At 43.2% G+C, this 497,856-nt stretch overlaps 1 protein-coding gene across 13 annotated transcripts; it reads left to right on the forward strand.

The window, feature by feature from the left end:
* Positions 1 to 180,158: 180,158 nt before the first annotated feature.
* Positions 180,159 to 481,557, forward strand: KIAA1217 (KIAA1217 ortholog). Of its 13 annotated transcripts, none has more exons than XM_042945110.1 (21): positions 180,159 to 180,444; positions 188,558 to 188,841; positions 338,373 to 338,571; positions 382,105 to 382,303; positions 386,407 to 386,500; positions 417,738 to 418,570; positions 433,706 to 433,810; positions 434,327 to 434,376; positions 440,572 to 440,738; positions 453,087 to 453,262; positions 458,665 to 458,795; positions 459,365 to 459,512; positions 461,280 to 461,727; positions 464,576 to 464,759; positions 468,621 to 468,784; positions 469,501 to 469,665; positions 472,873 to 472,992; positions 476,716 to 476,793; positions 476,905 to 478,500; positions 479,020 to 479,142; positions 479,858 to 481,557. In XM_042945110.1, exons 1-21 carry the CDS (start codon positions 180,375 to 180,377, stop codon positions 480,356 to 480,358), a joined length of 5,835 nt encoding a protein of 1,944 aa, XP_042801044.1. In that variant the 5' UTR covers positions 180,159 to 180,374; the 3' UTR covers positions 480,359 to 481,557. The 13 variants fall into 13 exon arrangements, with proteins under 13 accessions (XP_042801044.1, XP_042801045.1, XP_042801046.1 ...); XM_042945111.1 differs by having other exon boundaries at positions 468,624 to 468,784; XM_042945115.1 differs by lacking the exon at positions 180,159 to 180,444 and adding an exon at positions 188,213 to 188,271.
* The last annotated feature ends 16,299 nt before the right edge of the window (positions 481,558 to 497,856 follow it).

Genomic DNA, 497,856 nt, shown 5'->3' on the forward strand with positions numbered 1-497,856 from the left:
GTGCCCAGAGCAGAGCCTGATGCGGGGCTTGAGCTCATAACCGTGAGATCATGACCCAAACCAAAATCAAGAGTCAGACGCCTAACTGACTGAGCCACCTAGGCACCCCAAGATCTTGGATTTTGAAGTCAGACTGACCTGAGTTCACACCCTGGGTCTGTGGTTTGATAAGAATATAATTTTTAATGTAGAGACTCTCATTCCTTGTGAATAATGGGGGATCCATTCTGCCTGTCTCTGAGAGTTGTTATCAGGATTAATAGTGACACTAGTGGGCTTAGTAGGATTCCTTATTAAAGGTAGTTGGTATAGTGATTTTCAGCTCTTGGCATTTCATAATTTTTGTCATCCAGTGGCTAATGGAGCTTAGTGTGGTGAGTCGAGCAAGTATTAAAAGGAAGAACCCAGACTAAGTAAGAATGTTCATAAAGTCTCATGATAAAACAGTAGTAGAACCGTCATGAGAACCTGGAATGTAGATCAGCCAAGTTGGAAGACTATTCTCCATAATAGCATTTATAACTATTTGAACTCAATACAAGAAAGAATCTAAGTAGTGTGAACGTAGCCAGTGTTTTAAAAACTTACTAACATGGCTATTTCAGGGGCACAATTCAAAAATGTTTGTGATATATTTTAATTGTGGCACAGTTCAAATTTTAATAACATGGCTATTTTAGTATCAAGACTCAATGTGTTTGTGATACATTTTAATTGTGTTCAATGACTTTTTCTTAGTTTCATCCATGATTTTTTTTCTTCCATTTAGAAATGTGTTTCTCTGGATTTTAATAAGGGTTGATATAAACAGATTTCCATTTGGGGAAATGTTCTAAAGGGCTGTACTATCCTGTGTGCACTCATTTCACAGATATCAACTAAACTCACCACAGCTTCCGGAAGTGTAGGAATCTGCTGACTGTAGGGGAAGATTACAATGTCAAGTTGAATTTTCTGGGGCTCCTCAGGGATCCTGGGATAGTTCTTCACAGAAGAGGTCTCTCTTGGCCTTGCCCATGATTTCAAAATCTGTATCTAGAGCAGCTCATCTTCTTTAGTGGAGCACACCCCCCACCCCTGTCTTCCCACAGTGCCATGGTTATTTCCCTCTGGGCACAGCAGGGCTAGTGGAACCCAAGCATGTCAACATAGCAGGCTCTTACAAGGATACAGCAATGATGCCTGACCATCACTCCCCAGCAAAGGGAGCAAAGAGGCGAATCAGAGATCGTTCAGCCTTTCATTCAGGCTCTTTACCTCTTAGTTGGCCTCCCCTGATTTCCTTCCACCCTCAACTACACAAACTTGCTCTTATTTTTTTTTTAATGCTTATTTATTTTTGGGAGAGAGTGAGCACAAGCTGGAGAGGCAAAGAGAGAGGGGGATAGAGGCTCTAAAGCAGGCTCTGTGCTGAGAGCAGAGAGCCTGATGCAGGGCTCGAACCCAAGAACCCTGAGATCATGATCTGAACTGAAGTCAAATTCTCAAGACTGAGCCACCCAGGTGCCCCGTAAACTTGCTTTTATTTTCACGGCTAATCTAGCTTCACACGTTTACCTTCCTTTGTAGTGCGCAACTAATGTTTTGTGGAAAACTAGAAGTCGAAACCTCTAATTTGGGGTATCTTATAAAGGCCTTGTACCTTGTGTGTGTGATTACAAGGCATTCCGTGCTACAGGTGTATATGCATTTTATTTTTTGTTCTTCCTTGTTTTTTAATCAGCATGAATTTCTAGTTACTCAGCAGTTACTTGGTGGAAACGGTGACATTATTATTTGTATTTTTCAGGTGGAGAAACCGAGGTCCTAACTTTGTACTGATCGCACTGTGTGTGCTGTGTCTCAGAGACAGTTTGAGCCCCAACCAGAGCCCCTGGGTATTGCCCCCAAAGGACTGCATTACTTATCTGTGGAGGACTTCTCTTCATTTTCTTTTTAGGTAAGGTCTTTCTTTTTATTAAGTCCTAAGATAAACATTCATCATCTTAACAGTGCATGAATTATGAGCTAAAGGTCTATCTGTAAAACTTGGCTTTTTGATTAGTTCCTCCCAGAGCCCAGTGGAACAAAATATCTGAGTTGAACCTTCTGGTCTTCCTCCAATATGTATTTACTCTGATATGCAGCAGTTTTCTTCTTCAAGCTGTCCTTTTTCTGGGCTTGGAGTCAGTGCCATCCATGTATGTAATACTTTTCAGGGCATGTTTTATATTCACATATATACCCGTCTTTGCATTCAGACTCTGGCCTAAAGCCGGCATAACGACTAAAGAATAAGAGAATGTTGAAAGAACGTGAACTTTTGGCAAATGGTATGTGGACCTTTGTAGGTCTCTAATGACTTTGTCTATGGACTGAATAGAATGAATAAAAAATAAGGTCCTTTTAGGCCAACCCAATAATCTGATTTTGTTCAGAGTCAGGCTCCCACAAAAGTAGCAAAGTAAATTTGCCAATTTCATTGAGGTTCTTTTGCTCTGCCCAAAATAGCCTCGTATAGGTAGGTGGACTTGAGGGTTTGGAATGAGTGAATGAGATGACCAAATTGACTCCCAGATTTGGCTATGTTTATTTGGCCCAAATTCATTAGGTCAATATTTGACACTAATAAAAGCAATTTCCATTTTGAGTTTTCTCCCATTACGGGGTTTTCATCCAGCCTTCCCTATTCGGACACCATATTGTGAAATTTTGATATTTGATCAGAGGGAGTTAGGAAAGAGAATACATCTATCCTATCGCAGTACAGTCTTTGTTCAACTTGAGTTTTGCTTTATTGAGCAGTGTGAATCAATACTCAGCCATGTTGCAAAGCACCTAAGAACATCGTGATCTGAGAATCACTGACAAGAAGTCACCGAACTTAGCTTCAGTGACTCTGCAATTGGGAATTCATGGCTCCCATGTTTGTACCAACTCCGCCACAGAAAGTTCGCTCAGTAATGCAAGAGTCAGACTTGCAAAATAGCCTCTGAATTCGAGGAACCAAAGAGAGCATTTCTTTTCTTTCTGTAAAGTGACAGTGTTGGTGGAACACTGTCGGATTAAAGAGGGCATGTGGATGCTGGATTTGGGGCAGCGAGGTCCTGCTTTTTCTCGTCTGGAAACTGAAATGGCCTGAGAAAGGGAATTCAGAAGTCCTCTTAGCTCCTGGTGATTTACTCTGATTTCCCCTTGTAGGCATATGGATTCGATTTTCTACTGTCTCTATAAATACTGTTGTGTCTGTCTCACTGCCAAGCCAGCTACCTTTCTCACCCCAGAGAGAAGCCAGAGATCAGACATTCCTAAACTACAGTCCCATCAGACACCATAAAGGGAGGGAGCAGATCTGGCAGTCAAAATGATGTGTGTACTTGAATCTTGAAAGAGCCAGGCTAAACTTAGAGTCAGTGGGCTCCCATAAATAACCTGTGTTCCTCTCTCTTTGTGTGGTTTGGACTGGAATGCTTTTCTCTTTACAGTTGCACAAGCAGCCAGAGATCAAAGAGTCAACCGTTTATGGAGGCAGAGTTCATTACAAAGTCATTGTGCTCAGCAGGAGGACTCTGGCTAAAGCACTAATAATTTTCTCCCATTACTATTTTGTTGCATGCATTGGGGTTGGAGGACACTAAAAGACCTTGCAAAAACTTTAAACAACGTAAAAAAGAGAGAAGGAGAAATGAAAATTCACTTTCAAAAGAGGGCTAAAACTTAACTGGCATCTTTATAGGGTATGGTATGTGGTAGGAGGAAAGAGGAAGTAAAGAAATTGACCCATTGCCGCATGGAATGTGGTTCAAGAAGAATAATAGAAGGCAGAACATTATCCTGTGTAATTGACTTACCCTTGGGTAAGCATTATGGAGAGCCTTTGATAAGCAGTGCAGAACATGTACATGGATTTTTTTTAAGCCCAAACTAGATAATGTATTTGAAAAACAGGCTTTGAACTAGTTTGCTAGCATGTGAAGAATACATGTGTTTTAAATTATAGCTTTGGTGATGCCAGAAATCCCGGGGTTGCGGATAATCACAATGGTACAGAATAATAACTACTACTTTATTCTGTGTCTACTATGTGCCGCGTGCTGTGCTGCATATGCCGTATCTTTTCATCTTCCCAAGCTCGCACAGGGAGGTGTTGTTAGCTCCACTTATGCACAGGGAAACGGGACTACGCAAAGTTTAAGTGCTTTGCTCAAAGTCATGCAGTCATTAAGGGGTGAATCCAGGATTTGAACTGAACTCTGGAATGAAGCAGAAACGTAGACTAGTTAGCGCATCTGGCTCCGAACGCCTCCCCTGGCCTCTGTTGCAGGAGTTATTGGGAGTTCTGTTTTCCAAGCTTAGGAGTTCTGCTCACGAAAAGCCGCCGTGTCGATCTGTGATGGCAGCTCTTCGGGCCAGGATAGATCACCTCCAAGTCCTGCTTTGCTGTGTGCCTTATTTCCCTTCTCTACACAGCCCTCCTCGGGCTTCTAGAACTGCCACGGACCGTACACGTGCCTCCTGCCGGGAGCATTCCCTAGAATGTGTGATGAAGAAATTGCCTAGAGGAGATATTTGTCAGGTCTGTTGCCTACTTCAAGGGCAATAAAGGACCCTTGTTGGACTTCTTGTTTAACTTGTATACGATGTGAAAAATACTTTCTTTGAAAGAAAACTCAAGGCACTGAATGAGTCTCTCTGTGTTAAGTGCTCTGTCAGAGTGTTGTCCATAGGTCGTCGGGCTTGATCACTGACACCCCGTCCACCATACTGCACCATTTGATCTGGTGTTTTCTGCATGGAAGTTAGGGACTGTATATCTTGTAAAGGGTCTGTCACATGCCTGATCAGTTACAGTGATAACTGAAGACCATTTCCTCAAATGTATTATTTTAACAGGTATCATGTTCTACTTTATGTTAGTTTAATTTTAATCAAAGCTGAACTGTGTGAATCTTGAAAAAAAAAAAAAAGCATGTGATATAGTGCAAAGAACTCTATGCCTAGAGTCAATAAAATTCTAGTGGCTAAAGTCTCAGGAGCTTTGTAATCCCTGGGAGACTTGTTCCTTGTCACTGATAAAAGCTGCATCACAAGGATGCCATAAGACCAAATAAATAAGATGACTGGAAAACTGCAATGCTTTACAAATGTTACCTTTTTTTTCTGTTCTTCTCAGTGATATTACCTTTTGTTCAACCCATCTCTTTATGCTGCTTTAAATACTAGTAGTTTAGGTGGGCCTGGGTGGCTCAGTTAGTTAAGTGTCTGACTTTGGCTCAGGTCATGATCTCATGGTTCATGTGTTTGAGCCCCGCATCGGGCTCTGTGCTGACAGCTCAGAGCCTGGAGCCTACTTCGGGTTCTGTGTCTCCCTCTCTCTCTGCCCCTTCCCTGCTTGTACTCTGTCACTGTCTCTGTCTCTGTCTCTGTCTCTCAAAAATAAACAAAAAAGTTAAAAAAATTTAAATACTAGTAGCTTAAAAAAAGGTCAGAAATAGAAGCAATCAATCAATCAATTCTTTTTTGCTAGTTTAATTGAAAAGCAATTGAGAGTATCATCCAAAATCCTATGGCTCTTCCTCCATCTATATTTTTTTGAAGGATTTCACACGTGCAGTGTAAGAAATTGTGAGTCATCCTTCTCCAACCCTGACTTTAAAAGTTGCAGAAATCAGCTGCCAGGCAGCACATATGTTCTTAGTTCCATGAGAGGAAGAAAACACATTTGATGAAAAGAAATGGAAACCTTAAAACCAGAGGAGTTGTAATAAAGACACTTTGCATTTTGCTAACTTCTTTTCCCCTCTGGTTCCTGGCTGCTTTTCTGGCCCTGGACAACTTCTCTTGCTCCTGAGGCATCCGTCATTCCAAACACTCCTTCCCTGGGATGTGGGCTCCAGCTGGCCATTGTCTATGGGGGAAGGCACAGGAAGTGCAGAATGACCAAAAGATGGGATTATGATGCAGAAATAATATATCAACAGTGAGTACTTCTTGAATGCAAGGCACTCAAAGGCTGTAAATCCATTCTCTTATTAAGATCTAGTAACAATTAAATGTGGTAATCAACTTCAGCAATAAATTCCAGTCTGCAGTTGAGGAGACAACCTTAGAAGGCTAAGTCACTTGGCCAAGGTCACACAGCTAGTAAGCCAGGCAGAGGTGAATCATAAAACCTCTTAGCAGCATTACACATGGGACCTCCAGACATTGGAAAGGCATTTTCTTCTAGGCAGTTGTCTTCATCAAGCATGCCCCTGAGCCACTAAACATCCTGAGGTGGAAGACTGTGACAAGTTGACATGGTAGAAACGAGATTCAAAGTGGTTGTGGACTTCTCTTGAAGCAGAAGATATCAATTACAAGGAAAATGAAACTCTCAACTTAGTGCTCTGACTTAAGACATTTTTAAGCTCATTTCACGATCCTTTGCCCTTCTTCACCTCTCACTGAAGCAGTTTTGTTCTTCACTTGGTATTCCGTTGTTCTCGTGCATTGTTGGTCAGCGTGTTCTTATTCATTAAACTATATAAGCAAAAATTGATGTGATGGGAGAACCATGGCAGCCTTAGCCGCAGAACAAAGACTTTTCTAAACCAGCATTTCTCCCCTAACATCTGGGTAAACATTTCATGTGGGTTTTCTTTCCCCAAGTATCTGACGGCATGATTCTATTTTCATAAAGAATTGATGGTGGCATTTCATTTGACCAAAAAAAGTAAAGAAAACAGAAAACATTTCTACATTGAACAAAACCTAAAGGCAACTTGAAAAACACTTTGAAAATTTATTTTCATTTTGCAATCTAAAGCAGATCTAAGGTGTTTCTGCAGACAGGTAGTGTTGGTGGCAGTTCTTCTGAGTCCTTGTGAAAAAGATCATGTTGACTTTCTGAGAATAATCCAGGATTCGTCATTAAAAGGGACTTTGAAGCATGGTTTTAAACTCCCATTGAAATGGGTCACAATGTAAATCCTAAAGAAAAAACCAATCCAGGTAAACCCAGAATTTTGGCTCTACATCCAACTTCACAATTTGAAACCCCAGCTCACACCTCCAGAAATTCTCCAGCACAAGACTTCTTTCTCCGTGCCCATGCTCACCACAGACACCAATCCCGTGCTTTCCTTGACCCTGCTAAAACTCAGCCAAGAAAAAAGTTCAAAGAATGTCATTTTGCATAAATCTATCAGGATGAAGAGAAATCCACAAGAAAACCGAGTCACAGAAAACCAAGGTGTTGGATGGTAAGATAGTTGTCTCTTCTTTCAGGATTAGTGGGAAAAAGTCTCCCTTGTGCCTCTGAATGAGGGATTTCCCTAAAGACAATAGTGAACTCTATGTTTAGTTGCTAGAACTCTGCAGGCCTGGGATTTAAAGAAAGGTCAGATTTCAGAGGAAGTTGGATGATAATGCCCATTATGACGAACTATAATTTAGAAGCACTCTATAGAGACAAAGAGAATGCAAGGCTTTTAAAATGCAGTTTTAACAAAAATTTAAACTGGTTAGATGAAGCTGTCACTGATTTCCACATGCCTTGGTCAGTAGAATATGCACCTTTTATTATTTATGATTTTGTTTATTTAAAATGTATTTGTTTTGAGAGAGAGATTGCATGCATGTGCGCACACGTAAGCAGGGGAGGGCAGAGAGAGAGAGAGAATCCCAAGCAGCCTCTGCGCTGTCAGTACAGAGCCCGTTGCTGGGCTCGATCACACGAACCGTGAGATCATGACCTGAGCCAAATACAAGAGTCAGACGCTTAATTGACTGAGCCACCCAGGCACCCCGAAAATGTACCTTTTAAAAATGGAGCCTTTTCTGGGGTCACTGATAACATTCTGGCCCCTAACATTTTTATGATTTAAATACAGTGGATCTTCATGGAGTCTGTATTTGCCCATTCTCTAACTCACTAATATTTATTTGTAATCTCAACGTCAATGCTTAAGAGTATTTTTGTGGTCCATTCACAGAAAGCACAGAGTGGCAAAAAATCTGAGTCACCCCAAGTGCGTGTTGCCATCTGAGGTCAAACAAGGCAATACTGTGCCTCCTTGTTTCAGTTCATACAAGTGTCCTTTTCACGGTCTGTTTAGTGCCACATTTTTCTCAATTTTGTGCTATTTGTTGGTGGTTTCACTGTTTAAAATGGCCCGAAGCATAGGGCAGAGTGCTCTGTAATGTTACAAAGCACAAGAACTTTGATGTGATGTGCCTTGTAGAGAAAATATGGGCGTTAGATAACCTTCATTCTGGCATGAGTTATAGCACTGTTGGCCGTGTGTTCCATGTTAATGAATCAACAACATATATAAAAGGAGGTATCCTTAAACAAAGATACATAAAACAAGGTTTTATACTGATCAGTTGATGAAAATGTGACAGGAGGCTCTCATAAACTGTACCTTGTATTTCTCCTAGGAGCAGTGGTTCAGTACGTGCTAATTCAGTGTTCCCATGGATCTTATAGACTGAACCTACTGTAAATAATGAGAATTGGTTGTATTTGGCTGAAAGCTCTATACCACCAGCTCACTTGAGTGGCTCTGTTGTTTGTAGATAGCGTCCACTTCTCATCTCATCTCCACAGTCACCTCAGCAAGGTCCTGTGATGTTCAGGATGAGGTTTCAGATAAGTTCAGGAGTTACATAGACCGGATGAGGATCCGGTGAGTTTTACACATGGGACAAAGACAGGGAAGCTGGTACTGGTGTGTAGGGAGAGGAGGGAAATTTGGTCATAGGTATGGCAAGGGTTACCCTAAGGGGAGGGAAGTAGCAGTTGAGGAAGAGGCTGAAGAAAGAAATCCGAAGCTAGAAAAGAACATGAGTGTGCTCATAGTGAAGTAGAGAGTCAGCCCCAAGATAATGCTGTTAACCCTTGGATGTGTCCCTGTCTGAGAGGATTCAACCCACTTCTCCCACTTAAGTATAAAACAGGCAGGTTAATGTGCCTAAAATGCTATTTGTTGTATATATTTTTTGAGAGGCGGTAGAGGAGATACCACCACATCCTGCGGAGCTTAATGACATCATTTTTATGTAAATAGAGTTTTGTTTATTTGTTTTTCCTTCCTTACATAAGGGTCAGGACTCTTTGATTCTTTGTTTCATGGCCACCCAGAAAAGGCAATTTTGATTTTGGATAAATAGCATCTGTAGAAATGGTTTTTTTTAAGCCAGAGGCACTTGCATGCACGTAAGTAAATGGAATTTAATAACCTATTTAATACACTATGGCAAGAGAGAGATTTTTACTAGCTAACTTAGAGAGACTATGTGTCCTCATATTCATGCAAAAAGAAATTTTTTTTATAGGCAGAACATAGAGTTTACAGTTTGAGATAAACAAGTCATTGCTTTAAACAGCATAGGAGAAAGTACACTACTTCAAAAATAATTGCTTGTTTACATGCATTTGCTGGTTGGAAACAAAAGACCAAAATGAGAACTCCTCTATCATCAGCCTGTTATGTAAAAAAATGAGAAAATATATACAGGGACCCAAAGCAGTAGAGAGAATGTCCCACAATCCCATGTGGGCATGATAAATTGTACTATTTTGCCACTTAATGGTCTATTAGATCAATGCAGCATCTAACTCATGAGCTTCAGCAACAAATCTCAAGTCTGATAGAAAAGTAGTTTTTAGTATTTCAGGCAAGATTCTCAAAACTTTGCAAAAATCAGTGCTGATGAAATATGGCCAAGTTATATCTTCACACATGAAAAATGTACTATGTTTTTTTTTTCCAGAAGTTTGAAAATCATTTTGAGTACTAAGAGTTTTTTTATAGCGGTGTTAAAACCACATTGAACTGCTGCTGAAGAGTAATGGTCATGCCCATCTTATATTTTTTGAAAGTTAAACAATGTAAGGAACAAAAATACACAGAGCAAAAATTAATACAAATTGTTCAATGAGTATTAACGGTTATAATAATGCTTCCGTTATAGTACATATTAACCCTAAAATAGTATATGATTATCAAAGTAGCCTTATACCAAGTTTTTTCTTTTGACTTGCATACAGTCAGCGTCACTCTCGAAAATCCCCAGAACCAACAAAGAAAAAGGAAACAATGAGGCAAAAGGAAATTTTGAGGGCTACAGAGACACTTTCCTGAATCATCCAAGACACTTCCTATAAAGGACTGTGCGATAACTTTGCTGATCAGCATTCATGTGTTTCATTAGTCAGGGTAATTAAAACTAACTGCTGTAATAAGCAACCCCTACATCTAGGCAGCTTAAAACAATCATACGTTTATTTCTCTTGTCGTAGTTACATAACAGTCAGGTGGCTCTTCTGGAGGCTCTCTTTTAAGTAGTTTCTTTCATCTTGTAGTGTCACAATCTTCTTGGAAGGAAAAGAATTTGTATAAGTATTTGGGAGGTTTATGGCCAGGTATAGAAATTAGTAAGTCCCACTCACATCCTTTAGACCAGAATATAGTCCCAAGGTCACGATGTAACTGCAAGGTGTTCTGGGAAGTGTTGTGTTCCTGTTTACGTGGGGAAAAGAAACAGGATATGCTTTCTTGATTCTTCAGAGATAAAAAGGTTTAAACTTTCCAGTATGCTCAGTTTATTTCTTAGCATGCCATTAAAAGGGGTTAATAATTTATTAAAAAAACAAAAAGGCATAATGTGACATCAGAAACTATGTGCCTCCGCACACATGGCTGAGGTCAGTCTTAAGGACAACTTAAGTTCCAAGTCTTTCAGAAGCTTCCCTGACCATCTGACCACACCTTACAGTGATCCTCTTATCCACGCTGTTGTAGTGAGATTTAGCAAATATTTCTTCATAGTCTTTATTCTTTCGTTCTATGTATTGTATCTGTTATCTTCTTATTAGACTCTAAACTTCCTCTCTATGATAGCATAGTATACTATAGCGTAGTGTGACATTACATAGTATCATATCATATGGTATGGGCATGGGCTCTACAGTCAGATCGCAAGGCTTCAAATCTTGCTTTCATTACTTACTAGTCTTTATGTTATCTAATTATTTAACCTTTTTGTACCCCAGTTTTGTCATTTAAAAATAAGCATGATAGCTAAAGTACATGTCTCATATGTTGCTTATGAGGATAAACGTGATAAAATATATAAAGCACTGAGAGTGGTAAGCATTTAAAACACATGTAATGAGTCATGAGGAGATGTTTAATATAATTACTAATATCATCAAGAACTATGACTTTGTTTTCTTGAATTCTCTACTGCCACTAGTATATAGGCTTGACCAACAAATGTTTATTAAAAGAAGTAATGGGTATTTTTTAATTGATGAAATAAAGAGTCTTTTACTACAGTGTAAAAATCTTTCCCAATATATTTCCTCCAATTCCACCCAGGTGGCAACATTAAGATATGATCTCAGTACAAATATAGAAATCGTTTTTAGAAGAAACAATTATTTATGTAAAAAATCCCAAAGAAGCAGCAAAGAATTGTGGGAACTAATAAGTAATTACGGCAAGGTTACAGGATACAAGATTAATATAAAAAAAGTGAGTTGCTTCTTTATATACCAGCAATGATCAATTGGCATTTGTAATTAAGAACACAACACCATTTACATTAGCATCAAAAAATTGGAATACTTAGGTGTAGTCTAACAAAGTTTGTACAGGATCTATATGAGGAACCTCTCCTGAAAGGAATCAAAGATCCAAATAGAGGAAATGAGGTTCCATATTCATGGATATGAAGATTCGATACTGTTAAGATGTCAGTTCTCTTGAACGTGATCTGTAGATTTAGTGTGATCCCAATCAAAATCCCAGTAAGTTGTCTTATCGATATCAACAAACTGATTCTAAAGTTTACACAAAAAGGCAAAAGACCAAGCAGAGTCAATACAATACTGAAGGAGAAGAACACATTGGAAGACTGATACTACCCATCTTTATGACTTACTATAAAACTTCAGTAATCAAGACAATGTGGCATTGGTGAAAGAACAGAAAAATAGACCAGAGGAAGAGAATGAGTAGCCCAGAAATAGAGCCCAATAGTCATCTGATCTTTGAGAAAGGAACAAAGGCAATTCAATGGGCAAAAAATAATCTCTTCAGCATCTGGACATCCATATGCCAAAAAACGAATCTAGACACTAACCTCACACCTTTTACAAATATTAACTCAAAATGGATCAGTATCCTAAATCTAAAACCCAAACTATAAAACTTCTAAAAGATAACATAGGAGAAAATATTTTAATTACTTAAGATTAAATCTTAAAATATTTAAATCACTTAAGATGTAGTACAGGGGCGCCTGGGTGGCTCAGTCAGTTGAGCATCTGACTTTGGCCCAGGTCATGATCTTGTGGTCTGTGAGTTCAAGCCCCACATTGGGCTCTGTGCTGACAGCTCAGAGCCTGAAGCTTGCTTTGGATTCTGTGTCTCCTTCTCTCTCTGCCCCTCCCCTGCTCATGCTCTGTCTGTCTCTCTCTCTGTCAAAAATAAATAAACATTAAAAAAATTTTTTTAAAGATGTAGTACTAAAAACATGGTCCATGAAGAAAAAAATCATAATTCGTACTTCATTAAAATTAAAAACTTCTGCTCAGTGAAAGACAGTCAAGATAATGAGAAGACAAGCCACACACTGGGAGAAAATATTTGCACAACACATATGTGATCAAAGATTTGCATCCAAAATATACAAAGAACACTTGAAACTTAACAGTAAGAAAACAAACAATCCTATTAAAAAGTGAACAAAAGATCTGAACATGCATCTCACCAAAGAAGATACATAGATGGCAAATAAACATATGAAAGGATTTTCAACGTCATTTGAAAATGACGTTAGGGGATTACAGATTGAAACAATAATAAGATACCGGTACACACCTAGTAGAATGGTTAAAACTAAAAATACTGACAATATCAAAGGATGGCAAGGATGTGGAGCAACAGTAACTCTTATCTGTTGCTGGAGGGATCATGAATGGTACACCCACTTTTGGAAGCAGTTTTGTAATTCCTTACAAAGCTACACATAGGCTTATGATGTGATCTAGCAGTCACACTTCTAAGTATTTTCCCAATTTGTAGATTTATGTCCACACAAAAACCTGAAAATGAATTTTTATATCCTTTTCTTCATAATTGTCAAAAATTGGAAGGAACCAAGACGTTCTTCAGTAGGTGAATGGATCAGCAAATTGTGGTATATCTATACAATGGAATATTATTGAGCAATTAAGAAGAAATCAGCTTGAGGGGCGCCTGGGTGGCGCAGTCGGTTAAGCGTCCGACTTCAGCCAGGTCACGATCTCGCGGTCCGTGAGTTCGAGCCCCGCGTCAGGCTCTGGGCTGATGGCTCGGAGCCTGGAGCCTGTTTCCGATTCTGTGTCTCCCTCTCTCTCTGCCCCTCCCCCGTTCATGCTCTGTCTCTCTCTCTGTCCCAAAAATAAATAAAAAAAAAAAAAAATTAAAAAAAAAAAGAAAAAAAAAAAAAAAAGAAGAAATCAGCTTGAAAGCTATGGAGAGACATGGAGGAAACATATTAGATAAGAATGTTTGAGGAAACTGTATGATTCCAATTGTATGACATTTTATAAAAGGCAAAACTATAAAAACATTAAAAAGATCAGTGGTTACCAGGTTCAAGAGGGGAAAGAAGCAGAAACTCTGGATGAATAGGTAGAGCACAGGGGATTTTTAGGGCAGTGAAGTTATTTTGTTTGACGCTAATGGTGGCTACATGATGTTATGCATTTGGCAAAACCCATAGAACTGCACAACATAAGAGTGAATCTTAATGTATGCTGTGGGCTTCAGTTAATAATAATGTATCAATATTGGTTCATCAACTCTAACAAATGTATCACACTAATGCAAGATAATAATACAGAAAATCGTGTGCAAGAGGACAGGGGGTATATGGGGAGTCTCTGTAGTTTCTGTCTAATTTTTCCATAAACTTAAAACTAAAAGTTTTCAAAAAAAATTGTTTAAATAATCAAATGGAAATTCCAGATTTTAAAAAGTAATCAAAATGAAAAAATATTCTGAATGGATCAATAGCAGTTTTGAGGTGGTAGGAAAAAAGAATTTGTGAATTTGAAAATAGATCAGTAGACATAGTCCAATCTAAAGAGCAGATAGAAAAAAAGATTTAAGAAAAACAAAACCCAGTGACCTGTTATACCAACATACATATAGTGCAAAACCTAGGAAGAGACAAGAGAGTGAAACAGAAAATTAAAGGTCAATATTTCCCAACTTTGATGAAAACTACAATGAACCCCAAGTAGATGAGAGAGAGAGAGAGGAATATCAATCCACACCTTGATCTATCATAGTCACCAAAAATGAAAAACTCTAAGATGAAGAGAAAACCTTGAAAACAGCAAGAGAAAAATAACTTACCACATACAGAAGTCTGATGAAGTGATTGACATATGACATTTGATCAGAAGCAATTGAGACCAGAAATTAGTGGAATGACCTTCAAAGTACTGAAAGAAAAAAATATCAACCAAGAATTCTACACCTAGCAAAACTATCCTTCAAAATATTAGTTTAATAAAGACATTCCCAGATGATCAAAGACAAAAAATGCATTGTTCACAGACATGAATTATAAGACATGATAAAAACAATTTTTTTTCATCTCAGAAGAAATGACAGCCAATAGTAATTTAAATTCAAAGGAAAATATGAAGTAATCAAATATTCTTAATATGTATATAAAGACTTAAAATATTTCCTTTTTCTTTTAATTTATGTAAAAATCATAAAATTTTATGAAACAATAATTTAATGCTGTATTATTGGAATTATCACATATATACAGGCAATATATATGACAATAATGGTTCAAAGTTGGCAGGGAAGGTAAAGCTAGATTGAAGCAAAAGTGCTGTATTTTCCTGGAACTTAATCAGTATTAACCTGAAGCAGATTGTGATAAATTAAAATGAATACTGTAATCCATAGAACAGTCCCTAAGAAAATAACTCAAAAGTAAAGTTTAAAAATAATAAAAGAGTTAATAATAGTACACTAACGCTTCTTAAACATTAAAGATAGTAAAGGAGGAAAGTAGGAAGAAAAAATATATGAAACATTTAGAGAACAAATAATGGCAGGCATAATCCTAACCATATTAATAAATACACTAAATATGAGTGGACTAAACACTCTAATCACAGGGTAAAAAAAGTAAGGATCCAACTATATGCTGTACGTAAGAGACTTACTTTAGAATCTAAGACATAAATTGACTGAAAGTAAATGAATGAAGAAAGACAGACCATGCAAATAGTAACCATAAGAGCTCTGAAGTGACTGTAGTCATAAAACACAAAGAAAACTTTAAGACAAAAATGGTACTAGAGAAAAAGATGGTTATTTTATAGTAATAAAAGAGTTGATCAGGAAGATCTAGAAATTACAAATGCATAAGCTTCTAACAACAAAAACCCAAAATACATGAAGCAAAAATTAGCAGATTAAAAGGAAAAAGAGACAAATTCACAATTATATTGGCAAATTTCAAAAAGAAATACAGTGGCATATTTCATGGGAAAAAGACAGATCACCCAAAAAATATTTGACTATGCCTGATATCTCAACAATAGTGGGAGACATAAACAGTATAACAATATCTTTAGAGACTTTAGGAAAAATAAGTGTCATTCTAGAATTTTGTACTCAGCAAATTATCTTTCAAGAAAAAGAATAAAAGCACTAAGTTAAAAAGAGAGAGGGCTCTAATAAATAAAATTAGAAATGAAAGCAGAGACATTACAACCAACACCACAGAAATACCAAGGATCATAAGAGACTACCATGAATACTTATATACCAACAAATTTGGGCAACATAGAAGAAATGAATAAATTTTTAACAACCTTCCAAGACGAATCATGAAGAAATAGAAAATCTGGATGGGCCAATTACTTGTAAGGCAATTGAATCAGTATAAAAACCCTCGTTACAAATAGAAGTCCAGGAACAGATGGCTTCATAGGTGAATTCGACCAAACATTAGAAGAAAAATTAATACCAGTCCTTCTCAAACTCTTCCAAAAAACAGATGAGGAGAGAACATTCCCAAACTCATTTTATGAGGCCAGCATTACCCTGATACCAAAACCAGACAAGGTTACCATAAGAAAAAAAAAAATTATAGAGCAATGTCCCTGATGAACATAGATGCAAAAATCCTCAACACAATATTAGCAAACTAAATTTAACAACATATTAAAAGGCTCATACACTATGATAAAGTGGAATTTATACCAGGGATCCATAAATCAATCAATGTGACATACCACATTAACAAAATGAATGATGATAATAAAGATCATGTGATCATCTCAATAGATGCAGAAAAATCATTTGATCAAATTGAACATCTTTCATGATAAAAAATTCTCAACAAATGGGGTATAGACAGAACATACCTCAACAAAATAAAGACCATATATGACAAAGCATCAGCTACTATCATACTCAGCAGTGAAAGCTGAAAATGTTTTCCTCTAAGATCAGAAATAAAACAGGAATAAACATTCTAGTATTATTCAACATAATACTAGAAGTCCTAGACAGAGCAATTAGAAAAGAAAAAGAAAGAAAAGGCATCCAAATTGGAGAGAAATAAAACTGTCTGTATTTCAGATGATATGATATTTTGTGTCAAAAACCCTGAAGACTCCACCGAAAACCTGTTAGAACTAACTAACAAATTCAGTAAAGTTACAGTATACAAAATCAATTTTAAAAAATCTGTTGCAGGGGCGCCTGGGCCGTTCAGTTGGTTAAACATCCGACTCTTGGTTTCAGCTCAGGTCATGATCTCACAGTTGATGAGTTTGAACCCCACATTGGGCTCTGAGCTGCTGGTGCAAAGCCTGCTTGGGATTCTCTTTCTCTCCCCCTCTCTCTGCCCTTCCCCTACTCTGTCTCTGTCTCTCTCTCTCTCTAAACAAATAAACTTAAAAAAATCTGTTGCATTTTTATACACTAAGAATGAACTATCAGAAAAAGAAGTTAAGTAAATGATCCATTTACAATAGCATCAAAGGTAATATCAGGGCACCTGGGTGGCTCAATTGGGTTAAGTGTCCAACTCTTGATTTCAGCTCAGGTCATGATCTCACACTTCGTAGGATCGAGTCCTGCATCAGTAGCACTCTGTGCTAACAGTATAGAACCTGCTTGGGATTCTCTCTCTTCTCTCTCTGCCCCTCCCCCATGTGTGCTCTCTATCTCTCTCTCCCTGTCTCAAAATAAATAAACACTTAAAAAATTATCAAAAATAACATCAAAAATATTTAATGTTTGTGGATTAGAAGAATTAATATTGTTACAATATCCAAACCACCCAAAGCCATCTACAGATTCAGTGCAATCCCTATCAAAATTACAGTGGTATTTTTCACAGAAATAGAAAAAGCAACCCTGAAGTTTGTATGGAGTCACAAAAGACCCCAGATAGACATAGCAATCTTAAGAAAGAAGAACAAAGCTGGAGGCATCATGCTACCTAATATCAAACTATATTACAAAGCTATAGTAATCAAAACAGTACAATATTGACATAAAACACACACATAGATCAGTGGAACAGAGTAGAAAGCCCAGAAATAAACATACACATATATGGTCAATTAATTTACGACCAAGGAGCCAAGACTATACAATGCAGGAAGGACAGTCTCTTCAGTAAATGATGCTAGGAAAACTGGACAGCCACATGCAAAAGAAAGAAAGTGGACTGCTGTCTAACACAATACACAAAAATCAACTCAAAATGGATTAAATGTGTGAATGTAAGATCTGAAACCATAAACATTCTAGAAGAAAACATGTAAATCCTTGACATTGGTCTTGGTTGTGATTTTTTGGATTTGACACCAAAAGCTAAGACAACAAAAGTATACAAGTGGGATTACAGCAAAAGAAATGTTTTTGCACAGCAGAGGAAACCACCAACAAAAAGAAAAGACAGCCTACTAAATGAGCGAAAATATTTGCAAATGATATATTTGATAAGAGATTAATATCCAAAATGTACCAAGACCTCATGCAACTCAATAACACACAAAACAATCTGATTTAAAAATGGGCAAATGATCTAAATAGAAATTTTTCCAAAGAAGACATACAGATGACTATCAGGTACGAGAAAATATGCTCAACTTCTTTAATCATGCAAATCAAAACCACATGAGGTGTCACTTTACATTTGTTAGAAAGGCTATTATCAAAAGACAAGAAATAACAAGCACAGGAAAAAATGTGGAGAAAAGAAAACCCCTGTATACCATTGGTAGGAATGTAAATTGGTGCTGCCAGGATGGAAAATAATGGAGATTCCTCAGAAAATTAAAGATATAACCACCACATGATCCAGCCATTTTAATCCTGGATATTTATCCAATAAAATGAAAAGACTAACTCAAAAAAAATTCACCCCCTTGTCCAATGCAACATTATTTACAATAGCCAAAATATGGAAACAATTTAACATGTCCATCAGTGGATAAAGGGATAAGGAGGATCTGATATATACATATATATATACACATATATATACATATACATATATAATATATATGTATACATATTATGTATGTATATTATATATGCATATTATATTGCATATTATATATGTATATGTACATACATAATATGTATACATATACATATATACATATATATAATATATATACAATATGTATATATATAATATCCCATTGTATGCATGTATATATATATGTATACATTTATATGCATATACATATATATGTACATACATATACATATATATACATATATACACACACACACACAATGGGATATTATTTGGCCATAAAAAAGAATGAAATCTTGCCACTTGCAACAGTATGGATGACCTTATGCTAAATTAAATAAATCAGACAGGAAAAGACAAATACCATATGATCTTACCTATAACTGAAATTTAAAAAACAAAAAAACAAACACAAACACAAAACAAGTTCTTAGATACAGAGAAAAGATGGATGGGTGCCAGAGGTGGCGGGGGTGGGGATGTGGAGATGGGCAAAATTGGTGAAAGTTGTCAAATGGCACAAACTTCGAATTAAAAAATAAATCATAGGGATGTAATAAACAGTATAATGCCTATAGTTAATACTGTATTGCGCATTTGAAAGTTGCTAAGAGAGTAAATCTTAAAAAGTTCTTATCATAGGGAAAAAATTCCATAGCTATGTATGGCGACAGATATTAACTAGACTTACTGTGGTATTCATTTTATAATATATAAAAATATAGAATTATTATATCATACACCTGAAACTAATATAATGTTATATGCCAATTATGTTTCAATTGTTTAAAATGATTGCGACGGTAAATTTTATGTTATGTATCTTTTACCATAATTAAAAATAAGTAATTTTGGGAGCAGCTGGGTTAAGCATCTGACTCGTGGCTTCAGCTCAGGTCATGATCTTGTAGTTTGTGAGACTGGGCCCCAAGTCAGGCTCTGCACTGACAGCATGGAACCTACTTGGGATTCTCTCTCCCTCCCTCTGCCCCTGTCCCACTACCTGTCTCTCCCTCCCTTTAAAAAAAAATAATAATAAATGAACTTTAAAAATAAGTAATTCTTAAAAAATAGAAACAGAAAGAATAAGAGTAAAAGGAAGACTTTTTTTCAAAATAATAAAAAACTTGAAACATACTCTATCAACAGGACCTCTCAAGGTTTACACTTTGCATATCTCAGAATGATAATTTGTGATAGCAAAGAGATTTGCTTCTTTTATCATGTGTGGTTTACTTCAGGAAGTTTGAAAGTCAATTATATTTCTATATAACAGCGACAAATAATATCAAAACTGGTATCATTCTCTACAGTACGATTAATATAGGCTATCTGTGAATAGAGCGAAGATGCATAATATGAAACATGATTAACAGAATTTAAGTCTTAAATTAACATGGAAATCATCTAAATAAACCAACTGTAAACCGTTAAACTGACAATTACAATGATAATAATTTTAACTTGTAACTTTTGTTTTTTTTTAAGGTCAAGGGATAAATTAAATCTTGGACCTCACTAGCATATTAGTAAGGAAAGGAGGATTGAAATAGTAATGTCTGGGGCTTTGTACTCATTCTAAATAAAGGGAGAGGAAAACATTGGTTATTTTTAGAATTTCTAAAGATAAACATTAATGTCAAATGTATAAACATAAAAAATAGAATGCATGTTCCTAAACTTATAGAAGAAAAAGTTACAAGAAAGGAGGAGAAAAAATGTAGGCAAAGAAAAAGGAAAAAAAAAAAGTCAAGCTAAATAAGGATAAAATATGAAAATAGAAATAAAATATGTCCTTAATCACAATCAGTATAAATAAACTATTAATGTAGTTTATTATATTAACAGCTTAAAGGGTAAATACCATATCCCAAAAGATTTAAAAACGAAAAGAAAAATTTGAAAAAGCACATGATAGGGGAGCCTGGGTGGCTCAGTGGGTTAAGCGTGGGACTCTTGATTTCAGCTCAGGGCATAGTCCCAGGGTTGGGGGATTGAGCCCCATGTCTGGTTCCACACTGGGTGTGGAGACTGCTAAGATTATCTCTTTCTCTCCCTCTCCCCAACTTGTGCCCTCTCTTTCTTAAAAAAAAAAAAAAAGACATGATAAATTTCAGCAATCATTAATGGTCAAAACTTTTAACAAGGATTTAAAGGAGGAAATATATTTAAGCTGAAAAAAGAAATATCTACAAAAAACCTAAACCAAATATTTTAATGGGTGTTGAAATATTAAAAGAATTATCTGGGGCAGCTGAGTGGCTCAGTCAGTTAAGCATCCGACTTTGGCTCAAGTCATGATCTCATGGTTAGTGGGTTCAGGCCCCGTGTCGGGCTCTGTGCTGACAGCTCAGAGCCTGGAGCCTTCTTTAAATTCTGTGTCTCCCTCTCTATCTGTCCCTCCCCCACCCTCTTTCTCTCTCTCCCTCCGTCAAAAATAATAAACATTAAAAAAATTAAAAAAGAATTATCTTTATATTGAAGAACAAGACCAAAACACCATTTCTTCTCAGCATCGCATTACTAGTGAGCTTAGCTATCACAGTAAGACAAGGCATAAGAGTTATAGAGGGAGAAACAAAAACGTCATTATTTGCTGGCTATCTACGTAGAAAATCCAAATGAATCCATATGTTATTAGAGTCAACAGGCAGTTTAGTAAAATTGCTACATGTAAGATCAAGCTACAAAGTTCGCTTCTAACACCAAATATAGTTGAGCAGGTGAGGAAACTGGCATTCTCATACTTTATTGAGTGCATAAAATTTTACAACCATTCAGGCAAACTAACTGTCAGAATCTGTGGAGCTAAATACAATAGTCTTTCAACATGAATGTGTTAGCTGTAATATTTTTTATCAATGTATTGTATCAGATGGAAGCGGTTCCCTTTGGTTCTTAGTTTATTAAGATGTGTTACTATGAAAGAGTGTTGACTTTAGTCAGATGGTTTTCCTGGTTCTATTGAGGTGGGTGATTACATGGTTTGTTTTTGTTTTGTTTTTTTTGTTAGTCTGTTAAAATCGTGAATTACATCAGTTGATTTTCAAATGTTAGAGCAACTTCGCATTTCTCGGATGTATCTTTCATAGCCTTAATGTACTATCATTTTATATATTGCTAGATTTAAGTTGCTAAAATTTTCTTAGAGACTTCTCCGTATATGTTCATGATACATTTTGATGCATAGTTTTCCTTTAATGTCGTCTAGTTTGGGTATCATAGTAATGTGGCTTCATAGAATGAGTTATGAAATATTACCTCTGCTTCCATTTTCTGGAAGACTGTGGGTAGCATTTGTGTTCTATTTTCCTTAAATATTTGGTATAATTCACTGATAAAGCCATCCCAGGCTGGAGTTTTCATCATGGTAAAGTTTCAAATCATCAATTGAGTTTTTGTGTTTTTTTTATATGTATGTGGGAATATTGTGTATCTCCTTGAGTGGGTTCTGGTAGTTTATGTCTTCAGAGCCATTTGTACATTTCATCTAGGTAGTTGAATTTGTTGGTATAAAGTTACTCATCACAGTTCCTTTCTATGGTGATGCCCTCTCATTCCCTGATATTGATAATCTGTGTAATTCTCGTGTTTTGTTGATTCGGCTGGCTAGACTCTTATAAATTTTATTGATCTTTTCATAGAATTAGCTTTTACTTATATTGATTTTTCTCTATTGCTTTTCTCTTACCTATTTCATTGACTTTTGTTCTTTATTGTTTTTCTCCTTGTTCTTATGTTTTCTTTAACTTTTTTGAAGGTGGAGACTCAGATCGTTGTTTGAGACTTTTCTTATTTTCTGGCAAAATACCTGTAATATAAGCCTATCTAAATTCTATAATGCTACAACATTCCCTTTAAACTTGCCTTAGCAGCATCACTCAGATTTTTAGGTCATATTTTCATTTTATCCAGTTCAAATTATTCGTATAATTTTCCTTGTTATTTCTTCTGTAAGTTATTTAGATGTTTATTGTTTAATATTCAAATGTTTGGGGATTTTTCAAATATCTTTCTGCTATTGATTTCTAATTTAATTCTGCTGTGATCAGAGAAAATACTCCATATATTTCCATAACTCTGTGCAGCACCTTCCTGTGATTTTTTTTTTTTTTTTTTTTGCCCTGAAAATTATGCCTTTGCCTCCCTGAACTTTGAACTGTGTTTCTTAAACTCACAGACAGCCAGCCTCTGTGTGAGTGTCCCTTCTTTTCGCTGTGGACCGGAAACTCTCCCAAACAGTAACCTAGGTCATTTGTTGTGCTTATCATATTTGTTTTTATTCTTCTAAAAATCAGTCTTCTGCAGTCTATTGTACAGTGTCTGAAAACCACTGGTTCATATATTTTGTCTATTTTCCTGGGTGTTTGGAAAAGGTAAATCTAATTCCTTTTATTCAGTGATTGCCAAGAAACAAGGCAGTAACTGTTTAAAGTCAATTGTGTTTTTACATAAGGCAACAAAACAAAAAATGTAACTTTAAAATGATATCTTAGTAGCAGAAACAAGATAAGGTACCTAGGAATCCATTTAAGAAAAGCCACGCAATTTGTAGAATATAAAACATGGCAAAAAATATATTCTATAATGCCTAAATAAATGGAGAAAAATAATCATGTTCATGAATATGAAGACTCAAATAGTGTAAATTTATTTGTAGATTTAACACAGTACAAATGAAAAAGAGTTTCCAGCTTTATTGAGATAAATCAAGATATAAAATTGTGTAAGTTTAAGGTATACAATGTGTTCATTTGACAGACTTATGTATTGCAAAAAGTTATCACCATAGTATTTCCTTTGTTGTGCAGAGGCTTTGTAGATGATGCAGACTTGCTTATTTATTTTTGCCTTTGTTGCCTTTGCTTTTGGGATCAAATGCAAGGCCCATGCCAAGGAGCTTACAACCAGTTTTCTTCTAGGAGGTTTATGGTTGCAGGTCTTACATTCAAATCTTTAATCCATTTTGAGGTTTTTTTTGTGTATGTTGTAAGATAAGAGTCCAGTTTCATTCTTTTGCTTTTGGCTGTCTCATTTTCCAAGAACCATTTATTAAAGAGATGGTCCTTTTCCCATTGTGTATTCTTAACTCCTTTTTCATAAGTTAATTGATCATATATATGTCAGTTTATTTCTGTGCTTTCTATTCTATTCCATTGATCCATGTGTCTGTTTTTATGTCAATATCGTATTGTTTTGATTACTACAGCTTTGTAACATAGTTTGAAATCGGGAGCATGATGCCTCCAGCTTTGTTCTTCTTTCTTAAGATTGCTTTGCCTATTTGGCATCTTGTGTGCCTCCATGCAAACTTCAGGATCGTTTTTTTCTATTTCTGTGAAAAATGCCACTGTAATTTTGAGTGGGCATTTTGCACTAAATCTGAGATTGGTTTGGGTGATTTGGATATTTTGACAATATTAATTCTTCTAATCCATGGGCACAAAACATCTTTCTGTTTATTTGTATCTTCCTCTGTTTGTTTCATTAGCGTCTTAATATTTTTCACTGTGTAGGTCTTTCACCTCCTTGGGTAAATTTATTCCTACATATTTTATTCTTTTTGATGCCATGATAAATAGGATTATTTTTTTAATTTCTTTTTCTGGTAGTTTAGTGTTCGTGCATAGAAATCCAAATCCAATAGATTTTTTTTAATTGGTTTTGTATACTGCAACTTTACTGAATTCATTGATTAGTTCTAGCAGGTTTTGGTGCAATGTTTAGAATTCTCCACGTATGTAATATCATGTTGTCTGAAATGGAGACAGTTTTACTTTCTTTCCAACTTGGATGGTTTCATTTCTTTTTCTTTTCTAATTGCTCTAAGACTTCCAGCACCATGTTGAATAAAAATGGAGAGAGTGGACATTCTGTTTTCTTTCTGATCTTATGGGAAAAGTTTTCAGCTTTTCACTGTTGAGCATGATAGTAGCTGAAGCTTTGTCATATATGGGCCTTTATTATGTTGAGGTACATTCTGTCTATATCTAGTTTATTGCAAATTGCTCTCATGAAAGGAAGTTGAATTTTGCCAAGTGCTTTTTCTGCATCCATTGAGATGATCATATGATTTTTACCCTTCGTTTTGTTAATGTGGTGTGTCGCATGGTTGATTTATAAATGCTGAACTATCTTTGTATCATCTGAATAAGTACCACTTGATCCTTTTAATGTATTATTGAATTAGGTTTGTTAATTTTTGTTTCTATGTTTAATGAGGGAATATTTGCCTAAGTTTTCTTTTCTTGTAGTGTCTTTGTCTGGTTTTAGTACAAGGATAATGATGGCCTTGTAAAATAAGACCCTCCCCTTCTTTTTAGAAGAGTGTAAGTTAAATTGGTATTAAGTCTTTTTCAAATGTTTCGTAGAATTTACCTATGAAGTCATCTGGTCCTGAACTTTTTCTTTGTTATGACCCATGAAAAATGTAATGGGGTTTTTGCTTTGTGTGGAACTTAGCATGATGTTTATAAAATTTGCATGTTAGGGCAGAGGTCTAAGAATACCCAAGATGCACCCTAAGAAGACCCATTGACCTAAGTGAAATAAGTCAGATGGAGAAAAACAAATCCCATATGGTTTCACTTATATGTGGAATCTAAAAAGCAAAACAAATGAATAAACCAACAAACAAAAAGCAAAATCAGACCTATAAATAGAGAGAACAAACCAATGGTTGCCAGAGGGGAAGGCAGCGGGGATATGGTCAACATGGGTTAAAGGGAGTGGCACACGCAGGCTTCCATGTATGAAATGAATAAGTCAGGAGAATGAAAGGCCCAGCATAGGGAAAATAGCCAATGGTATTGTAATAGGGTTGCATGGTGACAAATGGTAGCTACCCTTGTGGTGAGCACAGCATAACATATAGAGTTGTTGAATCACTATGTTGTACAGCTGAAACTAATGTAACATTGTGTGTCAACTATCCTCAGATTAAAAAAAGGCTCATTGCTCAGTGAGATATCGTGGTTTATAATGAGTCAGATTTGAACAATCTCTGTGGATAGACTGAGTTTATCAAGGGATCTAGATACCTATGATTTATTTATCTGATCCTCAATTTTCTCATCCGTGTAATGATAGTGCCCACTTTGCAGGGTAATGATGAGGAATAAAATGGTTACCATGTGAAAAGTGCTTAGAACAGTATCTGGCATGTCAGTGTGTATTAGCTATTTTTATTATGATTTAGCTCTGATTAAGACAGCCCAGCACAGAGATAGATAAATAAATTTAAAAAATGTTCCAGAACCCATTAAAGACTCACACAAAAATGGAAACTAATAAATGACAAAGCTGATTCTTCAGATCATGGCAAAAAAGTGGATTGTGGTGTGATGTAATTTACTGATTGATTATCCATATGGACAAAATGAAAACATATCCTTTTCTCACACTGAAGACAAACAAATGTTCAACAACTGCAGAACGTGATATGCGTGTTCATTGCAATATATTCATGTCATGGACCCTTATGCAAAGTGAAAGTGAGTGAATTACAGTATATCAGATACATACATATATAAATTCCAAGAAAAATAATGCTGAACTCGAAAGAAAGTCATGGAAGAGCAAATTCTATTTGAAGTCATTGACATAATATAAAAACAGAACTAAGCAATATATTGTTTAGACATAGGTACACATTTGTAAAACTATGAAGAAAAACAAATGAATCATTGAAACTAAGTCTAAGGAAGCTGTCACATCAAGGTTCAAGGGTCATGTGGCCAATTGGAAGCATGTAGAAGACTTCAGATTTTTCAAAGGTGGTGTTTTGTTTCTAGATCATGGCAATGGGTACATGTGTGTTCTGGTACTATTTTGATTTGTACACTTTAGTATATAGCCTCTTTATGTTTGCCGTACTTAAAATTTATTTTCAATTATCCGAGGAGTACCAAAAAATCTAAACATCACTTTTGGCATTGTCAATAATTTTTTGCTTCCGTCAATAAGTATTACATTTGTTATTTTAAAATTGCCTTAACCTAAAAAAATATTCTAAGTTATAAATTTCCCATGAAGAGCCTTCCTAGAAAGCAAGCTTTCAGTGGGGTAAAATTAGGGGTCTCCTGAGGACATAAAAAGAGATGTCAAGGAAGAAGCAGGAAGTGAAGGGAGCCCAGGGCTATGAAGTGACATTACAATATAATGGAAGATAAACTTGCATTTCTCGGTTTTCTTAACTGCCCATAAGTGGATACACTTTTTTTGTCTATGAATTGTTTTAGGGAGGAAAAGAATTATCTGAATAATCCTTCCTTCAAATGAAGATGGAAGGTATTTCACAAAGAGATCTTTAGAGCCTCATCTGGTTTTGTAAATTAGAAGTGTTAAAAGGGGAAAACACCAAACTTCTCTTTAAGATATATGCTGCTCTGTTGTCTACATAAATATCTATATTGCCTTGTTTGAGAACATGAGTCTGCAGAGATATGAAGGTTATAGACTGTTCTCGCTCAGCATGGAGTAAATTCTTCCTTTCATTCACTCTAAAGAGTATTCAGAGTCTGGTGTGAACTTTTGCTTCATAAAAACAAGTAGAGGATGTGCAATGGGTCTTTAGAAAAAACGGAACACTCTTCAGCAGGAACTTCTATTAAATAATTCACTGCAAATTTTGAAAATAGGGAACAAGGGATATGCTAAGAAGGATTCTGAAGCCGTGGGGGGAAATTTGTTCCCCATTTTGAGGAGAGTTTGCTGTGCCTTTCAAACAAAAAGAGATGCTCTTCAGGGAAAGTGAAAAGTCTATGCCAGAGAACCAAAGAGCCAGGAAACAAGTTCCGGAAAGGTAGCTTCATAGTCTTTTTGAGATGAATCTATCTCTAGCCTTTCTTGCTCATCGCTATTAGAATGATAGCTTGCGTTCATCTTTTAAGACTGTTGGGGAGAGAGAATGTAATTAAATTCCCTTACAAGGGTTTTGTATCATCTGCTTTGCAATGTGGCTGATGTGACAGCACAAGGAGTCATGTCGGGTCTACTAGGCAGCCGTGGTTAGGCCGCAGTGACAAAATCACATCTCTCCTCTAGTAGCAGAAGGACTCTGGACATCTCCTTAAATCTAGCTTGTGGAAAAAAATTTTTTTTTGCATTGCCCAAGCTACAGAATGTTGGAGAGAAGGAGAAGGTAAACCAACATCTAACCCTAGGTTCACAAGGGGAAAATAAAGTATCCACTGTTACCAATATGAATTTGAATTCTTTTTCTTGCAAGAAAATATACATAATATTAAATTTACCATTCTGACCATTTTCAGATGTATAATTCTGTGGCATTAAAATGCATTCACATTCTTGTGGAACTATCACCACCAGCCATCTCCAGAACTTTTTCACTTCCTCTGCTGAAACTCGTCACTCATTAAATTCTCACCTCCATCCCACCCTTCCTCCAGCCCCAGTGCTCTTTCTTTCTCTGTGTATTTGACTACTCTTGGTACCTCGTGTAAGTGGGATCGTGTAATATTTGCCCATTTCTGACTGCTTATTTTACTTAGCAGAATGTCCTCAAGGTTCAGTCATGTTATAGCGTATGTCAGATATTTCCCTCCTTTGTAAAGGCTGAGGAATATTCCATTATTATTATACACATACGCCACATTTTGTTTACCCATTCATCTATCACTGAACACTTGGGTTGCTTCCACCTTTTGGCTACTGTGAATAATAAATTGCTGTGAACCTGTGTGTGCAGGTATCTGCTCAAGTTCCTGCTTTCATTTCTTTTGGGTATATCCTCAGAAATGGAATTGCTGAATCATATGGTAAATCTATGTTTATTTTATTTTTTTTTAATTTTTTTTAACATTTATTTATTTTTGAGACAGAGACAGAGCATGAACGGGGGAGGGTCAGAGAGAGAGGGAGACACAGAATCTGAAACAGGCTCCAGGCTCTGAACTGTCAGCACGGAGCCCGACGCGGGGCTCGAACTCACAGACCGTGAGATCATGACGTGAGCGGAAGTCGGACACTTAACCGACTGAGCCACGCAGGTGCCCCTGGTAAATCTATGTTTAATACTTTGAGGAACCACCAACACCGTATGGCACAGTTGGCTGCACGATTTTATATTCCCACCAAGAGGGCACAAAGATTTCAGTTTCTCTACGTCTTTGCCGATACTTAGTGTTTTCTGATTTTGTTTTGTTTTTGTTTCTGCTTATCATAATTATCCTAATGGGTTGTGAGGTGGTTTCTCACTGTGGTGGTTTTGATTTACATTTTCCTAATGATTAGTGATGTTGCATCTTTTTTATTTGCTTAGAGCCTTTAATTTTTCAAGCTGTGTGATCTCATATTCAAAGAAAATTTTGAATATAATAATAATTTCACTACCTTTTTGTATAAATTTTGTGTAAATTCACTGTGGTTTTAACAAAGAGAAAAAGGAAATGTATTCTTTAAACGCCTTTGAAGCCAACATTTGTGCTGCCTTTGTGGGTGGATCATATGACCTTCACCATGTTGAGTGGACACACTTTCTCTTAACTCATCCTTTATCAAAAGTTAATTGAACAGAACCCTACCATGTTATTTTATCTCTATATTTTGATGAAATATTATTAACAAACTTTTTAAAAAGTTAATTGAACATGTAGAATTTCCCCAGAAGGTTTAGCACACTGTTAGCTTGACCCAATTTGGCTCTTTCACATCATGGTTAGTTTTTACCCCCCCCTCCTGCCACTAACTGAAAGCCTGTGGGAACCAGAAAGGGATCTCAGAAAAGCATCACATGTCTATTGAGCTAAATGTCATGTCATAATTACACAGGTGCCTCAGAGTTCTGAAATAGCCTTTTCTCACTTTTTTTCTATTTTAAAGTTTGGCTTTTATTAACCTTGAAAATTCAATATGGTGGATGGTTTATACGAATTAAGAACCTGAGCAAGATAATTTGAAATTATATAAATGATTATATATCATTTGATATATAAAAAGCTTGATATATAAAAGCTCTGTCACCTTTTTAAGTTACAGCAAGAGAACTCATAAGCTCATCCCCTTGTCGAGTAATCATTGTGATGTTGCTTCCCTCCCAGAAGTCTTCAGTTTTCTCTGTTGTTTTCCTTCACAGAACTATGTAGGTCTAATTAGGATTCTTTTAAAAGGAAGGGGGTGGGGGGAGTCTGCTATCAGCATCACCTCATTTGCAGTTTGGAGTGAGTAAAAGGCACTAATTAGAATCACAGGTATTTAAAACTCTGCAGGTAAATCTGAACACACCATTATTACTAAGTTAGTCAGAAGAATGACTTTTAGATTGTCCAGTGTTTTCGAGTTGTTCTGCTTTTTAAGTTAGACCTTCAATACTATCACTGAAGGCCAGCCTAATAAGAAATGGATTCTCTTTACTTCAGGATTCTACTCTTAAATATGAAATTTTAACTTGCACTTAGAGCTGATATAATTCTTAAAATAGAACATGGAAACCTTCTGTGACTACAAAATTCCAGCCTCCGTCACACAACCTGGCTGTCTCACACATTTTTTGTACAACTTTTTAAAACTGTTTCCAAATCTACTGTTGTTTCAGATAAGTCATTCAGTCTTCTATGTATGGGAGTGTTTTGCAATAAAAACCACAGAAATTCTTCTTGGCATTGACAATCATATAATTTTGAGACTCTTTTACAATCTAGAAGTGCAGATGGGTGACATCATGGTGTAAAAGCAACTTTTATTGGACTCATAAGAAATGCCTTTTAAAGGATTCTTAGAAATTAGAGTTGTTAAACCAAGAAATCTTTGCAGCATTTAACCAGGAAATTGAGGAATCTCAACTTACAAGCCTTTGTCTTGAATCTGCGAAGCATGAAAAATTTTACAAGTAACGTTCAGACCACAGATTTGGTTACCCTTGTGCTCTAACTATGCCTCCCTCCATGTGGCAATCTATATATGTTAATATTGGTACAAAAAATGGCAAAACATGATCTAATCCAGCTAGCCAAAGAGGTGGTTGCTACTCCTATCCTCCTGTATTTTGCAATTAAGTTAGAATCAATATTGGCTGTTCATAAAGTCCATCTGAGACTCTCCTCGAGTCCCAGAATGTGATGTTAGGTTCAAACAGTAGAATGAGGTAATATGAGAAAAGGATCACGTCTATATTTGGAGCCAGAAGGTGAAGTGCACTCATCTAGACATAGAGGAAGGCAAAGAATCCAGACGGTAGGTTTTAGTCAAGGAGACAGGAATTTTAGTCAAGGAGACAGGAATCAGAATGATACTTTCATTCGCAAATGTTTAATTAGTTGCTATAGCGCAGGGATCAACAAGCTATGGTTAGCTTTCTCTGAGCAGCTATTTTTGTAAATAAAGTTTTATTGGAACACAGCCTTGCCCACTCGTTTGTGCTTTGTTTGTGGCTGCTTCCACATTCCGTTTAGCAAAGTTGAAGAGTTGCAACAGGGATCATATGGCCCATAAAGCTGAAAATACTTACTGGCTGGCCCCTTACAGCAGAAGTTTGCTGATCACAGCTGTGGAAGATTTTGCTAGGATACCAAAGCATTATTTAGTCAGGACAAGTAAGAAAACTGGTCACTGACCACCATGCAAATCACTACCTTTAATTCACGTGTCATTTTACAACTGTCCAAGTGCGTTCATATTTATTACCTCACTTGATTGTTACAATAAACAGCAGGTACCACGACACCTTCTTCAACGTGATTTGGCCTTGGGGGGTAAAGTGTCTTCTCTGTGGTTACAGAACAAATTGGGGTATCTATTCCTAGGAGTATGCGCAAGATGAGTTTAGAAGGCAGACGGATGTTACCAACTTCTTTGCTTGAGACCTGGCCAGAAAGCAAGATCAGGAGGCAGGGATGGAAAGGGCCAAGAGGCCTGGGAGACGCTGAGGCTTAGCCACCTGTACTCCTCAGGAGGGTAATGGTACCATTGTCAAGCTCTTTCACTGACATCCACGGCTTGTGGGTTCCATGTGCAAATGCTCGCTCACACCCTCCAGACTGCCAATCTCTCCATCTGCTCCCCAACACGGGATGTTGTGGTTCTAGGTTGGAACTGCTTGATCCCCATGACACTAAACTCAGACACGCCTCCTGTCCCCGGCTCTTGTAGGTGTAGGGTTGCGGTGCAGTGGGGGTCTGGCACATGACATCTGAGAGGCAGAGGCACTTTTCCCAGGTACCTCTGTGACTGAACGATCACTGACTATTCGCACTCAGTGCGTAATGTGGATTTGCAGCCAGACTTTTTGATTTCTGGAGAAGAGAGCAAACCCTGGGGACAGATTAGCTGAGTTCAAATCCCAGCTTCCGTATTAAGTATAAGTGAGATCTTGGGCGAGTTTCTAGGCCAGTGAGTACTTCAGTTTATTCATCTGTAAAATGGGATAATAATAGTACCTGTACCTACTTCTCAGGGTAACTGTGAGGGATAAATGACTTAGCACAGTCTGGGTTTATAATAAATACACAGTAACTGTTAAGCATTGCTATTAACCATCATCACTGTCGCAAGGAGAGCTGGGGCCCTGCAGCAGCCTATAGATTTTTGTCTACGGTGGCACCTTTCTTGTCCTTATTGTACATGTTGCCTTTACATCCTCGGTTGCATGTCAGTTGTCATCTGCGTCTTTTCAGTCACCTAAAGGCTATCCTGCAGGTTGGAAAGCAGATAAAACTTAGGAAAAACCACCACCTAACTGCAGCACCAAGGTGCACTGGGAATGCACCCATCACTCCAGCTTCTGAGACAGAGTGTGGCTGACTGTAGGTCTGTGGAAGGACAGGGTAAAGAAACTCACATTCGTTGAGTGCTATCATGTGCCAGACAAGGTGCGGAGTTGTCACATGTTGATGAGAAAAAACTTGCCCAAGGCTGAGCCCAATTTAGAAGTTCGAAGCAACTTCACGTCCAATTGATTCCAAAATTTTATACTCTTTCCAGAGCATAATTCTGCCTCTGATAAAGTGCTAAGTAGCTGTGCATTTATCAACTATAAATGGGGAATGGCATGGTATTTACACTTGGAGTGGAGTCGGATGATCACATATTCACAGAACCTTTTTATAGTTCAGAGAGAGCTGGTGAGACTCTCCCTAAGGGAACACAGAATAATTGAGGTTGGAAACAGCTTAACCTCAAGTCATAAAAATCACTGACGGGGGAAACTAAGAGGAAACTGGTTACCCTTGGTGGGGAAGGGGTTGTGGGCTCCTGGTACGGGCTATGTGTTCAGTTGGTCGAAGCACTATTTTCAGCCTAAAAAAATATTACCCCTTGAACACACTTTATTTTTATATCACTGTTGGTCTTTTAGAAAGCCTGGTAATAACAAGTATTTATTCGTTGATTAGAATAAAGTCTAAGCTCTTTAAAAAGCAAAATAATTTCTATCTCTTCCCCCGGCGCCCCTCCTCGCCACATACGCGTGCACGCAACTCACACAACATACACACACGTCCAATGTCACAAGGACACACGACACTTCTTATCAATCAGTAAGTACCCCACAGCAGCCCAAACGGGTATGGAAATTCTATTCTTCTGTTTCCTTCTTTTCCACGGCGCTATGCATGTTCTATAAACAGCAGGAGAAGTAATTATGTAGGTGGGCATTCGTTACACGGTCAACTTTTGGAATAGAATATAGGAATGTGCTAAGGCGAGGAAATATTTGCTTGAACTAATGCCTGGAAACCGAATGTGGTATGCACTTCATAGTAATATAAACCGCACATCTGGATCATTTCTGCATACTGTACCTGAGTGGGTGGGGTAATATTTACATTCATTTTCCACTTCTAGGCTGTCCGTCCGGTGTCTCGTCTGTGCATGCCAGGAAGTTCCGTGTGTGTGTGTGTGTGTGTGTGTGTGTGTGTGTGTGTTCTGCATTTCATATTCCAGCATCTGCCGTTCACTCCGAGTTGGAGCATTTACCATCGCAAAACTGTCACCAGGGTCTCTGAAACACACATTTACATTCCACAGGTCTAGTAAATGGGCTGCGTGGCTGCACGATGCCTTTTGTTCAAAAGAAATCCAAGTGGCATCCTGGCACTTTCCATCCAACTGCACTTTAGGCTGTAACTGTGGCAGCTGGAACGTGAAGCTCAGAGGAATAGAATCCGCTGCCCCAGCAGGTAACATTCTGGGGTTGGTTCCTTTTATTGTTGTTTTTGCTGCTGTTTAAAATGTCCAGACCTTCTCGCTTGGCCAGACCTTTCTTTGCCAACGCAGCTTCCAAGCTGCCATCACCTAGAAGGGACAATCTGAACAGCAAACAGAAAAAAATCAGTGTAGGTGAGACGATTTTGAGAGCTGGAAGTGAAGGGAATTTGGTCAAACAGCAGCAGGTGCAAACGGCAGCCGCTCCTGCTCAGTGGAAGGCTTCTCCACACAAAGGTAATGTTTTAAATCGGCTGCTTTTGTCAGCTTGTGCTTAGAAACTTCTTTCTTAATAATACTGCCAGACAACTTAAACGAAGGAGACTTTTAATGGTTTCGAAAACTTGCCCCTTTGTGTGAGTGTGACATTTTCTAAAATCCTCAAGGGTGTTGCTAAAATAATTAGTAATTAGGAAGATGGAGGTAATAGAACTTTCCTTCATTAATTAAGGACGGATAAAAGAAAAACTGAGTGTTTTCACTTCTTTTTGAGGATGACAGACTTTATTCCTGGTTGATTCACAGTTTCTCGTAATCCAGTTATATTCATATGAAGTTTCTTTTTTATTCCTCATATATATGGAAAGAAACGAAAAGAAAGAAGGGACAGGTCCTAAAACCACATCATCACTGGCCAAAGAGTTTTTGCATGCTTAATATTTTGCAGTCTCTTTTAAAAATGAATGTATTTCTGAAATGATAATCTAATGACATGATTCCCTGCCAAGCATGACAAAGATCTCTGCTACCTTTGTCACCTGGAGTAGTTAAGTGAGCAAGGATATCGTTGAGTACGTGACCTGGAATCGAGAAATGTGGTAACCAAATCAAACTATTATTTTAGGGTACATATTCACAGAAAGCATGAAACCACCGCTTAAAATATAATAACAATTTTCTCCATGATACCAAGAACTACGTATTAAGCCACTAAGCAACATTTATAATAGTTATTTTTTTAAATTACATTTTGAGCTATCACAAAGGTAATTTTTGACTCTGTGATTTTAAGGTAAAATAAAAAATGGTTTTAATATTCTCATTCTTATCACTGGAAGTTTTTATTTTGTAGAACAAAGTAAGTTCATACCACATTATAATTTTAATCCTGATCACTCTTCTGTTAAAAACTATTACAAATGAATATCCAGTAATATATTTTTGCACCATGTACTGCTTCAGAGATGCAAATTTCTGTCTGGAAAATTTTAATTTTTTTCCTAACTTGGTTTATTATTACTTTAGCCATGTCTATGAAATGCTTGTACGGTAACTATTTTATTGACCGAAATACTTCATTGAAGACACATATAGTGAACACTGAAGGACTTTGGAAGTATTGATGAAAGTTGCTGAATAGAGTGAATTTTGGCTGCTTAAAGGGAGATTTCTCTTTGATGTTATATATAATATGCGTTAAAGTCTAAAAAAATTTCTTCTAAAAAAGGAATTTTACCCACCTCAACTTGAAAAGTATCCAGACATTTAATGGTTACATATCTGTGTCTAAGTAAGGTATGCCCAGGGAGGGAGTTTTTATACAAACAATCCAAGACTAGATGCTATTCCAAAGATTTTTCAAAATATCTTCTTTTGGTAACCTGTGAGGATATCTTTGAATAAACTTAGTGTATGAAAATAGTTTTTCTTTGATAATCTATTTGTTTTGGGGGTTACTTAAAAGTCACTTGAAAGCAAGGTTGATTATTGAGTTGCAAGGTCAGTATAGATAATGCATCTTTTTGTAAAAAACAAACGAACGAGGAAACAAACAAAACACTGGGAGTAGATTATAAAATAACAAGGTGGTGTTTCCTGTGCATCACTCTGAGAGGATTCAGGCTGTCCCAAAGGAGAGTTCTACCACAAGACTTTTGAAATTGGCAACAGGACTACATCATTTTGAAAGACAACATTCATCAGAATATGTCTTTTATTTCATTAACATTTTAAATATGGTTTTAAGTAGGCTTCATGCCCAGTGTGGAGCCCAGTTCAGGGCTTGAACTCACAACCCTGAGATCAAGACCTGAGCTGAAGTCAAGAGTCAGATGCTTAACTGACTGAGTCATTCAGTCACCCCTTATATATTTATTTTTTACTCAGAATTCTTTTTTTCATAGCCACACATCATATCACATAGTACCAATAGAAACCTTTCATTGTTGGAGAACAGGACTAAGACTCTATAGTATAGCTGTGTATTGTGTTAGGCTTTTACTTAAAGTGGTTGTCATTATGATCAAGAAACCCAAACAACAGTCTCGCCATCTAAGGTTTGTATTGAGTTTGTGTAGGTTCTAGCCCATCACATTAAGATCTCAGTGTTAGTTCTTTAGAATGCTTATTTCCTTGGGTCCACAGGGTTTAATTTAGTCTGTATAGTTTCTCACGTATCTGACTCTCATTCCCTACCCACCCCCTTGTGTAATTTGTTTATTAGAGAAGTATATTCTGGTACATTTCATTTATTTTTTGACGTTTGTCTCTTTAGTTGATTTCCTAAATTAATCAACTGGTGAAGCAGTGACATTCGCTTCACCACTTTTCCATGTTGCCCCCCTCTTAAAACTTATCAACTGTACTTTTGTTTCCATACTAAAAAGGTTAATAGTAGTTATTTTTTTGGTTAACACAGTTCAGTCTTCCATGGTTTATCTACAGGTTAATTCTGTAAGTTGAAAATCAATAAAGACTGTAACTAATGAGACCTCATATTTTTATTGCTAAGCCAAAGAAGTGTGCTATAACCATTTATCTTGTAGTCTGTCCTTCCTCAGTTCTTCAGATTCTCCCAAGGATGGTATAGATATGACCACATTCCCAGAACTCCCTTTTCTTCCTGGTGCTTCTGTCTGTATCCCTCAATCCTTCTGCCCTACTCTTTCCTGACTGATTTGTACAACACTTGGACAGGTCTCTCTTAGATTATTTCTTTTTTTTAATGCTTATTTATTTATTTATTTATTTGAGAGAGAGAGATTGAGAGAGAGAGAGAGCATGAGCAGGGGAGGAGCAGAGGGGGAAGGAGACACAGAATCCAAAGCAGGCTCCGCACCATCAGTGCAGAACCCCATGCAGGGCTTGAACTCATGAACCATGAGATCATGACCTGAGCTGATGTTGGGAGCTTAACCGACCGAGCCACCCAGGTGCCCCTCTCAGATTCCTTCTCCATTTGCCTGAAGCAAATCTTCCTAAGGAAAGCAAGGTTGAAAATAAATTTTCTGAGTTTTTACATGTCCAACAACTATCTGGACTCTCTCTTCACATCTCAGTGATAGTTGGGACACGCATTGATTTTTAGACAGAAAATAATTTCCCATCATAACTTTAAAGGCCTTTCTCCATTACCTTTTGGGATCTAGAAGTGTTAAGGAGAAGTCCCATGTTGTTAACACGTTCACACATTCCTTTGTAGGTGACTTTTTCTCTCGCTCTTGAAGTTTTGTGGATATTCATCTCATCCTTGATGTTCTGAAATTTCACTGATGTATCTTAAAGTGTGAGCCTTTCCCATTTATCTTGACTGAATACTTTGATGGGCTCTTTCAATTTAAAGAATCAATGGGCTTCAGTCTTGTGAATTCTTTTTGTTAATTCTTTGATAATTTCTTCTTCTGTATTCGCTCTGATTTTCTCGCTACAGTGTTCCTCGGAGTTGGCTTTCAAACCTACTACATCAGTTTTCTGATCCTATCTTTTCTTTATTTTTTTAGCCGTCTTTTTATGTTATCTAGATTTTCTTGACCTTGTCTTCCAACTCTTCTGTCTAATTTTGATCATCCACGTATTTTTAATTTCCAAGAAACTTTTCTTACTCTGATTATTTTGAGACCAAAATACATGGTATTATATTCTGTCTATAAGCAATATATCTTTGTGCTTTCTTTGCCTCTAGTTTACAGTACCATATACTCATGTTTAAAGATGCAGCCACATCCCTGTAATATTGGTATGCTTTCCGTTCTGAGCCAATGGTCTAAATTAGACCTTAGAACCAAAGACACTGGTAATCAATAAGCTTTAGGATAGCAGCATTCACATCTAATTCTCACCCATGAAGAACTCTCTTCATGATGACAACCCAACAAATGAAAGGTGAATGTTGCCATTCTGTGTTGATATGTGCCAACAGTTTTATTCAGGATGAGGCTATAAGTCAACAGTTGAGAATGTGGCCTTTCTTGCTGAGTGTTCTGAATTCTTCTGAATTCTGTTTCAGGTATATTTCCTCAAAATCATTTGGTCCTGATTTTATGTATTTATTTATTTTGTATTTATTTATGTGTTATGTATGTATTATTTTAGTTGGCCTCTTAACTGTTGTTCTAAATTTTTAAAAAGCATTTTTTTAGGAAGTGTACATGAACATTGACCACTAGCTTAGTTTGCAAATATAGTTTCCATATATTATATGTTTGTAAGGTGATGATATCTGAGCTCTAACAAGCTCTTCTTATATGCCCAGCACACTTCTGAGCACCTTATGAATGTACTGTCTTGTATAATCCTCACGGCAATCCTATGATGTAATACTCACTATCCCTATTTTACATGAGAAAACTCACACAGGGAGTTTCAGTTATTTTCCCAACATCATGCAGACAGGAAAAGGTGGAACCAGAATTCTAGTTCTGGAAGTTTGGACTCCCGAACCGGCACACTTCACTTGCTACAACACCTTTTTATAAAGAAAAACAATTTGTCTATCCAAAAAGTTAATATAATTAAAACCTTGTGATTGGACAGTCTGGTCCCTATAAAAAAACAAAAAAACAAAACAAAACAAAAAAAAAAAAACAAAAAAAACAACTGGTGATATTCTGTAGTTCAGAGCGTGCTCTTCTGGTTTCAGCCTCTTTATTTGTTGCCCCAGATTTCTGTTTCTTAGACAAAAGAAAAGGGAAGCGAACAGATTTCAGTGAATAAATGTATCACAATACTGTAAATATTTTTGTCATGTTTAGAAATTAAAGGATACGTTGAAAATAGGACCTTGCTGTTCCAATATGTACACTCACTCCTACAGACTTGAGCATGCCTGTGCACGCGCACACACACACACACACACACACACACACACACACAATTCTCTGCATATAATTCGAGAAAGGCTCTTCCATTACACGTGACCTGGTGGTCCACGTACAAGCCTGTAGGCCAAAAATCACTCAAGTCTAATTCTTTTCTAACACAGGCTCCCTCTGTGGCCTTGAGCAAGGCCATTATCCTTCCTGACTGAGTTTCATTAACCATTAAAGAATAATAATACGTGGTTTATGGGGGACGTAGTGGTGAGGATTGATGACTTAATGTCTGTCCAGTGCTTTCAAGAGCACACGTACTGCGTGCACGCTCTGACTTCAGCACAGTGGGGTCTCTATTTATCTTCAGTTGCTGTGGAACGTAAAAACTTACTCTCTCACAATATCACCCATGTACCTAGACCAGGGAAACTCCGCAATAAACCCCTGACTGCATGCTCTGAGCTATTCTCTATGCACAAATGTAGTCTCACATGCACCTGATTGCCATCCCAGGTGTTGATTGAGATTGTGTGTGGATACCTGGAACTCAGTGGTTCCTGTCTATAAGTAGAAAATATTAATAACTGGAGCACAAAAAGTATGTTTTCTCTCTAGGAGGCTCAGATTCTTTCCGGATGCTACTGACGAGCGCAGGGACATTAGGCCCTTGCACAGTGAGGTAGTGAGGTAGTGTGGAAGGTGATTGTGCCTATGGGTAGGCGGTGCCTGTGAGAGGTACACTCACTATACTGCTTTTCCTTGTAACAAACTGATGATACCAGGGAATAGTCAATACCCACTGGTGGGGCCTTCACTTTTGTCTAGTATTTTCCAGAAGCAGCAGTGGGTTTGTACAGATCGTATACATTCCTGTATCTGACTGCCCTTTGTGACCAATCCATTCATTTTTGAGGAGAGCTAAGGTCAAGGGCATAGTATTTCTTCAACATAAAAGTGGTAGATTATGCTTACAGTTATTAAGTTCATAGTTTTGGCTCCGTGTTGACACCAGGTATTCCAGAGTCACGCATACACATCTGTATAGGCCAGTAAGTTTCTCTCCATCTTATTACTAAAAGTCACATGGCTTACCCTGGACATTTGTTTTACAAAGAAAAACAAAACATATTTCTTTATCCATTCATCAGTTGATGGACATTTAGGTTCTTTCCGTAATTTGACTATTGTTGAACTATCAACATTGGGGTACAAGTGCCCCTATGCCTCAGCACTCCTGTATCCCTTAAGAAGATGTGGTTTATATATACAATGGAATACTACTTGTCAATGAGAAAGAATGAAATCTGGCCATTTGTAGCAACGTGGCTGGAACTGGAGAGTATTTTGGTAAGTGAAATAAGTCAGGCAGAGATATGTTTTCACTCATATGTGGATACCATATGTTTCACTCATATGTGGATCCTGAGAAACTTAACAGAAGACCATGGGGGAGGGGAGGGGAAGAAAGTTATAGAGAGGGAAGGAGACAAACCATAAGAGACTCTTAAATACTGAGAACAAACTGAGGGCTGAAGGGGGGTGGGGGAGAGGGGAAAGTGGGTGATGGGCATTGAGGAGGGCACTTGTTGGGATGAGCACTGGGTGTTGTATGGAAACCAATTTGACAGTAAATTATATTAAAAAAACATACTTAATGCTGCTTACCAGTATTTAATGGGACATTTCCTCCAACTACATATGGTCTAAGCTAGGTATGAGTATTGAAAATTAACATTTACTTCTAGAGTTCTCCTTCTTTTCCTTATTAATTTTATGTATATTTGTCTTGTACCTAGTAATAGATGAGAAATAAGAAATATAAGTAACGGGTATTCTCATATTTCTCATATTGCTTACCTGATTCTGTTAAAAATCAATGTGTTGGGGAGCCTGGGTGGCTCAGTCGGTTAAGCTTCTGACTTCAGCTCAGGTCATGATCTCACAGTTTGTGAGTTCAAGCCCTGCATTGGACTCTGTGCTGATAGCTTAGAGCCTGAGCCTGCTTCAGATTCTGTCTCTCTCTCTCTCTCTCTCTCTCTCTCTCTCTCTGTCCCTCCCCTACTCATGCTCTGTCTCTCTTCTTCAAAAATAAATAAATATTAAAAAAAATTTAAAAAAATCAATGTGTTGGAAAAGAAGTATGAAAGCACCTCTTTAAATTAATCTGGGGTTTTCTCTGAACTAATCTCTGTATTTTCAGTTACTTTGACATAGTCCACTTAGCCTGGAGAGGTCAATAACTCACAAATCTGATCAAAAATTAAATGCATGTGCATCAGAAAATCCTGGACCACTAAGGAAAAAGAATTCACAGTCTTAGAATTTTATAGAATAAAAACTTAAAGGCCATCTAATTTATCTCTCTCTTTTGATATATATGGAAAAAGTCTAGTTACTTCTTTTGATCAAGACTAAAGGTATGCAGTTTTGAGCCAATGGCTTCTAACTTGGTGCTTTTTATCCTTTCATATATCTTTTTTTTTTAAACATGTATTCTGGGGCGCCTGGGTGGCTCAGTTGGTTAAGTGTCCGACTCCAGCTCAGGTCATGATTTCACGGCTTGTGAGTTCGAGCCCCGTGTCAGGCTCTATGCTGACAGCTTAGAGCCTGGAGCCTGCTTCATGTTCTATGTCTCCCTCTCTCTCTGCCCCTTCCCCGCTCAGGCTGTCTCTCTCTGTGTCTCAAAAATAAAATAAAACATTAAAAAATTTTTAAAAAATAAAACATGTATTCATTTTTGAGAGACAGTAAGTGGGGGAGGGGCAGAGAGAGAGGAAAACACAGAATCTGAAGCAGGCTCCAGTCTCTGAGCTGTCAGCACAGAACCTGAGGCAGGGCTGGAACTCATGGACCATGAGATCATGACCTGAGCTGAAGTTGGACACAACCGACTGAGCCACCCAGGCGCCCCATTCCTTTCACATATCTTAAGCAGAAAGGCACAAACTGCTAGAACACCTTCAGGTTTCCCTTCAAATGTTCACTTCCTTGACATGGGCTCCTATGACCTCTGATACACAGCACAGCATTCCTTGTATTGTGCTACCTACACTCTTATTGCTCTGTTGTTGCTTGCTGATTCCAAGTTCAAGATGACTGGGCATTGAGTAGTGTGGTCACAAATCACTGGTTGTGCTGGTTCTTTGTCAGATTTTATCTATGTAACTAAATGACAATCAGGGCTCCTTTAATGCTGAAAAGTTGCAAATGTGTCTGGTGTTATGTTTCTAACACAGTGTTGCTTCTGGTTGCTTATCTTAATGGGCCTGATACAGGAATAGATTTCTTAGCTCAGTAAAGTTTTAAAAAATCATGAGATGTTTTTCTGTTTTTCCTTTAACTAGACTGAAAGCTAAAGTAAGACACTTTATTTGTACAAATATTTTTTCTAAAGTTTGTGTTATTCAGTGCCTTCCAAAATTGACATCTTTGTGCCAATGAAAAGTTCCCTCTATAAAGAGCTTAAGAGATTGTATATGATCACAAATGAGGGATTTTGCCAACCTTACGAGAATATTTTACTGTCTGAACTACTTAAACTTTCATTCCCATACTTGGATTTTCACTTTGCTGTGTGGTTGTTTCCAACTTTACGTTTTCAAGTATAATGAGCTTCCTTATCTTCAAAATACCATATTATTGGATTGTTTACAATGATCAGGACCATTTGAAAACTAATCAGAATGAGTATCAGTGAACAAGTATGTGCTTACTTTTTTATTTGGGGATATTATCAACATTCTCCTAAGCAAACAAATCATGTCCATATATCATTACATGCTGTATATGTTCTAAACAATAGTTTCATTGGTCTTGCCCATTTAGGAGCAAACTACCATGAGCCTCTACCTGTCTGGCTGCCTAGAAGGCTACTTACCTCTTTTATAATCACATCATACCAACCTCTTAACTCATGGCCAGATAAGGGCAGGATAAGTGTCTGGGAATTTGAAAATCTAGACAAAAGAAAAACCTTTTTCTTAATGATGCTGTTGTGCCAGGTTAACTATTATGGCTTCTTGAGTTAATGATCTCTAGGGTCTTAAATTAAGTCAAAAACTCTACCTCTGTGGTTTTGTCCGCTTTCTGCAAGGGGAAAAAAATCTCAGATGGGTTCAGATTAATTTTATTTTCCATGTTTCCAACATGTACAATGACATTACCGAAATAAACTAGAGAACACCACAAATAGGTGAAGAATCCTCTCATATACAAGAAACATCAGTCGAATATAATCTGTCAAGGGTACAGATTCTTTTTGTTGTTATGTTTTATAACAATTCATGCTTATAAATACAGTACACAAGCTAGACTTTCAAGGAAATTCAGCTTTAAACAATCATTTATTCAGATTACAGAATGTCATATCTACATCTGACAGCTTATCATATGTATTATGAATATATATATTATACTGGTATTTTGATCATTTATATATTCATTATTTTTAAATTCATAAACTTAAGAAGTTACATTTGAATATAAATTAAACATACATTAGATTGACTTTTTTGAGCCAATATTTTAATACTTGATCCTGGGGATTAGATTGTCTTCCTGAAAATGTAATTGGTACCATGACTATGCTGACCACCCCACCCACCCCCCAAAAACTCATTGACCATCTACTATGTATCTGTCATTGTGCTACATATTAAAAAGTTAAAAAAAAGTTAAGTAAAACATGGTCCTTGTCCTTGAGGAAGATTTTGCATTGGGTGGGATATCCAGATTATCCGGATATCTAAATATAATTTTCCTAATGCTTTATATACAAATTTGTGCATGGAAGAGGCAGAGCAGGGGGCACCTGGGTGGCTCAGTTGGTTAAGCATCCGACTTCGGCTCAGGTCATGATCTCCCGGTTCGTGAGTTTGAGACCCACATAGGACTGTGTGCTGACAGCTCAGAGCCTGGAGCCTATTTCAGATTGTGTGTCTCCCTCTCTCTCTGCTCCTCCATGGTTCTCCCTCTCTCTCTATCAAAAATAAATAAACATTAAAAAAAAATTTTTTTTTTTTGTTTTTTTTTTGTTTTTTTATTTATTTTTTTGGGACAGAGAGAGACAGAGCATGAACGGGGGAGGGGCAGAGAGAGCGGGAGACACAGAATCGGAAACAGGCTCCAGGCTCCGAGCCATCAGCCCAGAGCCTGACGCGGGGCTCGAACTCACGGACCGCGGACCGTGAGATCGTGACCTGGCTGAAGTCGGACGCTTAACCGACTGCGCCACCCAGGCGCCCCAAAAATTTTAAAAGAAGAAAAAGCAGAGCAGGTTATTTTCCCCAAGTAATGAAAGTTTACCAGATTGAGGGGCAGGGGAGGAAACATTCCTTGTTGTGTTTAGGAAATGACAAAGTAGAGCAGATGAAGTAAAAAAAAAAGCTGGTGAAAAAGAGGAAGTGGGGAGAGGTCTATTAGTAATGATTTGAAAAGAGAAAAAGGTTTTCATTTTTTCATTCCTTCAACAAATATTTATTGGGCCCCCACTATGTGTCAGGTGTTGTTCTAGGCTCTGAGCAAGTTGAAGCAAGTACTAGGCTCTAATCAACCATGGTTATGAAGGCTGTGGCTCGATGGGTTTTACCCATTCATGTGGGTTCTAGAACAAAAATTAAACAAGGAAAAGTGATACCAAGTAACGGGCAGCAAGGCAGGAGCAGGTTCTGGGATTTGAGAAAATTGAAAGGCCTGTTTGTGATGGTGCATGTGGTCCAGCTATGAAGAATTCAAGAGACGATGTCAGATAGGAAATTAAAAGTGTGGGTCTGCAGATTAAGTCAAGGCGGAGGCTACCAAGAACAAGTAGGTCACCAGTTATAAATGCTATTTAAAGCCATGGGACTGGACGAAATCACAGGGTATAGAAAAGAGAATTGGCCCATGTCTAAGAAGTCTGGGGCACTGCAACATTCAAGGGTCAAAGTGGGAGCAGAGGGAGGGGCAAAATATTAAGGTACAAATATATCAACTTAGAACTTTCCTTTAGAACTCCAGGCCAGAGTATTCTCAACATTGCCTACCAACAGAAACAAATATATTCATGCCCCTTCTGTAGTTGCAAACAAAATACTCCAAGTATGATTTTTTTTAAAGTTTTATATTTAAAATAATGCAAGTCTGGTAATCTAACCCATAACATACTATCTATTTAATATAACATGGCATTTAACTGAATTATCATCAAAATTAAAATGTTTTCTACCATGTTTAATGGGAGCTTCAGGTATCCACAAAAACCTATCACGTTTCACTGGGGGCAACTCTTCTGACTCCAGTTGAAGAAGAAAGTCTCAGAAATGGGAACTATTTGGAAGCATTCAACATCCTTCTGTTCTTATTTGTAATTTAATATTTGCATCACATAGCTATTTTTTATAGTTTGTTAGTGTTTGTTTGACTATCCTTCATATATCCCTGAGAAGGGAGTTTTCTGGTTTTGATTAAGAACTTCTTTCTCAGGAGGTGAGGACTAATTTGTTACTTCGATTTCTAACACAACATAATGTGAATTTTTTATGATGAAACTTCTATTTACATTCTTAGAGATTCATGAAGAAGCATCTTGAATATTTAAAGATAATACACTAGGAGAACCTCAAATCTATTCTATTTGTGCCCTTTTATTTTTTGTGTGTGCCCTGTTTATTAAAGTTATTTCACAAGGATTTTTAAGTAGCTATAACCAGAAGAATCGTCAACAAATAATAATGGGAAAGTACCTAATAGATATTCAGAGAACACCCTCCCAGGAGACCAAAGCAAAAAAAACACTAGAGTTTTAAAAATTATATCTATCATGGGGCTCCTGGGTGGCTGAGTCGGTTAAGCGTCTGACTTCGGCTCAGGTCATGGTCTCACTGTTTGTAAGTTTGAGCCCCGCGTTGGGCTCTGTGCTGACAGCTCGGAGCTCGGAGCGTGCTTCAGATTCTATGTCTCTCTCTCTCTGCCCTTCCCCCACTCTCAAAAATAAATAAACATTAAAAAAATTAAAAACATATATATCTTTTGATTTGACAGTAAATTAAAGGAATTCCCCTGGGGGGGGGGGGGAGGCAGAAAAAAAAATAAAGCTTCAATGCAAAGGAATAAGTGAAAATTAGAACCATCATTTGGATAGTGGTCTTTGTTAATTCCTTGTGGTCTAGGGAATTTTAATAGATACGTTCAGGGGAAAAGTGACTCCTGATGCCAAGAAGAGTGGCCATCATATGAGAACCGTCTGCAGGCAGCAAAGGTAATATCTTTAGTGAATAACATAAGGAAGAATGCCTGCCCTGTAGAGGGACACCTTAGAGAAAGCTCTAGACTCAACCTCAGCTCTGCGTAGAGAAGAATAAAAGAAAGGAATATCCTGAGCATGTCTAACCTCATGTCTTCACTCACATAGTCTTGGGGCTTAAAGTCATGTTATTGTAGAATGGGGGGAAAACCCAAAAGCCACCTGTCCCCCAAAAAAGCCAAAATAGTACTTAATCATCCTAGATTGTCAGTGTCTCTGGCTGCCTGGTGGCAGAAGATGACAGTCCTCTCAGTAAGAATGTGCTTTATAACCAGGCCTCTGAGAAGTACCACAGATAAAAGTCCAAAACGTGAGCTCACAATAAAAATTCACTATGTTGGGAAACAAGTGCCCATGACAAAGAGCCAGCAAGGGAAAAGAATCACAGAACGAGGTCTACCTAAATTGCCAATATTAGAATTATTAGATTCAGAATAGTAAATAATTTTTTAAAAAAGATGCTAACAGCAGCAGCTTCTAATATTTGAACAATAGATTTTCTAGAGACGGAAACTGTAATAACTAAAGGTACAAACTCAGTGGATGTGTTAAATGGCAATGTAGATACAATGAAGAAAGAACTGGTAAACTTTGGCAAGACAGACTTTTAAATTCCTAATAATACAGCACTGAGAAATAAAGTGATGGAAAACACAAGAGAGGTTAAAAGATATAAACAGGAGAGTGAGAGGATCCAACCTAAGTCTCATTGGATGTCCAGAAGGAAACCATGTGGACACTGGGAGAGACATTATTTGAAAAGATAATGGCTGAGAAGATTCCAGAATTGATAAAAGGACATTAATATCTGAAGTCAGGAAGCCTAGTGATTTCCAAGATTCACTGAAAAAAAAAAATTAAACAAAAACCCCCCACACCTAGACATATAATGATAATAAATAAGTATTCAGTTTTTATGTCTGTATATGTTTTTTTATTTTTATTTGAGAGAGAGAGCAGAGGAAGGGGGAAAGGGAGAGAGAGAGAGAGACAATGAGAGAGAGACAGACAGAGAGGGAGAATCTTAAGCAGGCTCCATGCTTAGCACACAGCTCAACACGGGGCTCAATCCCACGACGCTGGGATCATGACCTGAGCTGAAATCAAGAGTCGGACACTCAACCAACTGAGCCACCCAGGTGCCCCTCAATTTTTATGTCTATATGGTGGGTTATGATCAAACAGCATTTAATAGATTGGTATATAACACTTCATCAATTTTGACTTGAACTCTGTAGACATGTCTATGGATGATACATTAATATGTAAATTAGCTACCAATTCTTGTTATAATTGGGCCAAATACATTTCAGAAGTATGTGTTTTATAGCCACATCTTGCGTCTTTAACCGACCAGAAATACAATAGTTAAAACTCTCAGTGTGAAGTTTAACAGCTATTACCTGTTTTCCCATGACGGGAGAAGGAGTAATATCTGTGCTAAATTGTTCAAGTTTTGCTGAAAATGTTCAACTCACTTCCAGTTGTATCTTATCAGTTTTGAGAAAGGTTGAAGAAAAAGAATAGCTATTCGGAGAATAATATTCAAATGGGCATCAAAAAATAGAATTCTAGGAGATCATTGTTTGATATTTAGAGCATATGCAATAGTCCCTTCCCCTTATCTATGGGGGATATAGTCCAAGACGCCCAGTGGATACTTGAAACGACATATAGTACCAAACCTTGTATATACTATGTTTTTTTCCTATACATATACCTCTATGATAAATTTAATTAATAAATTAGTCACAGTAGGACATTAACAACAATAACCAATAATAAATAGAACAGTTAAAACAAGAGACTGTAATAACAGTTATGCGAATGTGGTCTCTTTTTCAAAATATCTTACTGTATTGTACTCACCCTTGTTCTTTTGATAATGCGAGATGATAAAATGCTTCCGTGATGAGATGAAGTGACATGAATGGTGTGGACTTGGTAATGTAGTGTCAGACTACTACTGACTTTCTGGCAATATGTCAGAAGGAAGATCATCTGCTTCTGGACCGCAGCTGACCATGGATAACTGAAACCACAGAAAGCGAAACCACAAGAAGGGAGAACTACCATATACGTACTACTTACGGGACTCAACAAGTATTCGTGCTGCTTAGTTGACGTGTAGTCTTGCTACTATTTTTAAGGATATCTCTGTAATCATTTCCTAAATAGTCAAGAAAGTAAATACTATATATACTAAAAAAAATCATTGTATATATTAGTATGCCTACTAACTAGTATGTCTGCTAGTATGCCTAGTGAATTCTCCAATTAAGGGGAATATTGTGCCATCGTCAAGGGAATTAGAACTTGACCTAGGTGATAATCCTCAATTACTGGAGATAATAAAAAACTTGTTTCTTTTCTAGGGGTGCCTGGGTGGCTCAGTCAGTCAAGCGTCTGACTTCGGCTCAGGTCATGATCTCATAGTTTGTGAGTTCGAGCCCCGCATTGGGCTCTGTGCTGACAGCTCAGAGCCTGGAGCCTATTGCCGATTCTGTGTCTCCCTCTCTCTCTCTCTGCCCCTCCCTGGCTTGCACTGTCTCTCTCAAAAATAAATAAAACATAAAAAAAAAAAAGCTTCTTTCTTTTCCAGCTATCTATCTAAACAGCTAGAAAATTTAAAAACCATGCAGGTAACTATATAATCCTCTTCTCTATGACTAAGTCAGGTGTGGACAAAAAACGCAAGTTTGTTTGCAAAGGCTTCATTGGGGAAAAAGTAATAGTTTGAGAAGTCCCTCTGCACCCACTGGTTCATTTACACATTTAAAACTTTATCCAGCTACACTGAATACACCTAAGATTGGCTCTTCTGGGGCTAGCTTTCCTCTTCCCACTTACACACAGATATTCTTTGCTCAGTGAGCTCAGACAAGAGGGTTAGTCTTTTAAAATCTGTCTTTAAACCTTAATATGTAATTAAGTAGATACCAAAATCAATGATTTCTGATTTTGAAGCATGTTTTAGGAAGTCTCATTTCTGCTTTCTCGATCTTAGAATGCCAAATGGTGAATGAAAACTCAAGTCCAGCCCGGTGTGGACTTACGTAAGATGAAGAATATATTTACACCGCGCTGAACACTTAACTAAATGCCATCGGTTACCAGATGACAATAAATATGAACTATAACTGCAACAATGACCCTGAAAAGGCACTATCACCCATCATTGTCAGAAAGTAGGAGAGAAATATGGCGGGTTTTAAGGAAGGAATGGGGAGTATGGCACCAAGGGAGAGAAGAGAGGTGGGGAAAATATATTTGGAAAATGACAAAAATCATAGAATATCACTGTTTATTATTTCACCATCTTTTAAGTCAGTATACAGAATCCTTGATTATGCAGTACTTCCTCAACATTTTTTTAATGGATGTTACTGAAAAACAGAAAGGGAAAATGTTTATCATGTCTTAATAATAAAAACCCAGTTCCAGAGGAGAGAAATCTTAGAAAGCACAAATTTAGTGCAGACATTTTAAATGGAAGCTTTATTGGTCAATCAGGAAAGAAGAAATGAATATTGTTCTTTCCTAAATTTATTTTGAAGGTAAACATAAAAATAATCACATGATCAGTTGGGTGCTACTCTTTAGAAGCTTAAACTCAGGTTCTCAATTATGTTCTGCCTTTATAGGATCCATGGAGGGGATGCCTGACAAATGTGGTAAAATAGCTTCAAGGGCCATTTTGTCAATGACAAGGGTCACTATTGAGCGGCCACAGAAGCTCTGAGCCACTTTGCCTCAGAAGCCCAAAGTATGCTGAGAACATGGGTAGCCTGGCAAGACTTGGGGGACTGTTGAGTGGGGAGTGAGTGGCACAATCAAATTTACACTACCGAGGTAATTTTGGAAGCAGTTTGAAGAAATGGAGATAGAGATTGAGAACACAGGCAGAGAGGAAGTGAACCTAAGAAAGAGGGACAGAATCCCGTCAGAAAGAAGTGTTCTTCAAAGGCTCGGCAACCTTAGGCACACAAAATCAAGCACTGCATAGATGTTCAGCAGGGGCCTGAATTAAGGAATGAGATGTAGGGTGTAAAAAGGGAAATCTAAAGAAAGCCTAGTTGATGACTTTGGATGATGGGATGCGGGAGGTGTCTTCCCGGGCCAACCAAGTGAGTGGTGAGCCATCTGTGCAGCCGCCGTGGAACAGGAAGTACCTAGCAGCTGTGGAGGAAGTACTAGAAATAGGGCGTACTGAGCTTGAGGTGTCTGAGAAGCACTCGAGTAGACAGATGTCCAGGAGCCAGGTGAATATACGGAGCTGAAATGCGAGGGAGCTGTCAGCTTATTTGAGCTTCGGATGTGGATAAAATCGCCCTGAAAACATGTCAAAGGCTGGGGACTGGAGGCTGGGGATTTGAGACGGTCTTATTCTAGCTGCCACACTTTGGAAGAGGCAGTGATAAACTGCAGCAACCTTGCGATATGGGAAATGGTTGGGAGGACAGGAGAACGGAGAGGTGGAGGCCACCCCAACGTGAGTGTGTTCCATAAAGGCTTGGGCTCCCCCACTTCCGGAGCAGAGCTGGGGCCAAGCGGGGCAAGTTAGTGGCGGGTGCTTTGAGCTTCATAGGAAGGAGGCCAACTGAGTAACCGACCGCCACAAGCTGACTGCCTGACCAAACAGTGAGCTTCGGGTCCATCCGCCAAATGGGTGGGTTGGGGGGGGGGGGGGAAGCAGAGCTTAGTGGGGGAGGCAGAGCAGTGCTTAGGTGGGAAACGTAATTATTCGGATTTTCCTGCTTCTTTCCACATTCAGGCTCTGGGATAGACAGTGCACTGATAGAACGGAGTGCAGCAAGATTTCAGCGTAACAGAAAATGAGCAGACTGTCCCCAGAAAGGAGGGTTTGAGGTGGTTTTTCAGTTTTCACCTCCATTTCCCCATTCTTCTCTGATGTCTCCCCTCTCTTCAAACGGTTCTCCACAAGAGCCTGTCAGTAACAAACTCCGTTTTTGTCACATAAAAAATGTCAAAGAAACCAAATAAGAAAGAGAAGAGCAAGGAGAGGTGGGTCATACGACATTTCTTTGAGCCCTAAAGTCTTTTTTTTTTTTTTTTTTTCTTGTTCAGATTGTCTGAAATTCCCATTTCGTCTCCTGCACTGCGTATCAGGGCGTGCTCTGCATTTCCACCTCTGCCTGTCCCCCCGGTGGGCCCAGGAAGCGAAAAATATCCTTCCTCTTCTCCTAGCACACACGCATGCGCACGCGCACGTACACACATGCACGCACACAAACGCACACCCAACCCCTTCCTCATGTGCTGAGCACAGCCTGAAATTCCAAAGTAGGCATTTCATTCCCCGAATTAAGCCAGCTCTCCCACTAAGACACACACCGTCTTGGGTGACATATCATTCCAAATTATTACTGGCCTTTTAGGCCTTGTGTGAATGTTACATCTCTTTAAGAGCTGTTTTCTTTGTTCGTTTGTTTACATGGGAGATGATACAAGGACGTTGAAGCCCAAGGAGAGGGGAAGGAGAGGAGCCTGGAGACACAGGACTGGAGCCTCTCTGTCCTTCCTCGCTGGTCTTCCAATGCCACCATTGCATGTCTCCTAGGATTTTTGCCTCTGGCGAGAGGTTATCTTACCAACATTTTTGACAACTTCTTTTGAGTTTATCCTGGCTAATTTCTTCCTCCTCCCCTTACTTGTCACAACTGTGATTCATTTCAGTCAGAGATGTATTATTTATCTTTATTGAATGTAAATCCTCAACCTGGTTATTTTATGTTCATATTAATGTCTCTTTCATGGTTTCCCTCGTGATCTGAAAATTTGGTTCCGTCCCAAATCTTAAGGCGTTTCATCCATTCTCATTACTGTGCTTAGTAACCAACCTTAACTTTAAAAAAGAAAAAAAAAAAAAATCTGAGGGTCATTACTAAAAATGGTTTAGCCTCTAAGAGAAGCCTGAGAATTCTTCTGTCATTCCAGGCACCTGGAGACATTTTCCATGGGCAACCACCTGTGGGAAGCAGGCTCTGGAAGGCAAGACTGGCAGTGAGTGGGACCTACTGGTGTCATCAAGACCTGAGACAGAGATTGGTAGCCAGCTTGTGACATCCTTCAGTCCCTTCAGACTAGCATGGCTGGCCTGTGAGTCATATCAGGCCATATGCTTCTTTTCCTGCTGAGCACATCTGAAGATTGATACTGAGTGATTACGCCATGTTTAATCATGAACACCCAGCATCTAGTACTTGGAGAACTTACTGATATTAAGCAGAGTAGAAACATAGGGACTACTCCATTATGTGGTGTGGCTAACAGTAGATATACAGATCCCTTTACTTTGTGGCCGTAAAGAAATGGCACTTACCCTAGAGATTTGTTGTCTGGGCCTCTTCCCTGTACCCAGCCAGTTCATCCTTGTGTTTCTGGAACTGAAGGCCCAAGAACTTTGGGATGGTGGTAGGTGAATCCTCTCTTTTTCTCTCTTAGGGAACTGTTTCTGCCTGCTGACTCTTCTAAGGATATTTGCTTCCATGGGTACAGAATAGCTCTTTCCATCCCGACAACAATCTCATGTACAACTGAAGTTTAAAAGACTTAAATGCCAGGGGTGCCTGGGTGGCTCAGTCGGTTGGGTGTCTGACTCCGATTCAGGTCATGATCTCATGGCTCGTGAGTTCGAGCCCCATGTTCGGCTCTGTGCTGACAGCCCAGGGCCTGGAACCTGCTTTGGATTCTGTGTCTCCCTCTCTCTCTGCCCCTTCCCTGCTCATGCTTTCATTCTCTCTCTCTCTCTCTCTCTCTCAAAAATAAATAAACATTAAAAAAAAAAAAAAAAGAAAGAAAAGTTAAATGCCTGAACTAGGGGTCTCAAAACTGGAGATTTGTGACCCAAACTCAGGGTCATCTGTCTCCAATACCCATATGTTCCCCTGTCGTGACCAAAAACATAAAATAAAAGCCTGTTCTCTTTACTATGCTAAGAGAATACTAGAAAAAGTAGAGAGATTTGAATTCCTAGGAGTTCAGATGCTAATATACTCTGACCTAACAAGCTAAAACCACTATTTAAAAACTGATAGTAAAAATACTACTTAAAGAAGATTCAGATATAAAGCAGTAGGAAAGTTAAGGAAGGGGGGGATGTATTTAGGGAAAATGTGGCCCAAGGATTTGAATTGGCTTTGGGGTTTGGGGCTTGCCACTGTGACAGAGAAGAAGGCCAGACAGAATGGCACTCTTGGGTCCCTGGGAAGTCCGGGAGTCTGGAGAAGGGCTGAGCAATCAAGTGGGAAGTCTTCTAACCATGAGCTGTAACTTAGACCAACAGCTTTCTAGGATTTCCCCCCAGCAAATCCATTTGCTTTATACTGCATTATTTCTCTCTCAAGGAAGTATTTTCACATCAGACATTCACCAGTGATGCTGATGTGTGAGCAAGTGCTTGGGCCCTAATCTCAGCGTTTCCCTTTATTAGCTGAGTGACAGTTCACCTCTCTGGACCTAACATTTCCCTATAAAAATGCAGGGACACAGCAGCTAATTGGTTTCTAGGTTGCCTTCCTCAGCTTTCTTATTCCATGAGTGGTCAATGCCATGGCATTTTGGGTTCCTCTTGCATTTGGAACACACTGGGGAGTTATGTTAATCCACTTCATCCCTCCATTAATGGACTCATGAAAGGATTTGTCAGGTCAACTATGAAAGATACATGAGTAAAGAAAACAAATACAGAAAGCAGAGAAGAAGAGATACTCTGTGATGTATAACTGTGAGGTTTGGAGTAAAGGCACAGTTTAGAGGCAATGGGAGAGCAGCAGTCACCCTCACTGTAATGGAGGGCCATATGAAGCTATAACAGGGCCAGGAGGCAGCTCTGAGCACCAGAGTTGGGTTTGGGCACGTTCTGTCCACACCATTCAGCTCTGCTGGCACACTGTTTATCAAACATCATTTCCTGTCTGTATGAGCAGGGTAACAATCTCCATTTCCCTTAGAAAATAAATGGAATAATACCATCTACTCCTTCATGGTATTATATCATCCCTAAAAGGAAATAAGATAAGCCCATTTAAATATAAATAAGGTATATGATTATTCCCATTTCTTTGAAATACTGACACGTTTTGTGTAAAGATATATGATCAATGTTATATAAGAAATTACCTATTCCAAGGGCGCCTGGGTAGCTCAGTTGGTTAAGGGTCTGACTCTGAATTTTGTCTTAGGTCATGGTCTCCCGGTTCGTGAGTTCGAGCCCCACATTGGGCTCTGTGCTGGCAATACAGAGCCTGCTTGTGACTCTCTCTCTCTCTCTCTCTGCCCCTCCCCCACTTGTGTGCGCTCTCTCTCTCTTTCAAAATACATAAATAAACTTAAAAAAATAAAAAGAAAGTACCTATTCCATGAAGGACATTTTTCTTGTACCCAGAAAATGGACCATTTGCAAAGAGGAGAGCCACCCTGGCACAGGTCGTAGATAAATAAGGTTTGGGGGGTGGCGCAGCCACTTGCACATCCCTGTCACCCACAAACATGGCCCCTGTAGCAATGTTTGCATCTGCAAAGCCAGGCTGTATGTGGCCCACCTGTAGTGAAACACTCATGTAACAGATACTCCCTTCTGAAAAGTTAGAATCAGATCTGAGAGATGGTAGGAAGTTTCTGTTGGTACTTAAACCAGAACACCCTGGCACATTCCAGTTTGGCCCAGTGCAAGGAGAAGCTGAGAACACAATAAAGAGATGAGCGGGGAGATGAAGTATCGACAGAGACAGATGAAGCCGCTGAGGCCAGACCATCACGTGGCCCTTCTGTGCTTCCTACCTGTGTCTCGAATGCAATACCCTCGCATCCCGTAAGCTCTACTGTTTTGCTTACACAATTGTGAGTAGATATCTGTTACTTAAACCCAAAGGATCCCTAATTAAATATCCTGACTTCCAAGACCTCTTTCCCTTTCTTATTTTTGTTTAAGGCTTCTCGTAGGTGTGTGAGATCTGGTGAAATATCAGTGGAGTGGGAGATGAAAACAGGTTCATTTTACTAGTAATGGCTGCTGGTCGAGCAAGCCCCTTCCAAGTCTGATGATACTATAGGCTGCTTGGTTGTTTGTCTGGTCCCCCTAGGTCAGTGTTTATCCTCGGTTTTCTTTTAGACGTTGGAGGAGGAAGAAGGGACACTCTGTCCTTGGCATGACTAGTATTGCTCGGTGGTACATCTGTTGACCTAAGTCATTAATGGGGCCTTCCAGAAGCAGCCAGTCCTTGCTCAAGCAGTAGGTCAGCCATTCTGATTAGAATCAGCATCAACCACCCATGAAACTAGAAGCGTCCCCTGTGATTTATTGTTACAATAAAGCCTCACTAATTAACTATAATTGGGAGGAAAAGCTTGTCGCAAATTTAAGACTCTGAAAGAAACAACATTTTAATTTCTTCCAACTTTGCACAGTGATTTAAATTAGGTTAAGCAAGTATACTTGACTTAATGTATAAATAAAAATTATTTCTAGATAGCACCTCAACTTAATAGGTGCATTTTTGGTATGTAAATGGTCTTTGGAACAGCTTGTTGTTTTAGGCAGGCGATTTAAGCATTCCACTTATGTTCTTATAGTATTAATAGTTTAGAACGTGCTTTTCAACACTGAAAAATCAATAAGTTAATCTTTTTTAATGTTTATTTTGAGAGAGAGAGGGAGAGCGCACTCATGTGAGAGCAGGAAAGGGGCAGAGAGAGAGGGAGAGAGAGAGAATCCCAAGCAGGCTACAAGCTGTCAGTGCAGAGCCCAACACAGGGCTCGAACTCACAAATCACGAGGTCATAACCTGAGCCGAAATCAAGAGTTGGACGACTGAACCACCCAGGCGCCCCTGATTAAGTTAATCTTAACACTTGTCAAAATTATTTTTAAGCAAGTAGGGTCTGAATGGCGGAGATTATTGTTATCTTTGGATCAATACGACAATGATTGGGGGAACAATGGTATGAGTTAGCGTGTCATGAAAACCTATTTTAAAGCTTCCTACATCTTTCATAGGGATTTACATTGCAGTTGAAAATGAAGTGATTTATTTAAGAGTCCAGTGGAGTGATTGTGCTGTGGATGTGCTAAAAATCATTTCTCCTGCATATTTGATGACGCTGTGATCTTTAGACGACGGTTCCAATTTATAAGGAGATGAAGGTACATGCAAATAAGCCTGTGATGGGGTGTTTGGTGCCCCAAATCATTTCTCCCGATTGTTTATTTGCTGTTTATGAAATCTAAGGAAAATGAACTGGGATACCAAAACTGGTGTGGTGAATAGCGATGTCTTAAATGGCTACACTTAATTTTAAGACTGCAGGAATGTCTCATCAGATCACCTGATGTGAGCTGCTTTGGGCTATCAAGGCACAGAATTTTTGTTTCCGTGGGCGGGGGTGGTGGGGGAGGGGGGGGCTGGAGAAAGCCTGACTCATGCTGGCCATTCATTTTCCAGGGAACCCTCCTCCCACCTGGTTCCTCTCCTTCCTGTTGCACTGGGTGGTTTCAGCTTTCTGCCTTGCTTTTAACCTGAGCCCATAAAAATCACCTACTTCAGTAGAATGGAACATGCCTGAAAACTAAGGCAAGTTTTAGAACCCCTTGGAAACTGGGTACATTCTGGTGTTCCTTCCTGCAGAAGTAGGGGCTGCAGCCTTGCCCCACTGGGCCCAGAAGTACATCTTTGACTCCATGGGGTCAAGTCTGCTGGAGGCATGCCCTTGATAGATCTCCCCAGGCAGTCGAGATGGGACTAAACATGGCATTATCATTGCCACTTAGTAAAGGAGGATGAAAAGAAGGGTTCTGTTGTTGAAGGCCATGGTGTGTGCTTTGTTCCCACTTGTACTTCAGCCTCTGGACAGGAATGACTGATGGGTGTGGGTAACTTCACCCCCGAGGAATTCACTGCACTTACCCAGGGCACCAGCCTTTGTCCCAGTTATTATGGGCTTCAACATTGTTTTTTATTTAAAAAAAAAAAATCTTTATTTATTTTTGAGAGACAGAGTGTGAGCAGGGGAGGAGCAGAGAGAGAGGGAGGCACAGAATCAGAAGCAGGCTCCAGGCTCTGAGCTGTCAGCACAGAGCCTGATGTGGGGCTCAAACTCACAGACCTCGAGATCATGACCTGAGCCGAAGTCGGACGCTCAACCGACTGAGCCACCCAGGCGCCCCAACATTTTTTTAACATTTGTTTATTTTTGAGAGAGCACAAGCCGGGGAGGGGCAGAGAGGGGGGAAGGGGGAAGGAGCCAAAGCAGACTCTGAGCTATCAGCAGAGAGCCCGATGCGAGGCTTGAACGCACGAACCACGAGATCGTGACCTGAGCCTAAGTTGGGCGGTCACCCGACTGAGCCACCTTGGTGTCTTGGGTTTCAACATTTTTAAGTGTGTCATTGGTTTGGCACCTTTGCTTCCTTTCTGCAGTCTTTCATCTTGCATAAAAATAAAGCACGTGTGAGATACCAAAATCAAATTTTCCGAAAGAAAGATAGGAAAGAAGCCGGCGCTGATGACATAAGCACGGCCTCCCTCCCAGTGACTCTGCTGTTGCCTCTGGTGCCACAGCCAGTCTCTGTGCATACATCCAGTGGTGGCCTCCTGACCACAGTGTGCGTGTGGCTTGGAACAGATGGCTGGGGCAGAGTGCTAGGCATCCCTCTGCCTGACTTCTCATCCAGACCCCGCTATTCACTATTTCTATAACCTCAGGAACATTACCGCATCTCTCCAGGCCTTGGCTTTATGAAAAATAAATAAGAGTAAGGGCTCAATAATCGCTAGCTAGCTTCGTGACATTAGGTGTAGGGTTCTGTATGGGCCTCTATGTATCTTGGGACAGAATTAGTCTCCATGTCTTATCTAGCACTTCTTTGCAATAGGGGAATAACGCTTCACATTTTGAAGTACTTGGACCCACATCTGTTGATATTTTTGTCCAATTGAATGTTAATTAAATGATGCTTGCTTAACAGGTGAGGTGATACAGTACATTTACAGCCAAATGTCAATCTAAAATGACTACCGTAAGGGGGCGGCCAGATGGCTTAGTCCCTTAAGTTTCTGACTCTTGATTTCAGCTCAGATCATGATCTCACGGTTGTGGGATCAAGCCCCACGTCGGGCTCTGTGCCGAGCATGGAGTCTGCTTAAGATGTTCTCTCCCTCTCTCTCTGCCCCTCCCCCTCTAGCACTCTCTCTCTCTCTCAAAAATAAATAAATAAGCATTAAAAAATAAAGAGACAAAAGAGACAAAATGACTACAGTAAGAAGTTTCAGCTAGCTAGATATAGGGGAGAGGACGAGGGAGGGGTTTCTGCCTCATGCAGCGGGTGGTCGATGGTACTGTTTGCCAGGCAGGGATCACAGGGGAACGCTCCTCACACCGCTAGATGATCAGTCTCCTTGTTTTATTGTGCTTCGCTTTATTGCACTTTGTTGATTTTGTGTCTTTTTACAAATTAAGGGTTTGTGGCAACCCTGCCTTAAACAAGTCTATTGGCACCATTTTTCCAATAGCATTTGCTCATGTGTCTGTGTCACATTTTGGTAATTCTTGCAAAATTTCAAGCTTTTGCATTATTATTATATTTGTTATGGTAACCTGTGGTAAGTGATCTTCGATGTTATTATTATAATTGTGCTAGGGCACCAAAATGTAATGATTAGGTTAATCAAGGAAGGCAAGTCAAAAGCCGAGATAGGCTGAAACCTAGGTCTCTTGCACAGTAAGCCAAGTTGTGCATGCAGAGGAAACGTTTTTGAAGGAAGTTAAAGGTGCTATTCCAGCCAACACGTGGATGATAAGAAAGCAAAACTGATTTACTGCTGATCTGGAGTAACTCTGAGTGGTCTGGAGAAAAGATCAAACCAGCCGTAGCGTTCCCTTTAGCTGAAGCCTCATACAGAGTCAGGCCCTACCGCTCTTCAAATCTTCAGTTCTGTGGAGGCTGAGAGAGGTGAGGAAGCCGAAGAAGACAAGATGGAAGCTAGCAGAGGTTGGTTCATGAGGTTTAAGGGAAAAAGTCATCTCCATAACATAAAAGTGCAAGGTAAAGCAGCAAGTGCTGATGTAGAAGCTGCAGAAAGTTCTCCAGAAGATCTAGCTAAGATAATTGATGAAGGCAGCTACACTAACAGATTTTCAATGTAGACAAAACAGCCTTATAGTGGGAGAAGATGTCATCTAAGACTTTCATAGCTAGAGAGGAGAAGTCAATGCCTGTCTTTAAAACTTCAAAGGGAAGGCTAACCCTCTTTGTAGTAGCTAATGCAGCTGGTGACTTTAAATTGAAGCTAATGCTTATTTACCATCCTAAAACTCCTAGAGCCCTTAAGATTTATGTTAAATCTATTCTGCTTGTGCTCTATAAAACCACAAAGCCCAAATGACAGCACATCTGTTCACAATGTGGTTTACTAAATATTTTAAGCCCACTTTTGAGACTTACTGCTCAGAAAAAGGATTCTTGCAAAATATTACCACTCATTGACGATGTGCCTTGTCACCCAAGGGCTCTGATGGAGATGTACGTGAGATGAATGGTGGTTTCATGCCTGCTAGCACAACATCCCTTCTGCAGCCCATGGATCAAGGAGTAATTTTGACTTTCAGGTCTTCTTATTTATTATAATAAGATTTATTATAGAAATATCCATTTTTATAGTATTTCTTATAGACATATATTGTGTAAGGCTTTAGTTGCTATAGACAATTCCTCTGATGGATACAGAGAAAGTCAATTGAAAAATTCCCAGAAAGGATTCACCATTCTGGATGTCATTAAGAACATTTGTGATTCAATAGGAAGAGGTTGAAAATATCAACATGAACAAGAGTCTGGAAGAAGTTGATTCCAACCTTCATGGATGACTTTCAGTAATTCAAGACTCGGGTGAAGGAAGTCACTGCAGATGGGGTGGAAATAGCAGAGAACTAGAATTAGAAGTGGAGCCCGAAGATGTGACTGAATTGCTACCACCTCATGATCAAACTTGAACAGATAAGGAGTTGCTTCTTATGAATGAACAAGGAAAGTGGTTTCTTTGAGATGGAATCTACTCCCAGTGAAGATATGTGAAGATTGTTGAAATGACATAATGGAAACAGCATGATTTGAGAGGATTGACTCCAATTTTGAAAGAAGTTCTACCGTGGGTCAAATGCTATCAAACAGCACTGCATGCTACGGAGAAAATGTGTGTGAAAGGAAGAGTCTATTGATGGGGCAAACTTCATCGTCTTATTTTAAGAAATTGCCACAGCCACCCGAGCCTTTAGGGGCCACCACCCTGATCGGTCAGCAGTCATCAACATCAAGGGAAGACTTTCCACCAACAAAAAGAGTATGACTTGTTAAAACCTCAGATGATGGTTAGCATCTTTTAGCAATAAAGTCTTTTTTTGAGTTTATTTATTTATTTTGAGAGAGGCAGAAATAGCATGAGTGGGGGAGGGATAGAGAGAGAGAGGGAGAGAGAGAGAATCCCAAGCAGGCTCCGCACTGTCAGCACAAAGCCCAATGCAGGGCTCGAACTCACAAAATCACAAGATCATGACCTGAGCCGATACCAAGAGTCAGACATTTAACCACCCGAGCTACCCAGGTGCCCCAGCAATAAATTATTTTTAATTAATGCATGTGCATTGTTTTTTTTAGACACGATGCTTTTGCACACTTAATAGACTACAGTATCCTGTAAAACTAACTTTTGTATGCCCTGGAAAACCAAAGAATTCGCTTGACTTGCTTTATTGCTACATTTGCTTTATTGTGGTGGTCCGGAACTGAACCCACAATATCCCCAAGGTATGCTTGTATTTGAGGAGCTGTTGAGTTTCATGTGTCCATGGAACATCTAAAAGAGATGTCTCATTTGAGGCTAGACCTTGGGAGAGAAACCTAAGGGCTAGTAGGTTATAGGTAAGAGTTGCCAAGTCTTTGCACCTGCCAGTCTTCCTGTCTAGAAGACTCTCCAGCTTTGCTCCCTGTCTCCCTAAGATCTTTTTTCAGATGTCACCTTTGCAGGAGGATTCTCCTGGCCCCCAAGTTTAAGTGGCAATTGCCTCCTACCAAAGTACTTCTCATCCACCTTCTGTGTATCACATTTTCCCCATAATACATAGCATTATCTAAACTACCATGTATTTTACTTACCTTTACATATTTATTTCACTTAGGATGTTCTACCTGTTAGCATGTAAGCTCCATCCATGTGGGCTGGGGTTTTTGTCTGTTTTGCTTACTTCTGTATGCCCAGTTGCTATAATGGGGCCTGGTACATAAAAGCACTCAACAAATGGTTGTCAGGTGAGACATTGAGCCCTTATGTATGCCTGACACTCAGTACTTTATTGTTGAAATGACACAAAGGGTTTAGAATATCACATAAACTTAGTTGATAAAGAAGCAGCAGGATTTGAGAGGATTGACTTCAATTATTTTTTAAGTTTATTTCTTTTGAGAGAGACAGAGAGAGAGTGCCAAGCAGGGAGGGGCAAAGGGAGAGGGGGACAGAGGATCTCAATTAATCTCAATTAATCTTTGTATGTTGGATCTCAAGTAAACTAAATTTAGGAGATGCAGCTTTATAGCTGGTACCAAGAGCCAGGAGGATGCATGAGATCTGTAGGGAGAGTGTTTAATGAAAACTAACAGGGGACCTATGACAAAGAAATAAAGCATATCATCCTTTTAGACACGGGCAAATTTGGAAATGGACCCTACATCGAAAAGCAAGAAAAGCCAGTCAGAGCAGGAGGAAAAACGAGTTGCTGTAGAGCAGACAGACCAATAGGGAGGAAATGTCCAAAGTTGTCAGATGCTACAGAGAAGTTGGCTTAAGTAAGAAGCAAAAAGTGATCGAGAGAGATTGTCTGAGTAGTCTTGCCACCCTGTGTGCTGCCCCTGATTCAGATTCACTGCTGGCAAGCCTCTTACCAAAGTGGGTATTGTTATATAATAACTAATTATATCATAATTGCTTTTATTACTGTCTCCTCTGATAAAGCATACTGCAAGGATATAAACGGCAGAGTTTACTTTTAAGCAAAAGGTTGATGATTAATCTACAGTTCAGTGGTTCCCAGACTTTGGAATGTCATGAACTGGTGACATTTGAGGGAGGGGAATGGGCCACTGAAATATTAGGCTGCCTGCCTCACAGTCAGCTGGTCGTCATGTTCAATTCAGATAGGGCAGTCCATCCATGGGAAGTGAATAAATTAAGAATCATTTAGGAGACATGAAGCCCAGACAATAAGATCACTTGTGTTAGTTTGACTTGTAGTCTTCATTGCAAGTCAGAAATCTTTTTGGAAAAGGCATGACTTATGGTCCTTTGCCACCAACGACTTGCCCCATAGTGGACACTCTTACCATTTACCATTACATTTACCATGACTCACATTTCTGAAAGTCTGGATTGAAGCAGAGAAAGCGCTGTTCCCAGTGGTGCCAAGGAGTAGCCTGAGCAGTTTTTAGCACCTTTGACTAGTAATCTCCATCAACCTCCCCACCCCATGCCACAAATAAATATACAGTCATATAATCTCAGTTTTAAACTGTGTTTGTTAGGTCACTGTCAGGCAAATCCCCAACTGCCCTCACTGCCCCCTCCCTTCCCTCCCACCCACGACACACACACCTGGCACTGGGCAGGTGAGAGTCTACGTGATATGGTTGTCTGATGTTGGCTGTTAATAGAGTAAAGCTTTAAAAGGAGGAGATTACTAAAAACAGGATGGCAGTAACTTTAAAAAGGAGCCTCAACAAAGGAGGCTTTTTTCCAGGGCCAAGTCTGCCTTCGGCGATAGAGCAAATTAGGCATTCCTTTTGCTTCTGACAGTATTTCAAAACTGGATAGCCTCCCTCAGTTATGGAGAGTACAGCTACTCATTCATTATCAGATTGACATTAGCCAGAATATTTTAATGTCAACAAAGACACTTGAATGATTGTTAGCCTAATTATTTCTTATATCCCCTTTGGAAGTTCCCGTGTGTACAAGATTTTAAATAAGGAGTATGTCCAGATTGATTCTTTTTTTTTTGTTCTTGTGAGAATCCTGAATTTTATCAAGGGTGCAGTCTAATTGAACTTGGAATAAAGCTTTAGTTTCATATTTTCTGGCTAATGTTCCATAAATGTCATAACTTTGCTGTTTAATGGGGAGTGTGTTTTTATGTAATAGATATGCCAAACATTAATGAAGGGAAGAAGAGAGGGAATGACTGAGAAACGCCATCTCAAGCTCAAAAACATCAAAATTAGCAATAAAAATAGAAGTTTCTTAGCTCCAGGAATGGGAGGGAGATAGTCACAGACATAAGAGAAGACACAGCCTGATCCTTGCTTCCAGTTTGCTAGGAGGGGACTCACAGGGTGACCTTGACCCAGCAGTTCAACTGCCTTGTGCCTGTGTTTCCTCCATGTATTCACGGGGAACTGTAGTGCTCCTTTGCCTAGGTGGCAATGAGGTCTTCAGCGGGCATGGGAGTATCGTAGCAATCCTGCAGTGACATGGCCCTGGGTCCTCCTGTCCCCTAAAGCTTTGGGTACAGACATCTCATTTGGAGATTACTGAGGGGTATTTGTGGTATCCAGACTCAGCAGATCTGTTCATCGTTAAATGAAAAGGCTTAATATCAACTGGGACTTAACGTAGCAGAACCAGCTTGAATTTAGTTGGAAGTATGAATCAGAGAAGATTTTCAAGAAATGTAGTTTCATTTAAAAGATTTATAGTAACTAGGATCAGGTTAAATCTGGGCTTAATAGCAAATCTTTAAGAAGGTACTTAAACAAATCTTTAAGAATGCCCTGTTTTTAATATATTGTCTCCTTATGCTTCTAAAAGGTGTATCTATGGTGAGGATTCTTGGAAAGTACTGTCTTACGTAAATTGAGCATTATTGTACAACTATTATTTATATTCCTCATTGACTTATTAAATATTTGTTTCAATGTTATATTTTACATACTTTCCAAATCATTCTCAAATTCCTTACTAAATGAGTCCAAATAGATGACATTTTATTACTGTTATCTCTTACCCCAGGTTTTCCCTGCTCACACAGTGTTTGGCAAACATCATACATGTTTGAAAGAATGAATTAGCAAATGAATGAATAACCAAAGGCCATAGATTCAATCTTCACACCCTTTAGCTGGCCTCGCTTTATTCCATGTACAGAGACAGAATCTTGAATACTATCTCTTTAATGCTACCTGCAGAGACCGTTTGTACAGCGTAGGCCACTGTCTTCGGCAGTTGAGGCTGCTGTTCAGAATATATACTGAGTGGCTTATAAACAACAGATATCTATTTCTCACAGTTCTGGAGGCTGGAAGTCTGACATTTCTGGTGAGATCCCTCTTCTAGGTTGCAGAGTCCCTCCTTTTCATTATATTTGTCTTACATAGTACAAAGCAGAGAGCTGCCTGGGGTCTTTTTTACAAGGACACTAATCCCATTCATGGGGGCTTCACTCTCATGACTGAGTCACCTCCCAAAAGCCTTACCTCCTCTGCTACCATCACACTGGGGCTTAGGATTTCAACATATGAATTTTGCAGGGACGCAAACATTCAGTTTATAACAGCCATGGAAGAAGGCATATTATGCTCTGTGACAAGGGGCTTATTCCAACATGGCAGAGTCTTCTTGTTCACGGTGACAGACCGTAGCACTCTCTTCACACCTGCACATTTAGGAGTTGGAAGGTGATGTGCTTCCTGGCTGCACAGAAACTAGAAAGAGTCTGTTGTGAGCAGTTTTCTCTCTCTATCAGATCAGAGCTGTGTCTAGCTCCCAGGGCTTCCCACGATGGGATGAAAAGGCAGCGGGGCATCTGCTGGCCTCCCAAGCCAAGTGAATGGATTGTCCATGGGTGACAAGGTGACCCAAGCGTCATTTCCCTGGGCTCACTGGTCCGTTTCCCATTCTACATCTCTCAGCAGCCCTGTAGTTGTGTGGCACAGGACAAAGTCCAAGGATTAGGTAGAGAGTGCTTTTTTCCCTGAAGAAAGGCTTATGGCTTTGGGAAGTCAGGGATCTCAGGCTCAAGGAGTCATTTCCCAGCCCGTGTTCTTGGTGTCTCTGTGTCAGTGCATCTTGACCGCTCTGTCTTTGCCTTGTTCTGTGCCTCCTCCATCAGGGAGATCCTGCTCATTCACTGAGATTCAGTAGACTCAGATGCCTTCTTAAAAAGGTCTTCTCTAAGTTTCTACACAGAGCTAATCTTCCTCTTCTTGTGTTCCCAGTGATACAGATCACTAGTCTCTGCTTTCGGATCTCTCCCAGAGAGCATCTGTGGGGAGGGACGGTAAGGGTTGTCATGGGAGGGACACTTCTAATTCACACTACTCCCAGTGCCCAGCATAGAGCGGCTGCCCTCTAGAAGTCTGTGAGTGATCCAAAATCAGGCAATGACCTTATAATCACAGAGCTACTTCCAAACTCTCTTAGCCCTGTTATAAAGATGCTAAGTATTCTACAAGGAATTTCTCAAAAGTACACGTAAATTTATTTAGAGTATGGCCACCCTGAGATATGTAACACTGTGGCTGAGAAAATAAAAACAATAACCAAAAGCCATTAAAACACTAGTCACCTGTGTAGATTATTTCTGGATTCAGAGCCCAACCGGCCACCTAGAGAATTCTTCCCTGATTGTATTAGACCTATGACTGTCTCCAAACCTTTTTCCAAAAACAAGAAATTCTGTTTCCTGACTTTAAACCCCTCGCTTTTTCAGGTACATTAAGATGAGATTACCATAGCCAGTTCTTTTGTATGGGACTATTCCACAAAACATTTATTGGTTCCTATGAGTTTTTAAGGTGTTAAATCTGATATCCAACAGCTGACTGTGATTATCAGTCTTGGCTCACAAATTGCTCTGCTACATATCAGCATGAGGCTTTCTGGAATCCAAATGATTGGCTGGAGTCATTTCAGATATTCCCAGAAGGTCTGAAAACCTTCATTTCCTCAACAATATGCCCAGCAACTTGCATTGTAGTCATTTAAACTAATACAAGTGCTGTTTTTCTTATTGTGTCATTATTATTACCATGATTTTCTTTTTTTAAATGTTTATTTATTTTTGGTGGGGGGAGGGGCAGAGAGAGGGAGACAGAAGATCAGAAGCCAGCTCTGTGCTAATAGCAGAGAGCCCGATGCGGGTCTCAAACTCACAAACCATGAGATCATGACCTGAGCCCAAGTCAGATGTCTGACCGACTGAGACACCCAGGTGCCCCCCATTTTCTTTTTAAGAGTAGAAGGAATACATCCTGCTTTACTCATGAATGAGTGAGAGGAGAAGGCAGCTGAGCTTCTAATTGTCGGGGTCAATGTCAGGGTGTGTAGCAAGGAAAAGTGTTTATGTTGCCAAGAAGGCTGACTAAGATCCCAGATTGTACAAGGGGAGGGGAATTTTCGTGACTATGCCACCTGTCCCTGAGTCCTGTGCATCCCCAGGTTTTGTGACCTAGAGGCGATTTGGTAAACTGGTGGTTATTTGTGACATGGAGATCAAACTTTGAAAATCGTAAGTGTGTCTTTGTAGAAGATAAGGCCAAAATACCTCAGTGGATAAATGTTAACAATGGGAGCTTGGCTTCTTCTGAGCACCTGCTCCATCACAGGCAATGGTGACGACTGTCTCCCCCACACACTGACTGGCTCCTAAAGAATGGTATGAGCATGGTGTAGTCAAGAGACTGTCTGGTTGGGTCAAGGGTTTGTGCAGGCGGGTAGCTTGTAAGGTCTGAGGTTGTCTTCTACTGTCCCCTATGAGATCATGTTAAGGTCAGGCTAGGGCTTTGAGACGCTCACTGCTTTCCTGCTCTCTCAGTAAAACAGAGGGTCTACTTCCTTGTAATCAAAAACCAGTCCCTCCTACCCTCTCAGAAACCTTACTACCCCTTCCTCCCCCGCACCCTGCTCTTTTCCTTTATCTTCAACCTCTCCCTGTCTGCTTTCTCCTTCCCGCCCTCATTAAACATGTGCCAGCCTTTTTTTATCCTTGCCAAACCCTCCCTCCCTTAACCTGGCGGCCACCTCCAACCGCAGCCCTGTTCACTATCTCCATGTTGGCCAGAATCTTCTAAAGTGCTGCTCTCACGTACTGCATGTGCCACCTCACTTCCCTCTTACTTTGTAACCCTCTCCAATCCTGTTTTGATCTTACCACCTCTCCAAAACTACAAAGTCAACAAGATGTTAATGCTTGTAAAGTAAAACATAGCCTCACTCTACAACCCAGAAATCACACTCCCAAGAGAAATGCAAACTTGGGTTCAGACAAAACCTGTATGCAAATATTTGCGACAGCTCTGTTCATTATCGACAAAGACTGAAAATAACCAACATGTCCTCTGACCTATGAACAGATAAATTGTGGTCTAGCGGCACGATGGCAATGGAAAGGAATGAGCAATTGATTCACGTAGGAATCCATAATAACACGAATGATCCCTAAATATATTTTGCAGGGGTGCAACAAGGCTGCGTGATGTGTGATTCCACGCATGGCATTTTGAAAAAGACAAAACTCTAGGAATGGAGACAGAGCAGTGGTTTCCAGGCATTGGGGAGAAAGGCTGAGCTAAAGGAAATTTGGGGGGTGCGGTGGGGATGGAACTGTCCTGTGTCTTGACCATGGTGGTGAATGCAAGACTTTGTGCATTTGGCAAAACCCAGAGAACTCTAAAGCACAGAGTGTATTTTAATGTATGGATTTTTATGTAGCAACTAGGATGTGGGGGATTCCCCCAAATGGAATACGAACTAGCACGTGGGAAAATAAAATGATGCTCATGACTTCCTTAGCCCCATGGGGACGTAGTTGTCTTTATTTAGCCGTTTAACACTACCATCCTTTGACACACTCTCTTCCCTTAGTTTTCCAGGTACCACCTGCTCCAACTTTCTCCTACTAGACTAGCTTCCCTTTCTCACACTCCCTTGCAAGGTCTTCCTTCTCAACTCCCCCTTCTACCTTGCTGGTTCTCCCTGTCAACCTCATCCACTCCCACAATCACAAGTACCGAATATTCCAATGACTCTCCAATTTGCCTTTCCCCTGGGGACCTCTCTTCTGAGCTCCAGACAGTCATATGCTGCCACTGTGGACTAAACCCAGTAGTACTGTGGACTAAATCCCAGACTCCAGTTAGCATCCAGGCCTTCCCTGCACCCACATCTGCTTCCTCTCCTGGGCCCCCAACTCACTAGAGACCAAGAACTTGGCCATCATCCTTGACTTCCCTCTCTGCCTCCCCTCTCTGTCCCTCACTGCTGCTCGCTACATCTCATTCCCTCTTGAACCCATGTATTTGCTCCTTTTCCACTCACTTCAATGGTGCCACAATGGCCCAAGCCACCACCATCTGTCATCTATACTGTGGCACTTCTATTTAGTCACCAGCAGCATCTTCTTCAGACCTTCTGCACTGTGCAGCTGGGGTAATTTTTTTTTCAATATATGAAGTTTATCGTCAAATTGGTTTCCATACAACACCCAGTGCTCATCCCAAAAGGTGCCCTCCTCAATACCCATCCCCCACCCTCCCCTCCCTCTCACCCCCCATCAACCCTCAGTTTGTTCTCAGTTTTTAAGAGTCTCTTATGCTTTGGCTCTCTTCCACTCTAACCTCTTTTTTTTTTTTCTTCCCCTCCCCCATGGGGTAATTTTTTTTAAACAAAGTGAATTGCATTCCTCTGCTTCAAACCTGCCTGGGGTTTTATAATGCTTTTTTAAATGAAGCTTAAGTTCCTCAACACGTCCCACCAGGTTCTGCCTGGTTTGCACCCCCCCCCCCCCACCTGCCCCACACACACAGTGACCTTCACCCTTTCTTCTCCACTGTGCTTCCCTGCCAACCTTTTTTCTTCCCACAGATACATCAGGCTCTTTCCCACGTCAGGTCCTTTGCATGTGCTGTCCCCTTCACTCACTAATCCATATTCACCCTTCAGGCCTCAGTTTAAATGTCACTTCTGGGGAAACCTCCCATGACCCTAGAGACTAGCTTTGCTTCTCTCATGGCATGTTTTCATAGTTTTTCTTTCTTTTTTTTTTTTTTTTTGGTAAGTTTATTTATTTATTTTGAGGCCTGGGGGGAGGGCAGAGAGGACAAGAGAGAATCCCAAGCAAGTTCTGTGCTATCAGTGCAGAGCCTGACCCGAGGCTCCATCCTATGAACAAAGAGATCATGACCTGAGCCAAAACCAAGAGTCAGACACTTAACCCACTGAACTACCCAGGTGCCCCTGCATTGTTGTTCTTTCTGAGCATTTCTCTTTAGTATCAACAGCCTTCTCTAAAAAGCGAGCAGGAAATGGACCTGGCTAGTTCACTGAAGTCTCCTCAGAGCTAAGGCCAGTATCTGTTGGAAGGAAATAAAAACCAAGGTAATAAGTTTAAATGCACAGCACAATACATTGTAGACAGGTAATGGGGAGCCATGGAAGGCATCAGTGCATACAAAGACAAGGAGAAAAATGTGTTGAATGGTACCAGTTTGGTAGTCGTGTGCAGGGTAGGTTGGGGAAACCTAAACCATGGAGAGTATAATGGAATGGGCCAGGCATGGAATAACAAGGGTCAGGATTAGAATGGTGACAGTAGGAACAGGGAGAGACAAAAAAAATCATAGGATTTGATGACTAATTTGTATTTGGAAGTGAGAAGGGAAAGAGTAGATTCTGAAATTAGGGTCTGGTGATTTGTGAAATAAAAATAAATGAAGAAAAGAGAACTGGGTTTCAGAGGAAGCTAATGATGTCAGGTCAATAAATTGTCATGGGGACGGTGAGGCTTACACAGTAAGAATTCCAAGTGGCCTAACACATAGAAGTCATATTTCAAAGACCGTCTGCATACCTTTTCCAAATCAGGACCATCTGCGAGGAAAGCTGATGTGAAATCATTGTTTATGCAGATAATTTTCTCTGCAGGTCGTCTCCTTTTCTTCAGGGAGATTTGTATGAAGCCAGACCACATTTCACACATGGTCATGGCCACAGCATCATCGGGGAGCTGCCTGGGACTGTAAGCTGCAGATTGTCTTATTCCAAAGGCATCACACCTTTTTTTCTGCTGTGTTCCCTCTAGTTGCCACCCATGTTTGGCACAGGTGACCCGGAAAGAAGGGCAATTAGCCCCAGACAATAATGCAGTGACGGGTGAGTGTGTGGCTTACAGACCTGGTGAACTCTGCTTTGCTGAGCACGGGCAGGGGAGTAGCTATCAATAAGGCCCATGGGATTCTATGGAAACAGAGACGCCAAGAGGGCCCTGGGGGGGCCCCGGGGGGGTGGAGTGCAGGAGAGGTTCTAGAGACAGGTACCGCTCAGGGGCCAAGATCTCACCCAAGTGTGGAGGAGATGGAATTGTTTTTGCCTAACTTAAACTGGGAAGAAAAATAGAGTGGTTTTAGACTTCAAAGCATAGAGGAAAACAATGGCCTGAAATATGGGACCAAGAGGAAGACATTGCTGCTGCTGGCACTCTCGTGGGTGGGCAGCACCGGGATAGCTTTGTCCTTCTCTCCTTGCCTTCCTCATAACAGCAATCAACCTTCCAGGTCTCTGTGCCTTATTTCAGTGGTCTTCAAACCTTTTAGGGTTTTCTCATCACGCCACCAGGACACAGGGGTGTGAGGCTGCTGTTAGTTGTGTTGGTAACAAGCCCTATGCTGTTACTCTACTTGGCCAATAACTTGAGGGCAGCAGGGTGCATATCCATGTCACGGACTAGGAATAAAACTTTCTCTGCAGATGGCAGAGAAACATTAGAACACTACCATGAACATTACCATGTTCGAATGGTAGCTAGACAGAACTCTCTGTAACTCTTAGCACTAATCCAGGGAGGTGGGCATAGTGCACTTATAATATGAACAGAATTCTCTTCCCCCAAATATATGCCATCCTTTGGGCCTGAAAATTATCCAAAAAAAAAAAATACCAACAACAAAATAAACATACCTCGGTGTTGTCAAACTATAATATGTTCCTTCTCTGCTCTGTCTACCGATCTTCAAATTTTACCATAAATAGAATGTATTTTCACTCAGTGTCTTACATAAGGCTAGCACTCAACATATAAAGTGAATGTTGCTCTTAGCAAGCCTGTCATTTAGTTTGTGTCCTGGCCCAGTTTAGAGAGTTGCCTGAAAGGGAAGAAATATCATTAACTCTTCTCTTCTCAAACTGTTTTTTAAATATACTAATTTTTAGGGGCACCTGGCTGGCTCAGTTGGAAGATCATGTGACTCTTGATCTCAGGGTCATGGATTCAAGCCCCACATTGGGTGTAGAGATTACTTAAATAAATAAAAATTTAAAAAATTTATATATATATATATGTGTGTGCATGTGTGTGTGTGTATTAAGATTTATAACAAAGAATATATTTCTAGCAAAGTGAAAATCTGTATTATTTAGATGTCGATTACCCCAGATATTTTGCTGCTCCATTTTCTCCCTTTTAGTGTCAATTTTTGGAAACTGTTTTTCTGACATTTTCCTCATGAAATGGGCCAGGGAAAGCAAATTTCAGCTAGGTAGCCCTGTTATCAGCTGCTGTAAGAAAATGCATGCAAAGGACATGTCTAAAGGAGCTGCGTGAATTTTTAGTATCAGGAACTTCCTGGCCATTTTATTTTTGACATTTTAGCCCTCTAGCAAGGATTCTTTAAGCTTTTATGGTTTTTCTTTGCCTCAAACAAAAACAATGACAAAAAAATCAAATCCACATATTAACTCTTGCCCAAAAGAAATAACACACACAAAAGAGGAATTTGCCCTAACAACTCGCAATAACAGCCAAGGTCAAAATACAGTCACAGCTTGGTGAAAACAGTACCCGTGCATTAATAGCATACTTTGCTGCAGAAACCCAGCTGATGGGATGTCTGAGGAGACAAGGGCTCACAGTGGGCACACAGTCCTGCCACAAGTCCCATGTTTCTTTTCTCTGATGGTGATTAGTGGAGTTTTAAAATATATAAGTTATTCATGAATTTCTTTGATAAGTTTAAATACTATACAAAGCTTTTGTTAAAAAATTTTTTTATTTATAGAGAGAGAGAGGAGGGGAGGGGCAGAAGAGAGAGACAGAGAGACAGAGAGAGAGAGAGACAAGACCAAGTAGTCTCCAGGCTGTCGATGTGGAGCCCAGCATGGGGCTACAACTCACAAACCATGAGATCATAACCTGAGCAGAAACCTAGAGTCGGACGTTTAACCGACTGAACCACCCAGGAGCCCCTGAAATTAGTTGTATTTGGGTCCCGTTTCTGTACATGTTTAGGAAACTGCCCAAGCATCTATTCTCATGGAGATAGGTCAGCACTGAAGGATACTTAAATCCAAGATTCGAATGTGGTTTTTAGAACATTTGCACCTTTCATTTATCCGTGTTTTGCTTACACATTATTGTTGCTATACTTGGGAACTAAGTTAAGGTAAACACTGTAGTCGTCAAGGTATTCTGAAACAATTCAGTGATTCAAGTATACCGATGCAAATATTGGGCTGAGTCATATGAAATTGCCACCAGTAGGCAATTTTGCTTATAAAAATGTCAATTTCATAATGTTTAGTCTAGGGTTTTTCACTTGGAAATTGGTCATGTTGTGTTTTGAATTGTATTTTGTTTTTTATTTTCCTTTTGTACTTTTAAATTTTGTCACAGTAATTTATGTATGTTGGATGTTGGATTCTTTTGTAAAATGCAGTTCATCTAGGGAGTGGGGAAAGAGGTGATAATGAGTATGAGGTTTCTTTTTGAGTGATGAAAATGGTCTGGAATTAGATAGTGGCGATGGTTGCCCATTTTGTGAACATACGAAAACCCACTGAACTGTACCATTGCAGAGGGTCAACATATGGTATATGAGTTGCATCTTCATTTTTAAAAATTATTCCAAGGTGTGCAGATTGAAAGGAAGAAATAAAACTCTTTGTTTGCAGATGACATGATCATCCATGTATAAAATCCAAAAGGACTAATGACAACAACAACAACAGCAACAAAACACAAAGTCCTGGAACTAATAAGCAATTATAGCAAAAATGCAGACTACAAGGTTAATATATAAAAGGCTATGGCTTTTCTATGTACCAGTAACAAACGATTGGAATTCAAAATTTAAAAAATCCCACAATGCCATTTACATTAACACCCTCTAAAATGAAATACTTAAGTATAAACCTAACAAAATGTATACAAGGTCTATATGAGGAAAACCACAAACTCCAATGTAACAAATCAAAAAAAATAAATTGAGAGATATGTCATGTATATGGATAGGGAGATTCAATACCATCAAGATATCAGTTCTTCTCAATTGATCTATAGATTCAATGCAATCCAAATCAAAATCTCACCCGGTTATTTTATGGACATTGATAAACTGAATCCAAGGCTTATATGGAGAGGCGAAAGACCCAGAAGAGCCAATGCAATATGGAAGAAGAACAGAGTTGGAGGACTGACACTACTTGCCTTCATGACTTACTCTAAAGCTACACTAATCAAGACAGTGTGGTATTGGCAAAAGAAAAAACAAATAGGTCACTGGAACAGAATAGAGAACAACTGATCTTTGATGAAAGAGCAAAGACGATACAATGAAGCAAACAGATGGTGTTAGAACAACTGGACATCCGCGTGCAAAAAATAAATCTAGACACAGACCTTACACCCTTTGTAAAAAATTACCTCAAAATGGATCATAGACCTAAATTTAAGCTGAAAAACTGTAAACTTCTTAGAAGGTAACATAGGAGAAAATCCAGATGACCTTGTGTTTGGCAATGATTTTTTTAGCTACAACACCAAAGGCATGATCCATGCAAGAAATAAGTGATGAGTTGGGCTTTATCAAAGCCGGTTTTATCAAAAACTCCAGCTCTCTGTAAGACAGTGGCAAGATAATGAAAAGACAAACCACAGACTAAGAGAAGATATTTGCAAAATACACCTCTAATAAAGAGCTGTTATCCCAAATATACAAAGAACTCTTAAATACAATAACTCTTAAATAAAATAAACAACCAGGATGAAAAATGGGCAAAACAGAGGCACCTGGGTGGCTCAATTGGGTGTCCAACTCTTGGCTTTGGCTCAGGTCATGATCTCATGTTCATGAGTTTGAGCCCCATGTCAGGCTCTGTGCTGACAATGCGCAGCCTGCTTGGGATTCTCTGTCTCTCCCTCCCTCTCTGCCCCTTCCCTTCTCTTTCTTTCTTAAAATTAATAAATAAAAAAATTTTTTAAACGGGCAAAATATCTGAGCAGACACCTCACCAAAGAAGATATACAAATGGTAAATAGGTATATGAAAAGATGCTCAACATCATGTGTCATTAGAGAATTGCAAAATAAAACAATGAGATGCTTATACATCCCTTATTAGAATAACAAAAATCCAAAACACTGACCACATCAGATGTTGGTGAAGGTGGAGAACCACAGGAACTCTCGTTCACTGCTGGTGGGAATGCAAAATGTACAGCCACTTTGGAAGAAAGTTTGGCAATTCCTTACAAAACAAAGTATCTTCTTACCATAAGATCCCACAGCTGTACTGCTCAATGTTTTCTCCAATGACTTAAAAAGTTTTATCCACACAAAAACCAGATGTTTATAACAGCTTGGTTCATAATAACCAAAACTTGGAAGCAACCAAGATGTCCTGTAGTAGGTAAGCAGATAAACAGTGGTATGTCCATACAATGGAATATTATTCAGGACTAAAAAGAAATGCACTGTCAAATGGTGAAAAAAAAAAAAAAACCAACATGGAGGAGTCTTAAATTTTACTAAGCGAAAGAAATCAATATAAAAGGCTACAAAATATATGATGATAATTATATGACATTCTGGAGACAGTAAAAAGCTCAGTGGCTGCCAGGGGCTGGGGAAGGGAGGGATGAATAGACAGAGCATAGAGAGCCATTAGGACATTGACACTGTTCTGTATGACGCTATAGTGGTAGGTATACCACTGTCCAATCATACATCTGTCCAAACCCATAGAATGTACAACACCAAGAGTAAACCCTGATGTAAACTATGGACTTTGAGTGATAATGATGTGTCAGTGTAGGTTCACCAGTTGTAACAAATACCCTACTCTGATGCCAATGTTTTTGGTAGAAGAGGTCATGCATATAGAGGCAGGAGGTATATGGGAACTCTGTACTTTACCTGCTCAATTTTGCTGTGAACCTCACTGCCATAAAAAATAAAGTCTATTAAAATTTTATCTAGCAGCCATTTTGGACCATGAGCCAACTTGGCGGCTGAAAGCCTGTTCTCAGATACCAAATTCTAAAGATACAGGGGGACTGTGTCTCTAATTATATGGCTCTCCCATCCAAGCCCTCAATTGCCTATGAGCTGACATCTTTCGTATGCCATAAAACTTGTGTGCTTATGTTCCAGTTATGGGGGTCAGACAGAAAATGGTAAGCTTGATTTTTTAAATCAGTAAAGTAACATGTTGTTAAAGGTGTGTGTCTCACTTTATTCACTGCAGAATCTTGCCTAGAGTAATCAGAGGGGCTCCCCTAAGACAATTCTTTTTTTTTAATCTTTTTTTTAACACTGATTTATTATTGAGAGACAGAGAGCATGAACATGGGAGGGGCAGAGATAGGGGAGACACAGAATCCAAAGCAGGCTCTAGGCTCTGAGCTATCAGCACAGAGCCTGATGCAGGGCTTGAACTCAGAAACTGTGAGATTATGACTTGAGCCGAAGTCAGAGAGTTAACCAACTAAGCCACCTGGGCACCCCTCCCCTAAGACACATTCTTATCATTTCAAATTTTTGGAGTAGTTTTCTACTTGAAATTTTATGAAGACACCAAGGAAAGTGTTGACAATGACTAACCTCCCACCACCATAGAATGACGGTGACACATATTTTATTGTATAGTTATGTAAACACAAATATATGTGGCCAACTACATCTATAAAGTATAGCATACATCTATGAAGTGTGGGTCGAGGTTGAAATTCTAGGGGCTCATAGAAGCAATAAAAAGATGAGTAGCAAGAGGAAACCTGAGATAAAGTCCCAGAAAAACAGACTGGGGAAATACCAGGAGAGTAGAAAGCATCAAGTCCCAGAGAGCACTAGCAGACAGCCAAAATAGAAAATCTCAGTGTAGACGTCAGATGGACTGGGTTCAGGAGAGGGAAGAGTAGGTAGAGCAGGGGGTTTATGCTCAGAGACATTCATGTACCAAAGATAGCGGCTTTTTAAAGAACCCTTTCTTTAGCTTATCCCAGAGGTGAGGACAGATGCCTTAAGAGCAGTGAGCTGGGCCAGACACAGATAGGCTTCTAGGCTTTCCTCATGCCCAAGAGATCAGTAGGGTCTGTTCTCATGTAGGACTGAGATTCTTCTTATTCCAGACCCACTGAAACTGCAGTTCTGCCTGTCTCCCTCTTAGCAGAGTAGGTCCTCAAGAGGGCTGCATTGCCTCTGTGCAGGAAAGTCTGATTCATTCTTCAGCAAGTCTTTATTGAATGCCTGCTATGATGCAGGTGCTCTTTTAGGATATGATGGTGAATAAACAAATGAGAAGACTAAGCCCCTGCCTTCGTGGGGCTTTCAGCCTGAGATGGAAACCACTGTGGCCATCAAACCATGAGGCACATGTGCAAATGGAAAACCTCCACTGGGCTGGGCACCAGGGAAAGAGAGGCACATGGGTTTTGCAGTGTGGAAGGAAGGCAGAGAAGACCTTCCCAGGAGAGTGGTGCAGAGCTGAGGCCTGAAGGAAGAGTAGGGGTCACTAAGGAATTGGAGACCAGTTCTTGGCACAGGGAACATTGTGATGAGATGGTGCTTTGTGCCACAGTTTTACCAACACCCTCGCCACTCATCAGATGATGGCAGTTTATGTGAAATGCTCTTTGTAACCACTTCCAGGACAGGAGGGTGTCAGAGGCAGTTAGTTACCAATCTATCACTGCATTTTGCCTCCTTGGCAACAGAGCTCTGGTTCTTGGCTGGGCATAATGGCATCTGGAGAAAAGATTCCCTTTTCCAGCCTTCCTCACAATTAGTTATGGCCACGTAACTATCATCTAACCAATAAGATATATGTGGTCTATTGTACAGAGATTCAGGAAAACGTCTTTGAAGGTGGGGGGGGGGGGGCGGCGAGGAGCCAAGAACATCTTCCTCCCTTTCTCCTTCCTCCTGCTTAGTATATAGTTCTAATGGATGGAGCTATAGCAGCCATTTTGGACCATGAGCCAACTTGGCGGCTGAAAGCCTGTTCTCAGATACTAAATTCTGAAGATACAGGGGGACTGTGTCTCCAATTATATGGCTCTCCCATCCAAGCCCTCCGTTGTCTATGAGCTGACATCTTTTGTATGCCATGAAACTTGTGTGTTTATGCTCCAGTTATGGGGGTCAGGAATCTCAGTTACCTTTAGCTTAATGACAAGTGAGGAAATAGGTTGTCATTGAGTATCCCAGCTTGTCTTGCCTTTCTTTTATCATGTATTCTATGCTAGATAAACAACAGAATACATCCCAACCTCTTTTGACTCACTGACATATTTTTCTGCCTTCATGTAGAGAATAGGACCAAACCCTCTTGTAAAATCCCCACTAGCTATCTCATCAGTACTTGAACTTGGAAGTGAATGTCTTGCCACATCAAATCTCCCAGCAATCCTTAATAACATCTCAGAATCCTTTTCCTTTTAAAAGTCCCTTGCACTTGGGGTGCCTGGGTGCCTCAACTGGTTGAGCATCCGACTCTTGATTTCAACTCAGGTCATGATCCCAAGATTGTGGGATTGAGCTCTGCTTGGGACTCCACACTGAGTGTGGAGCTTGCTTAAGATTGTCTCTCTCTCCCTCTGCTCCTCTCCGCCACTTGCCCCCACTCTCTAATAACTAATTAACCAAACAAATAAAGAAAGTCCCTTGCACTCATACAAGGAATGAAGAGTATTGCTTAATGTTTCCAAGGGGAAGAACAGTACTGGCCAGGTGCTGGCTGGGATAGCAATCTATAAGTCCCTTATAGATCATGGAGCTATACAGTAAAAGAGAAAAAATAAATGAAAAATTAATGGTTTGATCACATATTCCACAACATAGTAGGTGGTGGAATGGAGTTGCCCAAGCAAATACAAGTCTGGGGGGGGGGTGAGGGGGGGACGGTGGTATCTAGGAACGGGTTCAGAGTGCCCAGCATACCTCACATGTCAAGGCAGGGAAGAGGGAAGAAGAGAAAGACACTGTAGGTATAAACAACCAGGAAGGTTCTGGAAAGCCTGCAGGTGTCAGATATCACCTCTCATACTAAGGCAAGGTATTTTAATTTATCTACTAGGTGTGAGCAGCTATGTAACCAGAGAATTGTTTTAAAAAAATACTAACTTCATTAAGTCAGGGAATGAAATGCTAGGATTACCTCACAGCCAAAAATATTTAGGTGGCAAAAATGGATAAGGACATCTGACAGTAATGTTACCAACTAGAATCCAATGACTGAAGGGTTCTTAAGAATAAAAAGACATAGTGAATGCTACTGTGGGTCGCATAGTCTTTAAATTATTTAATGTCGCAAGTGGAAAGAAACCTACTCACTCTTTTGTTTATCTTCCCAGTTGCCGTTTTAATTTTTTTCATTGTGATAACTACCTTGTTTTATGTAGGTAGTTGAGTTTAATCTTTTTAGTTGAATTGTGGTCTTTAGAAAAAAAAAAGATACTTAGGGTTGCTGGATATATTACTGAGTGGTATTTACACTGACCTGTGGCTCTATGCCTTCCACTTACCATCACTAATACTCGGGATGAACTGTGCTGGAGAAACCCAGTGGGATGGTGAATAGATAGCCACTGGAGGTGGAGTGGGAAGAAACTAACCAGAATCTGAAATCAACAGAAATCCAGATGGACAGTCAGGGGGAAATGAAGGATGTTGAAAAGGAGAGAAAAAAGCTTAAACGTTGAAGAAAGGATGCTAAGTGGAATAAGTGATCCAGGAATAAGTAGGAAAAGAATCAGTAATAAAGAGAAAAAAAAAATTTTGTCAGGGAACGAGGAGGGGGGAGGGTGTCAGGAAGGGAGGTATGGATATAAAAGCGAAAGGGAGGGGGCGCCACCTGGGTGGCCTAGTCAGTTAAGCGGTGGGTTCTTGATTTCAGCTAAGGTCATGATCTCACAGTTTATGAGTTCAAGCCGGCGTTGGGCTCCACACTGACAGTGCAGAGCCTGCTTGGGATTCTCCCTCTCCCTCTCTCTCTCTCTCTCTCTCAAAATAAATAAATAAGCTTAAAAAAAAAAAAAAAGCTAACGGAAGAACTGTGTAGCTGTCAAAGTGATCCAGGACAGCAACAGAGAGTTCAGTGTGAGAACAATTTGGAATTGGTGATAATTAAAATAAGAATTCCATTTGATTGTTGCTAATTCATTCAGATTCTTTTCACTCAGAATTTTTTACATGCCCATCAAGTGCAGGATGGCTCTGGCCTAACTTAAATGAGAGCTGGACTTTGGGGCCGACTTACTTACTGGAGCTTGTATAAGAGAATTATGGTGCACAATTCGCCTTGTCAGTGTTGGTAAATCAATTGATCTGTGTCTTCATGTGAAGATGGAGTGTTGTATGTTTGTATTAACCGCAGGAAAGTGAACTATCATCCTGGATATTCAGAGCCCTCCTTTACCCATAGAAGAGAACGACTAAGTAGGAGAGCCTGTGATTTTATTCGGTATCCTCAGGAAGCAAAAACAGGAATTAAAAACATGAAGATTTATTATTCCAAAGGAGTTTGTGTTCACTGTTAATGATTGTTATGATTAGACAATAAAAACATACAAAAATAAGGTATTTGGCATCCCATTAAATGGAAAAATGAAAGGAGAAGAAACATGGGTGTAAATTGAGGCATATTTGTGCAAAGGCCCCCACAGTCTTTTTCTGTCTTTCTGTGGCTCTGATTCATCTATAGGCCTGAAAAACAAATCTCAAAATGTTTTTTGTCTTAATTTCTCCACCTAAAGCAAATGGATTCTAAAACTTTGTTGAGAAGTGGTGAGAGAAATAATTTATTAATAAATGTGAATGTGGCCAAATGGCCAAATGGCATAGGTTTTGAGTATCTGTTATATACCAGCAATGGTTCTGCATTGTAAATTTGAATTTTAAATTATATGGAGACAAATACTCAGATTAGAACAGTGCAAGTCTTAGTTTCCTCAAAGTGCATATTAATGATGAGGTAATTTGATAGCTAACCACCAAAATCTGTTTCGCTATTTTTTCAGATCCTACATATTTTCAGTAATTTTTTTTCTTTATGCATTCTCCTTGCTTAAACATTCAGATATTTCTGTAGTTACGAGGACTATTGTATTAATATTTTCAGTGACACATTAATGTGTGCCAAGAATGATTGTGTTATGTGGTTTGTTTATACGAGTAGTTATTTTTGATGTTAGCTATTTGGTGCAAAATACAATTCATACACGTTATGGGAACATAAACTTTATTGCCATCTCATTACCATGCAGAAGACAAATATGAGCAAAAGAATAGCATCCTATATTAATCTTCCCAAGATTGGTTATGGGTAACCCAAGTGATTGTATTATAGTTTAATTAATGGAATAAGAAGGGAATAAATAGCTTCAGTGCAGCCTGATAAATGTAATTCTCTCATGGCAAGATATGTACAGTGAAAAACGATAAAACAGTTCTGATGGAATGGCTTTTTGTCTAGTTCAGTAATGCAATTTTCTTTTCTCTGCCCATAAAAAAAAAAAAGATATCTCCATCCTTAGGCTATATTTTGTAGTGTCATTTTAGGTATTCATTTTTGGGGAGAAATACTTGCTTCTTCAGCTTAAAGGAATTAGATCCCATTGAACTAGAAAAAAAGTATCTAAAATAGCTCAAATTGTTTTTTGATTTGTGAAATGTAAAAAGTTGTCACCGTGCATGAGTGAAGCAACATTAGTTTCAATGACTTTGCCTGACCTTTTTCTCCTCTGCCCGAACACTTGTCCTTTGCTAATGATGATACCATGGAAATTTCCCTAGACAGGACAAAATCGGAGGGGTGCATTCGTAGAGAAAAAAAATTCAGATGACGGGGTTGGTATTTTTGATGATTTAGTTTGGGTAAATGGATATTTCTCCATAACCTTAAGATTTTCTGACAACAAGTGCTTTGGAAGAAAGCAAGACGTCGCTACATATACAGAGGTACCGTGGGTGGTAGGACAAGTCTGAAGGTGAAACAAATTGCAATGTCTTTCACTTTCTTCCACAGCAGCATGGTTTCCTCCAAGTCCTTCTAACCTCACGTGTCTGTAGCTGGTTTGTTCAGTTGGCCAGGACAGGATGTCTGACTTCTATGTGGATCAGTCAGATGGCCTTATTTTATTCCATAGGCTTAAAGGGTGTAGCGGGTTCAACAGTGTTCCCTCCCTCCCCCAACATTCACATCCACCCAGAACTTCAGAATGTGATCCTGTTTGGAAGTAGGGTCTTTGCAGGTGTAATTAAGTGAAAATGAAGTCACAGTGGATGAGTATTGGCCCTGGATCCAGTGACTAGTGTCCTTATAAGAAGAGAATAGGGGTACCTGGGTGGCTCAGTCGGTTAAGCGTCCAACTTTGGCTCAGGTCATGATCTCATGGTTCATGGGCTCAAGCCTCATGTTGGCTGACCGCTCAGAGCCTGGAACCTGCTTTGGATTCTGTGTCTCCCTCTCTTTCTGCTCCTCCCCTGCTCTTTCTCTCTCTCTCTCAAACATAAACATTAAAAAATTTTAAAAAGGGGAGAAAACAGACACACAATGGAGAACACCACCTGAACACTGAGGAGGCAGAGATTGGAGTATGGAATGCTAAGAAAAGCCAAGGTTAGCTGGCAACCAACAGAAGCCAGGAGAGAGGCAGAGAAAAGATTCTCCCTCAGGGCCACCAGAAGAAACCAACCCTGCCACACGTTAATCTGGAACTTCTAGCCTCCAGAACCATGAAATTCCTATTGTTTTAAGCTACTTTGTTTGTGGTAACTTGTCCCAGCAGTCACCAATATGTCTGGACAGACAGCTTGCTCATGTCCCTCCTGTCACATGAGCATCCAAGCGCTAATTAAGAACGTGTCCAGAGCACAGAATCTCCGTATTGCTGCTAAATTCTGCCATCTCAACAGAACAGGAGAAAAGCTCTTTAAGAAGGCAATGTGTTCCTCCACAAGTATCCCTAATTAGGTGTGGTAGTATTGAAGATAAAGGCATGCACTCTATTTTACAGATTATTTGTTGATTGATTGATTGATTGATTTTGAGAGAGAGAGAGAGAGAGAGAGAGAGAGAGAATATGAGTGGGGGAGGAGCAGAGAGAGAGGGAGACACAGAATCGGAAGCAGGCTCCACGCCACAGCATGGAGCCCGATGTGGGGCTCGAACTCACGAACAGTGCAATCATGACTTGAGCCGAAACCAAGAGTCAGACGCTTAACCAACTGAGCCACCCAGGCGCCGCCTGCCCCTCTATTTCAAACAGAAAGGGAATTTGCTTACAACATCACTAAAATCTGGAGGATCAGGATCTGGGCTGGGACTCCTAAAATGGCTTCTGAGCTAACTCTGGTGAGCAGAGCTGTCTTGCAAGTGACTAACCCCCTCACTGTGGTGACGAGGGAGCCACTGTCCCAGATATGGACTCCTGAAGCAACCATGCCACCTGCGGTGACATGCAGGGAACTGGAAGCTGTTGCCACTGCTGGCTCCAGGAGCACAACCCCTAGAAAAGGAGGAGGCCGACCCCAGAACTGTGGGCAGGTCTGGCGGTGTGATTTGTGTGGCCCAGTGCAAAATGAAAACGCAGGCCCCTTGTTCAAAATTACTAAGAGTGACTGTGATAACCGCGCAGTAAGCCTGGTACAGAGCCCTGGTAGGCACGGGGCGCCGTGTGACTGCTCTGGTCACAGCCTGTGCTGCTGGCCCCAGCTGTGGCCTGCAGAGCTGTGCTGCTGGCCTGCTAATCTGCACCTGCAAAAGGGATGCGTCTTGTGCCATCGCTGTTCTTCACTTAACGGGACCAAGTTCAAGTCTTTGAGGGTGTGCGAGACTGGCAGAACCCTAGCTGCAAGGGCAACTGAGAGGTGTCCTTTTCAGCCGCCCAGGCTCTCCTGTGAAGGAAGCACTTCAGAAGGGGCTAGAAAAGATGCCAAGTGAGCCATCTGCTGTATCCGCCCACACGGTCCAGCTGCAGAAGCAAAGGTAACTTTGTAGAGCTCTGTGTTCCCCTGTCACCTTGTGGTTTCCAGACCCACCCTGCTCAGTCTTCGCTTGTAGTCCGCGATACCTGACGTACGGCTGGCGGAGTGACACGCATCTCTTCTCTGTGTGGCGCGTGTGCTTGCGGCTGGGGCTACCGTGGTGACGAAGGAAGATGAGGTCCCAGATCTCTGGAGTTTCCTTCAAGTGGGTGGAAATGAAAAATTAACATGCAAACAACTAAATGATTTCGGATGATCGTTTCGGGGGGGGGGGGGGGGGCGGCAGAGTTTTTATGTTCCAAAACACATCTCAAAACCATTCTCTTCCCTTCAACACTAATGGCACCATTTTATCCCAGCCAACACTTAATCTCTCCACTGATGTCCTCATTTTCACTCTTACCCCCTCCAATCCAGTTTCAACAACAAGGCTAGAGAAATCCTTTTGAAAACATAAGTCAGATCACAGACCTTCCTGGGCTTACATCCTTTCCATGGTTTTGCCTTGCGCTTGGAAAAAATCCAGACCTCCTCATCACTCCTTACAAGGCCACACACCATCTGGTCTCTTCCTGTCTCTGACCCCTCCCCCACTTGCCCACTATTGCCACACCAGTGTCCCTTCTGCTTTTTGAGACATGCCATGTTCCCTCCTACCTCTGTTCTTGAACTCGCAGCTCTCAGAGCTCATTGCACAACTTGCTGCTTCTCCCCCTCCAGCTTTGGCTAATGTGTCAACTTCTCAGAAAGTTCTCTGGCCACCTTACCTGAGACGGAATCCCTGCCCCACCCCACAGTTATTCTGCATCATAGCACTCTGCTTATTGCTGCTAATCGTGATCTGAAAGCATCCTGTTTGTATGTTTCGCGGTTTTCCATTCCTCTCCATGAGGCCAGAGGCCTTGCCTATCTGACTTAGTCCTAAAGCCCAAACTCAGCACAGTGCCTGGCACGTGGGAGCAGCATAAGAAATACTTGTCAATGGGCCGACTTACTGACAAAAAAGAGCTACATTTGCAGGGCCTAGAAAGCCCGGTCACCATTCATCAGTTACAGAGAAGGAATTAAACTTAAAACCTGAGCAGTATTTGGGGACGGCTGTGGAGTTTGGGAAAATTAAAGCAGGGAGTTTAAAGTAACAGGCAGTAATCAAATCATGCAGGTCAGCTATTCTGGAAAAAAAAAAAATGCAGGCTGGCTTTGGGGTGAAAAGGCCAGGCCAAAACCGGCCAGTAGGACAGATGATCTCATACTTGTTTACGGGTTGTTTTGAGGTCATCCCCTTCCTGTTCTCACGGTGCAAGCTCTCCCAGCGAGCTCACTGACTCAGAGAACAGAGACCCTGTCTTTCTCCAGTGGCCCGTGGTGGCCCCCAACAGCACCAGAGTGGCTCCCTGCTTCTTACCTAAGCTCCCTGGAATCGGAAGGTATTAAGCCCTGGGAAAACATGGCTTTCGGGTTTTTCTTTTCAGCTCGCCTTCCACGGGCTTTCTGCACAGGCACTGGCAAGTTGGACGGCCAACTGTCCAGATTCCTTGGGACTGAGAAGGAGGCAGATGAGTCCAAACTGGGACACATTAGTCACCTTCCACCAGGCCACCAGAAAGAAAGGGCCCAACATCCTTCCTTTTTGCTCCAGATCTTAGTTCCAACAGCTTGTTCTAGGCATGTTTCACATGCCATATCCTGACTTGTGACCAATCTTCATTAAGTTTTCCCTCCATTTATGGTGTTTGGTGCTTCTCTGCTTCCCTCTCTCGATGATGTCTGAATTCTGCCTCTGACTATGCCACCCTACCACACCCCAATGTGGCCTGATCCCCCCCACCCCAGACCCCCAAGAAGCTCTCCTGCCGCATCTACTCTGGGAGTGGTGGCAGGACATTTGAGTGATTGGCGTTTCCTTAAATATGATCCCATGATACCTCTGACTACACAACTCAGGAGAAAAAAAAAGCCTGAGGATCCATAGTTAATCTAGTGACCCTCAATTACATAGAAGAGGGGTCTGCAAACTTGTTCTGTAAAGGACAAGATAGTAAATATTTTAGGCTTTATGGGCCATACAGGCTCTGTCATAACTACTCAGCTGGGCCACTAAAACATGAAAGCAGCCACAGACACTGCAAATGGGTGTGCCTGTGTTCCAATAAAACTTTATTTACAAACACTAACGGTGGGCCTTATTTTGGCCCATGGGCCGTAGTTTGGGGACCCTTGATGTGAAATCTCTTTCCAGATGATTTTGGCATTTTTTTCACTAAGCCCACCAAAGCTCGCTTTGTCCCCACCACCCAGATAGGCCAGAGCCCCACATACAACTTATACATCTTTATACCATTTTTACTGCTTTTAATCATTCACGCTGTCACTCAGCTGGGCTTGTGGAAACATTTGCTCCACAAAAGCAATGCTTGCACAAAGGCATTGGCGTGGAAAGAGAGATCATGTGGAGCTTATTTTTAGAGGATGTTCAACACCAGTTTGTAATATAAAAGATGGATATGGAGTTAGAGTGAATTATTAGGAGAATTGAGGTTAACACATGGTTAATGCTTTGAGAATGGGATTGCCAGACGGGTAGGGGAAAAACTCCTCTGATGGGCAGAAGTGTCCTCACTGTTGGTGATGGGGAAGAAAGTAGCTCCAAGTAGAGCTTTTAAAGGTAAGTTCTGGATATTGGCTCTTTTGTTTTTTGTATTTCCAATTAAAAAGCATCAAACCGTGGGGTCAGTGGGCAGGCCTCTGTGATGGTGAGTGGCTTCTGTAGAACGTTGTTTTCACCATCAGTGCAATTTAACATTCCTGAGTCTTCATAATCTATTTTGAAATGTGCCGTCCTTAGGACTGTACTTTCAAATGGGGAAGGAGTAGACGGAGAAAGAAAACACCAGCAACATTTTCAATTAATTTTGGGGTGCATGCTTACAGAGGGCATGTATCCGGAAACTGCCTACCTTAGATAAGAAATCAGGGGGACACGGCGAAGAGACAAGGAAGAAACAAATGGGAAAAGAAGGCCGGATTCCCGTAGAATGTGCTTACCTACATTTATCTGGTCCTGGAGGTAACATGTGACTGAAACACAGGACAAACGGGGGCGGGGGGGGGGCACTGACATACTGTGAACCTGCTTCCTACAAGTCGTCCCTGCTGGTGGTGTTACTGCAGAATACCAGAACTCTCTTCAGAGCAGCGGTGCGCATGTGGGCTCATTGCTGAGCAGATACTGCTGAGTCTAGAAAACGGAGAGCCTTAACAAGTAAATTCCACACCCCCTCGAATTTGTGCCTCGGCGGGGAGTCCTCAGCAGGAAATCCTCCATATGTTTTCCTTTACTACAAGGAACTTCAGAGCCTGAGTTCATTTCTCTTCAAACACGCTCACATTGCTGGAAAACAGCACTGGCTGGCTGATGAGAAATGTCACCAGGAATACAAGGGGACGCATTCAGACAGAGATAGGGGAGCAGTTAAGTTCTGAATTTGACGCTAGTTTTGGAGAGGTTTTAATTTTCCTTTGCTGCTTACATTGTGGACTTTGGGGGGGGGGGTTGTTTTGTTTTTAAGGACAGTCTTTGTGTTTGACTATCTCCTAGTAGAGCTTGAATACTTGGAGAAATAAACCCAAAAGGAAGATTTCTGAAAGATGTGTCCTTTGGAGGAATATGCTCTGAGGACCAAAGGATTATAGCTCAGATCAGTCTTTGCTCGTAAACAAAAAAAGCCAAATTTGAAATTCAGGATGACTTTAAAAATACCACTGAAAGTAAGTATCGTGTCTTTGTTGTTCTCTTCTTCCTTGTTAATCCCCTCCTAAGTTTCTTCTGCATATTGTTATCTTAATGAAGTTATCAGTTGGACTTGAAACTGAAGTAAAATGTTTTGCCAGCTCATAAATAAATTACAAGAGGAGATAGGAAGTGTCCTGCCCTTAACACTGTTTAGCAGGTAGCAGATGATATTTATGGTAATGTTTATGTTTTTATTGCGAGAATCATTTAATTTCATTAATGTTTCAAGTGAATATCTTTTGCTTCATTTCCTCTGGAAACGTAAACTATAGTTTAGACTGGAAAACAAGCACATAAAATTTTCTTCTGAAAAGAGTGTTGTTGCCATAGCAAGCAAATCGCGAATCAACTTTTGCCAACTTCTCTGGAATACTTAGGTAGATTTGCAGATGAACCTGTAAATCTAGAGAGTAAAATTCACTAGAACTGCAACTTCTCGTGAACCCCTTTTGAAAATGTACCATGAAATCATGTAGCAAATATGGAGGAAAGAAAACCTCATGTTCTGGCCAGAGGGCATTGAAACATTAAAACATTTCAGATGCTATTACCCTTCCTTGATTACACTATTAAGTTGAACTATAGTATGTTAGTGAGTATGTTAGTGCCTGCTCGGGAATCTAGAGCCGTCAAGCTGATCTAGCTGGGTGAGGTGAGACAGTGCGCAAGTAATTGGGGAGACGGACTAGAAGTGGCCAAAATGTTCTGTTCCCCTCCAGACTCCTAATTTCCACACACCCCCCCCATTTGTCAGCCCTTCCCTCCTTATGTGGTGCTTGTGAATCGGGGGGTTGCTACTGGAGGGGTCGTGGTACCTTTCCCAGCAATTTTTAGGGGAAGAGCTGGATGCTTCAAAGTGTTATTTGGCTGATATTTGGGGGAAGAATGAACAGAGGAATGTCCTCTGCCTCCTCTGGACCCCCGTTCCCCCCACTAAAGGCATCATCCAGATGAGAGCTGTCTGCAGACCAGGTGATCTGAACTGATGCATTCAAAAGAAAAACAATCTGTGGAAGCCCCTTCCATGAATGGAGAGTTGGATTCTCCCCTCCAACTTCCCCTAGTCTTTAGATAACTGTCTGCCTTGTCCTGTAAGAAACATGAATCCTGTTCATTCTGGCAAACATGTTTCCCAATCACCAAAGCCAAGCGCTCCCAGAAGTGGCCCTGTTAATGTTTAGCCCATCAGTTAAATATCATTATCTGCCAGACCCTCTGTTATTTTCCCTTAGGAGAGTATATGATTTCAGTTCTACAGGTGTCCTTTAAATGCTTCCCTACATGTCGTGTAGTAGCTAGACGTAGACCAAGGGTAAAGTCCTGTTGCGGACCATGGGAATCTGTGTCCCACTTTTGAAAGCATTAGCGGTAATGGTGCAATCTTGGAATGGCCCGAAAGGGAGGGGGTGATCCCAGAACAGTGAAAAATCAAGCCAAATGAGAGTCTGGTCTTTGCCATCCTGGATGTCTGTAGCCTTTAGAGGAATTACTTGCTCTCTGATTTAGTTGCGCAAAAGGATTTGTGCTTCCTTCTATGGGGCACCCTCCTTATGGATTCTGGATACTCGTTAGCTGTGGAATTTTGGGGGCCCAACTCTGGAAAAGAAGAGCCATGAAGAATGTGAGTTTCACTGCTTGTCATTAGTTAAGAAAAATGTTCAGTAGATTTTGCCTTTTTAAAGGGGCCTGTTATCTACCTGGTAAGTGAGAGTGAGCCTCTATGACTTCATTTTCCCCCAGTGGAAATTATATTGCTAAACTTCAGATTCTCAGGTCATCTCTGCAACCTTGGGCAACCCTCCTTTGTAAAGAGAATGGCTGCTTTGAGCAATTCTTTTATAAACCTGTGTCCTGGAAAAATCTGAAGTGTCATAATCCTATGGTGCTAATGGGTGGTGCTGATGATGGCGATGATGATGGTGATGATGATGATGATGATGATAATGACATTTAGCAAGAAATGACTGCCATCTTTCATCTTTTTCCAGGTGTGATACTAAATATTCTATGACACTTTTGACATTAAGCCTCCCTTACTTAACCTGCAATGCAGGTAATATAGGCAGCCTCATTCACTTATTTTAATTGATGAGGAAGAAAAAAGGTCCCCAAATGCTCCCATCAACTGGCATCCTACATTCTTTTTGTTTGCTGTCATGGTTTCTTTCATTCAAGTGCCTAGCGAAGTTGTGGATTATCCAGGCTCCTCTGTATTACTTTACTTTGTGGACAGCATTTCTAGCAGAAAATAGGTAGCCTAGAATGGATAGTAGGCTGGGATGCATTGCAAGGAGAAACTAAGACCTCAGTAGTGAGTTTCTGTACGTGTGCTGGAAATGGATTTCAGTTTTCTCTGCTCTGTGTTAATCTCTACGTGGAGTGTGACTTCACCCCCACGTCATGCTTCTCTGTGCTTCGCTTCTGCAGGTTTATGGAGATAACGAAACCTTGCTGGCTAAATGTAGCCCATGAGTGAGCAAATGTGTTTTAGTTGTTCATGTTGAGCCAGGTTCTCATTGGAAGCAAAAGGAAAATACTTAGAAGACAGAACAGTTGTTCAAGTTACCGGAAGGGAAAGGGCTCAGATTTTTTGCAGTATAAAGCATGTACCTTACGTAAAATTTACGATAACATCTACGGCTGTAACATTTCTATTAACCATGTATAAAATATAAGTTTATTATAAATTCATAAATTTATAATTTATAATAAATTTATAATAAATTATAAATTTATAAATTAACCGTTTATATGACCAGTCGGGAGAAGCTGGTCTGTAGATGCTCGTTGAAGACATGACATATGAAATCATGAGAAAATGAATAAAGAAACAACTCATTCGTAAATTTGTGAGTGGCACGCATTGAGGATTTAAAGATACTTTCTTCTTGTTTTTCTACTATTCCTAATCTGGGTCATGAGAACATTTTAAGCTAATCTTCCCCCCTTATTGCATCTTTGATTCACTGTTGGTTTACTGAATGTCTCTTAGGGTAGCACTTTCTGGAATCGTCAGTCCATGAGTGAATATATACTTTGAAGATGGCGTCCAAAAAAAAAAAAAGAGAGAAAAATTAAAATCAGGTATACTGTCCTCTCACAACTTTAGATTCAGAGAAACTTGAAACTAGAGTAGATACTGGATCATCTTATCCAAGGCTTTTACATTATATATTAGGAAACTGAAACCAGTATGGAGAAATGATTTACACATCACTAATTAGCTGCAGAACGAAGATGAGAATTCTAGCCTCTGGCCTCCAAATCCAGGGACTGCTTTGTTTACTTTTTAGTTCTATGTTTTTAAAATATTTTTTTCAGTGATTAAAAATAATCAAGATATGCACCCCCCCTGATCATACAAGTGCATTGCTCATTTGCCTTTTAAATATTTTATTATAAAATATCTCAAACATGCAAAATTAATGTGTTAGTTATCTGCAAACCCACAACTTTGGTTCAGATAACTTGTAAAGTAAAATGAAACACAATACAAATACAGTTAAAGCACTACTTCCTTTTCTTCTCCCTCCGTCCCACACAAGAAATCATTATCCTAAAATTGTCTGTGCTCCCCATGTATATTTTAGAATTTTTACTGTGTGTATATATGTATGTGTTGGGGAGGGATCCAGACATGAATATATCTATAGGTGTTTGTATCTATTTGTGGTTATACCATTACTTTGGGTTCAAATTTTAAAATATATAAAGCCTTGTCCATAATCTTCCATAACTTTACATTCAACATTGTTTTGGAGTTGTATCCACGTTGATACATAGGTGTCTAGTCCATTTATTATAACTGCAGGATAGTATTACGTTGCATAAGTAATACCACAGGATAGCATTACATTGCATAAATAACCCAAGGTTGGCTGATCCATTTTCCTACTTGGGGATATTTGGGTTGCCCTTGCAATTTTGCTGTTACAACAGTACTGCGGTGATCCTTGGACATACCTTCTTACACTTGTGCTGGAATTTCTCGAAGGGAGTTACCTTCAAAGGGAGCTGAATTGTTGGGTCATAGGGGTGCACATCTGTGCTAGGTATTGCTGAATTACCCTCCAGATGGGACTGATGTGTTCAGCCATCAACCATGCTGAGCAGTAGTTCTAAACTCCAGCTGAGAAAAAATAACTTAGCCTTTTAAAATTACTAATGCCGCAGGGCGCCTGGGTGGCTCAGTTGGTTAAGCATCCGACTTCGGCTCAGGTCATGATCTCACGGTCCGTGGGTTCGAGCCCCGCGTCAGGCTCTGTGCTGACAGCTCAGAGCCTGGAGCCTGCTTCCGATTCTGTGTCTCCGTCTCTCTCTGACCCTCCCCCATTCATGCTCTGTCTCTCTCTGTCTCAAAAATAAATAAAACATTAAAAAAATTAAAAATAAATAAAATTACTAATGCCGCAGTGTCTGGATGGCTCCGTCAGTTGAGCGTGGGACTCTTGATTTTGGCTCAAGTCATGATCTCGCAGTTCATGGGTTGGAGCCCAGTGTAGGGTTCTGTGCTGACGACATGGTCCCTGCTTGGTATTCTCTCTCTCTCCCTTTCTCTCTGCCCCTCCCCTCATTGCGTGTACTCTCTCTCTCTCTCAAAATAAATAAATAAACTTAAAAAAATAAAAATAAAATTACTAATGCCTAAGTCCCACCCCAGACCAATTAAATCAGAAACTCTGGGGATGAAACCCAAGGATGCTATTTGTTTTAAAGCTCCCTGGGTGATTGTAATGTACAACAACAGTAAGGAACCACTGATTTAGCATTTCTGTTTCGCTGCATCTTCCCAATAATTGGCATTGTCAGACATTCTATTTCGCTAATATCTTGGATGTAAGGACTTTCTAATTATGGGTGAAGCTAAGTATACTTGTATAATGTTATTGAGTATTATACCGCCTTCCTTTGAGAGTTGTAATATATTTTACTCACATTTTCTCTTCAGTTGTCTTTTATTGTTGGTTGACTTGCAGACACTATATATATATATATATATATATATGTATATATGTACACACACACACACATACACACACACATAAAGGCACTTTATATGTGTATATTCATATACATACATATATAAATATATGTAGGCACTATGTGTGTGTGTGTGTGTGTGTGTGTGTGTGTGTATTTCTTTTTTCTGGACAATAATTGGGAGAGGGGGTACATGATTTGCAAATATCTACCCCAGGCAATAAGTTACCTTTTCAATTACCTGTAGCATCATTGATCATATAGAAGTTTAAAATTATTAATATGGTTAAATCTGTCAGTATCTTCCTTTATGGTTTGTATGCTGGGAATCTTAAGATATATTTTCCCAAATGACTTAATAAAACTATTTTTCTGTTGTGTCTTCAAAAAGTTTTACAGTAGAGCTTTTTCCCTATGAGATCTTTAAACTACCTAGAATATATATTTCTGTATGGTGTGATGTACTGATCAAATTTTATTTTATTTTACTTTTTGCATGAATAGCAATTGCCCCAGTACAATGAATTAATGAGCCCATCTTTTTGCAATAGCATTTAATGCTATTGAGTCTCCATATGTCTGTTTTCCAATCTATCCTTGCACCAATACTGTAGTTTTAATAGCCTTATAACACATGAACCCTTCTTTACTATTTTTGTTCAAATGTGTCTTGCCTATTCTTATATATTTACTATACCTTATGAATGTAAGAATCTCCATTTCAGAGTCACCTGAAGGACTCAGTCAGCTGAGTGTCCAACTCTGGATTTTGGCTCAGGTCTAGTGTTCATGGATTTGCGCCCCACGTAGGGCTCTGTGCTGGCAGCACAGAATCTGCTTGGGATTCTCTTTTCCTCTCTCTCTCTGCCCCTCCCCTTCTCTCTCTCTCTCAAAATAAATAAATAAACTGAAAAAAAAAAAAAAAGAATCAGGGACCCTGGGTGGCTCAGTTGGTTAAGCTTCCAACTCTTTTTTGTTTGTTTGTTTTATTTATTTTTTTGTTTATTTGTTTTTGAGAGAGACAGACAGAGCGTGAGTGGGGGAGGGGCAGACAGAAAGGAGACACTGAATCCAAAGCAGGCTCCAGGCTCTGAGCTGTCAGCACAGAGCCCAACGCAGGGCTCAAACCCATGAACCGTGAGATCATGACCTGAGCTGATGTCAGGTGCTTAACTGACAGAACCGCCCAGGGACCCACTTCCAACTCTTGATTTCAGTTCAGGTCATCTCAAGGTTCATGAGTTTAAGCCCCGCATTGGGCTCTGTGCTGAAAGTGTGGAGCCTTCTTGAGATTCTGTCTCCTCTCTCTGCCCCTCCCCTGCTTGCTCTCTGTATCTTTCTCAAAATAAATAAAAAAATAAACTTAAAAAAAATAAGAATCACAGAATCACCATTTCAGTTTCCATGAAAATAATGTTGAGATTTTGGTTGTAAATTGCATTGAATTTACAGATTATTTGGGGGATGATTTCTATATGTAAATATTAAGTCTCCCCATTCATGGACATGATCTAGTTCTCCATTTATTTAAAGCTTAACTTTTATGACTTTCAAATGTATTTTATAATTTTCCCTACAAGACCTTTCCACATTTTTGTTTGATTTATTGCTAAGTACCTTATATATATTGTTGAAGTGGTTTGTTTTCATTGTAAATTTTCTGTTCTTAAACAGTCTAGTCATTGGCTGGCAGTTTATAGAAACTTAATAGATTTTTGCTCAACTCTTGTCTCCAATCATCTTGAACTCCTTATTAGTTTTAAGATTGTAGGTAATTTGTATATTCTAAACAAACAATCATCATACATGCAAATAATGACAATTCTGTTCCTATTTTATAATATTTCTACATTTTATTTTAATTTGTTTAACTTTTTTTTTTTATTTTAGAGAGAGAGGATGAGCAGGGGAGGGGCCGAGGGACAGGGGGAGAGAAAATCCCAAGAAGGCTCCACTGTCAGCAAGGAACCTAATATGAGGCTCGATCTTGTGGGGCTTGATCCCATGGGGCTCAGTTCCACGACCCTGAGATCATGACTTGAGCCAAAATCAAGAGTCAGACACCCAACCAACTGAGCCACCCAGCACCCCTATTTTAATTTAACATATATTTAATTTATTTATATTTATGTATTTATTTCTTTCCCTCCTGGCTAGCTATTACAGTTAGCACATTTTGCACAGTGTTAAATAGAAGTATTGACAGCAGGCATCCCATCTTGTTTGCATTTTTTATGAAATGCCCTTGACTTGTCACCATTACATATTATATTTTCTTGAGTTCTCAGTGAATTATATCTTTTATCAGGTTAAGAAAGTTGGTTTCTATTTTTGATTTGCTCATAGGTTTTATCAGGAGAGTGTTTGGAATTGTATTAAATACTTTCTGCATCTATGAGATGTACTCATGGTTTTCTCTTTTAATGTGTTAATTGATGAATTAATAATTTGTCTAAAATTCGGGGCACCTGCGTGGCTCAGTCAGTTAAACATCCAACTTCAGCTCCGGTCATGATCTCACAGTTTGTGAGTTCGAGTCTGGCGTCCAGCTCTGCACGGACAGTGTGGAACCTGCTTGGGATGTTGTCTCTCTCTGCCCTGTCCCGCTTGCACTCTCTTTCTCTTAAAATAAATAAATAAACTTAAAAAAATTTTTTTCTAGAATCAAATCATCTTTCTAATCTGAGATCACCCCTAGTGGGTGACAATTTTTAAAATACTCATTCTAAATTTAGCCTGCATATATTTTACTTAGAATTTTTATATTTGTAAATGAGACTATAATTGTTCGTTTTATATCAAGCTGATCTTACTTCATAAAATGAGTGTTTAAAAAGAGTATCAGTTTATTCTGTTCTATGGAAAAGTGTATATAAGATTAAAACTGCTTTAAAATTGTTTTTAATTTAATGTTTATTTATTTTTGAGAGATACAGAGACAAAGCAGGAGCAGGGAAGGGGCATAGAGAGGGAGACACGATCTGAAGCAGGCTCCAGGCTCTGAGCTGTCAACACAGAGTCTGACTCGGGGCTTGAACTCACAAACCGTGAGAACATGACCTGAGCCAAAGTCGGACACTTAATGGACTGAGCCACCCAGGTGCCCCAAGATTAAAACTACTTTTACTTTGAAAGTTAATACAACTTGTCTGAAAGAATCCTGGGTCTGGTTCTGTGTGTGTGTGTGTGTGTGTGTGTGTGTGTGTGTGTGTATATGAATAGACTTTCACTAGTGATATGGTCTCTGTCATTAATTTGGTCAAGTTGGGCTTTGTCTTCCTTCTTGAGTAATTGTAAATTACATTTATAGTGAATTGACGATTTTGGCTAGATTTTCAAGTGCATTGACATAAAATTGTTCTTGATAATTCTCTGCTAAGAAAATCTCTACTTCTCTCTAGTTGTCTTTTTCTTCATACTAATACAGCCATTTCTCTTTCTTTTTAAATTAGTCTTACAAGAATTTTGTCTATTTTCTAGTTGTTATTTTTTTCAAAGAAACAAGTTTTGGTTTTCTAGGATCTCTCTGTCAGTAATTGGCAAATACCCTTGACAGTCAATTTAGGTGGGTCTATTATTCTAGATTGCCACTTATTTTCTTTCATTCCTTGAAAAATATTCCATTGATTTCTGTTACTTATCTTTGCTTTTGAGAAGTCTACTGTTGTCTAATTGTTATCCCTTGGTAGGTAATTTGTCTTTTCTCACTGGTTGCTTTCACTACAATGTATCTCACTGTGGATTTGTCCTTTACTTATCTGGATTTCTTCTGAACTCATAGGAATCGTATAATCAATTCAGGGACATATTCAGGCATATATCTTTGAATATTGATGCTTCCATAATTCTATTCTTTTTCTGAAATTTATATTAGACATATTGAGTTTGTATTATTTTATGCTGTCTCTTAACTTTATATTTACCCCTTTATCCCACAGTGCTCTGTTCCAAGCTGTTTCCTTAAATCTGTCTTTCAGATCATTGTTTATGTCTTCATCTGTGTCTAAACAGCTCCTTTATCTATGTATGCATTGAGGTTTTCATTCAGTTGCTGTAGTTTTCATTTTTAGATGGTCTATTATTTTAATACTGTATTCTCCTTTTCATACAGCTGATTCCCTTTTGTGTTAGTCATTTAAAACAGTTTAGGAGCATTTGGCTAGCTCAGTCAGTAGAACATGTGATTCTTGATCTCGGGGTTGTGAGTTTGAGCCCCATGTTGGGTGTAGAGATTACTTAAAAATAGAATCTTTTTAAAAAACAGTTTAAAAATCTGTTATTCATTCACTCAAATTTCTTAAGATTCAGAATCTTTTATTTATTGTGTCGGTGATGTAATTCTTCTAATGGATCGTTTCTTCATGCAATTTGTAATTAGGATTATGAGTTCCTCACCAACAGGGAACACTATAAAAATGTGTAACCAGAGTGGATATAGCCAGCCCTTCAGAGACATTTTACATTTGTGTTTGCTTAGTGTCCTACAGTGAGCCCTTAGGCTAATTTCTTGATTCAGGCTTTCCTGGACCATACAAGTAGCCCTGGATATAAATTCTCAGTGGATGCTATCTTTCCCTTCACTTGGTATCTAGTTAGAGACAGACAAGCATCATTATTACTGTGTCCATTTGCTGAGATATTTTCACTTGCCCCTTCTCCTACACAGGAAATTAAACCTAAGCTTCTAGGTTACTGAATCTTGCAAACCCCTTAATGGAAATCAGTGTCTATTTGTGCCCTTACTACATTGCTTTTTAGGTCTCTCTCTCTCTCTCACTGTTGCTCTATTTTTTTTCAGTCTCAGTAATGCATTTGAAAGAATGGTGTCTTTTTATCTGTTATTTCTAAGCATTTGTAGTGGCAAAGTATTCAAGTTTTCTTGAGAAAAGTTTTAGAACAAGAAGTCTTACTCTGGCCTTTTTGACATTAAAAAAAGTCTAAGAAGATAACTTAGCTGGCTTGTTGGTGGAGTACGTATCTCTGGATCTCAGGGTTGTGGGTTCGAGCCCCACGTTGCGTATACAGATTACTTAAAAACTCAGCCACAGCCTGGTGTGTTGAGAGTAACAGGCTGGTGGGGGGGGGGAGGCACCGTATCCCACTTTGAGAAAATGTTCAGGCAGTGTTCTGTAAGGAACAAGTCATGTTTTCTGAAATAGTACAAAGGTCTTTTGCTTTTCCTCTATTGAGACACCGGGAAGTCATATTTTCTAAAAGGTTCGAACGAAAAGCCCAAAGCCCCTTCTAGCTCTAGAATTCTATGATTTTTCTACTACCTTGAGACATTTCTGCAACACATCATATAGACTGCTTGCAGCTTAGCAACCAAATCTTAGGTATGAAAGGTACACAGTCTTCTTAAGATGCTTTCTAGCTCTCCCTACCGCTCATCACTGTACCCGGCAAATCCAGAGATATGAAGCAGATCATATTCAGAATTTTTGTTGTTGTTAATATTTCTTGATCTTATTCGTCCACATGTAATCTTTATGACACGTCAAGGACCACATTACCAAACAGATAAGTAGTTGCTTAAAAAGAATGTTGGTTATTGAATGTTATCTAAACATGGCATATTTTGAAATAAACACAGTTGGAAGTTTTTATTACTTCCACTGAACGTGCTATAATTTGGAGATATTTTGCCCCCAGATTTTCTTTGGAAGCAACAAGTTAGTAATAAAACACAGTTGGAATAAAAACAAAAGCTTCATTTAAAAAATATAGCGAATATTGTTTCAACACTCGATACCCAAAGTTATTTCTGAAACCTCACCGTATTATTTTAGATTAAATATCTAAAACAAATTATTACAAAAATAAATCCATCCCTCTGCTGAATTGTATTCTGTGTTTGAATTGAGATGGAGTCAGTTGTTAGCTGCATGATCAGAGCACAGACGCTGAGTCTTTTTATTTTCTTAATTAAGAATTACCGTTCCAACCCCTTATCACCGGTTTACAATGGCAGTAATCCCTACCAAAACAGTTGTTCTTCTAGATCCCAAGTGGTTTGCCAGAACATTAACCTCGACCTGACCCCCTCATGGTCACAGGAGAGATAAATGAGAGTCAATAATCATTTCTAGAAAACTCCAGAGCGTGGGTTGCCTCCTAGATTATGTAACTTGCCTTTGAAAATAATTAGAATGTGTTTGTCACTGAAAACGACTGGGATCAGCAGGGCTCATGAAAATGTTTCCAGCCTTATCAGTCGGAACGCGAAGGGCTGGCTCCAGAAAGTGCTGACCTCGAAATTTTTGTACTGCTTTTGTTGATCCTGTCTGCTGATGCACATGATCTACTCATGTGTGGCTTGGCCTGCCATAGAGACTTATTCATCCATGATATATGTGGAAGGGGCTTCCGGGCCTCTACATGTGCTGTGGCACATTCCTCCAGGTCTCTAACAAAGCTTTTAATTGGTGACTGTGACTAATGAGCATGAAGTCCCGGGAGAAATGGAGCATAGCCTTCCACCACCCATTAAGATGAGCTCGAGCCCCGAGCTTATCAAGCTTGAACCAGGAGAAGCGAGGGCCAAAGGCTTGAGATAAAACAGCCACCGAGAGTTTCATAAACCGCATTAATAATCCTTGGCCAAATTAAACTGCTCGTTTAGTGTTATTACCCAAGCTCTCATAGCCAAGTCCTTACTGGCCCTGGTCATTAAAAGTGACATACTGCTTTTCGGGAGAGTCCGAATGAACCCTACTTTACCTAAAGTTTCATCTGAGGACCTTTCTCCACGTCCCCCCTCTCTTTGTGCGGGGAAGCAATCTCATTCTTGTTGAGGTCATGTGAGATGAAGTCAGTGCTGGAGGTGGGCCATACTGAGTGAGCCGGCGAGAAATGTACAGAAAAATCCTGATTCAGATGGTTCTGCCTTAGGATTTCTGTGATTTTTTTAAAAATTAATTTAAAATTTCAATTATGTGCCTTGCCTGCAGTATAATCGAGGAATAAGCGGATTAGAGGAGACACAGGACAAAGAACTCAGAGTTGTTACGTATTATTTATTATATTTGGCCGAGAATGTCAAATAAATTAGGGCATTAAAAATCAGTAAGTTGCTGGGATCACGCTCCTTTCCTAAGACGTTAGCATTGACATTTGAAAGGACACTGGAAGTTCTCATTGGTCATTGGTATATTATAGACTTCATACTTCTAAGTGGCATAAGTGACTATGAAGACATATTCAATAAAACTATTTCACAGTCATACAGAACTTAATTCTTAATTTTAAAACTGTTATGTTCTTCCCACTTTAATTGTTGGTTTTTGTTTTAAACAGCCATCTCTCTGCCATATAACTCTACTATTTCTTGTTGTATTTATCTGTCTGTACTCTATCATTGATACACGTCCATCTCATGTATTTTATAACCTTGCTTACCCATTCCTGGAAATTGGCTTGAACTTCCTTCCATCGTGTCCAGGCTGGCCATTCAGGCCTCAGTTTTTCACTGAGCTCTCCTTTCTTTTGCCTTTTGTGGCATTAAGTTGGCTCATTATTGCTCTTAATCAGGTCCAGGTTCATGATCATGGATCTCATGAGTCTCTCTCTGCCCATATACCCTGTATCACATTACCTTTGACCTCCCCCCCCCCCCCCCCCGCCTCCCTCTCTCACAGAAAAATGTTTCTTTTCACATTGCTTCCACCCTCGGTGTATAAGTTGCAACTCAGTCTTTCAATGAAGACTTCCTTGATCCGGGAATCTTTGTTATTTGAAGTGTTACTGGCTTCAAAGACATGATATAACTTGATCAGTTATTTCCTCTATAAAAACATGGGTAATTGGCATGCAGTGGGAGGTCTGTGTTTCATTATTTTGCTGGATACCAAACTATAGGCCATTTTAAGGCGACCACTAGATTTCCTGTCCTGTAGCATCTTGTGTGAACCCGTGAACCCTTAATTTACATAATCAATATCACACCAATTAATGATGGTGGTGGTATCCAACTCCCTATGTAAAATGAACTTCTAGAAAATATGCACCTAGAACATAGAGTTGGAAGAATACCATGGGGTCCTTGCATTATACTTTTGAAAATTAAAAATTACAGATAAGTATCCTAGAAGCACCCAAAACAGATAAATCATCCAGCTGCTTGTAAAAATTAGAACAGTATCTCTTGAAATTACCTTCTTTTTTAAGGTGTATTTATTTATTTTGAGAGAGAGAGAGAGCTTGAGCAGGGAAGGGGCAGAGAGAGAGGGAGAGAGAATCCCAAGCAGGCTCTGCACTGTCAGCACAGCATGCAGTCCAATGCGGGGCTTTCTCACCAACTACAAGATCCTGACCTGAGCCAAAACCAAGAGTCAGACGCTTAACCAACTGAGCCACCCCAGGCGCCCCAAAATTACTTTTTTTATGCGTCTAGTGGCTGGCATATAGTAAGTTCTCAATAAATACTAAATGTACTGTCATTGGACTATGTTTTCAAGACCATATGATTAATCGCCATCATCAACTTTTCCAGCAATTTTTCCACAAAATCTCCTGCTGTTTTAAGGTTACTTGGGTGGTTCAGTCGGTTAAGTGTCCAACTCTTGGTTTTGGCTCAGGTCATGATCTCATGGTTTGTGGGTTCGAGCTCTGCATCAGACTCTGCACTGACGGCGTGGAGATTCTTGGGATTCTCCCTCTCTCCCACTCTCTGCCCCTCCCCTGCTCGCTCACTCTCTCTTTCACTCACAATAAGGAAGTGGACATTAAAAAAAAAGAAAAAGAATCTCAAAGACCATTATGAAATCAATGCAGGACTTGATGGTCCCAAACTTTAACTAAAGTTGAAGTTCTTCAAGACCAATAAAACAGTGACCACAGTTCTTCCTCATAGAAAAATGAGAATACCTATCTTTAGATTACTACATGAATGATTTAGTTAAAACATGAAGAATTATTACAGTTCAGTGTTGTTGAATATTGAAATAGATAATAGTGGGAGCTATGCAGTCAACTTTCTCATGTTTTATTTAAAATAGGACAACATGCTGAGGTCCGAGGTGGATTTGGAGACTGATTTAAGCTCCTTGGACTTAAGATTTTACCGTTATCGGTAATAATTCCCTTGTCCTTTGATTACACGGTGTTTCTTTTGAGTTATTTTTAATTGTAGAACACTGAAGCAAAGATGTTCCAATTCAACCTTGGAGTTTAATACATCATATCTTCTGCCAGAGACATTTTACTGATCCTGTGTTATTTAAAGGCCAAGTGGAACTGTTATGGTGAAAATCTGAAAAGAATGTCAGAACTAACAGTATGGAGATCACATTTTCACAGAAATAATGATTCCAAGTCTTGTAATTTAATTTGCATGGTCGAATGAACTTGTCTTTCTCCTACTCCAAAAATATAGCCTACTGTATCCTGAACCACAGCCCTTCAGAAAAGAGGCCAAGCCCCCAAGTTAAAATTCCATTATAATGCCCACTCCACACCTTCATACACAGTAACAATTTTTTTTAATTAAAAATGAATTCTAAGACTATGAGCCTGTTCTTTCTGAGAAAATCATGGGCGAGGGAAACAAGTACTCTATATCTCTTTCAACTAAAAATAAAACACTTAACCTAAAAAGCAGTGAGACTTATATTTCAGATGGGGGCAGGTGAAGTGTCATGGAAAGGAATAGACTGTATTACCTGCAACCCTGAGAAAATAGACTTTGGGCACTTTCTCAGGGGAGTCGAGAAAATTCTTCCTAGAAGGATTTCCCTGGCTTGATTTTATGAGTATATTATGAGAATCTAGCCCTCTGTGTTAGTGGACGTAGTTCTATTATAAATGACCACATTTTGGTGCCTTATCACTGTATGAGTGTGTGTGTTACTCACAACATAGTCGATGGCGTGAGGGTGAAGATGGCATAAGGGCTCTGCTCTGGCTGATCTGTCAGGAACCCAGGCTACTTAGGATGCGTGGCCTTGCAACTTCTAGGACCCCTACCTTCTCTGCATTCAGTCCACCAAGTGGGGAAAATCTCAGGAGACTTCCCAGGAGGTCTTCAGGAGCCAGATCTGAAAGCCGCGTAGGTCATCCGTGTCTCAGCCCACGGGCCAGCACTCAACCCTAGGACCACCCCCACCCCACGCCCAAATGCAAAGGAGACCGAAAAATGAAACCTAGGTGGCTGCCAAGAGGAGAAAGGATAGGATTTGAGGAACACAGAACAACCTCTGTCACATCTTCAGTAGTTGTGAACTGGGGTTAATTGGCAGAGTATATAAAAATAGCCCCATGGTCAGTCCTGGGTGCTAACAGCTGTAAGAAAATATAAGACAAGCATGCCCATTCCAGAAAGCTGGAGCTTTATGCTGCCTATTAGAGAGAGTGCTCAATTTTAGAAGCTGTGAGGGATATATGATGAATTGGAGAGGGTCTCTGCTCTCAGGCAGTATATAGTCTCCTAAAGGAGTAGGCTATCGGTAGAACTAGCCATGTTTTAGCTTGTATAACAGGACATTAAACCAGAAGTTTCTACTGCCGTTCCTTCTTCTAATAGATAGGAAATTCCAAATTGGGGCAACAGATCAAGGTACAGATTTTCAAAGGATAATCAAGAAAGGGTTCCATCATCTAAACTTTCACAGCTACAAAGAAGATATGAAAGGTCCCTGAAAGTGAAAGTTGAGAGAAAATTCCATGAAGAGGAATTCCATTTTAAAACATTAAATTAAAAAAATTAAAAATCATGCTGTGTTTTCTGCCTACATCCCTAAGGATGAGGGCTGTGGGACTCTGCTACCTCATCTAAACTCTAGTATGACTGACCTAAACAGGATCATTTTGGGAACTTGATACCTATCCCCGGAAGCTAGGCGAGGGGACCCAGTAGACTGATGTCTCCTTGCAGCCTGAGAACCTTGGAAAAGAATATACCATGACTGCCTAGCTATTCTGAGGGCAGGAGCAAAGAAAAGTTGTAGAGTTGGAATCAGCTTGCCTCTCGAGTTTGTTCAACCAAAGGAGGCACTGGGGGCATCTTAGATCATGTCCAATATGGCCACCCAGATGGGTCCTCAGCAGAGAGAAGCCGGAGGTGGACCGCCAGATACCCCGTGGTTGGGAAAGAAGTCACCAGCTGGGCTAGAACTGCTGCTCAAGTCAGCAAGTCAGGAGAAGACCACAGAGTGGAGATCTTCTGAAAAACCCATAAAAGTGGTTTTAGAAAGAGTCAGCTTTAAATATTCACTTTGATTGACGGTAAATTTCATATATTAAAAAAATAAATTAATTAAAAAAAATTTCTTAAAAAATAAAGATTCAATATTCAAAAAAAAATAAAATAAAATAAAAAATAAATATTCACTTTGAATGTTAAATACTTAAATATAAGCTCCCTGGGTTGCTTGGGTGGCTCAGTCGGTTAAGTATCTGACTCTTCATTTCGGCTCAGGTCATGGTCTCATGGTTTGTGAGTTTGAGCCCCGCATAGGGCTCCGAGCTGTCAATACGGAGCCTTCTTGGGATTCTCTCTCTCTCTGCCCCTCCCCTGCTCGCTCGCTCTCTCTCTCTCAAACAGAAAAACAAAAACAAAAAACTTTAAATATAAGCTCCCTTACATTTCTGTGAGTCAGAAAGATATTTCTTGTCCCTCCTGTTCCTTATTTCAACCACGGGGATGGAGGTTGGTCAGAAAGAACAGTAAGTAGGGTGAGTGAAGGAAGATGGGAACGAGAAAGAGAGAAGACACCAAGTATGCTCTTTATGTGGAAGACTCTATGTTGAGGGCAGCATTGGCTTGGGGGTGGGGAAGAAAGTTTAGCTTCAAGTGATGATTCAAATGCTCATGAATATTGGGCCGGTCATTCTCATTTCTGAATTGAGACTGTGTTTTGTAATCTTCAGAGAACATAGAACTTTTTCTTAACTACGAGTGATCAGAAAAGGCATGGTTTTGCCAGAGTTTTCGGAGTTTTCAACAGGGTCAGGGGAAGAGCTAATCCCCTTGCTCAGGCTTAAAGAGACAGTGACAGGCAAAAAAAAGTTCTTTTATGACTACAATTGGCATAGCTGATTTGTTCAATGCGCCATTTATTTTTGAATTCTGGTGGAGTGCCCCAGGAGAAGTACAAATAAAGTGCTCTGGGAGGGCCAGTAAAAAGTGCTGGCTTCTAGCTGGAGCAAAAGTGTGCCTGAACGAGAGGCTGCATGGACACCAAGGCATCAGCACCAGGCCTCAAAGAAAAGGGACTTGAATGTGCAGAAGTTTGGGAAGGGCTAGGGAGGATAGGTGGCTGACGGAGTTTTGTTAAAGGCATTTCTAGCAGAGCAAACAACATAAAAAAGCAAGGTATGTGTCAATGCAGGTTCATCCTTGGTTTAAAAAAAATAGGGGCGCCTGGGTGCCTCAGTCGGTTAAGCATCCGATTTTGGCTCAGGTCATGATCTTGGAGTTTGTGAGTTTGAGCCCCACTTCAGGCTCTGTGCTGACAGTTCAGAGCCTGAAGCCTGCTTCAGATTCTGTGTCTCCTTCTTTCTCTGTTCACGCTCTGTCTGTCATTCTCTCTCTCTCTCTCTCTCTCTCTCTCATAAATAAACATTTAAAAAATAAAAAAAAAAAAAAATAAGGACCAGCCTGTTGAATGACGTTGATAATGGGAGAGGCTATGCATGGTGGAGAAGGCTATGGGAAATCTCTGTACCTCCCTCTTTAGGTACCTCTTTAGGTTTGTTCTAAACCTAGAACTCCTCTTAAAAAAATTGTCTTAAAAAAAAAAAAAGGGCATGGAGACAAAAAAAAGCATAGCAGATGCATATTAAAAAGCAATTAGTTCCATTTGGCTGAAGCCAAGCATGGGGAAATAATGGAAAATAAGGTAGAAAACGTTGGCTTCCAGCTTGAGTGAAAGGCGTAAGGCATGCTTGCAATCTCTGCAGGGAATCTGCAGAAAAGGCAAGGAATTAAGGATGAGGCAGGGGACCAGGGCAAAAGGAAAACCTTGTAGCTACCCTGACCTTCATGCTAGGTAGCCAAATGTCTACCCTACAGTGTCCGGTGAGGTATGGGCATTAATTTTTACCTACATAGACCAGGCTGATAACCAAGGCGGTGCTGATGTAATAAATAGGGTGTGAAAACAAGGGATTATAGGCAGCAGAGATGACAAATTCAGTAAGTTGTACCTGAAGGTAGTCATTTCACTTTGGAGTAAGTTTGGGAATGAAATCTATATAGACAGGAAAAGCTTCTTTTCAGACAGGCAGCTTTTAACACACCAGTTTTGTGACCTCTGACACATAACTTGTCCTCTCTAAGCCTTAGTTTCCTCATCTAAGGAGTAACAATAATATGTAATAATACAACCCACACACAGATTACCCAGCAGGGTACCTGGCGTATTTATAGGGACCAGGAAAAGCCAATTCCTTTCCCTCTCCTTTAAGAGGAGAAGAAAGACAGAGATTCTTGATAAGCAGGTTGCAATTCAGGTTATGGTCCCTGCCTCAGTGACGGAACTAGAGAACAAATCCAGAAACCACAGCAGATGCTCTTTCATGGCCCAAGCTATCAGTGAGAATGAGAGAAGGCTTTGGGTCAGTGGGTCTTTATGTCCCCTCAACACTGAGCTTAGGGCGAGAAATATCCATCCTATGGCAATTCTGAGTCTGTTGGCCTTGGGTGGGATTGGCTCAGGCAATGGGTGGGGCTGAGTTTACAGGTCTAGGAGGTGGTCTGGGAGGCAGTAGTAAAATGGAGAGTGGGGAGATGTGCAAGCCAAGGAATTTGAACAGCATTCTGATGCACTCGCGAGCTTTTAAGGAGGGAAAGGCTAAGAGACGGGAGAGATCTGAGACATTGTGTGACCATGCAGTTGTGGAGATGGCAAGATGAGCAGGTGGGGCAGCCTGAGGAGTGAAAGCAGCATGGTCCATGGCCTGAAGGTAGGAAGATATGGTAAGGATACAGGAGCTCTAGGATACAGGATGCAGGGGCTCTAGACACAACTCTGCTGCTATGCTTTCTGAGCCTTGGTTTCTCCATCCATCAAATGGGCTCAGGGTGATACTTCGCTTACCCATAGGCTGTGATCTGAAATTTTGCTTACCCCAAATTCAGCCAAAACATAAGAGTAAATAAAAAAGGTCATTGAGGGGCACCTGGGTGGCTTAGTCGGTGGAGTGTCTGACTACAGCTCAGGTCATGATCTCATGGTTCAAGAGTTCTAGCCCTGCGCTGGGCTCTCTTCTGTTAGCGTGGAATCTGCTTCAGATCCCGTCCCCACCGCTCTCTCTGCACATCCCCCACTTCTTCTCTCTCTCTCTCTCTCTCTCTCTCTCTCTCTCTCTCTCTCAAAAATAAATATTTTTTTAAAAATGTGGTTGGACAGGAGCACCTGGGTAGCTCAGTCGGTTAAGCATCGGATTCTTGGTTTCAGCTCAGGTCATGATCTCACAGTTGGCATGATTGAGCCCTACACTGGACTCTGTGCTGATAGTGCAGAGCCCTCTTGGGATCCCCGCCCCCCTCTCTGACTCTTTCTCAAAATAAATAAATAAGCTTTTAAAAAAATGGTCCTTGGGGCGCCCGGGTGGCTCAGTCAGTTAAGCATCTGACTCTCAATCTCTGCCCAGGTCATGATCATAGGTTTGTGGGTCCGAACCCTGCATCGGGCTTTGATGCTGACAGTGCAGAGCCTGCTTGGGATTCTCTCTCTCCCTGTCTGTCTCTGCCCCTCCCTCACTCACGCATTCTCTCTCCCTCTCTCAAAAATAAAATAAAATAAAACTTGAAAAGGCATTTTAAAAATTAAAAAATGGTCATTGGGCAATCAATATAAACATTATTACAAGCTTCATACTGAAAACATGAGAGTAATTAGTCCTGTGGAACCTATTCATCAAGGACTATATACTTATGTGGACACAATTTTAAGACATCTGACACTGCAGACACTCTTCCCAGAGAACTCAAGATACGCATGAAAGAGGCATTAAAGTGTGAGATGTTCACAGGATCAAGCAAAGGTGGTGAGTCCATTACAAGGAAGGGGTTTTTTAAAAAAAATAGCAATTATTATTTTTAAAATAGCAATGGGGACCCATTCAGTATAGTGACAAAGAACCTATACATCTCTATATGTTCTTGGGCCTACCTGTATTTGTGCTGCAGTTTCTGGAATCTGCAAACATAATGAGTCATTGATGCTTGCAAAGATAATTCTGAGTCACCAATAAATGGATAAATTATGTCCAGAAGCCTCTATTTATAAAATAAGCAGGGTAGGGGCCTGGAATACATGTTTTAACTTCTATTCAAAATTACAGAATTTTAAAAATTTGGATCTTTCAAGGGGCAAGTCTTCATTATATGAACATTCATTTATCCCATATCTGTCTTTTATAGGTCACGGTATTCGTATACAAACCCCCTGTGACTATAAAATATGCAGACTGCTTAAACAAACAAAAAAAAAAAATAGGAGGGGCGCCTGGGTGGTTCAGTTGGTTAAGCGTACGACTCTTAATTTCCACTCAGGTCATGATCTCGTGGTTGTGAGATTGAACCCCCACTTTGGGCTCTGCACTGGGCATGAAGCGTACTTAAGATTCTCTCCCTCTCCCTCTGCGCCTCCACTGCTCTCCCTCTCTCTCTCTCTCTCTCTCAAAACAAAAACAAAACAAAAAACAAAATAAAATAATTAATTAATTAATTTAAAAAAGGAAACAGACCAGGACATAGTCGAATGAATAGTCACCTTGGAAGGCTGTAAACTTGCATTAATGATTCTGCTATTGCTGAAAATATTTTTGTGATGAGTACCTATTGTCTATATAGCCTTTTTATGAGTTTATAATGATACAAAAGCCACACCCTCCTTCATTTAGAGTCTCAAGTTATTATTTACAAAGAAAACCATTACCACCGATGACAATATATTTTGGGCCTGGTTCTTCTAGAAACATAGGCTGAGTATTTATCTCTATACCATAAGAAGGAGACACTGCCTGGCTCTTGAAATTAGCCCAAAGAGAGGCTGGATTATCCATATTCTTCACTTTTTGATGGCTTACGAAAACATGAGACCTACCTTATGGGTCAAATCGTTGTCACTATTGAAAAGTTTTTTTTAAATGTGCCATCAGCTCTGGTGTTAGAGTCCCAAGTGGAGTACCAACAGTAGCTTGAGTGATGACAGCACCATTAAAAGAAGGTCACTCTTTTGAAGGGGACAGAACTTATTTAATATGTAAATTCTGGCATATTCATTTTTAAAATGCATGGCATGGAATCACGTTTGACAGAGCATTGACATTAATCCCTTCACAAAAGTAAAAATATTGCAGCCATCATCATTGTGTTGGAGGCTAAGTTGGAGCCTGAAGATTGCAGAGATTCAAGTTCACCTTCACTGTTTCAGCAGGATCATAGTTCTCTGTCTGCTCTGGCAGCCAGGTGGGTTGATGAGCTGCTCAGACCCAATGACTATAGATGCCCCGGCTTACAGCAGAGCCACCCTAGACCCTCAGCAAAGCATCCCCCGCCCCCCAGCAGTGTTCAGAGCAGAGAATGATACTTCGCAAGTGGCATTATCTTTTGCTCCCCCTACACCTTTTTAGAAAGGCTAAACATTTGAACAAACCTGTCTTTCTTGAGCTGTCTGGAGCCACGAAGGTGGGCCAAGAGCCAAAACTTTTTACCCAGACTTTGTTTTAAATTCTTATGAACTGAGTTCATCTTCTAAGCATGTAGTTTTAAAACATAGAGTAAAATCATATTATTACATAAAGTGTCATAAGCCATTTATAACTCTACCAGGATGTGCCAAGCCTGAACTTGAAAACAGTAAAGACAGTATGTTGTATTTGGAAGGTTTCAGCGTCAAAAAGATCCTATTCATCATAATAATGATGAAGCATTAAGATTTAATTATCAGTTTATTCCCTTATTAAACTGATGTCATGATATCTTATTGAAAAACATTCCTTTTCTCCTCATGATCTTAAAAAACAAGCATTTAAGTAGACATGTCAGGTCATATTTGGCAGTTCTTTCAAATGCGCAAATGAATTCTGTTGGGATTTTTTCAATGGAAAGGACGTTCGTCCTACTTTAAATAATGTAATTTAAAATATGAAAGTAATATACTTTTAATGTAATCTGGGAGATGCAGAAAAATAAAAGTTAAGAAAAAAAGTCTAATGATAACCATTAAAAATTGGGCTTGATCAAAAATTAAAACTCTCACTCTTCAAAAAGACACTGTTGAGAAAATAAAAAGGCAGACTATGGACTAGAGGAAACTATTTACAAATCACGTAGTTGACAGAAGACTTGTATCCAGAATGATTAAAAAACACTTAACATTCAACAGTTAGAAAGCAAACAATCTAATTAAGAAAACAGGTAAATAACCTGGACACTTCACCGTAAAACACATATGGATGACAAATAAGCATGTGAAAGGTATATGACATCATAAATCACTAAGAAAATGCAAAGTTAACCATAGTGAGATGCCATATGCACCTATTAGAGTGGATAAAATTTAAAAGACCAACAATACCAAGTGCTGGTAAGAATGTAGAGCAAAGGAGACCCACATTTACTGCTGGTAGGACTGCAAACTGGTATAGCCATTCACTCTGGAAAACAGCTTGGCAATTTCTTATGAGCTTAAAAATATACTTACAAGGGTTCCTGGGTGGCTCAGTTGGTTAAGCGTCCGACTTCAGCTCAGGTCATGATCTCACACAGTCCAGGAGTTCGAGCCCCGCGTTGGGGCACAGCTCAGAGCCTGCTTTGGATTCTGTGTCTCCCTCTCTCTCTGCCCCTTCCCTGCTTGCACTCTGTCTCTCTCTCTCTATCTCCCTCTCTCTATCTCAAAAAAAATGTTAAAAAATTTTTTAATAAAATATGTACTTATAATATGACCCGGTAACCCCACTTCTAGGTGTTTACCCTAGAGAAAATGAAAACTTGTGTTCACAGAGAAACTACTGTACAAATATTTATAGAAGCTTTATTCATAATTTCCAAAACCTGGTAACCCAATTGTTCTTCAAAGGGTAAATGGTTAAACAAGCCAGTAAATATAGACAGGGAGATAGTCCTCCATAATAATATGGAATGAAATTTCAAATACATGCCACAACTCGTGGGAATCATAACATAGAAACATAACATTGAAAGAAGCCGGAGGAAAGAGTTCACCTACTATATGATTCCATTTGTATGACATTCTCCAAAAGAGTAGTGACAAAAATATAGTGACAAAAGATTAGTGGTTAGGGATTAGGGGATAGTGTGAGTAAGAACTGGACAGCAAGAGAGAATTTTCATGCCTCACATGGTAGCAATTACATGAAACTAACCATTGTGTTTAAGTTCATAGAACACACACATCCTCACCCAAAAGTCAGTTCTATTGTCTGTTAATTAAAAAATAAAGTAAGTAATGGAGTATGCTTATATACTAGGATGTGTATGAGAAAAACCAATTCCACTATTAAATTATGTCAGCGTAAATAATTTTTAAAGTAGGTCTAGATTTTTAGTTGTCTTCACAGTATAGGTAACAGCATACTTGAGAGCAGTGGCCACGTTTTTGCAGGAAAAAAAAAAAATTGTTCTCCCCCCACGCCAGGCTTTCCAACTTAAACATCTTTATTTGTAGTATTCAGGAGATCATAGAATTGGTCTAGTCATCCATTCTAATCGTTTTCATGTAGTCACTGAAGAGTGCCAGCATGTAAAATTTAGTAACAGAAATAGTTATTTGATTAAGAGATTAAGCTCTTGTTCAAGAGTCTCCTGAGGATTCCTTCAGTCATGGGAATAAAATGATCCAATGTGCAAACAGGTGGAATGCTTACCTCCCCAGATGGTTAGGTGGACGGAGGTCAGGGGACAAGATAGCTCAGGGAGCAGGTGAAAGACAGCCTCTCGGAAACTGGAGGAATGATTTCTGCATCAAAGAACATCCCGTTCAAAGTAGGGGTTTCCACTTTGTTGAGGAATAATCCTACCTGGTTGATGCAGAATTACATAAAAGGGCACATTTTTGGAGATAGAAAAAATGACTTAGTGGATGCAAGTTCTCACATTGAAATGAAATGCTTCTCTGCTCTGGCCGTGGCCTCGAGCCCCCAGGGATTTAGTGGAAAAGCTTATTCCAAATCTCTGCTTGGAGTGCCCAGTGGCTCAGTCAGTTGAGCATGGGGACTCTTGATTTCAGCTCAGGTCATGATCCAGGGGTTGTGGGATTGAGCCTGCTTGGGATTCTCTCTCTCTCTCTCTCTGTCTCTCTGCCCGTCTCCCTGGCTTGAGTTCTCTTTCCTAAAATAAGAGAGAAAGAAAGAAAGAAAGAAAGAAAGAAAGAAAGAAAGAAAGGGAAAGAAAGAAAGAAGAAGGAAGGAAGGAGGAGAGGAGAGGAGAGGAGAGGAGAGAAGAGAGGAGAGGCAAAGCAAAGCTCTTTTAAAAAACAAAACAAAAAAAAAAAAAGTGAATCTCTCCTGAAGTGTGTTCTAGCTAGAGGACTTGGTTTGGAGGAGACATCCGATCTCCTCTGAGCTCTGGCGTGGCCAACTCAGCGCTCACACCTCTGTGATCTGTTTAGTCTCCAGGAACCTTTGTGACTCCATGGCAGCCACTCTGAGAAATTGGCACTGATCGATCTCTTTGAGGGGATGTTAAACCCTTAAGTATGGAATTTTGGCTTCTTTTTAAAACCACACGCATCTCAACGAAAAATAAGCCTTAGGTATATAGTGAACATGAATGGAAATGACTCTTTCCAGAACAAAAGGGTAAAAAAAAAGAAGAAGAAGAAGAAGATAGATTAGTGTTGCTCTTGCTACAACATTTAAATATCTGTTGGTTGGGTAAAGACTTGATTAGCATTGTTCTTACCCTGCAGATGGTATTAGCATTGGAAATTAGCATTGTTCTTAACCCTCAGATGACTGCAGTTGCAGAGGGTCAGATTGTGCCTCCGGAGTATTTCCACTGAATTCAGAGTCCAGTCCCTGGATGGAACAGCTGTGGTCTAACGTTCAGCCATGGTTCTTTAACAAAAACATGTCTGGGGCTCATTGAACTTGTAGTGCCAAAGAGACGTAGATGATAAAAGCAAATTGAATCGGTGTCTACTTTTGATCATTTGGAGGGAGCCAAGATCAACATCCGCGTATAGTACAAGCTTACACATCTGTTATATTTATTTTTTAAATGTTATTTTATTTGACTTATTAAAACTTAGAACCAAGTAACCCATAACAATGATGTTAACATAAATAATGATTAGATTCTTAAGCTATCCTTTGAGAATCTATTTAATCCATAATATAGCTGAACCATAGAAACTTATCACTGCATGCAACCTTATTTTTCTTGGAAAATGAATTCCAGTATAGAAGGCATATGTCTCTCCAGCCAGGCAGCTAGAGAAAGCCCCTTCACGCCCTCACTGGATCACCCAGTGGGCAGACTACACATTTCCTGAAGGTATAAACAACACAGAAACACTAAAATCTTTGCTAGGATCTGAATATTTGTACCCCCGTCCCCAAATTAACATACTGAAATCCCAATCCCCAAGGTGATTGTGTTAGAATGTGGGGCCTTTGAGAGGAAATTAAGTAATGAGGACAGAACCTTATGATTGATTAGTGTCCTTATAAAAGAGACCCTAGAAAGCTAGCTCACCTCTTCCACCATGAGTATTCCAGCAAGAACTCAGCAGTCTGCAGCCCAGAAGAGGGCCCTCACCAGATCAGGTTTGTGCCCTGATCTTGGACTTCCAACTTCTAGAATTGTGAGGAGTAAACATCTGTTGTTTATAAGTCACATAGTCTCTGGTATCTTTATTATAGCAGCCTGAACAGAATAAGACAAACTTATTTTTAAATAGTTTGATAGAAATATTTTATATACATATATACTTAGAATTTATTTTTTATACACTTAATAGATATTATTATTTATTATATATCAAATAAATATAATATATAATATATAATATATAATATATAATATATAATATATAATATATAATATAATATATATAATGGGTAAAATGAGAACTTTGGTGAACTTCCTTAACTAAGTTTAGTATTGCTTTCATATTGAATCATACATAGAGATCAGTAGGGCCTCTGAAGGTCTTGGTCAGGGCCTGCTTCCTCCATCCTGTCATATTTCTGCCTTCGTCAGTTCCCACAATGTTGGCACTTGCAGCGGAATCTGAATCTGGGGGTAGCTTCCTGAGGGGCCTCAGCAGGCATTGAGGACTGTGGCGGAGGTGGGTTTCATGACATGGAGAGGCAGGTTAGGGTAGAGGGTTTCTCTCCAGCTCTTCTGTAACCTGGTACTTGTAGGGATTCCAGTAGCAGGGGAGCCAATGGTTCAGAAATTGGGTCCTGCCTTCCTAAACATCATATATTTCATGTACTCCAGGGGTATCATGGCCACCTCAGAAAGTACGAGTGTATGAAATGTTTTGTTGTTTATGTTTTACATGAATGGAGAAGACTCCATAATGAAAGAGGACAATCTTGTGGGAAGGCCAAATGACAGAGACTGAGATTGGATGCAGGTGATCTTGAAAATGTTTAGGAAATGGAAACCTGATAGAAATCACATGGGTCTGAGGGAGAAGTAATCTTTGTTCAAGATTTTGAGTTTGTGGGGTGCCTGGGTGGCTCAGACATTTAAGTGTCTGACTGGGGCTCAGGTCATGACCTTGCAGTTCAGTGTCTCCCCCTCTCCTTGCCTCTCCCCTGCTCTCTCTCTCTCTCTCAAAAATAAATAAACATAAAAAAAAAGATTTTGAGTTTACAGTAGCAAAATTAAATGAATGAACAAACAAACCAATTTTTAAAATGGGCAAAGAATGTGAACAGGCAAGTCTCCAAAGAAGCCATTCAAGTGGACAACAGGCACATTAAAATGTGTTCAGTATCACTAATCATAAGGGAAATGTAAATCTAAACCAGAATGATATATCACCCTTAGACCTATTGGGATGATCATTATCAAAAAAGAAAAGAAAAGAAAAGAAAAGAAAAGAAAAGAAAAGAAAAGAAAAGAAAAGAAAAGAAAAGAAAAGAAAAGAAAAGAAAAGAAAAATAAAACAAAAAACAAAACAAAAAACAAATACCAAGTGTTGGTGAGGATGTGGAGAAAAGGCAACCATGCTCTTAGTGAGAATGTAAATTGATGCAGCCATTATGGAAAACAGTATGGAGGTTCCTCAAAAAATTAAACTTAGAACTACCATATGATCCAGGAATCCTACTTGTGGGTATTTATCTGAAGAAAATGCAATCAGGGTCTTAAAGAGATATCTGCACTCCCATGTCCATTGCAACATTATCCACAATAGCCAAGATATGGAAACAACCTAAATGCCCATCTACTGATGGAGGGAAAAGGCAAATGTGGTATATCTTTATCTATCTATCTATCTATCTATCTACCTATCTGCCTGTCTATCTATTTTGCTATTTGTGAGAATATGAATGGACCTGAAGCACATTATGTTAAGTGATCTTACTTATGTGTGGAATCGAAAATAGTCAAGCTTATAGAAGCAAAGAGTAATGGTGGTTGCCAGAGGCTGAGGGGAGTAGGAAAAGGAGAGGTGATGGTCAAGAAGCATGTTAGTCAGGATTCTCTAGAGAAACAGAACCAATAGGATATATTTAGATATATACAAGAGGAGGCTTATTAACAGGAATTGGTTCATGTGATCACGGAAGCCAAGAAGTGCCATCATCTGCCATCTGCAAGCTGGAGAACCAGGAAGGCCAGTGGTTTAACCAGCCTGAGTCTGAAGACTTGAGAACCAGCAATGCTGATGTCCAAGAACAGGAGAAGACGCATGTCCCAGATCAAGCAAAGAGAACAAATTTGCCTTCCTTCACCTTTTTGTTCTCTTCCTGCCCTCAACAGGTTGGAGGATACCCACTTGTGTTGGAGAGGACAGTCATTACTCCATCTACCAATTCACATGCTAATCTTTCCAGAAACACCCTCACAGACACACCCAGAAATAATGTTTTAACAGCTTATCTGGGCATCCCTTAGCCTAGTCAAGTTAACCCATAAAATTAACCACCGTAGGATACACAGGTCCAGTTAGGCAAGGTAAATAAGTCTGGAAATCTATAAAGGCATACCTCAGAGATATTGTGGGTTTGGTTCCAGACCACTGTAATAAAGAGCGTATTGAAACAAAGCAAATCAAATGAACATTTTGGTCTCCACTGCATATAGAAGTTATGTTTACTGTGTATTATTGTCTATTAAGCGTGCGATAGCATTATGTCTAAAAAAGGCAATGTACGTACCCTAAATAAAAAATGCTTTATTGCTAAAAAATCCTAATCCTCATCTGAGCTTTCAGTGAGTTGTAATCTCTGATCACAGATCCCTATAACAAATGTAATAATAATGAAAGAGTTTGAAATATTGCAAGAATTCCCAAGATGTGACACAGAAAGACAAAGTGAACCAATGTTGTTGAGAAAAGGCGCCCATAGACTTGCTCTAGGTGACGTTTCAACAAACCTTCAATTTGTAAAAAACAAACAAACAAAAACAAAAACAAAAAAAACCCCACAGTATCTGCGAAGCACAATAAAATGCGTGCAGGTCGAAATTTTGCTAAAAGGGTAAATATTCTGTTAAATATTCTCACTACACACACACAAATAATAATAATTTTAATAAAGGGGGAGGAAACTTTGGTAAATGATGGATACGTTTATGGCTTTGACGGTGATGATGGTTTTATGATGTATACTTACACTCCAATTCATTGATTTTTATATATTAAATATGCACAGCTGTTCACATATAAATAACGCCTCAATAAAATGGGTTATTGGGTTTGAACTGGATATTGACCGGGAGCAAAAGTTTGATCCAAATATTAACAACTAAGAGTTTTGGCTTGGGGAGTGTTCAGAAATCAGCCCGTTGCAGATGACAGGGATTTAGTTGGGGGGGGAAAAAAGTGTGTGTGTGAGAGAGACATAAACACACACAATTTATTGACTGTGGTGAAATTAAAATTTGGTCATAATGAGTATGTTTTCATTTCTCAGGACTGGGATCAGTTTACCTGTCGCAGAGAGGAAATTTTCACTTAGAATCTGGTAGATCTTATGCATGTGCAGTGGTTCTCCTGTGTAGATACTATCAATAGCAATATAATGTAAGCCACATGTGTAAGTTTAAATTTTCTGGTAGCCACATTAAAAGAGTAAAAACAGGGGTGCCTGGGTGGCTCAGTCGGTTAAGCGTCCGACTTCAGCTCAGGTCACGATCTCGCAGTCCCTGAGTTCGAGCCCCGCGTCGGGCTCTAGGCTGATGGCTCAGAGCCTGGAGCTTGCTTCCCATTCTGTGTCTCCCTCTCTCTCTGCCCCTCCCCTGTTCATGCTCTGACTCTCTCTGTCCCAAAAATAAATAAACGTTAAAAAAAAAATTTTTTTTTTAAAAAAAGAGTAAAAACAGACTGGTGAAATTAATTTTAATAATATATTATATTTAACCCAATATATCCAAACTATTAGTTCATCATGCAATCAATCTTAAAAAGTGTTAATGAAAAATGTTATTAAAAATGTTAATGAGCAACGTCTTACTATCTCCAGTCTTTTCAAAATCCAGCACAACTCAATTGAGACATTGAAGTTCCATCAGAAATACTTGATCTGCATTTAGATTTCATAAAATTTGCAATTGAAAACATAGATTCACAGGGGTGCCTGGGTGGCTCAGATGGTTAAGCATCCACCTTAGGCTCGGGTCATCATCTCATGGTTTGGGAGTTTGAGCCCTGCATCGGGCTCTCTGCTGTCAGCACAGAGCCTGCTTCAGATTCTCTGTCCTCCTCTCTCTCTGCCTGTCTCCCACTCGCTCACTCTCTCTCAGAATATAAAATAAACATTAAAAAAGAAGAAGAAAACATAGATTCACAGACTCAAGTTGTTCCAAACAAAGTTCACAGTTTTCCAATAAGAGAATTGAGTAGCTGTTTTCACATAGAAGTTTATAAGTTGATCACACGGACTAGGTGATCTCTTCCTGGTCTCATAGTCTGTGGCTCTATTTTTTGCTCAATTATTACAATTTAACATTCTCTAGCATGGTCTTCGTATGGGTGAGAGGGTGTGAAGCATTGTCACGATTTAGATAGAATGGCTCCCCAGTGTCTAGAAAGACGAGGATAGAAATGAATGGACAGGCAGAAGAGCTGGTGAAGAACAGAGACTTTGCAAAGTGCTAAGGGCTGTCATTAGAAAGAGATGAAGAAGGGGGTGCTTGGGGGACTCAGTCAGTTGAGTGTCCAACACTTTGATTTTGGCTCAGGTCATGATCTCACGGTCATGAGACTGAGCCCCATGTCAGGTTCCACACTGGGCATGAAGCCTGCTTAAGACTCTCTCTCTCTCTCTCTCTCTCTCTCTCTCTCTCTCTCTCTCCCTCTGCCCCTCCCCTGTATGTGTTCTCCCTCTCTCTCTCTCTCTCTCTCTCTCTCTCTCAGAAGGAGATAGAGAGAGAGAGAGAGAGAGAAAGGAAGAAAGGGAAGGAGGAAGGAAAGAATGAAAAAGAAAAGTACTACTGATGGCAAGAGACAGAGTGGGTGTCAACCTTGAACACTGCTGAGAATTTGAAAAGGATAAATCAGTTTGGCCTCCCGTGGTGTCATGTGACCAATAACAATTACTGAGAAACATCAGTTATCCCTCTAGGTTTGGTACAAAAAATGACTGGGAAAAAAATCGGAGTACTATTCTTGATACTAAAAAATGGACATATACACAGGAAGAGAAAAAGAATTTATTACTTATGTCAAAGACCAAAACCACAATAATTCTCCACCAGGGGAAAGATAGGAGTCTATACCATGCTGAAACTGTTTTCCTACACCATTAAAAAGTAAGACAGAGAGGAGAAATAGAAAGGAACTCTTTTTGTAGACTCTTTTAGGGTTGCGCGTTGCAGAGAGAGGTACAGTTTACCTTAGTTGAACAAAGTTTAAAGTTAAATGGAGAAATAAGGAGGGAAGTGTCTCTATAGCTGCCTGAAAAGCCCCTGGAACAGGAAAACCCTGCAGGATGCAGCTGGCGCCTGCAACCCTCCGGACATCCCAGCTGTAGTGACCTGAGTGACCTTGTCATCCCCCTCAGTAGCAGGCATCCGATTCTCCTAAACCTGCGCCCTACCATTTTGGGGGCTACCTTCTGTGTCTGCTTCTTACTTTGCTGCTACAGCTTACTAACTAAGCCTCCCTATGTGTCCCATATTCAGCCTCACTAAGAACCACAGTGTGATCTCAGCCAGTCACCACTGAGATGGTCGGCCGTGTTGACATATCTGGCCTTCTCCTGTGTGGCAGCAAGCCTTTGGATCTGGAACTGATTCCTGCTGCAGACAGCTCTGGCCAGGCCCTCAGGGTCATGTGGTGCAAAGTATCTGACCCATCATAAAGAACTATAGGTTTCATCAGGAGGGAGTTCTGGGCGTGGCACGCATTCAACGGATCATTGACATCTCAGCCGACTTAGGGTCAAGTCTATGACCCAACTCTGTAAGAAGTAATGTTGGCTATCTGCATTACTAGACTAGATGGAAATCTACATACTCTGGATCAAAAAGTAAGAGAACGAAGGAACCAGCAATAAGTAAGATGACAAGAATCAAATTAATCAGAGGTGTTATTAAGTAAAGGATTTTGTTTTTATTCATCCATCCATCCAAATCGTAAAGTATTTCTCAATATTTAATGAGGGACTATCGCTTCAAAGTCTGTGTCTCATTGTATCAATCATCTAGGACACGTTAGTAATTCCGAAGCTTTTATTGATTAATGTTAGGAAAACCGACCAGAAGAACAATAATGTAGCATTTCTTGTAAGTAAAGCAAAAGGCAGTGGGGAATAAAAGGGAAGACATAAAGCAAAGAGTAATGTGGAGCGAGCCCTGCTGAGAGAAAGGATGCACACTTGAAAATGTGTTTGCAAATCTTGCATGTGCCATACCCTCACACTTCCACGGATGGTTGCAAAGATGAGAGGGACAAATGTTCATTTGCGATTGGTGTAAATTCACAAAGAGAAAGCAATGTAACATGTGACTGACCTTTTAAAGTAAGAAATTAAAAAATCCTGGCGAATGGACCAAGCAGCGTGAAGCAGGATGTGTAATCAGTATCTTTACCGAATAGCTAGGAAGGAGATGATGCGTTTTTAAAAGACGCCTTTTATAGATCGCAACTTGAAATGGCAGGATTCAGAACACAATGGCAGACTGAATATCTTCAGCACCATTTCCTACAATCCTGCTATTTTTAGATGTTTTCTGATTATTTCTTCCTCTCGTCCAGGATCTTGCTTTTAGTGTCCTCCAAGCTGCTTGGGGTATCTGCTTTTCTCTTTTTAACCCCACCTCTCCTTCCCCATTCACATTCTTTATAGCTTACATATCCTGCTTCTCTGTGAGGTTTTGAATCCTAGACAAAGGGTAATTTACAGCTGCCAAGTGGTCACCACAGTTTTGTAAATAGGGAACTTATTTGAGTTAATGATTATCATCGTACTTGGGTTTTCACTATAGATCAAAGAACACTTTGGAACACTTTGATTTCGTATGTGATTGAACATTTTAGAGGCTCTGTTTTGATGTTGCACAGGGAGAAGAGCACAAGTCCCCCTACGTGAACTGGCTCATGTTCCATGAGCCTTCCTCTGCAGTTCGCATTCATTTTATCCCTGACCCATCTCCAGCAGTCACGCAAACAGGTCTTAAATTGCTCGAAAATCAGGATAACACATTTTAAACAGTTTGGTCAAGAATAACTTGTTACATTCTTCTTTGTCTGTTTCACCAGGACTTTGAGGCCTTGCTTATAAATGTGTCAAAATGTTGATTATCTGAGATTAGTCAGGTGCTTAAATTATAATTCAGTATTGTACACTCCTATGTACGTGAATCTCCTACAAGACCTATTCTGACAAGTAGTTGTTATAAAAGAATCGTATAAATAGGGCTTCAAGAAAAGCAAAGCCAGAAAGTAAGCATTCACTGAGTGACCAGAATATGAAAAATTTTTTAAACCTTTGCAAGAAATTTGGCATTTACCTAATGAAAGGAGACACATTGCTGCTTGTGAGAGGAATCGACGATTATGTATTGCATTTGTGCTGTCTGGTCAGGAAAGATGGAATGACTGAATCATATAAATGCTCCTCTGCTCAAAGTATTGGGTACGAATATCCTTTGGAGTTTGAAGACCCTTCAGAAGTTGCTCGTTCTCATTTATGGCCTAAGTTTCTAAGCTCTATGAGTTATTTAGAGAAATACTCTCTTTTTAGAATTTGGTATCTCGAAGAAAATCCAAGGCACAGCTACAGTCACTGTCAACCTGATCCGTAGAGGGACTGAGTCCTTAGTTGGACACAATCTGCTCATTACCGAGCATTTATTAACTCCCCGAATGAAGTACAGAACAAGGATGATACAGTGGTCCCAACCTTTGTCTGCTCAACCCTCATAGGAGGAAACAGGTCAGGATGACCCATCTTTCTACCTCCCCAAACCCCCTACCCCATCCCCCAAACATGGTGGGAGAAAGGAGACGCAAAACAAAATGTATACGAGAGAGTTACTTGGAAAATATTGGTACTTCTATAGGATTTGAGGGTTGCCCATCTCTTCGACATCATTATGCTATGGCTTGCAAATTCCTAAGAATCACTTAGTGAGCTTGTTTTAAAAAAAAAAAAAAAATCCCCCCAGAGATTCTGATTCCAGTTCAAAAGCTTTGGTGAGGCCCCAGGACCCGCATTTTTAATTACCCTTTCTCTAAGTCTGGAATGCTCTGAATAACTGCTTCTGCTGGTTGATAAATGTGGAACATCTTGTTCTTTTCTACCAGTGTTTTCCTTGCAGAGATCAGACACACCCTGGTTTCCTTTCGACAGTTTGCAATTTTAATATTTCTATTTTTGTAATTCAGTGAGGGTTGAAGAGATTATTTTTCTAAAACTCTTTAAAGTGATCTATATTGTCAATTCTTAGAAAGCCTCTCTTAACCTTGAAAGTACTACTTTGGGAATTCTTAGAAGGGTCAAGTCAATATATGTGAGTTTTAGAGAGTAGGTTGTCCAACAGATGTCCCGTGTCCAAACAGTGTAAAATACTCATAATGTTAGAAATGCATGTTGAACGAAATCATTTAGTCCTTTGAAAAATGAATTTTCTACCCTGCCTGGATTCACTTTTCAGTGATGTATTTTAGGAGATGTAAAATAAAAGCTATTAAACTTGGTATATATATTATCCAAACACTAGTTTTTTAAAAATATAAAGTTAAAATATCGCTTTAAATATTTTGAACATATAAGTCCAAAAGAGTCAGAAGGATTTTTCTCCAGCTTCCTAAAAATAAACTGCCTTTGACTTAAACCATATATGGAATATTTATCCCTAAAGGAGACTTTTTTCTTTCTTGATTTTAAATTACTAAAACTATTTTGCATTCTTAACTACAGTATTCATTACTACGAATAGATTTTAATTTTTTCTTGTGCATATTTGAACTGCTTTACAGAATACTTATGTAGTATTATGTACAAGGATTGCTACTTCTGATGCTAATCTTCTACATGTAAATATAAAGGCAGAGTTTCCTAAAGCTAAAAACAAAACAAAAACTAATGTTAAACTTAGTATTTTTCCCATTTACTTATGCTTAATTGTACTGGGAAAAGATGTATTCTATCTGTTTTTCTGAATATATGTTTTCCTTTCTATAAAATTTTCATTCTTGACCCTCAGGGCTTAATCTAAGTGTCTTTTCTTAAATTCAGTGTCTTAAAATAGTGTGGATATTGCAATGAGTTTTTATTTTTGTTGACAACAGATAACCTCATTCTGCGGTAAAGTGAGAATCTTCAGGTTTTAGAATTGATCTGTAGAGGGAGTTGGACACAACCTGATCATTACCGGGCATTTATTAATTCCCCGAATGAAACACAGAACAAGGAGGATACAGTGGTCAGGTTTCGTATACACCTTGTTTACTGCCTGGCATTGCGTTTCCCTATGAAATCATAATTAAAGTTTCCTAGATTTGACAGATTCACAGTGTGAATGGTGTGACAGAATTGACAGTTTATAAAAGGGTATCGTATCAACATCTAAATGTTTCTCCTCAAGAACACTATTTTGGGGGAGGGGGTGTCTGGGTGGCTCAGTCGGTTAAGTGTCCGACTCTTGATTTTGGCTCAGGTCATGATCTCAGGGTCCTGGGATCAAGTCCCAAGTGGGGCTTCATGCTGGGCATGGTGTCTGCTTAAGATTCTCTCTCCCTCTCTCTCTGTTCCTCCCCTGCTCACACGCACGCTTTCCCTCTCTCTCAAAAAAAAAAAAAAAAAATACTTGAAAAAAACTCTTTTTTCATGTAAGAAACTAGAGGCAGTTTGTTTATAAACAGATATTGGATTTTCTGTGTGTGAGTTTGAAGTGTCTGGAAGTAAGAAAACAAAATATTAGGAACAGATTTTCTCTTTAAATAGAATTGCAAGATATTCTGTATTTTTCTGAAGCATTCATAAGCATTTTTGAGAAGGCAGTAAGATCTAGTTCACTAGTGTGTCCTTATTTGAGAAGAGAGCCAACAATGAGAATTTATTTAGGAGAATGGTCCAGTCTTGCCCCCAGATCCCCAGGGCCTGCTATGATTCCAGTTTTGCGGGGGAGTGTGGGCCAGCCCAGAGAAGATCTGTGGGGACAGAGGGCTAGTTTAGAAGCAGTCCTGAAGACTCCATGATTTCCGGGTCTGTCTTTCCCTCCCTCCCTTCCTTTACTCTGTGAAGCAGTCTCACGACTGTCCAGATGGAGGTTAGGTATCGGAACTCTCTCACTTGCCAGGAACAGAAATCAGCACAAATTGGCCTGGGGGTAGAGTGTGATAAAGATAACCGATTGGTTTTGCAATACAATCACTAGGGGTATCTCGGCATCAGGCCTGGCTGCGTCCAAGGTAGCTAGCATCAGGAATCTCTTCTCCTGGATCCATCTGTAGGCTCTTCCTGTCATTCCAGTGGCTTCATTCTCAATAACTGAATGACCTGATAGAGCTGATAGTTTTAAAAAAGGCAGAATTGGGGCACCTGGGTGGCTCAGTCGGTTGAGCGTCTGACTTTGGCTTAGGTCATGATCTCACAATTCGTGGGTTTGAGCCCCACATCAGGCTCTCTGCTCTTCTCTCTCTCTCTCTCTCTCTCTCTCTCTCTCTCAAAAATAAACATTTAAAAAAATAATTAAGAGACAGAACTTTTCCCATGAAGTTTTTAATAATTAGAACTGAAGGGTATTATTCCTTCCAGGAGACAGAGGGGCAAGACTGGCCCGGTGGGCAGCTTTGCAAATTCTGGGTTCCTGTGCATACCTGAAATGGCAGCACATGTTACCCAAAATGGCGACGAGCAAGGTGAACTAGAGAGTGAAGCTTGGAAGGCTTGAGAAGCCGAAATCAGACTTCCAGTTCTAGAAGACAAAGACAAAGGGTCAGAAGCCAGGGGCGTTGGAACTGGGTGGGGAGAGATAATAAATTCAGAAGGAGGGAGGCTCATTTGAGGGGGTTGCTGGAGCTGAATATACAGATGCCCCCATTCTTGTGTCTGTTGTTCGTTGACTGGTTGTAGAGGGTGGGGAGAAGAGCTTATTACAGACAGACGTCGCATACTTTACAATTTTGCTGTAGTCCGGGGCTACTCAGACAGAACTTTACGTTTTTATCTCATTGAATAAAAACCTAAGAAGTATCGACTGTTATCATTATCCCCATGTTAAGGATGAGGACACTGAAACCTCTCGGGACTAAGAAAGTTGCCCACAGCCACTGGCCCCACACAGGGCTGGAATCTGGCCAGAGGAGGGAATTTTCTGGAGTTTGGTCACCAAGCACCTCGCACGTGCCAGTCATGCTTTAAGGCTCTGTGATGCACTGTAAGAAGCACTGTAGGAAGTGATGTCATTTGGGTGTGAGTGTTTCATGAGGACTTAAAATCTCTCCTGAGAGAAAGTGTTGTCTTATCTCCGAAAGAGTATGTCTGTCTTCCTCCCTGCTTGAATTCCTCCCTAAATTTTGCTGGTTTTTTTTTTTTTTTAATGTTTATTTATTTTTTTAAGAGGGAGAGAAAGAGCATACGAGGGAGAGGGGCAGAGAGAGGAGACAGAATCCCAAGCGGGCTCCATGCTGCCAGCACAGAGCCCAATGCTGGGCTCGAACTCATGAACTGTGAAATCATGACCTGAGCCAAAATCAAGAATCTGATGCTCAACCAACTGGGCTACCCAGGAGCACCAGTTTTGCTGAGTTTTATAAAACTCATTGACGGCCCCTGGCTAGATGCATTACCAGCTTTGTGTGTTGCTGTACCAGAGAATCACAGCCTTTTAAAGCTATACAGACCCCAGGGAAGACAAGAGATGCTAACCCAGTCTCCTCATTTTATAGGTTAGGGATCTGAGGGCCAGAGCAGAAGGGTGGATTACTCAAGGTCACACAACAAGTTAGTGGCAGTGGTAAAGCGTGAACCTTATCTAATTCCAAATCCCGTGTTCCTTCCATACCACACCCCAACCTTTTAAGTTTCATGTTTAAACATCCAAATAGAATAGCAGTCCCTTGCTGCTAACCAAAGTAGTTACATTTTGTGACCACCAGTCAGACCTAACATCAGAGGTTAGAACAGCTTTCAAACTTGGGGCACCTGGGTGGCTCAGTCAAGTGAGCATCTGACTCTTTTTTTTTTTTTTAACGTTTATTTATTTTTGACAGAGAGAGACAGAGCATGAATGTGGGAGGGGCAGAGAGAGAGGGAGACTCAGAATCTGAAGCAGGCTCCAGGCTCTGAGCTGTCAGCACAGAGCCCGACGCGGGGCTCGAACTCACAAACCGTGAGATTGTGACCTGAGCCAAAGTCGGATGCTCAACCGACTGAGACACCCAGGCACCCTGAGCATCTGACTCTTGATTTTCACTCAGATCATGATCCCAGGATCGTGGGATTGAGCCCCACGTTGGGCTGAGCATGGAGCCTACTTGGGATTCTCCCTCTCTCTCTCTCTCTCTCTGTGCCTTTGCCTCTCACCTGCTCACATGCACTCTCTCTCTCTCTCTCTCAAAAAAAAAAAAAAAAGCTTTCAGACTGCCTTTCCTCTCCTCCTCCCTCCACCTTCATTGTCTCAAGAATGCTTTGGTTCTTGGAATGGACAATAAACTCTCCCTCTTTGGGTCTCTCACTCCCTCAGCGTTTAGTGCATCACGCAATGAATATACGATTTTCTTCTGATGTGGTTTTACGTATTTTAAACTCCGGTTTGACGAGTAGACATTTGCTGTAAGTGCCCAGATTGCAAATGGTAGCGAGGTGCTATAAAAATAAAATGTGATTATTGCAGTAAATACCCACAGATCGAGAGCGGGTGCCGGTTCCGTCTCCATTTCCTTTCCTTCTCATTTACTGGTTAAGTACTTAGCCTTTTAAAAAACCTTTCTGTGCAAATCAGTATGTAAAATATTTGCTGCATGTGTCCAATCTGAAAGTTAACGAATTACAAAAAAAATTCTTACTTTGTGAAATAGCATTTTTAATCCCTTTCTGCATGAAGTGTGCAGCAATAGGCAGTGGCTTTAACTGTGATGACGGTCTTTACAAAGCAGAGATTATGTTACTTCTGTGAAACTTCCAAATCCCCCTCTACATCCAGCAACTCTCCCTTTGGACTAAATAAAGCAGAACCTATTATGCCTGTTTCATCCATTGTCTAACACTTAAATAAACTTTCCTCTCTGGCGCTCTCTATTCTCTTAAAAAAAGGTAAAAGTTCTCTTTGTAAAGAAAGATTGTATTGATTTATTTGAGACACAATGCCAAATCTTTTAGCAAGAAGGGACAACTCTAAGGGTGGAATTTTTTTTTCCCTTCTCATTTGAAACAATCTGTTTCTAGAAAATGTGGAATGTTTGCAGGATTCTTTAATAAGTGTAAGTCTCAGATGTCCGGTGTAGGAAAGGGAAGACGTTCACTCATTTTGGAGTTAAGAATAAACCTAATAAGGGTAGTTTTTTTGGAAAAAAAAAAAAAAAAAGTGACTCACTCCGAATGTGCCTGCTAGATGCAAATGCACTGTGGTCAGGCTGCAGACCCTGTCGTCAAATCATGGCCTGTTAGCCGTGCCACCATGAAGTCTGGCTGTCTGGTTCATTCTGGGGTTGATTGACTACAGCTGGTCTTGGGAGCAAATGTCCCTTCGTATAACATTAAGGATTGCAAATTCCTACACCCTAGGATTCACCACCAGCTGAAACAGCAGCTGGGAAAGGGTTAGTTTATGATTTTGAGGGCAAGAACACAACTTGTGGTTACATCTGTCTGGAATCGTACTCTGTGTTTTCTAGAGACATTAACTCCAAACACTGGAAGCAATAAAAACATATATCGTGGTTACATGGAACCGTGTTTCTTTCAGAAGGAGCTTGGAGATTTATTCATTTTATCTAACTCGTTTTTATTTCACCTTGGTTTTCCGAATGAAGTAATATAAATAAACACAAACATATAATTTATAGAGATGGAGATTCTGAGCCACTAAGGCCTTAAGCAGCTGATTATAGTCAGGACTGGGAATTGAATGAATTCCACTGACCTGTATATTGTTCTTGAACTTCTGTCCTTCTTTTGCTAGGTCACTGACTGTTCTTTGAGTGCATTGTTATCTGGTTACAATAATCGAAGGATCAGGGCTTTGGAACTAGTTGACTGATGTTTCAATCCTGGCCCAGTGATTTCTTGGTTGTGTAAAGGCAGCTCCCCATCAAAGCCTTAGTTTGTATATCATTTGGACAAAGAAAAAGAAAAAAGAATAATCCTTCTCCTCTGGCTTATTGACAGGATTAAATAAGATAATAGAAGAGCACTTAGTGGGGCATGATGTCCCTTATGTGAGGCACCTAGAGTGTTCAAATTCATAGAAGCAGAAAGGAAAGTGGGGAGTACGTGGGTGGCTCAGTCAGTTAAGAGTTGAGTTAATCAACTCTTGATTTCTGCTCAGGTCATGATCTCACAGTGCGTGAGATCAATCCCCACATCAGGCTCTGCATTAAAAGCTCGGAGCCTGCGGGGCGCCTGGGTGGCTCAGTTGGTTAAGCGGCCGACTTCGGCTCAGGTCACGATCTCACAGTCCGTGAGTTCGAGCCCCGCGTCGGGCTCTGTGCTGACAACTCAGAGCCTGGAGCCTGTTTCGGATTCTGTGTCTCCCTCTCTCTCTGCCCCTCCCCTGTTCATGCTCTGTCTCTCTCTGTCTCAAAAATAAATAAATGTTAAAAAAAAAAAAAAAAAAAAAAAGCTCGGAGCCTGGTTGGGATTCTCTCTAAAAATAAATAGGTAAACTTTAAAAAAAGAAAAAGAAGAAAGGAGAATGGTGCTTGCTAGGGCTGATGAGGGAGGGTGGGGAGTTAGTTTAATGGATACAAAGTTCTAGTTCTGCAAGATGAAAAGAGTTCTGGAGACGGATGGTAGTGATGAGTGTGCCACGTGAATGTACTTAATGCCACAGAACTGTACTCTTAAAAATGGTTAAGATGGGGGGCGCCTGGGTGGCTCAGTCGATTGAGCGTCTGACATCGGCTCAGGTCACGATCTCTCGGTCCGTGAGTTGGAGCCCCGCGTCGGGCTCTGTGCTGACAGCTCGGAGCCTGGAGCCTGTTTCGGATTCTGTGTCTCCCTCTCTCTGACCCTCCCCCGTTCATGCTCTGTCTCTCTCTGTCTCAAAAATAAATAAACGTTAAAATTTTTTTTTAAATGGTTAAGATGGGATATTCCACAGTATTGTATTCAACCACAGTAATAACAATAATAAACAGTGCTAGTGCTTTGCAGAAAACTGGTTAACCTGCCACGTTTGCCTTCTTTCCTAGTCTTGCTTATTGCTGTTGGCAAAGGGCTGATAGTCATTGGAGATCTGACCAGGAGTTATCTGGAACTCTCTGAGACAGGTGGTCCTGCAAACTCTAAGTAGTGAAGCTACTTGTCCATTGGTTAGAAGCACAGACTCACACGTCATCAGAGATAACATGAGCTCACAGAACGTCCAAATCCCACACTTTCATGTCATATACAAGGAAACTAAGGTCTGGAAAACTCAAGTGTTTTGCCTGAAATGGCACGTGAATCAGTGGCAGAGATGTAACCAAAACCTAAGATCACGAATTCCTAGTCCAGTTTGTTTCCCAAGAAATCTTGGATCTGCAGGTGTCCCGGGCCACTCTGTGACCTCAAATTGAGCTGTTTTCTATACTCTGATCAGATAATTTCAGAGACTAGAATATAAAACATGCCCTCGACAGGTGGGGTGCCTAGGTGCTCAGTCGGTTAAGCACCCGACTCTTGGTTTCAGCTCAGGTCATGATCTCACAGTTTGTGAGATCGAGCCCTGAATCAGGCTCCATGCTGACAGTGTGGAGCCTGCTTGGGATTCTCTCTTTCTCCCTCTCTCTCTGCCCCTCCCCCGCACCCCCTCTCTCAAAATAAATAAATAAACTTAAGGAAAAAAAAAGTTTCCTCGACAGGCAGTTGTAAATAGCTTGATCAAGGGATAAATGGGCTGTAGTAACTGCATGTATTTAAATTATGCTATTGGAGGACATATGGAATATTTAGCTCTTTATGCAGTCAAACCCATCAGTCGCTTCCTTGGTGATTTGTTCTCCCACTCTGAAGTTCAGAAAGTCTTTCTAAACCAGAAGTTATTAAAGATACATTTCATCATCAAAATATATATACTATTTGATAAACCTCGACATATGTAGAGACTGTGAAACCATCACCACAATCAAGATAATGACATGTCCAGGGTGCCTGGGTGGCTCAGTCGGTTCAGTGACCAATTCTTTTTTTTTCTTTCTAATGTTTATTTATTTATTTCTTTTGAGACAGAGAAAGAGACAGAGCACAAGCAGGAGAGGGGCAGAGAGAGAATCCCAAGCAGACTCCACACTGTCAGCACAGACCTGGATGTGGGGCTTGATCCCACAAACCCATGAGATCATGACCTGAACTGAAATCAAGAGTCAGACGCTTAACTGACTGAGCCATCCAAGTACCCTCAACCAATTCTTTATTTTGGCTTAGGGTCGTGAGATCAAGCCCCTTGTCAGGCTCCATGCTGTGTGAGATTCTCTCTCTCTCTCTCTCTCTCTCTCTCTCTCTCTTTCTCTCTCTCTGTCTCTCTCTCTCTCTCTCTCCCTCTGCCCCTCTCCCCTGCTCTCTCTGTCTCAAAATAATAAAATAAAATAAAAAAGATAATGACATTTCCATCACCCTCAAATGTTTCCTTGTTCCCATTTTTTTGTGTGTGATGACAAATCTTAGGATCTACTCTTGTAACAACTTTTCTATGCACCATACAGCAGAGTTCATCATCATGTTGTTCATTACATCCCCAGTACCTATTTATCTTATCACTGGAAGTTTGTATCATTTGACCATCTTCCTCCAGTTTCCCCTCCCATTCCCTCTGTCTTTGGTAACCTTAGGACCGATCTCTTTTTCTATGAATTTGGTTTTTTGGTCTTAGATTCCACATATAAGTGAGATTATACAGTATTTTTCTTTCTCTGTCTGACTTATTTCACTTAGTAGGATGCCTTCAGGGTCCTTCTATGTTGTCCCAAATGGTAGGATCTCCTCATTTTTTTTATGGCCAAATGCTGAATTATATTGCATTTTGTGTATATCCATCAGTGGACACTGAGGTTGTTTCCATGTCTTGGCTACCGTAAGTAATGCTGCTATGAACATGGAGGTTCAGATATCTCTTTGAGTTAGTGTTTTCATTTCCTTTGGATATATTCCCAGAAGTGGAATTGCTGGGTCATCTGGTCGTTCTATTCTTTTTTTTTTTTTTTTTAACATTTATTTATTATTGAGAGACAGAGCTTGAGCATGGGAGAGGCAGAGAGAAGAGGAGACACAGAATCTGAAGCAGGCTCCAGGCTCTGAGCTGTCAGCACAGAACCCGATGTGGGGCTCGAACTCACAGACCGCGAGATCGTGACCTGGCCGAAGTCGGAAGCTTAACCGACTGAGCCACCCAGGTGCCCCAGGTCATTCTATTCTTAATTTTTTGAAGATCCTACATACTGTTTCCCACAGTGGCCTCACCAATGTATAATCACACCAACCAGTGCACATGGGTTCTCCACCCTCACCAGCATTTGTTCTCTCATCTTTTTGATGATGGTTGTTCTACAGGCATGAGGTGATGTCTCACTGCATTTTAATTTACATTTCCCAAATGACTAGTGATGTTGAGCATCTTTTCATCTGCATGTCAGCCTTTTGTATATCTTCTTTGGAGAAATGTCTATTCAGATCCTTTGCCCATTTTTTTAAAAAGTTTATTTGAGAGAGGGGGGGGAGCACACAAACAGACAAGGGGCAGAGAGAGAGGGGGGCAGAAGATCTGAAGCAGGCTCCATGCTGACAGAAGCAAGCCTGATGCGGGGTTCAAACTCACAACCGTGATACCATGCCCTGAGCTGAAGCTGGACGCTTAACCAATTGAGTCACCCAGGAATCCCACCTTTGCCCTTTTATTAAATTGGGTTATGTGTTTTGCTTGGTTTGTGTTTGTTTTGTTTGGAGTTGAATATGGTTTTTTTTTCATATGTTTTGGATATTAACCCCTTATCAGATATATGGTTTGCAATTTTTTTCCCATTCCATAGGTTTTTTCATTTTGTTGATTTTTTTTTTTTTTTTTTTTTTTTTGCTGTGCAGAAGCTTTTTAGTTTGATGGAACCCTACCTGTTTATTTTTTATTTTGTTTCCCATGCTTTAGTATCATATCCAAAAAAAGCATGACTAAGACCCATGTCAAGGAGCTATATTCTTTGTTTTCTTCTAGGGGTTTTATGGTGTCATGTCTTACATTAAGTCTTTAAGCCATTTTGAGTTGATTTCTGTGAGTAGTATAAAATGTGGGTCCAGTTCCATTGCTTTACATGTGAATATCCAATTATCCCAGCACCATTTATTCACAAAACCAAATTTTCTCCATTGGGTATTCTCGGCTCCCTTGTCAAATGTTAGTTAACCATATATACATAGGTTTATTACTGGGCTCTCACTTCTGTTCCATTGGTCTATGTGTCTGGTTTTATGCCAGTACCATACTGTTTTGACGATTATAGCTGAATAGTATAGCTTGAAATCAGGAAGTGTGATGTGTCCTACTTTGTTCTTCTTTCTCAAGATTGCTTTGGCTATTTGTGGTCTTTGTGGTTCTATATAAATTTTAGGAGTATTTTTCTACTTCTGTAAAAAAAAATGCCATTGGAATCTTGATAGGGATTGCACTGAATCTATAAATGCCTTTTGTTAGTATTGACATTTTAACAATATTAATTCTTCCAATGCATACACACAGGATACCTTTCCATTTATTTGTTTCTTCTTTGATTTCTTTCATCAATGTCTTGTAGTTTTCAGAGTACGGATCTTTCCAACCTTAGTTAAAATTATTCCTAAGTATTTTATTGTTTTTGATGCTGCAGTAATTAGGATCAATTTCTTTATTCTTTTTCAGGAAATTCAGCGTAATATCCTTGTTTCTATATTTAATGTCATTCTCCATCCTCATCACATGACATGCCTCATGTCATGGAATCGTACATATTCCATTTTTGTTCCTTTCTTTTACTCAGTGTAATTATTTTGAGATTCATCTAGGTTGTTGCACTTATCTATACTTCATTCCTTTCTATTTCTGAGTAGTGGTCCATTGTTTGGATATGCCACAATCTGGTTATCCGTTTAGGTGTTGGCATGTATTTGGGTTGTTTCCAGTTTGGGGCTATCACAAATACGGCTGGTATGGTCACTCATGTAAAGTCTTTGTGTGGACATGTGATTTCTGTACTAACCATGTGTGTTCAAGTGCACCTTTTATAGGCAAACTAACCAATACGTAACCCAGACTCCCCAGCTTCCTCTCTTACGGTTCATATATTCCAGACCACTCTCTACCTGCTGTAACCATCCAAGGCTAAGTAATAGACAACTAGGATCTCCCCTACACCCTGGAGCCTACTGAAATCTTCAAACTACCAAATCCTAATCCTGTTTAGCTTGCTTGTTACCCTGACTCACCCAATCCTTCCCACAAAAACCATAGTAAAGGCTCTTGCCCATGATTTCCCCTCACTCTCTCTGCCTCCTGACTGACCCCAGTGCTTCCCCTTGTGGTGCCTCTGAGTGCGTCATGCCTTCTGTTTCTAGGGAACTGTGATAAAACTTCTTCCTTCTTAACAGTCATTTCTGTGTATGCGTATCTGACTGTACCTAACTAAAACAAATCTTAGATACATTTTGAAATACCTTAATTACTCCTGAGTATATCCTGGCTGTGGAATGGCTATATCACATGGTTAGATACGTGTTTAAGTTTTTAAGAAACTACCAAACTGTTGTCCAAAGTGTCTGTGCCATTTTACATTCTCAACAGCAGCATATGAGAGTTCCAGTTGCTCCACTTTCTATCAACACTTGGCATGATCGGTGTTTTTTATTTTAGCCATTTTAAGCACTGTGTATCTCAATGTGATTTTACTGTTCAATGTCAATTATGTTTTTTTGTGTGCTAATTTTCCATCCTTATATCTTCTTTGGAGATCCATCTGTTCAAATCCCTTGCTCACTTTTTTATCGGGTTGTTTTTCTTATTGCTGATTTTTGATAGCTCTTTATATATTCCAGTACATATCCTTTGTCAGATATATGGCTTGCAAAGATTTTCCCTCCAGTCTGTCTGGCTGGTCTCTTGGTTCTCTTAGCAGTATCTTTTGAAGAGCAGGAATTTTTAATTTTGATGAAGTCCATTTTGTCAATTTATTCCTTTACAGATCTTGTTTTTGATGTCAGACTTTGCCTGTCCCACGGTTACAAAGATTTTTCTCTTCATTTTCTTCTAGAAGTTTTATAGTTTCAGGATTCACATTTAAGGCTTTGATATGTATAGTACTACATTCTTTTTATGTAGTTGGCAAAATATCAGATGAAATTTGTTCACTTTTTTGTATATGGATATCCAATTCTTCCTGCACCATTTGTTGAAAAGACTATTCTTTCCTATAGAATTGCTTTCCTACCTTTGTCAAAAATCAGTTGTCCATATATGTGTAGGTCTATTTCTGGATTCTCTATTGCATTCCATTCATCTATTTGGTGATCTTTCTGCTAATTTCATACTGTCTTGCTTACTATAACTTTATAATCAGTCATCAGGTCAGATAGTGTTAGTCCTCCAACTTTTTTTTCTTTTTTCTTTTTTCTAGTTGTTTTGGGCATTTTAGGTCCTCTGCATTCGATATGCATTTTATTAGCACGTTGTCAATTTCTACATAAACAAACACTCTGGGGTATTGATTAGAAAATATCAATTTGTGAAAAACTGACATCTTAATAGTAAATATTCCAACCCATGAAAAAGGTATATACTTTCCATTTATAAAGGTCTTAACTTTTCTAAACAATATTTTATAACTTTCAGTGTTGTATGCTCCGCATATTTTTTGTGAAATTGATCCTTAAGTATTACAATTTTTTGATGCTATATGAATAATAGTCTTTTTTCATTTCAATTTTCAATTGGAAAAAGCCTTGTTACATCAAACTTGAATGCTCTGTTTCCATAGAGAACAGACAAACAATGGTTTCCCTGTTCTATTTTGGCCTCTATCTCTCTCAAGAAGTTCTACAAACGGATTTTCCTCTTGGCCTTTCAAACTAAATGCCAAGAGTCCTATAATGAGACTGAAAATGTAACCATATTGCCCTGAAGGAGCTAACTGTGCTGTCCTCTTTTGCAAAAGCAGCTCAGCAAACTGAGTATATTAGAGACACAAATTTCTTGGGCTTGTAAGGATTCTGTCAAGAATGTGTAATGGGGATGAATTACTCTTGCCATGAGAACTTCAACTTTTGCACTTCCTGACTTCAGTATGGCTAAAATTGAAATACAAAAGTAGTCCCCAAAGTGCTTGAATTTAATAGCATTAATTACCAGGCCCCCACAAATCTATAAATTCTTATTTAAAAATTCAACTATTCTATTTGTAATCCCCAGGCATGCTTAACATTTAGTGCCTTACCTGTAAACTTTTCAAAAGGCAAACAATTTCACCTCTGACATCAAATCCTTACAAGGAGTGAGTGAACAGCCTTGTCTCCCCAAAGAAATAGCTGTCCTCACGAGGTGTCTTGTGATCTAAATCTGGCTTGATCTTATCTCTTCTTCCATAGAACACTTATTCTCTCAACCCTGAGGAAACATGTCTGGTAAGCTACTTCAGCATAAAATATTAAGAATAGAGAACAGGTTAGCACTCCTAAGAGTATTTGCGTTTCAAAAGCCTATAACTCAAATGCAGAGACTTCTAGTGTAATGGCGGATTTCAGGCATTATGGGAGGGAAAGAAATAGGGGGATAATAAAGCCTTCTGACATCCCCTCAGATCTCCTTGTTTGTCATACTTTTTGGTAGTTCTGATCCAACCTTCACCTCTGACTATGTGAAGGTTGGGCTCTAACTCCTGAAAGACATTATTAATGTACACAAGACATTTTTTGTCTTTATATCCCAACTCTGTAACAGTGGATCATGGATTTCTTCTTTTTCTTTTTTTTTATACGTCTCTCACAGCAAAGTTGAGAAGATAAAACATGATATGCAAAGTCACACTAAAGAAAGTTCAAGTCCAGGTTGAGTTGGCATTATTACCATTATCCAACTCCTTCTTTACCATGCCAGCCTCTGAGGCACTGGCAATTTTTAGTGACATTTACTAAGTCTGTTAAAGTCTTGAACGTCCTTCAATTCAGAGTCAATTTAGGGAACCAGGAAAGACACACATAGAGATAAAGGAAACATAGCCCAAGCTCAGCTGTACTCATACATGAGGATGAATGGCAAGAAGGTGATAGGTAAGAAATGATACTAACTAGATAGAATCATCTTAAAGAAGCTTTATAAATCTAGTGAGCTTAAACATAACTCTGAAGAAGAAAAGAGAAATAATCTAACAGAGAAACAAAGGCAGGATGACTCAAGTGCCAAGTGGTAACTTTAAGACTCACACACACAACATAAGTGCACCCCATACCTTAAATTACAAATATTTTAAAGAGTCCACATCCCTGGAACTGGTTAAGAAAATATGAAATTTGAGTTCACTAACATCTTCAAAAATATTTTCTACCAAATCCTATGCAGGGGAAGGGCAGCCTCTGAAAATGTCGAGTTCTCCTAAAGCATGAAAATAGCAAAGATTGTGCGCTTTTAAAGGAAGTCTGCCTAAAGCCATGCTTTGTTTTCACACTTCTCTGTGAGCATCAAACTACCACCGTGTCTTTGTTCTAGGTTTTCCAACAAAAATTTAACACAGGCTAACATCTGCCATGCATTATCCTTGAGGAGGCATTGTTGGCATTTGGCAGGGCCACCCTCCCACCTCTTCATCCCTGTTGACAGAGGCTGAGCTGAGGCATGTCCTTGAGCTGAGCAAGTACCTGTCTCTCCCCTGCATGAGAGGAGGCGAGACGATGGAGTTGTCTCTGAGTAGCACAGCCCATCACATGGTACCAAGGGTGACTTAGAAGAACTAAAGCACCGTGCCTGTATTAGTGATCTATTACTGCACAAAAAAAATCACTCCCCAAAATGTCCGTCTAAATAATAAATAGTTATTATCTTACAGTTTTTCTGTATTAGGAATCTGTTTAGCTGGGTAGTTCAGGCTCAGGGTGTCTTGTGAGGTTGTAGTCAAGCCGTCACCCGAGGCTGGAGTCCCATGAGGCTAGAGGATCTGCTTCTAAGCTTACTCACGGGCTTGTTAGCAAGGCCGTCTTTTTGCTAGCGGTTGGTTGAGTATCTCATTTCCTCACCACAGGCTGTTTGAACATCCTCAGGACATGACAGCAGGTTTCCCCAGAGTAAGTGATCCAAGAGAGAGATACCAAGATGGTGGCCACATTCTGGTATAACCTAATCTTGGAAGTGATATGCCATCACTTCTGTCGCATTCTGTTGGTCTTAGAGACCAACCCTGGTATAAAGTAGGAGGAGACTACTGGAGGTATGAATATCAGGAGGCAGAGATCACTGGGAGCCATCTTGGTGGCTACCAACCACAATACCTCTACTCTGCTGAGAGCACAGCTGGCTCTGGTTTTGGACACAGTATATATCAGGTAACATAGCTTAGAGGTCTTGCAGTGCAGTGACAAGATTAGTAGACTAGGAGTAAAGAGGTTTGGATTCAAGTTCAACTCTACTAATTATGAATGTCATGTGATTTTGGAATGCTTCTTAATCTTTTGGGTATCATCTTTCAATTATGAAATGAGAGGGATGTTATTAATAATCTCAAAGATATCATCCAGTTCTAAAATTCCATGCCACTAAGAAATATTCCATTTGGGGCGTCAATATTATAAAGGCAATTTTGTTTAACAAGATGGGCAATTCCAATGAGCTTTCTCTTATTTCAGAGTAATAAACCAACCAGAGAAACGACCCCCCTGAGGTTTCTTGAACCTTATTTCTTTTCTCTTCATTTTACATACTTTATTCTAGTAAGTAAGCCTCACAACAACATATTTTTAATTATATAAGTCTTCAAGGTGTAACACACATTTTAGTATGCAAGTGAATTCATCCATAAATCCCATTAGGAAGAAATTGGACATGGGAAGCTTTCTAATTCTCGTCTTCCATTACCTGATGGCTGATGTTTCAATGGGTGGCCATTTGACCAGAGCTACCAGAAGTAGCCTTTTGATAAGGATACTCCCTGATTCCTGACCCACATAAATGAATTAAAATGCTCCTTCATATCTCCAATCTCTAAGTCCAGAGAGACAGCTGCAAACAGCCTAGCATACACAGTGCAGACTAGTAGCAGAATGAGCAGTGGAGATCTTTATCTCTGGTACTAGCCTGGAGCAAGCAGAGGGCAGGGAAAAGCATCTTGGGAGGTTTAACTCTTGAGATGAGAATGGAAACACCACTCATTTGCTTATCTTTTAATTCCTCCAACATTCCAAACAGGCTCCCACTTGAAGGCCTTTGCTTTTGCCCTGCCTGGGAATCACTTATCCCAGTTCATTGATCTCCCCTTCTGATAAGCTTTGCTCAGCCATCAAGCTCAAGTGGTGCCCTTCCCCTGCAGTCCTGCTACACTGCAGTCTACTATCTTAGAGCACTTATCACCATCTGAAAGCGCCTTGTTAGCATGCCTGTCTAAGGTGCTCACCTCCAATAGAATGTAGATGGTCTGAGAAAGGTAAGCCTGTCCTGTTTGTGGCTATATCCCCAGTGCCTACAACAGTTCCCGGCGCAGAGTGGAAGCTCAAGAAACATTTGTCAAATGGATGAATGAATTGGTCAGTTTGGAAAAGCTTGTGGTTTGATAGAAGTGGGTTTCAGGAGATGTTTGGATCATGGTATAAAAGAATATCAACTGGGCCTTTTCCCTTTTCCCTTGGATTTGGTAACCAGAGACTGAATCTAAGAACAAAGAGGCTTCAAGTATCCCACACATTGAAGATAGCCCCCAACAACTGGAGGCAGACACCTTCCCCCAAGGCTTTGAGAGGAATATGCCCTGCTACCAGAACCAATAACAGAGCCCCAGAAAGGGATAGAGGTTTCTGGAAATAACTGGCACCACTCCATGAATGTAGTGCTTACTGTGGCAGCAGGTCTCTGTGTGGAATGGTAGGGGTGCTCTCTCCCCTCTTGAAGCCTTAAGGGAATATTGGCTTGATGGGAAACGTACTAGCAAGCGGAGGAGACTGGCACATCTCTTGCTGGCTGGACTTCTTCACAGGTAGCAAGCTTGCAGATTGGTTCCTGTGCCCTGCTGTTTTGGGGAAAGGGAATAGGAAAAAGAAATGGCAAGGCAAAGCAAAGACCTGGTTATGAAGCTGAAGGTAGTTATAATGCATACGATGGCAAGAATGGATGAGATTCTTGCCTGGACCGATGGGGGTGGGGTGGGGATGGTTTGGGGGAGGCGGTACTGACGCCATTTTAAGAGTTCTCCACTGGCACACAAGGCTCCTGAGTTTCTAAGAGAATGCTTGGGTATGGGGTGGAGGGAGAGCGCATCTGATAGTGGGGTCTGTGTTGGAGTGAGAATGTTGACCAGGAGTCTGATGGCGCACCTCCAAGGACTGTGTAGATCCTCCAAAACTAGCCAGAAAATTCAGTCAGGCACCTAAGAACCACATTTGGATCCTGTCACAGAGTAGACGCCAAGAGCTTATTAGAGTTAGTCTAAGGAGCAAAGAAAACCACCAGAGAAGATTCACCTGATACCTCCTCAATGCCCCAAACCTACTGGGGAGACAGATTTTGGGGAGGAGATGCCCAGAGACCCGTGATGTCAAGTTCCAATGGCATATCCCTAAAACCACAGCCCAGCCTGTGCTGGGAAAGGGAAAGGTTGAGATTTAAACTGGATCCAAGGTTCAAGTTTTAAGCCGACCTGGACTTTCATAACTGAAGGTGACCAGAAGTTTACAGGATGTAGCTGAGAGGTCACTGAGGGACAGAAAAATGATATTTGACAGCGTGGTTGAAGGCAGTGCCTGGAAAAAATAAATTAAACTGTTCTGTGCTTTCAACACTGAGTTCAGACTATCCAGTCACCTGGTTACAGGAGGAAAAGGGCAATTCAGTGGACTTATAGTAAACAAGTTTCTCAGGCATTTGCTTTTTCTTTGTGTGAACTGTTGGCAGTTTTTGTCAGAGGGTAAGGTGACAAGACAGTTTATAAAATCCCCAATTCAGGGGTGCCTGGGTGGCTCAGTCAGTTGAGCATCCGGCTTTAGCTCAGGTCATTATCTCACTCTTTGTGAGTTCGAGCCCCGCGTCAGGCTCTGTGCTGACAGCTCAGAGCCTGGAACCTGCTTCAGATTCTGTGTCCCCCTCTCTCTCTGCCCCACCGCTGCTTGTACTCTGTCTCTCTCTGTCTTTCAGAAATGAATAAACATAAAAAAATTTTTTTTACATAAAATCCCCAATTCAAGACTTACCCTGAGTACTACAAACTCAGTAGCTCTTATTCGTCCATGTGCTTTCCCCCTATGACAGGACTCAAAGCTAATTTTCTGAAACTCATTTTCTTACAGCTTCAAAGGCTTTTTTTAGACCTCTGGGCAAATCACGTTTAAAATTTCAAAGATACTTTTTACTAAAATTGAGCAACTGGATGAGAGAAAAACACCACCCTTGTATCCTTCTTACTTGATAAATGAATCACTAGGGAAACCTGTGAAGCAATCCCTGAATGGGTGAACATACCGGAAAGGCAATTTCTGTTGCTGCTGAAGGCTAGTTTGAAGAAAGACCTACAAAGTCCATGTTCAGAAGAGCATGAGTGAGAAGACACGGTTTAGTTATTGGTAGCTGGAGGAGAAATGCTTTTGGAAAGGCATGTCAGTTGATTAACTTATAAGTTAACAATACAGCTTTGAGAGTTACATAATCTATTTTTAAGGAGAAAGTACAAGACCCCTGTCTGGCTCAGCATGAGACAGCATGCGACTCGATCTGGAGGTCATGAGTTCAAGCCCCACATTGGGCATAGAGTTTACTTCAAAAAAAGAGAGAGAAAAATACATTTCTTGAAAGGTAAAATAAAACAAAACAAAACAGAAAACACACTTTTAACATAAAAGAAAAGATAATGAAAAGTAAAGTGGTAAAAAACCCCACCTTGCTTGGAACTCTCTATTCTTTGTTTTATGGTGGCTTGGCTCTTAAGAACTCCTCTCCTCTACCTGATAAAAAAACACACTGGAGGGGTGCCTTGGTGGCTCAGTCAGTTAAACATCTGATTTCGGCTCAAGTCATGATCTCATGGTTCATGAGTTCGAGCCCCACATCAGGCTCTGTGCTGACAGCTCAGAGCCTGAATCCTGCTTTGGATTCTGTGTCTCCCTCTCGATCTCTCGCTCTATGCCCCTCCCCAACTTGTGCTCTGTCTCTCTGTCTCTCTCTCAAAAATAAATAAATAAAACATAAAAAAAAAAAACACTGGATAACAGAATAACATTCACTCAGAGAGATTAGAAAGGGTGTGTGTGTGTGTGTGTGTGTGTGTGTGTGTGTGTGTGTGTGTGTTAGTTTAGATGTTAAAAAAAAAAGGTAAAGCAAACCAATGCCTTGTATTATGTGCCCTGGAAAGAATTTTGTGGAATTCATTTGTAAAGTCATTTGTTGGTTAACATCCCAAGCACAGGGTACCTTTACCTTTCCCACAATCCTATACAGCCTATGCAAACCTAACCTGGGAAGGAACTGCCTCCCGACCCTCTCAGGCGGTCAAAGGCTGGCAGTCTAACAAGGGCTCAGGCCAGGCCAGGCCATCTCGCTTCCAGGGGCCCGAGGCTTTTTCCACCTTTGCCCAACATTGACAACTGTGAAAAACCCACCAGTCTTCTATTATATGATTAAATCCATTAACCAGCCCCTTTCCTCACTGACCCTACTCCCTTCGCTTACAGAAAAACACTATTTTCTAGTCATCATTTAGACCAAGTATAGGAATTAAGCTTCATCTCCTTTCACAATTTCCATCTATTATTAAAGGATGCTAAAGGTGCTGTACTGAGAAGGAGTCTGCACAGGATTCTGGTCAGGACTCAGTGGTAAAGAGGAATATGATGGATCGACAAGGTCCCGGAGCAGAGTGGCAACATGTTGACAAAGCATTTGTCTTTCCCTGGCTAGGCACTATCTCTTCTCTGAAAACCATGACCTTTGTTATAAAGAAGACGTGGCATGTATACAATGGAATATTACTCAGCCATAAAAAAGAATGGCATCTTGCCATTTGCGATAACAGAGTGGAGCTAGAGAGTATCATGTTGAGTGAAATAAGTCAGCTGGAGAAAGACATACACCTTATGATTTCCCTCGCTGTGGCATTTAAGAAACAAAACAAGCCAACCAAGGGTGAAAAAAGTGGAAGTGAGAAAGATAAGCCGAGAAACAGACGCTTAAATGCTTAAATATAGAAAACAAACTTACGGGTACCAGAGGGGAGGTGGGTTGGTGGACAGGTGAAATAAGTGAAGGGAACGAATGAGGACACCCGTCTTGGTGAGCACTGAGTAATGTAGAGAATTGCTGAGTCGCTATATTGCACACCTGAAACTAACACAACACTGTATGTTAACTAGACTGGAATTAAAATTAAAAACTTAAAAAAAATAAACTTTTGTTGGCGGATAGAACATCGGGATCCTAATTCTGGCAGATTCTTCACACTCCGACTGCTTGCTGAATCCTGGGGATTTCTGGGGGTATGGGACACAGAGAACTAAAAATCATAAGATCTGAGTTCTTAATTATAGTAAAAAGAATTATGACCATCAATAATTAACTTTCTTGTAGATGCTAGGTAATATATAGATATAGGTATAGGGTACAGGTATACAATTCCTAATCCTTAAAGCATATTTATAAGGAGGCAATTATTATTTTTTCAGATGAGGAAACAGGCCTGAAGAAAGTATGGAATTTGCCCGAGGACACATGCAAGTAAGCAGATAAGCTGGGCTTCGGTCCCGAGTTTGTCTGCCTAGAGCATGGCCTCATTCCAAAGAAAACTTGTAAGCAGAAGCTGAAATACTGCAGGGCCATTTCCTCTGTGCCATGGAGACCTTTTGCGGAGGGGTGGGGATGTGCAGAATTCTTTCCCTCTGTGGGATCCCTGCGTTTTCTTTTTTAGGAGAAACATGACAGAAGAGCCGATTACTCAAGAATGAGGTTCTTTTCTGTATGATAAAGTGAGGTGAGAAGAAAGAGCAGACTCACCAGTATGTGGGAGCATTTCCTGACGTCCCCCCGGCAGCAGCAGAAGGGCCCGTCCCTGTTTAGTGCCCTCACCAAAGCCAGTCTCGGGCTCTCCCTGGCCACTGCTTGACATGTTAGCCTCAAAGGACACTGCTTCCCAGGGCACCCCACCTCTCGGTTCCTGGGGAAATGGCTTTTAATTTTTTAAGCAAAAGAAAACCCCATGGTAAAGAGGTCATTTTTCATCTGGATCATCAAGCAGCAGTTTTGAAGTTGTGTTTCCATACCCGGGTGTGCTTGCCAAGTGTGTGATCCAGGCACTGGAGGGGCTCATTCAGAGGCACAATTCATGAGATTCCAGCCACCAACAGGGTCTGGTGAACCAGGTAGGAAGGTTGGCTGCCCTGGTAAGCTTAGTTAACTCCAGAAGCTTGAGATATGGCAACATGTCCCCAAATCTTCCACACAGCAAATTTTTGTGTTGTGCCCACTATTATCTTTGCTTTTTTAAAATTTATTATAAATTAAAAATTTATATAATTAATTTATTTAATTTATTATAAATTATAATTTAATTTATTTTTTAAATTTACATCCAAATTAGTCAGCGTATTGTGCAACAGTGATTTCAGGAGTAGATTTTGTAATGCCCCTTACCCATTTAGCCCATCCCTCCTCCTACAACCCCTCCAGCAACCCTCTGTTTGTTCTCCCTATTTAAGAGTCTCTTATGTTTTGTCCCCCTCCTTGTTTTTATATTATTTTTGCTTTCTTTCCCCTATGTTCATCTGTTTTGTCTCTTAAAGTCCTCATATGAGTGAAGCCATATGATATTTGTCTTTCTCTGACTAATTTTGCTTAGCATAATACCTTCCAGTTCCATCCACGTAGTTGCAAATGGCAAGATTTCATTCTTTTTGATTGCTGAGTAATACTCCATTGTATATACATACCAAATCTTCTTTATTCATTCATCCATTGATGGACAGTTGGGCTCTTTCCATCCTTTGGCTATTGTTGATAGTGCTGCTATAAACATGGGGGTGCATGTGTCCCTTCAAAACAGCACATCTGTATCCCTCGGATAAATGCCTAGTAGTGCAATTGCTGGGTCGTAGGGTAGTTCTCTTTTTAACTTTTTGAGGAACCTCCATACTGTTTTCCAGAGTGGCTGCACCAGCTTGCATTGCCACCAACAATGCAAAAGAGAGCCTCTTTCTCCGCATCCTCGCCAACATCTGTTGTTGCCTGACTTGTTACTGTTAGCCATTCTGACAGGTGGTATCTCAGTGTGGTTTTGATTTGTATTTCCCTGATGATGAGTGATGTGGAGCATTTTTTCATGTTGGCCATCTGGATGTCTTCTTTGGAGAAGTGTCTATTCACGTCCTTTGCCCATTTTTTTCACTGGATTATTTGTTTTCTTGGGTGTTGGGTTTGATAAGTTCTTTATAGATTTTGGAAACTAACCCTTTATCTGATATGTCATTTGCAAATATCTTCTCCCGTTCTGTCAGTTGCCTTTTAGTTTTGCTGATTGTTTCCTTCACTGTGCAAAAGCTTTTTATTTTGATGAGATCCCAGTAGTTCATTTTTGCTTTTGTTTCCCTTGCCTCTGGAGGCATGTTGAGTAAGAAGTTGCTGCAGCCAAGATCAAAGAGGTTTTTGCCTGCTTTCTCCTCAAGGATTTTGATGGCTTCCTGTGTTACATTTAGGTCTTTCATCTATGTTGAGTTTATTTTTGTGTGTGGTGTGAGAAAGTGGTCCAGGTTCATTCTTCTGCATGTCGCTGTCCAGTTTTCCCAGCACCACTTGCTGAAGAGACTGTCTTTATTCCATTGGACATTCTTTCCTGCTCTGTCAAAGATTGATTGGCCATACGTTTGTGTGTCCATTTCTGGGTTCTCTATTCTGTTCCATTGATCTGAGGGTCTGTTTTTGTGCCAGTACCATACTGTCTTGATGATTACAGCTTTGTAGTTTTTCTTTTTTAATGTTTATTTATTTTTGAGAGAGCACAAGCAGGGGAAGGGCAGAGAGGGGGACAGAGAGAGGAAACAAAGAGGGCTCTGTGCTGACAGCAGTGAGCCCAATGTGGGGCTCAGACTCATACACCATGAGATCATGACCTAAGCCAAAAGTCTGATGCTTAACCGACTGAGCCACCCAGGTGGCCCAATCTTTATTTGTTTTTAAATTACCAAGGGCATTGCAACTGAGAGCTTTGCAGCAAGGTGGCTCTCATCACAATGGGCATAAAATCTCATAAGACCTTAATGGTTCGACCCATGCCAGCCCTTCTTGACCCTATTCTAATATTCACCCCTTTATTTCCTCTGTTCTAGTCTCTTCTAGAGACTTCTTGGTGCTCTGAATATTTCTCAAACATGGTTTGCTTGAGGATGTTTGCACATGTTCACTGTTCCTTCTGCCTGGAATATTTTTCTCTAGGTAACTTCATGGCTCCCTCTACCACCTCATTTAGGTCCCTAAACGTGAATATTACCTCCTCAAAGACACCTTCCCTAATCACCATCTTTCCACCATTGAAATAACACTGCCATCACTCTCTACCCCTTGTCCTGCTTTGTGTTTTATGTTACTGCATTTACCAGTCTTTGTGTACTGTCGTCTATGCCTCCAGGAGGCTAGCTCCCTGAGGATAAGAGATTTGTTTTGTTCCCTATTATATCCCAATGCCTAGCACCTTTTCAATAAATCCGAAAAATAATGGTAAATAAATAAATGGAACATAGATTTGGAAAAGATGGTGGTAATCAATCAGCAAGTCAGTCAGATTTTACTGAATACTTAACCTGCCCTGGGTTCACTGTGCTAGGGGCATGCACAGCCTTCGGGCATCCCAGGGTGCCAGGACACTTCCAAGGGAAAGGCTGCTTCTTATAGACAGGATAGATTTCTCTTCTAGCTTTGGTTGCCATCTTGCTTTCATGGCAGCCCATTCATGACACTGATGATGCTGAGCAACTTGTGAGAAATCAAGTAACCTACACTCATAATACAGGAAAAATCTAAGCTCACTGCACTACTGTTTTGGAGGATAATTTACTAACAATCAAAAAAAACTTTAAGGGATTTTTTCTTGGAAACAGGCTATATTTAATAGCAATAATTGAATATATTATGACTGTCCATCTCTCTGCTAGCCATGGAAAATGTACAGATTTTGTCCTCATGTAAGGAATATTGGGTCTAATTAATCTACACATATCCGTGCTTTATACAAAAACCCAAATTAAGAATGGCATTTTCTGGGGCACCTGGGTGGCCCAGTTGGTTGAGCCAACTGATGCTGGAGCATCTGCATCATCCATCCAACTGATGGATGAGCATCTGACTTCTGCTTATTTCATGATCTCACGGTTCATGAGTTCAAGCCCCACATCGGGCTCACTACTGTCAGCCCAGAGCCGACTTCAGATTCTCTGTCCCCCTCTCTGCCCCTCCCCCTTCTTGCAGTCTCTCAAAATTAAATAAACATTAAAAAAATAACATTTTCCAATGCTAGTGTGTCTCTATCCCAAATACAGCAGCATTTAGAAGACTTTATTTTGTGTCCGATATTCTGCAGCATTTGCTGTTCACTGCTTGGTGGCAAGTTGAGACTTCAGGACAGGGAAATAGAGTGGCTCCTGAAAGCAGGAGAGGAAGGTGAGAGTCCCGGGGGAACTGGCCTTTGTGTTTGATGAATGAGTCTTTTTCAGGTGTCTCTGTTCTTTGGTTTTTAAAGGAAACAGAGACACTCTCCTATCTGTCCCCACATCCATTGTGTGAAATTTACCTCTTTTGGGGACTCCATTATTTTCCTGGCCGTGAAATGGAGAGTCCATGGGGTTTGCAGGAATGCGCTGCCTGGACGCATTCCCAGGGGAGGCTCTTCTTTGGCGGCCTTCCTCATACAACAGTCTGGGGAGGAACACTTAGTAAGTAAATCCAAGTTCTATGGTAGAGAGAGGACAAAGGCGATGCTGAACGGATATGGTGGTCAAAAGACCCTCACCACTTCTGACATTTTGTTCATATCCCTGCCGCCTCTGCTGTCTGTGTAACAAAAGATCGAAGTTGGCAGCATCCGCTCTTATTCTGAATTGACTGGAGTTGTGCGACTCTCAAAGATGTTCTAAAAACTTAAAGAAAAGTCTGCATGGATTGTAAGTTAGAAAAGTTACAAAGAGTATGGTTTGTAGTTGCGAGATATCCTCCCTGGAACTACCTTATGGGTCAAAAAGCTTCATGTCTCTGGGTGCTCTGGGTATAAAATCCTCTGAAGGGGCTTCCAGACGCACGGGCTTGCTACAGGGTAGTATTCCACCCAATAATGATTCGTGGGAAAGCAGTGTTCCAACGCAGTTTTATAAACACTCTCTTTTCTCTGAAATGCATCAGCAAGGTGGAGCCTTACCAACCCGTGTGGGGTAAGCTAAAAGCTCAGATTGGCAAACTCAATCTGCCAAGAACAAACAAGGCATGAAGCACTTCATTCACTCAGAGACTTCACTTCATTCAATTCGAATTATCCTCAGCTGGATTAGGCACAATCGGAATGTGAAAGTTCAAAGTGACAAGGTTGGTCATGGGCATCATCATCATCATCACCTTCATCATTTTATAGTGAACTTATAACCCCAAAATAGGCACCCCTGACAAGAAAAGTTCTGAGAAACATTTCCACTGAAAAGATCTCATAAATAAGGAGTAGAGCATGACGGGAGATTCACTACTCTAGATATCTATGAAGACCTCATGACGTTTTTAAAATAAGTGAACTTAAAAAAACATCTTTATAAAAAACACTTAAATTGTTTAAAATTAAATATGTTTTCCCTTCAATAATAATGATGGTCCATGCCACAATCCAAATGATAGAAAATAGCTAGGAGTTACTGAAAGTTTCCTGCAATCTAGGAGTTATGAGGGACAGTTTATATAATTGTTTTAATATAATCCTCATGACCTCTCTGAGGTCAGTGCTATTTTTATCCCCCTTTTACCAAAGAGGAAACTGAGGTTTCGAGAGGGCAAATGACTTGACAAAGGTCATCTAGCTGGTATAGGATGGAACCAGAATTTAAACCCACAACTGTGGGCTGCTGTACTAAATGTGCAATTCACACAAGGTGGTACAGGAAAGAATAAATTGGAAATTCTGGATTTCTATTGAGGCAGCAGCCATTTGAATGGGAGCTAAGGGTTTGCTGTGGCTTGGCCTGAAGTAGTGAAAAAGGAGAAAAGCTTGAAAGGAAAAACTATCAAATAATTTGCCATTTCTGGAGGAGCCATTTTCCTACTATCCTTAGAACAAGAAGGTATTTTCTTCATGTCCAGATTCAGAGACAGGATAAATGGTCTGTTCCAGGATTCTGAAAGAAGTCAGCTCAGCCACAGTTTTGAGAGGCTGTCTGCGTAGTTCTTAAAAGCACAAACTCTGGAGTCAAACTCTCTGAGTTCAGGTTCCGGCCCTAATACATACGAGGTGTGTGACCTTGGGGAAGTTAGTTCCTCCACGCCTCTGTTTGCTCATCGGTAGAATAGACAATAATGGCATCTGTTTCACGGAGGTGTCGCAAGTATTAAATGAGTCAACATTTGTCCAGCGGTTAGAACACACTTGGCACATAGTACAGTTGGCCTTTGTACAATGTGGGGATTAGGGGTGCTGACCCCCAGTGCAGTTGAAAATCCATGTATAATTTTGACTCCCCCAAAACTTTACTATATTAGCCTACTGTTGCCTGGAAGTTTTACGAATGATACAAACAACTGATTAATACACATTTGTTATGTTTTATATGTATATGAAATATTTACATAATATATATTATATCCTGTATTCTTACAATAAAGTAAGCTAGATAACAAAATATGTTATTGAGAAAACTACAAGAAAGAGAAAGTACATTTACAGTACTGTACTGTATTTATCCAAAAAAATCCACGTATAAGTGGAGCCATGTGGTTCAATCCATGTTGTTGAAGGGTCAACTGTAAGTACTTTATAAAGTGTTGGCTGTTACCAGTGCCCACATGGGAATAATCCTTGTTTAAGAACTAATAGTTGACCAGAGAGGTCAGTGCTATTCATGCTTCCCTTCCTGTCCACAAGTTCAAACTCAGGCTCTCCATGCATCTTGTTGTAAAGGTGTTTAAGGTCTATTAGTCACTCCTGCTTTCTCCCTTTGACATGATGCTTCAGTCCTGCTCTCACCTTCCTGGCTCACTCTTAAATAAATCATGGGCTTTTACTTTGCTCTGCACTCAAAATAGTAAGTTTCAGTAAAGTTAATTAATAAGGTGATTCACAGAAGCATAATACTCAGAAGTTACCAAGACTACTTAGATACCATAATAGTCACCGAATCTAAGAATTCAACTTGTAAAGCGATCTGGTTCAACCTTCTATCCAGAGAATGGTTCAACCTTATCACATTAAAATATTCTACAGACACTCAAGATAGACATGGATTTTTAAAACTGCATGTTACCTAGATAATTCTAGAATTTAAGAAGCTTGAAGGACTGCATGGTCTGTAAGAAATTTTTAATAAATACCAACTACATTATTAGCATTAGTGTTAGCACCAGTATTAGTAATAGTTTGGGTAACCCAAATCTTCGGCCTTCTAGGTTGTGACTACCAAAAAAGTTCCATTGCCTTTTACATTTCCAAATCACAAAGCCTGAGATTCATCTATTTTCCATGACTTCCCCAATTTCCATGTGCCCCTCAGGATTTCTGATCACCTCATCGGATGGTTCTTGTATCCTTAAGAACACATCCCTCGTGACATCTGTTGCGTTCTACTAGTCGTAGCCACCATGGCCTCAGCTTTGGTAGTCCACCATGGAAATGTCCCATCTCTGGGTCCAGGTGTTCTCTATAAGGTTACTGTCAAGTCCATTGCTACCCTGCCTCTGGACACAAGGCCCAGCAAGTGAAGAACCTCACTGTGAATGGAGACATGCATCTTGGATATTCCATGGAAATGAAAGGGCATTGCAACATGGAGCATGAGTTATTAATATTTTTGCTCAGAGACCACACACCCAGCCATTTCCAGATCTACCCAGCTCCCAGTTTGCTGCCTTGTGACCTGGCCAGCTCACCCTTCACCTCAGGGTGTGCCCCAGGCATCTCCACATCTTAGAATCCACACTGCACCACCAGACCCCAGGGGAGAGGAAGGCATTCCGCCCCCCCCCCCACCCTGTCACCACCTTCATCACATGCCTACACACACATGCACACCTACACACCCAAGACTAGAGCTATACCTCAAAACCTAATTTCCTTTCACAGAGGAGGGTTCTTCCAGGAGATTGAAGAGTGAGAAGCCCATTTCCTTCTTAGGGAAACTGTATCTTTCTAACAAGTGTTCTTCCCTATTGGCCACCAAAGAAACAATTTATGTGAGAACATATTGTTCCAACATAGTACATGGTCACAGCTCTGCTGAGATATTCAAGTTACATGATCAGACGACCGAACATCTCAATGTGATATCTGCATTCAGGCACTAAATACTTTGGTACATTGTTGTCTTTCCCTTGCTTACATTTCATTGATTAAAAAGCCCATTGTCTGCAGAAAGGTTAAATTCAAGTCTCTAAGGAGGGTTAAGGTGCTTATAACTTTAACTGATTAAATTAATTTGATTATTAAAGCTTAGGGTGCAGTCTCGGGGGCTTTAGGAAGAACAATCTGATATGTACCCGCCAACATGCACACGTACACACACAGAATGCGTAAATTAGGGAGAGACTATTGATGACTTGGCATGGTATTCTTTACAAAGGAGTCCCTGTAACTTTTTTTTGCAGGGCAACAGGGTATAGGCTCTTCCAACAGTTTACCTGGGAAGAGATGGTGATTTTGACAAGGTAGGCGCAGTTGGAGAAGGAGTCAGATTTGAGATCTATTTTTAAGGATCTCTGTAAATTGTATTATGTAAACTGGGTATGGAGTGTTAGAGGAAAAAAGCGATTTTGGTGGAATGTTATTCAGCTATAAAAAAAAGAAGGAAATATTGCCGTTGTGACAACATGGATGGACCTTGAGGGCATCATGCTAAGTGAAATCAGTCAGACAGAGAAAGACAAGTACTGTATGATCACTGATATGTGGAATCTAAAGGAGCTGAACTCAGAGACACAGAGTATATTGGTGGCTGCCAGGGGCTGGGAGGATGGCGGAAAGGGGCACACGTTGGTCAAAGAGTACAAACTTCCAGTTATGAGATAAGTGAGTTCTGGGGATCTGGTGTATAGCATAGTGACAATAATTAGCAATACTGTGTTGTATACTTGAAAGTTGTTTGAGAAAAAGCCTTAAATGTTCTCAATACAACAATAGCAAAAATGGTAATTATGTGACGTAATAGATGGGGTAATCATTTCCCAATATATATGCATATCATATCATCACATTGTACACCTTAAACATACACAATGTTGGGGTGCCTGGCTGGCTCAGTTGGCAGACATGTGACCCTTGATTTGGGGGTGTAATTTTGAGTCCGATGTTGAGTGTAGAGATTACTTAAAAATAAAGTTTTGGGGCACCTGGATGGCTCAGTCGGTTCAGCCTCTGACTTCGGCTCAGGTTATGATCTCACAGTTTGTGGGTTCAAGCCCCATGTCAGGCTGTGTGCTGACAGCTCAGAGCCTGGAGCCTGCTTTGGATTCTGTGTCTCCCTCTGTCTCTGTCCCTCCCCAGGTCACTCTCTGTCTGTCTGTCTCTCTCAAAAATAAATAAATATTTAAAAAATTTTTTAATAAAGTCTTTAAAAAATGTACACAATGTTGTATGTCAACTATATCTCAATAAAGCTGGAAAAATATAAAAAAGAAGAAGAAGAAGAAGTGATTTAGGGCCTGAGTAGCCTTGTGAATGGGGGTGTCACAGATCATGATGGGCTCAGGGAAGGAAGACCAGTTTTAGAAGCAGAGTGACTAGAATGGTAAATTATGAATTTTGTTTGGGGCACGTTAAGTTTGAGGAGCCCGTTAAATACCCTGGTAGAAACGTTGAAGTGGCAGATGTGCTAATCTGGGGCTCAAAGGAGAGGTAGCAAAGGGGCCTGAGAAAGGGATCGGCAAGGAGGAGGAGGACCTGGAGAGGGTGGGATCTCAGAATCCAGTGAAGAAACCATTCCAGGAGGAAGAAGGTGATGAAGCATCAAAAATGCTGCCAAAGGCCAAGTAAGACCAGGGCTCAGTTGACTGTTGACTTTGTCAAGGGGAGGTTAGTCACACTGACCTTAAATGAGAAGGTTTTCAGTGTTTGTGTGTGTGTGTGTAGCCGCAGGGGGGGTAGGGGTGAGAAGACGGGGGCCCAAAGGCAAGACTGTAAAGGGACCTATGAGGTCTTCTTAGTGGAGCTTCTTCTGTAGGCTCTGACTATAAATCAGAACTGAGAAATCACGCAGGGTCATCTTTAGACATGTTGGAGAGGAGGTGCTTTCATTGTTATCAAAGCACATGAAATTTATAATGTTTTGAAATGTCAGGAGTGAACATCATTACTGAAATCCTAGAAATGGGAGACTTAGTTGAACAGCAATGAAGATGCTGTTACCCCCATCACTGTTCGCATAAGCATTGAGACAGCAGATGGCAGAGGGGACCTTAAATAGGTAATCTCACACCTGTCCCCGTGCCCTCACCACAGCACCTCCCTCACGTGGTTAGGGCCTGGCCTGCTCACCTTGCACAGGAAGGAGTGGATCTGCCACTCCTCACAGGTACTGGCACAACTTGGTGCCTTGGGGTGGAGGAGGGGACTGGGTTTGTTTGGGGACTGACTGGAAAGCTGAGCCCAGTGATGTGGCACCAGAGAGCAAAAGTGAAGATACGCTGAGGCAGACCACAGAGGGCTGAAGTGTGCGATCAAAAGGAGAGCCAAAAGCCAGAAGAAAAGTGGACTCCAAAAGAAAGGAGAAGGTGAGAAGAGATTCTGGAGATGGGAGGGAGATGGACAAAGATGGGCTTTTACGAGCATCAGGTCCATGTTTGTATGAGCCACCTGGACCCACTTCAAGGAACACAATGAGGACGATGCTCTAGAGTTATAGAACTGGGAGAAAAAGCTCACACATGCCCAAAAGGATCATCTCATAGGATCATCTCCTAGGGCCAGATTTGAGTTGTGTAGATACTGTGTCCCAAAAAGGATATCCCAAAAAGGATACACTGAAGTCCTGGCCCCCATCCACACCTGTGAGTATGACTCTATTTCGAAATGGGGTCTTCGTAGATGTAATTAGGTTAAGATGTGGTTCATACTGGAGTAGAGTGGGCCCAAATCCAATATGACTGGTGTCCTCATAAGAAGAGTAAAATTGGACATAGACACAGAAGGAAGATGGCCATGTGAAGGTAAGGCAGAGATTGGAGTGACGTGCCACAAGCCTGGAGCTACCAGAAGCTGGCAGAGAGGAGGAACGATCCTTCCTTAGAGGCTTTGGAGGGAGCATGGCCCTTCCAACTGCTTGATTTCAGACTTCCAGCCTCCAGAAGTGTGAAGAAATACATTTATCTTGTTTTAAGTTGTTCAGTTTTTCATACTGTGTGACAGAAGAAGCCCTAGGAAACTGATACAGGAACTATAGGCATTTTTGGACATCTCCATGTATCTATATACATGAATCTGTATAAAGAAGATATTCTACCGCCTTTGCAAATGCCTAAGAGGATGATGTTTTAAAAATCTCAAGTCAGGAAAAAAAATGCATAAAATCCAAATCAATGCCAATATTTATTTTTTCCCCCAAGTAATTAAACAAATGTAAGGTGGTGACGGAGGCTAGCTTCACTTGATTTCCAGTGAATAGTGTTGATGAGTCAGGACCATTACATCTCTGAGAAAATGCCCTGTAAAAAGCAAAATCTGAGTGTTGTGTTTACTAAAGTGATACCATATGTTGGTTGATTAACAAGTTGTCAGAATATTAGAAGTTCTTGGCTGATTACAAGAAGGAGCATCTGTTTGCTGAATCTCTTATCTAATGTGTGTACAGATATCGCCAGGTTTGGCACGTTTCCTAAATATCAGATATAAATTCCTGCAGTATTTAGCCTTCGGAGAGTAACACTGACGTACTGCTGGGGTTTAAGAAGTTTATTCTCAGGAAAGCAAATAAAGCGAGGCCAAAGACATGACATATGTACGTAAGAATGTTATGCACCGTTCAGAATCATTTTACCATCGTACCTTGTATCATCTACTATGACTCGTGTTTCCTTGAATGTCACTGGCATAGAAATTTAAGAAAAAAATATTAAATCCACTTTAGAGCTAGTTATTTATTTATTTATTTTAATTGAAATGAAATTTAATGTTTTTTGAGAGAGAGAGAGAGAGAGACAGAGTGTGAGCGGGGGAGGGGCAGAGAGAGGGAGACCCAGACTCCGAAGCAGGCTCCAAGTGGACTTATTTACTGCTTTACCTGTTGATCGACTTTAACGATACACTCTATTTCTAAAGCGGGGTACGGTTTACGGAAGCTTTCACCTTGCAGCCCTACAACCCTGTAAAATGGCCGGAAATTCCATCTCCATTTCACAGGTGAAGAATCCATGGTGGAGCTGAGGTGAATCCATCTGGCACCGGCGAGCTGGAACGGGTACAGGAAGCCAGCTTTTCTCAGTTCCCTTACCGCGCAACCTACCAATGCCATATATGCAGGAGCTGGTTGCAGATGCTCTGACAGGACCTAGTCAGGGTGAAGTTCTGTGGCCTTGTCCTTTGTGTCTTTCTACAACCCCTGTCTCATTCAGTCAGCCATCGTATGCTGGGGTCGTGCCCTTTTGGTTTCGGCAAGCAGGTTCTGTCCGGAAGGAAAAACTTTTCTTCTACCCTTGGAGTGTTTGGGGGCCTAACAAATTGAACCCACAAAAAAACAGACTAAGGGGAGAAAATGAATACAGATTTTATTAGTATTTTACGTGGATGGGGCTTCTCAGAAAAGAAGTAAGACTCAAAAGAAGTGGTTAGACTCAGGGATTTATATACCATGTTAACAAAGGCTTTTCTTTGGGCTTCGATGGACAATAAATCATGGGAAAGTGACTACAAAATATGTGCGGGAAAACCAGTGAAAGATAAGGGTTATTTTAGTAAGATTTGTCTATGCAGACTTATCTCAGTGCCGACTGTGTCTCCAGTGATAAGGGTTGTTCTCCTTTTTCGGGAACAGGAATGGGGGACCCCTTCGCAAAATGGAATTTATGCCCTGTTTTTAAGCAGAAAGGAGGAGGGCAGAGAGTTTGTCCTGTGTCTGCTGCAACTTAATTGCTTTCAGCTCAAAATCATTGTTATGTCAAAATGGAATATTTGGGGGGAGCATATCCTGATCCCTTTCAATCCCTCTCCACTGCTCATCAAAGCCAACATGAAATAAGTAAGGTGGAGAAAAAGGACTCTTCTTATGTTAACTGAGTTCACAGTCAGACTTATATTTCAGTTGTTCCATTTCTTTGGAAATTTCTCAGCATTCATGGTCTTAGAACTAAGTGCCTCTTTGACATAATGTACATACCACCTTCTTCTTTAGCCTTGATTCTTTGTCCTATATTTCTACAACATACATGAAGCCTACATTTTGGAGAAGTCTTGCAGTGCTTCAGAAAAATGGGGCATATTATGAAAACAGAGTATTTTTTTAAGTATCTCAAATTTTAGCCCTGTATTTAAATTGCAAGTCAAGTATTACCTCTGGGAGTTTCTGGCTGTCATTCCTTTGCCCCATGTAGGAGAAGGAAAACAACTTTGTCTTTACCCTCTTCTCTTCAGTGACTGGGGTCTGTGAATTAAACTGGCAAAAGGCAGGTTAACAGGAGAAGAGGTTTATTTCACATGCACATAGGGAACCTCACATGAAAGAATTGGAAAGCCCTCGGGGTGCCTGGCTGACTCAGTTGGTTAAGCTCTGACTCTTGATTTAGGCTCAGATCATGAGTTTGAGCCCCTCGTCGGGTTCTGCACTGTCAGTGTGGAGCCTGCTTGGGATTCTCTCTCTCCCTCTCTCTCTGCCCCTCCCCTGCTCGCATGTGCTCTCTCTCTCTTTCTGTTTATAAATAAACATTAAACAAATTTTAAAAAGGAATGGAAAACCCCTCAAAGTGGGTGGATCTGGAAGCTTATACTAGTTTAACAAAAGGTGGTTAATTGTGGAGAGGTGACAGGACAAAGGAAAAAAAGGCTTGGGCTTCTAGAGTGGTTAATTGTGGAAAGGTAAATAAATATATGAGGGAAACTAATGGAAAATAAGGGTTTAGTAAGGTATGGATTTGGTAAGGTCTGTTATGCAGACTCAAATTGGTGCCTTCTCCAGTGATAAGAGGAGAGAGGGGAGGCAGGACGTCTTTACAAAGAGAAATTTATGCCCTTCTTTTAGACAGAAAAGAAGAGGACAGACAGTTCCCCCTGAATTTGCTGCTTCTCAGTTGTTTTCACTTCAAAATAATCCTTATGCTAATAACATGGCATATTTTAGGATGTCATACCCTGACCCCTTCATTAACTTCAAGGACCTCTCCAGTCAGGTCCTTCCTTATGTTTCTAGTCATATTCCAAGCCATTCAATTTCTAGACCTTCTTTAGAGCAAAGTGCTTCACTCTTCATCTGAACTCATGCTCCTATTGTCTGTCTGTAATACCATTTCTCCCTTCCAAACTTATCCTCAAATTTATTTTCCTATTTTAACATCTCCACAGACCTCCAGCCACTTCAGATGGCTTCTTCCTGTAAGTGCATTGGGCTCTCATTGTCTGAGGAATTAATTTGACAATCTGTCATTTAGTCCTTCAGATGTGCAGTGGTTGTTTGAACAATTTCATAAATCTTCTGTTTTTATTTAACTTCTCACATTTTGTTTGCTTTGCCTGTTTTTTAAAGTTTATTTTGAGAGAGAGAGAGTGTGTGTGTGTACCATGTGGGGGTGGAGGGAGGCAGGGAGAGAGGGAGAGAGAGAGAATCTCAAGCAGCTGTCAGTGCGGAGCCAGAGCTGGGGCTCCAACTCATGACCAGTGCGATCATGACCTGAACCAAAATCAAATTGGACACATAACCAACTGAGCCACCCAGGCACCCCACTGCCTTTGTCTCTTTAACCTCAATTCTGCTTCTCTCCCCTTGTTGTCTGTATCCTTTGGAGTATTGCTTTCCAAAGTGTGACCTAAGGAAAAACTGGACCCAAATCCCCTGGAGTTCTTATTAAAAACGTAGATTCCTGGGACTGATCATGGTTCTGCTAACTTGGCTTCCCAGGATTCTTCTGCATAGTGAAATTCATGAATCATTGATTTAGACAGCACATGTCATTCATTACTGTGTTCATTGAACAATGATTTCAGCACAAATAAGGTGCTAGGTACATGGAATTCAGCATTGATTGAGGCAGACATGGCCTGTTATCTTGGAATTTCTATCCTCCTTCGTGAAGCTGACAATGAACAAAGACTTAAAAGTATGATGTGGGTTACAAAGATGAGACAAAAAGAGATATGCAAATATTTAAGTGGGCTTTGGGGGTGGGGTCCTGATGTGGCAGGGGTAGGTGTCAGGGGACACTCCCCCTGCTGACGTAGTGTTGAGACCTGGGTGAGTAGGACTTGGCTTAGAAGTGCAGGTGGGAGGAAGAACCGTGCACAAAGCTCTGAGGTGGGAAAGAGCATGGTCCCTTCTTTGGAGGGACAGGGAGCAAGGTCTACAGGACTTGAGCCCCCAGGCAGAAGTGAGGGAGGAACACTTAGAGAAGTAAGAAGTGGTCAGATCCTGCAGGGCCTTGTGACCAGGCTGAGGAGTTTAGAACGCATCCTGAGGGCAGCTGGAAGCCATCAAAGGGACGGGGCAAGGTCACTCTTGTCTTTTGGATCATTTCAGCTCTAGATTAGAGCAAGCGTGTGCCTTGGGAGACTACCTGGAAAGCTTTTACAGTTGTCCAGGAGAGAGGGGATGATGGTTTTGTCCAGAGTGCTGGGAGGATGAGTTCAAATGGTACATAGGAGGTCAATTAGGTGGGATTTGGTTGTTAATATTGTGGTGAGGGAAAGGGTGGTGTCCGGGATGTCTTTCATTTTTGTTTTGATAACAGGGGTTGGAGCCATGCAATGCAGAGACACCACCACGTTGTGAGGACAAAATTACAAGTCCACTTTCAGGAGCGGAGATTTTGGAGAACCCATGAAACATTCAGGAGGAAACTGTCAAGTGCTTTTTCATATTTCTCATAGAAAAAGTGGAATTTAAGTGGGCTTTGAAAGAACTGTGGAATTTAGATTAGCACCAATGGGGATCCAGTTAGAAGACCACATATATGCTGATCCATCTTGGCGGGTTTTTCTTCTTCCTGGATATTTGGTGATCAGCTGAGTTCACAGTTCTGTATTTTTAAAATCCATCTTCAAAAGTGACTCTTTCCTACAAGGAGATTATGATGGCTTTGTTTGCTTGTTTGATTTTGTTTTTGTTTTAAGTTTATTTATTTTGAGAGAGAGTGTGTGAGCAAGGGAGGGGCAGAGAGGGAGAGAGCGAATCCTAACCAGGCTTTGTACTGTCAGCATGGAGCCTGATACAGGGCTTGAACTCATGAACCGTGAGATCATGACCTGAACCAAAACTGGAAGTCAGTTGCTTGACCAACTGAGCCACCCAGGCTCCCCTGAACTTGGTTTTGTTTAGGATGTAGGTGGGTAAATAGGGTTCTTTGTGTATGTTTATGTTACTTGGGGAAGGGGAAGCTTAGTGGAGGTGTGCATGTTCTTTATTTTTTTATTTTTAGTTTTTAATGTTTATTTTTGAGAGAGAGAGAGAGACAGTATGAGCAGTGGAGGTACAGAGAGAAAGGGAGACACAGAATGCAAAGCAGGCTCTGGGCTCTGAGCTGTCATCACCAAGCCCAACACGGGGCTCAAACCATGAACCGTGAGATCATGACCTGAGCTGAAATCGGACACTTAGCCGACTGAGCCACCCAGGCGCCCCAGTATGCATGTTCTTTAACATTTATCTGTAAACATGACTTGTGTCATCCAGCTGTGGATGAGCTCAGATATACTTGGAGATACCAGAGAACTCCATGAAGAGGATAAAAACAAACAAGAACTACGTCATGGTGTACGGACCTCTCAGTGATACTGGTGAAATTTCATGCCCAGTGAGAAATTTTAGCAGGAAATTGTTTTCAAGGATGAAACTGTCTTTGCACTCTAGCCACGCAGTGGTTTACATTAGATATGCCCCCTCCAATACAGCCTAATATCCAGGGAAGAGCAGGTCATGGAAAGGCCTGGGTAGAAGGAGACTTCTACCCCTCTTCCTTTGATTTTCCTTCCCTGTTTTCTGTTCATCATCTGCTTCTCATTTTCCTTCACAAAAGAGAATAATGAATAAAGAAGCAATGGGGCTAAATTACTGTGCCCTAAAAATGATCACCCTCGGTCATTGTCCTCTAAGTTTCAAAAATGACTCAAAAAGCTTTGTAACTGAGCCTGAATGATGAATGTAGAAGCATGGGCATTGGATTGGTCCTTATATTTTAGTATAAGAAACCTCTCCACGCACTTCCTGAGCAATGCTCAGCTTGACTCTGCTTGGTTATTCTTAGTGGCAGGGGGCTCCCCCTGTATTTTAAGGAGCAACCAATTGTGTTACTAAATCTAATTAGACAGAATATCTTTCCTAAAATGAACCAAAATAAGCCCACTCACTGACACGTGACACTTGTTCTGCACTTCACAGCAGCATAGAATAAATCTATTCTATATTCTGTGTGACAGCCTTTCAAATGTATCAAGACAACTGCCGTGTCTCCTCAAGCCTTCTCCTCCACAAACTAAATGTCTCCAATTCCCTCGGACGCATTTCTTTTTTTTTTTTTTTTTTTTTTTTTTTTTTTTTTATTTATTTTTGGGACAGAGAGAGACAGAGCATGAACGGGGGAGGGACAGAGAGAGAGGGAGACACAGAATCGGAAACAGGCTCCAGGCTCTGAGCCATCAGCCCAGAGCCTGACGCGGGGCTCGAACTCATGGACCGTGAGATCGTGACCTGGCTGAAGTCGGACGCTTAACCGACTGCGCCACCCAGGCGCCCCTCGGACGCATTTCTTATAGGACACAGTTTCTGCATTCTTCAGCATCTTTCTGAAAACTGGTCTCCTCCGGGCCCTCTCAAAAGGCAGTCACCCCTTTCTGAGTGACGCCCACACTGACCAGAGTCATGTTGGCCGGACAGCTGCCTCTTAGTTGATCTTGTGTTTCTTTCGATGACAAAGACTTCATTTTAAACAGAGGACAATGAGTGGGGACCAAAGGCTGTGTGGGATGCGTGTTGTGTTTAGAGCGCTGAGACATTCTGAGGTTGGTGGAATATTTATGTTTGGTTTATAACAGAGTGGTTTTTCATTCGTGAGGCTCGAATCATGCTGAATCCCAGTGAAATTACTGGGTAATAAATGGGAAGGGCTCTAAATTCCTTCAGAGCAAAATGGGAAGATGTTCCCCCTTTTTCACTTTTCATGTGGCAGTTGTACCTTAATCTGCTTTTAGGAACAGCTGTTGTAACAGATGTTCATTTTAGATGGTATAGTTTTCGTGTGTGTGTGTGTGTGTGTGTGTGTGTGTGTGTGTGTGAGGGTTTTTTTTTTCTGTTAGTATACCTAGCAAAATCCTTTTCATGAAGAAATGTTTATGAAAACCCAGATCTTTTTTCTAGTGCAAATAGGCTATCATCTGTATAGTGCCTTCACACTGTCACCCACACTGCTATGCACCTTCCAAGGGCATGGTCCTCTGCTCCACATTCTGTATGGTTTTGCCTGCAGCTGGCACCCCTTCCTCACCTCGTGAGACTCCCAGTGCAGGCTTATGGCGAACGGGGTGGGGTGGGGGGTCTCTAGTCAACAGAGAGGGTCTAATAGGAACCAGAAAGTTGGCCTCATAAGTAGCAGTATTACACTTAAAACCAGGAGCAGCAGAAGACTGCTACTCCTTGCTAAAGAATGAACTCTTGGGATCACCTTTTACCCAACCATCACTGTTGTAAAAGTCTTTACACTGTTGTAAAACCGCGGGTAACATTCCGGTATTCGAACAGTGTTGATGCTCCAGGAAGATATGCCTCATGTCAAGTCCGCAACATAAGGAATTCTGGCCGAGGCAAGTTACAAGGGCATGCACCAGGTCAGTACCCAGTTCTGCGGTTTGGTTGATACATGCTTAATAAGAATCTCCTCCAAGACATGCTTTTTAGCATTCTCTGGGAAGACCTCTTCCTCTGTTGTAATTATCTGCTATTTTATTATTCTTTATTTTAATAAGTAATCTGCATACGTGATAAAAAAAAAATCAGAATACTAATTCATACTTCTATTACCTGATTTGCCAGCTTCCAGGAATGCCTTCTGACTCCCCATTCTAAGAATTAGGAAAGGGACATAACTATCCTAACTTTTATTCTCTCGTCCCAATACACGTTACCAATATTGTTCTTTGTAAATGGCCATTGTTCATAAAATTTAAGTTCTGAAATTTTAATTTCTACAGTTGTCTTGGTTTTCGTCCTAAATGGATTCTATCCTCAAGGCAGCCCTTTTCCTCCAGCTTTTTGAAATCCTCTCTTGGATGATTGGGGTTTGGTCTTCCGATATTTCTTCAAAAAGGCTCACAGAAATTATTTTCCTGAGTTCTTAAAATTGAAAATCATTTTCCTTGTTACGTGAATGACCATGTGAAGTGTAGAATTCTTCAGTCACACTTGACATCTTGGAAGTTTTTACTGTTCCACACTTACTTGCAGAGTTGACTTTTTCCCTTGTATGATTTGATCTGTATCAGTTTTTGTCTTAGTCTATATTTTGATCTGTAGATTCAAGTCTTTTATTTCAGAACAGCTTCCTGAATTAGCTTTGGATATTATCATATCTTTTCCTCTTACTTGGGCTTCTCCAGAGGTGCCTATTATTTAGAAGTTGGATCTCCTTCATTTTCCTTGGCTATAAGGAATTTTTATTTACTCAATTTCACTATCCCCCCCCCCTGCAATCCCCCCCTCCCCCGGCTAATTTTACTTAGTTTCCTCAACTCTATACTCTCTGACTCTCCTCTTTTCCTCTTCCAACATTGCCTCATGTCTAAGTTCACTTTATTTATGTGACTTTGAACCTTTACTCACAACCAGATCCCCCAGCCCAGTCTGTGTCTTTAGGATGTGTTCATAATTGGTTTCTGAAGACCTGATTAGGGATCCAGTCTTTCACTCCATTTTCCTTAACCTGAGCTTCCTTCCTTGTCACAACATCATGGGTTCATCAAGCTCTTTTCTCTCCTTCTTTCCTCTTTTACATTTGCTCACATAACTTGTGTAGCTGACTGACTGACCATAAACAAGCTCTTCACAGCCTCTACCTTGCCTCCTAGATCATCTGTTTCCTTGCCTTCACTACCGCATTCTGTGCTTTTACACTGTTCCCACCTTATTGTGAAGAAGCCCATTTTCCACAGAGAAAAGAACGAGTAACCTTGGGAAATCAAGGGATTAACCCTGAGGGGGTTGACCTCATGCATGCAATGTCTTTGAGCTCCAGCGTTTTATCTTAAAAAGAAAGCAATATTTTTGTTCAACTCCATGATTTCTGTGTTTCTTTTAAATGTTTGTGGGAAGTGGTCTAAACTATTTGGCTATCGTTACTTGATTCCCCTACCTTACTTCCAATGTTTGAGTAAAACTGAAGCCACAAAGAGATAAACCATAATAACAAAGAGGTTTCAAGTACTTTCTAGCACGCCAGTGGGGATCCTCAGGGGTGTGAGGATCTCAGCCATGGATCAACCCCACTATAAAGGACCCCCCATTTGCATCTTTGACTCTCTGCCCTCTGACACAGTACCAGGTACATATTTGTCTTTCCATAGTTGTTTGTAGAACTGACCAGAACTGAAGTGGGGGAGATTTCTTCTCCACATTCAATAGGCCACTGCCTATTTTAGCTTATCCTCAGTGCCTGCTAGCTGAAATGCAATTGTTCGTTGTACTGAAGGAAAGATCAAGGTGAAGCCTTAAGGAATCAACTGTAATGTGTGTTTATACTGTGATTGCCAAGACTCAGGTCTTGAAATAGGTGTTTCTTGTCATCCCCTCAAGCATCAAGGAGAGCAGACATTTTTCTTGAGCCTCAATGAGGGAGTCCAGTGGACTGTCTGGGAACACAGGCCCTGCACTCAAACTGCCTGATTGCAAACCGTGGTATCACCCTTGATATTTGCGTGCCCATGGGCTTATTCGCTGACCTGTCAATGCTTCATTTTCCTCATCTGTTATATGAGGATAATAAGAATACCTGCCTCATCGGGTTGTTGAGAGGAACCCACGATGCCATGTGTGAACGTGTTCAACATCAATCCTGAGACAAAGTATGCCCTCATTAAATGACAGCTGTTCTTACCACTAAATGGTTGACTGATGAGTCCAAAACATTTTGTCTAAAAATACTTTGAAAATGTGACCCCAAGACGAGGTAGCAGCTCTAGACACTAAGTAACTGCCTTTGTGTAAAACTCCATAATTCCCACAATGAATATAGCAATTAAAAATCTTTTGCCCATTCCCCTTATATACACATACACGTACACTGTCATCCAGAAGTAGTAAAATAGTTAGAGGAGGAAGGTGTTGCCTACAGGTCTTGTGCTATAGTCATTTCTCACCCTTCTCAAGCCTGAACTTTCCCGACAGCTTTGTGTGCCTGGGGTGCTGAAGCACCGACCTCAGAGTAGAACGGTAAGTCGCCTTGGATCCCCCCACCAAGCTTTAGAAGTTAGCTTTTGAGTTTTCTCATATAACAGGATTGCCCTAGTTGACAAACATAAGGAGCCCAGAAGTTTCTCCTACTCACAGATTCCCCCATTCTTCCATATGTCCTGGGAGAGCCCAGTGCTATCTAGGAATTCCAGAATTAGAACAAGCCATTGAGAATGTCATGTTTAAGGGTAGGCAGCCTGCTGACTAGTTATTTTCTTAACATCTTCCCATCCTTTGGCATCTACTCCAGGAAACGCCAGCCAGAACTCTCCAATTAGCTACCATATGGATAGCATCTATAAGAAAACAACGTATAATCTATATCAGTTACGTGCTCTGATGAACACAATTTCATGGCCAGGAAAGGGTAACAAGGATGTAGGTTTGTCACACTGTCCTCTTAAAAAGTTATCAGGCAACCTTACACCAGAGAGTATTTTTTCATAGCACAATTTTACTCTGTTTAATGTGATTTAAAGACCCGCATGTTTGCCGATTGATTTGGTCAAGAGTAAGAAACATTTAGCAGGCAGAATAAGAAAGTTCTCTGTTTGGGAGAAGTATTTATGGTTTTGAAATTCCTGCAGAAGTCCAGATGAGGATCAAAGTCCAAGGCATAAAATAATCATTGTGACCTTACTTTCCAGAAGCATTCCCACAAGGTTAAGTGCTTCACATGTTCTTTGTTCAGGGTCCAGACTTCAAGAGAAGCACATTTGAGACAGATGATGTGGGGCCATGCTGGGGTCCTCCAACCCCGAACTAAAGGTCACACCCAGATAAGGACTAACGAGATCTCTAATGGACTGAAGAAAAGTATAGGGTCTAATGAATTTGTTCTGGGTTTGTGACCAGAAGTGACATTAACAATGGCTGGGGTGATCCTTACAGAAAGAAGCTTGGGGCACTTAGATGGCTCAGTTGATTGAGCGTCAGACTTCGGCTCAGGTCATGATCTCTTAGTTCATGAGTTCAAGCCCCACATCCGGCTCACCGCTGTCAGTGCAGAGCCCGCTTCGGATTCTCTGTCCCCTCTCTCTCTGCCCCTCCCCACTAACATTCTCTCTGTCTCAAAAATAAATCAACATTAAAAAAAGAAGCAGGAAGCTTATAGAAAATGACACCTGGGTGGCCCAGTTGGTTAAGTGTCTGACTTTGGCTCAGGTCACGATCTCAAGGTTTGTGGGTTCGAGCCCGGCATCAGGCTGTGGAGCTGTGGAGCCTGCTTGGGATCCTCTCTCTGCCCTTCCCCTACTTGTGCTCTCTCTCTCTCAAAACAAATAAATAAACTTAAAAAAATAATAAGTAAATTGGCTAAAAATCTCTGGCTTCAAAACTCCTCTGAGGAAACTTTTTGTCCTGAACAAACCTTATAGCTCTGGTTTAATCAGAATCCTGTGACTTCTCTGGAGAGAATATTTGCTGTGAAGCAGTCAGTGTCTGATACAAGACTTTATGCCAGGGTCCAAATGATCCAAATACTGAGTCGTGTGTAGACAGTAGGGTCTTTGCTGCCACATGCTTCTCCCTCCGTCCAGCTGAGTTAGGGTCTTCACGTGGTCTTCTCCACGGCCAGGTCACGATGCTCGTCTTCCCTTAGCTAGAGGGGAGAATGCTTTAAATTGTTGCTATCAACCCTGAGCGAGAATGATAGCTTAAATTGTCTCTCCTCGAGGAAATAAGTGAGTTCTAGATGCACTAATCCAGATAGCTCCATCTGTGTCAACAATGTCAATGAGAAAAAGTGTTCAGTTCTTAACATTTGAGGCATTAGAGCAGATCTCATGTCTCAACAAGGGCATTGGTTTTTGTCTTGGTCTTTTCACCTTCAGCGTTTATTTAAAAGAATACACACACACACACACACACACACACACACACACACTTTGGTTTGTTGATTTAAAGCGAATTTGAAATAACTTGGTGAGAAAAGCCTGAGAGGATTCCACCACAAAAGAAAGCCTAGCAGAGCCAACAGGCTCTACAGCTAGTCAGTGACTTTGAATCCCAGCTTCTCCCTTCCTTAAATGTGTGACCCTTGCCCAGCTAACGAATGTATTATTTTCTCATTTGCAAAATGATGATGATGATAATGATGATGGAACTTTCTTCCCGGAGTTGTAGTGTGAATTACATATGTAAAGAATTTACAACAATGACTAACACATACTAGGGGATAGTTTGTGGTTTTAAGAAGTCCCCGCACATAGTATCACTTTCCCTATCCAAGTTCTGAGCATATGAAGAGATAAATGAAAGAGTAAGAGACTAAAACAGCATTTTGGTTTCTTGATAAAGTAAGTGTTAAACTATAACTTAGAGTCAGGGCAACTGTGGGCTGCACCGCAGAATTAGGCTAACTTTCTCACTCGTTCCAGAAATATGTGGACCACTACCAACATGGGGGCCCAGAGAGAGACAGACAGGCACACAGAGACCGAGAAGGGTGGGGGAGAGGGTTGGACTGTGCCTCTCTTGGAAAGGGTGAGGGGAGGGGCAAGGAGATCTGGGGGAAAGTCCCTCTTCGGCAGGTCAGGGAATGGGAACAAGCACCCCTCTGCCAACATGATCATTTATTGTGCACAGTTATAATTAAACTGTGGACATTTCATGTTTGACCTGCATTGTTATGTAGTTGACCTGGGACACGGGAGACCCCCCAATAAATGTTTCTGAAGGAATGAAGGAAGGAGTGCTATGTCTTTGCTATTTGTTTTTTTTTATTATTAAAAAATCATCTCCAAGAAGACTATAAATAACTTGCCAACCCTTCTGCGAAACTTCCCTGCCAATCCTGGCCTTTATTTTCACTTCGCTCAACTCTCAAACGGGGCATCCACAGAGCTCACTTGGTCCTTAGCACAGGCAACCTGTATTTGTATAGATTTTATATACTAGTTCCTTCTCTCTGCCTATTTATCCCCCCCGGTTCCTCAGCACCCTGCACACTATGGGATTCACGCCCTGTCCTCAGAGTCTGTGACATTTCCCGCTCTGTGCAGAGGGCAGAAGGAGTGGACAGTCTCCTCCATGGTGTAGGTGAAGAAATAGCAAAGCGGGGAGAGCAGATGGGGGGGGGCTGGTTGCAGCGCTAAGAATTGGGGCTTTGCTGGTTATATTGTTTAAAAAATATGTCGCTGTGCTGAGTTTCTGCTGGGAGCCAGTCTGTGTACTAGGCAGAGAAGACACCCAGAGGAGCCACAAACACAATCTAGGTCCTGCCGTCAAGGGGCTGGTCACCCAGAGTTGTGGTTTCCAACCTTGCTTTTGCTGTCATGGATAGGAACCTGTGGGATGAGCCCTCCTCCCAGGTGATCCAAATGTGTCCCCTCCCTTCTGGTCCCTTCTGAACATCACTGATCCCATTCTGCATACACATAGAATGCTGGGCAGGCATGATAAGCACTACCCCACACGGGTAAACGTGGCCCTACCTGAGCAGGGAGGAAGCAGGGGATAACCATTCAAGCCAGACCTTGAGTCAGGAGTATGATACAGGTGGTGATGTGAATACAGGAAGAGCATCCCAAACAGGGGAGATGGCGTGAGGAAAGGCAGAGCTGTGAATGTCACCTAGTGTGTCCAGGAAGAGCAAGCATCCTATGCTCCACGCAGGGAGGGTTACCAGATTTAGCAAATAAAAATAACAGTTTACGTCTCCAATTGGGGCAGACTTATATTTCAGGAGTATTCGTTATTTATCTGACACTCCAATTTAACGGGGCATCCTGTATCCTGCCTGCCACCCGTTCCCGACACATAGGGCCTCTGGGCACACCTCCTGGCTGGTCTGAGGTGCACATCTGGACTGGCAGCTCTAGAGCCATTGCACTGACACCAGCTCAAGGCAGTCCTGCTCCGTCAATCTTGGGAAATTTGCCTGAAGGTTTTGTCTTCATTTTTAAATTACTATTAGAAAAAAAAAAGAAAGAAAAAGAAAAGCATTGCCAAAGGTGGATATCCCAAATCTCTCTGGGGTGAGATTGTACTATGAGTCCTGCTGTATCAAGTACTGGGGACTATTTGTAAAAGGAAATGCTAAGGATGCTACCTAGGAAACATGGAAGTTTCCACCCTGCAGAGCAAAGCTGACGTTCAGAAGCAGGCTTTTGACTCTCTCGCCCTCTAGTGGCCGAATGCCTAAACAGGGATTTGCGTTCCTACTTTAACTCTGTCATCCCTTGGGACTTTGAGTCTCAGTAAGTGAAGTAATTAAGAAAGACCCAAGAAGGTGCAGGCGCAGGTGCAGGTAGATCCTAAATGCAGCCTGAGAGGCACGTGGGTCCAGAAAAGAGATGTAAAATGCTGTGCTGCTCTCCCGCGGCCTCTTGCTTCTTCATGATGCCTGGGGCAGGGCTTCCGTCCGGCCCAGGGGGACTGCTTCTGCCCATGGTTGCCTTTGCTTTCGTTCATTTATCCAACAAATATTCCTGGGGTGTTGACTATGGGCCAGGCACTGTGCTGGGTGCTGGGCATAACACATAAAACCTAATGTATTTAGGGGCGCCTGAGTGGCTCAGTCTGTTAAGCTTGGAACTCTTGATCTCCGATCAGGTCATGATCTCATGGTTTGTGAGTTTGAGCCCTGCATCAAGCTCCATGATGACATCACAGAACCTGTATGGGATTCTCTCTCTCCCTCTCTCTCTGTCCCTCCCCCACTTGCCCTCCCTCTCTCTCTCTCTCTCTCAAAAATAAATAAATAAACTTTAAAAAAACACATTACAACATATTTCATCATGATTTGGAGTTAAACCAAGGACATTGCATTGTTCAAGAAATTGTACCCAAAACAAATTGAATTCATTGCTAGGCACAGGAATTTTAGGATCATAAAAGGGTCTACATGAGTAATGCATTTTTTTCTATGACATCCTGGCTTTGTAACTCATACATATGTTGTGTCTTTGATGAATGGTCATTGGACTTCTTGACAGCTATTTATAATTTCACACATAGTCATCCATCAGATTGCATACGATACAAAACTGATGCCATGTAACGTGCCTAGAGCCATTCCTAACTTTATGAAAAAAGAGGGACTTGGCAAAACAGTGAGTTCTTTCCGTTTTCCTAGAATGGGCAATACTGTTCCCGACATTGAAAGAATATACCGACAGAAACCTACCAGCGCAATGAAGTTGTATTGGAAATAGTCGGGTCTATTTGTGGTAGTGGTGACCAACTCAGTGTAAAACCCTCGGTGGCCTGTTGATGTGTCACCTGTGGCTGTTTAGCCATAAGGGGTCATCTTCCCAACTGTTGCCACCCATGTTCTAACTAATCTGCATGCCATCTGACCTTCTAAGTATTTCGCAAGTCTGCCTAGTCTTTTAGTTCAGATTCTCACATCTTTTTTCCTAAACTATGATAATAGCCACTTGAGTGTAGTCCCCTTTCCTGCTTCTTTCAAATCCATTCTCTAAAACACAAATCTGACCACGTGATTGCTGTTTTCTTTCCCGCGCATGCCTCCACCGTGCTTAGGATACAGTTCGAGCTTTTTGTGCCCTGAGTGTGTGGGCATCATCCTTCCAACACCCCCTCCATCATCCTTCTCAACACTTCCCTGCAAGGGGCTGGCAGGTGCTCTCGATTGGTTTGTGGATCTGTTAAATGACCGTCCAAACACATAAATCTAAATAAATCTCTGTGCTGTCTGTTTTTTCGTTTTCCCCTTCATAAAACCAGAGCCCAGATGAGACCAAATCCCACTCCAAACATGTTATGAATCTGTATTGACTGTGTTTTAAGAGTCCCATTATCAGTGAGTAATATGCTTATCAGATTCCCGAGACTTCTTGCCCGTGCCTTCCCCCATGCCTCAGCTATGTAGCATTCTCTGGCTAATTCTCTTTGGGTGCCCAGTGCTGTGTTCATTGGATTTTGACCTCAACATAGAGTAGAAATACCTTGGTTACAAGGGCTTATTCATTCATTTGTTCATACGTTCATTCATTCATTTGTGCATTCATTCATTGATTCATGAACTGTTACTGATGGGGCGAGAGTGGGGAGCCCCAGTCTTTCTGAGGGAGCAAGATCTTCCCTGGCAGATGCTAAGTTTCTACACCTTTTAACTTTCCCAACCAGTCATGCAAAGTTAATGCCGCTGGCTATGCCTCATCCAGATCTATTCTTGATGTTTCTATTATGTTTAGATTACTGAGGTCACTGTATGTTATTTTCGTTCAGAGCAATGCAGACATTGAATAGAAGTGCCAAAATAAATTCCCTGTGACGTGAAGAGGAAATGTCACTGATGAATATTAAGGGATCTTGCTCACCTGTCCAGCAATGGCACTTTCTACCTATGTCCAACAGCTTTAGTTATATGTCTGGATTCCTTAGAGATCATGCCCCACTTTGGGATAGTAGAGGGTGATTGATCATGTTTTGACCGAGATGTATTCACTTACTACACTTATATGGCACTTACGATGTGCCAGGCACTGTCCTCCTTTAATCCTCCGGGCAACCCTATGGGATAAAATTTTTTTAAAGAGCACATGCATGCATGAGCAAGCAGGGGAGAGGCAGAGAGAGAGGGAGAGAGGGAATCCCAAGCAGGCTCCATCTGTCAGTGCAGAGCCCGATGGGGCTCAGGCTCACGAACCACGAGATCATGACCTGAGCCAAGATCAAGAGTTGGACACTCAACCAACTGAGCTACCCAAGCACACCCAAATAAGTTATTATTCTTATCTCCATTTTACAGGTTAGAAAAACTAAAGCACCTTGCCCGAGGTTGCACAGCAGATGAGTAGTGGAGCAAAGATTCAGGCTTGGACTCCAGAGTATGTGCTCCCTGGACACGGATATTCTTTTGGAGTAAGGTGGCTAAACCACGTTCTTCCCTTGACCTTAAAGCTGTAGCCTTGTCTATGCAGTCAGTATTTGTACAAAAGAAGAACGTCAGAATACGCATAGGTAATCTTCTTCTCCCTTCCATTAGTAACGTTGGGGCGGTGGATGGCAGGACTGCTTGGGGAGGGGGGGGGGCAGCTCCCAGCAGGGGTTCCCCTGCCTTGCTAACGTGAGCCTGGCTTGTCTGGAAGCTGTAGTAGGACTGCAATAGAATGTTATAATTGTGAGGAGTGTCTGAGTTTATCTAGCCTAAAGCCTTCATTTTACAGATGAGAAACCCGAGGGCCTAGAGAGGTTAAATAACCACTCATCCAAGATCGCACAGCTCCAGAGTGAGCGTGGGGTTGCTTCTGCACAAATTGAGAACCTGAGTGAAACAGCACTCTGTTAATTTCTTAGTTTCCTGCCTCTGTTTTGTCATCATCTTTTGATTTTGTGCTCACTGGGCGACATTTGTTGCTGTTTATTTTTTCTTCTTACTGGATAAACATAGATGCTGGCTTGATCATCTATAGGATTTCTGCAGAGTAGTGACTCAGACCTGTGTGTAACGGATAAGCTGTCATTTAGGAGAATATTTACATGGGGGTGGCAGTAAATAGGGCACCTGCTCTAGAGAGCAAATACGAGGAGAAGGCGGGAAGGAGTAATGGAGGGACATTGTCCGTGACACCCAGCAGATACACACTGTGAAATTCGGTACATTTATCACAGCTCCTAGCTAATTGCGCGGCTGCTCACTTCACCCCTCCCCCACCTAACCCCCCCTAACCCCCCCCCACCATTCAGTGCAGCCCTCACTGTGCTAACAGAATCACTCTTCTAAAGTACAGATTTGGTCCATCCCTTCCTTGTCGCCTACCGGATACAATTTAAACTTCTCATTTGAGGGGTTCCTGGATGGCTCAGTCCATTAAGCGTCCGACTTTGGCTCAGGTCATGATCTCACAGTTCGTGAGTTCCAGCCCCACACTGGGCTCTCTGCTGTCACCATGGAGCCCACTTTGGATCTTCTGTCCCCCTCCTTCAGTGCCTACCCTCCCCCCGCCAACTCACGTGTGCGTGTGCTCTCTCTCGCTGTCTCTCTCAAAAATAAGCATTTAAAAATAAAACAAAATAAACTTCTCATTTGAAATGCAAGAGCCCTCAAAATTGGCCCTTACTCATTTGATCGATCTTCTGCCCACCCTGATCCTCATGATTATCATTATTTTTTGATGTCTTTACTTTCTGCCAATATTTGTCACCACCACCCGCTCCCTACAGCCCACACCACACACACCCCACTCACACTGTCTCTCAAGGCATTGGCCATGGCATTTGGGGTTCCTTGGGTTGAAATGTTCTTCCCCCAGGGACCCACCTGGTGAAACTCTATCCCTTCTTTGATACCACATGTTACCTTTTCTCCCAAGCCTTTCCTGCTCTTGACCAGTGTGGCTATTCCTCTATCGATGCTTTTTGTATGTATCTCAACTAGAGCTCTATTCTTTTTTCTTTAAGTGAACATTATCTTCTTAGTCCACATGGTTTCATCATTCCTTCCTTGAGCCCACCAGGCAAAAAAGCACTTACTCAGTATGTCAGTGTGCCCAGCGCTGTGGTAGGGGCTCAAGCTGGTTCCAAAATGTTCCAAAATGGCTAAAGCTGGTCCTCCTCCTTTGCAACCTCACAGTCTCATGAGAGAGGCTCACATTTGAGCAATAAATACGTTGCGGTGGGATAAATCTTCACAAAGCGGTGGCTTGTCTCCTCGATTCCAGCATCCCCAGCATCCCCCAAAGGCAAATTAGTGCTCAATAATTTTTTTCAGGATTTTATTTTTAAGTAATGTCTGCACCCAATGTGGGGCTTGAACTCACAACCGTGAGATCAAGAGTTGCACGCTGCACCAACTGAGCCAGCCAGGCAGCCCTGTGCTCCATACATTTTTGAAAAAACGAAGGGGTGAGTGAATGAGGACATGGATGAATCGGTTACCAACACTAAACCAGTACTCTCCAGACTGCAGTGTCTTATAAAGCAATTTTATGAATTATAAGAACAAAATATTTTACTTTTTAAAAATAGTTACGGGGGTGCCTGGGGGGCTCAGTCGTTGAAGCATCCAGCTTCGGCTCAGGTCATGATCTCATGGTTGGTGAAGTGGAGCCCCACAGTGTGCTCTGTGCTGACAGCCCAGAACCTGCTTTGGATCCTCGGTCCCCCTCTCTCTCTGCCCCTCCCCCATCCTCTCTCTCCCTCTCTTTCAAAAATAAATAAACATTAAAAAAATAGCTCAGTATTTACCATCTGTAGAAAAGTCAGAAAATAGAGCATTGTTTTATCAAAGCCGTACCTTTAACAATATTATCAAGGAGATAAAGCTTCATCTTTTTAAGTGAGTCAATACTAATATAAAGTGTAACAATTTGATGACAGGACACAAATTGCTGGAGTTTGAGAAACACGGACCGGACGAGGTAATTTTCACTATTTCCTTCAATTTCGAAAAACGTAAGGCGCCTGGGTGGCTCATTCGCTTGAGTGTCCTACTCTTGATTTCAGCTCAGGTCATGATCCCCGGGGACCAGGGGGTCATGGGATCGTTTCCCCTGTCGGGCTCCATGCCGAGCATGGAGCCTGCTTGGGATTTTCTTTCTCCATCCCACCCTACCCAACTCACACATGAGCAAACATACTCTCTCTCTGAATCATCAATCAATCAATCAGTTGAATCAATGTTGAAAAAGATGGGGCAAAGAACATTGTGCTTTGAAGATGACCCAAACCATATCTATTTATCTCGGAAATGATTCTGTAACCTCTCCACTTGAGTGTCCTGATTTTCACAGGCTGTGACCTGCTCCGGTGACAAGGCATAGCCCTACCCATAGTTTGGGTTCTTATTTATGTGAGGAAGTAGGAGGGTTAGGAAATGGCTTTCCCGGGCCTTCTGAGCAGCTGGACATGATCCTTTGACATTTAGGAGAAGCAGTAGCTACTCTGGAAACCAACAGAAATCTGTCCTTGTCCCTCTCATTCAGCTGCTCCATTCTTGCCTGCTTCTTTCCTCTGTTGCTGCTACTGCCCTTCTGCTAGAACACTCTCTCTCTCTCTCTCTCCCCCTTCCTACCCGCCCCTCCCCCCCCCACCCCACCCCATCCTTTCCTTTGTAGTCTCTTGGCTGTGCCTGCTGATGTCTGTTTGGGGGGCTCCTCTTTGCTTAGCCATACTGCCGGCACCTGGGTGACCACCTGAACCCAGGTTTCCCAGAACTTTCCTGATTTTAGCATGGAAATTTCTGCATCCCGGGGCGCCTGGTTGTTCAGTCGTTTGAGCCTCAGACTTAGTCTCAGGTCATGATCTCAAGGCTCAAGGCTCATGAGTCGTGAGTCGGGCTCACTGTTGTCAGCGTGGAGCCTGCTTCAGAAACTCTGTCGCCTCCTTCTCTGGGCCCCTCCCCCACTCATTCTCTCTCTCTCTCTCTCTCTCTCTCTCTCTCTCTCTCTCTCAAAAATAAACATTAGAAAAAGGAGAAATGTCTGCATTCTGGGAGCACCCAAAGTCCTGGGCGAACCTGGCTGGTGGGTCATCCTAACTCCTTTTTCTCTGTACCGCATTCAAATTCTGTAGGAAAGAAGAGGGTCGATCTGACTGGGTCTCTGAGCCCCTCTCCAGCCTGGAGCTCCCTGAGTTCTTGACAGGGAGCACCCCCAGCTGGTCCCTACTGACCTGGGGTGGCCCAGAGAAGCTCCCCGGCTGCTTTCCTTAGAAAGGGCTTGCGAGCAGGGCACACTGGGAATATCATCGATTCCTCACTAGTCTACCACATCAGTGCACCAGTTGGCCGTTTATCAGCGTCTTGGGTTCTGACGCACATGGGTTGGGGGGGTGTGCAGAAGGGGGGAGGTGTGCGTGGGATGGGGGGCAGCAGGTAGAAACTACTTATCATTTTGTTCTTTTATGAATTCAATCAGTTCACACGAATTAGACTCCTCATAGAGTGTTGTGGAAAACTTGGTCCAACCTCTAATTAAATATCTTGCCCCACTAAACCTTGCCCAGTTGAGAGACTATAAAATCTGGCAAAGAATGTGTTTCAAAAGCACAACAGTATAATCCGGGAAACAAAACTTTAAGCTGTAGGAGCACATGGGGAGGACCACAGAACTCACCTGGGGGCCGGGGAGAAGGAGAGCCACAGGACAGCTGGTAAACGCCCCAGGTCTTCTTCCCCCTCCCACTTGGCTCTTGAAGTCAGGTCCTTCGTGATTAAAACTGCTTTTTCCATCTGCAACGAACACGCGTTGTACCCTCTCCTTAAATCCTGGGGACTGGGGTGGGGAGAGAAGATCGCTGTAAAAATACTTAAGTTCTGGAGCACATGATTGGCTTTCAAGAACTGACCCCAAAACTTGAGGGTGAGCCGGCCTGATGGAGAAGCTGGAGACGGGCCCACCTTCCGCACACCCCGAGGGAGCACCTGCCCCGTCGGGCGCCCTGAGCCCCCGGAGCGCAGTGTCAGCCTTCCCGGGGGCGAATCAGGAGGGCCGTGCATCTGCACAACCCTGCCGTTCTCTGTTGTCTGTGGCTCTTACTCCCTGAAACTAAGATCTGATGAAAATGCGAAAAAAAAAAAAAACAAAAAAAACACAAAAATCTAAGTGCATTATTGAAAGTCTACGGGAGTGATTATTTGGCTGAGAAGAATATCAGTACATTCAATCCAGTTTCAACGTTTCCCCCGCCTGGTAGGGAAGGTGAGGACCTCTGAGTTCTAGAGGTGGGGATGAGGAGAGCAAAGGCTCAGGAGGAGCAGTAGGAATAATCCCCCTTTGGGACCCTAGGGGAATGTCTCAGACATCTCTCTTGCTGTACCGAGGTCACCCCACCTCTGTGCTGCACCCCGACCCCACCAGCCTACGTGAGCCTACCAGTACCCCAACTCACCTCACAGGCCCTTTCCCCTATCTGACTATGTGCAGGCTCCTCTCCATGATCTCTGATGGCTGGTCCCAGCCTCACGTCCTGGGGGAAGCCATGTCTCACCTGGGATGTTCCTGGCATTACAGAAACAGCACACAGGCAAGCACGTACATTACGGCATACACCGGGCCTCAGTGTCTTGTACAGCAAAGACCCCCAGCTAATATGAGACCTGATTCTGTGATTGAGGGGAGAGGGGTTTTAGAAAGTAGATATACTCTCCCCTGTACCAACTCTGACTTTATTCTCCATTTCTTTTTTTTTTTTAATTAAGTAATTTGTTCTTGAGAGAGAGAGAGCACATGCACGCATGCACACATGTGCCCATTAGTGGGGAAGGTGCACAGAAAGAGAATCCCCAGCAGGCCCCATAGAGCCGGATGCTGGGCTTGAACCCATGAACTGCGGGATCATGACCTGTGCTGAAATCAAGAGAGAGACACATAACCAATGGAGCCACCCAGGCACCCCTGTTCTCCATTTTGATATAGAAAAAGGAATGAGAATAATTGAGGGGTCCCCTAGGGCAGTTGTGAGAAAAGGGGATAAAATATCCTAAGTGTTAAACAAATTCAACAGCGTGATGGTTGACGAGGGGGCCTGACTGGCATTAACTCTCCAGGTCTCATTTTGCTCATCTGCAAAATGGGGGAGGGAATAGAAGCCTACCCTTGATCCCAATTTTCTGGCCCTGTGATTGGTTCCCCATAGTCCTTACTGCCCCAACAACTCACTGAAGCTTTGCAGGGCACGTGGAGAAGGCCAGGAGCAGAAGTAGGCCAGGGAAATGCCTTCCCAATGAAATCTCACCAAATACACTCTGATGAAAGGGTTCATAATAGCACCACTGAGTTAAAGCAAGGAGCAAGCAGGGTGCTTGTATCTGTGGGCGTTCTTACATTTTCATGGGTTCCACCTCTAGGAACTCTATAGAATATGACACAGTTTAGCCCGCTCTGGGATAAAAGGGGGGGGAGCGTACATCAGTTGCATTTTCACTTGAAAGTCGCCACCTGGAAGCCAGACTTGGTCTGCTGTGACCACGTGAAGCAGAGCTGAGCGCTGGTTTCCCCATGATGTGCTGCACACATGGGCCGCCCCAGCGACACTGCTTGGCAGACGTGGTCTTTGCTTTCCAGCGTCTTCCAACTTAAAAGAGATAAAAGAAACCCCGATAAAAATGGACATCAATGGATTCTCTTGAAAAGAAAGCAAATATGCTTAAAGCATTAACACATTGGATCTAAGTGTAGTTCGTATTCATAATTGCATGAAGAATTTTACGGGGTAGGGAGAAAAGTTCCAAGACATCTGTATACAGAGAGACGTGAGCGGTGGGGGAGGCTTTTTGTCAACTCACTTCTCCTTGGCTGGCCAGGTCTCCTTGGAGTAGCTGGGATTTTAAGGACTCAAGTAAGATCAAGAAGATTGGTTACCCTCTGGAGAGAATGCTAGAGATAGAAATGGTTCCATGGTCACATCTGTGAGCTCTTTGCCCTAAACATAGAAAGGGAAATTCTGTTTTGATGGATGAATCATACAGAATACACTATTGTGAGATTTTTGTTCTTCAATGTGAAGTGGTTGGTGGGGCTTGTAAAACAGCTCAGATGACGGTTCACACCTTTAATTAATGCTTAAATTTCTCTGGTGAGGTCGGTGTGGGGAAACTCAAACAGCCTTCTTTGGGCTCTTTTTGCATTTGGAAACCCGAAGAACACATGGGGCATATCTTGGGCTACACAGAGGGGACCATCTGTCCTGGTTTGCCAGGGACAGTCGTGGTTTCCGCGTCTTGTCCTGTTGCAATTATTTATAGTGTCCCCTTTCGCGGCCACAAGTGCTCTGGTTTATATTTAAGTGTAAGGTCACCCTAACCAGCTGACACACTGCTGGCAAGAGTAAGGTGGGAGAGCCCGCATTTCATTCACCAGATCGTCCATTTAAGCAAATGTTCTCCCACTTGTCACAAGTCTTTCATTTCTGAACTCTAGGCTGACACTCAGGGGTGTTCCCTTCAGAAAGGCAATGTGTAACACGTCAAAGGGGGCTCCGGTTGAAACATTTTTGGCTTATTTGTTTTTCACTTTATTTTGTTTAGTTTTCCTTTCAGTGACCAATGCCTTTGACAATTACATTTTATGGCTTCCGCTAGCATTAAGTATTTCTTTTGTGTCCTCGTGTCAAATCATCGTAGGCGATCCTGTGCCGAATAGCATTTTTTTTATCTTTTATTTTGTATTTATTTTTTTATTATGAAATGTATTGTCAAATTGGTTTCCACGTGCCGAATAGCATTTAAACTAAAAAAATAATTTGGGACCTATCAGTGCAATTCCACGAAGGCTGGATTCTAGCAATGATTTCTCTCTTGAAAAACTCACATAAAGGAAGAGTTGACATGCTTTCCACAGCTCTGTAATTAAATAGGCCTGCTAAGCAGTCACACGCAATAGTTTCTGACTGTTGTCACTAATGCCTGACATGGCGGATGTCTGTTTAAGTTGTGTTTTCAAATCCAGTAGTGGCCCAGTTCTGCAACAGGATAGTTCCGCCTGCAAAATCACCATTTGCCCTTTTATCTCATCACTTGTCTTTCCTTTTAAATGACATTTTTTTGTGTGTTAGCTCATTTTGAGCCATGAATTGCCAACATATGGAGCCATTAAGCAAGAAATAGTCTTGCACCTTCCCTGGTTAACAGAAATGGAGTTGAAAATTCAGCCCCCTGGTATCATTATTGTAGCTCTCTATATGAGTGCAGGAAAATCACATTTCAAGTTCTTCCCGCTTCCCTTCTGCCTTTCACAGCACATTTCAAAGTACGGCAGTAGGCAGATTGGTTTGTAATAGCAATTTTTAAACCTAGAAATTAAATTAAACCTAAAAGCACGGCATGTTTCTAGTTCAAATAGGGTTTCTTCCAGAAAGAACATTTCCGCAGCTATAGCAATGACAATAATAGTATTTTTCATGAAGATCTGAGTTACTGAGCTTATGGAGATTGCAGAAAACGGTTAGTATTTTCTAGAGACCCCTCTCAGAGAAGCTGACAATTAGCAAAATAGTCCTAGTAAGCTCTGTGTGCTTTGAAGAGCGTTGTACAGAATAGTTCAGTGCAAAGGCATTAATACAGAGCTTTCTCTGAATTGTTTTCAGTTCTCGTTCTCAAGGAGAAGGAACAAAAGGCCAGTAACTAGTCTGGTGGAAGCTTTCCCCCATAGAATGGTCAGAAAGTCGAACTATTCAAGAGAATGTGATTTACTGTAAATATATGTCTAGATTTCCTGGTCCTTAATGATTCATGTTAATTATCTTCACTCGTAATGCCTTTTCGTTTTGCGCATTGCACAAAGAGTTTTGCTTGGAGGAATATCTACACAGGCCGCAGTCTGCGTTGCCTGTGGGGGAGGGGAGGGTCCCAGCAGCTTGAACACGTGGTGGGCAGAGGGGGTTCCTTGGGCTGCCTGGAAACTAACCAGAGTTTAGAACTGGTGGGAGACCTGCCCTTATTTTGCCCAGTCGGGGATCAACAGGGCCTTGAAGGGCTGCTCTCCCACTTTCCAAACAGCCCCAGGAAAGCAAAACCTGCATGTAAAAATGGATTTTTTTCCCCCACCCCCGCCTGAACTGAGCTAGCCAGAAAGGCTTCCCAGCAGGCATTGGGCTGTTGGTTGTTATGGGCTGCTATGGTAGGTATGCTGTTGTCTCCTTCACCGTGGGGGTCTTGCCACTGTACTGTGACAAGTGACAGGTAGGAGCTGGTAGGAACAGGCTCTTCGGGCACCAAAACAAGTCAGGTGAGAGCCCAGGGACATCCTCTGGTGTGTCCCTCCCCACCACTCCAACCGTCCCTGGCATTGTTAATTTGAAGACAAATTCACAACAACTACCCAAGGATCAGGACAATCTGGACCCGGGGGCCTGAACACAAATCCCTCCTTCCTGAACATTTTGTATCTGAGGAAATAGTAAGGTTAAAACAAGACTCCTCTGGCGTTTACTCATTTGCCCACAGGGAACCAGTACAGAAACCGTGTAAGATTAGTTCCTCCTTAGAGCAAGATTACCAGGTAATTCTGCCACAAAGTCATGGAGACCTTGAGCCCTGTCGACTCAATTGCCTGTATTCATGCTGCCAGGCATGGCTTTAACTTTCTAGAAGATTCCCCACATGTTGGATTTCAAGAAAAATCCTGTTAGGAGTTTCAGGGTCTTTCTTTTCTTCTTCCCTTCCTATGTGAGAGTTTGGCTCAATCTCTGGCATGTCCATTTTCCCTATATCCTTTGTCCCTACGGGCCTTCCGCATCTTTTTTGTCCTAGATGGCCAAAATATGTCTCCCACGCTGCCAAAACACACAGGTGACTTGAGGTCAGAATCTGGAGGATAGGCCAGCCATTGTTCTGCACAAATTCTTGCTCTAAATTAATCTAAGACCTTGCCTGAATGGCCTGTTAAACTGCATGAAGGTATGGTCAGCAAGCTACCCATTGTCCTCTTTTCCCCTCAACTGATGAGGCCACTACAGATTAAAATATCACACTCTTCCTAGTGGTGATTGTCTTACTTTTAGATGGCTGAAATGACAGAGCTAATGTTGCTTAGATTATTTTCCCATCTTTTTTGTGTGTGTGTGGACATTGTGCCTCCTATTTTCACTTTCTGGGAAATTTGCCAATTTTTCAAGGACTGGGTAAAGAACAAAATAAATATTTGTAGATAGCTTAAAAGGAGAATGAGTATGTTGGATGTAACTCTGCCCAACCAAAGAAAAGCAATTTTTTTGCCTTTCAGATATTTTAAAGTAATTAACTTGAGAGATTCGGAAGGTTGACTTTACTAGTTTACTTTTCAAGATTTGTGAGCAAGGGGTGTGTGTGTGTGTGTGTGTGTGTGTGTGTGTGTGTGTTGGGGGAAAGGAGAGGCGTCAAAGCCTAAGCAAATGGGGGTACAAACTCTTTTTAAAGTTCAGTGCAAGTGATTGATACTGACTGTGCGAAAAGTAAACAACTTCTTTGTGTTAATCAGGTTCTAAACAGTTATTGCCAGAAAGTGTTTACTTAACAACATTCAGCATAAAGGCTTGCTTTCTGTCTTTCTTTCTTTTTTATAAAGAGATTTCACTCAAATTTGGGATGTTCTGCAGTTGGCTGTGTATTAATATGTACAGCAGCCTACTTGGGAGGCTCCTTCTGTGTCTGAGATTCAAGAACCCAGGGAACGGAGAACCCAGTTCTCGCCGGCGATCCTATGTGAAATGTTTTCCTTCCCCGGCTGCGGGATCTCGGCAGTTCGCAGCGGTGCAAACCAGGCAGTCCGGGTCCTGGTCGGACAGCCCATCACCTGTTGGGGCCTCCCACGCGCGCCGCGCAGGGCTCGCCCGGGCCAGGGTCGGCGGGCGGCTCCGGGGCACAGGCTCTCCCCCCTCCCCCCTTCCTCCGGGACCAGTCGGGCTGGCGGACTGACGGACGGACGGACGCGGGGCCGCAGGCACGGAGGGACGGGGGCGGCCCGACGCTGGAATGCAGTTTTCTCCGGCGAGAGAGACTTTGCACCGGAGTGGAGAATAGTTTGGGGTGGGGTTTCGCACGGTCCCCTCCCCCCGCCCAGGGCCCCCTTCCAGGCGCTTTCTGGGAGCTTTCAGAACTGCGCTCTGAAGTTTAAAGAGCAGCAAGGAGCTTGTGCCGTAGGCAGGGACAATGGAAGAAAATGAAAGCCAGAAATGTGAGCCGTGCCTTCCTTACTCAGCAGACAGCGGGCAGAAGCAGGGTAAGTAACAGACTCATTCAAAGATGGAGTTACAGTTAAGCGTGTTCCTCGCCGCGGGCTGCTTTTTATAATCCCCAGACGGGGCGCATGGCAAAGAAAACGCGCTTTTCTTGGGGTGGTGCGTTTTCAAAACTGAGTGGAGAGCTGTGATTTCTTGGGTCTGACTTGATCTCTGGCAGGGTTTTCGTCAGCAGCAAAAGAAGTGGCTTGGGGATACCGCGTTTGTGGGACAGTAAGCATTCAGTATGTGTTGTATCTCTAGGCAATGACAAAATATATCGCTAAAAGCAGCTTTTAATACTCACTGCTCCAGCCGTGGGAGAAAGGAGCTGTTTCTGGGAGGCTATCTCTGGGAGGGCAGCATTCCCATTCATTGGTTGGGGGATCCCATGAGGCAAATGCACACTGGATGCAAGTTTTGCGGAATTTTAGAGTTAAATTACAGAGTTTAGGGATGTTTTATTTTACAGATCAGAGCAGTAGGGGAGCACTTGTACCTCTATGTGGATGATGGATGGGACTCTGTGAATCTCTCTATTCAAAAGTTGGGAGTTGTTAGAGAATTTTGGTAAATTTTCTCCAGGCAGTTTTCCTTTAATTGTGTCTGTAATAGACTTGTCTTTTCCGTAGGGAATTTCCAGAAGCTTATGTTGTTCCAAAGAAATTTCACAGCGAGGCTGGGTAGAGAAAGGACTTCTCTGCTTTCCAGTTTCTGACGTCTGTGATGCCAGAGCCTATAGAGCCTATCATATGGTATCATATAGGCAGCGTGTTCATAAACCCGCACAATCCGAAACCATCCCCGCCCACCCTACCCCAGGTTCATCCGGAGGCCAGTTAGGAACTAAAAGAAGCCTTGCGGGTCTACAGTGCTCTGCGTGGGAGTAGGGATTATGCACAGGGGAAAAGGTGTGTGTGCTTTAAAAAGGCGAAAGGGAAGTAACAAATGACTCATCCACATTGAAAATGCAAAACTAAGCTAGGCACAAGCACGGCAATTAAAACACCCCCCCCCCCCACCTTACCCCTGTCCTGTGAAATGCAGGAAACCTGAAGCTTAGAAAACCCTGGAGGATCCCCCAGTCCTACAGTCTTCGTCTAGGTGTCTGTGTTTGTGTTTCTAAAACAGAGCACTCTCCGTGAGGGCGCCTGGTCAGTGGGGTCCAGTGGGAGATAAGGCTGCCATCCCTCCCCTCCCCCCTTATCTGGTAGGGCAGGATCCCACAGCAAGGATTCCATCTGTTGACATAAATGACCCAGAATCTACAGGGGCAATTAGAATGGGACCAATTTAAGAAATAACTTTCAAACAAACACAGCAATTCAAAGATGCTTCAGAGGCTGGGGATAGTCAGGCTGAGGGAAGGTAATCGCTTTATTCATTTACCCATTCATTCAGTGGGAGAAACGGTGAACAAAGTAGATGAAAAATACTTGCCCTCGCTGAACTTCTGTTCTAAGAGCCATGTTTGGAGGGAAGGAGGTGGTAAAGAGAGACAATGAACTGATACATAAAATACATAGCATGTTAGATGCCAGCGTTCCCAGGTTTAGCGAGTAAAAATACCCTGTATTTGAGTTAAATACCCAGTTAAGTTTGAGTTTCAGATGAGCAACAGATAATTATTTTTGTATGAGTATATCCCGTGCACTATTTGGGACATACTTATGCTGAAATTATTCATTATTTACTTGAAATTTCATTTTAGTTGGGCATTTTATATTTTACCTAGTAACTCTATTAAGTAGAAATAAGACTGTAGGCAGGGAAAGGGAACAGGAAGTGCATGGGTTGCGGGTGAAACTGTAGATAGGGTTATCAGGGAGACCCTCGCTGGTGTATATCTGAATAAACATCTGAAAGAGGTGAGGGAGGGAATAGCAGGAACATGTTCAAAGAACGGCAAGGACATGGGAGAAGGCTGGGAGAAAAGAGGGTAAGAGGTAATCCAAGCCAAATCACATAGGGCTGTGAGACTGTGGCAGAGATTTGATTATTTCAAAAGAGCTGGGGAGAGGCTAGCAGGTCTGACTTGTCTTATAATAAGAGAAATATTGGGTGCTATGCAGAGAATAACCCACATGGGGGGTAGGGGAAGGGCAGGGAGGCCATTTTGGAGGCTTCTGCGGTAAACCAGGGACGAGGTTGGACCAGCAGGTGGTAGAACAGGTGATGAGACACTTCCAGATGTATACTGAAAGTTAAGGCAAAAGAATTTGCTGAGGGATTGGATGTGGGATATAAGAGAAAAGGAGAAGTCAGAGATGATTTCAGAAATGTTGGCCTGCCTAGCTGGAGGAATGGAGTTGCCATTTACTCAAAAGGGAAAGCATTTGAGTGGAGTTGAGGAGGAGAGGGTGTGTATAGTTTGGAAGTGGAGGGGAAAATAGGAAGTCCTTTGGATAGGTCAGGATCCAGAGGTTTATATCAGGCATCCAAGCGGAGATGCTGATTGCAGCATGGATATTCTCCACTCGAATTGAGGAGGACGGACGGGGGTCAATGTCAGATCTGCTAGGACTGGGTCTGTGTGCAGGAGGACAGGTCCCCAGTACACCCTGGGACACTTGAGTATCTAGAAGTCAGAGAGATTGGGAGGGGTGGCTGGAGAGATCGTAAGGGCGAGAAGCATTCAGATTGGATGTGTAGGGTCCCGTTGAATTCTGGGTAAAGCGATGCAGCGAAGGAGGATGGCATCAGTTTCAGTTCTTTGGTCAGCACGAGGACCACACAGGGAAGCCAGGCCTCTGTTCACGTCATCCGTAATACACCGTGTCCATTTCTAGCCCGGCATTCTTGGTGGTTGCACCCAATAAGAAAGTGATATTCCAGGGCAGACCAGGTCTTCCTCATCTTTGCATTTCCTGCACTAACAGAACACCGGGCACGTAGAAAACACTCAATAAATATTTCTTGAACCAAAGGCTAATTATTCCACCACCGGGCTTGGCGTTTACCAATCTACTGTAGATAAGGATCCCCTGGGTGATCATGTAACTTATTGTCCGGACTGAGACACTTTGGAGAGTGAAAAGGAACCCTATGAATAATTTTGCTGGGACGGCAGTTGTAACCCACAAGTGTTTTGGCAAATTGGGGCAGATGGTCGCCCCAAGAATGGCTCTAATCAGTGAGGTTTCCGTGGCTGAGTAGGCAGCTTACTAGGAAAACAACAGCGTGAAAGTATATTGCGAGGTGCCCTGTGTGCGCTCCGTAGTTATTGGCTAACCTGTAGTCTAAGACTATCACACTCCCTTTAAAGCCCATGGGCTCCTTGGAGCGATCCTGGGGGAGGTTCCTCGGGCCGCCTCTATCTGCCCACAGTGGCCCTGAAGTGTCTGCTTTCGCTCAGGCCCCTAAGCTCTTGAAACCCCTGGGCAGGTAAAGTGTTATCAGCCCGTCTGCTCGCCTCCGCCAACCCCTGATCCACCAGTGTTTCGAGATAGTATTTGCTCTGCTGGTAATCATTTTTTGCAATATGTAAATGTATCAAACCAACACATTGTACACCTTGAACTTGCAAAAAATGGCCCTGGCCACAGAGCGCAAGCTTGGGGAGTCCCAGGTACTCAAGTCTTTGCACAGAACTCTAAAATTGTCCCATCAGTCTCTGCCCCTGACCTGTTTTATCCTAAAGAGCAGTTATCACTACGTGACATTTATATGACGTATTGTTTGTCTGCTTCCCTCATTATAATGTGGATCCTCTGTAAGGGAAGGGGATTATGTCTCTCTCGATCACAACTTCACTGTATTTCCTAACTCCTTTCAATGTACGGAGTAGGCACTCAATAGATATTTTCGAGAATGAATGAATCATCTAACCAACACCTGAGCCGAGAATGTTTTTCCGGGGAGCAGAAGGGCTGTTCCTACTCTGTCTATCCCAGAAATCTTATTTATCCCGTATTTAATTTTTAAGGGTTTTTAGGTGAATATATATAATGGTCTGATTTCGGCTGTAGTTTCTGTGCCAGTTCGTATATGGTGGTGATCTGTATGATATTAACAAGAGAACTAGGAAGGCAAGAAATCCCGTGGGCCCCCAACAGAATATGGGATGTGTATTAGTCAGATAGGCGAATTGCTGTAACAACCCTGTAATCTCTGTGGTTTAGCACAACCAACGTTAATGTTTTGAACACAGTGGAATGTGGATATTCCCGGCCAGGTGGATCTCCTGAGGGCACACCTTCAGGCCGGCTCTGGGACCTAGGCCCCTTCTGTGTAGCCTGCCGCCATTCGCCAAGGCCTTGACGGCTTCCTCTGGAGCTTTGACTGGCAGCTAGCCCAAGATCAAAGAGAAGGAGCACGGAAGATCATTCAGCAAGGCTGGGGGCCAGGGCTGAAGGTGGCCCACATCACCTCTGGCCACCCACACTGCATTGACTGGAGGAATTAGGACCAGGCCCCAGCTAGATGAAGGCTGGAAAACGCAGCTTTTCTGTGTATGCAGCAGGAGAACGTTATGGTTTGAAGTCACGGACGGACAAAATCCTGTCGCTGCCACAGAAGGCCCGGAGAGGTTGTACAGCCAGAGGAAACAGCAACTCCCCACGGTGTTCCTATGACAAGAGAGGATCCTGGCACCATTGCAAAGCTCCATCTTGGAGATAGCGAACCGGAAGCCACTACAAAGAAGGGAGGGACTCCCTCTCAAAGAGGCTGTGGCCTACCGAATCTGAACTCGGGAATAAAATCTCAGGGAAGTCTTGTCGCTGGCTCGCAGGTGGAAGGCAGGCGTGGAATGTCTGAAGGATGCGAGGTCTCAAATCTCTTGCTGTGAAGTCAGCTGATTTGGCTGAGGCCACCTGAGCTGTGGCCCAGAGGCCAGCCTTCAGCTCCCGTGGGCTCCTGCCCGCAGGATAACCTGCTGCGTCTCAGCAGAGTCTCTCTCTCTCTGGCACTGCCGCCCTCCTCATCCCTGCTTCTGCTCCCGGGAATGCTGGAGGGGCTGTTCTCTGCTCGACGCTCCTGTTCTGCTCTGTGCCCTGCTTGGAGTGGGCTAGGAAGAGCAGTTTCCCGGGGCCGTGCGGAGGCTGGGAGCGGCAGGAAGGGGAAACTGGAAGCCTTGCCTTCACGCTACAGCATCGTTGTTTGTTTGACACGGATTCCCAGAATAGCAAGTGGCTGGACACACCCATACTTCAATGTTAGCACCAGAGTGCATTCCAGACAAGAAATAGAACTGGATTTCTGTGTGGATGGCTTTGTGGATAATGAAGAATGGGTGGGACTCAGATCTCTGACTCCACTGCTGTGGAATTGTGACTACCTGTCCTTTGCCCGGTCGCCTCTTGTTTTGCCCTGCTTAGTTTTTCTCCCCAGCTGAAGGGTCACGGTATCCCCAAATGACTGGAGTGGTAGAGTTGTCAGTTCTCCCTCAGGCCCGGGAATTGAGAGCCCCCAAGAACTGAGCCTCCCTGAGGAAAGGGCTCAGGTGACCGGGACGCGTGTTCAAGTGGCTTTGTGTGGACAGTAGGGTTGGGGTGTTGTTGGTGCCTGTGAGCAGGTGCCTGGTGGTGGGACGGGAGACAGCCCGGGCCGATAGCGGAGTGGGGTGAAGGGCAAGAAGGGGAGCCACGGGAAGGAGTGAGCCCCGCCCTCAACTGGGCGTCCGCCAAAGGACTGTGCCTTTGGCCGTTGGCGCATTTGGGCATCAGTGCTTTTGCTGCCTTCCTCCAGGTCACATTCAACCTTGTTAAACAACTGGAGACATTTTAGAAGAATGCACAAAAAAGAAAAAATGGGAAAGTAACATAAGGCTGACGTGACCTTCCGGTGCAAAGTGTTAGAAAACGGCAGGGGTTGAGGGTCAGCAAGTTGGGGCTTCCCAGAGGTAAATGGTGACAGGAGATTGGCTGCAAAGACCGCCACTCCTCCCCTCCCCCGCTCCTTTCCGAATTTATCTGAAGGAAGAAAGCGGAAAACTGTTCTCAGTCTCCAAGGGGCTACCGTTCTGGCTGTCTTGACCTAGTCTGAGGATCCTTCGATGAGACAAAATAGTTCTTGTGAGTCTGTGTGGCAGAGCAAGGCAGATGGAACTTTCTGCTGCTGTTGGTGGCTGAAGGTGCCTGAACATTTATCCATAGGGGTGTCTGTGTGTTTGCCCATGTGAAGAAGTCCCCTTCCCGGAGATTCAATCCCGCCAATTAATCTAGCTGCCCAGGATCATTTTTTAAAATATGTTAATGATGTCGAAAGTAATCGTTAAGAATACTGTGTAAAAGTCAATAGTGTTATATGAAGTATACAACAAGTTTTTGGCCAATGTAAAACTCATGTGCACACACACGCACTCCGAAAGCTAAAGCGAAACCAGATTGCACACGTATTTACCAACCTGACATATGGCATTTTTTGCAACTCGCTTTATTCAGTGGATCCTGTTACTTCTGTTTTATTAAAGAAGACACCACAAAAAAGGCAGCCGTCATGTGGGTCCATGTAATGAGAAAGGAGCCTAAATAAATGATACAGTTAATCTCTCAATATCTTTTTAATCAACAGTTCAGTCTTCTTCCCCTTCTAAATTTACTGCTGAAACTAATGAAGAGTAGGAGAATTAACTAATTTGGCTATTTTTTCCTCCCTTTCCTCATTGGTGTCTGATGGAGATGCTATAATTAGCAATGTAATGAGAAGTGAAGGGTAAACAAGAAGAATTGTTCCCAGAACACCATTCTCCGGATGGAAAACCAGAATAGGAAAACCAGCCTGAGTTGAAAATGTTCACTATGCCTAACCCAAGGGCGTCAGACCTGGGGTTGTCTACAGAGGCGTTTCTAGACAACGAGGGAAATGCACTGGGGGCATGGCCTTTAGATGAGCTGGTGTGTGTATAAACTGGATGCTCTGGGTATCACTGGTGTGAAGTTTCGTTTGTCTCTCTGAGACTCAAGTCTAGAACTTTCAAATAGTGGATCTTTTTTTCTGCACAGAACTTTTAAAGGTAAATAATTAGCAAATGAGCTTTTACCGGAAACTTCTTTAAAAACTCATTGAGACTGGGTTTTAAAGGATCTAGAGCTAGAAGACGCTGCACATCTAATACTGGTCCAGCCATCCTCATTTAATGAATGAAGATGGTGAGGTTTAGAGATCATATTGTATGGTCTGGGTGTGAGGTTAAAGGCAGGATGCCTGAGAGCCCAGGGTTCACGGATCAGGAGTACCTTATCCTGCCTGCATCTGTGTGGTGTGTAAGTACCGCTCCTGCTGAAGAGAGTCTGAAGTGCTTTTGAATGTTCGTAACTCTCCCTTTCTAGTTTTGTTTTTTAAGAAGTAATTCTCCTTTTTCAGTCAGCTAGAAGATGCAGACCTGACGCCCTACTTGCCAACCATTGAGAATGAGCAGAGATTCCCTATCCACTGTCATCGCCTGCCTCCTTTGCTCCCTTCTAGGTGGACATCAACTTGGCCTGGAAAGGCCGTGTCCGAGACAAGGTCAAGGCCAAGGGTCTAGGTCAAGGCCATCAACATGTACCATATCTCTGTCCTTTTCACTGTGTGTTTTAAAGTCCACTTCAGGCAAAATGTGTCCAAGCCTTTATATTCTCTCCATTCTTACCTAATAGTAATATTGACCTAATAAAATTCTAACGTTTGCTTGGTTTATGCTAATGGAGGGGGGCTGGAGTTTTCAGGGGGCTCATATGTCTGTGATTATAATGCCTATTTCTGGTCTTGGGGATGAAATAAGTGTCTCCGAAACCACCGTCAGATTATGAAACTATAAAAGTCCTGTTACCAGCATGAGGTTGCAATTAAAACAAAAACAATAATCAGAATCACTGGAACTAACTTTTCTATAATTACAGTTGAAGGTAAGGGGTAACCCAGTTGCCTGCAAACTTGTCTGACCAAGTGTTCTCCTTCTGAATAATCTCAGGAAAAGAGTCGGAAACGACCACCTTTCTCTCTACAACTTTTTGCGTTAGTGCAATTTTTCTCATTTCCTTTGTTGATTTGGTTCCCGTCTTGCCTAAAAAACAAATAACCTGCCAGGTTATGGTTACATATTAACAGCAGCCAGAAACCCTCTTAGTGTTCTGTAAATGACATTTCTAGTAAAATCTTTCATTGCAAACTGTATTTTTTTTTGTCTTTCAGAACAAGGAAAAAGCAATCTACAAGTCACGTCATTAGAAGATGCAGAATGTCGCAGAACCAAGGAACGCCTTTCTAATGGGAACAGTCGCGTTTCAGTTTCCAAGTCTTCCCGCAATATCCCAAGGAGACACACTCTAGGTGGACCCCGCAGTTCCAGAGAAATACTGGGAATGCAAACATCTGAGATGGACAGGAAGAGAGAAGCTTTCCTGGAACATCTGAAGCAGAAGTACCCCCATCATGCCACCGCGATCATGGGCCACCAAGAGAGGCTGAGAGACCAGGTACGACCATGTTGCCGTTCGAGATGAGCAGAGCTCGTTCTGCAATGAACGTGAGGGAGAGCAAAGTGGCAGGTCAAAGGGGACAAAACGGATGAGTGGATCGTGCCCACCTTTGGGTTGTTCCAGATCTCTTTGTGGGTTTGCGAGACGGAGGCAGCTTACGGGAAAGGTTTGACCTGAAGCCTCAGTTGTCTTTATCAACGTGTCAGAGAGGGGAGACCCAGAGAGGAGGCAGTCCCCCCCAAATGTGTCCCGATGTTCAACCACAAATACATCTAAACTGCAGGCGGTGAGGGGGTCTTACTTTACTGAGCCAAGCCCAGGATCCATTACTGTGCACCCAGATAGCACTTAAGTGCTTAGCACGGTGAATGAATGAATGAATGAATGAAGACATATATACATACATATGTACGTACATACATACTTACATACATACGTATAGACAGACAGACATAAATACATTTTCAGGGTAAAGGAGAGCACAGAGGGATAGATTGTGGTGAACCCCTTTTCCTTAGCAAGCTGACATTAGGGTTTTGTTTCTATTCTCTGTTTTTTTTTCCTTTTAATCACAGATGTTTACCTTTCGCATTCTTGGCTTTCTGCTGTCATCAGCTACCTGTTTTTTCAGGTTATCTTGACAGCTACACAGACAGCACCCATTTGTGCCTTGGGATGTTGTTGTTTCTTGGCTGTATGCAATGACTTTTTGGCAGGCCACAAAGTTTTGGGGGGGTCCCCCGAAGGCCCCACAGGCATGTGATCAGATTGACCTTTGAGGATGCAGAACAGAGTAAAGGAAGCAGGGCCACTGCGACACACGTGGTCGGGGTAGAGGACAGGCTGTTATTGATTTCCACACTCCAGAGAGAGAGACCCATTTAGCGTGTTAAGTCGGCGGTCCTGCCAGTTAACCGGTTACCAAAGTGATGTCTGACTAACTCAGCTTTCTATCTTCCGTGGAAATGGAAATTGGCATTTGCCTGAACAATTTGAACCTATACTTCATCCTCACTCTCGATTTGTTGGTTTATTTATTTTAAAAAAATCTTTTGGGGCGCCTGGGTGACTCAGTCGGTTAAGCGTCCAACTTCGGCTCAGGTCACGATCTCACTGTCCATGAGTTCGAGCCCCGCATTGGGCTCTGTGCTGACTGCTCAGAGCCTGGAGCCTGCTTCCGATTCTGTGTCTCCCTCTCTCTCTGACCCTCCCCCGTTCATGCTCTGTCTCTCTCTGTCTCAAAAATAAATAAACGTTAAAAAAATTAAAAAAAAATAAAAAATAAAAAATTTTTAATGTTTATTTATTTTTAAGACAGAGACAGAGTGTGAACAGGGGAGGGGCAGAGAGAGAGGGAGACACAGAATCCAAAGCAGGCTCCAGGCTCCAGCCCCAAGGTGTCAGCACAGAGTCCGATGCGGGGCTTGAACCCAAGAACTGCGAGATCATGACCCGAGCTGAAGTTGGAGGCTTAAACGACTGAGCCAGGCGCCCCATCGATTTGTCGGTTTAAATTCAACCCTGGTTTCTCCGAAATCTTTATTAAAGTACCTAAAAATATGAAATGAGTGTATAGGCTATATGTTTGCTTTTTGCTCACATTGCCAAAAGGTGGCAGACCCAGAAGAGGAGAGAAGAAGCAGGAGGCCTGGTTGATGTAGATAAATTCTTTAGTAGTTAAGAACAGGATGACTCCTTTCATTTCAAGCATATATAGAAAGTACCCCCTATTTATTTATTTATTTACTTATTTTAAAATTTGTTTATTTATTTTGATAGAGACAGTGAGTAGGGAAGGGGCAGAGAGAGAGGGAGAGAGAGAATCTCAAGCAGGCTTTGCTCTTGTCAGCACAAATCCTGATGCAGGGTTCCATCCCATGAACCATGGGATCATGACCCGAGCTGAAATCAACAGTTGGATGCTTAACTGACTGAGCCACCCAGGTGCCCCTTTACTTACTTATTTAAAATTTATTTCCTACAGTTTTCTTGAGGTATAACTGACATGTAAAAAATTTCCCTAATTTTTAGTCGATAGTAGGGTCACTCTCCATATATGTAACGTGTCGCATGTTTGTGAGGCACCGTACTTTATCCAAAGTGGTTCAGATCGAGGACACTCAAACTCAGAATAGTTACAGTCACACAATTTGCTAAGGGAAAGTTGGAATTTGAATCTGGTTAAGTCTGAGCTCAGAACCCTTGTTTATTTCACTGTTCTTTAAGTTGATCATTGCCTATGGAGCATGTAGTGTGGTGAGGAAAAAAAATGACAAATTCCTTCTACCTGTCTAGGTTTTTGACTAACTAATAATTAAATTGATATAAGACAGATTAACAGAAGAAAAACAAACAAAAGCTTAATGATGTGTATGCTTCCTGTGTATACATGGGAGAGACCCAGGAACTCTGAGTAACTCCCTAAAATGGCCAAAGCCATCACCTTAAATATCATGTTCAGCTAAAGACAAAAGAAGATGTTAGGAGTAGGGAGTCAATTATGGGAAGTTACCAAGAAAAGCATAATAAACAAGGTCAAGTTGTTATGGCCTAAAATAATTTGGATACTGGTCCTGGCTCAGAGAAAGAGCTATTAACAGAGATTACTTTTTCTCTGGAATACTTATCTGTATGGCAGGGCGAACATCTAATTATGCATCATCTCTCCTTGTCCTGTGAATCACCCTCCTCCCCTTTGAAGCTCTAAGCCCCTATCCCATTCCCTAGGTCAGGATAGCATATAAGCCTCAACTGACCCAACATGTCCTTGAGTCTCATATTCTTATGGGGCTCCCAGACATACATAATTAAATTTGTTTTTCTTTGTTAATCTCTTTTATGTCAATATACCAGTCAAAAAACCTAAAAGGGTAGAGGAAATTTTTTTTTCCTCTCCACCAGTCTGTACATGAAGTGTAAGGGATAGGGTGAGGTTGTGTGTGTGTGTGTGTGTGTGTGTGTGTGTGTGAGAGAGAGAGAGAGAGAGAGAGAGAGAGAGAGACTATGGGACCAGTGGTCACGGTGAAGGAGGTTAGGAAATTGATTATGTGTTGAATGAGGAAGGTGGAATGTATTTTTTTAAGTTAGAAATGTATTCATCTTGCTGAGAAATTAGTATTTCAAAATGGTATATTTTCCATGCTAAAATATTTCAAATGTTATCATTACTGTTATTATTTATCATCTCATAACTATTGCTACTGCTATGATGATAGTAACTGGCTAAAACTCTCACATGGGGAGCCTAAATATAACCTGAAGGGTGCATGGTATCAGATGACAGGGAATAATGACTGTGGCTTAGTGGCCCCAACCTCTGATCTCCTATCCCATGCATGTCTGCCACAGGTGTAGTCTGGCCATGGCTGGTCAGCTGTCCCTTTATTGGGTAACTCAGGATGAATTCTTGTGTATTCCAAGCTGACCATCCAGAGAGGGATAGAGTCTGATGCATGGATCTGTGTATATATTTTTTCATTCCATTGTAGTGTCGCCAATGAACCCTAATCAGAGGTAAGCTCAGGTAATGGTTTAGGAAATTCCTATGGACAGTACTTCATCCTCTGGCTTTTCTATTCTTTTTCACCTGCTGCGTGGTTCCTCTTTCCTGTCTTCTTCTCCACGATGCCCTTTGTTCCTCCCCGACCTTAAAGTGGATTATTCCAGGCTTCCTTTGCAGGAAGATCAGATGACCAGCCATACGGAGGAATTCAAATAAACAAGTCTGACCACTTATCTAATATTGAGCTTCTCAGTACCACGTATCCTTCTGGTGGCTGTTTGCCTGGCTGCCTCCCAGAGAAGCGGCCTTCATGAACAGAGTGACACTGGGGGGAGTTTGAGAGGAAGACGGTAACTGCGGCAGCCAGCATCTTACCTGAAATATCTGGGTACCAAGGGCATGTAGGTTCCAGTTCCTTGGTATTAAACATAAGGAGAATTAGAGCCTACCTTACATTTCAGAATCTGAGTCCAGACGCTGGAAGGCTTATGGTTGAAAACTTCAATTTGGGCCTTTGAAAATAAGTCGGTCAAGAATTTTCTTCAGTCTAAATTATTTGAACAGAGGTCTCCTGATGGGAGAACAGCCATGTTGAGTAGCAACCTCCTTCCTACCTGTCTTCAAAGATAGCAGATGGCCATTAATGCCGCATAGTGTTTATGTAGTAAAGGTTACTTGTGTGGGCCAGTCAGGGGGTGAAGCTACATCACCTGGCAGCTAAGGGTGTGGTTCTGGGACAAGGCAGGGCTGGGTCGGAATCCAGCCTCCTCCATGTGCTAATTGCAGGATTGGAGCTAATGACTTCATCCTTCTCTGTCTCAGTTCCCCCATTTGTCAAAGGACAATAATCTCAGTATCTCAGAGTACTGAAAAACAGCCTCAGAAAGCCGTGGATCTTCCTCCTGTTTCAATGGCAGCTCGTGGCATTACAGTCTTCTGGTCTATGGTATCCAAAAGAAGAGTCTCAGTGGTTCTTATTTTCAGATTAGTATTTAAAGGCAGTTTTCTTTTCTGCCCACGCATATTTGAGTACCCGAAGATTATTTTTTCCATCGTCAGAGCGTAATTTTATTATAATTCCGAAACTTATTTCGATTTTTCCTTCATCAAAAGCTTAAAATTTGGATTTCTTTCACTTATTCATCCCATATGTATTTATTTGGCACCTGCCGTGGTAAAGGTGCTGTGATGAGGCGTGATCCCTGCCATCAAGTCAATAAAAGAAATACGGCTTTCTAGCACAGATACCGATCCTTCATGATCCAGCCCAAATGTCGCTCCTTCTGAGTTGGTCATAACGTCTTGCAGTACCTATATTGTAGTATCTAATCATGCCTTTATTGTACTTCTCTTTGTGTTTCTTTCTCCCACGTAGAATATTTTGGAGGACAAGAACCTTGTCTTAAATACCTTTGTAAAGTCACCATTTAAGGGAGTATGGAACCTAACTTAAGCATGATCGGTTTTTGTTGAATGAATGAATGAGTGTGCAGATTGTTGGTAGCAAACCTCCCTCTGTCAACTCTGCTTCCGCTTTCTACACCTGTGTACGCGGGTATTGTTTGCTACCAATAATTTGTATGATCTGGACGTCACCTTCCACAGGGGAAGCTTTTTGAATGCAAAGCAGGGTTAATAGAGGGGAGGAGACAGTTAATACCTGATCACAACTCGTCTAATCACAGAAAGCCTGTGATTTAAAGGGCTTCGCTATGTGACCCACAGACATTGAATGCCACACACTGAAAAGTGAGTAGGGCGCCTCGGTGGCTTAGTTGGTTAATTGTCCGACTTTAGCTCAGGTCGTGATCTCATGGTTCGTAGGTTCAAGCTCTGCATCTGGCTCTGTGCTGACAGCTTGGAGCCTGGAGCCTGCTTCGGATTCTGTGTCTCCCTCTCTCTCTGCTCCAACCCCTGCTCATGCTAAATAAACATTTAGGGTTTCATCAGCTCATCGCACATCCATACATAGAACTTTATACTTATCTGTACAATGGCATTAATCACATTTAAATGTAATATAAATATATTAACATATATTTACACCTTTATGTAGTGGCATCTTTGACTTTTTTTTATAAACTTAATTATATTATGGCAGAATTTCAATCACACTGGATTATTCCTCATGCAGTAGATCTCAGGGTATCATTGTATACCTTGGGAAATTGATGTCGTCCCTACGTCATGTGTGAAAACTCCAAATTAATCAGATGGTTTATTTTCCTTTTTTTTTTTTTTTTAAGATTTTAAGTAATTCTTTTTTTTTAATTTTTTTATTAATGTTTATTTATTTTTGAGAGAGAGAGTGCGAGTCGGGGAGGGACAGAGAGAGAGGGAGACACCGAATATGAAGCAGGCTACAGGCCCTGAGCTGTCAGCACAGAGCCCGACGGGGGCTCTAACTCACAAACTGAAATCTGAGATAATGAAATCTCGAACTCACGAGCCATGAGATCATGACCCGAGCCGACGTTGGACGCTCAACCAACTGAGCCACCCAGGCACCCCTAAGATTTTAAGTAATTCTACCCCCAACCTGGGGCTTGAACTCACAACCCCGAGATCAAGAATCACATGGTCTATGGACTAAGCCAGTCAGTGCCCCAATCAGATTTTTTTTTCCCTATCACATTTGTTCTTTTCCTATCACGTCTGTTCTAATCCTAATCAATCCATATATGTGAAGTGTTAGAATTTCTCAAATATGCATTTACATTCATGAATATGTGTGTCAGTGAAGCCTGGAAAGTGATCTAATTGGAACTAAAGGCACACTAAGACCATAGACCATCATTAGTGGAAGCCTTGGGCCCTGGTGAAGATGTGGATAAAAGGCTAAAGTTGTAGAGGGGGCAGGTTTTAAATAATTATATATGCTTCGTAAATAAATAAATACACAAATGAAAAGTTTATAAATTAAACTAAAGCAGTAGAACCCAGCTAAGAAATTCTTTAGAGCTACTAATTTATTCTCAACCAAAAAGGAAAATGATGGGAGAACAGCCATGTTTAGTGGCAAGAACCAGGGAGCTGTTCAAAACTAATGACTAAATACGCATTTACAGACCAGTTTCTTGCCTAAACCTTAAGGGAAAAGGAAACAGCATTTTGGCGCTTAAGAAATCTAATACAAGAGGGGCGCCTGAGTGGCTCAGTTGGTTGAGCGTCCCACTTTGGCTCAGGTCATGATCTCATGGCTCGTGAGTTCGAGCCCCGAGTCAGGCTCTGTGCTAACAGCTCAGAGCCTGGAGCCTGGTTTGGATTCTGTGTCTCCCTCTCTCTCTCCCCCTCCCCCACTACTCATGCTCTGTCTCTCTCTCAAAAATAAATAAACATTAAAAAAATAAAATAAAAGAAATCTACTACAAGGTATGTGGAGCAAATACTAACAATAAGCCACAGTGGGATGGGGGAAGAAGGCCCTTACCCAGATGGAGAACATGAGCATGGAGGTTAGTTAAATGTTCAGCATTTTTTTAGCACTGTTTTCTTGACCGCTGTTTATGGTGGTGAAACAGTGGAAAAGACTGCAAGGAGAACATCTTATTGGCCTCAGTTAATATTATGACACTATTGCTCTTTGCCCATATTGGTATATTTCACCGTCTCAACAACCCTGCGTGGTAGGCAATATTATGAACTCTCCTTAACAGAATGGGAAACTGAGGCACAGCTTACTTAGCTCTTGTTCACAGTGACAGGGCAAGTCACCGGTACTGAATCCTGTTATTTGGCTGTGGGGCAGGTCTTGCTTTCTTGCTTCCAGATCACACCATCTCTCTGATGCGCAGCAAAACCAATAGACATTAGTCTAAAATGTCGAGAAAATGGAGAAGGGTTGGACTGGGGGTACCGGTTTGGCCATTGTCGTAAGTATGCAATTTGGTGGTCATCTTACAGTGGCTGAAATGCCCGCCTCCTATTAGATTGGCCTTCAATAATTCTGGAAAGACAAGGAATTTGGCACCAAAGAAGCAGTGACGTAAATAGTGATTTAAGTATCTACGGAACGTAAACGTTGAGATGTTACTATTGCCAGAGCAACACCTCCAAATGGAAGGATCATGGTGTCATGACAAAATTACAAGCTACATTTAGAGAATTTATATTAGCATATATGGGAGCGTTTAATGAAGTGAGATGTAATGAAATGCTGGAGCCTGTGAACAAAGGATATAATTACGATGGAAAGAATCAGTATAAAAAAACTGTCCTCAGAAATTCCAAATCTTGGCTATGTCTAAGAGAAATCAGAATGCAATCAGAAACAATAGTCATCGAAATTTGGGCGTGATGAAAAACAATGGGAAAAAAATAAGCAGAAAGAGCAGTCTACTACGAAACAGATGATGATGTTACTTGAGGGACCAGCTGAAGGAGCTAGCTGGAAATGTTTCCCAGGGGACTGATATTTTGAATTGTGACTTAAAGGAGATGGAAGTGCATTTCTGAAGATTTGGAATATGACAGAGTAGGACATCTGGGGGCAGGGTGAGGGGGCACTCAGCGATCAGAGACTAAATTCAAGGAGTTGCGTTTTCACTTGCAAAATTGATTGGAAGTTGACGTTAATCACAGAGGATACAGGAAAACAGGAAAAGAATCCTAAATGGGGATCATTCGTAACACATGGCTTTTGATCCATGTTTAATTGGGTGCCACCAAACTCTGCATTAGCTTTCGTTTTAATTAGTGGAAGGAAGAGCAAGAGAACAGTGTTATATTAAGAAGAGGTCTGAAAGCAAATCAAAATAAGATTCTACTGGAAAACCTGCTAAGGAGTGTCGGGGAGTAGGTGGGAAGTGAAGGGGAGTCAGAAACCCAAGTGTGGCTATGCGGTGGCAGGAGACGCCTCTGATGTGGTGATCGGCAAAACCTAGAGAAAACTGCCACCAGCTCAGATGGAGATTTGCAGTATTGAGGAATCCAGAAAAGACCAATGTGATTCAGTCCAGCTGATTGATACAGAACTCATATCACAGGCGTTTAGACTGTCCTCTGCTTTCTCGTAGCCGGCTTACGTCTTTGCCTTTATTCATCCTTCCTGCAGGTGTTTTCTTGGATTAATTCAATCAGATGGTTGTTTTTCATCGACCTACACTGTCAGCTCGACATCAGGCAGTATGTGTAGAGTAGCCAGTACCTGCCCTGCCGGGGGCGCGTCTGTTGAGTGATAACTATGGGGTCCGATATAACTGAGTTTTTTATATGCTGGAAGCTCTGAGCTGTGCAGCGTAGGTGAATCATCTGTTTTCCTGAGGCTTTTCTTAACCGCAGAAATGAGACTGACGATACTTTTGTGATGAGGATTACATGAGATGATACATCCTATCAAATAGATCGCAGGTGTTGAGTACCTGTGAAAACCCTTTGCATTCAGGAGAGCATTATCCTGGAGGGGTGAGGGCAGTATGCATTAGGGCAGCATAAAACAGTGTGTGTTCTACATTGCAGCGATCTAGGGACACCTGGGTGGCTCAGTTAGTTGAATGTGTCACTTCGGCTCAGGTCACGATTTCATGGTTTGTGAGTCTGAGCCCCACATCGGCCTCCCTGCTGACAGCGTGGAGCCTGCTTGGGATTCTCTCTCTCTCCCTTTCTCTCTGCCTCTCCCCCACTCATGCTCACTCTCTCTCAAAATAAATAAATAAACTATAAAAAAAATAAAGAATAAATGAAATAAAGAAATTGCAGTGATCTAGATCAGCATTTTGTAAAAACATGCTCTGCTGAATCCTGGATCCCCAGGCTGTTACTAGTTGTTTGGGGAATGGAGAGAAAGTCTCTAATTTGGGGATATTTTTGGTTATCTAGAGTTAAATGAAATTCTACACTGCAGGGTCTGTCCGATCTTTTAATATGCTAAAAGGCATTCTACGTCTCATTTGGATATTTGGGAACACGTGGGTGAAGAATGAAACATAATGTTTCCCAAGCCTGTTTGACCACAGAATTATTGCTTTGGGGACTCTTCTTCTGTGAGACACGCCAGGGAATGGGAGTATGTACTTCAAAAGCTTGCTGGGGTTCAGAGCAGTGGGAGAGCAGAGGGGGAGGATTTCACACAGAGATGGACATTTGAATGGTGTCTCTTGGAATGATAGAGGTCTCCTGGAGACACACTTGTCCTCATTATCTATTTCTTCGATCCCCAGGGCATAGTAGGTATTCAGCAAATATCTGTGGCAAGGAGATTAATGGATTATGATTTGAATGGATAGAATGCAGCCATGAAGGCATTGTGACTGAGGAGGAGGGGGACAGGAAGAGACAATGTTGAGACAAGAATAGAGGTGGCTCCCCTGTGAATCAATGGGTAGGCCAGTCTAAGTGAGGTGATGGTGTCATTCGGCAGAGGGGGAAGACAGGGGAGTCAGGCAGAGGACGGCCAGGTTGTGTTGGACCTTGAAAGTCAGCAGAAAGCTTGGACTGTCAGACACAGGGCAACCTTGTAGTCTTGAGCTCAGAAGTGGAATAGAAGCAAAGTTGAAACGTTATCTGCTCGGTGCTATGTAGGAGGGACCATGAGAACAGCCTGGGTCCTGGCCTGGAAATGGTTGCAGCATCCGGGCCACAGTGATAAGGCTTTGGGCATGGAGCTCAGCCAGCACTGAAGGATGACACGCACATCAGATATTCGAAAGAAAAATGGGAATGACTTGGGGTCTGATTGGAGAAGGATGAAGGGGCGAAGGGCTGTGGCTGGGGTAGTGGGGAAGGCAAATGCGCCCAATGAGCACCCCATGTCCTCACTCAGCTCCTACCTGTGCCCAGACCTTGAGCAAGTCACTAAGCACCCTGTGTCATCTGTCCATAAGCGAGGAACCACTGAAAGACCAGTGGACTGCCAAGGAAGCATGTTAGTCATCGTCACGAGAGGGATGGGTGTTAACTCTTGGGATCAGCTATAGGGATGGGACTTGGAGGAAAAAAAATCTGGTCTGGAGCCCAGTGGGTTTTTCAGCAAAATTGTGTAGTTTTTGGACTTTTGCACCAACCTCCTTTTGCCTTCCTCTCACAGTACCTTTGTTTTATCAGGCCTGCCCTCTCCTCTTCCTGCCCTTCCCCTGATGTGAGATGTTCGAGGGGTGTGCTCCAACCAGTGTGCAAGCGTGGAGGTGACTTGTGAACAGTGGGTAATGCTCAGGGGCCGTCACATGGAGCTTTGAACTGAGCCACAGGTTTTGACAGTGTGGAGATGAGTACAGCTTACTACACTTAGTTGTGTCAAACTTGCCCCAAAGGGATATTTTTGGGCCAGTGGAATGTACAAGGATTTCCTCCATGAGCACTTCCCGAGGTCACAGCCGGAGCAGTCACCGGTTTTACTCAAACAACACGGGGACGCTGATGGGAGAGGAGCAGGTGGATGGGGTGGTATTGTTGTAGCGGTTCTTCAGGAGACATGAATGGGCTGTACGTGCTATCATTACTGCTCACTGATTCCATGTTTTGGGTCCATTGTCCTCCCTTTGTCCCTCCTCGCCTTCTCTCTTTCCTTTTTGTTTTGAAACATTTCAACTCAGCCAGAACATTCTCCTATGCAAATGTGCGCTGGGCATTGAATGTGCGAAGACCAATGCTCTTCCAGGTCCAGGATGTACTTGCCCCGTGTCCATGTTCTTTCTCCAGTTACTCCACACAGCAACTGTTTTACTTCCGGTTGAGTACCATGACCTTGAGTTGCCCCATAAGCTTTGAGAGCAAATGCCATTTTTACACCCTCTCTTGGGTTTACCTGTTATGTGTATGTTTTTAAGTTTATTTATTTATTTTGAGAGTGTGTGTGTGTGTGTGTGTGTGTGCGCGCGCACATGGGAGCACAAGTGGGGAGGAGCAGAAAGAGAGGGAGAGAGAGAATCCCAAGCAGGCTCTGCACACTGTTAGTCCGGAGCCCGATGCCAGGCTTGAACTCATTAGCTGGGAGAACATGACCTGACCCGAAACCAAGAGTCAGATGCTTAACTGACTGAGCCACCCAGACACCTCAGCTTTATTTGTTATATTGATTTCTTTCAAAGACTTAGTTTGCATTTATCTCTTCCAGATTATGATTTGCTGTCTCATCATTTTCAGCTTTTTTTCATAATTACCTGCCTTTTCCTAGTTTTTAAAGTTGTCTTTGTTATCTTCTGTAATTTCTTAAAGTGAGTATCAAGTTTATTTATTTTTAGTATTTCTTGTTAATAATGAAGGCATTTAGGGGCATACATTTCCTGACACCAGGTTGGGCTGTGTCCTGAAGTTTTGTATGAAAATTTCCTGTTTCATTTCCTTAAGGACAGTTGAAAGTTTCAATTTTGATTTGTTCCTTTGATTTAAGGGTTTTCCAAGAGTATTTCATTTCCAAGTAGTTGAGATTACTATTTATTTATAATTTTATTGGATGTGATCAAAGAATGCAGTCTGTAAAATTGCTGCTTTTTAAGACGTTTAAGGATTTGTTTAAAATTTTTTGCATAGTCAAATGCATAATCAGCATTTGTAAGAATTGTGTTATGTATTCTTGAGAAATTGCTTATTTTATGTTTATTATATATACATATACATGTGCACACTTCTATATCAGGTTTGTTGTTTGTTTCATTTATTTTGTCGTGGCCCTTACTTTTTCTAGTGCTGTTCAGTTTCAAACAGTGTATCATGGAGTCTCTCACTACCAACATATTTTTATCCTGTTCTTCTTGCATTCCTAAGAATTTTTGCTTTACAGCTTTTCATTTGTTTTATTTGTTGCAAACAAATTTTTGATGATCATTCCTTTCTCATAAATTGTCTTTTTACACTACCAGATGACCTCTGTATCCAGTTTAGTGTTTGTTAACTTTTCTTATTATTAATATTGTCACTTTGCGTTACATTTATCTGGTATAGACAGATGGTACTCATCTATTTTCAGGTTTTCTTTATTAATATTGAGTATGTTGTTTAGAAATTACATATAAGTTGGTTTTGCCTTTTTAGCTCAACTTATTAGTCTTTGTCTTTTAATGGGAGAATTTAGTCCATTGATATTTAGTGTAATACTCAGTGAACTTGATTATATTCCTTTATCTTAATTTCACAGGAAATATCTCTTCTTTATTAAATTCAGTTCATGCTCAGTAAACACTAAACAAAGTTTCAGTCATGACAGGCAGTATTTGAAATGACAGTAGGTGCTCCAAGTGAAAATGAGTGTCAGGCACTCATATGGAGGTAGGAGAGAACTGGAACCAGAGAATAAGACTGGGCAGATACCCATTGGCATTATCTGCTCTATTAGTCGGGGCTCTCCAGAGAAACAGAGAAACAGTTGGAAAGAGAGCAAGAGCAAGACTGAGAGAGAGAGATATTTAGTTTAGTTTGAAGAATTGGTTCACACAGTTGTGGGTACTGGCAACCTGAAGACTGTGGGGCCAGGCCACCAGACTGGAAATTCAGGGAAGAGTTGATGCTGCAGCCTTCAGTTCAACATCTGCAGGCAGGAAACTCAGGTAGGGTTTCTAGGTCTTGAGGCAGATTCTGCACCCCCACCCCCCCCACCCCCCCCCGCCCCACCACCTCCCCAAAGGGACTATAAGTCCCACCCACACTATGGTCAGAGTGTGCTGACTCAGAGTCTGCTGATTTAAGTGTTAATCACATCTAAAAAATACCTTCACAGCAACATTTAGACAGATGTTTGACCCAACGTCTGGGTACCACAGCCTAGCCAAGTTGACACAGAAAATTAACCAGCGCCGTAGCAAAAGCTGACCAAATGTAAATGGACCATCCCTAAAGCAAACAATGACTACAAACAAAAATAGAGCCAAAGTTCAAGCTTTAGGGAATTACCACAATTGGTTTTCATTTTTTGATTCAGAAATGAAAGCACCCTTCTTTTGGTGATGCATACAATCTGTGCTGGACTTAAGAAATGTATATTTGACTTTTTTTTTCCTTTTTAACGGTTGTCCGTATTTCTTGAGACCAGAACTTTAGGAGGTTGTGCCTCCTTCTTGAGTGTCCGCTGTTTCATTAGCCTTCTCTGCATGTTAGTGGTCTGTTTGTCCTGGGGTGGACGAGTGGTGATACATTAATCCTGCTCTGGACCGCTGTCAAAGGCCTCCATACAGCATGAAGCTAAATAGAGACCACCCTCCACCCCCCAAGGCTGCTGTGCTGATGGCCCACCCTGTCCCGACTCTTCCAGACCCCAGCCCAGCCCCATCTGTGGGCGTGGTGTTTCTGGGAGGATTTCTGGAAAGTCTGTGCAGTCCAATGTGCACCTTTGCAGTCCAATGTGCTCCGTTTGCAGTCCAATGTGCACCTTCAGGCTTTACTAAACAAATCATTTTAGCATGACTTAGGTTAGTTAGGATTTTAGTGTCCTCCATTGTGAGCAGTGTTATTAAACCAGGATAACTGCTTGGTGGTTAAGCACATGTGTTTTGGATTTCAGTCTTGGGTCTGCCTGGATTAAAAGGGACACTCCCACACTTAGTGGGCATGTAGACTTACTCAAGTGACCTAAGCTCTTGAAGCTCCCTTTCTCCATTTATGAAATGAAGATAATAACCAGTCTTATATCACCTTTTGCTGTGAGACTTAAATCAGGTAAGGATTGCTTATTTTAATTATGAAAATATTGCTTCTTCTACCCAAAGAAGCATTCCTTTTCCACGTGACAACTTCTAATTCATTTTATTTACTTTTTTAAAAGATTTTGTTTTGGGGCGCTTGGGTGGCTCAGTTGGCTGAGCGTCCGACTTCCGCTCAGGTCATGATCTCACGGTTTATGAGTTTGAGCCCCACTCTGGGCTCTGTGCTGAGAGCTCAGAGCCTGGATCCTGCTTCGGATTCTGTGTCTCCTTCTCTCTCTCTGCCCACCCCACCCCCGCCCCTGCTCATACTCTCTCTCTCTCTTTCAAAAATAAATAAAACATTAAAAAAATTTTGTTTTAATGTTTATTTTATTCTTGAGAGAGGAGAGTCAGCCAAAGAGGGAGATAGAGGATGCCTAGAAGGCTCTGCACTGACAGCAGAGAGCCCGATGGGGGGCTCGAACTCACCAACCGTGAGATCATGACCTGAGCTGTAGTCAGACGCTTCACCGACTGAGCCACCCAGGTGTGTTTTTTAAGAAACAAAAACTCAGGCCATAGACGGTTAAATCCAACCTCTCCCACCAGTCACCTGTATCTTTATATGTTCATGGGCTTTTTCAGTGAGTGGATGTCTACATCTGTTATAAAAGGTTTATTGAAACAAATTCAAGAGAAAGAATCCCATTTGCTATCCAAATCCATCATGGATCCCTCTGATGTGGCTACATTTAGAAACAAAATAGCCCTTCTACATGCATTTGCTGAGCTCTGACTTGGTTAGTGGCGCTTAGTTGCTGGCAGGCAAATCACGGTGCTCTCATAGTCCAGCTCAGTCCAGCTCGCCATTTTCCGCGTTTAAGGACAGTAGGAAAAATCATTAGTGGATTTGCAAACCTTGGCTTTTCTGCCCGGCCTGTGTTTCCTTATTGCTGAGAGTATTATGCTCCACATTTACCCCGCTGTAAATATTTCAATATTCTCCATCATCACGGTAATGATGTCGTCCCTGGTTACAAAATCTTTGGTCTGTGCTTTCCTCAGTCCGCCTGCAGACGAGTGGGTTAATCAGGTTGCTTTCACATCTGAGTTATTTCTGGGACTCTCTTCATTTGTCTGACTTACAGATTCTGACTGTTCTCACTCACTCTCTTTTCTGAGCTTGAATTCAGTAAGTAAAAGCGGAGATATTGTAATTTCCTAAACAACCCAAAGGGCAGATGTGGTCTAATTTATAACCCCTCTGACTGCTGAATCAACTTTCGTGTGCTCTGTCTAATGGAACTTTGAGGAATAACCGAATAAAGCCTAGATCTGGTTATACCTTGTTTTTGTTTGTTTCATGTTGCGTTTGTGCCCCACTGGGTAAAGCACAAGTGTGGGCTTCATCTGGATGTATTTTCATCTTACAGAGGCAGTAATTGAATCTCTGACAGTAGTCTTGCCTCCAAGGAGTGTTCCAACTCAGGCTGCTATATTAAACCAGGGTAGCTCTTGGTTCCCTCGGAAGGTAATGTCGCATCTGTTGACTGTGAACGATGGCAGGGCAAACCTCTCAGAATAGTCAGAGGAGGGGAAACGGAGCATTTACAATTCTTTCTAGGAAAAGAGCCATTCTGAGTGCTTTTACCTATGGATGCTCTCTCTCTGAACATCTGGGTAGGCTCAGCAACGTATGGGGGGTGGGGGCGGTAAAATTTGCTCTCTGACCTTTCAAAGATGCTGCTGATTTTCTTGCCCTTGCAGCAGGCTGTGTGGCATGTTAAAGCAGGCTGCAGTGTTGACTACTGCTACTTCCGAGATTCTGCAGGGTTCTAGCAGATTCTGTGGGAGCCTGCCTTCAAATGTTTCCCGGCTCCCTGCGGAGCCAGAAAGCCAGAAAGAACTTTCTGCAGTAGCACTTGACAGCTATTTGATAACATCACTGTAAACTCTCCTGAGTTTGGAGCAAGTCCCATTCAAACCTTGCTGATACCTCAGGGTCAGCAGCCTTAGACTTGGGAGTGTGAGGTGTGTCCGCAATAAAGTTAGAATGAGAAGCAAGAGTGCTGTGCCCAGTGTTGCCATGAGGGGCTGGGCACAAATTTGGTAGAAATTTGCCTGAAGCTTTATGCAAACATTAGGGGTTCTATAAAAATTTGATTCGATTGATTTTGATGTCATTCTGGTAACTTTTGTAAGTTAGTACAAATATATGAAAGATGCAAGTATGTTATGAAAGAGTTAAAAAAATTCTCAACACCTTCCCCTACCTCCTCTGCAACCGGAGGCCAAGAGAAACTACAAACACACACACACACACACACACACACACACACACACACACTCACACACACACATTCCAGCAAAGAACCTGTTTTGCAAGTTTTGCTGGTGAAAAGTAGGAAGGGGGTTGCTGGAAAGTGGAAAAGCCTTAGAAGTATCAGTTGAAAGTTTTTCAAATCGTATGTTTTTGATGTAACTTTATCCTGCAGAGAGAGGCATATGTGCCACCGAAGGTTTTTCTTTAACCGATTAAGTGCATTGTTAGACAGGGAGGGGCAGATTAACGAATGCCTATAATTTTGATCATTGTTTTCTGCAAAACAGCTCAGGCTTTGAAAATGAAGCCATCGTCCTTGGCTGAGTCTCTGCCAACAGCACAAATTATACTGTGCAGAGATCCAAAGCCCCTCGAAAGGTTTCATTAATGAACAATTTCAGACGATTGTTTAAGTCTTTGCCTGACAGGTAACGTTGGCATGTAGGCAGGTGGGGTTAGGGTTTCCATGGAGATTTATGATGTCATGCTTGAAAGAGCATGTCAAGACAGCCAATTTAACAAGTAGCTACTCAAAAAGTCCTATAGGCTAGAAGTAAGGCTTTATGCAAATGACAAGAGTTTCACTGGGAAAAAACTGCAAAAGAAAACAGTAGAGACATGGAGGGGGGTTTACCTGACAGCTCGGAAGGATGACCCCGGAGTCCATTAGAGACGAAAACTTCCAGAAGACGCGTTAGATTTTTTTTTACTTTAACTGCTGCTTCACCTGTGGAGCTCTGGGTACAGGTAAATACGAGTTGTTTTTTTTTCTTCTGAGTTACCGCCAAAAATTATTTGCAAGCATTGAGATCTATTTCTTTGCATTGTTCTCTTGGTAGGGAGAACTGAATCAGTAAGTGCAGCTTTCCCACACCGAATGTTCAATGTGCGTGCTTCAGGGCTGTGTTTTCAGGGCTTTTTTACTGAAAGAACTGAGATTTTTGAATAGGTCTGAAAAACAAGTGATGCATTATGCATCATGCTGATTGTGCTAATGTTATAAAGTGCTACAGATAAAGGTTAGAAGGATGATCTGAGATACTATATGTATTTGTGGATTATTCCCAGATGTTGGTTTCTTCTTTTTTTCTCTCTTTTAACTCTTAGACCAGCCCTGAAATTGGGACTACGTGTATTTCCGTATTTTCAAGTTGTACACTGCTAAAAATAAAACCCGTGGAATATTACCGAACTTTTTATGAACATCACGCTTTTTAATTTTAAGGGTGTCTGTGTGCTTTTCACACAGAAGTATTTTACAGCACTAGAGAATATCCTGAGATATCAGAGTTTCTGGACTTGAGGGAAGCAGGACTTGTAAATTCTAAGATTTCTTGGGTTGGGGGAATGGTTGATAACGGTTGGTAGTTTTTAAAGCATGCTTTGAAAAGAAAGCCTCGCTCTGGTGGTACAGGGCTGTTTGCATCCATTTCTAGTGAGACAGAGTAAGCGATCTTGCCAGAGAGATGGATGTGATAGTGGTCACTAAAGGCAGTTGTATTCCTGCAAAGTTGACTAAAAGGGCTTAGTCTGGGGACATCAGGCTGTGATGTGAGTAGTTCTGTCCACCAAGCTTAAAAGGAAATGAAAAACATTTTTGAAGGTTAAAGGGAAGAGTTAAGGATAAGTGCAAGATACCTGTGAAATGGGAACGTGGGCTTTTGACACCCGAACTGTCTAGGAGCAAATGGGCAGGCATTAAAATATCTTTTTCAATTGTCTAACGTGTGAGAATGCGAGCCTCCTGAAACCTTGCAGTCAGCTCCGGAACTGTTCTCCCGCATTAGACTTGGGCTGCCACAGTTTCTGCCGAATGCTTTGACAAAGGAAGGGCTGGAATGCCTTGGGTTTTGAGTCCTGGCTTCACCACTTCCTACCCGTGCTAACTCTGGGAAAGTAAATTCACATCATTCAGCCTCAGTTTTCTCCTCCATAAAATGGCGGTGATGATCATGGCGTTGTGAGGTTTAACCGACGAAATATGTAGTGTGCTTCTCAGAGTTCAGGTTCCACGTGTTAGCCTTTGTTTTTCTTCTCTGCTTCTGTAGTACTGGATTCTCTGTCACGTGTTTTTATAGCCTTCATCTTATTGCAACAGATCAGGAGGATTGCAGGATCTTTTTATTCCTCCTTTTCAGGTGAAGAAACCGTGGCTCAGAGAGGTACTGAAATACACAACACAGTAAACTGCCCTTCTACATGTTCTGCTGTTTTTTTCCCATCTAAGGGGTCTACGAAAAAAATTAATGTGCTACTGAGACAACTCCCAGATGCAAGAATTATTTCTATAAATTAATTCAAATACAAAATGTTAAGCGTAACAAAGGAGTTGGGACGTTCATGTTTTTATATTAGTTATGCTTGTGACGTTTTTTCTAGGCAGGCTGGAGAAGTTATGTTGGTTTACTGCTACCTGTTGATAGGAGCTCAAGTCACTTTAAAGACTTACAGTTTTGTTTTGTTTTGTTTTACCATTTATCTTTTTTTAAAGTTTATTTATTTATTTTTGAGAGAGAGAGAGAGAGCGAGAGAGAGCACACACACAAGCAGGGGAGGGGCAGAGAGAGAGAGAGGGAGTTAGAGAATCCCAGGCAGGCTCTATGCTATCAGTACAGAGCCTGACCTGGGGCTGGAACTCATGAACTGTGAGATTACGACCTGAGCCAAAACCGAGAGTCAAACAATCGTTCAACCAGCTGAGCCACCCAGGCGCCCCCAAAGACTTAACAGTTTTAACTCTTACCTGCATCTGATGTTTCTTGGACCCCCAAGAAGAGTCAGGTTTTGCTGTCACAGGTATATCCTGAGCAGGAAACAAAGTCACCAAGGGGCTGTGGGAATCACCACAGGGAGCGAGGGGTTGGACACAATGTCTTTTCTCTTTTTGTATTCTAGACTTTGGCAGCTCCCTCCCTTGCCTACATCCCAGACCAAAACAGCCCATAATTATATTCTACATCCATTGTATGTAAGAGACAAATATGTTTTTCATTGTGTTATTTTTAGCAGCAGTGTTTCTAGCCAGGGAAAACACTCTATTAGTTCCCGGGTTTTCCTAATGACTTTTCCAATTTTTCCAAATTTTCCACATCAGATTGTTCAGGATTGTTCAGGTCCCACACTCCTGGAAGAGGGTTCTTAGCAGGAATATTGGGGTAGGCTCATCCAGTTGGATTCTGAAGGCATTCTGATCTTGGAGCTGCTGAGGCTGAGCTCATTCTGTGCCAGACAATGAGTAAATTAATTAAATGTGGTCATCAGACTGCATTGTGGCCTGCAGTTCCCAGCACTGGTGTGGGACATCCGGAAAAGCTCTGGTTATCTCAAAAGCAGATCTGTGAGTCTGAAAGCAAATATTTACTTCATTCAAAGTTTCAATACCAAGTATGAACCACAAAGCAGCAAATTTAAGGTAGAAAAGAGTCATGAACTCACACAGATGTAGGGTGCCAAAATTCCACACAGGCTCAGAATCACTAATGCATCTTTTTCTACAGTTTTCTACCCGTTTTTAATGGATTTTTTAGAAGTCCATTAAAGTTTTTTATTACAGCTCATTGTGTTGTTCAGAGATTTTCTGTTGATTAATAAGCAGTGATTGCATCTAGAAGTGACTTTTACACCTAGTGAGGTTAGTAAAGGTCTTTTGAGTCAGAGGGGCCGGGCGAACAGGGATTCAAAAGCCAGATTGCCTGGATTGGAATCCTGCTTTCATTACTTATCAGTAGCACAGATTTCCCATTGAAGAACATACATGGGTCTATTCATATTCCAAATAAAATGTAGCACCCAAACTTAAAAAGCTTCTTAGTAAAGGAATTAGTGGTCTTTAAATAATGTTTTAAAACTTTTTTTTTTTTTTAATTTCCATGGAAATTGTTTCTTCAGAAAGAAAGACACTGAAATCTCTCAGTCCAGGAAATGGAAGTTAGAGCTTCCTCTGGCCCTGATCCAACTCAGTTCTTTTCAGTGCGAGGGAAGTTCCATCTAGAAGCTGTTTAAAGCTCAGGCTGTATGTCATTGCTATTCGTCAATTGAATGTCATCAGAAACGCTCCTGTTATGAAACTGGTAGGGAGCAGTTTTAAAAAGTCTATTTATTTAAAAGGAAAAAAAAACTCATCCTGAGAAATGGTGTCATCTCAGATACATGGCTTCTCTGCAAGCGTGTGGTTGTTGAGGGGAGAGCAGATGGAGTGGGAAGGGTGCTTTCGTCTTCCAGTAACCAAGCTCGCCCTTCTCTTTTCTTTCCTCAACTTTTTCTGAAGCAGGTAGAAATGTAATTTAGTGGAAGCTACAATTCCTGAGGGAACCTGAATTTGGGATCTGCTTTGGTTTCTTCCCCCCTAAATTTTAGTGTGTGTGTGTGTGTGTGTGTGTGTGTGTGTGTGAATTTATTTATTGAAGTATAGTTGACACACACAGTGTTACATTAGTGTCAGGTGCACAACATAGGGATTTCACACCTCTTATTCAGTTATGCTGTGCTCACCACAATAGCTACCGTCTGTGTGGGATCTGTTTTTATTATGAATCGTGAAACACCATGGCCGGGCTCTGCCCTGGAATCGTGGCCATTTTGTATTTCAGGGTGGAATTTCCTCCGAAGTTATTCCAAAATCTATCGCCTGCTGAGAGAAGGATTTTTGCTTTTGTTTTTAGTGGGTTTTTGTTGTTGTTGTTGTTTGTTGTTTTGTTTTGGTTTGGGGTTTTGTTTTGTTGTTGTTTTTTTTTTTTTGGAGTCTGAGGTTACTCAGTTGGCCATCCCTTATAAACCAAAAACGAGTTCTGCTTCGTTTGTGGTGACAGTTGTGTGACATCTGGCCAACCAGAGGCCATGGTACCTGTGGAATTCAGGGCAACCTTAGATGGCGGAAGGACCCGGGAGGAGACTGGGGATGACAGCTAGCAGAGAGGATTGTGAACTACTTACCTCCATGGAGAAACCAGAGCAGAGGTAAAATATTACATGTGTTTAGAGAATGCCTTCTCTAGAGATCATACAGAAAACATTTTATGTGACGACATGCGTGTAGTCTGTCGGGAAGTGAAGATAGGTGGAGATCCGGTCCTGGAATCTGGTAGTGTGGTTTTCCTTCATGCCCCTGGGTGCCTTTGCTCAGTACTCTTCCACTTGTGACCGCGCTCAGGATTAAGCAACGGAAGTGATAATGCTGTTTCCCACCATTGGTTTTACGATGGTTCGCAAATGCACAAGACGGCATCGCCCCTGTGCACCCGATGGTGGGACTGCCCTCAGAGCCGTAGGTCTTCCCTGCCCGGATGCCTTGCTCTGTGCTCAGCGCAGATGGTACAAGACAGAGCAAAGCCCCCACGCACGAGATGTTGTTGGTCCGTCCCAAACTTTTCAGAAAGGGCTTTCTTTGGCCTTATTTCTTGCCACTCAAGCAAAGCATGCTGCTGCTTCACTCATCTTTGGAGTGGCTAAGAAAACAGATATTTGGATGGACCATTGGTCGTTTGCAGCCTTTGACATTAAGAACATTCCCAAACACCCCTCACGATGACACTTGGACATCAGATCAAGTTTTCACAGTAGTCATTAGTAAGGTGCATTTAGCCTCCTGTTCCGGGGGGGCAGGTTTGTTTGTTTGTTTTTGAATCATCTGCTTGAATTTTGCAGCAGGATGGGTTGCATGGGCCCCCTTCACCTCTAATTGTAACTTTACTTGAATCATTTTTCAGGGTAAGTTTTAAGACTGCAGAGGAAAGCATCTCGGGCCAACTGCCTCGTAAAGGACAATTTTCAATTTATTCTTTGTGGAGCGTGTGTATGTCTGTGTGTCTCCGGGTTTGTGATGAAAAGAATAGCATGAACTCAGGTTTTTAAAACTCGTCTCTCTACATCGGGCGCGTGGCTCAGTTGGTCTTGAATCCAACTCTTGGTTTTGGCTCAGGTCACGACCTCACGGTTTGTACGTTCGAGCCCTGCGTCTGTGCTGACCGTGCAGAGCCTGCCTGGGATTCTCTCTCTCTCTCTCCCTCTCTCTGCTCCTCCCCCACTCATGTGTGTGTGCTCTCTCTCTCTCTCTCTCTCTCAACATAAATAAAAATTTAAAGAAAAAAATAAATCTCTTTTTTCTACCTAGCAATGACAGTAGTGGCCCCATGATATGTTAACTCGACCCGTTTTAACTGCTATCTCGGTTGCTTTTTTTTTTCCTCTCCTTTGTACAAACAGTGCTGCCGTCACCTTCTCTGTATCTGTGCATGTGTCAGCAAATGTGAAGAACAAATTCCTACATGTCAAATCACTAATTGACTACTGCTAGCTTACTAGGATTACTGGCATCGAAAGATATCATCTAATTTTCTCTCGACAAGACTCCCCAGTGTATTTGGTCAATAGGAATCTTTGAGAGTGTGTTACAGCCCATTGAGATAAGGCAACTCACTGCAGCCATGACGGCGTATGAAATGGACCCTGTGTGCAAGTCTGAACACATTACCCAGTTATGTGTTAAATGAGCAGGACCGTTTACAGAACATGAGCCCTTTTATTTTAAAAAGGCTGGATCCTATTTGTGTGAAAAAGCATGTCCATTTTCTGTGTGCTTATCTATACATAAAACATTTCTAGAGGGGCACCTGGGTGGCTCAGTCGGTTGAGCATCCGACTTCGGCTCGGGTCATGATCTCACGGCTCGTGGCTTTGAGCCCCACATCAGGCCCTCTGCATCAGGACAGAGCCTGCTTCAGATCCTCTGTCTCCCTCTCTCTGCTCCTCCCCCCCTCGGAAAAAAATAAACGTTAAAAAAAGTTTTAAAAATTTCTAGGATGATAGCCTAATAAATCAGAGAGAGGAGCTAGGGGGAGGGTAGAAGCTTTCATTTTTAACTTCTGGACTTCTCTACTATTTCTATTTTTATCATGCATATGATACTTTCAAATTAAAAAAAAAAAAAAAAAACCTAGTTTACGACAAAAACTGTCGCCCTGGAGCATAGCCTGTGTTCTTCCACAGGCAGCTGGCAGTTTTCAGGTAGTCTGAGAAAGTGACTTTTTCTGGCTCACACACCAGCCCAGGAGCATGTTTGTGTTTTGATGTAGTTGTCCTTTGAAGAAGGAAGCGATTCTGTTTTCCTTCTTCTTGATAGGAACAGTCATTTCTGAAGCAGAGTCTTTTTTAGCAGAGTCTCCCCTAAACGACTTTATTTGAGTCAGGATCCCAGCTTTCTAAATAAATGCTGTTTTGGGTTCTGAGCATCATGTGTATTTGGATTAAATATATTTAAGTCTCCTGATTTAAGTTCAGGGGAACTTCTCTTTTTTAAAAAAATTTAAGTATTTATTTTGAGAGAGAGACAGAGAGTGCAAGCAGGGAAGGGGGAGAGAGAGAGAGAGAGAGAGAGAGAGAGAAAGAGAGAATCCCAAGCAGGCTTTGCACTGCCAGCGTGGAACCCGATGGGGGGGGGCTCATCCCCATAAACTGTGAAATCATGACCTGAGTCCAAATCAAGAGTAGGACGCTTAACAACTGACTGAGACACTCAGGCGCCCCTCTTTTCTTTCTTTTTTTTTTTTTAAAGTTTACTGGGGTGCCTGGGTGGCCCAGTCAGTTAAGCGTCTGACTGTGGCTCAGGTCATGATCTCACAGTTCGTGAGTTCAAGTCCCACATCGGGCTCTGTGCTGACAGCTCAGAGCCTGGAGCCTGCTTCAGATTCTGTCTGTCTATCTGTCTGTCTGTCTGTCTCTCTCTCTCTCCTCACCACTCACGCTCTGTCTCTGTCTCTGTCTCTCTCCACACAACACAGAGCTCGAACTCACAACCCCGACATCAAGAATCAAGAGTCACATGTGCTTCCAATGGGGCCAGCCAGGCACCCCTGAACTTTTCAACAAAAGCAGTAAATTCACCCTCCTAGGTCAGGCCATCCTCATTAGACCCCTTGTCAAGTTCTCATGAGTATACTTTATAAGTAAACCTTACCCCTTGCCAAGTGACTGGGGATCGGTTTTGGATAAAGGGAACTTGAGCTCTCATGTTATAGTCTATAGAGCTGTAATTCAGTTTCCTAAGTGAAATATCTACAGACTATACAGATTTGTAAAGACTTACAGGGAGACAAGAATAGAAGTATCCTGTCACAGGATACCTTTTGCAAAAAAAGAAATGACGCTTTTTATCTCTCAGATCGTGGAAGAAAGCTTTAGACAGCATTATTTTAAACTCCAAATCCTTTTTTAATTCGGATGCACAGAATGCATTGAAAGCACAAGTGTTGTAGGTTTATGTGTTCCTTTTGCACACATCAGTACATATCTTTCGTAAACTTTTCTTCCTTTCTGTGTCTCAAAAGCTATTTTTGAAACTTCACTTTTTCTGTAGATATATTCTTTTTACTTCATGAAGTATCTCAGTTCTGCAGCTAACTGCAAATGTCTGCAGAAAGGAACCAATGTATAAATGCCTCTTAATGGGATATTTTGTGAATAAACAAATGGCTGACATTAGTTGGTTAACTTAATTAAAAAATACAGAAAAATAACTATGCTAGGGAAGAAAAAGAGCAGGATTGTGTCTGTGATGTGAAAAACAAAGCTGTAATTTTAAACAATTACTTTCTTTTTTTTAAAGCAATTTCATTGAAGGTAATATAATTAGTATAGCCTCCAGGTGGTGGCACATCGCTTTTAAGGCTAATTGAACTTTTTCTATATCATTAGAAAAATGGACCAGGGGCGCCTGGGTGGCTCAGTTGGTTGAGCGTCTGACTCTTGATTTCAGCTCAGGTTGTGGTCTCACGGTTCCTGAGTTCAAGCCCTGCATCTCCACTCTGACAATGCAGAGCCTGCTTGGGATTCTCTCTCTTTCCCTCTCTGTCCCCTACCTCCAAATAAATAAATAAACTTAAAAAAAAAAAAAAAGAAAAGAAAAACGGACGAAACTTCCTCTTCCATGGGGTAAATACAGTATTTTTATTTTTCCAAATATTAAATTCTAGGGTTTAAAAAAAATTTTTTTTAATGTTTATTTTTGAGAGAGAGAGAGAGATAGAGTGTGAGCAGGGAAGGGGCAAAGAGAGGGAGACAGAGGATCTAAGGCAGGCTCATGCTGTCAGCACAGAGCCTGACACGGGGTTCGAACCCACAAACCGTGAGATCATGACCTGAGCCAAAGTCGGACACTTAACCGACTGAGCCACGCAGGCGCCCCTGAATACCAGGGCTTTTTAAGACGTACATAGCACCTCCAAATGTCAAATGTCCTCATGCGTGCCAGCACAATACAATAAACAGTTTCTCTGCATGCATTCAGATCACTGCAGATAAGTACCAGAAGGCCCACAAGTATGATTACTTACTGGATGCTGGAAAATTTCACACCACTTATCTCATATATAATCCTCCAAAAATCCCTTATGAAAGCACACAGAGAAATAAGGAAACCAAAGCTCAGAAGAGTCCAGAGACTTGGTCCCAAAGGCAGCGGAGCAGTTCTGACTCAGGCTTAGGGCATTTTCCTGGGATCCCTGAGGTGCTCACCATGAATACTGTTGTGCATTTTGAGGGTGGATTTCTGAACAACATAATCATGCCGTAAATCTTGATTTACTTCTCGCCTTTATTGCCTCAAGTCTTCATCTGTACCTCCTCCCTTTCTTCTTTCTTTTTCTTTCTTTCTTTCTTTCTTGCTTTCTTGCTTTCTTGCTTTCTTGCTTTCTTGCTTTCTTGCTTTCTTGCTTTTTTGCTTTCTTGCTTTCTTGCTTTCTTCTTTCTTTCTTTGACATCTCAGTGTGACCCCAAAGGGTGACTTGAAGAAACTGAGGCGGCTGGAACAGGCATCGGTTTGCTCCTTGTGAGCAATACCTCTTAAGTCAATCCTGGAGCTAACCTGTCAGGAATGCGTTTATTAAGCAAGCTCCTTCCTAGCATTAGACGAAGGAAGCTGGAGTGTGTTGATCAAATTTCTCCCCTCCGTGCATTTGGGGAGCAGACCTTTAGAAATCACCCCAGAGAAAGGATACTTAGTGGCTCAGAGAAAATACTTCATAAAATGCTGTTGCCGACACATTTGCATAATAACCCCCAAACACGCGCACTCTCGTTGCCAGTATTTTCCAGCGTGATTGCAGAAGTTCTTACAAGAGCTGAAGGGACAAATTGGGCAACGTTCCCAGGTAATTCCTTGTGTCGGCCAGAGCAAGGAGAGATCAGAGGCACCGGACCTGGGCCCCCGGTCTCTAGAGAGGCCTGCACAATGGCTTCTGCAAATCTTGATAAGCCACCAAAGCTTTGTAGAATTGAGAGTTTTTACATAGAAATCAAATTTCTTGCAGTTTGAGGAGGAAAAAAAAATCAGATGATCAGGAAGCACTGGGCTCCAGTTTCTTTGTTAAAACCTGTGTGACAGCTAAGTAGCAGCTGCCCCATGAAGATGGAGGGGTGCTGATTCTCGGGTTCTCCACAGCCCCCCACCCTTGTCCCGCACCTGTCTCCCTCACCCGCCTGACTCCTGCCATGTGTGCAGGCCTGCTCCACGAGGCGCCGCGGGGAGGTGGGAGCCCTCTGGCTTTCGTTGTTGGATAGAGTTAGGTTCCGGAACCGGTTCTGCCACTTTCTATTTCTGTGGTCTTGGGCAAGTCACCCTATCTAAGGAATCTTTCATTTGTGCAGCCAGGTGGTTCACACCTGGGGACAGAGCATAAGAAGTACTTGACCCATTATCTGGCTTAGTAGGTGCTTGTGACACGGAAGCCACTATCATGGAAACATCTCATACAACATTTTGTGAGAGAGGATCCGTGTCTTTGTGAGAAAGGATCAGTGGCAGTCAGGGTCTTAAATGTTCCTGGTTGCTCAGGGTGGGAGACACCTGAGAGCTGCGGCAAGAAACACCCTAGTGTTAGGGAGAAGGAGTTGAAAGCCAGGAGTTGACTAGCCCAGGATTACTCAGTTTCTTCAAGGCAAACAGCCCCAGAGCCAGTGACTTTCCACCAGCCCACAAAAAGGCCTGAGAGTGTACTTTTGAGCATTAAATATGTGGAAGGGCTTTTTGAATTCAGTGTGAGCATAAGGTAATTTCAGTCAGCATAGAGGTTGTACGGTCACCTGTTATCAAAGCGTCACTTGTCGCTGAGCGCTCAGAGTCTCTGGTGTGGACGGGTCCTGACAAGGCGTCGGGAGTTGAGCACTGGCAAGGCCTGCCTTCAGAGAGCTCGTGCTAGCGCAGGCGGCCAGGAGAAAACAGAGGGGCAGATGGCTTCAGATTGAAGTGAGCGCCATGAAAGCAATAAAGGGGATTTTGTGAGAGGCAGCCACTCTCACAAACAGCGGGGCAAGGCACAGGCAAGAGGAGTGGTTAAGTGCAGGGATCTCAGGGCAGGAAAGGGCTTGTCTGGTTAAAGGGCTAAGACGCAGGTGGCCTGGGAGAGGTGGCTAGGGGCTTAGGAAACCACTGAAAGGAATTTCGATTTTATTCTTCGTGTAACGCAAAGGTCTTAACCAAAGGAGTGATAGAATATGTTCAGCTTTGTTCAAACATTGTTTTGCATAGACGTCCCTTTGTGGGGGTGGGGAGGGGAGCTTTTAACCAAGCCGGTCTCCCTGCTCCCCCTCTTGGTGACCGTCCCCAAAGTGTCCTTTGGCTGTCCAGAGTTCCGTGGTCACTGTGGAAATCCCCGGGACCGGCACTTTACAGAAGCCTCAGAATCTGTGACTTGCTCACCCAGGGTCCCACGCCTGGTGTCCACAGACAATCCACTGTTCTTGTCATTAACCAAAAGGCCAAATGCTGGTGTTTTTGTTCTTTTTTGTTTGTTTGTTTTTCCTAATTTTCGACACTTTCATTAAGTCTCGCATATGCAGAATATCCACTGAAATGTTTCATCTTGACCACAAAAAAAGGCGTAAGGCGATACAACAGTGTCTGAAACGGGAGACACGCGTCATATGTCCCCGAGTTGGGGTTTTTCCAATGGCATTGTGATGCATCTGACCTTTGCCTTCTCATCTGCCCGCAACTCACAAAAAGACATCATCAATTCAGATTTCAGTCCACCCAGTTTTTTCCATCTTGTGCTGGTCTATTTGAGGTCAGATACTGTCAACAAACAGTTCTACCAGCTCCCATACGGAACCCACCAGAAGCTCGCCTTTGCTCAGAGCTCAGACTGGGCCTTCTTTTTTAAAAAAAAACTTTTTTTTAACGTTTATTTATTTTTGAGACAGAGAGAGACAGAGCATGAACGGGGGAGGGGCAGAGAGAGAGGGAGACACAGAATCGGAAGCAGGCTCCAGGCTCTGAGCCATCAGCCCAGAGCCCGACGCCGGGCTCGAACTTACGGACCGGGAGATCATGACCTGAGCTGAAGTCGGACGCTTAACCGACTGAGCCACCCAGGCGCCCCCAGACTGGGCCTTCTGATCGCACCCAACTGAGGGTAGCTGACAGTGGAGTGCACAGGGTGCCGGTCCCACCAACACTTTTAATACTGGGCGTACTTCACTCCGGGCTTGCTCGCAGAGATTTGCTGGAAGTGCCAGTCGTTAGCATTCACCTCCCTCGTTTCATAGGGGAGGAAACAGCTTCAGAGAAGGGATGGCCTTTGGGTCAGCCTCACAGCTTGTGACGTCCAGGGCAGGTTCGTGGTCCAGGTTTTGACTCCCGGTGACCCAGTGACCCTTGCACAGGTGCCCATGTTCTTTGGAGAGCACGCTCTGAGGGCGGTCCGGTGGGGTAGGTGACACAGGCCGTGCGATCAGGAAATCGGAGGCCTGTTCTCTGGGTGGTTCTCAAGCATTTGGGTATCATAGCCCCACCCCCATCCCTTTTCCTTCTTCTGTTCTGGAAGTTCTGGCCTTGCAGGTTTTGAGGGTTTTGAGGCAGATTATTCGGCCTTCGGGATAAAGCAATTTGACCGAACGCTGGTGTTGAGACAGCTGACAATTTGGTCTTCGCCTCATGATGCGAAAAATAACTTTGATATGAACTAAGCAAAGATCTCTCTTCCATCTGAAAGTGCACGTGGCCGTTGGCTGCCCAGATGTGTGCTGGTGAACCGTAGATGGCCCCTTCTCACTTTCTGCGACGTGAATTTTCTTGAATGAGAGGTGCGTGGGCCGAGCCCGTTGGGCCAAGTGAAACAGATGGAGAAGAGGAGCGTTCTTGCCCTTCTTTTTGGTGTCCACATCCGGATTTACCTAAACCCCACCCAGGCAGCATTTGCGTAGCAGTGAAAAACCGGTATTTTCTACCCGTGAATCACACTGCAAATCCTGGGCTTCTGTTCTCTGGGTGCGTCAGGCCGGTGTGTGGGGAGGATGGGAGCTGCTGAAGGCAAGCTGAGCGAGGAGGGGAAAGGTCCCTCCACCTGGGGGTCGGGCAGGTGACTGCCGACCTCCACCTGCCGATCTGGACATGGAGCCGTCTGTCTGCCCGCCTGGAGAAAGCCCGAGAAAGGAGGGTGGAGTCTTGAGTTTCTGCTGTCGGGGGCTCTGCAGTGCAGCAGAGGCGAGCAAGGTACATGCATGAATCTGGGGGGTCCCGTTCTTCCCGGGGTCCTTCTGCTGTAGAACGTGCCCCTGACTACCTGCGCCCAGCGGTTCCTGGCTGCTTATTGCCAAGCGAGGGCCAGAGAGGGCTATGGGTCGCCGGGGTTTCTTTTAAGTCAAATTATGCTTCAGTGCAGAGGATGATTGCCCACAGCAGTTAAATGTTGTTTAATGATAATTAAATCGCCTCTCTTTACTCTGAAAGAGCTCTTCATTTTCTGGACAAAAGCAGGAAGCATTTTTCTTTGATTATACAGAACATCTCTAGGTAAGGTATAATCCATCTTAACTGTGCTGGGCTCTAAAATAATGAGCCTGTGGGATCCTGATTTGGAAACGCTGCAAAGATTAGAAAACCAAGCGCTTCCAAGTTTCAGAATCTTCTCAGAAACCAACAACAACAACAAAAAGCTGCCCTTGCCTCCTGCCTCCCCCTTCAGCTCTGCCTTAACACTTTGGTTAGGAGTCTCTTAAAACACGCACGGCTGCTTCTGAACCGGTCTGGGTCACCTCTGCAAAGTGTGGAGGGGGGTTGGCGTGTCCCATCCCGTTCCTCTCTGGCTCCGTTCCTCGTCACAGACGTCGATCTGCCGCGGGAGCCCGCACAGCTTTGCCAGCAGAGACCTCAGCTCTTCCCAGCACCCGACAGGCCGCCCGGCCTTCTTCCCGGGAGGAAGACGTTTCCAGACAGCGGAGGGAGCGTGGAGACGTGGGCTGAAGCCCACCTGAAGAAAAAAGGAGAGGCCTCAAAAACGAAAAGCCCCGGAACCGGAATTCGTTTGATGCGTCTTTGTATCTGATCTGTTATTTCATGTGCCTGATGTCCTGCTGCCAGATTTAAGATGTTCTGACAAGAGACCTTAGGAAATGTATCACAGCGGTCGAGTTTGATGTAGGAATAGAGTGGAGGGGAGAAATGAATGTTCCTGAAGGAATGGAACCAACGCCTGCGTTTTAAATTTTAGTAGAAATGATTGGCACTATGAGGATTTGGGGTGTGTGTGTGTGTGTGTGTGTGTGTGTGTGCGTGTGTGCTGCTTTGTGTTGGAGCGTTGGAACCTTTTGGCTCAGGCTACTTCTGCTTTCTCAGGCTGTGGGTGTTGATTCCAAGGCCTGGGGTGCGTCCTTCAGACTTCTTTGGGCTGACGTGATCCTGAGCGGCAGAAAGGCTGCAGGTCAAGGTATGGGTCAGTAAAGAATAACTACGGAATAAGACACACAAGGTCGCAGGCAGGAGAAAACCGATGCTGGTCATTTACATGAAAGGGAAAAGTCCAGGACTTTTTACCAAGGGCTGTAAATTTGAAGTGGGCGGAACACAGGAGTCTGGCACATATATGTGTATTTAACCGACATGGTCAGAAAAAACTTTTTTTCTTTGTTAAATTACTTATTTATTTGTTTTGGGAGAGAGAGAATCCCACGCAGGCTCCATGCTGTCTGCGCAGAGCCCGATGCAGGGCTTGAACCCACGACCCCGGGGGATCATGACCTGAGCTGAAATCAAGAGTCGGACGACGCTTAACTGACTGAACCACCCACGCACCCCAGAAAAAACTTTTTTTCAAAGAGGGTATGAGTGGAGGAAGGTGACGGAAGGCACAGGCATGGTGGTGGTGGCATGGTAAGGAAGGACAGGGTCATGGCCTGCACGTGAAGACTTCAGTTCTGTCCCTTCCAGAAGAAAGGATTGAAGAGCATTCCGTTTTGGAGAGGCTCCTTCAGTTTCTACCTGGTTTTCTAATGGCTTCTTAAAACCTGGGCCTAGGAGGAAGTGAAAAGGAAGATCCCATTTATTAGGGAAGTGGCTGGCAAGAAAGTGCTAGGCTCCTTAGGGAGGATGGCGTGGCATGGGGTGGGGAGCGCCTTGGAGCCACACCCTGAGTTCCCCTAAGCCAGTCAGAACATGAACTGGGTCCCTGATGCCCTCACACATCCCCAGGACCCTTTCCTCTTGAGTTACCACCTCGTTAACCTTCCTAGTCTTGAATTTGTGAATCACACTAACTCAGATCAAAACCAAACTCAGAGTCAGAGAACGTAGGGGCCGCAGGCTATCGCCAACCATCCCCAGATGACAGATGAGGTCACTTAGGCCAGAAAACATAGGTGGCTTATTCAGGGTCACAAGTCAGTCTTCCTGAGGATAACCTCCCCACTGCTGGTCTGTGAATCTTTTGGAGGGAGGGCAGGAGGATATGGATACAGCAGGATAACTCAGGAGTTCCGGGTAGTTTGGGCACACACCCTGATGGCTTCCCTCCATCCCAGTGTCCTGGCTGGGCTCCTGACTTGTCTTCGTGTTTTTCCCTCGCTGGGCTGCACCAGGTGGCCTGGAAGAGATGAGTGGCATTCTCTCCCAGGCAGCGTGCCTCCCAGTGCTTAGGTACCACTCCGTCCGAAGCGCTGGCGACAAGCCCCGTCTCTGACAAGGGCTGTATGCCAGACAGACTCTGGTTGGGGAACGCAAAGTGATTATAGGTGAAAAGGACAATGCTGTCCCCGATTATTTGTTGTGTGGTCCAAACCCCTAATGCCGAGGCACACACAAACACATAGATACGCAATGGCCTGGGAGATTTGAAATCCTGACCAGCTTTGCAGAGCTGGGGCTAACAGTTGTACGAAGTGACAGCTAAATAAGAAAAAGCAAATTTGGGAGAGCCATGCTGAGAACCGGTGACTTGAAGTACAGTCTGCTGAAGTCAGGCATCATGGAGACTAAGGTTGGAGCCAGCCCAGGGCGCCCACCACGTTCAGAAGCAGGTCCTGTCGTCCGGGGGCTTACGTTTTAATGAGCCCGTAGATGCCTGTCCGCACTGTGTCATCACGAAGGTGATCGCTTTTTCCAGCAAACTGTTTTCCCCTCAAAGCCCAGGGCTCAGGGGCAGCCCTTCAAAGATGAACCACTGTCTGATTCCCGCAGATGCACACGGAGGAAAGTTAAGCTCCTTCTGCCCTGTTCAACTGTGATGAGATTTCCAACTAAATTCAGTAATCAAGGCACTAGCGCTTGCAAAGGATGCTGGTATTTTTTTTGTTTTTTTTTTAAAGTAGAGTAGTCTACCTGTGTGTGTCTGTGAGTGTTTCTTTCCATAGGAAAATGAGAGTGCAGATTGTTTTCACAAATTAAACTTTGGCTGTTCCACATGGTCTTTCTTCACTGAAAGCATGCTTGCCAAATCACTTGGAATTACCCTAATAGGAACGTTGTCAAACAGCTTCGGTGCTAAAACCTTGGGGGTGCCTTCCGGAAAGTCCTGGAGTCAGCTGAACTCACTGTTACCTTTACTCTCTCCTTCCGAGAGCCTGAGCACCTCTGGAGATGATAGCTCCCTGGCTGGGGTCCCACGCCCAACCACCCTGCGGAGAGGTCACCTCCAGGCCTAATGCAGAATGTTCTCAGTGCTTCCCACTCTCCTCAACAACCCTTTTCTCCCAGATGGAGAAAAGGGAGGGCGTGAGAAGAAAAGCAGACAAACTTCCACTCCGTTCCCTGCCCCCAGGCCCAACCCCCAACACACACACACACACACACACACACACACACACACACACACACTCACACCTCAGGGTTGAGATTCTTTCTCTTGTGAAACTGGATTCTGAAAAGTCGAACCATTTTTTTCTGTCTGTGTTTTCGCTCAGTGGCTCAAAAGGGCTCAGGTGTCTAAATTTGGAATTTTCCCATGGCTTTAACATTCGGTCCTGCAGATCTGTCCCCTGTAGGAAATCGAGGGGCCTTCCCTGGGTTTGCTTTTCTCGCCCTGTAAAGAAAACAGAAGGGTTTAGGCCTCACGGGCTGTGAGGGCGTAAGCAGGAAGGAAAAGATCGTGTAACTCGAAGTACTCACATTGTAGAATCGTAGCCGGATTCCGTGCGTGCGCTGTGCCAGCTACAGACACGAAGGTGACGGTCACATCTCTGAAGGATTAGGGAGGAGATGCACAGAGGAGCATGTTACCCTTCTGTCTGCCTGCATATGTGTCCCTCGGAAAGGCTCCCCCAAAGTGGTCGGGGAGCCTCTGACTAGGAAAGACACCACGAAAAACAAGGCCCTACTTGTTAGCTCTGGTAATATTCATTTCGTGCCACAGACGGCATTTGACTTGTGTAATCGTCCCCCAGGAAAGAGCACATTTAATTTTTGAAAAAATTGTGAGATAGAAGATAATCCGCCAACAGTTTATCTAGACTACTGCCTTTTCTCGAGACTTGACAGAAATTGTTAAACACTGGAATGTTATTTATTGGGCCTCACCTGTTCTGTCTGTGAAGAGAGATGTCCACCCTTTACCTAGTTTGCCGGACTATCATGAGGAAAGATGTCATGTAGATTTATGGTACTGGGGGGGGGGGGTGGTCAAAATGCCTCTTCAAAAAAGAGAGTTAACAGGTCATATGAAGTAACTGTTTCCTGTGAGTTCCACGTGGTGGTTCTCAGTGCCACAGAAACTATGGATCAATACCTCTCTGCCTTTGTACCCTTCCCCAAACGACTGCCTATGGCTGTAAACATTTATTTTCTAGCTGTTCTATGGAATTTGGCAGCCGCCTTCTAAATAGCCCTACAGAAGTTCATTCAGTCTGGAAATTTGCTGACCTGATTTTTTGTTGTTGTTGTTTCAATGGGAAATGGGTTCTGGATTCTAATTCTGTATTGGGGCTCAGTAAGCACTTCTCTCCCAGGCTGTGCTGGCCTGAGAGGGGGTTCTTTCCCCTGTGCTGTGGGTTAGCGAGGGCCTTCCTGGGGTGTACCATGGGGCCAGAAGAAGAAGTTTCTCTAGTGGTCTGTGAGGGGGTTGTGGGGAGGGGTTGTAGACCCTGCCGGTGAGGAGGGATGGGTGGGGCTATTGTGTGGAGGTCAGGGTGCTGTGTAAGCCTGGTTATTGTAACCAAGACCCCAAGGATAGGCTCGGGGGGCAGTTGATGGCTGGCACGAGTTGCCAGTTCATGGAGAGGCTGTTTGCCTGAACGAAACCATGGGAAAAATCTAAATTTAGAGACCTGAGCTCTTTCCAGCAACTGAGCCAAGGCACAGTAGATGGAATTGTTTGGCCTTTGAGAATCTAGTATTTTTTTTTTTTGACACACAAGGATCCAGTTCTATGGGGGAAGGAGGCTCCCCACCTCTTGTGTGTGTGTGTGGGGGGGGGGGGGAAATAATCAACATACAGGGATCATTGTAATATATTGGATCTATGTCACTGTCTTCAGCCCCATTCTAGTTGTCAGAGGATTCAGGCAGGAAAAGGTGACAGAAGATGTAGTAACGGGAAGGTGGAAAGAATAAGATGATACTGAAGAGAAGGCTGTTGTCTGGAAATACATGAAGGATCGCCCTGAAGACGAATCTGAAATCACTTCACAGTGCAGGGAGCCACACAAAGAGATAAAGGCCTTAAGGCAAAAGATGGCTTGACCAAGTTGTGACAAAACTTTGGCCTCTGGGGGCGCCTGGGTGGCTCGGTCGGTTAAGTGTCTGTCTTCGGCTCAGGTCATGATCTCGCGGTCTGTGAGTTCAAGCCCCGCGTCCGGCTCTGTGCTGACAGCTCAGAGCCTGGAGCCTGTTTCGGATTCTCTGTCTCCCTCTCTCTCTGCCCCTCCCCTGTTCACGCTCTGTCTCTCTCTGTCTCAAAAATAAATAAACGTTAAAAAAAAAATTAAAACAAAACAAAACAAAAAACAAAAAACAAAAAACTTTGGCCTCTGTTACCGATTAGGCGGGTAGACTGTTGCTGTTCCAGAGGCTGAATGATGATCTGTCTTAAGAGGAAATATTCCCGGGAGCCCTAAATGAAGGGACTAGGGAAAGTGGGAGCTCTTCCTGAGGTGTCCTTACAGATAAAACACCTTCCTAAAGTACCCTTGAGTAACTTCTGTATCGTGGACCAGGGCAAAACTTCACCCACCTAGAGAGTGCTCCCAGCAGGAAGACTCCTCTGTGTCTTGGCACCTCCTTGTGCTGAGGTCGCCCGTTCTGGTCTTCCTGCTTCTCTGTCCCAGACAGAGGTGATACATGAGTGTGTGCATGTGCGTGTCAGGGCTTCACCCGAAGCCTGGCCTGTTCGGTCAACCTCCCTCCCTCTTTCCCTGTCTCCTGCCTTACTCCTCTCCTTTCTCTCTGTATGCAGAAATACCCACAGAAGATTAGCATCTCTTTATAAATTCTCCCATTGGGCTCCTTAACCATTCACTGCTACTCCTGTTTGTTAGTGGCTATGAGGGAAGAGTCGCCAAGAAAGAAGCTTAGAATTGAAAATGAGCACAATGCTAGGCCATTTTGGGGGAGGAGGGAAGGCTTGGGTCACTCATTCCATTGTGCTCAGCTCTCGTCGGACGTGCTTGCTGCATTGGGTATGCTCTTGCCTGGGTTTCAGCCACTCCAGGAGAGCCTGGCTGGTGTCTTTAATGTCTGAAGGGAGGCATTCTGGGTTCCTGAAAGCCAAATTTCTGCCACTTCTGCCCTCTTGACTCTGATAAGGTATTTTAGCCTCTCAGGACCTTGTTTTCCAGGTAAAGATATTTAGCTTTTCGTTTCCCATGTGTGTTTGTGAGGCTAACCAATAAGCATTTCTCTTTTAGGTTTGAGGGGCTGTTTCTTTCTGAGACTGGAGTTGTTGCTGACTGGCCTTACTTAGTTGAGTGAATTTAGGTTTGCATTTCTGTGTGGAGCCTCTAACATTTTTATTATGAAAAAAAACCACATTTTTTTGCCCACCCAATAGTAGGTTTGGGAGGAGTATTTAAAATGTTGTAGGGTAAAGGTGCCTGGGTGGCTCAATCGGTTAAGCGTCCACCTTTGGCTCAGGTCATGATCTCATGGTTTGTGGGTTTGAGCCCCGTGTCTGGCTCTGTGCTGACAGCTCAGAGCCTGGAGCCTGCTTTGGATTCTTTTTTTCTTTCTCTGCCCCTCTCCTGTTTGCTCACTCTCTCTTGCTCTCAAAAATAACTATTTTAAAAACTTTTAAAACAAAAAATAATAAAACATCGTAGGGTAATTATAGATTTATAGCTAGATGCACACTCAATCACACACCTCAAGTCCATACAGCGATTATAAGAATGATTTTTCTTTCTTTGCTCTGAGGCAAGCGGGCCAGGTAGAACACACACAGTAAAAGTCGAAAGTGTGTAAGAGTGCTTAAAATTCAGTCTTCCCTATTTTGTTATATTTCTAGGTCTTTGAGAGGGACAGGATCAAGATGGCTTTTGGAAGGATCTGCTAGTGAACAGACACCCAAATGGTAATTTGGGAAAGGAAGAGTCGAGAAGAAACAAAAGCAGACAGGTTCAGATTTTATCAAATTGACACACTTGTGTAAGGAGATGAAAGCTGAGGTCTATATTAGTGTGTTGAACTAGTAATACCAGCTTTAGAGTTCAAAGAAGAAGGAGGAGGAGGAGGAAGAGGGGGAGGGAGAGGAGGGGGAGGGAAAGGAGGAGAGGAAGGGGAGGAGGAGTTAGAGGAAGAGGAAGAGGAAAAAAAAAGGGGAAGAAGAAGAAGGAGAAAAGTACACACATAAATAAAGGGAGTGCCATAGGATACTCTAGCAAACCATTTAACTGTGGGCGATCACATCTTTCCTTCTCTTCCTTCAAAGGTTGATTTCAGGGGATAGTTGGGACAATACCTGTCATATGAGAACAACGGGGGGATTTGTAAAGAGCAGGGAAAGCAGCTATCTGACACCACATGTATCATCAAAGTTTTTCTGAAGTTATTTTAATCTGGATTTACTGTTGTGTTGGTCTTGACAATTTAATACAGAGACATTTGCCGTGGCCTTCATAATTTATCTGGACTTGAAGACTTTGTGTCTTCCACTAGAACTAATGCCTAAATCAGTCCTGTACATGGTCTCAGATCTGCCTACATTGCACTCGGGTCAGATAACCTTGGCAATGCTGCTATGTGGGAGTGTGGTCCTGTAGCAAATATTTTAAAAATCTTTTACAACTGACAACACTGCGACTTTCCTCCTCACATTAGCACACACACTTCATCCCCCACCATACCCTGCCCCATATTCAGCCTTCCTCTCAGCTCTCTTTTCGAAGCTCTTGTCTTTATCCCAAGACCGTTCGAACAAAGACTTCTTTCTTAAAGCAGCTCAGAGTCAGAAGAGTGGAGGGTGAGGAGACAGTGGGTCCAGCCATAGCTATCTGTTTCCTGTCTTAATGTCTTTGTCTCACCTATCTTCCTGTGAAAGTTTTTCTTTTCCTTCCTTCCCCTTTTCCCTCCATTCACAGAACCGAGAGACTGAGTGTGTACTGGGTACTGTGAGAGGCATGGACGTCCCACAGTAAGCAAGATGGCGCTTCCCTCTTCTTAAGGGGGGAATTAGACGTGAAATAATTAGAACTGTGGTGAGTGTTACGAACAGATTAGGAGGGGCATCTGGGTGGCTCAGTCAGTTAAGCATCCAGCTCTTGATTTTGGCTCAGGTCATGATCCCACATGAGTGAGTTTGAGCCCTGCATGGGGTTCCTCAAGCTGACAGTGTAGAGCCTGCTTTCTCTCTTTCTCTCTCTCTCTCTGCCTCTCCCCTACTCTTGCTCTCTCTAAATAAAGAAGTAAACTTTTAAAAAAAAGAACAGATTAGGGAGGTTAAATGGGGGGCCTGACATAGCCTGTGTGTGGGATAAGGAGTCAGCAAAGTGTGAATAAGCAAAACCAGAGAGGAAATGAAAGGACTCAGGAGTTACCTTCAGAGGACGGGAAGGAGAACATACAAATCCAAAGGGAAAAGGGCAAAACATGCTTTGTTTTATGCAGAACATTGGAGGCCACGTTATATTCGGTTCCAAATCTGGATCTGTAAAGACCAATTTTTTTTGGAAAAATATTTTTATTGAGTTTTTTATTTTAATTTCAGTACAGTTAACACACAGTGTTAGGTTAGTTTCAAGTGTACAATATAGGGATTCAGCAATTCTATACGTTCTTCAGTGCTCATCATGAGAAGTGTATCCTTTAATAGGATTGATATATTTTTTTAATTTTCAAGTTTTATTTTTATTATTGAGATTGCATTGCTTTTTTAAAGTTTATATATTTTTTGAGAGCAAGAGAGAGTGAGCTGGGAAGGGACAGAGTGAGAGAGGGAGAGAGAGAATCCTAAGCAGGCTCCGCACTGTCAGCACAGAGTCCGATGTGGGGCTTGAACTCATGAACCGTGAGATCATGACTTGAGCCGAAATCAAGTCGGACACTTAACCGATAGAGCTACCCCAGACGCCCCTGGATAGCCCCATTATTGACACTGCATCCACTTATAAAGCGGTTTGTTTACAATGAACACCAACCTAAAAGTGATTTCCTATATTATTAATAGGATCAAGGACTAATAATTCTTTATTGATTGTCCAAACACTTCACCTTTTCTTTTTCTCGGGTACATTACTTTTGGCAATTATGCCGTTAATCAACTCCCCCCTGCCACCCCGCAACTGGATGAAAGAAATCAAAACAAACAAACAAACACATACACAAACAAAAAACCTGCCGGGATGCTACTGTGATCATGTAACCAGCTGTAATTGGAGGAGAGACGCTTGGAGTAGACATTTGTCCGTTTTGATTACAATGAGATTGAGTTATTTAAACTTTATGCTTTTCCTCTTCTTCATAAACATAATAATAAATTCTCATTAAACATCCACTAAGTCAGGAGTCCATGAAGCTATGGGAACATAAAGATTAATAAAGATGATTTGCATTCTCAAGGATCTCCAGTCCAGGGGCAGAGACGTATATATACCCACACATGTAAAACAGATGGAATAAATCTTCTGCGGGGAATAAGGGTAAGGCATGATAGGGAAACCCAGAGGAGAGTTCTCCCCAGGTATAAGTATCTGGAAGGACTTCAGAGAAAAGGAGTATTTGAGTTGATCTTAAAAGAATAATAGGCTGCTAATACAGCTAAATAGGCTTTAAATTTTTTTTTTACATTTATTTATTTATTTATTTACTTACTTATTTATTTTGAATTTTTAATCTTTATTTATTTTTGAGAGAGAGAGAGAGAGACAAAGCACGAGCAGAGGAGGAACAGAGAGAGGGAGACACAGAATCTGAAGTAGGCTCCAGGCTCTGAGCTGTCAGCACAGAACCCGACGTGGGGCTTAAACTCATGAACCATGAGTTCACGACCTGAGCCGAAGTCGGACGATTAACCGACTGGGCAACCCAGGTGTCCCTACATTTATTTATTTTTGAGAGACAGAGCACTAGTCGGGGAGGGATAGACAGAGAGGGAGATGCAGAATCCGAAGCAGGCTCCAGGCTCTGAGCCGTCAGCACAGAGCCCGACGCGGGGCTCGAACTCACGAACCATGAGATCATGGCCTGAGCCGAAGTCGGACGCTTAACTGAGCCACCCAGGTGCCCCCTAAATAGGCTTTTTTAAAGGGTCAAATTATTTTAGTATTTAGTGCTTAATATGTTTTATAATGCTTTTAAAGAGAGAAAAAAACCACGATTGAAGCAGATCTGTTTTCCTTTAATCTAGGCATCCTGCTTGGCATGTGTTGATCTAGAAACAACTTAATATTCTGCTCACTCTGCTGACTGGTCTGCCTAACATTTCGCAGTAGAGGGAATCTTGAAATTTGGATGTAGGATGAATTTTCAGAAAGCAGACACATTTCCCATTATCTTACGTTTAATTAAAGAGATGCTGTGCTTTCTGATTACCCAGTCACTGGCAGTGGTAGCTAACCCTGTAACTCTCTTCTCCTGCCCTGAAGCTCCCTTCTCCAGCAGGTAGTTCATCATCAGTGTGCTTAGACTAACAGTGAGTTATGGGGAAGACACAATAAAAACAAAAACAAAAAAACAAAAACAGGATGCTGTCTATGAAAAGGGAAGGATTCTGGGGCAAATCACTACTCCCTAGTTCATTTGGGAAGAAAGGTCAGATTTCTTATATTGGCTTTTCACAAAACTGGGCAGACCAACAGTTCCCTGTGTACCATATGTCAACAACCTGTTATGTTTGAAATTACTCTTTAAAATGAGGTGTAAGACTGCACTATGCTTTCTCCCTGCCAATTAATTGACTTGCTAACCTCCTGCCAAGATTTGCCCATTTTGAAAAGGACTGCTTAAACGTTCATCAAAAAGCATATAGCAAATTGTACTTTGGCAGAAACATGAAAGCTAATATTTGGATCTGAGCACCCACTCACTCAGGGCTGATCACACCGAAGGCGAAATGCGTGGGGTTGGTTTTCTCTCGGAGAAACGTTGCTTTGGGACAAAGAGCCCTTGGTCTTTGTTCCGTGCAGCCCACTGCCAGAGGATATGTTTGGCTCCCTCAAGAAGTTCTGTGATATGTTCAGACAATGCAGATACTTATCAAGGGGTGCTTTTAGGAGTTGCAGAGGGCCAAATCATCCCCTCCAAATTTTGGGGCCCCATGCTATATATAATACTAAATCAATCTCACTTCTGTGGTCGTACGAGTTGCCCTTATCCCTTACGCCCATCTCATCATCTGCCGTAGACCCACCCCAAATCAGTATAGGTGGGGAAGAGTGTGCCCCAGCCTGGGGTGAGTGGGAGAGAGCAGTGGGTGCTGGAAATGGATTGCTGAGTTCTGGTTCCAGGTTTATCCAAGTCATTGGTCTGGTCTGTTTCCAGACCAGAAGGTGTTGGTAATGGAAAATCCTTAATACATTCCTTGATTTCCAAAAGAGAACAATCCGTTTTCATCACCGTTTTGAGTAAGTCCTTCACATTTTGAACGCTTGTCCTGGATCCGTACCCGCGACTGTCGTTGACGTGGAGAGTAAGTGTGGTCACTGAGCACTGTCTCTTCCAGCTCCGTGACACTTGCATGAGTTGCGGCTCACATGTACCCACTCACCAGGTTCTGATGACGCTCTTCTCCTGTTACACGTGGGCTGCTGAAATACTCAGACCCCTCCTCCATCGTCATAAAGGCGATTCATGTGCACATGTGCACACATTCCGTTGAAATCGAATACACTGTCACTAAACTGCGCAAAGCATAGCATCTTTGTTATTTTCATTTTCATGCCAATTAGCAAGCATGGGAAATAAAGGTGATAACTGAAGGGATACTATAGAGTAATCCTGGCGTGCTCCACCCCCCCAGCCCCCACTGCCCATTTCCGTTTTAAAGCATTATTTCTTTGAACTACCAGCCACAACACATAGCTCTCTATTTATTCCTCTGAGGGAAAATGGGTGAAATTGCCAGATTTGTATGAGAATTACAGGGTTTTCAAGTCCTTGTGGAGAAAATTACTGAGGTTCAGTGTCACTGGAAAAAGCTTATTCTTAATTTTCCTGTAATTTTTCCTTTAATTAGTACTTTGGTTCCACTTTCAAAGCACTTTTGAAGCCTTCTTTTTCAATTTGGTATCAAAATTACCAAAAAAATGCCATTTAATTCTAGGATTATTTTCTATTTTGATTGACATAAAAGGTGTCATTCTGAAGGGAAAAAAATATTAACATTTTGATAAGGGACTCACTTAATATTTATTTATTTATCTATCTATCTATATGAAAGAGAGAGAGTGCAAGCAGGGGAGAGGCAGAGAGAGAGGGAGACACAGAGTCTGAGGCAGGCTCCAGGCTCTGAGCTGTCAGCGCAGAGCTTGACGTGGGGCTCGAACTCATGGATGGTGAGATCATGAGCTGAAGTCGGACGCTTAACTGACTGAGCCACCCTGGTGTGCCGGTAAGAGACTGAGTTAAATGGGGTTTTGGAATCCCTTCTCTAGGAATGATGTTTAGTGGAAATAGATATTGGGAAAATCTCTCAGTGTAACCAACGTGCCATCTGAATCTTGGCTGAGATTCCGGATCACAAGTGCTAATTTTGGCTTGAAGGATAACCATTCCATTAGTTATCTTGCTTTTTATTCCATTCCATTCCATTCCATTAGTTATTACTTGCTTTTTATTAAGGGCGTGAAGAATAAGGATAATGGAATTGTACACACAGAGGCCTCTTACCAATTTTTTTTCCCTGTGCATAGCTCATTCTAACTGTATATAGTCCTTGGGTACCTCCCTCTCCAACCTTTTCTATAAAAATTGTTCCTTTCAAAAATATGACCTGCCCTCATAGAAGATAAAATAGCGCTCATTGCCAGGTTCATTTAGAGCCCCCCTCTGTTTTAGGCTGATCACAAGAAACAGAGAGAGACCAAGGTTTGTGGGGACAGTCACAAGAGTAAAAAATACGACGGTGATGGGTGAGGGTGTGGGGGTCTGAGGTGGGGAGATAACTTGGCATTTCTCTACCCTTAGCCAGGCGATGGCATTAGAAGTTCTCTCAGGCCTCCTACTCCTTTCTCTCCACATGATTAGGGTCCCATTCCTGTAACAGATGTGCTGTGTTTAGGCAGTAAAATCAGATCTGGAGGAACCACCAGGAAACTCACTCCTCACTCTGGGGTGGCCACAATGCTCACTGAAAGTCCTGGTTGGTGCTAGGAGCCCCAGACCAGGAGGCAGGGGGGCTCCGGTCGTGCCCAGTCCTATTTCCAACTCGATGTGTGACCTTACTCCCTTCCTTTTTTTTTTTTTTTTTTGATTTTGGTAATCTCACCTGTTGGAAAAATGTTCAAGTTGCATGCAGTATGAAACAATGTCTGAGGTTTCTTTCACTCTAAAATTCCATGAGTGACTGACCCGTTGAGAAGAGCATGAGTTCCCAAAACCACATTCTGCAGGGCCCTGCCTTCGCCAAGTCGCTCCATCATTGCTGGGAATAAAATACTGAGGTTGACTGATTGTCCAAGTCTAGTCAGATTGAATGTACATCCACAAATTGTCACCACCTTGCAGCCAAATTGAGATAGCTGTTAAAATAGTAATGGATTTATTAAATAATTGTCTTTGAAATTTTTTCACTTATGTTTTTCAAGGCAACCATTAACAGCCATCTTGGAATTTCACCCACGATCTGTTTCCACACACTTCTCAGTGATCCCTGTGAAATAAATCATATTGAAGGGGTTTTTTTCATAACCCTTGTGAGTTATTTGCCTGGGGGAAGAATTCTTAACTCTCCTTTTCTTCTAACTGTACATTAGAATAAAGTGTTCTTTGAAAAGTCTTAATGAAAAGAGCAAACAGGGGAATAGCTTTCAGTCTGATTCTTTCTCTGGGATCTGGGCTCTGAGAAAGAAGTTTCTGACTGCCTGAGGAATGTCAGGGGACTCCCACTGTGTAAAAGTCTACGCCCTTCTGCCCCTTAGACAATTGGTCTGTTGACTATTTATGGAGAGCAGGCTTTGTGAAGGAAAAATATTAAAAAATGGAGAAAACTCCCATTTTCTAGGAGTTATTTTAGCCACACTAAATATATAAGAGAGAGAAGCTGGCATTTTTGTGTGTGTGTGTGTAAGATGTCTCATTTTGCCCAACTCAAGGGAGTGAGACGGTAAGAATGATGTTGAGAGATTGGTAAAGTTCCCTCTGGTTACTATCAAGAGATCAGACTCTTACTAACTTTTGCAAAGTGTGAACAGGAAAGAACACTTGAAAAATAAACATCAGATTAAGTATTTCTCGTTCTCTCATTCCCCTTCCTCTAGAGATGTTCTTAGACCCTGCAAGGCATTAACAATCTTCTCTGAAACCAGTTATACCCTGCAACTTCCCTTTCATGGGTGTTTTTGGTTCTTCCTTTTGGAGTACTTGAGGCAGATGATGTGGCAGAATCTGTCACATCCAGCTTGCTATCTCAGCGCGTGAGGATCCCGCAAAAAGACCTCCTCTCTGTGTACAGCTGGCCCGCGCCACATCCTAAATTAGAACCTCTTTGAGAGTGACATGGGGTGTCTCCATCCTTATCTCAAGTCAAGAATGTGAATAACAATCCCAAACATAAAAATGTAAGTTCTTGAGCTTAATTAGAGCAGATGCTCAGTGCAGCGACATTTCTTTCTTTTTTTTTTTAATTAATTTATTTTTTTAAATTTACATCCCAGTTAGTTAGCATATAGTGCAATAATGATTTCAGGAGTAGAATCTAATGATTCATCCCTTACATGTAACATCCAGATCTCATCCCAACAAGTGCCTTCCTTAATGCCCCTTGCCCATTTAGCCCATCCCCCCTCCCACAACCCCTCCGGCAACCCTCAGTTTGTTCTCTATATTTAAGAGTCCCTTGTGTTTTGTCCCCCTCCCTGTTTTTGTATTATTTTTGCTTCCTTCCCCTATGTTCATCTGTTTTGTATCTTGAATTCCACGGGTGCATGAAGTCGTATGATATTTGTCTTCCTCTGACTAATTTCGCTTAGCATGATACACTCCAGTTCCATCCACTTTGCTGCAAATAGCAAGATTTCATTCTTTTTTATTGCCGAGTAATTCTCTCTCCCTCTCTCTCTCTATATATCTATATCTATATCTATATCTATATCTATATCTATATCTATATCTATACACCACATCTTCTTTATCCATTCATCTGTCAATGGACAGTTGGGCTTTTTCCATACTTTGGCTATTGTCAAGAGTGCTGCTATAAACATTGGGGTGCGTGTGCCCCTTCGAAACAGCATACCTGTATCCCTTGGATACATACCTAGTAGTGCCATGGCTGGGTCGTAGGGAAGTTCTCTTTTTAATTGTTCGAGGAACGTCCATACTGTTTTCCAGAGTGGCTGCACCAGTTTGCATTCCCACCAGCAGTGCAGAAGAGATCCTCTTTCTCCGCATCCCTGCCAACATCTGTTGTTGCCTGAGTTGTTAATTTTAGCGATTTGGTGTGAGCAAAACTTTAATACAGCACAAATGACCTAGAAAATACATGCCTTAAGCCATAAAACAACTGAAATCTCACAATATTATTATAGTAATAAGATAATTATTAAATAATAAGATAATAGTTTGTGATCCACATATTATCAGAGTAGTTCTAATAGCACACATTTCTCTGAATTGATTTTATGCAAATAACTAGAAATTTTTAAGTCAAGGGAAGACCTGAGGTGACTGATGTTTATTTTCAGATTGGTCTAATATTATTGGGTAATTTGGGGGAATAATGAATGCTTTTTCTAAGACTTGGTGATAAGAAAATCCAGCTATTGTTTTCTTTTAAAAAACCTTGGAGATAGATTTAACAAAGTAGTACCCAAATCAGACAAGAGAAAATTGTTACAAAGGTGCTAACAAGAACTTTTACTTAGTCTATATCAAGAGGATTTGTCTGTTTTTCTTCTAATAATCTTGTTGTTGAAATTCAGATTTCCAGGGATGCCTGGGTGGTTCAGTCGATTGAGCCCCTGACTTCGACTCACGTCGTGATCTCGTGGCTTGTGGGTTCGAGCCTTATAGCAGACTCTCTGCTCTCAGTCCAGAGCCCCCCTTGGCTCCTCTGTGTCCCTCTCTCTCTGCCCTGCCTGTGCTCTCTCTCTCTCTTTCTCTCAAAAATAAATAAAACATAAAAAAAAAGAATTTTAGATTTCCATAAAAAAATAAAAGGTCTTGGATGGCATAGGCCATGTGGCCTGGACTGGATAATAGATGGAACGACCACATTGCTCCTGAGTTGAAATGGTGGCCTAACATTTCATGCTTTAGGTAAATAGCAGATTTGCAGAGTGAGTTTATACTAGTCTTAGTGTACAGAATAGGTTAAGACTAGAGTTGACATCTTAAAGCCTTAACTCCCCAGTGAATATGAATAGCGCACCTGTGAGATCCTCGTTTTGAGGATTTAGGATGAAAATATACACTATGTTCAGGAGTTCGTCCTAACAATTATGACTGATTTCTAATAAAACATCATAATTTAGAAGACCACATAAGTAACCAACATAAGCCAGTGATCAGAGATTGTCCAATTCGTAAATCTGAAATAAAGTAAAAAAGATGAACTAACTATCTGTAAATATACTTTGCTTTTTGCCTCCAAGTACTGTCTTACATATTGGTGACATTTTTGCTATAATTTGAAAACACAGTGGATTCTTGTGATTTGCAGTAGTTGTGTTCTATAAATTGCTGTAAACACTGAATTAGTGAATACTGAATTTATTACAGAATACTGGATTTCCTAGGGGGAAATACAAGGTGAGGTTCCCAAGAGCCTCTGGTCACAACATTTTATCAGCCGGTTAACACAAAGCCTTGTTTCCCATGTATTTCTGTTTGAAAACCCCTTATGTAATATGTATTGGTGATTCATTAATGATGAACCTGTGGCCAACAGTGCTGTAAATCATGCCTGAATGAAGCTTATCTAAGACAACTGTCTTGTCCATATACACATCACAGCCTTCTTGCACTTTGGAACCTAAACAGAACTTCAGCACAGTTGGGAGCCATTTTAAATAGTGAAATCACAAAAAAAAAAAAAAAAGGGGGGGGTGCAGAAAAAATGTGGGAAACATGGCACTAAACAGTATGCAGAAAGAATTAAAAAAACTTTTTTTACTGTTTTATTTATTTTTGAGAGAAAGAGAGAGAGAGACAGCGCGAGCAGGGGAGGGGCAGAGAGAGAGGGAGACACAGAATCTGAAGACAGGCTCCATGCTCTGAGCTGTCAGCACAGAGCCTGAACGGGGCTCGAACTCAAGAACCATGAGGTCATGACCTGAGCCGAAGTCAGATGCTTAACCGACTGAGCCACCCCGGTGCCCCCAAGAATTTTTTAATGGTGTGAGAGCTAAAACAAGAAGGCAGAATGTGGCCTTGTTGGACCTCAGCTGGGAGCGTGTTCATTCTGCACATGCCAGCAAATGACGGCAGAAGGGTTGAAAGTATCAATGTGGGGGGTACAAATAAATTTCAGCAATTGGGTGAGTTTGCAAATATGGAATCTGTGACTAATGAGGATTAATTGTATGATAATACAGTCATTTCTAGTATCTTTCTTTCCCATTAAGCCTTTACTTATGATACAGGTGAATGATGTACACATTTTAAATATCTTAAAATTTTATCTGTCAATTATACCTCACTAAAAAATTGTTTTTGACCAGAAAAAAACTAATACAGGTGAGATTGATGCTATTGGCTTTGTTGACTTTTAGCATCAGTGTTATTTGGTTCTTGATAGAATTTTCCGAAGTAGAGTGTATTTGCAATTATGATGTGACAGGGGCAGACTGCAGCAGGAGTCTTGCCCCTCCCTTATGCCTTCTTTCTTCTTTTATATTCTTTTTTAACCTGTTCTTCCAGATTCAGCCCTCCAGTGAACTTGACAGTGTTGACATGAATTTTATGGGGGAGGCAGATGCTGTCCCAGTCCCCACCCTTTCTCTTTTGACCCAGACCCGCTCCCGTGTGGAAGAGAAGTTGAATCTGATTCATAAACTCAACAGCTTGAGTGCTTGCTGTGGATTTTGCTCTTGTTCAGTGAAATTGATTGAATTGGACCACAAGGTCATTGGAATCAGTGCTGTTTCATTTCATATCATTTTACATGTTATTCTAATAATGGTACAAAGGGAGTTAGATGCTGTTTGCTGATCATCTATCTTATTGATGTCATTGAACAGATCGCAGAAACACAAAGGAAATTATATGGCATTTCTGCTTTGATATCCTTTGAAAATGGAAGGTCATTTCAGAAATGTTAAAGACAAAGCGACTTCAAATTCCACCTACTTCTGCTTTGGCTTGAGAACATCTCGTACTGTTTCTGAGCTAGCTACTAAATCCTATGGAAATCTGGGTGTGAATTTTCCAAAAACTTTTAAGCCAATATTCAAATGTGTTGTCCCCTTACAATCCCATCCCTAGTTTTGTCGATTGGAAATCTTTGTTGTGTTCGAACCAAGTCTTAACTCTTACCTGATCAAAAGGGGATCACTTTGCAAACACAGACCGTGTCCACTCTTAGCCTGGATTTGTCAGTTCCAGGGAATGGCCTTTTCTGGATTGCTGAATTCATTTATTTGTTCACTTTTAAGTCAGCTTTATGCCCAGTGTGGGGCTTGAACACATGACCCCGAGATCAAGAGTCTCATGCCCTACTGACCGTGCCGGCCAGGTGCCCCTGAATTTATTTCTGATAATTCGTATGTTTCTGGGGTGGACCTGGAGTTGCTCCCATGTGCAATGGAGCTGCCAGTCTGTGACAATTCTCCCTTCTGGACGAAAGCCACATGAACAGAGTAGGAGGAGTTGGTGCCCCAGGTGGTCTTTGAGAAGGAAGACCGAAGCCTGCCTGCTATCTAGATTTCTCCCGTGTCATCTCTCTGACTCTCCCTCACCCGAGCAGACAGGTGTCAAAGGGCAGCAGGAGCACTGCCAGCCAGCAGCCAGGCCTTGGGTTCATCGTCCCCTGTGATGAAGCAGTGCACGCCGGCTTTGCTTCATGGCGCTTTCGGATGACAACTGTGTGGTTTCCACCTTTTGTCCTGTTGATGCGTGGTCTTGGCAGTCAAGGAAGCTGTCATGGGTGAGGTGCTTTAAAGCGTGGTGGCACCTCTTAGGCTCTGTGCGAAAATAGCCAGGGCAAGCTAGGCCCTGATGAGCCACTTTGGAGAGGGTTAGAGGCGCCAGGGAGAAGCGTGAGGGGCCAAGCCACGGTGGGGGTGCAGAGGGTCAGCGTAACCAGCGGCTTCTGGAAAGTCTGCGTTTGTGAAAAGACTGTCAGTTAGGAGATGGATTAGAATTACTCCGTGAGGCCCAAAGCATAGAGCTCTGGTCATTGTGCACGGGCTTCAGGGAGAGACGGTGTTTGCAGGGAGATAAGCAGGCAATTTTGAAACTACACAGACCTGGTTTTCAGTTCAGTCAGGAACGGTGTGTGACTGGGAGAAGACTGTTTTAATTCTGCCGACCTTCGTCTGTGAAATGTTCAAAAAGACTACAGAGCTTGCGGAGTTGTGTGAATAAGACATGATCTATTCAAAGCATCTGGCAGGTTGCTGCCATGCGGTGGGCATTAGGTAAGTGGCGGCACCCTCGTATCGAGTCTCATTCATCCATGCAGCGAATGTTTGGCTGCTGGCTCTCATCTGGGGGTTATGTCAGGCCCTAGGGAGACAAAAGGAGTAAAAGAAACAGGGTAACCTGGTGTTTACCATCTAGTGGGGCAGCAAACAAACAGGTAGTTAAAATAGACTGTGAGAAGTGCTGTGATAACAGAAGAAGTTGGCAACATGGGGGCACATAGAAGGGACTTCTGAAGCCGTACTTGTGGGGTAGGAAACTTCTCCCTGAAAGAGAATCCTCTCCACTGAGCTGTGAAAGATAAGGGAGCCAGGCAAGGAGAGAGAGAGGCCTGGGCTTCTAGGGACAGAGGCACTTATGCAGACGCCTGGAGGGAAGAGAGCATGGGTCTTTCGTGGGGCTGAACAAGGAAGGTTCGAGACACTGAGCACAGGTAACAGGATGTGATGGGTCTCAGGGCCCGGTTGGAAGTGGGGAGAGGGAGGATGTGCAGAACCACGAGGCCGTGTCAAAGAGTCTAGACCTTATGGTGAGGGTAAGTAGAGAGCCATTGGAAGGTTCTAGGCATGGATTTGCTTTTACAAAGCCCACTGGTTGCAAGGTGGAGGTCAGATGAACTCCAGGGTCAGGAAGGAGTTGTCAGACAGCAGGCTGGGACAGTTGGCATCAGTCTGTTGCAGTATCCCTGCATGACAAAGGAGAGCCTGATCCAGGGTAGATGCAGTGGCAAGGAGGTTGGAGAGAAGGCGATGGATTCAAGGTGCATTAAGAAGTTGAAATCAACAGGATTTGGGGGGTGGAAGTGAAGGATGAAGGAGAAACAGGAGACAGCTGACTTCAAGTTTCTAGCAGAGACATCAGGAAGGATGATGGTGCCTTTCAAAAGGTGCGGGAGCTGTTTGAGAGGTTGAAGTAGATAAGGAATTTGGTTTTGGCCACTGTGTTTGGGATTGCATAGGACATTGGAGGGAAGATGTCCATTAGGCAGTTCAGCAGCACAAGGTAAAGCCCAGGAGGGAGATGGGAGCGAGAGGTGTTGATTTGAGAGTTACCTGCATATAGATCATCCGAAATCCAGGGAGTGGATGGGTTGACCAAGGGGAGCGGGCAGAGATGTGGTCATAGGACAGACCCTGTACGCAGTGAGGCACCACCAGAAAAGATGAATACTTTCTCAGAAGACCTCTTTGCCTTCTACCAGTTTTCTTAGTTCTTTCGATCAGCTAGGAAGGGTAAACAGAAAGCTTAGGGAATTTTCTACATTTTTGTGTTGGCTGGTAAAACCCCCCCAAATTATGTTTTCATAAAGCAAATGTTGATGGGTTTAGAAAGATGGCGAGGTGGACTTTACGGAGACAAAATATTCTAGGGAAGTAAAACATTTTTGAGGGAAATTGTTTACATAGGTCAAGGCCCACCAATAGCAAAATCTGATGTCTAAGTGATGAAGAGCTCTGTGATCAAACATTGTTCTCAGAGGATTATGAAATTTACCTCTCAGGGTGTACGATTTGAGTTCTCCTGGCCATGCCTCACTTGCATCTCTTACTTTGCAGGTAAAATAGAACCGAAAGGTTTTAGTCTGCAGGTAAATTCAGTTGTTCTTACTTGTGTAAGTGTTCTCTTCAATAGCATGGAGGACGTTTTAATTTAAACCTCTGGAGCTCTCCAGGTTTGCAGAAAGGGTACAGGAATCAAAATTAATGTTTGGGATGCTTGGCATTTATGTTCACCCCTCAGCATTGCAAAGATTTCCTGTATGATTAGCAATGAGGATAAGTTCTCTGTGTGCATAAGAAAAAAGACTTCTCAGCAGTCACTGGTGTTCAGTTTAACATTTTTTAAAAGGCTGTGCTTCAGTCCCTGGGTCAGGAAAGGCCATACAAAACCATCCAACATGCATGTTGGGAAAACTGTGTTCTGTCTTTGAAAAACTGACTCTTATCTTATTGTCTCCAAATTGCATTTCTATTTGAGACCCTTTATTTACAGTAGTTTCTGCAGAGGAAATTGGCACAGTTAATGATCCTAGATCTTACAGAAAGCCAAGAATATAAAAGGAATGCCGTGTCCAACACGCATTTAATTTAATTTCTTAGCAAGATACCTCAGACTAGAAGGCCCTAAGACCAAATCCCCCATTGTGCCTCAGTTTACGAGGTAATGGCACCATAACGTGACGAGACTTAACATCTTGCTAATTCACAGTGAATGTGTTGGTTGTGCGATGAGAGATTAATAGACAGGTTGGAGATGAGGTGGTGCCTCATCCCTTATTTATGCCTGAGGCTCTGATGACTAAGGCATGCACACTCTTTCTGGAGCCTTAGGTCGCTTCATGACCTCCTCCAGGAGATCTGTGCTCGTACAGCATAGAGGGGAGCAAGTCCTCAGTTTCATCTGGTTGGACAGAATACAATACTGAAATGCCCTAGCTTTCCAGGAAGCCATCAGTCATCTTGCCAGCATCTGCCTGTCCTGTGGATGCGGGGGGTTGCATTTGACCCTCCCCCACTCTGGATCTGAGTGCGTATCCTTTCTATTCTGATCCATCCTGCCTAATGTAATACGCCCTTCAGAGGGACTTGTACTAAATCCCCAGCTTCAGTTTTGTTAGGGTGGACAGAACTAGGTTTTGTGGAATGGCGTCACTGCTGATTTTTAAGTTGTTCTTTATTGTGGCTAAAACATTTGAAAAATATGAAAAATATTCCCTCATAGGCCCATCCCCTAGAACTAATCCGAGTTAACATTTTTTGTTTGTGATTTTCAGTATTTTATCCAGGCACAGATATTTTTAGACAAAAGTAGGATCTTTTGGTATACTCGAACCTTTTTAATTTGCCACTATTTCCTTAGCACATTCTCAAGTCATCCAAATAAGGGATATAAATTTTTAACTTCATTCATATCCTCTTAAAATGGAAGATTCATCGTATTTCAGCTCTGATCCCTTTTTGATGTTTATCAAATCCCAACTTTAGAGACTGTCTTCAAGTAGTAAATGTACATTTACCTTGTCATAACACCTTTAGGAATAATTGCAATTCTCCTGCCTTACGTATATCAGAGATTCCAGGTTAACTATGTGATGGACAATTAGAGTCCATTGTTTCATGCAGCTGTAGAAAATTCCAGCTGGCTCTGTGGCATGTCATAACCGTCACCATCTCCATCAGAAAGTCACCTAATTTACAAAGTATCCCATGATCAATAGGAAAGCTGCATTGCAGAGTCTCCGCCTTCAAGGATTTACCACTGTCGGTGAATGCGCTCCCGGTTTTATGGCCTGGTTTTGATATAATAGGAGCCAGTATTGCACCTGGCTTCATCGCATATAGGTTGGCCATTGGCTACTGTAAATCACCAGTGCTAGCTCAAGTCATGACATTTGTTCTAGAAAATCAGGATGGAACCAAAGCACCATGATTTTGGGGTCCACTGATTCCAACAGCCAGATCTTCCTTGTGAAATGAATTGGGAGTTAGCACCAGCATGCTTTACAACGTCATACTACATAGATATTCACCTTCATTGAGTGGCCACTGACCTCTTTGATTTTAAATTAAAAAAAGAGGTTGGAGATTGCTGACAGTGAAGGCACTGTCACAGTGCTGACACTGATGAAGAGTGGAGGCAGCTGAATCTGCTGAGGGTGGGCTCAAATTAATGGTTATGATTGGGGAAAAGACAAGGTAGGAATTAGGGACTTAAGAGTTTTCTCCTTCCGGTCCCTTATATCTGTGTTTTGTATCTGTATCAAAAAAATTTGCTCTGTCCATTATATAGTTTGCTGGAGCCAAGAGCATAGTCGCATCCTTGATTTCAAAGTCCTTTGGCATTGGTGGCATCTGACTCTGTCATAATTGCCATTAACACTTCGCTATACGATCTACAATATTACTCAAGTGGAGGTGTTACCATTCAATAGGGAGATATTGATGATTAATGAGTATGTAGAAAATTTATCTAGAAAATTAAGTGTCTGCGAAAAATAATGAAGGGTTTTTGCAAAAGAGCATATGAGAAAGATGTTCCAAACCAAAGGCTTATGAATTCTGCATATTCAATATACATAGTTATTAAAATATTTATTTTATTACAATTAAACAAAGTAATTACAGCCTATCATTAAGAATCTGAAATTTATGTGAAAACTTCTCAAACTAAAATGTAATAAATCTAAAGCAGAAAAAAAAGTCACCAATTAACTCCGGTTAGAACCTTTTGCTGCTTTTTTGCAGTGCCAGAAGGGAAAAGTTATGTGTGAAACATGTTGTTATGGTAAAAAAGGGAAAATAATATTGCTAGCGGACAGAAATAATAGTGAACAGTATTGAGCAGGCTCAAGCTCATCTGGTGATTGTAGCTCTGATGTTCTAAGGAGAATCTCTCATTTGGGTCTCCAGGTTTAATGTTTGACTTTATTTTTTTATTTTATTTTTCAATTTTTATTTATTATTATTTTTAGTTTTAAAGTTTATTTATTTTGAGAGAGAGAGAGGGAGAGAGCATGCATGAGCAGGGGGAGGGACAGAGAGAGAGCGAAAGAGAGAATCCCAAGCAGACTGTGCTCTGTCAGTGCAGAGACTGATGTGGGGCTAGGTCTCACAAACTGTGATATTATGAACTGAGCCAAACCAAGAGTCCATTGCTTAGCTGACTGAGCCACGCAGGCTCCCCTTTTTATTTTTTATTTTATTGAGAGCCGGGGTGGGGTGGGAGAAGGCCAAAGGCAAAGAGAGACAGAGAGAGAGAGAGAGAGAGAGAGAGAGAGAGAATCTTAAGCAGACTGCATGCCCAGTGTGAAGCTGAACATGGGGTTTGATCCCCCAACCCTGGGGGGATAATGACCTGAGCTGAAATCAAGAGCCGGTGGCTCAACTGACTGAGCCACCCAGGCGCCCTTGATGTTTTGACTTTTTGAAATCTAATTTGAGGGGCGCCTGGGTGGCTCAGTCGGTTGGGCTTCCGACTTCAGCTCAGGTCATGATCTCGCGGTGCGTGAGTTCGAGCCCCGCGTCGGGCTCTGGGCTGATGGCTCAGAGCCTGGAGCCTGCTTCCGATTCTGTGTCTCCCTCTCTCTCTGCCCCTCCCCCGTTCATGCTGTGTCTCTCTCTGACTCAAAAATAAATAAACGTTTAAAAAAAAAATTAAAAAAAAAAAATAAAATAAAATCTAATTTGAAGATTCATGGTGTGCAAGGCTCAGTGAAGACTTACCGTGTTGAAGAAATGACTCCCTGAAATAAAATGAACACATAGACCCTTATCATTTTTAATGCCATGGAGAGCTTGGGCTCCTGAGGCTAGGTTTAAAGAGGTGGGTGTGGTTCCTGTGTGCTCAGGTTATCATTGGCATTTCTCTAGAAAGGAATGTTGAAGGTCGAAGTCTTTTTTTTTTTTTTTTAACACATTCTATTACTTGTTTAACGCAAAGAATATTAAAGGCTATGGATCAACAGCCAGATGAAGAGATACATAAGCAAGATCTGGAACAAAGTTCTGTCCCTGTGAAGTTTGGAGCCCTGCGCGGGGCACGGGAAGAGTTCTGGTTCACCAACCTGGAAGCTCTTGAACCCCTTTTGGGTTTTCATGATTGGATTTTCTTAGGGAAGCTTCCTTAAGTAGGCACAATTGATTAAATCATTCGCCCCTAGTGATGGGCTCGGAATGGTGGTCTTTTATGTGGGACTATATGAAGCAGACATTTACACGTCAGACAGGCAAATGTCCGCGGCTTTATGGGGTTCATGCCAATGAATTCTAAACAGGACTCAGACCATGACTTGCCCGAGCAGGCCAGAAATGAGGTTCCATGTTTCAAGGACAACATTTCTGGAATAATCTGGGGTGCAAAGGTGGACTTTGGTTGATTATGATATGTCAATGTAGGTTCATCAGTTGTAACACCTACACCTCTCTGGTAGGGGAGCTATAGAGTGACAGGGTTCTAGGAAGTAAAATGAAAGGTGCTGAACTGCACCACTGAAACTGAAATTTGCCTGCCTTCTCGGTTGAAAATGACCTTCTCCTCATACACAAACGATTTCAATAGAAGACTAAATCTAATTATAATCTTTCAATTTACGATGTATATTTTTCTGTTTAGGAAAACAGTTATCAGGTATTTGAGAGAAATTGGTGTTTCTATTCAAATAGTGTTATCTCAACACGTGTGAGGAATAATGTTCCTTGGGTTGGTGCGTTGATAGCTTATTTCAAATCAACATTTTTTATTTATTCAGAATAGAACTCTGATGTGTAGTATTTGGTAGAATATAATGTAATTTTCAAACCTTGATTTCTATATTTTTAAAAAGCTTTTTACTTTAGAATAACTTTAGATTTACAGGAAAAGTTACCAAAAGTTACCAAGTTACTTCCAGTCCCATATACCCATCCCACAGTTTTCCTTATTAGTAACATCTCACATAGTACATTTGTCACAATGAATGAACTAGTGTTGATGTATTATTATTATTTTAATGTCTACAGTTGACAGTTTATCCGACTTTCCATAGTTTTTACCTAATATCCTATTTGTGTCCCAGGATCCCACAGTACATTTAGTTGTCGTGTCTCCTTAGGCTGCTCTTGGGTGTGACGGTTTCTCAGACTTTTTCTTTTTCTTTTTCTTTTTCTCTTTCTTTTTCTCTTTCTCTTTCTCTTTTTTTCTTTTCTTTTCTTTTCTTTTCTTTTCTTTTCTTTTCTTTTCTTTTCCTTTCCTTTTCTCTTCTGTTTTTGATTTAATATTTATCTTTGAGAGAGAGAGACAGAGTGCAAGTGGAGGAGGGGCAGAGAGAAAGGGAGACAGAAAATCCGAAACAGGCTCCAGGCTCTGAGCCGTCAGCACAGAGCCCGACGTGGGGCTTGAACCCATGAACCGAAGTCAGGCTTAACCGACTGAGCCACCCAGGCACCCCAGACTTGCCTGTTCTTAGTGACTTTGGTGACTTGGAGGAGTACTGGTCAGGTATTTTGCATACTCTCCCTCAAATGAGACTTGTTTGATGTATTTTTAAAATTTGTTTTTTGTGAAGACAATTTTTAGAGCAGTTTTAGGTTCATAACAAAATCAAGAAAAGATATGGAGATTTCCCTCCTTCCGCCTTACCCCCATGTGTACACAGCTTCCCCCATCATCAACATCTCCCACCAGAGTGCTACATTTGTTACAACTGACTGATCTATAGTGACACATCATAATCTCCCAGAGTCCCCGGTTTACATTATGGTTTTCTTTCGGTGTCCTGCATTGTAGGGGTTTGGGCAAAGGTGTAACGCCATGTATTCACCATCACAGTATCTTATAGAGTATTTTCCCTGCTCTAAAAATCCTCTGTGCTTCCCCTAATCATTGTTCTCCCTACTCCCACCCCCTGGGAACCATTGATCTTGCCACAGCATTGCCTTTTCTAGAATGCCACATAGTTGTAATCATACAGTGTGTAGCCTTTTCAGATTGGCTGCTTTTACTTCATAATGTGAATTTAAGTTTCCTTCGTGTCTTCTCATAGCTTCATAGCTCAGTTTTTTTTTGTTTTTTTTTTTGTTTTTTTTGTTTTTAGTGCTGAATAATATTCCATTGTCTGGATGTCCCACAGCTCATGAACTCATTCACCCATTGAAGGACATCTTAGTTGCTTCAAAGTTTTGGCTTCTATAAACCCATAAGCAGGTTTTTGTGTGGACACAAGTGTTCACCTCCTTCAGGTAAATGTCAAGGAACACGCTTGCTGTAGTGTATTCTAAGAGTGTGTTGAGTTTTGTAGGAAACCACCCAACTGTCTTCCAAAGTGGCTGTACCATTTTGCATCTTCGCCAACAATGAATGAGAGGTTCCACAAGGCTATGGTTCCACAGCCTTGCCAGCTTTTGCTGCTGTCAGTGTTCCAGATTTCTGCCATTCCAATAGGGTGTACTGGTATCTTGTTCTCGTTTCAAATTGTACCCCCTGATGACACCAGATGTGGAACGTCCTCACATATGCTTATTTGCCATTCGTATCTCTTCTTCAGTGAGGTGTCTGTTTAGGTCTTTGGCCCATTTTTTATTGGGTTGTCTGTTTTCCTGTTGTTGAGTTTTAGAAGTTCTTTGTATAGTTTGGATAACAAGTATTTCATCAGATATGTCCTTTGCAAATATTTTCTTCAGGTCTGTGGCTTGTGTTCTCATTCTCCTGACATTGTTTCTCACAGAGCAAAAGGTTTTAATTATAATGAAGTCCAACTCGTCAGTTATTTCTTTCATATATCGTGCCTTTGGCATTCTATCTAAAACCTCATCACCGTGCCCAAGGTCATCTAGTTTATTCACATAAATTATTTGGACTTCTTCTACATGAGAGATTTGTCTCTTCTTCCGCATTTATTTATTTAATCCATTATTTATATCCATATAGACTCATGGATATTTATTTATACTCTGGGTTTTACCGTATACTTTAATACTACTTTATTGTGTTGCTGAAATTATTCCAACTTTGGCCACTGGGAGGGCTTTCGGTGGGTCCCTGTATTCCTTTGATAGACTCTCATCTGTGTGTGTGTGTATGTGTATGTGTGTCTTAAGCACTTCTTTCCTTTATGGCACTAAAAGATAATTCAGATTCTTCTTTTTTTTATTAAAAAAAATTTTTTTAATGTTTATTTTTGGGAGAGAGAGAGAGTGAGCGAGTGTGAGCATGGGCGGGGCAGAGAGAGAAGGAGACACAGAATCCAAAGCAGGGTCGAGGCTCTGAGCTGTCAGCACAGAGCCCGATGCAGGGCTCGAACTCACAAACTGTGAGATCATGACCTGAGCCAAAGTCAGATGCCTAACCGACTGAGCCACCCAGGCGCCCCTACTTCAGATTCTTATAGGTTTCCTGCTGCAGTCCTAGAACCAGCCATTTCTCTAAGGAATCCTGGTCCCTTTTATGGAAAAATAGTATTAGAAACCAAGATTTACTTTTTTGCTTCTGGGGTGTTGCTTCTTTTAGGGCCTCTTCGTGATAGCAAAGAGATATATGTGTGGAAATTAACCCATGCGTATACACTTCTATGGCATCCAAATGTAACCATCTATACGGACAGTAAGTAAATATGAGTTCACACTGATGTTCCCGACTGTAATCCATTACCACATGGATTATTCTTCCCCTTGCTTATCTGTAACCGCTCCCTCCCAACAGTGAGAAACCTTGCTCCCACCATCTGCCATTCATTTCCTTGAGCATTCAATTCCAGTGTACATGATTAACGGTGTCAGAATGTTCGCCAGTGCCCTAGGCAAATGGATTTATCAACTAGAGTACAGTGCTTATGTACAGTTTCTTTTGTCTTTAGTCTTATGGATTTCACTCCTTCCCAACGTTAATTACATTAGCACCTCCCACACCCCTCCCACACCCCCTCACTGAGATTGTTTCATGCATGTGTAATGCAGTTAGGTTATCTTGTCACAGTCTGTATTTCATCCTGGGGTCTCCCGAACTCCGAACTGACACATTAAATTTATATGCATTAAAGTTTACCCTTTGTGCTTTGAAGTTTTGTGGGTTTTGACAAGTGTGCAGGGTAATGTGCCCATCGTTATAGTATCCCGCAGGATACTTTTATCATCCTAAAAAACAAATCCCCTGTGCTTTACCTGTTCGCCTCTCCTCCCTCCCTGCCAAACTCCCAGCGACCACTGATCTTTTTCTCATCTCTAGGGTTTTGCCTTTTCCAAAGTGTCATATAATTGGAATCATACCCTGTGTAGCCTTTTCACACTGGTTTCTTTCACTTGCCAATATGCATTTGAGATTCATCCCTGTCTTTATTGTTGCTTTGGTAGCTTTTATTGGTGAATAATAGTTGGTTGTTGAGTGTCCCCCAATATCATTGGCCTATTGAAGGATAACTTTGCAGCTTCCAGTTTTGGAGATTATGAATAACGCTGTTACCAACATTAGTGTGGAGTTGTTTGTGCGGTTGTGTGTAAGTTGCCAGATCAGTTGTGTAAATACCTGGGATCAAGATTGCTGGATTGTATGGTAAGACGATGTTCAGCTTCATAAAAAAATGGCAAACTCCCTTCCAACATGGCTGTGCCATTTTGAATTCAGACCAGCGATGAATGAGAGTTTTTGTTGCTCTGCCTTCTCACCAGCAATTGGTATAGTCAGATTTCTGAATGTTAGCCATTCTAGTAAGAGTGTAGTGGGATCTCATTGTTTTAATTTGCAGTTCCCTAAAGACGAATGATGTGAAGCATCTTTCTCAATATGCTCATTTGGCATTTGTGTGTTGTTCTTTGGTGACATGTCTGTGCAGTTCTTTTCCCCATTTTAGTGGTTTTTCTTTAGTGTTGAATTCAAGAGTTCTCTGTATGATTTTACTTATCTTTTAGAACCAATATACATATTTTAGGAGACTTTAAGTGCTACCATCAACTTCTTAATTCTACAGGATTTTTTTTTTTTTACCAATTTAGAATAAAGTCACCCTTTTTCCATTAATACAGTTTAGAAGATTTATTTATTTAGTTTCAAGGAATATATACATTTGTACACATCAAATGGGCCCGACCCTACTTGTAGGAGTTTACAATTCAGGAAGGAAGATTCAGTGGGAGGTATCATTATAGATTTAATTTGATGGGAAATGAGGCAGAAAGTTTCAAGGACATTATCCCCTTAATATCCTCTTCACTCTTTGCAGATTCTGGCTTTCAAGACTTCAGAAGCCTTCCTGAGGCATTTTTGCATTCTCCAAGGGAATGTGAAAAATCTTAATTTGGGGTAATTTTGTATTACTCCAGACTCTGAGCTCTAAGGTTCTGTTATGTAGTTTCAAACCAAATCATTCTTTTCCCTTCAGGAAGGGAAGCATTGATGAACAAAAGCTACTCACATTCTTTCGATTTTTCTGCCTAGCACCAATGGAAAGAGCTACCTGGTCAGCCCAATTATTTCATTTTAAGCCAAAAATAGGGGATTATAACTGTATTTGATTCAATCAAATAATGCAGGGACGCCTGGGTGGCTCAGTCAGCTGAACATCCCCGACTCTTGATTTCGGCTCAGGTCATGATCCCAGGGTCCTGGGATCTAGCCTGCTTAAGCTTCTCTCCCCCTTTGCCCCCTCCCCTGCACACGCGCTCTCCCTCCCTCTCTCTCTCCAAAAAAAAAAAAAAAAAAAAAAAAAAGCAAAGTCCCCCAGTCCATGTCTATGGATTTGGGTTTAATAACATCTGCACTTTACCGTCACAGGTTTTTCCCACTTGGTTTCAGTTAGGATGCTTAGGTCACTAACAACTTCTGTGAGTCAAACCGACCATATCCATACTTGAGAAGACTTAGGCTGACAAATCAAGTTTTTAATTACAGGAAATAATCCCAAACTACTGTAAATGCAATTAAAGGCATTTTTCTTGGAGGGAAGCTTGTTTGTCTTCTATATTTTCCTCCAAGCTCATTATAAAAAAATACTATAGTCTTTCATACTTATAGCCTGAACTCGGCAACTTCCTGCTGTGAATATGGAAATGGATTTTGTTGAAATCAAAGAAATTAGTTAATAGGATTTTTTAGCCTGTTAGTAGAAGTGGCTTAAGGTTTTTCAAGAAAATATTTGCTTTGTTCCTGATTTAACTAAATAAGGCATCTGACCTCTCTCATATCTATCATCTCATATCTCTCTTTCTGTGACCAGTAAATTGCTTTAAATTATAGGAGTTGTGAATTGATGAAATACAACCGTAACTCGATTTTCCAAACTGTTTAAACTGTTTAGCATTCAAATACATAAAGTATATGTTACTTAGTAATGTGAGAGGTTTTTTGTTTTTGTTTTGTTTTGTTTGCTTTTCTTTTTAAATGTTCACTTTGGCATTTGGTAGCCACCCGAGAAATACTGGCTTTGGAGGGGCATTTTAGGTCAATCCTAAACACCTGCAGAAGGAGTTGGCAGAATATAATCCCGCCAGTTGAAATTTAGCCAGCCTTTGACGTTTATTCTCATTTGGGAAGTCCTACAGGGGTTTTATTTTTATTTTACTATTTATTTATTTATTTATTTATTTATTTATTTAATGTTTATTTTTGAAGGAGAGAGAGACAGAGACAGAGGATGAGCAGAGAGGAACAGAGAGAGAGGGAGACACAGAATCCGAAGCAGGCTCCAGACTCTGAACTGTCAGAACAGAGCCCCCCACGGGGCTCGAACCCATGAACCGCGAGATCATGACCTGAGCCAAAGTTGGACAGTTAACTGACTGAGCCACCCAGGCGCCCCACTACAGGAGATTTGCATACTGTGATAGGCCTACTACTTAGGACCCCCGTCCTTACGTTCCTCTTGTTGCTTGTTTGCCAAGACGACTGTGTATTTGAAAGATACTGGGATGGAGCTTGGACTACATATATTATGATAGTTATTCGTCCTATGTATTATTTCATTTGAAAATGTCGAAGTATATTATCCAGCGTTTTCCTATTTTACAGATTTGTTACACTGAGGGTCATGATTTTGATGGGCTTCACTCCCAGGGCTAGATCACCATTTAGCTTTACCTTCTGATGCTCACCACCATCCATGTAAGGCCGCTGCGCTATAGAGGGTTTTCTCCGAGTCTTATGTCGGTTTGCCATTCCTTCAGCAAAAGTGTATGTGGGACATGCCCGGCAAGTGGACTGCACATGTGCACGGTGCTCAGCGTTTGTCGTGCAGCCTAGTGGGAGACACAGCCCAAGATTGCTGTGTAGGACATAGGTGCTGCCTCGGGGGACAGAACGCACAGTGACACCTGGGTCAGTCACCCAACCCAGGAGGGAGCAAGAAGATGAGAGGCGATTTGGATCAGGGAAGGTTGCCCAGAAGGGCTGATCCTGAAGCTGATTCCTGAAGAATGAGTCAGAGTTTGCCAGATACGAACGAGTCGGTTGGAAGCAAAGAGATCGTGGTGTGGCCTGTAAGTAGATTGAGTCTCCCATGCAGCGTTGTGGGGTTGGGGGGAGGCGAGGGGCACAGGGATGCTGGGACGTGAGGAAGTGGGGGTTGGGTCATTGAACTAGGAGGTATGTCAGGTTAAGAATTCTGGACTTCATCCTGTGGACAATGGGAAACAGCGGAAAGATTAGCATTAAGAAAGTGACATGATCTGGGGCGGCTGGGTGGTTTAGTCATTTCGGCGTCCGACTTTGGCTCAGGTCATGATCTCACGGTTCGTGGGTTTGAGCCCCGTGTTCTGCTCTGTGCTGATGGTTTGGAGCCCGGAGCCTGCTTCAGATTCTGTGTCTCCCTCTCTCTCTGCCCCTCCCCTGCTCACACTCTGTCTCTGTCTCTCAAAAATAGACGTTTAAAAAAATTTTTTTTTTAATTTTTAAAAAGGTGACATGGTCTTATTTTCATTTTAGGCAAGTCCATGAGAAGGGTTTGAGGTTCATTTTACAAAAACTGCTTCTAATGCTCTTCACACTTATATAGCTTGCCATGTATTAATCGCTTACTGTATGCCGAGGCGTGTCTGTATACTTTCTTATATCTTGACCCCGTCTTCTCTCTATTGGCTCTTATTTCCCTCAACTCTTGCCAAGTTTATAAACAGGATTAAGCCCAATATTAATTTATTTATAATAAATTTATTAATACATATATAAATGCATATGTATTACATTACTTATACATTACTATTCATTAACACAAATAAAATAACACCACTACCGCGTTAAGGTGAGGATATTACCATCCCTGTTGGATTCAGCATCGGTGAACTCATGGCAACCGTGGGAAGACCCTTTTCAGTTGAGGGACAGGGGCGGTGGGTCAGGAGTTGATCGGCAGGTCCGGAAGGTGAAGTGGGGAATATACATGCTCTCTCTGGAAGCCTTACTGTGAAAGGAAGGCGTTCACTGTGGGAGATGGTGAGAAGTGTGTGGTCCCCAAGGAAGCCTGGGAGGGGGAGAGCCTAAAGGCCTGGAGAGAGTTGGCAGGTGGACCTGCTTTGAGTGGCGGAAGGAGGAGGAGGAGGAGGGAGAAAAGGATCTTTTCCACTGTCAGTGCAGGAAGACTGGAGGTTGGGGCTGAATATAGATGGTCTGTGGCACTGTGGCGATTGGAGAAGGCTTGCTGCCTGTCTTGGATTTTTCCATGAGGATCTACGGAGCGTGGTAGAGGTCGCTGGTGAGGTAGGAGCTCGAAGAGAACGGACAAGGTTTGAGGGTGGGGGTGTGAGTGGGAAGGAGAGAGGAATGTGGAGAAAGATTATCGCCAAGGCGCTGGGTGAGCCCGGCCAGGGTTACAGACCGCGGGGGGTGGGGGTGGGGGGTGGTGGCGCCTCACAGCGAGCTGGGGAATTTTCTTCGGCAGCGGCCAGCAACACGGGAGGTCCATCCAGGACTGAGTGGGGGTTGAGCTGTGGCGTGTGGGTGTGGGAAAAGATAGGTGGTCATAGGAGTTGAAGGTTGGACAAAGGTGTGGGGAAGTGATGGATCATGACACGGGCCATCTGCTTGGGAATGGCCAGGTGACAGTGAAGGGACTGAAAGACAAGATGTGGGTAGAGGCAGGGTTGTGAAAACTGGGAGCTTCCCCGGAGGTGAGGAGTAGGGTTGAAGATTTCAGACGTGGAGCCACGGTTGTGAGCAGTGCCAGGCTCCAAGGGATGGCTGTTAATGGGGGTAGAGTGCGGGTGAGGATTCTCTACGGGAAGAGACCAAAGAACGTATGAAGGGCTTGTCCAGAGGGTCCTGAAGCTGCCCAGGATGGTGGCAGATATCAGGGTAAAGACAGAGCGTGGGAAGGGGTCTCCCAGATCATCAGTTGAGCAACGGAGTCAAGACCAGTGGAACCTGGAGTGTGCTTCTCTGTAGAAAGAAGCTTCTTACTTGCATTAAATAAATATGTTAAAAGTAACACTTTTTAAAGAAAAAATTATTTTAGAGAGAACATGAGCAGGGGGTGGGAACAGAGGGAGAGAAAGAGAGAGAGAGAATCCCAAGATGCGCTCTCAGCGCGGAGCCCGACGCGGAGCTCTATCCCACAACCCTGGGATCATGACCTGGCCTGAAATTAAGAGTCAGACGCTCAAAGCACTGAGCCACCCAGGTGCCCCTAAAAGCAACTCCTAAAAATCTGATTTTCATCACAACTTCTTATCATGGACTTGAGGGTTTTGGAGAAAGTCAAAAGTGCCCCAAAGTAGGAATCTGCTGGAATTCTTAAAGTGTCCTGAAAACCAGGCCTGTAAATATTATGTCTCAGGTGGGGTCTTATAGATTCAAAAACAAGAACAAAAGAAGAGATCGCTCTTTCTCCTTTGCCGAGTTTCACCTTACCACCATAATATAAGGGAAAGAAAGCTTTAACCAAGCATGATATCAACAGGTCTCTCTTAAGGTCTCTCTATCTCTCTTAAGACTTTTTTTGGTGGGGAATCAGGGATAGTTCATTGCTTTCTCTTTTTCTAAGCTTGCTTTCCATCTGTCTCCTATTTGTGTTCTTCTGTTTTATATTACGTTTTGCCTTACCTCTCTTCCTGCATTGACTGCAGTGGCTGTTGGGATAGGAAGTGTAGCCCCCTGAGGTGGTCGTGTGGGCAAGGAGACCTGGGCTACTTTTTCTTGCCAACTACCCGGGGGCACTTTGAGGGCACAGGAGATTCCTACCAGCTTTTATCCTAGAGAACTTTGGCCAATTATCCCAATTCTGCTCCTCTTCTTCCTCCTTGGCATGTGGGGACATTTCTAGGGCATTCTGTGGGGACAGTGCCTTGTGTTCCTGTCCACTCATAAGCTTATATCAGAAACCTGTTGAGGATCCTCCCAGGGATTAGGTTTCCTTTGCAGATTTTTCAAATCAAGAGCTATTTTTAAATACAAGGGATCCCGAAAGTCTAAGACTCTGAAGACATTAGGTTCATCGGTTAGATTCTCTGCCCACCCCCAACACACAAACACACACAGGGCCTTAGGTAAAACGTAGTGAGTACGTGATCCCTACCCCTGTGGCATGCCTGGAGAGTCTGTATCCTGAAATCAACTGAAACAACACTGGAGGATTTTGTTTAATGACTTAAATAATACTTGAAACACTGTCCAGGTCTGTCACGGAGATGCTTGGATGAGTTCTCTGGCTCTTTTCTAATCACGAATGGCTCACTGGAAAATTAAAGGAGACATGCATGGACAAATAAAACAGTGAAAACAATGCAAAATTGTTCTGGATCATGATGATGGTATGGAAAAAAAAAAAAAGGGATCCCAAAGGAGTAAATTGTAGTTTGGAGTTAGGGCTGAATTGCCATGAGGGTTTGCTGTCAAAGTTGTTTAGCTGATGGAAAACTCCAGAAGATGGGACCAGGAACTGATTTGGACCAGTTTGGGCCATTATAACCTGAAGCTCAATATCACTCACTGTATTTTTCTAGTCATAAAGTCTGCCCATCCAAAACCCCCTTCTTCTGCTCTGGCGTCTCAGGCTGGTTGTACACACTTTCCCCAAGACCGCCGTGGTTCTGTCTCTAAAGAAAGTCCACTGGCCTCGCTTGTCAAAAGTAAACGGACTTTATTTTGTGTGACTGTGAACAGTTTAGGGAGAAGGGAGGGGAGGCAGTGAATGTTCTTACAGCCCACCAAGAGGTAAACATATCCTGTTAACTTCTTCAAACCCTGGCAGCGTTTGCCCCAGACTGTTTATAGTACACTTCATATGCTATCTCCAAAAATGGGGAATCCCATTGCGCTTCTCTGTTTTCTGTTTTCTTTCTTTTTTTTAAGATTTTATTTTTGGGGTGCCTGGGTGTCTCAGTCGGTTGAGCGTCCGACTTCGGCTCAGGTTATGATCTCATGGTTCGTGGGTTCGAGCCCCGCGCCGGGCTCTGTGCAGACAGCTCAGAGCCTGGAGCCTGTTTCGGATTCTGTGTCTCCCTCTCTCTCTCTTTGACCCTCCCCTGTTCATGCTCTGTCTCTCTCTGTCTCAAAAAAAATAAATAAACGTTAAAAAAAATTTTTAAAAGAAGATTTTATTTTTAAGTAATCTCTACACCCGACATGGGGCTCGAACTTACAAACCTGTCATCAGGAGTCATATGCTCCACTGGCTGAGCTGGCCAGGCACCCCTGCTCTGTTTTCTTGATAAGGGAAAACTATGCTCGTGGTTGAGGTGGACTGTTTAAAGGGATCAGAGTCTGAGTCAAATTAGACATGTAGGATTTGCAGCCTGAGTGTGAGACACTGCCTGGCACAGCCACTTCCCATAGTTCTTCATGGTGGGTAGAGAGGGGGTGCCCAGGACATCCTTGGGTTGAAAAACAAAACAAGGGGCGCCTGGGTGGCGCAGTCGGTTAAGCGTCCGACTTCAGCCAGGTCACGATCTCGCGGTCCGTGAGTTCGAGCCCCGCGTCAGGCTCTGGGCTGATGGCTCGGAGCCTGGAGCCTGTTTCCGATTCTGTGTCTCCCTCTCTCTCTGCCCCTCCCCCGTTCATGCTCTGTCTCTCTCTGTCCCAAAAATAAATAAAAAACATTGAAAAAAAAAAAAAAGAAAAACAAAACAAAAAAAGGTGGTCTGAAATACTCTTATTTATGTAATCTCTGGAAATACACAGACATCTAGGTCTTCAGTTGTAGCATCCTGTGAACCAGAAATCTGACGCCTACTGGCTACAAGCTGTACTTCAAAATGCACCTGACTCTATGCTCAGGAAATCTTTTGTAATGGCCGCAACTAGATGAACTCTCTTGCCTTTGCTAACCCTGAACTCACAGCCTACTTGCCCCTTTCTCCTCCCCTTCCTTCCCGCGCATCGGAGGAAAGCACCTGGCCGGTTGCATCTTTCATTCTATACCCAGGAAATGACAGATACACTCAGGGACTTTTCCTCTAACTTGTAACCAAGCATGTTTGCTGGACTTGGCAGCCATCAGGAGCAGTTCAGCCTAAAAGCTTCTGTCATTGATTTCCATTCCCAGCATGTGCCATGGGGTGTAGAGCTCTGGAATGGTGTGTGTGTGTGTGTGTGTGTGTGTGTGTGTGTGTGTGTGTGTGTGTGTGTTTCAACCTCTGAAGCCCTCTGTCGTCTGCTCTTTGGTAAGAATGCATCATCAGCAGTGTCTTCAATAACTTCTCTCTACTGGCAGTTTACCTGCCAGAATCAACATAGGGTTTCTCGGTCCTCAGTGCCCGTTAATGAAACTAACATCTGGGACACAGAAGTCCATGCAGGGTCTGTTTTGCCAGCATTACTGGCATCCTGGCATGAAGAGTTCCCCACAGCTGTCCTTGCTATAATCCCCTTCCACCAAAGGGAGTGGGACTGGCCACCTTGGGGCTCTGCCTTTGCCAGCTTGGTTCAGGCACTTTTCTCCTATTTCATGTACATTTCAGTCTTTGCTGCCATTAGTTTCCCTCAGTTCATTTCTTAGTGTGATTATGTATGCAGGTATATACTTTTTTTTTTTAATGTTTATTTATTTTTGAGAGAGAGCACAGCAGGGGAGGAACAGCGAGAGAGGGAAACAGAGGAGCCGAGGTGGGCTCTGGGCTTATAGCCGCCAGCCTGATGTTGTGGCTCAAACCCACACACCATGAACTGAAGTCAGGCACTCAACCTGACTGAGCCACCCAGGCTCCCTTCAACTATATACTTCTTTTAATAGTCAATCAGTTAAAGACTCCAGTTTGTTTGCTTTTTTCTTTCATATCAATGAGATGGAGACTGAACAACTGACGTGGCACATCCCCACCCATCAAGGGGCACGATGTTTGCCGTGCACGCATACTGCTTCGCTTACGCACGTTAATGGCAGTTACATACACTCACACTGAGGAGAAAATAGACTACTGAGTATGCATCTCGTAAACAGAAACGCAGTCGGTGCATCTGTTTCCTTAACAGAACATGGTTCTGCTGCAGTGTACAATTCAACAGACTGCTTCAGTGAAATTATTCCTTAGAAGAATTTTCACTTAATTAGGATTTAGAAAAGAACATGGAAACTTTAAGACCTCCATTTGGTCCGCTGCATACTTCAGGGGCTTCTGCTGTCTCCCGCTGAGATTGGAAGAGTCAATGGTCTGAAACTTTTAAGATTCAAAAGGTAGGCACAAATTAGATATTGTCCACATTACTAAGGTGTCGGATCACACAGACCCTGCCTGATTCCCTACCTGTGGGATTTGGGGAATTTAAAATGATAATATTTTCCACCTTGGAACACCTTGTATTCTCCCCCTCTGTAAACTAAAGTTGTGGAGACAGCCTCTGTTAATCTATATCAGAGCCAGATACTTTTGTCTGGAAATAGACCTCTTTCTGAGGTGACCTAAAATTGACACAGCTTCTGGAACTGGAGGAAGAGGAAATGTGGCTTAGAACATGAAGACCACCTCTTCTGCTCTTCTGAGAATGAAAACTGACTATTTTGTGGTAGGTGGGACATGATTCATTTACAGTGAACTTAAATTCCATCTAAGGTCTCTGAAACAGATTACAGCGTCTCTTAGTTATTTCCAATGTAATTCCAGAAGTGAATGCTCCAAGAACATCATCTTGTAACTTTTAATTAACATATCAGTTTTTTTTTTTCCCAAGCCCTTTATGAAATGCTTGTACCTTTGCTGTCACATCAGAAGGTAGATCATTATTCAAAGTAAAACCCAATATAGGTAATTAAGGTATAAATGGCTCAGCTTTTTTTTTCTTATCAAAGATTTATGACTGCCTCTATTTCAGGCTTTCTTTTTCTCTCTCCTGAACTATTTCAGTAGCCTCTTCAAACAGGTCTGCCAGCCTGTTCCTCTTCCTCCTCCTTTTCCATCTGTCCCTCCTGCTGCTCTGCGGATAGTTGTCATAAGCTCAGTTCTCGATTTCCTGACCGCGTGTTGTAGGGGAGGAAAAAATTTTGCTCTACCCTTGTAGGTTCTAGGTTCTTTTGGCTCGTCTATTAATTAAATCAACATGAGAGAGATTAACAGGAAAAAAACAATTTAATAACAAACATACGGGAGCCCTGTAAAAATCTGAGACCCAAGGGCAAGTCGGGCAGTTGAGTTTATATGATATACTGAGCTAAGGAATGGGATGGGGGCTTGGGGCTTAAAAGTGGGGGTGGGTGATTCCCAGGATGATAACAAGAGCAGACATTTGGTAATTAGATGTCTGTCCTACCATACAGATAGATCATTCAGATAAAAAAAAATTATATCTGGTAACAGCTCCTGTTCTGGTACAGGTCCCCTATCTGGATTCTTTTATGTAGTTAAGGGAAAGGTAGAAGTTTTTTCTGAGTCTGCTGGGTCTTGATTGCCTTCAGCTTAAAATAGTCCACATGCCAAAGTGGTGAATTTTGGGGTCAAATATCCTCTCCCCTCAGTGTCCCAGGTGCTTCCCAGACCACTTCCCAGACTTCTCTCGGGCCATCTCCCACCATTTAATTCACATCTGCTGTCATTCCCTTCAAATGAGACTTCTCCCTCTTCACTGCAGCTCTGCACACTTTTATTAATTAATTAATTTATTTATTTATTTATTTATTCATTTATTCATTCATTAATTTATTTAAATGGTTTTATTTTTGAGAGAGAGGGAGTGGGGAGTGGGAGCAGGGGAGGGGCAGAGAGAGAAGGGAACAAAGGATCAGAAGCAGGCTCTGTGCTGACAGGAGAGAGCCCGATGTGGGGCTTGAATTCATAAACTGTGAGATCGTGACCTGTTCTGAAATCAAGAGTCGGATACTTAACTGACTGAGCCACCCAGGTACCCCAGCACAGCATTCTTTTAACTCCTCTCTCTTTGTTGACACTGATCTCTCTGCCAGGCGTTTTCTCCCCACCCTCCTTCCCTGTGGCTACATGTCCAATGTGTCCTCACTAAGGAAGCAGCTGAAATGCCACTTTCATCCTGTCTTCCCAGACACCGAACCACCCCCTGCCAAGAGTCATTCTTTGACTTTGAATCACACTTTATCTGTTACATCACTCTTATAGCACATAGCTCTTCTGTTTATTTGGAAGGTATATGTCCCCTTATGTAAACTTTAAGTTCTTTGAAGGCAGGGCCCATGTTTAATTTAATCATCTTATTCTCTGAAGTGCCTTGTTACTCAAAATATGGTCTGCTGACCAGCAGCATCGACATCACATGGGAGCTTGTTAGAAATCCAGAACCTCATTACTCATCCCAGAACTGATGAGTCAGAACCCACATTGTAACAAGGCCCCCCAGGTAGCTGCAGTGCACATGAAAATTCCAGAGGCTCTGCTGTGTTTCATCATACAGAACTTCATGTGCACCAGGGACACTATGGGTATCTGTTGAATGACTAATGAACGAATAACATTAAGAGCTGATGTTATTATCATTGACTTATGGGAAGATTATCTCATAATCAGACATAGCAAATGTAAGCTGGCATCCATTGTTTTTCTGTGACCATTTTCAGCCTTAAATCATGGAGATCTTTTTCTCCCTTTAAAATCTTTGATTTGCTGCTCTCGGGTCACCTTTGGTAGTTTTTTGTTTTTGTTTTTGCTTTTTTTTTTTTTAATCCCCTCATAGGGCAGTCTTGCCCTTGGTAAGTAAGTACAGAGGGAGCGCTTACTAATTGGGTCTAAATATGGATTATGTGCAAAAAACAATTGCTAGCTTCTGAAAATAAGCACTTGTATGGCATGTAGCTTTTTGTCATCTTAGCAGCTGTGATCTTTGGGACCAAGTAAATGGCAGCTAAAAGCTAGGAGGATATTCTTTGTCATTGTGTCGAAAGCTAAGCCATCTAGTTCATACAGACTTGCTAATAACCACAGAAGAAGATGAATATAACATGCTGGGGTTTTTAAAGCACTAAAGAATTTGATATTACAGTTTCCTTAGCTGTCTAGAAATAAAAGGAGAGTAGGGAGACCACGTAAAGGAAGGAGCAGTCTCGCCTACAGCTTAGCGCAAACAGAAGAACCGCCCGCTATGGCACAAGGTGGAAACCTGTGGGGCCATCTTTGTTTGTCACAGTAATTGGGGGGGGGGGTGAACATTTTCATGGACACAGGCCAGGGATGCTAGGTGCCTTGCAGTGAAGTGCGTGGTCTCACGTGGTGAAGAATTGTCTCATAGGAGACCATGACTTCAGAACATCCAGCTAGACATTTTGGGGGTGAAAAAACCGTTTATGTTACTAGCATCTAAACATACATACATACTTTTTTTTTTTTTCATTTTTAAAAAAATATACGCTGAGGGGTGCCTGGGTGGCTCAGTCGGTGGGGTGGCTGACTACAACTCAGGTCATGATCTCGTGGTCTGTGAGTCTGAGACCCGCATCGGGCTCTGTGCTGATGGCTCAGAGCCTGGAGCCTGCTTCCGATTCTGTGGCTCCCTCTCCTCTCTCTGCCCCTCCCCTGTCTCTGTCTCTCTCAAAAATAAATAAACGTTAAAAAAATTAAAAAATGTACATATGCTGATTTTTTTCAGGAATGCAACCACCGTATTGAGAGGATATTGTTCTTTGCTTCGTCTAGAACTTTCCCTTTTGTTTATTTCAGAAAAATAATGACGCTGCCCCTATTGGTCTGCATGTGTAGCCATTGCATTCACACTGATCTTACCTAGAGGTGTGAGCCTCCGTCTTCTGGTGCAGTTGCATCTGAGCATTTATGCATTGAAGTGCATCTTATTTGTTACGGATTTCTCTTTTGTTTCGCCTTTATGTAATAGTTAGGACATGCTACTGATTTTTTTTAAGTGTATGGGACTAGGCAAGTTTTTCATGAATTACGTCTCAGGATAGTGAAAGAGGTGCCCGATCTGATAGGTTGGAGAACCGCTGTGACATAGACAGCCTTGTGAGTTTTTGTCTAAAGATAGGAAGCTCGAGCTCGGAATGTATGCACAGGAAGAGTCACATCCCACGTGCCGAGAAGCCGAGAGGGAGGCATGGATCGGGGTGGCTGTGTAGCAGATGCATGTTTTGGGCAGGAGGGACAGAGCTCGGGCTCTGAGCTACCTACCAGACTCACGTGCCAGCCTTTCCCCTGCCACTTACTACTGGGTGGCCTTGGTCACCCTCCTGAACTCTGACTTCTGGGGATCCTTGTAGGGTCAGAGTGAACATTAGAGATAATGAACTCGAAACACTCGTCAGAGAGGCGCAAACATGATAAATTGTAAATAATGTATATCATAACCTTGATATGTGACTTTTTGAAAATGGAAACTAAAGAGGTCACATTACTGGCTTCAGGAGAAGTTGACCAGGATTCCTCAGGGCTGGATCGGGCCAGGGCTCCAAACTCCAGGTTCTTTAGAATATCGTGACACTACCAGCCAACTGCAGACAAAACTCCTGACTTAAACCACTCTAAAATCCTAAAATCCCCTAGACTCTTGCTTTGCTCCTGTGGGGACCCTTCCCTCAAATTACAGCAAACATCCCACAAACCCTACAATCCCTTAAGCAAACCTGTGACTTTCCCATGGCAACTTAAGCGTCTTCGGCACATGTTAGTTGGTTTTGTTAATAGTTGCTGCCGGTTTTAGGAAGGAAGAGGAAACCAGAAAAGACCTTTTCCCTGGCTCTCTGTGGCAGGGCTCAATCATCCCAGAACTAGCCCCTCAGCCCTACTGCCCCCACCCCCCCTGCCCCCCACTGCCTGTTCTCACCCCGTCCTGCAGCCCTGCTTGCCTAGTTTCTGGATTCCACCTGTCAGCTCCTTAGATTCTTCCTCCCACTCCTGCCTCCCTCCCCTACCAAGCCACTTCTGTTTTCCTGCTCTTTATGCTCCCAGAACAGATGCAAGCTTTACATCCAGCCCCAGCTTTTCTTATAGGGTTCTTTCCTGGTCTGTTTAATTTCAGGTACAAGAAGGATGGACTTCCCCAGGGTTTCAGGTATTTTTCAGAACGGTTTTATTTTTACTCTAGGAAGGGGGGAGTCACCAGCTCTTTACTAAAGAAGGCCACACAAATAGGGATGCTTCCCCACCCATTTACCTTCCTCCCCGGGGACATCTGGGGGGATTAGACTCTTTGTAAGACAATGTGAGTTAGGCATTTTGCATGAGAACCACTTTCAAATGTTAAGAATGAAACTAATCCTTGCTTTGTAGTGCCAAGGGCTCACTATATCCTCAGTTTACTTTTGGAAGAATTATTTCACATTTCTTCTGCAAGTTAAGTGCTTATCATTTGAAAAGTGACCTCCGTGGCCACTTGAGTGTTCTCGGACCTTTTTGTCCACTTTTTCCCCCTCCTCTTTATTCATTTGTCACAAAATGCTTGCAGAAGTTCCTCCGTTCTTGTCTTCGGCATGATTGTCTTTAGGTGTGGTCTAAATATATCCCTCTCCTGGTCTATGAGAGAGGCCGCTGTTAGCATTTTGTGCATGGTTCCCGTAAGCTGTTCTGTGCATTTTAGGCGGTGTTACCTTCTTAAGGCTACTTCTCAACTTCAGCATCTCCGACAGTAAAATCCAGTGCAACCGGGGCACCCAGTGCCCTCTATTCTGACATTTCCCTTTGGTCTTGGTGCGTTAAAGTCAGACCCAGGTCATTATTTTTGTATCAATGACATTTTCATAATGCACTAAATAATGAAGTGTTAAGAACACCAAAAAAAGCCTTAAAAATGACCAGAACATTTCCCGAAGCATTTAATATTAAGGGTATTAACCTTTCACATCTCTGTCTTAATATTAATTGGTTATAAAGCAGATTGAGTGACTTCAGATCAAGGCATTCAGCATCTGGGAAATTGAAATTTAATTGCCATCTGCACCGGAGCAGCGTCGACCCAGCTTAGCCGTCATTGCTGCTAGCACCTTCCATGTCTGATCTCCAGATAGTCCTAGGTCTTCTCCCCACCGCCCCCCAAAGCCCTGCCCTCTCCCCTACCCACAGTGGAGCCAGCCCGAGATTATCCCAGCTGGAAGTGATTTATTTGCCCCTTTCTGAACTCCAAGAAGCCTTTTGCTTGCAAAAAGCTGGCAACAAAGGTTCCACCTTGAATCCTTTTTTATTCATGCTTTGTCTTCCTGAATATAAAGCAGTATAGACTTCTGTGGGCAGAGGATGCCTGTCTGGTTGATCTTTTGCTCTACTCTGTGCCTAGTACACTGCCTGTCAGGCACCACACAGTGACTTTTGAATGACTAATCAGATATCACCGATGCACACGCTACTTATGGAATTGCATGCGAGTCCCATGAGACAGACACGCTCATTATTCAAAAGAAACTTCTAGAAAAAGTGAAGGGTTCTTTTTTTTTTTTTTTTTTTTAAGCATGAAGAGTCCCTACCTAAATGAATTGCCTTTGCTCTGGCATTGCAGTTAATTATGTACATGTCTTGCTTCTCCTTCAGCCTTTCATGTATTCGCTGTCTGTCTATAAGGACACGTACCACACAGTATGTGGGAAAACAGTACTGAACACCACAAAGTACCTGCTGTCTTAGCACTGACATTTCAGTGAAGAGAGGCAGGCGATCAACAAATGTCAGCAATGGTGCGGGTGACGTGAGGGCTGTGGACAGAAATAAGGTGGGGTAAGGGATATAGAGTGATTGGGGTGCTTTCTTAGAGAAGATCTGAGCAGAGAGCAGGGAGAAGGGAGGGAGGGAGCCGGGCACGTGGATGCCCATGGAGAGGAAGACCCCAGTCTGCGGAAGAGACAACAAAGGTCTGGAGGTGGACGGTCCCCTGGGGCGTCTGAGGAGCAGGGTGCCCCAAGGCAGTGTGGCTGGAGTGGACTTGGGAACCAGTATGGGGCGGTTCTGGGGACTTAGCTGGACAAGGTCAGATAGGGCCAGTAGGCCGTGGCAATACTTGAGTTTTTACTTAAGAGAAGAGTTGGAGGGTTGAGGACCTACATCCTGTTTTTGAAAAGAATGACTTTGGCTGCTCTGCAGAGTCGACTGTAGCAGGTAGGTGGAACCTGGACGCAGGAAGAGCCAGGAGGAAACTCCTGAGTAGCCCAGTGAGAGGCCCCAGGAGCCGTGACTGTGGTGGCCTGAGGGGTGAGAAGTAGTCAGACCTTGTTGCTGGAGTTGGCGGGATTTGCTGCTGCTCTGACTTGAGGGCCTTGAGAGAGAGAGGGCATCGAGAACGATTGTAAACGAGGTCAGTGGCCTCAGCGGCAGGCAGATTCGTGTCGTCATTTACAGAGATGGGGAGGGCTGAGTGGAGGGTCAGGTCCGAGGGACAGACTCCAGCTAGGCTTTGGACCCGCTGCACTCGAAGGCCTGTTGTCCACCCAAGGCTGCGAGTTTCCCTCTCAAAACTATGAGTCCTTGAGTTCAAGGTCATGCCTTGGTCGTCTTTGTCTTCTCCGCTTAGTTTGCAGGGGTTCTTGCTCGCGGGACCCCCCAGCGCTCGTCTTTGATTGATGGAATTCAGATTTGCACGCAGGGGCTTTTCTGAAAGTGGCCTGTGGCCTTGTTGGAGCCTCCTTGTTCTTGTTCATCACCATCTGTCAAGGCAGAGAAAAAGCCAACTGGAAAAAAAAAATGCCATATGAAACTTGCTGAAAATGGGTAGAACCAGAAATGATGCTGACAGGAAGTTTGGAAGAACAAACTAGAGAGTACTCAGACCAGATATAAGGAAATTAGCATAAATCATCGTCCTCTGATTTTCATGTCTATCTCGCCCGAATTGGCTGACTCAACAGCCGCCTCTATGACTACAGCTGTATCATTCCCCCACGGTCGCCTTTGTGCCTGGAAAACGTATTCCAGTTTCCCATTGCTTCACCATTTGCGATTTTATATTGGGTTCCTTTTTTGTTGTTGTTCTTTTGGCTGCCCATATGGTTAAGAAAAGTCTTGCGACTTTTCCTCCCATTCCGTTAACTGTTTAATTTGTTTTCACTTGGGGTTTTCTTGTAGATCCACAAGGGGTTTTATTTATTGCCATGGGGGCCCTCCAGGCCACTCTTCTTAGATGTTTGGAAATGCTTCTCTGCTGACTGCAGTACAGCTCAGGAGCGCGCTTCTCCTCTGTCAGTACTGCGTCCCTGGGGCTGGGGTCCCACCGAGCAGATGGGGATGTGCACGCCCCCTGTCGAGAGGAGGGAGTGGGGCGCCTGGGGCCTTTCAACTAACACAGAAAACCGCCTGGATCTCCCAGTCCAGGCCACCTCGGGCGCATCTTTGCGTGACGCCTCATGGTTATAAATACAGAGCTCGATTTTATTCTTATAAATGTGTTCATCCCCCACTCTGTTTTATTTTTTAATATTTATTTTTGAGAGAGACGGAGCATGGGTAGCGAGGGGCAGAGAGAGAGGGAGACACGGAATCTGAAGCAGGCTCCAGGCTCCCAGCTGTCAGCACAGAGCCCGACGCGGGACTCGAACCCACAAACCGTGAGATCACGACCTGAGTGGAAGTCGGACACTTAACCGACTCAGCCCCCTAGGCCCCCCTAAATTCTTTAAATCATCTGAATAAACTAAGGGTATCTTATTTGTGGGGTTTTATTTTTTATTTTTATTTTTTAATGTTTATTATTTTTGAGAGAGAGACAGAGACAGAGAGCAAGCAGGGGAGGGGCAGAGAGAGAGGAAGACACAGAATCGGAAGCAGGCTCCAGGCTCTGAGCTGCCAGCACAGAGCCCGACGCGGGGCTCGAACTCACAAACCACCAGATCATGACCTGAGCTGAAGGCGGCCGCTCAACCGCCTGAGCCACCCAGGCGCCCCGTTATTTGTGGGGTTTTAAAAAAGCAGGGATTTGAAATAGTGGATAAGAGCCGCGTGTAGCTGGGCCGGACAAGGACGGCGGCTCGGGCATTTATTCTGAGTCGGGAACAATCTGGCATTTAATGTGATGCTTTGAAATCTGGATACCTTCTGAACATGCACAGTATTTGGGAAAAAAAAAAAAAAAGTAGTACTGCTCACTTCTGACAGCTACCTGCCAGGAAACTCCTTTCTCCCTGGTTGAGCCTTACAGGATGGTGGGAGGTCCCAGGTGGAGAAAGACCTCACAGAGGGAAAGACAAGTGCAGGGGCAGGTGGCCACTGTGAGAGCAGGTTCCTGGTGTGGTGTGGCTGCAGCATGGGCTCCGTGGGGAGTGTGAAGAGAGTTGAGGCAGAAAGAACAGGTGACAGGTAATAAAGGTCCCCATGGGCTGTGCCAACTAGGATAGAAATTGAAGAGTGTCAGAAGTGTCCAGAAGTACTATGATGGGATAGGTTTTTTAGGCAAAGTTGTTCTGACTGCCACAGGGAGGACAGATAGAAGGTGAGAGATACCGGTAAGAGGGTTCTTGATGATGAAGGCAAAAGATGATGAAGGGCTCATAAAGTTCTTAGGACAGTGACTGGCACACAGTCAGTGCTATATAAATGCTTGTAAAATACAATTAAAGAAGTGACAACAGAAACATTCGTGATGGGAAGGAGAGAGACATCAAATCAGAGAGACATCCCATAGGTCAGATTGCAACATCTACTTGGGTGAATGGTGATATCATTCCCAGGTGAGGAGCAGGTGGGGTTCGGTGGAGGTAGACAAGGGGCCATAGTTCTGTCTGGACATGTCCCCTCTGCGGAGCCTGAGGAGCATCCATTAGGTGGCTGGGCCTCAGCTGGGACCTGTAGAAACATGCTTGGAACGTGTTGAGAAGGTTTCAACGTCTAGATTGGAAACAAAGAGATCACCCCAGGAAAGAAAATAAAGCAAGGTAAAAAAAAAAAAAATCATCAAAATGGAGTGCTGGGAAAGCCATTTACGTGGAATTGAGTGCCTGGGGTTCTGCCTCCGGTTCTACCACTGATGTTGAATTTGAAAAAAGAAGAGAGTTCTCTTCAAATTCTAGTTGTTTTAGTTTATCGTTAAGATTTTCTGGCTCACCAACTGTGAATGTTCCAGGAAAACACTGTTATTTGTGTTTTATCAAAAAAAAAGAATGCAAACTTAGCTCACCCTCCCGGCAATGCCAAACAGTGTCAATGAAAACATCTTAATCAGGTGCCCCTTCTGTGAAGACCCTCCGACCAACTTTGAAGTTCAGTCCTCACTGAGGATAATCTCACGTTCTGACTTCCTGAACCCCCAGTGGTTTGCAACTTAGGGCATACCTGTTCTGTTCTCAATATCGTACAACAGTCTGTGGTGTTGGAGACTTCCAGCATCTTAAGGCATTGAAGCAGGGCATCATTTGGCCCCAAACCTACAATACCACAAACAGCCTCCTCTTACCAGCCATATGGATTCCGGGAAGATACCGCGGAACAATAGTGAATTCTTACACTTGTGAATTCTCCAAAACACCAGGTCCTTAGCCTGGTATGGAAAGCTACTACCTCTCTGGCCACTTGTGCCTTAGTGACTTGCAGGGAGCTGTCAGCCTTTTGCAGGGGTTATTCTCCGAAGCCATAGAATGGGTCAGGGAAGGCTGGACACATATCACACATGTGCATGGGAAGTAGAACTTTCAGCAGCAACATCTTCCAAGTGGTAAAAATAACTCGCCCTTAGTCAGTAGCCCTGACGCCAAGTGTCCCCTTTCACTTCCTGTCCTCTGTTGGTATCTTACAAAGGACATCTTGTCTTCCACAGTTTGGAATGTGATGTTTCTCGTCTCGCTAATTCAGCTGCCTGATGTCTGTCTGCTTCTCCCCTTGTCAAATAGTTTGAGGGTCCTCACCCCTTGGAGCATTTGCCTTCTGCCTTCCTCATGTCTGTGGTTCATGCAGCAGGAGTTTGACAGCTACCTGCCAGGCACTGGCTGGCAGAGATGTTTTCACTTGGATTTCTGTTGTTTCCCTCCCTTTTAAGACTAAGCTGTTTAATAACTGGGCAACAACTTTCAAGTCAATGATTCTCTTAAAAGTTTTACTTTATTTTATTCCCTGGAAGTTCTTGCAGATTCTATGTTCTTTTTTTAAGTTTATTTATTTATTTTGAGAGGAGAGAGAGAGAGAGAGAGAGAGGGCATGAGCAAGAGAGGGGCAGAGAGAATCCCAAGCAGGCAGGCTCGGCACTGTCATTGCAGAGCTGATGTGGGACTAGAATTCACGAACTGTGAGATCACGACCTGAGCTGAAACCAAGAGTCGGACACTTAACCGACTGAGCCACCCAGGCGCCCCTATATTCTTTCTTTTTTCTTTCAGGTTCTATGTTCTGATAATAGATGCATGTCCTGCAAAATATCAGATCAGCTTTTTGATTCTGAAGTTCTTTACAAGTCTCCTGTTTGAAACCTTACCAACCAGTGAATATAATTTCTTCTTTTTCATTAGCCTGACGTTGAGTTCCTTCTCAAGAGCTCCTATGTTATAAAGCCTACATCTGTGAGCATGCAGGGATGGATGGTGGGTGTTACTAATCACTGAAAGATGTGGCTGCCCGTGGTGTTACTTCCTGCATCAAGTTTCCCCCGTCAGACCTGGCAAAGAGCTGAAGCGCTATGGGGAACATCTTTGCGTAAACACCGCTCGACCCCACACTCCCTTCTTCCCATTGTGACAGAATGGCATACGTCTCCACCCTGAATGCCAAGGCTTTCTCACTCACTGTAGAGAAAAACTTCCTGCGCACCTGCTGAGATAACTTCTGAGTGGTTTGTGATGGAGGGAAACAAAGAAATGTGAAGTCATTAAGTCATACAATCCCCACCTGAGCCATCAAAACTTCTTGATCTCGGCAGCCATATTTATTAAGATTTTTTTTAATGTTTATTTATTTTTGAGAGAGAGAGAGACGGACAGACAGAGCATAAGTGGGGGAGGGGCAGAGAGCGAAGGAGACACAGAATCTGAAGCAAGCTCCAGGCTCTGAGCTATCAGCACAGAGTCCAACGCAGGGCTCGAACTCACGAACTACAAGATCATGACCTGAGCTGAAGTCGGACGCTTAACTGAGCCACCCAGGTGCCCCGGCAGCCATATTTAACTGACCAATTACTTTTTAAATTGTAGATAAGTATAGCCTAAGATAATTGGATACAGTAAACCAATTTATTTTATCTGTTATTACATGTAAAATCTGTTGTTTGGGGACTCTGTTCTTTGTTGCTAGGCAGTGAGGAGCCTTCCTTTTGAACTCTTGGCTCTTCTTCCCTATCCTCCGCCATGTTCCTTCTCAGCCTCCTGTGCTAACTGATAGCACGTGTGGTTTAGAAGGGAACCTGGAGAAGGAATGTGTACGGCCCTTGTATGGAAATACCATTCCAAATTCCATACGCTGTTAGATAATACACTGGCTAGACCATCCAGAGTCCCCCCAGAAAGGGGGATTTAGATTGGAAAGGAATCAAAGGAATTGTGGAGGTAATACAATTGACTGCAGTGAAGTCGTAATAGGGTGGTCTGGACAACTGGACCAAGGCCAAGTTCAGAATCACAGGCAATTCCCCCAACCCTTTGAGAATGAGGTGAGGTCTACTGAATGGAAAGCAGGGCAAGTCGTCAACTTCCTTAGAGTTTATTCCAGATATGGGCCCCGAACTTTGTCTTTTGTTCTTTGAAAAGGGTAAAGATAGTGAATCCAGCCAGAAAAACCTGTGCTTATCCATCACAAACCTCCACAGAATTACTTCTTTTATCCCCCTTGTCCTTCTTTCTCAGAAACACGTTCTGAAATAAGTTCTTGGCTGTGTCTGATGAATGGCAGCTGATGTCCATGACTCCTTCGTTTCCTTTGTCTTAGGCATAAGGTCTAGGATAACATATTTGTTAAGTGAATGAATGAATGAGATAATGAATGAATGAATAGCAATGGAGTCAGAAAACAGGGGAAGTGTTAGTTACTGGAGGAGAGGGTGAAAACAACAAATCCTCCTTTTAAGAGTAACGAGTTTGCCCGCCGTGCCCTGGGGGAATCAATATGGTGTAAGCGTGGGGTTACCAAACTCTATATCCCATGGAGCGGTAGACCATGACAGATTACACACAAACACATACACACACATACACACACAGAGGCTTCTGTAACATCTTCACAGATGTTACATGCTGTAAAATACTGTGGGATACACAGGGTACATTTACATACTGAAGACGCCGAAAACACCTGCAGTGAAGATGGCCCTGTAACCTTAAGCTGTTCTCCCAACATATTTGGCCATGGACACACACACACACACACACACACACACACACACGCACACATTCTAGTCTGGAACCTGGCAGCCTTGGGACCCAGCAAGAGTCGATGTTTTAGCTGATGTCCGGAAGACAGGAAAAACCAGTGTCCCAGCTCAAGCAGTCATGCAGGAAGTAGTTCTCTCTTACTTGTGGGAGGGTCAACCCTTTTGTTCTATTCAGGCCCTCAACTGATTGGATGAGGCCCACCCACAGTAGGGAGAACAATTTACTTTACCCAGTCTGCTGGTTCAAATGTAATCTCACCCAAAAACCCTCTGGCAGACACACCCAGAAGAATGTTTCAGCAAATATCTGAGCACTTTCTGGCGCAATCTTATTGCCACATAATATTAGCCATCATATGTCACAAAGTTATAAACCACAAAGTAGGCATCCTTCTCTTTAGTTTCCATGTTTTTGAGCAAGATCACCAGAGCCCAGTGGAATATTCCTGGGCTTCCAGTTCTTCCAGAACTCAGCCCCTTTCATGACATAAGACATGTTTAATTGAATATTGTCAAATATTCGCATGTCAATTATTATTAACAATTTAAACATTTAAAGTTTGAGGTGGGGTCTCCTCCAAGTCAAAAACTGCTATTTTCCCAATGCCAGCAATCATAACAGGGGGCCCCAGGCTCTCTGGGGTGGTTGTACAGGGAGTCCAAGTTCAGAGCTCTGTGCTCTATGTGCATAATGTGGCCCCAGGATCAGCTATGTGTTGGGTCCTAGCCTGTGCCCTATGACAGTTGGGAGAACGAGTGAGAGTGGTTTGTATTTGGAGGGGTGACAAAGAGACTTTTCTTTTGTCAGCTACTCGGCTGTTCTCCAAGCATCTTAAGGGCAGCAAACAGGACTTAGACTCATCTCTGAGCCTCACACTTTGCCTTGCGTAGGAGTCAAGCAGTAAATACTGGCTGAGGGAATCAGCAGATGTTTGAGTACCCACTGCGTACTTTCCGGTATTTGCTAGGGAATTCGTGCTAAGGGGAGGGAGGAAGACCCAAGGAGCAGCATGGAGTTGCTCTCTGAGTAAAGTAGCGACATGGACAGTGTTACTTTTCTTAGCCCCTGGTTTCAGCTCTGTGGAACTCTTTCTATTAAGTATCGGAGACAATTACCTTCAAACCCTGAAAACTCATCCCATATTGGGTTGGTACTACAGTGGTGGCCTCTATGTTTGAGTTAGGATTCCTTAGCTCACTAAGAGATACGTATGGAGTCAGAGTGTTAGAAGCCATTTGGGGATTCTTTGTCAACCGGAAAAAAAAAAAAAACCTCTTCCAAAAGTTAAAAAAAAAATTCTCTTTCTGCAGATGAAAAAGAAATGCAGTTGAGGTCTGTGGGGGCTTCCTGTAGACTAGAAAAGAGAGGGGCTTGACCATGGACACCTGAACTAGGTTCAGCAGCAGACACAGGAGGAAGAGGGCAGCACCACAGCTGGTTGTTTGAGACTCCCTGACCCTGTGGCCCATGGATGAAAAGCTGTCTGCCCTGCAAAGCAGATTCTTCTTGCAGCAGGATTTTGCGTTCTTCCCTGGGCCAGTGTTAGATTCTCTGGATGCATAAGGTGACAGGGGAAGAAGCAGATGATATCAACATCACAGTTTATTTGTGGAATCTGGGCCTCCTCTTGAAGGACAGTGCTTTTCCTCCAGAGGAGGGGGAATTTACTGATGTCCAAGATACCTGCCCTCTCTCTCAGCCTTTCTGCACCAAAGCAAGAAGGGGAGGAGTCCGGCTTAACATGGCCATCCAGAAGTCATTTCAGGGACAATGGACATAAATAGAAATACCTGGAAGGCCAAATTTGTCTTCTGCTGTACGAAGATTAAAAAAGAAGCCTAAGTCATAGATTTGCTGCAGATTAGTACTGAAGAAGACACCGGGTGTGGACACCGGTGAAAGATCCATGATGTAAGAACATATGAAGGGGAATCTCGTATTGCTGTTGCTTCCCTGGGACCTCCTCCAATGATCCTCTTGAGGAAAATCAACAGGGGAGTGGGACACAGTTTTGCAGTTTTGCCATGGATGCTTAGGGGACCTGGGAGGGTAGCTTTTATAAGTGTTTCTTTGAAGACAGTGATGGAGCCCTGGTTGTCAGCCGAGCTGACAACGAAGTACCCTTTGCTGACAGCCGCTGACATGAACACAGGACACCGTGCTCCCGTTGGTAGGTTTGGGAAGAGGAGCCTGGTGACCGGGTGTTCTTGTATTAGAGTGAGCAGTGCGACTGTGTTCGGAAGAGCCCATTATGTGAAGTGTGAGGCTCATCCACAGTCTAATTAAGAGGAAAGGGAGGGTGGCTGTGGAAATATCAGTGGGTTGCATCGCTAAAGCTGTCTGGGTTTAGAGCCAAACAGGGCTTTTCGGTATGAAGTCGATATGGAAGTCTTGTGTGTTTTCCTGTCAGATGCCCTCCTGCAGAGGGGGGTGGTTTTAGATAATGACTGTTTTGCTTTGGGATACCACCTGCAGAAATGTGTTTATTTTGACTGTGTGCAGGTTGCAGAAAGCTGGTGGAACTGTCTTATGAGAGAGGATTCTTTCGATGGGCGTTTTCCCCTCCGATGACAGTTCCTGGCCCCAGAATTGCCCACAGGGTCAAGGTTATAGGCCATGATATTTAAGAGCTCAGTGTTGGTTTACAGACCTGCTGGTAACAGTTTGGGTCGGCATCCTTGGCATCCGTGGAGTCAGTCTTACTCACTTCTGAAAGACAACTTGATCGTCAGCAGGAGAGCTTCAAAAAGACCTATGATTCCATTCTTTCTTTTGAAAAATGAATGTCTGTTGCCTCAGCTCACATGCAGTTCGACTGTTACTCTCTTTGCGTTTATGAAATGAAGAGAACCGATTGCATGGCTTTGCAGAGGACTAGCCCCAGTAGTCTGTGGCCACAGTTCCGCCTAAATTTTAAACATCCTTATAACGTGGTGAAGACTCAGATGGGAGTGGCTGAGGACCATCATGCCGAGGAATAACCTTCAGCTCAGCAAAATTGTGTGATCTGTCCCAGGCAGCACTTGAACTGGTGTTGTGACCACACGTGTGTGTGCACATGTGTGTGGCACGAGGAACTGTCCCATCAGTTAGTTCCTTTGGATGTGATATTTGATGATGTCTAGTATCTACAGAATAAACCCCTTTTTTTCCCAAGACCCCATGTGTCTTTTGGGTGGCTCTCCACCTAGCCTTGGCACTGGTGGCCCCTAGCACAGGGGTCTTCCATGGGACCCAGCAGTGCTCCAGAGGCAGAGAGAGGAGGGTTTCTGGAGGAGATTGGGGGCATAAATATACAGGAAACTTACAAAGAGGAAAAGGTTGTACAAACCAACCAGAAGCACCAGCAATTGCGTCAGCTACTGATGCTAAAAGTAGCTGCAGAAAAGCAATGCTTCTCCCTTAAAAGGAAATGGAGGAACGGGGCACCTGGGTGGCTCAGTCCACTGAGCGTCTGATTTCAGCTCAGGTCATAATCCCAGGGTCACGGGATCGAGCCCCACATTGGGTTCTGTGTTGAGCGTGGAGCCTGCTTAAGATTTTCTCCCTCTCCCCCTCCATCTCTGTCTCTCTCTCTCCCGCTCCACCTCTGCTCCTCTCCCCCTGCCTCTTTCTAAAATTAAAAAAAAAAATAAAGAAAGAAAGGGAGGATGAAATTTGAGGTCCAGACTGTGTGGAAAGAGCCCAAGAGTTTCACAGGATTTCCGTGACAAATAGGAGTTCTCGGTCTTTGTCTGATTTTCTGCTTCCAGTATGGAAATCCTCTAGTTATAAAGGAGATAGAAACACAGGGCAAACTATATGCTTACTTCTCTGCATGTTTCTCTGCCTATTTTCTGGAGTCGGATTTTGATGTGGGAAGTTATCTGAAAGGAAAGAGGTGAAATTCTGACTAATCATGAAAATAGCACTTTTCTGTTTTCAAAAGGGACAGACTCCCTCCTGTCCCTCGTTGGCACAGTACATCAGCCAGATCTCCTGCCACTGGGCTCTGAGCCTTCGTATGTTTTCAAGGGCAAAATCCACTGGTGGAAATGATTGTAATTCTAACCGTTGCCAGAAGGAGAGCTAAATATTTTTAAAACAAGAACAATGAAATGGTATCTGTTTATATGCACATATTTTATTCATGACGATTTTGACTTTTGATCATTAAAAGTAACTGGATGGAAATTTATCTTGATATTATCCAATATTGACGGGATAAAAGAGCTTATCCAAAAGAGATCTGATATAATGAAGATTATAAGGAGGATTGTTATCTGCCAAGTTAAAATCACTTTCTTTAAATACTTTAGCTGTCCTTTTCTACCTACAGGGTGAACGTGGAACCCAGTCTAAAACACCTTTAGCTATGCTTTTAGTATATTCACTATCCTGGATGATGTCGGAAACACCAGGTTTCCTTTACCTACGTTGGGTGATGTGTCTACCCCCCGAAAGGTATTCCTCACTCTGGGGTATTTATCTGTTGCTGGATCACTGTGGTTTGAGTCATTTCAAAGTGAGATCACCTAGGACATATTACATAGTCTTATGCGGAAGATCGGGTAACCAACTGGCCTGTCTCAGTCGGCCAGCACAGAGGGGATTCCCAGGATGAGGGACTTCCAGTTTTCATACTGGGAAAGTCCTGGACAAACTGGGGTGAATTGTGAGCCTCTGTGGGATAATGGATTTGACCATAAACTTCAGCATCACATTTCAAAATATTAAGCGGTTGACATTCTGAATGTTTCTAAACGTATTTTACAGTTTGGAGTGGACTTATTTCCAAAATAACCTGAACCCGTGCCTAGCCAACTTTATCAGCTCTTGAAACTCTGCTACTAGAAAGGAACACGAAGATGGTTTCAGAATGTGCCTCATTCCACTTCGGTGGCTCTATTCATTTGCAGACAGGTGCAGAGAGCAGGCTTAGAAGACAGGGTCCTCACCCCTGTCCCCTGGCCTCCCACCCCCTTTTAAAAGCAGGGTATCACCTCTTTTATCTCTCAGGAGAAAGGCTTTATACCTCAAATGAAGAAAAAAAAAAACATATTTCTGAGCCAGTGACTAGATGCCCGCATAACCCTTTTGGCTCCGGTATTCTGTGGTCTTCCGTGGAGAATTGCTAATTTTCTGAAGGCTTTGAATGGAATGAATTTAAAGAAAACTGCCAGTTCAAATAGTTCTTATGATAGTGAGAGATACTCACTGTGTGGTCCTTTTATTTTTAGCAATAGCGTTGGAAAAATCAGGTTATGTTTATTCTGAGGCTTCGAGGGAGCTGGTACGACTGTGTAGTCTAGCAGATGCTGGAATTATAAATTATTATAAACATTGGCCAGTGGGGAAATTCATATATCAAAAATACTACAATATAGAAGTTAGCCTATAGATTTCCCCCTAGTTCATTGCCCCAAAATGTATACGCTGAGAAAGTACTTTCATGGAGAAATATAAATACACTTAACCGTGCTGTTCTTTTGACAGATGTGTTTTTATATCATATTTCTTGCTTGCCCAGAAACCCCCAAGTATAAGTTTATTTATGTTTTGTTACCTTCATTGTAAATCTCATAGCGTGGACTTGTTCTTCTGTTAGATAAATACGTTCCAATTGTCATAGTTGCTAGTTTTTAGTATTAACCAAATATTTTATGAACTTTCCCTGAGCTGTTGTTTTCTAGCCTTTTGATGTTGTTTTCACTAGAACACTGAGTCTTCTACGGGGCCCGCCGACATCCATAGGTATTTGAGGGCTGGTGACTGCAGCATCATTCACTCAGCTGGAGCCAGAAGCCCCATTTGAATGGGTTGGCTTCTTTTCATGGCAAACCAACTGCCCTCAATGAATAACAAGGCTCCCTCCTTGAGAGAGAAAAATCACATTGCCTCGGTATCTCAGGAATACAGTTCCATAAATATTATTATGCATGATGGAGCAGCATCTTTATTCAGTAGAGCAGATATTGCCAACAAAAATGACATAATAGAGGGGATTACTTCTAGTGGTTTCTAGCTTTAATTATGAGAAATCAGTGAAAAGGAGAGTTTGCAATCAAAGTGTTTTGCACAGCGAGAGCTGGCCATCTTTTACTGTTAGGTGTATGTGTTCTCAGGGGAAAAGAGATAAAATGAAAAATTTTTTAACATTTTCTGTCTTTGGTTTTTGGCTGTGTAAGGTCAAATGTTACACTTGTCTTTTAAGCCACCCACAGACTCAGCTCTTTGGGTGGGATTGAGCTCATCATTGGGACAGAGGCTGGCTCAAGTTTATTATTACAGGATGGCCTCACCATATCAAGACTAATTTTAATGAAAATTAAAATTACATTTTGCCTACAAAATGATTCATGAAAGGCAATGTTGTAAAGTATTGGGTTTTTTTCCCTAAATCAAGGAGAACATCCCTTATAAAAACATAATAATTTATCCCTGGGCTGTATACTTTTCCTATTCTATCTTGACTGCTTTTTCTGCCTATGAAGACATGGGAGAAGTTAAAAATAAACATTTTCCTCTGAAAAATCATGAACCCATAATTTGTGACAAGGGCTTTAAACTGGCTGCATATAATTTTTTTTCTATAATAACATATCACATAGGTAAACATTATTGTATTATGTTTCAGAGGAGTTCCATGGTGGGGTGGATAGCAGTGGTTAGTGGGGAGGCTGGGTGGATGAGATTAAAAATGCATTTCTGGAAATCAGATTGACAGTAGGTTGGTGGAGGAAATAAGAAACTGGGTTTGGAACATTTGAGGGAAGATAACTGGGAATTCTTCCCTTTGGAATATATAAGAATATGGGCATGCATTAGAATATGCATGTATGTTGAAATGCAGTCAGAAGAAATGCATACTGACAAGCATTTAGAATGTGCACGTCGAGAATTTGGTAATAAAAAAAAAGAGAATTTGGGAATACAATCTGGGCTGCATTCTCAGTGCCTGCAGGCCAAAAGTAATACCTACCAGTTCCATTTGTTAAGTAGTAGAGTCCAAACAATTCAATGAGTATTTATGTCCTAACAGGTTAGTGGCTGGTTGAAAATACAGCTGTATAAATTGGGAAGAAAAAAGTACATATTTTTCATTCCTAAGTGATACTTAATTTTACGTGTCAACTTGGCTCGGCCATAGTCATCAGATATTTGATCCCACATTGGTCTGGATGTTGCCGTGAAGGCATTTTTTTTAGGAGAGATTGACATTTGAATCAGTAGACTTTGAGTCAAGCAGGCAACTCTGCGTGATGTGAGTGGGCCTCATTCACTCAGCCGAAGGCCTTAAGAGATAACAGCTGAGGTGAGGTGCTACCAGGGGAGAAGGAATTCCGCCGCCAGATTGTCTTCAGATGCGAACTGCAATATACGCTCTTCCCTGGGTCCCCGGTCTGCTGGCCCACCTTGCAGATTTTGGACTTGCCAGCCACCGCATTAGCATGAAACAATTCTTTCAAATCAGCTTCTCTTTCTCTCTCTCTGTACACACACCCACGCGCGCGCACACACACACACACACACACACACACACACGATTGGTTCTGTTTTCTGGAGAACCCCAACTAATACACTTACAGGATAGATGGGTTGTATGCACATGCCGGGCATGGCACAATTTCCCAAACCTGAGAACCAGATTGGACACCATTTCCTGTTCCACTTTGATTTTTGTACAGTACTTACTGTTTTATCACAGCCGCCTCTGAGAACCCTGCCTTAGTAAAGATGTCTTCCAAGGGAATGCAGGGGATCTCATGTTCAAACTGTCCAACCAGTGTCCAATATGGCGGCATTTCCCTCAAAAATGTAAAATATCCTTTGGTGCCTCCGTGAGTTCACCGCGGCATCCCAGAAAGTCTCGGCACAGTTTGGGAACTGCAGGTACAGGTGGTGGCAGTTGCTATGGGGATAGATTCACTCCGGCAGAGAGAGCAGAGATGAGCTCCAGAAAGGGGAGGCAGCATAAGAGGCACTTTTGAGAGGAGATCAGAGGGAATCTAGAGACACAGGGAAAAATGGATGTCCTGGCTGAGCAGTGCAAAGGAGGTATGCTTACAGCTAAGAAATGAATCTCGGTGTAAGAAAGGAAATTTTCTTTGCTTTTAAAAAAATTTTTTTTGATGTTTATTTTTGAGAGAGAGACAGAGAGACAGAGCACAAGCAGAGGAGGGACAGAGAGAGAGAGGGAGACACAGAATGCCCAGCAGGCTCAAGGCTCTGAGCTGTCAGCACGGAGCCCGATGCAGGGCTCAAACCCACAAACCTTGAGATCATGACCTGAGCCAAAGTCTGAAGCTTCGCTGAATGAGCCACCCAGGCACCCCAGAAAGGAAATTTTCTATGAAGTTTACATGGCTGATGGAGTGGGGATGGTGGTGCTATGGTAATACATTAAACTTTTTCTCTTTTCCCATTTTTTAAAATTTAAATTTATTTGTTTATTTATTTATTTGAGAGGGAGGGCACAAGTGAGGAAGGAGCAGAGAGAGAGAGAGGGAGAGAGAGAGAATCCCACAAGGTGCAGAGAGACAGGGAGAGGGAATCCTGTGAGGGGCAGAGAGAGAGAGAGAGAGAGAGAGAGAGAGAGAGAGAGGGAGAGAGAGAGATCCCATGCAGGCTCTGCACTGTCAGCCCCGAGCCTGAAGTGAAGCTCGAACTTAAGAACCCTGAGATCATGGGCAAAGTCAGATACTTAACCGATGAGCTACCCAGGTGCCCCTCTCTTTTCCCATTTTAAAAAATATGTATCTCCTCATTGTATAATGAAAAAAAATATGTATATATTTATGACCCCCCCCCCCCCCAAAAAAAAAAGCTTTCTAGCTTTCCTGTTACTCAGCACGACTGATCTTTTTTCTTTGGTTGGTTTTTCTTTTCATGCACCCTGTTTCTATGGAGCTGCAGCTCTGAGCTGTGGAGGGCAGTAAAGGTAGGGGCAGAGATTAAAGCAAGGGTCTGGCAGAAAATACATAGTTCCAGGTTTGCTTTTCTTCATGACCCATTCGGTAGAACTGGGGAGGTTTAGTGTGAAGCGGGTTTGCACAAGGCCCTATGATGAAGCCGTGGAAAGAAGCCAAGGCCTTGATGCTGAGCAGAGAAGGTAGAAGGGACGCTGGGCCGGAGCAGCCCTGGGGAGGGTGTGAGAATGTCAGGTGGGCGGAGCCAGGAAGAACACCCCCCGCGGAGCCCTAGAAAAACACTTGGACAAGACCCCAGCAACCGGTCTTCAAAAGGGGCCTGCACTGAAGGTGTGCTGCCCAGCTTTCATTCAGAGCCACGGTTTCCCAAGCCAGCACTAAAACCACTCGTGTTGACCAGAACACCTGAAGGGTCTTGGAAAAAGTTCATATATCCAGCTTTGTTTATTTCTTTTACGTTTGTTTATTTATTTTGGGAGGGGTAAGGGCAGAGAGAGAGGAAGAGAGAGAATCCCGAGCAGGTTCCATGCTGTCAGCACAGAGCCGGACACGGTGCTTGATCTCAGAAACTGTGAGATCATGCCTTGAGCTGAAATCAAACGTCGGACAATTAACTGACTGAGCCACCCAGGCGCTGCCATATATCCGGGTTTGTTCACTGTTCATTCAGGTGAAAGGTTTCTGGGTGACAAAGCGGAAAGATGACATAAGTAAGCATATAGAACTCCAGAGGTTTTGCAATTACTGTCATCTCGTATCCGGCTGTTTCATCAGGTAAAAGCAGTGATTCTGAGAATCACGTGGCTGCAACCATTGGGTTTGTGGATCTGATAGAGAATGCGATCTGGCACCCATTTCCATTTTAAGGGAAAAATAAAGGACAAGAAAGCATCCTTATTCCAAGCCTCCAAGAAGGTTATGTTTTTAATTCCGCACCACAGCAAATGCAAACAAATTTGTAATTACACTTCATGCATGGAGCCCTGTAGAGGAAAAATAAATCGGTATCCATCTACCCAAAAGCCATAAATCAGACATAGAATAGCTAATCACAGATATAAATTGTATGCGCGGGCCTGATTACTTTCCCCGCAGTCTGTTGTGTACAATTAACAATTTAGATCTTAGGCTGGCAGTGCCGTTTTTGAAATATGACTCGAGAGCATATAGTTCATTTTTAAATTTTCCCAGCCCAGGTTTACACCTTTTGTTCCATTTTGGTTAAAGTATTATCTTCAGGGGCACCTGGGTGGCTCAGTCGGTTAAGCGTCCGACTTCGGCTCAGGTCACGATCTCGCGGTATGTGAGTTCGAGCCCCGCGTCGGGCTCTGTGCTGACTGCTCAGAGCCTGGAGCCTGTTTCAGATTCTGTGTCTCCCTCTCTCTGACCCTCCCCCGTTCATGCTCTGTCTCTCTCTGTCTCAAAAATAAACAAACGTTAAAAAAAAAAATTAAAAAAAAAAACAAAAAAACAAAAAGTATTATCTTCAGGAGGCTCAGGTTTAAATGATGAAGACTGCCTTGGGGCAGCTCTCGTGGTACCCCAGCACCTGTCCGTTTCTCGGAATAAATGGAACTGCTGATGGCTGAGAACACACAGCCACTTTTCTGGTGTAAAAACAAAAACAGAAACAGAAATACAAAGCAGCGGCAGTCTGCATTCCTTGATTTCGTCGGGTGGAGTCTGGTCCCAGTGGGCCCAGCCCTGGCTCTGTACCTTCTCGTTCTCACCAGAGTTACTAAGGATCATCTTAGTTACAGAGGAAATGGTACAAACTGCTATGAAATCAGTGTGGCAGTTCTTCAGAAAAATTAAAACTACCATTGCCCTGTGACTCAACAATTCCATTTCTCAGTATATATGGCCAAAAGAATTGAAAGCGAGGACTTTTAAAAAATAAATTCAGGGGTGCCTGGGTGGCTCAGTCGGTTAAACCTCTGACTTCGGCTCAGGTCATGATCTCGCGGTTTGTGGGTTCGAGTCCCGCATCGGGCTCTGTGCTGACCGCTCGGAGCCTGGATCCTGCTTCGGATTCTGTGTCTCCCTCTCTCTCTGCCCCTCCCCCACTCACCCTCTGTTTCTCTCTCTGTCTCTCAAAAAATAAATCAGTGCTTAAAAAAATTTTTTTAAATAAAAAATAAATTCAATGCGTATTTTAATTTTATTTATTTACCTACTTACTTATTTATGTAAACTCAACCCCCAGTGCGGGGCTTGAGCTCACCAAGATCAAGAGTCACATGCTCCACTGACTGAACCAGCCAGGTGCCCCTGAAAGCAGGGACTTGAAGAGATATTGGTACACCCGTGTTCATTGCTGTGTTATCCTCATGGTGGATACCACCCATGTGAGAGGGTGGAGACACCAGCGTGGATATCCATCCTATGGAATATTATTCTGTCTTAAGTAGGAAGGAAATCCTGGCGCATGCTACAGCGTGGGTGACCCTGGAGGACATCGTGCGAAGTAAAACAAGCCAGTCACGAAAGGACACAGGGTGTATGATTCCATTTATATGAGGCACCCAGAGTAGGGAAATTCATAGGGACAGAAAATGGTATGTGTGGTGGTTTCCAGGGCCTGGGGCGGGGCGGGGGTGCGGGGGAGTGGGAAAGAGAGAGCAGTTATTTAATGGGTGTAGAGTTCCAGTTTTGCAACATGGCAAGAGTTCTGGACGCGGATGGACGTGACAGCTATACAACGGTGTGAACGTATGTAAGGCCACTGAAGTGGACACTCAAACATGGTTAAGACGGGCCCTTTCTCTCATGGTTCTTTTACCGCGACACATGTTTCTTTTACGACCCACAGAAGAGTGGGCTCCACTACAGCAGGCCAGTCCCGGTTAGTCTGCAGCAGGGGCCAAGCTGCGCTGGTTCGGGCCCAAAGCAGGGGGTGAGCTCGGGAGCGGTTAGACCCAAGTGGTGCCATCCGCAGAGGGGAGCCCACTCTGCCAAGTTGGCAGGCGGGGATTGCTGAGCACTGGGAGAGAGAGCAGGGCGACGCAAGGGGCAGGTAGGCTCCAACGAGGCAGAAGACCCTGCACCCTGCCTTGGCCGCGGATTTGCCCCAGTGGGAGAGATGGCGGGCAGTGTGAGTCATCTGTGTACCTGGGCCAAAGGCTCTTTCGATGCCACCTAGGCTACTGTCCTCAAACCACTCAGAGTGGGTGGGTGTCTGACGTGCCACCGGGAAGCACCGGCTCCGTCCTGGGTCTTGTCTGGCTGGCTGCTCAGGAGAATCTTGACGGTAGTGGACAGGCGTCTGCTCTGTTGACGTGGGTATAGAAGGGAGGCCCCGGATGAACGGGGCCATACTACTTTCCATCTCAGTGATTCATGACCGAAGGAAACAACTTTTGTCGGTGCTGACGACAGCAGTGTGGTGATGTGGCTTATAAGTGATCCTTCCCTTTTTTAAAAAAAAAATTATTTTGACAGAGAGGGAGAGGGAGGGAGAGAGAAAATGAGTGGGGGAGGAGCAGAGAGAGAGGGAGAGAATCCCAAGCAGGCACGACACTCAGTCCAGAGCCCGACGTGGGGCTCCATCCCACGACTGTAAGATCATGACCTGAGCCTAAATGGAGTCAGATGCTCAACCCACTGAGCCACCCAGGCACCCCGCCCCCCTCCCCGCCCTCTTTCTTTTTTTTTATTTATGACATGTGAATGTGGTTTCAGCCCTTTGGTTTCTTCCAGAGCCTGGGCTTCTCCTGGCCCACCAGCACTTCATTGAATGTTGGGTTAATGGAGCGACCCGTGTGTCAATTCAACTGATACACGTACAGCAAGTTCTGTGCACCCTTCAGCAGCTCACCGAGTAAGACGAACCAGGGTTCAACTGGGTAAATCCTTCCATGCCATGAGAAATCCCTGACAATGTGACATTTCTCCTTTTACCGGGAATTTTATGGCCGTCAATGATAGCTAGCCCTGGTATCCGTACCCAAGCTCTTTACTGAACGCAATTCATTTTGAGTGACCTTTACTTTTCAGTAATAGTCCATTATTTGTGACATACAGATTGGAAACAGCCTAATCAGCCCTCTGGCTTTTGGTTACTAGCACTCCATCTGCTTTATGATGCCATTGTAAAATCCAGCTGTGCTGCTAGGAAGGGGAAAAAAGTATAGACTGAATCTTTTTCCCTGGAAGAAAAATTTGTGTGGAATGAAGAGTCAACAATAATGACTTTCTTTTGCTCGTGTGTGTGGGAGTGGGTGGTACTTCTTCTTTGTACTTAAGAGTTCATGTGCCTCAGTTAATATTAGAATTATGAGCTAATTCTACTGGAAATGTGAACTAATTCCACTGGAAATATGGAAAAGAAAATACGGATAGTTTTGGGCCCCCAATGGGAGCCGTAGTAAGAATTCTTGTATTTTACTTCCCCGGCCGTGGCTCATTCGTTGTTTATTTTGTACTTCTGCTTCTTCGGTAATCTTTGTGTCTTGTAGACCCTTACTTCTTAAACAGGTGGTGTTGATACCTGTTTGTGTGTTAGTCTTGTCAGGTCTTGCAGACTTGTACTGTAGTTGTGCTAATTTCTTGGAGAGGAGCCTAAGATGATCACGTGTTCGTAATAATGCTTACACTTGCTTTTATTTCAAGATTGCTTAAAAGAGCCTTGCCTTCCTGGGTCGATCCTGAGCTTGACCCCCTGAGCTATTGACCGTGCAGAACCGGAGCTGGAGAAGGTGATAAGAAAGTGCTGGCTGGTTGTTAGCTTCTCAACTTCAAATAATCCCGGAAGTTCTCATTTCCATTTATCAAAGAACAATGCCAACGCCACCTGGAAATAAGCAGGGTATTTAAATGGAAGCTCGGTTTTCTGACTTGGCTTCGTTGTTTCAACATTTCCCCGATACAGTTGTGTGGGGCAATGGTTTTGCGAGTTCTTTGAAGGCGGCGTTTTGTCTTGAGGATTTTCTTTTCCCTTTCGAGTTTGGAGCTTAGCTCTTGGATTTCAAGGAGGGAAGCTCAGGCAGGCTATGACAGTTTAACTCTCTTTGCTGACATCAGTTCCTGGGGTCATGGATAGATAGGGAATTATTAGGGGGAATATATGGAAGTTAGATGAGACGAGAAAGAAGGATGTGTTTCGTCCCGGGGTGGGCATCTAAAAATGAGAGCAGGAAAGTCATTTTGGTCTCGGCCCTTCCACTTATAGATGAGACCCTGGAGAGAACAGAGGGCTCTCAACCAAGGTCTCAGCTACTTAATGGCAACTCGGCCTCCAGACCCCTTAATCAGCCACCTTTTACACCAGTGTATGGATAGATTCTCTTAAACCTCTCAGGCAAGACTAATTGTGAGCAGCCCGTTGATCCTATAATTCACTGATTTGTCTGATCTGGCTCTAAGATTAGAGAACATTATGCTCTTGATGCAGAGTGAGGGAAACAGAGGAGTAGGTAATTGGGCGGAAGTTTGGCTTTGCACCTGGGTCAGCAGGGACAGGTGTAAACATGTTTGTACACTTTGGAGGAGTGATGAAGAGAAAAATGATGAAGACATTGGCCCATTTTGTATTCGGTATTTTGTTGTCTTTCTACCCTGTGCCATTTTCTTGTATGAGTTTATGCTCTTTGGATTAGATTCTGTCCGACTAGATTTAGGGTCCTCGTCCCCCAAATCCAGAGCTCATGGAATTATGTGAGCATATTGGTTGAGTCTCTCACCCACCCTAGTCGGTTGCATTGCTGATTTACAACTGTGGCTGTCAGTAACAAGGGCAGGTCATTGCTCACCGCCCTCCCCAACATACTCTTGGATCACTCCTTGGTACATGGCTTGAGAAAGCCTGACCCTAGAAATAAATAACAGTGTGTGGTAAATAACAGGTGTTGTGTCACTTGTTAGACCAAGTCTACATGTTACTGGAAAATTGGCCCTGATTTTAGTGATCTTTTTATTAACAAAAGGCATTTATCCCAGCAATCAACGTTATCCCCTAAATGAGAATTCAGAAGAGTTGGCATGAGGATGAATCCCAGGACATGAACTCTCCTCCTGTCCCTTGTCTGGAGTGCAGGTCTCTTGTCTCTATTTTTATGAGTCCCGGGCGATAGCCTTTAGTCTTCTTCTCAGGCACATTCTGTATGCTAGCGTCTTTCAGGATTGTCTCTCTCCCAGGCATCCCTGGGGGGGGGGGGGGGGGGGGGGGCAGACAGGTCCAGATCCCAGGCCTGCTCATGAAGTTTTCTAAGAGAATACCATTGGTCCTTCTTCCTAGACCCATCAACTCAGCATGAACAGAGGGTGCTTTTTCCAACCACCTCACTGACTTGTCCTGCCTCCTTCTCGGAAGATTTACCCATCATGGCATCCATGCATTTGAGAGAGAACTGCTCTCTCTAAATGATCACACCAATGAACCTGTAAGGAAAAACCTCCTTTGGGAACATGAAATAATTACACTCCTGTTTTTGTTTTAAATTTTGTTCATGCTGTATGCAGCCTTGTTCCATTCAGGTGTTACATTATTTTTTTAATGTTTATTTATTTTTGAGAGAGAGAGCACATGCATGTGTGTGAGCAGGAGAGGGGCAGAGAGAGAGAGGGAGACAGAGGATCCAAAGCTATGGGAGCTTGAACTCATGAACCATGACATCATGACCCGAGCTGAAACCAAGAGTTGGACGCTTAATCGACTGAGCCACGCAGGCGCCCCTATGTGTTACATTGTTAATGAAACAGTGTATTCTCCGGCTAAGTAATTTTCTGAAAACTACTTGGTTTTCATGTACTTAGAGCTACAGTTGAAGGGTAGGTCATCTTCAACATAGCCCAGATTTCTTGGCTTCACTTAATCTATTTTAGATGTATATTTATATATAACACGTATGTATATATGTGTTATTGCATACTGTATGCATACTGCATACGCGAATATAAAACAATCAGTTTTGGTTTCTAAGATGGGCAATATTAAGGCAAGCTTGTACGCTTGTGAGAATGAGCTAGATAAAAAAGGGGGACGAGTGTGGGAGGGAAGACAAAGGACTGGACCGCGGAAGGGCTGGCCTCAGGAACAGAGGCCACTTTAACATCTTAAGAGGAGGCAAGGCATAATGGGTAAGTATGTAAGTTTGGTGGTTTGACAGTAAGAGGATGAGATAGTTCTTATCTGTCGGTGACACATGGAGGAAGGTGATTAACTGACAATAAGAAAGGAGAAGATGTTGGAAGTTTGAGGAGAGAGGAGAAGTTATGAAATAGGTAGTTCTCCCAGAAAATGATAAAGTGAAATTATGAGGAAAGTGTAGGAGAATCATTTTGCAGAGTTGAGGGCTAATTTGAGATTTGCGGTTAGGAGTTTCAGGTAAGGCCATTAAGTGGAGTTGTGTGGGGAGTTTTCCCTCTGGCAATTTTAGCTGTTCTGTTGCAGACGGTTAGTTAGGTTGAGCCTGTATTGATTGCCAGACCGGTGCAACGGTAGAAGAGAGGGGCAAAGGCAGATGAAAATATCTGCAAGGAATTGATCACAAAGTTGGAGCATAGAATCCAAGCCGAGCATGGACGTGGGTAGTGAACACGTGACGTGGAAGGAGATTGGAATCGAAGGATGGGATCGACGTGGGGTCAAAGAGTCACGGAAAGGGGGTGCAAGGTAAGGGTTTGACTGCTTTATTCTTTATGCCTCCAATTTGACTATATGACTGTGCTTTGTTTAAACTCTGCCCTATAGTCTCCTGTCCTGAGGGCTCATGATAGGGGTGATGGTGGGAAGGATGGATGTCTACAAGTCCAAAAAGCCAAACTCTCATATCAGGGGAAAACTTGGCAGCTGGATTTTTATTAATTTTTTTATCTATCTATCTATCTATCTATCATCTATTTATCTATTTATTTATTTTAAAGTTTGAGAGAGAGGGTGTGTGTGTGTGCGTGCACACCCGTGAGCAACAGAGGAGCAGAGAGAGAAGAGCAGGAGAATCCCAAGCAGGCTCCGCCCTGTCAGCACAGAGCCCTAGGTGGGGTGCGAACCCAGGAACTGAGAGCTCGTGACCTGAGCTGAAATCAAGAGTGGGATGCTTAATTGACTGTGTCACCCAGGTGCCCCAGGATTTTTATTTAATAGACTGCGTTAGTTTTTGAGAGATGTTAGAAGTTTTGTCTGTTTGTTTGTCAGCCTTTATTCAGTCTGGGGTTAATAATAATTTTTTAGAAACTTAGCTGTTTTTAATGGAGTTAAAAAAAATTTTGTCCCTTTAAAAATTTTTTTAACTGATTCTGAAAGTAAATTATAAGTAAAGATGAGGATTAATATTTGGTTCTCTGAAGATAATTTTTTTAAGTAAATCATACCATTATGGAAAGTTCAGAAAATTCAGAAATCATTTCTTTTTTTATTATTATTTTTTAAACATTTATTTAGTTTTGACAGAGAGACAGAGGATGAGTGGGGGAGAGGCAGAGAGAGAGGGAGACACAGAATCTGTAGCAGGCTCTAGGCTCCGAGCTGTCAGCACAGAGCCCAACGTGGGACTCGAACCCACAAACCACAGGATCATGACCTGAGCTGAAGTCAGATGCTTAACTGACCGAGCCACCCAGGTGCTCCCAAGCATTTTTAAAAACCTTATCCTACAGACAGACACAAATCTCTTTCCATTTTTAAATATTTAAAAATAGTTTCTATTAATGTCTTGACATTTTATTTTTAATGGCTGTAGGATATTTGTATTAATTTCAAATATTGGAAATTATTATTGTCAATCGACATTAAAATCTTCTCACATTTATATTGTGGACAACCCAGCAATGAGCCCCAGCAAGAGACCATCTTAAGTTGTAGATAAACTAATTAATTAAAGGGGCCATGACCTGCCCTATTAAGACTTTGTTGGGAACCATGTTTCTGTAGCAGACGGTTCTAGAATTGTCTGGAAGAAAGTACCATCACGAGGGCTTCAGATACCTGAGAAAGTAGATGTGTTGATGCTGTTAGATGTCATAAGTTGTAGTTTCCTACAGGCTATCATTTTACTCATTGTATCTCCTAAGAGTATTCATTTCACCCATGGTATTGAAATTAACATCTTAGGTGAGAAAACCTTAAATCACAAAAGTTCTACTTGCTTCCTTTGCCCCCTCACCCTCTAAGAATTAAAAAGAATGCTAGCTTGCAATTTTGATAGCAGAATACTTTGGCTTAGCTCGTGAAATACAAATATTTGAAGTAACCTAGTTTGAGGACACCAGACAAAAGCTCTTCGTAACACAGGTGTTGTAGTTGCAGAATTCATTTTTTCCAGCATGCTCTAACATTTCTCAAATCTGAAGGTGTGAAGGACATGGTTACCAGAAACAAATAGATGTGAATAGTGCCGTGTTATTAAATGTCATGCTTCTTCATTTGTCCGTCATGTTTTCTCTCAAACAAAAATGGCTTTTCCTACTTTTATGCTTTTGCATTTTCTCAGCTAGGCTGTCCACTGAAAGGTTTGTGGCATTCTTATTTTCCAATAAGGAATGGAAATATGAATTGCTTTTGGTCCCTTTCACAATTATATGAATTAATACCGGCCCTTAAGGGTGCCTGGGTGGCTCAGTCGGTTTAGCATCCGACTTGGGCTCAGGTCATGATCTCACGGTTCGTGGGTTCAAGCCCCGCGTCGGGCTCTGTGCTGATAGCTCAGAGCCTGGAGCCTGCTTCGGTTTCTGAGTCTCCCTCTCTCTCTGCCCCTCCCCTGCTCGCACTCTGTCTCTGTCTCTGTCTCCCTCTCAAGAGTAAATAAACATTAAAAAAAAAATACTGGCCCTTAGAACTCTTACACGTAGGAAGGTACAGTTGAAGTAAAATTGTGTTTCAGTGGTAACTAGGGAAGAGGTTGACATGAAACAGCCACTGCTTTACAAACAGTGCTTAATAATTTAAGAAAAGCAAGGTGATAAATTGTTGTCCAAGTTGGAAATATTTTGTGCATACCACTTTTAGTTTTCTTTTCATCACATTATATTTGCTTCTTGGTATTTTCAAAAGACAGCATAAAATATTTGCTTTTGAACTGTTTCCTGGAAGATAAGATAAAAAGTGCAAGCTCATCACATTTTTATTGGAATGGCTGCAAGGTAGCTGTAGTCTTCCAAGTTGGTACTGCTTATCTTTGTGGAGACCTGGTCTGGATGTTGTCAGCATTTTAGAAAATCATTTCATGGGTGCTGTCTTCACAAAGCCGGGTAGGATATGCCAAATATGGATGTTTCCAAAATATTAGTTCAATAGGCTAGCATCACTGTGATACTCAGACTGATCTTGACATATCACATGAGTGAGTTGTTTAACAGTCTCTCCCCAAGTTCGTTTACCTAGGTGATTTTAAGTGTGTTTTGCTATTTTATTAATTGATGTAAAGTCCCTTTCATGTAAACTTAAGGGAGTTGCTTATTGAGTCCTATGTGCTTTATGTGTGTTAATGCCTCTCAAATACCCATTGAGCTAATTCTGTTTTTATTACCATTTTTACTGAGGAGGATATAGAGGTATAGAGGATTTGTATGACTTGCCCGGGATGACAGCTAACAAATTCCCGGGGCACCTGTCTGGCTCAGTCAATAGAGCATGTGACTCTTGATCTCAGGGTCATGAGTTCAAGCCCCATGTTGGGTGTAGAACTTACTTAAAGAAAAAAAAAAAAAAAGAACAACAAATTCTAGTTTCAGAGGGTGTAATCATAAATCTGTATACTGTTATCTGCTTCAGTCCCAGGATTCTGGGACTTAATGTTCTTCAACTGCTAAATATTATCATGGTACAGTACACCCTATTTCGAAGGCAAAATGTTAATGTCATCTCTGGGTGTGACCCAAACTGGGCCACTGAGCAGTGAAACAGCTCTGTTAACAGAGATGCCAATGTATCTATTTATTTTTCATTTACTAGGAATTAATTAGTAATCGATATGTTATATTTTGTTAAGAATTCAAAAGCGTGGATTGTTGAAGAACAGGTAGGGACTTGAAAAGTAAGGCTATGTCACTATTTGCATTCTTTTTGTGATTTAAGAGGATGTGAAAGGAGATCATCAGAAAGTTTGTAGCTTCAGATATAAATTTTAGAAAAAGCACATGGAAACCTTTCAAATAATTTTGTTGTAGATATCTCACTTAAGAAAAGTCATGGACAGGCCTTCAGAACATCTGACCAAGTCAAAGACCTCGATGATGTCAGGGATCTCCTTGCCCTCTTCTGCCTTCTAGAGCCAAATAAACTCATAGAAGAACAGTGGGATCATTTTGGAAAAGACAGCAAGAAGATTCAAAGAAGATGGAGGTCATATTTGAAATTAACTATTACAGATGTAGAGATTAGGTCAGTATCTAATTATGAAAGACGTTAGTATTTCTTAGGATCTTCAATGGCTAAAAAAATAATGTTGCATTAATAAAGTTGAATTTGTGAAAATGACTCCAGGTATTTCAGAGGAAACTATCACTACACAGATTGAAAAGAAGAAAAAAAATGAGTATCCAGCAGTATGGACTAGGACTATGCTTTAATGAAATTTGGTTAAAGGCAAACAATGAAAGGCCATTCTAGCTAAGGTAGAGAGGGTAGGAGAAAACCCAACAGGATGAACAAAGAACTGCTTGAAGAAGAAGAATGCGACCACAAAGGAGGGGGGATGGCGGAAGGCCAAGGAGGAGGACAAAGAAATAGCAGTAGAGGAGAGTCGAAAGCTCAAGCAGGAAATGAGAAGCAATGTTCAAAACACATCAAGGGAAACATTCTTTAAATACATCAGAAGCAACAGGACAGGGAATGGCCTTTCTCCGTTGGGTAAAAAGGAAGGGTTGGTTTTAAATGACCGCAGTAGGTCAAGTTGCTGTCTTTGTTGTTTCTTGTTTCCCCCCAAAGAAAAATTTCTTTGTTTTAAAGAAATCTGGTAGTATTGACTGGGGATATCGGGGAGGAAGCAACATTATCAGAAGAGCTGGTGAAAGGCTGTTTTAGCAGACTGCTTGTATTAAAATCTGTAGGTACCAATGAATCTGGAAACCGTTGCTCAGAATGAAACCCTCGCAGAACACCCGTTGTAGAGAGAATATGAAACTAGGACAGGAGCAAGGTGTCATTTCTGTGTACCGTGGAGGAAGAATGGCCTTGGAACGACACATCTGAAAGTGTCTATGACCTGGAAGAAAATAGGGGATTTGGGAAGGAAGTAGCAGATATCATTGCAAAATCAATTTGGAAACACCTTGCAGGCCGACAGGTAGCAGGTATACGAGTGTGTTCTGAAAGTGAGTAAATTCTGTCAAACGAATGCCGTCTCTCTGTGTGACACAGCGGCAGCCCAGCAGGTTGAGGGAAAGTGGAAGAAGTGATCTAGTTTGATTTTAGGAGAGTTGACAATGCTCCTCTACTGTTCACACTTACGGGACCTCAAACAAGTGATTGTTTCTTACTGTAAAACTCTGTGAGGGGCTACCTTGTTGCAGCACGCTGAAAGTGTGTTTTAGTTAGGAATTAATGTTATAGTGGGCATAAAAGGTCTTAGCAAGAAATGGTTTTGAAGTGATCACTGAATCTAGTGCTTAGTCAAAATGTTCTAGTAAATATTCTATAGATATACAGGAAACACAGAAAATGACCAGGCTGTTGGTGGCGATGGGAAGAGGGAAGGATTTAAGTCAGAATAATTGTAACCATTTGGAGGCATGGTCAAACAAGCTGCTGAAGGTAATGTCACGGGTGGAAGGGTAGGGCAGAGGAGAATACTTACATTTTTATGTGTAAGGTTTATGATGATATTATCATAATTAGAAGGCTGCATGCTCAGAGGGCACACATTTTGAGTTTATCTGATGGCATTGTGTTGTTTCTTTCTGAGCCCTATCGGTTGATCCTTTCGGGACTCACTGACCTCTGACTAGAGTTAAGAGAAGACCTTGTCGGTATCGAGCTCACAATCAACAGGCCAATCTACAAGGTCAAGTAATGGAGTACTTTGTACTAAGTTCTGGTCTTATCCTTAGGTGAACAAGAATCTAGTCTTACCTCTGTAAGTAGAGGAGTGGTTGGAAACATGGAAAAGTGTCAAAAAGATGGTCAACAGACTGAGAGAAATAAGGCTTCCAGGTAAAACAAAACTTGAATTCAGTGTGGGAAAACGCTGAGTGATAAGCTAAAAGCACGTTGATGATGTCCGCTTATATTTCTTTTCATGACAAACTAAGAGGGCAATGACTTAGCTTAATAAAGGATTTGGAAAAGATTTAGAGGAAGACAGGGTGACCTTTATTAAACATGGAGGTAAGGCCGTGAGGAATGAGGGTGTCACCTTCTTAGAGATCTTTAAAATTACGAACAGTTACGTTTTGGGGATGAGTACATTTTAGACATTTATAAAATGTTTGAATTTGGACTTAGAGTTGGCAGTAAAGGAGATGAGCCCTCTGATCTCTTTCAGCTCTTTGTTGAAACTTGTATTTGTTTTGAAGGACCTAGTCTTTTGTAAGAAAGCTTTAATTGGCATTTTCCTCTTCCTTACAACTGTGTGTGTTTAGCCCTCTTCTAATTACCATGTAATTCCTTTATGGTGGTGTATATAAATTTTTATCATACTTGCTTGCTTAAATTAACATTCTCGGGGCGCCTGGCTGGCTCAGTTGGTAGAGCATGCAATTCTTGATCTCGGGGTCGTGAGTTGGAGCACCATGTTGGGTGTAGAGATCACTTAAAAAATAAATAAAGATTTTAAAATTTTAACACTTTTCTTGGTGCCTCTCAGCTCCATAAACCATGTCTATCTTGTTCACCACTGTAATTCTAGTCCCAAAACCTTATCTGGCACACAGTTGTAGTATTTGTAGAATAGGTGATAATATCGAGAGAAGTATGGCTTGGAAGGCTGTCATTTTTGGAATGATTTGTTGGCCGAAGGAATAGCATGTAATGTACTTCTCAATCTTGGGCATTTTGTTGAGCTCCACACTGCTGGAATTGTGTGTCATTTGAATCCAAGAATTTCCTCTCTAATCATCTTTTTTTTTTGTAATTTTTAAAAAATGTTTATTTATTTTTGTGAAAGAGCGAGGGAGGGACAGAGAGAGAGGGAGACACCGAAATCTGAAGCAGGCTCCAGGCTCTGAGCTGTCAGCCCAAAGCCATACACAGGTCTCAAACTCGTGGAAATGCGAGATCGTGACCTGAACCTTAACCAGCTGAGCCATCCAGGCGCCCCTCTAATCGTCTTCTTTTAAAATGCAAATGGATCCACACAAAAGCTTGTACGTAACTGTTCATAGCAGCATTATTTGTAATTACCAAAAAGTAGAAATAACCCAAATGTCCATCAGCTAGTGAATGGCGGCATATCCATACAATGGAATAATTTTCGGCAGTAAAAATCAGTGAAGGACTCATATATGCTACAACATGGATGCATTTTGAAAATATTATGCTAAGTGAAACAAGATAGTGGAAAGAAGATTTCCACTAATAAGAAATGTCCAAAGAAGGCAAATCCATAGAGATAAAGAGGAGATTGGTGGTCACCTAGGGCTGAGGAAGTTAGGGGGAGATGGGAAGTGACTGCCAGTTGTCAGGGGGGTTCACTGTAGGGTGATAAAAGGCTTCTAAAACGACTGCCATGTCAATGGACAATCCCACGAGTAAGCCAAAACCGTTAAGTTGTATGCTTTAAATGTGTACATTTATGGGGACCTGGCACCATGGGGATAGGTCTCTAACAAGAAAAAGAGCACGAAGAACATGGAGTTCTGTCGATTTTTGCCTTTTTCTAATTGTATTTAAGAATTATATTTGGGGGCGCCTGGGTGGCTCGGTCGATTAAGTGTTGGACTTCGGCTCAGGTCATGATCTTGCAGTTTGAGAGCTCGAGCCCCGCATCGGGCTCACCGCTGTCAGCGCAGAGCCTGCTTGGGATCCCTTGTTTCCCTCTCTCTCTGCTCCTCTCCACCTTCAAAAATAAATAAAAGTTAAAAAAATGAATTATATTTGCCAAATATGTTTTCTATAAAAGAAGCATTGTAGAGTGTTGCTATTTTCTCTTAGCATGTGGACAGACCTTCTAATCTTATCACAATTAGCACCAAAAAAAAAAAAAAAATGTGGTTTTTTGTTTTTTGTTTTTTTATCTGCCTCAACCTTCACAACATGAACAAGGGTACTGTGATCTCAGCTCGTTCAGTGTTGTGTCCATGTTGATTTATCCAGGACCTGGCTCACAGTAGAAGAACCACAGATGTTTGCTGCACTATCTGTACTTAAATATAAAGGTCTGGGGAGATTTTTCTTAAAGAAATGGCCCAGACTCTAGTATTAGCTTAACAGAGGTGCTTGCTTAGAAAATGCTTTTTTAAAAGATTGCCATTCAAATGATTTTCAACAAGAGTGTCAATGAGGAAAGGACATTCTTTTAACAAATGGTGCTGGGAAAACTGAATGTACACCACTTGAAACCTTACCTTGCACCATGTACAAAAATTAACTCAAAGTGGGTCAAAAACCTAAACGTAAAAGCTAAAGCTCTTAGAGGAAAACATAGGGAAAGTTGCACGACCCTGGATTTGACAATGATTTCTTAGATATGATGTCAAAAACACAGGCAGCAAAAGACAAAATTGGACTTGAAAATTAAAAACTTGTGCAGCATGGGACTCTTATCAACAGAGTGAAAAGGCAACCTGTGAAAATGGAGGAAGTATTGGCAAGTCATATATCTGATAAGAGATTGATATCAAATATATATATAAAGAACTCCTATAACTAAACAGAACAACAAGTAAAAGATAACAAAAAAAAATGCACAAAGGATTTGTGAAAGGAAAAACACTTTCTTCTCAATGCTTCATTCACTTCTGACACCAGATGGGTGCATTTTTCTATATCAAACTGTTCTCTGATTCCCAGCCGATACTAATTACTTGTTCTACAATTTGACTCAATTCTGACGCTAAGTGGCCAGCGTTAGTGCAAATCACACAGATTAAGGACACAGTCCCACAAGACTGCCACCTGCTTCAGACTCCAGTCGCAAGTAGTGGGTCCCAGATTACTCACAACTTCTGTCTGACCTTACTACAAATCAGAGGTTCCCATTCCCCCCTCCTCAGGTTTGGTAATTTGCTAACATGGTTCACAGAATTCAAGGGAACAGTTTACTTACTAATAGCCATTTTATAATAAAGGATATACCAAGTGACACACATCTGCAGCCAAATGAAGAGACGCCCAGGGGGATATCTGGAAGGGGATGAAGAGGTGCCCAGGGGGGTATCTGGAAGGGTTCTGAGCACAGGAGCTTCCGTCCCTGTGGAGACCACTCTCCCGGAACATGAATGCATTCTTGTTCACCAGCCCAGAAACTTTTCAAATTTCTTTGGCTAGGGTTTTTAAGGAGGCTTAATTGTAGGGGGAGGGGGAGGGACTCTGGAGGTTGATCAAATCATTGGCCTTTGGTGATAAATTCAACCCCCAGGCCCTCCTCCCTCCAAGGAGGTTGGGGGTGGGACTGAAAGTTACATTTCTCTCGTTGGTTTCTCTGGCAGCCATCCTAGGGATTTCCAGAATCACCTCATTAACATAACTTAGGTGTGGCTGAAAGGGGCTCATTGTGAATAACCAGAGAGATGTTCCTTTAACCTTTGGTACTCTGAAGCTGATTCAGGAGCTAGGGACACAAACCAAATATTGTAGCAAAAGATGCTCTTCTGGCTCTTATCACTTAGGAAATTACGAGAGTTTTGGGAGCCCTAGCCAGCAGCAGGGGGAAGAGACCAAATATATGTTTCTTATTATGTTATAAGTTAAATACACATTTCTCCAAAGAAAAAGAGACATACAGATGGCCAATAAGTACACGAAAAGATGATTAACATCGTTACTTGTTAGAGAAATGTAAATCAAATGCACAATGAGATAGTACTTCGCACTCATTAGGATAGCTATTAAAAAGAATGGAGAAGGAAGGGAAGGAAGGGAGGAAGGAAGGAAGAAGGGTGGAAGGGAGGGGGAGAGAGAGGAAGTGAGAAAGGCAGGGAGCGAAAGTGGATAATCATAATAGTCGTTGAGGATGTGGAGACATTGGAACCCTTGTACTTTGCTGATGGGAATGGAAAATGGTACAGATACTGTGGAAAATGCGATGGCCGTACCTCAAAAAAAAAAAAAATTAAACATAGAATGGCCATGCAATTAGCCAATCTCCTTCTGGGTATATATGCAAAATGAACAAAAAGCAGGGGCTCAAAACAGGCATCTGTGCACCCATGTTCATAGCAGCCTTATTCACAATAGCTAACAGATGGAAGCTACGCTAGTGTTCATCGCTGGGTGTATAGGTAAACAATATGAGGTGTATACATGCAGTGGAGTATTATTCAGCCTTGAAAAGGAAGGACATTCTGACACGTGATAAAACACGATGAACTTTAAAGGTATTATGCTAAATGAGCCAGTTACAAAAGGACAGGTATTGCATGATTCCACTTTATGCAATTTCTGGAGTGGTCAGATTCATAGAGAAAAGAAAGTTGAAGGCTGATCACAGGGACCAGGGGAGGAGGGAATGGGAAATTATTGTTTAATGCGTACGGAGTTCCATTTTGGAAAGATAAAGCTGATGGTTGGTGGTGATGGTTGCACTTAATGTGAATGTATGTAATGCCAGAACTGTATACTTAAAAATGGTTAAAATAGTGGTGTGCCTGGGTGGCTCAGTTGTTTAAGCGTCCGACTTTGGCTCAGGTCACCATCTCATAGTTCATGGGTTCGAGCCCTGCATCAGGCTCTGAGCCCACTTCAGATCCTCTGTCCCCCTCTCTCTCTGCCCCTCCGTCCCTCAAAAATAAATAAAAACATTAAAAAATGGTTAAAATGGTAAATTGTACGTTCTATGTTTTTATCATAATAAAAAAATTATTATTTTAAAATAATGGTGTTTATTTACAGAGACAGAAGTCCACCTTAAAAGTCCCATGTTGCTCATCCAAACATAACTGTCTTCAGTTGCTTTCTCTAGAACACAGCAAACATAGTAAGCATTGCCTCACTTTGATTCTTTTATAGATTTTTTTTTCTTTTATAGCTTTTCCTTCAGGAGTTACTGAGTGAAGCAAGCAATAATTGACAACATTTTCAATAGTGCTTAATATGCTATTGAAAAACTTGAGACTTGTTAATCATCATCTGGGCCAAACTCTATGAGATTTCATAGTATTGTTGTTGTTATTGATCTTCTAATTCTTCCTGTTAATTTGTTTGATTCACTGATTCAAAAATATATTTACAAATAATGTATTTTTGAAAAATACTGCTGTTCTCATGAGCTCCCACTTTCTTAGTGGAAGTCAGTCTTCCTGATAATGATGGAATGCAATTTTGAAGCTTGGAAAGGGGTCTGGAAGATTGATGCTGTGTACACATTATTTCTTCCATGACCTACGGCTTACCATCTTGAGTTGGACTGCCCATGCACACCTCACTTCCTGGGAGCATGACTCATAGCTATTCGTTCATCTGCAGACTTCATTTTTACATTTGCTTTTTTGCTGGACTAGTTGCTAGTTGCACTAATAGATGGAGCATTATAATCTCTAAAAATGTTTCTAACTTAAGTGAGTTTGTAGTCTAGAAGGCGAGCGACAGATGCCCAATCCGGCATAAGTCTCAATGTCCTACCGACTTGACTCCATTCCCCTAGAGGCCTTTTCTAGGCCAAAAGTCAGCAGTAGCATTTGTCCCAGTGTGGGTAATTATCCAGTTTCTCTGTCAAGACTTCCTTCAGAGTACCTTCCCAGGTGTCTGAAGTGTGGGGTCTTTGCACCTTTTAGAACACTTAATATCCCATTATGGGAGATCCAGACCTTAAACAATCTTCTTAGCCCAAGTCTCCCAGTCCTGGAGAATCACACCTAAGTGGCCCCGGAACAAATGACATCAGTGGCCCCATCCTTCTAGAAGACTGACAGGTACTCTTCAAGTCCTATAGGTTGTGGACGTGCTGGAAAGAACCTCATGAAATTATTCATGTGTTCAAGGTGGGCTGAATTTAATCTTTCAAAGAGAAGCAGCTGTCAAGGTTTTAAGATGTGGAGCATATTTTACAATTTTGACCTTGATGTTCAAGGTATTTCTCTGTGTCTAACCTAAAATTTGTTTGGAATGAGTTTTCTTTTCACTTTTTCATAAGATAAATTTATAAATTTATAAGTTTTCTTTTCACTTATTTTCATAAGATAAATTTATATGTTTTTTCCCTGATTCTGGAAAGAATACATATTCCTTTTGAAATATTGTCAGTTGAAGACATTTTAAGTTTATTTCCTTGGTTCTTGTGGCTTTGCAATTTAGATACAATTGATGCTTTTAGTACAGATGACTCTTAAGAAAGAGGAAATTAATCAGAGGGCCTGGGTGGCTTAGTTGGTTGAGCATCCAACTCTTGATTTTGGCTCAGGTCATGATCCCAGGATTGTGGGATTGAGCCCCACATCGGGCTCTGCACGGAGCATGGAGCCTACTTAAGATTCTCTCTCTCTCTCTCTCTCTCTCTCTCTCTCTCTCTCTCTCTCTCTCTCTCTCCCCTCTACCCTGACCCTCTGCCCCTGCTCGCGCTCTCTGTCTCTTTCTAAAAAAAAAAAAAAAAAAAAAAAAAAAACAAAGAAAAAGAAAAAGACAGAGGAACTTAATCTTAACAGAATCATGTTGCAATTATAGAAGGACATAGAGAAAAATATAAACTAACGTTTCTGGAATAAGTTCCATTACATAGTGAAGGAAAACACTAAGTCAAAGTGACTCACATGTAGATCCAGATTTATGCCTGAAGCAGCCTTTTTAAGCAAGTTTTTGAAGCTTGGTTTCCTTATCTGTAAAACTGAAGATACCATATTTTTCTCAGTGGCGATGTATGGATCGAATAAATGCTACGTGGGAGAGAACCTGATGAGTATCTGGTACCCATGGCTTCAAATAATGATCTCCCCCTACCCGGTACCTTCTTATCTGTCTCTACTTCACCTCTTTTTCTTACCTGTCATCTCTTCTTACATATCCCTCTGTTATTGGCACAGAATAGATGTTTCCTTTGGGTTGTAATCATTACAGTTCAGTCACTGAATATATTTTCCCCCTTGTGGGCATTGTCACCCACTTTTTGGCCATTTGAATAAGTCTCCATTTATAATTCGTCAGGCATTACCTAATTTCAGTGGAAAGAAAATCAGCCTCTGAAGTGGAAGGAAATCTTGTGCCATTCGTTGTAAAGGATTTACTCTCTCAGTGTCAAAGTAACACATTTGGGCTTTAGACTGTATCTTATATGGACCTGCTGAGTTACTAGATTAAGAAGCTAGCAACCTCAGAGGTGGGATGATAGGAATTTTGGTACTATTTGTTTAATAACTACCGTGGGCTGGGAACTAGGACGGATGCTTCCCATCTGTTTCACATTCAACCTTCATGACTCTTCAGTGGGTGTTATTACCATTGTTTCATGGAAGAGGAAGTTAAGGCCTGCAGAGGTTGGTGAGCTCACTCAGCATGGCGCACTGAGAAAGTTCTGGTTCCGTGTTGCACCCAGGCCTGTTTGCAACTCTGAGTATTTTCTATAATTGCACTTCTCATGATTATGAGAAGCCATCTTTTAAAGTATGGAACTTTAGCATCCCACCAGAGCCACCATTCAAGCCTGTCTTACAAGACAGATTCTGTTTTTCCCCCCGTGACTCCATCTTTTCTCCCACTCTCCCTTGCTTGCCGGGAAAACAGGTTTATTGTGTAGAGTTTGTTCATACATATGGCTAATTCCGAAGTATCATAGTGTCGTGATGGCCCGAAAGAAAACGAATTGCAAGCTGTGCAGTTGTACGTAGAAGGAAAGGAGAATCCAAAAGGGACTTGATCTCCAGGCATTTAGGATCGGGTCAGAAGGAGGACTTCCCGCGTTGGCCTCTGTCCTAGAGGCACATGAAGCCAATTCTGCCAACACTGAGGTCCTGCCCTTAGTGCTGTCGCTTCCGCCAACCCCCACCTCTCCCCTCGAACTCCTGCAGTGCCCATCCTACCCATCCCGGGGCAGGCTGGGTGTCCCTGGCTTAAGAAAACTGCTTCACGGTGAAGTCTACACTTGAGAGCTTTCTTCGGCCTTAAGCTACCCTCTGTAGTCGACTACCTCGTATTCAGTCGAATGCTTTTTTCTTCTGAGAGATCAACCTCACAAGGAATCATGGAATTTGCTTGAAATTATTTTCAAATAAGCAGAAATACTTCAGCCTTCCATCCAGGTTTCTGGTGGTGGGAAATTCTCTGAGTGTGCGTGCGTGTGTGTCTGTAAATGTGTCTGACACATGTTATGTGGACATAGTTCTCTGTCGTGTAATCCTAAGAAATGCAAATCCTCTTCTCTGATTGCTTTGCTCTTTCCTTTCCCGTGGACGTTTTGCTGTGCTCAGTAGGCTGCCAAGTCCATACAGATTAGAACTGCGTAGTACCCTTCACCTACTCCTGTCAAAATAATCAGCCATCGCAGGGTGGAAGGAAAACCAACAGATGCATTCTTCCTGGGTGAAAGCGGGACTCAGCGGCCCAGCCTGCAAATGAACTCCTCCCTCATTGCTTTCTAGAAGCATCCTGCAGTCACATGTAATAAGATTCCCTTTTTCATGTCTTCTGCGTGTAAGCAAAATCTTCGCTAATCCCCTGGTTAGGGATGGCAGTTGGGATCAGCTGGAAGATTATCACGCCAGGAGGATTCCGTCTCCTCCATTCCTAAAAAAGAGACCCCACAAAGTTGTTTTCACTTAAATTCGGTGTTTTGTTCCTCCCGATCTGGACTTGGGTCTTCCCTTTTTTTTTTTTTTTTTTTTTGCTTTCCTTTTCAGTGGAGACTCGATGTTTATCTCCGTATTTCCATTTCTAGTTCAGTATAACATCTCCCCTATCTGAACCCAACATTCTTGGGAAAACTTTATGCAACTGAATCAGGCAAACAAAGTGTGTTTCCTTGCATACTCTTTGTCATAGCATGTGGCTCCCTTACTATTTATTTTTGTGAGCTGAGGTTGTAGTTTAGATCTCCTCAATGTGGTTTTTAGAGCAAAAAGCATGAAACCGGTATTCACAAGATCTAGGATTTCCCACTGGCTCTGCCGGTTGCTAAGTGGTAACCTTAGATAGTGCAATGAACTTGTCCACCGCCAGTCTCTTAAATGTGGGAGTCCAACCGAAAGGCCTTGAAGTCTCCTTTGGCATCGGCCTTCTGGGACTCTGCAAAAAGATAGTTGCGTAGAGTAGGAATATCCTTATGTGTTCCCAAAAGATTGTCCTTTATAATGACATCTTTTGAAAGGAGTGCCAATACACAGACCTTGGACAGATAAGTAAACTTTAAGGGAGTCTACCAGATCTCTTTTGATAGCGTAAAATTATGTCTCAAGGCATAGCACTGTGCTCTTTTCAGGCAGTCAGCTTGCTTTTGAGATACACCAGCCACCATGGACACGCGAGAAGCTGGTGAGCTCCGTATACAAATATGCGTGGGGCCACAATCACGGAGAACAGCAGCCACAAACATCTGGAATAAAGCCATAAATCTAGATGTGGAAAAAAAGACAGTCAAGAAGCAAATGACTGCCATTAAGCCTAAGCATTTTAATTAGAGAGACAACCACCTAACCCCACATACCTGACAAATTTAGTAGAAGACTGTGACAACAGAAAAGGTGGTAGTTGACAGCAGGAGGACTAATTTTTTTAATTACAATTTTTCAGGACACCTGGGTGGCTCAGTTGGTGGAGCCTTCCCACCTCAGCTCAGGTCATCATCTCACGGTTCATGAGTTTGAGGCCCACATTGGGCTCACTGCTGTCAGCTTCAGACCCTATGTCCCTTTGTCCCCCACCCCCTCCCCACCACTCCCCCGCTCACACAGCCGTGTGCACTCTCTTTCTCTCTCAAAAATAAACATTAAAAAAATATAAACTAAAAATTTTAAATGTAATATTTGTATGTGGTAAAAACTTCAACTCCTACGTTAATCATACGCACAGCCACAAAATTAAAAGCTTCTATCCTAAATTCTCTGTCCTTCTGTCTAAAAGTAAGTATTGGGGGCGCCTGGGTGGCTCAATCGGTTGAGCATCCGACTTCAGCTCAGGTCATGATCTCACAGTCCGTGAGTTCTGTGCTGACCGCTCAGAGCCTGGAGCCGGCTTCAGATTCTGTGTCTCCCTCTCTCTCTGTTCCTCTCCTGCTCTCACTCTGTCTCTCACTCTCTCAAAAATAAATAAAAATTAAAAAATAAAATAAAATAAATAAAATAAAATAAAATAAAAGTAAGTATTGTTCATGGTTTCTTGTTAGATCCTTTCCCAAAATCCTAGCCGCATATCCCAGTAGAACTATCCATAGCTTCTTTTTATATTTATATAAATTCTCAGAAAGTATGGTTGTTTTGTGCCTTCCTCCTCCTTTAATGGTGTGGCTTCAGGATACCCATCAGGTCATCCATACCCAACTCATTTCTTAGTGACTGTATTGTTGACTACCGTATAGATTATCATAATATTAAATCAGTTTCCTATGTACGTTACATAATCATTTCCTTTCCACCTTTCTCAACCTGCAACACCTGCCTTTTGGTCATTGTTCTCTTTATCAGGAAGACAAAGCTGTTCATACTTCTGGGTTTTTACACTCAACTATTCTACAGGGTAAACTGTAGTAAGTAGAACTGATTGTCCAAAATACTTACAAATTCTACCGGAAAGGTTATGCCAATGTAGAGATCCCTGCAACACTTCAGAAGGCTGTTTTCTCTATTGTTGCTACCTAGAATATCAATTTTTTAAAAACTTTGGACATCCAATACGTGAGAAAAGACACTCATTGTTTTGATTTATTTATTTTTAAATAAATGATGTTAAGGTTTATTTTCCTATTAATTATAGTTGATTTTTATATGTGTATAAGGTTCCTGTTTGTGTGTTTGCCCACTTTAATGGGATGATTACCCTTTTTTGTATTGATTTGCAAGACTGCATCATAAATTAAGGGATTAACTTTTTATTGTACCTGTTGCAAATACCCTTCTATATGTCTGGAGTTTGTTTGTGGAAGGTTTTCTTCCCCCCCTTAGAAAGTTAAAACTTTCATATAGTCAAATCAGGAATCTTTCCTTTTATATTTCTGCCTTTTAGAATTGTGTTTTTAGAAAGTCCCTCCCCATTCAAGTATCACATATTAAAAACGTTTGTTTTATTCTAGCACTTTTAGAGCGTAACTTTCTTAGGTTGTGCTGTTTGATCCATCTGAAGTTTATTTTGGGGGTAAGGAGTTTGATAAAGTCTCAGCCTTATTTCTTTTTCCAAGTGGCTGGTCAGCGGTGCCATTACCACGAACTGAGTAATTAATCTTTTCCCCACTGATTTGAAATGCCACCCTATGAGACCCAAATTTCTGCCTGTAGTTGAGTTCATTTTTGAACTCTGTGTTTAGTTCCATTGAACAGTTTTTCCCTTTTCCAATTCCAGGATGTTTGAGTTACTGTAACTTTTTTTTTTTTTTTTAATGTTTACTTATTTTTGACACAGAGAGAGAGAGAGAGAGAGTTCAGGAAGGGCAGAGAGAAAGACAGAGGATCTGAGGCGGGCTCTGCACTGACAGCAGAGAGGCAGATGTGGGGCTCAAACTCATGAACTGTAAGATCATGACCTGAGCTGAAGTCGGACAGTGCCACCCAGGTGCCCCTACTTACTGTAACTTCAGATACGTGTCAAGCGAGGGGAACATTAGCCATTGTTCTGCTCAGTTCATAGGCACACTGTTTAGTGCCTACTTAATGAAGCGACCTCTGTTTTCAATTTTCTCTATTACCATCAGAACTAATGTTCATGATGACATTGTACCATCTGAAAAAATTAACTTCTGCCGTCATACTAAGCTTAAAAAGATCGAACGTATGCCAAATTAAACAAGATGATTTTTAAAATAACACACAAAATGATATTTTTCCAATCTTATCTGGAAATTTCACTTCTGTGACACTGTTCTGTAAATAAGACATTACAGTATCTATTCACGCACGCATTTATAGGAGATCAGCCAGAAAAGTATTAGTATTTCTTGTGCTGTGTCTTTTAGTATGTGGCACATCAAATAGAGTTATGGGTTGTCCTGCTCTGATTGATTTCATATAAAGGTCTCTGCTTTGGCAGCATTTGGGACCTATTCACTTTCTGAGGTAAATCTTACAGAGCAGGAAGTTGAGGTTTTGGGGTAGAGTCCAAGAGTCAGTTCTGATCTTATTGTTGGGGAATGTGGAAACCTAAAGCCTTCCTTTAGTTAATAATGTGAATAGTGGAGGATCTTTTTTTCCCCCATATTAATTATTTTCTAAAAGATTCATTTTACACAGATCTGTGCTTAACTATGGTCAGAGAATCGCCCCTGATTTAAAACCTCCTTATTTGTACACGTTGTAGTTCAAAGGCGGGACCTTACCATTTATGTGGAGAGAAAGTAAATGAGATTTCTTGCTATCTGTCTCCATACGTTTAATGGTAGGATTGTGCCTTGGGTCCTATTTTGAGTTAAAACTGACAAGATTCAATGAGTTGCTACAATTAAGAATCGTTTTCACCTCAGAATCAACTCTTCAGTGCATCTCAGAGAATCGATTATCAGCTGTGCAGGGGGTAGACCATCTTGAGCTGAATGGGCAGTTTGATTGTTTCTTTTCAATTGAACAAACATAGGTGCTCATTTGTCTCAGACCCTGCCAGAGAGGCAAAGTGGGGGTGTGAAAAAAAGGTATGTATATTCTGTTGTCTTGTCTTCAAATATGAAAAAAAATGTTTACAGCCCAGCTAACTTGAGACACCAAGCATAGAGATTTCTTCACGGATAGTAGAAATGAAAATAACAATGGTGTCTTCCTATAGTTTATAAGCAGGGGCTTGGACAAAGCTATGGCAGAAGGCACCTGGAGGGACGTGGCTTGATCTGTCCTCAGCATCCCACTTGGTAGAACACAGCATTGTTTGCCTACACATAGCACCGTCCCCAAACAAAAAGGGCAGCATAGACCAACAGCAGCCTACCTCAGCGAACCTTCCAAAGGGCATCTGTATGTCATCCAGCATGTGAGGTTAAACATCTCAAAGAATCAGAAGAATGGGAAAATACCAAAGGAACCATTAGGTGAAATGAAATGTGGCAAAGATCTTCATTCCAATTTAATGGAGTCCAATGCCATTCCTCTCTGGAGAGATCCATTAGGAGAAGATGTAGCTTTGACTGAATTCACAGGCCACGAATTATCCTCACACGATAAATGATATGCTAAAAATTATTTGAATTTGATCCCTCCTTATATCTTCAGATACTTTGTGGACAACACAGGCTAGGAATTGTTTTTTTTTTTTTTTTTTTTTTTTTTTTTTTTTTTTAAAGATTATTTATTTATTTTGAGAGAGAGAGGGAGAAAGAGAGAATCCCAAGCAGGCTCCACACTCAGAGTGGAGCCTGACACAGGGCTCAGTCTCACAACCATGAGATCATGACCTGGGCCAATGACAAGAGTTGAACGCTTAACGGACTAAGCAACCCAGGTAGATGACCCCGGAGTTGACCTTTTCGGTTCACTTTTTTTTTTCTCTCTCTTACTTATTTTGACTATTGACAGTATTTTATTTTAAATTGTGGTAAAATGCACGTAACAAAAAAATTTTACCATCAGCCATTTCAAACTGTACAGTTTAGTGGTGAAAGCATTATGTAAAATCACACCGTACTTGTCTTTTTTGTGTCTTACTTGTTACTTCACTTAGCATAAGTGCCCTCAAGGTTTTTCCATGTCAAAATGTCCTTTCTTTCTTTCTTTTTTTTTTACATTTTTATTTATTTTTGAGAGACAGAGAGACAACGTGATCAGGGGAAGGGCAGAGAGAGAGAGAGAGGGAGACACAGAATCTGAAGCAGGCTCCAGGCTCTGAGCTGTCAGCCCAGAGGCCAACGTGGGTCTTGAACCCATGAACCCCGAGACCGTGACCTCAGCCGAAGTCAGACACTCAACCGACTGAGCCACCCAGGCGCCCCAGAATGTCCTTCCTTTCTAAGGGCTCCTTTTAAAGGCTGAGTGATATCCCATCGTGTGTATATACCACATTTGGTTTGACCAGCCAGCGGTCAGTGGAAATTTGGATTTTTGTCATTTTTAATACAATGTACACTCACTACCATCTCAACAAAACAGGTTTAGAATTTGAAACGGCTTCCTGGTTAGACTTTTGCTGTCGTTGATACCTGTGAGTTGGCTTAGTGAGTGTTAAGAGGAGTAGAAATGATTGCGTTAGAAATGAATTAGAGCACTTGAGCACTAGTCTTGAGACTTCAAATCCTCCCCCTTCAAGTGTGGGCAGCTGTAGGATCCTATAAAAAAAAAAGCCGAAGGACGAAGGTGGCAACCACTTGGTGAAAGATGTTTGTTCCCCTGAATTGATTTCCCTGTGCCCAGCGTCCAGAAAGGTGTGTTTTTCATGGCCCTTTTTAGGCCTCTAAGCTTGCAGGGTGGGTTTGTTTCCTTAAAGACACAGTACGTGATCTTTCTCACCAGACTCGCTCGAAGGCTCCACTAGATAAACACTTAGAGGTCCGGAAAATGGGAGTAAAGGGAGCCATTTAGATTATTTCACATCCTCTTGCCCTGGAGTACTTTCCTTACTCAACACTTTCCTCACGTTTCTCAGAGGAGAAAAGAAATGGAAACTTGGTCCATTTATTTTTTACATACATGCCAGCTTTGACCACTCTTGGCACAAGGTGAACAGGAGATTAATGATGGGGGTTATGCCATGGAAAAAGCCATAAGGCTTTACATCACAATGTTTGTTTTTAAAACATTTTGTTTTCATAGCTGGGGATTACTCTTTTGGCAGAGAGTAGGGAGAATGAGAAAAATATTGTAGGATAAAAGAGAGTACTGATTTAAAAAAAAAATGCTACCAATTCCATTTCGGCTTTGGGAAGAAATGCTTTGAGTTCGGAGGTGAATAGGTAGGATCGTGTGGCCATGTATATGCTATTTGTGTATCATTCCTTGCCTTAAAAAAAAAATTACTATATAGGGGACGCTTGGGTGGCTCAGCCTGTTAAATGTTCGACTCTTGATTTCAGCTCATGTCATGATCTCGAGGTTTGGGGAATCCAGCCTCACCTCAGGCTCCATGCTGATAACGTGGAGCCTGCTCGGATCCTCTCTCTCCCACTCTGCCCCTCCCCTGCTTGTGCTCTCTCTCTCTCTCCTTCAAAATAAATAAATAAAGTAATTAAAAAAAAAAAGAAAATTACTATTTAACGAAGAGGTAATTATTGACCCAGTGTACTTAGAGTATGATTATTCTCTTTAAATTTTTTTAATGTTTATTTTTGAGAGAGAAAGACAGTGCACGTGTGAGGGTAAGGCGGAGAGAGAGGGAGCCACAGAATCCGAAGCAGGCTCAGGGCTCTGAGCTGTCAGCACAGAGCCTGATGTGGGGCTCAAACTCACGAACCACAAGACCATGACCTGAGCCGAAGTCAGACACTTAACCGACGGAGTCACCCACGTGCCCTGTTGTTGTTTTTTAAAAGTAGTTTCTACACCCAACCTGGGGCTCGAACTCACTACCCTGAGATCAAGAGTCGGATGCTCTACCTCCTGAGCCAGCCAGGCGCCCTGCCATTTTTATTGTTAGTAGATGTAGTCGCTTTAGAATAGCATATCCAGCACAGCTTAGCAAATGGACGTATTTATTAGCTCCGAGTATATACTCACATCAGATCTCTTCTTTTTTTTTTTTTTTTACTCTGTGTTTATGGTATAAGTGATCTTTTAAAAATCATCTTGTATTTTTGGTATAAATTACCTAAAAATAAAGGGAGGTGTTTTGTTGTTGTTGTTGTTGTTTAAATTAGAAATTAGTGAGGTCTTAGAGAAAGAGAGGAGATATCATATACATTTTAGGAAAGTCACCTCCTACATGTTCTATAGGATTTTGCACATAATGGAAACCAGAAGTCGCCAAGTTAATAGTCGATCTCAAGAATAAGCAGACTGAATTCTCATTCCTGTTCTGTGAGCACTGAGTTCAGTGAAAAGCAGTGATTTGGGGGAGAAATATGAAGCTCTGGTGAAGGGTAGATGGTGCTCTGAGCAAGTTACTGCTCCCACATTGCAGACCCAAGCATGTGAAATAATTTGGGGCCTCACATGTTTATGGGAGGTTATGCTGATTATCACTAGAGGACTATTGCCTTTGTGATTTTGTGAAGGACATGTAACCTTGCTCGTTTGGAAGAAAAAAAAAAATGCCTGCCAGAATCAGCCAGTGTGGAATATAGAACACAATCCCTCTAGTCTGAGGATTCCCCAACATCTGTGTGTATTCTAAGAGGATATTCAAAGAGAGGCTGGAGAATGAGCAAAGCAAAAGTATTTATTGACATTGGACCATGTGCCAGGCGTGAGAATTATTTCATTTATTCCCCACTGAAACTCTACACGGTGGTATTCCCATTTCGTAGATGAGAAGCCTGAGGCTCAGTCAGGCTAACTTATCTGGTGGACAGTGTATCGAGGACAATCTGCTTCCAAGCCTATGCCCTTTCCAAAGCAGCCCCCTGCTCCCGGCCGGCCTGTTCCACCGGGCACGCTGATATGGAGCCTCCCTTGTCTAACCTGGGGCGGTCCTACCTTCCCTGCTCTGGCTGTTGGAATGTGCATGCCAGTGTCTGAAAGCCATTAAGGAAAATGAGTCACTTGCTGGATGCATTGAACTCCTTTCGATTATGAGAGCTTCATGGAGAAATAAAGTACCAAATGATTTTTCTTCGTAAAAAGAATTGAATCTCTCTCCTGAGTAGAGATTGTTGGCAAGTTCACGTGCAATCATGGTCAGCAGAAAAGAAATATAAGCAATAATGAAAAGCTTGTGGACTCGGAATGCCTTTAGCCCCCAGAGCTGAAGAGCAGGCCTTTGGGGAATGTTGTAGAGAGGATCCAGAATTGGGGCATGCAAAGAATTTTGGTCTTGGAGGAAAAGGCAGGGAACAGAGAATGAAGAGCTGGAAAGCAAGCGCGATGGATGGTTACTCTTCACCCCTGGGTAAGGTGGTGTGAATTGCTTTTGTTTCACCCCTTACCCCCCAAATAATTTCTTTCTGGTGAAGAAATATTTTTGAGGTAACTCATTACCTTTTGGCTCTAGGCCTGGAAGCCTCAGAAGTTAAAAGTAATTTTATATGCTACAGATGCTTCCTGGTTTTAAAACTGACCTGGCTTCTAAACGATGATGACATCGATGCTATAGGATAATACTCTTCCATACCAGTAGCAGCTGTGGGGGACTCTTTACAAACTTAGGGGGAGGGGAGGCAGTCCGATTTAGATCATGGGCTGACCGAAGGGAAGATATTTGGCGTGATTTCCATCGCAGGTAAAGATAAATTGGTTTTGTGTTCTAGTTCCGAGACCGCGCAGTAGACAGACCCGCCTTTGCCTGGTGGTACTTTTAAAAACTCTTAGTATTGATTCCATACTTTTGATGTGTTTTCATGACCAGTTCAGACTACCCAAGCTGTAAAACACCAGTCATTAAGAAAAACTCTCCATCAGAGAAGAATCAAGGAAATTCTGCTTCCATTATTTAAGTTTTGACATCTCTGGAGGGACACAGTAAAACTCTTTCTAGCCATTAGTAGTTGACCTTGAAATAGGATACGTATTTCCTCTGTAGTGTGCTCACTAGTCTCCGTTTTATTCCTGTAAGCACGGAGTTAAGTGACAGAAACAAAAGGAACTTCATAAAACCTTGTTGCCAAATCCTGTCCTCCTTTATTCATTGGAGCTAACTAACAGTAAACAGGGGATTTTGATGGTATTTTATGTATTTCAACTGTTACTTCTTGAAAGAGTGGATATGTGACTTGTAAATAGGTTGTTGGAATCCACCTCTTCAAAAATTCCCATCTGGCTTCCTTTCTTCCCCTCTAGTGCCCTCCTTTTCTTCCTGCCTCGAGCTCCATGCTTTTCTGGAGCTCCTGAAGTCTCTATAACCTCACCCTTCCCTCACGATCCTAGGTCAGCACTCCTTTGTGTCTGTTTGGTCATTTGTGGGCGGTGGTAGGTGGGCCCCGCCCCTTTGTGTAAGAGACACGCCCACAGAGTCTCATCCATGGTCTAGCTTGTTGCCCATTATGAAGCGGGAGGTTCGTCCTGTAGGGGAGGGGAAGCCAGGGAGCCGGGGAGAATACAAGACCTTTCCTCACCTTGCACCTAGGCTCACGAACTCAGCAAAAACAAGGAAGGAAGGAACAATTGCCTTGCACACTTTATTTCATTTCTGGATCCCTTTTCCTGTATCCTATCAAAATCTCCTCTCTGCTAAATTATTGATACGAAGTTTTATCTGGTACAGCTGCTGCTGTCTCTCCCCAGGGGTGTCTTCACTTTGAATAATGGAGTTAGTTCAAAGCCCCTGCTTAGCCAGTCAAGGAGCTGTGGATTTGCAGGGTTCAGCTGGCAGGTTGGTGTAATGTTCCTGGAACAAGAAGGCTTCTTGGTTTCCATGAAATCACCCTCTTCCCCCATGACCGACCACAAGCCACTACCCTGCTTGCTCACATGGCTGACCTTGCCCTTGTGGTTAATGAAAAGGATACGAGTCTACACATGCTGGTGGCTGGCAACATAGCAAGAAGAAGTTCTGCCTGGGAGTGTAATGCAGCCCAGGGCCGGGAATGGGCCTTCTGGGTGCCCTTGGGATGGATCACCTGCCAGGTGGCCTGCTTTGCTTCATCCCAGGGTGTCAAGTGTGACCATCAGCTTAACTGGGTGCTGTCGAAGCCCACCTTCCCCATCTGCAACACTGTTTGCTCCACTGGAGTGGGAAAGAGGCCAGTGGACGAATCTACAGCAGAGCCAAACGTTGGATTACACTTTACCCATAAGTCTCTTCAGCTGACCTAAGAATTGCATTATGAATGGGGAGGGCAGGTGACTTGCCGAGATAATCCTTGAAAGAGAGATTGCGTGCGTAGAAACTCAACCTCCTTTCCGGTGTTCCACATGGAGTAATCATGGACCACATAATAGCTTTGTATTTCCCTACTATTAATTGCAAGTTTTGTGTGCATACTTGAAGTATCAACTTAAAAACAGTGCTTTACCTTTCTCATAAACAGGCTCTGATCTGCCTATTTTACATTATGGTGGCCAGAGCACCACCATTCTATTAAAAATATAATGTTGTCGGGGCACCTGGTGGCTCAGTCAGTTGACTGTCCGACTGTTAATTTTGGTCGGATCCCAGGGTGGTGGGATTGAGCCCCCCGTCAAGCTCTGCACTGAGCATGGAGTCTGCTTAAGATTCTCTCTCTCTCTTTCTCTCTCTCTCTCTCTCTCTCTCCCCTGCTCGCACTGTCTGATAATAATAATAATAATAATAATAATAATAATAATAATAATAATGTTTTCTTATGCCAGCCAATCAAATGCTCTATCTGTTTAAACTCTGTCCTCCACTCTGGATTTGAAAGCTCTTTAGTGACCTCTCAAAGTCAGCCCTGTGTTCAGGTCAGTGTCATACTAGCAGTAAATGAAGAATCAAGGTTATTCTTGCTCTGCAGTCTTGCCTTAAAAGAGTGAGTTACCATTCCTAGAGGCAAAGGAACCGTGCTGTGCTTTGGTTACACATATGCAAGTGGGATTTATTAGCTTTGGGAAGGAAGCAGAGGTCATCATGATACTTGGTAAATTATGAGAGGGGGTCAGAGGGTCAGAAAGAGGGAGCTTCCCTGCCAGACATCCCTGGCTGAGAGTTGAAATACCATGGAACAGATAGTTCGAAAATTATGAGCAACCTTCTCAACTTTGTCCTAGACCCTCGTGCCTGAGAGTACGAACCAAAGGAGGGAGTATAGCTTTGCAGGGATCTGGGGTGGGGGGGTTGTGGAAGGGGGAGGATGATAGCTGGCCAATCTTGCAGGGTTCTACAGTGAGTACTAAAGGTTGAAAGTAGTGTCAAGGACTCCCCAAAAGCCTGGAATGACCCCACATACCTGCACATCAGCCTCAGACCCACCGCGGCCTCTCGGATCTTCCGGGTGGAAGAGGAGAGAGATGTTCACACCAACAGGAAGTGCTCATCTCGATGATGCGGTTTCCTCTTTGCTCCCTCCATGAGGGTCTCCCCCTCCCCTCCCTCCACCTCAAAACGGCTGAACCAGATGCCCTTCAGACAGGCTTGACATTCCAGTGCTGCCACTGCCCCGTATTCTGAAGGACAGGAGGTGGGGCAGCCTAGGTAGATGGTCCAGACGGAAATGCCTGTGAAGTCACAGGGTCACCCCGACACCCACGTGGGGCTCGTGTATGGTCAGACACCGCCTTGACAATAGCACTGTGTTTTGCTTGTGAACAACGGTTTCTGGTTTTCTCTCTGTGTCTGCCTAGTCCTCTTTGTGTTGGTTCTGTCCTGTATTTTCGACTTCTTTCTGTGAAGCTTTGATGGGAAGGTTCTGCAGGTTCCTACACTTCTGGAAGGGCCGTTGATAAACTTAAATGTTTTCTTGAAAGCCTATTCGTGGCACGAGCCGGGGCCCCGCGGAACATTTTTGAGCTGTGATTTGCACTGCAGCTCCAGAAACTACCATGCCAGTGGCGCTAAACAGGAACTATACGACTTTTAATTTTGCTGAGGGGCTCGTTTCTCTCTCTTGATCTCACTCTCTCAGTTTTTCAGTGTAGGGCCAGAGGCCGTTCGTGTACTTTGAGACTGTTTTCAACTGTTTGCTCCTGCTATTTCCAGGCAATTAGCAAAGCCCGTTTAGAGTTGAATTGTTATGTGCACACATTCTGTTTTAAATTCATTGTTGTCAGAGGGATGTATGTCAAACGTCAAGAAGAACTCCTAGAATCCAACCTTTTGCTTCAAAAGATTGAAGTCTTTACTTATTTTATCAACAAAAGATTTAACTAGATATTAAAAATGACAACAGGGGCACCTGGGCACCTCAGTCGCTTGAGCACCTGACTTTGGCTCAGGTCATGATCTCAGGGTTCCTGGGTTCGAGCCCCATGTTAGGCTCTGTGCTGACAGCATGGAGGCTGCTTTCTTCGGATCCTCTGTCCCCTTCTCTGTACTTCGCCCACTCTCTCTCTCTCTCTCTCTCTCTCTCTCTCTCTCAAAAATAAACATTGAAAAAAAAAAAGACAACAAATAGTATTCATCCAGCTAGAAGAATGTATGAACTCTAGTAGATTCAAAATCATGCCGGAGAGCTGTAGCTGGGTTGTTGTTTTTTTCTTTTTGCTTCTCTACAGATTATTTTCCTTAATTGCAATGTTAAAAATACTAATTTGTAATTATGGCCCCAGTTATGTTGTATTAATTATAATTATGATGTTTTATCACACAGACTAGCAACTGATGATGGCCCTTGTCTGTTTAAATAATATCAATCCGTCTTTGAATTTAAGAAATGACATCACTTGCTTATTTAATTGATGTCAGCAGTGAAATGGAACTGTCAAGAATAGTTTTTGTGTCAGAACACATTTTTATCCCAATAAAGCTTATAGCTTTCACAATAAATTTCAACCCCCAAAATATACTTGGCTATTTCTGGGAATTGATCAACCAGAAACTGGGAAATGAGGCCAGGCTCCAGCACTGAGCTCTTGGGTGATAAGGGCTGATGAGGGCCGGTGGGTTGGCTGAGCCCAGTCCGTGGAGCTCAGCATACCTACAACAGCATAGAACTAGAGATCAAAGCCGCAATTACCTTGAGGTCAGGAGAGGTCGCAGCTCCACAGGCAGGTGGACCTTAGGGCCTCCAGTCAGCAAGTCTCCCAGCCCAGACCCCCAGCTGGAGATGGGGGTGCCAACATCCACCACCATGATTTTTCTCTGCTCCCGGATTGAGGCTATGTGTTGAAGGTCTAACATCCCTGGAGTGGACAGAGCCAGACCTCATGCTTTAGCAGCAAAGCATTCTAGGAACTCTGGTCCATGTGTGCATGCCTCCAGCTCCCTCTCCATCATAAAAACACTACTGCACTGTTATTATTAGAGTTTTACACTCAACAGTGCTTTTGTCTGATTTACCTCGTTCACGCTTCTTGGTGACGTTGTGAGGTAGGCAAGATGGTCGTTGCCATCTTGGAAAGGGGAAAGTGAGACTTAGTGGTTTAACGGATCCAATTCAAAGCCTAATGTCAGCTTAAGTCATTTATTCAGAGGACAACAGTGAATGAGTGCTGAATGTCTTCCCACCTGCTCTTGGAGCTACACACTAGACCTTCCTCAGTAACGACTGTGTGTGGAGCACTCTGGTGTGGCCAAGGACGTTAGGAGGCAATATGCTTTTGGAGAACCCAAAGCTAAGATCTGCCATAGAGGTTGAATCTAACTCTGCGTTTTATACATCAGGAATTGAGGACCAGACAGATGTCTAAGTTACACTGAATGCTCAGCAAAGCCTGTAGAACCCACATTCCAACTCTTTGCCCAGTGCTCTCTGGACCGCTGAGCCTCACGTCTCCCTCATAGAACAGCATTGGCCATTATTCCATAGATATCGCATTTATATCACCGCCAACCATTATGGAAACTTCTAGAATAGATGTTGTGTGAAAAGGCCAGCATTTCCCCATCTTAGGTAGGGGAAGACGAGATGCTCAGAGGCATCCTTCTGCTGGCCTGGTTCCCCTTGCTTATGGGGGAAGTTTGTCGAGATCTAAGAGATTCTGGCCTCTGACTGTTTTCTCTGGGAGAACAGGGAGAATCAGAAATGCGGTGCCTTCCCGAATGGTTTCTAAATGATCCCATTTTTTATCCTACTTTCCCCCCTATTAAAATTCTTACCTTGAGTTACGTCTCAAGTGCAAGAAGGCTGCTTCCAAAGCAAGGCCCGGTCAGAAGATGGCCTGACGGAGCCAAGGGTCAGCTGGAACAAGGATGAAATGTATTACAGAGGTTTGGCATAATGAGGGAGAAATAGAAATCTGGAGTTCAGAAGCTCTCTTTTTCTTAGGAGCTTTGAGTCTTCTTTGTGTTTAGTATTCCAGGGGAGAAGGGTTTGGTGGAAATTGAAGGGAAATGCTGCCAGACAGAAATTCCATATCAGATAGACATTTGCCTCCTTTCAAGAAGGTGTGAGAGTAGCCATGAAGCCTTAAGGCACAGGGGAGTCAGAGTGATGGGTTGGAATGCTCTCGATGGAGCATGAGCAGTGGCTGGGGACAGACCTGCAGGTTGGCTGGGGAGGCTGATGTGAGCGTTGGGTGAGTTTCTGGGCCAACTCCTTGTGCCTGAACCCCTCAGACCTGAGGTAGTTTACAGACCAGGAGGTGAGCCCTCAAGGCAAGCAGACTGACAAAGTCAAGGCTCCCCAAACACCAATGCCTCCTTCACAGCCTTTCTATTCATTCTGGAAGTGAAGTCAGCACTGGAGACATCCCCGCCTTCCTGGTGCTTAAATGGAGGGCGAGGTGGCGCAGAGAAGAAACAAGCAAGTAAGTGATATATCTAGTCTATCAGGTGGCATTTAAGTGCTGTGGAAGAAAACCAGGCAGAATTCTCAAGGAACTGGTCGTCCTGATGTCCATAGATTGTGTGCAGCGGGGCAGTTCCAAGATATTTGTCACCCTTGTGGAGCTGACCTGGGGTAACTCTTCTCAGCCATTTTATATAACACTATGCAGGGCACTTCATTTCCATTTTTTTCTTTGTTCAGCAGCAATGTGGAGGAAAGACCTCTGAATAAAGCCCTCTGAGATCTGTTAATGAGCCAACAGTCTCTTATACTAGGTAGTCGATGCATTTGTGTATCTTATTGCGAGCCAGCATTCCGTTGTATGCAGAAAGAGACGAATGTATTTGGTTTTGGTTTTGGGTGTTTTAAACATCAGACTCCTTACTTCCATTGGAGTCATGACAACACAAGCACAGAGGCGTTCAGACGCTTCCCTTGGCCACAGACGAGCTCAGGCTCTTATTACGCCAGGTACTGCGTTTTTAATTTTTTTTTTTTAACCTTTATTTTTGAGACAGAGAGAGACAGAGCATGAACGGGGGAGGGGCAGAGAGAGAGGGAGACACAGAATCGGAAGCAGGCTCCAGGCTCTGAGCCATCAGCTCAGAACCCACGTGGGGCTCGAACCCACGGACCGCGAGATCGTGACCTGAGCCGAAGTCGGACGCTTAACCGACTGAGCCACCCAGGCGCCCGCTACTGCGTTTTTATATGCTAGGCACAGATTTAGCATTTTTTCATAAACTATCTCATTTCATACAGCAAAACAGTAACACAAATATTATTATTACTATCTTTACTACTTTAAGGACGAGGAAATGGGGTGCCTGGGTGGCTCGGTCGGTTAAGTATCCGACTCTTGGTTTCAGCTCAGGTCATGATCTCACAGTTCATGGGTTAGAGCCGCGTGCCGAAGCCTGCTTGGGATTCTGTCTCTCCCTTTCTCTCTGCGCCTCCCCTGCTCACTTTCTCTGTTTCTCTCTCTCTCAAAATAAATAAACAAACTTTAAAAATTTTTAAAAAAAGAAAAGATGAGGAAACCACACATGACACATGATAAAGGCAGCATTTTCAGGGTAAAGTGCCCAAGGTCTGAGATGTTAGGAGTTGAACTGGAGGCTCAAAGCCACGTATATCTTTCCAAGAGTGATACCGCCAATCATTGTCCTAAGTTCACTGTAGAATTACTTGGAATTCTTAGGAAATTCAGAATTCCTAGGATTTTTGCCCTGAATCTTTTTCTTTTTGAGATGTGTCAGCTTTTTTTGTTTTGTTTTGTCCGTTTACCCTTGAGAGTCCCTGAGACTTTATCCTGTATTTTAAGTTTATCGTTAATCAATTATAAAACTGAACATGACTCACAAAGTCTCACAAAACCTACCTAATTTTATCCCATCTTTAATGTTTTAAACATTTTTAGAAAAGAATTATGTTACAATTGGGTCTCTCAGTTGAGTAACTTTTTTTTGTTTGTTTTTACCCCAAATAACCTGAAATTATGTTGGTCTCCAAGTTACTGATAGAACTGTGTGTCCTTAGGATCAAATTACTTCTAAGATGATTTCCGCAACATTTGCTATTGTTGTGTTCTTTAGTTTTGTGTTATGGGAGATACTGATTTTCATTTGTTCAATAGCAGCTTCATTAAATCTATTAGATTTGCAGAAATCAACTCTTTCTGCTGTCATTGGTGTTAATGACACAAATGGTCGCCCCATTTTAGTTTTCCAGACTGGGTACCTCCAGCCAAAGTGAGCAGTCTAAGGGACTCTGAGGCATTTTGAAGAGATGAAGGTGGGCTCAAAGCCATCAGTGTGGAGTATGTCTTGCTTCCTCTCAAGTTCGGGATTTCAGCTGCTTCCTTCCATCAGGCCAGAGGCTGCATTTATTGTACTCGTTAAGTTCGCGGCGCCCCCTCGTGGTGCAACTGATACATAGTCAAGGTGAAAAAAAATGTTGGCAAGCTTACAAGTGATAAAAAAAAAAAAAAAAAGGCTGTGCATTTAGATAGGATCTTATTGTTCTTCCCATTTTTAAGCCTGTCAAATGTGTAAAATCTTGTTTTCCGATTTTGGTTTAAATTCATCTGTAGCTGTTTATATCATATTCAGTGCTTCATTTTGGGGAGGGAAAAACAAATCAGAAAAGCAAGCTCAAATCCCAAATCCCCCACAAGTTCAAAAAAATATATATACATATTTTTTTAACGTAAGAGTAATACATGTGCATTCTGGAAATACTGGAAAGAACAGATAAAGAGCAAAAGAATCACTTATGATCTCACAACCCACATGGATTAACATTGGGTTAAATGTTCACACACCCATTATATGTGTGACCTTCATTCTGTGTTGTTACAGAGTCTGCTTCTTCATCATTGTTAGTAGTTGCTTAGTTTGGTGGGTTCCATTGCGTACCTGCTTGTGGATTATTATAGATTATAGATTTCCTTAGAGTCAGTTGCTCAAAATAGAATGGCTGAATCGAAAGGATATGCAAAATTTTAAGGCATTAGATACGTACTTCCTAGTTATTGTAAGTAAAGCATCTTCTGGGGAATGCAGTTTTTTTTTTAAATAAACGTTTCAAGTTCCTAGCATTTGCCTTCTTACTCTGTGCCAGGAATTGTGTCTCTTGGTTTCCGTGCCTCGATCCCATTTGATCCTCATAACAACTATGTGAAGTAAATACTGTTATTGTTCTCGCTTTCCAGATAAGGAATGTCAGGCTTACAGGAATTAAATAGCTGCTATGTGTTTCCAAGAGCAGGAAGACAGAAGGCTTTCAGAAATTGGATCAGAATAGCACTTTGCATCCCTTGAATCTGGAACTAAGTGGAAACTAATACTGATAATTCTCCATTGGTAAAATAAAGAACAAGGGTGTTGGCAATAAGAGAGGAGGAAGAGGAAATACGGGTCTGTAAATTTAGAAACATGATGAAAATTCTAAGTTAAGACTCTGGCAATTAGATCTTCTTGTTAGAAGAAGGTACAATGGACAACTCCGTGATTACTGTATAATTACAAACTCTGGGGAACCCCTAATATGGACGTGTTTTCGCTAGATCTTGTCATTTTTTTTCATGAATACATTTTCTTTGACCACAATAGTCTTCAGACTGCTTCAATTACTCCTAAATAGTCAAAAGTTGACTAGAAGGAAAGTGTATCATAAAATCTTCCATTTCTGGATAAAACCAGAACCTTTTGCGAGCTTTTCGATTTTGGCAAATCTCCAAAGTTCCTTATGGTTTTTCTCTCACTGTTACTCGCTAGGGACCTACATTTGCCTTTTATGACTGTCACCCATATTCTTCTCTTTTCGTATTCTTATGTAATTATCTTTATTCTAGAAAGCTCAGGAAGATACAGAGCAAAAGAAAGAGAATGAATAGTGCTCATCATTCAGGCTGTTAGAAATACCGTGTGTGTTGTTCATTTTTGGTTCTCTTTGTCATTACTCAATATTTACTATTCCTGATCTGCCCTTCTCAGGCTCACCAGCACTGTCTTTATTCTTGAGGAAGACATTTTGAACCTCTTTCTCTTCCTGCTGCATTTAGCCTTTCAAAGACATCTTGAGCACCAGTTAGTGGAACGGCCACCTGTGTCGTTTCCCTTGACCATTTTCCTCTTATGATGCCATCGGATTTATTAGGAATCTTTGAAATACTCAAAATTTCCTTCTGTTTAATTTTTATGGCATTATCATGATGCAGCTACAGCTGTTTCCTTGAGGTCGTGGGCCTTGCCGTTACATTCCCTTATCTTGATGTGGCCTCGTGATGTCCGTCAACTACTGATCGCCATTATAATTCTCTGAAGTGACTCAGAGATGCTCCTTCCCCACCCACACTGATTTTTTTTTTTTTTTTTAGGAACAATTTTCTGTTTTATGGTCAAATCTATAAATCAGACTTCTAAGTTCTACACACTTGGTTTAACCGGAGTATGTGAGTGGCCTAATAAAATCCCATTCTCCTTCTACACTTCCTTCTGCAGGGCTCAGAACCTATAGAGCCCGAAACATTTTGCACACGTATGGAACCTGCTGAAAAGTGAGGAGGTTTTCTGTGAGTTGAATTTTGTAATCCCGAGGAAATGGATGTCATTAGAGAGCTCGAGTTCCTGCAGACCCAATTGCTGGAACCCCCTCTGCGTGGGAGCCACCGACCGCATCTTTGAAGAAAGGCCTCCTGCCTCTCCGGCACCCCAGGGTCCTTTCCTGCTCTGATGCAGGACGGCTCTCCCAGCTTCTGTGTTTCCTCGACCTCGGGCGGTAAGGGCAAGAAAGGATGACCAGCAGAGTCGGTACTTGCTCGAAGTTGGAAGCCTTTGACCACTCCTGTGTTTGTCCCCCTACGTTCTTGGATTGCAGGCAGTCCTTGCCTAAAGCAGCTGCTTTAGCGACTTTCTTTGTCCCCCTTTTGTCCAAGTATTGTATTATTATTGTTGCAGGTCCCTCTGCTGAGAGCCCTCCTTCAGAGAGAGGCTGGGGTCTCTGCCCTCCTGGCAGCCACGTTGTTGGGGAACTGGTCTCCCCTCCCCCCTCTTGTTCTCCATCCGCGCTGTGCGGGGCTGGCTCTCTCTCGGGTTCTCTGCCCTCAGCCCATTTTATTTCCCATCTCCTTCGGATGCAAGTTCTGGTTTTCTGCACCCTTTTCTCCTTGCTTGTGCACAGCAGCTCTTCAAATCTATCATCCTGTTTTTATCTTGCACTTTTATTTATCATGCACCTACGGGGCTTTAGTATTTGTGATCTGCTTCAGATTTCTTTCGTAGTTGATGAAGCCTGTAAAGAATCAGAAGCCCTACAGCAACCCTCACCTTTCTAGGGAGAATATATTCACCTAGGAAAGGGCTTTTATGAGGTCAGTCTGGCTAATAGCTCTTCTAATGGTGTCACTCTCCTGTTCTCTTAAAAGTCCCTTTGAGTTCTTTGCCTCCCCCCACCTCCCCACTTCTGAATGCATTCTGGATAGACCATTTTAAGTACAGTTCTTGCCTAGAGACCTGTCTTTTGGCTTTGGGATGTAGCCCTCTGTATTCAAACGTTCTTTTCCTTGTAGGGATTTGTGTCTGATATGTGTGAAACCAGCTTGTAAATAATATAAAATTAGTGAGAAATAAAAGAAATACACATGTATACATCTTATCTCTGTATCTATAATGGTGGTAAGGACCGCAGATACCATATAATTCAATTATGACGATGTTTAGAGGCCGTGTATATTTTGGTCATATTCATATGGATACATCCGTGTGCACATGCAGTAATTGTAACAAGCGGGTGTCGAGCCAGGACATCTCACTGGCCGATTTTGTTTTGTTTTTTTTTTTACTTTTTCTTTTTAATTGTGGTAAAATACACATGACACAAAGTTTACCACCTTAACCACTTTTTTTTTTTAAGTTTTGTTTATTTTGAGAGAGAGAGAGAGAGAGAGAGAGAGTGTGTGTGTGTGTGTGTGTGTGTGTTTGAGAGAGAGAGAGAGAGTGGGAGAGAGACAGCATGAGCGGGGCAGGGGCAGAGAAAGAGGGAGACCGAGAATCCCAAGCAGGCTCCAGGCTGTCAGCCCAGAGCCCGACGCAGGGTTCGAACTCCCGAAACTGCGAGATCATGACCTGAGCTGAAACTATGAGTCGGGCGTTCAACCGACTGAGCCACCCAGGGACCCCCATCTTAACCAGTTCAGTGGTGTTAGGTGCGTGTTGTGCAACCAGCCCCCAGCACTCTTCGTTTTGCAAAACTGAAACTCTGTCCACGTCAAACAGCACCTTCCCATCCCCCTCTCCTCCCAGCCACTGACACCTGTCATCCTACTTTGTATCACTGAATTGACTACTCTGGGTACCTCACGTAAGCGGACTCTTTACAGCGTTTGTCTTTTTGTGTGTGGATTATGTTACTTCCTATAATGTTCTCAAGGCTCCTGCATGTTGTAGCGTGTGTCTGAATTTCTTCCCTTTCTGAGGCCAGATAATATTCATTACACATACACACCGTGTTTTGTTTATCCGCTCATCTGTTGGTGGACCCTTGCTTCCACTTGGGCCTGTTGTGAATAATGCTGCTGGGAACGCGGGAGTCATATTTCTTTGAGACCCTGCTTTCAGTTCTCACTGGCTGATTCTGGATTCAGGAGTGAGTCATCTGCTCATGAGGATTATGGAAATTTTCATTTTTAGAAAGACAAAAAGGTATTTCCACCGTGATTATTTAAAAAACGAAGTTGTCCGAGGGGTGCCTGGGTGGCTCAGTCGGTTGAGCGTCTCACCTTGGCTCAGGTCATGATCTCGCAGTTTGTGAGTTCAAGCCCCACTTCGGGCTCTGTGCTGACAGCTCGGAGCTGGAGCCTGCTTCGGATTCCGTGTCTCCCTCTCTCTCCGCCCCTGCCCTGCTCGCACTCTGTCTCTCGCTCTCTCAAAAATAAATAGACATAAAGGATAAAGTCCAAAAATTGATCAGGGGATCAGTGAGAATTGAAATATTTACATACTGGCAGAGGAAGCATAATAAACTGAAGACACACACTCCAGGGTCACCCAGATTTCAGGGACAGAATTTGTTCCCTCAGCTGTGATCCTGATCTTCTGTTCCTGCAAGTATTCACATTGGGTGTGATCATGAAAGTCTTGTCATCCTGCATGGCAGAGCCCAGGTGCAGAGCACTGAGCTCACAAGCCAGTCTTGAGAGAAGCCCAGTGGCCATTCCCAATCAAGATGGCAGGCGGGGCTCACCACCAAACTGCACTCAGACTAGGAAAAGTATTTCAATCTGGTTTGGCAACTCTCGTAGCTTCCCTGCAGCCTTGGGAGACAATTGGCCAATGTGACATATTCTCAGATGCCACGCGGGGCTTGCTTTCGCCATTTCTTTCTAGAATGTAAGGGTGGGACTGTCACTGTTTTCTCCTTCCTTGAGGGGGACAGGGGTTAACTGCTACATTTACATCGTGAACAAATAGATGGTCGGTCCATTTTGGTCAGCCTATTCTTTTTTCTCATCATGTTTTCACCCCTTTTCTTTTCTATCTTTTTTTTTTCTCCTTTTCTCCTGTTATACAGGCTTTGCAGTGCATGCTGATCTCTCTTCAGGCAGAACTTGACATTCAAAGGTACTTGATGAAAATTGAATCATCTCAGCGAGTTAGTACTCCTTTTCTTTCTCTGCATTGAGTTGCACCTCACCTCCTGCCTTTTTATTCCGTTGCGTGTGGCTTTCTAATCGGCATCAGCCACTAAACCAGATGGGCTGTATACTTTTTCCCTGTCTCCCCCAAGCCCCGATTTAAACCCGTCAAAGCCAAATGCTTGCAGCATTCTGAAACACGCGCGTGTCTTTCTGTGTTAACTGTGAGAGTTAATATGAAGGTGCACGCTAACTGCATGCCTGCTTCGAAATACTTCGTTTGCTTTCCACACACTGAGTTGCGGAGCCGGCAGGCATGTGGAGGCGAGTCAGAGATGGGGCAGCCATCTGAAAAGTGGGGCTCTGCGGCAAGCCTCCCTCCTCGCCGCCTTGCTCGAGGCAGAGTAGTCGTGGACGTCCGACAGAAACCACGTCATTCTGATAACCTCGGAGCACCGTGGCTCTTCCTTCACTCGGCCCCAGGACACCCGGTGCCGGCTCCTGATCGTGTTACTGACGTGCGTGTTAATAACAAGATGTGACAGCAACAGACACATTGATACAGGACTTACTCTGGGCCAGCCACCCTTCTAAGTGCTTTAAAAGTATTAGTTTCTCACAGCAACCCATGGGGTGGATGTACTGGGGTCCTCGTTTTACAAATGGGGAAACCGAGGCACAGAGACGTTACATTACTTGACCAAGACCACATAGTCGTGATAAGTAACGGGGTTGGCGTTGGACCCCAGGCCGTCTGGCCCCAGAGTCGGTTTTACTTATTTACTTATTTACCCACAGTCCTCGGTGCCCTCTGTGTCCAAACGGGGCAGTTTGGAACATGAAAATTGGAAAGGGTGGGAAGAGTTTCCAGCTCTTGGATACCTGGCTGGGTGCTGGGCGCTGTGCCCACAGACCTCTCGCACATTGCCACCCACGTCCTTTGTGTCCCTCCAGACGCGTGGCCTATTTCTTTCTCGTCTCCTGAGCATGTGCAGGCCAGAAGCGTTTGCTCTTTACCGTGAGGGCTTGAACCGTGAGGTTTAGGAAGCCTCCGGCAGACTGGCCTTTGTACAGAGGTGGCCTCTTTCCCATTGGTCAGTCTTCAGTGACCACACTGACCTCTTTCCCTTTCCTTTCCTTTTATTTTATTTTTTTTATTTTTAAAGTTTATTTATTTTTGAGAGAGAGAGAGAGCACGTGTGCGCAACCCAGGGAGGGGCAGAGAGAGCGGGAGAGAGAGAATCCCAAGCAGACTCCACCTTGTCAATGCAGAGCCAGACTCGGGGCTCGGGCTCACGAACCTCGACGTGGAGACCTGAGCCCAAACCAAGAGTCAAGCCCTTAGCCCACGGAGCCACCCAGGGGCCCCTGCCTTTCCTTTTTTAATAACCGGTCTCACTGGTCTTTTTGGGGGGTAACAAGCTCAAACTGGAAAGTTTGTCCCCAAGGGGACATTCAAGTAAAAGTTCGGCCAGACTTGCTACAGAGAATCATCGCCCCTCCCCCCACGGTCTCACTTACGATGGGGTGTTTACCTCTAATTTTTTCCCATGCTGCTTAATCATTTTCATGTTTCTGTAATTTCACGTTTCTATAATTCTGTAATTTCTATAATTCATTTAAAATGGAGCTTAATTATTTCCTTGCACACGTGTCGTGCGCTGAACAGGAGGGCAGGAAAGGAGAAAAATGTCACGCATGGCTTCTCCCTACAATTTAAAATCTGCCGCCATTTTAACTGTTCCTGTCTTCTTGCAGAATAGAGATTTAGCTTCATAATGTGGGATTCTCCATCATAAATTGTGCAGTGTTTGGGGTCCCCTGCACTGTTGTCTTTCCTTATGCTTGAAAGAAATTCTCAGCACTGACTTTTTTTTTTTTTTTTTGGATATATCAGCCAGTAATGGGATATTTGAAAGTCGTTTTGAGGGATTATTTTTTGAAAAGCATTTATACACAAGTTACAATGACAGTGGTGTATTTTGGAGGAACGGGATGTAATAAGGTTGGAAATTGATATTCTTCCTCCTTTTTGGTTAAAGGAGTAACGCTCAGCCTCGGAAGATGTCACGTCCTCTGGTTTGAAATTGGAAGTAACCATTTACTCATGTCAGGCGGGGTGGACACAGAAAGAGGGTGGTTGTATTCTCTTCTCTCACATAGGACCCCCCAAGCCGAGGGACCCCCACTGGATAGCTGGGAGCCCAGCCATCTAGAACCGCCCTCAAGAGAGCAGCTCTCCACAAGGGTAGCTAGATGCTTTCTATCATTTATAGTTGACAACTTCCTGAGCATTTTTTTCGTTGACTCCTCACCACATCTATATCAAGTAGATATTTTGATTATTTTGTAGAAGTGAGAATGAAGGTTCCAGAGAGCCTTCACCTGTGGTCACATTGCCAGTGCACGGCCAGATTGGAATCTGCATTCTGTAAGAACCGTGTGGTAAAGAGGAAAGTGCTTTCATTCTAAATCTTGTCCTCCGTGTTCCCAGACCCTGATGTTCTTTCTTATAGTGGCTCTAGAGGGGAAAAGAACCTTTACCCTGAAATTGTCAGAACTTTCACATGTATTTTTGCATTTGAAAAGCATTCCAGTGACATTGGGAGGGTGGCTGGTGGTGGTGATGGGTGTGTGTGTTTGAGTTGGAAAGTATCAGCAGATCCTACTTTCAAGAAGTCTGAAGAGGGTCTGGCCACAAGCACGGAAGGCATGGCCGCCTCCAATACCCCAGTGTCCCGCCTGGCCCAGCTCCCTGTGGCCTTCCTCACTGCAGGGGGACTGGGGACACCTTCAGATCTCCCAGGATAAGTAAGTCAAAGGAGGGGCCTCTGCTCACAGGGAAAGCCTCTCGTTTCACTACAATGTGGTTCAGCTCTAGGGGGCCCCACGTCCTCTCCAGAAAGGACTGCAGCCTGGGCCGTGAGGATGAATTCGCAAATGGCTTTGTTAGGAGGCCTTCTACAGGGCATATTTAGCATTCCTTGTTAGGCTGGTTGTATTTGACTTGAAATTTCAAAGCCCCCTGGCAGGCCCTTGCTTTTCATCACCCATAATAACAGCAGCCCTCACTCAGACACCTTTTATCCTGAAACCTTTGAAGTGCATTGCTAGCTCTCTGAATTGTAAAGGCATCTGTCCCTGCTTTGCTCAGACTTCTCCCAGTGAGGACAGTGGGAGCCCAAGCCTGTGACACTTACTTGTTTATAATGCACATCTTCTTGTTTCAAAATACAGGAGGGGAAAGAGAGAGAGAGAGAGAGAGAGAGAGAGAGAAATAATGAGTGATTGATTCCAGGCAGCTTGCAGTCAAGAGACATCCACTCACGTGGATAAACTAAAAAATCTGAAGGCAAAATCTCAGAGGAGGTGGAGACAAATTTAGGACTATAGCTAACTGTGATTGGCTTGACCATTAACTTCAGGGTCAGCCTTTCTGATAGATTCGACATTTTACATACATTCTACATACTTCCCGTTATAGCACAGAGGAACACTTATTAACTGCTTCACGAGGGGAAGTCGTTTTCCTTGTGTTACACTCCACAAGTGCCATTGTTTTGCTCTTGCCTTCTGAAAAGGGACATCCATCCCCATAACAGACAGGGTGCATGAAGAAACGGCGTGTTCCTCGCCTGGCCTTTTCACGTGTATCAACTCCTTCAAGAGGAAAACACAACACTAAAGAGAACTAACTGCAGGAGTGTGTGTCTGAAGGGGGGGGAGGGGGTCTGAGTTAACGAGATCCAGATTTGGAACTTGCTGATGGTATAACTTTGTAACCCCATGGAAGAATGCTAAAAGACAGAGGGAGTCAAGCTAGGCCTTATCTTCTTTCCAAAGTCTTTGTCTCATTGCGGCTTGGGAGGGAAGTCGGAGAACAGCCGGTTCAAGGTGCTGTTTCAGAAGCGAAGCCTGTGTCCTATTACAGGTAGGACACCAGGCGGGCAGGTGGCAGGTTGGCATTTAATCCTGAGAGTGGGAGAGGCCGCCCTGCAAGCTGACCTGGGGAGGAGCCCAGGGCGCATCTGCTCCTTTAGGCACAAGCCTCGCAAAGGGAAAAAATGAGAATCATATCATCTACATACTACGAAGGGGTTGAAACATAGAAAATATTCAACAGACTGTAAAAAAGAAAAATTGCTAAAGTTCCCAATTTACCTGGAGTCAAATTTTAAGAGCCCTTGGGGCGCCTGGGTGGCTCAGTCGGTTAAGCATCCGGCTGCGGCTCAGGTCACGATCTCACATTCCGTGGGTTCGAGCCCCGCATCAGGCTCTGTGCTGACAGCTCAGAGCCTGGAGCCTGTTTCAGATTCTATGTCTCCCTCTTCCTCTGACCCTCCCCTGTTCATGCTCTCTCTCTCTCTGTCTCAAAAATAAATGTTAACAAAAAAATTAAAAAAAAATTTTTTTAAGAGTCCTAAAGTTAAGTTATAGTAATGGAGGCAGAACTGCAGATGGGAGGGGGGAGAAAAAGAACTACGGATGCAAGAATCATGTCTCCTTAAAAGGTAAAGTGCATTATCCGCATGTCCAAAAAATAACGGATGGCTTTTGGCTCTTCTTTCTTAGCTGTAATCTTTTTTGGACGTGGATGTCCACCCAATTCTGGATTCCTGCAGAATTTTGCATGGCATGAAAATGAAAATGTGTCTTTTTCGTTCCTGTGTTTTCCCCATGCATTTGAGTCCTCATGTCAGGGGCCATTTTAAGGATGAGTCCTTTTACCTGGAATCTAATCATAAGGATTACACATGAGAAGACAGGCGTGGGTTTGAGTATCTTCAGGTCACCATAGACAAGACTCTTTCTGGCTTCTAAATGTTTTGTGAGACAGTCTTCCCTTCCCCTGATCTGCTCTTTAAAAATATCATGCTTAGGGGCGTCTGGGTGGCTCATTCGGTTAAGTGTCCGACGTCGGCTCAGGTCTGATCTCACAGTTCACAGGTTTGAGCCCCGCATCGGGCTCTGTGCTGACAGCTCACAGCCTGGAGCCTGCTTCGGATTCTGTGTCCCCCCACTCTCTCTCTACCCCTCTCCCACTCATACTCTGTCTCTCTCTCAAAAATAAACATTAAAATTTTTTAAAAATATCATGCTCATTCTGTAAATCTCTGATTTGCAGAAGGAATTTATTCTCATTTGGGACAAATAAGGAGGAAAGTATGTTACTCAGAATACTACCCTATAGAGAAAACCAATGCTAATATTTGGGGGGTATTGCTTCCATTTCTGAAGTTATAGTTGAAAAAAAAAATCCTTCAAAGACCCTGATGATGACTGTGTAATATTCCATTGTTTGGTTCCATGATACTTTTGTTAGTCAGCCTTCTATGTTACTCTAGGTTTATTTATTCTATTATAGATGTAACATATACAGATTCACTCCCTGACCCACTAGTACAGAAAGTATCACCTTTCTAATTTTTGCAAATCAAACTCATCTGGTGTGACTTCAGCAATTATTGAGAAATTTATTCTTATCACTCGGGGTCATAAATCAGTCCTAAGGAATGCATCTAGTCCCATAAAACTGGGTAAGCTTGGAACCAGTTTCCAACACTGTAAGCATGCCCTACATCCGTCTTCCCCAGTGGGGACACTCCTCGTAAATGGAATCCAGATCTTCATAATTTGAAGAACACCATGGCGGCCACCACCACCACCAATAAAACTAGCATGCTCCAGCTGGTCCTGGATAGTCATTCATCCCCCCTTTTCCTGCCCAATTGGCAACCTTCCTCCTCACCCAGTGGAGGGTGGGAGGACACCACCATATTTATTTTCCAAACGCCTTCACCTCCTAAGTCCAATCTAGGGAGAAGGTCTTCCTGTTGGCCTCTGTAGCATAAAGACAATGTTAATAGACCTTCCCCTGGGAAGACCTTAGAACGCAAAGGCTTGGCAATTTTTTTCAGGAAATAAGTGACAGGAGTAGATGTTCCATAATTTTTTTTTGTTTGTTGCTGACAACTGAGAGGACAAGAGAAGTAATACCTCAAAAGATTCATGTGGCACAGAAATAACGTGAAAGAGAGGATCTGTGTAGTGTGGTGCTTCTATAAATAATGAGGAAGCATCCTTTTCGGCACCGGCTGTCCTTGTCATTGGTTTCTCGGCATCTGTAGAGGGGGCTTTGCAGGAGGAGAGGTGGGTGGCAGAGGGGTCCCGTGTGGCTCACGTGGCTCAGTGCCGTGCCTGCCTCGCTGTGTGGATGCCTGTGGCCGGCTCTAGACAGGGAGGCAATGGCCAGTGACTCCTTGGCGTCACTGCCCTTTTCATCTTTCTGATCTGATAACGAAGTAACACACACGGCTAAGGAAAATGTGGAGACGAAAGACACAGTTGTGCTTTGCCCAACTGCTGAGTCGTCTGATTTTACTCCAGACCAAACATCTTTCTGTTTTCACAGGTGAAAATCATGAAAAATGTCTGGGTACCCTTTTGGTGGAAAGAAGGCGGAAGGGGTTGAAATAATTACCCTTGAAGAAACAGGGCATAAGCTGAGTTTATCAGGGGTAACTCATCAAAATAAACCCCAGAGAAAACGGGTCCCCTCGGTCCAAGCTGAGGAAGGGAAATACTGATTTTCAGAGCTAAACTTCAGACAGAAGGGACCTCTAAGAATCTCAGGTGTGCACGGTTGCAAGTTGGCGTCAAAGGGGGGCTTGTGCAGATATGCCCTTCCGGTCGCAAGGCCCAGAAGTTCCTGGTTGACTGGAAAGCTGGCACGTGTCCCCGAGCTGCTCTCATGGCACGCGGATATGCACTAAACAGTCAGTTGTGTGTGTGTTTACACCGACAGCAGGACCCTTTAGTGCTTGCACTCACGTTTTCTATTAAAAATAAAAGCTGATTGGGGCGCCTGGGTGGCTCAGTCGGTTACGCGTCCGACTTCAGCCCGGCTCATGATCTCGCGGTCTGTGAGTTCGAGCCCCGCGTCGGGCTCTCTGCTGACAGCTCAGAGCCTGGAGCCTGCTTCTGATTCTGTGTCTCCCTCTCTTTCTGCCCCTCCCCTACTCATGCTCTGTCTCTCTCTGTCTCAGAAATAAATAAACATTAAAAAAATTAAAAACAAAAACAAAAACAAAATAAAAGCTGATTTCTTCTCCTCTAAGTCTTTGGCACCAGACCCACCCAAAACTTTCATAATTGTTATAAAACCAAGCAATTCTGTCTTACGTGTGGATTATAGTTCTCACGTCCACCTGACATGTTCTAGAACCCTGGATGTCCTCTGTCTATTCCCCAGCCTGGCCATCAGCAGAAGAATGGCCCTTGAGGAGACAGCGGCTTGGGTTTTGTTTTTCTGGCCCTCAGCCGCAGAAGTTGTGGGAAGTAGCCAAAGAGCCTTGAGGAGACCAGGGCCTGCTGCTTCCGACGCGCGCCTGGCTGTGGGTCCCAGGCTTACCTGATGGCAGCAGCCGGGCCACCTGAAGGGAGCCAATGTCGGCCGATGCAGATAACAGCCATCTGGGGTGGGTTTCTGTAAGGATGGAGGCAGGATGGGAGCCAGGTGTCCTCGGCAAGCTCTTGCCGTTCTTCCCATCCCCGGTTCCAAGCCCAGCAGACGCCTTAGAATTTGGAAACAAGGAGGGGCTCCCGGCTGGTTCAGTCAGTGAAGCATGTGACTCTTGATCTCAGGGTCATGGGTTCGGGCCTCCCCATTGGATGTAGATATTAAATAAAAGAATTCAGGGGGGGCACCTAGGTGGCGCTGTCAGTTAAATGTCTGACTTTTGATCTCGGCTCAGGTTATGATCTCACAGTTTGTAAGCTCGAGCCCTGCATCCCCGCTTGGGATTCTGTTTGTCCTTCTCTCTGCCCCTCTCCCTCTCCCTCTTGTTCTCTCTCTCTTTCTCTCTCTCTCTCTCTCTCTCTGAAAATAAATAAATACACTTATTAAAATTTTTTTAAAAATAAAGTCATTTGTAAACAAGGAGAGGCAAAGAAGGAAGGCAAGTGATTGTGCTATGGTTTGTAGAAAGGACTCTGTAAGTAGAGAAACTTAAACTTTCCTTAGCGACAGCTCGTTAATTCTCCGGAAGCCAGAGGAACATGGAGTAAGGATGAGAGAGAAAACGAAAGTCTGGGGATGATCCATTGTTGTTAACTTCTAATAGTTTGCACCTTGAATCTTTCACAAGAGTACTTAAAAGCCAGAAAGTTCTCTTCAACTCAAGTCAGAATTTTAACTAGGTTTGAGTCAAAAGCTCCCCAAGTACAAGAATTAAAGAGATTAAAGTGTCTGAATGTCGTGATCAAATTAACCAAGTCAGTTAATGAGTCCTGCTGATCCTCGAACAACGCAGGGGTTGGGGAGCCGACCCCCCACACAGTCAAAGCTGTGTGTATAACTTCTGACTCCCTCAGAACAACCACTAATAGCTTACTATTGACTGGACGCCTTGCCGATAACGTAAACAGTGAACCCATATTTTGTATATTATATGTGTTATATTCTGTAATCTTACAATACAGTAAGCTAGAGAAAAGAAAATGGTACTGAGGACATCGTAAGGAAAAGAAAATATACTTACAGTATACCAAAAAATCCAGGTATGAGTGGAGTTGCACAGTTGAAACCTATTTTATCCAAAGTCAACTCTATTAGCATAATGAATTATTCCAAATACGTTTGAAATGTCATATTTCTGAATTCTCTGTGGAAACTGGGCACTAATTAGGATGATGTAAAACTTCAGGAAGGCAACGTTGAGTTTGGTTTTCAAAATATGACATAATTTGAAGTGACGTGAGTCACCTGGCTGACCAGACGTCTCACCGCTCCTGAAGGTGAACATATTATATAAAGCTACATTTGCAGGTTTCCTTTTCTGGATCTCGGCATTTCAACTTTGACTTCCAGGGGGTCCGAAAAATGGGAATGGAAACCCATCATCAAAGCCTCTAGCTTAAACTTGCCTTTCTCTTTGGCTTTGATCTCCAAATACAACAGCAGTGCGAAGAATAAGAATAAATTTGATCTCCTCGTACAGCATAATGCTCCTGGTGAACATTTCAGCAAATATTTGTTCATGATGATAAAGTGCAAGTGTGGCAGTCTTTTAAAAATTAATGCTGTGCAACCATGTTGCATGCACTTGGGGAGGAAAGTGTGGAAACTTAAATCTTAGTGCTAGCTAAGCCGCACATTTCTATCAAGCAAGTGCAATCAGGTAAATAATTTGAAGGAAATCTTAGTAAACGAAAGTCTGAATGACAAGGTTTTTGCTTCTTTGTGTAGTGTGTATGTCTAAGTTAGGAAATTTTAAGTGTGTGTGTGTGTTGTTTTTTGTTTTTTGTTTTTTTTGAGAGAGAGAGTGAGAGAGAGAGAGAGAGCATGAGCGGGACAGGGGCAGAGAGAGAGGGAGACACAGAATCCGAAGCAGGCTCCAGCTCTGAGCCATCAGCACAGCCAATGCGGGGCTCGAACTCAGGAACCAGGAAGATCATGACCTGAGCTGAAGTCAGATGCTTAACCGACTGAGCCACCCAGGCACCCCTAAGTTACGAGATTTTACTCCTGAAAGGACTCACTACCAACTAGTTCAGCCTCTGGTCTTACAGATGAGAAACTATGACTTAGTTAGGCTAAATACCACCCACTTTTTGGTAGAAGCTGAACTAGAGCCAGCGTCTCCAGACTCCTGGTTAAATGACTTTACCACTGACTGCCAGCTCTGGAATCTTACAGACTTGGTCCCAGTTGCTTCACTTGCTAGTATTTCAGGCAAGTTGTGTAAATGATTTGTTTTCTCAGCGGTAACCAGTATCATGAAGCAGTGAGGGTTTAATGAGATTACCGTGTGTCGATCACAGTGAAGCAGGCATCAATTTGTTAGTCCCTGCTCGCTCCCGTCACCGTTTTCTAGAGGACCATTCTGTGCATGTTGCAGATGAAGCAAAGGGGGGAATCTGCGTGAAGCCTGTCACCCCAGCATCTCTTGGTGATAGAAAGCCCTCTTTGAAGAAGGGAAGAGTAGAAAGGCTAAATGGAGTTCAGGTGGCCGGGTTTACACAAACCATCCCTTTGTGCATGACCCCAAAGGACTTCCCATTTGGGTTTGTACGTTTGAGGTCAGCTGGTGCTTTGGGGTAAACGTTTAGAAGGCTGTGATGGAAACAGAGGGGAGGATGGTTGGTATCATGGGTCTCCATGAAGCAGGGAGGGAAATGCAGCCTTCCAAACCCTTGAGTCCTGCTCATATGGCTCACATAACATTTCCACCATCCACTGCTCCACGCGTCTTCCCCAGTGAGGGTCAGCTCTCACTCAGGAGCTTAGGGCAGAGACTCCAAATGCCATGCTGTAGACGATGCCTGATGGAGACTTCGCCTGAGCCAAATGGGAATAACTCCCAACGTAAAGACTTCTTTATCAGGCCAAATCTGAAAGCGTGTGAGCATCCTGCCCCCCCTTTTTTGTTATTGAACCTCTCCTTTCTCATATAATAATAATAGCATACGCAGTGAAAATTTCAATAAGATATATTTGGGTGCCTTTGCAAAGTAACATCTTAGTAACCCTACATCATGCTTTTTAAAGAGATTTTTTAAAAAGAGTTTTTAAAGAGAGTTGACTCTATGAACTACAAAATAATGGGAACCAAACTCTGAAGAGTTTAGCTTTCTCCGTGTCTTATTGCTAATATTGGAAACACGCTAGCATCGTTAACAGCCCAGGCAGGGGAGCTGTTAGAATTGGTCTTTGTCAAGTGATGGCTTGTTGCAAGGCACAAAGTCATCTCAAACTAGTTTAAGAACCAAAATGGAAATAATTGGAAGGAATTCATGGGAAAGGCCCCCCACAATGTGCTGGAATCAGAAACCGAGATGCCCAGTGGCCCAGATAGATGCTGTCTGTCTTTCAGGTCACGAACATCTCTTGTCTGTTTTCTTGAACAGATCTGCCTCATCCTTTCTCTGCACTCTCCCTGTTTCACATTCCCTGTCGATTTCAGCCATGAGTTCATATGGCCTCACATTTCAAATTCTCATGAGGCACTAATGAAATAGCTCCTGTGTCCCAGGTCTCCATGTTTAAGGGAGAGAATATGATTGGTCCAGCCCAAGTCATGTGGCTACTACTTGGTCCAATGAGCTGAGACTGGCTGGGAATGGGTGACTCTACACTTAATTGCTCATGCCAGTACATGCTTGAGAGTGAAAGGGCATTTCTACTAATAATCACACTGGGACAACAGGCAAAAGCAGGACTGTCCCCAGGTAGCTGCAATGTCTGTCCATCCTAAGTATGGGACATGGGGCTTCAGGTGCTTATCCACGTGGGCAGGGAAGGATTCCTCAGAGAACAGGGACATCGTTTGGGGGCAGGAACTCTTTCAAAGATTGCTGAGCATCAAGTCAAATAACAAAAGTGAAACTTCTCCATGTGTTCAGTGTTACCAAAGAGGTTAGCAGGAGGCAAAATCCTGCCCCGGGGTTGCCTAGGGAAGGATACAGCTTGGCACTGCACTGCTTTGGACGATGTATCTGTTAGTTCAGTTGAGACAACAGAGCGACATCATACCTCAGCGTGCGCCCAGGGGAACAAGTCCCTTAAGGGGCCAGCACTTGTCCCACCTTCTCCTGTGTGTCCCCGAGTGCCTAAAGACCTGAGGACACGGGTGCAGGTGCGTGACTCCACTCAGGGCGTCTCTTAGCATGTTCACCCACGTTCTTCCTCCTCTCCTGACCCACCCTTGGGTGTCAACAGCTACTCCCCCAAACCCTTTCTGCACTCACAGTTAGTTCTTCTTGCCCAGCTGTTATGTATATATTATCCTTGGCCCCAAAATATCCCTTAAATGCCTTATGATCTCAAGAACCAGAAAGCAGTGCTTCTAACCCCGGGAGCCTAGCCCTGTGTTGCATACAGAGACCCTGTTCCGAATGCTTTTTGACTTTTCTTTCTTCGTATATCCAATCACAGAGTATCTGACACTAGTTAGTGTCAGCAATTTCCATTGTCTTTTCTCTGCACTAAATGATGTCTCAGCAGCGAGCTGGCATCTGGGAGGGGGTACCCTGTGAGGAGATTGCTAATATGCAGTGGTAGTTTGCAGTGGGAAAATGAATGACACAGAAAAAAGAGAGGAAATTTATATTTGGAACTAAGTAGCTGTGTACAGGAAGTTAAAAAAAAAAGATTACCCCTTATATTTCTATTTTTATGCACACTACCACCACGATGACCCTGTACAAGAAATAGAAATTTGATTCTGATTTTCTTCGAGGATTATTCCTTTTTGCAATGGAAAATGACAACTCATCAACTGGACCGTAGCTGCCGTGGGTTGCAGAGATGACCACACGGCAGAGGTCATCGACGTGGCCACGTTGCTTCAAGTAATATTATTTCTTGGCTATTTTGCTAAATCGAATGTGTAGTCTTTTTTTTTTTTTTTTAAGTCACAGTGAGGACATCTTACCTTCATATTCTGCTGAGTGTAGCAGCCAGGTAACTACTTCTTTGGAGACCCTACGAATGTATCTAGACCTTGGTGAGCCACACAGTGATTTAAGGAGGATTTTTCTAGTCCAGTAATATTCTCACAGGGTGCCAAAGCCAGATCCCAATCTTTATTACAGAAGCAGACTTTATGGAAAATAAATCTGGGAATAAACCACTTTGGGGGCTTGCGCACAAGAATTAACCCAAAGAGACAATTTCACTGTTAATGGCTGTCCTTTCTGGCAAGTAATCTGCGCTGAGAGTTTCCTGTGGAACACCCAGGTTGATCCTCTCCCGGAAGCCACATTCCACACTTTAGGGAGTGTGCTGATCTTCCCGTTTCCAGTTTTCCTCTGTGGAAAGGTCCTGAGAGGTGTAGCAAGGAGCGAGCGTGTAGATACTGCAAGAGTGCCCCTGCCAAAAGGGGTCTCCTTGTACTTTTAGCAAGAAAGAGGGGAAAGAAACCGATCGTTCTACCCTCACAGGGTTCCCTGGTGTATCTGGCTAGATAATTTTCACCGTACCTTGTTCCAAAAATCACTAAGAGTTTCAAGACAGCCACAGCAGAACAATAAACCAAGCATGGAACCCTATTAAGTGTGGGGTCCTGTGTGGGGCATAGGGTGTCCACCCACAAAGTTGCTCCTGCCTAGAGAGTTAAGTGTCTCGGTGCTTAGCTTCAAAATGCAGTGGCAGCCTTGGGAAGTCTTAAAGGAAATTCAAGAATGCAAGTAAACCCCAAAACTAGCTGCTGTGGACTGCCTGTAGCCTGCCACCAGCCCCTCAGCACCTTAGGTATCTGAGTAAGAGAAAACTCACCTACTTGATTAATTCTGATCAGTTTGCCTTCCAGAAGGTGCCTGGAATCATGCGATGCTGGTCACGATGGGCAGTGCGAGAGGGGAAAGCGGAGATGCGTTTATTCAGCCTAATCCCCTACTTTTGCTGACTCCTTTTCTCTGACCTCCACACAATAGCTCCAGTGATCTTCAAAAAAAATGTATCTGATCCTGGCCCCCTGGCCTCTTGGCCTGCCTAAAATTCCTCTGTGGAGTTCTGGTATCTTAGAATCCGAATGAGCACCCTCACCTTGACTCTGAGGCTCTGTGATCTGATCTCTGCTGGACACCTGCCCCAGCAAGCCTCCAGGGCTTGTCACCTCCTTCTGCGTTGGGGACTTTGCACTTGCTGTCCCCTCCACCTGGAATGCCTCTCCCTCTCTTTATCCCTACCCTCCGGTTTACCCCCTCCTCCCAGCTTACCTCTTTCCTCTTTTTTTTTTTTTTTTAATGTTTATTTTTGACAGAGAGAGAGCACAAGCGGGGGAGGGGCAGAGAGAGAGAGAGAGAGAGAGAGAGAGAGAGAGAGAGAGAAACACAGAATCTGAAACAGGCTCCAGGCTCTGAGCTATCAGCACAGAACCTGACACCGGGCTCGAACCCATGGACTGTGAGATTATGACCTGAGCTGAAGTCGGACGCTTAACCGACTGAGTCACCCAGGCGCCCCACAGCTTCCCTCTGTTTTGAGAACACAGTTTCCGTGTCTGATTCTCCACTCAAGCACCCCACCCCCACCAGTCTGAGTTAGCAGAGTCTCACCGCACCTTGAATTCGCCTTCGGTGTTGGTCCCCTGACTAGACTGTAAACACCATGAGGGCAGGGGCATGTGGGTTTTGTGCATCATTCTGGCCCAGTACCGAGCACAGTGCCTGGAGCATGGTGGGTACTCGATATATGTCTGTCGGAAAGGTGACTGGATGTACCACATAGTTCATAGTCGACACTTGGTTACACACTGTCTTGTGTTACCTTTTGCCCTTCACTAATTGTACCAATCAGTTCTCGAACGTTTTGACCCTAAGCAACATGTGTCTCTTCTTTTCTGCATCTCCCACAATGCTCAGCCAGTAGTCCGTGTTCAAGGAATGTTATTGACTAATAGGTTATGGGCATTTTCCACATTAAATTTCCTGCATTGTGGTATAGATAACTAAAAATGCAATTATGTGTCGAGTGTGTGTGTAAGTTGTTATAAACACTTTCTGCTGATTGGCAAGGTCAGTAATAACCAAAGGTAGACACAATCTTACCTATGGGATTTGGGCCTCAAAAGAAGAAATTCAACTGTGATATAAATATCTCCCTCACAATCTGAGTTTACTGATTTTGGAAACAGTCTTGCTGTAAGACTTTGAAGGACTGGCTGTGTTCGGTTTACTGTGGGGTGAGTGCATCATCCATTGAGGCATATTTAAACACGCACAATCCCATCTGTTGTCATAACAACTCTTAGAATTTGGCCAAAGGAATTGATTTGCTATCATTCTTTCCCATGATGTGGCTTGTCTGCAGCTCCTTGCCCAAGGTGGCATCTGTACAGATGAGCAGTGATAAAAATCTTAATGGGATACTTGGGGGCAGTTTTTTTTTTTTTTCCAGTAACTTTCACAACTGGTACTTTGACCCACTGGGTTTTCAGTGTTCTGTGTCCAGTCCTTCTGATGGAGTTTTTTCCTACCATATTGTTTGCCAGGATCGGCAGACCTTGATGGCATTGCAAATATTTTCAGCATAATTAATAGTCATTTATTTTCCTACTTTCTCTCAACTGCCTTTTGCAGACAAGAAGCCCCAAACTGTCTCACAGTCCTCAACCTCCCAATCTGGGCGACCCTGTCGAGCATTTATCAGAGACGTCTGGTGATTCTTTGGAAGCCATGTCTGAGGGAGAAGTTCCAAGTCCTTTTTCCAGAGGCAGCCGAACTCGAGCGAGTCTCCCGGTGGTGAGGTCAACCAACCAGACGAAAGAAAGATCTCTGGGTAAGCCTCGGTGGGCAGTTTCTGATGCTTTTTTATCACTGCACGTATGTATTTTTATGCTTCTGAGCACGTATCCTTGCATCCGAATATTAATTAGATCTCGTTTTGTCATAACACAAGTCCTAGGGAACTTCACTAATTTTGCATCAAGCTGAAGAAACAGCACGTCCAAACTCGGGCTAGGCCCCATGACTGTTAGTGACAGCCGTAAACACAGGGCTGTTTTTCCCACCAGCACAGGGGGCGTGTGTTTGGTATCGCTTTTCCTTTCAACAAGCTTTTAGGGAAAGCAGAAGGATTCTATTGTTCTGCCTTTACCAACGATCATTTGCTTCTTTAGATTGGAAATTCACTTTCTATCTTGCTTTGCTTTAGAAGAAGTTTTGGGCCCTTTAACAAAATGTACAGGCCATAAGGATTTAGACCTCTCTGCCCATTTCATAAGCTTAACCTGCCATTTTAAGGTTCCAGGTCAGTACTGGTTTTTGCAGATAGATGAGGTCATGGGGTAAGAGCGGACAGGGACAGAATCAACCCACAAACGGCTGCAGGGCTGGACCCTGCAGAAAATAGCTAAATTATGCCACATAAAACCTAGCAAATACCTTGCTTGAAGGAGAAAAGGGCAGAAAGCTGTGAGGAGGAATCTCGATTTTGTTCCCTTGGTTGCAGAGGATGAGAAAACTGGTTTCAGACATTGTACTGGCTGTCCTTTAAAAGAAACCAAACTATTATTATTTGCATTATCAATGCTACTTTTTTACATTAAATTGTGTATAGTTCCTCTTAGGTTAATAATGCAGGTTTTATTTTTACAAATTGTATTTGTAATTTTACAAATTACAGAAGAAAATTACAAAACATCTGTTTTTTTCTTTTCTTGGTTTTTTTTTTTTTTTTTTTTTGAGGTCCCATAGTTAGACAGCAGAAACAGGCCTCCATTTCCTATCAACCTCACATATAGATGAAGGAATGGGCCACATAGGGGGACCCTGGGCCCGGACAGTGTCCAGACGACACAGGCTTCCACACCAGCACGCGGCTGGGGTGCTCCCATCTGGATGACAGCCCTCCGTGCTTTACCCCCACCGAGTTTGTGCCCATCGGGGAGGGGGGATTTCGCTTTTGTGCTTTGCAGGAAATGAGTGAGGTTCAGGTCTCTGTAAAGGTAGCCTGTGCTTTGCAAAATAAAGTGAAGATAAGAAGAAATGCCTGTGCGCCTTCCTCCATACCTGGGGAACACTGAGCCTGGTGGACAGTGCATCCTTTGTCTGGCTGGCAGGACTTTCCTCCAGCAGCCAGGCACAGCTGGGAGTGCAGGTAGATCCTGGCGGTGTTCAGGAAGCAAGTGGGGGCAGAGAGGCTGCAGGGACCAGGAGCTGCCTTGCCCTACGAACGGCTGAGGGTGGCTGGTGTTTTCTCGTGAGGTGGCCGTGCTTCTCTGCAAGGGGCTCGGTTTTCCTGAGCACACCTTGCTCTGACGTTCTGGCGAGTGCAGAGTCACGGCAGATTAAAAAATGTATCCAAGGTGTTTATTCTTCCAGCTCCACAAGGCACTTTTTGGCCTGTGAGCTTTACGACTCTCGGGCAGAAAGAAAGGAATACAGTGAGCAGAGAGGAGAGCAATGAGAAGTTGGCCCAAGCAAGCAAGGGGAGCCATGGTTCCAGAAAGGAGGCTGGCGCAAGGCCAGAGGCGTTGGCTCTGCCCTTGGCCGCCTCTTGGTGGCCAATTTGGGAATGTCCTCCTAGCCGCACCTGGCCTTGTGGCGTCATTCAGTTGAGCCAGGATGGGAAATAAACAGGAAAGTGTGAGTCAGGGAGAGTCTAAACACAATCTCCCTGCCGGGGGCCTTGCTCAGCCTTGTGTTCGGGAAAATCCCTAGTGTGCCTGGCTTTATTTAATATGCACACACAGGCTCCGGGAAGAGCGGGTCCCCCAGAAAGCCCAGGACCAGGAGCAGTGGGTGGCCTCCAGCACTTGGTGGCGGAGGAACGTGGCGATGACTCCACGGATGGGGGACCCAGCCGCAGCCTCCGGCAGACCCAGCGCCGGTGCCATTCGGAAGCCCCGGTTAACTTTGGGAATCTGTGCACTGTCACTTTATATGCCTCTGCAGAATTTTCAGATCTCTCCCGGAGCCCTGGCGATCCTGTCTTTATTTAAAATTGCCATAGTTTGTCCATGAGGATTTTTGCACTGATTTTGGTTTTTAAAAATTTCACATGAAAATATTGTTTATCCTGATTGCTGACTTTGAGGAGGCCCCTTAAATTTTGCACCCAAGGATAGTGCTTCTGTCTCCTCACCCAAGGGGCTGCACCATGTGCACCTCCAGGACCTGTCTGTGGAGGCCACGCTTCTGCACCTGGACAAGGAATCACTGGAGAGGAGGCTTCCCCCAGCTCAGGCAGCACCAGGAGGAGACCTGGGCTCCTTGAGAGGGGGGGCCAGGAGCACGCAGAATCCTCAAACCACTCTCGCTCCCTGGAGGGCACGAAACCTGCTCTCACTTCAGGCAGCCTGTGCCTGGAGATAAACTTGCCTGCTTAATCATTTTTCCACCCGACTAATTCCTCCTTTCCATTACTTTAGCATATTCAAGGGATGAGAGGAGCCCAGGGGGGCTGGGCACGGTGCTTGGTGGACGTCGTGTGTCACAGAGGCTTTCAGAAGGCGTGGAGGAGAGACAAGGGGGGTGGAGAGCACGAGGCGTTGTTCAGCACAGGGAAGTTAGACATCGCTGGTGTCTGCACAGCACTCTCCCTGCACGCAGGATGCGGGCTTCCCATCGGGGAGGGGACTCTGGGACTGCAGGCACGGCCCGATGACAGCAAAACCCACGAGCCCTTTCCCATGCTGAAGGCACGTAGATCTTGGAGATCTACAAAGCAGAAAGGTACATAGAGACATCTGCTCAGGGTCTCGGATCCATAACATGGTCAGGTTGCAACGATGGGCCAACTCTGTAGGTTCACTTCCCTGCCGCGCTCTACCCATCCGGAGCCCGGATGCACTCTTCCTCCGTGGAACTCATGCCATTTCTCCTTCCCTCTCTCTTTGGTGAAAATAGAGAAGATGAGGAGAAAGGAAGTCCACAAAATGAAGTAAAAACCGCTCTGCCGTCGAGTTTTGGTTTTAGCAATAATTTCCGTGAAAAAATGTCCCGCTGATACTAGGTCTGGGCCTTAACGACGGAGCCATTTGCTTTTAATCATTGCTGTCTTATAAATGCCTGTCTGGAATGCGACCATGGGCAGGGGCTGATGTCTAGAGGCTCCACAGCCGGCTTTGGGGAAAGGGTAGCCACAAGATGTTCCCACCCTTCTGTGTGCCCTCAGGAATTTGAAAATAAAACTCCCGTGAAAATAAGAACAGTAGCAGCAACTTCCTCCTCGCTGCAGCCAGATGCCTTTGTTGACCATATTCTGAACGGTTAGCTGTGGAAAAGAGAGCTCCCATGCCAAGCCGGCAGCCAGAGGCATTGCCACTTCTGTAACAAACTGCCTTTTAAAGACTCAGCCTCAACAAACAAGAATGATTTTAAACGGCTCGGGAGGATTTTAGACTAATTGAGGGAGAATTTTCTCAGTGCATGTGAATTCCTGAGCATCTCTGTGTCTGTTCTTTTATTCCAGAATGGTAACGGCGAGGGTGATCATTCTCTGAGAGTGACTGGGGGGGGGGGGGGGGGGGGGGGAAGGGTTCATGGTTGCCGGAATCTCTGTTCCTGTGCACAAGAATAGGTAGGAGGTTAGAGCAAAGGGTTGAGGAAACGGCCCCCGTCTACAAAGTGGAAAGCCAAGAAGGGTTGGGGCAGAGACTATAAGACTCATATTTGAGCACTTTACTGTTTCAGCATGAAGGCTTAACCTGTGGATAGTTAAAAGAGAAATTGATGTCAGACAAATGCAAAGAAGTATTGCTCTACAGAGTAAGTGAAACAGGTATGAAATTTGTTGTCCCGAGCACCAATGATGATGGAGATGTAATGTAAAAACAAAAAATTACAAAGAGAGTTTTGTAGCAGGTCAATTGGTTCTGGGGCACACTCCTGATCTTTTAAGGGTGCGACCAAAGGATAGTATTTTCTCTAGCATGGAACTAAGCACACAGGCGTGGGTGGGTATGGTGGCTGGCTGGCATTGTCCACTCCTCCCTTCTACTGTGCTGCAATGCAGACTCATTCTGGAATATCCAGTGCTCTGGGTTCCACCAGTAGGGACCAAGGCACACATGAAAGCTTTTGGCTTTTCTTTAGGATCATTTGTCATTATCCCAGGGTGTAGTCACTAAAGCTAGTGTTTAGAATCAAAGTGCAAAGCACCCCTTTTTCTAGTACCTAGGGCTCAAGTGTGGCCTGAATCGCTGATGGTATTAACAGCTTACTGCTCAAGGCAGCAGGGGCTTTGGAGTCAGCCATCCAGGGTGGCAGGAAGCTTCCTCATTGTCAAACGGGTTCTGCGGTGTCCCAGCTCTACAGTGGAGATTCAGTTCAGTGGTTGTGCAAACCATTCAATAAGTCAGTTTCTGCTTAAATTAGCCGGAGCTGGTTCAGGCTCTGCAAGTGAACCCTGACTGATACAAACCCTGATTCCTGTGTTTGCAGAGAAAATGTAGTGCTTCCTGTTGTGTGTTTCAGAAAATATAATTACCAGTAGATACAAACTGATGACTTCTAGAGACTTGGCAGTACACTGAAGAATGACTTGGAGACAGGGTTTTTCAACTGTGTTTCCTACAATTCTAGAGTTCTGTGGAGTTTTCTCTGCCATAAAGATTGTAGTTTTATGTAAGATTTCGTTTGAAAATGAGCTGTGCTAAACTGCTAATACACACACACACACACACACACACACACACACACGCAAAGTAAAAACATTAAATAGACCAGGGGGTTGGGGGAAGGAAAAAAAAAAGGAAAGAAAGAAATTACGAAGAAATTTCCTCTATACAACAGAAGTCCTTGAATACTTTAATTTAACTATATTGGGTGAGTCAAAAGGATTGCCTCTTACTTTTCTTGCTGCACTTGATGTAATGAATGTCCTGAAAGGTAGTTTTTGTAAACTGAGTCGATCTTTTTTTTTTTTTTTTAATGTTTATTTATTTTTGAGAGACAGAGACAGAGTGCGAGCGGGGGAGGGGTAAAGAGAGAGAAGGAGACACAGAATCCGAAGCAGGCTCCAGGCTCTGAGCTGTCAGCACAGAGCCCGACGCAGGGCTCAAACTCACAGCGAGATCATGACCTGAGCCGAAGTCAGAGGCTTAACCGACTGAGCCATCCAGATGCCCCAGAACTGAATCAATCTTTAAGCTAAGAAAAAAATGGGTTTGTGGGAATATTTCCAGAAATCCTCTGGTATAGTGGAGCGTGGTTTTGTGATGTAAGTATGGGTTTTCATACATGAGGTTTTCTGAAAGAAGGAAGTACACTTATTCAAGTTTACCCTCTTGGCTCTCAATTCACCCGTAAGAAAGAATGTTCTTGTAAAAGATTACTGTGTAGATTCATGGTTTGTTTGTGCTTATTTTGAAAAGATAAAGTTCATCAGATGCCTTTCGAAATCTCTTGCTATTAACTCCTGGGTTGAAACCCTGTAACAGATTTCTCAGACTTTGAAGAAAGTGTTTAGTTAATATGATACCTGAGGAGATCCAGGACCTTGAACAATATCTTGAGGATACTTTACAGACCGGATGCAGGTCAGGAGAACCATCAACAGAGGCAAACAGAAGATTTGATTCATTCTAAGGGTTAGAGCCCTCCCAGGCCACCGTTACTTTACAGGGTCTGTCGTTGGTAGGTCGTAACAATGAGGGGTCCTGGAGACTTGAGGTCTGCTGCTTCTGTCTCCTTCTCTATAGCTGGGGTGTTGCTAAACCTGAATTACAGGTCACTTGTTTGGAAAGTGTACATAAAACGTTTCAATACTGCAGGTGAAGCTATGGGGTTAGATAACTAGATAGGTGACTTAAATTTCCAAAGCTATTTCAGGACATCAACCTGCCAGTAAGCCAGTGTGAAATCTTTCTCTCTGTCTGTCACAGCTGTGATACCCCATCCTAACCCAGACTCCTAGGTAATGTTTTTGCTTTTTTTTCTGATGTAAAAAATACTCTTATTCAAAAAAGAACCCTTCATCAGTTTTCATAAGACAACACAAGAAAGTGTGGCAAGTTTTATCTGTTATTTATACCTCTCCACATCCAAAATAGATTTGATTTGGCTCATTCAAAGACAATAAAAGTCTATAAGAACCATTAAAACAAGAATTAACACAAGTAGCAGTTGGGCACAATATGTGTGCCAGAAAAATTAAGATAGGGATAATTGCTATCATTGCAGCAAAGACAAAAAAAGAAGATAAAATGAGAAATGTACCGAGTCAAATGGATTTCATTATTTAAGACGAGGTGTATACCAATTCATTAGAAAAAAAAAAAAAAGAGTCGAAAGCACTATAACCCAAGAACTCCTGCATCTTAATGTCGTTGACAGCGTATTATGTAACAGTTGTATTTAATAACGGCTGTCTTATGAAAAGGTTTTTCATACAGCTACGTCCTTACATAACAAGTCAAAATGCCGGGACCCAGCGTGAAGCCATGTTGGTAGAAGGCACATTTTCTTGGACTCTGTAGATTTCTGGTGATCTAATCTGGTAACACGGGAAGAGTTGATAGAGTCTTGACAGTTGAGCTGGCCCTTAAGTGATTGGCTGTTGACTACTCGTTGTCTCTTCGGGGTACATAACTGTAGCTGGAGAGGAAAATTTGAGGGGCACGTCGCTACTGAAGGCTTGAATGACAAAAGAGCCTTAGAGAAGGAATCTCTCCCACGAAGACAAAATTCCAAATTTTTAATATGTTCTAGTCATACTGGCTGTTACTCTGTACCCTCTCCAGCAATGGGTTTAGAAGTATCTGGATTCAGATGATGTACTCTGATATGCGCTGCTATGGTTTGGCTGGAATCAGAGATGAGAGACATCAAGAGATGTTGCCTGAACTACGTATGGCGGGGGGAGAGATTTAGTTCTCTGTTTTCCTCTGCCATGAAAACTCGATGAAAATCTGTTGACTCTGTCTCGTTACTTTTTGGTAAATGCGAGATTCGTTGCACACTTAGAAGTTTCTTGCCAAGTTAACGTGTTCTTTAAAAGCTGACTTTAAAAAAAAATTTAAAAATTAAAAAAAAATTGTTTTTTAATGTTTATTTATTTTGAGACAGAGAGAGACACAGCATGAGCAGGGAAGGGGCAGAGAGAGAGGGAGACACAGAATGTGAAGCAGGCTCCAGGCTCTGAGCTGTCGGCACAGAGCCCGACGCGGGGCTCGAACTCACGAACCGTGAGATCATGACCTGAGCCGAAGTCGGACGCTTAACCGACTGAGCCACCCAGGCGCCCCAAAAGCTGACTTTAAAATATAACCAACCCTTTGTGCTCATCTAATTCTATAAGAATTCCCACACATTTTTTTTTGCACCAGCTTTTAAAGAATATTCTATGAAATACCAAAAACAATATTGAGATGTAAGCCAGCTTTATGTCATACCCTCAAGTAGAGCTCCATCCGTGGTGCTGTCATTCTAGCAGTGGCCTCCAGAGGGCTGCCCACTGACATCTGGAAACAGATTTTAGGCAGCGTCTGTATTTCAGGCAGAGTATAAGAACACAGGAAGGTACCCATTCTGCATTGCTAGAGGGTAGACATATGTCTTCTTTGGTAAAGGAACTGGTGAATTCCTATGCAGATTTCTTGAGTTAGCTCTGGGATATGGCATTACAACTAAAAGGCCTCTAAATCTGGAGATGATGTTTTATGTGGACCACCAGTGGACTCGTTCTCTCCATCCAGAAATTGCTTTGGAGCCCCAAGCCACCACTGTGATGGTCTTTACCATCATATGTCAGTCTGAACCACTCTCCTGGGGGCTGTTATTGGCCAAATCATACCCCGCCTGCTCCCCCTTTCAAGTTCATATGTTGAAGTTCTAACTCCCAGTATCTCACAATATGACTGTTTGGACATAGGGTCTCCAACAAGTTGATTAAGTTAAAATGAGGTCACTAGGGGCATCTGGGTGCTCAGTCTGTTAAGCATCCAACTTTGGCTCAGGTCATGATCTCACGGTTCGTGGGTTCAAGTCCCACATCAGGCTCTGTGCTGACAGGTCAGAGCCTGGAGCCTGCTTGGGATTCTGTATCTCCCTGTCTCTCTGCCCCTCCCCTATTCCTGTTCTCTCTCTCTCTCTCTCTCAAAAATAAATAAACAGTAAAACATTTTTTAAATAAAAAAATAAAATGAGATCATTAGACTGGGCCCTCATCCAATAGAACTGATGTCCTTTTAAGAAGAGGGGTAAGGACATAGGTATGGGAAGACACAGGGAGAAGATAGCATCTGTAAGCCAAGGAGAGAAATCTCAGAAGGAAACAGCTCTTGATCTCAGACTTCCAGGCTCCAGAACTGTGAGAAAATAAATTTCTGTTGTGAGCCCCCAAGTCTGTGGGACTTTGTTATGGCCGCCTAGCAGACGGATATAGGGGCTTGGGACACCCTTCTCTTTCCTATTGTTTTCTCATTTGAGAGGACGATCAGCCTTATGGTAGTTGTCACAAACTTTAAGTGTTCCTTTCTCCCAGACAGGAAAATGAGGTTTGTCAAGTTTTCTGTTTATTTTGGTTTGGTTTCATTTTAGCCTCTGCAACCTTTGCGCAGTGCGTTGACTTGGTGTCTCTCGCTCAGCAGTGCGAGCGGAAATGTAAAAACCTTTGGTACCAATTCAACTTCTGTTCCTACTTTTCTGTTTGGCATCTCCTGAGCCCCCTCCTCAAGTTTGGGAAACGAAAGTTGTTTGACATCTAACTGATTTCACTGTATCCCATCAAGAAAAGCTCCTAATTTCATCACGCTGAGTTTGAGTTCTAGAAAATTTGGCTAATGTCATTAGAAATGATATCCCCGCCAGTTTTTCACTTTCAGGCTTTTTCTAAGGTGTTAATTGGCTTTCATATATCTCTGGCTGCATGGCTCCCAGTAACGTAAAGCTAAACACGATCAAAATAAATCTTTCTTTCCCCCCGCCTTCCACAAGTTTTGCTCACTCCCCAGTTTTTTTCCCTCTATTTATGTATTTATGCATTTATTAAGAATCTGTTCAGTTTCCGGCACTGTTAAAGGTACCCGGGTGAGTTATTTAGAAACTGTATGAAATCTGGTTCTTGTATTTAAGGGGATTTCAGTATAACTAAAGACACATGGTACCCATGTCAGGACTTGAAAATAAATCAGACTCCCCATATGAAGCTGCACGGACCCCGGCCATGCTGCCTCCCGGCTGCACGAGTGGTCCGGTCTGCCCGTGCTTCTCTCTTCGCCTGGATTCGGTTCCCTCCTCCTGGCCCCACCATACCTGCATGGCCCCCTCCCCGCTTCACTCAGACCTCTGCTCAGACGGTGCTCATCAGGGTGCACTTCCCTGAGGGAGACAGCACCCACCCTGCCAGTCTCTGTCTGCTTACCCTGGTGTATTCTTTCTCATGACACTTCTCATTGAGGACAGTGGTTCTCACGCGTTAGGAGAGAACTTGTGAGGAGAGGTGTCTGGCTCTACCTCTTGGGGTTCTGATCTAGTAGATCTGGGGCGGGACCCGGAAATCGGCAGCTCTAACAAGTGCCCGGGTGATGTTGCTGTTTCTGATGCGGATCACTGAGTTAGGGTCCTAGGATGCCCTAGGAAAGAAATAGAGTGAATTTACAACATAGCACCACATGAAGGCATTTTAATCAGTCCTCGGTAAGGGATGGAAAGTAGTCATTATATTTTGGCAGGAGAAAATGGAGACTTGAAATGTCTGCCCTGGATAATGTCCTGAAATTAGGGTATTTAATCCCAGCACACATTCACCAGCAGGGCCCTCCCAGGAAGTCTGGGAATATGCATCCTTCCCACCGTGAGCTGCAGAGCGTCTTGTTCATTAAGTCTGTCTCACCTTTGACTCTGTGCTGTTTCTGTTTTTGGCCCCTGTCTTATCCCTGAACCAGCTTATCACCCCCCATCTTGACACGCTTAGAAATGTAGGTAGGTTCAACAATGGAAAGGTGGCCGACCTTTTCACTGGACTGCACGCCCCCTTTGTACACACGCCCCAGTTTCTGAAACTCAGGTATTTCCCTCCCCAGTGTCCTCCCCTTGTCTGCTCCAGGGGAGGTCAGCCCCAGCCATGGTCAGTTAGCACCCAGATGTTGATATTGGTCCTGATCTTGACAAGGCAGAGGCAAATGAATGAGGCCAATGCAGCTGAAGATTTTCCCTGGGAGGAAAGTTCCTTTGGAACAAGATGCGTTATGCTTTGGTTCGGCAGTTAGTTTGGTTTTTCAGGATTGTGGAGTTACATATTTTCCTATGCTTCCATTTGCCTTCCTAAGAAAAGTCAAGTAATGTAGGAGCCTTTTGTAAAAGAGTTCATTGTAACAAGTACATATTAAATACCTGCGGTGCACATGGTGTTATATTAGGTAGGAAGAAAGAAAGTCATTCTTTTAGGAAATACTTACTGAGTTCCTACATAGGCACTCTTGAGCGCAATCCACAAAAGAGTCACAACCCTCTGATCTTCTGGAGCTTCTATTCTGTTGGTTGAGGCAGATGGCAAACAAAGAAGATACACAATAGATGGTATAAATGCTATGGAGAAAAATAAAATAGAGGCACGGGTACAGGGAGTGCCAAAGAGAGGAAGGCATGAGAGCTGCTGTTTTAAAAAGGATGGACAAGGAGACTGTCACTGAACGACTGGCATTTGAGCCATGACCTGGAGCGTGTGGAGACGTAAGCCACCTAGATCCCTGGGGGAGGAGAATTCCAGGTGGAGGCAGCAACCAGCGCACAGGATCCAAGCAAGAACATGCCTGCAGCCTTCAAGGAACAGCAAGGAGAACCACTGTGGTTGGAGTTGCCCAGTAAGACAGGAGAAGGGAATGAAGTTGGAGAAGCAGTGGGGACTGGATAAAGTAGGCCTTTTGCAACATGCAAAGCTTTGGCTACACTGGCCATATCAGAATGGAAATGGCTGATCGCAGAAGTATAAGCAGTGGGTTCGCTTGAGTTCTGAAGATTGGCTTCTGGCTACTGGGTTTGGAACAGACCCAAGGGGGCATGGGCAAAGTTGGGAGACCAATTTGAAGTCTGGCTTCGATCTAGGGAGATGAGAGTGTTAGCAAAGGAAGTGGTGGGACGACTTTGGATTCTGCAGGTGTTTTGAAATTAGAGTAAGATGGTTTCCTGCCATCCAAGTTTGCGTTCTAATGGAGGAGGCATACGGAAAAGAAAGCCCGAATGCAGCTGCCATCAGAGTAGCTAAAACTTGCTAAGTACTTACTCTGTGCCAATGAACACTTACTCTATGCCAGGCCGTATCTAATATGCTCAGCAGCAAAGCCAGGATTTGAACCCTGGCAGTCTGTCTCCAGACCCACATGCTCAACTACTAGACTAGACTAGACTAGACTAGACTGAAAAGAGAAGGGAATTCCAATTTTGATAACTTGGGAAGTTTTTAATGAAAAGTTAGCATTTGAAGTGGACTTGAGTGTTGAAGAGAAGTTTGTCTGTTGGAAAAAGGATGGATCTTTTATGAGGGCAGTAAGCAGAATCATAGATACCATGCATTGAACACTTGAACTTCCTCTACAAGCTGGACTGGAGCCATACTGGTGCACTTCTGTCTACAGTACTCACCCCTGTCCCCTGCCATTCACACCTGGGGCTATGGTGTCCCCTCGCCCTCAAAAAAGAGCACTGAGTATCACAGAGGCAGCTGGCGTAGTGATTAGGGCCACCTCATCCGGACTCCATTACTTACCCGGTATGTGAGTTTGGGGGAGCCCCTTCCGTAAAGACCTACCTCTAGAATAATTGTAAAGGACAACTGAGGTCATATAAGTAATGCTGTTATTGTGGTGCCTGGCATATAGTAAGTACTCTGTCAGCTAACTGATGTTCATAACGATGACCTGAGTAATACATTAAAATGTCAATTACATTTTTCTTTTCTCAGGTAAGATATTATGGATTCCATTTAGAAATACCTACATCAAAACGGTGAAAATCAAAACATTTCCCGTTGGAGAGCTATTAGCTTCTACCTTTATTTATCCACAAAGTTAATTAAAGGGATCATCTCAGCTTTTCCCCAATCCAAAATAGATGCCCCATCGTTACTCTTTCACATTATATTTTGCTTGCTCGGTTAGGAGTTCTTTCACAGTAATTCCATTTTAGGCTGGCTGCTTCCTGACAGTCTCTCCCTGCATCAGTCATGTGCCTTTTTTTTTTCTTTTTTTCTTTTTTCTTTTCAGCTTTATTAAGGTATAGTTGAAAAACCAAATTGTAAATACCAAACTGTAAATTATTTAACGTATATATCATGATGATTTGCTACACATATAGATTGTGAAGGAATTCCCCCCCCTCTCAGAAAGTGATACATCTCTCACGTCGCTTATATCTCTTTGTGTGTGCGAGAACATTGAAGCCGTACCCTCTTAGGAAATTTCAGTTACACAAGACAGTCTTAACTGTTGCCTCCACGTTAGGCATTAGATCCTTAGACCTTATATATCTTATAGCTGAAAGTTCATACCTTTCTGTCAATCCTTCCCTATATCCCTCACCCCCAACCCTTGGAAACCACTTTCTACTCTCTTTTTAAGAATTTGTCTTTTGCTGTTTGGCTTCTTTTAGTTAGTACAATGTCCTCAAGATCCATCCATGTTGTTGCAAATGACAGATTCTCCTTCTTTTTTTTTTTTTTTCTTTTTAATGGCAGAGGAACACGCCATTAAGTCACGTGCCTTTAAATTACACTTTAGTCTAGGAGCACCTGGGTGGCTCAGTCGGTTGAGTGTCTGACTTCAGCCCAGGTCGTGATCCCGTGCTTCGTGGGTTCGAGCCCCCCGTCAGGCTCTGTGTGGACAGCTCAGAGTCTGGAGCCTGCTTCAGATTCTGTGTCTCCGTCTCTCTGCCCCTCCCCCACTCTGTCTCTCTGTCTCCCAAAAATAAACACTTAAATTTAAAAAAATAAATAAAAACTAAATTACACTTTAGTCTATATTGTTTTTGGATTTTGCCCCGCAGGCAACTGCCCCCATTCCCAATGCTCCCCCCTTATTTGCTTGTTAGACATCATCTCTAAATTCTAGGTTCCATTCCATGTTCCATTATTCTTCTGGAGCCATCTCTTTCAGGTCCTCTGTTCTTCAGTTCTAAGGGTATGACCCAGGCATCCCAGCAGGGAGACAGTTGGTGTTAAGTTGAATGTGAGTAGTATTTCAGAAAGAATCCAGAACACGTAGAAGTTATGTTTGCAGGGAGATTCTTAGGTTGAGATCTTAGGGAGATTCTAGCAATATGGCAAAGGTAAAGGAATGTAGAGTGCCACCAGTCCCCTTCTTCCTACAAACACATGGAAACATAAGATAAAATATAATAATAACAGCAGAAAATGAATACATGGCCGAGTTTGAAACAAAGGAAAGGAAATCCCCAGCTTCCAGAAGTGAAGAAGAGTATCAAAGTAGAAACGACAGTGAGCACAGATATTTCAGAAGTGGGTATTGCTCTCAGGCATTTGGGCTAGGACTCTGATATTTACATAGCAACAGGAAAATGAACAGAAAAACACACTATGGCCCCTACAGAAATAGGCCAGGGGTTCAGATAGGTGGGCATTTAATAAGATGGGATGGGGGTAGGGAGAGACCTTACTTACAGCCCAGGAAAACAACAACAAAGTTTACACTCTGACCCCAACATTGGTGAGAAATAAAGTGGTGTTTCTCAGAGAAACAAAAGCCCTAGACATGAACCACGCATAGGGAAGGAGCCTGAACTTATTCTAGTGGCATTTGGGGAGAATCTCCAAGTATATCAGTCAGCATAGGCTAGGTAATGCTTCAGTAACGGACAATCCCCAAATCTCAGTGGCACCTGGGACAACCAGTGTCTATTTATTGCTCAAATTGCCTGCCCACTGCAGGTTGGCAGAAGCCTCTGCCTTTCTTGGCCCCCCAAGGACCCATGCTGATAGAGGCTCCTTTTCAGTGTGTCACTAAAGGAGGAAAGGGGAGCCTGACAAGTCCTGCTGTGGCTCTCCAAGCTTCTGCATGCAGTGGTAGTTCAGTTAAAAGTCAGCATAACACTGTGCTCAACTTCAAAAGGGACAAAGGAGGTGCAAGCCATCAATGTGCCTAGAAAAGAAGTAGACTATTTGTGGGACAATACCAATGACAAGCAACGCAAACCTATAAATTCACTTAGAAATGATCAGGAACACCAGAATCCCTCAAGTGGGTTTTTCACCTGAGGAGAGAAATGATCCACTAGAATATAAGTCTTAGGAAATCTCACAATCTGAGGAGAGATGAAAAGAAAAAAGAAAAGAAAAGAAAAGAAAAGAAAAGAAAAGAAAGAAAAGAAAAAGAAAAAGAAAGAAAGAAAGAAAGAAAGAAAGAGAAAGAAAGAAAGAAGGAAACATCAAAGAGCAATTCAGAGGCAGCATAAAACAGCCGAGGACATCAATGTCTAATAGGTACTCCACAAGACAAGACTAGTAATAATTGGGAGAAGACAATAATAGGAGATATAGCAAATGAGAATTTTTCTAAAATTGAAGACAGACCTGAGCCTTCAAGTTGAAACACCACACAAAATCCCAAGCAAAATTTAGGGGAAAAAAATCCACACATAGGCCCACTGTCGGGAAACTTCAAAACATCAGATGTCGAAAGCAAATCTTTACAACAGCCAGAGAGTAAGGACAGGTTATCTAAAAAGAAAAGAAAACTTGACAGCAGCATACTTTTACAAGTCAAGAAGTCTGAAAACAATGGAATAATATCTTCGAAATCCTGGGGGAAAGATCACTTTCAAGCAATATTTCGTTAACTGGCAAAATTTTTACTTAAGGGTGAGGGCCAAAAGAAGACATGTTCAAATAAAATAAAGAGAATTTCGCATTTACAGAACTTTGGCTGAAAGAACTAGTAACAATGTATGAAATGAATCACAACCAAGTGATTTATTCCAGGTATGCAAGGCCATTGCAACATTTGAGGTTCAGTCGATGTAAGGTACCATATCAATAGGCTAAAGAAGAAAAATCGTATGATCATACCAATTGACACAGAAAAAGCATTTGAAAAAAATCTAGTACCCATTCATTATTTCAAAAAATAAATCAAAACTCTCAGCAAACTAGGAATAGAGGGAAACTGTCTCACCTCATAAAGACCATCTGCAAAAACCTACCAGCTAACATCATACTTAATGGTGAAAGATTGAATGTTTTCCCTCTAGGATTGGGAACAAGGAAAGAATGTCCAATGTCACCACTCTTAATCAACATAATTCTGGAAGTTCTAGCCCATGCAATAGATAAGAAAAAGAAATACAAGCCATGCAACTTAGAAAGGAGAAATAAACTGCCTCTGTTTCCAGATGACATTATCTAATAGAAAATCTGAAAGAATGTAAAAAAACAAAAAAACAAAAAGCAAATAAAACACTTCATAGAAGTAATAAGTGAGTTAGCAAGGTCACAGCATACAAGATCAACACACAAAATCAATTGCATTTCTGTGTTCTAACAGCAAACAAATGGAAGGCAAAATGAAAAACACAAGACCGTTTACAACCGCTCCAGAGAAAATGAAACAATTACAAATCTAGTAAAACATGTATGCTGAAAGTTGCAATATATTGATGAGAGAAACCAGAGACCTAAGAGTTGAAGAGACATACTGCTTTAATACATTGGAAGATTCAGTTCTCCCCCCAAATTGATCCCTTGGTTTAAAACAATTTCTATCAAAATCACAGCAAGGTTTTTTTTAGCAGATTCTAAAATGTATATTAAAAAGGTAAAGGAGCTAGAATAACTAAAACCGTTTTGGCCAAGAAGAATAAAGAGGGAGGAATCAGTTTACCGATTTCAAGTCTTTACCTTATTTTAAGTCTTACCGTAGAACTACAGCAATCAAGATTGTGTGGGATTGGCAGAGAGATAGACACAAAGATCAATGAAATAGAACAGAGACTCCAGAAATACACCCACACAGTTATGCCCAACTGATACTGATCAAATTGCAAAAGCAATTCAGTGGAGGAAAGATAGTTTTTCCAACAAATCACGTTGGGGCAATTGGACATCCACAGGCAAAACCCAGAACTTTAACCTAAGTCTTGCACCTTATACAAAATTTACTTGAAATAGATCACGGACTTAATTGTAAAATTATGAAGCCATTAGGAAAAAGAGGAAAGAGTATTCAGAACCTCAAGTTTTGTGAAGAGTTGTTAGCCATCACACCAAAAGCATGATCCATGAAAGCAGAAGTTGATAAAATGGACTGCAAAAGACCCTATCAAGAGAATGAAAAGACAAGCTGTAGTTGGGGAGAAAAATCTCTGTAGTCACGCAACCGAGAAAGGACTAGTATCTAGAATATATAAAGAATTCTCAAAACTTAGTAGCAAAAAATCAAACAATCCAATTGGAAAATAGACAAAAAAATCAAGAAGAGACATTTCCCTGAAGAGGTTGTACAGATAGTAAATAAGCAGAGGAAAATATGTTCATCATATGCCTTTTGGAAAATGCAGACTCAAACTGCAGTGAAATATCACCCCCCACACAGAGTGGTTAAGGTGATAAATAATGGTAACACCAAACGCTGGCGAGGATGTAGAGAAACTGGGTCACTCATATATTGCTGGTGGGAATGTCAAAGGGTACAGCCTCTCTGAAAAACAGCCTTACAGTTAATTTTAAAATGAAAAATAGACTTACCATATGACCCAGCAATTGTACTCTTTGGCATTTACCTGAGAAATATGAAAACTTAATGTTCACCCAGAAACTTGTATATGAATGTTCACAGCAGCTCTGTTTGTAATGGCCAAAAGCTGGAAACTACCCAAGCATCCTTCTGTGGGTGTCTACTTAAACAGATGAGGTACGTCCACGCCGTGGAATTCTACTGCAGTAAACAGGGACACGCTACTGATATGCACAACAACTTGGTTGTACCTGCAGGGGTGTGCAGAGAAAAAAAAGCCCCAAATTCTAAAGGTACTATTCCATTTATATAAAACACCAAATGGATAAAATCATAGAAATGGAGAACAGATTGGCAATTGCCAGGGATTATGTATGGGGGGAGGTGACTAGGAAGGGGTAGCATGAGAGAGCCTTGTCAGGATGATACAGTTAGATAGCACTGTTGAGTTAGTAGTTACGTGCAGTTAAATTTTATAGGATAACCCACGCACGCACATGCGTGCGCACGTGCGCACGCACACACACACACACACACACACAAACACACACACACAAGTGCATGTATAAATCTGAGTAAGCTCTGTGGGTTGTCCCAATTTCAATGACCCGGTTATTTCAATGACCTGGTTTTGTTATTGTCTATACTTAAACAAAATGTCAGCATTGTTGGAAGCAGGGTGAAGGTGCATGGGACCTCCCTGCACATTTTTTTTTTAAATTTTTTTTTTTCAACGTTTTTTATTTATTTTTGGGACAGAGAGAGACATAGCATGAACGGGGGAGGGGCAGAGAGAGAGGGAGACACAGAATCGGAAACAGGCTCCAGGCTCCGAGCCATCAGCCCAGAGCCTGACGCGGGGCTCGAACTCACAGACCGTGAGATCGTGACCTGGCTGAAGTCGGACGCTTAACCGACTGCGCCACCCAGGCGCCCTCCCTGCACATTTTTTTTTGCAACTTTCTGTGAATCTATAATTACTTCAGAACAAAGGACAACAAAAAGGTATATATTTTGTTAAGAAGTGTCATAAACACAGGAGGAGGAGGAGGTGGACTGTATCCAGTGATGTGGAGGAAACAAACTAGTGAGCGTGGTTTTTTGGTAAAATCTAAATAAGCATCAGTCATAATGAATCATTTAAGGGAGTTAAGACCAAAGGAAAATAAAAATACCAGCAAGAAACTGGTCCAGAGAGTGTGATGAGAGTAGAAGCATTCTAAATCCTCGTACTGTTTAGGGAGGAGGATAGAAAACCATATATTTGAAATATCTTTATGATAAAAAGGTAGAATGGCATCTAAACCAACCCAAGTTCTTTTATTTCATACTAAAATCATCCACTGAACACCTGTTCTGTGTCTGGAAACCTACTGACATCACTAATCGCTGTCATAATCCTCAAAGAAGGATTGATGAAGAAACAGACTACGTGGGAGTGAGTCACATATGAACAGTCATAGCAGTAAGTGGTGAAGCCAGCATTTGAACCCAGGCTCACTGACACTTGAAGCCTATGTTCTTTCAATTCCACTGTGCCCTGCTGTGCACAATGAATGTTGAAATAGATTAACTTTCTAAAGAGAATGCCTGCAGTGTGTTTTGAAGGTGAAATATTTTTACCTTACATGGATTGAAATATGACCCATTTCCAAACTGTGGGCAAAACAGAAAGCTTTTGTCTTACCCATTGCATTTCATGGCCCAGCCTGTGGGCAAAATCTACTGCAAAACAGAAAGCTTTCGTCTCTTGCCTTTTCCTTTGGCAGCTCTGAACAGTCGTTGTGAAGCCATGTGTCACGGGAGCTCATTCAACTAGTTGTGTTACTTGGGAGAATGAAGGGCAGTGGTTAACGTTCAAGTTTAGTGTTTTCTCAGTAAACAAAGCATGGGCTTAGAAATGAATTTTCTTTTTCATTTTATCCTGCGCGGATAAGAAAAGGGAAGTAACATTTTGAAGATCAAGGAAAACACCAGTCTCTCCAACTATTAGTTAATTTCCCATCTGTAAACCTTGTTTCTGTTTCTCCTGATGCTAAAGCGGTCTGGAAGCCCAACGAGCCCTGATACATCCTCGTACACACATATTCACAGAGTGTGCAGGGAGAATGCACGTACACATCGATGATAATAGGTGTTAGAGCTTTGTGGCTCAGGTCTGTTGACAGGTTTGAATAAAAGGAACCGGAGGATTTGTCTCTGATCTATCAGGCTTTTTCTCCTTCTTTTAGCCAGGAATAAATGACTAAAGCTCTCCATTTTATAGGATTGAAAAGAAGGAGTACTTTTATCTTTACTTGAAACATTGTGCAGCAGAAGCTTCTATTTACTGGCTCATAAAAGATTTTATGCCTCATCTGTTGTACTTAGGATGACTATAGCGGATGTTCTAGAAAAAGATTTGAAATGTGTTGCCTCCTGAAGTTAGAATTATAATCAGGTGTATTACTGAACAATCCAACTTTCCTTAATGTGTACAGATTTCTCCACTGGCGGGAAGTACTGAAGAAAGCTGAGATAGAGCATTAAGCAAAATGTAGCCTGAAACTCTAAAAACATGTGTGATTGCCCACCCCTCTGTGTGCAGACTTCAGAACGTGTTTGCCCAGCTTTTACAGTAGTTTCATCTGATGAAACAACAGAAGCACCTGTCACGGGGCTGAGCTCAAAGCCTTCTATAAAAACATTGGGAACATTCTGATCTCAGCGTTACCATCCCTGCTCTGTCAGGGAATACCTCAGAGACCCTAGGAAAATCTCATACTTCCTAGGCCTCAATTTCTTCATCCATAAAATCCTGACCCATTTCCCAGGAGACCTGAGAGAAAGATCCAGCACTAGAAAAATGGTTGTAAAGAGTAGAATGCCTCCCGGAAAGTCTTAGTAATGATAGAGTAAAGGGCCATTGGTTTATTTCATGCTCTTGCTAAAGCGAAGATAGCTATTCTTTTACCAAAGAAAAACCAAAAGGCAAGTGCCAGAAAGAACGAATTCATCAGAGGGCAGGCAGTTATGGCCCTCATGCTCTGAATCCTTCATGCCCAGCCCCATTCTGGAGTCCGTGCTTTTCCAGTGGGTCACCTTCAGTGCAGCCTTTAACAGCACTCACCATTAATGTACTCATGGTTGTGAATAGTGGCCAGGCAACTTGACCTTATCCAAGAAGACCTATGAAAAGTGGCTCCACTGGGGCGCCTGAGTGGCTCAGTCAGTTAAACGTCCGACTTTGGCTCAGGTCATTTTCTCATGGTTCGTGTGTTCATGCCCCACATCGGGCTCTATGCTGACAGCTCGGAGCCTGGAGCCTGGAGCCTGCTTTGGATTCCGCGTCCCCCTCTCTCTGTGTCCCTCCCCAACTCGCTCTGTCTCTCTTTCTCTCTGAAAAATGAATAAACATTAAAAAAATTTTTTTTAATTGGTAAAAAAAAGTGGCTCCACTGAAAATTGGTTTATCTTTAAAAATTTTTTTTAATGTTTATTTATTTTGAGAGCAAGAGAGAGAGAGAGAGACAGAGAACAAGCATGTGCACATGAGCAGGGGAGATACACAGAGAGGGAGAAGGAATTCCAAGCAGGCTCTGTGCTGACAGAGTTCGAACTGTGGGGCTCGAACTCACGAACTGTGAGATCATGACCTGAGCTGAAACCAAGAGTCGGACGCTTAACCCACTGAACCACCCAGGCTTCCCGGTTTATCTTGCTCTTAACAAAAGAGGGAAAGGTTATTTCTGAAATTTTTGTTTGGGACCCCAAATTTTCAATGAATGGCCATCATAATATTTGTTTCTCAATTTTTTGGTTGAATTGGGTTCGTCAGGGTCAAGATAGTTATTATTTCTCTTACACATTAACCTTGAGAAGTCATATAACATATCAAGTGTAGACTCTGGAGCCAGACTGCCCAGAATTATACACCAGCTCTGTCACCAACCACTATGTGATGTGTGTCATATTCCTAAGTACTATTTGCCACAGTTTCCTTATCTATAAATGGATATAAAAGTAGAACCTACTTCATAGTGTTGTAAGAATTAAAGTAGTTAATTTATGTTAATTGCTCAGTATCGTACCTGAATTGTAGTAAGTACTACATAAGTTGGGAATATTGTCATTATTAAGCATTTCATAAAGCCACTGTGGGGAAATAAATCCTGAGCTGTTGGCCCACTTGCTTTTTTTTTTATAACGCTTTACTTGTTTTAGAGAGAGCACACGAGTGGGAATGGGGGAGGGACAAGAAGGGAGGGGAACAGAAGATCTGAAGCAGACTCTTTGCTGAGAGCAGCAAGCCTAATGTGGGGCTCAAACTCACAGACTGCAAGATCATGACCTGAACCAAAGTCAGATGTTCAACTGACTGAGCCACCCAGGCGCTCCATATTGGCCCACTTTTCAAAATGTATCTAGACCCTGGCCACCTCTTACCTCTTCCATTCCTAATCCACCATCACCACTTGCTAGGACCCTTGCAGTAGCTTCCTCCTGGCCTCCCTACTTCCCCCTTGCCACCAACAGTCTCCACAGAGCCGCCTGCACGGTTATTCCAACCCTTAAGTCTTGTTGCAGCACTCTTCTGTACCAAGTGCTGTATGGTCCATCGTTTCATTCAAAGTCCAAGGTCATCCACCATCTGGTGAGTAGGTATAAGCCCAGCTACCATCTGGCCTCACTTCCTCCCACCTCATACCCAAGAGGGTGTGTGGGAGGGGTGGCAGGAGGTCCAGCTATTGACATCTTGGTAGTTCCCTTAACATCCTAGCTTACTGCTTCTCAAGTCCTTTTATACTTTCTGTTCCCTTTGCTTGAAACATTCTTCAGACGTCTGTGAGAAGGGTGGCGTCTCCTTGATTCAGGATGACAATGCACATGTCGTCTTATCTGAAGTGGGTGTCTCTGTCCCCCCTTTCGCAATTATCTTTCCCTTTCCTTCTAGATTTACCCTTACCTGCTTTATTTCTCTACAGTAGACTAATTACCGCAGACATAGTTTGTCATTTGTTTCTTGACACAGGTTTGTCTCTCCCTGACTAGCATAAGAGCAGGTGTCTTATTTTGTTCACTGCTGTTTTACAAGCTCCTGATATGGTGCCTGCATATAGTAGGTGCTCCATAAGTATATGTTGAAGAATTAATGGAGTGGGTGATACGGTAGTTTGTGTTGGACTGGTCAAGCACTTTCACATATACTCTTATTAAATCCCATGATGTAGGAAGCCTGGGGGGCAAGTTTCTTTTCTTGCACTTACACCTATAAATAAAGGGTCAAATCTGAAAAAAAGACTTCTGTAGTGACAGAAAACGGATCAGTTTTTGCTTAGGCAATGGCGAGGATCACCAGGGCATACAAGATCATTTGGGGCTTAAGCAGATTTTCATTATCTTCACTGCAGTATATGCATATATCAAAACTTATCAAATTACTAAATTTTGTTTATTTACTTATTTATTTATTTACTTCTTGATTTACTTTGTTTTTGTAAGTTTATTTATTTTGAGAGAAAGAGCATTTGTACGCGCGGGGGAGGGGCAGAGAAGAGAGAGAGAGGGGATAGAGAGAATCCTAAGCAGGCTCCACAGAGCCCGATGTGGGGCTCGAACTCATGAACTGTGAGATGGTGACCTGAGCTGAAATCAAGAGTCAGGCGGTCAACCAACTGAGCCACCCAGGCGCCCCTCAGTTTTCTACATTTTAAATATGTATGTTATGTTGTGTGTTATTTTACCTCAATAAAGCTGTTCTAAAAAATTTGCCAGGTGACCTACCCAAGGTCACACAACATTTTTCTGGAAAAGCTTGACTAGACCCCACACCGGTAGATTCATGGTCTGTTCTTCCGGTTCCCTGCATTACCTGCCAGGTGACGAACGAGCCTTGGGTCTTTAACAGGAACAATGCCAATTTGTTGTAACATTTATTTATGTATGCCTCTGTGTTGAAAAGGGAACTTTGATTTTATAGTTTAGAAGTATTGTCTATCACTTATGTAAGTTTCTATCCCCTAAATTCAGTAAAAGTCAAATAACCACAAATAATTGGATAATATTTGAGGACTCGCTGGTTTATAGAACTTTTAGGTAAGCAAACTGAAACAATGAAATGATTTAACCGAGGTCATCTAGAGCAGCTGCTTTGGCACAGGAATTCGAAATTGAGTAACCCCAGATTTTGTTTTCAGCATACAAACCACATTTCCTTCCATCTTTTATTGGCAGTTATAACACTTTTTTTTTTTCCAAACTACCAAGATTATCCATTTCTTGAAGTCCTTTGTGCATATTGTCTTTTTCCATCTTCTGAATGAGGTGCTCTGAATGTCTTCTGGCACATACAGGACTCACTATTAGGCTCTTTTGGTTTATTTTTTACTTTACCGTGTACGAGGGCACCACCTATGGAAGACGATACTTACAGAATTGAAATCAGTAAAGATATCAGCAAAATATACACGTCAAGTTAAGGCTAACATTCTATCTATTGTGGTTAAATGGGGCCACACCTTAATTAATAAATCTGTTCCTGACAAAGCGATTGCTCTCAAATTGATCAATATTTTTCCATTTAAATGGACCCTTTAAAAAAAATTCTTGGCATGTGCTAGTGAATACCTACTTAATGTTCATTGACACAGAGAGGTACAAAGATAGTCAGCCTAATGTTCAGATAAACGGAATAGAACAAATGCACAAGTATTTTGTGATGCAAGGAAAGTATACTATTCTTGAGATGCTTAAGACTGTTTTTTTTTGTTTTGAATTATTACTGAACCTTTATCTTTTAGCTTTTAAATGTATTAGTTTATCCCCTTTATTGCACTTATATTCCCAAGACCCTTGGTCAAATAACTTATAATTGTGAATTGAAGCACATTTAGATACTAACGGCTGCTTACAGACTATGCTTGGTGAATTCTTTCATAATACTAATGGTTCATTACTCCTTGGTTTATCCGTTATGAGAAACTGTGTATACATTCATATGTATATGTGTGAATATGTGTATATACACACACACACATATATATATACATGCATATATGTGATTTTCTTAAAAATCTATATTTTCCATTATATTTTCAAGCATCACCAATCTTAGGAAAGCATATTATGGCAGAGAGAAAGAAAATAGTGGAAAATTTAAACTCCAGTGTGATTTTTTTCTTTCATTTGCAACATGTCTCACATCTAAACAGACACTAGTATGTTTCCTTGCATCAAGCTGCGAACATTGAAAACTTAATTTTTCTTTTTTTTTTTTTATTTTATTTTTTTTAATATATGAAATTTACTGTCAAATTGGTTTCCATACAACACCCAGTGCTCATCCCAAAAGGTGCCCTCCTCAATACCCATCACCCACCCTCCCCTCCCTCCCACCCTGCCCTCCCTCCCACCCCCCATCAACCCTCAGTTTGTTCTCAGAAAACTTAATTTTTCTTTGGAATTTGGAGACTAGATGTTATCAGTAGGAAGTTGCTGATGGAAATTGACGCTTTTGCTTCTGGCCAAGCATACCACCAAGATCATGGAAGGAGCATCCAACCCTTGCAGAGTGTGCCTTATAAAACCAGAGAAGTCATCGGAGTGGGTGGATTACTTACATCTGCAAAGGAGCAAGTCCTAGCCAGATTGCTACCTATCACTGTGACCAAAATTTGTTTGTGTCTGCAGAATTCTCAAAGAAAGATCCTGTGCAATTTTTTTTTTTTTTATGTTTGTTACAATTTTCCATTCAGATTGGAAGAATACCACAAAAATATTTGGTCAAAGAAATCTGAACCTTCTAAAAATATTTCTGTTATTACTGATGGCATTTGAGCCGTGGCTCATCTGACCTGCTTGTCAGTCTTCAGCAACCGTTTGGGACTATTTTGAGACTGGATTACCCAGTGCTTTAGCTTAAGCTCCCCCGTATCTTACAAAATCCCCTTCCAGTTACTGCCTCATTATGACAAAATGACTGGAAAGTGTTGTCTATAAGCCCTGCCTCCATTTCCTCTCCTAGGATTTCTCTTGAACCCGCCCATTCAGACCTTTAGTCCCACCACTCCGTAGAAACAGCTCTGGTCAAGGTCACCAGTGACCCCCACATGCTAACAATGTTTTATTATTAACAATGTTTTACTTGACTTGTCAGTGCCTGGCATGCTAGGTCACTTGCTGTCCTTAAGACATATGCTTCTCCTGGTTTCCTAGACACTTCTCACTCGTCAGTCTTCCTACCCCACTGACTGCTCCTCTTTTTTTTTTTTTAATTTTTTTAAATGTTTATTTATTTTTGAGAGAGAGAGCACAATCGGGGGAGGAGCAGAGATAGAGGGAAACACAGAATCTGAAGAGGCTCCAGGCTCCAAGCTGGCAGCACAGAATCCAGCGTGGGGCTCAAACCCGTGAACTGCGAGATCATGACCTGAGCGGAAGTCGGATGCTTAACCGACTGCGCCACCCGGGCGCCCTACTGACTGCTCCTCTTAAGTCTTCTTTTTGGTTCCTTCTCATTTTCTCACCCATAAGCATTGGCCTCAGCCCCCAGACTCCATCTGTTCTCAGTTATACTAGTTCCCCAGGTGATCTGATCTGGTCCCATGGTGCCGAATGTCCCCTGTATGGTTGACTTCGTCACCTTGGGCTGCCGTGATAAAATATTACAGACTTGGTGGCTTAAACCATGGGAATTTCTTTTCTCACAGTTCTGGAAGCTGGGAAGTCCAAGTCTTCCTGGCTTACAGACAACCACCTTCTCTCTGTGTCCTCATGTCGCCCTTCCTTGGTGCCTGTGCAGGGAGAAAGAAAGAGGACAAGCTTTCCTGTGTCTCTTCTTATGAGGGTGCTAATCCCACCTTCATGTCCTCAGATAAACCTTATCACCTTCCAAAGGGCCGACCTCCAAATACTGTCCCATTGGGGGTTGCAACTGCAACATACAAGTTGAGAGGAGGACATAAACATTCAGTCCGTAACAATGATAATGACCCCTCCGGCTCAGACCTCTCCCCTGAAGTCCAGATTCATATTTCACATCACCTACTTGACATCTCCCCCTAACAGGCTCCAAAATGAACTTCTAGTTCCTCCTCAACAACACCCAGTCCTTCCGGCGTCTTCCCCATCTCAGTTGATTGCGTCCCCCTCCTGCCGGTTGCCTGGACCCCTCCTTTGATCTCATTTCACACTTAATCTGTCAGAAAATTTTATTCACCCTCCTTGCAGCATCCATCCAGATATCTGGTCACTGCTCACCATCCCTGGGACTCTGCCCAGGTCCAAACTACCACACTCTCTCTCCTGGCTTAGTGCCTTCAATTCCGGTGGTCTCCTGAGGTGGGTCCTTGTCCCCGGGAGTCAGTTCTCAGCACAGTGGCTCTGGTAAATAAATCTCATTTTTGCCACACCTCTGCTTTCAGCCCTCTGTTGGCTTCCCGGCTTACGGAGACTCCTCCCCCATCTCCTCTCCTCCTCCTGTCCCCCACCCCACTCACTTCCCTCCAAACGTGCCGGCCCCTTGCTGCTCCTGCCTCAAGGGAACTTGCTGTTCCCTCTGCCTGGATTGTTCTTTGCCCACATACCTACAAGACCGGCTCCCACCTTTTTGTCAAATATCTTAGCAGCGGTCATCCAACTCCTGTGAATAAAATAGCAATCCACCCACTCCAACCCCACTGCTCTCTGTCCCCCACGCCCTGTTTTGTTTGGTTCCCTATTATTTGGCCCACTCTACACATTCCTGTCTGTGAGCTTATTGTCTCTCCTACACCAGTAGAAGCTAGGACCTCTGAGCTTCCTGCTGTATCCCCAACCTTCAGAAAACAGTGTGGCAGGTACTCAGCAAATATTTCTAGAGGGAATGAAATCTGTCTTTTTTTTTTTTTTTTTAAATAAAATGTTTATTTATTTTTGAGAGAGAGAGCAGAGGAAGGGCAGAGAGAGAGAGAGAGAGAGAGAGAGAGAGTCCCAAGCAGGCTCAGCACTGTCAGCACAGAGCCTGACGCGGGGCTTGAACCCACGAACCGAAAGATCATGACTTGGGCTGAAATCAAGAGTCGGATGCCTAACTGACTGAGCCCCCCGAGCGCCCCTGAAATCTCTCTTTTATGGCATTAATTGTGCTGAAGTGGGTGCAGCGCTCCTGCTCTGTGCATGTAAAATGGCCCTGAGCTTCGTGAATGTTCTCTATTCCTCAAGCTTTCATTTAAGGATCTGCTTAGCCTCTAGTTGTTTTAACCTGGATGAGCCCACTAGGGAAGTAGAATTACTTGTGCTGTGGAAAAGGGACCAAGCTTATTATTCTCTCTTTTGTTACGTTTGTTTTAAAGCATAACGTTTATATATCCGTGGACCTGCTATTGTAGAAAATAAAGCCAAGAGAATGCACGGACGCCTGTAAGTGACAGTCATTTGAGTTGGGTCTTGTTTTCTCCAGGTTTCTTCTAGCGAGGGATAAGTGCTCAGTGTGTCCAGTGCATGCTTTGATGAGGGCAGCCCCAGGCAACAACGTGGCTTGATTGATCCCTTAGCTAATCAAGCAGGTGCCTTTAGTAGGAATGTCAACAATTATCATTTTGATCTTGAGACATTTGGTGGCGGCGGGGGGGGGGGGTCTCTTACTTACGAAAGTGGGGAGAGGGGAAAGAAAGGTTATTTATGGTGGATCTGGAAGCAGGGATGATATTTTACGGGCAGTGGTAAAGGAGACCAAGGGACAGGGATCTGAGCAGGGACGCTTTTGTCATTGCGGCCTGTCCCCACCCACCACTCCCTCAGCTGCCTTAGCCACCCTCAGACATTTGTTCTTTGTTGTGATCTTGGGGCTGAGAACAGAAGCTGCTCTTAAAAGGCAGCACTGGAACCTCAAAGGGAAATGGGGAGGAGGAAACAGCCATGTGTGATGTCTCCTACGTGCCCCTTCGGAAAGTACCAGAGGGAACAGAAGGTAAAGGTACAATGAAAAGTCTTCCGGGGTCTTTTGAGGGCGATTCAAAAGGTCACTTGTGGAGCCAGGTCCTGGAGATCGTCATCGTGGCCCCTAGCACCCTGAGTCACTCCTTCCTTGGAGTCCCTGCGTGCTGGGGGGCCGGGCAGTAGCAGGGGTGGGGTGGGGGAGAGTGTGGCCTCATCTCGTTACCCCTGTGCAACTGGGATTCCCCCCAGCAGCAACGCTCTTTTCCCACTTGCTCTTAAAGCAAGAAATGGCCAACAAGGGTAGCCTTGGGAAAATTAGAGAAGCCTGGCAAAAACGTTGAAAAGCCCCCGCCCCCACCGGGACATGTGCCACCAAAGGACCTAGATCCGAACACCTGACGAACAGCTCAGGCTCCACCACCATCCTCTCTCCTCTCCTGCTCACACGACAGTAAGTCCTGAGCACTCGTCCCCGGCCTTTCCACCGCCATCTCTCTGGATTCTTCTAGACAATAGCTCTCTTGGGAACCCCTTTATGCCTCTGGCCGGGACTGACACGATATTCCAGATCTCCGCACAGGGACAGGGCGTGCGGAGGGGCAGGGACAGAAGACACGGAGGAGGCTCCCAGAAGGTCCACACCCTCTGGCATGGACCCGAGGACACAGGAGGAGCGATACTGGAGCAGCAGGGAAGACACAGGGAGTGGGGATGGGCAGGAAGCCAGGGACAAGCCTCGGAACAGACTCACCCTGCCTCATGCTGTGTGTCACTGCCCACTTCAGGCTGGAGCCTGGCTGGGTCTGTCTGGGAGTGTCCACAGGACAGCCGTGGCCCGTCACGGCAGAGGGAACCTTTACGGCAGCCCCGGGAGAGTCCGCCGAAAGCCCGGAGGAATCAGGTAGTGAACGGATAAACAGAATGATTAGCAGGTGACAGTAATAGGAAAAACGCAAAGCTTTAAGCGGCACGGAAAGCAGTTCGCCACCGTATAAAAAACGTGGAGACACTAACGTCAGCTTCGCGTGACACCGCCCTTTCTACTGACATAAACCCAGAAATGAAGGCACCGAATCGCGGGAGGAGTTGAGGACACTCAGGTGCCTGCTTCCATTAGGACTGCTCAGAACAAAATCAACAGAAAGGCATCTGTTGATAGAGTGGACGGCACACCCACCCCGAGTGCCGGAAGGTGAAGAAGGTCCCGTCCCCGGCTTCGATGCCGACGTTGGGGGGAACGCGTCTCGTCTCTCCGTGTCACTCGCAAGCCTGCCTGGGGCAAGAGCACAGGGGCTCATGTGCCATCTGTCTAAATATTTTTAAAACTATAAATCGAGCTGGCCAACTGTTAGATGAAATGTATTCTCTCCTCATCCTTCGATAAATATACCTTTGTGACCACGTCAAAAACTAGATTTGCTTTTAGCATTCTCAGAAATGCTCACGGAGTTCTGTGCTGGGTCACGAGATGAAGAAGGGCTTCCCCACCCCCAGCCTGTCCTCATTTCCACCACGCACATGTGAGCGATTATCCAGCCCACGTGGGCCCTGCTGACAGCCGCGCCTCCGTCACCCCTCAGTACTTGGGGAGAAGCTCTGAAGGGCAGTGCCCGGGGCAGGGTCCCTTTCCCGCACCCCTCCTCCGTCTCACAGTTTGGCCCCCCTTCCATGGGGACTCCTGCACATGGGCCCTGCGCTTCTATGGAACCCCAGACATTAAGGAAGTCGATCATTCCGACGAGAGGAGGACATCGGGTAGGTTGCCTTGTATTTTTGGGTCACGAAAGAGAAACAGCAAGTCTGGTTTTTTTTTAAGAGCTCCAAATGAAGGCCAGTGAGATATGAATTCCCCCAAACTGCCCACACTCTCTTTCTCACCACTTTCTGGAAAAGAATTCTGAGCCTCCCCCTCAGACACCTAAGAAGAAGCTGAGAAAAAGCAGCCCAGAAGACGAACAGCTGCTCTACCCAGTGCATGCCTCACCCTCCTAGTTGGCCACACGCCCTGCATCGCCCTCTCTCGCAGACTTGGGGAGCAGAAGAGCGAGTGTTCCTGAATATCCCTCAATGGCTGCCTGTGGCCAGAGAGTCACCTTTCAGCTGAGGCAGCTCCCCTTTTTCACTGAGGCAGCTCCCCCTTTTGGGCCTGGTGACATGAGTAGATCCACCCCTAGGCTTCAGGGTGGCAAAGGCCAGTCGTTTGCTGACAGTCTGACCGATAGCTGAAGGTCATTTCCCCCTCCACCCCCGACCGCAGCATGTTTCCCTGAGCTGCTAGAGAGTGGATGAGTTCCATGACAGTCACAGACCCACAGAGACCAGCCTTGCCGGGGATGGGACCCCCTGTCTAAGCCTGGACTTTGGGGGGAGACCAAGGGGTACAGCTGGGGTACGGGAGCAAGGCAGAGAAAAGATGTGGGAAGAAGTGGCACCAGAAGGCAAGACTCTTTGGGGCCCAAGTATCCCACAGTTACTACTTTATAAACATGAGTTTCACAAAGTCGGGAGTCTGCCCTCTGGAGCGAAATCCTAGAGAGTGGGTCTCTTGGCATTTGTTGATGACATTTGTCAGCAAAGGATGGTTTTTATTTCATTGCCATTAGCATATCAAAGTATAAATAAGCAACACTGCTCCGATTTACCCGGAAAGTTTCCTCGGGAAATCCCTGGTGATCCTGGGGGGGTTGCCTACAAGGGGAGAAAAAAGGCTCATCCTGTCAACATCTTGCAATGTCTTTCTCCCCCAGCTTGAGGGTGAAGAAGGTTGTTACCTTTTCGAGCAGAGTAATTTTCACAGAATAGTAGAAAACCAAAGAAATTCTGAATAATAAAATTAACACTGAATACCGGTGGGTTTTTGAAATCTACATGTAAATGACATAAAAGTTAGAATTTCATACTGAAAACTTTGCTAGAGATCTATTTCTTCATCCAAAATAATTAGTGATTATTATTATGTAAAATACTAATAATTTAGCAGGGACGAAAATAAGTTTCAGAGTAACTCAGATGGTGTCTTACTAATGTCCATGATCTCTGTACCTAAATCTGCTTATCAGAATGATTGAAGAAAATGCAGGATGTACAAATCTCCTAGTGGGGTGGTTATAGGCTTTTTCTGAATTATAGCTAGAGTCTTTCTGGTACTTTGAAAACATGCATTGGAAACTGTAAAAGTTGCATTTTGCATATCCCTGAAAGGTCGAGAAATGTTTTTCTGAGACCAGGATTACTATACTTTCACACTTTTGTTCTTGTCTTCAAGAAAATCTTCTTCTTCCTTTTGTGCCCTTTATCCTTTGTACTGTAAAATTCCCATACCCATTCTTTTATCAAAAGTCAAGGAAAACTTCCCAAATTCCCATAATTACATTCAGGTATAAGCTCCTGGGTCCTCTGTGGAAGTGACTCTATTTAGACAGCATTATTTGGCATTCTTTTAAATATATGTGTGTGTGCACACACATACACACACACATATACACACAAACACATATGTGTGTGTATATGTGTAATATACATACATATGTGTGTGTGTATATATATATATATATATATATACACACGCACATGTGGTTTTTAGTTTTTTGAATGGAAAAAGACAGAAAACATAATATAATAGACATTACCAAAGTTAAACAGATATTCGCATCTGTTTAACAGTTGAGAGACAGCATAGGACAGTGGTTACTGTCATTAACAGGGAGGATGAGTCATACAAGTTACTTCTCTTGCCTCAGTGTTCTTCATCTGTGAAATGGGGATAATTACAGTAGCGACCTCATAGAGAAGATTAAAGGAGTTAATGTTTGGAAAGGTCAGTGTCTGGTACGTGGAAAGTGCTCTATACATTTCTGTCAAATTTTAAAAGGAAAAGTATCTCTCTCTTTTTTTAAAGTTATTTTTGTTTTACTAGTCTCTGTCCCAAACATGGGGCTTGAGCTCACGGCCCCAAGATCGAGAGTCATATGTTCCTCTGACCGAGCTAGCTGGGTGCCCTGAAAGGAAAACTATCTTTCTGTAATTGCTTCAGGCCCTCTGGCATTTTTAAAGAAGTAAAATGTAAACTTCGATCTTCTTTTCTTCCTCCCTACTTTCCCAGAGCTAACTACATGCTGAAGTTGGGGGATGTGACTGTCCTGCCACTTTTAGTGCTCCTACTGGTATATCATAAATAGTATATATTATTTTTCTGCATTATAAAACTTTACACAAATAGGAACATACTGCGTGCATCCTTGGTAACTTTCTGCGGCCATGCAACATTATGTTTTCGATATTGATACACGTCGATAGACGTGGTTCTAGTTTCTTCATTGTAAATGCTGTTTACTGTCCCATTATGTGAATAAACCAGTGAGAACAAAGTGGTGGGAAATGGTGCTGTAAACAGCATCTTAGACAAGTGCTTGGCTTGTGAGATTCTTCTCTCTGATGGATAATTTAAAGTCAGGTGGCGGGATGAACATCTTCGGTTTTACCAGGTATCCCACGAGCAGTGAAGAGCAGACTGCATTTTCCATGACTTCACCAATACTTGGGGTCACTGGGTTTACTGACTTTTGCCTCTCTGATGGGTATGCAATGCCATGGTTTCCATTTTTATTTCCATAATCAATAGTGAGGTTGGGCACTTTTATGATTATTGGCTGCTGGGGCTTCTTCCTCTGCGAGTTGCCTTCTTATGCCGTGAGTTTGGGATATCTATTATTTCCCGCTTTCTATTTTCTTATTGATTGATAAGGGTTCTTTATTTATTCTGAATACTAGTCCTTGGTAGAACACGTGACTTGTAAATGATGACTTCTCTCAGACTGTGGTCTGTCTTCTTTATTTTGGTGATAATGCCTTTTACAGTAAAAATATTCTGTAATGTAGTGTCATTCAGCAGTATTTGTCTCTATGGCTTATGGTTTTTATTTCTTTTAAAAGTCCCTGTAATGCCTGGGTGGCTCAGTCAGTTAATCATCTGACTCTTGATTTCAGCTCAGGTCATGGGATCAAACCCCGCGTTGGGCTCCACATTGGGTGTGGAACCTGCTTAAGGTTCTCTCTCTCCCTCTCCTTCTGCTCCCCTCTCTCTCTCTCTCTCTCTCTCTCTATCTTTTTTTCTCAAATAAAATAAAATAAAAGTCCCCATATCAGTGTGTTAGCAGACAGCATCGTGTTTTGTTTTGTTTTTTAAATCTCGTAGTTTTAACTTCTCACAGGTCTTTAGTCCATCAGGAATTTATTTTACTTATAGCATAAGGAAAGGATTTTTTTTTCTTTTTTTACTTTTTCCATTTTGAGAACCAGCTTTCCTCACACTACTTCTTGAATAGTCCTTTCTTCATGGCTTTGTCCCACTCCTTCTGCCATATATCAAGCTTTCATAAATCCCGTGTCTTTTTCCGGGCTGTTTTGTTCCATAATTCTGTTTGTTCCATCCCTGTGCCAAAACCACAGTGTTAATAGTGTTGATAGCTAATACAGCAAGTACTCCCTCTTACTGTTTTCTTCAGAATTGCAGGATTGTTGCTGTCAGTGGTATATTTTTATTAAACTGTATTCTCTAATTTTTTTTCTAGTATCTGGGGTTGCTGTTGAATCTATATATTGATTGTACATCATTCAGTCATATTGAATCCTCATTAGTTCTAATAGTGTGTCTGCAGGTTTCCTTGGATTCGCTGTTATATCACCTGAGAAAAAGCAGTTTTGATTATCCCTCCTAATCCATATGCGTTTTTATTTCTTTTTCTTGTACTAACAGTGCTACTCAGACTGACTTCAGATGCAGCAATAACAGAAAGTCTGAGTTTCAAGGTTTTGTTTTTGAGTAATCTCTACACCCAACATCGGGCTTGGGCTTACACCCCTGAGATCAACAGTCTCATGCTCCACTGACTGAGCCAGCCTGGTGCTCCTATTCCCCCACAAAAATCCAAGTTTAAGGACAATGTTTCTAATGTTTCATCATTAAGCGTTACCCTTCTTTGAGGTTTTTGGTTGGATACCTTTCGCCAAATTAAAAGAGTTCTTACTTTTAACTTATTTTTTCTTAACCTTTTTCTGACGCTATCAAGATTATCGTATAGCACTCCTCTTATTTCTTATTGTAGAATATATTAAGACTAGACTATGTAGTGTCAAACCATCCTTATATTCCTGAGATAAATTCTTCTTGGTCATGATGTATTTTTTCATACTTTGCTAGGTCTGTTTTGCTAACATTTTGTTTAGGGGGTTGCGTTTAAATTTCAAGTTTTTCCTTTTACTACTTGCCTATCATTCAGATTAATACTAGCCTTATAAAATGAATTGACAGGGCGCCTGGGTGGCTCAGTCGGTTGAGCAGCTGACTCTTGGTTTCAGCTCAGGTCATGATCCCAGGGTCGTGGGATCAAACCCCACATCAGCGTCTGTGCTGAGCATGGAGCATGCCTAATATTCTCTCTCTCTCTCTCTCTCTCTCTCTCTCTCTCTCTCTCTCCCCCTCTCTGCTCTTCTCCCCTGCTTGTACTCTCTCTCTCTCTAAAATAAAATAACAATAAAAAATTTAAAAACATAAAATAAGTGGACATTGCGATGTTTAATTTAACTGACTGCTCACCTGAAGTATAAGAAAGAATTTAGTTACAGTTGTACCGTACTTCTCATACTTAATTCCGGTGTTTCTCACAGCATTTCATGCATTTTCCACCCTAATTGCTGACTAACCTTCAAGATTAAGTTATTGACTCCCTTGACGTTGCGCAGGTTCTGTAGTGACTGTGCATTATAGCTTCTTCAGAGACAAGTTTCTAACTATCCGTGTAAAAGACCAGTAAGATCCACTGGGAATGAATAGGGTCCCAGCCCCAGAAGTCAGCATCTGACACACTCATGACTTTAACACAGCTTGAATTCCAGAAGTCATCAACACATTCTTCAAGGCATTTTTTTTTTCTTAGAGAAATGCCTTGGGATCTCACTTCAATGGTACTATCATATCACTTGAGTCCCAGGTATACCGATTTGTCTGGAACAAAATAAAGTTAAGGAGTTCATTGCAATGGTGCCATGACTAAGACTTTGTCTTGAGAATGAGTGCCTCTGAGCAGGATCTCTGTCCAGTGACTACTGCCTGTCAGGTTGTTGAGTGGGGCAAGACTCTATCATATTCAACTTCCAACAGACTTATTTTTTTTTAACATCTTCTTCCGTGATGCTAATGCAGGTGGCTCCACAATTAGGACTCTTTAAAGCACATTGTAAATTAGAATTTGGCATAAAATTGCATTTATTTTCCAGGAAATTCTTAGTCTTTCATAAAGACTCTCCCTTAGGGATTCTCCAGAGGGCCTCCATAGTTCCTCAATTATAACTAATAGAAGATAAATTAGTTAAAAGACTTCACAAAGTCTTACATTGCCTTAAATATCAGGTATCTGGATGAAATAAGCAGCTATTTGATTGATATAATCATTCTTCAGATACTTCTGCAAAGAGTTGCTGGTTACCCAAAACAAAGACACTGAAAGCTGAGAGGTTATTCCAAAAATAAAGATTATCAACTTTCTATGGAGAATAAATTTTCTATTACCTTGTTCCTCCTCACAAGGCAACTGTCGCCATCCTGCTTTGTCACCTGCTTGAAAAGCTACTCCATAGGAAGGGACATAGCAGCATGGGTCTGCTCAGGACGGGAAAAGTTACTGACATCTGAGGGCATGCTGGAGCTTTTCAAGGAACCCACGCAGACTTGTCTTGAAAACGCTGCTGTGTCCAAAACAGAATGCCAGCGGGTGTTAGCTATGAATCGCTAACTTCTAAAGAACAGTGTCGTTTATGGAGCCCCTCTGGAGGGGTTAGAACACAGAGGGTGACCAGAGGCTTACCTCTGTACTTCCCATTTCTGGTATAGGACCCGGCACATCATAGGGGCTTATGTAGTGAAGGGATGAAGCCATCCCTACAGGTCCCCTTCAGTTCATTTTGTTATAAATCATAAGACTCTTGAATTCAGTCTCTTAAGGATACACCAGCGTGTTAACTAACCTGGAATCTTTTGTTTATATCAACCACCAATGTCGTCCCCATTTCGGATGCCAGTTTACAATTCTTCCGACGCCAACGGAAATCTTTCTAGGAGCAGCCTCCTTGGCCCATCTCTTCCGGCTGAAAAAACTCCCCGGTTTCCTGAGGAGAATCCCTAGTTGGCCAGTCTCTTTAGATCTGTGGAGGTTACCTTTTCAAATGATCAAATGAAAGCATACTTATTCTAGGAAATGGAGAATATGCAGAAAAATCAGAGAGAACAATATCATCCATGACCTTATCACCCAAAGACAATGACTCTTCTTGTCACTTTGGTGTGCAGTCATCAAATAGGTAGACTTACCATGAACTCGATGAAACCAAGGTTCAGGTCCCCATGCATAAGTAATTAACTTTCCTACTGGATTTGCTATTTCTAATTGTTCTTAAAGAGGTCCCTCAAAACTGTATAAGCTTCAGACCAAACAAGACCTGTTCCATCATCCCTGCCATCAAGGTGATTAACTGATTTCTACAAATCTGGTTCCTTTCTGTTTTGTAGTATGCTTTACCACTTAACAAACTATAAAAATTTTCTCGTATCCTTCTAGAATTCCTTTAATGACAGCATAGTGTTCAACGAATTGATTTATCAAATGAATGGATTTATTAAATGACTCCCCTAATGTTGGAATTCCCCTATGTTCTTCCTATAGATGATGCTTTATTGAGCATCCTGACCACTACATCTTTATGCATAAATATGTAGAAATGAAATTACCGGCTCAAACCGTATGTATAATTTAGAGGGATTTTGACACAAATAGCCCTTTAGAGAAGCACTGTCAGTTTACTTTCCCAACAGTGGTATGTGAGAAAATTCATTTTCCCAACCCTTGTCAGCACTGTTTATTGTATTGTAAACGCCTTTGCCAATTTCACAGGTATAAAAAGCTATCTTAATATTTTCATATTTATATTTTTCTTATTAAGTTGACAACTGAGTTCCCTATCGGAAAGTACTGTAAGCACTCTTTCTATTTTTAAGGCAATTGGCCATTTGCAATAGTTGTAATGCAGATACTGATTTGCATAATCATACATTGGATTTGGAGAAACTGAGGAATGTAGGTCATTTGGATTGTCCCCATCATCTGCCTGTGGGAAATGCCATTTAGGGGAGATTGTGGAAGGCATGCCAGAAGAGAAGCATACATATTAGATTGGCCACATTACAGGGAGAATTGAATTCATTTCAGCTGAAAGATATGTGAGCATCTACTACGAGTCTAACATTCTACTATATATTCCCATCTGATGAATGCAGGTAATCATACTGTGGAATTAAAAGCTATACTTGTGGAGCGCCTGGGTGGCTCAGTCGGTTAAGCATCCGACTTCAGCTCAGGTCACGATCTCACGGTTCATGAGTTTGAGTCCAGTCTTCCTCTCTGGACAATGCTAGCTGTCCTCACACTCTTCCTTGGTGAAAAAAGACACGGTTCATGAGTCTGTGCTGACAGCTCAGAGCCTGGAGCCTGCCTCGGATTCTGTGTCTCCCTTTCTCTCTGCCTTTCCCCTGCTTGCACTCGATCTCTCTCTTAAAAATAAATAAACATTAATTTTTTAAAAAAAAGCCATGCTTATAATTTCAGTAAAACACAATGTGAGCACAGGTGTAAGAAAAATTAATTCCTGGGGCACCTGGGTGGCTCTGATGGTTAAGCGTCCAGCTCTTGATTTCAACTCAGGTCACCATCTCCCAGTTCGTGGGTTTGAGCCCCACGTCGGGCTCTGCCTTCACGGCACAGAGCCTCTCTCTGCCCCTCCCCTGCTTGCGTGCATGCACACGCATTCTCTTGTTCTGTCTCTCAGAATAAATAAACTTGAAAAGAAAGAAAAATTAATTCCTCGATTCTCAGTGGAAACGTGACAGAGGAGTGGTCGGGGAAGATCGCTCAGAGGAGGTAGTGTGTGTGCCGAGCAAACTGGTGGGAAGGTCACCCACGGTGGCGGTGCAGCGTGCGTCGCAAGCGTGCATGCTGAGTTCACAGAACAGCAAGATTTGCGGCACATCCAGAGTGCCATAGGACTGCGGCCTGGTGTGGGGTAATAGGGCAGCAATGGGAGACTGAGGTCTGTATTGGCCCATTCAGGCTGCTGTCACAAACTCGCATACACAGAGTATCTTAAAACAGCGTATTTGTCACAGTTCCAAAGGCTGGAAGTTCAAGACCAAGGCGCCAGCAAATCCGGCTGGTGCCCGGGGAGGACCCACTTCACCGTTTGCCGATGGCTGTCTTCTCAGTCTATGTCCGTGTGACAGAGAACGGAGAGAGAAAACAAACTCTTGTGTCTCTTCTTAGAAGGGCACTCCTGGCATCGGGGTCCTCCACCCTCGGGGGCCTAATTACCTCCCAGAGGCCCCACCTCCAAACACCATCACCTGGGAGATTAGAGTTTTAACATAAGAATGGGGGGGGGGGGAGCACACAGACATTCAGTCCGTAGCTAGGCGACTGGGTGAAAATCCTTGCTTAACTACATCAAGACAAGGAATATTTGAGATGTCCCACGTTCCGGAACTCATTCCGAGATTCAAAAGATTATAAGGATGTATAGCCCCAGCGTGACCTGCCAAGCGTACTTTATTTCTGTTTTGTAAAATGTGACCAAGAGTTCTTGGTGAAAAATCCACATTGCCTTTGCAGGGCCATTGAGGTGGAAGAACCCTGGGACATTCTGGCCTCTCAGAGGGGCTCCAGGTGTCTTGAGGTTGATTTCAATACTGTTGCTCTCAGAGCCCTATGCCTGCCCCGGCTCCCCTCGGCAAAGTGGATTGTTTCCAACCATGTGTCAGCGTTTAAGTAGACTTAAAGATGGGAATCTTTTTTTCTGAGCTGCCCCCCACCCCCATCATGCTTCAGTATCGTCAAGCAGATGGGCAGGAGAAGAGTGTGAGGACAGCTAGCATTGTCCCGAGAGGAAGACTGGAGGAGATGGGTAAGACTCCGTGCAGAATTTCAGACGCCTTATGCGTCAAGGGAGGGATCGTGGGGTCTGTGGATTGACAGAATGGGATATCGAAGCTAGATAGCCATTTACTAGCTTTCGCTTTAGGCAGGCACCTTGGACCTTCTGATCTTCCTTTTCCTTATCTGTGACACGGGGCCATCATAGCCACCTGACAGGAGACACAGTGCTGATGGGAAAAACGTGCATCCTGTTGCTGACACATAGCAGACCTCTAAAGGCGTTTCCCTGTCCTCCTCCTTCACAAAATGAGAGTTTATGATCCAAAGTCCTTCAGACTGCCCCTGGAATCTGGATCAGGCAGTACAGCCGAGGGCTAGGAAAATAGCCAGCGTGTACTGAATCTCATCGCTGTGCCAGTAAAACGCCATCATATATTAAGAGATTGCCTTCTGACTTAAAGCATTTCGAAATACCTCTCCTGAGTCGAGAAAGCAAACTGAATCCAGTGTAAAAAGACTCTTCCCCTCTGTTTGAAAAGGCATTTTTCCCGTCTTCTCCGCGTTTTCACGATCTCTAACTGGACTCGTAGCCCCAGCTGGCAGCTGCACCAGCCAGACCCTGAGGTAACCGTCATTTGGGCCCAATCTTTTCTTTTTTTTTTTCACTCAGAGCCTACAAATTCTATTTCAAGCACACACATGTACAGAATGCAGATGTGGGAATGAGAACCAGGCCCTCTGGGTGATTTGACTGTAGCGAGGCCATAAGTAACCCATTGGCGGGGGCCTCGCCCAGGCATGGTCGGGTCCCAGACCTCAAGAGTGGTTTTGGCATTTTGCTACGGCATTACCGATCCCATTGGGGCAGTCACCACGTCTCCCGTTTGGGACGAAAAATTGCAAGATCTGTGTGATCAGACAGACTTGAAAGGATTTTTCTGAACCCTGAGGAATGTGTAACGGCATGGATATTTTGAAAAACTCACTCCCTGAAGAAGCTGAGGATCAAAATTTCCTCGGAGGGGAAATCTAGCTGCTTATGCTCAGCGCAGAAGGACTACTCCAATCAAGGAATAAGGAAACAGCTACTTCAGAAAGTATTTCTAATCTGTGTACAAATCAGAAACAAGACTACTAGGCTGTTTCATGTAGCAAAAGCCCTTACAGCTTGCAGAGACCCCAGACGAACATTCCTTTTGGCTGACTGACAAACCATTCATTCCTTCATTCATTCAACAGACATTTGTTGAGGACTTGCTGCGCGACAGGTGGTATCTATAGGCACTAAGGGTTCTGTGGTGAACAACAACAAAAGTTTAAAAAACAATCCCAGACCTCATGAAGGTTACAGTCTCAAGGAAGAAAGTGATGACAAATAACAGCAAGAGTTAAAATATGAATTACACTGTATGTGAATGTTACTGAGGAATAGAAATGAAATAAGAATGGGGGGTATGAAGTATTAGGGTGAATGGTTGCTGAAATTTTGGACAAGGTGGAAAGGCCTCATGAGAAGCTGATTATGATAAATACCTCATTGATGGTCTGCATGGATATAGACTGAGATCAAAAATATTTCCTTCCGGATTTTCAAAGCTATTTCTCCATTGTCTTCTGGTTTCTGAGTTGCTATTGACTGACTTTCTTTTTCTTCCTTTCTTTCTTCCTTCTTTCTTTCTTTCTTTCTTTCTTTCTTTCTTTCTTTCTTTCTCTTTCTTTCCTTCCTTCCTTTTCTTCCTTCCTTTTCTTCCTTCCTTTTCTTCCTTCCTTTTCTTCCTTCCTTTCCTTCCTTCCTTTCTTTCCTTCCTTTCTTTCCTTCTTTGCTTCCTTCCTTCATTTTATTTACTTTTCTATTGAAAAATTTTTTAATTTATTTTTTTTAGAGAGAGAGAGTAGGGAAAGGGCAGAGAGAGAGGGAGAGAGAGAATCTTAAACAGCTTCCATGTCCAGCACAGAGCCCAATGGGGGCCTCCATCTCAGGACTGTGAGATCATGACCTGAGCTGAAATCAAGAGTCAGAGGCTAGACCAACTGAGCCACCCAAGCCCCCTCCGGGTGGCTGTTCTAATGCCTTTCTGACTCCTGATTCTTTGTGACCTTCCTCCCCAAATCCTGGGAACTTGTAGGACCTTCTGTTCTCCCCTTACCATCTGGAATGTCTCAGTGACAAGCCCGAGTCTGTGGTGTGTTTCATAAGCTTTTTCGATCTCTGATGTCAGGTCCTTCATTGTGGGGGAACATTTTTTCAGGATACTTTTTGTAGAACTTTTGCTTTTCCTAATCTCTTTTATCCAAATTCCGGTTAGTAAGACTTGGGATGCTCTGAAATAATTCTGTTTTTCTTATTGTTTTTCACTGTCTCCTGTCCCATCATCTTTTTGCTCTACTTTCTGTGATTTCATCAACTTTTTCTTCCTCCCTGAATTTTTTTTTTTTAAATTAAGTAATCTGTACGCCCAACCCCAAGATCAAAAGTCACATGCTCTACTGACTGAGCCTGCCAGGCACGCCTCTTCTCCCTCAATTCTTAATTCCTGCTGTCATGGTTCCCAGAGACTGCCCTTGTTCTCCAAATGTTCCCCTTTTCTTGGACAGTCTCATCTTTTCTGAGTTTCTGTTTTCTGTTTATTTTGGTGTTTCATGTTAGTGGTTTCTGTGAAATGTCTGTTAATCCTGGGTAGTCTGTGAATGTGTGAGTGGGGCATAGTCGTACTAACTGGAAGCTTTCATATGGGGTTGGGCCACTTCGCAATGAGGTGATCAGACAGCACTTGACCATTACCCTCAAGTGTAATGGAACCCCTGTAGGGTTCCTCCAGCTTCCTGACTGAGGGTCACCTCTTTGCAAGCATTTTGTCAGAAGGCACCTCACCCACTCTCCCCCTGTGCCTGATGAGCCAGAATCCAGTCTGTTTTATTCTACCTCTTAAGTCTTCTTCTGTAGGGAGTCGGTTGGCTGAGTGGGATAGAAGGGGAGTTTCAAACAGTTTGCAGCACCATTAAAAAGAAGGAAAAGTTCCATCGGGCTTCATGCTTTGCACTCAGTCTGAATTCCTCCCCTCAGAAGGATCTGTTGCTTTGGTTTTGGAGCTTCCCTGGCCCTGCATGTTTTTTGTTTGTTAGTCTCCTTTGTGTTTTTTTGTTGGTTTTTTTTTAAAGGGACATTATTTTATTTCTTTATTTTATTTTATTTTATTTTTTGAGAGAGAGAGAGCGCGCGCTTAAGTTCGCACACGGGTGGGGGAGGGGCAGAGGGAAAGGGAGGGAGAGAATCTCAAGCAGGCTCCACGCTCAGCACAGAGCCTGATGCAGGGCTCAATCTCACGACCCTGAGATCATGACCTGAGCCGAAATCAAGAGTCAGACACACTTAACCGACTGAGCCACCCAGGCGCCCCAGCCCTGCATGTTTTGTGTGGAGTTCTCCCCTTGAAGACTTAGGCGTTGACTTTCTCTTGTCTGTTGTTGTTTCCTCTCTCATTCCCTTAATTCTTTAATTTACGCTTTGTTAATCTTCGTTGTCACCTTACTGGACTTTCAGGAGGAGATAGAGACGAATTTGTTGCATGAATTGCCATCTTTAATCAGAAACCATATTCTATTCTCTTTTGAGTCTCTCCTGCCAAAGCTTACTCTAAGGGTATTAGTCTGTCCTCAATAGATTCTCACAGGAAGTGGATTCAAATGAAATGTCCGGATCTTTGATATCCTGTTTCAGTTATACATTTCTGAATAACAAGGGACCCTAAACATAGTGAGTTAAATTAACAACTATTTATTTGCTTTATTCTGTAGTTTCGGCAGGGCTTGGAGGGGGCATTGCATTTCCGTTCCATCTGACAGCTGGAGCAGGTCACCTGGGAGCTGGAGGTGCTCTCAAGATGGGTCACCCGCATGACTGGCCAGTGGTCCGGCTATCGAATGGGGGCTTAGTGGGGGCTGTCAGTCAGGACTTTCATTCTTCTTCACGGGGCCTCGCCATTGGGCTCAGCTGGACTCACAGAAGCTTGGTTCAGTGAGGGAGCGTCCAAGACCACACTCATCAAGAAGATAAGGTCTAGTGTGCAAGCACTTACCAAGCCTCCATTTTGCATTTTGCATGCTAATGTCTCATTGGTCAAAACAAGTGAGACATGGTCAAACCCAGACACAATGTGGTAAGGGATTACACTCACAGGGGTATGAATACCGGGAGGTATTGTTCATTGGAAGCCACATACCCCCTGGAACTCCAAAATTCTGTGATCTGATGTTTCCGTTTGTCTTTTGGGTAACTGGTTTGCTCCATTTTCTTTCTGAAACATTGGGGTGCCAGATTCTTTTCTTAGATAGTTTCATTTGGTATAAACATTCAATAAATATGTATTAGAGCCACAGAAATATAGTAGCCTTTCCACTTAACATGTCTCTGAATGGACTATAAAGATTTAAACTATATAGCGTACCCATCGCTATAATGATTGTGTTGTTTGTTAGCGAAAGACATGGGGAAAATCACCCTACGGAGTCAAATTCCTAAATATTCCTTTCAGGGGAATCAAGTATTGTCTTTTGCTTTCGGCTACCAGAAGTTAGCTTCCTGTCTCTGGTTTTAAGAGTTGAAAATTAGCCTCTTTAACATCTGCCTGGACTCCAAAGAATAAAAGTGAATATTTATGCGAATCTTTGGAAATTCCAAACAAATGTCTCTTGTTACACTCTTTCCAAGCTTGTCCTGAACATTGCTGTCTGTGGTAAGACAGGAGTGGCTGAACTTTTGCTGCGTGTTGTGTGCATCTTGATCTGGACTGATAACCTTGTTCATTTTGCATGCAGGTGTTCTCTATCTCCAGTATGGGGATGAAACCAAGCAGCTCAGGATGCCGAATGAAATCACAAGTGCAGACACAATCCGTGCTCTCTTCGTAAGTGCCTTTCCACAGCAGCTCACCATGAAGATGCTAGAGTCGCCCAGTGTTGCCATTTACATCAAAGACGAAAGCAGAAATGTCTATTATGAACTAAACGATGTAAGGTAGGTAGTTACACCGTGTGTATGTGCGCGCGCGCGTGTGTGTGTGTGTATGTGTATGTCCAACATACTGCATTTAGCATTGTTACAGTTTGTACTGAGTCCTAATCTCTCCGTGTCCCCATGAACAAAGCACAGCTATTACCCTGATTGGTAGGCTTATCTTACCCCCAGGTGTGGATTCACGATCTGCTTTTCTGTAATCCATTTATAAGGTCTGGTTTACAAAGATGAGGACAGACTTCTTCCACAATAGATCCTTGCCTATTACATCTGAAAAGAATGTTAAGAAATAATCTAGTCCACTAAGAGTTAGGGAAACTGAGGCCCAGAAGGTAGTGGAGGGACTTGATCAACACCATAAGGCCATGCTTGTGACTGGAACTTTCCCAGCTCCTTCTCAAGTGCTCTTTCCCTCACAGAGGCTGTGAAACCTTTTAGGTAATGATCCCACTGCGCCATATCTAACAACAGGTTAGAGTCGAAGCAGGGGACCCTGTGCTGTTGTCCACAAGAAAAAAGGCCGAGAAACATTGTCCTTTTTCATATTTTTCTTAAATAGTTGGCCTTACCAAAGAATCTCACTTCCCAGGTGGGCTTTCTCCAGGGCCCCCAGGAGAATGTCCTCTCAGATGAAGCTAAACAGACTCAAGCCGCAGCAGGCTGCACAGAAGCAAAAACATCTGTGTCTACTGAGGTGTTGGTGTGTCCAGAGCAGAGGGGACCCATCTGATCTCTTCCAGCCAAACAGCCTGACAAACCGGACTTAGGTCAGCACAGAAAAGCAGTCGCTCCTATAGCCTCTAGACATTTTAGAACTTAAAAAATTATGTAGTGACTAATTCAGCCCTTTCATTTTATGGGACCAGAAACTCAGATGTGTAAAAGTTAAAGGGCTCATTCAAGATCACACAGCCAGGTTATTTCCAAGCCCAGCCCCAGGCCTGACTGTCCGCATCCTTGGTGACGAGTTTCTTATTCCCTCGGAATGTTCCCTGACCAACTGACCTGGTCCACAACTTGGATTTTTGGGTCCCTTCCCCATGGGGACAACAGGATGCCCTGTTTCTTCATTATGAAATTAATAAGAACCACTTCCTAAAAATATGCCTCCTAGTGCATACTGAGTGTAAACTGATAAATATCTAACAATGATCACAGATGACATATTTAGGCGTGTGCCAAAGTGTATGAGTAATTTAGGGCTTTCAAAGTTTGACGCATGCCCTAAGGTATGGGTGCTACATCTGTTGCACGGCCTTGCTGCTTTTAAAAAACACGTTTAAATATTCATGGGTATCAGAAAATTCATGTCTGTTTTTTGAAATAAATTATTAATCAGCCTGTCACCAAAAAAACAAAATCGAATTTATAGAGCATGAACTTAAACGTGGAGTGATCGCAGTATCTCTGAAGAGTGTGTTTGCGGTCATACGATCGCATGTAGTATTTTCACACAGACATACAGCAATTGTTTTACAGCAATTTTCTTGAATTTCCATGTTGTGCAGTCAGAGTACTGGAATAATAAATCTGTATGACACTACACGAAGCCACTTTTCATTATGGAGCTCAAGCTTGATGAGGTGATTAGAAACAATTGGACCCCACTGTCTTGCAACCATTTTTATTTATTTACTTATTTATTTTCATGCAAGCACTTTTAAGCTGCAATGAGTCACGATTTTCTGGAGACTTTCCCAAACTCAGGGTGTTACTGCTAGGGTTTCCTCTACACGTTCTTCCAGAGTGTTGCAAGGAAGTCTTAGAAAAAGAGATGGGAGGGAGGTCAAAGAGGAAGAGGTCGCCCCACATGTCAAACTGAGATACTTCTCCTTGATGCAAAGTCAGTTGATAAAATAGATTTAAAATAGTGCTTGAGAGAAGATGGGATCCTTTCTTTAAACATTAATAATATTCAGTTAATATGTTTACATTTGTGAAAGTGATTTTAATCTCATTTAAAATGTTTAACTGGTGGGGTGCCTGGGTGGCTCAGTCGGTTAAGCGTCCGACTTCGACTCACGTCATGATTTCGCGATTCATGAGTTTGAGCCCCGGGTCAGGCTCTGTGCTGACAGCTCAGAGTCTGGAGCCTGCTTCCAATTCTGTGTCTCCCTCTCTCTCTGCCCTTCCCCTGCTCGTACTCTGTCTCTGTCTCCCAAAAATGAATAAACGTTAAAAAAAAATTTTTTTAATGTTTAACTGGAAAGTCATTGATTTATAACTTTGTCTATAATTTTACTTTTCAGTATTTTGATTTCCTTATAAAAATGGACCTACAAATATTTTAAGTGGGTAAAGTGTTTTTATTTCGTGATGAATATAATGTTTATGCTAAGTGATCAAATGTAGGTTTTTTTCCCAAGAATTACTCTCTTTCTTTGCTCATGTGCATAAAATGCCTCAATTACGTTTTATTTGAATGGGAGAATAAATTCTCACCATCGGCATTATATGCAGTGTCCCCCTTCCCCACAAAATGTACCTTGTAGATTATAACTGAAGACAATGGCTTTCATCTTCTGAGCCCAGAGACAAATTTCCTTTCACATCCAGTATTTTTGAGACAAATTTCCTTTCATATCTAGTATTTTTGAAGTGAGAGCGTATTTGTTAAACATTTAACTATTTCGTCATTGTGTTGGGTTCTTCGTATTTTCCTTAGGGAAATGCTGTAGAGCGGTCAGGTTGAAATCCCATGTTGTAAATGTTGCCATGGTAAATGCAATCTGGGCCTTTACTGTTGGTTCCTCTTGGATGAGCATGTTTCTAAATTAATCATAAACCAACCTCATCTTTTTAAAATACCTTTAGAATCACACTAAGTTTTTTCATGGCTCAAGTAAGGTTTTTAGCTTCTTCATATTGTCCCTTGTGACTCCCCCCCCCCCCCCCCTCCAGCCACAGGAGGGTCCTTTAGGGAATTCCTGTATCCTCAACTTCTGTGAGCTCTTGCCTTCGCAGTAACCCAACCCCTCTCACACCGGCTTGTAATGAGCTACTTGAAGGCTGGGGCAGCCATGCAAGCTTGGGCTAGTCATTGCTTCAAAGCAATTACTGACATATTTAAAGGAGGGAAGCAAGACCAGTCCAAGAATCCCTCACTTCATTTAAAACAAAACATAACCCAGTAATGCCAGAGATTGCGATCAGCCCACAGAGCGTGTGCTGCACCTGGAGGAAAGGAATGCGTCTTCCTGCACACATTTCCCTGAGCTCAGCGCACCGGCCTTGGGGAGACTCAGTGTAGACGGGGCTGAAAGTGCCCTGGGTGGCCCTTCTGCTGATGAAAGCTGAATGTGGAGGGAGAAGGACTTCATCGACGTTCATAGGCTTTTAAACAATTATAAGGTAGGGCTCTAAGCAAGGTGTGGGACTTCTGTCCTTTGCTGCCCTATGGCTGACACTGGAGCTCTAAACGCTGGGCTCAGAAGGAGAGACAGACCAGCGGAAGACTTTCTCTGCTATTCCTTCTAAATACCCTACACGTCCAGTAAGTCAACCTGTATGCAGAAAAGTCTTTTTAAAACCCACGGTGGAAGAGAAAAAAAAAAAGCATCGGAAGGATACTAGTTTTGATCTTGGTGGTACTTTTTTTTTTTTTTTTCTGGACTGCAAATACATTTTCTTTTCCTTGCTGACAGTATTTGAAGGGGAAACCATTTTCATTTGTGCGCATTCATGAGATAAGCAGAAAACCAGGTGTTTGGGCAAAGTAAACTATTAAATATTTAAATATTAACCACATCTCTTTGAACGTATTGTAAGTATTGGAGCTTTATTGTGTCTTTAAGTGTTAGCTTTCCTTGCTCAAATCTTGAAAGAAAGCCCGTGCTACCTGGTATTTGTGGGTGGAGGACTCTGGGGAAAGACTGATACTTTCCTAAGAACAAAAACAGGACAGAAAAGCCGAAGTCACTTTTCTCCTTTTCCTTATTTATTTTTGCCTATTTTGTGGTGAAGGGACTTTTTGTCTGGTTGATTGTAGACAACAGCTGGAGTGTCTGTTCATGTCTTTTACCTGATTCTCCAGGGCAGGCAAAAGACATGGGCAAAATAAGGCTCCTTTCATCTGCCATAGTTATTGCTGTGTTTGATTCCAGGAACATTCAGGACCGATCGCTCCTCAAAGTGTACAATAAGGACCCTGCGCACGCATTCAATCACACACCGAAAACTGTGAATGGAGACATGAGGGTAAGTGTTCCCGTTCTATTTTTAATTTTGTTCGACAGGTCAGACCGACCCGTTCGTTCTCTGGCATGGTCTCCTGATGGCAACCACAGTCCACCGTCAGATCTTAAAGGTGCTCAACACTCATCTTGTCTGATGACTCATTGTTTGTTCCTTGGCAAAGAAATCAGATTTCCTGGACATTTGGGGCAAAGGGAGTGATATAGGGCCCGACACATCCTCATTTACCTCTAAGCATGGAATTTTGTTGTGCCCTCACTCCGAGGGGATCCTGAGAATCTTTGCATAAAAGTATCTGTGGTCTACGTACAATTAACTTACTCAGAGGATCTCTTGCTTTTTTTCTCCAATGAAAACTAACAAAACAACAACAAAAAAAACCAATGTACAGTTCCACGTAGAATCTGTTAACATTCTCCTGTCAGCTATTCCAAGCATTCTGCTTAAATTGTTCCCTTTCAAATTGAAGACCGTTTGCTGCTGTACTGTATTAATATTATCAGACCTTATCTGAATCACGTTGAAGGCATAGTCCAAAAATCTGCATGATTTGGGAGCTAAAGTTCTCTAGATGTAGATCATCTCAGAAGATTATCCAAACATTCAAAGCACACAGGGATATTTTGAAGAAAAAAGCACCGGGGAACAGAAAAGGCAGATTTTTAAAATCACATTAATGCAGGTTCGCTAAAAAGGGATTGAGTTTCTAACAATAATGTTACGTTCCCCTCCAGCTGTACCTCCTCCCCACCACACACACAAATTTAGAAGATGCTGCACCATTTTATATCATCCTTTCTGAGGATTAGCACTTTGCTGGATGCTGGAGTTTAACTAGAAAAAAGTAAATGAATAGGTGTTCTTGTCAAAGAGACCCAGGCACTGTCTGTCCGTGTCCTGGTAACATTCCCGAGGTAAGGCTGTCTCTGCTTCCGGACAGCACGTATCAGTTTGCTGTTGTTGCTGTAACAAATGAATATACGTTTAGTGGCTTAAAATGACACAGGTTTACTATCTTAAACTTCTCGAGGTCAGAAGTCTGACATGGTCCTCAGTGGACTATAAACTCCAGGAGTCTCTGACAGGACATCAGCTGTCCTTTCTGGAAGCTCTAGAGAGAATGTTTCCGTTTTTCCCGGTTTCTGGAGGTCACACGCATTCCTTGACTTGTGGTCCCCTTTCTCCATTTTCAGACTCAGCCAAATAGCATCTCTCTGACCCTGCTTCCATCATCACGTCTCTAACCCTCCCTCTTCCACTTTTAAGGACATTTGTGATTACATCGAGCCCACCCAGTGCTCCAAAATAATCTCCTTATTTTAAGGTCGGCTCTGCAGCAACCTTAATCCCCCTTTCTTGTATAGTCAGAGGTTCAGTGGATTTGGATGCAGACATCTTTGGGGGACGATTGTTCTGTGTCCCCCACAAGGTGTGTGAGTTTAGGACCCAGAGACCAGGAGGTCCGATCGAAAGCACTGGAAGAATTTCTAGGGAATGCTGGACTGCAATATGAGTGATGACATTGTGGGACAGAGCCGACACCTTGGGAAAAAGGCTTCTTGCGTCCTCAACTGCTTTTTTTATGTCAGAAATGATGTGCAATTTGAAGTGAAGGCTGTGTTGCTACTTCAGAAAATCTAGGATTTTGAGGCTTATTTTTAGTTACACTTTAAATGTAAACCAGCACCACGTGAAGACAGATTGAGTCATGCTGATCATGAAACATGGACTGAGTGTCATAGTACCCTTGCTTTTTATTATTTCATTATTTTTTCTCACTGACGTCCTTAAGTGTCTTTGTTCCCTTGGTATCCTTATTTTTTTGATTTGTCTGGCCTTCGAACTGGACTTTCGTGGCTGTCACAGTTCTGTTTCTGTTACGTGGAGGCCACAAGGGGCCCCAGAATCGCCTCTGAAAATCTTGTTTATGGCTGGGGAGGACACCTGTTTTAACTCTTAAGCAGATGTGGTACCTACATAAAGACCAGCAGTGAGCACGTAGAGACTCAAATATCAACCATATGGATGAAACCCGTTAGGATTCAGAACTTTGGCTATGAGTTTCAGTAAAGCTGTCCTGCTTTCACTTTTAGGGGAGACCCTAGCGATCTTTCTGTGTTGCCCACAGCCTCCTTTTACACAGTGGGGTGTGTGTGTGTGTGTGTGTGTGTGTGTGTGTGTGTGAGGAAATCAACTGTTGTCCTCAGATGACAAGACAGCACATGTTCGCCATCCAACCCACAGACACGCTTTTAGGTTTCCATGAAGACTACTCAGATATGAGAAACAGAACGTGGTTTTAAAACCAACGAGGTGTGATCATGCCTGCAGTTTGTAACTTGGCCCCGATTTGCAGATTCCAGAAGCTAAGAGACATGGAATTCTCTCTCTTTCCTCCATGAGCGTGGCTGCCTTGCCATTAAAGGAAAGGAGGTTTTGGTGAGCCCGGCCTGAAGCCCAGCTGCATTACCCCGTCAGTTATGGTAAAGAACAGAAAGAGAGAACAAAGCAGGGATCAATTGTTATAGACTAAACCAAGCTGCGTGGTAGGCTTAGGGGAGCTCCATCCTTCCGTATGTTTGCAATGTGCGCGTGGCCGTGAAGGAATCTGATGATAACTACTCGTATGAGTCAGTTACGCAGCCCTGCGCCTGATGTCATCTGCCTTCAACCACCAGCCTCCAGATGCAGCCTGGGACAGCCCGCCCGGCTGCCCACTCATTACCAGCAAATACGCATATCAGCAGAAACATTGGTTGGATCAAGCAGGGGTGCAAAAACAGCAACACCAGAGCTTGGCAGTGGCCCCTGAGACCGTCTGGCAACGGTGCCTTTAAGATCTTACCTGCAAAACCCAAGAAAACGTGAGACTCCGAATCCACCGCAGTCCGTTCCCCAGAGCAGTTTTATGATGGCGGTGGTGTTACTCAGGAAGCATGTTAGACTCAAGTATTAACTTTGAGGTTGTGGGCCCCAGAGCATGCACAGAATATGCCTGCTGGGGAAAACATGTGTCTAGTTTTTCATTTAGCATCTAGTTGAGCACTTCTGAGGCTAGTCTGTGGAAGGAGACTTGTAGTTTTCTGCTGGAACTGAGCACACCCGGCTCCTGATTCTTTACACGTGGGTGCAAATCACCCTGATCTAATTTAATCACATGGCTTTTGTTTTATTACAAAATTAGATAGTCGCTTTGAAATTTAGTTCCCAAGGGATTGAGCTCACCATATGGAAGAGGCCCTCTTGCAAAAAATGGTGCATGCGTTCACAGGGCTTGCAATTCACAAATGTACAACTCAAAGATGAGCCATTCCATTTTGTGGCTCTCAGAGGGTACCAGTGACTTCCTGTTCACCAAACCCAGTGGCTTTTTCACAGTTAGGGCCTTTTCTACCTTTTTACGCACTTTGAGATTGCTACCTGAGATTTTCTGCTCCCATCTTTCAGTTCTTTCCCTCTTGTGTGTCTTTAATTTTTACTGATATGTGACAGCTTTGCGTTTAGATATGCATTTCGAACACACTCCCCAGAATTGGCCCTACATCCTAAATTATTTCCTAATACCAAAATCAGTCGCTGCCTCCCAGACCTCTTTTATTTCAGGTCCGCATTTGCACCAACCAATGGTTTCCTTAGAAATCTTGGTTCCCATTACAGCGCCATTTCTAAATCCCCTACGTATGTTCAAACACATCTCAGCCTGCTTCATTCACTAACTCCTCTTCCTTCTGCCCCTAAACCGTCTTCAGTGTGCTCAGGCAGAACTCACTACGGTGTGTGTGTGTGTGTTGAGTGTGTGTATATGTGTGAATTTGCTTTTGTTTAAATCTGCACCTTTTCACTTGTGGTTTTTATCTTACTGCTGGCTTCACTTACCTCAACGTGGATGACCCTAGAAGCTATAACCCTAACTTTGCCATTTCTCTAGACTTCAAGAGCTCAGTGTTCAACTTCCAGTGACTGTCTCCATGTGGATATTCTTCCAATGTCTCCGTTATATCCTGTTGAAAAAAATCCTAATTTCTTTTTCTCCTAAGTCCTTTTCCTGCTTGCTTTTCTATTTTTGCACATGGTAGGGTGCGTGTGTATGCATGTGTTTTGAAGGGTGGGGAAGAAGAGACTTAAAAAGTTGAGCTATCAGTGATTCTTTAAGTGCCTGACCCCTGTTTCTCAACACATCCCTGGTCACCAGAGCTCATGCAGGCCACTCAGCAAGGCCTCTCATGGATGATCCTTCTACCATTGCCTGCACCACTGCTAACTTTTTTGAGCATTTACTACACACTCCTACAGGTGATCTCATTTGATCCCCAGGACAACATTTTGAGGCAGGTATCGGTATAAGCCCTCATATTTATAGCTCAGAAAACAGTCACTTAGGTATGTTAAGAAATTTGTCCAAGAATACACAGCTAGAGAGTGGTAGAGCTGAGATTTGAACCCAGGTAGGTAGGCTCCGGATCCTCAGCTCTTGGCAACATGACTCTGCCGCTCTAGGTCTGGCGTTCAGTATTATCCTAGCAATCAGTCGTGCAACGGTCTTTAGCCAGGCTTCCAACTCTTCTCACCCCAGTCTAACGACGACTGTTCCCCAAGCCATACCCCTAAGCCCACCTTCCCACTGTGCGAAGAATAGCACAGGCCGATGGACAGTATCATCTGCACCCCAACACCCAAGCAGAGACGCCTCACAGTTCTTACTCCAGGTGTGTGAGGTGGCCTTTCCTTCCCCAAATATCTACCTTTCAAAATTCTATCCATCTAGCACGCTGCAAAACGGTTGCCCAATTCCTTCTATAAGCCACTGGCCTGAGAAAAGGGTTGGCGGGGACAGTATTACGTTTCCTGGGTCACATCTATACCCTAACAACCAAATGCCATGTGTGTGCCATGTCAGGATCCTGATTGGAACAACCAACTCTAACAAAAGAAAAAAGAAAAAAGAAAAAAATCTTTGAAACCCTTTAAGAAATCCGAACATGTATTAGAAATTGGATGATATTAGGGGATAACTGGTAATTCTGTTGGGTATAATAATGGGTGGCTGGTTATGTTTTTTAAAATGAGACATACTAAGTGTTTACAGGCTAAATGGCACGATAAATGGGACTTGCTGAAAAATAGCCCAGCAGAGTAAACCCAAAAAGTGGACATAGGTGATACAAAATTAGTAAACTGCTGAAAAATGTCAAAGATAGATGAAAGGAATTCACTGTATTATTTTCTCCACTGTTTCTGAATGGTTGAAAATATCTGCATTAAGATCTGTCAAAACACAAACGCTTGTTTTTAGAGGCCAAATGAAAGACCACCTACTCGATGAAGCTTTCCCTAATGCTCTGTCAGAATTTATCTTTCCTTTTTGGGGCACGTTGCATATTGTCCTTGTGTTATAATTGTTTATCGATTTATTTTTAAGTAATAGCACTTTTTTTTTTTAATTTATTTGAGAGAAAGAGAGAGAACATGTGGGGGGGAGGGGAGGTTAGAGAGAGAGAGGGAGACAGAATCCCAGACAGGCTCTGCACAGTCAGCACAGAGCCCAATGCAGGGTTTGAATCCATGAACCATGAGATTATGACATGAGCCAAAACCGAGAGTCAGACGCTTCTACGATGGAGTGACCCAGGCACCCCATGGTATTATAATCATTTAGATGCACATTCATCTCAGTCTGCAAGACTGTAAATTCTCTAAAAGCATAAACCGTCTCATGTTCATCTTTGTAGCCCTCAGAAAGTCGGCCGAGGTGTCCTACCCATGGTGAGTGTAAACACGGAATGCATTGAGTACTATCATGGTAGTGCTGTAAATACTGTATTATTCATTTTCTGTCATTAACGAGAACCCACTGTAAAAATATCTCTCTGTTCTCATCACCAGAAATAGTTGTGCTTCTCCTGGTTTATTTTTGTCATATGGACACTTTGAATCTTGAAAGTGATCATTTTCCCTCTTTGTGTTGCTACTCTAAAGCTTGGAATTAAATTTGTGGCCCGCCCACAACAAGCGTACAGGCGTTTGCGGCGTGTATTTTGTGTGTTGGCTTCGTTCCTGGCCTCTCTTTTTTAATTTTCCTATTTTTATCTTTTTGTCATATGCTCCACTTTGACTTTTTTGGGGCAAAATTGTAATGATTTATGTGAATTCTATTCCTTTGTGGAATCAGGCAGAATATAAGAAGTATTCATTCTATACCATTGTCTTTTTTCAATGTAAGGTAAGAGACCTTTTTGTATCTCTACAGTAGGCAATGTGTTAAATACTTTACATACTGTCTAGTCCATAGCTCTGCAAAGTAGGTATACTGTCTCCATCTTTATGGATGATACGACTGAGGCCAGTGAGTTTTTCCCAGGCCCACAAGCTGGTAAATGTCAGACATCGGATTTGAACCCAGTTCTTTCTAACTGTTTGTATTCAGTTCTAACCTCCCTTCCTTGATATTTCTATTAAAGTTTTAAAAGTTTTGAAATGATGCTCCTGATGAGATTTTGGAACATGTAAATATCCTTTCTTAATATCTGTTTCACTTTCTTAACTCTACTATGCATCTATTTCGTGGCATCTTTTTGTGTTTAACTTTGCTCCATTTCATTCTTTTTTGGCCAAGCTAAAAAGATACTCTCCACCCTTACCCCCACTCCCACCCACCCCCCAAAAAAAGTAAAAGAAGAAGAAGCATATGTCATTTAGTATGTATGTCTGAAATGGCCATGCCTTAGAGCTTTTTTCCATGGGGTAGTGTTCTGGCTGAGAGGAAGGTTTCGGGATTTGGGGAGGGATGAAGTAATCCTATAGAAATGGAAGAGGAAAGAACCCCAAAGAAATGGAAGTTTCCAGGGCACCTGGGTGGCTCCAATCTATTGAGCATCCAACTTTGGCCTCAGGTCATGATCTCACGGCTCTCGAGTTGTCAACATGGAGCCTGCTTGGGATTCTCTGTCCCCCTCTCTCTTTACCCCTCCCTGCTTGTGCACTCTCTCTCAAAAATAAACAAACATTTTTTTTAAAAAAAGGAAAGAAGTGGAAGTTTCCAGAAACACTCTTTCATCATTCAAGGTCCTCCTCCTTGACCCACCACCACCAGCAGTGGTATTAGTGACTATCATTCATCACCTGCTGACTCTCTGCCAGGTACTGCTCCAAACATCGCACCCCTATTCATTCTCATTTGATTCTCAGAACAACCCAGTGTGAAGGAAATTTTCATTATCCCCTGTTTCAGATGTGGGAGCCGAAGGTCAGAGAGGCTAGGGAACTTGCTCAAAGCCACACGGCTCTTCAGTGGTAGAACTGGCTTTGGAACCAGGCAGGCCAAATCTAGGACTGGCCTTCTTGCTCACTCTGGTGGCCATGACTGTCCTTCCCCACTCTGCTGTCTTCATCAGCAATGTCCGTGTGCCGCTTAATGTTTGAGGACCTAACTCAAAAGCCAGTATTTTTAACATGACCTCCCTACCATTTCCTTTCACCAAGCCTGTCTCAGAACCTCCACAGGACCTTAGCTGTCCATCTCCTTCCCTTTCTTCGTGCCTGCCATGGACACACCAGAAGTTCCTTTCTAACCCCTGAGCTTCTTTAGGGGTGAAGTTTTCCTCCAGTTCATCTTCATGCTCCCTGTGTTTCCCTCTGGCAATGTCCTGCTCTGAGGAAATTCTCATTAACTGTCCGGATGAAAAAGGGGTTCACTTCAGCACTTTTCCTACTGCAAACTTTCCGTGAATGCCCTATTTGCTAAGATCAGTACAATGATTTGTAAATAGAAGTATGAGCATTTGTAACACATTCCCTAGCTTATCTTAGTGGTAGTTCCTGACCAAAATGAGAAATGAGAATATCTGTCTTGTCCTAACAAATTCTCCCATCCTATCAATAAAATTGTATAACAGTTAATAATCCTAACTTTTCTTAACGCTTATTATTTATTTTGAGAAAGGGAGAGAGAGAGACAGAGTGCAGTGCAAGCAGGGGAGGGGCAGAGAGAGAGGGAGGCACAGAATCCGAAGCAGGCTCCAGGCTCTGAGCTGTCAGCACAGAACCTGATGTGGGGCTCGAACTCACAACCTGTGAGATCATGACCTGAACCAAAGTTGGATGCTCAATGGACTGGGCCACCCAGGCACCCCAATAACCCTAACATTTAAGATGAGTCTAACAGATTTGTCGGAGTGAACTAAGTGATTGTCAGAAAAGCACACATATTCTCCCTTTTTAAAAATTTTATTTTCAGGAGTTAAATTCACCTGTGGTAGAAAATACACTAATCTCTGGATACCCAATTAAATATAACAGATCTTGTTTTGCTGTGTTTTATAATTCAGTAGGACAAATTTGCTGGTAGATTGCGTTGTTGTTCAGAATTCCCAATACCTCCAAACTCACAAAGTAGGATTGATGATTTCAGACCAGTTCACCTACCCCCAAGGTTCACTGGTTCACTTACCCAGCCATTATGACTGGGTCACACCCAGTCAGAGGGGGTCACACCCCTCCTCTGACTCTGGCTCTCGTGCGAGATTCTGAAGATGTAATAGTGACCAAGTGTGGTGACTGCCCTCACAAATCTTCTAATCTAGCAGAAGATCTGAAGTCAATAATCAACAGGTCAATAATCAGTCGTGATACAGACATCTGTACATTTTCAAATCAGTTCCAGGCTCCGTGAAATCCTTGCCTCCGTTCTATTATTTGCTCGAGTTAGCACACAGTGGAACTCACTTGAGTGATGTATCTAATTATGCCCCTTTTATGTCATGCTTTTCTGACCGGCCGAAAGATGTTTATGTTACAGTTGGTAAGGAATTACTCTTATTGAAATGGTTACGGGGGCAAACACATTTGAATCCAGTGGCTATCCAGAACACGGTAGAGATCTTCTTCCTCCCTAGCTGCTTCCAGTAATGCTTTCTTTTATTTTCTAAGAAACAAGAAAGGGTAATATATGAACATCTGATATACAGCTTCCAAGTGATACAAATCTCATCTTTCCTGCTGTGTGGCTGCTTGCTTTTCCTTGCACTTTTTTTTTTTTTTTGTCATTGAGAGGTTATGACAACATGAGCCATATTGTATTTATAAACATCACGTGTTTCCTTGATATGGCTTGCAGTTTCTGCCAGACGGAACACATGGAAGAAACATTTCTCGTTAGCTCAGCATTGGTTTTAGTTATGCTGATTTCCGGGACAGGAAAAATGCCTTCCTACTCAGATTTAACTTTCATAGAGTAGAAACAAAACCTCTGAATGTCCGTGAAATGGTTTTAACAAGGGTGGATACTGCTCCTTTAAACCACATATTTTGACTAAAAGCTTCCTTCTGTAAAAAAAAAAAAAAAAAAAAAAAAAAAAAAACCAAGCCTTGCATTTAGTCACCATAAAGACAGAGCTGGAAGCATTCGAGAGATGGGTGGTTTCAAGGTCTCTGCAAGTCTAGAAAGTTTCTTCTAGAGGAGAAAGGTTCACGGAAGATGTAAGGTAAGAACTGTGCCTTTATAACAAAATACCACTGTCAGAATTTTTTTTTTTGTCATGCTGTGGGACATCTGCCTTCAACTGAGGCAGGTCTTCTGTATTTAAGTTCAATTCAATGAAGAGTTGAAATTCCAGGTTTTTAATTTTCACTTTTTACAAACTGCTTAAAAGGAAAGTCCTTTTTTATTGGCAATAGTCTGTTTTGAAAAATCCACTTAAATGACATTTGGTTGTCTTTCATCTGTAAATCTTATGATCTAGTTTCTGTTTAACCTTATTAGAAAGAATTGAAGGTATCAACATTATCTGCCAGTATAGATCTCACTGATGTATGTGTTTTGTGACCGTTTTCAGTGTTTTCATGAGGATGTTGACTCGTATTTAGTTTCTAAGACAAACATAGAAGATTTGAAGATGTGATACAATGGGGGGGGAACCTTAGTCTGTGTCCTTCAACACTCCAGGGAAAATTATTTGTTGGGTTTTTTTTTTCCCTTGTGAAAAACACTTTAAATTGTAAATTAAAAATAGCTCTTGTATCTCGGTTTTGACTTTTTTAAAAGAAATATCCCTGTAAGCCTCATGAGTAACACTTAAAACTTCTAGGGTTTTATGTAACAGATATAATCCTATTATGTCAGGCTTATTGATTGCCTGAAAAAACTCTTTGGCAGAAATTTTATTTACCAGACATAGCTATTTTGTCTTATTCTCGTAATAGTTAAGTCACAATATTTTGCATTTTTTTAAAAAAAGAATTCAATACGGCAATGAAATTAAATTGTAAATGAGTCTATGTCCCTTTAAAGGTTCATGTGTGCATGGATCTGCTTATCCAGATCCCTGTGGTTATCTTTTTCCCCTTTTCGAGAGGAGTTAATAAGCATGAAAAGTTGTTATCTAGTGTGGTCTAAATAATATATAATATTTCATTGAATCATCAGAATAGCTCAATTTCATAGGCACAGTTATACCCATTTTTAGATCGGAAAAACTGAGGCCAAGAGATTAAGTAACGAGATCCCATACGAGTAAGTAGCAAAGCTGAAGTTCAAGCCCAGGCCAACTGTCTCACTAGTAGGTAAGAGCTCTAAGTCTGAAGTCAGATACAGAGAACTTAACTTGAAAGTACTAATTACAAATAAGCAATCTTTATTTGGCTCAAGATAAATTATTTAGTACAATTTGCCAGGTGGGGGGGGGGGGGGTTGGTTGGTTGGTTGGTTTAGATTTGTAGCATCCAAAACCTACTATCAGACTGGTTGTTGTGTCAGAGACTTGGTTACAACTTACTCTGAGTGGAACGAGAACGGTAAACAGGAGGCAGTGTGGGGAGAGTTTTAGACAAACTACCCTTTCCTCTTTGCTCCTTCCTTCTTTGCTCCCTGTGCCGTGTCACTCGAAAACTGGTTTCATAGACCCGGGTCAGGGAGCTTATTCGTGAGCTTGATCTGGAAGTGAGGAAGTGTCTTTGAATGGAGAGCTGCCCACATGCCAGGCTACGCAGCCTGTCAGGCTTCCGGCAGAGCCGTTGGGGGAGGACAGGGAGAACGTTGAATAACGTTGAAGGCGGAGGGCTCTGGAGTGGGGGCAGCCGGCCGAGCCACCTCGGGACCAGGGACTGCTGCTCCCCTCACCCCCTCCTGGAGACTGAGGCATCCACTCCAGCCACAAAAATATCCTGGTGATTTGTGATGCAAAGTCATCACTGCCAACGGCGTCAACAGGGGATGCAGCTGTTCTTTCTTCCCAGCATCGCACTTGGGCTTCGGGATCGAGACAGCCAGCTTCCAACACCATTTCTGCATGAAATCCGGGGCTGGCTGAGCAGCCGCCTCAACTGAAAGTCGATTGGAGCAGGACCTTCCTTTAGCAGGTACTGGGGTTGTTCCCAAAGAATCCTGTGCCAGTGCTGGAGAGCTCAGGAGAGGTTTGCACCACACCCTCCGCCCTTTGATATCCAAACCACATCCCTTTTCTTGGCTCTTGTAAATACAGATGTTAGCGGAAATTGCCTTTGACTGAGAGCATATGTCCTGGTATTTTCAGGTCGTAACCGGTGCACCTACATGCTGCTTTCTTCCCGGGGTTTAGCTTTTCTGCCTTCTTTGTGGGTCCCCATCAGGGTAACCCAGACCGTAGGAAATTGTTTCCTACCAAGTATGCACAGGCTCCCTCCGTCCACGATCTTGCCCAATAGAGGGCTTCCAGATGACCATTCTTTCCTTTACACTTCTTCTAAAATTTCTCAGGTAAGTATGTGTTGCTTTTATTTAAATTTGTGCGTGAGGTGGAGGGGAGTGCATGTTAGTTTCTTACAGAGAAAAAAAATATATTTTTAAGGTACATCCATATCGACTGTTGGCAAGCCATTTCCTCTCTGCCCTGCTTTTCTTCCCATCGGGTTGCTGATCCCTTGGCTTGCGCGTCATTTTTGCAGGAGCGATACTCTGTCTGCTCCCGTAGATTTGGGTCCGGGAGATACCTGACCTAGTAGTTGGTACCACCTCAAGCAACGGGCCTGACTTATTCGGAATCCTAGGGTTTCGGAGGTGGAGAGACGGTCCCGTGCATCAGCTTTTAGAACCCATCCGATGAGACTTAGGGGGTCTAGTGTGGTTGCAAAGACTTGGAGAGACAAGATCACAAGATAAGGAAGGAACAAATACAGGGCTGGAACCCGAGCCACCTGTCCCTCAGGCTAACCCTTTGTCCATCCCCCAGGGCTTCCCTGCTTTTGCTCTGGCCCCACTGGGTCTCACTTGATTGATTTAGCAAAGTGTTGCCTACCTGACTTCTCGTAGCCAGCCATTGTTGTAGTTGAATATAGCCGGGCCTCACCTACCATCCAGAGCAGCACGTGTCTAGAGCGGGGCCAAACCTCATTAATTGGAAATGCATGGGCCTGGACCAAAAATAAATGGATTTTGAACTAACCAGATTGAGATGATCCAATATTTTTATTGAAGGAGAATAAGCCCTCAAGTCATCTGAAAAACAGCAGCTGCTTCAAATTATGGGATGCTTTGAATAAAACAATACATACTGGCTTAAAAGGGGTGTGTAGTCTTATAACCTTATTTTCAAAAGTCAGCCTTTTTGCTAAGGAAAATGGCTTCTACGGTAACTGTTTGAAATGTTAATGTATTTCCATTCAGATGACTTTCAAAGTCGTTTTTCACACGGAACCAGTGATTTTCGGTGGGACCTCGTAAAACAGGTTTTGAAATTTTAATAATTGTGTAATGTTTTAATGAATATTAGGTAAGTAGCACAAACAGCTTGAGAGTTAATGAATATTTTTCCTTCACCACAACTAAGTAAAAAAAAAAAAAAAGAGTCAATTTAAAATTGACTTGGGGCACCTGGGTGGCTCAATCGGCTAAGCGTCCAACTGTTCTCAGCTCAGGTCTTGATCTCAGGGTCGTGAGTTCAAGCCCCACACGGGGCTCCATGCTGGATGTGAAGCCTCCTTAACTCAGCCAACCAACCAATCAATCAATCAATCAATTAATAACATTGACTTAAAGAAAATCATTAAATGGGTAATAGCACAGTTGGTATGAGAAAGTGGCCAAAATGGTGACGGTGTCTTATTACTGAGTAAACTGTAAAAACGGAGGCTTTGAGACAAGGGGCCAGTCAGGGGTTTGTGAAGACAGAGCAAAACGTCATTGAAGATTATATGGTTGAAAAAATGAACCGTTTTGATGTCAGAATCAGAACTAATTCCCATTTAGGAGTTCTGAAGAACTCCGGCACCTTGTCATTTGGCACAAAAGAAAAGCTGTTCCTTAAATCATTTTTGTGCAGATTTCTTGATTTGAGGCTATCCGGATAGAAGGGGTGAATATCCAGTGTGCCATTTAAGCCAGAGGGACACCTTCTCGTGGTTCAGGTGGCGCTAACTCACTCCATATTCCTGAAACACAGAAAATATGTTTCTCTCGGTTGATCGACACATGTACTTGATTTCTTTCTTTTTATTTTTTCTTTTCCTGTGAAATCAAAGTTCACGCTTTCCCTTGTTCTGATTTAACTCTCTGAACCTGTGCCTTTTCATTTGCCCTTGATATCTTAGGAAGAGCAGTCAAACACAAACCCCAACCACAGTAAGAAGTCATAACGATGTCAGTGATGAGGTGATTCAGAAATAGCAGAGACCTGCTTAAACTTCAATGCATGTTTTTCATAAAGCAAGCCTCCAGAGCATTAGGTATGACAGTCAGGGTGTGATAGCTTTCGTCTAGGATGAGCGTCTAGAGCTGTTCCTTGCACTGACTTAACAAGAAGGAAGGCGACCGAGAGAGCATTCTGTACATGGTGGACTCCTTGTAGGAGGGACTGAGGGAACATTCTGGATACATATCTACAAAGTGGATACCATTTTTGCTTGCTTTTAAAAGCAAATCTAAAAATATATTTCCTAGCAGCTGTGTAACTGCAAAACAAAAAAATCTGCTCCACTGCAGCGCAAATTACTTACTAGATATCTCCAGGGTTCTGATCTTAATGCTTCAGAAATTTGCTTTAGATTTTATTGTATATATTTAGACCAAGGAGCCTATTAGCTTGCGATCTGGGTGAACCTCTGCATTCTCATGAAAATGAGAAATGTGCCACTCTTGGCAACCTAAGGCTATAATTATGTTAATATGACCATTTTAAGACTGAAATATGTTGTTTTAAAATGTTTCTGTATTTTTATTATTCGTAACAATGATCCGAAGAAATTTAGGGAAATGCTAATAAGTTTTTGTTCAGTATCACTTTGTGACTAGAACATAAAAACGATTCAGATGTGGTATTTTGAGATTTTTAATTTTGACAGAGAATTTCTATCCATAGATAAGTACTCCTGTATATAGTCCATTTTAATAATATAAAAACTACCCAAACCTTCCTCTGTATTTTAAATGTAGATGCAGTGAATATATCTGAAGGGCCATCTTGACCTGTAAGTTCCATGACAGCATATTTTTAAAAATTTTTTTATGTTTTATTTATCTTTGAGAGAGACAGCAGGAGACAGCGTGAGCAGGGGAGGGACAGAGACAGAGGGAGACACAGAATCTGAAGCAGGCTCCAGGCTGTGAGCTGTCAGCACAGAGCCTGACGTGGGGTTCGAACTCACAAACGGTGAGATCATGACCTGAGCCCAAGTCAGATGCGTAACTGACTAAGCCACCCAGGCGTCCTTCCATGACACTTGCATTAAATCACCACGCTTTGCAATAATTAAATAAATAAATAAATAACCACAGCTCAAGAAAGAAAGAAAGAAAGAAAGAAAGAAAGAAAGAAAGAAAGAAGAAAGAAAAAGAAAGAAAGGGAAAGAAAGAAAAAAGAGCACCAAAAACTATCTTTTGAGCAATATGGCAAGATAGATGTTTTTCTATCAAGGACTATCCTAAAGCACACAGATGCTTGCTTTTAATATAAATGTGGGAGACTAGAATGAACAATATAGTTGGAATTCTGAAAGGATCCAGAAAACTTGTGTCTAGCTTATTGGTTCATCCTTGCCCTCACTACCCAAAACTTTTATTCTGGCTACAGGCAAGATTCTTTCCCAAAGACAGGTTCTCCCAGGTGGCGCCACAGGAAGGGAAGGAGAAGGGCAAGAGCAGCGGAGATGTGGATAATGGCCCATCTCATAATGTTTATAAATAACTGACGTTTGAATCTCTATCAGTATAAAGTTGATTAGAAATCTTTTACTGAGACTAATCCGGCTTCAGAATCACCCATTAATTCGGGAACGGGAATGAGGAAAAGCGCTTTCTTGACTGTGAGTCCATTGCCTATAACCAGACTTTTTTCTCAAGGGTATGTCTTTGGAATATAATACGGCATGGCACGCTTCCTTTCAGAAGCTCCACCCAGTCTTTCTGGGAGCTCGTGTATCTCATGAAAGTGTGTCATTCTCATCGTGCTCCTATGAATATATTAAAGTGAACATTATCCATTCTATTCATTTTGCTCTCATTTGAGTGAGCCCATGAATGCTTGTGGGCAATTTTAATAATAACCCACGCGGTTCACGCTTCCCTGCGTGCAAGCCATACAAGAGTAATTCAGCTCACTTGATGTTCACAGAACTAGGAGGTGTTCCTGAAGCAACCGAGCAGCAGAACCAGAGGTTCAGAAAAGTTCGGTGGCAGAGCCACAATCATGGCGGTAAGAGCACAAGCGAGGAGATCCTCAGGAGGAGAAACAGAGTGTTTTCATTCAGCATCCAGTACTCATTCCATCACAACCCACCGCCTTCCTTGGGCGTCATGGTGCGGAGGAGTACTGATGGAAGAGGATGATTAGACCCTTAAAAATGTTTTGTTTTGGAAACTAACTTGTAGACTGCAGCCTGTTGAAGGACAAGTTGAGGTCAAGGGCCATCGGAATGAAGCCCGTGTCTCACTGCGCCAAGTATAAGAAACTCCCTTTGTCTGTGTGTTCACCCCTGTCTTCCTGTCCTCTCTGGGAGAAGCTTTGTCCCTATGTTGCTTTTGAAGTGAGTTGAAAGCTCTGGCTGCTAGTCATGAACTTCGAAAGGCTCCGTAGATTACAGAGCACTGTCTTTACCTGTCTTGCCTCCTGTGTGACAGAGGATTCTTTCCCGTGGTTTTGTGTGGGTGCCGGGGGTGGTGGAGACAACTACACCATGTCTACCCCCTCACCCGATGTGGAAGCTTTGTCATATGGACCGTGACTTTCCTTTTCTTTTAAATTTTTTTTAATGTTTGTTGATTTTGAAGGGGAGAGAGAGACAGAGTATGAGCGGGGGAGAGGCAGAGAGAGAGAGGGAGACTCAGAATCCAAATCAGGCTCCAGGCTCTGAGCTGTCAGCACAGAGCCCGACTCGGGGCTCAGACTCACGAACTGTGAGATCTCGACCTGAGCTGAAGTCTGTCGCATAACCAACTGAGCTGCCCAGGTGCCCCTGGACCATGACTTCTTTAACAGGGAGTCACTGAGCTAGTGGCTCTCCATTTGTTTCTCATGAGCTGCTGAGATTTGGGAACGCAGGGCTTCCTTTGAATGTAGGAATGCCCAAAGTCCGGCATTTCTTGGGACACAGGGAAGCAGATCCCGTCTCGGAGCGGGAGGCTTCTGGCAGTGTTGGAACCCAGTGGGAAGCGGTGACTGGCCAAACTCCCCCAGCTGTCGAACAGGGCAAGGCCGGGCAGGGCGTGGGTGGAGAGGCTTGCCAAACCCAGCCTCGGGGTATGCACAGCTCCCAAACTGGTTGTCTTGGAGGCTGTTATTTATCCAAATAAGGAGAAGTAGTGGTTTTGCTGACCATCTCAGATTTCTGAGCCATGTCCACTGGCTTGCTGGCTGACTTGATGTGATATTTGAACTGAACACACAAAGGTATTTCTTTGAAATGGAGCCCTCTTGTGGGGCTCACGGACATCCTGGGGTCATCATTTGGAAGGTGGTTTTTCCCCACATTTGTAGATAACGGTAACATGGTCTGGTCTATGTTACTGTTCTCTTGTGTCTTCTGTAACATTCGATACAGATGACTTTGTTCAGGTATTTCTGAACCCGATTTTACATGGTGAGGATACTGATCTTAGGGATCCCTGAACCGCTGCCTTCCTTTGAAGAATATTCAAAGAAGATGGAGCCTCCACACTGATTTCTTAACACTCGAGTATGAGATTTTTCTGGCACTTCATAGATCCTGGCCCTGTTATTTGACTTTGGGTAAGACATTTGAAGTCTCTGGGCCCCAGTTCCTCATCGGTAAAATGGGGATTATAATGTTTATCTGATGGGAATCTGCTGGGAATTAAATGAGCTGGTTTTGGAAAGCATTGGTAAATAGGAAGTCTTCAAAAACATGAGTTTCCTTGCCATTGTTCCGTTTTCTCCTGGCAGATTTAGTTGAAAGTATTTATTTATAGAGAAATCGTAAGTAATTAAAATTGTCACCCAAAGTTTAATAAGGTCAGCTTCCTGAATTAGGATTTAACCAAACCCACACTAGAAGGAAGATTTTGATGGGCACTTCCCACTCCCCTTTGCTCCCTAGAGCAGTGGTTCTTCAAGAACATTCCACGGACCAGCAGCTTAGCATCACCTGGGGACCTGTTAGAAATGCAAATTCTCAGGCCCAACCGCTGATCTACTATCTCAGACACTCTGGAAGTGGGGCCCATTAATCTGTATTTTAGCAAGTGCTTCTTTTTTTTTTTTTTTGTTTTTTTTTGTTTTTGTTTTTTGTTTTGTTTTTTTTTTTATTATTTTTTAATATATGAAATTTACTGTCAAATTGGTTTCCATACAACACCCAGTGCTCATCCCAAAAGGTGCCCTCCTCAATACCCATCACCCACCCTGCCCTCCCTCCCACCCCCCATCAACCCTCAGTTTGTTCTCAGTTTTTAACAGTCTTAGCAAGTGCTTCTAATGTAGGTTAAAATTGGAGAACCATTTGCTGTTTGGGTCAGAGATCTGTCCGTTCCTCTGGGTCACTTGGCGTTCCCCATCTCTGGTCTCTAATGACGCCTTACTTCCTGCCTGGAATACCTAAGAAAGCAACCTCTTTCTTTCTTCTCTACTGAAGTCTTGCTCATAATGTGTGGATTCATTTCATCTCACCTCTTCAGAGCAGCGTTCCTCAACTATCCCAGCCAGAAGAATCTTATCCTTCTGTAGATTCCGAGAATATTTGTGTATTGCACTCATTGGACGCTTGCCAGAGTTATTCTTGCTTTGTCTTACTTTGAATATTCATGTACGTGCCTCATTATCCCTGCTAGAAGGTAAGCTCTTAAAAGGTGAGAAGTATGTCTTAAAGATCCTTTTCCCCCCTCATCAGTCTTAATCCCGAGCTTCGTATACAGAATGACTATTTAGAAAATATGTCATGGATACACAGAATGTGATCATACAGGGACAGTCTAGATGAGACTTCTCGTTTATGTATAATGAACCTGATGTTAGCATCCGGTTCTGAATGCAGGTTCCACCATGCTTCAATGACTGTTGGAAGACACCCTGAATGGGGGCATCCGGGACCCCTGGCTTGGTCCAAACTTGCAGCTGCTCTTGTGATCTTTGCCACAGACTCCAGTCACACCTGAGGAACACAGACACGTTTTCAAAGATATATCCATTTAATTTATAGGCCTGGAACCTTTTAGATTCTTTCATAACTAATGAGAGCTGGGAAATTTATGAGTCTATATAATTATACAACAAATGGCATCTATTTTCAGTCTTACAGGAGAGAATTTTCTCAGCTCACACACTCAATACACCTGGGATACCCATGGAACTTCTTTAGGGTTTGAAAGTTGCTTGGGGGTTGAAAGTTGTTGCTCAAGAGAAGAGCCATTGGCTCTTCTGAAGCCATGAAGAATTGGCACAAGGGCTGTTTTGATCTGGATCTCCATTGTTGTTCTGTCATGTTTGTTTTAAGGGGAAATTGAACTTGGTGGATTTGTGAATTACTGGCCTTCAGTGTTATCCTCTGGGGTTCTTCCCCTCACATGATCCTTGCTGCTTTTGATACATTTGTTAATACTGTTCAGCTGAAGGTCAGAATAACAGCAGAACTAAAAAAATCGTACGTCAGAAGCCTCTTTTTTAACATTTATTTTTATTTACTTTCATTTTTATTTTTAATTTGAATCCAAGTTAGTTAACATGTGGTTAGTTAACATATAGTAATAATGATTTCGGGAATAGAATTTAGTGATTTGTCACTTACATACACCACCCAGTGCTCATCCCAACAAGTGCTCCTTAATGCCCATCACCTATTTAGCCCATCCCACCCACCCACCTCCCTGCCAGCAACCCTCAGTTTGTTCTCCATATTTATGAGTTTCTTCTGTTTTGGCCCCCTCCCTGTTTTTATATTATTTTTGTTTCCCTTCCCTTATGTTCATCTGTTTTGTCTCTTAAAGTTCTCATATGAGTGAAGTCATAGGATTTTTGTCTTTCTCTGACAGACTAATTTCACTTAGCATAATGCCCTCCAGTTCCATCCACGTAGTTGCAAATGGCAAGATTTCATTCTTTTTGATGTAATACTCCATTGTATATATATATACCACATCTTCTTTATCCATTCATCCATCGATGGACAGTTGAGCTCTTTGCATACTTTGGCTATTGTTGATAGTGCTGCTATAAATGTTGGGGTGCATGTGCCCCCTTTGAATCAGCAGTTTTGTATCCTTTGGATAAATGCCTAGTAGTACAATTGCTGGGTCGTAGAGTAGTTCTCTTTTAATTTTTTGAGGAACCTCCACACTGTTTCCCAGAGCGGCTGCACCAGTCTGCATTCCCACCAACAGTGCAAGAGGGTTCCCCTTTCCCACATCCTCTCTGACATCTGTTGTTTGCTGGGTTGTTAATTTTAGCCATTCTGACAGGTATAAGGTGGTATCTCATTGTGGTTTTGTGTAAAATTCCCTTTTAAACTGACTCTGCTGGCATAACTCACCTTGTGTTGTGTGTTTGTTCTATTCTTTGCTAATAGAACCAGCACACGCTTTGCTTTGATTGATATGAAAACAGAGCAGCATACAGGCAGTGGGGTGATGCCATTAGAAGGACCTCACTTGTAACCCGGGTCCACAGGGGCGATTCCAGAAAAGTCATGAGGAAAGAGGGACAGGGAGTGGACCTGAAGGAGTTACACATACCAGGGAACACTCTTGGACACTGCCACAGGGGTCCTGGGATGTGACAGGACAGCGACCGACCAAGAACAAAAGACCATTTGTTTTCCAGCTAGGCATCTATCAGCCGTCGATTTGTTTACACACCATTTTTTCCAGTGAGAAATATCTATCCTTAAGCTGTGTCTGTGAGCATAAAATTCTATACAGAATGTCATCAGTTTGTTGAGATACGGTGAGGATGTGTTATATCATCAAACCGAGATTTTTTTGTTTTTTCAAAAATTCTTACATCGAGGGGAGCCTGGGTGGTTCAGTCGGTTGAGAATCTGACTCGTGATTTTGGCCCAGGTCATGGTCTCACAGCCATGAGTTCGAGCCCCACATCAGGCTCTGGGCTGGCAACGGGGAGCCTGCTTGGGATTCTTTCTCCCTCTCCCTCTCCCCCTCTCTCTCTATCTCTCTCTCTGTCCCTCCCCTGCTCGTGCTCGTGCGCTCTCTCTCAAAATAAACTAACTTAAAAAAATGATGACTTATTTTTAAAATGTAGTAAAAATATTCTTAACATTGTCGTGAACATCCTAAAGCTTTATAGTGTTATATCAACTTTTTTCACTCATCGTATAGTCAACTTGGTCGGTTTCCCTGATGAAATGTTAGAGGGGCATAGGATAAGGTGACAGAATTATAATAGCTCTTTCAGTGACTTATACACCTCTGAGAGATACGGTCCCTGGAATGTCATTCGGCATTGGGATTGGAGTCAGAGAGGTGAGGAATGCCAATCAAAGGAAGCCTAGACATTTTATCCCATAAGTCATGTGGCATCTGTGACCGATGAAAGTCTATGTGTGTGTATATACACGTTTGCACATATATGACTAGTGATGCAGTGATATCTATATAGTGATAATCAGTGATACAGAACAGAGAAGTACGTATATGCAAGTGTAATGTATACAGACATATACTACCATACATGTAACTAATTTTGAGGCAAGTAGATAAAACCTGGTAGTAATCAAGACAGTGTCTGGATAATTGGATCCAAAGTCCCCTGAGATGTCTATTATTTTTTTCCTTTGCTGTGAAAATCTGGATCAGAGAGTGAAGCAGACAAGGTACTGCTCAAGCCGAGTTCACCACGCTGCCTGCTGAAGTTCAGAGCTCAAGCAGATAAACATTCAGTAGTCCCTGCGGGGAAGGCCTTGGGGGCACGGTTCCTCTCAGAGCAGTACACAGTGTCTTAGAGGACACGTGGTTTCCCACTTAAACTGTGAAGGAAGCAGGGACACGGTGGCGAACCTGAAGGCGGGCATTCTTGCCGCCTCACGACTTTGTCACCACGCGAGGTTGGGCGAGGTTCGAAACTCCTGACGCTTCCTTTTCCTAACCAATCACATGGGGATAGGAGTATCAGATCTGTGTGTGGTTCCCCGAGTTCAGAGGTCCGCGAAATAGAATCACAATTGTAAGCTGCAGACGGCTGGGTGACCGTCTTGTGTATGTGGATAGGTGTGTCCGTAACCATCGAAAATCCTTCATAGCATGAGAAACATTGTCAATAAACAAAGCAATGTATTATATGTTGCAGAATGCGTGTTGACAAGCCAAATGGGAGTTTAGGGAACAGTCAGGAAAGGAAAAATAAAGTCGAAGGCACTGAAAAGTTCTATTTGGGTGACAGAAATGACTTACCACTAGAACAAATCCACAAGCCCCAAAGGGAGATGCATAAAAGAATAGCGTCCTTACGGGAAATGCGTGAGTGTGCAGGGAGATGGGGATGAAAAACGAGGACTTATTTGCACTATCTGTTACAAGTGGTAGAGAGAAGATAACTGTTTTATAAACTGTAACTATTTTAGGTGCAAAAGGAGGTTGTCCTTGGCCTGGATGATACAGGAGTATCCCAGAAGATTAAGTATCAGTGAGAGAAGCACATTTTTCTTTTATCTGCCCTGCAGCTCTACACAGTTACTGACTGTGGCTTGGAAGCTGAGTGATTTATTTAACATCCCTTCATTCTGTTCCAGACTGGGATCTTTAATCACCGTTGGGCAGTGTTACGTCAGCTGGGTCCCGGTACTGGAGGGCTCACCAGTGCTTCCCATGTCAAAATATTTGTGGAAATAACGCTCCTCTTAAATATAGCCGTCAGCTAACCACTGACTGGACCATCTCTTTGCTGAGAATTGAATAATTTTGGCAACAGTCTGTCTGTCTCGTGTCTGGGAGACATTCCATTTATGATCAAATGAAACGTTAATAGTTTCGCGAAGACCTCACAAATGACTGCCTTTCCAATTTTAACAGTGTAAGCAAGACGGACTTGAAATTTCCCAACATCGTAATTACTTCCCTTCACCACGCCGTCTTCATGCTCATAAGCACATTTTAGGTTTCCTTTTATCATATGTAATTTTTTAAAAGCCAATAAAGAAATGAAAGAGAGGAAATAGAAATAAATTTCCCCAAGACTGTTAGCCTTACCAGAGCATAAAAATTATTTCCTGTTGAGGTAATGCTGAATATTTACTAGCATGTTCTTTTTTAATACTAACTCAAAAGAAATAAATTGCTTCCACTTTGCTTATCGTGCCAGTTAATGAAAGGAAGAAGGGGCATCGATAGTGAGAAGAACAAATTCACAAAGGCTGTAGCCTCCCAAGGTGGGTCACGCAGAGGAGGGTCCGGCGAAGAAAGGACGCCAGAGTGCGGGGACGCGGTGGTTGGCCGCACCCAGAATGAGCCACATTTTGGGGTGAGTTCTCCTGAATGAGCTGTTCTCTGGAGAGCACGAGCCGGACAGGTGAAGTCAAATCCTGCACAGCACCAGGATATTGCTTAGGAAATTAGCCCGCCTGGTTCTTCACCGGGCACTCGAGGACCTTAGGGTCCTCTCTCGAGGGTGACCTGTGTGCTTCGTACTGGAGGATATTTAACTCATCCTGATTCACCGCAGCTTTCAAACTCCTGATGGTGAATTACAGCTCTCCTCATGACGAGGCCATGCGTGTGCTCTCCAGACCGTGCCCTGAAACGTTTCAGAAAAGTGAAAGGAAATTGCTCTGAACGTGACGGGAAGGAAGAGATGGGAGACGTAAACCAGACCTTCTCTCACCTTGCACCCCCCACCCCGACTTGCAAGGCAGCTGGATCGACAGAAGCCACCTGTCTCCGCCGTAGCCGGCGTGGATGCCCGTGTGGAGTATGGCGTGAGGCACGTAGCGAAACAGCGGTGAGCGCTCAGTGCGTCTGTTTTCCGGGGGGGACAGTGTGGCCCAGACACTGCACATTCATTCATCCGTTCTTACAAGCCGTCCTGCTTGTGTAAACAGCAGGTAAATCAGTACAAGAGCCGTTAGGACATCTGATGCCAGAAAGCGGGGTCTTCGGGGGCTATGGTAGGGGTGGAATCATGGCTTAATCAGACAAGGGAGACCAACCCCTACATCTCCCTTCCTGGAAAGCGTGTGTTTGACTGCAGAAGCAAACCCTGCCAAATGTGTGCCAAATGTTCCAGGGGCTGATAGCGCGCGTGCTTCCCATACTCTGGTGAGAAATCACAAACTCCTGCTGATGAGATTAAACATCGAAACAAGCGTTTTCTCATTCCTTCTACTCTTTTCCGACCTCTTAGGTGGCATCTGTTACAACCACTTCATCCAAATATTGTGTCTAACGAGGCATCTTAGGAGGGTGACAGTGCCCCGTGCTCCGTGGTCCCCCGCCCTTAATAGCCACAAAGCATTCTGATGGCAGTAAACAGTTTTCTTTAGAAAGCCTGAAGCACTGACTGGATATGAACCTGAGAGACGTCATGGAATTCTTTGGGTCAGCAAGAACAGCCTCGAAAAGCCTTAAAATGTTTGAAAAATGCACAGGCTTCCCAGAGCCTGGTCGCGGGGTGTGGAGTGAGGCCAGTGGGTTTCCAGCCCTGCATTTCGAGTTACTTGTCGCTGGATTCCCACTTGGATAGCTTTCCTTTCCCCTCCGTCCCTAAGGGCTCAGAGAGCATGGTGGTGATTAAACAGAGCCTACCCGCCAGCTAAGGAAGTGCTTTTTCTCCCTCACCTTTTGTGAGTGAGGCGTTGATACCTGTCCTCTGTTCAGCGCTGCACAAGCCACTTCTTGTTGGGAACACACACCTTCTTGTGCCTGTCGCCCCGCAAGAGATCAGCTGCATTGACAGCAGTTGCCGATGGGGCGGGGGGGGGGGGGGGGGTGGGGTGGGGTGGGGTGGGTTGGGGTGCCTCTGGAGACTGCCCTGGTCTCTGCTCCTCAGCCTTGTTGAGGGTGGGGCAGAAGGATTCTGGCTCCCTTTCTGGAATCCCCTCGTGGCGTAGCCCTAGTTTTCCCTCCCTCTTCTCTCAGGTATGTTTCCCAGAACGATCGCAGTTACTTGCCCGGCGCTGGGTAGGAGTGATTCATGGCTGCTACCCAAAGTGCATCTTGGTAAAACCAGGCTGGTTAATTAATAGACAGCCTCCTTAATCACCCCTCTGTTTTCTTTCTGCTGTTCAAAACCAGGAGGGGAGAGGCTCGCGTTCCCTTCACTTGCCAGGCCACCGACTTCAAAAGTGTGGCAGCAGAATGAGTGTTGGGTGCTGCTGGCCTATCTAGATTTTTCTCAGCGGATCACACTCGGAGAGTTGGTCCACTACGGTAATTAGCGTCCCGGGGTTTCCGATGGTCTTGCGGTGGCTGGTTGTCTGTTTTAGGGATCCTGTTTGCCTCTCCGTCCGGTCTAGTTTGTCACGTTCCTTTCACTGTTAACCCATTTACCTAGGCCTCTCGGAGTCTGTTCGTTGGTGTGTGTTTTCCGTGTAAGCAATTGTTACAGGCCTGAGTCACCCGTGAGGTAGCCTGTGGTTGGATGTGAGCTGAGGTTACTCAGTGACTAATTTCCAAGGGGAGGAGAAACTGGCTTATCATGGGGAGGAATACTTTTCATCCATGCCTGTGACAGCCTCACTCGGAAGACTGGGGGAAACAGAATGGTTTTTTTTACCGGTTGTAAACACTCAACCTGGGAACGTTTTAGGATCTGTGGCCTTTGCGATTTCTTCCCTGAAGACAAAGCTGTCTAAAACATCCAACAGTGGAACTGAGGATTTAGATGAAACCAGCAAACAAAGAAAGCGCATAATTGGGAGCTGAGCCAATGTGCTTTTTTCACGGCGTTAGTTGTACAGGTGATTTCCTTAAGAAAAAGTAAGTGGCTTTAATTCTTTGAGGATGAAAGAGTCTTATAACAATCCTTTTCAGTTTTGTCCGGTTACTTCATTGTGTGGTCTGACTGGCTGGTGTGTTTACAAATTCTAGACTTGGAAGGGTGGGGTTTGAAATACAATAAACTGTACAGAATACTCCCTTTCCGCAAAGAATATATATATTTTAAATACTCCACAAAGAGACGTGATTACATGAGACAGCTTCCCAAAATGATTTGAAATAAACATTTTGCATGCTAGATTTTTTTTTTTTCCAGAAACAATTGTAAGATTTTTGCCCCTTCTTATCTTACATCCAGGCAACTTCTAAGTGAGCAATGTTTGATTTAACTTACTGTGTTTCGGGGAAATGAAATATAGATATATGTTAAGATTCCTAACTCAAATTTCAGATAATCCATTTGAAACTGCCCCCAGATTCTTTCTGGTCTCTAGGAAGTGTGGCCCAAACAGCGTACTGAGGTCTGTGCTGTGGGCAGGGGCAGTGGCCTCTCGGTCAGAGCCACGGTGCTGAGCTCCGGAGGAAGCCCCACTGTTTATAAGAGCTGGAAGCAGTCAAACAAGAGAAAGCAGGGGTTTGGGCAGTAATGGCAAGAGGGAGAAGTGATGCTCAACAAAGGAAGGCGTAGAGTAAGGAGAATTGTCTGGTTCATACATTGCTAGTGATTCTAGTGAAGATAATCGAGTATTTTCTTTGTCTGGGCCGAGGTTCGAGTTGTGTTCCGGTAAGGTGTGAAAAGACCCTTTATTCCTGGGCTTAGGTTAGCTTTTTCTTGCTGTACAATGAAATTCTTCAAAGCCTACATAAAGACATTAAGTGTTGAAGGCTTCTGGGACAGAAGTATCCGTGACACAAGGGTTCCAGATATTTTGAGAAAAATAACAGGATAGGATTAGTGGCATCAGAGACTGGCGGGAGAAAAAGCGAGTCAGATGTACAGATATCTGATATACTGTATACTGATATACAGATATAAGGTGAGTCACAATAGTGTGTGATGTGTGTGTGTGTGTGCCGCTAATTTATTTTACTTTTGAAGTTTGACATAATTTTCTCCTAAGAGGTCTGACTTCCAGGCCTAGTGCAGGAAGAACTCAATATGCATTTAATGCCATTTGTGTTAAACAAGAAAACAGAACAAAACCGTGCAGGTGCCTGATGCTAGGAGATCTCTCCACAGAAAGAGCACTAAGCTGTAACACTGGGACTTCTTAAGATTATGTATTAGAGAATCTTAACCATCATCCTCACTGCCAACCAGAGAGTGAATAACCCCTGGAGGCTACAAAGTCCACTTTTTCCTGGAACAGCAAGTGGTCTCCTTGGGTGATCATGGCGAAGACCTGAAAAAGATTCTCTTTTCATCTCCCCGTCGCTTCTGCCTCATTTTCAGAGAGAGTGCCTTTGGTTGATCCATATCCTTTCGTGGATGAACCTCAGTTTTAAAATTTTAAAGGTTCATCCTAGTTGTAGGCTTAAAACATTTTCCCACAGTCTGATGGAACCATCGTGTCCTTCTCTTCCTGGGCTGAGGGGAATTGCTGAGGAGGACATTACCATGGGTTCTTTTATCAGGGGTCTTGTAAAGTCAGTCAGAGCTTGGCAAAGCAAGATAGGAATTCTACCAAAGACTTCCAACCTCCAAGTCACCAGGATTGATGGAGGCATTCAGTCTTAGGTCACCTGTTCTGTCATAGCTGAGTCCTTGTATTCACCGCCACTGTGGATGACTCAGGTGGACAGCGATTCTTTCAGTGACCCCGAGGGGTGATGGCAACGTTGGTTTGAGATGGACAAGACAAGGCCGATAGGCAGCATTACCACTGGGTACATGATGCTGATTGCGTACAGATAGGATCCATCCTGGTTGGCCAGAGTCCCATTCCGGTTGGTTGGCACCCATGTGACATTAGCTACCAGATGGTAAATATTTTGACTATCACCCACATTTGCATATGAGTGCACAGCCTATCAGAATTACTGTTGTTACTTCTCTTTCTGAATTCATCTGTACGTGGCACCAAGAAAGTCTAGTATTAGAGATTTGGGTGTGTTTTATTTTAAAAGTTCGTTATATAATGTACCTCCCAACCATTTCTTCTCACATCAGCAAACTTGTTTTTTTTTTTTTTTTTTAATGTCTATGCAGGTGTCTGTGTTGTTGTTTTTAAAATTTTTTTGATGTTTATTTTTGAGAGAGTGACAGAGACAAAGACAGAGTGCAGGTGGGGCAAGAGTAGAGAGAGAGGGAGACACAGAATCCCAAGCAGGCTCCAGGCTCTGAGCTGTCAACGCAGAGCCCAACGCGGGGCTCAAACTCATGAGCAGCGAGATCATGACCTGAGCCAAAGTTGGCTGCTTACCCGACTGAGCCACCCAGGCGCCCTGGTATCTCTGTTGTTTTAAAAGAAATTTACTCAACTTTTCATTAATTAAAATTAATTTTCTATTTTCCTTTCATTAATATTCCTCATCCTTCTAGACAGTTCTGTACTACTTGAACTATTAATGTGTCTTCTTACTCTCTTGCCAGGAAAGGGGGGCGTTCACGTGTGTTAATTGGGGTCAATTTGGATCCCCCAAACCCTGATGTAATCTGAGGCCAGATAAAGACGACTAATAGTTTGGATTATTGTTTATCCAGAGGGATAAACAACAGACATTTGGAACCTTTTTTAAGAAATGGTATCAGTAATGACAACAGTTACCTGTCTTTCGTTGCACTTGATTTGCCCTGCGCACTCGCTGTGTTATGTCTTACACACAGTGGCATGTTTGAATCTGTATGAATTTATCTTTACCTTTGTTTGGATTAAATCTTGTGTTGTGTGGTCTGATTGCGTGGGGAGTTTGGCCAGATATGTGCTGCTGCCTAAGCCAGTGCCTCTTGTCTTTTATGATCTATGAAGCCCTGCTTTACTTAACCACTTTTCTTTTTGCTGAGCCTTGCCTTGTGAAAGATGGGGTGGTAGAGATATTTATGAAGGATCTGTATAGATCTGTTGCAGAATTTCTGACGTATGGTTACTCAGCCATTGTGGGAGGACAGTCTTGTATGTCATCACACACTGACCTTGGGGATGCCCTCCTGGTCTAAGGCCCGGAGCCCCTGAGTTACGAGGGTGTCAAGTGAGTGAGCAGAGGGAGGACCATGTGGGCTAGGGCGTCAGGCCTGGGCCACGTGGAGCAGATGCACCTGGAGCCAGACCTTGACCCTCAGTCTTGGTTTGGATCCACAAGGGCCAGGAAATGGGGAGAGAGTCCCAGGGGTGAGGACAGCCTGAGGACGTCCCAGATTTGGTTTAGAGGGGGGAACAGACTAGCCTGTTGTGGGAGTGCACGTGGGGCTAGTGGAGATAAAATTGTAGCTGCACGTGAGAAGCCTGCATACTCTGGGGCCCCCACCAGGGGATTGAGGAACCAAATCAGTGATGCACAGGTAACACACCCTCGGAAGGTTCCTTTTGGTTGCTACATATTTGCGTCTTGCCTGCATTTGTTTTGTTGGTCATTTCTGTTAGAAAATCCACCATCATTTATAAAACTCCCGGACCAGGGATTCTGCAATGGCGGATTCTTCCAGAGACAAGATAAGGAAGCTGTGGGGTTCCCAAGGCTTCTTCCTCTGTGTGTTCATCTAAGAAACATACAGAGGAATGTACCTTCTCAAGGGCAGGAACTTGGGGGCTTATTTAGAACAATGCCTTATTCTTCGCAAGTGCTTGGTAAATATTGCTTACTAAATGAATGCATTTGTAAGATAAGGAAACAGTACGTATTCAGAACATTGGTCTCTGTTTCATCCTCATTCAGCCTTCTCCTGTTGCCTCTGTTTTGTTTGTTTTTTTTTTTTTTTTTTCTATTCCTCCCCATCACTCACACTGTGGGTCTCTTGATTGCCCACTTTGGTTTTGGTCCATTTGAGCCCACCTCCTCTCTTCCTCATGCCCCTACCTCACCCACCTCCCAACCCTTCATGTTCCCCCTGTCTGTCACATCTGCCAAAAGTCTAGATAGGAATACGGGCTCCTGTGATGGTACAAATAGAACTTGAAGAGTGAGCTTGGTAGGTGCCAAAGCTGTCTGTCCATCCCTTCCCTATAGCCGTTTGGAGAATCTCGGTGAGTTAGTTATTACCTTCTTTGGCTTTGACCAAAACAAAGTGTATCAAATATTCATATTTTGAATTAATTTGTGTTTTTTATTCTGCCCCTTGCTACACACAGTAGCGTAATTGCAAATCAGTTTCCCCTTGCCCCCTTACCTTGATTCTTTTTTTATTGACATATAATTGACAAGGTAGCATTATATTGGTTTCAGATGTACAACATAATGAGTTGATATTTGTGTATATTGCAAATGATGACCAACAATAAGTCCAGGTAGTATCCATCACCATACATATTTACAGGTTTTTTTTCTTGTGAGAAGAACCTTTAAAATCTACTCCCCTACTTACTTTCAAATATACAATACAGTATTACTAATTATAGTCACCATGCTATACATTATATCCCCATGACATTTATTTTACAGCTGCATGTTTATACCTTTTGACTCCCTTTACCCATTTAACCCAACCCCAACATCCTGCCTCTGGCAACCACCGGTCTGTTCTCTGTGTCTATGATTCTTAAGTCATTGATTTTTTACTCCTCGTTTCGTGCAAAGGAGAGCTAATGGAAGACCGAGTGGGAGTCTTCACTCTCCTGGACTGGATGGTAATGACACCACCCAGAAGTCACTGCTGCCTGGGCAAGAAGTACTTGGCTTACGACGGTCAACTCCATCAGGCTCTTTATCACATGGCAGACCCAGAAGGGTTTTCTTAGGATTCTCACTCTTCACCATGCCTCAGATTCCTTTCCCTCTTCTCTACCTTACCCACCCGCCCCCCCACCACCATGAGTTTTGCCTCCAATTACATTCTTACCTCTCAGATCATTATTTTCTCCCAACCTCTTGGAGCTGGTTTCTCCAGTAGAGGGCTGGTGAAATAATGAAACTTACTTCCAAGTTTTCCCTGTGCATCTCATTACCCTCTCTGGCCACGTCTCTAGATTGTCTCTGCTTGGAGAGATGGGAGAGATGCTTAGTAACTACTTTCCAGGGCCAATACTGGAAAATGCGCCCCGGACAAATTTTAGAAAATAATATTTTAGCACTTTTGATACATTAGATTTGCATTTATTAAGTGTCTCTGAGAAGCTATGACCTGCCAAAGCAAACCACTGCGGTGTTTTCCCCCCAAAACCTCACAATGTTGAGCTCTTTATTGGGCGTATTTGTTTCTTGGGGTTGCTGTAACTAACTACCACAGACTTAGTGGCTTAGGACACCAAAAGCGCATTCGCTTACAGTTGTTGAGATCAGAAGTGCAGAATGGATTTTACAGGCAATATGAAGGTACTGGCCGTGCCTCACTCCCTCTGGAGGCGCTAGGGGAGCATCCGTTTCCTTGCCTTTTCCAGCTGCTAGAGGCCACCTGCAACTCTTGACTCCTGGTCCCTTCCTCCCTCTTTACAGTTACCAGCAGAGCATCTTTTAGTCTCTCTCTCTGGCCCTGCTTCTGTCCTCTCGTCTCCTTCCCTGACTCTGACCCCCTCCTCCCTCTTGCACATATAGTAGGATAGCATTGGGCCCATCTGGATAATCCCGGATATTCTTCCCATCTCAATATCCTTAAAACGGAACATCCGTAAAGTCCCTTTTGCCACGAAAGGTAACATAGTTCCAGGTTCCAGGGATTACAGTACGGGCATCCTGCTGAGGGAGGGGCCGTGATTCAGCCTGCTACATCAGGAAAGCCACACCGTCACACTGAGACGTCTCTACGAACGTGAATATCAAAGGAGATTTTCTAACGTCTTGTTTTATTTTCAGATGCAGAGAGAAATTGTTTATGCAAGAGGAGATGGCCCTGGTGCCTCTCGGCCTGGATCCACAGCTCATCCACCCCATGCCATTCCAAGTTCTCCACCATCCACTCCTGTGCCCCATTCCATGCCTCCTTCCCCATCCAGAATTCCTTACGGGGGCACCCGCCCGATGGTTGTTCCTGGCAACGCCACCATCCCCAGAGACAGACTCTCCAGCCTGCCAGTCTCCAGATCCATCTCACCCAGCCCAAGCGCCATTTTGGAAAGAAGAGATGTGAAGCCGGACGAAGACATGAGTGGCAAGAGCATTGCCATGTACCGAAACGAGGGCTTCTATACTGATCCCTACCTTTATCACGAGGGACGGATGAGCATAGCCTCTTCCCATGGTGGGCACCCACTGGATGTCCCTGATCACATCATTGCGTATCACCGCACGGCCATTCGCTCGGCGAGTGCATACTGCAACCCTTCCTTGCAAGCAGAAATGCATATGGAGCAGTCACTGTACAGACAGAAATCAAGGAAATACCCAGACAGCCACTTGCCTACTCTGGGCGCCAAAACACCTCCCGCCTCTCCCCACCGAGTCGGTGACCTGAGAATGGTAGACATCCATGCCCACCATAACGCCCACGGGCCCCCTCACACCCTGCAGCCAGATCGGGCCTCTCCAAGCCGCCAGGCCTTCAAAAAGGAGCCCGGCACCTTGGTGTATATTGAAAAACCACGGACCGCTCCAGGATTATCCAGCATTGTGGACTTCGGCCCACCTCTAGTTGAGAAGCAAGTGTTTGCTTACAGCACTGCGACAATACCCAAAGATAGAGAGACCAGGTAAGTTGGTGAGGGTGGCCGCGGGTGGTCTGCGCGCGCCTGGGAGTTATTGAGGACCTCTCTTGAGAGCCAAACCGAGGGAACAGGTGTCGACTGAGCACCAGCCCTGTGCAGCGTGCCCTGCGGGGGTTGGAGAAGCCACAGAGGAGAATCAAAGGCCATCCTTGTCTGCAAGGAGTTTCTGAACAGTGGGGGGGGGGTCAAGTGAAGCAGGCCAGTAGCCATGCTAAAGGGCGGGGGGCAGACACACAGTGCGGTGACGCATGCTGCGGGCAACGCCAGCCTGGGGGGGCATGGGTCTAACGTCGTCATCAGCGTAAATCTGAATAAGTGGAAAGAAAATTGCGATCAGCAGAAACCATTTGGACTAAGAGATCAGGAGCTCATGGGAATTGATCTGTGCACGAAGAGGAGTGAGTGGTTCAAGTTGTAAGTGTTCGAAATGGCCATTTGTGTTTTTCCTTATAGAGTGCAATTTTGCTTTCTCATCTGGCCTTCGGAAGTGGAAAGAATGTGTCACTGTCTGTCATCTAGGGTGATAAAGCATGAATTTGCATAAAAATAGATTGGTTTAGATTTAATACTCATTCAGAAGCGGTACTGAGATCAGCAAAATTTGTCTAGGGAATGAGACACTCCGAGTATCTAAATTTCTTTTTTAATGTATGTATTTTTATAACTTTCCAGCCCAGTCCATTTTTAAAACCCTCCAAAGTTCATACAATAATAGAAAAGCTAATTTTGATAGAGGGACTTTCTCTAGCCTGAATTGGTTGAAGGAAGCCAACATAATAATTATAATCCTAAAAATCTGGTTGAGGCAATGGAGTCTGAAAGAGGTTAAGCATCTTACCTGTTGTCACATATGAATTCAGTTGCTCAGCACTTTATTAGAACCACTATTCCCTGTTCCTCACCAAAAGGGTAGTATCACTTACATACCATCATCATCCCTATTTTATAGATGCAGAAACTGAGGCTCAGAGAGGTTAAGTACTTCCTCAAGGTCATAAAGCCAGTAAGTGGCATAGAATGTCCATATCTATTAAAGAGTCCATACTTTTTTTTTTTTTTTTTTTACCACTGTGCAATATTCCGCCTGATGGGTGAGGATTTATGAGCTACACCTTTACCCAGCAGAGAGGTAAATTGAGGTGTGCATTCTGAGCATTTCAACTAGAATTCTTCAAAATTTGTTTCAGGACCGGATGCTAAGTAACTGCTCCTGAAGGAGATTTACAGTCATAAACATGGTAGCATTTGCATAATTATGCTGCTAAGTATATACAGGCCATTTAAAATATAACTGCCCTAGCTAGTATATTAGCGCAATTATGCAGCAATGGGGAAAGAAAGAAAGAAGAGAACGTTTTTGATAGATTTTATTTGCAAAAAATGAATCGTATTTTGTGAAAGTAAAAGTTTCAAAACAAGAGCGCCGGAAACAATTACTGAAGCACAAAATTAGAGCCCATTGTTTCCCCCTGTACTGTGCTGTCATCTTGGATGCATTTAATCTGTGTACTTTTAAGAGTTCAACCCTTAAAAGTCCACCTTCGTGAATGCAGGGTCCTGTAAAGCGCCAAATCAATTTCTGTTGCCATTGCAAAATATTAAAAAGCAAATAAATCTTGAGAGTGCTTTTTATATGAAACTCTGAAGCGAAATTTTACATCTAAGATATGAAGCTACAAAAACACAGGAGGGGGACTAAGAAATCAGTAGCGTTGCTTTCTTTTGGGCACTGCTGAATTCAAGTGCTGTTCAGAAGAGCATCGTATATGAAATGGCCCAGATAACTGCAGGATGTTTGAAATCAGAGAGAAAAATTCTTTCTTTCCCATCTGTACTTAGGAAACCTCCAACGGTAGCTTTTTTGGGGGGGAGGGGGGGTGTGAGAAACATGATTTTATAACAGCTCTATTGACTTGAAAATGACGAGTTAAAGATAAATTTCATGTCGGTTCTTATATTTAGTCATGTGCCTTGATCTAAAGAATTTGGCTTCTCTTTTCTTATAAAGATGTTTCCACAAGGCATCTAGTGATGACAAGTTATATATAGAAGATCTGGGGGGAAAATAGCGTATATAATAGAACATAGATGATGGTAGGGCTCTCCTCCTGAGATGGCCATGGATCTTGGGGGCAGGGGAGCAGATTCCAGCCACTTTGACTTTCAAGACAGCAATTCTTCTATCTGAGCTTCTAGAAGGAAAATGATCTCAAGTGTTAAAGTGGCTTTACACAGATGATGTCCCTTCAGCTGGGACCCCAAGAAGAGAATGGTCCATGTGGCTATGAGGGAGTGCCCGGGGTAGGGGAGGGCGTGTGACAGATGACTCCGTGCATGAGGTTCTGTCTTCCCTAGGTTATAAAATTCCTTCATTAAACTGCATCGTTATTTCTATTCATGGCACATAAAACAGCCCTTAAGAACTGTAAAAATCTAGGACATTTATGTTTTGCTACTTTCTATTTATAGTGTGGATCCTATAATGTAAAGTATCTTTATCGAAAGAACACTCAGAATTCAAGAGTGCTCATTGCAAAGTGACTAATCGCTCTCTTTCCAAATGTATAACAGATTCTTCCTAATGTAATATTTTTCAAGACATGGTAAACTCATATTTTTATACCATTCCACACTACCGTGGCTAAATTCAACAAATGAGTGAAGAATCCAGCAGGGAGCAAATTCTTGCCCTGCCTAGGCACCTGTATGTGGAGAAAGAAAAGCCATGTGAGATCCCATCGTGATTTCTAAGAATTCCCAGATTTAGAGAAGCAGAGTTCCCTGCCCTGGGCCAATTAGAAGAGGACAGGGAGCTTCTGTGTACGGGAAGAAGCCCACATGCTCGCTGGTAGCTTATGTCTGTCCTTAATCACCTCATCTCACTTTCTTACTTTATGAGGATTACGTGTTACTGTGTTGGTAGCTTTGAGGGGTGGGATGCATGCTTGGTTGAACAACTGATTGAGTGAAAGTCTAAAATTTTAAATTTATGTCTTTTAAAAATGGTCACAGTAGGGGTGTCTCTGCGGCTGTCGGTTAAGCGTCCGACTCTGGCTCAGGTCATGATCTTACAGTCCATGGGTTTGAGCCCCGCGTCGGGCTCTGTGCTGACAGCTCGAAGCCTGGAGCCTGCTTCAGGTTCTCTGTTTCCCTCTCTGTCTGCCCCTCCCCCTCTTGTGCTCTGTCTCTTTCTCTCTCTCAAAAATAAACATTAAAAAAAATTTTTTTTTAAATGTTCACAGTGACTGGTAGACCTTTGAAGGTTTTCTAAACTATGCTCTATCCTACTGGAGAAGTGAGCCTGAATGACTGAAAAATAATAAATTTTTTCCTTTTCCTGAATGTGTAGTCCAAAGTGAGCCACATCAGAGACCTCCTAAGTAGTTACACTTGGGATCTTTCTAGAACAAGGTTTCTTAACTTCTGCACTAATTGATATTTGGGATAGGATAACATGTTGTTTGCGGGGACAGAGGGGTTCCCCTGAGATTCAAAGGATATTTAGTGGCATCTCCAGCTTCTACCCCACTAGATGTCAGTAGCAAAACTCCCCTCTACCCCGCCCTAGTCATGACAATCAAAATACCTCCCGAGATTGCCAAATGCACCCCCTGCACTGGGGGGATGGGTGCAAAATGCCCCTGTTTGAGAAGCACCCCTCTAAGGGAAATGTGGACTTTTTCTACTCAATGAAGTGGAGAAACGAAGGAATGCCAATTGTGACCTTCATAAAACATGGCTCCAATTCTGCCCTTCACCTCTTGGGAAAGCAACTTCATTACTGTGGGAACGTACTATTGGTACTGTCACCTTTGATTCAATCAATCTGTGATCAGCCATTTATGGAGAGGCCACAACGTGTCCTGTTTATGAACGTGAACTCCGAAGCCAGACTGCCTGGGTTCGATTCCCAGTTCTAACACTTGCCAGCAGTAGAGACTTTGGACAAGTTACTGAATCTCTGTCTCAGTTTGCGTATCTGACAAATAGAGATGATAGTAACGAATCTACCTCACGGAGTAGAAAAACTCATGACAGTTAAGTGCCATGTCCCGTGCCTGGCACATAGTAAGTGCTCGAGTGTCCCCACTTTGAGCAAAGCTCTCTGCTGCATGCTGCTAAACAGACGTCAGTACGCAGAGCTGGCCAGGACACAAGACCGTACCTAAAGAAGCCAGGAAACAAATTGTCCAGTGTATCACCAGGAAGAACATAATGCAGGTGGGGGGTGTGGAGACCATAAAACTGAAGTGTGAACAGAGAACACAACTGACTGGGCTTAAAGATCCAAACTAGAATGTCGCGAATATCAAAGCCACTTTCAAATCCATTTCAGGAGAGTAGTCGGGGTTACATCTCTTCTTGGGTCCAGGAGCAGAAAGACAAGCCGGGATTAGGGCATCCTTTTAAATGCACCAGAGCTATCTAATTGATGACAAAGAGACCTACCAGGTAGAGCTGACATTATGAGTTTATCTGTTTTGATGCCTAACAGTGCCTGACTGATTCAGCCCTTGTCTGAATTGCTTTCCCATGTAGCTCTAATTATGGATCAATAAATGTTTATTGAGCCCCTCTTAAGTGCTGAGCTGAGGACTGGATGCTTTACAGCGTACAAAGAAACATAGATGTGGTCCCCATGCACAAGGACTAGAAATCAGGAAGACAGCATATAAAACGTTAAAAGCATGACACAAACAGATAAGCTGTGCCACAGTTCCGTACGGGAAGCTTCTGAGCTACAATTGTAGGTTAAATAACTGTTTTCGCAGGAACAACCACAGCAGTAGGGTTTCATTCACGGGTGGTGCCCAGGGATGTCCTTGTTGTCACCTAAGAGTGACACTATCTCCTAGTGAAGAAGAAAGAAGGGAGGAGGCCATGCCAGGCCACTAAGGGGGAAAGAGTGTCTCTCCCTGAGGCTGGGACTCCAGGGGGAGATCTGTTCTCACACCTCCACGTCCAGCTGGAAAGTCAGGACACGTTTTTTTCTTGAAAACAATGGGGAACAATGATAGCACTAATAATACATTGTAGGTTAAAGAGGCTTCTGTGGGCCAGCTGGAAATCCAACCACCAATTCCGAGTTCTAAACAATGAAAGTACAAGTAAACTTTTCAATTACAAGGCTATCATCATCTGGGGACTGCTTGTGCATAATTAATTCAAAAGAAGTGATACAGACAGTAATTGCTGTGAATTCAGAAGAAAAGAGAACTTTCCTGAACTTACACTGGTCTGGGAGCTTTCATGAGAATGTCGGAATGGACTACAATTTAAGGGACATACACAACGAAGTGAAAAGATAACATTTGGAAAGACAGACTGATCTCGATTCAAAATTTGCTCTATTTCTGCCATTATGGTACTATAAAAAATGGCATCTGGATATGACGTTTTGCCAGCCTCAGAAGTCAAATGAGCGCCAATAAATTGAATTATTACTTAATTCACAGGAATATAACTTCATGGTTGAGTATTCTTTGCTTGTCATTCCTTAGGCTGCTAGATGCAGGCAAGAACTGACTGGTAAACACAATACTTAACGAACTGACAAGTTTATGAAGGTAGCTTTGCTCTTACACAAGGGCTATTCTCCCAAAAATACCAGTGGAATGAATGTCACAAGGTCTGTGTTACTTTAAGCAAACCAATTTCTCAAAAGGGAAAGCCATCATCTGTCACTAATTAGATGAAATTAAATGCACCCTGTATCTTCTTTGAATATTCACGAGGTGCTGTCAGTCAGATGCCTGACATCTGAAACCAGAAGCAAAGCCAGAGTAACCTACATCCTGTGTGATTCAGATACTCCCTTCTCCTTGCCTTCTTCAAAGAGAAGAGGAATAAATGTTTAGGTACAGGTTCTTCCTCCTTGAACTATGGCAAGAACAGTTCAATGCAGAGTCTTGCCCGAAGCAATGCAAAGCCAGCCTGAAGATAGGATTCCTCTAAGTAACCCGGTGGCCCAGGAGCTGGATAATCACGGGTCCTCGTGATGTCAGGGACGCATTTTAGCCTCATTTGTGATTGGTTGTCCTTCTGTCTGGTAGAGATGGAGATTTACACTGGTCCTTATTGAATCTTTGGAGTTTGTTTTTCATGAATGAAGTGTTTGAAAAATATCACCAGGTCTAAGGATTCATTCAAACTTCCAAAAACCTCAGGTCTTAAAAAGTCTGCATTGCCCACTCCACCCGTGTAGTACTAGTGAATACCTCCTCTCCCTCCCTGTCCATCCTCAGAGCTGAAGGGGTCTTAGAGACCACTGTGCTCATCATTGACGTTGTAGGAGATACAGGCAGGAGACTTTCCAAAAGCCCCATGTCTTGAGCTATTCCAGCCACATGATGTTTTCACTGTCAAACTGTCTCAATATGGTTTTTGTCTTTGTAATAAAGGCAGTATGTCCCTAACTTCCCCAGTAAACACAAGTATCTAAGAAGACAAAATACAAAAAGACATGATAGACGCCAACGGTAGGAAATGTCTTCCTTCCTTTTCCCGAGTCATTACCTTTTGAGTTCATGCTGCGATTTCACAGATCAAAAGCAGTTGGGAGTGGAGAACTTATTGTCACAGCTCCCTTAGGACCAGTCAAGGGACCATCTATCCATCACCGCTGACGCTATCTCTCCTTGGAAGGTGAATTACAGGCCCCTGTTCAGGTAGCTGGGACATGAATGAACGGCTGTTCCTACCGGTTTGTACCTGTACAAAATGTGAGATGTCACTTCCAGAGCATGAATATGAAAGCTTCCCCTCAGGGAAGAGAAAGAAAATGCAAAGGAGGTGATTTCATACGCCGGGGTGTAGGCTTGTCCTGGAGAGTGAAGGTTCTTGGCCCCCACGGAAATGTGGAGTGCCTCACCCCAGATGATGAGTCACTGTGTGAGGCAACTCAGAGCCGTGCAGGGAGCACCAGATCATAGGATCGCAGGTGAACTAGCCGTGTGTCTTTAGGAGAACCTCTGCCTTGCTAAACCTCCATGCCCTTCGCTGGAACCTCTCAGTGGGTCTGTGCAGCTTTAATCAACATGGGTAGAAACTGGACAGTGAACTGGAAAATTCTCTATAAATAAGAGCAATACTGACTTCTTCCTGCAGGGCCACTGGATCTGGCCATTTGGATGTGGGTATCCTCATGCCTGACTTGGGACTGTATTCTGGTCCCAACCAGGACAGCATGCCCAGAAAGCAAGTTGTGAAATAGGTTAAAAGCTACCTGGAGAACTCCCAGGCGCATTTGCTGTGCTGGGCAGAACACGGTTGGAACATCGTTTGCAAGGAGTGATTATACTCTTGGGAGAACAGACCTGGGTGCGGCTGTGCTTTGCCTGACCTGCTGGGCCTGCCACACCTTTTTTTTTTTTCTTTGCTTGTCAAGATCACTGAACCAGAATGGAAGGAAATCTGTAAATGTGTGGGACCTAAATAAATTCCTTCCAACCAGAAAATTCTGTAATTCTAGAATTCTAAGTCTGGCAGCATTTCAGACATGGTATTTGAGTGTTGGGCATAAGGAGATTGGCAAGGGGCAGGAGACTTTGAAGGGCCTATTTCCTCTGCATGCTGAAAGCTCATTCAGCCTTTTGCATAACCTGTCACGAGTTCCTCCATCACTGGCTTCCTGTGTTTGAACCTGTCAGGCCTTTCCTGCCTCAGGGACTTTGCATATGCTCTTTCTCTACCCTGTGCCCTCTTTTCCCACATGTCTACCTGACTGGCTCCTCACCAACATCAGGGCTTTTACTCCAACACCAGCAGCTCAGCGAGGCCCTTACCGGCCATTGTAATTAAAGTTACAACACACACACACACACACACACACACACACACACACACATATAATTAAATACATAAAATACATATTTCTATATAAGACCATATACATCTATTTATACACATACATAAATCGTTGTTGTACCATTACCCTCATCCCCTAGAATGTAAATTCGATGAGAGCAAGCCCTCTGTTTCATTCACCGTTACATCCCCCGGCCACTGGAACTGTGCCTGGCACACAGTCGATGCCAGAAAAATACCTGCTGAGTGAATGAAGTCAAAGGGGTAAAAGGAAGCCACGTGCACCCCTAATGTTCTGTGGGTTATAAGGTGTTTGCACATATACTTTCTCCTTTGCCGTCATTTCCTGGGCCTCTGTAGGATGACAGCCCTGTGGGACAGGGAAGGCTGTTGTTAGCCTAGTTTGACGGTTGAGGAAGCTGAGGCTTGGAGGCATTAAGTAACGTGTGAGTGCAGATTCTGTGTTCCCCACCCCCCTCGGATGTCTGTTGGTTGGCTTGAACCCCGTGTGTCCCAAGATGAGCTCCTGTCTTCTCATCTCAGGCACGGCGGCTTCATTCATTCCTTACTCAGGTGGAAAGCCTCGGGTGCCATCTTGATTGCTGGCTCTCGCACTCCCCATTTGGACAACCAGAGAATGCTGTTAGTTCAGTACCAAAGGTTCCTTGACTCCAGCCGTAGTTCTTGACCTCATGGATGCCACCCTGGTCCCAGCCACCACCACTCTTACCTGATCTGCTACCCTTGCCTCCTGCCAAGTCTCCGTACCCTGCCCCTGCCCGCTTCTGGAGTCAGAGCACAGGTCTAGATTAATTCCTGGTCCACAGTTTTTGCTTCCATTAAATTGTATTAGTCTAATGCTTCTGCTCTTGCCCTGGGACTCCCCTTAGAACACTCTTCTACTCTCTTCTCCTTCCCCTTCTCCTTCTGCTAACTCCTATTCTCTTGGGCTTCATTCACACATTTCCTTCTAGGAGGAGGTGCTCTTCCCCAGGAGACTGCTCTGTGTCTATCATCCAGGGGCACCTGATTGCTTGCAGCACACGCACCTCTTAGAACTCCGCCAGCTGTGCCCACCCCATTGGGGTCCTCTGAAGCCTGGGGTCGGCAAGAAAGACTGGCATCCTTTACCCCCTCAGTGTCCGTCCCAGCACTCACACTCAGTGATTGTTGAAGTTGCTGGCCTTCAAATGTCATCTGAGTCCTTTAGGAGAAACAGGATCAGTTACTGGCTAATATGTGAAGAACTGTTTATTCCGAGGAATACTGTCATTCTCACAAAATTCTCTCTTAACATCCCTATTACAAGCCTCCATTTTCTCAGTGCCTCCGTGAGGTTATGAAGAAAGATTAGAAATAGCTTTTTTCCCTGGCCCCTTGTAAACGGGGCTCCATTTTTGCCTGTTTCTTTACAGGTGCCGTTAAATGCATGTATCTTTGTGCCCATAAGTAAAATGCAGAGCATTCCAGGTGAACACCTCAGCTTCGGTCACGGTTTCCTTCTTGACTTGGTGAAAACTTGGACTTTTAGATCTAGACAATAAAAGCATACCAAGTAAGAATGTGAGGTCAGAGCATGTCTGTGAAGAAGCGCTGAAGGTCTGTATTGGCCAACTTTGAAAGGTTATCCGAGCAGATATTGAAGCCACAAGAGATAATGGATTGGAATGTGACAGACAGGAGGCCAGCTTCCCCCACTGAAGTTCTCCAAGGATGTGAGGGAACTTCCTAGATGCTCGTAGGACATTCACAGATGAGTAACTCAGAATTCAGAAGCATGGGAGATGTTGTGAGCTCAGACAGAACAATGAATTGAAGGGGTAATAGGAAACGTGAACATACCCAGTCTTCCTTCTCTGTGAGCAGAGGACAAGGAGAGAAATAGCAGCCTTCAAGGCCAGTGTTAGAAACGATATTTCTTCATCACCCTCTGTGTGCCCAGTTTTCATCTAAGGACTGAGAACACGAGAAAAATTGCCAGACATGGTCGTTCTCCCTGAGCAGCATGCAGTGGGGTGAGGATGGGGTCGATCTTAATACATACAAAACATTGCAGCCCCTTTGCAGTGACTACCAACTCCATCAGTGTCTCCTCCATAAATCTAGATGTTTCCATGAGAAGTTAAATTTATGGGGAGTTTTTGGAGGAATGTTTTTAGTTCTACAGTTTTTTTCACCAGTAGGTTAACATCAGGCAGAAATAGAAAGTTCATTGCTGAGAGTCCTATTTGAAGCTTTACCACAAATTCAGATAATTTGAATTCCAGTGTTCTGTTGAACTCTTCTGAAAACAGTGTCTTTAATTACTTTGGTTTTTTTTTCCCCCCTCATACCAGACAATCAGGGCATGAGCAAACAAGGGCATCGCCTAGCTTTAAGCCTGTTCACTGTTCAGCTCTGGAAAATGCCTTTGTCACTGCCAAGACTAAAGGGTTTTAGTTCACTTAGATTTCTCCCAGAAAAGAAAAAAAAAGTGACTTTGTGAAGGAATGATGGTACTTTATTCACCCCTGTGTTCACAGCGTATTGCTCCATGCCTAGCACATATTAAGTGCTCAAAAACATTTGTTGGTGACTTGTTGACTGTGTTTCTGACTTTCTGGGGAGAGAGAGATGACGGGATGAGCAGGAACCAAACACAAAAATAGTCACAAAATATTAGAACTAGAAATGAATTGATTGGCCACCTGGTAAGCACTCCCAGAAGAACAGCCCTGGTTAATGTCATTGTAATTGACTCTCCTGTACCCGTGGGTTTCAGCGTTGGTAGCTGGTTTGGAAGGTGAGTGCCTCCGACAGAGGCTGATCCCGTCAGCTCGCCTGACTGGTTTCCATCAGCTCCCTGACACTTCTGGATATTTAAAACCATATCCTTAGGGATTCATTATGGAGGAATTACCAGTCTCCTAGTTGTTGCCGCACCGACTTGTTTTTTAATAGCCATTAATTTACTTAGATGTACAATGATAAGGACTTAATTCAGGTTTAACGAGGCCTCGGTCAGCATAAAGGCAAGTCTCTAGGCAAAAAATGTCGAAGGTGGAAATTTGAATCAAGAAGTTGTATAAATGGGGCACCTGGGTGGCTCAGTCAGTTAAGGGTTCGACTTCAGCTCAGGTCATGATCTCACAGGTTGTGGGTTTGAGCCCCGCATCTGGCTCTGTGCTGACCGCTCAGAGCCTGGAGCCTGCTTCGGATTCTGTGTCTCCCTCTCTCTCTCTGCCCCTCTGCATTCATGTTCTCTCTCTCTGTCTCAAAAATAAATAATAAACATTAAAAAAAATTTTTTAAGTTGTGTAAATGGAGTTACTGGCTGAAACGTTCCCTCAAATGCAGACTCTTTCCTTCCCTGAACTCTGAAGACAAGATCAGACTGTGCCCAGTCAGGGTTTTGCTTCATCACAGGCAGACATGGGTTTGCAGGGAAAGCTGGTTGTAGCAGAGGGAATTTAAATACTGGGATCAGCACTTTCCCTGGATTGGACTTGAATTTTTTATTAATATTACGCTTGGGTCCCAAGAAGATGCATTCAGCCAGGCTGACTTTATGGCACTAAATGACTAGTTAACCATACATCCTAATCACATAAATATGGTTTATGGAATGATACAAAATGGTTTATGAAATCACTTTTAAACCATCTTTTCAACAGTAATTATACCAGTTCTGTAATACCTTAAACCAAGCAATATTGGCAAGAATTAGCTTAAGCATTTTTAATATTCTGACGATTATCATACAAAATTGCCACTGCAATTAAATGACAGGGTCATATTTAATTTCTTTTCTTCCACTGCATTTCTCTTTTTTCCTTTTCACATTAAAACATCCTTCATAACATTTCATCATGGGAGAAGGCTGCATAAGTTTCCAGTTGCTGTAATTTAGTTAAACCATAAAATTGTTTCCAGATTACCAACCATGAAATGGAAAGACAATCTTATTTATGAATTTATAAATCAGATAATCTCCCTCAAATGAATCCTGAAACCAGAAACACTTTGATGATTAAATAGGAGGGAAAAAGTTTTCTCATTACCATGTGTCAAAAGAATTGTATTTTTGTAAAGCGGGTTTGGCCGAGGCAGCGGGACATGCATGTGCAAATTGGTACGTGTGATGCCTCGGTCGTGTACCCTCCCCGCTGTTTCCTGGACAGTGGGAGAGAATTGCTCCCTCTTGGCCATCAGACTCAAGTGTTCCGAACTCTCAAGCCTCTGACAGATCATGTCTCCTTCCTGGTGGCCCCACCAGTGACATAGCCTGGAGGAGGCCACTCAGGGAGTATTCACGACCATACTCTCATAGATCGAAAGGGAGAACCAAGTGTGTGTGTACCAGGACTGGGTATGAGGCTGGGCTCCACGGTGCCCAAACTCTTACCCCAGGCAGTTTTGTGATTTTGACTTAATCGCATCATGTCTCCGTGAGGAAAGAAGAATGGAGCGCTGGTTAGGTATTGTCTTTCTCTGTATCCTAAAACCATTGTCAGGGGGGGCCCAGTGAGAAGCCAAGTACCCACTGAGCCAAGGAAAAAGCCAAAGGTGTGTAAGAAGGAAGCCCCATGGACACCCATGTGGAGAGGACCCAACCTGTGCTGTAACATTCTGCACTTCTACCCGTGATGATGACTGAGCAGTGCTCTGAACCTGGAATGATTCAGGTGCTTTGCTTGCTGTTTTGTGCTGCTGCCCTCCTTTGTTAAACTGGGTAATGAAAGTGGTGACTAGAGAGCAATGATCAGAGAGAACACTGATTGGGCCCTAATCAGGTTGGGTGATGTTAGAATCCCTTATGCTATTTCCGCCTGTCAGATTCTCCTTTATTCCCTACAGTCATAGACTTAGCCATTTCTCCTCTTTCTTTTTTTTTTTTTTTAAATATTTATTTATTTTTGAGAGAGAGAGAGACAGAACGTGAGTGGGAAAGGGGCAGAGAGAGAGGGAGGCACAGAATCCAAAGCAGGCTCCAGGCTCTAAACTGTCAGCACAGAGCCCGATGTAGGGCTCGAACTCACAAACCGCGAGATCACAGCCTGGACACTTCACCAACTGAGCACCACGGAGCCCCTTTTTCTTCTCTTTCTTAACTTTGTTGTCGTCGTGTCTGGATAGGTTGTCACTGCGCCTTCCTATCCCACATTCCAGCTTCACGGACTGTTTTAAGCCACTCCTTAACCAAAGCTGCCTAGACTCTAAAAATGTCATCCCACTTAAAAAGGAGAGAGGGAGGAAGGAAGGAAGGGAGGGAGGGAGGAAGGAAGGAAAGAAGGAAGGAAGGAATCCAGGAATTCTTTGCATTTTCCTAGAATTGAATAAGCTAGTATATCTCAAGGTGGTTCTGAATGCACCTGCACCCTTAGGGCCATGAGCTTGACTCCAGCATTACCGTGGGAAGAATGGAGGCACTGGACGACTTCCATCCAGTGCTCAGCAGGGCTGCTGGGAGTCATTCATTTCCCACGAGCCCATTTGACTAAGGCTGTGTCTCCCACATGAAGGCAGCATGATCGACCACCACCCATATTTTCTTTGCCGTATGGGTCTGATAAGCTTGGGATTTCCGTTGGATATTTACTAACCTGATTTCTTGACTGAAATTTCTTACTAACTTGTCTCTTTGGCACACGTTCTGTCTTATGGCAGAGACAAGGCCAAGAGCACAGGTGTAAGACTCAAAATGTTCTGCAGCTTTGATGTTTGGTCTTCACTACTCTGCCTGGAAATACCTGGAAAGCCATTCCATGGAATTTCGGCTCAGACTATTTGAGATTTCTCCTCTCCATACCATTAGAACAAAGAGATCATATTATTAATACGTCAGTTGGGTTTTTTTTTTCCTTATCGTGTTCAGAACTGGTAACTATTCAGACTGTATGACTCACATCCAAGAAACTCGGTCTTGGGACAGAACGATCCATTTTAAGCTAAAGAAAATGCATGAAATTGTGAAGTCAGAAACTCGTAATTGGGAAATTAACTTCAGTGATTCATATCGCACTAAAGGTTATACTCCCAAGGCAAAATGCAAGGCCTAAAGGTTGTGTCTAGGCAAAATGACCCTTAAAAATCCTCTTGATTGCCATGAACGTTGAGATTCAGATACATCACCTCTCAATTAGTCCAACTTAACCGATTATTTTTTTCTAGAGGAGGAACAGACCACAGTGATTTTTTTCCGTTGGGTACCAGATAAAGAAGTTGGCTTGTGTTTAAAAGCCACGATGTACGCATATACCATTTGTAGCACAGGAATCACTGTTGCTGACACTACAGAGGTCTGTGGGGTGGAGATCCACAGTGAAGAGTGGGTTCACTTCTCTGTCTCAAGTTGACATCTGCTGATGGGATATGTTGGCAGGCGAGGTGCCCACACTATTCAAACTGTTCTTGACTCTCTTCCCTGTATTGTTTTAAGCTACCACATAAGGGTAATTGAATTCACATTTGTGCTGCCCATTACTCAGTAGAGGTTACTTTGTTGTGGTGACATGTGTATAATGTATTGAAAACAATGCTAATCGTTCTGTAAAACTGCCATTGTCCGAGGTACAATGTGAGCCTGTTTCAAAGGCCCGATGAATTGTGATGGAGCATGAAAGGGCCCCGAACACTAACGTGCGGTGTCTGTGTAGGGAACATAACTGTGTAGGGGATTCTTCATTTGTGTCTTAAGATGACCGAAGCTGTTAGGGATATTTGTCTTCCTACTTGATCCTGTAAAAGGCCCCAGGTTAAGGTTCCTATGACATTACATTGAGCATCCCCTACCCCCAAGTCAAGAGATTGATCCCAATCATGTTTTTCCTTAAAAGACATTCACGTGCGTTGCTTTTGGGCTATGAAACAAGTATCACTCCACTCTCCACAAACATCTCTGTCATTGACACCAAAATCAGGCAGCAGCCTCCCAGCTGACGAGGACAGCTTGGAAGTCTGTGCCACCAGGCCACAGCTGGCCTGGGACACCGCTGGCGCCAGAGAGAAAATAGCGAAAGCAGGGCAGAGAGCCTCAAAAACACGACGCGCACACAGAATCCTTTCCGAAGGAGGCGCTGTTCGATTTTCCAGAAGGCCTGTTCTCATCTGACCGGTGTTTTCTCAGTGAGATCACTGGGTTAATATTAACCTCTGATCATCGACTCTTGAACTCAGCAGGGCTTTGTCGGCTCTGCAACATTCCCCGAGCCAGGATGGGGTGAACTTTGCCAGCCTCCTAGGTGGTACGTTTTATAACCCTCAGGTGATCATTCACCCAGACAAACCAGTCTGAAAGCCAATATAGCTTTAACAAACCATTCTCTTGTTTTCCAGAGAGAGGATGCAAGCCATGGAGAAACAGATTGCCAGTTTAACTGGTCTTGTTCAGTCTGCGCTTTTTAAAGGGCCCATTACGAGTAATAGCAAAGATGCGTCTAGGTAAAAAGAAGAAAAGCAAACCAATTACAGATAATTCGATCTGTTTCTCTTTAATCATTAAGATCATTCCTTCATTCAAATCCGTTTCCTTGTAATCATCTCAAGGCTGAAAATATGCACATCTCTATGAATCGTGGTTTGTGTGTTTGTTTGTTTGTTTTTCCTTCCGGTAATTCTTGGTCGAAGGTAACACTTTGGCCCAAGGAGGGTAGGTGGGTTTCCCAGAGTGCATGTGGCTTCATGGACCACTGTGCAGTGCCTGCCAGCGCCATCCACACGTCTCCACATCCACCTCATCCGAAAGTCATGAGCGTGCCTCAGCCGCATTCCACCGGCAGTGTCAGACGCCTACCTGGGAAGCCTCTTCCATCCCGGCCGATAGTGACGCTGATGCTAAAACACATTGCTTAATACCATCACTAGCTGCTGCTGATTGCTTAGAATAGTCAATGGAAGGGGGGGAGAAAAAGGGCATTTGGGAAACCGTATAGCTGACTCTCTTTTTCTTTTATTCAGCGAGAAAATGATGAAATCCACAGCCAATAAGAGCCACACAGATGGTGCAGGTAAGTGTCCCTCAGAGCCTCTGCAGGCTGCCTTTGGTTAGCTCTGGCTTGTTTCGGAGCATTTAACCTTTCCCTAAGTCGCCTAATTGGTGTGATTTCAGAGGCTTTCTGGATGACGCCTGACCCCCCACACCTTCCCTGCATAACGCTGAAATTCCAGATGAGTCATTCGTTCAGGGGAGGGGAGATAGCCTAAGCCCTTCAGTCCTCTCCTTTCCGTCTTCATTCATTCATTCATTCATTCATTCATTCTTCTTTCATTTACACGCGTATATGGCCATACATCCCACAAATATATATGTGCCTGGCACTGGGCAGAGACAGTGGGCATAATTCAGACAGGGCTGCCTGCCTGAATTCCTAAGCCGGGGGGAGAAACAGATACAGGACGAGTAATTCTGAGTGGTAAGAAGAAGCGCAGGGTGAGTGTTTCATCCACAGAGCTAGCCTAGACTAAGACATTTCCCTGAGGAAGTGACATAAGCTGAGGCCCAAAGGATGAATGGGACTCAGGTGAGTGAGTGGGGAGAGGAAGAGCCATTGAGGGGAGGGGAGGCATGAGCAAATGCCGTGGTAAGGAATTTACATATTACTCTTAGTGCAAAAAGTGAAGCCACTGGAAGCTTCTACGATGAGTAAGGACCTCAGCCCAGCTGCAGAATGGGGACGGACAAGAAGGGAGCCAGTGATAGAGGTGGGGAGAGAAGGTGTGCTTGGACCAAGGCCAGCTTTTTAAATGCCAGCATCCCCCCAAAAGAAGCTCCAATTATATGCCCAGTGGAGTCCCCTACTATCCAGGTATATTTAATGTACGTCTTCTGCCACAGGCTCAAAGCGGGCCTCCTTTCAAGAGTAAGAGGTCTTCCCTTGTGTTGGATTAGAAATAGAAATCATGACCAGGGACATGTTTGGCTAGTGAGTTACACAGGAAGCATGTGGCAAGTTGGGTGAAACCCCTAACTGGGGGAAGCCACAGAGTGTCGTGCAGCATGGTAGAATGGACAGACCTTGGGACTTCAGCTGAGTCCACTGTTAGACCTGGTTCCGCCCTAGCTGACTACAGGCAGTTGAGCTGTAAAGCCAGGAGGGTTGGGCGTCCAGCATTTCCAATCCTCATGGGATTTGTTGGTTTACTCAGAAATCAATCAGTGGCCTTGGCTTCAGCCAGAGAATTATTTAGCAGAAATTGCTAAACCTGTCTTCAGAACGATTGCCAGTTTGTTTGAGAGATATTCATTCCTTCTTTTATTTTCTCACCAATTATGAATGTAAAGGGGGAAGAAAAGAACCTAGTGAACTCATAGAAACAGAGAGCGGAATGGTGGTCACCAGGGGCTGAAGGTTGGGGGAAGCGGGGAGGTGTTGGTCAAGAGTACAGACTTCCATTTAGAAGATGAACACGTTCTGGGGATCTGATGCCCAGCATTGTGATTACAGATCGCAGTACTCAACTGTACCCTTGAAAGTTGCCAAGAGAATAGATGTTAAATGTTCTTGCCGCAAAAAAGAGATGGTAAATCATGTGACATGATGGGCGTGTTAGCTAACACTGTGGTAGTAATCATATTGTAATATATAAGTATATCAAATCAACACATCCTAAAGGTACACAATGTTGTGTGTCGATTAAGTCTCAGTGAAGCTGGGGAGAACAAAGTTTGCCTACCGAACACTGCAACCTTCCGTTCCTCTGGATTCGATTTTAGAAATGATGAGTACCCGACACCATTGTTCTAATCAATGCGTACGTGCTCTTTTACATTGTCCCTTTACCCCTTTTCACTTTTGGTGACATCATCATGCTCATCATGGGAAACACTTAGTGAGTGTTTCTTTTATGCCACACACCGTTCTGAGTGCTTTTCATGCGTGAACTCATTAGCTCCTGACACATCTACGCAGGATAGGCACAGTTGTCATTCCCATGCTCCAGATGGGAAGACTGAGTGTATGGCCCCACATGTGACCCACAGCCACACGGTCCCACCTGTCGTTTTACCTCATTCTTTTGTGTGAAGGTGCCCCAATCTCTTTAGAGATACGTAGGCTGTTTCATTTCTTAGTGTTGAAAATTTTTGTCCCTGTCTCTTTTAGAACCAGGGGAGAGGACCAGGTGTAACTTCCTTGAGATGTGTTTCCCAAAGTGGAATCAATAAGTCCAGAGGGACGAGCTGTAGTAGCACTGGCAACATGCTGCCAGCTTTCTCCTCTGAAAGGCTGAGCCAGCCCATGGCGCCACTGGCAACTGCACGCGCGTTGTTCCCCGAGTCTCTGCTGGGTTTGGTGTCTCTTGTTCTAATGTGTCAGGGCTAGATGTGGTCCATGGGGCTCTCGTGGCCATAGCAGCCTTGTACGGGGGTGCAAAGTATATCAATTCTTCCAGAATCCTAGGAAGTAAGCTACGAGACAAAAAAGGATAATCCCTCTTCTGTAGACAAGTCCAGGGAATTATAGAGAAGTCAAGGAGCTCATTTGGCCGAGGGTAAATAAAAAACGGAAACCCAGGGGCGCCTGGGTGGCTCAGTCGGTTAAGCGTCCAACTTCGGCTCAGGTCATGATCTCACAGTCTGTGAGTTCAAGCCCCGCATGGGGCTCTGTGCTGACAGCTCAGAGCCTGGAGCCCGATTCAGATTCTGTGTCTCCCTCTCTCGCTGCCCCTCCCCTGTTCATGCTCTGTCTCTCTCTGTCTCAAAAATAAATAAACGTAAAAAAAAAAAAAAAAAACCAAAAAACCGAAACCCAGATTTCCCGTTACTTTAGGAATATTTGGTTTACTGTGGATAGAAGAGAACAGAAGGAGCCTCCCATTTCAAGGACATACCAGATGTTTTATATCGTATGTTATATCATTGAACACATCTAATCCTCTAAGGAAAATGTGAGCCACACTGCTCGCTAGTAGAAGTCATGGCCGGTCTTGCCAGTTCCCAAACCTGTGTTCTTTCTGTCACAACAGGGTACATTAAAATCACATCATCTTTGCATTAATAAGGTTCACATTACAAAGTACTTGACTGAAGTGAATGACCTAAGGGCAGGCTGGGTAGGAGAAAGGTGGGGGTGGGCGTTGCCTGGAAAGGGCGAAGTGCACGGAAAGGAGTGAGGTCTGCAGACTGCACCCTGATTCTCCTGACCAGTCCAGGCCTGTTGGGAGCAGAGTACGAGCACCTCCCGTGTGGGCGTGGCGAGCACACATCCTGTGCACTTCTCGTCTGAAAGGGGACTCACTTAACATTCAAGTTCCCACCCGCCAATCGCAGCTCCATCCGTAGATTTCAGGGCACCTGCTCCCCCAGCCTTTCCACTTGCTGACCCTCCAAGTGAGGAGGGGAGGCTGGCAGAGACTCCTGCCCCCTCTTCTCAGAGAAATAATAATCACAGCTAACTGCAGTGGGGGGTTCTGTCTGCACCAAACACTGGAATAAGCAGTTCACCTGCGTTGGCTCCATTATCCTACACAATTTACCCATTTGTCCATTTTACAGATGAGGAAACTGAGAGAGAAAGAGGTCATGTTCCCTACCTGAGGTCACACAACTAGGAAGTAGATACTGAGAATGATTTCCAGGGCTGTGGTTTAAATAATTGGGAGGATAATAGTGCCACTGGCTAAAATTAGACCTACAGAGACAGAGGTCTAGAGAAGATGAAGAGAAATCATGAATTTGACCTGCTTGTGGAAAAGTCCGGAAGCGATGGGAAGGTATTGGTACGTGCATCTGAAGATAACTGGATGCTGGAGACAAAGATGTGGGAGACATTTGCAGGTGGAAATAGATCCAGGGAGAGGAGAAGCAGTCCCAGGAAAACATACCAGGGTTTAAAGGGTTGGCTGAGGAAAAAATCAGAAAAGACAGTGACCAAGATGCAGCAGCAGAAAGGTAAGGAGAAAGGGGATAGGAACAGTTAAAACTGACTGAAAAAGAAGTAAATGAGTGACAAAGCCCAGCATCACGCCAAGGAGATCTCATGTCAGCCCAGCATCTGTTGGGGTGACCCCTGACCGGTGGCCATTTCAGTGAACGATGGAGTTAGAAACCAGATTTAGTGGATTAGGTTAGAGGTGAAGGAATTTTACAAATGAGTGGAGATTCCATAAAGACATTTGGTGGTGAGAGGTAACTTTTTAAAACCAGTGTTCAGCATTCAACTCTCACAGATGGTATGTCGTCTCCGGCTTTTCCTCCGTGCAGGAGGTCGTGAGCGCTGTGGTGTCCTCACGGTGTGTAAGGGGAAGAGGGGGAGGTAGAAGGGAGGGGTGCCTTCCCAGGCTGAAGAATAGCGGAGCAGTTCTGAATGCCGCATGCGAGGTAGCTAGCTGGCACCGTGTGGTTTTCACTGGAGAAATACCTCGATGGTGTGGGCAAGAGTTGGACGCTCAATGGACTGAGCCATCCAGGTGCCCCTGGGAGAATATTCTTTGAAACACTTTGCTCTTCTGGAGGCGATTTTGATTTGAGGGGGAACAGACAAAAGTTGGTCAGAGCCGCGACCGGTGATGATAGGAGTTAGCTCGTACAAAGGCCAGCTCTTTGTCTGCTTTGCTGGGGTTCCTTTGGAAATCCCTATGATGCTTTCTGTTCTGTGATCCTGACTTCCGCAAGAAGGCCACGAGAGGGCTGGGAAAGTGGTCCTCTAGGGGTGAGGAACTTGGTGTGCCGTCAGCTCTCACTGGCATTGCTGAGACCAAGCAAGAGGACAGCTGTGCCCTCCCTCACTCACTGGCACGCCCTCTAGACGCTGGAGCAGCCCCGCTGAGGCTTTCAGGGCTGTGTGTGCTGGGGAGGGAAGGGATCCCTTGGTTGCTGAGCTCAGATGGAAAGAGAGGCCCCTGTGCTGCGTCCATTTCAGACTGTGCAGAGGCACAACAGGATTCTGTCCTCGAAGGCCTGCCCAGCCTATCGCCAACCTTCCACGTTGTCCTTTGCAGAAAAGAGAGCTAACCAGAAGATGGTGTGTGCGTGCGTGTGTGTAATGTGAATTCCGAGTCTACTCTGGAGGCCTATTCCAGAGAATTGCATTGTCCTATAAATACAACAGCACTTTCTTTTGATTCCCGTACCTTGCTGATCCTGTCAGTGGTACTTGGGATCCTTTTTGAGGCATTTTCTAAAGCACACTTTGTCGAATCAGGCCCTTCCCGGATGGACTTACGAAATCCACGAGGCTTGTTTAAGTTGGACCCACAGAGCACAAGTTTATGGCAGCTAGAAAACTATTTAGGAAGAGTTTCTTTCTGCTGCCTGATTTTATTCTTCTCCTAGAGAATTTTGTACCATACCTGATTTTCTCACTGAAGGAGATGTGAGCAGGAGTCCTTCTTTTGGTCTGAAAACCTTGAAGAGGTCCATGAGAGTATCCTGTTCCTTTTACTTTTCCCTTGGTGACTGGCTGAATCTGCCCCGAACTAAGTGCCTGTTCTCAGGATACATCTGCCTGCAGGAAGTAGTCATATAAGCATTGTGTTAGGTCCCAGAATTGAAAAACTTATTTTTCTGGGGGCACCTGGGTGGTTCAGTCAGTTAAGCATCCGACTTTGGCTCAGGTCATGATCTCATGGTTCATGAGTTCAAGACCCGTGTCGGGCTCTGTGCTGACAGCTCAGAGCCTGGAGCCTGCTTCCGATTCTCCCTCTCTCTCTGCCCCTCCCCCGCTCATGCTCTGTCTCTCTCTGTCTCTCAAAAATGAATAAATGTTTAAAAAAAACTTAAAAATTTATATTTTTGTTGTAAAAATCCACATACTCACTATGCAGATTTAAAACTACAAAAAGTAGTAATATAAAAAAATATATAACTCATGGAATACTACTAGCTGGAGAGAATGTTAACACTTTGTTATATATACAGCTAATCTTTGCTCTGTGCAAACCTGTGTATTTAAAGAAGATAGATAGACAGACAGACACACAAAAGATAGACAGACAGCTAGCTAGCTTCCTTAGTGTGGCATTATATTATACCTACTGTCCTATGATCTGCCTTCTAGGATGTGACATTTACAGACCACATACTATAATAATGCATGAATGTTTCATAATTTTAAACCCAATTCCTTTTTTTCCCCATTTAGAGGACCAACCTAACTTAAAAAATTTTTGTTCCTAATGAAGGACTTACCAGTAATCTGTATTGGGATGGGATTTAGACTTTCCTTTCTGGGATGCTTAGGTTCTTGGCTACTCTTTTCTCCTAGGAGCACTCCATGTTTCTGGGGGAAAGACTGTCAGCGCACTGGAGTCCTCAGGGCCGGCCAGCCAGCCCCTGCCTGCCGGCACCTCGGCCATGCACATGAGCCTGCTTGACATGAGGCGGAGTGTGGCCGAACTCAAGCTCCAGCTCCAACAGATACGACAGCTTCAGGTACTGAATGAGTTCCTTGTGGACAACGTCTTCTGTCCTAGTTCCCCAGAATCCGCTTTCTCCTCCCTGTTCACCTCCAACAACCCTAGCCACTCAGCACCTTCCCGGGGCTCTCTCTACCCTTCCCTCCTAAGGGCTAACTGAAAACATAAAGAGTAGCACCCTAAAGGCACGGTTTCCTCTCTTGAACACGTCGTCTTGGTCTAGAGCCTTTCATCACAACTCGAGTCAATCTATAACCACTTCTTGAAGCTACGCATGCTTTTACACATGAAAAAATCATTAAACATCTGTTTTTTGGAGGAGGGCTAGAAAGAGGAGCCTGTGGAGCATTGTAATAGCCAGTTAAGACTTACTGCTTGCAGGGTTTCGGCTCCTGGCTTCTCTTCAACGAGTATGCACAAAGCTAAGCTTTTTTTGCAAGCGACTATGGTGTCTTTAGAAATACGAGTTTAGACTAGAAGATGAATTCGTAAGGAAAAGAAGCCCTCGTGGAAGATTTGTTGAGGAAAACATTTGCATTTTATTTGGATTGTGTGTTCCGTAATATTTTCCTTCCCTTTTTCCATTGTTCGGGAATATATGAACCGCCTGGGAATCAGCAGAGAGGGAAAACCACCCTTTGTGTCACTAATCTTGGTGAATGGGTCCCATCGATCCATTGAAGCAGAATAGCGTATCTGGTGGTTCCGGGTATCAGGGGCTGGGGCTGGGCATTTCTTTATGAGATCGCTTTGGGAGATCTCTGTGAGATGGTTCACGTGTCTGCCTCATGCCCCTACCTTTGTGATGGGTTAATCATCGCAGGTATAGTGCTGACTTAGTACCCAGGCATCTTCCCTGACTTCAAGAAGCTCATTTAAACCTTGGTAGAAGTCAACCCACTGGGAAACCTTGAGCAGCCACAGGGAGCATGGCATCGTCAGTAGCCAGGGGGACAGAACTTCCTGGGCTGGTAAGGGAGTTGCAACGTGAAAGGGCTTCAACGCCCCAGATTGTGTCTCTCTTCAGCTCACTCGTGGCCTGAGCCCTACATTTTTCACCACCTAATTAAAGCTAAGGTGGCGACTTCCTCTCGCCCTCTATCTACGAGGAACAAACAGAAAGGCAGCTGCCTTGAGAGCCCTGCCCGGGGGCCCCACCTTGGACGGTGAGGGCTGTCAGAACAGACCACACTGCTCAGTGCTCGGGTCTCCAGAGGCTACTCTGTCTCCCAGGCAATGTCCCAGATACTTTAGACATCCCAGGCGAAGTCATTTCAGTGCTCTTCTGAGTCACGTCACCCGTGACGTTCCTTATCCTCTGCGTCAACTTCGCCTCACTTTGCAATTTTAAATACACTTCGTGGTGGTGGAGTGCATGGTTTGGGCTGAGGGTGTGTGCCAGGTGGCAAAGTCCACTGCCTACAGTGTCCAGGCAGTAACTTAACAAGTGAAATGGAGGAGGGACAACGGCAAGTTGGCCTTCTCAAGGTCAGTCACCACTCAGCTCCAGCCAGCTCTTAACCTGACAGAATTAGAGTCCAGTGTTCTCTCTGGAAACACAGGTTTCGTATGATTTATTCGTATTCATTCTAAAAGTGTTGGAAAGTAATTAAAAACCAATTATTTAGTACCCTGCAGGTCGAATGACAAATGTGCAGGCCAGAATGGGTCTGCTGTGTCCCAGGTTAATATTACCTGGGGTTTGGGGAGGGTAAAGCCCCTTCTCACGCTGCGTCTGCCTGTGAGCGCCACCTTCTGGCCATTTGGAAATGATCGCTCCTTCCTAGACCCTCGGGGCAAAAAAATTCCTAAATATTGTTTGTATGGTGGTACCTACTGTGTTCCAAAGTGAGCATTTGTTGGTATGGGGGAGGAGGGGGAATTGCTTTAGCATAAGTACCTCGGAAGTGTGGCACATTTGATATGGAGGCTGATGAGTGTGGCTGTAGCATCACCCCGGTGACGGTTGGCATTGTTTGGTTTCCTGGCTGGCTGTGGGGGTCGGGGTAGTTGCCCACAACCCGCCACTCCTTGCAGACCTTGAACTGTGGCTGCTGAGTTTTGGAATCATAGCTCCTCAAACAATGCAACTCTTCGGTCAAGGTCTGGGAATGCTATCTTAACCATGCAAGTTCCTTTATTGCCCCAGAATTGCTCAGCTTTTCTGGCTTCCGGGGGTATAAAGAACAAGGAGCCGACATGCTCTTGAGCTTTGAAGTTTGTGCAGTTCTAAGGAGCAGACGCATAGGGAAGGCTAAACACTTTGTTACCTAACCTGACGGCTGTTGTTTCTATGTCATCTTTGTGTTTCCTGTGTCCCTGTCAGCTTTCTTCCCTGTCAAGCCTCTGTCTTTTCAGTCAGGGGAGTCTCTTTAAGACAAAAACAGCTTAGAATAATTAAGCTATCTCAGCACCAATTCTCCTTTGGCATATGTATTATACACTAAAAAAGAAGTGTAACCCCAAAGTGATTATAAGTCCAATAATGGAACTATCATTAGAGATATACGAAACTCTGCAGAAGAGTCTCGAAAGAACAAAAATTAAATTAGAAATTCAAATGTTCTTTGAACTGTGTTATAAAATAGTGAAACTGAATGAAATCTTTTGTGCTTGGCAGCCGGCTCCAGTAATTAGATAATTAAATCACTGGAAAATCCTAGACGGTAGAGCATATCCTATTTGAGCGTTTTATTTTCAGAATTGATGGATTATTCTCAGGAATAGAAATTTGATGAGGACACAGTGGGATGGGTAGATTTAAGTAGGGCAAAAAGAATGTCAAGGGAGGCAAAAGGAGCCTAAGCAGAAGATGAAGAAAACCACTAAAGCTCTATTCATATAATTCTCTGCTCTCTATTCATATAATTCTCTGCTCTCCAACTTCACATGAATTATTGGTCTAAGAGAATGGTTCTTAATCCTGGCTACTTATTAGAATCACCTGAGGCCTTTAACAAAAACATTAATACCCTAAGGACCACTGCCAGAGTCTGACTTCATTGATGTGAACCAGGGGCCAGGCACTGGTGACTCTAGAATGCTCCAGGGTAAGAACTATTGCTCTTGGGTATTATGAATGCTCAGTCCATTGAGATGCTTCTTGGAAATGTTGTGATCTCAGTCAGCTATCACAAGAGTGAAGCAGAAACACATGGGGTACCCACCACCCTGTATGTGTGAAAAACACCCAATGACTTCAAAGCCCTGGCTTCTAACAACGCACCTCATTCCCGTGGCTAATAGAACGTGTTCCCTACTTAGTTACAGTTGATACAAGAGCCATAAGGAACTTTCCAAGGTAATAGTCGGGTCAGCAATTAGCTGCCAATAATAGAAACAGATAGATGGCCTTATACCTAACAAATGTTTCCTTCAAAAGACTATCTTTATCCATTACCTCTTCTGGTGTGATTTAGAAAAAGCTTACTTTTCCTAAGTGATGAGCTACATCTTTCTTCAAAAATGCCACAGTACTTGGATTTTCCCAAGGCAATCCCATATCCACTGAAGTGACTGCAATTCTGTCCCTCTCTGTGGGCTGAGGGGAGAGGGAAACTTCTGGAAGATATGGTACAAGTTCTGTAAGGCCCAGATGGGACTTGGCCTAAAGAGAGAATGAATACGTCTTACTTGTCTAATTCTCACAGTTTTTTTCCCCTCCTTGGTTCCTATTTCCTTTTTCTGCCTCCTGATAAATTTCTAAAAAGTGGGCTGGTTCTGAACGTAGTGTTCCATTTTTAAGACTACTGAGAATTTACTGTGCTCTCCTAAGAGAGGAAGGAGGTAAAATACCAACACAAAAAAGAAACATGGCAGTACACAGAGACCTTGTATTTGAAATGATATAATTCAATAGTGTTATCTTAAGGTGGCTTTTTAAATAAGATAGTGCCTCATAGAAATGTGTGAGAGTCTCATTTATCATCCAAAAAATGATCATGGGAATGTATATCCCTGAGAAAAGCACACTACAGTTTGGTCCATGTGAGCAGATCTATTTTTACCCATTGGGCAGAAATAATAAATGGAAATAGTTCAGGGTTTGATGAGTAGGCTGCCATGCAATGCACCAAGCCCTAGGTAGACTGTCACATGGAGGCTGTCTAAGGTGGGGAGTCATCTCCCAGGTAACATGTGGTTGTCACCAGGCATCTTACATGTCGTTCCCTACAGCCTGGGGAACTTAATTAACCAGGTAGCCAGGAGTCATTCTGGAGTCTGGCTATCATCATGAAACTTCCTGATTTGTGGTACAACCACTGTTCAGTGTCACTGCTGAACAGGAAGTCAGTTCCACTATATGACGGTGTGGACTAGACTGATAGTCCTAGGTTTTGCCTAAGAAATCAAGGTTGAGTATGTGAGGCACATTGTCCAATTAGAAGTGGGTGAAATTAGTTTCAGGTAGTTTCCTAGTTTCTTGATGTTGATAGGGACAGCTTATTTGGTTTAATTAAATATTTAATGGCCAAGAACATTATTCCTAAGGCATAGCATTTACAATAAATTTATGTTTCTTTTTTTTTTTTAATTTTTTAATGTTTATTTCTGAGACAGAGACAGAGCATGAGTGGGGGAGGGGCAGACAGAGAGGGAGACAGAGGGAGGGAGACAGAGAATCAGAAGCAGGCTCCAGGCTCTGGGCTGTCAGCACAGAGCCCGACGCAGGGCTCGAACTCACAAACCATGAGATCATGACCTGAGCCGAAGTCAGTCATTCAACCGACTGAGCCACCCAGGTGCCCTAACAATAAATTTATGCTTCCAGAATGAGGGGTAACTGTAACTGTACTTGCCTTCCCACTGTTGACAACTAGAAAACTGGAGGAAAAAAAAAGTGAAACAACCTTTTCCAGGCATTACATTACAACAGATTGTAATCCTTAGGAGTATGAAAGCAAAGAAGTGAAATTCAGCTTTCTGCCTGCGGCACTTTTCAGATCATGATGTGGAAAGCAATAAACCAAGCAGGGCACTGACAGTGTAATTGAGGAGATAAGATAAAAATTTAGAGAGCTGAAACAGCTAGAATTTGTGGAGTTGAGTACCAAATAAGAGAAAGCTCTGCAGAGAAAAGACTATATAAATCTGTGCTCTGTTATTGAATAATAAGCCACGTATGTGTAGTGTGAAAGACCACCTAGCCAGGCAAAAACAAAGTAGGAAGCTCTAAGATTAAAAATCCCCAGAGCTCATACAGGGCTGGGAGATGTTCATACTTTGACAAGCAAGAGTAAAGAGGTTTCATTGGTCACCTGGGGCATTCAATAGAGATCAGAGAAGAACCATGTTCCAGTTTTAGGACTAAACTAGTCCCAGAGTAAAGGCTACCCTAGATTCACCCTAACAAAGCTTAAAAGCAAGCCTCTAAAGAACAAAAATGATCCACAAGTAACTGAACCATCTGCCAGAGAAACTCCATCTGTAAAGGAAAACAAAATTCAAAACTGCCTGCCTAGCACTCAATCAAAAATTACTAGACATGTGATCCATAACCTTAAGAAAATTCAGTTGATAGAAATCAACCACTAATGGCAGGAATAACAAGAACAGCAGCATGGACTTTAAAACAGCTATAATAATTATTCTCAAGGATTTAAAGAAAAACATGAACACAATGAGACAAGAAACAAAATTCTTTTAAAAATCTAAGTGTAACTTTCAAGGGCTGAAAAACACAATATCTGTGAATGGACTTAACAGAAGATTTATTAGTATAAAAACAAAATATTAGTCAACTTGAAAACATAGCAATAGAAACTGTTAAAACTGAAGTATAGAAAGAAAAAGACTGAAGAAAATGAACCAAAACTTAATGATTTGTGAAACGATATTAAGTGGTCCAGGGAAAAGAGAAAAATATTAGAAGAAATAATGGCTAGAATTTTTCTAAATGCAACCAGAGGGGGAAAAAAGACACCGTACATAATAGGGGAATATAAATAAGAATGAACACCTACTTCTCATTAGAGACACAACTTAAGTCTGGAACAATGAAATGACATCTTTGCAGTATTGAAAAAAAAAAAAAACAACTCCTTCATCAGATAGAGGACACTTCCCAAGTGGTTTTATGAAGCCAGCTGGCATTACCCTACAAGCAAAACCAGTCAAAGATATTTTAAGAAAAGAAAATATCAACCAGTATCCCTCATGAAAGTGTATGTAACAAATCCAAAACAAAATATTAGCAACTGAATCCAGCAGTATATAAAGAGAATATTATCCTGGTTTTCATCCCAAGAATGCAAGATTGTTTTAACATGAAAAAAAAATCAATGTATTTGACCTTATTTATGAAATAAAGGAGAAAACCCATATCATTTCAATAAATACAGAAAAACCATGTGATAAAATTCAATGCTGATGATAAAAACATTCAGCACTTTAGTACAAGGACACTTCCTTAACTTGGTAGAGGACGTCTGAAAAACCTACAGAAAACATAGTTGATGGTGAAACACTACACATTTCCCATAAAATCAGAAACAAGAGCCAAGAAGGCTGTTCTCACTTACTGTTGAGTACTGCACTTAAGATCCTAACCAGTGCAATAAGGCTAGAAAAAGAAAGAAAAGGCATACATATAGGAAAATAAATTGGCTCTACTCACAAATGACATGATTGTATATATATAGAATCAGAAAGACTACAAAAATTGCTACCAGAAATAAGTAAATTAAAGCAAAATCACCAGAATCAAGTCAATATGTAAACATATAAAAATGTTAGTATATACAATATAAATCCATGCAATTGATTTATCTACGCAATGGAATACCACTCAGCATAAACAAAAATGAACTATTAAAACACTCAACAACACCCAGAAAGGGTGAAGGGAAGAAGGGAAGAAGCCACACCCAGAAGATTACATACTGTGTCTGCAGAATAGAAAAACTAATCTATAGGGACAGAAAACAGATTGGTGGTTTCTCTGGGCTGGGGTTTGGGTGACTGATTGCAAAAGGTCATGAAGGAGTTTTCTAGCGTGATAAAAAATGCTATCTTTTCAGTGGTGGTTACATTGGTGTATACATTTGTCAAAATTCACTGACCTGTGCACTTAAAATGGGTATATTTTATTGCTTGCAACCTATAATAGAGGGTTTTTTTAAGTTAATTGAAAGGTAGGTATCATTGTAATGATTTGAACTGCTAACGACTAATTTATTTGAAGCATTTAGAGAGAGATGCTGATCTACATCCTGCCTTCTGCTCACTTCACACACTGCTGGGATGAACAGGAGAGTCCTGTGTCCTAGGGACACTGGCCAGAACACCGTCCAGGAGGGCAGGGGGACTAGCGGAAAGGGGAAGGAGAACGTGGGCACATGCTTATTCCTTCATGATTAACTTATCATTGCCTAGCATTGGACTATGGAAAATTCCCTCTGTAATCCCTCCAGCTGGCTCTGGTAAGCCCCTCTTTTGGAAGGAGGATCCTATAACCTGGAACTCCGGGCAAACCTCCTCTCCAAGGGGAATAATTTTAATGCAGTCTGACTATGTTACCAGTTGAATAACTTGAATATTATGTACATTCTTCTGATATGTCTGCACTTCTGAGTAATGTTCTATTGAAATTCATTTGTGCAGCAAATATGTGGCGGGTACCTACTGTGTGCCAGAAACTGTGCTTGGTGGCTGGAAATAAAACAGACACGTCCCTGCCTTGTTAGAGGGGCAACTTGGGGTGGTTGAAAAATGACTAGGTGGAATTCAGAAGACTTGGTTGTCACCATGATTCTGCCCTTAATGACTGAGTGACCCTGAATAAGTCACTTAACCTCTCAGAGCTCCACTTTTCCCATCGTCCAGATTTCAATTTTCAGAATTTTAAACATCCCAGTAATAATTTCCAGTTTGATAGCCACTGTTAATATCTGCTGCTAACAGGACCATAACTTGTTTTGGAATTTGTCTGTGAGATCTGGTGGGAGGGTTAGGTACAGAGGGCTGTGACATGATCCATCCATTCAAGAGCCCTTCTCTTAGACCATAATGTTTACTCTGAGTGACTCATCAGAATCGTCTGAGGAGTTGAAAGAATTCCCAGTGCCCAGGCTACCCGGTAGACCAATGAAATCACAGTCTCTCAGGGGGTAGCACCCAGGTGTCAGTCACTTTTCAACACATTTAGTCATGCACTTATTTGGCCCTTGCATCCCTGTGACCCCTCATCTCCCCACCCCTTCAAAGGAAATAGCTCTATGGGATTTGACCTCCCGTTTTGATAGCTGGCAGTGCTGCTGTGTATATTCAACAACCACTGCAGTCAGAGCAAGTCGGGGCATGAGAGGTGAGCCCACCGCATATCTGAGCCCATGGGTCAGCCCATATATCTACAATCTAGGAAGGAATTTCGGATTCTCCTTTGTTTGTTCTTAACAGCATTACTGCTTAGTCCAGGCGTTTATCCGTATTTATTAAGTACCTGCCGTGAATGGCCCTGTATCCTGGAGACTCTGTGAAGAGCAGAAACTAACCACATGAAGGGAACAGCAGGTGCAAAGTCCCTGTGGCAGAAAGGAGCCTAGCCAGTCGAAGAACAGAAAGGAAGGATGTTTGTGTGACTGGAGCAGGGACTGCCGGCTGCATGCCATGCGAGGAGACTGGCGATGTGGGAAAGGGTGAGACTTCCTTGTGCCTTGTGGGCAAAGCTGTAGCTGCAGAGAACACGGGAGGAAGTTGCCCTCGATGCATCGTTTCCATACCTGGTGGCTTTTAGCAGCATACTGACTGTTTTTAAGACCACAAGAAAAAGCCATTATTAGCAGAAGCCATGAGAGCATAACTATGAGTCATACAGAGGAGGTAACCCAGGAGTGGCACGTTTCTATTTGCTTCCCTTCCAGACAAAACTGCAGGCCCCACCCCCAGGGCCTGGTTTGTGCCAGACATTGTTGTAAGCACTTTATTCCCTCACTGAATCTCCATTACCAGCCCATGAGATAAGAACGATTATTGCCCCTTTTATGGATAGACACCAATGAATAATTTGCTCACGGTCACATGGCTACCACGTGGTAAAACTAGAAATGGAACCCAGGCAGTGTCTTGCTGGATGGGCAGGTAATCAGTACAGAGCTGATGTTGGAACGTGACGGTGGCCCTGCTTGCTGCTTGTGTTGAAATGTTTTATCTTTATTCAACAAAAATAGAAGACACCGTGAAGGTTTGAGTTGAGGGCCACACGGTCAGATGGCGTTTGCACAAATCGCGGACAATTGACAAAGGCATCATTCTCATGAGGTCACATACAGTGGTTGTGCTACAGCCCATGACAGCAGAAAACAAACAGCTAATGGAAATTTCAGGGAACCTTTAGGTATGATACTATAGGTATCATGTAACTTCTGTCTCTGAGGCTGGTTGAACGAATTCGCTTGATGGATGTGCTATTAGCAAACTCTCCTGCCCCAGAGAAACACTTAATACAGGACTTGGAAACAGGAATCAAGCGTTTGACTACATTCTTCTGAAGCCAGATGCAAACCACACATCTTCTGCTCTCCGGGGTAAGGAACAAGAGTGCTCTGGAAAGTATATGGAAAGTTATGTGGATGTCGTGGCAGGATGTGTGCAAGCAGCCCACATAAAACCCAGGGAAAATAACAAATTGCCAAGAACCTTGAGCTCCTCTGGGATCATTGTTGTTGCAATCACCAACATCAAGTATTATGTTTTCATGGTCTGTGATTACATGGCATTCGGTACACATGGACCTGTGTAAACAAGAGGGACACAGATTCTCTCTTTTTTTAAGTTTCTTTATTTGTTTTAAGAGAGCAGAGGAGGGAGAATCCCAAGCAGGCTGTGTGTTAGCCTGCAAATCCCACTGCGGGGTTTGAACCCACGAACTGTGGGATCATGACCTGAGCTGAAATCAAGAGTCAGACACCCAACCAGCTGAGTCACCCAGGTTCCCCAAACATAGATTCTCTTTTAACTAATACACTGAAATAGTCCATGGCTAAATCAACATTTCTTGATCACCTGTTTGATACCAAGCAGTAGCTCATGTAATCCTCAGACTAGCACTGCTAGAGGAAATGAATCCTCATCCTTGAAGATAAGGAATTGGAGACCAAGTGAGTCTAAGGAACATGCCAAAGTCTCACGGTAGCCAGAGTTTGGGGTTCGATCCAAAGTGGAACCACAAAAGGCTCTGAACAGTGCAAAGCAGTCTTGAAAAAGAAGAAATCTAGAGGCAACACACTCCCTGATTTCAAAACATAAGGCAGAGGTATAATAATCAACATAGTATGGTACTGGCATAAAAACAGACACGTAGATCAATAGAACAGAATAGAAAGCCCAGAAGTATGATTCCATTCATATATGGTCAATTAATTTATTTATGATAAAGGAGCCAAGGATATACAATGAGGGAAGAAAGGTCTCATCAATAAATGGTGCTGGGAACACTGGATGCCTCATGCAAAAGACTGACACTGGACCACCATCTCTCACCAAACACAGAAGTTAACTCTAAAATGGATTTAAGACTGGAATGTAAGACCTAAAGCCATGAAACTCCTAGAAAGAAAACATAGGCGGTAAGCTCCTTGACAGAGGTCTTGGCCATGAATTTTTAAAGCTAACACCAAAAGTAAAAGCAACAAAAGAGAAAATAAACAAGTAGGACTACGTCAAAGTAAACAGCTTCTGCACAGCAAAGGAGACCATCAACAAAGTGAAAAGGCAACCTACCGAATGGGACAAAATATTTGCAAATCATATATTTGATAAAACGTTAATATCCAGAGTACGTATACTTCAATACAAAGAAAAAATCAACCAAACCCCAAACAACCCAATTTTTAAATATGGGCAGATTTGAAAATAGATAATTTTCCAAAGAAGATATGAGCATGACCAACAGGTACGTGAAAATTATACCCAACTTTATTAATCATCAGGGAAATGCAAATGAAAACCACAATGAGATATCACCTCGCACCCATCAGAATGGCTAGTACCAAAAAGACGAGAAATGAAAAGTGTTGGCGAGGATGTGGAGAAAAAGGAGCCCTCGTACACTGTTGGTGGAACGTGAATTGGCGCGGCCACTCCGGAAAACAATACGGAAGTTCCTCTAAAAATAAAAATAGAACTACCATGTAATCCAGCAGTTCCACTTCTGGGTATTTATCTAAGGGGAACAAAAACAGTAACTCAAAAAGATACATGCGCTCCCATGTTTATTGCTGTACTGTTTACAATAGCCAAAAGATGGAAACAAAAGTGTCCACCAATGGATGGTCAATATTGTAATATTATATGGTGACTACGCTTGTTGAGCATTGAGTAACGTATAGAATTGTTGAATCACTGTGTTGTACCCCCGAAACTAATATAACATTGTATGCCAACCATACTTCAATAATAAATAAAAATTAAAAAAATTAGGTGTTTATATACAATGGACTATTACTCAGCCATAGAAAAGAATGAAATCTTGCCATTTGTGCCAATATGGATAGACCTTGAGGGCACAATGCTAAGCGAAATGAGTCAGAGAAAGACAAATGTCATATGATCTCTCTTATATGCGGAATAATAATAATAAAAAAAAAAGCCTCGTGGATACAGAGAACAGATTGGTGGTTTCCAGAGGGGGAGAGTGTGAGAAATGGGTGAAGGGGGTCAAAGTTTTTAAAAAAGCCTCTGAGATCTAAAAGGCCAACTAATACGGGTATTTTGGGCACCATGATGGAAGGAGGCTGCAGTAGGCAGGAAGGAATATTTTGGTGCACAGACCACTTCTCCTAACTTTACAGATATTCTCCTAACACCGTAAGCCATATTCCTAAACGTTCCACTCTTGCAGCTGAAGTCTTGCACAGAGAAAGAGAAAGTGATGTTTCCAAGATCACGTGAGTTCAAGGAAGGAGCGTGGGTTGGGTCACTGGGTTCTGCATCATCACACGCTCAGTTCCGTGTTTCAATTTGGGGCTTGCAAAGCCCAGGTGCATCTTCAGAGCTACACAACCAGCAAAAAAAAAAAAAAAAAAAAAAGGTGCTTGACTCCAAAGCTAGTGCTCTCAGCTGCTCCCTGTAAAAAACATGTCAGTGAGAGTTTATGCCTGTTGTCCATGCTGCACTGACCGGAGTAAGTGTCCTATTTTTTGCAGACACAGACGTGAAAGTCTGGTTAGCAGTTGGCAGTAAACCTCAGATGTTGGCTGAAGTAGCAATATTATATACAATCTCTGCTTCCTTCCCTTTCTCACTGAAATAAATATTCAGCTGCAGGGCTGTTTACCCCAGCCGGCTTCTGAAGACCGTCAGGCAGTCAGTCGCCACGATGTCAGTCAGGCAGCACCAACTGAAGTTGATTTCTTTTGTTCAACAGCTGCAGAACCAGGAGCTGCTGAGGGCAATGATGAAGAAGGCGGAGCTGGAAATCAGCGGCAAAGTGATCGAAACCATGAAGAGGCTGGAGGACCCTGTGCAGCGACAGCGCGTCCTCGTGGAACAAGAGAGACAGAAATACCTGCACGAAGAGGAGAAGATCGTCAAAAAGCTGTGGTGAGTGCCAGTCACCCGTTGGACCCGAAAAGGACACTGTCCTTGCCAACGAGAAGCCCCTTCCTAGATGGTGTTCTCTCCCTCTCTCTCTTTTAACTTTTTTTAAAGTTTATTTATCTTGAGAGAGAGAGAGAGAGAGAGAGAAGGAGAGAGCAAGGGGGCGGGAGGGCGGGAAAAGAGAGAGAGAGAGAGAGAGAGAGAGAGAGAGAATCTCAAGCAGGCTCCGCACCAACAGCACTGAGCCCAAAACAGGGCTCGAACTCCCAAAGCGTGAGATCATGACCTGAGCCGAAACCAAGAGTCGGACGCTTAACCCACTGAGCCACCCAGGCGCCCCTCCCTCTTTCTTTATTGAGCACCTACTGTGTACAAGTTAGGGTTCTGCTGGTTCTGGGTGTCCTTGGACACTTAGCGCCCCTCTGTCCAGACCCCAGGAAGTTCAACTGCGCTTGTCTCATTAACAGCTGGAGCACCGCGCTCCTTTGTAGGGCTCGGCAACAGAGAAAATGAGAGGAAGCAAATGGCAAAACCCAATGATAAATGGGAAGTCTGCATTTAATCTCAGTAAATGAAAACTAATAGCCAAAATAATGGTGTTAAAATTATCTTCCTATTATTCAACTGTAGTTAAAAGCACAAAAGAAGAATTTAAGTGTACAGTATGTCTGATCCAGGAATGAAAGATGCCTCCTTGAATGTTATCAGTCTTCTATGAGGTTCTTATTGAAAGCATCTATCAAGTCCCACTATTGAAATGAGCACTTTTATTACTCCCCAGTCACTGGGGTGGGCACATCTTTTATGGTAATCTATGTTTTGTTATGCAATGAAGATTTATCATAGAATGATTTCACCTTCTAGTGTAATGAGTAGTAATTTTTCTGGATTCTCCTAGCATTGTTAATTCTCTTAAATCTCCCAAATTGGGACTAGAAAGAAGCAACTTTCACGTTCTTCTCATGGGCAGAAGGACCGGAAGTCTCCATGATGGAAAGTGTTATTTTCCATCAACTGTTTGATATTTGAGCCTGTGTCACCCCAGATGCCCACCCAGCGTGTCTAATTAAAATAAGAATGTCCCTCTCAGTAGCAGTCCAGAGGGGGGAAAAAATCAATTAGAGTTATAATTTTCCAAAAAAAAAAAAAAAAAAAAAGAATTTGACCACTGTTCACCAACATCTCAAAATAGCTTCTAATATTTTATGTAGTTCATTCATTTGTAGACCATTAATCACCCACCGTGAGGTGATAAGGCTATTATTTGTCTGAAATGTTTTTGTGATGGCCCAGTTGTCTACATCTAGATGTTAAAAGATTCTTCTTGAAAACTTCTTTAAAAACGTGTAGCCTTTTAAGAATATTTTGTTTTCCAATTAAATCACGAAAAAGTAAATTTCCTTCTTTTAAGAATTGTGTTTATCAGTCAGCTAAGTCTTGCTTTTGCTCTAGAAAAAGTACTTAATCTCAGTACTACCCCCAGCAGCCCAGCACAGGAGTGAGCTAGGAAGGGGCATGGGGAGCCTATCAGGAGAGCACTTCATCTGTGGGCTGGCTGCACCTGGAGAAGATGTGCACAGGGCATTTGAGGAGCTCCGGTCCGGCAAAGCAGAGTATATGAGTATGTGTATAGCCCAAAACAGGTGGCTCACCTGTGCCAGGTGACCCTACGCAAAGGAGAGATTGCTTCGGGCCCCAGGGATCAAGAAGACAACCTGAAATAAGTTCTTTGTCTTGTGGCCCCAGACCCAGGGCAGCGCCGTGTGTTTAGCGGGGTCTCACAAAGGGTTTGTTAAACCGAACCAGGCTGGCCTGGAGGTCAGGCGGGGTTCCATCAGTGAAAGCGGGGCGAGGGATGGGGAGTTCCCAGGCAGAGCAACCCTGTGAGCCAGCAAGACTCAGGACCAGGAAGGTGCAAGGTGTCCTTGGAAAACTGGGGGCCGACCACGTTGGCGGAGATGATGCAAGATACTAGACCATGTCTCATGTCTGGTAACGCCATTCCCCCTTGCATGATGCCTGCCCGTATCTTACACCACATTCCCGCCCTGCCTGCCTGCTCCGTGTGTGCGGGGACTGTGTTTACCGAGATTGGAGGATCATGTGACAGAAACCTAGATTCCTGGATTTTCCTGGCAGCTCCTAGGTCCAACCCCAGCTCCAGAACCTCTCTGGATGGAGCGTAAGAATGTGCATTTTACCCAGGGGAGATTCTCAAGTGTCTTCCCATTTGACCAGCCTGATGAGGAGGTCACTGACGTTTTTTGATCAAGGATGCAGCAAAGTTTTTTGATCAAGGAAACACAGCAAAGGATGCAGAGCTGTGTTTCAGAAAGGTCCCTCTGGTGATCATGTGCAGGACTGTTGGAGGGGGAAACATTGGTGTCAGGGAAACCATATTGGCAGCAGCTAGAACAGTCCAGTCGAAAGTCAGTAAGGCCTGGGGCACAAGGGTGGCTCCCTCCATCAGTTAAGTGTCTGAGTCTTAATTTCGGCTCAGGTCATGATCTCAAGTTTTGTGGGATTGAGCCCCGCATTGGGCTGTGCACTGACAGCATGGAGCCTGCTTGGGATACTCTCTCTCGCTCTCTCTCTCTCCCTCCCTCACTTGCGTGCATGCACTCTCACTCTCAAGATAAATAAATAAACTTAAAAAAATGTCAGTAGGCCTGAATCAAGGAGTAAAAACAGGAATGGGAAGAGAAATCAAATGAAAATGGACTGTTACAAAAGACAGCTGGTGGTACCTGGGTGGCTGTCGGTTAAGTGACTGACTTCAGCTCAGGTCATGATCTCACGGTTTGTGGGTTCAAGCCCTGCATCGGGCTCTGTGCTGACAGCTCAGAGCCTGGAGCCTCCTTCAGATTCTTTGTCTCCTCTCTCTGCCCCTCTCCCACTTGTGCTCTGTCTTACTCTGTCTCTCAAAGATAAATACATGTAAAAAAAAAAAAAAGACAACTGGAAATTTCAACTTAGGAACATCAGGAAAACAATCTCCCCTCCTTCCCTCCTCTCCCCTCCCCTGCCCTTCACCTTACACACACACACACACACACACACACACACACACACACACTGGAAAATAAGTTCTCTTGGGCGTCATATTGGACTAAGTTGCTGGTGAGCCATTAAGAGGGCAGAGAAGTGAAATTTGGATCTAGAATATGGAGAGAAATGGAATCCAGATCATTTCTCTTTGGTGGGTTTCTACTTGGAAATAATAATTGGGCTTCTAATAACTGTCAAATGAAATATACTTCATTAATATATTAATGAAAACATTAATGCTTCTTTTAACTAACATAGTATGAAAAGCAACTTACACAAATAGAATGGATTTAGAGCTAAACCACAGTATCTGTGAACATCTGGCTTTCCTTTGAGCCAAGTTCACATCTCCAGAGTCATATTGATTACATAATATTGAAAGTTTGTTTTCAGCATTCATTTTAGCTCCATGATCTCTGTTACATTTTGAATAAACAAATTTTATCTGAGTGCTTCATAATATATATCATAAACATATGAACAGAAATGACATTGTTGTGTACAATAATATCAATACACTTTTGTGTATATTCCTTGATCAACCCAGGAAAAGCTGTGACATTTATGGGTCTTCTGTGTTCAGAGTTATGAAATCCCAAAGGCACATCATGTAAAAGAGATTAAAATAGAACTTTAGGCAGACTGACTTCAGGTCAGATGATCGCTCTTAGGAGTATTCATTGACACCTGGCAGACTTGTGGGTTGTAAATGGAACCGTGATAACGTTTGGGTCTTAGCTCTTCCCTCGGAACTTGGAAGGACTGGACAGTGTGTCCAGTCTACACTCCAAGATATTTCAGTTTGGTGATGAAGTGGTAAATAACTTTTGCACACATAGGTGCCATATTTAGAGCTCTTAGGAGGGATGGCATACATCGTCTCCTCAGGGGTGTGGTTAGCTGCAGGAAGTTTCCTGTGGGTGGGTTCCCATAACACCAGGTACCTTCCCATAGTTTGCAAATGTGGACAGTGAGCAGTTGGGGCTTTCCCTTTGGGTCCTGAGTTGCAGTATTTCATCTGAAGGGATCACAGGCAATTTGGGTCCATTTTCCATAATAGAATGAAAGACGTCACCAAAAACTCCATCTCGCTTCTCTACAGCGGATGGACTTGTTGTTTGCCCCATTGGTCCTTGTTAAACACACATGGCATCCCGCCTGAATCCGTCCTGCAGTAGCTGTGCCATCCATAACCTCCATCTGCGCCCCCACTTAGCGGGAAGGGTCTTGGCAGGCCATCTTTTTACAGATACGCTGTGTCTTCTTTCCCTGTTCCCCGCCAGCCCCTAGCACTGCCCCTGTAGGTGAATGCTGTTTGCCTACCGCCACCTAGTGGTTCTTAATCTCTCAACGTTCTTGTCCTCCACTACCTTAAGAGAAGTTTTCTGTCGTCAGATTTACGGGCAAACTGAAATGATACAACCGTGTTTACGATGGGTGATTAATGTGCCCAGGAGACAGGATGTTGTTGGTTTGTTTCGTTGGTTGCTTTGCATTTTGAAGCAGAAGACCTCAGAACTAGCAGTACCTGTGTGTGTGTGTGTGTGTGTGTGTGCGCGCACGCATGCGTGCGTGCACCTGCGTGTGTCTTTCTCTCCCTCTCTCTTACACACACATACACACCAGAAATCAGATCTGTGATCGTTCTTCGTCTTTGGAGCTTAGGGAGGAAAGTCAGTCCTTATTGATGAGGCCATCAGTATAAACCAGAGGTTCTCGATCAGGGGCAAGTTTGCTCCCCTCCCCCACCCCATCCCCACTTCCCTCAGGGACATTTCCCAGTGTCTGGAGACATCTTTGTTTGTCACACGCTGGGGAGAGGGTGCTACTAGATCTGGTGGGCAGAGGTCAGGGGTGCTGCGAAACACCCTACAATGCACAGGTCAAGTCCCTATAGGAAAGAATTATCCAGCCCAATATATCAAGTTTCAGGTTTAGAAGGCTAATATAAGCCAATCAGGACCCCTCCTTTTGCCCCGCTACGGCGTGTGCTCCCCGCCCCCACCCCATCACCTGACAAAATGCACACTCCCCTCCCTTTGTCGGCATCAGCACCACTGAAAATAAAGAATGGGTCCTTTGTCAGCCAGCCACCACCTCCCCTCTAGCCAACCTGGGCATCCCCAAGAACAGGCCCTGGGAAAACTCCTTGCACCCGCCTTACACCTCAGAGGAATATTTAAGCCACACCAAGCTACTCTCTCGAGATACTGCCGCCATCTTAGCGGAAGGCCAGGGGAGGCTGGGCCGCGGTGAGCAACAGGAGGCTCGGATGGGCCCTTTGCTACTACAGCTGCCCTTTTTCGGGGGTCTCGGTGTTCACTGCCACCTACTGGTCTGCTTGCCCCCACCCCCAGTGAGCTGGAAGACTTCGTTGAAGACTTGAAGAAGGACTCTACGTCGGCTACCCGAGTGGTCACTCTAAAAGATGTGGAAGATGGGGCTTTCCTCCTGCGACAAGTGGGAGAAGCAGTAGCCACCCTGAAAGGTGAGCCTCCTCCTTGAAGGGGAGAAGTCCGAAGCGTGTCTCCGGGAGGAGAGCGGGGTGGAGGGGGGGAGGTTAAAACTCTGTCCGACAGTGACAGATCCGTTCGTTCGTGCATGTGTGCCTGCAAGTGTTCATCAAATACCCTGTGGGCGCTGTTCTAGGCACTGGCGATGCCTCACTGAACAAAATGGGCAGATGTCCCTGTCTTCTTGGAGCTTCTATTTTAGTGGGCGCCATAAGATTTAGGGCGAAATGATACCAATGACAGTTTCTCTCCACTGGCTCTTCCAGTGTGCCAGGGCACCAGTGCCAAATTCATTGAAAATGGCCCTCAGGGACAGTTGCCTTTATCCCACATAAGCAGACAGGAAGTGAGGCGCAGAGGACCTCTGCCCTTGCCCGAGGTCACTTGGAACCCGGCTCTGTCGAACAGGCGTCTGCCTCCTGGAGATGTGTGCGGAGCGCTGCGGCCGATGAACCCCACACTCCTGACCCTACCCGGTGTGCGTGTGTGGGATGGGGGCTTGTTCCGCTTTTTCTCCAACTCACCCTCTGCTCTTGGCCTGCAGGAGAATTCCCCACCTTACAAAACAAGATGCGAGCCATCTTGCGCATAGAAGTCGAGGCTGTGCGGTTTCTGAAGGAGGAGCCCCACAGGCTGGACAGCCTCCTGCAGAGAGTACGGAGCATGACTGACACCCTGACCATGTTGCGGAGGTAACCGCCCCCCCCCCCCCGGGGGGCCGGGAAACTCGTGAGGGAGGACGGCAGCAACTCCTTCCCACCTTAGACGTTCCATTGCAGTATGACTTGAGGTCCCGATCGTTCAGCACAAGCCTGCTGCGTTTGGCACATCCTAGAGCTTAACGTTAGGAAACATTAAGTAAACATTTTTTTCAAAAAATCATTTGAAGGTGGTCCTTTTTAATAACACTTTAAGATTAAAGAATGCGTCAAAATATTTTACTAGCCTCCTTCACTTCTGGAGCACAGATGACTTCAGTTAGAAGAAGAAATACACACTGAATGAAGTTCAAGAGACAGCGTTAGAGGCGTGGCCCTGCCAAACTGGAGAGAGGGAGGGCAGGAGGGAGGAGAGCTTGAGAACTGGAAGTTGCCTTCATGAAGATGACTACTGACAGTGGAAGAGAGGCCACGGTGGCAGGAGAGGGAAAGGGGGGGAACAGATCCTCGGGGGTCCCTTGGGGATTGGAGGAACAGGGTAGGTAAACAGCAAAAGAAACAAGTGAGTAGCAGAGGAGAGTCATCGAATGCAGTGTCTCTTTTCAAATCAAAAATAGACATTTTAATAAGAAGAAAGTAAGGGACTGATTAAAGATTATAGGTCAAGTACCGTGTATCATATCATCTGACATACCCTACATCGATTGTAACAACAGCTCCCGAGGAAGGCGCCAGAAGGCAGTCTCATCCTCCCTCCTCCTTATCATCATCACTACATTCTACAGAAAAATATCTGAGGCTCAGAAAGGTACAGTTCCCAGCATCCTAGAGCTAGAACCTGCCAGAACTGATGATATTCAAACACAGGCCTGTCTGACCCCAGAGCCGTGTTCTTTCCACTGCACCGTGGGTGGAAATGCACAGATAGCTTCACGTGACCCCAAAATGCAGAGGAGGATGAGGACCAACCGGGCTGTTAGATTTGGAGTCACTGTTGACCTCCCAGAAAGGCGAGGTCGAGTCCAGGTGGGGAAGGAAGCCTGATCCAAGCGACAGGAAGAGCAAGCACCAGGAATTAAGATACAGTTGACTCTTGGACAACTCGGGTTTGAACTGCACGGGTCCACTTATGTAAGGATTTTTTTTTTTTTTTTTGATAAGTACAAGACAATGCTGTAAATGTATTTTCTTTGTGATCTTCCTAATCACGTTTTCCTTTCCCTAGCTTACTTTATTGTAAGAATCCAGTCATAGCATACAAAATGTATGTTAATCAGGTACTTATGATATAGGTAATCCTTCTGGTCAACAGTAGATAATTAGCAGTTAGGTTTTGGAGAGGAACAAGAGTTCCATGTGGATTTTCAAAGGAGGAGAATATGGAGGGCTCAGGAAGCTTTTGGGGTTAGAACAGAGCATCTCTGAGGGCTGTCCAGCGGGGACTGGGTGGAGGGGGTTAATGTTAGAATCATCTGTTCACTCCTGGCCGTCCCCACACCAATAGTGATGGAACCGTGTCTGGCTGGGCACAACGGTGCTGGTGGAAAGGCAGAGACAGACCATCTCGTGAGGGAAGGACTGAGCAGTCAGGTCCCAGAGACGGTCAGGAGGCAATTGGAGGGCATTAGGAAGTTGCTATGGAAACCTTCATCCCCAAGCTGCTACTCCGGGTTGTCAGATGTCTTAATTTTGCAACCTCTTGCCTGGCTTTGAGATGCCACGGCATTCAAGTGTGCCATACAAATAAAATGCAAGTTACCTACCTTAAGAGTTAATGCTGCTGTGCATGGTTTCTCCCAGACATGTCACCGATGGGCTCTTGAAAGGTACAGATGCAGCCCAGGCCGCACAGTACGTCGCTATGGAAAAGGCCACGGCCGCGGAAGTCCTGAAGAGCCAGGAGGAGGCACCCCACACCTCAGGCCAGCCCCTCCACGGCGCAGGAGTCCCCGGCGACGTGAAGTCAGAAGTGGTGCCCTTGACCGTTCACCATGCGCAGAGCTCCCCTGTGGTCATCCAGCCCTCCCAGCTGTCCGCCGCCCTGCTCAACCCCGCCCAGCACTTGCCGGGCGGCTCGGGTCCCCACCCCACCAGCCCTTCGGCCACCACACAGGAAGTGACCTCAGCTCTGCAGTCGGCACAGGCTCCTCAGTCCCCACAGATGCCCATGAACGGCTCTGCCATGCAGAGCTTGCTCATTGAGGAAATCCACAGCGCGAGCGCCAAGAACAGGGCAGTGTCCATTGAGGTAGGGTCCTACGTCCATTTCTCGTTAACCCTATAGAGGAATAACATCTGGTCCTTCCCTCAAGGAGTTTATAGTCTGGTTGTAAAGAGAATGCATATATGTGTCAAAGATACATTTAGGGGCGCCTGGGTGGCGCAGTCGGTTAAGCGTCCGAATTCAGCTCAGGTCACGATCTCACGGTCCGTGAGTTCGAGCCCCGCGTCGGGCTCTGGGCTGATGGCTCAGAGCCTGGAGCCTGCTTCCGATTCTGTGTCTCCTTCTCTCTCTGCCCCTCCCCCCTTCATGCTCTGTCTCTCTCTGTCCCAAAAATAAATAAAAACGTTAAAAAAAATTTTTAAAAAAAGATACATTTATATCAAATATATATAGATATATAGATATATTTATATCTATATATCTATATCTATATATCTATATCTATATATCTATATAGATATATCTATATATCTATACAGATATATCTATATATCTATACATATATATATATACATAGATATATAGATATATCTATACATACATGTATGTATATATATTTGTCTCAAAGAGAGATTTTTTTGAACTACAAATGGGTTTCGATGGCCAGATTAAGAGAACAGTTGGATTTCAGAGAAGGGTGAGACACCCCATCCTGTGGGAAGGTGAAACCATGGTGTTCTGGGAAGTGTTTACCAACCAGTTCTCTGGTGGGGGCAGGGGGAAGCCCTGATTCATAGAATCTGCCAGTTTCTAAGGCGTATTCTCCCACCGTCGCTGATTTCGAGTTTCAGCGGGACATCAGTGGGCATGTGGCTGGGGAGATGTGAGTCAGCTCTCCCTGCTCAAGCACATCACTGGTGAATGCGGGCCGGTGGAGGGTTTGCTACTGGCCTGGAAAAGTCAGTAGGATCTGGGTAAGTGGAGCAGGGTTGGTGAGGGCTAGCTCAGAGGGGTTGCTGTAGCAAAGGGAACCACGAGTAAACTTATTTTATGGGAACAAGATAGAGGAGATGAGGCTGGCAAAACAGACTGGAACCGGATGTGTGGGAACTGGCAAACCAGTCCAGGACGTCTCAAGGTCATGGGGTGGGTGTCCGAAAAAATGCGGCCCCTCAGAGCAGTGATAAAAAATCAGCATCTTCAGAAAATTGCTCTGAAACAATGTACAGAATCAATTAAGGTGGTGGGGTCTCGAATTAAGGTTGCTGGGTGGGAGGTCATTAGAGTAGTCTCAGGATGCAAGGTGGAGGCCGTCAAAATGGAAAGAGAAAACTGGGACTTAGAGTCACACGACATAGAAAACACGCCATGGTTTTAAAGATTCTATCAAGAGCCGGTATCCACGCCTGAGTATCACATTTTGTCTCCCCAGCGTCGTTACCCCAGACCCTGCTCCTCACCGTGCCCGCCTCTCTTGCATGTCAGCAGTGAATAACTCAGGTTTCAAGAAAAAATAACCTCTTCAAATTGCCAAGGCCACGGTCAGGGCAACCGGGCCTCTGGACCCTAGGTAGCTTCTGCCTCTGCTCCAAAGTCAGCGGCTGTGCCTCTTCTCCAAGCCAGCCATTTACGAAACGCAGCTCACGGGAGGGGTGAGATGTGATTGCCTGACGGTGATTCTGTCCCATCGTGCCCAGCAGGGCAGGGGCGAAAACTGAACAACACGTTTCCTCCTGAGAGTGAGTGGAATCTGCCATTTCCTACATCTCTGTATGGAAACCGTGTCAGTGGGATGACTCATCTGTTTAACAAACGTCTCTTGAGAACCCACTGGGCGTGGCCTTCGTGGCCACGTGTGTATTCTCAGTTTCGACTCACGAGTCGTCTCTGAAAATGCCCCGATCTGCGGTAAGGAGGCCTGGGCCTCGCCACCCGCTCCACTGCTGCTGTGTAAGGTGCGCTTCCTCCACGGACCGTATCCCCGAGCCCTGCTGTGCACCAGCCCCCAGAGGCCCTGAGGCAGGCAGGGAACAGAAGGGACAGAGTCCGTGCCTTCAAGAAACATGCCTGCTTGTAGGGAGAGGCCGAGAACCAGCGTATGCCAGGTGGTCGTAAATGCTAGGAAGAAACAATGAAGGGAGGGGGGTGGTAAGGACAGTGGCGGTGGAGGCTTGTTTACGCAGCGTGGATCTTGGACACATCCTTTGCCTCACTGGGCCTCGGCGTTCTCACGTGTGAAGTGTGTTGGTGAAGTGATCCCCTCGGTCTTTTCCAGTTCTTACGTGTTGGGGTTCTCTGCCCTCCTGGAAGGATTACTGTGCCACCTCGAAATCACAGGAAAACGTTCCTTTAAAAAAAAATGTACAGGTATTTAAAAATGCATTTCATGTAATTCTCCCTATTGGGAGAACTTGGTGGAACTTCGAGGGTACCCAGATAAACCCCATTTTACACATAAGAAAGTTTGACCCGGAGGCCATATAGCAGTTCTTAGCCACGGGACTGGGATGTAGGATTTCTTGTTCCTGGTGAGTGTTTTTGGGCTTAGCTTCTGTTTGTCTGCACATCTCCTCCGCAGTGAAAACTCCGTTTCGAGAACAAAAACTTGGTGATGGGATACATACTTTTGAAAGCATATCCCTGCGTCCTTTTATTAGTATTGGTTGAAAGTAGCAGTAAGTGCTCAGTAATAATGGAAAGAATGCATTTGGGTTTCTGAGCTTGCTTCTGTGGGAGTGAAGACCACTCGGGCTTACACAGCAGAGAGCACAGGGGCACGTTTGTCTGTGCAAAAATGTCCCTCGGTGCGGAAACCGGAGCATTATTTTATCCACATTTAACCTGTGTTATGCTCTCCGCCACCCCGACACAAAATCTCTAATTAGCTTTCCCTCTGGTTTTTAAACCTTCTTCACTTGTTCTTTTCCTGCAGAAAGCAGAGAGGAAATGGGAAGAGAAAAGGCAAAATCTGGACCACTATAACGGGAAAGAGTTTGAGAAGCTACTGGAAGAAGCTCAGGCCAACATCATGAGGTCAATTCCAAACCTGGAGATGCCACCAGCCTTGGGCCCACAACCAAAGGGCGATGCTCCGGTAGACAAGCTAGAACTTTCAGGTGAGGTGCTCACAGGGCTATGCGGGCTGGCTACCCTCGGGTCAGGGCAGTGCTGCCCACGTAAGCACGTGCTGGCCAGCAGCACCAATCTCTCACTTCGTAAGACTCTTATAAATTGGAGCAAATCCTCAGGTATCACTACATTCTCACTACTGCCTCTTAACTATAACCATAGCCTGGAAACGATGTTCTACTTGAGGATACTAGAACAATGCCCGGTAAGGTAAAATTTAGATTCCCGGCTTCCACATTTCCTGTGAATTTATGACACTTCACAGCACCAGCTGGGAGAATAAGAGGGCCGCATTTAGAGTAAGAGCTTTTCATATGCTGCAAGAAGAAAATGCCAGCCTTTATGAGGTCCCGAGGGGACATTAGATCATGAGGTGAAATTGCATTTTTTAAGTCAAAATTATTAGATTGTATATTGAACTAACTAAACTATGGAAGTGAAGCCTCAATGTGTCCCTAAGAACATAAAATAACCGTTAGAAAACTCAGCCTCCTAAATCTCCAACCAACAAGCCTCATGCCTTACTCTGATCTTAAAGTTGCGAACAGAGACTCCATTCTACCTGCAGCCCAGTGTCTCAGAGCCACATTCAATGGTGCCTCCTCCAGTAGCTGAAATTAATTTGGAAAGGAATCGCCATCTTGACTTGCATGCATGTCCAGGAACATGAGCGTAGATACAATTTGTAACCACTGCAACCCTGTCTCGCTGTTCCCCTTCGCCAAAGCTGCTCTAAAATTCCCCTCACTGAAACTGCCCCCATCAGCCTGTGTGAGCCAAGTTTTTCACCCCTTTTCCCCACCTGCCCAGCTGGGTGAGACCTGTTTAGGGACCAGAAGGGTCAGGCAGCAAGTACCTTAGAAGGAAGGGGCCCGGGAGGGGCAGCCCTGTTCTCACAAAGATGGCTTCTCTCCCAAAGTCCCCGTGAGGAATTTCTCATGGGTAAGAATCTACACCATTCCGTTTCCATCTGGCCTAATTTGGCTCTCCTTATTGTTACTTTTGTCAGGTAGTCCTTTGATGTTTTATAATCACAAATAAGTTATAAAAAATAGTTATAAATCATAATTGTTCTTTCTCGTGATTGCACTTGTTATCTTACCACATCTGGGCTTTTTATTCCTTCAGATTAAAAAAAATTTGTATAAAGTGGGGCGCCTGGGTGGCTCAATCAGTGAAGCGTCTGACTTCAGCTCAGGTCACGATCTCTCGGTTCATGAGTTCGAGCCCCGCGTCGGGCTCTGTGCTGACAGCTCGGAGCCTGGAGCCTGCTTCGGATTCTGTGTCTCCCTCTCTCTCTGCTCCTCCCCCGCTTGCACTCTGTCTCCCTCTTTCTCAAAAATAAACAAACATTTAAAACCAAAGAAATAATTTGCATAAAGTGTTTTTTAAAAATGACTCCCCAAAGTATTTTTGCTCAATTAAATGTGTTACGTTATGTTATAAGTAAACTCTATACCCAGCATCGGACTTGAACTCACAACCCTGAGATCAAGAGTCACATGCTCGACCAGCTGAGTTTGTTTTGTTCTGTTTTGTTTTGTTTTGTTTTGTCTTAACACATGGCCTGATTTCAGAGAGTCTGCTAATGTACCAGCCACCAGAAATGCATAAGGATACAATCTGTTACCTGCAAACGTTGGTTTCTATCATTTTTACTTATTTGGCATGGATGTCACTGCTTTTACTGATTTTTGTTTACTAATGAGGTGAAATTCTACACTCAGGGTTTTTAAAAGCTATTTGTATTTGCTCTTGTATAAATTATCTGACTACTTAGAAAACGGGAACGGATGGTAGCTCCTAAAAAAATCAGTGGAAAATTTTAGAGACGGTAGCCTCAGTCAGTGTTAAAGAAAAATTATTCACAGAGATATTTGTTAAAAAGAGCAAGCAAGACTTTATTCAAGACCACGGCAGCAGGGGAGAGAAACTGAACCCAGCTCTGAATACAATACATCAAGGGTAGGGGGAGTCTCGCTAAAAGGCAGGCCAAGGGCCTGGACGTGCAGAGGGAGTGAAGAACCAGCTCAGATGTCAAGAATGGGGGATTCTTGCTAAACGGACTTCACGGAATTCTTTGCTAAAACTGGGCTGAGCACACAGAGCAAGGGCAAGGCTTCGTGGAGAGGAGAGCTCGGAGGCGCCCTGACCAAAGCCGGGCAAAGAGGCAGTCATGGTCATGACCCAGGAGAGGAGACCTGGGCCCACTTCCAGGGCCCGTCAGCCTGTGCCAGTCCCTGGGGGGACCCACAAAGCTGATGAGGCTGTCCCCCGGCCAGGCCGCTGGCTCAGGAACCAGCCGGGTGGCCCACTGCTGCTGGGGCCTCGTCACCCACACTCTCCTGCAGGAGACCAGAACTGTCGGCTACACGTAACCACTGGCCTTTCACCCTGATGAGCACCCACACCCTTACTACAGCTTTAAGTAGAAACTTCTCAAGCGTGTCCCTCAAACAGCTCTGACTAGGTTGCTCAGAAAGGACAAACATATTCCCGAGAGGGCAGGCCGTGTTCCTAGAGAGAGCTGGGGCAAAGCCCGGTTGGAAGGTCCAACCCCGAGTTTCTGCTTCTGCTGCTTTACTGCGCACTTGGATTCAGGCTGGTAAAAGGCAGAGGTGAGGAATGATGATAAAGGACAGAAATGAGGAGGTTTGAATTTGGTTAAGTGCCTTTTCTGGACATTTTTCTGGAGAAAGCTAAGTAGATACCTGTATTTCCTAACCTTTGGTGTCAATGCCAACTTCTCCTTCTGCATTTCTGTGTTTACTGCCTCCTTTCATTAGCAGAGAACCCTTTCCAACCACATAACCAGGACCAAAAGTCCATTTTGTCCCTGACTTTGTTTTCTGTTCATCTGCCTTGCATTTCCTCCTGGCCCTTCATCGGCCAGATTCTATTCTAACATCCCCTGCACAAACTTCTGCTGATAACACTGTCTCTCACGTCCTTCCTTTAGCAGCCATGCGAGGGGCTCTGGATTTGTCTCTAAGCTCTAATATTTCATCTCTCCAAGGAATACCCAGAAGTTTTACTTAATGATGATAGCTCTTGGGGCACCTGGATGGCTCAGTCGGTTGAACATCTGACTCTTTTTTTTTTTTTTAATGTTTATTTTTGAGAGAGAATGAGAGAGTGAGCAGGGGAGGGGCAGAGTGAGAGGAAGGCAGAGGAAGGCAGAGGATCTGAAGTGGGCTTTGCACTGACAGCGGAGAGCCTGAGGCGGGGCTCGAACTCACCAACTGTGTGATCATGACATGAGCCGCAGTCGGACGCTTCACCATCTGAGCCACTCAGGCGCCCTGAGCATCTGACTCTTAATCTCAGCTCAGGTCTTGATCTCAGGGCCCTGAGTTCAAGCCCTATGTTGGGCTCCACACTGGGCATGAAGCCTACTTAAAATATATCTACATATGTATATATGCTACATATATATATATATATATATATATATATATATACACACATATATATATACATATATATGCACATATTTTTTTAATAATGATAGCTCATACTTGCATTGCATTTACAGTAAGTCACTAAGCACTGTTCTAAATGCTTCGTGTATATTAAGGTATTTAATCTCCACAGCATCCCAGTAGAGAGGATTATTATGATACCCATTTAATAGATGACACAACTGAGGCAGAGAGAAGTTAATTAACTTGTGCAGGGTCTTTTTGGGATTTCAAGTCAGTCGGGCTATAGGGTCTATGCCTTTAATCCTGGCACTATGGACAGAACAGAGAGATGTTTACATCAGATTGCATCAAGTTTATAGAAATACACTGTTCTGGAAGTTCTCTTGCAAAGAGGTTATTTTGCAATGACACACTGTTTTCCAGAAGACTCTCCAAATTCAGAACAAGACTTGGACAAGCTGGGGGGTAAGTCCCCACCTCCTCCTCCCCCACCCCCTCGGCGGAGCTACCTGCCAGGATCAGGGCTCACCACCACGAGGTCCGGCGATGTGGTCTACACCAGCAGGAAGGAGAACATCACCGCTAAGGTCTGATGGGTTCAGCTCTGGTGAACTGGTCTCTGAGTTCAAATGATACCCTTAGACAAGGTTCTCTCTATTCTCATGTAGAACACAGAAAGCAGTAAGGCAGAGGAGAGAATTGATTAAGCTACATCACAGGAAGCCCCACAGATGGGAAAATGTCAGCCAGTGTTATTGGACTAGACTCAGCACCACCAGCTCTATCCTTACTTGACTTGTAGCTGCAACAATGTAAAATGCAAATCACAAGCTACTTCTCCAGCAAGGGCCTCATAAGATTGAAAACGGAGTAGAAGGGGACGCAAAGGAAAGTCCACCTTACAAAAGCTAAGTGAGACTAGCTCACACGGTTGTAAGAGTCTGTACAGAAAGGTGTTCAGTGGGTTTTAGCTTGCACTTAACTTGGCAAGTTTGGTCTTTTGTGTTAAATGTAAAATACAATTTCCAAGGGGATGTAGTACGGGCAGGCCTTTCTTAAAGGCACCAAATGTTGAGTAGTTATAACTTCATTTAAAATCTTCAACCCATTCACCAAAATGGCAGCTTGTACAAAAAAAACCCAAACTAAAAGCAAGGGATATTAATAGTCTTTCGACTCGATTTGAAGAGGTAGGAAGCCGACATGCCAGGCAGTAAGGGAACGTGTGTTGCTGTAATCTGTGCCTCTTTTTGCCAGCCCCTAGAGGCGTTGAGCTAATATCTGTGATTTGAATCTTCCACAGGCAAGCAGTGAAGATGCTGGGCCAAGCCCCCAGGCTAGAGCCTCTAAGTGTCCGACCGAGGAGCTGGCTTCCACCTGGACCCCATCCCCACCGCCAGTCGCTACCTCGTCCTCAAAGGACGAGGAGGAAGAAGAAGAAGGAGACAAAATAATGGCGGAACTCCAGGTATGTGGATGAGGTAACTGGTTGTGGCTCCTTGCCTTCCTACCTAGGCCGCTCTGGCTATGTCTCTCACAGATCCATTACCTAGAGAGGGCTGGCAAGGAGACTTTGGACCTAGGCCTCGTAAGCAGCATCTTCTGGCCTTGGCCTCCAGTTTTCCAAGATGGCCCTGAACTACCCTCAGGGTACTTCATGACATGTGTAAGGAATGACTGTTTCACAAAACAACTCAGGAAGTTTATACGGGAAATGAATTGCGAGTTTTCCTAGCTCCGGCCAAGAGGATTTACTTTCCTTGCTTTTAATAGTCCATTCATTTCAAAAGCAATTCAGACAGGGATCCGAAATATCAGCCATCGTCTTGTCTTCATAAGGACTGATTAAGGCCTCCTTCACGTGGGTCTCATAAAAACTTTGGTTTTAATACTTAGAATGGCTGCCCTTAGGTCTTCTGTCCTTCATACCAAGTTCCCATTCGGTGTCAGCATCATCTTTTCAAATATGCAGAAAAACGGAACGATTTCATTTCCCATTTTCTTTGCCCTGTTTGCGAAATGATTATTTATTAGTTTTCGATTTTTATTTTTTAATTAATTGACACAGTCCATTCTTAGGATTAAGGATGGGGTACAGAAACGGTACTCAAAGTTTACCCCACATTCAAATCATGGATGTGAACCTACCCTGGGTGTATGTTCTAAGAACTTTTCTAATCAGAGGCATGCACAATTCCCAGACCAAAGTCTGTTCATAGAATATTTCATTTTGACCCATACTCACTGTAGCATTTTTTCCCCTCTCTGGATGGTCAGATCACATGGTCAGATCACACACTTAGGGCTCCCAAATACATTGCCTCTTCACCAGTGCACGCACCATGGGTGTGCATTCTTCGTGTGGAGTAAGGAGAACTTTTAAGCCATGTCATTTCTACCACAGCTGTTCCACTCTGCTTTCCTTGGTAATAACTACCAAAATTGGGCTGTTTGGATTTACAGGGCTGCTGGTTGATTTGTCCCAGGGCTGAGCCCTTCTGAGCTTCTCTCAGACTGGCCTAGGACATCCCCTCCACCAATCAGATCGCTGACAGATTTTTAGGACATTTAAAGAATGTCATACATAGGAACCATAGATGTATACGGTTAGCGATGCATGAAACAGTTGAGAGGGTGGAGGCGTCCGTCACTCAGTGATCCAGGGATGACCCTCTGGCTAATGACACTGGCATAGCCGGGCTGCTTGTCGTCGGGACATTGGTGCTCGTCCTGAGATGTGTAGGCAGATTCTGGGACCGTTCGTTGTAGCCTCTGCCCCAAAGCGTGGTTTAAATTGATCGCGGCCCAGTTTGGTTCAAATGGATGACGAAGAACTAGGTAATTTTACATCTGTGCAAGGTGAACAGTCACTCCTAATCCAAGAAGTAGAAACTTTTAGGCTCATGGATAGTCCTGCACTAGCCCCCAAAGAGAAGTCATTTACTTGTTCCAGCTACGCTTTAGAGCTCATCACTTGGGAATATTTCCCACCACTGACGTCTAAATATCTCTGATGGTTTCTTTGAAAGTTTTCAAAGCCTGGAGTATGTGGTTTCTTGTTGTGTTATTGGTGGTTAGGTGATACTGGTGAATCAAGTGCTCTAAGCCTGACTTAACCAAAGCCAAGAGCCCTCCTTCTGGGGTAGGGACCTTACCCGCTGCATCAGGAGGTCAGCCGCGCACTTGGGCTCTGCACTTAGATGCCCCCGAGGCAGGACAAGGAGCAGATGCGGCCTCCTGAGTGTGACTGTGGAACAGTTTCCTGCTGTGTGTTACCAGGCGTCAGAAAAAACCAGAGGCTCCAAAGTCCAGGGTCTGACAGCCCAGCGGAGATGGCAGGTGGCCTCAATGGGCATCTCCAGGGCCCGCTAGGACTGGGGTGTCTGAGAGACCCCAAGGGGGGAGCCAGCACACCGGCTTCAGGAAGAAGGAACAAGCAGAGAAACAGAAGAGCAGGCCGGGGAAGTTCCCAGGCATCGGCTCAAGTCGTATTTTAGGACCCGTGCTGAAACAGTCAACTTGGCACGGGCCTGGATATTCTTTCTGCCCACGGAGTTATTTCCAAAGGGCCATATTCGGCAGTAAGAAAATATTGAGGCAGTTATTTGGGATTTTTCATCGAAATAGCTGATCTTTAATCCTGACTGCAAATTTGAATTATTTGGGGGAGTTTAAAAAAAAAAAAAGGCCTGTGAATTAATTCTGAATTAATTATTCTCTGTGTGAGGCCTGGGTAACAAAAATTTTTTTTAACTAGGTGACATGTAGTTGAATTGAGAGCCACTGATTTCAAGAAGCTTGGGTGCTGGGTTCTTCATCTTTCCTGCTTTCGTGACCATATTGTCACTCCCTCTCTGCCCCGCAGACACAGCCTGTGCTTTCTGTTTGTCTGAGGACTGGCCTCCCTCACCCACTGTTCACCCAAACTGGGGTGGACTCCTAGAACTAAAATTGATAGTTTTCTAGGACAGATCTAGAAGCTCAGGCAGAAAGGAGGCAGCTCAGAACCCCATGGGCACTCAGGAGCATCACTTTATTCTAAATGCACCTCAGAGCACCTTAGAATGTGGGAGTACCTGTTACTATGTTACTACTGTATTCTTTTTTGTTGTTGTTGTTTAAAGTTTATTTTGCACGAGAGAGTAGTGTAAGCAGGGGAAGAAGGGCAGAGAGAGAGAGAGAGAGAGAGAGAGAGAGAATCCCAATCGGGCTCTGCGCACTTTGGACGAGAGAGTAGTGCAAGCAGGGGAGGGGCAGAGAGAGAGGGGGAGGGAGAGAGGATCCCAAGCAGGCTCCACGCTTTCAGCGCTGAGTCCAGTGCGGGGCTCAGTCCCACAAACTGTGAGATCACCACCTGAGCTGAGGTCAAGAATCCGTTGCTTAACCGACCGAGGCACCCAGACACCCCACAAAGGGCATGCGTTCCAAGGGTTCTGTCCATTTATCACGCCGTGGCACAGCCAGTGAGGAAGCCTCTGCCTCTGGCTCAGAGCCTAGCTTTGCTGCTCTGAGGCCAAATGCCAAACCAGGTTTCGTGGCGCCGCCTCCCCGTCCCTGGTGTGACGGCCCGGCAGGACTAGGCTGGGGTCTCCACGCCTCCAGACTCCCTGTCTGTTCCCTCCTCCCTCGTCACTACGCCGGCATCCCTGTTAACCTCAGTATTTTAATCCCTTAGGCATTCCAGAAGTGTTCCTTTATGGATGTAAATTCAAACAGTCACGCTGAGCAGTCCCGGGCTGACAGTCACGTTAAAGACACTAGGCCGGGGGCCACAGTCCCACCCAAGGAGAAGAAGGTAACGTGGCAGTTACACGTTTGCCACACAGTCGAATGGTCCTTCTTTCCTTGCTCTGACACTAACACCACTCCTGCGTTTGTCCTTCTTTCTGTGCCCTCTTTTTCCCTCTCACCTGGTTTGTTTTGTTTTTTTTTAAACTAACGGAGACACAGCCTTAGGTTTAATCAGAGATACCTGGTTCGGGTTCCCAGCGTGCGCTGTGTGTTCCTGTAACAGTCTATGCAGAACTTGGGCATTATCTTCCCAAACTAAAGAGTATCCCCGTTGCAAGATTTTCTAGAACTCTAGAAGAAAATGGAAACACCAGTCAAGTGTGTAGCACTTTTTCTAATTCTTAACGTGTCATCTAGATCCAACACGCCTGTGTCAGAAGTAGCTGCAAGCCTTAGAGGGTAGGGACAAAACACACCGCAGAGCTACATGCTCACCATCCCTGGGTGTATCCTCGTAGAAACGACGCAGATGTGTTTGCACACGTGTTCAGGAACGCCAGACGGAATTTGCGTTAAGTAGGACAAATTCTCAAACTATACCTTGCAAGACAATAAATTCGGTGTAAGCTCAGTGCTCATACACATTGTGGCGTCCTAATGGCTTCAGGTCAGCTGTCCGGGCTCTAAAACAAAGTTCACCGTCATTACATAAGTACTTTAGGGAAAGGACATTGGCCTGAATGTGTGAGCTTCAACTTTCTGAGTTGGCTTTAGAGCTTTTAGGATTCTTGGGCATAAAGCCATCTTATCTGAATGAATTTCAGGATTAAAAGCTTATCGTGACCCACTCCGGTCCTAGCACTTTTCGCAAGGACTAGGTTCGAGCTTCCCCTAAATAAAGTCAAACAAATCAGCCGTAGCATAGCCTAATAGCTACTCCCAGTGGGCACCTCAGTCCCCGTGAAAGAAGCCTCAGTGAGGGAGATGAAGGATCATGAATCAGAGGGCTATTCTAGCATAATCCTTCAAGAGATACGGTCCTGGGGCTGACAGCCCCCGGCCGTGAGGCCCTGACAAGGAGACCGGCCTCCTCCTCCCTGCCTTACAACCATCCTAGGGCCTCCTGCAAACTAGGTCTGCCGAGGTGGGGGGGGGGGGGGGGGAGGGGGGGTTGAGGGCATCTCCGTGCAGCAGGAGAGGTTATGAGATTATTGCTGTTAAATCTTTCTCATGAAGAGAATCTCCTGTTACTTTCAAGTGAACCCATGACATCCTATTTGAGATATACTCCTCTTTCAGTCTGTGGGATTGCCCTACAGTGGCCCTAAGTAAAACCACCTCATGAAAGGCCCTGGCATATCCTGAGTCACAGGGCATACCTGGGCCGATGTCTGTCTGAAACACTGGGAACTGGGACCTTCCGGAAGATCCCTCTAGAGATCATCGTTGTCTCGTAGAACTTTGCTGATTGGCTGAAAAGTTGCATAAGATTTCTCGCCTTGCAATTAGAAAGCCATAGCCTTGAGATACCCTTCACCTCAATCAGGAGTCCGTCGGATAATAGGCCAAGTCTGTAGTGAGAGCCGTATAGGCACTTAAGTGCTTGTGTTAGATACTTCTATGCAGCAGACTGACCTGTCTCATAATAACCATGAGTATCAGACTTCTCCCCACATTTTTGTCAGCACTCCTCCTGGGCTATTCGTCTACTCTTCTATAAATCAAGTATTTCTTTAAAATTTTCTCCTTATCATCATGAGGTGTCAGCCTAGTGCTTCACTTGTGTACAATTTTCCTATAACTGTGTCTCTGATTTTGCTTGATTGCCATATGCATTTAGAGCCTGCCACACAGTTTTCTGAACGATCCAAACCTCAGGACCTACCTATAAACAGACATTAAGAGGTTTAACCACATTTTACGCAGTCTTGACCCTCTAAGATTACCTCTGAGATATCATTATGAGATTACATGACAATTGTGACCGAGCTACCCTGGATACAGTGAATGCACTTGTTGTGATAATTTCGTTCTTTTTTTCTAGCCCAGTAACAAAAGTAACAGGTCTTGTGAAACCTACCCTTGACATCTTTATCTTAGTGGCTTTCATCGGAGTATTCCTGCTACCTCACCCCTTTTAAAATACGTGTGTCTCTGGGTGACATTTGAAATACTTAGCAGTGGGTACGGCATGGGCCCTGACCAGTCAGAACAGATGCCAGCGCTGACCCCGGGCACTGGGCCAGAAGAACGTCAGCTGTGCACGTGTCATGCCTAGATTACATGTCGACTCCTTCTCCAATTCAGGGGTAAATTCTCACTCAAGTCCTAGCATGCTCTGCTGCCTCCGTGTTTGGGGTGGAAACCTTAGTCCGAAACCTCTCTTGCTTTTCTTCTTAAACCTTTTATTGGATGTGTGAGTTGTTTAATGATCCAAATTTAAAATCCCACAAAAGACCTCATGTTGTTCGTCTGTACCGGCCGAATTGTTGCACTGGTTTGGGGCCTTACCGGGAGGAGGGGAGGTTTAACAGGAGGCATCCCGTGGCTGATGCACCTCGTATGCTATACGATGTTTCCATGTGATTAATACTGACTCTGTTGTTTGTGTGTTATTCCTTGAATGTGTATGGACATCCTTTCCATTTGTAACAGGGCGGTGGGGTTGCTGTGGGTTGACTTGGGCGGGGCCCGGTTATTATGCTTTGTTATGTTGTCATTACTTTAGCCAGACAACCTTCTCGGGATTGTGTCCCTTCCCCCTGTAACCACCTCTTCCTTTCGGGCTTTGGCAGCAAGAAGAAGGGGCAGCAGTGCCTTGGAAGCGACAAGGCACAGCTAGTGTTAGTGTCGTGGCAGAGCCCAAGGGAGCCAGACAAGGCCATGCTTCCCGGTGAAGCACTGTCCGGACCTGAGCCTCACTGCTGGGTCCTCACGTCCTGAATCTCGGTGACACCCGCAGAAATGGACCTTCGCTCTGTATCCGAGAATACAGAGACTAGAAGCTGACTTACGATGTCAAAGTCACCGCTGTAGCCTCCAATATCTGCTTTGGAGGTGTTTCGAGGGTATTATCATTCTGAATTTGGATTTGACCGCCTTGGGTATTATTAGGTTGAAGGTTATTGTGACACTTGACTTGGCCAAGTCCAAGTGCAAACTGCAGATACACTGTCAGTCTGTCATTTGACCAGGGAAAAATAAGGTTTTCGTTTCATCTCCAAGTACTACACCCAAGTGGGCCAGAGTCCTTATAGGACAGTTTCCAGAAAAGCAGCAGAGATAGTACCGAAATAACTAGCTGGAAGGGTTCTGGTCTAGTTCCCCAGTCTATACACAAGAAAACGGAGGCCCAGGAAAGTGAAGGTGGCACAGTTAAGGGGCAGAGCTGGATTAGAACCACAAAGCTTCTGCCTGCCGAGATACTGTGCTTTCTACTGCGCTACACCTCTCTTCCCGTTTTCGATTCTGCTAAGCTCACAATCAGATGCTGGAGAGAGAACGTGTGGATACAGAATCGATCCTTTTATTCTCTTAACTGCTCCCTCACCAATTTTGCAAATCCCTAAACTATTTTGCTAATTGAGATTTTCGTCTCGTGCGAACACAGGGCGTGTTTGGAAGCTGGAGAACCACAAAGCCAGCCAAAGTAGAGCCGTCTAGGCTTTGGCAGATGTGCTTGGCCCGCAGGTTCTGGAAGTGTGATTAAAGGAACGATTTAGTTATAGTCCACTTTGGGGGGGGGATGTGGTTTTGTGCAGTAACATGTCCTACACTATTCTACCAGAATTTGGAATTTTTCCATGAAGACGTTCGGAAATCTGATGTCGAATATGAAAACGGCCCCCAAATGGAATCCCGAAAGGTGAGTTTAGCAAATCTGCGTTCCGACGGATACCATGCAGATTCATGGCCCCCTTTCGCGGATCCTGTTCTGATTAATGTGTGTGGTTTCCCTCCTCCACTTCCCTCTCAGGTTCCCACAGGGGCTCTCACACCCCTTGACCATCCTAAATGGGAAATAGCAATGGAGAATAGTGTTTCTGATGCATCAAGAACATCAGAGTATAAAACAGACATCCTAAAGAAGGAAAATTCCATACCCGGCAAACGTTTATTTAAAGACAGTAGAAACTACACCCAGAAAAATGTGTCTAAGGTCAATGCCAGTTACTCTGGCCTTTGTTCATTAGATGAAATAAACAAAGGACCTAAGAGCTCAGGACCGCAGTACCCTGTGCCTGACGCTGAGAATCAGAAGATGAATTATGGAAAGACGAAGGAGATGAGACTAGAAAGACAGGAAAACGCAGATAGGTGTGACCTTCCCTCTCCCGCTAGGTCAACTGAATTGAGCACGTGTGATGTCAGAACTCAAGATCAAGAGGTTCACATGACAGAGTTCGGCCAGGTTGCTCTAAGACCCAAGGGGGCACGGCATGCTAGCGTGAACCCCAGCGAGGACGGAGAATCGACACCAAGTTCTCCCACTGAAGAAAATGCGACCACCGACAACATCGCCTTCATGATCACCAAAACTGCCGTCCAGGTGCTCTCCAGTGGGGAGGTCCGCGACATAGTGAGCCAAAAGGGGGAAGATGTACAGACGGTTAACATTGACACCAAGAAAGAAGCAACGTCCCCACAAGAAGGAGCTGAAAACGAAGAGCCAGTCGTGTGCCTAGACAAGAAACCAGTTATCATCATTTTTGACGAGCCCATGGACATCCGGTCTGCGTATAAGAGACTTTCAACCATATTCGAGGAATGCGACGAGGAATTAGAGAGGATGATGACAGAGGAAAAGATAGAGGAGGAGGAAGAGGAGGAAAACGGAGACCCTGTACTCCAGAATAACACTTCCCAAAAGTTGCATAAGAAGGTTGCATCCGGCAGCCCCGGATCAGGGCAGCAGGCTGATGGTAAATTCCAGCCACACTGCCTTTCACCAGAGGCTGAACCCCCGGGACAGGAAACGAGTAAGAACGAGCTGAGCAGGTTCGGCCACGCAGACTCTCCAAGTGCAGAAAGCAAGGGTGACGTGACGGATGACCAGTTTGAAAGCCCCAAGAAAAAGTTTAAATTCAAATTCCCTAAAAAGCAACTGGCTGCTCTCACTCAGGCAATTCGCACGGGAACCAAAACGGGGAAGAAGACGCTGCAGGTGGTGGTCTACGAGGAGGAGGAGGAGGACGGCACTTTGAAGCAGCACAAGGAAGCTAAACGATTTGAAATCACTAGGTCCCAACCTGAAGACGCCCCCAAAAGTACGCTTAGGAGACCAGAGCCACCCAGTGCAGAGAACGCACCTGTGATTTCCAGAACTGACGAAATCAGAAAAAATACCTACAGGACGCTGGACAGCCTGGAGCAGACCATCAAACAGCTTGAAACCACAATCAGTGAAATGAGTCCAAAAGCCCTGGTGGACGCTTCATGCTCTTCCAACAGAGATTCTGTTGCAAGCTCAGCCCACATAGCCCAAGAGGCCTCTCCCCGCTCCCTGCTAGTTCTGGACGAAGCTCCCACTGCCCTAGAGCCCCCCTCGTCCGTACCTTCAGCCTCACGTAAGGTATCTTGGTCTGATGGAAAACGAAAAGGCCCAGCTGCTTTCTTACATCTGCCATAATCACCATTAGCAACAGGTGTCTTGTGATTTACTTGCTTCCTTTCAGGTGGCTCATTGTGGTTTTATTTTTGTCTGTTCGCCACGATCCCTTTCTCTCACACTTTCTCCCTCACCTTCAAAACAACAACAACTAGGTGTCTAACAGCTAATTGATTCTCTTTTTACCTCTGTTGCTGATTGGTGTTGGGTAAACGCAGAGGACGCTGGGTCAGTCATGTGCTGTTGAAATGATTGCTCTGATACTCACATTAAAATCCGTTTGATCAGTAGTGGAGCAGATTCATTCTGTTTGATTCTTCAAATTAACCCCAGTGGTGTCTCCTGATGTCCGTCTCCTAGATCTGTCCTGCATGTAGGGCTGTGGCTTCTCACGTTGAGCTTCTGCACACAGTGGGAGAGCTTGCGCGACAATCCGCTCACGTGCTTCTCCTTCTCTTCCCCTCCCGCTGCTCCTTCCCACAGGGCGCCGCCGGGACCCCACAGACGAGCAGGATGCCGGTCCCCATGAGTTCCAAGAACAGACCCGGAAGCCTGGACAAGCCTGGCAAGCAGTCCAAACTGCAGGACCCCCGCCAATACCGTCAGGTAGTTTTACCTTAAACCCAATTTTGGATGGACACTGTTGCGTTTAAGAAGCAAGTCACTGACTTAGTTTATACCAAATATCATGCTTTCTTTGTAAGATACGGTTTACGTAGACACCCTGGATCTGGGGCATGAAGAAAGTCTAAAAACCTTCGTTAAACTTTTCACCACGCTTCTGCATGCTTGCAATAAAACATCTTTTACTTTGTGACTCCAAAGTTTAACTGTTAACACAAGGTGCCGGGCCCGTCGGCTTTTCTTTGGGTGAATGTAGTGGTTCATCAGAACACCTCGGGAAACCGAGTCAGACCTGTCCTTGAGCTGCCCTGAAAGTCACCAGTACTAACGTATATGCTGACTGCGTTGCATTAGAGGCACATTAACTGTCCATCACGATGCCCCCGCCCCACCCCAGTAATCACCCCAGACGCATGGCCGACCTAGCACCCGGGAACGGTAGCGGGATGGTGTGCCTCTTCTCACCTACGCCGTTCTTCCTTTCCTCCCGTTCTACACATCTCCGCTCTTGTACTTTGGGGGGTCTCTACCAGGTCCAGTGCAGCACAACAAGAACTTAGCTCAGGCCTTGAACTGGTTCGGTTTGATTTGGTTTCTTTTATTTAGTCATTCTCAGAAGGGCTGTGTTGCCAGACCCTGTGGTTTGATCATGTTACCAGCTTTCTGACAAACTGTCTCCCGCCATCTTTGTTTGCAGGCTAATGGAAGTGCTAAGAAAGCTGGTGGGGACTGTAAGCCTACTTTCCCCTCCTTACCTGCTTCTAAGATTCCAGCCCTTTCTCCCAGCTCTGGGAAAAGCAGTTCTCTGCCCTCTTCTAGTGGTGACAGCTCTAACTTGCCTATTCCACCTGCTACTAAACCACCGGTTACTTCTAACCCTCTCAGCCCCCAAACAGGACGATCTGCTCCCTCTGCCTCCCTCATCCCCTCTGTCTCTAATGGCTCCTTAAAGTTTCAGAGCCCCACTCATACAGGGAAAGGCCACCATCTCTCATTCTCACTGCAGACTCAAAACGGCCGAGCAGCCCCTTCCCCCTCCTCCTCCTCCTCCTCCCCGCCCTCCCCCGCCTCCCCCACTTCACTGAATCAAGGTGCCAAGAGCATCAGGACCATCCACACTCCCGGCCTCACCAGCTACAAGGCACAGAACGGAAGTTCAAGCAAAGCCACCCCATCCACAGCCAAGGAAACCTCTTAAAGGCCAAATCCTGTTAGGTGAAAGTCGGAGTTACCGTTAAAAAAACACACAAAAAATGTTTTTCGACAGTCTTCCACAACTGTTTTCCCAAGCGAATGTAACATATTGCCGTACTGTTTGAGGCTTAATGCTAAGTATGTGCTAAATACTGGATTAATAGATGTCAGTGAAGCTTGTTTGTTTTCTTCGTTGCTATTGTAATTACATAGTGTTCACTGTCTATAGCCGATACCCGTCAAATGAAGTAAGCATGTGTTACGAAAAGAGTGGCTGGCAGGAGAGAAGGGTGTGTGAGAGACGGGGAGGAAAATGTACTCAGCATGTAAAACATGTATGATTCCAGAATTTTAGTATGTTTTGTACAAAAATATTTTTCATTACGGAGACTAGACGTGAAACCGAGAAATACACAAGCGTGACTATCTATACAAATTGTAAAACAGATACTATAATATTTCCTTTTATTTTGGTGTTATTTAGCTTTATTACAGATTTCTATTTTTGTCAGAACGTCATGGTTCCTTTCAAGATCTTTTTTGCCAAAAACATTTTGATACTATAGCATTGTACATTTGAAAGTAGCGTGCTAGACAAAAAGCCAGTGAACTTCTACACGAGCCGACACGAGGCATATGTAGAAGGCAGTTTATCAAACCTATTGCACTGCCGTGAGAATTATGTATAATAATTTGCAGCCCAAGCAAGCTAGTTTTCTTTGCTTTTCTTTCTTTCTTTCTTTCTTTCTTTCTTTCTTTCTTTCTTTCTTTCTTTCTTTCTCTTGTTTCTTTCTCTTAACATATTGGGATTCTCTAGTTGTTTCCTTTCCAGTATCTAAACCCTTCCTTTGTTTCCTGAGACCTGGTGACCCACACTCTTGCATTGTGGATTTTAACATGTACACTTCTGTACGGTTCTGTAAACTGATCAACTTTTGTACATATATAAATAGACATAATAAAAAATACCGTATGTGGCAGCACAGAGTAGTTTTCGCACACCAAAGTTAATTTTTATGCATGCTTTAAAAATATATCTTGGGATGGGCAGAAATGGGGATACCCGTACATTTTTAAAAAGCAACAAGTTTGCACAGATAGAGTGTTTTTGTAAATAAATGTATTTGTATAACACAGTCATGTAATATACAGAACGATAAGCAGAGACTTTGCAAAACTAAATAAAGGGCTGCATGCTTATTATTTTTTGTACCTTGTCACTCGAACTGCTTCCTAGTCAAAGAACAAACATAACTATTACCAAGGTAAATGGTTTGGGTTTTGTGTAACGGGACACGAGCTGGCTTTCAGAAAGCTCTACTTCTCTGATTCATGATGAGTTCCTGATCAATTCATTGCAAGTGCGGTGCCTTCTGATGTAACCTGCTGACTCTCTCCTCTGTGGCTTTACCAAGGTTTGGCTAACAGAAAGCAAACCTGGGTCCAGAGTTTCCACCCTCGTTTACAAGAGGGGCTCTTACTACCTTTTCTTTTTAAATGTCCGGTAGAAGTCAAGTAGAAATAAAGCATCTTTATCACTATGATTTTTTTCGAGTTCTCAGTGTCAAAAAATGTTGGTGTAGAAAGACATACGCTAGCTAACATTACACTGTGGGTAACAGTCGGTGAAAATACCACCAGGAGTATGGAATCGACAAGAACAGTCTCAGGAAACTGCTTCATATCCTTTTTGGCCTCCAAAATATTTAACTTGGTTCGATATAAAGGGAAAATGAGTATTACCTGAGCACCTGGTTGTCGGTGTCTGTAAGCTTCAAGTTTACAGATCTGGGATGCCTTTATCAGATCTAGTATGTTACAGGTCCACTCATTGTGTAAATTACGTGTTAACATTATATGAATCACGTGTTTGGGGGAGGGCTCCGGAAAGTCGTCATCTTACAGCTTTTAGGTATAAAATGTTCCGACATTTCAATCACGTCCTACAACAACTCAACAAGTGCATTATGTTAAAATCCACAGGGTAGTGGCGCCTGGGTGGCTGAGTCGGTTAAGCGACTGACGTCGGCCCAGGTCATGATCTCGCGGTCCGTGGGTTCGAGCCCCGCGTCGGGCTCTGTGCTGACAGCTCGGAGCCCGGAGCCTGTTTCAGATTCTGTGTCTCCCTCTCTCTGACCCTCCCCCGTTCATGCTCTGTCTCTCTCTCTGTCAAAACTAAATAAACATTAAAAAATAAATAAATAAAAGGTGATACATGCAGAACACTTAGCATGATACCTGGCCCTTGATAGGCAACGGACGGCAGTTATTGTGGATACGTTGACAGACACAAGGATCAAGGACTTGGCCACCAACGCTAGGCACTTCGACAAATGAAGCATTTGGTGTAAGTCTGCCGCATGTGATCCGCTGCCTTCTAGGTGGAGTGTGCCGAGCATAACTTGATCTTCTTGCCTTCAGGTCATCAGGATGAGCTTTTGTTTCCAGCTGGACGGCCACGAGCCCTGGCAGATCTGACGTTCTCTCCTCAAAAGGGCTCGTGTAATCACTTTATTATCTTTGGACATGATCTTCTCAGGAGCAGAGATCACGGCACAGGGGCCTGTGGTCCGTGGTGCGTTTCCCCAACAACGTCACCTGGTTGCTTCTGCGATACCACCTTTTGAGTTTTTGGTTGAAGCAGTCTTTTTTCCTCCGCTCCCCCTCCAAAGAAAATTTCCTGGTCACTCTCAAATGCTTTTGCATCTTCAGAGCCATGGAGAGGGGAAGAAGCTAGTTCAAATTGCAGAGGGGGGCCCTCGGGAAGCAGTCTGGGGGACAGGCATGGCCAGAACTGCTCTGGGAGCCCAGCGGATGTGTCTGCTTCTCTTCACGGGTCTTGCCCTGGGTGCTCAGCTCAGGGATGGACACCAACTCCTCCCGCCATCTGAGGAGTCTGGGCAGGGTGATTTGGGGTGCACCTTCTCCTGACCCTGAAAATGCAACCTCACAAAAGGACCGGTCTTTAGTAGCCATGATTCTAGGGCCCTGGCTTTTCTCCTGTGCAAATGTCTTTGTTTTGCTTGGCTTTGGAAGGAGTTGCAGTCACGACGCCGAAAGAAAAGCAACCTCTGTAACACTGCAACACTGTTAAAAGTTGTGTGTCATGCCAGAGAGGGCCACATGCCATCTCCTCTGTGAAAGGCCTCTCTTCTGGACTCCTGCAGTCTGACTTCTTCTTTGCAACCAGATGGAAGCCTTTGGGAGAGTGGGACGAGTGTCCAGTTATCCGTGATAAAGACAACAACCCTAACCTTTATTGAAGGTGCAACATGTGTCTGGCTCTGTCTTAAGAATTTTCTATATGTCGCATTTAATCTTCTCAACAGTCCTCTGAGGGAGGTTCCATTATTATTCTCCAGGCACAGAGGAGAACCCGAGACATGCCCATGCTTGTGCATCCAGCCCATGGCACCGACTTGATGGACAGTCGCACGAATCTGAGGAGCCTCTAGGGTTTATCTCGGAGAATATTTTTTTCAGACGCAACACTCTGTTGAGTGAAAAAAATTTTTTTTTGCATCTTTCCAAGAATGCCTAAAAGCTTATTTTTAAAGCAGAATCGGCCTGCAGGTGCAGATCGTTGTAAATAGGTTTTTCGCTCGCATGAATGTTGGGCGGGGCGTTACCAGGTCCTGCTGCAGGGGACAGTTCCTGGCAGCCCATTGCAGGACGCCTGGCATCCCTGGCCCGCACCCGCACGATGCCAGTGTTGCCTCATCACGGTGACAGCTACAGAGCTCTCCACAAATACCTGCACTTGCCTCTAATGGGCAGAACCGCTTTGGCTGAGACTCACTGGCATAGAATACTGAACACACACTTCGTTGTTGGAAAAAGTCAGGGCCAACCTGGACGGCATAAGGATCCGGCCTCGCGAGCCCTTCTCCGCAAGACAGCATTAGGGGCCAAACCCAGAGCTCGGGGCGCCTGAATAGCCTGCCATTTCTCGAACTTTTGCGTGACACTTCTATCCATATCAGCATGTGTGCAGTCTCCATTCATGCCTGCAAGAGCAAGTGATTAAGGACGAAAGAAAACCAAGCTCTAAGCATTTAGTTTAAGGAGGAAAGAGACAGGGGCACTTCTGTGGCTCGGTGGGTTAAGCATCTGACTCTGGATTTCTGCTCAGGTCATGATCTCCTGGTTTTTGAGTTTCAGCCCAGAGTCAGGCTGTGTACTGACAGTGCAGAGCCTGCTTGGAATTCTCTCTCTCTCCCCCCCCCCCTCCTCCCCCCATCGTGCACTATCTCTCAAAATAAACATTTAAAAAAAAAAAAAAGGAAAGGGACAGGAAATCTTGAGCAGATGGGTGGGAACAGACTTCTCTCTTCTAACTGTTGAAGCTCTGGGATTAGCAAGGTGCTGAATCATTTAGAACGAGGGCTCTCACCCACCACAGTCTCCTCTCTGACTAGGGACGGGATGGGGAAAACAGGGATGGCCAGTGGGATCCACCCTGGTGACGGAAGAACCCAAGGAAGCCGGATCTGGCATTTGGAATAAATGGGGACTCGTGGCCCAGATTCTCAAACTTGGCTGCACCTGTGATCACATGGGAACCCTTAAAGATGCAGAGGCCTGGGTCACACCCTCAGAGATTCTAAACGAGGGGGACAGAGGCTCTCCCCGTGCAGCAGATTGTCAGACCTTTCCGGGCGATTCTAATGGGAAGCCAGGGCTGGGAACCACAGTCTCGCACTAGGACAGCAGGGGCCCGGGAGTAATGAGAGGATGGTGTGTCTTTTTTTTTTCTTCTTATGTTTATTTATTTTGAGAGAGAGAGAGAGAGGGAGAGTATGCACAGGAGGAGCAGAGAGAGGGAGAGAGAGAGAGAGAGAGTCCCAAGCGGGCTGTCCGCTGTTGGTCACTAACCGTGAGCTCATGACCTGAGCCGAGATCAAGAGCTGGATGCTTAACCAGCCACCCAGGAGCCCTGAAGATGGTGTATCTTAAAAACAAAAGGTGACTATTACCCCATGAGAGCGGATTCAGACTTGGAAAATATTTTATTTCTTTGTCAAGTTTTCCAACCATTTTAAAAAACATAGTTGGAATGGAGGGACATTGTTTCTCACTCCCAGCTGATAGTGTCGCCCCCCCGGGGCATCTGAAGCTGTCCTTGTGTTTTGACTCTTCCGGTGCTGCCCCGGGGTCTCCCAACACTGGCTACATGTAGGGCTCCTCGGTTTGCAGGTAGCTAACAATTACAACACTCAAGTGCCTTTGGGGTTGGAGTAATTCAAGGATCTGACATCTGACGCCAAGAAAGTACAGGTGTAACCCCCCCCCCACCCCCACCCCCCCCCCCCCCGTAGTTTCTGGAGAAGCCGGGCGTCCTCACGATGGTTCCCAGTAGTCGGTTACAACGAGACGTTGCAGGTGCCCTTTTACGCTTGTTACGGAGGTTCCACTGGCTGGTCAATACCAAGCTGCGATGTGTTTCAAATGGTGCATCTAGGTCTCTGTGTGAAATATGCATGTGTAAAGCCAAAAAAGCAAAGTGCAGAAGCACTCCTTTTGTGGGGAGGGGCAGCAGGGAGGAGGGCAGCCCGTGTAGATATGAAAACTATTCGGGCGACACGGGATCTGAGGATGGGGCAGAGAATCTAGAAGCCCACGGCGAGCGGAGGGGGACCAGGCGGGAGAAGCCTATCTCCGCCTTCACCCCTGTCCAGTAAGAAGGTCGGAGGGTGGTGGGTAGGCTCCCAGATTCGGGCTAGAAATGTTCGCAGAGCCTCTCCCCACCAAGAGCCCTCGGTCCATGCCTGATAGGTGACCCCGGGGCCTTTCCCCAGCTCCCAGAAGCGGGCCGTGTCTTGGGCGTCACCCCCCACGAGGATCTCTCCACCAAGCCTACCAGCTTCCGCTCCCACTGCGCCCCGAAATGGCTCCCTCGAGGGTCAGCCGTGCCTCCGTGTTGCGACACCCAGGGCACCGTTTTCAGCCCCAGCTTTGGCTTTAGAGGATTTACCTACCAATATCCCGCATGAAACGAATGAGATTGAGTCCCCTCTTCTATTGATAAAGGGCGGTAGGGACCAACCCCGCGCCCCGGCCAGCCAGCATACCTCTGCAGGGCAGAAGGAACACGGATGATCACACTGGTGAGCGACAGACCTGTGGTTCTGTCCGGGGAAGGCATATGACACGCTTCTCTGCAGCCGACTTCCTCAGTCACGCTCTGAGCTAGCCCTAGAACTGGTTGCAGTGCAGCCCGTCAGGCTGATTAGACGGGAGATTCCAGACGCGTTAGAGGTACAAGATTCCTTAGACCTGGAAGGAAGGCAAGGCTCGTCTTCGACCCGCTCGGCCTCCTTTCTCGGGTGTCGTTCCCCACCTGATTTCGTGCTCGTTGGTCCACACGCGCCAGTGCCGGAGTCTGGGGCCTCAGCGCCTCTCGCCTCCACATTCCTGGTCTCCTCCAAGGCAGAAAGGGCCTCCCAGGCATGGTCTCTGCTCAGAGGGCCCTGTCTACCTCCTGTACCTAGAGAAGTGGTTTTTGCCCCAACGTCTACAGTAAACCAGGCCAAGAGGGCATATTTTACTCACAGGAGAGAGTTCACTCGCCTGGAAATGGAGTCAGGGAAAGAAACTTTCAGGAATAAATAGATCATGGCACAGCGATTGCAATCTGACGCTCTTTCCACAGAGGAACAGAATCACACAGTGGAAGGGCTTTGTCAGGTCGGACACACATTCCACATCCTGGAAAAAACGTTCTTTCACAGGGGGAGTGGGGGGGGGTGGATTCCAGAGGAAGAGGCCACGCCCTCCTTTGCCCTTCTGCCACTTCTAACATTCCTTAAAGGAGACACTCCAGGGTGAAGCAAGGCCTTCCCGCCCCACAGGGTCTGGCTGCTACCGTCCTCCCTGTCAGCTCCAACCCCATCCCCATCACTCCCCTGTTCTTGCTTCCCTGCTGTCCGCTCTGCTGCTCGGACAAGCCTGAGCCACTAGTTCTCCTCTGCCCGGAATATTCTCTCCAGGAAGCCTGGATCAGGGCCCCTGCTATGAACGCCCTCTCCTTAGCATTTATGGGAGTCAGAGGTATATGGTAGTGTGAGCCATCAGTGAAAACCAGTAAGTACAGGAATTAGCGTCTGTACATATACACAGAGGGGCCCAGAGCACCTGCCAAAACCCACGAAGGACCATGTTCTTCTGTGGAGACACAGGCTGGTGGAGAGCGCACGCCAGGCTCATGCTGTTCCTGCCATTCTGGTCCCCCAGAGCTAGGACATAGTCTTAGGAAATTTCTGTTCACTTGCTGCCACCTGGTGGTCCTTTCTGGAACTTCCTCGCAGAGACGGAAGCGCTCTGCTTCTCTCTGAATCTCTCAACTTCCTTCATGTGTTTTGGCCACAGTTCTACCAATGCACAACCCACCAGCAGTATGCAGCTGTGGCCCTGGATGACAGTGGCCCTTGTGGCCACCTCAGCGTCTCTCTTTCCGAACCGCTCACTACCTCTCATTACTCCTACTGTGGGGGAGAGTGATGATAAACTGAGGAAGGAGAAAATTAACATTCCCTTCCTTCCAAGTACTGTAGGGGCAGAGGAAGAAGGGCCACATGTAAGCCAAGAGTCCAGCATCCAGGAGTGGCCTCCCAAGCATCAGAGGGCAGAACCCATGGACTGAAAGTTGGTGTCCCCCACAATTCAGATGTCGAAACCAGAACGCCTAAAGTGATGGAGGCAGGGCCCGTGGGAGATAATGAAGGTTAGATGAGGTCACCAGGGTGAGGGCCCCAAAGGTACACCAAAACAGATTTACATTTCCACCTGTTCAAGTCAGCAGATCATTTCAGGGACCCCGAAATAAAACCCCAGACTCTGTACGAGGGCCTGGTGGGCGTGAAGGCAAAGACAACCCGTGTGTATCAGTCACTCTCGGCTTGGCCACCTTTATTGTATCCCAAAGCCACATAGGGACGCTGGGGGAGGGACGTGGAATCTCCATCTGTAACAAGGGTCACGTGCTACCAAAAATGGCGGAGAAATTCTGCCCTGACGTCTCTTGGAGGTGCTGCTGTCGCTGCTTCGCACGTCCAGGCCCTCAGCGTCAGCACTGTGTGGAAGCCAGGACCACTCAGAGCCCTGGGTGTTCTTGGATGGGATGTGCTCATGCCCCTGTTGTCTCCATCCACTTCCGGGTCACAGCACAGGGCTCCTTGGGCCGGCGACCGAGACGTCTACCTCGGGGGTTCTCAGCGAGAGGCCATTTTGTCCCCAAGAGACACGCAGAGATGTCAGGAGACGCTTTGGGTTCTCACAAGGGGGTAGTGGGGGTGCTTCTAGCATCTGGTAGGGGTCAGGGGCGCTCCTAAACACCCCACGACGCACAGGGCACCCCCCCCAGCGAAGGCTGGCCCAGTCCCATGTCAGCAGTGCCGAGGCCGAGAAGCCCAGCTTCACCCCTGCGCTCACTTTGGTTGGGTATTTATGTCTGTCTCATGGCTGAGAGGCCCAAGAGGACGGGGTCTGGCCCACAGAAGGTGCCAGTGAGAGTGGGTCGTATCACATTTTGTACCCAATGCCGTTCCCTTTGAGGGAAACCCCTACGTGCGCAGCTTGACTGGGACTCGGGGTGGCAGAAGAAAGAAGAGGTGCCTGCCACTCCCCATGTGCGCCTGCCCTCCTTCCTCCCGCTCTCACCCCCTGCTCCCCCCCCCCCCCCCCCCCCCCCCCCGACCCTCACAGTTTAGCCCTTTTAGACTCTTGCCCTTTCCTGTTTGTTTTAACGTGAGTTCCCCTGTTCTGAAGGGGTTTGAAGGGAGCAAGCAGGCCGAGAAAATTCCTCCAGTGCCGCAGGGACGAGTCCTGTCCGGCTCAGCAGGGGAGCACCAGGCGAGGTGAACGCTGGGGCTTGAAAACCTCAGGGGCCTGGGGAGGCCCAGCACTTGCGGCCGGAAGGCTGGCGGCTGAGGGAACATGGGGCAGCTCTACCTGGAAGGTCCACCAGGTGGCGCTGCGCTCCTCTGCAGGGCTATAAGCGGCCGCCTGGGGACAAAGGCGAGGGTTGTTTTTTTGTTTTCTTTTTTCCGGATTTTTATTTAAACTTTAGTTACCATACCGTGCAATATTGGTTTCGGGAGTAGAATTCAGTGATTCATCACCTACATACAACGGCCGTTTCTCACCATAACAAGTACCCAAAGAGGGAGAGTCTTTGGAACCTCTGGCCTCCCTCACCGACCTGGGGTGTTCTGTGACCTGCCCTTCTGAGTCATGTGTGGCTGGGATTTGAAGGGCAGTTGACCTGAGACTATTCCCTTAGCAGCAGGGCGGAGGCTGAAGGCAGCGCTGAGCAGTGAGGGATAGTTAGCCTCCTAGTTGGCCTGGAGACAGCTGCATTTGGGAGGGGCAGGGGGCGGGGAGAGAGGAAGGAAACAGATGTGCCCAGGGAAGCCAGGGGTCATTGGAACCCCAGGAAAAGAGAGATGGAGATGTGTCCCAGACGCTGTCTCCATTCCAGGCAGCTTTTGAGGTCCGGTGCCAGTTCTGAGGCATCATCAACTTTTTTCTTGAATGATCAAGGGGTTTTAGTTTCTGAATAGAACATGCTATATCCCAGCATGCTCTGAGGGCCCCTAGGAAGTCCTGCCCGAGGTGTGAGCTACACACGTGTGAGCTACATGCATGACTTCCAGAGACCGTGTTCCCTGGGAAGGGAGGGGTCATCTAGAAGAGAATCATCTCTTCTCAGAGTGACCTGGGGGTCTTGAGATGCTGTGGGAACCCCAAGATCCAGAAGCTGTGCTCCGTGGAGAGGGGCAGTAAGGAACACCTCCCAGGGGAGCTGTCATTTGAGCTGAGTCTTGAGGGGTGAGCAGGAAGTAATGAAGCAAAGAAGTGGATAAAGTATCACATGCTACATGTGTGGCCGCAGGGCGCCAAGCCGCCTGCCATCTTGGGAGGACTAGTATGTAGAAGTATGGAGAGCAGCCAGTGGGGTGCAAGGGGAGACTGGCTCCTGGAATCTTTGCTGGGGGGGGGGGGCGGTTGTCTCATGATTAGTCCATCTCAACCAGCCCCTCATTACTCTGGCTCCTTGCCCTTGAGGAGGCCTTAAATCACCCTGCGGCTTTTAGAGTGTGGCCTCCCTCCTTGCTGACAGGCCCCAAGGGCACAAAACCTGCCAAGTCTCCCATTCTATTGTGTACCTCATTATTGGGCAATTGTGTGAGGTCCCCTGGGGGGAAAACTCAACAGCTGTCCTCAGGGACCTCAGAATCTGGCAGGAAAGGCAGGACAAGAAATAGACACAAACCACTGAGGTGTGGGTACAGTGCTGAGGACGGGTGGGAGCACCGAGCCGTGTGGCCCTCACGGCCTTACTGGGCAGGGCAAGAAAAGTCCACTCAGAGAAACAACTCAAGGAAAAACTGTATTTGGCTGGGCCAGTGCCTCAGGGAGGAAGCAGAGGCGATGCCATAAAATTAGTGGAACGAAAACAAGAAAAGTCTTGCATTCTAAGCCACAAAAGTAGTAATTTGCTTCGTAGGCAAGAGGAAAGTGTGAGTGGATTTTAAACAAGAAAGTGACGCAGTTTGCATCTTGGAAAGCCTTCCGGAAGTGGGGTGGAGATTGACGGGAGGAGGGTAGGGGCTCAGCATCGAGAGGGCTCACAAGTGTGCCCTGAGACTGGACAGCAGCTAAGGGGACAGATCGCAGAGATTAATAGGAAGAAGGACTCCATCAGTGCCTAATCGGATGTGTGGGGACCATGGGTGGCTCTGAGTCTCACCTCCCCTACCCCTTCGTTCTACCTCTGCCTTCTGCAAAATTAAAATATCCTGCTTGCCCGTGGATGGTATTCGGAAGAGGATAATCTCTGAATTCCATCGATATTATGCACCAAGCACCGGTCCCTCGCTCTGTTGCCATGGCAATACCAGAGGCTTCTGGCAAGACGGTGGCCCTGAGAAAAACTGACAATATTAAAAATCAAAACAAAGCCACAACAAGCAAAATCTTTGTTTTTAAACTGTACACTAAGGTTTTGAAAAATGAACTCAATTATTACCTTCTCAAGTCCTGTCACGCCAAAGCCTACAGGAGGACAGACAGGAAATGCCCTGACACTTTCCCAGCTGTCTCAAGGAACCGCCCTTCTGGGGGTAACCACCCCCTCTACCACCCCTGAGGTCTGGCTGCCCCCTTTCCGTCACGGCCAGAACTGTCCTGCCTCTCCTATTTCCAGAGAGAATGTCACCGCCCCCCCTCCTGGGAAGCCCCACAAGGGCGACAGCCAGCCGGTTCTGGGAAGAAAAGCACAGAGCCTCAGGTACAGGCCCATGTGGCCTGCAGCCCAGCTGGCCAGCAAGCTTAGGGGCACATGAGGGGGGCTGCAGGCCGACCTGGTGCACAGGCCGTCCCTCCTGCCTCTCGGTGACAGCCACGGAAGCATGGGAATAGCAACGGCTCCCTGCTAGGCCGTCTTCCTGCCACAGGACTGGGAAAGACCAGGCATTGCTTTGACTGAGGGACCGGATCAGCTCACCTCCCCCTCGACCTTTCCTTGTATCTTTCCCAGAGGGAAAAGGGCTGGAAAATGGCGCCTTAGGAGAAGTGACTATTACTCCAGGGATCAGGTGGGAGAGGAAGGAGGGAAGGGTGCTGAGGGGAACAGAGACGCTGGGGGTGTTGTGATGGGCAGCGTGGCCCTGAAGTCAGGAAGAGTGGCAGCAATTCGGTGGTGGCTTCCAGAAGCTGAGAAGCGCCAAAGGGGAAAGAGGCCGAGTCAAAGAATCCAGGCAACGTCCTGAAAGCCAGAGGGTTGCGTCAATGGAAAGGAGTTGAGGAAACAGACTTGAGAGATGGTCCTAGAATGTGGCAATGGAACAACGGCCCTGGGCTCACTTCTAATCTCTGCAGATCTGGCATATTCTGTCTGTCTGCCTTGTTTCTAAGAAACTGTGCCCCCAGCAATCATTTGGGTTTTAAATAGGGATGGGACTTGGCGGCATCCTTTAGTTTGAAAACTTGTAACTAACTACAGTGGTAACTAAAGGTGCAAGTAACTAAAATAATGTTTCAATAATGTTTGTTTAAATGTGTTTAAACAATTGAAAGTTGTGTTCTGTATGTCCTCTATATTTTCTTGACATACTTCATCTGGTAAATTTTCTCACTTTGGAAAATCCTAGGGGCGCCTGGGTGGCTCAGCTGGTTAAGTGTCTGACCCTTGATTTTGGCTCAGGTCGTGATCTCAGGGTCACAGGATTGAGCCCTGTGTTGGGCTCTACACTAAGTGTGGAGCCTGCTTAAGATTCTCTCTCAGTCTCTCTTTTCTGTCTCTGTCTTTCCCCCTCTGTCCCTCTGCCCCCATCTCTGCCTCTCAAAAAAAAAAAAAAAAAAAAAAGTAAATCCTGATACATCATAATCTAAAATTTTCAACTGACTAGATTTTATTCAGACACATAATACTGACCCAATACTTTCATTTAGTTTTGTATTCTTGGAAAATTATATAGGGATAGAAATGTCTACGCTTTATAAGTTCTAAAATTCCGTTACTAAAACAATAACAACAACAACCCAGAACCACTGGGGTCAATTTGATAGATTCAAATACCGTCGCTAGATATTCGAGGACTCTGCAGGGGAATCTGACCTGGGTGGAACACCATTTGCCATTCTTAGCTGTAGAATCTTAGACAAATCACGGAATGTCTCTGCCTCAGTTTCCTCATCTGTACCAGAGGGATGTAATACTTCGGTATCATCTAGGAGTAGGTTCAGCTGCACATAATAAGCCCCAAATAATATGGCTTAAACTAGAGAGAAGTCCATCCGTATTGCATCCATGCTGCCCAGAGGTAGAGTCCACGGCTGGTGTGGCAGTCCACGGAGTCACGTGGGCAGGCTCCACCACGCCAGGCTCGCTTTCCTGGGTTACCTCATGGTGTAAGGGGCCTTCTAGAGCTCAGACTCTGACAGCGGAAAGAGGAAAGCTTGTAGAAACACCCGCCCCTCCCTTTAAACACACTTGCTGGAAGTCGCAAAAACCGCATTTTCTGGACAGGGGGTGAGAACTGAGTCATGTGGCCACGCCTGGCTGGGAGAGGGGCTGGGAAGCATAGTCTGTGCACACGGATAGCGGGAAATAAGCAAGTCTGTGCCCTGATCTGTTTCACCGGGCAACTGTGAGAATCATCGTGCAGATGAACAGAAAACATGCAGAACAGCGGTCGCCTGGCACCCAGGCTCTGCTCCCTTTGTGTGAGCTGCCAGCCTCACACCCGGGTGGTGGAGACGGGCCGTTTGGTGTCAAGGAAACACACGTCGTCCAAAGAGCTCCCTCTTCAATTGTCCTTTTCTATTCTTTCTTACCCCCGATAAGACTCTGGGATGGAACTGGAGAGAGAAGCCAAAGGGTTCTAGCTTCTTTATTCAGGACATCTAATTTTCCCGAGTCTGGTGGTGACTCTTCTGGGCTTCAAGCAGATACTGCAGTACCGACTGTGGTCCTGGGCAGGAGGGGGGAGCCGGCAGGGGGGCCCTGGATGCTCTCCAGAGTACAAGGTCCGTCTATAGGGGGTGGAACTACCCCATCCCTGCTCTGCAGGAATGCAGGACTAGTGGGGCCTTCCAGTTTAAAAAAAAAAAAAAATCAGGATTTTTAGGTGACATCTCCTTTTGTTCACCTTGGCAATTATTATGGCTTCAGGCGAGCAATCAGTCCGTTAAGCCCACATGAGATGAAAATAATGAGGTAAGGGGCAGGCTGGAGAAAGCAATCGGCAGCTGCGGCTGGAGGGCATGCTCTTCAAATGTTGGGAGGGAAGGCTGCATGGGAGGAGGGCTCAGGGGCAGGGGGGCTGAGCAAGGTTGGCCTACTGCCTGGTTCCTCAGTCTGCAGACCCTTCCCAGCGGGCTAAGGAACCCAAGGAAGTTGGAACGCTTAATGCTTAACCAACAATCTCAGGGCTTAAGTTTTGTTTGCATGATGTCTGCTCGGGTGGGCTGGAGGGATGAGAAGATTACTGTTTTCCAATATTAAAAATGTTATCTATCCTAGAAACACAATAGAGCATTCATTAAAAAAAAAAAAAGTCACATTTCTGTTTTTGTGTTTTGAGTCTTTGCGAAGCTACCGGGTTTGAGTTTTTATTCTCTTGCCCCCCGGTGAGAAATCTACATGCACAAGATTACTTTGCTGATTCCTTCTTTGGGGATGAAGCCTTCCGTGTTTGAGTGATGTTTTCCTGGGGTGGGGACGGGAAATGCTGCTAACCGGTAATAATCAACCACAGGCCCCACTAGCGTCTTGAATCAAAGCCCTCGCTTCTCTCATTTTTCCACAGCAAGAGGGTCCTGCGGGGCTCTATTTCAGTTTCCAGATCAGGTCATCTTGGTAAAAGGAAAGAAAATAATTGGATATTTCCCCTAAGAATTTCTGAGAAGGAAGAATTTGGAATGTTAAAACATAAAAATGTCAACACAGCCTAAGGGAAACTTTAGTAGGTTTCTTCAAATCTATCACGTTGGCCAAAATGAACAGAGATGATGAACAACTTACAAATTTAAAGCTCTGTCTGGCTGCTTGAAAAATGAAATGAGGGAGACTGATTATTTGTGTCAACAATACAGTCTAAAAATGTCAAGTTCATTGCCCAGGTTAACAGCTATTGATCTCTTGGAGTCTCAGATTAACCACTCAAAAGGGAAATATTAGGTCACGTGGCTTCACAGTGGCTCTGGTTGGTTTTAGTTATTGATAGACTTGTTTTCTTTGATTCTTAAGGTAAGGGCTCCTCTAAGAAACCTCTCCAGAGGCTCCTGTGTCACTCTATGAGCTCCTAGGAATCTTACATTGACCTTCAAAGCCACAGACTAAGTGGGCATCAAAATGCCTGAGTCCTCTTGCCCACTAATCTTAGAAAGTGGGCTTCGGGTATTCTCAAAAATAGAAAAATGTCACTTAGGTATACTGAACTGTACACACTTCAACAAACGCTTACCTTTTTGGCATGAAGATGATAATGATAAAATTATAAATCTATTATTCTGATGTTTTAAAACCTTTAATGTTTATTTTTGAGAGAGACAGAGAGACAGAGTGCGAGCAGGGGAGGGGCAGAGAGAGAGGGAGACAGAATCTGAAGCAGGCTGCAGGCTCTGAGCTGTCAGCACAGAGCCCGACACGGCGCTTGAACTCACAAACCACAAGATCAGACCTGAGCTGAAGTCAGACGCTCAACCGACTGAGCCACCCAGGAGCCCCTATTCTGACTTGGATGAATCGAAACCACAAACATGCTTTATCATATGGAAAAAACAATCACCATAGGCAAGAGTCTGTAGAAATATCAGATTAAAGAATCAGACCTCAAGTTGCTGAGAGTAGATCTTAAAAGTTCTCATCACAAGAAAAAAAATTATAACTATGTGGTGATAGATGTTAACTGGACTTATTGTGATTATTTCACAATATAAACAAAATATCAAATCATTATGTTGTACATCTGAAGCTAATGCTATATGTCCATTATATTTCAAGAAGGGAGAGGAAAAGGAAGAAGAAAAAGAGGAGTAGAAAAGGAAAAGGGAGAGGATCAGACCTGAGAAAACTGAAGTTATGGCGATTATTGGATCCGAAATATAATAATAACAACAGCAAACGCATGCAACAGTATCTATGAGACGGACATTATTATTTCCTTCATTCCACATGTGAGGAAACTGAGGCGCAGAGAAGTTAAGTTACGTGGCTTGTTCAAATTCATTCAGATTTGAAGCTAGGGAGCCTGGTCCAAAATTCATGCTAAAAGAAATGTGCTTAACATTTTATAGAAATAAAAGAAATCATGAAATGTGATGCAAACAAAAAGAGCTCTCAGGTTGTTTTGGAAAAAAGACACAGCAGAACTTCTAAAAATGAGAGAAAAGTGAAATTAAAAACTCCGTGGACAGACGAATGCACAGGTTAGACATTGCCAAAAGTAAAATGATCAGCTGGCAAGTAGTCCCGCAGAACCAACCTGGTTGCAACAAAGAGAGAAAGTGAGACATAAAAAAGGAGCAAGAAGGGAAGGGACAGGGAAGATCGAGTGAGTTCACCCAACAGACATTTAATAGGAGCTCCTGGAGGAGATAATAGAGCAAAGGGGAGAACAAATATTAAGAAAGGACTGAGAGGGGCGCCTGGGTGGCTCAGTCGGTTGAGCATCCGACTTCGGCTCAGGTCGTGATCTCACAGTTTGTGGGTCTGAGCCCCACGTCGGGCTCTGTGCTGACGGCTCAGAGCCTGGAGCCTGCTTCGATTCTGTGTCTGCCTCTCGCCTGTTCACACTCTCTCTCTCTCAAAAATAAATAAACATAAAAATTCTTTTTAAAAAAAGGACTGAGACATTTTCTAGAATGGATGAAAGAGATCAATTCTGTTTCAGAAATCCAAATTCTAAGTAAGAAGATAAAAAGAAATCCATACCTAGACACACTGTAGCAAAGTGTCAGAACACCAAACACAAAGGGACGATCTTAGTAAAAATAACAGGTTACTTACACAGACCCAGACTGACTGCTGATTCACAACAGCAACACCAAGGCCCAAAAAGAGAATGGATTAATATCTCATGATACTGAGGGAAAATACTGCTGGCAGCCTATGGGTGCGTATCCAGCAAAACGATCTTTCCTGAGTAAAGTTAGGATAGAACAATTGGAGGGGTGCCTGGGTGGCTCAGTTGGTTAAGCGTCAGACTTCAGCCAGGTCACGATCTTGCGGTTCATGAGTTCAAGCCCCGAGTGGGGCTCTGTGCTGACAGCTCAGAGCCTGGAGCCTGCTTCCGATTCTGTATCTCCCTCTCTCTCTGCCCCTCCCCCACTCACATTCTGTCTCTTTCTCTCAAAAAATGAATAAACATTAAAAAAAAATTTTTAAAAAGGATAGGACAACTGGAAATCAAGTATACCTAGATCTTTGAATAGCTTGGGAAGAAGGTACAGCTGTTGATTCTATTTATTTCGTATGCATATTAAAGTTTCTGGGGTATCCACTAAGAGGACAGAAATTAGGTAGCGAAAAATGGAAAGAGAAGAAAATATCACTCAATTCAAGTTAAGGTGAAGATATAAAGGTAAAAAACAAACAAAAAATAAGAGAAAGCAAGGAGTTCAACAGCTGATATAAGCAAATCAAAACCAACAGATGATGGAAACAAATCAATAAGCACCATCAGTGTAAAAAGAGGAATCATGGAAGTGAAATGATAGAGCTCATCAGACTAATTTGAAAACAAGAAAAAGGGCAGGAAATGTACCATGTATTCATTATAAGGACTTCACTGTGAATTCATATAATGGAGAGAGACATAGAAAGGTTAAAGGTAAAAGGATGGGAAAAATATACCAATAAAAGAAAGAAAAAATGAAAGAGAACATCACATCGAATTATAAAACTCATGCGGAACCTCATAGTACCTCGAATAGCCTGACTAAGAAGAATCAGGAAGCAAAATGTTCCCATCGAGTTTTATAAAGCATGTAGTCTTC

This window comes from Panthera leo, chromosome B4, assembly GCF_018350215.1.
Source record: "Panthera leo isolate Ple1 chromosome B4, P.leo_Ple1_pat1.1, whole genome shotgun sequence".
Taxonomy (NCBI): Eukaryota; Metazoa; Chordata; class Mammalia; order Carnivora; family Felidae; genus Panthera; species Panthera leo.

Bases quoted from the DNA above. Each gene is read 5' to 3' on its own strand.
- KIAA1217 (XM_042945110.1), top strand. From the start codon at position 180,375: ATGGAAGAAAATGAAAGCCAGAAATGTGAGCCGTGCCTTCCTTACTCA. The intron at 188,842-338,372 runs GTACGACCATGT...TGCCTTTTGCAG, and splicing joins AAGAGAGGCTGAGAGACCAG to ACAAGAAGCCCCAAACTGTC. The intron at 458,796-459,364 runs GTGAGCCTCCTC...CTTGGCCTGCAG, and splicing joins AGCAGTAGCCACCCTGAAAG to GAGAATTCCCCACCTTACAA.